Below are 576,716 nucleotides of genomic sequence, written 5' to 3' on the forward strand. Positions count from 1 at the left end.
AAGACGAAATGTCCATCCAATCGGATTGCCTCTTATGGGGCAACTGCGTCGTCCTGCCAAAAAAAGTCAGGGCAACCTTCATATGCGACCTACACAATGCACACCAGGCATAGTCATGATGAACGCTATCGCCAGGTCCCACGTCTGGTGGCCCGGCATTGACTCGGACTTGGAGTCGTGTGTGCCCCCAGGGAGGCTCCACTTAGTCTGTGATCCTGGCCCTCAAAACCATGGTCCAGGATCCACGTAGATTACGCGGGCCCCTTTCTAGGAAAAATGTTCTTCGTTGTAGTGGATGCCTACTCTAATGTGTAATTGAATGTGTAATAATGGCATCCAGCACGTCCACCACCACCATTGAAGCCTCAGGGCCACATTCGCCACCCATGGCTTGCCCGACATTCTGGTCAGCGACAATGGTCCGTGTTTCACCAGCTCAGAATTCAATGAATTCATGGCCCGCAATGGCATCAAGCATGTCAGGTCTGCCCCGTTCAAGCCCACATCCAACAGCCAAGCGGAGCAGGCAGTCCAAACCATAAAGCAGAACTTGAAACACGTCACGGAAGGCTCCTTACAAAGCCGCCTATCCCGGGCACTGATCAATTACAGGACACGACCCCACTCGCTTACCGGGGTCCTCCCTGTGGAGTTACTAATGAAACGTGCACTCAAAACCAGGCTCTCCTTAGTCCACCCTGACCTCAATGATCAGGTTGGAAACCAGGCGTTATCGGCAAAACATGTACCACGATTGCGCGGCTGTATCACGCGACATCAATGTAAACGACCCGGTGTTTGTGCTGAATCATGGTCATGGCCCCAAATGGGTCGCTGGCACTGTTTTAGCCAAGGAGCGGAATAGAGTGTTTTTTGTCAAACTGCTTAATGGACAAACGTGCAGAAAGTATTTGGACCAGATCAAATTGCGATTTACAGGTAACTAAGAACTACCGGGAGAGGACCTTACCTTCAGCGATCCACCTACACACACCCAATCAGCAATGACCTAGCTGCCAACCACAAGAATGATCCTACCATCAACAACAGTCCAGTCAGACCAACAGTACTGCAAGACAGCAGTGGCCCGACCAACTCACCCATGCCAGAAGTGACACTCAGACAATTAACCAGGGAGCGCAGAGTTCCGGATCACCTCAACCTGCAACTAACTTGCATCAAAGACTTTGGGAGGGAATATTGTCATCTATGTATACCCTGTACAAACTATGTTGGTACCACTAAAGGGTGCAACTGTGGGAGGCCCAGGCAGGAGCTGTAATAAAGGATTGGTCACCATATTGCTGCCTCACTCTGAGTTACAATAAAGAGACTAAGGTCACAGCAGTTCAAGCACAGCACTAGGCCTTGTGGAGTTATTCTACAGATAAGTAGAGCCATATTAGTTTCAGTATAAGGAGTGTCCCAGTTGTGTGAGGTGGACTAGTTGTGGCTGGGTGCTCTTTGCCTTTCCACCATTGTTCATTTTTCATAGGTTTATATGTGACCTTCAGGGCTGCTGACCGAGGGCTGTGTGGCTCTTTGTCGGCTGGCATGGACATGATGGGCTGAAATGTCCTCCTTTTGCGCTGTAAATTTCTATGTTCCTATGTTTCTATGTTTCTATGTTTCTATGTGAGCAAGGGCAGCTATCCCCCACTCCAGGCTGGGTCACTGTGTAAGTGACAGCAGCTGGAGAGACTGACACAGTCTGGGTAAAGGTGACCGGACACCTCAGTGCTCAGTCATGCTCCATCCACCAACGTAACTCAAAAGGAGACTGTGCCAAAATTGGACTTAAAAAGGGTGCAGGCTACAAGCTCTGTCCAGATCTTCGCAGGGATTATATGCAAGAATAACCAGCTTAATTTCAGTCTTGGAGATTTACATATTATGTGGATCATTACAATCTAAAATCTATTTCATTCTTACACTTGCCGAAGCAACCAGGCTGTTCCAGCGCTTGCGGCACTGGGCAGACCCCCTCATCTCGTGGGACGCCAACTATACCATGTCAGCGATCTCGCCCCCACTTTTTCTGTCGGCCCAGCGTGGAGGTTTCCCACGCCCACCCCAGGTTAATTGGGCCCACCGGGAGTGCACCTCCTGGACGAGGGCCTCGTTTGCCTCACCGGAAAAGGGCTTTACCCTCCTCCTACCCCCCTCCACATCATGCACACTATTATCAGAATAAGGCATCGTTACAGTTTTATCTCTCTCTCTCTTTCTCTCACTCCTCTGACTCTGCTTTCCTCCTCTCTCTCTCTATCCTGACTCTCTATCCTCTCTCTCTCTCTCTCTCTCTCTCTCTCTCTCTCTCTCTCTCCCTCCCCCTCCCTTTCCCTTCTGTGCATGTGTGGATGACCCCTAACCTCCCGAATCACGGCAAAATTTGCTTGCAAAAAAACCCCGCATGCGCAGAAGGCCGTTGCTAGGGACGCCTTGCCTTCCACATCGCTGGGCTATCGCTCCCCCAAAAATAGCCGAAACTAGCGATCCCAAAAATGGGAGATCTTCCAGCGATCCTGAAGGCTGAAAAATTGCTAAGGCTGGAACATCGGCCATTTTTGGGGCTCTCACGATCGGAATGGAAAGTCCAGCTCTTAGTCAATCAGAATGTGTTGAAATGATGTGAAGTAATCATGTTTTTTTTAAATTCATTCATGGGATGTAGGCATCAGCATGGGAAGCCAGCATTTATTGCCCATCTCTAATTGCCCTTGAGAAGATGGTGGTGAGCTGCCTTCTTGAACCGCAACAATCCGTGTGGTGAAGGTGCTCCCACAGTGCTGTTAGGGAGGGAGTTCCAGTATTTTGACCGAGTAACGATGAAGGAAATTCCAAGTCAAGGTGGTGTGTGACTTGGAGGGGAACGTGGAGGTGGTGGTGTTCCCATGTGCCTGCTGTCCTTGTCCTTCTAGGTGGTAGAGGTCGCAGGTATGGGATATGCAGTCGAAGAAGCCTTGGCGAATTTTGTTCTCTCCTTAAAGCTTTAAAAGTCATGTGCCTGCCTTGGAATATCCAGAGTTTGAACTACCATCAGAATGCAGGTAGTAGATCCTTGATTAGCATATTGAAGTGGGCGAGCTGCCAAATTGGCTTATGGGAGGGATTGGCCAGGGGCGGGGGCGGGGGGTGGGGGTGCGATTGCCGCAGGAGATCACACTCAGAAATTGGTCTCCTCAATATGCAATCTGCACCCCAAAACATACGCGATGGAGATGAATTTCACCCCCCACAGTGGGACAGAAAAGAACAGAATAAAAAGGTATGTAATAAGATTAAAAAAGTAAGAAATTAGTAGGAATACAGTGAGAAAACACAAAGAACAAAAGAGGTAAACTGATTCCCCTCTCACAGAAATCAACCAACCTTTGTGGCTTCAGTGGAATAATTATAAATCAGATGAAACGTGTTTGCAGTATTGACCAGTAAATGTGTAGCTCTGATAAGTGTACAAGTCATTGAAGAATGGTTCACACAGCTGCTTTAATTCATGTTGGAAGATAGAGTTTTTAACAGCTGCTGATTTGGTGATGGCTTCTGAAAAAAGAATACAAATGCTGTGTAACTCTACAAGCAGAGACATGGTAGCTGGAGGGGGTAGCTACTGCATATTGGAAGAAAAATGAACCATATACATAGTCTATGAGAATTGCAGAAATAGCTAAAGGTAAGGTTGAATGAAAGTTGGGAACGTTAGTTGACACGGTCAGCTCTTTGCACACCAAGGAACTGTAGAGCAGCAATTAATAAATCAAGCTGCACTGTATTGCAAATTAGTAGCGTACAAGTCAGAGGAGATTATTACAAAACTGTATTATGCTCTGGTCAAATCAAACCTTGAGGCAGTTTGGAGAGAGGATACTAGTGGGTATCCAGCATCAGAAGACCGTGCCATGAAAGTGCATGAGAGTTGCCTCTAAAAAAGGTGACCAAGTCGCTAGTTTATATAAACATAGATATTAAGTGGGATAGGAACCCTGTGCATTATGTCAAAATCATTAAAGATTCTTGTTTAGCTCTGGATGGAATATATAAGATTTTTGAATGAACTACGATGCACTGAATTTCCTTCCATATCTGTATTCCTATTGGCCTGGACTTTATGGTAAAAAATAACAGTGAGGCGGCCAGTGCTCACCGTTGCGAAAGAGTAAATGAGAAGTGTCATGTATTCAACCAGCATTGTAACCCATGTATAATCTGACCTAAGTTGTACACTGTGAGAACAATGACCACTAGGTGGTGAACTTGTGGGAGACACTACTTACCTGGACCTTGAGATATAAAAGAGCAAGCTCCACCCACTTCCATCACTTGAGTGCTATGAAATAAAGGACAGGTCACAGACTCACCTCTCAAGCATGGGCCTCGTGTGCATTTATACTGTATAGTAAGGACGTATCAATGGCGACAAGAAACTGGGATTTAAACCACGCGAGCATGACCACTAGCAATAACAGGGGCAGTCAGGGACGATCGACTGGCAAGGGACCTTTTGTTTCAAACAGCATCACATGCTGGAGGCGTGGAGGCACACACTCAGCCGGAGTTTGCAGAGATGAGCAAAATACCTGCAGAAATTGCAGAAATGAACGCTGGGGGAAATCGCTGGAAGCTGAAGTTCAGCGAGTTCATGTGGAGCATGTATACAATTCATACACCGATAATGATGAAAGTGCTCCCAGTATCAATGGAGCTAGACACGGGGGCCAGGCAGTCCCTGATGGGTATCAAACAGTTCGAAAAGTTGTGGGCGTCCAAGGCCAGGAGGTCAAAATTATCGCCGATTGACGCACAGCTGCGTACTTACACAAAGCAGATCATTCCGGTGCTAGGCAGCGCCACGGTAGTCGTGACCCACAAAGATTCGGAGGACAGACTGCCACTCTGGATTGTCCCAGGGGACGGTCCCGCACTACTGGGGAGGAGTTGGCTTGCTATCATGAACTGGAAATGGGGCGATGTCAATGCAATTTCCTCTGTGGAGCGAGTATCATGCTCACAGATCCTGGACAAATTTGACTCATTATTTCAACCCGGCATTGGCACTTTCATGGGGGTCAAGGTAGTGATTCACATAAACCCGAACGCCAGGCCAGTACACCACAAGGCCAGAGCGGTGCCGTACGTGAAACGGGAAAAGATAGAAGGCGAATTGGACCGCCTGCTGAGGGAAGGCATCATCTCGCCAGTCGTATTCAGTGACTGGGCGAGCCCAATTGTGCCGGTGCTCAAGGCGGATGGGTCGGTCAGGATATGTGGCAATTACAAGGCCACCATCAACCGGGTGTACTCCAAGACCAGTACCCGCTACCGAGAGCGGAGGACCTCTTTGCGACGCTATCCGGTGGCAAACTTTTTTCAAAATTGGACCTGACCTCAGCTTACATGACCCAGGAGCTGGCGAGTGAGTCGAAGAAGCTGACCACCATCACGACACATAAGGGGTTGTTTGAGTACAACAGATGTCCATTCGGGATTCGCCGCCGCGATCTTCCAACGAAATATGGAAAGCCTCCTCAAGTCGATTCCAGGGACGGTGGTTTTTCAGGACAACATCCTCATTACGGGTTACAATACTGAAGAACACCTCCACAACCTGGAGGAGGTGCAACGCAGACTGGACCGGGTAGGGCTGCGACTGAAAAAGGCGAAGTGCGTCTTCCTAGCTCCAGAGGTAGAATTCCTGGGGATGAGGGTAGCAGCAGACGGGATCAGCCCTACTGCGCCCAAGACGGAAGCGATCCAGAGAGCACCCAGACCCCGTAACACGACGGAGCTGCGTTCATTCCTGGGGCTCCTGAACTATTTTGGTAACTTTCTTCCCAAATTGAGCACGCTGCTAGAGCCGCTACACGTGCTCCTACGCAAAGGTCGCGAATGGTCTGGGGGGACAGCCAGGAAAGGGCTTTTAATAGAGCACGCAATTTGTTATGTTCCAACAATCTGTTAACGCTATATGACCCATGTAAGAAACTTGTGTTAACGTGCGATGCGTCGTCCTATGGTGTCGGGTGTGTGTTGCAGCATGTCGATGCCAAGAGTCAGTTACAGCCGGTAGCTTATGCCTCCAGAAGTCTGTCCCAGGCAGAAAGGGGCTGCGGAATGGTAGAAAAGGAGGTGCTCGCATGTGTATATGCTATAAAGAAAATGCACCAGTACCTGCTTGGCAGGAAATTTGAGCTAGAGACAGATCACAAACCCCTAATGTCCCTTTTGGCCGACAACAAGGTCATAAATGCAAACGCATCGGCCCGCATACAGAGGTGGGCACTCACGTTAGCCACCTATGACTACACAATTCGGCACAGACCGGGCACCGAAAACTGCGCCGATGCACTCAGCAGGCTCCCACTAGCCACCACTGAGGGGGCTACCGAGCACGCTGCTGAGATAGTCATGGCTGTTGAAGCTTTCGGAAGCGAAGGCTCACCTGTGACAGCCCGTCAGATTAAAGTCTGGACAAATAGAGACCCGCTATTATCTCTAGTCAAGAAATGTGTCCTGAATGGGGACTGGGCAGCCACGTACAGGGCATGCCCTGAGAAATTTAAACAATTTCACAGGCGCAAGGATGAACTCTCGATTCAGGCCGATTGCCTACTGTGGGGAAACCGCGTAGTCATGCCCCAGATGGGCAGAGAGATGTTCATCAGAGAACTCCACAATGGGCACCCGGGCATTGTCACGATAAAGGCAATTGCCAGGTCACACGTTTGGTGGCCAGGGATAGACGCAGATCTGGAACTTTGTGTTCGCAGGTGCAACATGTGTGCCCAGCTGGGCAATGCGCCCAGGGAAGCCCCCCTTAGCCCCTGGCCATGGCCCGCCAAGCCTTGGTCACGCATCCATGTGGACTATGCAGGTCCTTTCATGGGGAAAATGTTTTTGGTTGCAGTAGACGCCTACTCCAAATGGATCGAGTGTGACATTTTAAATTCAAGCACATCCTCTGCCATGGTAGAAAGTCTACAGGCAATGTTCGCCGCCCACGGTCTACCAGACATCTTGGTCAGCGACAATGGCCCGTGCTTCACAAGCACTTAATTCCAGGACTTCATGGCATGCAATGGAATTAACCATGTTAGAATGGCACCGTTCAAGCCGGCCTCAAACGGTCAGGCAGAACGAGCAGTGCAGATAATCAAACTGGGGATGCTCAGAATCCAAGGGGGTTCCCTACAATGCCGCTTATCACGCCTCCTGTTAGCCTACAGATCCCGACCACACTCGCTCACAGGGGTTCCACCCGCAGAGCTGCTAATGAAAAGGACGCTCAAAACCCGATTATCCCTTATATACACCACCATGAAAGAAATTGTCGCGAGCAGGCGCCAGTCACAATATGACTACCATGACAGGAATGTGAGGGCGCGATGTATTGATGTAAATGACCCTGTTTTTGTCCTCAACTACGCTGCAGGGCCCAAATGGCTCGCAGGCACTGTGGTTGCCGAAGAGGGAAATAGGTTTCTGGTAGTTAACCTTACCAATGGACAAATCTACCGCAAACATGTGGATCAAACAAAAAGGAGGTTCAGCAACCCCATAGAAGAAGCAGAGGAAGAACACGATGTAGAGTTCACTCCACCACAGGTGACTGAACACAGGAACCAAAGGGAGGAGAGCCCAGTCACTGTGGGCAGTCCGGACAGGCCTGAGGCACCGCAAACAGCAGACACTCAGGCCAGCGCCCAACAACCGGAGCCCCAACTCAGGCGCTCTACAAGGGAGCGTAAACCACCAGAGAGACTCAACCTGTGATCCCAATAAGACTTTGGGGGAGGTGATGTCATTTATTCAACCAGCATTGTAACGCATGTATAATCTGACCTTAGTTGTACACAGTGAGAACAATGACCACTAGGTGGTGAACTTGTGGGAGACACTCCTAACCTGGACCTTCAGATATAAAAGGGCAAGCTCCACCCACTTCCATCACTTGAGTGCTATGAAATAAAGGACAGGTCAGAGACTGACCTTCTCTCAAGCATGGGCCTCATGTGCATTTATACTGTATAGTAATGACGTATCAGGAAGCAACTTCCGGAGTCCGCACATGCGCAGTTATACGCGGAAATCAGGAAGATGCTGTGCGAGTTTCCCTGCTCCTCCAGAAGCTTCACTACCGGAATATCACCGAGAGACTCGGCATTCAAATACATGTAACAGTGTGAACTTAGGGTAGGTACATGCATGACAGATACCCACTAAACATGCCAAAAAAAGTTATGGCTTGTCCATTACAGTCTAAGTGAATTTTTAACATTGCGATAAATATTAATTAGTGCCAAACAACATCTCCTGGCACTGAAAATGTACTTTTACAAGTGTGGAGTCTCATACCTTCAGATTTTAATTATTGTTGGAGATAATAAAAAATAAAAATATTTAAATAACTTTTTAAACTTTTAATTTCTGTTTTTTTTATCTCTCAATTAATTCCATCTTTCTTTCCCTCTCTTTGTTTTTCTTTCTCTATATGATATGGCATGAAATTAAATATTCTAACAGACACTTCTGGTTTAGATTAAGAATTCTTCAATTTGATTGGTTAAGGAGATAATCCATTGCTTGCCATATTCACACAGGTCCCAGATCCCCTGTAGAGGGTGCCACGCTGTTTGAATTTCTAATCACTGCAAGTTCCAGTGTAAAATCCCATGGAAATTCTGTGGGTAAGTGTAACAAATGGCTAGTGCCATCCATTTGTCGTTGACCGCAAGATTGTGATCTTGCAAAAACCCTTCACTCCGTCCAACACCTTCAACAGTGGCACAAAAGCAAAATACTGTTGATGCTCGAAGTCTGAAATAGAAACAGAAATATACAGCAAGTCAGGCAGCATCTGCGGAGAAACAGAGTTAATGTTTCAGGTCGAATAACCTTCATCAGAACTGGAAAACGTTAAGAGATGTAACAGATTTTACGCAAGTGCAGGGGTAGGGAAAAGGGGCAGAGGAGAGGGGAGGAAAGAACAAACTGGAAGGTCTGTGACTGGGTGGAAGGCAGGAGAGATTAAATGACAAAAGGGATGATAGTGGAAGGCCAAAGGGGAATGATAATGGGACAAGTAAAGAAACAAAATATGGGTCTGGAGGAGCTGCAAATGGCAATAGCAGAATCATCAACAGTTGCCATCTGAAAAAATGGGGAGGGAGGGCAGAGGCTATGATCTGAAATTGTTTAATTCAATGTTGAATCAGTAGGTTGTAAAGTGCTGAATGGAGAGGGTGGGCTGCCTGTCGGTGCCCTGTGTGTGGCGCTGTTGGAGGAGCCGCTTTGTGTTTGTGACTGGGGGTTTGCTCTTGGCTCGGTTCGAGCCTCCTCGTTGGCGGGCGGCAGTAATGGTGGACGTGTTGCCAGGGCGGCGGGACGCATTGCGTCAGAGGGCGGGGCCGAGCCCGAGCCGAGAGAAAGTGCGAGAGCGGGCGGCGGCTGAGCGGTCTGCCATGGGCATGTGTCTGCCCTGCTTGGGAGGGGCGGCCGAGGATGTGGTGGAGACGCCGGAACCGGTAAGGAGCGGCGGCGGACACTCGGGCAATCAAAGCAGGCAATGTCTCCCGCCCCCCCCCCCCCTGGCCTCACTGACCCCACCCCACCCTCCCCTCCCCTCCCTCACTGACCCCCTCCCCGGCCTCACTGACCCCCCTCCCCGGCCTCACTGACCCCCCTCCCCGGCCTCACTGACCCCCCTCCCCGGCCTCACTGACCCCCCTCCCCGGCCTCACTGACCCCCCCTCCCCGGCCTCACTGACCCCCCCCTCCCCGGCCTCACTGACCCCCCCCTCCCCGGCCTCACTGACCCCCCCTCCCCGGCCTCACTGACCCCCCCTCCCCGGCCTCACTGACCCCCCCTCCCCGGCCTCACTGACCCCCCCCTCCCCGGCCTCACTGACCCCCCCCTCCCCGGCCTCACTGACCCCCCCCTCCCCGGCCTCACTGACCCCCCCCCTCCCCGGCCTCACTGACCCCTCCTCCCCGGCCTCACTGACCCCCTCCCCTGCCTCACTGACCCCCTCCCCTCCCCTCCCCTCCCTCACTGACCCCCTCCCCTCCCCTCCCCTCCCCTCCCCTCCCTCACTGACCCCCTCCCCTCCCCTCCCCTCCCCTCCCTCACTGACCCCCTCCCCTCCCCTCCCCTCCCCTCCCCTCCCTCACTGACCCCCTCCCCTCCCCTCCCCTCCCCTCCCCTCCCCTCCCTCACTGACCCCCTCCCCTCCCCTCCCTCACCTCCCTCACCGACCCCCTCCCCTCCCCTCCCTCACTGACCCCCTCCCCTCCCCGGCCTCACTGACCCCCCCCTCCCCGGCCTCACTGACCCCCCCCTCCCCGGCCTCACTGACCCCCCCCCCTCCCCGGCCTCACTGACCCCCCCCTCCCCGGCCTCACTGACCCCCCCCTCCCCGGCCTCACTGACCCCCCCCTCCCCGGCCTCACTGACCCCCCCCTCCCCGGCCTCACTGACCCCCCCCTCCCCGGCCTCACTGACCCCGGCCTCACTGACCCCCCCCTCCCCGGCCTCACTGACCCCCCCCTCCCCGGCCTCACTGACCCCCCCCTCCCCGGCCTCACTGACCCCCCCCTCCCCGGCCTCACTGACCCCCCCCTCCCCGGCCTCACTGACCCCCCCCTCCCCGGCCTCACTGACCCCCCCCTCCCCGGCCTCACTGACCCCCCCCTCCCCGGCCTCACTGACCCCCCCCTCCCCGGCCTCACTGACCCCCCCCTCCCCGGCCTCACTGACCCCCCCCTCCCCGGCCTCACTGACCCCCCCCTCCCCGGCCTCACTGACCCCCCCCTCCCCGGCCTCACTGACCCCCCCCTCCCCGGCCTCACTGACCCCCCCCTCCCCGGCCTCACTGACCCCCCCCTCCCCGGCCTCACTGACCCCCCCCTCCCCGGCCTCACTGACCCCCCCCTCCCCGGCCTCACTGACCCCCCCCTCCCCGGCCTCACTGACCCCCCCCTCCCCGGCCTCACTGACCCCCCCCTCCCCGGCCTCACTGACCCCCCCCTCCCCGGCCTCACTGACCCCCCCCTCCCCGGCCTCACTGACCCCCCCCTCCCCGGCCTCACTGACCCCCCCCTCCCCGGCCTCACTGACCCCCCCCTCCCCGGCCTCACTGACCCCCCCCTCCCCGGCCTCACTGACCCCCCCCCTCCCCGGCCTCACTGACCCCCCCCTCCCCGGCCTCACTGACCCCCCCCTCCCCGGCCTCACTGACCCCCCCCTCCCCGGCCTCACTGACCCCCCCCTCCCCGGCCTCACTGACCCCCCCCTCCCCGGCCTCACTGACCCCCCCCTCCCCGGCCTCACTGACCCCCCCCTCCCCGGCCTCACTGACCCCCCCCTCCCCGGCCTCACTGACCCCCCCCTCCCCGGCCTCACTGACCCCCCCCTCCCCGGCCTCACTGACCCCCCCCTCCCCGGCCTCACTGACCCCCCCCTCCCCGGCCTCACTGACCCCCCCCTCCCCTGCCTCACTGACCCCCCCCTCCCCGGCCTCACTGACCCCCCCCTGCCCGGCCTCACTGACCCCCCCCTCCCCGGCCTCACTGACCCCCCCCTCCCCGGCCTCACTGACCCCCCCCTCCCCGGCCTCACTGACCCCCCCTCCCCGGCCTCACTGACCCCCCCCTCCCCGGCCTCACTGACCCCCCCCTCCCCGGCCTCACTGACCCCCCCCTCCCCGGCCTCACTGACCCCCTCCCCTCCCCTCCCCTCCCTCACTGACCCCCTCCCCTCCCCCTCACTGACCCCCTCCCCTCCCCTCACTGACCCCCTCCCCTCCCCCTCACTGACCCCCTCCCCTCCCCTCACTGACCCCCTCCCCTCCCCTCACTGACCCCCTCACTGACCCCCTCCCTCACTGACCCCCTCCCCTCCCCTCCCTCACTGTCCCCCCCCCTTTCCTCCCCCCCCTCACTGTCCCCCCCCCTTTCCTCCCCCCCCCTTTCCTCCCCCCCCTTTCCCCCCCCCCCTTTCCCCCCCCCCCTTTCCCCCCCCCCCTTCCCCCCCCCTCCCCGGCCTCACTGACCCCCCCCTCCCCGGCCTCACTGACCCCCCCCTCCCCGGCCTCACTGACCCCCCCCTCCCCGGCCTCACTGACCCCCCCCTCCCCGGCCTCACTGACCCCCCCCTCCCCGGCCTCACTGACCCCCCCCTCCCCGGCCTCACTGACCCCCCCCTCCCCGGCCTCACTGACCCCCCCCTCCCCGGCCTCACTGACCCCCCCCCTCCCCGGCCTCACTGACCCCCCCCTCCCCGGCCTCACTGACCCCCCCCTCCCCGGCCTCACTGACCCCCCCCTCCCCGGCCTCACTGACCCCCCCCTCCCCGGCCTCACTGACCCCCCCCTCCCCGGCCTCACTGACCCCCCCCTCCCCGGCCTCACTGACCCCCTCCCCTCCCCTCCCCTCCCTCACTGACCCCCTCCCCTCCCCCTCACTGACCCCCTCCCCTCCCCTCACTGACCCCCTCCCCTCCCCCTCACTGACCCCCTCCCCTCCCCTCACTGACCCCCTCCCCTCCCCTCACTGACCCCCTCACTGACCCCCTCCCTCACTGACCCCCTCCCCTCCCCTCCCTCACTGTCCCCCCCCCTTTCCTCCCCCCCCTTTCCTCCCCCCCCTTTCCTCCCCCCCCTTTCCTCCCCCCCCCTTTCCCCCCCCCCCCTTTCCCCCCCCCCTTTCCCCCCCCCTTTCCCCCCCCCTTTCCCCCCCCCTTTCCCCCCCGGCCTCACTGACCCCCTTCTGCCCTCCCCCTGGCCTCACTGACCCCCTTCTCCCCCCCCCCCCGGCCTCACTGACCCCCTTTTCCCCCCCCCCCCCCCGGCCTCACTGACCCCCTTCTTCCCCCTCCCCCCCCCCCCCCGGCCTCACTGACCCCCTCCCCCCCCCCCCCCGGCCTCACTGACCCCCTTCCCCCCCCCCGGCCTCACTGACCCCCTTCCCCCCCCCCCCCCCCCCGGCCTCACTGACCCCCTTCCCCCCCCCCCCCCCGGCCTCACTGACCCCCTTCCCCCCCCCCCCCCGGCCTCACTGACCCCCTTCCCCCCCCCCCCCCCCCCCCGGCCTCACTGACCCCCTTCCCCCCCCCCCCCCCCCCGGCCTCACTGACCCTCTTCCCCCCCCCCCCCCTCGGCCTCACTGACCCCCTCCCCCCCCCCCCGGCCTCACTGACCCCCTCCCCCCCCCCCGGCCTCACTGACCCCCTCCCCCCCCCGGCCTCACTGACCCCCTCCCCCCCCCCCCGGCCTCACTGACCCCCTCCCCCCCCCCCCCCGGCCTCACTGACCCCCCCCCCCCCCCCCGGCCTCACTGACCCCCCCCCCCCCCGGCCTCACTGACCCCCCCCCCCCCCCCGGCCTCACTGACCCCCTCCCCCCCCGGCCTCACTGACCCCCTCCCCCCCCCGGCGTCACTGACCCCCTCCCCCCCCCGGCCTCACTGACCCCCTCCCCCCCCGGCCTCACTGACCCCCTCCCCCCCCCGACCTCACTGACCCCCTTCCCCCCCCCCCCCGGCCTCACTGACCCCCTTCCCCCCCCCCCCCCCGGCCTCACTGACCCCCTTCCCCCTTTTCCCCCTTTCCCCACCTCCCCCCCCCGCCTCACTGACCCCCCCCCCCCCCCCCTCCGGTTTGTGCATTTCATTTGGGATTTGGTGGACAATAGCATCAGATATGCGCAGCAAAAACAGTTTTCCTTTTGTATTTTTTGTGATTAAAGAATTGTATTTACAATAATCTCTCTAAGTCACGTTTCTTTGCTGCAGCGCAAACATTTGCTGTTGGCCCTGAGGTGGACTTTTAGAAGCAGGCTGTTTTCTTTCGTTTATTGCACGACTTGCACCTGTCTGAAAATCCCCTGATCCCCTGAGATGCAGATTTAGTCTAGTAGTTTGTGCTGATGTGTTCACTTTCAGACCTGAATGCTGACACCTTACATCACTGTTTTTGTAATAGCTTCAAATAATTTGGATAATTTAAAACAAAACACAAGTTTACCTCCGTGTAGGCAATGGCCAGTAATATGTTTGGTGAGTTATGCTTAGCCGAACAAATATGTTGACATTGTAGAATACAGGTTGTCGCACCTGATGGATTTTCACAATGTATTTTGATGAGCTGACTGAAGGCCTCTGGATTATATGAATTAGAAAATGGTAAACAATATGGAGGGAATAAGGCCAACAGATTGAGTATAATGGTAGGTACTATTGCTTTATGCCAGAATAAAAGTTAATGCCTTTTTCTATCGACACCAAAATAATAGATTCTATCCAAGCTTTTGGTCATCTGCTCTAATATCTCCTTATGTGGCTCAGTGTTAAATTTTGTTTAATAACACTCCTGTGAAGTGCATTGGAATGGTTTGCCACGTCCAAGGCGCTATATAAACACAGGTTGTTTTGAAAACCCAATTTGTCTCATGATCTTGTATACTGGGGTTTATTGTATTCTTGCATTACATAGTGTCTTTTACTTGCTCCTTGAACTCTACATTCTGGAGAACGTGAAAGCAGAGTTTAAAAAGAAATAAATCCCTGGAACTTGGAGCATACTAGCAGAGCTGTGCTCATTACTAGTGTAAATTACATAAAGGGTTAATACCCGTTTGCGAGGCATGCATATAATTCCACTAATCATGCTGTGTGCTTGTCATACCACTTAATCTGAGCTGCTTAGATGAATTATGATTGACATTTTGAGTGCAATGCACAACCTGTAACTCTTGCAGTTAACCAAAGTGGTAAATATTCCTGGCAGTTAGTTGAAGAATATAATCCATTTTTGGGGCAGATATAAATTGTCAAAGTGAAGCTAAAATATAATCTGATATAAGATTTAATTACATTATTTAGTTCACTCCCAGATAGTTCCTGTTTTTATGTTAACATTGGAAATTCAATTTTCTTGCCATAATAATAAACAAAAGACTTGCATTTATATAGTTCCTTTTGCGACCACCGGAAGTGCCAAAGTGCTTTATAGCCAATGAAGTACTTTTTGAAGTGTAATCACTGTTGTAATGTAGGAAATGTGGCAGACAATTTGCGTACAGCAAGCTCCCACAAACAGCAACGTTTGACCAGGTAATCAGTTTTAGTGATGTTGGTTGAGGGTTAAATATTGGCCAGAATACCTGCTCTTCTTCAAAATAGTGCCATGGGATCTTTTACATCCACCTTAGAGAGCAGATGAGGGCCTTGGTTTAACGTCTCATCTGAAAGGAGGCAACTCCGACAACAGCATAGAAACATAGAAAATAGGTGCAGGAGTAGGCCATTCTGTCCCTGGAGCCTGCACAGCCATTCAATAAGTTCATAGCTGATCATTCCCTCAGTACCCCTTTCCTGCTTTCTCTCCATACCCCTTGATCCCTTTAGCCATAAGGGTCATATCTAACTCCCTCTTGAATATATCCAATGAACTCGCATCAACAACTCTGCAGCAGGGAATTCCACAGGTTAACAACTCTCTGAGTGAAGAAGTTTCTCCTCATCTCATCTCAGTCCTAAATGGCCTACCCCTTATCCTAAGACGATGTCTCCTGGTTCTGGACTTCCCCAACATCGGGAACATTCTTCCCGCATCTAACCTGTCCAGTCCCGTCAGAATCTTATACATTTCTATGAAATCCCCCCTCATCCTTCTAAACTCCAGTGAATAAAGGCCTTGTTGATCCAGTCTCTCCTCATATGTCAGTCCAGCCATGCATGGAAACAGTCTGGTGAACCTTCGCTGCATCCCTCAATAGCAAGAACATCCTTCCTCAGATTAGGAGACCAAAACTGAACACAATATTCCAGGTGAGGCCTCACTAAGGTACAACTGCAGTAAGACCTCCCTGCTCCTATACTCAAATCCCCTAGCTATGAAGGCCAACATACCATTTGCCTTCTTCACCGCCTGCTGTACCTGCATGCCAACTTTCAATGACTGATGCACCATGACACCCAGGTCTCTTTGCACCTCCCCTTTTCCTAATCTGCCGCCATTCTGATAATCTGCCTTCGTGTATTTTCCCCCAAAATAGATAACCTCACATTTATCCACATTATATTGCATCTGCCATGCATTTGTCCACTCACCTAACCTGTCCAAGTCACCCTGCAGCCTCTTGGCGTCCTCCTCACATCTCACACTGCCACCCAGTTTAGTGTCATCTGCAAACTTGGAGACACTCAATTCCTTCATCTAAATCGCTAATGTATATTGTAAAGAGCTGGGGTCCCAGCACTGAGCCCTGCGGCACTCCACTAGTCACTGCCTGCCATTCTGAAAAGGACCCGTTTATCCCGACTCTCTGCTTCCTGTCTGCTAACGAGTTCTCTATCCACGTCAGTACATTACCCCCAATACCATGTGCTTTGATTTTGCACACCAATCTCTTGTGCGGGACCTTGTCAAAAGCCTTTTGAAAGTCCAACTACACCACATCCACTGGTTCTCTCTTGTCTATTCTGCTAGTTACATCCTCAAAAAATTCCAGAGATTCGTCAAGCATGATTTCCCTTTCATAAATCCATGCTGACTTGGGCAGATCCTGCCACTGCTTTCCAAATGCGCTGCTATTTCGTCCTTAATGATTGATTCCAACATTTTCCCCACTACTGATGTCAGGCTAACCTGTTTATAATTACCTGTTTTCTCTCCCTCCTTTTTTAAAAAGTGGCGTTACATTAGCTACCCTCCAGTCCATAGGAACTGATCCAGAGTCGATAGACTGTTGGAAAATGATCACCAATGCATCCACTATTTCTAGGGCCACTTCCTTGAGTACTCTGGGATGCAGACTATCAGGCCTCGGCGATTTATCGGCCTTCAGTCCCATCAATTTCCCTAACACAATTTCCCGCCTAATAAGGATATCCTTCAGTTCCTCCTTCTCACTAGACCCACTGTCCCCTAGTACCTTTGGAAGGTTATTTGTATCTTCCTTCGTGAAGACAGAACCAAAGTATTGGTTCAATTGGTCTGCCATTTCTTTGTTCCCCATTATAATTTCACCTGAATCCGACTGCAAGGGACTTACATTTGTCTTCACTAATCTTTTTCTCTTCACATATTTATAGAAGCTTTTGCAGTCAGTTTTTATGTTCCCTGCAAGCTTCCTCTCGTACTCTATTTTTCCCCTCTTAATTAAACCCTTAGTCCTCCTCTGTTGAATTCTAAATTTCTCCCAGTCCTCAGGTTTGTTGCTTTTTTTAGCCAATTCATGCCTCTTCCTTGGTTTTAACACTATCCTTAATTTCCCTTGTTAGCCACGGTTGAGCCACCTTCCCCGTTTTATTCTTACTCCAGAAAGGGATGTACAATTGCTGAAGTTCATCCATGTGACCTTTAAATGTTTGCCGTTGCTTATCCACTGTCAACCCTTTAAGTGTCCTTTGCCAGTCTATTCTAGCCAATTCACGCCAACCATCGAAGTTACCTTTCCTTAAGTTCAGGACCCTAGTTTCTGAATTAACTGTGTCACTCTCTATCTTAATAAAGAATTCAACCATGTTATGGTCACTCTTCCCCAAGGGGCCTCGCACAACAAGATTGCTAATTAGTCCCTTCTCGTTACACATCACCTAGTCTAGGATGGCCAACTCCCTAGATGGTTCCTCGACATAGTGGTTTAGAAAACCATCCCTAATACACTCTAGGAAATCCTCTTCCACCGTATTGCTACCAGTTTTGTTAGCCCAATCTATATGTAGATTAAAGTCGCCCATGATAACTGCTGTACCTTTATTGCACACATCCCTTATTTCTTGTTTGATGCTGTCCCCAACCTCACTACTACTGTTTGGTGGTCTGTACACAACTCCCACTAGCGTTTTCTGCCCTTTGGTATTCCGCAGCTCCACCATACCGATTCCACATCATCCAGGCTAATGTCCCTCCTTACTATTGCATTAATTTCCTCTTTAACCAGCAGCGCCACCCCGCCTCCTTTACCTCTCTGCCTATCCTTCCTAAATGTTGAATACCCCTGGATGTTGAGTTCCCAGCCTTGGTCACCCTGGAGCAATGTCTCCGTGATGCCAATTATATCACATCCGTTAACTGCTGTCTGCGCAGTTAATTCGTCCACCTTATTCCGAATACTCCTCGCATTGAGGCACAGAGCCTTCAGGCTTGTCTTTTTAATACTCTTTGCCCCTTTTAGAATTTTGCTGTAATGTGGCCCTTTTTGTTTGTTTCCTTGAGTTTCTCTGCCCTCCACTTTTACTATTCTCCTTTCTATCTTTTGCTCCTGCCTCCATTTTATTTCCCTCTGTCTCCCTGCATAGGTTCCCATCTCCCTGCCATGTTAGTTTAACTCCTCCCCAACAGCGCTAGCAAACACTTCCCCTAGGACATTGGTTCCGGTCCTGCCCAGGTGCAGATCGTCCAGTTTGTATTGGTCCCACCTCCCCCAGAACTGGCTCCAATGTCCCAGGAATTTGAATCCCTCCCTTCTGCACCACTCCTCAAGCCACGTATTCATCTGAGCTATCCTGCGATTCCTATTCTGACTGACTAGCACGTGGCACTGGTGGCAATCCTGAGATTACTACTTTTGAGGTCCTACTTTTTAATTTAGCTTCTAGCTCCCTAAAATTCGTCTCGTAGGACCTCATCCCGTTTTTGACCTATATCGTTGGTACCTATGTGCACCACGACAACTGGCTGTTCACCCTCCCTTTTCAGAATGTCCAGCACTCCCTCAGCCTAGATTTTTGTGCTCAAGTCTCTGAAGTGGGACTTGAACCCACAACCTTCTGGCTCAGAGGTGAGGGTGCTACCCACTGAGCCACAGCTGACACTGTGTCCCTGAGTGTAGGCCCATCTGCCCTGCGTGTAGGCTGGAAGACCAGAGGCAATTGTATGCAATTCCTAAGGTAATAATGACTGTGACAAATAACCAAAGCTATACAACATCACATGACCAGTCTTGTGTAATTATATTGTTTGGTGCCAGGGTAAACAGTAAAACAAATGCTTGGATGGTGCCTGATGTAATCTTAACTCCTTTACTGACTTGCCTTGCATGCTTGGGAACGTCTAGGTATTGTGTGCTGTATATAAATTTTATAAACTAACTTTTATTATTATATTTTTAAAAATCCCCAAATTAAGGCAAACATAAGCACTTGATGTATCAATTGGAGAATAAGCCACAATATGATCAGGTCAGATACTGCAGTTCATGAATGAAAGAAAAGATTAGGTCATGGTACCCTAACTGGACTGCAGGCAAAGACTTGCTTTACAGTGGAAAGTTGCCCAGTTGTCCTGTCCACAAAAAGCAGGTCAAATCCAATCCATCCCATCAGCCTAGTCTCCATCATCAGCAAAGTGATTGCACTAAGCGGCACTTACTCACCAATGTCCTGCTCACCGATGCTCAGTTTGGGTTCCGCCATGATCACTCTGATCCACACCTCATTACAGCCTTGGTCCAAACATGGACAAAAAAGCTGAATTCCAGAGGTGAGAGTAGCTGCCATTGACATCAAGGTAGCATTTGACCGAGTGTGACATCAAGGAGTCCTAATAAAATTTAAGTGGGAATCAGGGGGAAAGATAGTCATACCTAGCTCAAAGGATGGTGGTTGTGGTTGTTGCAAGCCAATCAACTCAGCCCCAGGACATCGCTGCAGGAGTTCCTCAGGGCAGTGTCCTATTTTCAGCTGCTTCATCAATGACCACCTGTCCATTATGTCAGAAGTGGTGTTCGCTGATGATTGCACAGTGTTCAGTTCTATTTGCAACTCCTCAGATAATGAAGCAGTCCATGCCTGTATGCAGCAAGACCTGGACAACATTCAGGCTTGGGCTGATGTGTAGCACAAATGTGTCTTGCCATTTAAGTACCAGGCAATGACCATCTCCAACAAGAGAAAGTATAACAACCTATCCTTGATATTCAATGACATTACCTTCATCGAATCCCCCACCATCAACATCCTGGGGGTCATCACTGACCAGAAACTTAACTGGACCAGCCAAATAAGTACTGTGGCTACAAGAGCAGGAAAGAGGCTGGGTATTCTGTGGCGAGTGTCTCGCCTCCTGACTCCCCAAAACCTTTCCACCATCTACAGGCACAAGTCAGGAATGTGATGGAATATTCTCCACTTGCCTGGATGAGTACAGCTCCAACAACACTCGCGAAGCTCGACACCATCCAGGAGAAAGCAATCCACTTGATTGGCACACAATCTATCACCTTAAACATTTACTCTCTCCATCACTGGCGTACTGTGGCTGCAGTGTGTATCATCTACAAGATGCACTGCAGCAACTTTTCAAGGCTTCTTCGACAGCACATTCTAAACCTGCGATCTATACACCTAGAAGGAAAAAGGCAGCAGGAACATAGGAACACCACCACCTGCAAGTTCCCCTCCAAGTCACACACCATCCTGACTTGGAAATATATCGCTGTTCCTTCATCGTTGCTGGGCCAAAATCCTGGAACTCCCCCTCTAACAGTACTGAGAGTACCTTCACCACACACTGCCGTGGTTCAAGAAGGGCAAGTAGGCAATAAATGCTGGTCTTGCCAGCGATGTCCACATCCCATGAATGAATAAATAAAAATCAGTGGTTAGGCTGCAGCTTAAGTATTGTGGCCCATTCTGGACACCACACTTCAGGAAGGATGTTAAGGCCTTGGAGAGGGTGCAGAGGAGATTTAGTAGAAGACTATCGGGAATGCAGGACTTCAGTCACATGGAGAGACCAGAGAAGCTGGGATTATTCTCCTTTTAGAGCAGAGAAGTTAAGAGGAGATTTGATTGAGGTGTTCAAAATAATTGTTTTTTTATACAGTAATAAGGGGGAACTGTTTATAGTGGCAGGAGGGTCGGTAACCTGAAGACACTCATTTAAGGTCATTGGCAAAAGAACCATAGGCAACATGAGGAAAAAACATTTTTGCGCAGCGTGTTGTTATGAGCTGGAATGTAGTGCCTGAAAGGCGACAGCAGATTCAATAGTAACTTTCAAAGGGGAATTGCAATGCTGAGTGAAAAGGGCAGGGGAGTGGGACTAATTGCATAGCATTTTCAAAGAGCCAGTACAGGCACGATGGGCTGAATCCTGTCATTTTATGATTCTATGAATGGTAAACTTCTGCAGTTAATATGAAAAATAAATGAACCTGTATGTTTGGTCAATTATGCCTTCCCTCATTTGTATTTCCATTTTGTGCTACATTGAGCTGTGTCTGTAATAAATGATCCTTGTACAGTAACCATTAACTTAGTGTTTAATAAGCTGCATCCTTTTCACTTTGAGGGGGCTTTGCTTCATAAAAGACCAAACATGTTCCCATTGTTAATGACTTCAACAGCATCCAACAACATGCATTTAAAAAATACTTGTGGATAAACTGCAGCATCATTCAACTCCACCCCATCTTTCCTTTCTTTTTAAAAAAAAAGTAAATGAAGTTTGCTATGTAGGGGATTGTCCGTACTGAAATCTAGATGAAGAAAGATGCTTAGACATCATTACGGCATTCAAATAGCTATTGAGATCAGTAAAGTATCCTAGTATGGGTAAGACCTGTCATAACCTATCGGGCTATAGACCTAGGCTGGAAAGTGGGGTTAGGCTGGATAGCTCTTTGTGTCTGTGCCGGCTGAAAATGAGCCAAATGGTCTCCTTCTGTGCCATAAATTTCTATGATTGGAATGGTGCAATGATGTATTGTGGATGGGCTCTAGAATTCCTATTCGATAAGCTTTTCTTTTGGGCAGTTGGGTGTTTGGTACCTATGGAAATTCATGATTGTGTTTTACATCTTCAGATAAACTACTGAGAAATCTGCATAAGTAAAGTTTCTGCTTGCCTGGAGTGCACACTTCTTCCCAGCAAGCACAAACCCATTTGCTTTAACTCAGAAAACATAGGCTCAAGTTGGCGTGAACCAAGGCTTGGGAACTCACCTGTGCAGAGGTTTTGTTGGAGTTTAACCAGCTAAAACTGCTCATCTTATTGGTCGAGGACAATAAGGAGTTCCCTGCTGGTTGTCCAGCTAGGACCATCCAGCCTTTTTGGGGCATTGGCTTGCAGGGTTATCTTGAACTGCATGGGAAGTGTACCCCACCCTCTGCGTTACAGTTCTACCTTTTGTCCCAGCCTTACGGGCTTACCAGTGAGCTGATTGTTGACATTCCCCTGGAGTACTGTAGACCTACCAAGCTTGGGTAAAGGATTACAGGATGCACTTGGTTCCATTATTGAAAGCTTTAGGAAGCGATGAAGATAATGGGTCAAGATTATTATTAATTGTGATCTAAAATCAGGAACAACATAATTAGAATTATAGCAAACAGCTCCAAAAAGTTGAATATCTTTATTATTTACATGCTGATGAATTTTGAATTCATTTTATCTACCTAGGAGACCAGAAGAAGACAACTAGCAGATGCTGCTGAGAAACGTCAGAAAGAGGTGAGAATACTAATTTGTGTACTGTTTTCCTGAAATATATTGCCAACTTGATGCAGGGCTGGGTTGACGCATATTCAGGCTGTTTAAAATGGGAGTCAATGACCAGGGCAGTGGGCAGTCTTTGCAAAGACATCTTAGGGAGGACAACAATGATGGTGCCGAACATGAAAAAATAAGTTTGGACTGATTAGTAAATTGTAGGTATGACAACTCACAAAATACAACGGGCCAAAAATTGCGGTCGGAGACTTCCCGCGGCGCAGGCCTCCGACCACCGAATACGATGCGCACCTACAATCTCTGCGCATACGGAGAATTCCGTTCTGACCCGGCAGAGTTCTGGGCAGTTCATGATGTCACGCTGCCCAGGAATGCTGCGCGCGCGAAGCCTGTGGCTTTGTTTGGAAAATAGTACCGCCCATAAGACCTGTCAAAAAAGTTAATTTGGATAGGAAATGGCCCCCAATTTTTTTTTTTACTGCACACAATCTGCAGGATTGAAAGTCGCTGGAAAGCCTTTAAGTAAGATGTTTCTTTATAGTTTTTAAAGACTATTGTAATCTTTTAGAACATTTTAAAGACTTTCAAATTGATGTGATAAATTGTAGTTTCAAAGACTTTAAAAGAGATTTAAAGGACTGGGTTTTTGCCGCGATTTGACCCTCCGCGGTGAAACCCAGTCGCAAAGCTTGGGTGGGATCCTCGGATACCTGTTTGCGGCGGCGCTTTCAAGTACTGCCGGGGACAGGTGCGCCAACGTGCAGCGACTCAGATTGCGTCGGTCTTTCGGCACTGTCCCGACCCATGCGCACGCCCAGAATAGGGACAGGTCAAACCTGTCGGTGCAGCCCTGCCAGCAGCGGTAAGTATGAAAACTTGCCAATAAGGTAAGTTAAAGTTTTTGGGCCAGACTTTCCACATTGTAAAATAACACTTTTTTGGTATTATTTCCGACTAACCGCCGTTTTTTAGGCCTTTTTTTGGCATTATTTCGGCCTAAAGTTTTGCCAAAGTTATTTTAAATTTTGGGGTAACACATATATACCTCCGTTTTTAAGGACAGGGCTAAATTTTTTTGCTTTAAAAATAACCCCCTTTCTGCGCATGCCCACTCGAATACTCAAAATATTTAGGTTTCCAGCGTAACATGTTGGCACAATTGTAACTGGGCAGAGATTTCGGCCATCGTGTTACAGAAACATATAATAAAGTTTAGATACACAAGCTACCTGGGCAACAGGAACGATTTTGGAAGGAGTGGCTGATTTCACCCATCTCCGAATTTTGAATTCAAAGTAATTGAAAACCGAAGCTGCCTATTAGAACTGGCTTGGTGTGCGCAGCAGAATCTCAGATGTCGCCCAGGTCAGGTTGGGACAGCACGCTGGTTCCTTGGGCTGCTGCACTTTATCTCCTTGCTGCTGGTGGTGGTTTTGCCTCCCAGGTTGGGTTAGGATGGCACGCTGGTTCCTTGGGCTAGAAATAGGATCCCGTCCAAATACGGACACAGGACAGAGAAATCTGAGGTTTTACTTCAACCCTGGCTATGGTTCTATAATGGAAAATGATTGGTCCCCATTCTTGTTCAACAAGGGATGAAATCATTACTATAGGTTTCCTGGGATTAATATCGTAACGTTGCCTCTGTTGACATGGCAAATGAACCAGTGGAAGACACAGAATAGAGAGTATTTATCATTCCTATATAAAATATAGGTTTTGTTCCCTCCCAAAGCTTTAACTTTTAGCTCCGTTTCCCAAGATGGCCCTGTTATCGGCGATTTCCATCTGACTCCACCAGGTAAGGCAAGCTTTTTAAAAGTGGTATTTAGCACTGTCCTTAAAAATATCCTAATTGGGGAAACTCGCAAAAAATGGCGTTATTGTTGGGTTTGACCCCGAGTGACGTCACAAAAACTGTATTCAAAAAAAAAATCATCGGCCCTTATTTTTTTTTTAAGGACGGCGTCACACCACTGGCGAAACTAGCAAAACGGCCTTAAATTTATTTAGCTCCAAAAAAAACCCTTTATTGGAGCTAAATCGATTCTTACGGTGGTGAATTTCGGGCTCTTCATGTTTACATTTTTTTTCAGCGATTCGATAGATAAGGGTCTGGTAAATGTTTTTTGGAAGTTTTTTTGTTTTGTTTTTCCCTGCTCCCAAGGCCCCTCTCGCAGCCCTCCCAGCCCTGAACTAAAGTTGCCGAAACCCGCTTGGGCAAAGCCTCCCTTACCGATGTGCCCCTGGGGCAGATGTAAAGGCTGAAAGCGGTAGCGCAGCGAAAACAATAAGTTTCACGTATCGCTACCGTTTTTGCTGAAAAAGCCGAAAATCTGGCCCATAGACTTTTTAAAAACCTTGAAATATTTTGCAATAATTATAATTAAATAGATGGAAGAATCAAACGTACTAATGAATTGAGCTCAGAATTTTACTGACGATTTAATTTATTATTTATAGCCTGTAGTCACTTAAAAAAAAATTACTTTTTTATTAACGACCAATTTAAAGGTACAACTTTGAAAAGTAAAAAATAGCTAGTTTACAACTTGATAGTGCAATAAAGATTTAACAAAGAAACCAAAAAAGTAACTTTAAATTGTTTACATGTTTTTATCAACCTCTTTTATAATTGCAAATGTTTATAAAGTAGAAAATAGCCATCTAACAATTTGTATTTAAAGATGAAAAACTTCAATAATGTAAATCAAGTCTTTGCTGCAATAAAAGTTCACTGTTTTGCTTTAAATTGCATGTGTTCTTTTCAGTGCCTTGCTGAGTGTAAGAATAAAAGTGTTGAGTAATAAAATTGATTCTGTAAATGTATAAATGTTGAAAGTGTAGACTATATGAAAAGACAGTTTTGAAAGATTCAAAATGAAAGCTCACAGACCTCCAGCATGGTGTTTGTGTATTGTCTTAATTGGAAAGCCATTAACTTAATCAAGGGATGGCTGGGCCAATCCAGCAGACACATGAGTGAGGAGAGCTAATAAGGAACTTCCCTGGAACCAAGGTCCAATCCTGAGGGTTTCGGAGGAACAGTGGACTTAAGGGATATAAAAACCCAAGCACAGACTGCTCTATCTCCTTTCCTGAGCACACGGCAGATCTCGTGCTGAAGACCAGCTGAAACAGCAAGCCGTGTGTTCAGCCAGCCAGAGGAAATTATTGTAACATTGTATCTGTTGTAACTAAGATCCGTAGGATAGCCGACGACTGCTGATAAATGTGAGTGTGTGTGTGTGTTTTTTAATAAACTGTTCTGAATTGTTTTGAAAGAATCAGTCTCTGTCAATTTAATACCAGATTTAGAAATCTTACAAATTGGTGGAGAATGGGGCATCTGGTGAGACAGCTTGTTGATGATTCTTTTGAACAATTGGAAATTTCGGGAGTTGCGATTCTAACCTCTGTTGCGAAGTATAACTTCTAAACAATTAAACAGATCAGGAGAGTTGTGTCTTAAGGAGAAGTCATCTCAATAGTTGGAACTGTTTAAGTGGGGACCCACCAGTAGTTGTATTTAAAAGACAGGATGAAGGGATCAGTCCTGAACAGAAAGCCAACAATAAAAAGAAATGTTGAGCTAGTTTATCAGGAGAAGTTGTCCAAAAAGTTCACGATACAAGACATAGAAGAGTTAAAGGCACAGGCACGGTACCTCCACAAGGGTCAACCTGTGTCCTTCAGGGAGCTGGTGGCACTTATCCAGGAGAAAGTAGATAAAAGGAGAGCCAAGGCCAAATCGGCAAACGGTCTCTTGGCTTTCAGCCAATTTTATTGTGCCTGGAGAGATAAGGAATGAATGAGGCAGGAGGCCAAAGTGATACAAGATTTGAAAGAATTCCAAGTAAAAGATTCAACTAAAAGAAAGAGAGATTGAAGGTATTAAACAACAAAAGGAAGAAGGCCTCCAACTTGTGAAGCAGTTAAAAGATGGAGAAATACAGCATTTAAGACAAGAAATTGGTTGATTAAACCACAGTATTAAGCGATTCGAACGAAGGGCCAAACAGGCAGCTTCATTGCTACAACAACAAAGCCTCTCAAATTTAAATGCCACAGAGGCTTTGTTGAAGCAAATGAAAACAAATTAGAGTTTAAAAAAATATATAAATTGCAAAACTTGAGGCTCCAGCAAGAGATAGAAGATGCTCGGGGAGCATTAAGGGAAGACATTAAGAAGCCACATAGGGAGGCCGATCACTCCCAGTGCCAACTAGAAATAGCGAGGCTATAAAGTAAGTCAGGGGAGCAGCAGGCCCTGGTATCCGCAGTAACATGGGGAGCCATAACAGACAGCAGAAGGGGACACGGGGGAGACAGATTGGGAAGAGGAAGGCAGTCAGTATAATCCCCAGGAAGGTGGTGTAGGATGGGATACCTTGGAGACACGAGAGCCAATCGTAGCCGTAGTAACCACTTCTTTACAACGTAATACGTATGGTCACATCACTGGTAACCATACCGACTCACGGCCCATATCTGGTGCTGATGCCACGGCGTGTAGCTACAAGTTGGGGCCCATTAATGATGGGGACGACCCACTGGAAGTTAATAGGAGGTGGGCAAATTTCAGGAGGGGTCACCCCGAGTTGGAAGAGAGAGACTTAATACGAGTCCTCCTCTTGGCCTGTTCCACTTCCCTAAAAGATAATCTGCCAGGCACAGTCCTCCAGCCTGGTGCAGGGGCCGATGCACTCATGACTGAGATCCTAAACCATTTAGGGATCCAAAACTTGAACTTAGTGGCTCTGCTTAATCAGACCAAGTAGCACCCAGAAGAGAGACCCCTAGAGCCTTCAGTAATCGCCTGTACGATATCTATCGACGTATGCAGAACCAGGTACCCACAAATGCCACAGTGGGAAAGAATCAGGAACAACAGCCAAAACACTATTGAATCATGTGTTTTGTAGGTGGGGAGTACCAGTACAAGTAGATAGTGATCAAGGTTCACACTTTAGCTGTGAAACTTTTACCTACCTGCAGGAAATGTTGGGGATAAAACACAAATTGCATATTGCTCACCGCCCCCAGTCATCCGAAGGGGTCAAAAGGGGGAACAGGACCCTCAAGTTAATGTTAAAAAAATTGTGCTCGGACCACCCCACTCAATGGGCTAACATACTGCCAATGTGCTTAAAGGCAATGAGGTCCACACCTCATAGAACAACAGCGGTCTCCCCATATCAGGCCATGACGGGGAGGCTCATGAGAACACCAGGCCAGCTAACACTAACAGGGATGAGTCCCCTGACAATGAAAACATGTAGTTCCAAGTGGCTGGAACAAGTGGTAGATCACACCGATCAGATTGGGGAAGTCAAAGACAAATTAAAAAGTACTTTGACAGGAAAGTACGTCCCTTTTGAATACAAGGTGGGAGACTCAGTAATGATTTCAAATTATGGGAAAAAGAAGCTGCCTTTAAGCCCAGGTGGTGGGGACTGCATAAGATTATAGACCGATTGAACCCTGCGGTTTATTTGATTCAATTACCTGGGAAAAAGGTTGTTAAGTACAAGTGGTTTCGCATGAATCAGTTTCCCACAGTCCATGTTACGGATCCTCACGATTGTCAGGACGATACTGGTCATGACCAAAGCTGACGGAGAAGCGGGAGCTGCAGCATGATTCACGAACATCATCAATCATCAATCCATTTTTCTCTAAGTTTAAAACCCATAAACAGCAGAGCTATCAGAACCCCCTCAATGTTTGATATGTGAGCCCTGAGGAGATAAACCATATGAGGAGTCAATAAGGATATTTCCCCCTCAAGGTGGGGAGTTTGTAAGAATAAAAGTGTTCAATAATAAAATTGATTCAGTGTATGTATAAATATTGAAAGTGTAGACTATACGACAAGACAGTTTTGAAAGTTTCAAAATGGAAGCTCACAGACCTCCAGCATGGTGTTTGTGTATTGTCTTAATTGGAAAGCCATTAACTTAAGCAAAGAATGGCTGGGCCAGTCTAGCAGACAGATGAGTGAGGAGAGCCAATAAGGAACTGCTCTGGAACCAAGGTCCAATCCTGAGGGTTTCGGAGGAACAATGGACTTAAGGGATATAAAAACCCAAGCACAGACTGCTCTATCTCTCTCCTCTCCTGAGCACACGGCAGATCTCCTGCTGAAGACCAGCTGAAACAGCAGGCCGTGTGTTCAGCCAGTCAGGAAAGTGACGTATACCTTTTTATAAATCATTATTGTAACATTGTATCTGTTGTAAGTAAGATCCATAGGGTAGCCGACGACTGCTGATAAATGTGCATTAATAAACTGTTCCGAATTGTTTTAAAATAATCAGTCTCACTGTCAATTTAATGCCAGATTTAGAAATCTTACTTGGGGTACAGGGAGGGAGCAGACAACAGTATCATCACCCCGCGAACGTGTTGGCTACCAGCTGTTCCCTTGCAGCTCTGCTTTCAGCACCAGTTGGCTCCTCCCCATCACGCCTCACCACAGGGACATTGGAATCCTCAATTTCCTCCATTTCAGCAGGGAGCCCATTTGCAGAGTTAAGAGTTAGTCCTTTCTGCAGGACAAAGTTGTGCAAAGCGCAACAGGCCACCACAATCCTTGCCACTTTCACAGGACTGTACTGCAATGTTCCCCCTGACTTGTCCAGGCACGAAGCGTGATTTCAAAAGCCCAATTGTTCTCTCGACCACTTGCCGTGTGACCATACGTGCTTGATTGTATCTCTCCTCTGCCTCATTATTGGTCCTGCGGTATGGTGTCATCAGCCACGGTTTTAGCAGGTAGCCCTTATCACCCAATATCCATGCGAATCCTGGAGGCAATTCGTTGACAGCATCATATAAGTTGGAGTGATGAAGGATAAAGGAGTCATGAGCACTTCCACGATGATCTGCATTCACCTTTAGGATCCTGAGTTGTGCATCACAGACGATCATTACATTAATGAATGACAACCCTTCCTGTTGATGTATGTGCCTTCAATGCAACATGGGTTCCATCGACAGCCTCAATCACTTTTGGGAAGCCAGCAATTCTTCAAAATGCAAGAGTTCTCTCCTTTTGCTGCCGAGTGGATAAGTTGAAGTCTGTGAACTCAGAGAGGCCCTACGGAATATGGCATCTGTAACGTGGCGAATGCAGGATCTCGCAGCACACTGGCTGATGTTTAAAATGTGCCTGACTGAAATTATCCTGATGCAAAGAAGTTCATTGCCGTGGTTACCTTCATGGACACTGATAAGGCAGTGCGGGTCTTCGAGTGTGTTTGAAGGTCGTCCTTTAACATGTCACACAGTCGGCCGATTGCCTCTTTGCTGAAGCGCAGCCTCCTCGCACATATCTCCTCTGACATCATTTAAAACGTACACTGTTTGTGGTGGGTAGTAGTTCCTACTGATGATGCGGCGCTCATGGTTCCTCAATCATCTTTGTTCCCTGGCGCATTGAATTCTAAGTGCCAAAATGAAACAGAGGATCGGGACAAAATCATGCACAGGCAGGTTTCTCTCTCACAAGCTTCCTCTTTAGATTGATGCTGTACATGTAGGAAGAAAGATAGAAAGGCTTATAAAAGTTATAAAGTGAGTAAGTAGAAATTCACATTGGGCGGTGGAGCGATTGCCACCTGTCATATCCACCTGATAAATATCAAGTCTAAAATTAATTTTTAAGACTTAAAACATTTTATGTGAATTTTTTTTAAACAGCATAAAACATTTAAAACATTCATATATTCTGGGATAATTATTTTAAACAGCAGTAACTGAGAAAAATAATTTTGACAGGAGTTTTCAGGTTTAAAAATAATACAATCTAATTGAATAGATTGCCTACCTTGTACACAGAAAAAGTTACTCTTCAAATTAACTCCACTGCTCAGAAAAAGATACAAAACTGTTAGCGCGAATGTTTCCCAGGAAGAATCACTCGACACTCTGGGTCGGTTCCAACATCAAAACGGCCTTTATTATGCCGGCGGGGAGAAAGCCACTGGGTTACACCAGGCACTACTCTCCGCTGAACAAAGAAATTCATCGATACTTATACGTTTTACAGCACTTGGCTACAATTACTCAACCCATCTCGGCTGGACACAATCCAATCACAGCGATTATAGATTACATGACCGGTTTCTTTTGGGCCAATGGAATTGACCCCTAAGGGGCTGCATGTTTTTGCTAAGAATTTCTCATGGTCTCATGATGTGGTCAGGTCCACCCCTTAGCTCTACTGTCCTTGGGTTCTGCCTGAGCCTAGCTTTCTTATCTTAATACAATTGCAGAGTTCCATTCTGTACCATTGGGCAGTGACATCTGGTCTGGGCTTCGGAATGTGATGATTTGGACTTAATTGTGTGTGCCTGTGTGAGAAACACAGTTGTATCAGTTACCTATGAATGTGGTCAAATCGGCCAGTTGGGTTCCCCTGATGCTTTGCAAAATCTCTGGCAGCCATTTTATATCTAGCAGCCATTTTATACACACGTACATAGATATTCCCTGCAGGTGCTTTTGCCTTTGGAAGCGCCCTACAACAATTACCAATTAATTTTTTATAAAATTAAAGTTCTTAAAGGCTTAAATTAGTTTTGCATCAACTGCTTTCTTAAATTTAAAAGCCATAAAAAGTCTTATTTCCAAGGCCCCTGACTTCCTGCTGCTGCTTCTCTCGATAGAAGCAGGCATACAGCCTGTATTCTATCAGCCGTATAACTTTCATAGGTAGGTGCTGGCCAGTAGTTAGTCAAACAGCCCAGATCTGCGCAGGCACTGTTACCTTTCCAGTGTTTCCGGTGGATCTGTCAAGAGCTTGTTTAACAGATCACAAGTGCTAGGTTTAGGCGGATCACATAACTAAACCCAGAACTTGGGCCTCTAAGGACACGTGTGCACCTCGTATGCATCCATAGAGGCTGCAATTTTTGGCTCAAATGTGTGGCAAGTTATGTGCATCTAGTATTTTCTATTGCAAGTAGGTATAAGTGGGATACAAAAGTTCTGATAGTTTCATTTATTTTATAATCGATATTTTGTGACACTGTGCTGTACTCTAACAAAGTGTTATTAACACAGTATGTCAGGGAAGAAGTGGCATAAGAAGTATAAATAGAAAATGCTGGAAATCTTAGCAGCTCAGGCGGCATCTGTGGAGAGAAAAGGAGTTAACGTTTCAGGTCAACGACCCTTCGTCAGACCTGGCAAATGTTCGAAAATAATAGATTCTTAAGGAGCACTGAAAGGGGGAAGAGAAGAAGGTCTGTGTTAGGGTGGAAGACAGGAGAGACAAAAGGGATGATGGGCCGACTTGAAATGGTAATTACAGAAGTTAGAAAAAGGTTGGTCTAGATCGGGTGTGACTGGCGGAATAATTACCAGCTGCCATTGGAGACGGTGAGAGAAAAATTACATAAGATTGGGGGGGCCAAATATGGGCAGGTTATGGTCTGAATTTGTTGAACTCGATGTTGAGCGTAGAAAGCTGTAAAGTGCCTAAACAAAGGATGAGGTGCTGTTCCTCGAACTTGCATTGCGCTTCATTGAAACAGTGTAGGAGGCCGAGGACGGAGATGTGGGAGTGGAGTGGGGAATTAAAGTGACAGGCCACCGGAAGCTCGGGGTCACGCTTACGGACTGAACAGAGGTGTTCGGCAAAGCGGTCACCCAAACTGCGTTTGGTCTCCCCAATGTAGAGGAGATAGTATACTAAATTGAAAGAAGTACAAGCAAATCGCTGTTTCACCTAGCAGGAGTATTTGGGGCCCTGGATAGTGGGGAGGGAGGAGGTAAAAGGGCAGGTGTTGCATCTCCTGCGCTTGCATGGGAAGGGGAGGGGGTTCCGGGGTGACTGTGGAATGGACTAGGGTATCGTGGAATCTCTTTGGTGGGGGGGGGGCGGGCGAAGATGTGATTGGTGGTGGGATCATGCTGGAGATGGCGGAGGATGATCTGTTGCACGTGGAGGCTGGTGGGGTGAAAGGTAAGAACAAGGGAAACCCTATCGTGCTTCTGAGAGGGAAGGGAAGGGGTGAGAGCAGAGGAGCGGGGAATAGAATGGACACGGTCGAGGATCATGTTAACCACGGCGGAGGGGAATCCTCGGTTGAGGAAAAAGCAAGATATGTCAGGCACTAGTGTGAAAGATGGCGTCATCTGAGCAGATGCGACGGAGACGGATAAACTGGGAGAATGGAATGGAGTCCTTAGTGTATGCGGGGTGGGAGGGAGTGTAGTTCAGGTAGCTGTGGGAGTCAGTGGGCTTATAGTGGATACTGATAGCCTATCCCCAGAAATGGAAACTGAAAAATCGAGGAAGGGAAGGGAGGAGTCGGAGATGGACCATGTGAAGGTGACGGAAGGGGGGAAATTGGATGCTAAGTTCTGAAGAAATATTTAAGTGATTGGAGAAAATACTGGGCGGGGCAGGGTGAAGGAAATAATCGGGGAATAAATAATGGAAAGTATAGATCAGTTCTTGAAAATAATAAAGTATAGCTCAAACGGCACTGTTTAATTTGAATAATGAATATAGGACTAGAGGGCACAAGCCCAAAATTCACAAGCTTCAAGCAGAATTGGACATTAAAGAACAGTTTATTTTCCTCTGCTCTTACCATTTACCAACTCACCACAGGATAATCGACATTTAGAATAGATTTTTCAAGTCAAAAGTTGATTACGTCATTTGATGCTTTTAATACTTTATTGATAGCTATTGGGAAGGGGAAACTGAAGATTATAGAGATATCAACAGCACTGCGTGGTTTTCTTTCTCCCAAAGAAGAAATGGGAGGGAACTAGAAGCAATGTTCCCGCTAAGGTACATGGCCGCGCAGTGATCTGAAAGGTCTCCTACAGCGCTTGCCGGCTTTTACATTGTAAATACCATGTATGTGTAGAAATTTAAAGCTACAGGTCATGCAGAAGAAAGTGCAGCTTACAGGGAACATTGACTAGAAGTAGAGAGGTCAACAGATGATGCTGGGAATAGGGGAGACAAACGGGTGATAGATAATCACACGTGTCGCCTGAGTGCAGCGGGCTTGAGCCCAAATTGCCTTTTCTGACTCTCAATTTTCATGTATTCTACTTCTCGCTGTTGTATTCACCCACGAAGCATTGTGTTCAACTTGCTATTAAGAAATGCTTTTTAAAAATTCCTAGTGGCGCATACTGGTGGTCTGTGGACACAGACCAAAGTATTCCTGGGCAGGTACTTTTCAGAATGTCAGGTTTCAATCTTTGAAGAAGAGACTGTTTTCAAATTACCAGTGTCTAGTCTACATTAAGCCTATAACAATATCTTTACAAAGTAAAATAACATAGATGTTTATCATGTATGCTTGTGCTATAAATGTACCCAGAATTCTCCATTCCTGATTCTGGCCTCTTGTGCTGCCCTCCTCCCTTTACCCTACTGTTGGCAGCCATGCCTTCAGCTGTTCAGTTCTGTTTGGATTTCCTTCCCTAAACCCAGTTACCACCCTCTTCCCCCTTTAAGACATTCCTTAAAACCAACCTTTTAAAGCTATTGTTTACCTAATATCTTTTTTGGGGTTTGGTGTCCATTTGTGTCTGATTGCCCCTCTGCGAAGAGCTTGAGGATGTTATGCACATTAAAGGCTCTATATAGCTGCACATTGTTGCAATATTTGAGTGTGGCCAATTGCTTCTGTGCAGTCGACCAAGTATGGATATAGGGGGCAATTGGAGATCTGTTCTCGATTAGAGTCGTATCTTCACTGGTGTATTTAAAATTTGAAAATTTCTCTTTCTGGAAAGAATGTGCACAGAGGCATTAAGAATCCAGAATCTGTGGAACGAAAGAAGAAGAAACAGGAGGAGATGGAAAGGCAGGAGAAGAATTCCACATCTACAGGAGGTGGCGGTCTCCGGGTGAGAGAATATTCATACTGTGTACAGTGAGATATCTCCCAGTCATAATGTGTCAATTCACCAGTTGGTCATTCAATAATTGGTGATATGGGTTTGTGCTCTTACTGTGGAGACAGGACTGGTTTAAAAAAACTCGGTATTTATCTCCGGTACCCAAAGACCCAATTAGTCGGACAAATTTTCAGTTGAAAATAACAGTGAGGCTAATGGCGCTCACTGTTGTTTATGTGTAAATGGCACGGCAACTTCAGCAGATCCATGATTAAATGTCAATATCCAAAAGTTTGTGTCTGACTTGTGCCACTCTGCCATTTACGAAAACAGCATCTCGCTGTTTGCCTCACGATTGAGGTGCATTGAATGGTGTGAAGTTGCTGTATTTGCACGTTCGAAACGAACTAAATTCATCACAGGTAAATCTTGTCATTCCAAGCACAAGTAACCTTTTAACATTGTAATAATTGTTAATTACTGTCAATCAACCTTTCTGGTACTGAAAATTAACTGTTACAAGTGTGGAGTCTCATTCCTTCAGATTTTAATTGTTGGAGATTTTAAAAATGTCAAATTTAAAATGAAAGAAAATGCTTTACCTTTCTGTCTCTTTTTTCTGTCTTAATGCAGTCTTTCTTTCCCTCTTTATTTTTCTTTCTGTACCAGATTTGACACTGAATTCACCTACTTTAATTTACACTTCCTTCTCCGTCCTTCCTCTGTATTTCTCAATCCTTCAGTCTGATTGGTTACATAGGCAATGTAGGTAACGTAGTTGGTTGCCCTGTTCACTCGGATCCCAGATGCTGTTTCCTTCGCTGTCAGCTCGCATTTCCAGCAACTTGGCACAAAAAAATTTGAAAGCCGAAACATGCAGGAACAAGTCTAATCAATGGCAGACACCATTAGATGTCCTGCTATGCAAAATCTGGGCCAGTAGCTGCATGACAATGATGCTTAATTTGAGTGAATGTGCACATATTTTACACACTCTGTTCTTTGCATGCTGGATTCCTATGTAAAAGCAATTTGAATAATCAACAGTGCAAATATTCATGCTGGTTGAAATTGAGGCAGGGCGTAGGGATGCAAAGGTGACTGAATATTTTATGTAAACCTTTACGTGCAGAAGAAAAAAAACATCTGATCCGGATCTAAAGGTCTGCGTGAAGGGGAAAGACCATGAAAATGCAAGGGGCTTTCTTTCCCAAAAAATGCCTGATAATTTGCATCCTTGCAGCAATCTCGCTGGCTTTTCTTCAATAAATTCAGCTGTGCTGAATTTAATTTATTATCTCTCAATTCTTTGCAGATCAAGAGTACTCTCCCTTTAAAGCACTAAAACATTGAGATGCACATTGTGTGGGATCACTCACTTTTTTGTGCATTTGTGTTTAAAAAGGTTAAATAGAAGTAGCAGCTGTGCTTTAGGTAGTGAAAGCAGAAATTGGCATGTGAAGAAATTGGTAACACAGCACACAGTGTCACGGAGAATGTGAGTCACTGCTCACTGGGGCAAGAAGAATGAGTGAGTAAAAGGATGCAGAGGAAGATGATAAACAGGAATATTTATTCTTTGTACTGGTTTAATTATCATTTTTGTGGCGTGATCACAAAGGACTTCTATCAGAGCATCAGAGTGTTACTGATCTTCAAAAGTGACTTGAATCTTCGTGTGAAATTTCAGTAGCAGATAATTTTAAAATACATTGTGAACCTGTTTTGCTCTAATTCCACTTCGCTCTGGACCTGACTGCAAATGTAGGCTTTGTATTCATGCAAAACAAAAGTACAGATACTTCCATTAGTGTGTAAGTGCACACTCAGTGCTGTTTAATTGTCAGTATTTCAAAATTAATCTTTTCTTTCATTTGGACTGCACATCTGGCAGTTCTAAAAATTGAATCATTTTGGGAGAGGAAAACAGCTTGCATTTATATACGAACTTAAAACATAGAAAACCGTTCCAAGGCACCTCACAAAGGTATGAGGGAAAAAAATGGATACCGAGCCAAAGAGGGAAATAGCAGGAAGGGTGGGTTTTAAAGGTGGTTTTGAAGGAGAAGAGGAAGGTGAAGGGATTTAAGGAGGGAATTCTGTAAAGCGTGCAGCCTATTTGTCTGAAGGCGCTGCCTCCAACATTGCGGGGCAAGGGTGGAGGGGGAATGCGCAAGAGGCCAGAGTCGGCAGAATAGTGTGTTCTTGAGGGCTGTAGAGCTGGAAAAGGTTAACAATGGCAACGGATTTAACCATAAGCCAATGTTATTGAGGGCAGGAGTGATGGGTGAACAGGACTTCATGCAGGCTAGGAAATGGGCAACAGAGTTTGGGATGAGCTGAAGTTTACAGAAAGTGGTGGATAGAAGAACACTTAGGAGACCATTGGGGAACAAGCAGGCTGACCAAGAACAGATCAGCCATGATCTTATTGAATGGCGGAGCAGGCTCGAGGGGTCAAAAGGCCTACTCCTGCTCCTATTACTTATGAGATAGAAACAGGTGCTCTTTGTGATCGTAAAGATATAAGGTTAGACATTTAGCTTAGGGTTGAATAGGACTTGGAGGTTACTGACAGTTTGGTTCAGCCTAAAATAGTTGCTGGAGAGAGGACTGGTATCAGTGGTGAGGCTGTGGAGTTTGTGGCAGTGGGCTGACGATGCCTTCAGACTTCCAATGCTTAGCTGGAGGAAATTGTTGCTTAGCAAAGACTGGATGTCAGGCAAGTATTCTGACAGCACGGAGGCAATGCAAGGGTCAGGAGAAGTAGAGCAGGGTATCATAGGCCTCGTGTGGAAGCTGACCCTATGTCTGGAGATAATGTTGCCAAGGGGCACCATGGAGATAGGAAAAGTGCCAAGGTTGAGAAGCCATTGTTGGAAATGGATAGGTACAAGTGTGGAACCAAACAAGTGTAGTCTCTCTGAACTGCACAGCGGAGGAGAGGTGTTGAAGGAGGATATTATGGTTGATTATTGAAGGCTGAAAAGAGGAGGACAAAGAGGAATAATACAGCATGTTCACAGTAACTGAGAATGTTGTTGGAGCAATTTTAGTGATTTGAGAGATTCAAACATGGAGTTGCAAGAGAAATGGGCACAGACCTGGGAAGCAACAACATGCTCGAGAGGAAAGGGTGATCAGATTTATTTTTAAGCACATTTCCAGGTTATGGCATTGTAGGCAAATAAAGTATAAAATACTCATCATCTGTCATTTATTGCATTAAATAATAGAGAATAAAAACTGATCAAGCTGAGTGAGGTATGGCATATTTAACCTTTGCAGAACCCTCTAATCCTTAAAGATAAACTGAAGTCACAAGACAGCCATGTGCAGTGTTGTTCATAAGCATATAAAGAGCAGAATGTGTAAAGGTCATCTACCAACCAAGTTCATTCCACCCAGAGTATGTAGATTACGATTCTATTTTGGGCTCTCTTTTCTTTTCTGCCCTTGCTCCTCAGCCTCCGCATGTTGATCCTCCAACAATGCCAAGTCCCTTTACATTGCTCACCTGGGGAAACACATCATGCGGTCCCTTTAGTATCTCTGCAACCCTCAGTTCTGCTTTTCAACACATAGGGTTGGATTTTTGGTCTTCTGTTGCCCGTGTTAGTGCCCCGGAGGGGCGGCAATGCTGGCATTAAGCAGTTCTGGGCGGGCAGCTAGCTTCCAGCGCTCCGCCGGTACATTCATTGCCGGGTTCGGTGGGGCGCGGAGCATTACCGCCCAGAAGTGGCGAGCCGGTGTGCAACGTCCCTGGTGGCAACACCAGCTCGATATTTGGATTGCCACTGACCCTTAGTGCCCCGTAGAGCACCCTGGTGGGAACGCTTGTGGGAGCTGGCATTCCAAGCTGGAGCAGCTGCATGTCGACCTGAAGTAAGTGTTTTTTTTTGCGATTTATGTTGTGGTGGCGTGGGTTATTTATTGGGAATGTTTTTGCTGTTTTATTTTCAGATTTTTTTCCCAAAAGACATAGAAACATAGAAAATAGGTGCAGGAGTAGGCCATTCGGCCCTTCTAGCCTGCACCGCCATTCAATGAGTTCATGGCTGAACATGCAACTTCAGTACTCCATTCCTGCTTTCTCGCCATACCCCTTGATCCCCCTAGTAGTAAGGTCTACATCTAACTCCTTTTTGAATATATTTAGTGAATTGGCCTCAACAGCTTCCTGTGGTAGAGAATTCCACAGGTTCACCACTCTCTGGGTGAAGAAGTTTCTCCTCATCTCGGTCCTAAATGGCTTCCCCCTTATCCTTAGACTGTGACCCCTGGTTCTGGACTTCCCCAACATCGGGAACATTCTTCCTGCATCTAACCTGTCTAAACCAGTCAGAATTTTAAACGTTTCTATGAGCTCCCCTCTCATTCTTCTGAACTCCAGTGAATAAAAGCCCAGTTGATCCAGTCTTTCTTGATATGTCAGTCCCGCCATCCCGGGAATCAGTCTGGTGAACCTTCACTGCACTCCCTCAATAGCAAGAATGTCCTTCCTCAAGTTAGGAGACCAAAACTGTACACAATGCTCCAGGTGTGGCCGCACCAAGGCCCTGTACAACTGTGGTAACACCTCCCTGCCCCTGTACTCAAATCCTCTCGCTATGAAGGCCAACATGCCATTTGCTTTCTTAACCGCCTGCTGTACCTGCATGCCAACCTTCAATGACTGATGTACCATAACACCCAGGTCTCGTTGCACCTCCCCTTTTCCTAATCTGTCACCATTCAGATAATAGTCTGTCTCTCTGTTTTTACCACCAAAGTGGATAACCTCACATTTATCCACATTATACTTTATCTGCCATGCATTTGCTCACTCACCTAACCTATCCAAGTCACTCTGCAGCCTCATAGCATCCTCCTCGCAGCTCACACTGCCACCCAACTTAGTGTCATCCGCAAATTTGGAGATACTACATTTAATCCCCTCGTCTAAATCATTAATGTACAATGTAAACAGCTGGGGCCCCAGCACTGAACCTTGCGGTACCCCACTTGTCACTGCCTGCCATTCTGAAAAGTACCCATTTACTCCTACTCTTTGCTTCCTGTCTGACAACCAGTTCTCAATCCACGTTAGCACACTACCCCCAATCCCACGTGCTTTAACTTTGCACATTAATCTCTTGTGTGGGACTTTGTCGAAGGCCTTCTGAAAGTCCAAATACACCACATCGACTGGTTCTCCCTTGTCCACTCTACTGGAAACATCCTCAAAAACTTCCAGAAGATTTGTCAAGCATGATTTCCCTTTCACAAATCCATGCTGACTTGGACCCATCGTGTCACCTCTTTCCAAATGCGCTGCGATGACATCCTTAATAATTGATTCCGTCATTTTACCCACTACCGATGTCAGGCTGACCGGTCTATAATTCCCTGTTTTCTCTCTCCCTTTTTTAAAAAGTGGGGTTACATTGGCTACCCCCCACTCCATAGGAACTGATCCAGAGTCTATGGAATGTTGGAAAATGACTGTCAATGCATCCACTATTTCCAAGGCCACCTCCTTAAGTACTCTGGGATGCAGTCCATCAGGCCCTGGGGATTTATCAGCCTTCAATCCCATCAATTTCCCCAACACAATTTCCCGACCTCGTGGGTTGCTCCGAGGCCAGCTGTTTAGCTCGGGATTTTCACTTGTTCAGCCGGCCTAGTGCCCTAAAAGAGGTGTGCAGCGCCTCCCTTAGCGATCTGCTCCAAACTCAGGAACCAGCTGATCAATTTTGCTGCGGCAGGCGCAAACCACTTGCCGGCGCAAAATTTACCGCTCCGCCCGGGTTAACATCGCAACAGAGGCGCAACCGAATTTCCACCCCATTGACCCCCTCAAGGCATCAATTGACCCCGAAGCCAACTCCTTATCTGGAAATCTGTTTCATATGTTCATTATCCTGTCGGTGGGGGTAATTGGGTAGTGCAGCACGCGTTCTTTAAGTATCTGGTCAGGAGGGACATTCCTGCTTCTCCTGACTCTTATGTTCGGGTAAGTACAACTCCAAAACTTAGCTTTTTGGTAGCAGGCGGTCTCAAGGTCCGGTTTCACTGAGTGCAGCTGGCGCTGGCACTGACTGCCTCAGGGTAAACCGATCTCAGTGTGGGCCTCACACAGGTGTTAAGCTTCTTATTTGCATATGCAAAGGGTAGAATGCCTGTTTCATGTGTGGGCACTGTATTACATTTTGTTTCGGGCGCTAACAGAAGAACATAAGAGATAGGAGCAGGAGTAGGCCATTTGGCCCATCAAGCTTGCTCCGCCGTTCAATCAGATCTTGGCTGAACTGATCTTGGGCTCAGCTCAATTTCCCTGCCCGCTCCCGATAACCCTTCACTCCCTTATCGCTCAAAAATTTGTCTATCTCCACCGTAAATATATTCAATGACCCGGCCTCCATAGCTCTCTGGGGAAGAAAATTCCACAGATTTATGACCCTCTGAGCTAAGAAATTCCTCCTCATCTCGGTTCTAAATGGGTGACCATTCATTTTGAAACTATGCCCCCTAGTTCCAGATTCCCCCAAGAGGGGAAACATCCTCTCAGAATCAACCTTGTTGCGCCCCCTCAGTATCTTGTATGTTTCAAAAAGATCACCTCTCATTCTTCTAAACTCCAATGAGTATAGGCCCAACCTGCTCAACCATTCTTCAGAAGTCAACACCTTCATCTCAGGAATCAACCTTGTGAACCTTCTCTGAACTGCCTCCAATGCAAGTATATCCCTCCTTAAATAAGGAGACCAAAACTGTACGAAGTACTCTCGGCCTAGTCTCACCAATACCCTATTCAATTGTAGCAGGACTTCTCTGCTTTTTTTACTCCATCCCCTTTGCAATAAAGGCCAACATTCCATATGCCTTCCTGATTACTTGCTGTACCTGCGTACTAACTTTTTGTGTTTCATGCACAAGTGCCCCTAGATACCTCTGTACTGCAGAATTTTGTAATTTCTCTCTATTTAAATAATACATTTGCTTTTTTATTTTTCCTGCCAAAGTGAATAACTTCACACGTTCCCATATTATACTCCATCTGTCAAATGTTTGCCCTTTCACTTAGCCTGTCTATATCCCTTTGCAGATTTTTTGTGTACTCCTCACAATTTGCTTTCCCACCCATCTTTGTATCATCAGCAAACTTGGCAATATTACACGCGGTCCCTTCATCCAAGTCATTAATATAGATTGTAAATAGTTGAGGCCCAGCACCGATCCCTGCGGCACCCACTAGTTACCATTTGCTAACTGGAAAATTACCCATTTATCCCGACTCTGTTTTCTGTTAGTTAGCCAATCCATGCTAATATATTACCCCCAATCCCGTGAGCTTTTATCTTGTGCGGTAACCTTTTATGTGGCACCATATCGAATGCATTCTGGAAATCCAAATACATAACATCCACTGGATCCCCCTTACCCACCCTGCTCATTACATCCTCAAAGTGCTGAAACAAATTTGTCAAACATGATTTCCCTTTCATAAAACCCTGCTGACTCTGACTGCATCATGCTTTTCCAAATGGCCCGCTGCTACTTCCTTAATAATGGACTCCAGCATTTTCCCAACGACAGATGTTAGGCTAATTGGTCTATTAGCTTCCTGCTTTCTGTCTGCCTCCTTTTTTAAATAGGGGCGTTACATTTGCAGTTTTCCAATCCACTGGGACCTCTCCAGAATCCAGAGAATTTTGGTAGATTACAACTAATGCATCCATTATCTCTGCAGCCACTTCTTTTAAGACCCTAGGATGCAGGCCATCAGGTCCAGGGAACTTCTCCACCTTTAGTCCCATTATTTTATTGAGTACTTTTTCTTTAGTGATAGTGATTGTTTTAAGTTCCTCCCTTCCAATAGCCCCTTGATTATCTATAATTGGGATGTTTTTAGTGTCTTCTACTGTGAAGAGCGATACAAAATATTTGTTCAAAGTCTCTGCCATTTTCCTGTTCCCCATTAATTCCCCAGTCTATCATCATCATCATAGGCGGTCCCTCGAAACGAGGATGACTTGCTTCCACGCCAAAAAAGGATGAGTTCACAGATGTTTCGAATAATGGACCTGAGCTGCATCCTCAAGGGTGGAAGATGCCTGTGCGTGGATTTTTTTACGTGTGGTGGCCGTTGCACACCAGCCACCAGTCTAATCCTCTAAGGGACCAACGTTTACTTTAGCTATTCTCTTCCTTTTTAAATACCTGTGGAAGCTCTTGCTATATGTTTTTATATTTCTTGCTAGTTTATTCTCATAATCTATCTTCCTGCTCTCTCATTTTTTTTTTAGTCATCCTTGGCTAGTTATTAAAAATTTCCCAATCCTCTGGCCTCCCACTAATCTTGGCAAATTTGTATGCCATTGCTTTCAATTTGAAACTAGCCTACTAAGCCCCATATATGGTAGGTCTCTTGTGATTTTAATCACTCGACCATTGGTGGCCGCGCCTTCAGCTTCCAAGGCCCTAAGCTCTAGAATTCCCTCCGTACACCTCTCCGCCTCTCAACTTCTTTCCTCCTTTTAAGATGCTTCTGAAAACCTACCTCTTTGACCATCTGCCCTAATTTCTCCTTGTGTAGCTCGGTGTCAAATTTTTGATTTGTAACGCTCCTGTGAAGCGCCTTGGGACATTTTACTATTTTAAAGGTGCTATCTAAATACTTGTTGTTAGGTGGTGCACGTCTGGTTGGAAATGTGCATATGCTTTCTGCTCGCCTGAAAAAACAGGCTGAGGAGCTGAATTTATAGGCTTTAGATTTTTTTCAAGCAATCAGATTTAATGTAACAAGTCCCATAAAGGATGAATGGACTATTGCCAATGAAGCATTGACTTCACTGTTCCTGTTACTGATGGATCATTCTTCTCCAAGTTCTTTCTAATGCATTTTTATTCTTTTTGAGCTGGGAGTGTTTGTGGCACATTGTCCCAGAATTTGAAAATTACAAATGAAAACATTTTAAAAAGGAAATGAAATAGATGGCTAATCGTTTCTGTTTATCCCCATTCTGTTTGAGGATGTTGAGTAGGGCGTTTGTGTTTCTCCAACTTTAACATCCGCATTAAATGGTATTTCCTTAATGTGTTTCTCTGGTATGAAATTATCCTAGTGATGAGTTTATCCATCAGTTTTGCTGAGCTTAGGAGGTTGTGTTTGTCTCGTATCCATCTGTCACTTACTGCTGTTGGGTGTGATTGAAATAACTGCAGAGACGTCCAACTGCTAACAACTCGGTTGCCTCCATCCCCCCTTCTATATGAAAGTGAAGCAAAATAAAACCAGCTTGCTAATGTAACCAGTCATGGACATGTACTTAGCCTGTTCCTGGACAGGTTCCTAGCTGGTGGCCTTGTGCATCACATAAGCTGCCTGCTCCCAATGTAAAGCTAAGCTATACTTTAATTACCTTTCCTCTTCTCCACCAGGCTAACATCCCCAGTATTGAAGCACTGACCACATTCGATCAGTTTTGCTGGGCAGGCCACATAGTACGCATGCCAGATACGAGACTCCCTAAGCAAATGCTTTATGCGGAGCTCCTTCATGGTAAACGAGCCAAAGGAGGACAGCGGAAACATTATAAGGTTATAAGGACACCCTCAAAGCCTCCCTGGTAAAGTGCGACTTCACCACTGACACCTGGGAGACCCTGGCCGCAGACCACCCGAGGTGGAGAAAGTCCATCCGGGAGGGCGTGAGCTCTTCGAGTCTCAATGCAAAGAGCATGAAGAAGCCGAGCGCAGGCAGCGGAAGGAGCGCGCGGCAAACCAGCCCCACCAACCCCTTCCCTCGACTGTCTGTCCCACCTGTAACAGGGTCTGTGGCTCTCGTATCAGACTGTTCAGCCATCAAAGAACTCACTTTGGGAGTGGAAGCAAGTCCTCCTCGATTCCGAGGGACTGCCTATGATGATGATCTCCTCCTCCACCACCATCCCCTTCTTTAGATTATATATTTTGGAACCTATGTAGTATTGACTGTGGAAATCAAGGAAATACAACTTAATTGCTTGTGTTTTATATTGGAAAAATACTTGGAGTGTTTGTATTTGAGCACCAAGAATGTGATGTTATGAGATTGCAACTGGGTTACAGACTCTGGTGTAGTATTATGCACCATAATGTTATGGACATTGCTGAAATGATTACATTGTCAAAATTCATTGTATTTTGTTTTTAAATTTCAGTGGCAAGTTGGTTAAAGAATCTGAAGAACTGATCGAAGACGGTCTTCAATATTACCAATGTAGCGTTGACCTTGCTGGCCCCTGTTACTGAGAGGTTCATGTACTCTGCGTGGCTTTCGGTGTTGTGTGGTTCGAAAGATCAGAAATGTGCCATCTTTTGCATTGAATGTTCTGTACAAAGGCTTTCTGTATTCCGACAGAATTGTACAATGTTTCTTCCAGTAATTTAAAAACCTATCTATTAATGTTGAAAACACTTGGCCAATCCAGTCATTTTTAAGAAACAGTGGAGACTTCTCATGGCTTGGATGTTGCCGTTCTATAGGGTCCTTTGGTTAGCATTTGTTTTACCAGAGATTGTATTGCTAGATATTTACTTTCAATGTATTACCATTATTTATAAACCAGTATAGCTACCTATTGTGGATTTTTGTAGATAATTCAGCTGCTGCTTTATTAGGCAAGGTTTTCTATATTTATAAACACTTGACTTTCTAACCCTTTGTGCCTTGGAAATAGTGTGGGGAGATGTGTGAAAATATGCTTCATTTTAATGCTATAGCTTGTGTTTATTAAAATATTTAGCATCCTTTGTGGAGTTTGTTTTGATTTATTGTACTAGCATTTTAAGCTGCTGAAATTGTAGACTCTACCAGGCCAGATCTCTACATTCAACTGCTCTAAATATATGTACTCAACCCATTTAGGAAAAAAAACATTTTTTAGGACTAAATAAAACTATTTGTAGTATTAATTATATGTTTTTAGCTGATTATACTTTGAAAAAGATAATTATGTATAAATATTTGATATTCCTTGCATTAGTAAAATAAATCCCAATATAAGTGCTTGTCATCAAGTGATTCAATCACAGGACTCTACTGTTGGTCATTGACCATTCTGACACTTGTTGATAAAAGAATATGCAGTGTATTTATTGTGTCCCTCTGTATTATACAGAAGATACAGCCTATAGTGTATTCCATGGTAGGTAATGTTTTTGCCAACTTGGTCCTTGTCGGAGGTGCTGCCTGCTGCAGAGGTGCATTTCTACATGTGTCAGGTGACCATTGACACCTTATCCAAGCAGCCACACTTTGTTGAAACCGAGACAGAGTGATGTCAGGTTATGTTTGTGCAGTGTTGCTCCTGATCTTGATGTCCTCACTGGTATCCACACAGCACTTTCTGTTAGGAGGTCAAAATAGCTCATTCTGGCTAGTATACTTTTCCTTGCCCAGCACTGGGCTGATTGTCCTCTCATTCTGGCTAAAAACAGCTAACTAGGGATCAGAGCTGGCTTAGTTACATGCTGCCTTTATCGACTGGTCCATTGGGGGAGCAATGTGTACATTTTGAATTCTCTCCTGGTAAGCTTAGATGTGCAGGTAGTTCTCTGAACACTTTTTGGGATTAATAAAATGTCTGTAAATAGAATTTCTTAACATTTTGTTACAGGGCTAGATTAGAAATTCCATCTTTACAATTTTGTCCTTCAATAAAGCTTTCTTTAATTTTCCTACAGATATGTGTATATATAATACACACGTGATTTTATTTACATTTTGCAGATACCAAGTGTGATGCAAGAGCTGTAAACCAAACTGACATTTCCAGTATAAAAGCAAAATAGTGCAGATGCTGGAAATGTGAAATAAAAACAGAAAATGCTGGAAATACTCAGCAGGTCAGGCGGTGTTTTGTGGGGAGAGAAACCGAGTTAACGTTAACTCACTCTCTCCACAGATGCTGCCTGACCTGAATATTTCCAGCATTTTCTGTTTTTATTCCTCACATTTCCAAAGTGATTTAGCATATGATATAACTATTCCACTGAGGGGATCACACACTTGGTCATAATAAATAATAGCAGTTTATTGTTTTATTGAAACACCCTATGCTGAGGTCCCTCATGGAAGAATGGCAGGATGCACGCTACTCTGTTTTGCATCTTTCTCCGTGACCTGGTGGATCAGTAGGATCTGTTTGCAGCTTTCTACAGTTTGTGACTCTCCGCTTAGAAGATAAGACAAATGGTGTGTTATCTTCAGTACTGAATACACCAAATAAATAATGTTGAGAAGGACAAACTAAGATGTTTATTACTTGAAAGGTGGTAAACTCTCCTCGGTTACAAAGCGTTTAACTCTTGGCTTGTTGATTGTATTGGATCGAATGGGGAGAGTGGAACAAGTTGGTGACGATGGTTGGAAAAACTGGTAGAAGTGCAAATCCTCAAAGCAGGAATAGGTCACACAAAATGTAACTACTTTAAAGAAGGGGTGCAGGAACAGAGACCCGATTGTGTACATACACAAATCTTTGAAGGTAGCAGGACAAGTTGAGAATGCTGTTAAAAAGGAATATGGTGATCCTTGGATTTATAAGTAGAGGTATAAAAGTACAAAAGCAAGAAGGTTATGCTAAACCTTTTTCTGGCCACCACACTTTATGAAGGATGTCAAGGCCTTGGGGAGGGTGCAGAGGAGCTTTACTAGAATGGTACCGGGGATGAGGGACTTTAGTTATGTGGAGAGACTAGAGAAGCTGGGATTGTTCTCCTTAGAGCAGAGAAGGGTAAGGAGATTTGGTAGAAGTGTTCAAAAATCATGAATGGCTTTGATAGAGTAAATAAGGAGAAGCTATTTCCAGTGGCAGTAGAGTCAGTTACCAGAGGGGACAGATTTAAGGTAATTGACAAAAGAACCAGAGGTGACATGAGGGAAAACTTTTATGCATCAAGTTATGATCTGGAATGCACTATCTGAAAAGGAGCTGAAAGCAGATTCAACAATAACTTTCAAAAAGTAATTGGATACTATGTGAAGGGGAAAACATTTTCAAGGCTAAGGTGAAAAAGCATGGGAGTGAGACTAATTGAATTGCTCTCAAACTGCCGGCACAAGCCCGATGTGCTGCATCATTGTCTGATTCTGTTGGGCAGGCATCAGAGCAAACCTCATCTATACTTGTCCCACTGCCCCCAAGCCTTGCTGTCCTTTGAATTTAACTCCTTGGGAGTTTAGCTCGATAGTAAATATTTTAGCACATTTTGCACCAACATCACATCATAGTCAGAAATCCTGAAAAATAACCTCTCTCGGGCAGTTTGACATGATAGCATTTTTGAAGGGCAGTTTCTGAAGAAAAGGGGCCATTGATACGAATTTATGGGTCAATAGCAGTTTATCTCTCATTCTATGGTACTTCATGCCTGTAAACTGATCTCACATCTGTTCTGACCTTCAATATCTAGTTAAATGGTGGCATGATCCAGTAATTGTAACTGTAAGACTCCTGTGTGACTCTATTCCCATTAAACTGATGACCACCCAACCTCCTTTTCTGGATCCCATGTTAGCAGTTCTTAGGTACTGTCCCTCCCTCAAATCTGTTATCGCCCCTCAAAAAACCAACCCTCGACCCCTTTATCTTTGCAAACTACCGCCCCATCTCCAACTTCCTTTTCCTCTCCAAAGTCCTTGAACGTGTTGTCGCTTCCCAAATCCATGCCCACCTTTCCCGCAATTCCATGTTTGAATCCCTCCAATTCAGTTTCCATGCTGCCACAGTACTGAAATGGCTCTCATCAAAGTCACAAATGACATCCTTTGTGACTGTGACAAAGGCAAACTATCCCTCCTTGTTCTTCTGGACATCTGCAGCCTCTGACACGGTTGACCACTCTATCCTTCTCCAATGCCTCTCCATGTTGTCCAGTTGGATGGGACTGCACTCACCTGGTTCCATTCTTATCTATCTAATAGCCAGAGAAACACTTGCAACGGCTTTTCTTCCTGCCCCCGCATCGTTACCTCTGGTGTCCCCCAAGGATCTATCCTTGTCCCCTTCCTATTTCTTTACATGTTGCCCCTTGGTAACATCATCCAAAAACACAGCATCAGTTTCCACATGTATGCTGATGACATCCAGCTCTACCTCACTACCATTTCTCTTCACCCCTCCACTGTCTCTAAATTGTCAGAATGCTTGTCCAACAACCGGTTGTGGATGAGTAGAAATTTTCTTCATTTGAATATTGGAAAGACCAAAGCCATTGTTTTTGGTTCCCGCCACAAACTCCGTTCCCTAGTCACTGACTTCATCCCTCTTCCCGACTTCTGTCTGAGGCTGAACCAAACTGGTTGCAACCTTGGTGTCATATTTGACCCTGAAATGAGCTCTCGACCACATATCCCCAGATTAACTAAGCCGCCTATTTCCACCTCCATAACATCGCCCGTCTCCACCCTTGCCTTAGCTCATCCACTCATCCATGCCTTTGATACCTCTAGACTTGACTATTCCAACACTCTCCTGGCTGGCCTCCCACATTCTACCCTACATAAACTAGAGGTGATCCAAAACTTGGCTACCCATGTCCTAACTTACCTCACCCCTCCCTATCTCTGTAATCTTCAGCCCCACAACTCCCCCCCCCCCCCCCCACTCTGAGATGACCGCGCTCCTCTAATTCTGCCCTCTTCATCCCTGATAATTGCTCAGCCATTGGTGGCCGTGCCTTCTGTTGCCTCGGCCCTAAGCTCTGGAATTGCCTGCCTAAACCTCTCCGTGTCTCTTACCTCTTTCCTCCTTCAAGACGCTCCTTAAAACCTACCTCTTTGAACAAGCTTTTGGTCACTTGCCCTAATTTCTCCTTATGCGGCTCGGTGTCTAATTTTTTATCTCATAATACTCCTGTGAAGCGTTTTGGGACGTTTCAATACATTAAAGGCGCTATATAAATTTGTACTGGCTATTACAATTTTGCATATGCAGTCACATATGTTCTCTTAGCTTTTCATGATCTAAAGGGCTGTAGTGATACCCGCCCTCCTGTATGGCTTAGAGACATGGACCATGTACAGTAGACACCTCAAGTTGCTGGAGAAATACCACCAACGATGCCTCCGCAAGATCCTACAAATCCCCTGGGAGGACAGACGTACCAACATTAGCGTCCTCGACCAGGCCAACATCCCCAGCATTGAAGCACTGACCGCACTTGATCAGCTCCGCTGGGCAGGCCACATGGTTTGCATGCCAGATACGAGACTCCTAAAGCAAGTGCTCTACTTAGAACTACTTCACGGCAAACGAGCCAAAGGTGAGCAGAGGAAACGTTGCAGGGACACCCTCAAAGCCTCCCTGAAAAAGTGCAACATCCCCACTGACACCTGGGAGTCCCTGGCCAAAGACCGCCCTAAGTGGAGGAAGTGCATCCATTCGGGCACTGAGCACCTCGAGTCTCATTGCTGAGAGCATACAGAAATCAAGCGCAGGCAGCGGAAAGAGCATGCGGCAAACCTGTCCCACCCACCCTTTCCCTCAACGACTATGTCCCACCTGTGACAGGGACTGTGGCTCTCGTATTGAACTGGTCAGCCACCTGAGGACTCATTTTAAGAGTAGAAGCAAGTCTTCCTCGATTCTGAGGGACTGCCTATGATGATGATGATGACAACTTTTCAGAAGGTGGACTGAAAAACACTTTTGAGACGAGGTCAATTTGCAAACCAATATGGAACAGAAGGCAGTCTTGTAGTGGAAGATAGCTACTTATTGCTTCTTGTTCGACAGAAAATAAAATGTAATTCTGCCATGTTAATGAGCTAAACTCTGTTTACAACTTAGCAGTCCCTGAACTAGTACTAATCTTTACTCTTACAGGCTGCATGCACTCCTGCTATTCAGTCTCAGCCTCCCTCACTAGCTGAAGAAAGCGCGGCGGCTCCGACCTGCAAGGACCATCAGTAGGTCGGGGCCTTCAAGGTACTGCGCGTGCTGGAGAGCAATGGCTGTAAAGAGGGAGACTAGATTGGACATCACCAAAATCCAGGTCGCTGATTGGAGCACAGGTAGGTACAGCAGGAGCGGCAAGATTGGGGCGCAGGAGTGGCGAGTGATCGTGAAGCGACGTGATCGTGGCCCAGGAGAGGCGAGGATCCAGGAGCAGCACGGGTCAGCCCACTACAATATGTGTGCGCACCAGGTCCGTGCAGCAGAGCAGGTCTCCACGAACATGTAGTTCAAGACCTGGAATATAAAGTCCTTCATTGAAACACCTGTGAACTTATTCCTTTTTGGCGTGGAAGCATGTCATCCTCGATACAAGGGACTGCCTATGATGATGATGATGACTAGCTGAAAGATAGCAAGATCTCTTGTCTCTCTGGCTGTTCAGGGCAATCTGCCTGGAGCTTACTTCAGAGGTACAAAGACTTCTGATTCTTCCATCAGTAGATTGGTTTGCTGAGTTATCACCATGAGTAAGAAACCATTCACAACAATGACATTGTTTATCTAAGCCCCCTGCTGGGCTCATTTAGAATTAACACACAAACTGCTATTCAAACCTGCTCAATGACTTCCATTGTCCTATGTATGAGTAATCCTTTTTTATGACTATTTCATTACCCCTGGGATAGCACATTAATTTTCTAACCACCCATTTTTCAGTACCTACAGGCATTTTACTGTCAAGCGGAAAAGTATGCTGAAACTCTGCAGATTAATCTTTTATAACCAGAACCTGACTATATCAGAAATATAATATAAATGGAACCAAAAATGCTTTCTAGACCAAGTAGATTAAAAATCCATCAGTTATACCATGAGAACTAAAATAAGGAAAGATGTTTTTTTTTTAAATTCATTCATGGGATGTGGGCAAGGCCAGCATTTTTTGTGCATCCCTAATTGTCCTTGAGAAGATGGTGGTGAGCCATTGCCTTGAACTGCTGCAGTTCGTGTGATGAAGGTATTCCCAGTGACGATGAAGGAATGGCGATACATTTCCGAATCAGGATGGTGTGTGACTTGGAGGGGAACTTAAAGGTGGTGATGTTCTCATGTGCCTGCTGCCCTTGTCTTTCTAACAGTCACAAGTTTGGGAAGTGCTGTCGAAGAAGCTTTGGGGAGTTGCTGCAGTGCATCTTGTAGATTGTACACGGCAGCCATGGTGTGCCGGTGGTGGAGGAAGTGAATGTTTAAGTTGATGAATGGGGTGCCAATCAAGCGGGTTGCTTTGTCCTGGATGGTGGTGGCCTTTAGGAATTAGGAGCAGGATTAGGCCATAGGCCCTTGGAGCCTGCTCCGCCATTCGACCTCAACTCCACTTTCCTGCCCGATACCCATATACCTTGAGTCCCCTAGATTCCAAAAGTCTATCTCAGACTTGAATATACTCAACAGTTGGGTATCCACAGTGCTTTGGGGCAGAGAAGTCCAAAGATTCACTGAGTGAAGAAATTCCTCTTCATCTCAGTTTTAAAAGATCAGTCCCTTTATCCTGAGACTATGCCCCTAGTTCTAGACTCGCAAGCCAGGGGAAACAAACTCTCAGCATCTACCCTGTCAATCCCCTCAGAATCTTGTCTGCTTCAATGAGATCACCTCTCATTCTTCTAAACTCCAGAGATTATTGGCCCAATCTACACATAGGACAACACTCTCATCCCAGGGATCAATCTAGTGAACCTTCATTGCACCGCCTCTAAGGCTTGCATGTTCTTTCTCAGATGAGACCAAAACTGTGCACAGCACTCCAGATGTGATCTCACCAAAGCCCTGTACAATTGTAGTAAGACTTCCTCACTCTTGTACTCCAAACCCCTTGCAAGAAAGGCCAACGTGCCATTTGCCTTCCTAATTGCTTGCTGTACCTGAATGCTCACTCTGTTTCTTGTACGAGGACATCTAAATCTCTCTGAACACCAATATTTAATATTGTTTTTCTATTTTTCCTACCAAAGTAAATAATCTCACATTTCTCCATAACTCCATCTGCCACCTCATTGCCCACTCAGTTAACCTGTTTATATCCCTTTGCAGCCTCTTTGTATCCTCCTCACAGCTTACTTTCCCACCTAGCTTGGATACATTGCACTCAATCCCTTCATCTAAGACATTAATATAGATTGTAAATAGATGAGGCCCAAGCACTGATCCTGCAGCACCCCACTGCCTGCCAACCAGAAAATGACCCATTTATCCCTACTCTCTTGTTTTTTGCCTATCCATGCTAATATATTAACCCCAACCCCATGAGCCCTTATCTTGCATAGCAACCTTTTATGTGGCATCTTATCGAATGCCTTTTGAAAATCCAAATATACTACATCCACTGATTCCCCTTTATCTCAAAAAATTCTAATACATTTGTTAAACACAATTTCCCTTTCATAAAACCATGTTGACTCTTCCTAATCATGATTTTCTAAATGCCCTGTTACCACTTCCTTAATAATGGATTCCAGCATTTTCCCAATGACTGATGTCAGGCTAACTGGCCTGTAGTTCCCTGCTTTCTCTCTCCCTCCTTTCTTGAATAGAGGGATTATATTTGCTACCTGCTAATCCACTGGGACCGTTCTAGAATCTAAGGAATTTTGGAAGGTCACAACCACTATGTCTGCAGCCACCTCTTTTAGAACCTTAGGGAGTAGGCCACCAGGTCCAAGGGATTTAACGGCTTTTAATCCCATTAGTTTCTTGAGTTGTTGGAGCTGCATTCATCCAGGCAAATGGAGATTATTCCGTCACACTCCTGACTTGTAGGTGGTGGAAAGGCTTTGGGGAGTCAGGAAGTGAATCACTTGCCACAGAATACCCAACCTTCGACCTGGTCTTGTAGCCACAGTATTTATGTGGCTGGTCCAGTTAAGATTCTGATCAATGGTAACCCCCAGAATGTTGATGGTGGGGGATTCGGCAATTGTAATATTGTTGAATGTCAAGGAGAGATGGCTAGACTCTCTTGTTGGAGATAGTCATTACCTGACACCTGTGTGGTGTGAATGTGGCGGTTATTGGCCAGATTGGATTTGTCCACTTTTTGCGGACTGGACATACCTGGGCACTTCTCCACTTTGTCAGGTAGATGCCAGTGTTGTAGCTGTACTGGAACAACTTGGCTCAAGATGCGGTATGTTCTGAAACACAAGTGTTCTGCACTACAGCCGGAATGTTGTCGGGGCCCATAGCCTTTGCTGTGTATCCATTTCCATTTCTTGGTATCAAATGGAGTGAATCAGATTGGCTGAAGACTAACTTCTGTGATGGTGTGGACTTGGCCCTTCTGGCTGAAGATGGTTGTAAATGCTTCAGCCTTGTCTTTTGCGCTCATGTGCTGGGCTCTGCCATCATTGAGGATGGGGCTGTTCATGCAGCCTCCTCCTCCCGTTAGTTGTTTAATTGTCCACCACCATTCATGACTGGATGTAGCAGGTCTGTAGAGCTTTGATTTGATCTGTTGATTGTGGGATTGCTTAGCTTTGTCTATAGCATGCTGCTTCCGTTGTTTAGCATGCATCTAGTCCAGTGTTGCAGCTTCTCCAGGCTGGCACCTCATTTTTAGTAATTTTTGTTACCATGAGTTGGGGATCAAAGGTGCAAAAGGTGGTCATCATAGAGGAAAACACAGGACGGAATAGTATAGATCAATGAAAGGGTGGGTGACAGGGTTGGAAGCAGGAAAGGACAATGAGACAGCTGAGTGGATAGTCTCAATCTCTTAGCTGAAAACATGAATGAGCATCTTAAAGTTGGCCTGGGCATAAAGGAAGGGAATTGCACATTTGGGTTATCTTTACCTTACAGGGTGATCCTGGAATAGGAGGACGTGGGGCATTGGAGAGAGAGAGAAGTGGTGTTACTTAAAGTTGCAGAACCAGGCTAGTTGAGTGCCAAGTATGTTTAAGTCTTCGATGGTCTAATTTGAGCATACAAGTGCGGGAATTTAACAAGGGGAATAGTGGGTTGGAAGACCATTCGAGGCTTTTTAAGGAATAGCATCAAAGACACAACTTGCATTTATATAGCATCTTTAATGGCATTTTACAGAAGTGTTATCAAGCAAAATTTTACACCATCCACAGAAAGAGCTATTAGGACAACAAAGAGGTAGGTTTTAAGGACTGTCTTAAAGGAGGAGAGAGAGGTAGAGATGTGGAGGTTTAGGGAGGGAATTACAGACCTTGGGACCTAGGCAGCCGAAGGCATGGCCACCAATGGTGGAGCGATTAAAATCAGAGATGCTCAAGAGGTCATTATTGGAGGAGGCCAGAGATCTCTGATGGTTGAGAGGTGGGGGGGAGTGAGGCCGTGGAGGGATTTGAAAACAAGGATGAGAATTTTAAAATTGAGGCAATGCTGGACTGGGAGCCAATGTAGAACAGCGGGCACAGGGACGATAGGTGAATGGGACTTGGTGAGAGTCAGGATACAGGCAGCAATGCTTTGGATGAGCTCAAGTTTATGTAGGGTGGAAGATGGTAGGCTGGCCAGGAGTGCATTGGAATAGTCAAGTCGAGGTAACAAAGGCATGGATGTGGGTTTCAGCAGCAAATGAGCGGAGTCGGGCGACGTTAAATGGAGGTGGAAAGACAGAAGTCGGGAAGATGTTGAGTAATCAACAGTGGCACCGATATTGTGGCAGGTGGAGAAATAGAGCAACCCTTTTGTTTCTTAGGCCCCTCACTCATGTATAAAAATGCCACAGACCCCCTTTCTGTATAAAAGTTAGATTACACAATTAAATAAAGAGCTGGCACAGACTCGATGGGCCGATTGACCTCCTTCTGTGCTCAATGAAAGGCAACCCATCACTTTTGTACCTTCTGAGTACAAATGGTACAATTCTTCAAACAGTTCCCCTGGAAGAAAATTCCCCTCAGTACTACTTCATGAACAGTACCATGAATCCATTTATAAAGAGCAGGTATCTGGGGCTAGAACTTCCACTTTTTTACCTGCTTAACACCCATTTTACCGCTGAAATGAGGTATAACGTCCATATATCGCCCATTTTGGCACAAAATGGAAACTGGCGGGCATTTTTCGGAAACTTATCGCCGAGCGTTACCTTCCCCATGTGCTTAACGGCGAGAAAAAATATTATCGCCCGCCCACTTTTTTGGGGCGGAATCAGCAGGATGGCCGACTTCAACGCCCATAATATCGGCCAGCGTTACTTTCCACACGGAATTGCCGCCGAGATTCAATATTAACGCCCGATGACTGTTTTTTGTCGTAAAGAGCATATTTACCCAAACTAGCGGCCATGGAGGTTGCCCACCGTCAATTTCACCACCTCACACACATTTCGCCACCAATATCGCTCGCTCAAAAAACCACCCACAAAAAGTGGAACTAAGCGGGACGAATCACAGTGTTATGGACGCCATGTTGTAGATCACATGTCACGTCCTTTTAAAGGCTGCTGTGCTTCAACCTTGGCGGAGTTCGGATGTACTCTGCAGGTCATTGGAGTTGATGTGAACATCTCAAAAAACATCTTGACCACATTGTAACCGACTGGGATTGAAGAGGTGTGTTCATCGGGACATTCCTTGTTTGTGTGCAATCAGTGGAAAACAGAGAACTACTGCAATGGGGCCTGTTCTTTCTCACCCTCTCTTGGTGACCAAATACATGCAGCAGACTCAACATCGCTAAAGGAACACTGCACTGCATTAGGTGCCCAATGAACAAAGTGAGACAGATGAGGACTATCAGACGTTACACTCCCCGCAAGTACAAGGAGAACATTCTTACGTCGACTTGCCCGACACCGCCTGCCTTCGGAGACTGCGCTTCCACAAAGAAGTTATCATTGAGGTATGCCAGCTGATAAGGGCAGATCTGCAGCCTGCCAGCACCATCAAAACTGCACTGTCCATCGAGGTCAAAGTCACCGCGGCACTGTCGTTCTATGCCTCGGGTTCTTTTCAGGCAACATTTGCAGACTTTCTCAGCATGCCACACATCGCTGCATTAGATAGGTCACTGAAGCCTGTATGCACGCAGTAGGGATTTGACCAGCTTCCCTATGACCAGGGAGGCATAGAGTGTGAGGACTCTAGGTTTCTCCAGAATTGTAAACTTCCCCAAGGTGCAGGGAGCAATAGACTGTACGCACATCGCGATGCAGGCACCTTTTCAGGTTGCTGAGGTTTTCAGGAACTGCAAGGGATTCCACTCCCTGAATGTCCAGCTGGTTGTTGACCACCAGCAAATTATACTGGCTGTGAATTCTCAATTTCCGGGCAGCATCCATGATGCACACATCCTGCATGAGAGCACTGTATCTGACTTGTTTAACAATCAGCCACAAGGTCAATGCTGGATGCTTGGGGTCAAAGGATATGGCCTCGCCACCTGGCTGATGACTCCTCTGCATGACACCCATGCCGAGAACGAGAGCCACAGAGCAACTCGCAATATTGTTGAGAAAACCATTGGATTGCTGAAGCAGTGCTTCAGATGCCTGGACCACTCAGGAGACGAGCTCCAATACCACCCTGAACAGGTAGCTCAATTTGTGGTGATCTGCTCCATGCTACACAACTTGGCTATCAGGAGGGGACAAGAATTGCCTGATGAGCCTGACAGTCCACCTCACCAGAGAGAGGAAGAGAAGGACGAGGAAGCGGATGCTGACATTGGGCCAGACAATCAGGCTGACACTGAAGCCATGCCCGCGCCCCCCGGTAGACTGCATGAAAGGGCCCATGGTGGCATGATAGCTGCAAGAACCTTACTTCAGGAGCTCATCAATGATCACTTTGCCTGAAAGAATATTGGTGGTATTTACAAGGCTTATACACTGCTGGGTGTGCAGGTCATACATCAATGGTGGGCATCACCTTGGTGACAGTTAAAGTTTAAGTTGATTGAAGTTAAGTGTGATTATACCCTTTGATGTTAAGGAATCACCAGTGTGTAATGGTGCAGCTATCTGAGCCAATGTGCTGCAAGGTTTTGTTAAATAAAAAACATTTAAACTGAACATAAGTCTGAAATCATTGGTATTTCTGTACAAACCAACCCTCCCCCCCACCCCCACCCCGTCCCCGCTTCTCCTCCCTACCTCTACCCCTTCCCCTCCTGACTCCAAGTTGCCTGGCCGGGGAGTTCCTCAGGCAATGCTTCATTGGGGGGTGGGGGGGCGATGTGACGGCCGAAGCGCTGCTTGGACGGGTACAGGAGAGGACGGTCCCAAGGTGGGACATAAACAAGATGTTGCTGCTGGCTCTCGTGTGATTGGCAATGGGGGTGCGGCACCTTGGGGTGCAGTGTGGCAATCCGGGACCACTGGGAGCCCTCTGCCACCAGTGTTCCTGCCTACCAGCTTCAGGGCCTCCTCCATACTTTCCATGTTATATGTTATTTGTTGGACAAAAACTCGGTGCCAACTATGTTCTTGGTGCTTAGTTGGCTTTTTGCTGCTGGTGAATCTTCGTCGTTCCTCCCACAACAACCAAACAAGCACACACCCTAGCCACATGCTTTCAGTCCCTCTGCGCTCCCTCTCTCGCTGTCTCCTCTTCTGCATAGAGAATGGAGCGTTGCCATGCCATTGCTAAGGACAGCCACACTTTACAGCAGAAGGTCAGAAAAATGTAATGCTACCGCCCATTTGATATCGCTCGCGGTAACGCCCATTTTCAAAAATGTAAACTAGGTGTTTTCAGAATGGGCGAGAAGCTGGCGATCTGAAAATCCTTTTTTAACGCCCACGCTGGAAATAACACCCATTTTTGGGCGCTAAGCTCAAAAGTGGAGGTTCTAGCCCATGATGTTGGTACATATGCACAGAAATCCCACCTCAGCTCACCAGATAGCTCAATAAAATAGAAATGTGTGATCCAGAAACACCACCAGAATATTGGATTATTTACATAGAAACATAGAAAAAAGGTGCAGGAGTAGGCCATTCGAGCCTGCACCACCATTCGATAAGATGATGGCTGATCATTCCCTCAGTACCCTTTTCCTGCTTTCTCTCCATACCCCTTGATCCCTTTAGCCATAAGGGCCATATCTAACTCCCTTTGGAATATATCCAATGAATTGGCATCAACAACTCTCTGCGGTGGGGAATTCCACAGATTAACAACTCTCTGAGTGAAGAAGTTTCTCCTCATTTCAATCCTAAATGGCCTACCCCTTATCCTAAGACTGTGTCCCCTGGTTCTGGACTTCCCCAACATCGGGAACAATCTACCCGCATCTAACCTGTCCCGTCCCGTCAGAATCTTGTATGTTTCTATGCGATCCCCTCTCATCCTTCTAAACTCCAATGTATAAAGGCCTAGTTGATCCAATCTCTCCTCTTATGTCAGTCCAGCCATCCCAGAAATCAGTCTGGTGAACCTTCGCTGCACTCCCTCAATAGCAAGAATGTCCTTCCTCAGATTAGGAGGCTAAAACTGAACACAATATTCCAGGTGAGGCCTCACCAAAGCCCTGTACAACTGCAGTAAGACCTCCCTACTCCTATATTCAAATCCCCTAGCTATGAAGGCCAACAGACCATTTGCCTTCTTTACCGCCTGCTGTACCTGTATGCCAACTTTCAATGACTGATGAACCATGACACCCAGGTCTCATTGCACTTCCCCTTTTCCTAATCTGCCACCATTCAGACAATATTCTGTCTTTGCGTTTTTGCCCCCAAAGTGGATAACCTCACATTTATCCACATTATATTGCATCTGCTATGCATTTGCGCACTAACCTAACCTGTCTAAGTCACCCTGCAGCCTCTCCGTGTCCTCCTCCCGGCTCACACCGCCACCCAGTTTAGTGTCATCTGCAAACTTGGAGATATTACACTCAATTCCTTCATCCAAATCATGGATGTATATTGTAAAGAGTTGGGGCCCCAGCACTGAGCCCTGCGACACTCCATTAGTCACTGCCTGCCATTCTGAAAAGGATCCGTTTATCCCGACTCTCTGCTTCCTGTCTGCCAACCAGTTCTCTATCCACATCAGTATATTACCCCCAATACCATGTGCTTTGATTTTGCACACCAATCTCTTGTGTGGGACCTTGTCAAAAGCCTTTTGAAAGTCCAAATACATCCACGGTTCTCCCTTGTCCACTCTATTAGTTACATCCTCAAAAAATTCCAGAAGATTTGTCAAGCATGATTTCCACTTCTTAAATCCATGCTGACTTGGACTGATCCTGTCACTGTTTTCCAAATGCACTTCTATTTCATCCTTAATAATTGATTCCAACATTTTCCCCACCACTGATGTCAGGCTAACTGGTCTATAATTACCTGCTTTCTCTCTCCCTCCCTTTTTAAAAAGTGGCGTTACATTAGCTACCCTCCAGACTGTAGGAACTGATCCCGAGTCGATAGACTATTGGAAAATGATCACCAATGTATCCACTATTTCTCGAGCCACTTCCTTAAGTACTCTGGGATGCAGACTATCAGGCCCTGGGGATTTATCGGCCTTCCATCCCATCAATTTCCCTAACACAATTTCCCACCTAATAAGGATATTCTTCAGTTCCTCCTTCTCACTAGACCCTCGGTCCCCTAGTACTTCCGGAAGGTTATTTGTGTGTTCCTTCATGAAGACAGAACCAAAGTATTTGTTGAATTGGTCTGCCATTTCTTTGTTCCCCATTATAAATTCACCTGAATCCGACTGCAAGGGATCTACATGTGTCTTCACTAATCTTTTTCTCTTCACCTATCTATAGAAGTTTTTGCAGTCAGTTTTTATGTTCCCGGCAAGCTTCTTCTTGTACTCTATTTTCCCCCTCTTAATTAAACCCTTTGTTCTCCTCTGCTGAATTCTAAATTTCTTCCAGTCCTCAGGTTTGCTGCTTTCTCTGGCTAGTTTAGTGATAGTTCTGGATCATTCCCCATGACAGGCACCAAAATCTCCAGCAACATCAGATCTAAGCAATTGAATATTCTTAGATAGAGTTTATTTCCAAATAATAATTTAGGTGAAGATTTGATGAATTCTGGCATGTTAAGGTCAAAGGTATATACTAAGGAGGATTAATTGATCTGCAGCAGAGTCATTAAACCATATTTATTATCTGTATGGTTTCAACTTCCTAAAATTCACAAGTTTTATTTAAAAATCAGTGTTCGAAGTAACAGGTTATGTTAACATGTTTGGCAAGATTCTTAATGGTTATGTTTATTTACTGAAAATAGGGCAAGCAAGCAACTAATGTCTTTAATAAATTTATTCATCTTTGTAAATTTAATTGCACCAGTTATTGAGATAAACGGGCATATTATCTGTATTAATAATCTGCAGCTTTAAAATGGTCAATAACTACCACGCGACTATCAAATCTTCTTTCTCAATTAGATGAATATTTAAATCTCCACGCTTTGTGGTAATCTCACAATGATAAATTGTGATTCCGCTTCTTGTGCCTGAGAACTTGCTGAAACACCAAACATTTAATGTTAATATCTGAGAACTCAACAGGATGATGCAAAAGTAGGATTGACCATTTGAGGAGGCAGTTTGCGGCTTTAAAGCAGAAAATTTATACTTTAATGTTTTCAGCCTGCTGCTTATTTAACCAAGAATCAATGTTCATAAGATCAAGAAATGTGATGCCTTTATTTCAGATTATATGAATTTTTATATCGGCTGCATCTCCAGAGAGAGATCAATCCCACTCCAATGTCTGTCAAGCTGTCCCCACCAAATCAATACCCTTGACATTGCAATCCTATTTAAAGCCAGGCAGCCGGCTACCTCATCCCACAGGCTGACTGGTAAATCATTTCATGAGCTGCTGTGTAGAATTAAAATGAAACATGTTACAAAAACACACACACAATCAATTATTACACCACGTGTCGGAGTAAAATACTCCGTCATTCCCTTTGCATCGCTCCAATACATTCAGGAATTAATCATTTTATTTACTAAGCCAGTTACAGGAGCGACATTCACTGCTCCCCGAAGTCTGCCTCACAGCGTCACGCGATGCTGAAAGGCAAATGCATGGCTGGACCAGCAACGTCATGTCCTTCACCCATCCGGGCAGCAGGCTGCCTCTGCACAAACCCACCTCTTCGTCTCTTCTATACACACACACTAAAATCTGTCTGAGACGTTTGTCTTTGATAGGATGGAGGAGTGGGGGTGTGGGTGGGGGGATGTCAATCCTTTAAACCCCACATCTGTCCGTATTATAGGAGGGACGTAGTTGCACTAGAGGGGGTGCAGAGGAGATTACTAGGATGATGCCTGGAATGGAGAATCTTAGTTATGAGGACAGATTGGATAGGCTGGGTTTGTTCTCATTAGAACAGAGGAGGTTGAGAGGAGACCTCATTGAGGTGTACAAAATATTGAGGGGCCTGGACATAGTGGATGGTAAGGGCTTATTTCCATTGGTGGAAGAGTCTATAACAAGGGGGCATAGTTTTAAGATGGTTGGTTTAGAGGGGATTTGAAGGGGGCTTCTTTACACAGAGGGTTGTGGGGATCTGGAGCTCGCTGCCTGGAAGAATGGTGGATGCAGAAACCCTCACCACTTTTAAGAGATGGTTGGATGGGCACTTAAAGTGCAGTAACCTGCAGGGTTACGGACCTAGAGCTGGTAATTGGGATTAGACTGGATGACCTTTTGTTGGACAGCGCAGATATAATGGGAAGTACTGCAGGGAATAGAATAATGCCAGCATGATCTCCTGGACTAGTTTCGATCGCCTGGATGGGTCGGAGAGGAATTTTCCCATATTTTTTCTCCCTAAATTGGCCTGGGTTTTTATCTGGTTTTTGCCTCTCCCAGGAGATCATATGGCTCCGGTTGGGGTGGAGTGTAGAATGTTTCAGTATAAGGGGTGTGGCAGTTGTGTGAGGTGGACTGGTTGGACTGGGTGCTCTTTGCCTTTCCGTCATTGTTCATAGGTTTAAATGGAACCTTAAGGGCCATGCGACTCTTTGTCGGCAGGCGTGGACACGATGGGCCCAAGTGGCCTTCTTCTACACTGTGAATTTCTATGTTTCTAGAAAGACAATCAGTGCTCAGGAACTGAGCCAGCAACAGTAATACCCCTAGTGATCATCAAATATAAAGGAATAGGAAGTCAACGTGAAATAATTTTATAAATAATCTGAAGATTTGGCGGACCGCTGGGCTCATGGAGCTCTGAACTATAGGACATTGGGTATTAATGAGGGAGTTGTGGGGTATTTTGTTTCCATACAGATTTTCTGGCGGAACTGAATATTGACAGCGAGTTGTAGGTTTTGAGGGTGACAAGGAAGTGATTACAGATGGTCTCGTCAACGATCAAAATCTTGGAAACAGCAGGACCTCGTGTGCTGTTATGTTAAGATGGTGCCTGGGGTGTTGTCGGAGGGGACGTGGAGGGGGATAAAAGTTAGAACAGGAAGGTTCAGAAATCAGTTCAATGGGGAATTTAGGTGAAGATTGAAATCACTGAGGATGATGGAGTTGCTCAGTACAGGGAACTTAGGGAGGGGAGAGAAGATTTTGGCAACAAAATTCCTGGGGGACTTGAGAGAGTAGTAGTTGAATAGGCAGGGAGAAATTGTTATTATAGTGATATTGGCATCTGTGATTATGAGAACGTAAGAAATAGGAGCAGGAGGAAGCCATTTGGCCCCTCGAGCCTGCTCCGCCATTTAATAAGATCATGGCTGATCTAATTTTGGCCTCAATTCCACTTCCCTGCCTGCCCTTGACTCCCTTATCATTCAAAAATCTATCTATATCCACCTTAAATATATTCAATGAGCCAGCCTCCACAGCTCTCTGGGGTGGAGAATTGTAAAGATTCAAGACCCCCGAGAGAAGAAATTCCTCATTTCCATTTTAAATGGGTGACCCGTCATTCTGAAACTATGCCCCCTAGTTCTAGATTCCCCCACTCGGGGAAATATCCTCTTGGCATCTACCCTGTCAAGCCCCCTCAGAATCTTACACGTTTCAATAAGATCACCACTCATTCTTCTAAACTCCAATGAGTATAGGCCCAACCTGCTCTACCTTTCTTCATAAGACAACCTCTTCATCTCAGGAATCAACCTCGTGAACCTTCTCTGAACTGCCTCCAATGCAAGCACCCCACTGGAGTGGAACTAAACTACAGAACCAGTGGGAACCTATTCAACCTTCGCCATCTCCAGGCCAGGACGACACCTGTGTCTGCACACATACAGAGGCTGGACTCCAGGACATAGTCGACCTATTTACTGAGGCGTACGAAAGCATGGGCCATACACTAAACATCCATAAGACAAAGGTCCTGCACCAGCCTGTCCTCACCACACAGCACTGCTCCCCAGTCATCAAGATCCACGGCGTGGCTCTGGACAATGTGGACTATTTCCCATACCTCGGGAGCCTCTTATCAACAATAGCAGACATTAATGACGAGATTCAACACCGCCTCCAGTGCACCCTTCAGCCACCTGAGGAAAAGAGTGTTTGAAAACCAGGCCCTCAAAACTGCCACCAAGCTCATGGTCTTTAGGACTGTAGTAATACCCACCCTCCTGTATGGCTCAGAGACATGGACCATGTACAGTAGATACCTCAAGTCGCTGGAGAAATACCACCAACGATAGCGCCGCAAAATCCTACACTGTTACAAGGACACCCTCAAAGCCTCCCTGATAAAGTGCAACATCCCCACTGACACCTGGGAGTCCCCGGCCAAAGACCGCCCAAAGTGGAGGAAGTGCATCCAGGAGGGCGCTGAGCACCTCAAGTCTCATTGCCGAGAGCGTGCAGAAATCAAGCGCAGGCAGCGGAAAGAGCGTGCGGCAAACCTATCCCACCCCCCTTTCCCTCAACGACAATCTGTCCCACCTGTGACAGGGACTGTGGTTCTCGTATTGGACTGTTCAGCAACCTGAGGACTCATTTTAAGAGAGGAAGCAAGTCTCCCTCGATTCCGAGGCACTGCCTATGTCGTGAATAGCACGTTTAGTGAGTTGGCCACACCGCAGGTAAAGGGTACACAGCCAGATAGGGGATGGGTGACCAACAGGAAGAGCAGTGGAAGGAAGGTATAGTTTGCCAACCTAAAAATGACCCATTTATCCCGACTCTGTTTTCTGTTAGTTAGCCAATCCTCTATCCATGCTAATATATTACTCCCAACCCCATGAGCTCTTATCTTGTGCAGAAACCTTTTGTGTGACACCTTATCGAATGCCTTCTGGAAATCCAAATACACCACATCTACTGGTTTCCCTTTATCCACCCTGCTCATTACATCCACAAAGAACTCCAGCAAATTTGTCAAACATGATTTCCCTATCATAAAACCATACTGGCTCTGCTTGACTGTACTATGATTTTCTAAATATCCTGCTGCTACTTCTTTAATAATGGACTCCAGCATTTTCCTAATGACAGATGTTCGGCTAACTGGTCTATAGTTTCTTGCTTTTGTCTCCCTCCTTTCTTAAATCGGGTCATTACATTTGCAATTTTCCAATCCGCTGGGACCTCTCAAGAAACCAGGGAATTTTGGTAGATTACAACCAATGCATCCACTATCTCTGCAGACTCTTCTTTTAAGACCCCAGGATGTAGATCATCAGGTCCCAGGGACTTGTCCACCTTTAATCCCATTAGTTTGCCTTGTATTTTTTCGCTAGTGATAGTGATTATTTTAAGTTCCCCCCCCCTCCCAATAGCCGCTTAATTATCAATTATTGGGATGCTTTTAGTGACATCTACCATGAAGAGTGATACAAAATATTTGTTCAAAATCTCTGCCATTTCCCTCTTTCCTATTATTAATTCCCCAGTTTCATCCTTGAAGGGACCAATGTTTACTTTAACTACTCTTCCTTTTTTATATAGCTGTAGAAGCTCTTACTGTCTGTTTTTATATTTCTTGCTAGTTTACTCAAAAACTATCTTCTCCCTCTTTGTTATTTTTTTAGTCGTCCTTTGCTGGTTTCTAAAAATTTCCCAATCCTCTGGCCTTGATTATTCTTCACAACATTATATGGCTTTGTTTTCAATTTGATACCAGTTTGATTATAAAGGGTTAAAAGCTTAAGACAGTGTCTTCTTGTAACGCTTTAGCATACTATGTACTAATTCTTTCATACACTACTGTACTCTATTTTAATCCAGATATAAAATTACTTATTTTCTATAGGTATATTATTGATCCATAAAAATGCACTGATAAATGTTTAGCACGGTAATGATCAGTACATTGAAAAGGCCAAATATTCTAAATTAATAGTGCAGAAATATAGGAAACTAAAATATTTGTTTAATTTCCCTAAATCAAGTTAACATATGTTGGTACAACATCATATCAGCACATTCAAAGGATCAAATTGTAACATTTATACTTAATGTAAAGCATTTCTTTATTTGTAACCAGCCTTGTTAATCATGTATGAGTTCAGATTGTTCTAAACAACTCAAGTAACTATGTGGTGCTGTTTTGGCATAAAATGCAGGGATATAGTTAACTTGAAGTTCTTCCCTTTTTCTTCTTTTATTCTATTAAATGCAGCACTTTGCAGAAATTTACCATAATTGATTGCAATGTGCAGTGTTATGATTATAATTGTGATTTTGCAGAGGTACGCCATCACACAAAGGTCCAGGTCGGTGATTGGAGCGTGGGCAGATACAGTAGGAGTGGCGAGATCGGGGCGAAGGAGCCGCAAGAAATTGTAGAGGGATGTGATCGGGGCCCAGGAGAGGCGTGAGTTCGAGGCCAGAAGAGGCAAGGGCCCAGGGGCAGCACGGGCCAGCCCACACTGCGATATGTGTGCGCACTAGGTCCGTGCAACAGAGCAGGTCTCCAGTCGGCTTGGATAACCCTTGCCATTGGACCAAGACCTAGCTCTGTCAAGCCTGTGTGATGGCTGGTGTGCAACGGTCACACCACGTTAAAAAAATCCACCCACAGGCATCTTCCACCCTTCAGGATATAGTTCAGGACGTGGAATATTAGGTCCTTCATTGAAACACCTGTGAACTCATCCTTTTTTGGCGTGGAAGCAAGTCATCCTCGATTTGAGGGACTACCTATGATGATGATAATCATTTTTGAAGACCGGTACCCAAGCTATAATGTGCCATCCTTGTTGATTAGTGACTGTTCATTTAATTGCATGATTAATGTATTCACGTGTTGATTTTTGTTACCACATCAGGTAAGTTAATCAAAAGGAAGTCATTTGTGTAGAGACAGTTTGACAGGTTTGCCACTAGAGGGCAGTATTAACACTGTGATGTTGTGGTTTTCTGATAAAGCTAATAATTCACTCTGCAATGCATTTTCAAACCATATATAAACTAAGTACTGAAGAACATTTTATTAGCGTTCTAAGATAAAGCATTCTAGCAACATGAGGGAAAATAATTGTGTCCGGTAATATCCCCTGTAAAGTAGTTGGTACTTTTTGACCTCTGTGTTAACATGTTACATCATTTGGATTGCAAAAAACATAATCCATGTTTTGTGTCATCATGACATGTATAAGACACTTGATTCTTCAAAAGCTGAGCATTCTTTCTCCTTCCCAACCCCTCCCCGCTATGACAAGGCTACTGTTTAACATTGAGGTTATAAAGTCTGCCCAGCATGCACATTCATTATCTTTCACAACACTAGTACATAAAAAAAACCTGTTAAAATGCAATTTGATGAGTACTTAGGCTGCATTAACTTGCCAGTCTATGACAGATCATACTTTAAAGTAATTTGCATATTTGACCTCTCTCAGCAAATGATTGGAGAATAAAAGTTGACTCCCATGATGCTCTTGTTACTTGTGGAATAGAAATAACAGAATTGGTATATGGCTAGAGCACTGTGCATTCATTTTTACTCTAACTCTCAGTATTCCAGTACTCTATTTGAATTTATAGTAAAAGAACTTTAGGATTCTTTCAAAGTATTTCAGGAAGTATTTAAATTTCATGTGACATGTTAACGGGAACTTAGAATGGTCTCTTGAAAGATATGGCAGTTTTAAAGATGTTAGGGACACAATTCTTATGTCCTGAAAAGTGTCATTCAAGACACTTCAGATCAAATCTTACAGTAGAAACACTGAGTGCATTTTATAAATTCCAATAGAATCATTGAATCCTAGAATATTAAAGCACAGAAATGGGCCATGTGGCAAATGTTTTTCTCCACATAAGCCACCAAGTCTAATTGTACTCTCCTTATTCTCCATACTAGTTTTAATATTCTTTATCAAGCGATTCTGCTTAAACACCAGTTTGTGGTAAAGAATTGGCAATCCTAACCAGCTACTGTGGTTACATCTTTGTCTAAGCTCCCCTTTAATTCTTTTTGTCATGCTCTTAACTTTGTGCCTCGTATTATATCTTGCTGGCCAATGGAAATAATCTATCACTATTTATCTATTCACAACTCTTGAATCTATTGTATACCATTTCCATTGCTTTTATAATCATCTACAATGGAATGTTCAAAACTGTTAGCAATACTCCCACTGCAGCCACAAGTCAACATGACCTCCTTGCTTGCTTCTAAATACAAAATCTATACGTTTAGTATTTCATCCCATATTATAGACTATAGTTGATTACCAACAACTGAAGTGAGAATAACTAGTCTATAATTTCCTGGTTTAACTCTGTTTCCCTTTTTTAAAGAGGGGAGTCAGATTTATTCTCCAGTCATTTGGTTTTCTAGCCAGTAATGTAGCACTTATTTCCAATGCTGGATAATCCCTTTATTATTGAAGGGAAGCTTCATTATGAAACTGTTATCAAGCAGATAGTGGGTATGAATACCAAGCCTGTGTCAACACCAGAAGTTTTCAGGCATCAACTCTGCATGTCAAAGGTGTTTCCTTGTCATCTGTCATATAGGCCTCTTTGGCATATGATTGTCAGTGTTTAGTGCATTGCTATTTCAGGTCTTACTGCTTCTGCTTTAAAATACATTTTAAACAATGCTTTTTAGATCATCTTAAAATGCTATACACACATCTAGGCAGCTTGTATAAGCAGTACTGCATGGCGTTTAGCAAAGTTTAAAATTATACACAATATTTTACCTTTGTATTTATAGAAAATAATATGACACAGCTCTGTACAATTTATTGCAAAGCAGAATACTCCTGACCCTTTCGAACAAGCGATGATGGGTGGGAGATTGCATAGATGCATTATTTACAATACAGGTATATAGCAAAGGTCCAAGATGTACTGCTTTAAAAAAAACCTGCTCAGGCATACAAGAATCTACTATAGGAGCTGAGGGATTATCAGCATTATTAAAACGAGTAAATTAGACCAACAGTTCATAGCCCTATCCAACAATGTCTAACTTTGTTATAAATTTTTAACTTACAATAAAGCCATGGCTGGGAATGCAGAGAAGATATTTACAGTTTAAATCCTTTGTAGGGCAAGTACAAAACTTGGTTGCCTTTAACAAAAATGAACACTTGTGTTTAAACACCCATCAATATATTGTGTTGAAACTGAATCCATTTCTGCTTTTTGGAATGCATTTGTAACAGGAGAGGGCAATGCCAAATATAATGTGTTAGGTTATGTAGTAGGAATGTAAAATTGGCTTGGAAACATAAGCGAGACATGATTTACAACTAACTACTCAAATAGGCCTGAGGGGCTGAAGGGCCTATCCCTGTTCTTGTGTACTTCAACCCTATGTCAATGAAGGCATATTTTACAGGTATTGTAAATTAAATTCCACAAGAAATCTATGCGTAAGGATTAATTAGTTTTCATTCCAAACCTTTCACATTCAGTTAGTCTCTAAGAGGAAAATAGAACTGCTGTGTTGCCCATCAACTGTAATGGAGATATCAAAGTAATTAAGATCTTTGAGAGCAAAGGAAACTTTGTCCATCAATGACAAACAGGTTGCTGGGAATATAGAGGACTCCAAGGCCAGCTATAACTGGGGTACAGTTCAAAGCTTCATTTATACCAGACCGACCTCAAGTAGAAAGAATGTCAGTCCTCTATCAGTTGCCCACCAATGGGTTTTATGGCTTCTTTGAGATTTAACAGCATGTGACAATTTACCGCCAGGTTTGTGCTGTGGTGATGGATCTGCTGAAAACTGATTTGGGAATGTCTTAATTAGGCAACTCTTTGAATTTAATTTTTTTATTACAGAAATGCATTAATGTGAAAAAGCATATAAAAAGGAGTCTGGAGCAATCCCACATGACACCAGCTATGTGTCAGTGGGAATGTACGTTGGGATATGTCTCAGCAGGGAAAACAACTGGCAAATACATAAAATCAAAATGAATTGATAACTAACATGCTTTTACTAATTTTACTTTAATTTTTATTCTGTGCTTTGGTCACATGAAATAATTGAAATCTGTTTATAAAAAAAATCTACCTTATCACCTTGTGCCAGTGAATAAAATGGTTATTTGTTTTCTCTGTGTGTGTGCGCGCACATGTGTGTGAATATGTGCAACCATCAAAAATCATTGAGACCTGTGGAAAAGTTCCTGCAGTGCTCTTCTACTGCCTCTAGGTATTCTTATCACAGTATTTAGGATGCTGACACATAGTGGTCAAGAACTGTTACTGCACAAAGCAAAGGAACAATTTTATTAAATTCTGTTTCGCCTGCCTTTAAATACTGATTTTATGCTACAATTTTAAAGAATATTTTGCTATAAAACATAGATGTTCTTGTATAGTACTTGGAGCTGTGTAATGTTTAGGATTAGATTGTCAAATTGTAGTGCTGGACAGTGTGTACTGTAATCAATTTTGCCAGGTTTGACAAAGGTAAGGTAAAACAAATCTGTAAATGCTAATTCTTTTATTTTAACCATAGCGTCTCACTGGTTATTATGCTCTTTAACTCACTGCAGCCTAGTACTTATTCTCAAATAATGTTTTATTCGGCTACTGTTGTGCAGTAGCTGTCAGTTCATTTGACAGGAGCTTTTCCAGTCTTGTTTCCCATCTACACAGTAGCTGGGAATTCACAGTTGTTTATAGATATGTAATTGTAGCTATTCACTGTCAAACGCAATTGTATAAATGGTCCAGAGAAAAATATCTGTATTTTGTCTCTCTCTTCCATGATGAAGTCAGATTGATGGCCACTTACTCCCATCATTAAACCCTAAGTGAAATGCTTTGTCTGCCATTATAATTATTGTGAATTCAGATCATTTTGAGTAAACAAAATCAGTGTATATCTTATATCATCTTATTGAATGTTGCCGTGTAGATATATATGTGGACTTCACAATCATATAGTAACTCCAGAATGGAGCAAACTACCATTTAAAGTGATATATTTCCACAGATGCTGCCTGCCCTGTTGAATCTTTTCCAGTATTTTCTGTTTTTGTTCCTGATTTTCAGCATCTGCAGTATTTTGCTTTTGATTTATTTTAGGATGTGGCAACAAATGTGGTTTGGGAAGGGGGGGCAACGCAAGTATCTTCTGAATAATTAAATCAAAGATTTATTAAATCTAATTACAGTGCTTTTTATTTAAACATCAATGAACCTACATTTGGTTTTATATATCTGTTGCACTGTTGGACACTGGCTTAAGAAGGGGTTACAATTATTGTATCTTGTGAAAGGAAAGCATTTTCTAATTGGATTAATTCCATTCTGCATGATGCAGCTAATGCATGCAATTTAAATTAAATGGAACCTCTGAGGGATACAGAGGGTTAGCAACTGCTGTTCAGCCAGCAGCATTGGTCATCTGCACTATATCCATGGCACCTGCTGTGTAAATTTGACTTGTTCAGGAGTCTAGGTTATTGATGAGGGAAATACAGGTAATCCTTTATTAAAGGCACATAAATAGTTATGTGCTGCTATTCCTGTACGGTAGTATAATTAGTATGTTTAAATATGTATGTGTCTCGGTAAGAGTAGGGAAAGCCTCCCTTTTCTTAAACTGAACACATGGTGAATTAAATGAAACGTGTGTGTGTATGTGTGCGTGCATTTGGGGAGGGAGATTTGATACTCTTAATCTTTTTAAATGTAGCAGCAAATCTGGGCAGTGATATAGGCACATTGGTTATTTTTTTCTGGTGTTTGGTGTACATGTAGGAAATGGAAAAAGCAGAGACGCATAAAGCAATCATTCAATGTCTGGAATTCTGAACAGAGGGGAAAGTTTGCAGCTTTTGTTCCTATCCTGCATTGACTTCATAGCCAAGTAGTGGGACATTTAAAACAATCTTTCTGTATAAATAAATCTTTGGATTAACAGCTATGTAACTAGAGTGGCACAGATTTGAGAATGTTTGTTTAAATAAATTCTGGTAAGACTATGAGCTACCAAAAACATTTAGAGCCACCCATCATCTTTTAATTGTTGTTCTGATAGGTTGCAAATAGTCCCTTCCACACTGGTGTCACTTTCAAAGCAGCATGATGTTGGGAGAAATGGGGATGATTTTGCATTGCACAGAATGTTTGTGATTTTAGTATTGAATAGATGGGAAGGAGAAGAAATTGGATCAAAGTATTAGGGTACTGTTATAACCACCAGACAGACAGACTGAGATAATCAAATGGTGCCAAGCATCACGTTCAGCTGCTCGGCTGGAAAGGTCAGTCAATTACTGAGAGTTTGGAATGCTCAAAATTGGGAGGCAGCCCAAACTCTGAAATGGTATAAACATATGGATCACAGAACAGAGGAGGTGCAGTTCAGGCTCCTTGGCAATTTGGAAATATCCAGACCACTATCCTCCTACAAGTTGCAGAGTACATAGCCCTTCCTGTTTGGTGTATTGTCACTGGTACAGGTGCACCACCAATATTGTATTTAACACTAAGCCAGTGAACAGCAATGATACAAGAGAAGCAGGATATGTGATAGCCAAGCAACAAGTAGAACATCTGTAATCAAAATAGGCACTGCTACAATGTTACCACTTCCCAATCAAGGAATTTTCCTAAGGTGAGACTTAAATCAGTGAAGTCTTGCACCAATTTGTTGCAAATATTATTATCCCAATCACTTTTGCTAAAGTCCATTTACAACACTGCCATTACATTTTGCTTTAGTTGGTAATACTCTGCATTTTTCCCCCCCTATTTTGGTTTCGCTAAGACTTGTATAAAAAGCCCAAAGAGACCTTAGGGTGATTGGGTTGGATTATTCTTGGCCTGCTTGGTTTGAAAAGTAGCTACAGTAACAGGTTTTTGGTATATTGGATCACTACTCAAAATAATCGAGTGGGCACAGTTGCATAGTAAATACTGGACAATCACTTTGTTCCCCAGTTACCACTATTGTTACTTGCACTCTCTCTTCTGCCTCTGTAATGGGCAGCTACCACAAGGTAACTATCAGGGCTCAGATCTTTGATCGTCGGGGACTTGTTCGGGACTGGAGAGGTCTTGCCATCCACTCTGGAAATCTGCAGCATCCGGCAAGGGTCGTGCTTCAGCAGGTAGCCTTCAAACGTCTCCCATCCCCCTCCTACACGCACCATCACATGCTTGTTGTGCAGCATCTGCAATGCAAAATAATTGTTTAACAATAAAATCAATGGAAGGTTGTAGCATGGGTTGTACAACAGATGAAAACTCAATAAAGATTAAAAAGCCATGACTAATTTCTATTTAGGCATGTGGAAGGCTGGGAGGCAAACATAATGAGCATAAATTAAATAAAAAATACACAGATATCCGTGCTAATTTTTCCTAAGTAATCAAAACGATGGCATTAAAATTTTTACAGGCAGCTGCTTTGCACACCCACAGCCATAAGCTGTTTTTATTGATTCATATTAGGTCATGCCAGTGTAGCTGATACAAGAGAGGCTAAAGCAGAATGAACTGCCAATACCAGCCCTTGAATATAAAAAATGTTTGATTTCTATTGGTAGTATATCCAGTTAAGTTTGTTCAAGATCACTGCAAAGCAATTTTTAACTTGTCAAATGAAAAATCATTTATATTCCACACAACTTGGCTGCCCAATATTACAGATATAACTGCAGAATTTTAATATTGATTAATCTTGTTAAATACAAATTATGCAGCCTTTCTTGCATTATGTAATTTGCTGTTTATTTTATTAAGTTGCATCACGAGAAGCATTTGGGGACCCAACTGACTGCTTGCATATGTGTCATACAAGTATTAGAAATAGCACAATAAAAATAAAAGGGAAGATTTTGAATATTAATATTTAATACTACATTGAGCTGTACCTGCTCCATAAGAAATTAACAATGAATACATGTTTAATGACTGATCCATTAAACTTACAAGACAGCGCAACACCTTAAAACTTATATTAGAATATAAATGTATATGCTAAACTTCTTAATTGAAGCACAACGGCTAAACTAAAATTTGCGAAGACCAGTAAATAGATAAACAACAAGGTTTGTATACTCAGAAATTTTGATTTCAGCAAATTGGCATGAGGGAGCAAGCCAGGCTGCTAACTTCCAGCACAAATATTCCATGTAATGATGTATCTGTAACCTGATCAAATCAATTGCACATACATTCTCGCAAAGTGTTTGCAGTATTGACTATCATTGGATCTCAATTCAACAATTTGTGGCGTGAGTGCTAATATACTGCTGGTCCATTTTATTTTAGTAATTTCATTTGAATTCCATTAATCAATTGTATTCTTCTTAATATTCCCCTTTCCATATTACTCTTTCCACATTAACCTAATCCAACGATATGAGTATGGAAACAACCAGCAGCTATGGAAATCAATAGTAGCTTCATATAAAGAAAAAGAAAGTGTCCTTCATGACCATCCGATAACTCAAAGCACTTTACAGCCAATGAAGTACTTTTTGAGTGTAATCACTGTTGTAATGTGGGAAACGTGGCAGCCAATTTGTGCACAGCAAACATCCCCCAAACAGCAATGTGATAATGACAAGATAAACTACTTTTGCTATGTTAATTGAGGGATAAATATTGGCCAGGACAATTGGGATAACTCCCCTGCTGTTCTTCAAAATAGTGCCATGGGATCTTTTACGTCCACTGGAGAGAGCAGACGGAGCCTCTGTTTAATGTCTCATCCGAAAAACTGCACCTCTGACAGTGCAGCACTCCCTCAGTACTGCACTGTCAACCTAGATTTATGTGCTCAAGTCCCTGGAGTGAGACTTGAACCCACGACCTTCTGACTCAGAGGTGAGTGTGCTACCCACTGAGCCACAGCTGACAGCTTTATAAAAAGATTTATTGACCTTTCGTCAGACCTAAAATGTTAACTCTGATTAACTGTCCACAGATGCTGCCTGACCTGCTACATATTTCCAGCATTTCTGTTTTTATTTCAGATTTCCAGCATCTGCAGTATTTTGCTTTTATATTAAAATGAAACTCTATTTTCAAAGTTCAAAAACCCCAAAGTCAATATTTGAGCATAAAAAGATCTGTGGACCAAATGTAACTAAAATATTCTCTGTAAACCTATCAAGATTTGTGCCACTTGTTTAGGAACTGGCTTTAGAAGCCATTAGAGTCAAAAAATTGATACACACAGCTATTGCAAATTATTACATGGATATTCTGGAGGAAGATTCATGGGTTAAAAGATCGCAGATCTATTTCTCAGAACAGCTGGCACTTACTACAAATTAGTACTTCTATTTGAGTTTTTCAGAGGAAAATGCAGTATCAAAATTTTCATTATGGAACAGAATACTCATCTTTATGTAATGTGTATTTTAACTGCTGTGGCTCAAAACATTTGACTCATTTTCCTGAACAGATTAATAATATTAATCAACTAATAGACTAATCACAATGAGTGAAAAGATTTTCTTTTGAACAAGGAACATCAGTTCAGTATTGAAAGAGTAATGAAAATTAATTAGCACATCACCAAGTACAATGCACTGCAGCTCAAGAGCTGTGGGCCAGCCTCCTAATGTAACAAAGCATGTTTGAATAGATCATGAGTTATGTTTGGTATTTTCAGACGTGGTTAAAGAATAAATCAAGGCCACTCATTTATGGCTTTCAAAGAATAACAGATAGAGTTGCACAATTCAATCCCTCAAATACTGAATATAATCTTGCAAAAATAGAGTATGAGAGGAAGCTTGCTGCGAACATAAAAACTGACTGGAAATGTGTAATGTCTGTAAGCTTGTAATGTTTGTAGCTCCACACTGTGGATGTGGACGTATTGTGTACTGCAAGTGCAGGGTGAATAATAAACAGAACCAGGCAGATTTCCAGAGGCTTCAGAGAGAGCTGCCTGCCATGTTAGGAGCTGTGTGGGCTATGTTCTGTGAAGATATCACATTCGGCGATTGAGATGGGATTTTTCGGATGATTTAAAGCTTAAATTTTGTTGGTGAAAGATTCAGTCAGCCGACAGGAGACTTTGGAAGTTTCTGTCTTTGGGAAAAAAGCTACAAAATCCGAGGTAAAATACAGCACACGGTGTGAACAGCTAGAGATTAAAATGGCAGGTGTAATCGGACATTTGGGGGGATATAGACATGACTGGGAACGTTTTAAAGTGTATGTGGATTGGCTAGAAATGTATTTCACTGCAAATAACATAATCGAAGTTCCAGACAATGCAGTCCAGAACCGGGCTATGTTGGAACGTAAGAAGCGATCTTCTTATCGGAGGCGGGTCCGGCATTATACGAAACCCTTGTAAATCTACTTCTGCCTGACGAGCCAAAGGACACAACGTTTAAAGAGATTTTAATGAAGGTGGAGCAGCACTATAACCCCAAACCGTTAGAAATTGCTGAAAGGTATCGTTTCGGGATTCAGAATCAAAAGGCTGATGAAATTATCAGTGATTACATCGTAGCATTAAAAAAGCTATCGATGCACTGTAATTTTGGAAACTTTCAAAACCGAGCATTATGGATCGTTTTGTTTGTGGGGTGAAAAATGATGCGATCAGAAGGAAGTTATTGATGATGGATAACTTGACTTTTGAAATTGCTTGTCAGATAGCGAGGTCGATGGGCATGGCCTAACAATATTCCCGAGAATTAAATAATAATTACGGTCGTCAGTCAACCGAGGTAAATCACCTGCAGGTTCAAGGTAAAAGATGATGGGGGCCCAAAGTCTCAGAAACTGGAAATTCTAAAAGAGCGTCGAAGTCATGCTATAGGTGCCTGGAACAACAGTTGTCCATACGTGAAGGCAGAGTGTTTCTTCTGCAGGAAGACTGGGCATCTTGCGAAGACATGCCGATTGAAGGGTAAACCAGTTTTTAAAGCTATGAGTCCAGCATTCAAAGCTATGAGTAGAAATCCCAAGAGACTACGTAGCATGGAAGAACAGCAACAGGACGAGGCGATGTTAGAGTTACACGTCATCAGGAGCACGAGGTTAACGGACAGCGATTCGGAAAGCATCAAAATTCACATAGATGTTGCGGTATTCAAGACACCAATGGAAATTGACATGGGTGCATCCGTGAGTGTAGTACCAGAGTCACTATACCGCGACAAATTGCGTGATTTGCAACTGGAGAAATCCAAGATAGAACTGCGAGGCTACTCGGGAGAGAAAATTCCTGTGGTAGGTCGTATCGCCGTACCGGTGAAATATAAAGTTCAATTTCAGAACTTGTCTCTAATAGTAGTGAAAGAAGACATGCCTGCCTTACTAGGAAGAAATTGGTTGAGCTCACTGAAGCTGGATTGGAGTAAGATTTTCTGTGTGGAAGCGAGAATTTCATCAACGGATGAGGTTATCAAGAAATATCCGAAGGTGTTTTGCGAAACGGGCAGTCCAATTCAAGGCTTCAAGACGAGTGTAAGGGTACAGAAGGACGCTAGATCGGTTTACTACAAGCCACGTTCTGTACCATATGCACTCAAGGAGAAAGTTGAGCAAGAACTCAAAAGACTGGAGACTGAGAACATTATTTGTAAGATGGATCGATGTAATTGGGCTACACCCATTGTTGTTGTACCTAAGTCCGATGGTAAGGTAAGATTGTGTGGTGATTATAAAGTAACCGTAAACCAGGTTCTAGATGGTAATGTCCCCAATACATTGCCGAATATAGAAGATTTGTTCACAACACTGACAGGTGGTCAGATCTTCTCAAAACTGGATCTTATGAATGCCTACTTACAGCTTGAACTAGATGAGGAGTCCAAGTCATGTTTGACTATAAATACTCATCTAGGCCTATATCAATTTAATAGGCTACCGTTTGGAGTGTCTTCCGCCCCTGCCATATTCCAAGGGATGATGAACCAGATTTTGCAAGGTATTGAAGGGGTAGTATGTTATTTAGATGACATACTAATTTCAGCACCAAATAGGCAAATTCATAATAACATGTTGAATGAAGTCCTCAAACAGTTAGAGAAGCACAGAGTATGAGTGTCTGCTCGGAAGTGTGAGTTATTTAAAAACTCAGTGGAGTACTTAGGGTACAGAGTAGACAAAGATGGTTTACATCCGACCAAGAAAAAATTGGATGCAATCAGAAATGCACCCACTCCCAGGCATGTCACTGAACTTCATTCATTCTTGGGTCTTTTGAACTATTATGGGAAGTTCCTACCAAGTTTGGCTACAGTATTACATCCACTGAATGAATTATTGAAAGAACAGATCCATTGGAAGTGGTCAAAAGAATGCGATACAGCATTCAAGGAGTGTAAAAGCAAATTGGTAGAAAGCACCATGTTAGTTCACTATGACATATCTAAGGAGATTAAGCTAGTATGTGATGCCTCTCCATATGGAGTTGGGGCAGTGATCTCTCATGTATCACGTAGTGGGGAGGAGAGACCAATTGCTTTTGCTTCACGCACTCTCAGTGCCAGTGAGAGCAATTATGCGCAAATTGAAAGGGAAGCTTTGGCATTAATTTTTGGGGTCAAGAAGTTTCACAAATACTTGTATGGTCGTAAGTTTGCCATTGTTATGGACCATAAGCCGCTAACAGCAATCCTCCATCCAAAGTCCCCAGTTCCAACATTAGCTGCAGCCCAAATGCAGAGATGGGCTTTGATTTTGTCAGCATATACATATATTGAATACAGACGATCAGCTGATCACAGTAATGCTGATGCAATGTCTAGATTGCCTTCCCCATCACAAGTTACACCCAATAGGGAAGAAGTGTTTTATTTTTCATACATTGATGAACTGCCAGTCACAGCTGAAAAGATTGGTAGAGCAACCAAACGTGACCCAGTGATGTCAAAGATGTATGAGTATATTGCAAATGGATGGCCAAATCAGGTAACAGACAAAGATACACATCCATTCTTCATTCGTAGGAATGAATTATCAGTTGATAAAGATTGTATCATGTGAGGTGCAAGAGTGGTTATACCAAATAAATTCAGGTCCAAATTATTAGGAGACCTCCATGACCAGTACCTGGGAATGTGCTTGACCAAGAGTTTTGCACGCAGTTATTTATGGTGGCCAGGTCTTGATAAAGATATAGAGTACATCGTGAGTCAGTGTACGACATGTCAATCGGTAAGCAAGCAACCACCACCAGTACCATTACAGCCATGGAAATGGCCTCCCAGGGTGTGCAAAGGCTACACATTGATTTTGCTGAGTTAGAAGGACAACAATTGTTCATTGTGATTGATAGCCATTTGAAGTGGGTTGAGGTGTTTCCAATGTGGAAAATAACAAGTAAAACATTGGACATTTTGCAAAAATTATTTTCTTCATTTGGCCTCCCTGAAGAGATTGTTTCGGATAATGGACCACAAATTGGCTAATTTTTTGATTACATATTGAAATACTCCTCATACAACTACTGGTAGAACACCAGCAGAGTTGTTTTTCAAATGACAGCCACAAACCAGATTATCGTTGTTAAAGCCAAATTTGGCACAGTCCATAGAAGAGACACAATTAAGACAGAAAGAGAATCATGATAAAGGTAGAGTAAAAGATAGAAGTGTGAATTTAAACCAGAAGGTGAGAGTGAAGAACCATCACCATAAATGGTTAAAGTGGTTACCAGGAAGAGTGGTGAAGATATGTGGTCCTCGCACATATTTGGTAAAGATGTTTGATAATGGACAGGTTCATACTGATCATATTTTACTTCAGACATGGAAGGAGTTGAAGATGGGAATGATTCAATTATTTCTGACTCATCAGATAGTTTTGATACACCAGTAGCAAATCCTAAATCCAATGTACTGGAAACAAATCCAGGAGAGAATCAGAATGAAAGTCTGAGTCCGAGTCAGGAAAACAAAGAGCCTGAAGTTAGAGTGAGTTCAAATGAAAATCAAGGAAATTCCATGGAGGAAAACGTTCCTCAGGATGAGCCTCGAATGAGTTTAGATTCGAGACCATGTTTGCAAGGTTCTGTTCGAGAGCAAAGGTATCCTCTTCGAAACAGAAAACAAGTGGTAAAGTTGAATTTGTAAATATGGGAAAAAAAAGTTTATATCCTGTGTTATGTATAAACATGAAAGTTGTGTATGATGTTTGTTATGATGGCTTCTTCATTAAGGAGGGAGAAGTGTAATGTCTGTAAGCTTGTAATGTTTGTAGCTCCACACTGTGTATTATGTACTGCAAGTGCAGGGTTAATAATAAACAGAACCAGGCAGATTTCAGAGGCTTCTGAGAGAGCTGCCTGCCATGTTAGGAGCTGTGTGTCCTGTGCTCTGTGAAGATATCACAAAAAGCTTCTATAGATATGTGAAGAGAAAAAGATTAGTGAAGACAAACGTAGGTCCCTTGCAGTCAGAATCAGATGAATTTATAATGGGGAATAAAGAAATGGCAGACCAACTGAACAAATACTTTGCTTCTGTCTTCACAAAGGAAGACACAAATAACCTTCTGGAAATACTAGGGGACAGAGGGTCTAGTGAGAAGGAGAAACTGAAAGATATCCTTATTAGTCAGGAAATTGTGTTAGGGAAATTGATGGGATTGAAGGTCGATAAATCCTCAGGGCCTGATAGTCTGCATCCCAGACTATTTAAGGAAGTGGCCCTAGAAATAGTGGATGCATTGGTGATCATTTTCCAGCAGTCTATCGACTCTGGATCAGTTCCTATGGACTGGAGGGTAGCTAATGTAACATCATTTTTTAAGAAGGGAGGGAGAGAGAAAACGGGGAAATATAGACCGGTTAGCCTGACATCAGTGGTGGGGAAAATGTTGGAGTCAATTATTAAAGATGAAATAGCAAGCATTTGGAAAGCAGTGACAGGATCGGTCCAAGTCAGCATGGATTTATGAAAGGGAAATCATGCTTGACAAATCTTCTAGAATTTTTTGAGGATGTAACGAGTAGAGTGGACAGGGGAGAACCAATGGATGTGGTGTATTTGGACTTTGAAAAGGCTTTTGACAAGGTCCCACACAAGAGATTGGTGTGCAAAATTAAAGCACATGGTATTAGGGGTAATGTATTGATGTGGATGGAGAATTGGTTGGTAGACAGGAAGCAGAGAGTAGGGATAAACGGGTCCTTTTCAGAATGGCAGGCAATGACTAGTGGGGTGCCGCAGGGCTCAGTGCTGGGACCCCAGCTATTTACAATATACATCAATGATTTGGATGAAGGAATTGAGTGTAATATCTCCGTTTGCAGATGACATTAAGCTGGGTGGCGATGTGAGCTGCGAGGAAGATGCTAAGAAGCTGCAGGGTGACTTGGACAAGTTAGGTGAGTGGGCAAATGAATGGCAGATGCAGTATAATGTGGATAAATGTGAGGTTATCCACTTTGGTGGCAAAAACATGAGGGCAGAATATTATCTGAATAGCGGCAGATTAGGAAAAGGGGAGGTGCAACGAGACCTTGAGGTCATGGTGCATCAGTCATTGAAAGTTGGCATGCAGGTACAGCAGGCGGTGAAGAAGACAAATGGCGTGTTGGCCTTCATAGCTAGGGGATTTGAGTATAGGAGCAGGGAGGTCTTACTGCAGTTGTACAGGACCTTGGTGAGGCCTCACGTGGAGGATTGTTTTCAGTTTTGGTCTCCTAATCTGAGGAAGGACATTCTTGCTATTGAAGGAATGCAGCGAAGGTTCACCAGACTGATTCCCGGGATGCAGAACTGATATATGAGGAGAGACTGGATCAACAGGGCCTGCATTCACTGGAGTTTAGAAGGATGAGAGGGGATCTCATAGAAACATATAAAATTCTGACGGGACTGGACAGGTTAGATGCAGGAAGAATGTTCCCGATGTTGGGCAAGTCCAGAACGAGGGGACACAGTCTAAGGATAAGGGGTAAGCCATTTAGGACTGAGATGAGGAGAAACTTCTTCACTTAGAGAGTTGTTAACCTGTGGAATTCCCTACCGCAGAGAGTTGTTGATGCCAATTCATTGGATATATTCTAGAGGGAATTAGATATGGCCCTAATGGCTAAAGGGATCAAGGTATGGAGAGAAAGCAGGAAAGGGGTACTGAGGTGATGATCAGCCATGATCTTATTGAATGGTGGTGCAGGCTCGAAGGGCCGAATGGCCTAATCCTGCACCTATTTTCTATGTTTCTATGTTTCTAAAAAATATGCCCACTCAAAAAAACACTGAAAATTATAGAACAATTTTTGAAAATGGTAGGCATCTTTAATAAGCCTCCTTCTGGTAAAGCCAGTGCATATGCCATGTAGGACGGTTGATGAACAGTGGTGTACATTTAAGGGGATATTTCACAACTCTCAAGAAAAATATATTCCAGTGAGGAGGAAAGGGTGTAAGAGAAAAGAGAGCCATCTGTGGCTAACTAAAGAAATAAAGGATGGTATCCAATTAAAAACAAGAGCATACAAAGTAGCCAAAACTAGTGGGAGGATAGAAGACTGGGAAGCTTTTAAAAGCCAGCAAAGAATGACTAAAAAAATGATTAAGGAAGGTAAGATAGACTATGAAAGTAAACTGGCATAATATATAAAAACAGATAGCAGGAGTTTCTATATAAAAAGGAAAAGAGTGGCTAATGTAAATGTTGATCCCTTAGAGGACGAGACCTGGGAATTAGTAATGGGGAACATGGAGATGGCAGAAACTCTGAACAAATATTTTGTATCCGTCTTTACGGTAGAGGACACTAAAATATCCCAACAGTGGATAGTCAAGGGGCTACAGAGGGGGAGGAACTTAACACAATCACAATCACTAAGTTGGTGGTACTCAGTAAGATAATGGGACTAAAGGCAGATAAATCCCCTGGACTTGATGGCTTGCATCCAAGGGTCTTAAGAGAAATAGCGGCAGGGATTGTGGATGCATTGGTTGCAATTTACCAAAATTCCCTGGATTCTGGGGAGGTCCCAGCAGATTGGAAAATTGCAAATGTAACGCCCCTATTTAAAAAAGGAGGCAGACAAAAAGCAGGAAACTATAGACTAGTTAGCCTAACATCTGTGGTTGGAAAAAAGTTGGAGTCCATTATTAAAGAAGCAGTAGCAGGACATTTGGAAAAGCAAAATTCGGTCAGGCAGAGTCAGCATGGATTTATGAAGGGAAAGTCATGTTTGACAAATTTGCTGGAACTCTTCGAGGCTGTCATGAACAGGATGGATAAAGGGGAACAAGTGGATGTGGTGTATTTAGACTTCCAGAAGGCATTTGACAAGGTGCCACAAAAAAGGTTACTACACAAGATAAAAGTTCACAGGGTTGGGGGTAATATATTAGCATGGATAGAGGATTGGCTAACTAACAAGAAACAGAGAATCAGGATAAATGGTTCATTCTCTGCCTGGCAATCAGTACTTAGTGGTGTGCCGCAGGGATTAGTGCTGGGACCCTAACTATTTATAATCTATATTAATGACTTGGAAGAAGGGACAGAGTATGACATAGCCAAGTTTGCTGATGATACAAAGATGGGAGGAAAAGCAATGTGTGAGGAGGACACAAAAAATCTGCAAAAGGACATAGACAGGTTAAGTTTGTGGGCATAAATTTGGCAGATAGAGTATAATGTTGCAAAGTGTAAGCTCATGCACTTCAGCAGAAAAAATCAAGAGCAAGTTATTATTTAAATGGAGAAAGATTGCAAAGTGCTGCAGTACAGCAGGACCTGGGGGTACTTGCTTGTGCATGAAACACAAAAGCATAATATGCAGGTACAGCAAGTGATCAGGAAGACCAATGAAATCTTGGCCTTTATTGCAAAGGGGATGGAGTATAAAAGCAGGGTATTGGTGAGGCCACATCTGGAATACTGTGTGCAGTTTTGGTTTCCATTATTTACGAAAGGATATACTTGCTTTGGAGGCATTTCAGAGAAGGTTCACTAGGTTGATTCCAGAGATGAGGGGGTTGACTTATAAGGAAATGTTGAGTAGGTTGGGCCTCTACTCATTGGAATTCAGAAGAATGAGAGGTGATCTTATCGAAACGTATAAGATTATGAAGGGGCTTAACAAGATGGATGCAGAGAGTATGGGCCCAAGTTTCCACATGATTCGCGCCTGATTTTTAGGAGCAACTGGTGGAGAATGGACTATTTTAGAAATCGCAATTCTCCACATTTTTTTTTTGCAGTTCTAGTCAGGTAGAACAGTTCTAGTTTAGAACAGAATTTTTTCTTCAAATGGGGGCGTGTCCGGCCACTGACGCCTGATTTGAAAGTTTCCACAGAGAAAATGTACTCCAAACTAAAGTAGAATGGAGCCAGTGAAGATTTTTGTAGGACTGAAAAAACCTGTTCTACACATTAAAAAATCAGGCGCAGGTTACAAATTAGGTGTCCAGAACGAGGTGGGAACTCATTAAATTCGACAATAAATCCTTATTTATACTTCTACAAATATTATACAAATAAATCCAACCTGAATAAACATTTATAAGCCAAGAAAAGATTAAATAAACCATCTTCCTACCTGTGTGAAAGTGCTTCAGCCAGGGAGAATTCTGCAGCCGTTCGTGCCGCTGAGCGGGAGGGGAAGAGAGAGAGAGAGAGGGAGGGGGGGAGAGAGAGAGAGAGAGGGAGGGGAGAGAGAGAGAGAGAGAGAGGGAGGGGGGGAGGGAGAGAGAGAGGGAGTGGGGGAGGGAGAGAGAGAGAGGGAGGGGGAGGGAGGGAGAGAGGGAGGGGGGAGGGAGGGAGAGAGGGAGGGGGGAGGGAGAGAGAGAGGGAGGGGGGGAGGGAGAGAGAGAGGGAGGGGGGAGGGAGAGAGAGAGAGAGGGAGGGAGGGAGAGAGAGAGGGGGGAGGGAGAGGGAGTGGGGGAAGGAGGGAGAGAGTGAGTGGGGGAGGGAGAGAGAGAGGGAGGGGGGGGAGGGAGAGAGAGAGGGAGGGGGGAGGGAGAGAGAGAGGGAGGGGGGAGGGAGAGAGAGAGGGAGGGGGGAGGGAGAGAGAGAGGGAGGGGGGAGGGAGAGAGAGAGGGATGGGGAGGGAGAGAGAGAGGGAGGGGGGAGGGAGAGAGAGAGGGAGGGGGGAGGGAGAGAGAGAGGGAGGGAGGGGGGAGGGAGAGAGAGAGGGAGGGGGGAGGGAGAGAGAAAGGGAGGGGGGAGGGAGAGAGAAAGGGAGGGGGGAGGGAGAGAGAAAGGGAGGGGGGAGGGAGTGGGGGAGGAGGGAGAGGAAGTGGGGGAGGGAGGGAGAGAGAGGGAGGGGGGAGGGGGGAGGGGAGAGAGGGGGGAGGGAGAGAGAGGGGGAGGGAGAGAGAGGGGGGGGAGGGAGAGGGGGGGAGGGAGAGAGGGGGGAGGGAGAGAGGGGGGGAGAGAGAGAGGGAGGGAGGGAGAGAGAGAGGGGGGGAGGGAGAGGGGGAGGGAGGGGAGAGAGAGGGGAGGGAGGGGGAGGGAGGGGGGAGAGAGAGGAGAGAGAGGGGAGGGAGGGGGAGAGAGAGGGTAGAGGGGGGAGGGGGGAGGGGGGAGGGGATGGAGGGGGGAGGGAGGGGGGAGAGAGAGGGGAGGGAGGGGAGAGAGAGGGGAGGGAGGGGGAGAGAGAGGGGAGAGAGAGGGGAGAGAGAGAGAGAGAGAGGGGAGGGAGGGAGAGAGGGAGAGGGAGGGAGAGGGGGGAGGGAGGGAGGGAGAGGGGGGGAAGGAGGGCGAGAGGGAGGGAGGGAGAGGGAGGGAGGGAGAGAGAGGAGGAGGGAGGGAGGGAGAGAGAGGGGAGAGAGAGAAGGGAGGGAGGGAGAGGGAAGGAGGGAGAGGGGGAGGGAGGGAGAGGGGGAGGGAGGGAGAGGGGGAGAGAGAGAGAGGGGGGGGCGTCGGGTCGGGCAACAGGAGCGCGGGTCGGGTCAGTCGGGTGGGGGCGGGTCTCAGGTCGGGGCGGGGGGGGGAACGGGGGTCGGGTTTCGGGTCGGGGCGGGGTGGGGGGGAGCGGGTGTCGGGTCGGGGCGGGGGAGCGGGTGTCGGGTCTCGCGTCAGGTCGGGGGGGAGCGGGTCTCGGGTCCGGGGGGGGGGAGCGGGTCTCAGGTCGGGTCGGGGGAACGGGTGTCTGGTCGGGGGGAGCGGGTGTCGGGTCTCGGGTCAGTGCGGGGGGCAGGGGGGGAGCGGGTGTCGGGTCTCGGGTCAGTGCGGGGGGCAGGGGGGGAGCGGGTGTCGGGTCTCGGGTCAGTGCGGGGGGCAGGGGGGGAGCGGGTGTCGGGTCTCGGGTCAGTGCGGGGGGCAGGGGGGGAGCGGGTGTCGGGTCGGGGGAGCGGGTGTCGGGTCGGGGGAGGCGCGGGTGTCTGGTCGGGGATGGTGAGCGGGTCTCGGGTCTCGGGTCGGTGCAGGGGGGGGGGGAGCGGGTGTCGGGTCGGGTCTGGTCAGCGGGGGGGAGCGAGTGTCGGATCTGGTCAGGCGGGGAGCAGGAGCTGGCCGTGGGAGGAGCCCCAGTGAGGCCATTGGGCCAGGGCTAGGGGCTGCGTGCTTCGGGCCCCTCCCACACAGTTCGGCGCCTGGAGCTACTGCACTTGCGTGCCGACTGTAGCGCGCATGTGCAGAGGTCCCGGCACTGTTTTCAGCGCAGGGACCTGGCTCCGCCCCCCCACAGCTCGTGCTGGCTGCGCCAAGGGCCAGAGGACCTGTAAATCGGTGCAGAATACCGAGGATTTTTTTAGGCGCCGTTTTAAGCGCGAAAAACGGGCGCCCAGCTCGGAGGGGCGCCCGTTTTTTTTCTTGTGGAAACTTGGGCCCTATGTTTCCACAGATGGGGAGACTAGAACTAGAGGGCACAATCTTAGAATAAGGGGTCACCCATTTAAAACTGAGATGAGGAGAAATTTCTTCTCTCAGAGGGTTGTGAATCTGTGGAATTCGCTGCCTCAGAGAGCTGTGGAAGCTGGGACATTGAATAAATTTAAGACACAAATAGACAGTTTCTTAAACGAAAAGGGGATAAGGGGTTATGGGAAGCGGGCAGTGAAGTGGAGCTGAGTCCATGATCAGATCAGCCATGATCTTATTGAATGGCGGAGCAGGCTCGAGGGGCCATATGGCCTACTCCTGCTCTTATTTCTTATGTTCTTATGTTTTTATTTCATATGGACAAAGTGCGTGCTTGGGGTGGAGCTAGAAAACGCCAAATTCGCTCTGGGACCAATTTATATAGTTTTCATACTTCAAACAAAGCTTGCGTTGCTGTAAGCACTGCCTCTTAAATACTTACGAGTGTCTTTCCCACAAAATGTTCACAATGCATCTGGTGCACAGGTTTTCATGCCCAAATTGGTAAGCAGTGCTCATCAGGAAGAAAGCTCTATGACATATAGTGGTGTCTTGCAAATTCAGGATTGTAATGTTTTCGATTAGCACTATTCATGCACTCTCCCAGTTCTGTGATTCATCATCCACCTAGCTCCATCCCTGCAAACTCTTGTCTTTGTCCAATATTACCTTCCTCTATTCCCATGATTTCACAATTTCATGCTTCCTAATACCTGACCTAATTCCCCAAATCTCCTGGCTCTGTCTTGGTACCTGTTCTCTCTCACTTTATCTCCTGTTCTACCCTTGTGATCTCTTAATTCTATCCTGGTAATCTCCCAATTCTTTCCTCAACTTCTGGTTCCGTCTCTGCTTCCCAATCTCCTGGGCCAGATGATTATCATAAATGCATGCATGTCACTGCCATTATTATATCATAACAATTATTCTGCTTCCTCTACCACTAATAAAATACAAACTTTTAATTGAAATTACATACTTGCCCCAATCAGTACCAGTATTTCCTTTTGCATTATGTATATTGCAGTTAAGTAAGTTTTCAGGCTAGGTTACATAATAGAGTATACAGCACAGAAACAGGCAATTCAGCCCAACTAGTCTGTGCTGGTGTTCATAATTCACACGAGTCTCCTGCCATTCCATCTATCTCATTACAGTCTTTCAGCATATCTTTCTAGTCACTTCTCATGTAATCGTCTAGTTTTCTTTTGAAAGCATCTAAGCTGTGGTAGTGAGTTCTATGCTTTAACCACACTGAGTAAAATAACATTTTCCTTATTTCCCTATTGTATTTATTAGTAACTATCTTATATTTATGATCCCGTATTTTGGATTCTCCCACAGGTGGAAACATTCTCTCCACATCGACCCTGTCCAACCCATTCATAATTTTAAAGACCTCGATCAGGTTGCCTCAAAGTCTTCCCTTTTCTAAAGAAAAAAGCCCCAACCTGTTCAATCTTTCCCGATAGCTGTAAGCTCTCAGTTCTGTACCCTCCTTGTAAATCTATTTTGCACTTCTTCCAGTGCTTCTATGTCCTTTTTATAGTATGGAGACCAGAACTGTGCACAATACTCTAAATGAGGTCTGACAAGGGTCCTATATAAGTTTAACATAACTTCACTAATTTTGAATTCCCCAAGAAATAAATCCCAGTGCTGTGTTAGCATTTTAATTGTTTTGCTGACTTGCGATGCTGCTTTGAATGATTTGTTCACCTGTAACCCTCCACCTTTTGCTCCATTTGCTTCTACCCCATTCAGTTTCTTGCTTTCAAAGGTGCAGGTGATGTTTCTGTTTTTCCTAACAAAGTGCATCACCTCATCATTTATCTACTTTAAAGTTAATTTCCCACTTAACTTCTCAATCTGCAAGTTTTCTAATGTATACTTGTATTATGTTGCATTCTTCATCAGCGTTAGCTATACTCCCCAGTTTGATATCTGCAAATTTTGATATTGAGTTACTTATTCCTAAATCCAAATCATGAATGTAAATTATAAATAAGAGTGTTCCCAGCATCCTGTAGGACCCCACTTCCCACCTTCTACCTTCCTCCAATCTGAGTAACTACCCTTTACCCCTACTCTCTGCTTTATGTTTTAGCCAATTTGCTATCCATTCAGCTATTTGCTCCCTGACTTCACATGAGGCTACCGTGCGGTACTTTATCGAAAGCCTTTTGAAAATCCAAGTATGTGACATCTACTACATTAGCATTGTCTACTCTTTCTGTTACCCCTTCAAAGAATTCTATCACGTTAGTTAAGCATGACTTAGCCTTTCGGAATCCATGCTGACCACTTTTTTCATTGTATTTTCTGTGTCTCAATGCTCTATCACTTCTTTTAGTATAGATTCCAGTATCTTTCCTATCACTGACATTAAGCTGACTGGTCAATAGTTCCAAGGTTTTGCTCTATCTCCCTTTTTGTATATAGGAACAACATTATCTGTCTGCCAATCCTTTGGCACTACCTCCCCTTCTATGGATCTTTTGTATATATAAACTAGTGCATCTGCAAGCTCCTCTCTAGTTTCCGTGGGTGCATACCATCTGGACCAGGGGTTTATCTTATTTTAGTTTTGTTAGTTTGTGAATTATTTTCTCCCTTTCTATCTCAGTTGTATTAATATTCTTTTCATGCTCACCCTTGAATGAAATGTATATTTCATTATCTTCTTTAGTAAAAACTAAGGCAAAGTAGTTATACTGCTGCCATTTCTATATCATTACCAATGAGTTTATCTTGCTCATCCTTTAGTGGTCCTATCCCTACTTTAATTTTCCTTTTGTTATTTATGTGTCTATAGAACATTTTATTATTTATATTATAGTCCTTGATCATTTGATTTTGTAATTTCTCTTTGCCTTCCTGGTGTATTTTTTTAAACTTCTCTCCTAAGTTCTCATTTTCTCTTTTGTCCTCCTCTCCTTTAATATCTAAGTACTTACGTATTTTTCTTTAGATTCAATTTTTCCTTTAGTTCTTTATTCCTGTAATTAGCTTGCTTGTTTTTGGCTTTTAGTGGAATACATTTCTCTTGAATGCTATTGGTTACCCTTTTTGCGGTTTCCCAGTGTTTTTCTGTCTTTGTTTTTCAAGAATTTCTCCCAATTTACTTTCTTTAGTTCCAGCCTCATGTCCTCATAATTTGCCCTTTTTCAATACCTTAGTCTTTGTCCTACTTATGTCACTCTCGATCCTAAACTTGAACTTTACGATGTTGTGATCACTACTACTAAGATTCTCTCCTACTCTTACTTCTCTCTGTTCTGGCTCATTACCCATTACAAGATCCAGCAGTAATTCTTTTCTTGTTGGACTTCTTTCATACCGAGTGAGAAAGGAGTCCTATATACACTGTAAAAACTCGATTCCCTTTACTCTTTTCGCTACTTCTTTCTGACAGTTTATTTGGGGGTTGTTGAAATCTTCCATGATTATTATTCTATGTCTGCTAGATTTACCCACACATTTCTTCCTTCAATTCTCTTCCACTAGTCTACAGTATATCCCTATTAGGGTGATGGATCCCTTCTTGTAAAGTCCTTACACAATACCACAAATTCACACGAGGCACATTCCATGGACAAGGTCACTCTGTGACCTGCACCTTTATTCACAGGACCAAGAAGTGATGACCCTGCGTGGGATCTCCCTTTATATACTTGGATGACCAGGTGAGGAGTGTCTCCCACAAGTTCACCCCCTGTGGTCAATGTGTGCATTTCTCAAGTATGTACAGTATTGTAGTGTTGTTACATGAAGGTTACATACATGACACTTCTTATCTTTTAACTCAATCCATACATATTCTGTATTTATCTTACTGCTAGTTACATCCATTTTTCTACTGATATTATCTTTAATTAGTACATTACTACTTCCCCTCCGTCCACTTCTTTCCTAAATGTGTGATATCTGGCATTAATTAGTTGCCAATCTTCTTCTCTAAAGCCATGTTTCAGTCATCCCTACTATCCGGAACCTCTCTACAAATTATTAAAGTTCACTAATTTTGTGTTGAATACTACGTACATTGCTGTACCAATGGTTTAAATTGTTTTTGTTTATTATTCCTCTCTCTTTGGGAGGTGCTAACGGGGCGGGAGGAGACTTTTCACCTGGGGGAGAGGGCGCTACTGCCTCCTGGGAAATTGCCCGGGAGTTTGCGGAGGCACTGCCATGGGCCGCACAATGTGGTTAGTGCCCTGGGCCACCACGCAACCGCCGATGACGTCATTGACATGCACGTCACCACCGCACGCCGACCCCTTAATGCCCCACAGGGGAAAATGCCACCTTCGCAGCCGACATCTGCTCTCGGGCGCTCCTTACAGTGGAGGGCGCCAGCGCCTCGGGCCGCCAACTTTTCTTGGTTGTCGACTCTCGGGTCGGCTCTACGATGGTGGCCCTAGCGTGGTCCGGGCCGCCATCGTGCAGTCCGGCACTCCGTTTTGGGTGCTGGGCTGCAGGCTTGGCCCCCGTTGCCCTGGTGGCCTAGTAGAGGCCATCGGAAGCCTGCAGAGTGTGCAGCGGTCCTCCCCTTTAAGCGAGGGGAGGGGCATTGAGGCGCTTCAATGCTATGCAGAGCATCCGCGTAGCGCTTCCTTTAGCACCCCAGTAGCGCTTCGATGACCGCCCCCAAAGGAAGGGGAGCGCGCGAGATTGCACTCTGCTTCCTTTGAGGGATGGTAAGCCGAAATCAGCGGCAGGGGCGGGACTCATGCATTGAGCGCAGAAAGTCCTGCCCCCAGGTGGTTACCGACCAAAATCAAGGCCCACGGCAATTTCGCCCCTTTCGTTTTAATAGTTATTTTACCTTTATGCTCTATGACTTCATCCGATCTCTGGCTATTCATGTTATCCTTATTCCTTCCTTTAGTTTGTCCTCTTTTCCTAATTCTTTTACTGTTAGGTTCCTGTAATTTCCCATGTTATTTGTTTAAAGTCTTATTTACAGTCCTTGCTATCCTTTCCTCCAGGACCTTGGTCCCAGCTCAGGTACAGTCCTCCCCAACAGTACAGCTCCTTCCAGTCTCAGTATCACAGTGTCCGATGTTCTCAAAGTACATTTGTGGAGGATGACATCCTCTTTCAAATATGACCAAATTAGCGTTCAAGCCAAGAATGGTATTTTAGCCCATGACAATGGCAGCAATTCAGGCTCATACTTTACAATGGATTCCTTAATTGCTAAATTTATCACATAGAATTTCTTTCATGTAAACGCAGTACTTTGGAAGTAGTCAAGCAATCAAAATATTAGCATATGCAACTTCTTCCCAAACAGGGCTTTATACTTGACCAGATCAGAAATTATGGCCGGAATTTTCAGAAGAATGGGTGGGTCGGAGGCATGGGGAGAGGGGAGTGGAGAGTGAAAGTTGCACAAATGTAAAACTCGACCCAACCCGCCCACTTCCATCAGGCTGTGGATTCTCGGTGGCCGCAATGAGGCGGCCTTAGCCTCAGGAGCAATCCTTGTGGGCTGGGAGGAGCAGGAGTGCTGCCTCCCGGCCCTCCAAGTTCCCCCACCAGCAGCCTGCCGCTCCCCGCCGTCAGGGATCCGACCACAGGGGTCGGATTGCCCCCGGGCCTGGAACACCCCTCCCCGCCGGGATCACAACTTGGCCCTGGGGTCGAGGATCAATCTCACCACCCTTGGAAATCAATCGCAACCCCCTCCCCCCGGGGATCGATCTCAACTTCCTTCCCCTCCTCCCCCGGACGTCCCCCTCCCACCCCACCCCCAGGGATCAATCTTGTTATGTAATGATGTGTGTATCGTCACAGTACCTTAAATGTAATGTAAGTACTATGCCACACCACAGAGGGCGCTGCGGTGGGAAACCCTGGTAGCACCTGTAACAAGGACTATATAAGGCTGACCACCACACCTGGGAGGCACTCTGGAGCTGAACAATAAAGGACGAAGGTCACAGCAGTTAGACTTACACCAGACTGTGTGGAGTCAGTGATTTGTGTGCTACATACACCACATTGGCAACGAGAAAGCGGACGAACTCCACGCAACCATGGCTACTCTGGGCTCGCGAAAGGATTTTACCGTGGGCAATGATTGGGAGGCCTTTACGGAAAGGCTCGAGTACTACTTCACAGCAAACGATCTGACGGAGGACACATACGCAATGAGAGAGAAGCGTAAGGCGATATTGCTCTCCAGTTGTGGAGATGAGGTTTACTGTCTCGTCAGGGATTTGCTGGCACCCGGGAGCGCCAGGGACAAGTCATACGAGAGCTGACTGAACTCATTCGTGACCAGTTGAAACCGAAGGAGAGCATCCTCATGGTCAGATACAAATTTTACTGTCACTGCAGACCTGAGGGCCAGGATGTCACCAAATATGCTGCGGACCTCAGGAGACTCGCGGCGCTGTGTGATTTTGGGGCACACCTTGACGAGGCATGCGGGACGTTTTCGTTATGGGGATTGGCCACGAGGGCCTCCTTCACAAGCTGCTGGCCATGGAACCCACAGTCACTCTGACAAAGGCCATCGCCATCAGCCGGGCACATATGACCTCAACTTGCAGCACCAAGCAAATGATCCACACAATCTCGAACCCGGCAGGCACTGTCCACAGGATAGCGCCCACCACGGACAAAACTGCAGAACGTGGCTCTGCCCAGGGCAGAGAGCACGGACCTCGGGATCCTGGAGCTCAGAGTCCGCCGATGGGGGCCAATCAAGCAGCACCATGCTGGCGTTGTGGAGGAAGCCATGGGACTCACCGGTGCAGGTTTGCGGAGTACACGTGCAATACCTGCCACGTTAAAGGCCACCTTCAGTGTATGTGTAAAAGAAATCGGACTCACCATGTGGCTAAGGAGATGGGGGATGGTCGACTGTTCAGCGAGGAGCAGGTAGAAGAAGATGAGTTGTTTGGACTGCACACGTGTACCGACGATTCGCCCCCAGTGATAAGGGAAGTAAAAATCAACGGAGTCCCTGTGAGTATGGACACGGGCTCGGGTCCGTCATTGATGAGTCGGAGAACTTTTGATAAACTGTGGATTATCCCAGCTGCACGACCCAAGCTGGTCACGGCGAAGCTGTGTACCTACACCAGGGAACTAATACCTGTTCTCGGCAGAGTGGAGGTGCAGGTATCCCACGGGGACGAGACGCACGCTTTACCTCTGTGGGTCGTTGCAGGCGATGGGCCGACACTCCTCGGCCGGAGGTGGATGGGGAAGGTCCGTGGGAGCTGGGAAAACTTCATTCCTCCACAGGCTGCTGCTCCCCGGGGTGCTGCTGTGCCCCGGGTCCCCAGAGAGCAGCGCCGACCGAGCTGGAGCTGTAGCCTCAATCCCCCCACAGGCAAGTCCCAGGCCCGGACCTCACACAGAGATCCTGCAGCTCCAGCCCCCACAGGCAAGCCCCAGGCCCGGATCTCACACAGAGACCCTGCAGCCTCAGCCCCCACAGGCAAGTCCCAGGCCCGGACCTCACACAGAGATCCTGCAGCCCCAGCCCCCACAGGCAAGCCCCAGGCCCGGATCTCACACAGAGACCCTGCAGCCTCAGCCCCCACAGGCAAGTCCCAGGCCCGGACCTCACACAGAGATCCTGCAGCTCCAGCCCCCACAGGCAAGCCCCAGGCCCGGATCTCACACAGAGACCCTGCAGCCTCAGCCCCCACAGACAAGTCCCAGGCCCGGACCTCACACAGAGATCCTGCAGCCCCAGCCCCCACAGGCAAGCCCCAGGCCCGGATCTCACACAGAGACCCTGCAGCCTCAGCCCCCACAGGCAAGTCCCAGGCCCGGACCTCACACAGAGACCCTGCAGCCTCAGCCCCCACAGGCAAGCAGCCCTGCACAGAGGGGCCTAGTGGGGGGGGGGGGGGGGGGTGAGCCGGTGGGGCGCTGCGGGAGGGGTGCTGAGGGATCCAGGGGCCGGCGGTTCAGAAGGGCCCCGCAGAGGAAGAGGCCGTTGGGTGGGCCCCACTGAGGAGCTGGTAGCGTCGGGCGGCCATGGCAGCCGCAGGGGAGGCCGCTACGGAGGCCGCGGGGGACGCGGCAAGTGTGGCCGCTGGAGAGGCCACGACGGCCGCAGGAGAGGTGGCAAGTCAGGTGGCAGCGGAGGGGAGCGGAGGCTGCGAGGGCGGAGGGCATTCGGAGCGGCGGAGAAGAAGATGGCGGTGGCATCGTGTCAGAGCTGCAGAGCATCAAAGATGGCGGCGCCCAAGGTGAAGCCTCCTGGAATCCTCCTGCATCAAAGATGGCGCCTTAAAGAGGAAATGCACCTGGGAGTCTTAAAAGGGCCTTACAAAGAGGTGGTCCCCACAAAGGACTTCTGTTTGGCAGAGCGAGTCTAAAATGAGCTATGTTAATGTGAGATAGTGAATTTATAATAAGAATGGCCTTTTTTATGCTGAATGGCCACTGTATTTGTGTAAAATAATGGATGAAGTACAATTAATGATAAAGGCTAACAAGGAAATCAAGGTTCCGCTACCAGTCAATAACCAGTTAATGTACCAGATAATATGTACCATACTAACGCACTGTCTATGCCCACCTGCCTTCCGTTGGACAAGTGTGATGTTATGTAATGATGTGTGTATCGTTGTCCTGCGTCCAGGTGGGGGGGGGGAAGGTGATGTTATGTAATGATGTGTGTATCGTCCCAGTACCTTAAATGTAATGTAAGTACTATGCCACACCACAGAGGGCGCTGCGGTGGGAAACCCTGGTAGCACCTGTAACAAGGACTATATAAGGCTGACCACCACACCTGGAGCTGAACAATAAAGGACGAAGGTCACAGCAGTTAGACTTACACCAGACCGTGTGGAGTCAGTGATATGTGTGCTACATACACCACAGATCTCAACCCCCCCCTCACCCCCGGGGATTGATCTCGACCCCCTCCTTCCCCCTGCCCCCCCCCGGGATCGATCTCACCCCCCACCCCCATCCCGGCATCGATCTCACTAAGGTAGGTGGCGACAATCACTTTCGCAGATCGGGCGCACACTCACTGATGTCACGATCCACCTGGGAATGAGGCTCCCAGCGACATGAACACATAACTTGGTAAAGAGACAACACCCTCCGTTTTGAATCTAGCTTATTTAAAATCATATGAAATGATGACAGAAAATGTTGTTTTGTTCTAATACAGGGCTTAGATTTTAAATAAATAAAATATCAGAGAAGAAAGCTTGAGGTATTTGAATAAACTGCACACTTACTCTTCAAATATGAGCATGTGTGTTTCCAGTCTAAAGGGATTTATTGTCATGGAAACAAATCATGATCTTGTATATCAGGATGAAAATTAATATTTGTCACAGCATTCAGGCAAATCCAAATTATTTTCTTTATTTCTGATCTATGTTTCACCAGAAACTCTTAAGACTGTGAAAATGGATGAAAAATAGTCATAGTTATAAACCTGGATCATGTTAACAGAACTCTAATTTTAGCTTACTACACCAGGCTCAGGAAAATTGGTCAGAATAGGTAAATTTGTAAAGTAGTGCAATGATTTATCAATGGTTTGTGAGGCATAAAGATCTTGCTGTGCTGTAATATTAGATGATACTCGTTCTGCTGTGTTGCTATGGCAATACCTTAAAGTGATGCTTATGTTTTATTCCCTACATCCCCAAGAGGCTTTAGCTCCTGAGAGATGTTGGTGAGTCATCACTTTCCTTGACAGCACATCCTCCAGCTCAATTTCCCCTCACTAAATCATTTATTGTGATGGCATTAAGCCAATGTTAAAACATGCAACTTTATAATGCCATTAATGATAACAACTCACCAAATGTTACAGTGTGACTATTTACCACGTGTTTAGTTATTACTGACAGAAAAGCTATATATTTCTAATTACAGGGAGTTCTTGTGTGATAAATGGAGTGCGCCAAAGGCATGTTAACCCACAGGTCTGACCCAAGAACATTTTGTATGCATATATTTTTCTTCATCTCGTGTTAACATGACGAGCAGCTGAAAACTCATGATGACACAGTCTTTAATCAGCAGTCTGCATAATATTTCGTATCTGCTGAACTGTTAAGGAGCACAGTTATTTGTTAACTACTTGAATTGATATAGCAATTTAACATAGGAAACACCGCAAGGCACTTTAAGTGCAGTATAAATATGTTAAACTGCACAGGGACTCCCAGAAATAGGTTTTGTTCAGTTAGTTTGCGAGCTAAAGATGATGGGGCCTTGGACCACCAGAAATGTATAGCTTTCTTTCAAATTACAACATGACCAGTATGGTATAAATAAAATAACCAACCTGGGAACAGAGAGATATATTTTTTTAAACCCTTGATACCAGGAAGCTTGTATTAGGGGAAATGCTTTATATATTCTGACATTATTCAATAATTATTTTCACTGCATTCCCTACATCCTATCAATCATTCTGTTAATTATTTCACAGGTTTACACTAATGTTCTTGGGTGTCAGAGGCCCAGGATTAATATCTGGTACATGATGCCACAGGCATTACCTTTCAATAGTAATCAAAAGTCGCAGTTAGTGAGAATATAGTGTGACCAATAGAAGGACACAGCAATTTTCAATGTTGTCCTTGTGAAACAAATTCAAATACCTGAAACTAAATTCAGCAGGATATGCCACAACTTTAAAACTAAAGCTTGCTGGTCACTATTGTTCACACGAAAGCTTGATTGGTAATCCACTGAGGCAAAAGGGCCATTAGAGGGAGCAGCGCGTGGCGGCCCAGAAATCGGCACTGTCCCAGCCTGCAAGACCATCAGCAGGCTGGGACCATTAGAGGGAGCAGCGCGTGGCGGCCCAGAAAGCGGCACGGTCCTGGCCTGCAAGACCATCAGCAGACCAGGACCATTAGAGGGAGTAGTGTGCAGCGGTGCCACTGCAGGAGGGCAACAGCTGATTGCAGTGCGGGCAGGTACAGCAGGAGCAGCGAGGTCGGGACGAAGGAGCGGCAAGAGTTCGTAGAGGGATGTGATCGGGGCCCAGGAGAGGCGTGAGTTTGAGGTCCAGCAGGGGCGAGGGCCCAGGGGCAGCACGGGCCAGCCCACACTGCGATATGTGTGTGCACTAGGTCATGCAGCAGAGCTGGTCTCCAGTCGTCGTGGTTAATCCTCGCCACTGGACCAAGACCTAGCTCTGTCAAGTCCGTGTGGTGACTGGTGTGCAACGGCCACCACACGTTAAAAAAATCCACGCACAGGCCTCTTCCACCCATCAGGATGTGGTTCGGGATCCGGAATATCATTGAAACACCTGTGAACTCATCGGTTTTTGGCATGGAAGCTAGTCATCCTCGTTTTGAGGGACTGCCTATGATGATGATGATGAGTTCTTGTGAAGCAGTTTTGTCAGTAGCAAATATGGGGCTGGATTTTAAGGAGGAAGGTGAGTTAGGGGAGGGGTGGGGGGGGTCTCCAAGGCGGCTGTGAAACCCGGGAGGCCGGGGTTCCTGCCGACTTTAACAGCAGGTCCTGATTTGCAGGCAAGGCCTCGGTTTTCCGCTCGCAGGGAGCCAGATTGAGAGGCTGGCTGGCTGTGGGCATGTAGGCCTGTGGCACTAGGCCGCACAGAGGAGGGAGGGAGGGTGTGCGTGGAGGCCGGGCCATTAAAAGGTTTGGATGGGGGGTGGGGGAGGTGGTTGGGCAGAGTATTGGGGGTTGGATCAGGCTATTAAAAGGATCGGGTGAGTGAAGGGGTTGAGAAGAGGATCACGGTGGGGTTGAAGTGAAGATTGCGGCCGGCCTCCAGATGTTTGGGGGGGGGGGGGGGTAGATGAAAGGAAGATCGTGGCCGGACACCAGATGATGGGGGAGGTGGTTGAAGGGAGATCGTGGCTGGCCACTGGAGGATTGTGGGGAGACAGGGGGGAGAAAGAGAAGCTCGTGGCTGGCCTCAGCATTATCGGTGGGGGGGCGGCGGGGCCTGGGGAAGGGTGATTGGAGGCCTTGTGGGGGGCTGGATTAGGTACAGACCCTGGAGGTAGGTATAAAGGCACATACTTCCTGGATGCTGCAGTCCCTGCCTTGCTGTAACTGTCGGGTTTTACAAATTGTGTAATACCCATCCACATGCAGTTAAAGACAAAATGGTGGTTTTAAAAAAAGAGGCTTCCAGCCTCATTATAATATTTTAATTGACGTCCCGCCTCCTGGGAGCAGGTTGGCTGCCCGACCCATCCTGCTTCCTGTTCCTCCTCCGTTAAAACCAGAAGTGAGTGGGTTCAGGCCAGGAATCCGATTTGTTACTATCCCCTTGCTCCAAACCCACCCATCTTTTTAGGTTAAAATTCCCCCATGGAGTCTATTGTATCTGTAAGCACACTAGTAATGACTCCACGAGGCAAAGTATTGTACTTGAACTGTTGTGACCGTAGTCCATTTATTATAACTCCTGAGTGAGGGTGCAGCATGTTGAGCTCCCTTTTATACCTGGCTACCTGTAGTGTACAGGTGACCCCTAGGTCTCCACCAGTTACACCCTCTGGTGGTACAAGCATAGTTATAGTGTGAAGATACATCCAGTAGTCTTATAGAAACATAGAAACATAGAAAATAGGTGCAGGTGTAGGCCATTTGGCCCTTCTAACCTGCATCGCCATTCAAAGAGTTCATGGCTGAACATACAACTTCAGTACCCCATTCCTGCTTTCTCGCCTTACCCCTTGATCCCCCTAGTAGTAAGGACTACATCTAACTCCGTTTTGAATATATTTAGTGAATTGGCCTCAACAACTTTCTGTGGTGGAGAATTCCACAGGTTCACCACTCTCTGGGTGAAGAAGTTTCTCCTCATCTCGGTCCTAAATGGCTTATCCCTTATCCTTAGACTGTGACCCCTGGTCCTGGACCTGTCTAAACCCGTCAGAATTTTAAACGTTTCTATGAGATCCCCTCTCATTCTTCTGAACTCCAGTGAATACAAGCCCAGTTGATCCAGTCTTTCTTGATATGTCAGTCCCTCCATCCCGGGAATCAGTCTGGTGAACCTTCGCTGCACTCCCTCAATAGCAAGAATGTCCTTCCTCAAGTTAGGAGACCAAAACTGTACACAATATGTGACTGTACATTGAGTGTACAGCATATATACTTACGTTATACATACACAACATCACTCTCCCCTAAGTCTTGTGCCACTGGCCTTTGCATTGTGTGCTCTGGCCCTAGACTTGAGTGCCCAAAGCCCTTGCACCTTGTCTATGCTTTGGTTTGACTTCACTCTGTAGACCCCCAAGTCCTTATTGCCACAACATTGGGAAATGGTCAGCAGTGGACGGTTTGAGGTTGCAGTGGGGTTGAGTGGCTTCTGGGTGTGGTCCATGTGTGTCCATGGCTACATACATCTATTCCCCCCCCCCTCCCCCATACATAGACCATGTGTGTGGCTCAACACTTGCATGTGCATACATGTACAGACGGAAAGAACAACAAAAAACATATGATTAATTACATTACTGTTCGGGTTTTGCAGTAGTGGAACAAGTACATTTTACAGGTAAGGTACATATGTGGTATCACAGTCTTGCCCCTGGGGTGTAGGTGCAGGTGGGTGAGGACGCTAGTTCCAGAGTAACCGGACTGTGTCCAGGTTGTCTGATGGCGGCGCTGTGCCCCCTGCCAGCTGGGTGGGCTTGGATCTGGCCGAGTCTCAGGGCCTTTGCCATAGTCTAGTGGTGGGCAGAGCCACAGCAGTGTGTGGCCGCCTGGTCATTCTTTGAGGGCTGCAGTGTCTCTCTGCTACCCTTCAGCGGTAGTGGGAGCCTGGTCACCCCAGGTCCCGTTGGGAGGGCTGGAGGGTGCCAGCCTCTTGCTCCCGGTACTGGCCCTGGTGGCCAGAGAGGTAGAGCCGATCTGGGGCAGGGTACCAGTAGTGGTGCCTTTGTCGTCCACTGATCGCTGGCCCTGCAGCTGGTATGCTCCCTCTGTGTGTGGCAACACTCCCTGGGGCATCACATTGGTGCCGGAGGCACAGGCTACAAGATCGGGTAGCCTGCTGGACCTGGGTGCTTCCGACGGGAGGTTGCCCTTGGTTTTGTCAGCGTACATGTAGAACCCGGCATCGCACATCATTTCTTCATTTACTGTCACAATACATCGGCTCTGACCGCAATCACCCAACTCGACACGGTTCGTTACATTTACATATACTTGCATTTGTCAATTACATCTTTTCCATGTGTATTACCGGCATCGCTGTACAAAGTAACATTTATATACTTGCATTTGTCAATTACATCTTTTACATGTGTATTACCGGCATCGCTGTACAAAGAGTGGAACTATCCCTTTAATTTTGATGGATTACTGGTCTCCTTTAAGAGAGCCTTGCAATCTTTACTCCAATCCAGTTCGCTGCTCGGCATCACGTGTTGCTCCATCAACGCTGCCACTCGTGGTCTGGCCGTCGCCATCTTTACTTCAGGCGCTTCACCTCATGGTGCAGATGCCATCTTCTTTCTCTCCACCTCGGGACTCGGAGTTCTGTTCTCTCTACCCTGAGAGAGACCGCTTACAGCAGACTTGCCTCTAAAAGGCGCCAGTCGGTTCACAGTACTTGCCGGGTTAGAGTCCGGAGGGTGAGTCATCTGCTTGGAATCGCAGGCCGAGGCCATGAACGACTGGCTCACGTTAATTGCCTTCTGCAGGGTGACCATGGTGTCCACAGAAAGCAGCCTGTGGAGAAGGCCCTGGTGGCCGATTCCGATAACGAAGATGTCCCGCAGTGCTTCGGTGAGGTGGTCGCCAAAATCACACGGTGCAGCCAATCGTCTGAGGTCTGTAGCATATTTTGCGTTTTCTTGGCCTTCGAGCCGCCGGTGTGTGTAGAACCGGTGTCTGGCTGTGAGGATGCTCTCTTTCGGTTTTAGCTGTTCCTGTATCATCGTTACCAGCTCCGCATATGTTTTGATTGTTGTCTTCTCTGGGGCTAGCAAGTCCCTGACGAGACCATAGACGGTGGGTCCACAACTGCTGAGCAGCATAGCTCTGCGCTTATCAGCCAGCGAGGTCTGTGTTTCTCCCGCCAGGTCGTTCGCAATAAAGAAGTGCTCGAGCCTTTCCACAAAGGCGTCCCAATCTTCCCCTTCGGCGAATTGTTGAAAGTTGCCAAGGTTACCCATTTTTCACGTGGAAATTCGTAATCTCGTCACCAGTTATTGTATCTGTAAGCACTCTAGTAATGACTCCACGAGGTAAGGTATTGTACTTGAACTGTTGTGACCTCAGTCCATTTATTACAGCTCCTGAGTGAGGGTGCAGCATGTTGAGCTGCCTTTTATACCTGGTTACCTGTAGTGTACAGGTGACCTCTAGGTCTTCACCAATTGCACCCTCTGGTGGTACAAGCGTAGTGTATAGTGTGAAGATACATCCAGTATTCTTATGTGACTGTACATTGAGTGTACAGGGTATATACTTATGTTATACATACACAACAGAGTCAGAGCTACATATAATCGCACTTCACTGTATCCCTCCTGTTTTGCTATTTTTAGTTTCCCACTCTTTCTCATGCTTAATATATGCAGATTTTTTGACTGTAGCTTACTGAACAGATATTTGAAATGACAGTGCTATTGTACGATATGAAAAGCTCTGGTTTGGAAACATGAATGTGTGCAATGGCTTCTTTAGTCCACATTAATATCATTGCACCACTTTGTGTATGGGCCAAGAGAGTTGCTTAAACTATTAAAGAAAAAAAGACTTGCATTTATATAGTGCCTTTCACGGATGTCCCAAAATGCTTTACAGCCAGTGAAGTACTTTTGAAGTGTAGTCACTGTAGTAATGTAGGAAATATAGCAGCCAATTTGCACACAGCAAGCTCCCACAAACAGCAACGTGATAATGACCAGATAATCTGTTTTAGTGATGAGGGTTCGATTGAGGGATAAATATTGGCCAGGACACTGGGAATAACTCCCCTGCTCTGCTTCAAAATAGTGCCATGGAATCTTTTACATTCACCTGAGAGAGCAGATGAGGCTTTGGTTTAACGTTTCATCTGAAAGACGCATGAGAAATTAGTTCCATTTTCGAAAAACACATTTATTAAATTGTACATATGTCAGAGTCCAATGATAACTATTACCTGCAGCCACTCTACAACTATCATGGCACGACTGCAAGTTGGCTGCTCAGGGAGTTTAGTGTATCTAAGAAACTCTCCAGAGTTAGTGCCACTCTTGCTGCCATTTGTTACTGGGGAGAGGAAAGTGCAAATCAACCATTTGACAATTCAGTCTGAAGAATAATTGATGTAGGTTCTATGGTACCTAGAATGTCAGACCCTTTCTTGAAAAATAAATAAAATGATGCATTATAAAAGAATTGAGCATAGTGATATCTATTGGCAATCATCGTGCTTGGCTAACTTCCAACTATTCTACTAGAAAAATCCATGAAGGAGAATGAAGACTACACCCACATTATTGTCAACAAAAGCTACCTTACTTTCTTCATCAGCAAAGATACAGTTCAAAAAGTTGATAGCCAGTAAGTCTGCCTTCTATCTCAACTCTGTATGATATCTAAAGACAATGGTATGACTCCTCACATAGTAACTCGAACAATTTTTGGAATGCACTGCCCGATAGAGTGGTGGAAGCAGATTCAATAGTAGCCTTCAAAAGGAAATTTGATAGATACTTGGAGAAAAAAAAAAATGCAGGGATATGGGGAAAAGGCCAGGGAGTGGAACTAACTGGATTGCTCTTCCAAAGAGCCGACGCAGAGTCGATGGCCCAAATGGCCGCCTTCTGTGCTGTACTATGATTCTAATTCAAGTAGCTGCTATTTCAGCTGTTGCAACCAGGTATTTAATATCAGTAAATATAATCTGTTCATGAAAACCCAAGAGCGATTTCTTTCATACACGTTGGATCAAAAAACAATGAAAGGTATGTACTGTGTTAGACAAAGGTGTTCAGATCCTTTGTTTTCATAGATCAAATAGGATTACAAAGGATAAACGGCACAGAAACAGGCCATTCGGTTCAACCAGTCCATGCAGGCGTTTATGCTCCACTCGAGCCTCCTCCCGTCTTTCCTCATCTAAATCTATCAGCGTAACCCTCTATCCCCTTCTCCCTCATATACTTGTCCAGCCTCCCCTTAAATGCATCTGTACTATTCGCTTCAACCACTCCCTGTGGTAGCGAGTTCCACATTCTCACCACTCTTTGAATAAGTAAGTTTCTTCTGAATTCCCTATTGGGTTTCTTGGTGACTATCTTATATTGATGGCTTCTAGTTATGTTCTTCCCCACAAGTGAAAACATTCTCTCTGTATTCACTCTATCAAAACCTTTCATTATTTTAAATACCTCTATTTGGTTACCCCTCAGCCTTCTTTTTTCAAGAGAAAAGGGACCCAGCCTGTTCATCCTTTCCCTCCACTGCAGTGCTGAGGGAGTACTGCACTGTCGGAGGTGCCTTCTTTCTGAAGAGACGTTAAACCGAGGCCCCGTCTGCTCTCTCAAGTGGATGTAAAAGATCCCATGGTGCTATTTTGAAGACGAGCAGGGGAGTTATTCCTCGGCATCCAGGCCGATATTTATCCCTCAATTAACATAACAAAAACGGATTATCTGATCATTATTACATTGCTGTTTGTAGGAACTTGCTACGTGCAAATTGGCTGCCATGTTTCCCACATTATAACAGTGACTACACTCCCAAAGTATTTCATTGGCTGTAAAGCGCTTCAGGAATTCCGGTGGTCATGACAGGCGCTATATAAATGAAAGTCTTTTTTTATATATATATATGCCCTCGCATTTCTGGTATCCTCCTTGTAAATCTTCTCTGTGCCCTCTCCAGTGCCTCCATATCATTTTTATAATATGGTGACCAGAACTGTACACAATATTCCAAATGTGGTCTAACCAAAGTTCATTACATAGCATAACTTCCATACTTTTCAATGCTATACCTCTAGAAATAAACCCGAGTGCTTAGTTTGCTTTTTTAAATGGCTTTGCTAACCTGTGGCACAACATTTAGTGATTGGTGTATTTGTACTACGAGGTCCCTTTGTTCCTCTATCCCACCTAGACTCGCACCTTCCAAGCAATAAGTGACCTCCATATTCTTCCTACCAAAATGTACTACCTCACATTTAGCTGTGCTGAACTTAATTTGCCAAGTATTTGCCTATTCTGCAAACTTATTAATGTCCTCCTGTAATTTGTTGCAGTCCTCCTCAGTATTGACTATCCTCCCCAATTTGGTGTCATCTGCAAATTAAGAAATTGTGTTTTTGATTCTAAAGTCTAAATCGTTAATGTAAATTATGAACAGCAGTGGTCCCAGGACTGATCCTTGTGGAACACCACTACCCACCTTCTGCCACAATGAATAGCTATCCTTTACTCCCACTCTCTGCTTTCTGTCTTGAAGCTTGCTCACAATCCATTCTGCTACTTGTCCCCTGACTGCGCATTCTCTGACCTTATTCATTAGTCTATTATGGGGTACCTTATTGAAGGCCTTTTGAAAATCTAGATAAATTACATCTACTGCATTACCTTTGTCTACTCTCTCTGTTACCTCTTCAAAACATTCAATGAGTTTGGTCAAAGGGCCGAATGGCCTACTCCTGCACCTATTTTCTATGTTTCTATGTCAAGCAAGACTTTCCCTTTTGAAATCCATGCTGACTATTCATTATTATACTTTTCATTTCTAGATGTTCTTCTATTCTCTCCTTTAGTAGGGATTCCATTATTTTTTCTACCACCAATGTTAAGCTGACTGGTTTATAATTCTCTGCACATGTTCTAGTCCCCTTCTTAAATATAGATATTACTTTAGCTATCCGCCAGACTTCTGGCACTATATCTTTTTCAAAGAATGATCAAATATGTGAAGTAATGCTATCTCTTCCTGAGATTCTTTTAAAATTCATGGATGCAATCCATCCGGACCAGGAGTTTTATTCTCTTTGAGTTTGATTAGTTTATTTAATATATCCCCTTTATTTATTTTAACTGCACTTATCTCATCATCCAATGTCATGTCCACCTGTTCTATCTCCTGGTAAATACCAAAGCAAAATAATGATTTAATATTTCTGCCATTTCTCTATCGTTATCTGTGGTATTATCCTGTCTATTGCTTAATGGCCCGATTCCCATCCCAACTCTCCTTTTTTTTTAATCAATGTGCCTGTAAAATATTTTACTATTTTGTTTTATGTTCCTTGATAATTTAATTTCATAGTTCCTCTTTACCTTCCTTATTGTTTTTTTTGATTTTTCATTTGTATTTTCTGCGAAGCAATTTGGAGACCAAATGAAAAAGTTTAAATTCATGTTCATATTCATTTGGATTTAATTCAAGTTGGTGTTATTAACATACCTCGTTCTGATATAGAATTTATGGTATTAGAAGTACTAAGAACAGCCCTTTCTGTACTTCTAACCCCCAAATTTCAAACAGAACAAACGGGTAAATAAGAAATATAGGTGCAAATAGGACTGAGTTGCTTAATCTTCAAGGGCTGGATAACAAAAGTTCAGAGGCCACAGTTTGGAATCCCTCATGTAAGGTACCTGCTGTAAAACTATGCCCTATGTACATATCAGGGAGCTGTGGGTGTGCTATCTGTGTTTTTCAGTCGATGTGGGTGTGCTACCCACTGAGCCACAGCTGCTAAAATCTGCTAAAATAGCTGTGAGGAATTTAAAATGAACACATTAAGCGCTTATACAATTGTATCCACACACTATAATTTCAGGGCCAATGTGTTATCTGTTCTAATATTTTTATGATTCCATGTATTCCCATGCATACTGGATCCAGATAAAGACATTATTTTCAAGCACTTTTCTAGTTGCATTGTTTTCGACTTATCTGATCCAGATTTTGTCCCATTCTAGTTAACATAATATAAGAATTAGGAGCAAGTGTAGGCTATACGGCCTCTTGAGCCTGCTCTGCCATTCAATAAGATCATGGCTGATCTATGACCTCAACACCACTTTCCTGCCCTATTCCCATGTCCCTTGAAACAACAGTTCTCCTAGCTCTCGGAACTTGTAACCTTCAATTTGTTTTATGCTTGGGAGCTGTGGTGATTTAAATTTCAGATGCCCTTTGTATTGCCTATGAAAACTCAGAGGAGGAAATATTCGGTACCTAAGCACCTCCCATTAGCGCCAGCAGATGGTGCTAATGGGGCACTAGCACATTATCGTGGAGAGCTAAATCCAATGCCGCACGCCAAATCCTGCCACCCTGCAGCACCGCCGCTAACAGTTATCGCTGGGAGCCGCATTGCCAGGTGGATCATGACGTCAGTGAGTGTGCAACACTCACTGAGCGCCCAATCTGCGAAAGTGATTGTCGCCACCTATCTTAATGCCTGGAGAAAACAGCGACAGCGAGAGCTGGCGTGAAGCAGCAGGAAGCTGGCTCTAGGGGCGTTATTTAAAGGGAACATCAGTAATGAATCGCAGCTGTAGGTTAGTGGAGCTTCAGTGCTTGCTTGTCAGTTTCACATAGTGCAACAGTCTCATTCTATAATTTCAATGTTATTTAACATCAGGAGTGTTGTAGCAACTAAAAAGTAGTTACATTTATTCTTTAAAAAATCAAAATGCTACACTTGTATACATTAATGGGTGCTGTACTGGCAGTCAACCTCACCCTCCAGGATCTATGGCGGAGGGAGCGAGAAAGGCTGGAACATGTGGCCAGAGGGAGGAGGAAGAGGACCATCAGGGCTCTCAATAGGAGGCCTTACCTTCTGAGGGTTGTGAAGCTGGTGGACATCCGCTCCCGGGGCACGGTTTAAAGGGGAGGCCTGCAGTGCCCTGGGTCACCACCTTTATTTGTCAGCCGACTTTTAGGTCGGCTTGACCTTGGCGGCTCGCGTGTCAAATGGGCTGCCATAGTGCACTCTGTCTCGGGTGCCGGGCTGCTGTCTCGGTCTCATACTGCCCTGGTGGTGCATTAGTGGCCACCAAAGGGCCATGCAGAGTGCGCAGCGGCCCTCCCCTTTAATTCAAGGGGAGGGGTGTTGTAGCACGTAAGCGCTTCTCGGAGCTTACGCATAGCGCTGGCCCTCAATGTCGCACTACCACCCCAGGAGCGACCCTCAAAGGAAGCGGCGTGCCGGAGACAGCTCTCTGCTTCCTTTAAGGGGCGGAAGGCCCAATTCCAGGTCGTGGGCGAGATTTCCGAGCAGGGCGATAAAAGTCCCGGCCCCGGAAGGTTTCCACCCCCAACCAGGTGAGGGGCAATTTTGTCACCTGAGTATATAAGTGTACAATCTCTGAACACATGGTCATAAATATAAAAATTAAGCAAACACCACTAATAAAAACAGAAAATGCTGGAAATCACAGCGGGTCAGGCAGCATCTGTGGAGAGAGAAACAGAGTTAATGTTTCAGGTCGATGACCCTTCGTCAGATCATCGACCTGAAACGTTAACTCTGTTTCTCTCTCCACAGATACTGCCTGACCCGCTGAGATTTCCAGCATTTTCTGTTTTTATTTCAGATTCCAGCATCCACAGTATTTTGCTTTTGTGAAGCAAACACCACTGTTTTGTTTATGTAAATGAGAAAAATCTGATGAGCTCAAGTGAAATGTGATGTTAATGATAAAGGAAGAACTAAGTCAGTTATTCTGCAGCTGCAAACTGCTTGATAGCAGTTTCTAAGAACTGCTGCATATTCAGAATAAAGATAAAGGCAAATGCAACAAGTGTTTAACGAGACAGGGAGAATGGGGCGGAGGTCCTTGCCTTATTGTGCCTGTGAATGGTGGGAAGGGTTTCCTTTTTGGGTGATGCTATATATGTCCACAGGGGTTGTGATATTTGTGTGTACAGGGATCTTGATTTTTGGGGGCTCATATTTTGTATCAATGGGAGTCTCCTTTTATTGTATATGGGGTATCACTTTTTTGTGAGGCCTTGCGTTTTCATGTATCAAAACTGAGCTATAGGCTGGTGCTGCGCAATCTCGGTTACTAGGAACTTGGTTTGGACTTCCAAAATCAAGTTCCTTACAACCAGAAAGAAGATTTTCACTCTTGTCCGTCAATCTAGACTGGAATAGAATTCAGACCTCATTAGGTGAAGGCAGTATGTACTTATTCCAATGTGTCCCCCAGTCTCCATTTGAACCATATTCTAAACCTTCATAATTTTCCTTCTAGGGAAGAACCAAGGAAGAATCCTGTTTATAATATAACCCCGGTTGGACAATAGTGATTTTGCTTATTTTGTTCTTAACTTTGCATTCTTATTATCTGTTGCCAATATTGCCTGTATTTTAATTTTAAAAAGAAATACTTTCATGGAAGGTTATGATTTGTGCTGAATGAGCACTTTGACTTCAAACTGAGAGTTATGTGCTGTCACATGCAGAAGGGAAAGAGATTAAGCAATAACTCCCATTGCTGAGGTACATTACAATGTAAGATTCATTAACCTGCTGTAGGAAAATCCATCACAAGAAACCTTACAGGTCACTGTTCCACCAGGAGACCAATCCCCTGGCTTCTGAAAGATGAAATAATTGTATCTGGTGGTGACACTTTTTCAAATCATGTCACTCACAGTGGAACACTGGCAATTTTCAATAACTTCAGAGAAAAGCTGAAGGACAAGTGTCACTTAAAGAAAGAAAATATTGCCTACAGCAAGCAATTATTTTTTCCAAAACCAATAATTCTTTAATGTTTTACCATATTACAGAAGGCTAATCTTTAAAAAGAAATCCCTGTTGGGTGACTGGTAGAGGTGAAATTTTTTCCAATTGTCAAACTGATGACATTCAGTAAGTATAAAGTTAGTAAAAGAAAAATCTGCTTTAAATTATATGTTTGTTCCAGTTAAAATACCTCAGAATCCACTGCTTCAGATAAAAATGCTGGATTTTTCACTTGTTGCCGCCTCTGTTTTCACACCAGAGGGGCAGCAATTGCTGACTATTTGTTATTATATTTTTGGTTTCTAGATGTTCTTCTATTTTCTCCTTTAGTAGGGATTCCATTATTTGTCTTACCACCGATGTTAAGCTGACTGGTCTATAATTCCATGGACATGTTCTATCCCCCTTCTTAAATATAGGTATTGCATTAGTATTCGGCAGTCCTCTGGCACTACACCTTTTTCTAACGAAAAGGCCTCTGCTATCTCTTCCCTAGATTCTTTTAAAATGCGTGCTTGCAATCCACGGATTTTATCCAGGGCTGGATTTTCGCTGACTTTGCGACCGGGTTTTCGCCGTGATTTGACCTTCCATGGCGAAAACCCGGTCGGCGGGATCCTCGGGCACCTCTTTGCGGCAGCGCTTCCACATAACGCCGGGGAGAGGTGTGCCAACGTGCAACAATGTAGATTGCATTTGCATCGCACTTTTGGCACTCTCCCAACCCTTGCGTTGTGCCCAGAATGCCCTGCCAGCAGTAAGTAGGAAGACCTGCAAAAAGTTAAGTTAAACGTTTTATTTTTCAATTATTTTCCAGCAATTTAGTAGGTAAGGGTTTTTTGAATGTTTTGTGAATGTTGTTTGCATTTTTTTCCTTCCCCCTCCCAAGGCCTCTCTCGCAGCGCTACCAGCCCTGGACTAAAGTTGTTGAAACTCATGGTTTGCGCCGTGAATCCTCGTGCGACACCAACTTTACCGATGTGTAAAGGCTGAAAGTTAGGGCTAAAAATGGCAGCGCAGTGAAAACAGTAGCCCCAATTGAGTTTGATTCGTTTATTTAATATATCCCCTCTTTTTATTTTAAATGTACTTATCTCATTACTAATTTCATCAACCAATGTCATGTCTACCTGTTCTATCTCCCTGGTAAATACTGAAGCAAAATAATTATGTATTATTTCTGCCATCTCTCTATCATTACCTGTCTATCCCTTACTGGCCCTATTCCCATTCTAACCTTTCTGTTTTTATTGATGTGCCTGTAAAATATTTTATTATTTTGTTTTATGTTCCTTGATAATTTAATTTCATAGTTCCTCTTTGCCTTCCTAATAGTTTTTTTGGACTTTGCTCCTAATCTTTTTGTATTCTCCCTTATCATGCACTTCCCTGCTGTTTGTATACTTAATGTATGCCTCTTTCCTTAAACATGCCTTTTGTATGAATTTTGAAATAATACCACTGATATCAAGAATTTATAGAAGAACATTGAACCAGGAGTGTGACGCAGATAGAACATATAGCCAGGGCTATGTTACCTATAGTAGAATACTTAGCACTCCTTTTGATTTCTGAGCTAGCAGGAAGCACACATATGCATATCCAACTTTTCAAGATACCCTCCCTTTGCCCAAGTTTTCAACCCGTTACAGCTACTTAGTCTTGGATACAGTATTTGCAGCCGATTTTCCCGCAGTCAGGCCCAAGAAAGGTCTATTTGCCAGAAGCAAAGGTTGGGAAAAAGGGGCAAAGGCCCATTACATTGGATCTGTAATTCTTTTATGTTGCCCTGGGATTCCAGGAGCTTTCTCTAAGAAGTGAAATAGGGCATGATGAGCTGGGATGAGTCATGAGCCCTGGGCACATGCTTGGTGCTGTTACTGGGCTGAAACCAAATCAGGACAATTAGTTATTTAAAGAGAACTTTACCACAGTAGAAAATATGGAAAGGTGTAGATTACAGCACAGAAGGAGACTATTCAGCCCATCGTTGCTGTGCCAACTCCATGGTAGAGCTATCAAAATAGCTCCATTCTCCTGCTCTTTCCCCATAGAACTACTAGAAGAAGAGTAGTTAGGGAGTAAATAGACTAAAATAGAAAAACAAAAGATGTAAAGAGAAATGTAGACATTAATAAACTCCAGAGAAAGGAATGAGAAACACCTTCACAAAGTGAAAAGACTCTTCCAGATGCATTTTGCTGCAACAAATAAGTCCTGTATGTATTTTTCAATTCTTTTGTGCTGCAGGCAATATATAAAAGCAAATAAAGACAGTAGCTGTTTTAAACAGAGAACAAAAATAATACTAAGATATTTTGCTTTTGAAGAGTATCACTGTTTATTGAACTCTACATTGGCAGTTTGCCAATTAAAAATATATTTTTTTAAACTAGTAAGTTACCAAAGGTCATTTGCGGGATCTAAGTTTTTTAAATATACAAAATGGTAAGAGAGTTGGGAAAGAGATAAGCATATGGAGGGAGTAATGGGAGAGCCTGGGTGCAGCCGTTCACCTCTGTGCCGTGCTTGTCAGTATTTGCAGCACCTCAAAGCTGCAGAACACTGACAACACAAATGTCAAAATTAATTTGCACAAGGTCCCTTTAAGGAAACCGGCTGATGGTGCATCATCAAATGACGTAATTAGACCAGCTTCCTTCAATTGGCCAGCAAACGCACTGGGCGGGTTTAACAAGCCCAATCAGGGGACGATCATTTTGGACACCGGGCTGAAGCCGGCAACGAGGCCGGGACCCACCACCAACGTCGCCCACCACGGATCCACTGAGGTTGGTAAAATCCAGCCCATTAACCTTGTTTTTCTCTCCAGAGATGCTGAGTATTTTCAGCATTTTCTGTTTTTATTTCAGATTTCCACCAGCCACAGTATTTTGCTTTTGTATATATAAAACTACCCTTTTAGCTTGCATTTATATGGTGTCTTATCACAACCTCAGGATTTGCCAAAACACTTCACAACCAACGATGACTTTTAAAGTGCACTGACTGTTGTTCTGCAGGCAAACATAGCAGTCAAATTGCACACACAAGGAATAAAATAGTGACCAATGACTTAAAGGCAGTTCAAATTGTGTTGAAAAATCGAGATTTGTTATATTTTTATTGAATCACAAATCATAGAAATTTACTGCACGGAATAAGGTCATTTCGGTCCATCGTATCCACGCCGGCCGACCAAGAGCTATCCAGCCTAATCCCACTTTCCAGCTCTTGATCCGTAGCCCTGTGGGTTACGGCACTTTAAGTGCACATCCAAGTTTTTCTTAAATGTGGTGAGGGTTTCTGCCTTTATCACCCTTTCAGGCAGTGAGTTCCAGACCCCCACTACACTGTGGGTGAAGAAATTTCCCCTCATATCTCCTCTAAACCTCCCCCCAATTACTTTAAATTTATGTCCCCTGGTTGTTGACCTCTCTGCCAAGAAAAACGGGTCCTTCCTATCCACTATATCCAGGCCCCTCATAATTTTATACACCTTAATCAGGTCTCCCCTCAGCCTCCTCTGTTCCAAAGAAAATAGACCCAGCCTATCCAATCTTTCTTCATAGACAAAATTCTCCAGTTCAGGCAACATTCTTGTAAATCTCCTCTGCACTCTTTCCAGTGCAATCACATCTTTCCTGTAATGTGGTGACCAGAACTGCACACAGTACTCCAGCTGTGGCTTAACCAGTGTTTTATACAGTTTAAGCATAACATCCTTGTTCTTGTATTCTATGCCTCCACTAATAAAGGCAAGTATTGCATATGCCTTCTTAACCACCTTATCTATCTGGCCTGCTACCTTTAGGGATCTATGGACCTGCACTCCAAGGTCCCTTTATTCCTCTACACTTTTCAGTGTCGTACCATTTAATATGTATTCACTTGCCTTGTTAGACCTCCCCAAATGCATTACCTCACACTTAGCCAGATACTCTAATTGTTTCCCAGGAACTCAAAACTATGAAATTTCTCCTTCCTTAGTTTTCCCTTCCTCCTAAAATTGACAGCTTTTCAAAAGTGGAAGTTTGGCCACTAATTTTATATTTATCTCATAAGAACATAAGAAAAAAAGAGCAGGAATAGCCCATTTGGCCCCTCGAGCCTGCTCCGCCATTTAATAAGATCATGGCTAATCTGATCTTGGGTTCAGCTCCACTTCCCTGCCTGCTTCCCATAACCCTTCACTTCCTTATCGTTCAAAAATCTATCTGTCTCCACCTTAAATATATTCAATAACCCAGCCTCCATAGCTCTCTGGGGAAGAGAATTCCACAAATTTAAGCCTTATTCTTAAACTATGCCTCCTAGTTCTAGATTCTCCCACGAGTGGAAACATCCTCTCTGCATCTACCTTGTCGAGCCCCCTCAGAATCTTATTCGTTTCAATAAGGTCCCCTCTCATTCTGCTAAACCCCAGTCCAGGGAAAATCTCCCCTGCTGATCTTTTCAATCTTATTGTTTTTCTTACTGTGAGAACAGAAAATACTGAAGCTACAAAGTAGATCAGTCAGCATCTGTAAACAGAAAAGACAAGTTAAACCTTTGGGTGTAACCCTGGAAAATGAAAGATAAGTGTGCAGTTTAGTAGGGTTGGGAAAAAAGGGGGAATAATTACAGAGAGGAAGTGAATGTTTGAATTTAAAAATAATTTTAAAGATCACCAAACAGTATTTTATTAGGCAGTCTACAATTCTTGCTACCCATTAACTTTCTCCCCATGACTCCTATCTTTTGTTTTTTCTAACGCTACTAAAATATATGCTCACCTTTCATTTCTGAAACATAAAAGAAAGAGCTTACATTTATACAAACATATGAGCAAGGACAGGTAAAGACCAGCTGGATCCATCAAGCCTGTCCCATCCTGGCATGGAGTGACTTCTACAGAACATTATTCCATTCCCTTCCCATCCTATACGGGTCATGCAATCACCTGGGAAAGGCAACAAGAGAAAAAAACGTAGGCTTCTAGGGAAAAAAACTCTGGGAAATTCCTCTGCGACCCCCATAACATTTAGCTCTATTTTTATCATTTAAGATCCTTACACCTGCATCTATTGTTATGTTATCTGCAAACTTTGAGATAGTTGCCCTGACATCTGCATGTAGATCATTGATAAAGATGGTGAAGAGCAACAGCCCCAACACTGATCTCCACAGGACTCTATTAGTGACTGGTCCCCACAAAGAACCACCACCATTAATACCTAGTCTCAGTCTATGGGAATGCACCCAGTTCCTTAGCCAGTGCAAAACTGTCTGCAAATCCCATACAACTCAATCTTACTTAGCAACCTTTTGTGGCGCTTTGTCAAAGGCTTTTTGAAAGTCAAGGTGCACAATTTTAACTGAGCTTCCAACTTTATATAAAACACTAGTTAAGCCCCAGCTGGAGTATTGTGTCCAATTCTCGGTACTACACTTTAAGAAGAATGTGAAGGCTTTGGAGAGGGTACAGAAAAGATTTACTAGAGTGGTTCCAGGGATGAAGGATTACTGTTAAGTGGATAGACTGGAGAAGTTGGGGTTGTTCTCCTTAGAGCAGAGAAAACTAAGAGGAAATGTGATAGAGGTGTGTAAAATAATGAAGGGTTTAGATAGAATAAATAAAGAGAAATTATATTCAATGGCTGCAGGGTCAAACCAAAGGTGATTGCCAAAAAAAAGAGGTGACGTGAGGGAAAACTTTTTAATGTAACGAGTTGTTAGAATTTGGAATGCACTGCCTGTTAGGGTGGCCTTCAAAGGGGAATTGGATAAATATTTGAAGAAGAAAAAATTGCAGAGATATGGGGAAAGACGTAGGGGAGTGGGACTAAGTGGATTGATCTTTGAAAGAGCCAGCACAGACTCGATGGGCCGAATGGCATTGTTCTGTGCTTTACTATTCTTTGATTCTATAATTCTAAGATTATACCAACTTTGTAATTTTCTCAACAAATTCAACCAAGTATATGAGATGGACCTTTTTTTTCCCAGAAACCATGATGAGATTAATTAATAATCTGTTTTTCTTTCCCAGGTGGTTGTGCAATATATCTCTAATGATCCTTTCGAGCAACCTGCCTATGACTGAAGTCAAACTAACTGACCTGTAGTTTCCTGGTTCTGAATTCTTGCCTTTTTTAAATATTGGTATCACATAGGCCTTTCTCCAGTCCATGGGAACCAGACCCAGTGAGCTATTAAATATATTAGTAAATGGCTTGCAGAGCATAGACCCCATTTCTTTGACTATCCTGTAATGAATTGTCACGGTTCAGCAGCCCAATCCATTTTGAGAACACTAAATCTCTTCACTTTCAATTTTTGAAAAAAAAAGCTCAAGGGATTACATATACACTGACATAAATGCATCTAATTGGACAGGCATTATGTAACTACGCTATATTATGGCCCTTTTTATGTGTGAAGCTGTTTCAAGATGTGAAATTGCCATGGCATTTCATTCTAAGTTACAATTGTAATGTACACCCTATGGGTACGCAGAGTCAGCAATAAAGGAGCAGTATTGTTGTGTGAAGGCTTGGCGTAAGCCAGCAGTAAATGTGTAATAGATTTCCTGGCAATACTTTGTGGCATGCAAACATCGGCTAGGTACCTGGTAAATGGTACTTTTGTCTAGGTATAGTCTGGCAACTTTTTCAATTTGCCTTTATAAAGACTTTTACAATTTATCATAAAATCATAGAATGGTTACAGCACGGAAGAAGGCCATTCAGCCTGTCTAGCCCACTCCAGCTCTCTGCAAGAGCAGTTCAGCTACTCCCACTCCCCCGCCCTTTCTCCATAGCCTTGCACTTTTTTTTCTTTCGGGTACTTACCAACTCCCTTTTGAAAGCCATGATTGCGTTTGTCTCCACCACCCTTTAAGGCAGTGCATTCCAGATATAAACGACTCGCTGCGTAATAAAGTTTTATCTTATGTCGCCTTTGGTTCTTTTGCCAATCACCTTCAACCTGTGTCCTCTGGTTCTCAACCCTTCTGCCAATGGGAACAGTTTCTCTCTATCTACTCTCTACAGGCCCCTCATGATTTTGAACATTCTATCAAATCTCCTCTCAATCTTCCCTGGTCTAGGGAGAACAACTCCAGCTTATCCAGTCTATCTACATAACTAAAGTCCCTTATCCCTAGAATAATACTCGTAAATCTTTTCTGTACCCTCTCCAAGGTCTTCACGTCCTCATGCATATGGCCACTTACTTTGAAGAGGCTGTATCCCATTAAAATGTAACCACAGTACTTTGCCAGAGTTCTTTAGGGTGATATGACATTTTCCGCCATCTCCTCTTCTAGTTGGGCACAATATGAGCCAAGAGCTTGCTTACATAAATTTACTCAGCCATCCAAGGGAAATCAGGTGAAAGTGATGTGCCGCCAAAGTAGCAAGTGGTAAGCTTGCCACATTCTGTCCCATTGCTTTAGTGCTAAAGCTTTAAAACTTACCTCCACGTGTGGAATTTTGATTTTACTGTTTCACCGAATAATTCTGCTAAAACAAATTAACCGCACCTTATATATATGTTTCCATCCTTACCGTGCTCAATAGCAATATGAATTTGTTGGTTATTATAAGATCCCAAGTTTTCTTATTCACTTTTAACTAAACAATATGAGCTCTAATGTAATTGTGTACTTGGAATTTGATCAGGCCTTTAAATTTGAGGAAATATGAAAATTAGGAAATAGAGCTATGCATTATGAAAAATAATGCATCAAGTGTTGCAGAGCCCATAACTTGTCTGTGTATCACAAGGTTTGTGTTTTGTAACCCACAACTATCGCAGCCTGTATATGATTTTACAAAAAATACCTGCATTTTTGTTGTTCATTTAAAGATTTTTAAGGCGCCCTCTCTTGAGCAGAGGTGAGGAATCGTTACCTCTGGTGTCCCCCAAGGATCCATCCTTGGCTCCTCCTATTTCTCATCTACATGTTGCCCTTGGCGACATTATCTGAAAACACAGCATTAGTTTCCACATGTACGCTGATGACACCCAGCTCTATGTCACTACCACTTCTCTCGATCCCTCCATGGTCGCTAAATTGTCAGACTGCTTGTCTGACATCCAGTGCTGGATGAGCAGAAATTTTCTCCAATTGAATATTGGCAAGACGAAAGCCATTGTTTTCGGTCTCCGCCACAACCTGTATTCTTTTCTTCGATGTTGAGCAACCTGTTTTGCATTTCTGTTTTTAAAACCTTAATATTTAAGTGGCTAAAAAAATTACTTATGGTGATAATTTTTAATGCAGTCATATGACAGTGCTAGGGATTCTGTTCAACTGAGGCTTTAACCTGCTTAAACAGTTACTGACTCCAGTAAAATAGCACACAAAGGAATGTCACGCAAACTATCAGCAAATTATTTCTGCCCTATATTGCTCACCGACCCTGCCAAAAGGGTTTACTATTTTTTTCTTGCACTGGAAATAAAATTCATTCAACAAACTAAAGTGAAAAAAAAGAAAGACTTGGATAAGACTTTCATCTCAAGATGTCCCAAAGACATTTCAGCCAATGAAGCACTTTTGAAGGGTAGTCACTGTTGTAATGTAGGAAACAGGGCTGCCAATTTGCACAAAGAAAGAGCCCACAAACAGCAATGGGATGATGATCATATATTTATCCCTCAACCAGCATCACTAAAAAATGTGGTCATTATCATATTGCTGTCTGTGCGACTTTGCTGTGCGCGAATTCCCTCCTCATCCTTCTTGACTTGTCTGCAGCCTTTGACACAGTTGACCACTCTATCCTTCTCCAATGCCTTTCCACCATTGTCCAACTGGGTGGGACTGCAAATGTCTGGTTCCATTCTTATAGAAACATAGAAAATAGGTGCAGGAGTAGGCCCTTCGAGCCTGCACCGCCATTCAATAAGATCATGGCTGATCATTCCTTCAGTACCCCTTTCCTGCTTTCTCTCCATACCCCTTGATCCCCTTAACTGTAAGAGCCATATCTAACTCCCTCTTGAATATATCCAGTGAACTGGTATCAACAACTCTCTGTGGCAGGGAATTCCACAGGTTAACAACTCTCTGAGTGAAGAAGTTTCTCCTCATCTCTGTCCTAAATGGTCTACCCCTTATCCTAAGACTATGTCCCCTGGTTCTGGACTTCCCCAACATCGGGAACATTCTTCCCGCATCTAACCTGTCCAGTCCCGTCAGAATCTTATATGTTTCTATGAGATCCCCTCTCATCCTTCTAAACTCCAGTGAATAAAGGCCCAGTTGATCCAGTCTCTCCTCATATGACAGCCCAGCCATCCCTGGAATCAGTCTAGTGAATCTTCGCTGCACTCCCTCAATAGCAAGAACGTCCTTTCTCAGACGAGGAGACCAAAACTGAACACAATATTCCAGGTGAGGCCTCACTAAGGCCCTGTACAACTGCAGTAAGACCTCCCTGCTTCTATATTCAAATCCCCTAGCTATGAAGGCCAACATACCATTTGCCTTCTTTACCGGCTGCTGTACCTGCGTGCCCACTTTCAGTGACTGATGAACCATGACACCCAGGTCTCGTTGCACCTCTCCTTTTCCTAGTCTGCCGCCATTCAGATAATATTCTGCCTTCGTGTTTTTGCCCCCAAAATGGATAACCTCACATTTATCCACATTATACTGCATCTGCCATGCATTTGCCCACTCACCGAACAGGTTAGTGTCATCTGCAAACTTGGAGATATTACACTCTATTCCTTCATGCAAATCGTTAATGTATATTGTAATGAGCTGGGGTCCCAGCACTGAGCTCTGTGGCACTCCACTTGTCACTGCCTGCCATTCTGAAAAGGATCCATTTATCCCGACTCTTTGCTTCCTGTCTGCCAACCAGTTCCCTATCCATGTCAGTATATTACCCCCAATACCATGTGCTTTGATTTTGCATAACAATCTCTTGTGCAGGACCTTGTCAAAAGCCTTTTGAAAGTCCAGATACACCACATCCGCTGGTTCTCCCTTGTCCACTCTGCTAGTTACATCCTCAAAAAATTCCTGAAGATTCATCAAGCATGATTTCCCTTTCATAAATCCATGCTGACTTGATCCGATCCTGTCATCGCTTTCCAAATGCACTGCTATTTCGTCCTTCATGATCGATTCCAACATTTTCCCTACTACTGATGTCAAGCTAACTGGTCTATAATTACCCGTTTTCTCTCTCCCCTCCTTTTTTAAAAAGTGGTGTTACATTAGCTACACTCCAGTCCATGCGAACTGATCCAGAGTCGATAGACTGTTGGAAAATGATCACCAATGCATCCACTATTTCTAGGGCCACTTCCTTGAGTACTCTGGGATGCAGACTATCAGGCCTCGGCGATTTATCGGCCTTCAGTCCCATCAATTTCCCTAACACAATTTCCCGCCTAATAAGGATATCCTTCAGTTCCTCCTTCTCACTCGACCCACTGTCCCCTAGTACCTTTAGAAGGTTATTTGTATCTTCCTTCGTGAAGACAGAACCGAAGTATTGGTTCAATTGGTCTGCCATTTCTTTGTTCCCCATTATAATTTCACCTGAATCCGACTGCAAGGGACCTACGTTTGTCTTCACTAACCTTTTTCTCTTCACATATTTATAGAAGCTTTTGCAGTCAGTTTTTATATTCCCTGCAAGCTTCCTCTCGTACTCTATTTTCCTTTGTTAGCCATGGTTGAGCCACCTTCCCAGTTTTATTTTTACTCCAGACAGGGATGTACATTTGCTGAAGTTCATCCATGTGATCTTTAAATGTTTGCCATTGCTGATCCACCATCAACCCTTTTAGTATCGTTTGCCAGTCTATTCTAGCCAATTCACGCCTCATACCGTCGAAGTTACCTTTCCTTAAGTTCAGGACCCTAGTTTCCGAATTAACTTTGTCACTCTCCATCTTAATAAGGAATTCTACCATATTATGGTCACTTTTCCCCAAGGGGCTTCGCACAAGATTGCTAATTAGTCCCTTCTCATTACACAATACCCAGTCTAGGATGGCCAGCTCCCTGGTTGGTTCCTCGACATATTGGTCTAGAAAACCATCCCTAATACACTCCAGGAAATCCTCCTCCACCGCATTGCTACCAGTTAGGTTAGCCCAATCGATGTGTAGATTAAAGTCGCCCATGATTACTGTTGTACCTTAATTGCACACATCCCTTATTTCTTGTTTGATGCTGTCCCCAACCTCACTACTAGTATTTGGTGGTCTATACACAACACCCACTAGCGTTTTCTGCCCTTTGGAATTCCGCAGCTCCACCCATACCGATTCCACATCATCCAGGCTAATATTCTTCCTTACAATTGCATTGATTTCATCTTTAACCAGCAACGCCACCCCGCCTCCTTTTCCTTTCTGCCTATCCTTCCTAAATGTTGAATACCCTTGGATGTTGAGTTCCCAGCCTTGGTCACCCTGGAGCCATGTGTCCGTGATGCCAATCACATCATATCCGTTAACTGCTATCTGCGCAGTTAATTCATCCACCTTATTCCGAATACTCCTCGCATTGAGGCACAGAGCCTTCAGGATTATTTTTTTTAACACACTTTGCCCCTTTAGAATTTTGCTGTAATGTGGCCCTTTTTGTTTTTCGCCTTGGGTTTCTCTGCCCTCTACTTTTACTATTCTCCTTTCTATATTTTGCTTCTGCCTCCTTTTTATTTCCCTCTGTCTCCCTGCATTGGTTCCCATCCCCCTGCCATATTAGTTTAACTCCTCCCCAGCAGCACTAGCAAACACTCCCCCGAGGATATTGGTTCCGGTCCTGCCCAGGTGCAGACCGTCCGGTTTGTACTGGTCCCACCTCCCCCAGAACCGGTTCCAATGTCCCAGGAATTTGAATCCCTCCCTTCTGCACCACTCCTCAAGCCACGTATTCATCTGAGCTATCCTGCGATTCCTACTCTGACTAGCACGTGGCACTGGTTGCAATCCTGAGATTACTACTTTTGAGGTCCTACTTTTTAATTTAGCTCCTAGCTCCCTAAATCCACCTCGTAGGACCTCATCCCGTTTTTTACCTATGTCAGTGGTACCTATATGCACGACAACTGGCTGTTCACCCTCCCTTTTCAGAATGTCCTGCACCCACTCGTAGCCAGAGAATCACCTGCAACAGCTTTTTTACCCGCCCCGCATCGTTACCTTTGGTGTCCCACAAGGATTTATCCTTGGCCTCCTCCTATTTCTCATCTACATGTTGCCCCTTGGCAACATTATCCGAAAACACAGCATCTGTTTCCACATGTACACTGATGACACCCAGCTCTACCTCACCACCACTTCTCTTGCCCCCTCCACGGTCTCTAAATTGTCAGACTGCTTGTCCGACATATTGGGAAGACTGAAGCCATTGTTTATGTCCCTGCCACAAACTCCGTTCCCTAGTAACTGACTCTATCTCACTCCCCAACTTCTGTCTGAGGCTGAACCAGACTATTTGCAACCTTGGTGTCATATTTGAAATGAGCATTCGAACACATATCCGCAGCATAACTGAGACTGCCTATTTCCACCTCTGTAACATTGTCCATCTCCGCCTTTGCCTCAACTCATCCCCTGCTGAAGCCCTCATCCATGCCTTTGTTACCTCTAGACTTGACTATTCCAACGCACTCCTGGCTGGCCTCCCACATTCTATTTTATTCGGCTGCCCGTGTTCTAACTCGCACCAAGTCCCGCTCATCCATCACACTTGTGCTCACTGACCTACATTGACTTCTGGTTAAGCAACGCCTCGATTTCAAAATTATCATCGTTATTTTCAAATCCCTCCATGGCCTCGCCCCTCCCTATCTCTGTAATCTCCTCCAGCTCCACAATGCCCCGAGATGCCTTCGCTCCTCCAATTCTGTCCTCTTCAGCATCCCTGATGATAATCGCTCAACCATTGGTGGCTGTGCCTTCTGTTGCATCGGCCCTAAGCTCTGGAACTCCCTGCCTAAACCTCTCTGCCTCTGTATCTCCCTTTCTTCCTTCAAGATGCTCCTTAAAACCTCTCTCTTTGACCAAGCTTTTGGTCACCTGTGCTAATTTCTGCTTATGCAGCTTATTGTCAATTTTTCTATCTCAAAATACTCCTGTGAAGTGCCTTGCGATGTTTCACCACATTAAAAGTGCTATTCAAATACAAGTTGTTTTGTTATTGAATGCTGGAGTTCAGTATTGTTTGGGGCTCAATCTACAATTAGTAGTCACTGCTCAGATCAGGAAAATCCTTAAGAGTGAAAGCATGTGGGGAGCATTAGGGCAGAAGCACAACCGTGAAAGATGAACAAAAAATTGAAATGAAATAAGGATAGAGTAGAAGGCCAGGTGCATGAAGAAAAAAAACAGAATGCAAATGGAATGAAATTAAAATGGTCAGACTACAGAAGCAGTTGGGGCTGGTCAATACCACAGCATTCCTCTACATTACCGAGTGAGTGTTGCATTACTGAAGGTGATGTCCTGTAGATGATAAACTGAGGACCAGTCCGCCTGACCTTGTGGTCAGGTAGCTGTTAAAGATCTCATGCTACTCCTTGTAGAAGAGCAAGGAGTTCTCCTGAAGTCATGGCCCAACATTTCTCCTTCAACCAATGCCACATAAAACAGAACAACTGGTCATGTATCTTGCTGCTGTTTGTGGAATCCTGCTGTGCAAAGAATGGTTGTGCGACCGACATAACACTGACTACACTTTAATGTAAATTGTTCTATATAAAGCACTTTAGAACATGTATGAAGATATGATAAGGGAAGTCTTTCTTCTATTGCAAAATAGTAATAGCCTCATCAATAGCACACATTCAAATATGAAATGCATAAGTGACCCACTGAAAAAGACAGTGTACAGAAGCTAATATGGTGAATAAAACATTCTGGTACCAAACATCTGTATTGTGCTTCCACAATTCAATATCCATGTACACTCACTTGCCTAATCAATAATAATTTGGAAGATCAATGGGCTTAATTTTTAGTAAACATCTTCAGCCAGTATCAGATGCTGTAATTTACACATTACCTGTTACCGCTATTTTTTTCTGCAAACAAATTTGTTGTATTTCATTATAGTAATAAATCTGTCATTGGAGGCTGCCCTCGTTTCAGTTTTCAGATGGTTAACATGGCAGCAGCTACTGCCAGTAATCTGCAAATGTATCCTTCCCTAATTTGGCTCCAGATCTGCCGCTACATTAAAAGTTAATGAAAATGTGGCATAAACCACTTTTCCACATCAGTTAAGTCCCTTTGCTAATTGGTCAGGTTTCAAAAGATAATTATAGCAGTTGCCCAGTGATTGAAATTCCCATTACCGGAATGTTCCCCCATTCCCTCCAGTGTTTGCTTCAATCTATACTGCTACATCAGGGAAAGCAGCTTTCTGCATTTCTGAAAAAAAAGCTCTTGTTCATATATGTTGCATTTTTAACCTCTTGTGATCCCTCACGCTGCAGATTTTATTAGTGCAAAAAAAGTGTAGATGCTGTAAGATTAGTGCTGCTTGCATTAATTTGTTCAGTTCTATTTTTCTAAGGACAAATCATTAGTTAAAAGGGTTCTTTGGAGTAGAATTAATACTTAAGCCCTGATTTTTAAGTCAGGGCAGGAATCGGGTGGGCAGGGACGACAGTGAGCGGCAAACCAATCTCCCTGACCTCGGTAGTGTGAGGCCCAGGAGATTTTAATGCCCGAACTTAATTTCCATAGCCCCAGTCAGTTGCCAACCCGAAATTGGGAAGCGGCTGTTGGCTAGCAGGTAGGAGTGGAATGTCAAGTAGTAGGAGGCCGCTGGCCAGGACCAAAGGAACGGGTCCCAGCACTTAGATAAGTAGTGACAAGGCGGTTTTGAGAAGGCCTGGCAAGCAGGAAGGGGACCTCGCTTGGAGCCAATGGTCCCTCTTATTTTTTTTGGGTGCGCGGCCCCTTTAAGGAGCTGTGTGGGACCGGCAGAGAGGTTATTGCTCGGGGCAGTGAAGGCCTACACTTTCCTTATGGCAACCAGAGGAGTTCTCCTTGCTGCTCCTCCTGGTACCACAAAGAAAGTTTTTAAAAAAGTTAAGTATCTCTTCCTCCTGCTAGCTCAACTTGCCCATTCAGGCCACTGGTTGAAATAGCAGTCAGGCCCCAGTGACATAATTGGAGCCCTACCTGCATATTTAAAAAAGGACCCTGGCGGTTTCCAGTGCCTGTCTTTGTCTCGATTTTAACTATACCCACCCTCCACACCCCCCGCCCCCCCTCCGTGAGTATAGTACCAGAGTCACTGTACCGCGACAAATTGCGTGATTTTCAACTGGAGAAATCCAAGATCGAGCTGCGAGGCTACTCGGGAGAGAAAATTCCTGTACTAGGCCGAATCACCGTACCAGTGAAATATAAAGATCAATTTCAAAATTTGCCTCTAATAGTAGTAAAAGGAGACAAGTCTGCCTTCCACGAAGAAATTGGTTGAGATCACTGAAGCTGGATTGGAGTAAGATTTTCTGTGTGGAAGCGAGATTTTCATCAACGGATGAGGTTATCAAGCAGTATCCGAAGGTGTTCTGCGAAACGGGCAGTCCGAGCCAAGGCTTCAAGGCGAGTGTCAGGGTACAGAAAGAAGCTAGATCGGTTTACTACAAGCCATGTTCCGTACCATATGCACTCAAAGAGAAAGTTGAGCAAGAACTAAAAAGACTAGAGACTGAGAACATTATTTGTAAGGTAGATCGATGTAATTGGGCTACACCCATTGTTGTCGTACCTAAGTCTGATGGTAAAGTAAGATTGTGTGGTGATTATAAGGTAACCGTAAACCAGGTTCTAGAGGGTAATGTCCCCAATACATTGCCGAATATAGAAGATTTGTTCACAACACTAACAGGTGGTTAGATCTTCTCAAAACTGGATCTTACGAATGCCTACTTAGTTTGAACTAGATGAGGAGTCCAAGTCATGATTGACTATAAACACTCATCTAGGCCTATATCAATTTAATAGGCTACCGTTTGGAGTGTCTTCCGCCCCTGCCATGTCCGTTTGGGATTCGATCGGCCGCGGCTATTTTTCAAAGGAACATGGAGCGTCTGCTAAAGTCGGTTCCGCACACCATGGTTTTCCAGGACGACATATTGATCACAGGTCGGGACACCATCGAACACTTGCAGAACCTGGAAGAGATTCTAAGTTGGCTAGATCGTGTGGGACTCAGGTTGAAACGCTTGAAGTGTTTTCCTGGCGCCAGAGGTCGAGTTCTTAGGGAGAAGAATCGTGGCAGACGGCATCAGACCCATCGACGCCAAGACGGAGGCCATCAAGAATGCGCAGAGACCACAGAACGTGACGGAACTGCGGTCATTCCTGGGACTTCTCAATTATTTTGGTAATTTTCTACATTGCTAGAACCTCTACATGTGTTACTACGCAAGGGAGATGACTGGGTATGGGGGAAATCACCAGAGACTGCTTTTGAGAAAGCCAGAAATCTGTTATGTTCCAACAAACTGCTTGTTCTGTATGATCTATGTAAACGTTTAGTGCTAGCTTGCGATGTGTCTTCGTACGGGGTCAGGTGTGTGTTACAACAAGCAAACAAATTGGAAACATTGCAACCAGTCGCTTATGCGTCCAGGAGTTCATCCAAGGCCGAAAGGGCCTACAGCATGATTGAAAAAGAAGCTCTGGCATGTGTTTACAGGGTGAAAAAATGCACCAGTATCTGTTTGGGCTTAAGATTGAGTCAGAAACTGAGCATAAGCCGCTCATATCGCTATTCTCAGAGAGCAAAGATATTAATACCAATGTCTCTGCTTGCATCCAAAGATGGGCGCTCACGCTGTCTGCATATAACTATGTAATTCGCCACAGGCCAGGCACAGAGACCTGCACTGATGCTCTCAGTCGGCTACCATTGCCCACTACCGGGGTGGAAATGGCACAGCCTGCAGACTTGCTCTTGGTGATGGATGCATTTGAAAACGAAAAGTCACCTGTTTCGGCCCACCAGATCAGGACCTGGACCAGCCAGGATCCTTTACTATCCCTTGTAAAAAATTGTGTCCTCCATGGGAGCTGGTCCAACATCTCAGTGGAGATGCATGAAGAGATCAAGCCGTTCCAACGGCGCAAAGACAAAATGTCCATACTGTCTTTTGTGATCTAATCGCGTGGTTTTGCCTAAGAAAGGCAGGGAAACATTCATACGCAACCTACACAGTACCCACCCAGGCATAGTAATGATGAAAGCTATAACCAGATCCAATGTGTGGTGGCCCAGCATCGACTCAGATTTGGAGTCTTGCGTGCGCCAATGCAACACTTGCTCTCAACTGAACAATGCACCCAGGGAGGCACCGCTAAGTTTGTGGTCATGGCCCTCCAAACCGTGGTCTAGGATCCACGTTGACTTCGCTGGCTCTAGGCAAAATGTTTTTGGTTGTTGTGGATGCTTATTCAAAATGGATTGAGTGTGTAATAATGTCTGTAAGCACGTCCACTGCCACTATTGAAAGCCTACGAGCCAGGTTTGCCACGCATGGCCTGCCTGGTGTCCTCGTCAGCGACAATGAGCCGTGCTTCACCAGCGCTGAATTCAAGGAATTTATGACCCGCAATGGGATCAAGCACGTCACATCTGCCCCGTTCAAGCCTGCATCTAATGGCCAGGCAGAACGGGCAGTCCAAACCATCAAACAAAGCTTGAAACGCGTGTCGGAAGGCTCCTTGCAGACTCGCAAGTCCCGAGTCCTGCTCAGCTACCGTACAAGATCCCATTCGCTCACCGGGGTTCCCCCTGCCGAACTGCTCATGAAAAGGGCACTCAAAACAAGGCTCTCTCTAGTCCACCCTGATCTCCATGATCATGTCGAGGGCAGGTGGCATCAACAAAGCAGGTACCATAATCGCGCAAATTTGACACGCGATATACTTAAGTCAATGACCCTGTATTTGCACTCAACTATGGACATGGTCCCAAATGGCTTGCTGGCACTGTCATAGCCAAAGAAGGAAGTAGGGTGTTTGAGGTCAAACTTGCAAATGGACTAACTTGCAGAAAGCATTTGGACCAAACCAAACTGCGATTCACAGATAGCCACGAGCAACCTGAAGAGGACACTACCAATTTCGACCCTCCGATATACACACAAGTGGCAACCAACATCACGGTTGACCACGAAGCTGAACCCATCATCCCCAGCAGCCCAGCGAAGGCCCAACCAACTCACCTATACCTGTATTTGTACCGAGACGATCGACTAGGGAACAGAAAGCTCCAGATCGACTCACCCTATAAATAAGTGTACTATTGGCTTGGGGTGGGGGGCGGGGGGGGTGAGTGATGTTACGTGTGCAACATCTTGTAACCAACATTCTACCGCCATCAGAGGGCGCATCTGTAGGAGTCCCAAGGGATCCCAGCATCCCTTGGGAGCATTGCATATAAGCAGGCTTCCCATGCTATGGAGTCAGAATAAAGAGACTAAGGTCACACTTACTCAAGTCTACAGTACTCAGTCATGTTGCTTTATTTGAGACATAACATTACCCACCTCACAGGGTGTATAGATAGAGGCTCAGCTTCCTTGACTTGGCTGTGAAGCAGTGCTTTAGGAGGCTCTGAGTGTCAAGGCTGGTGGTCACGGACCTCAGCACTCTCTTCGAGGAAGACCTCCTACCTGCTGGTGGCAGTGAAAGTAACCACTGTCCTCAAATGTTACGCCTTTAGATCCTTCCAGGCAGCCATAGAGGAAATACCAAGGGTGTGGCAGTCAGCAGCAGAGGACTCCACAAAAATAAAACATTGGGGTCCTAATTGCATCATAGGGCTCCTTTTCTTCATCAACAGGTTCTACTGCCACAGTGGACGCTGTGCCAAATCGTCTGTAAAAATGTCTTTGGGGTCCTATCTGTGTAGTAGCACACTAGTTTCATTGTATTCAAGAGGCTCCCACCTGAATCCGAGTTGCCCATTCTCCCTTAATTCTGGATTACCTATAGGGAGAGAGTTAAACCTTTCTGTGAGCCTGTATCTATTACATCTAACTGAATTTCCATTAAATCATCAGGTTATACAAGATCCATGTATCCCTAGAACTCCTTTCTGCAGTTACTAATGGCCATCAACAGTCGATGATTTTGGTAACCGGAGGAACGAGCGACTCAATACAATGGGAAAAGTAAATACACAAAAAGGGTGCCATGATATGGTTTGACATTTTAACATAAATATATATAAAGCTGTGACGTCTTGAGACACAGCTGGTATTCTGCTCTTACCTTTCAAATTACTGCAAATCTGTGCCACAAAAATAGATGTACAGATTAATTGTGAGGAATTTGTGCTATCCTGGGATTCAATTTATTCCAAGTCCTGACAAGTCCTGTTTTCATTACATTCAAGGAATTTGCGGTTGGGATTCTGGTCTAAAAAGCTAGTTATCCTTGGTTACTAAGTAACATTGAAATAATAATGAGTGGTACAGCGGATTCATTGTCCAGTTTCATCAAAATTTTGAGCTGCATATCAAATAAACCTTTTCAAAAATCTAATTTCTGAATAGCATTTCATACTAACTTGAGCCCAGAAAATATCCAGTGGAAAAACATGTAGAAAGAACTTAGGAGTTGAATTTCTGTGGCAGTTCTCCTGATCATCCACTGTAATTTCACGGTTTCTCCATGATTTCTGCGGATCTTCTGCCAAAGTTATAGCAGACAATTGGGAGAATTCCCATGGACGTTTAACTTAATATTAATTGAATTGTAGTACTTTTGTTTAAAATTAATATTGCAATAAAATTTGAGTTATTTTAAATAGAATAATCCCCAAACTTGTTAAATAAATACATTGGGCCTGATTTTGCTTTGATAATAACGATGAGAATAATGTCGCTCACCAATATTTATGCGCAAATCAGACAGCATATCGGAATGCACATGCGCAGTTAAATGTGAAAATCCAGAAGCTGGTATCCGAGATGTACTGCCCCTCTGTAAGCTCTGTGAAAGCGGCATCTTTCTATCTGACTTTCCATTCAAATGTATTGAACAGCATGAAGTTCTTGTACTTACGTCGTAGATACAGGCCTCAAAAAGTTAAGGATTGTCTATTTCAGTCTCAGTACCCTTTTAATGGTCTTAATTACTGCTGAACAACCTCTCTGGCACTGAAAATTTTACAAGTGTGAAGACTTATTCTTTCAGCTTTTAATTATTATTGGAGATTTAAATAATGCTTTTTAAATGTTTTCTTTGTTTCTTATCTCTCTCTCTTAATCCAATCTTTTTTTCCATCTCTTTATCTTGCTTTCTGTACTTGATTTGACATTGGTAAGTTGACATGTTATTTAAATGTGGCAAAATCTGCCTTGCCACTCATACTGATTTTACGCCAGAAATGGTGAGTAAATTTGGGACCAATGTAAATTCGGGGCCTAACTATTCTAACTAATACTTCATGGTTCAGGCTCTGCACTGCTCATTAATAATTCTTCGATCTGATTGGTTAAGGGGATATACAGTTGCTTTCCCTGTTCCCACAGGTCCCAGATGCCCTGTAGAGGTCACTGTGCTGTTGGATGTTTGGCTGACAGCAACTTGTCATGTAAAGGCCTATAGAAAGTCGATGTGCAAGTCTAATGAACAGCATACCTCCAGCCCATTATACTTCGGCCCTGAATTTACTCACCGTTTCTGGCGTAAAATCAGCATACGTGGCAAGGCAGATTCAGTCACATTTAGATACCATCATATTGAATTCTAATACAGCACTATCTCAAAATATAAATTATTCAAGTTAAAAGAGCACATAAGAGCTGTAATTTTTAAAATGATATTAATTGAACTTGTAATATGCTTGGATATGACCATGCATTTAATAACTATACAATGTACCACTTGGTATTTTTTCATTAATTCTGAACATTATCTGAAATATGGTTGGACTATCTTGATCATACTTATGAAACAAACATGTATGGGAGATGGATGGAAGCAAACATGTATGGGAGATGGACATTATCAATATTGCTATAACTCTTCTCTCCTATCCTGATTAAGCACTGGACAACTATGTACAGTTTTTCATCTGGCGTTCTGGCCAGAGGAACTGGGAACATAAAATGATATCATTCATCTTGGCCAAGAAATCCGGATTGAGGTCTACCCGCAGTCAAACAACTGAAAAAAGGAAAAAAATGCGCACTTACCTGTTCCTGCTGTGCCTGATCGAGATCCCGGTCCTGAGGCCTTCACTCCCTGCATGTCGCAGTGCGTGCACGTTGGGACGTCCATAAGCTGGAGCTGGAGTCACATGGCTCTGGGCAGCCAATCAAGGTACAGTATTTTCTCATTTATAATAATGGGAACTCCGTAAGTTTTTTAAATTCTGGTTTTAAATAAACTTGCCGTAGTGGGCAGGGTTTTTAACAATAAAATGTGTTTGTTAAATTTTATTTTGTTAAGTTTTTGTATGTTTAAAACTCTTACGCCTGTAAAAGTAGGCAATATGTCTGCTTTTATCAGGCACAAGAATTTTGAGGACATTTGCTGGGCCATATAAGCGTAAATCCCACAATCTTGCCCAAGCAAATGTCCTCGCTCCCGATCTGCGGATGATCTGTCAAGCTTCAGCTTGACGTATTGACGGTTTTCAGCGCATGCGCATTGCATGCTGAAAACCGACTTTTCCGATGCCTTCCCGGGTCCGTAGAAACTTCGTACGGACCCGGGAGGCCGGGATTTCTGTCCTCTTGTCTTGGTAGTCAAGGACACATCCATCACTGATCCACTCGGCTGCACATGTGCACACACAAGAAACAGTCTGTAGGAGCCACAAATAAAATCAAAATTCACTGACCTGTGGAGCTGTGTTTCACCTCTGTGCCTGGGTTCCTCTTTCCTTGTCACAATGAGGGAATTAGCATTTGGTACACATTATTTTGTATATGAGAAGAACAGTTAAGTATCCTAAATATTGTAAACATAACATAAATTGTACAAAATGGAAAATATGCATGTATTTATGAAGGAAATAGAAGACTACTCTTTAGTTGCTTTTGGATATGATATTGAAGCATTACTTCAATCAAAATCATTGGGCAGAATAGTGGTTGAAAGCTGGATTTCGAATCAGGTGAATTGAAAAAACATGCTTTAGTTCGGAAAGTTTTATCTGTCCCCAACTAAAATGTTAGATTAAGAACTGCACAGACGAACAGTGTTCAATATTATGAGGACTTGGACAACACTCAACTCTCCTTGATAGTGATCAGAATAATATTTATGGGCTAGGTCCTCTCCAATTGAGGAGGATACATGTGGCAAGTAATCAGCATCTAAGAGATGAGAGAAAATTACAAGACAAATAACTCTAAACAAACATTTTCTAAAATTTTATCAGAAATCACTTCTTCATTGGAATAGGGGGCCCCTAGTTTTGTGTGCAGGTTGTAAGTTAGCTTGGCTGCAATTTGCTAAATGCAGTAAACCTTACCTTGATTATTTCCAGATTGGCAATATTTTTAATTGGCATGATCTTTAATTCTGAATTCAAAGATAGATTGAAAGGATAGCTGACATTTTAAACTGTCGATCACCTGGGAAGCATTATAATTGGTACTCTGTTCAAAGCTATCAGCTGACAATTAGTCTAGACACCATTTTCCCTATTAATGAAGCCTAGGCCTAAAGTTAACTGAAAGGCAATTAGAATCATAGAATGATACAGCACAGAAGGAAACCATTCGGCCCATTGTGCCTGTAAAAGAGCTATCCAATTAGTCACATCACCTCCACCCCTGCCCTTTCCCCATTGCGCTGCAAATTTTTCAAATTGACATTAAATATGGTCATATTGTAAAATGAACTTACAAGTTCATCTTGTTCCTTCTGCTGATTTGCTTGTCAATTCCAGCTACATTTCACAAGTTTATGCCTGAGAGGAGGATTCCTGCTGTTCCTGGAGCCACAGAAATAAAAACTGAAAATGCCCTGCCCCTTCTTTTGATCACCTTCCACTGATCACTTTATGGTTCACTGGTTAGGTCACTCCAGAACTGATACAATCAGGCAGATCCTGTGCCGCACACATTCTGCCATTTGTACCAGAACTTTGCAGTTGCCATCCTTCAATTAAAAAGCCTAACTCCTGTTTCAGACAGGCATCATGGATGGTGCTCGGTGTACTTCTAGCACGGTATTCGGAGGTCTAGTGCCGATTTTGCGCCAGAAAACGGATGCCCGTGAGTTGAATTTCTCCCCCTTGGTTTTCAGCGGGAAATTCAGAGGTTACACTCATATGTACACACCTTTAACCTACAGCAGCTGATTGTGGAGATCCTGTATCGGGGGCAGTGGGGCGAGTCAAAACAAAAAATACATATTCAGAGCCAGCAAAACTTGTTCGGAGATATATTAAAAAAGAAATGGTGCATCAAGTCATTCCTTGTAGTTATTAGAAATAGATCTAAGGGATACCAGAACCATTTTAAAAATCAATAGGTTTAATATTGTATTAACTAAAATGTTAAATAACCAAAAAGTAGTTTATATATAAATTAGGAATATCAATGGTAATTTTTTTTAAACCTTAGATGCAGGCTTCATTTGCTTTTAAGCAGCACAATGGCACCATGTATGATGTTGAAAGTAAGAGCAACAGGAAGAGGAAATGTTGAAAAATTCATGGCAGCCCCATTTCACCTGGGTATCTTCACATTTTTGCTTTCCATACAGCGGTGTTGTTCTGTTGCAACGCTGACTACATCATAACATATCAACTAAGACATGGAACTGATTAAGTGCTCCTATTTCTTTATCTGCTACATTGTCTCACATGCTGTATTAAACTGACCTGCCTGAAACAATTTCCGAATGCAATTTCACAAGTCCTAAATTGTACTGAGTTTTGAATATTTATTTATGCATTGCAAGTGCAGGTTGTACCTAGTTCAAGATTAATTGTGTCGTCTTAATCAATAATTTTGTGAAAAGAATGATTGGAATTTCTAGGCTTCTTCCTACATCATCTGAGCTAGCTGGTCCCAGACTGAGCCTCAGTATTGTTGCCATAGCAATGGTTTTACACCAATTACTCTCAACACTTGCATTTACCAGGAAAAATGATTGGTGTGAAAATCAAATGTTCGGAATGTGGTGCAAGACATGCTGCCATAATGCCCAGCTCTGACCTTACTATCACAATGAGATTTACTGAATTAAATCTGGGGCTGTTGAGAAGATTTTGAGATGCAATCACGAAAAGGCAAAGGTGAAATATTTTTCAAAATATCATTATTTGTCAAAGCTTTTGGGTACCACGACTGCCAACAAAGATTAAGAAGCCATATGCATTCTCATTGTAAATAAAATGTATGGGGATGGGTCATTTAAATGTAAAAAGCTCCTTACTTCAGGATACTTTGAACAATAAAACATCAAATCACAATGTCCATTAACCAACAATTCCAATCACAATTTTTTTTCAATTTTAAGTACAGGCTGAACCTCCCTTATCCGGAACCCTTGAGACCTGGCCTGTTCTGGATTTTTTCGGACGAGATGTGCTCACTTTAAATTGGGTGGTACAGGTACTGAGCAAAGGGATATCGCGGCTGGGGGGCTTGGGGCTGGGAGTGCAGCAGTGAGATCATTGGGGGCGGTGGCAGTGGATCGCAGGGTCAGGCCAGACATTGCGGGAATCGGCAGCGAGGAAGGACTTCAATTTGCTCACGTCAGAGTTCTGCGCATGCGCCACCCGGTGGCCGGGAAAGGTTCTGGACAAGGGGTGGTTCCACGTGCTAATGAGTACAAGAATAGAAGGATAGTGAGGATGAACACGCGGCTGGAGAGTTGGTGTCGGAGGGAGGGCTTCCTGAGGCATTGGGACCGCTTCTGGGGGAGATGGAACCTGTACAAACCAGATGGCTTGCACCTCAACGGGACCAATATCCTTGCGGGAAGTTTTGCTAGTGCTGTTGGGGAGAGTTTAAACTAGCTTGGCAGGGGGATGGGAACCTGAGAATAAATTTAATAGGGAAGGAAGTAAAGCTGAAGTTAGAAAACAAGACTGTAGAAAGTGAAACTGTATGACAGAGGAAACAAGGGTTAGTAAGTACTAATCAAGGAGGTCTTCCTGTGCTAAATGGTATATACTTCAATGCAAGGAGTATAGCGAATAAGCCGGATGAGCTGAGAGTACAGGTGGACACTTGGGTGTATGACATTATAGCCATTACAGAGACATGGCTGAAGGAGGGGCAGGTTTGGCAGCTCAATATTCCTGGTTACAGGATTTTTAGACAAGACAGAGAAAGGGGGGGGTAAAAAAAAGGGAGGGGGATCACGGTATTGATTAAAGAAACTATTACAGCTGTGAGAAGAGATGATATATGTTAGAGGGATCATCAAATGAGGCCATATGGGTTGAACTAAAAAATAAAAAAGAGTTGATCACACTGCTGGGTGTGTAGTATAGACCACAAACAGCGGGAGGGTGATAGAAGAGCAAACATGTAGGCCAAATTCGGTGAAGTCCAAAAACCATAGGGCTGTAATAGTAGAGGATATCAACCATCCTAATATTGATTGGGACAGATATAGTGTGAAGGGTACAGAGGATGCGGAATTCCTAAAATGCATTCAAGAGAACTTTTTTATTCAGTATGTAACAAGCCCAACGTAGGAGGGGCTGGTTCTGGATTTAGTTTTGGGGTATGAAGCTGGGCAGGTGGAAGGGGTATCAGTGGGAGAGCACTTGGGTGCCAGTGACCATAATTCAGTCAGATTCAAGGTAGTTATGAATAAGGACAAGGATAGACCAGGAATAAAAGTCTCAAATTGGGGAAAAGCTAACTTTGCTAAGTTGAGGAGTGATTTGGCCACCGTGGACTGGAAACAGCTACTTGAAGATAAATCAGTGTCGGAACAATGGGAGGCATTCAAGAAGGAGATCCAGAGGCTCAGGCCAACATGTGCCCATAAAGAAAAAGGGTGGGACTAACAATTCTAGAGCCTCCTGGATGTCAAGGGACTTACAGGGGAGGATAAAGAAAAAAAGGGAAGCTTATGTCATATACCGATAAATACTATAGAATCTCTGGAAGAATATAGAAAGTTCAGAGGTAAAATTAAAAAGGATATTAGGAATGCAAAGAGAGAAAATGAACATTTCTTGACAAATAAAATTAAGGAAAACCCAAAGATGTTCGATAAATATATTAAGGGTAAGGGGATAACTAAAGCAAGGGTAGGGCCCATTAGAGACCATGAGGATAATCTGTGAGTGGAGGCGGAAGATGTTGGTATGGTTCTTAATGAATACTTTGCATCTGTTTTCACAAAGGAAAGGGGCAAGGCAGATACTGCTATCGAGGAGAAATGTGAAATTCTGGATTAAATAAAAAGAGAGGAGTTAGTAAAGGGTTTAGTGGCTTTGAAAGTGGATAAGTCCCCAGGCCTGGATGAAATGCATCCTAGGCTGTTGAGAGAAGCAAAAGAGGAAATAGCAGAGGCCTTGACATCATTTTCCACTTCTCTTTGGATTCAGGCATGATGCTGGAGGAGTGGGGGACTGCTAATGTGGTACGTTTAAGAAGGGGAAAAGGGATAGGCCGAGTAAACATAGAAACATAGAAAATAGCTGCAGGAGTAGGCTATTCGGCCCTTCGAGCCTGCACCACCATTCAAGATGATCATGGCTGATCATGCACTTCAGTACCCCATTCCTGCTTTCTCTCCATATCCCTTGATCCCTTTAGCCGTGAGGGCCAAATCTAACTCCCTTTTGAATATATCTAACGAACTAGTCACAACAACTTTCTGTGGTAGAGAATTGCACATGCTCACAACTCTGAGTGAAAAAGTTTCTCCTTATCTCGGTCCTAAATGGCTCACTTCTTATCCTTAGACTGTGACCCCTGGTGCTGGACCTCCCCAACATCGGGACATTCTTCCTGCAACTAACCTGTCCAATCCCGTCAGAATTTTATATGTTTCTATAAAATCCTTTCTCATTCTTCTAAATTCCATTGAATATAAGCCTAGTCGATCCAGTCTTTCTTCAATATGTCAGTTCTGTCATCCTGGGAATCAGTCTGGTGAACCTTCGCTGCACTCCCTCAATAGCAAGAACATCCCTCCTCAGATTAGGAGACCAAAACTGTACACAATATTCAAGATGTGGCCTCACCAAGGCCCTGTACAACTGTAGTAAGATCTCCCTGCTCCTATACTCAAATCCTCTCGCTATGAAGGCCAACTTGCCATTTGCCTTCTTCACCGCATGCTGTACCTGTATGCCAACTTTCAATGACTGATGTATCATGACACCCAAGTCTCGTTGCACCTCCCCTTTTCCTAATCTGTCACCATTCAGATAATAACCTGCCTTCCAGTTTTTACCACCAAGGTGGATAATCTCACATTTATCTACATTATACCGCATCTGCCATGTATTTGCCCACTCACCTAACCTGTCCAAGTCACCTTGCAGCCTCTTAGCATCCTCCTTACAGCTCACACTGCCACCCAGCTTAGTGTCATCTGCAAACTTGGAGATATCACATTCAATTCCTTTGTCTAAATCATTAATGTATATTGTAAATAGTTGGGGTCCCAGCACTGAACCTTGTGGTAGCCCATTCGTCACTGCCTGCCATTCTGAAAAGGACCCATTTATTCCTACTCGATGCTTCCAGTCTGCCAACCAGTTCTCTATCCACGTCAGTACATTACCCCCAATACCATGTGCTTTAATTTTACACACTAATCGCTTGTGTGGGACCTTGTCAAAAGCTTTTTCAGAGTAATTACAGGCCTGTCAGCCTAACCTCAGTGGTGAGAATATTATTGGAAAAAATCCTGAAGGACAGGATAAATCTACTTCGAAAGGCAAGGATTAATGAGGGACAGTTGGCACGATTTAAGGGAAGATCGTGTTTGACTAACCTAATTGAATTTTTCGTGGAGGTAACCAAGAAGGTCGATGAGGGTAGTGCGTATGATGTAGTGTATATGGACTTTAGCAAAGTTTTTGATAAGGTTCCACTTGGCAGACTGGTCACAAAGGTAAAAGCCCATGGGATCCAGGGCAAAGTAGCAAGTTGGATCCAAAATTGGCTTAGAGGTAGGAAGCAAAGTGTAATGGTTGATGGATGTTTTTGTGACTGGAAGGATGTTTCTAGTGGGGTTCCGCAGGGCTCAGTACTGGGTCCCTTGCTTTTTGTGTTATACATTAATGATCTAGATTTGACTATAGCAGATATGATTAAGAAGTTTGCAGATGACACTAAAATTGATTGTGTCGTTGATACTGAATAGGAAAGTCATGGACTGCAGGAGGATATCAACCTACTGGTCAGATGGGCAGAACAGTGATAAATGGAATTTAATTCAGAGAAGTGTGAGGTAATGCACTTGGGGAGGGCTAATAAGGAAAGGGCATACACATTAAATGGTTGGCCACTTAGAAATGCAGATTAACAAAGGGACCTTGGAGTGCTTGTCTACAGAGCCCTGAAAGTAGCAGGCCAGGTGAATAAGATGGTTAAGAAGGCATCCGGAATGCTTGCCTCTATTGGTTGAGACATAGAATACAAGAGCGGGGAGGTTATGCTTAAATTGTATAATACACTGGTTAGGCCACAGCTGGAATACTGCATGCAGTTCTGGTCGCTGTATTATAGGAAGGATGTAATTGCACTGGAGAGGCTGCAGAGGAGACTTACGAGGATGCTGCCTAGAATGGAGAATCTTAGCTATGAGGACATTGGATAGGCTGTGTTTGTTCTCCTTGAAACAGAGGAGGCTGAGAGGAGACCTATTGAGGTGTATAAAATTTTGAGGGGCCTGGATATAATGGATAGCAAAGGCCTATTTCCATTGGTGGAAGAGTCAATTATGAGGGGGCATAGGTTTAGGATGTTGGTGGAAGGTTTAAAGGGGGTTTGAGGGGAAGCTTCTTCACATAGAGGGTTATGAGGTTCTGAAACTTGCTGCCTGAAAAGGTGTTAGGGGCAGAAACCCTCACCACATTTAAAAGGTGCTTGAATGGGCACTTGAGGTGCCGTAACCTGCAGGGTTACGGACCTAGAGCTGGTAAGTGGGATTAGACTGGATAACCTCTTGTTGGCTGGCGCAGATACGATGGTAAGTACTTCAGCAAATCCAATATGGCCAGAGTGATCTCCTGGACTAGTTTTGATCACCTGGATGGGTCGGAGAGGAATTTTCCCAGAATTTTTTTCACAAACTGGGTTTTTATCTATTTTTTTTGCCTCTCTCAGGAGATCGCATGGGGCTGCGGGTTGGATGGAGCGTAAAGTGTTGCGGCGCACGGAGAGTCGCACTTGTGGGGGGTGGACTGATTGGGCCGGATGCTCTTTGCCTGTCAGCCATTGTTCATAGATTTATATGTAACCTTCAGGGTTGCTGACCGAGGGCCGTGTGGCTCTTTGTCGGCCGGCACGGACACAATGGGACGAAATGGCTTCCTTCTGCGCTGTAAATTTCGATATCTATGTTTCTATAAGGGAGTTCCAGATAAGGAAGGTTCAACCTGTATAATAATGTATCTGTTTCAGGAATCTCAGTATTAAGATCCTGCATTCTATTCCAAACGTAATGCCAATCTGCAATTCTTTCTGTTTAACTAATCAACTTTGTAATTAGAAACATTCTAATCTATTGGTAGCACTGCTGCATTAGAAAATATGCAAAAAAGGAATTGTTTCCTCTGTTAAAAAAAATGTTCAATTAAATGTGTCATACCTTCATAGAATTTTCTAAGAGATTTTGTAATGATGCCCTTGACAGATTGCGAGATGCTCTGAACTGGCTCTCTAGAGCGAAAAATGACCAAAATACCACAAGGAAAGTTTAAACAAAATAGGAGAAAACTATTCAAGTTACTGATCAAATTTATTGTTGAATATCAATTCTATATTCTAGAAAAACTGTTATCCCAGAGATTGGAAATTAATAGTGAATTTTTGGCGGATTCCAATCATATAGATATAAGATGTGCTCCCAGATTTTTTGGTTTAATGCATATTGTTCTCAAGGCAGATGTGTGAATCCTGCCAGCCTCTCAAGGCAGGATTTGACAGGGTAGAATTGGACCATCTACATTCTCAAATGTTTGCATTTAGTTCTATATTTAGCAAACAAATCAAATCATTTTTGTTATGCAATGGGCACAATTGATAATTTCTTTGGCCAGTGAGCGGTTATTTCATAGAAGTGAAAATGATTCTGCTCACAATTAATAATTAATAGCATAAGAACATAAGATCATAAGAACATAAGATCATAAGAACATAAGAAATAGGAGCAGGAGTAGGACATACGGCCCATCGAGCCTGTTCCGCCATTCAATAAGATCATGGCTGATCTGATCATGGACTCAGCTCCATTTCCCCGCCCACTCCCCATAACCCCTTATCCCCTTATCGTTTAAGAAACTGTCTATTTCTGTCTTAAATTTATTTAATGTCCCAGCTTCCACAGCTCTCTGAGGCAGCGAATTCCACACATTTACAACCCTCTGAGAGAAGAAATTTCTCCTCATCTCTGTTTTAAATGGGCGGCCCCTTATTCTAAGATCATGCCCTCTAGTTCTAGTCTCCCCCATCAGTGGAAACATCCTCTCTGCATCCACCTTGTCAAGCCCCCTTATAATCGTATACATTTCGATTCTTCTGAATTCCAATGAGTAGAGGCTCAACCTACTCAACCTTTCCTGATAAGTCAACCCCCTCATCCCCGGAATCAACCTAGTGAACCTTCTCTGAACTACCTCCAAATCCTTTCGTAAATATGGAAACCAAAACTGTACACAGTATTCCAGGTGTGGCCTCACCAAAACTTTCTATTGCTGTAGCAAGGCTTCCCTGCTTTTATATTCGCAATAAAGGCCAAGATACCATTGGCATTCCTGATCAATTGCTGAACCTGCATACTATCCTTTTGTGTTTCATGCACAAGTACTCCCAGGTCCCGCTGTACTGCAGCATTTTGCAATCTTTCTCCATTTAAATAATAACCTGTTCTTTGATTTTTTTCTGCCAAAGTGCATGACCTCACATTTCCAACATTATACTCCATCTGACAAATTTTTGCCACTCACTTAGCCTGTCTATGTCTTCCTGCAGCCTCTTTATGTCCTCCTCACACATTACTCTTCCTCCTATCTTTGTATCATCAGCAAACTTGGCTACGTTACACTCAGTCCCTTCTTCCAACATGCCAGCATTCCAGAATTCTTCAGTAGCCCATAATTTGCGGTCAGCAATGAAGCGAAGGCGCTTATCCTTGCCATTGATCTCAAAGTAAGCTGCTCACAGAGATCTCACAATATGGGATTCCTAGTGCAATGTAGCAGTGATGTCATCAAGCTATCTCAGCAGCCAATCACATTGAAGAACAGACAGCAAACCAGGAAATAAAAGGCAGCTTTTATCCTCACTTCTTAAAAGTGTTACAGAGAATGATACAAAGATTTAAACTTTCACACAGGGATAAGGTAGAAGCTGAAATATCATGAACAAACTATGTATATATATTTGTTTTTAAACTTGTAATTTTTATCATAATAGTGAAATTTAACATTCCACAAATATATTAATTTGTTTTTCAAGGCCAGAATGGTTGTTTAGCAGTCAATACGCTGTTAAAACCAAAGGCACACCTATTCCAACAAAGCTTAACATTTAATGGGATATTTAACAGCGATATTAGCATGGAAAAGCTCATGTATTCATCAGTTTCACTGATTGCCGGCTATGGGCGGGGGTGGGGGGTGGTGGCCCACAGAACAGTCTGTGTTGGAGCAGTGAATGACTGACCGCAACTTCAGGATTTATACATTTATGTGCACGTGCGCTAAATCCTGAAGTTGCGGTCAGTTTCAGAGGGTAATGATGGCGAACGCTGGTAGTTTGCCATCAGTACCCACCGCAAAATCCGGGCCTATTATGTTTAAGATTATATAAGATGCCTTCCTAGGATAAATATATTGTTTAACCAGTGAGGGTAACTAAATTTCAATTATGAGTTTTGTATCACATTTACAAAACTCATATTTAATGAGTTAAATTTATGATATATGTTCTCAACCAACAGCTTTAGTGCACCAAAGATCAACTGATTTGGCAGTTGGCCCACACTTAGTTAATAAATGGAGGGGGTGGGCCAAGAATTGCTTTGGTCATTATGTATAGTAACATCATAAACATATAGGACCGAAAATTGTGGCCTCGCTGGATGCGTACTATGTGCATTCCAAATCCCAACCACTCTTTTTTGCCTCTGGTTCTTTTGCCAATCAACTTAAATCTGCGCCCTCTGGTTATCAACCCTTTAGCCGTTGGAAAGAGTTTCTATTTATTTACTCTCTCTAAACCCTTCCTGATTTTAAACACCTCTATCAAAGATCCTCTTAGCTTTCTCTGCTCGAAGGGGAACAATCCCAGCTTCTCCATTCTATCCACGTAACAGTAATCCCTCATCCTTGGAACCATTCCAGTAAATCTAGCTGATCTTTTCTGATTGCCTGGCATCGTCCTCAAACGTCCCGGCTGGAGATCTACTGCTGGCTTTCCCACCTGGCAGTCTTCCAGCCTGTCAACCTGGCCAGTTTTCGGGCAGGAAATGGAATTAAAAAATGATAATGAGATCCTGCCATTAAATTTGGTATTTCCAGGTTTCTCCTCCTCAACTGAGCTCCCTGCTCCCTCCATGTCTCCCTGTAAATGTCAGGCACATAATGTATAAATCTCTAAGTATTGGGAACAGAAGGAAGTTAAATATACCAGTTGGTGACCTTTGTTTTGACTAGACTATAGAAATGGTCAATTATTAATAGAATTCTGGCTAAAAATCTGCTAATATAAGTAATAGGAGTATTCAACTTGCAGCTGTAAGGTCACTGGTCCCAGAGCACCGTGCCACTCAAGCTGACTTGCATCACTTGGATGAGCTTTGTCAGTTCTTGGCTGGGCTTCTGTGTTGACTCCATCCTAACAGGAGGAAAAGTTGATTTAGAAAAATGTGAACTGCTGGAATCATGCCTACTCTTTTCCATTCATGATCATCATTGATGGAGACATGGGGATGTGTAAAAGAGAATAGTTTTGCCAGACAAACAAATGAGAGAAAAAAGGTAAAAATATGAATTTGAAATTACTTTAAAGCTCAAATATTATTTTGACTTATCTTTACAGAGTTATTGCATAAGTAACAAAAAAACATACACATTTTTTTAAAATCTGTTTATCTGATTTAAGGGGCTGGATTTTTCCAGTGCTCAGAGGGCGTGTCTGGAGGCGGGTCCGCTGTCAAAATCTTTATGATTGACAGCGGGGCGGAGTCCCGTTCTCAACCCGACTCCTTGTAAGTTTCCTAAGTGCTGGCTCTGCCAGCACTTTGCAAAGCCGTCCCTAAACGACAGGTCAGGCAATTGAAATACTAAAGAAGCTGTTTAAAGGAATATAAGCAACATTTTACCAGTTGCTAACTATTTTACCAACTTTTTTACTGAGGTTCCCACCGCTTGGGGATCACGTCAGGTAAGTATATTGGGATTTCAACAACTCTTCATTGCTCTGAATAGGTGACAGCTGCAAAACTGGTATAAAAGCTACCATTGCTTAGCTGTTCACTTTCCAGTGTTAGAAGCTGGTGCCTTCAGTATTTGGAAGAGACTTTTCAACTTTATGTAGTTTGGAAGTGTTTGGAGTAAACTCTCTATTCACTGTCACCTCCTTGGAAAAACCTATCTCACCATAGACAGAGTGCTTCTGTCATCTCAACTTCATCTGCCATCAACTTCATCAGCCACATGATGCACCAGGTTGGCACCACCCCACACCAACACCATAAAGCATCGCCACAATGCCCAAGCCAGTTCTTTCACACTCACCACCATTGCCGTTATGTCTCACCATTCACTACAAACTCACTAAGCCACTTCCAAAGGAGCACACAAATCTGTCCAAGAAGGCAAAGTGTTAAAAATAATGATTTCAATGTTTGACAGCACATTAACAATCACTTGACCTGAACATTGGCTAAAAAACCCAAGTGCCTACCCTTGTGTGTTGTTAGTTGGTATGATTGCACAAGGATGAGGGTGAGTGTAAGGGGTGGTTAGTGAGATGGGGATGTGATTTGATGATTCATATGCTAATATCCTACAGTTTAATCTTAAGGCCTTTATTTTTTTTAAGTCACAATCATTTGCAAAATACAGATACAGACGACATCTTACAATATGATAGAAATATTTGACATTATGAAAGGATTTGTAAAGGTAGTCAGCAACAGAATGTTTCTGGTAGAATGAGGAACCATAGCTACAAGTATAAATGTAAGAAATTTGGAAAAAAGAGCAAGAGAAATTTCATTACACAGAGAGTTGAGAGACTGTGGAATTCACTTCCAGGTTTAATGATTAAAACCGAGACTATAGCCCCGATTTTAACTCGGGGCAGGAATCGTACGGCAGAGGCCAAGGCAGGAGGCAAACCATCTTGACCGTGACAACATGAGGCATGGGAGATTTTAACTCATGGGCTTCATTTGGATGGCGCTGGCCACTTTCCTGACTGAAACCAGCAGGAAACGGCAGCAGCAGGGCAATGTCAGGGGGCAAGAGGCCATTGCTGTGGATCGACGGAACAGACCCCGTCACTCAGGTAAGTGGATGCGAGGGGATTCGGGGGGAGGGGCTCACGATCAGGAGAGTAGAGGCCTAAACTTTCCTTGTGGGACCAATGTGTAAATAAGAACATAAGAACATAAGAAATAGGAGTAGGAGTAAACCTGCTCCGCCATTCAATAAGATCATGGCTGATCTGATCATGGACTCAGCTCCACTTCCCCGCCCACTCCCCATAACCCCTTATCCCCTTATCGTTTAAGAAACTGTCTATTTCTCTTAAATGTATTCTATGTCCCAGCTTTCACAGCTCTCTGAGGCAGCGAATTCCACAGATTTACAACTCTCTGAGAGAAGAAATTTCTCCACATCTCAGTTTTAAATGGGCAGCCGCTTATTCTAAGATCATGCCCCTTAATGCTAGTCTCCCCCATCAGTGGAAACATCCTCTCTGCATCCACCTTGTCAAGCCCCCTCATAATCTTATACGTTTCGATAAGATCACCTCTCATTCTTCTGAATTCCAATGAGTAGAGGCCCAACCTACTCAACCTTTCCTCATAAGTCAACCTTTTCATCTCTGGAATCAACCTAGTGAATCTTCTCTGAACTCCCTCCAAAGCAAGTATATCCTTTCTTAAATATGGAAATTTGAGCAGGGAGGTTATGCTTAAATTATATAATACTCTGGTTAAGCCACAGCTGGAATACTGCATGCAGTTCTGGTCGCCATATTATTGGAAGGACGTGATTGCACTGGAGAGAGTGCAGAGGAGATTTATGGGAATGCTGCCTAAAATGGAGAATCTTAGCTACGAGGACAGATTGGATAGGCTGGGGTTGTTCTCCTTGGAACAGAGGAAGCTGAGAGGAGACCTCATGGAGGTATATAAAATTTTGAGGGGCCTGGACATAGTGGATAGCAAGGGCCTATTTCCGTTGGTGGAGGGGTCAGTTATGAGAGGTCATAGGTTTAAGTTGGTTGTTGGAAGATATAGAGAGGATTTGAGGGGAAGCATCTTCATGCAGAGGATTTTGGGGGTCTGGAACTCACTGCCTGGAAAGGTGGTAGAGGCAGAAACCCTCACCGTATTTAAAAGGTGCTTGGAGGGGCACTTGGAGTGCCGTAACCTGCAGGGTTACCGGTACCTAGAGCTGGTTAGTGGGATTAGACTGGATAACCTCATGTTGGCTGGTGCAGATACAGTGGTAAGTACTTCAGGGAATCTAATATGGCCAGAGTGGTCTCCAGGACTAGTTTTGATCGCTTGGATGGGTTGGAGAGGAATTTTCCTAGATTTGCTTTCCCTAATTGGCCTGGGATTTTATCTGTTTCTTCGCCTCTCCCAGGAGATCGCATGGCTCCGGGTCGGGTGGAGTATAAAATGTTGCAATACATGGGGTATTGCAGTTGTGTGGGGCAGACTGGTTGGGTCGGATGCTCTTAACCTGTCCGCCATTGTTCATTATTCATAGGTTTATATGTAGCCTCAGGGCTGCTGACTGAGGGCCGTGTGGCTCTTTGTCAGCCGGCACGGACACGATGTACTGAAATGGCCTCCTTCTGCGCTGTAAATTTCTATGTTTCTATGGGCCCAAGTTTCCACATGATTTGCGCTTGATTTTTAGAAGCAACTGGTGGAGAATGGACTATCTTAGAAATCGCAATTCTCCACATTTTTTTTTCTGCAGTTCTAGTCAGGTAGAACAGTTCTACTTTGGAACAGAATTTTTTCTTCAAAAGGGGGCGTGTCCGGCCACTGACGCCTGATTTGAAAGTTTCCACAGTGAAAACGTACTCCAAACTAAAGTAGAATGGAGCAAGTGAAGATTTTTGTAGAACTGAAAAAACCTGTTCTACACATTAAAAAATCAGGCGCAGGTTACAAATTAGGCGTCCAGAACGAGGTGGGGGGAAGGGAACTCATTAAATTCTACAATAAATCCTTATTCATACTTCTACAAATATTATACAAATAAATCCAACCTGAATAAACATTTATAAGCAAAGAAAAGATTAAATAAACCATCTTCCTACCTGTGTGAAAGTGCTTCAGGCAGGCCTTTCGGGCCCGTCCCCAGCACCAGATTTACAGGGAGGTGGCGTTGGGTCGGGTCGGGGAGGTTCGGTTCGGTTCGGGGGGAGGGAGGGAGGGAGAGAGAGGGGGGAGGGAGGGAGAGAGAGAGAGGGGATGGAGGGATGGAGAGGGAGGGAGGGAGAGGGAGGGGAGGGAGAGAGGGGGGAAGGTCATGTCGGATCCGATCCAGTCCGGGAGTGGGAGTCGGGTCGGGTCGGGTCCAGTGTGGGGGGGGGGGCGGTCGGGTCGGGTCGGGTCCAGTGGGGGAGGGTCGGGTCGGGCCGGGTCGGGGGGCGGGAGCGCGGGTCGGGTTGGGTCCAGTCGGGGGGAGTGGGGAGCGGGAACAGGAGCGCGGGTCGGGTCCATTCGGGGGAGAGGGTGGGGAGCGGGAACAGGAGCGCGGGTCGGGTCGGGTCCAGTCGGGGGGGGGGGGGGGGCCGAGTGGGAACAGGAGCGCGGGTTGGGTCGGGTCCAGTCGGGGGGGTGGGGAGCGGGAACAGGAGCGCGGGTCGGGTCGGGTCCAGTCGGGGGGGGGGGGGCCGAGTGGGAACAGGAGCGCGGGTTGGGTCGGGTCCAGTCGGGGGGGTGGGGAGCGGGAACAGGAGCGCGGGTCGGGTCGGGTCGGGTCCAGTGGGGGAGGGTCGGGCCGGGCCGGGTCGGGGGGCGGGAGCGCGGGTCGGGTTGGGTCCAGTCGGGGGGGAGTGGGGAGCGGGAACAGGAGCGCGGGTCGGGTCGGGTCCAGTCGGGGGGGTGGGGAGCGGGAACAGGAGCGCGGGTCGGGTCGGGTCGGGTCCAGTGGGGGAGGGTCGGGCCGGGCCGGGTCGGGGGGCGGGAGCGCGGGTCGGGTTGGGTCCAGTCGGGGGGGAGTGGGGAGCGGGAACAGGAGCGCAGGTCGGGTCGGGTCCAGTTGGGGGGGGGTGTGGGGAGCGGGAACAGGAGCGCGGGTCGGGTCGGGTCCAGTCGGGGGGGGGGGGGCGGAGTGGGAACAGGAGCGCGGGTCGGGTCGGGTCCAGTCGGGGGGGGTGGGGAGCGGGAACAGGAGCGCGGGTCAGGTCGGGTCCAGTCGGGGGGGGGGGTGGGGAGCGGGAACAGGAGCGCGGGTCCAGTCGGGTCCAGTCGGGGGGGGGGGGGGGGGCGGAGTGGGAACAGGAGCGCGGGTCGGGTCGGGTCCAGTCAGGGGGGTGGGGAGCAGGAACAGGAGCGCGGGTCGGGTCGGGTCGGGTCCAGTCGGGGGGGCGGGGAGTGGGAACAGGAGCGCGGGTCGGGTCGGGTCGGGTCCAGTCGGGGAGGCGGGGAGTGGGAACAGGAGCGCGGGTCGGGTCGGGTCGGGTCCAGTCGGGGGGGTGGGGAGCGGGAACAAGAGCGCGGGTCGGGTCGGGTCCAGTCGGGGGGGGTGGGGGGAGCGGGTGTCGGGTCTGGTCCGGGGGCGGGGAGCGGGTGTCGGGTCTGGTCCGGGGGCGGGGGGCGGGTGTCGGGTCTGGTCAGGGGGGGGGGGGGGGGTGGAGCAGGAGCTGGCCGTGGGAGGAGCCTTATTCACGCAGCCCCAGTGAGGCCATCGGGCCAGGGCTAGGGCCTGCGTGCTTCGGGCCCCTCCCACACAGTTCGGCGCCTGGAGCTACTGCACTTGCGTGCCCACTGTAGTGCGCATGTGCAGAGGTCCCGGCACTGTTTTCAGTGCAGGGACCTGGCTCCGCCCCCCCACAGCTCGTGCTGGCTGCGCCAAGGGCCAGAGGACCTGCAGGGAGGTGGAGAATACGGAGGATTTGTTTAGGCGCACTTTGTGGCGCGAAAAACGGGCGTCCAGGTCGGGACTGCGCTGTTCTAGGCGCGTGTGGAAACTTGGGCCCTATGTTTCTAAGGTTGAGTGGAGACCTAATAATGACATTCAAAATTATGAAGGGGTTTTATAGAGCAAGTAGGGAGAAACTGTATCCTCTAACTTGGTATCCAGAGGTCATAGATTTAAAATAATTGGCAAAAGAAATAGAAGGGAAATGAGAATTATTTTCACATAGAGGGTTGTGAAGATCTGGAACGCACTACCTGAAAAGGTGGTGGAATCAACTTCCGTGGGAACTTTCAAAAGGCATTTAGGGCATGTACTTGAAGAGGATTAATTTTCAGGGATATGGGGAAAAAGATGGGGTTTGGGACTAAATTGGACTGCTCTTTCAAACAGTCGGCACATGCACAATTGGCCGAATGACCCCCTTCTGTGCTGTAAGATTCTATGATTCTACTTTTTCTTATATTTTTTTCTGCCAATTAACAGGTAACAAAGATGACAAATCAGATGGAAGCCACTGTGTAGGATGGGCAGATGTCAGCCTATAGCTTAAATAGGAAAGCAGATGTCATATTCTAATATAAGTAGTGAAGCATCTTGTTTTTGATACTGAATGAGTAAGGCTGTACATTTTCACAGGTTTCATTTATTGCTTAAAGTCCGTGAAGTTCTTGAAAGTCAGAAAGAACCTGTGAAACTTATTAATGGTTCCTAAAATAAATGTAGATAGAATAAATTAAAATTAATGCGTGAATTTCACAGGATCTCCCTGACTTCAAGGACCCTGTGTGACAAATGCACCCCATGAAAAATGTGTAGCTGCAATGTGTACTATCTACTGGATGCACTGCAGAAAGTTACCAAGGCCTATTCGGCAGCAGCTTCCAAACCCATGACATTCATCACCTAGAAGGACAAGAGCAGCAGGTGTATGGTACACCATCACCTCCAATTTCCCCTCCAAGTCACACACCATCCTGACTTGAACGTATATTACTGTTCTTTCATTGTTGCGAAGTCAAAATCCCGAAACTCCCTACCTAACAGCACCTCACCACTCGGACTGCAGCTGTTCAAGAAGGTGGCCCAGCACCACCTTCTCAAGGGACAGTAGGGATGGAAAATAAATTGCGGCCTTGTTAGCAATCCTGAGAATTAATATTTTTTTTAAAAGATGGGGTAGAACCCAAAACTGGAAAAGCAGATGAAGCTGCAAATTTCTATTTCATATTCAAGCCAGCAATCGGTAATGTATTGTGCATTTGGGCAGTTAACAATAAAGAGATTACTATGTATAAAAGCAATTTAACTTGGGAAGAAACAAAAATCACCCTGAAGCAATTTGAGAAATTCAGAAAAGGATAATGCACTTTTATTTTGATTTAAATATATATTATCAAAACTGGGAGCAGATTTTATTTGTGATTCAATCGAGTTTTGGCACAGGCTTCTTTAGAAGAACAATGAAACATTACTTGACTGGGGCTCTGAACTTGAGTTTGTAATAAGAAAAACAGTTTTAGCAAAGCTATATCAGAGTGAATGTTACATACATTAACTTTTAATGGCTTTACCATTCCTTTAAGCACCCCGTTGGTCTTTGCACTGCTGACTCATCATGAGTCATGTCTGTGTTATCCCAGACACAAAAAGAATCTGGAAACCAAGATTAAAAGGTATTGCTATCTTACTAAAGAAGCTGAGAATACGTCAATCGCTTTCTGTTATAAATTATGTACAGGGTGTTTCAGTTTGATATTGATATGACCAAGATTGCCGGAATTGTGCTACTCCCTGCAGGCAAAACATTTTTTTTTTATATAGCTGAATCTTGGTTGTTGCCAGATTATTAAATCATCAGGTTCCACTTACTGTCAAAATAAATGACAAATTCAGCTGCTTCTTATGGATCAGTACTTGCAAAACTAATAGAAACAATTAAGCCATGCAGAACAGAATTCAAATTTACCAGAATCATGTATGCAACCTCTTGTTAGATCTTTGCATTTCTACAAAGCTGCAAAAGGTATCAGCTGGTGGTATATAAATCAGCTTTATCTACTTAACTGCTCATTAAGGGGAATGGAAGTTATAATCAATTGTGACTGATATGTGGATCTGAAATTCAGTACCACCGGTGATTTAAAACAAAAGTACATTTAAAAATATAATAAAGTAAAATTGTGTCATGAGTGTTTAAAGCTGGCTAGTGGTTGCTAAGGTGATATTTTGAGTAAGTACTTTGGCTGGCATTTTTTTTAAACATTTATTGTAAAGATCTTTCTCGCATCATTTGCAAAAAGTGTAACTAAATGATCTAAAGAACTAATTGATCTGTAGAAATTTTTTTAAAACAGTAATTTGCCGTTGGTAATGAGCGGTCTTTGTCTCTGCTGTTTGAAGCCAGTGAAAGAGATTGTCAATCCCGAAAGGGATCCTGAAACTAAAGCTTAGCATAGTGTAATATCTTCTATGTTAAAAAAAATTGATGGCAATGAATTTTTGGATACCTTTCTCCTCATAGTGTGTAGATAAGCAGCTAATTCTCTTTCAATCTTTTCTCACTCTTGGTGAGGTCTTATTCCAGCACCATTAGCTGCTTTTGGGATCTTCTCTTATACCTCTACCCCACCTTTTCCTGATCAGCCAGCATTTTAATAATATGCTAGGCCAAAAACTCTACTCTCCTTCCTCCATCTATTGGAGGTCCCAATCCTTAGGTGAGACATTAAGCTAAGTTCATGACTGGCGGTGCAGGTGGATGTTAAAGTTTCCCATGGCACTATTCAAACAGTAGAGAGAGAGCTTCTGATGTCCCAGCAAACATTCCTCCCTCAATCACCTCACCAAAAAAAAACACACTATGGCCCCAAGTTTCCACACGCGGCAAAACAGGCACTCCTCCGAGCTGGGCGCCCGTTTGTCACGCCGAAAACGGCGCCTGAAAAAAAACGCGCTATTCTCGAGCGCTTTGCAGCTCCATGTCAGCTTGGCGCCCAGGGGGCGGAGCCTACCACTCGCGCCGATTTTGTAAGTAGGAGGGGGCGGGTACCATTTAAATGAGTTTTTTTCGTGCCGGCAACCCTGCACGTGCGCGTTGGAGCGTTCGCGCACGCGCAGTGTGAAGGAAACATTGGCACTCGGCCATTTTTGTAGTTCTTTGTAGCTGTTCAATTTTTAACATTTTTTAATAAAACCACATTGCCCTTCCATGATCAGCACTGAGGCTTCTTGCAGCAGTGAGAAGGCTGCAGGAAGCCTCAGAAGTAGAGGCAGCCGTCTCCCGACGGGCCCGACCGACGGCAGGGGGGCCTCCCACCCCCTGCCATCGGGAATGGCTGCCTCAACTTCTGAGGCTTCCTGCAGCCTCCTCCCTGCCTTCCCCCCGCTGCCGTCGGTCGGGCCCTCACTGCCTCCTCCCCCCGCTGCCGTCGGTCAGGCCCTTACTGCCTCCTCCCCCCACCCTGCCGTCGGGCACGGCTGCCTCCTCCCTGCCTCCCCCCCGCTGCGGTCGGTCGGGCCCTCACTGCCTCCTTCCCCCCCTGCCATCGGGAACGGCTGCCTCTTCCCTGCCTGCCCCCCGCTGCCGTCGGTCGGGCCCTCACTGCCTCCTCCTCCCCTGCCGTCGGGAACGGCTGCCTCAACTTGTGAGGCTTCCTGCAGCCTTCTCCCTGCCTGAAGCACTTTCACACAGGTAGGAACATGGTTTATTTAATCTTTTCTTTGCTTATAAATTTTTATTCAGGTTGGAATTATTTGTATAATATTTGTATAAGTATAACTAAGGATTTATTGTAGAATGTAATGACTTCCCTTTCCCCCCCCCCCCCCCACCTCGTTCCGGACGCCTAATTTGTAACCTGCGCCTGATTTTTTAATGTGTAGACAAGGTTTTTTCAGGCCTACAAAAATCTTCACTTGCTCCATTCTACTTTAGTTTGGAGTACGTTTTCACTGTGGAAACTTTCAAATCAGGCGTCAGTGGCCGGACACGCCCCCTTTTGAAAAAAAAATTCTGTTCAAAAGTGAAACTGTTCTAACTGACTAGAACTGCAGAAAACTTAAATGTGGAGAATTCCGATTTCTAAGATACTCCGTTCTCCACCAGTTGCTCCTAAAAATCAGGAGCAAATCATGTGGAAACTTGGGGCCAATGAATGGTCATTCTGTTTATAGAACTTTCATGTGTACAAAATAGCTGTCACATCTCCCTACATAATTATATTACTCTATTTGAAAGCCCTGATTTTAACCCCACTGATGGGCAAGAAAGGGTCGAGCGAAGGGCAATATTCCCGTTAAGCTGCACAGCCACGCAGCTGTCTCGGAGATCCTGAGTCGGCCGGACACTGGCTTTTGAATGGAAAAACCGCACATGCGCGGAAATTTGCAAGGGCCAAAATAAATTAGAGGGAACACTGAAGAAGGGCTAAAAAAAATTTTAAATCTAGATCCTACCTTCAAGGTGTCACATTCTCCTACTGTCCTGGCCAAAGACATTGGGGGAGAAATTTGATCGGATAGCGCCCCTCGCGTGAGGGCGCTGAAGGGTTTGCAGCTGCAAGTGTCGACATTCGCACCGCTCGGTAAATTCAGTGCCGGTACCAGTGGTGTTAAGGAGTATCGCCCGGGAGCGGTGTGCAATACCCCCGGTATCGACACGGAAGCAAAATTTGGTTTGCGCGCCGCCCATAGTGACCCCGCCAGAGAAAGCTGGCGTGCAAAGCTGTCCCGGGGCGCTAAGGGAAAGACTGACTGCATGAGGTAAGTATGATTGATAGTAATATGTTTTTTATTTGCGATTTAACTTTATTTGGGATGAGTAATGTATAGGGAATGATTTTGTTCCAATTTTTTCTTTGCAGCGAGGCCTCTATGAAGCCGGCTCTTTAGCACGGGATATTCAGTTGCTCACCCGGCCTAGCGCCCTGAGAGAAGTGTGTAACGCTTCTCTTAGCGCTCCACTCCACTCTTCGGGGAAAAACTGAATTTTGTTGTTCCCGTCGCTAAAGATTTGCCAGCGCTAAATTTAGTATCTGCTCGATATTAGTACCTTAGGAACCCTGCAACCAAATTTCTAGCCTATTATCTCTTAACCAACACTCTGAAAAACAGATTATCTGTTCATTTGACCATTCTTCTTTTTCTTCTTAGGCAGTCCCTCGTATCGAGGATGACTTGCTTCCACACTAAAAAGGGCTGAGTTCACAGGTGTTTCAATGAAGGACCTGACATTCCAGGTCCCGAACTACATATTGAAGGGTGGAAGATGCCTGTGCCTGGATTTTTTTTAACGTGTGGTGGCCGTTGCAAACCAGCCACCATACAGGCTTGATAGAGCTCGCCTAGTTCCAGTGGTAAGGATTAACCATGACGACTGGCGACCAGCTCTGCTGCATGGACCTAGTGCGCACAGATATCGCAGTGTGGGCTGGCCCATGCTGCCCCTGGGCCCCGAACTCACGCCTCACCTGGACATTACAATGCGCAACTTGGCTGCTGCATTTCCTTACATTACAACAGTGAATGCACTACAAAAGTACTTAAGTGGCTTTGGGATGCCTTTAGGATGTGAAAGGCACTGTATAAGCACAAGTTCTTTCTTTTCTTTATTTCTTGCATACAAAAGAATAAGGCATGATGAAACTCAGAGATAGTACTTCCTCCATACTCTTTGCCAGCAGGCATACACACAACGTGGGCTTTGAAGGGAAAAGCACAATCCCAGTGCAAAAAACAGGAAATGGCTAGCACTCTCGGCAAACAAAATGTAGCCATCTGGAAAACTGTAGGCAAAGGAATTAGAAACAAAACATGATGAAGGTGTGCTCGACCAATTTTCCATTTCTTCTGTCCCCATTCTTCACCTGCATGATTGGTTGAAGTAATATCACATTGATTTTTCAAATATTACAGTTTTACTTTTACTAACTGGTGGCTTCAAAAGCTAAAAAACATGGCTAATAAAAACAGGGACATAGCAGTAGTAACTACTGATGCTGTTTTCAATGGATTCAACTTCAAATGCTGCTTTTCAAACACAATGCAGTCATGATCTATATTTTTAAATAATCTTTTAGTTTGTAATTTTCTTCATTATTACGGTGAAGGTTGATAGTACTAGGGAACAGGACCATTTCCATTTGATTCACGATGGTCCCAAGTTTCGGGTGGAGTTGCTCCTATTTTTTTGGAGCAACTAGTTTAGTTTGGAGTATCTTGGAAATCGCAATTCTCGGCATCTAGTTTGCTCCAGTTCTAGTGAGTTAGTTTAGTTTTGTTTTTGTTCAGTTTTTTTTCAAAAGGGTTGTTACCAGCCACTTGCCTATTTTGCAAGTTTAAGCACCGAAAAGTTACTCCAAACTAACTTAGAATGGAGTGTCGACTTTTGTATACTCAGAAAAACCTTCTGTACACTTTAGAATTAGGCGCAGGTAAGCCAGAGCTAGGGGGGGGAAGGGAAATTAAGGGGAAGTTAGGGGATTTTCCAAAGCATTAAACACTTCAATTTTAAAAATAAAGAACAATCATCAATAATAAATGATAAATAAATCAATAAATCAATAAATAAAAAATAAAAAATCATTCAATAAATCAATAAATAAAAAGTTCCTACTTCATCTACCCGTTCGGGAGCACCGGGAGCCCGACCAGGGCTAGGGGCTGCGTGCTGCAGGTTGGAAACAGCACTCTGCCCACTCCAAGAGCCCATTCAGCTAGGGCTAGGGGCTGCATACTTCGGGCCCCTCCCACACAGCCAGCAGCACACGCACACAGAATCTGGGGGCCAGGAGCTACTGCGCACGCGCGCAGACTCCACCCCGCACACGCGCAGCTGCCAGCTCTCTTTTTGGCAGAGGGCTGTAGCTCCGCCCCCCCCCCCCTGCTGTTGTGCTGCGTCACGCTGACTGCTGAACAGTCCTGCTGCACTCGGAGAATCGTGAGGTAAGTTTTTGGCGCACTTTTCATTCCACAAAATAGGCGGGCCTCTCGGAAGTGCACCGTTCTAACGGATATCGGAAACTTGGGCCCATACAGTCTACATAAAGCACTCCCAGATTAAGCATTGTATGGTTAGATAGAGACTAAAGCTCATTGTAACCATAGCAACATTTTAAAATTCCTACTGCATCAATGTAGCATTTTTCCATTTTGCACACCTCCTGGTAAGGTAATGTAACTGAGTGCCAAATTAAGACTAGCTTGTACTAGGAACTGGTTTGAGTATGCCAAGGCGTATAATCCTTTGCAACCAACCAGTAAAGGAGATTAGAATCCCTCAAAGCTTGGTTCGATTTGAACCAACCCCCAGAGGTAAAAAGGCAATTCCTATCTTACTGCATCATCCAGTCCCTTGCATTGGCCTATCTTAATAAGTAATTCTTAATTAGACCAGTGAATCTATCCTTGGTCCCCTCCTTGTTCTCATCTATATGTTGCCCCTTGGCAAAATCATCCAAAAACACAGTGGCAGTTTCCACATGTACGCTGATGACACCCCGCTCTATGTCACTAACTCTTCTCTCGACCCCTCCACGGTCTCTAAATTGTCAGACTGCTTATCTGATGAGCAGAAATTTTCTCCAATTGAATATTGGGAAGACCGAAGCTATTGTTTTCGATCCCCACCACAAACTCTGCTCCCAAGCCACTGACACCATTCCTCTCCCCAACTTCTGTCTGAGGCTGAACCAGACTGGTCGCAATCTTGGTGTCATATTTGACCCTGAAATGCCCTTTTGACCACATAGCCGCAGCATAACTAAGACTGCCTATTTCCACCTCTGTAACATCTCCGCCCTTGCCACAGCTCATCCGTTGCTGAATCCCTCATACAGGCCTCTGTAACTTCTAGACATGGCTATTCCAACGCACTCCTGGTTGCCCTCCCACATTCTACCCTACGTAAATTAGAGATGATCCAAAACTCAGCTGCCCGTGTCCTAACTCACACCAAATCTTGCTCACTCATCACCCGTGTACTCGCTGACCTACTTTGGCCTCTGGTTAAGCAACGTCTCGATTTCAAAATTCTTATGTGTTATGTGTGCATCACCTTGTAACCACCATTCTATCGCCACCAGAGGGTGCATCTGTTGGAGTCCCAAGAGATCCCAGCATCCCCTGGGAGCACTGCATATAAGCAGGCCTCCCATGCTGTGCGGGTACACTGGAGTCAGAATAAAGAGACTAAGGTCACACTTACTCAAGTCTACAGTACTCAGTCACATTGCTTTATTTGAGACATAACAACTGGTGACAAGTAATAGATAACGAACCATCACACGAAAATGCAGAGAACTGTTGGTATCCTGGAGAAACTCTCAGAACGTGATGATTGGGAAGCATTCGTGGAGCGACTCGACCAATATTTCATGGCCAACGAGCTGGAAGGGAATGAGAACGCTGCCAAACAAAGGGCGATCCTCCTCACTGTCTGCGGGGCAACAACCTATGGCCTCATGGAGAATCTTCTTGCTCCGGTGAAACCAACAACCAAATCGTATGAAGAACTGTGTACGCTGGTCCGGGAGCACCTAAATCGGAAGATACCTTCTGATGGTAAGGTATCGATTTTATACATGTCAACGGTCTGAAGGCAAGGAAGTGGCGAGCTACGTCACCGAACTAAGGCGCCTTGCAGGACATTGTGAATTCGATGGATTCCTGTAGCAAATGCTAAGAGACTTTTTTGTGCTTGGCATTGGCCATGAGATTATCCTTTGCAAACTATTGACTGTTGAAACACCAAACCTGAGCAAAGCCATAACGGTAGCCCAGGCATTTATATCCACTAGCGATAACATCAAACAAATTTCGCAGCATAAAGAAACATCGGCAAGTACTGTGCACAAAGTAACGTCGTTTTCAGGCAGGAATGCATATGGCAGAATGTACACGCCTGCAGCTGCACGACCTCAGATGACTCAGAGTCCACCATCAAGTGTGAATGCAAGGCAATTAACACCTTGTTGGTGCTGCGGAGGTGATCATCGAGCTCAGCAATGCCGCTTCAAACACTATGCGTGCAAAGGTTGTGGAACAATGGGACACCTCCAGCGAATGTGCAGACGAGCTGCAAACCCTGCAAACCACCACGTTGCAGAGGAAGACCGATCCATGGCGGATCAAACCGAACTAGAGACTCGAACCGAGGAAGCAGAAATGTACGGGGTACACACCTTCACCACGAAATGTCCACCGATCGTGTTAAAAGTTGAACTGAACGGAATTCCAGTATCCATGGAATTGGACACAGGTGCGAGTCAGTCTATCATGAGCAAAAAGACCTTTGAGAGGCTGTGGTGCAACAAGGTACAAAGACCCAAGCTGAGCCCTATTCATACCAAGCTGAGAACTTACACTAAAGAGCTGATCCCCGTAATTGGCAGTGCAGCAGTAAAAGTCTCCTATGATGGAGCGGTGCACGAACAACAACTATGGACTGTACCAGGAGATGGCCCCACACTGTTTGGCAGAAGCTGACTGGGAAAAATCCACTGGAACTGGGACGACATCCAACCGCTTTCGTCTGTCAACGACGCCTCATGTGCCCAGGTTTTGAGCAAGTTCCCGTCGTTGTTTGAGCCAGGCATCCGAAATTTCCCTGGGGCAAAGGTGCAGATACACTTGGTTCCCGGTACACGACCCATCCACCTCAAGGCACGTGCGGTGCCATACATGATGCGAGAGAAAGTGGAGATCGAGTTGGACAGGCTGCAACGAGAGGCCATCATCGCGCCAGCTGAGTTCAACGAGTGGGCCAGTCCGATTGTTCCGGTTATCAAGGGCGATGGCATGCTCAGAATTTGTGGGGACTATAAAGTAACGATTAACTGTTTTTTGCTGCAGGACCAGTACCTGCTACTGAAGGCAGACGACCTATTTGCGACACTGGCAGGAGGGAAGACGTTCACCAAGTTGGACCTGACCTCGGCCTACATGATGCAGGAGCTGGCGGAATCTTCGAAAGGCTTCACTTGTATCAACACGCACAAAGGTCTGTTCATCTACAATAGATGCCCGTTTGGGATTCGATCGGCCGCGGCTATTTTTCAAAGGAACTTGGAGAGTCTGCTAAAGTCGGTTACGCACACCGTGGTTTTCCAGGACGACATATTGATCACAGGTCGGGACACAGGTCGAACAATTGCGGAACCTGGAAGAGGTTCTAAATCGGCTAGATCGTGTGGGGCTCAGGTTGAAATGCTCAAAGTGTGTTTTCCTGGCACCAGAGGTCGAGTTCTTAGGGAGAAGAATCGCGGCAGACGGCATCAGACCCACCAACGCCAAGACGGAGGCCATCAAGTACGCACCGAGACCACAGAACGTGATGGAGCTGCGGTCGTTCCTGGGACTCCTCAATTATTTTGGTAATTTCCTACCCAGGTTAAGCACCTTGCTAGAATCTCTAATTGTGTTGCTACGCAAGGGAGATGACTGGGTATGGGGGAAATCACAAGAGACTGCTTTTGAGAAAGCCAGAAATCTGTTATGTTTCAACAAACTGATTGTTCTGTATGACCCATGTAAACGTTTAGTGCTAGCTTGCGATGCGTCTTCGTACGGGGTCGGGTGTATGTTACAACAAGCAAACGAATCGGGAACATTGCAACCGGTCGCTTATGCATCCACGAGTTTGTGCAAGGCCGAAAGGGCCGACAGCATGATTGAAAAAGAAGCTCAGGATTCGTTTACGGGGTGAAAAAAATGCACCATTATCTATTTGGACTTAAGTTCGAGTTAGAAACTTACCATAAGCCGCTCATATCGCTATTCTCAGAGAGCAAAGGTATTAATACCAATGCCTCTGCTCGCATCCAAAGATGGGGGCTCATGCTGTCTGCATATAACTATGTAATTCGCCACAGGCCAGGCACAGAGAACGACGCTGATGCTCTCAGTCGGCTACCATTCCTCAGCACCGGGGAGGAAATGGCACAGCCTGCAGACTTACTCTTCGTGATGGATGCATTTGAAAACAAAAAGTCACCCGTTACGGCACGCCAGATCAGGACTTGGACCAGCCAGGATCCTTTACTGTCCCTTGTAAAAAAATATGTCCTCCATGGGAGCTGGTCTAGCGTCCCAGAGGAAATGCATGAAGAGATCAAGCCGTTCCAGCGGCGCAAAGACGAAATGTCCATACAGGCGGACTGTCTTTTGTGGGATAATCGCATGGTTTTGCCTAAGAGAGGCAGGGAAACGTTCATACTCGACCTACACAGTACTCACCCAGGCATAGTAATGATGAAAGCTATAGCCAGATCCCATATGTGGTGGCCCAGCATCGACTCAGATTTGGAGTCTTGCGTGCACCAATGCAACACTTGCTCTCAACTGAGGAATGCACCCAGAGAGGCACCACTAAGTTTGTGGTCATGGCCCTCCAAACCATGGTCTAGGATCCACGTTGACTTCGCTGGCTCTAGGCAAAATGTTTTTGGTTGCTGTTTATGCTTATTCAAAATGGATTGAGTCTGTAATAATGTCTGTAAGCACGTCCACTGCCACCATCGAAAGCCTATGAGCCATGTTTGCCACGCACGGCCTGTCTGATGTCCTTGTCAGTGACAATAGGCCATGCTTCACCAGCGCTGAATTCAAGGAATTCATGACCCGCAATGGGATCAAGCACGTCACATCTGCCCTGTTCAAGCCCGCACCTATCAGCCAGGCAGAACGGGCAGTCCAAACCATCAAGCAAAGCTTGAAACGCATGTCGGAAGGCTCCCTGCAGACCCGCCTGTCCCGCGTCCTGCTCAGCTACCGCGCAAGACCTCAATCGCTCACCGGGGTTCTTCCTACCGAACTGCTCATGAAAAGGGCACTCTGAATGGTGACAGATTAGGAAAAGGGAAGGTGCAACGAGACCTGGGTGTCATGGTACATCAGTCATTGAAGGTTGGCATGCAGGTACAGCAGGCGGTTAAGAAAGCAAATGGCATGTTGGCCTTCATAGTGAGGGGATTTGAGTACAGGGGCAGGGAGGTGTTGCTACAGTTGTACAGGGCCTTGGTGAGGCCACACCTGGAGTATTGTGTACAGTTTTGGTCTCCTAACTTGAGGAAGGACATTCTTGCTATTGAGGGAGTGCAGTGAAGATTCACCAGACTGATTCCCGGGATGGTGGGACTGACCTATCAAGAAAGACTGGATCAACTGGGCTTGTATTCACTGGAGTTCAGAAGAATGAGAGGGGACCTCATGGAAACGTTTAAAATTCTGACGGGTTTAGACAGGTTAGATGCAGGAAGAATGTTCCCAATGTTGGGGAAATCCAGAACCAGGGGTCACAGTCTGAGGATAAGGGGTAAGCCATTTGGGACCGAGATGAGGAGAAACTTCTTCACCCAGAGAGTGGTGAACCTGTGGAATTCTCTACCACAGAAAGTAGTTGAGGCCAATTCACTAAATATATTCAAAAGGGAGTTAGATGAAGTCCTTACTACTCGGGGGATCAAGGGTTATGGCGAGAAAGCAGGAAGGGGGTACTGAAGTTTCATGTTCAGCCATGAACTCATTGAATGGCGGTGCAGGCTAGAAGGGCTGAATGGCCTGCTCCTGCACCTATTTTCTATGTTTCTATGTTTCTAAAACAAGGCTCTCTCTAGTCTACCCTGATCTCCATGATCATGTCGAGGGCAGGCGGCATCAACAAAGCATGTACCATGATCGCACAAATTTGTCACATGACATTGAAGTCAATGACCCTGCATTTGTACTCAACTATGGACATGGTCACAAATGGCTTGCTGGCACTGTCATAGCCAAAGAAGTGAGCAGAGTGTTTGAGGTCAAAATTGCAAATGGACTAACTTGCAGAAAGTATTTGGACCAAATCAAACTGCGATTCAGACAGCCGCGAGCAACTTGAAGAGGACACCACCAACTTCGACCCTCCCTTGCACACACAAGTGGCAACCGACATCACGGTTGACCATGAAGCTGAACCCATCATCCCCAGCAGCCCAGCTGCGCAGCAGTCCAGCGAAAGCCCAACCAACTCACCCGCATCTGTGTTTGTACTGAGACGATCGACTAGGGAGCGGAAAGCCCCAGATCGTCTCACCCAGTGTACTATTGACTTGGGGGGGGGGGGGGAGCGTTGTTATGTATTCAACACCTTGTAACCACTATTCTACCTCCACCAGCGGGCGCATCTGTTGGAGTCCCAAGGGATCCCAGCATCCCTTGGGAGCACTGCATATAAGCAGGTCTCCCATGCTGTGCGGGCACTCTGGAGTCTGAATAAAGAGACTAAGGTCACACTTACTCAAGTCTACAGTACTCAGTCACATTGCTTTATTTGAGACATAACATTATCCATGTTTTCAAATCCCTCCATGGCCTCACACCTCCCTATCGCTGTAATCTCCTCCAGTCCCATAACCCCCCAGAGATGTCTGTGCTCCTCTAATTCTGCCCTCTTGAGCATCCCTGGTTATAATCACTCAACCATTGGTGACAGTGCCTTCTGTTGCCCAGGCTCTAAGCTCTGGAATTCCCTGCCTAAACCTCTCCGCCTCTCTTTCCTCCTTCAAAAAGCTCCTTAAAACCTATCTCTTTGACCAAGCCTGCCCTAATTTCTCCTTCTGCGGCTCGTTGTCAAACGTTTTATCTCATAATACTCCTATGAAGCACCTTGGCAGGTTTCATTATGTTAAATGCACTATATAAACACAAGTTGTTGTTGTTGTTGATTCTCGCCATCATTCATTGCAAACTGAAAATATGTTGTTTTCCCTAACACTGTCTGTTTTTACAAATACACAAGGTATTATATTAAATGGATCTTTTTATACAAAAATCTTTTACCCGAATGAATAGGATCTTTTCTCCAACACGATATCGCCCTTGGGAGAGACGCTCCACAGAAAATTTGTGTGGACATTTGCAGGGGGGATCCTCTGAAATTTGTTTCACCTACAGAAGGAGCATAAAAAATATCAAAATTCATATCTTATGGAAGCAATCGTTTCCCCCAACAATGAGTCATAAAAAATTCAAGCATTTAAAAAAAATCCTTCCTTGTCCTCTACAAATAAATGGCCATGAAATTGCAGTCAACAGCATAGCTAAGACCTACACAGCCGACCTCTAAACGAAATCCCCACTTACCTGGTGCGAAGCACCAAGCGAAAACTTGCTTTGAAACACTGTGGGTTGTGCGCAGCTAGTGGTCCATGGATCCCAGGGGTGCACTGTTGTGCGTAAGCGTACCTGGGATCATGTGGGCAGTGCTCCTTTCACTCAGGAAATATTTCAACTCAACATCAAAGAACTTGTAAATTAAACAGTGTGATACTAATTATAGTTATTTGCAAGTACAGTACAGGGCTTTACAAAGCACAGAGAATACTTTGGAGAAAGTACAGTTATTTACTGAAAGACGCTGCAAGATTGAAAAAAAAGATTCAAACGATCTCATCCCTTAAACTGAGCCTTTACAGCTGCCTGGTATGTTCTTTTACGTGTTCCTTTTTAATTATTATACAAGTTTTTAATTCCTCGCCACCCCACCCCCACCTCCCCTTATGCTGTGCAGACAAGCTCCTGCGTCTGTTTGCACCAGCCATAAAATTTCCCAGTGTAAATGATGCGCAGTTGGTGGGCAATTAGCCCAATGTTTCACCAGCAATGAGAATCTGAATGTCACAGCGAATCACCTTTCAATTTAGAACTTGACAGATCATAAGTTCGGGATTTAACGCATGCTTTCAAAGGCAAAATGTTGCAAATTCAGGGCCAAAATATCATAAAAATGCTCTTGAATTTTTACTACAAATATCAGACTAACTGGGGTCTATAACTGACTAATCAATGCTCACTCCTTATTTAGAATTTTGGAGTCACCTTTACTCTCCACCCCTTCCCCAGTATATACAGCCCATGATGGTTCTTTTAAAGTTGCTAAATATTAACCAGGTCTTGCCTATTGCTTTATTCATCTCCTTGAGAATTCTGAGGCATAATGTTTCTGGTCCAACTACCCTGCAGATATATGGAGTGAAATTTCTCTATTTATCCATAATTAACAATTTGCAAAAAAAATTGCTTTCTCAGGAATCACACATTTTAAAGCTATACATTCCTGTGATTTCACTACTAAGTTGCTAGTTACAGAGGAAAAGCAGATTCTCCCATTTTTGTTAGGAAGGAATTTCACTAGAAAAAAATCTGAGTTTATGCATACCACATGTTCCACTGACGTGAGTTTTTTTTACAGGTTCCTTGCCCAGTTTGACTGTCGTCACCCAACACTCACAAATGTGCATATCCAGTAGGAAGTCACTCAACAGTAATCAAAGGTAGGAATATTTGCCAGTTCTTTTCAAAACTTAGTCCAGGGATGCTCTGATCAGCCTTGGAGCTGCCTGAGATCACCTAACACAACGCAAACCATATGAAGCATTTAGCCACTGAGTAACTGGGGATCTTGATTTATGAGGAAATGCCTGCAAGTTATCTGTCACATTGCAGTCATTTTCAAGAAGTTGCTAACATTTCAGTCCAATTGTTTTTAAGGGAATTTTAGCATCCAATTCTATTTACTTCTTGAAGTAACCCTTCATGCAAACTATTGTGTAGTTTTTTAAAATTTTATTGCACTAAGTTAATTGATTATGAACTATGAACTAATTGTAAACATTCCAACATCAACATGAAACTCTGGATTTTGATGTTCTATTTGGCTTCAAGCTAAGTAATATGGAAGCAAATGAATTTTGAGCCTTTAAGTTGATAACAGAGGAAGCAATGCATTCCAAAAATCACATAGCTCAGTCATCATTTTCTGGCATTTGATTCTGTCACCTAATTACGCATTTAATTTTAATGCAATGTTGAGTTACATCATCTAATTTTCCAGTTCTCATGCTTCGCGAATAATCCAACCAATACAAGACAATTTTGCCAGCCACATGTTAATATCGGACGATTATGTGACAACTTAGTTCCTGGAGAATTGGTCATGGACTATGGGCCGAAAAGAACGATGTGCGTATTCACCCGAAGAGGCCTCACAAATGCTGGTTCTTGGCGCCGATGCGCATGCGCCAAGAACCAGCTTTTCCAATCTCTTTTGACAGATCGCACGCACCCCCACAGGAAGGACATCCGCGGGGCAGAGATTGGGCTATTTGCCCAACTCTTGCCCAGCGAATGTCCTTCAAACTCTTACTCCTGGTAAAAGCAGGCATATAGCATACTTTTACCAGCGTAAGAGTTTTAAAACATATAAAAATTAAATTTACCACTCATTTTTATATTAAAAACTCTGTCCATTGAGGCAAGTTTATTTTTAACTCTATTAAAACACATTCAAAAAATTTCAAAAACATATTTTTTTCTAAAACATGTAATTACATTCAATTTCAATTAATTTTAAATATGTGAGGTGTTTTTCAAAAAATTTATTGTGTTATGGTCTTGTTTTAGGAGGTATTCTCATTGATAGTAATGGAAGCTCGTAAAAAGAGTTCCCATTATTATCAATGAGAATACTACAGTGATTGGTGGTCCAGACCCACGTGATCTCAGGATATGAATACATACCTGGAAGACATGTTCCCGTACGATGCACAGTGAATGGAGGCCTCCGACCAGAATCCTACGTACCTTCGGGACCACCAGGTACTTTCATTAAAAAAGTTCGGGTTAAAAAAGGCATTCGTCCGAAGGAAGCCTCCGACCGCAATTTTCCCCCAATATGTACATGGTTTCAAAGGCATTTATTTAACCTGGAGGCTTGTGCCACATGGCTGTTTTTTGTTTGTATCAGGAATGTAAAAGCTTGCCATTAAAATGAGCACTATCTCTTGAAGTAGCTGCACATTAGACTAAAACTACAACAACGGTTAGATCACGACTTTACTTACCTCAGTGGGTCTGGCCCAGTCGATGTCGGTGGTGGGTCCCGACCCTGCTGCTGGCTCCTTCCCGCTCTGTGAAATGACTTTCCATTGATAGGGCTTGTTACGTCCACCCAGCACGTTTCCCGAGTTAATTAGAAGAAGCCGGTCTGGTGACATCATTTCATGTAGCGTCATCAGCCAGCTTCCTTAAAGGGACCATGGCCAACTTTATTTTGACATTTGTGCTGTCAGTGTTCTACAGCACTGAAGTGCTGCAAACACTGACAATCACTGCACAGAGGTGCAGGGCCACACCCAGGCTCTCCCATGCCTCCCTCCATATGCCTGGTTGTACATTGCACAGGAAGGCACAAGCAGGGATGTCATCAGGAGGACCTGGGTGCATGGTGCAAACCTTTCAATGATCTCATTTGATCAGGAAATGTTAGTACAAAGTCACACTCACCTTCATCCTGCTGTGCCTCTCATTACATCACCAACACTCTGCTTTCCCTACCCTACCCCTGCACATCCTTACTCACACCAACTTAACTTGCACCTCCACCCAGCCCCCTCTATCTATATTATCACATTCCCATCTCACAAGCCACACCTCACACTCACCCTCATCCTAGTGCAATCATATCAACTAACAACACACAAGAGTAGTCACTTGGGTGCTTTATCCAAAGTTCAAGTAAAGTTTCTGTTACTGTGCTGTCAAATATTGAAACCTTTATTTTTAACACTTTGCGTTCTTGGACAGATTTGTGTGCACCTGTGAAAGTAACTTAGTGAGTTACAGTGAATGGTGAGACATAACAGTACCCTCAATGGTGGTGCGTGTGAAACAAATAGCTTGGACATTGTAGGGATGCTTTATGATGTTGGTGTGGGGTGCCAACCTGATGCATGCGGCAGTCAGGGTGTACAGCATCATGTCAAGTGGCCTCCCGGGCAGTAATATGCTTGGGTGCTGATGCCCTTTGTCCTGTGTCATATCAGGTGATTGCGGAAAAGGTTGGTGTTGTTGGTGCTGCTGGTGTGCTTGGTGCTGCTAGTGATCATGGTCAGATACTGAGGATCAAGATGAGACAGAACCCATGTTGATGGAATAGATGGCAGGTGCAGTACAGATGACAGAAGCATTCTGTCAATGGTGAGAGAGTTCTTCCAGAGATATGATACTGGATGGAAAGTAGTAAGTGGAAAGCCTGCAGAATCTGTGCTGGAAAAGGACTGAGAAACAGCTTGTGGCAGAAGAAAGAGAAGATCTGTCACATGGGAGCTTTTATTGTACATTGAAACTGTCAAAGAATCAGCTGGAGCAATGGCCACTGAATGCCAGCCTCAGGTTGACAACCGTGGTTCCCTGAACAGGGTTGTTCCCATGGCCATGAAGTTAAAGTGAAAAGGTAAGTAAAAAAAGGCTGCTGATGATCTGTCAACAAGGCAATAATGAGTTTAATTGGGTCGCCCACCACTGCCTGTCGGATCTGCTCAGCGCTGACAGACCCGACATTAGGAAAGGTGCGTGGCAGTGACGATCCGACCCGCTGTCAAAAAAAATCCACTTTCCCACCTGACCTTCCATCGATCCTGCCCACTGACCCCTGGAAAAATGCCCCCTCACAGTGCCTGACACTAAATTTTTCGCAAAGCACTAGTTTCTTGTTGTGTATCTGTAAAGCATGCACTCCCATGTTCCGCCACCAGGGAGCTCATCCCCTGAAGTCCCAAGGGATCCAAGCATCCCTTGGGAGCACTGTATATAAGCCGGCCCCTAAGGCCTGTTCCTATCTCTGGAGTGTCTTATTAAAGACTGAGGTCACTGTTACTTTAACCTCCCTGTGTGCCGCCTCATCTGTGTTAGGAACACAATATTTCTCTCAGGAGTTTATGTGTGGAAGGGAATGGTGTGAAGAAATTGGAATTCTGTGAAGCATACATGGGCCACATGCACACAGCTTAAAGCTCATGTACATTGTAACTTAACACCCATAAAGCAGATCTGACATTGCTGCCTTTGCTGCACAAAAGAGGCTGTCACTGAGTTATGCCAGCTAGCCTGCAGACTATGGTCCGGAACTTGCGGTCAGTGTCAAACGCACAGTGCTCACCGCTCATTACCCTTAAGCTGCCCACAGATTTTTTTTTGTAGGCTTTTGAACGGCAATTTAGTGTCATTGGGCATCTGAAGCAGTGTGGTGCCCTCTACAGGGGATCTGGGACCTGTGGGAACAGTGCAAGTAACAGCGTGTCTTTGTAACCAATCAGATTTAAGAATCCTCACTGAGGCACGCAGAGTCTAAACCAGGAAGTATAAGTTGGAATATTTAATACAATGTAAAATCATGTACAGAATGCAAAATAAAACAAGGGGAAAATATGGGGTTAGGGGAGAGATAAAAGAGACAGAAAGAAAAAGTTAAAAAAACATTTGTTTATTTTAATTCTTTTTAAATATCCAACAATGATAAGGAATGAGACTTCACACTTGTAAAAATTAATTTTCAGTGCCAGAGAAGTGTTGGTAGTAATTAAGACTTTTCACACTGTTAAAAATTCACTTCCACTTGAATGGACAAGCCCTAACCTTGTCCGGCATGTTTAGTGGGTAAGTACAGCAACTTCACGCCTTTACCTGTATTTCAATGCCGAGTCTATTGGCGAGGTATCAGTGTAGCGAAGCTTCTGGAGGAGCTGGGTAAATCAGACAGCAAACTCTGTATTTCTACGTTTTACTGTGCATGTGCGGACGTCAGAAGTTGCTGTCCGATTTAAGCGCCGATAACCTCACCGTTATTTTTACCACAAAATCGAGGCCAATGTCTCAGACAGCTCTTTCTGTAGTTGGGATAGTTAACAGTGCATTAAGCTTTAATACTACTGGATCCTTCAAAGCCAATTTAAATTTCTTTCATTTTTAATTATTCTTTATCATAATAGGTTCCTAAGTTTCAAAGGAGATCTTTAATTCTGTCATATTTGAGCAAAGTGAACAATGTGAAGAATTTAGAGTAAACACAGCTCAAAAAATGCTGAAAGAGAGACAGCGGTTTGTCTTTCTTAAGCTTTAGTTTATATAACAAATGTAATCTTTAGCCATTACTTGGCTAAAAATTCACTTTGGAAAATTTCATGTAAAATAGTAAATGTAGAAATCAAAGGGAGCACATGTTGGAGGTCAGGTTCGAAGAATGAGTACTGAAATAGTGATACATGAACTTTGCCAATCAGAATTGCTAATATATTAAATCCAACCAATCATGCACATCATAGAACTATAGAGAGGCACAGGGTATTGGTAATGTATAAAATTGTTGATGAACACTGTAATATTAGGAGGTATTTTATAAGTACTGTATATAGAAACTGCTATAATTTGGCAATCTCTACAGTACAACAGTGACTACACTTTAAAAGTACGTCATTGGCTGTAAAGCGCTTTAGGATGTCCTGAGGTTGTGAAAGGCACTATATAAATGCAAGTTCTTTCTTTGTGTTAGGAGAAATCTCAAACTGTAACAACCGACACCCTATATATTATCATTTCAAGGACAATGAGCATAGGGAACATATGAAGTTATTAAATAACACAAAAGTAAAATACTGCGGATGCTGGAATCTGGAATAAAAACAGAAAATGCTGGAAATCTCAGCGGGTCAGGCAGCATCTGTGGAGAGGAAGCAGAGTTAACGTTTCAGGACTGGAGAGTGTTCAAAAAGAACAAATTCTTAACAAGCACTGAAAGGGGGAAGGGAAGAAAGAACATATTGCCCAAAAATAAAATTGAGATAACCAAGCATAATTATAAGTCATGCTGTGACATCCCATGATAAATCTTGCAACTTTTAAAACCTCCCATAAAGATGGTAATTTTGTCCAGCAACAGTATGATTTTTTTTGCAAGCATCTGAGTCAGGGTATGGTTAAGAAATTATCAACAGATTGTATGTAAAATATGATAGGAAAATGAATCTTAGATTTTGAAGGAATACATAGAACAGTTTATGTGTTTAACTCTTATTAAAGAATGTGGAGCAGGCTGAGAAAGCCCATAAAGTCAAACCTGTAGAAACAAACACATTCTGAGAGGCAGAGATAACACATTCAAAGAAGCCAGGAGGGGTGCCAAATGCTCGAGAAGATGAAGGGATCAGCTCACACAGCAGGCCGTCTGATGTTAAACCAATGTTTAACTGAACTAAATTCCCGTCTTTCATGTTAACAAATGTGTTAACAAATGATGCTGTGCTGAGACCGAACTAAAATTTCTGTCTTTCATGTTAACAAATGTTTCTGTGCTTTGTGAACTAAATGCTTCCTATGCTGTAACAAATTTGTCTCTGCCTTACATCTGTGTTATTTGTGGCAGTTAAATCACTGTCACTTCAAAAGATCCGTTATAGACCAGCCCACTAGGATTCTGTATAAAAGACCATGAGACCTTTGTATTTTTGAAGATTCTGTCTTGGGCAACTAAGAACAGACCTTGCCCTGCATGCCGGAATAAAATCGTTTCGAACCTATCTCTTTGAGTCTGTCATACATTGAGAGCATCGATCCATTATTTCAGTGGATCCGCTAGGGAGAAAGGGAGATTTCTCCTCAACAAGGACTTTTAAACAGCCACATAGGTCAGGTCCTGGTAGATCAGCAGATTTTCGAAGCATTGATCCTGCCACCCAACCTGCAGACTTTTACTTTTTTTTAAACTTGTATCACAGAAATTGCAATTTTGTCAAGGGTTTTCAGGTGGTCCAGCACTCAGGATATCAGCAGCAGCAAGAACTTGGGGCAGTAGTGGAAAGATATACTGTCAGTCACATCTGGCCTGTCAGATTAGGTTATGCACGAGAAGTTGGATGTGTCATTTTTCAAATGTTATCTTGACCTAACCTGTGATTTTCATCAAGCTTACCTGTGAAAATCACAGTCTTCCTGTTGATTTGGTAAGAGTGACTGTTCAGAGAATGACACAGGTACTTTACTGTGCTCACCACCACCAACCCCGACCCCCCGCTCCACCCACATCTCAGTTTAAAAATTTCACAAATCTGCCTGCACCTTTCGTACCCAAATAGTTTGAGAGTTTTACTTTCTCAACTTATAATTTTTCCATTCCTTTTAAGTGAAACATATGGTTTTACTAATACATTTTTCTGTTGGAGCTCAGAAACCTCAGCTATTAGGTTCCGATAAGGAACAGACTTTTAGCCACCATTGCAGCCTGGAAACTCTATACAAAATATTACTAACATTCTGATGTACAATCTTATTAAAAAGACAATGGAACATTTTTATAATTAACTCTTATTGTAGCCATAAAAAAATATCCCTTACTTGTGAGATGGCTGATTGAATATAGCGATGAGGCATTACAAACTGACAGTTTAATGTAGCAAACTGATTTACAGAACTTACTATATCAAAAGGCTCAATATTCCAAAGAAGGTACCATATTCTCTTCCCTCAGGCTCCAACCAACCTTGAAACTGACAATAGCTGTGATATATTCCCACTTGTCAGGTGACCTGTCACCTGATGCATTTATTCAGGTAAACAGCAATGGCTGCATTACCATAGTAGTCCACTAGGTGGAGCAATAGTCTTTTAGGTGGAACTATATTATACTTCTTAATGAAGAAGTAATTATAACAACAATCATCATACATAACTTGCATGGTTATACATTACAAAATATATGGAGTTATTCTGCCATAGTTACAAATCAAACTTAACCACTGGTTTTCAGTTTCGAAGAGGATACCTTCATTCTCAAACAGAACTTCCCAAACATGGTGTCAAACTTAGACACATCCTAGGCTGAGCCTGAGAAAAGTTTTCCTCCAAGGGATGCCCTTGATTTACATTTGAACTCTCTACAACTTCAGATTGTTTGGCTGCCTGACTCAGACTCGGACCTAAATTCTGACTTTCTCTTGGACTTATTTCGAGTACATTTGATGTAGGTTATACTACTGGTACTGTGCTTGTAATAAGCCTATTTGATGAGTCAGAAATAATTGAATCATTCAAATTTTCAACTCTTTCCACATCTGTAGGTGATCAATGTGAACAAACCTAACCTGTCCATGATCAAACATCTTGACCAAATATGTGCGAGGACCACATATCTTCACACTCTTCCTGGTAACCACTTTAACCATTTATGGTGATAGTTCTTTTCTCTCTTACTCTACCTCTATCATGATTCTCTTTAGATACGTCATAATGAACTAATATGGTGCTCTCTACCAATTAGCTTTTACACTCCTTGAATGTTGTGTCACATTCTTCTGTCCATTTCCACGGGACCTGTTTTTTCAACAGCTCATTCAGTGGATGTAACACTGTAGTCAAATTTGGTAGGAACTTCCCATAATAGTTCAAAAGACCCAAAAATGATCAAAGTTCAATGACATTCTTGGGAGTGGTGCATTTCTAATTGCATCCAGCTTTCCCTTGGTTGGATGTAAACCATCTTTGTCCACTCTGTGATCTAAGTACTCCACTAAGTTTTGAAATAACTCACATTTGCGAGCAGTCATTCGTACGCTGTGCTTCTCTAGCCGTTTGAGCACTTCGTTCAATATGTTATTATAGATGTGCCTGTTTGTTGCTGAAATTAATATATCATCTAAATAACATACCATCCCTTCAATGCCTTGCAAAATCTGGTTCATCACCCCTTGAAATATGGCGGGAGCGGAGATACTCCAAATAGTAGCCTATTAAATTGATATAGGCCTAGATGAGTATTTATAGTCAAGCATGACTTGGACTCCTCATCTAGTTCAAGTTGTAAGTAGGAATTTTGTAAGATCCAACTTTGAGAAGATCTGATCACCTGTCAGTGTTGTAAACAAATCTTCTACATTTGGCAATGTATTGGGGAGATTACCCTCTAGAACCTGGTTTATGGTTACGTTATAATCACCACACAACCTTACCCTACCATCGGACTTGGGTACAACAACAATGGGTGTAGCCCAATTACATAAATCTATCTTCGAGATAATGTTCTCAGTCTCTAGTAAGAACATAAGAAATAGGAGCAGGAGTAGGCCATTTGGCACCTCGAGTCTGCTCCACCATTCAATAAGTTCATGGCTAATACGATCATGAACTCAGCTCCACTTCCCTGCCCGCTCTCCATAACCCTTTACTCCCTTATCGTTCAAAAATCTGTCTATCTCTGCCTTAAATATATTCAATAACCCAGCCTCCACAGCTCTCTGGAGCAGAGAATTACATAGATTTACAACCCTTTGACAGAAGAAATTTCTCCTCACCTCAATTTTAAATGGGCGCTCTTTATTCTAAGACTATGTCCCCTAGTTTTAGTTTCCCCTATGAGTGGAAATATCCTCTCTGCATCCACCTTGTCAAGCCCCCTCATTATTTTATAAGTTTCGGTAAGATCACCTCTCATTCTTCTGAACTCCAATGTATATAGGCCCAATCTACTCAACCTATCCTTATAAGTCAACCCCCTCATCTCCGGAATCAACCTAGTGAACCTTCTCTGAACAGCCTCCAATGCAAGTATATCCTTCCTTAAATATGGAGACCAAAATGGACGCAGTACTCTAGGTGTGGCATCACCAATACCCTGTACAGTTGTAACAGGACTTCTCTGCTTTTATACTCTATCCCCCTTGCAATAAAGGCCAACATTCCATTTGTCTTCCTGATTACTTGCTGTACCTGCATACTAACTTTTTGTGTTTCATGCACAAGGACCTCCCGGGTTTCTCTGTACTGCAGCACTTTGCAATTTTTCTCCATTTAAAATTAGAATTTGCTTTTCTATTATTTCTGCTAAAATGGATAACCTCACATTTTCCCACATTATACTCCATCTGCCAAATGTTTGCCCACTCACTTTGCCTGTCCATATCTCTTTGCAGATTTTTGTGTCCTCATCACAATTTGCTTTCCACCCATCTTTGTATCATCAGCAAACTTGGCTACATAGTCTTTTGAGTTCTTGCTCAACTCTCTCCTTGAATGTCTATGGTACGGGACGTGGCTTGCAGTAAACTGGTCTAGCGTCCTTCTGCACCCTGATGCTTGCCTTGAAGCCTTGGATCAGACTGCCTATTTTGCAGAACACATTCGGATACTTCTTGATGACATCATCCTTCGATGCAAATCTCGTTTCAACACAAAAAATCTCACTGCAATCCAGCTTCAGCGATCCGAACCAATTTCTTCCTCGTAAGGCAAGCTTGTCTCCTGCCACTATTAAGAGAGGCAAGCTCTGGAATTGATCCTTGTATTTCACCAGTAGGGTGATACAACCTTCCACAGGAATGTTCCCACCAGAGTTGCCTCGCAGCTCTATCTTGGATTTCTCCAATGTCGAGATATAGTGATTCTGGTATTACGCTCACAAATGCCCCAGTGTTGATTTCCACGGGTATCTTGGTTCCTGCAACATCTACTTGGACGATGATACTTTTCGAATCGCTGTTAGATACCCTCGTGCTCCTGATGATGTGTATCTCTTCATCCTGTTGCTTTTCTTCCATGCTATTTATTCTCTGGGAATTTCTACATATAGCCTTTAAATTTGGTTTACTGTTCAGTCAGCATGCCTCTATAAGATGCCCAGTTTTCATGCAGAAGAAACACTCTGCCTTCAAAAATGGACAGTTTTGAGCAATGTGTTGTCCCAGACACCGATAGCATGACTTCAATGTATTGGTACTTTGGATAGTTGCTGAGGCCTTGGGATCCAACTGCCTTTTACTTTTAACCTGTAGGCAATTCGTCTGACGATTGAAATGGTACAAAATTCTCGGGAATATTAGTCGGCCATATCCATTGACATAGCTGTCTGACAAGCTAAATCAAAAGTCAAGTTAGGAGTTGTCAACAACTTTATTCTGATCGCTTCATTTTTCATCCCACAAACAAAACAGTCACGCAATGCTCGGTCCTGAAAGTTTCCGAAATGACAGTGAATAGATAGCTTTTTTAATGCTACAATGTACTCACTGATAATTTCATCGGTTAATTGATTTTGTATTCCGAAACGATAACTTACAGCAATTCCCAGGGGCTCAGGATTGTAGTGCTGTTCTAACTTGCTTAGAATCTCTGTAAGCGATGTGTCCTTGGTTTGACAGGAAGAAGCACATTTTTCAGGGTTTCATACAAGAAAAGAAAATAGCCCGTTTCCTTTCCAACACCACCGTTTACGGTTTTCATCATCGGGGACTTCGATTATACTATTCGTGGTGAAAAAACATTTCTAGCCGCTCCACATATGCTCCGAAAGTCTCAAAGTTGCGATGGAATTCACCCAAGCACTGTGTTATTCCCATAGGTAAGGCCATCTAGACACTGGCAATTCAGCCAAGTGTGCTTGTAATTTACCTTGGATTTTTAGCAAACAAAGGACCTCTCTAGTCTTTCTGTTGTTTGGCTAGAATCATCTACCAACAAAAATTTCAGCTAGGGTATCCAGAAATCCTATTCTTCATCGCCAATGTCATCTATTTTTTATGACATCACAAACACACAGTCTGTAAGATAGCTTCATTAACACAGGAACTTGTCAGGTGACCTGATGCATTTATTCAGGTAAACAACAATGGCTGTATTGCCACAGTAGTCCACTAGGTGGAGCATTAGTCCTTTAGGTGGAACTATATTATACTTCTCCCTCCTTAATGAAGAAGTAATTATAACAATAATCATCATACATAAGTTGCATGGTTATACATAACAAAATATATGGAGTTATTTTGCCATAGTTACAAATCAAACTTAACCGTTGGTTTTCTGTTTTGAAGAGGATACCTTCATTCTCAAACAGAACTTCCCAAACATGGTGTCAAACTTAGACACATCCTAGGCTGAGCCTGAGGAAAGTTTTGCTCCAAGGGATGCCCTTGATTTACATTTGAACTCTCTACAACTTCAGGTTGTTTGTCTGCCTGACTCAGACTCGGACCTAAATTCTGACTTTCTCTTGGAATTTTTTCCAGTACGTTTGATGTAGATTATGCTACTGGTACTGTGCTTGTAATAAGACTATCTGATGAGTCAGAAATAATTGAATCATTCAAATTTTCAACTCCTTCCACATCTGTAGGTGATCAATGTGAACAACCTAACCTGTCGAGGACCACATATCTTCATACACTTCCTGGTAACTACTTTACTCTCTCTTAATCTACCTCTATCACGATTCTCTTTAGATACATCATAATGAACTAATATGGTGCCCTCTACCAATTGGCTTTTACACTCCTTGAATGCTGTGTCACATTCTTCTGTCCACTTCCACTGGACCTGTTTTTTCAACAGCTCATTCAGTGGATGTTAACACTGTAGCTAAATTTGGTAGGAACTTCCCATAATAGTTCAAAAGACCCAAAAATGATCGAAGTTCAGTGACATTCTTGGGCGTGGTGCCTTTCTAATTGCATCCAGCTTTCCCTTGGTTGGATGTAAACCATCTTTGTCTACTCTGTGGTCTAAGTACTCCACTAGGTTTTGAAATAACTCACACTTGCGAGCAGTCACTCGTACTCTGCTTCTCTAGCCGTTTGAGCACTTCATTCAATATGTTATTATGGATTTGCCTGTTTGTTGCTGAAATTCATATGTCATCTAAATAACATACCACCCCTTCAATGCCTTGCAAAATCTGATTCATCACCCCTTGAAATATGGCGGGGGCGGAAGACACTCCAAATGGTAGCCTACTAAATTGACATAGATTTACAAACCTTTGGGAGAAGAAATTTCTCCTCATCTCAGTCTCATTCTAAGACCATGGGCTAGATTTTACACTTTTGTGCAGATCGCCCCAAAATGGGCGGTATTTCCAGTGTGGGCGGTAAAAATGGGTTTTCAGATCCCCATTCTCAAACCCCTAGTTTCCATTTTTGAAATTGGGCGTTACCGCGAGCGATCTGAAATGGGCGGTAGAGTTAAATATCTCTGACCTTTTGCCATAAAGTGTTGGCGTCCTTAGCAATGGCATTGCAACACTCAATTCTCACAATTGAGGAGTTCAAGGGTCATCATGATATGCGCAGAAGAGGAGACAGAGAGAGAGGGAGGAGATGAAAGGGAGTTAAGGCATGTGTGGGTGTGGTGTGGCTGCTTTGGGAGGAAGGAGGGAGAGTTTAGAGCTTTAGAGCAAATTTGGAAAAAAAAATGAGTTGTTACCAGCCAGATATTTGCCCGAATTTGGCCTATAATGGAGGGAGAGGAGGAGGCGACACAGCCTGCTGTGGAGACTGACGGTGGCGAGAGCAGTGAGCTGGGAGATGAGCACATTGGAGGGCGCAAAAGAGTGAGGAGGTTCTCGGACAAGGCAAATTCCTCCCTCCTGCAGGAGGTCGAGTCACGTTGGGGTGATTTGACACAAAGAGGGCGTGGGAAGCCCACCCCAAAGGCCTATCAGAAGATATGGGCTGAGATAGCAGAGGTGGTGTCGTCAGTGACCAACGAGGAGCATGAGAGCAACCAATGTCGCAAACGATGGAACAAACTTGTCAGATCTGCAAGAGTAAGTATTACATTTATTTTCATGTACTTATATATTTATATAATTTGATTTGTAAGAGTCATAAGTGACTATCATCAGATGTGAGGTCTTTCACTTTACAGGGAATGTTGTACTCAAAGCCTGCGGTTACAGTGTATGTCTTTAGGTAAAGAATGATAATTATCATAATAATCATGATTACATCTATCGGTTATGTGTTGTATCAGTCTCTGCGGCAGTACCTAGCAATGATATCATGCAATGATCTCATGCTATGTCGTCCTGTCACCTTTTACGGAAGAAGCTATCAACGATGAGGTCCGTGCAGAGGCAAACAGGTGGGGGGGGCCACCAGCGACATCACTGAGATGGAGGAGTGGGTGCTCGCACTTGTGGGGTAGCATCCCCGGATGGCCACGCAAGGAGCTGCAGACCCTGAAGTCTTGCCACGTGAGTAAAGTTTATACCATTGTGTGATGTAAAGTCAACATATGCGACACCCACTCATATCTGAACAATAATATATGATAGATGATTTCTATCTTGCACACAGACTGCAAGATGGCTTCTGATGCTTTTATTCAGGTAAACATCAATGACTGCATTAGCACAGTAGTCCACTAGGTGGAGCAGTAATCCACTAGGTGGAACTATATTACAGTAACATTTTCAAACTTACTGTAATCCTAAAACTGAGTTGCCAATTTGCTTTCCTTTTCTCTCCAGAAGGCATAGGAGCCGAAATTTACTTTCGCTCGAAACAGGTGACACTTTCCACTCCTAAAGTGTTTTTTCTGCTGCGTGGGATGAGGTCGCCTATTTCGGTAAATTCAGCTCTTTGGCGTTTTTTTCTCAGCAACCCGTATGTCGGTCATAATGGGGGTGGTAAGTACTGTAGAAGGGTGGAAGTGGAGGCGGGACAGAGTCTCCGCCGCTGTCAGTCAGCAGCGCAGCGGAGATGATGTCACGACGCTTGTGCATCACCACGCTCTACCCTTCACTTAAAGGGGATTGCCTTCGGCATTTAGAAACTTCAGTCCACTGGGCCACCAGGAAGGGTTTTGGCCAGCCAGCGGCCTGGCACCCAAAAAGGGGTGCCAGGCTGCCCGTTGGCGGCCCCGCCGAACCCAGGGGCATAATTGTCGGCCCGACCTGGCAGTCGGTCGACACAAAAGAAACATGGTAGCCGTGGCAGTGCGCCCTCCCCTTGAAGGGCTGCTGATTTTTGGACCTAAATTTCACGGGAGGTGTGATGGAGGTGCTGGAGTCGGCGGTGCTGACTTTCAGCACCCGTAGATTCTTTGCTGGAGCACAGTACATGGGCATCGGTTGCCCTAACATACTTCACCCAACTGCCCATTATTTGTGGTTAAACCTTGACAATAAGCATCAACAAGCTACTCAACAGTATCACAGCTGAGTCTATTGTATCCTCATCTGACATTCACACTTCAAGCAGGGACCACTGGATAGCACTCAGGAGAAGGAATCTAAACTAATTTTGCTCTTTGTAAAACAGTGGCACTGTGAACAATTATAACATCCCTACTGACACCGTTGCCGATATGAGCTAACAGCACAGAGTGGAGATCAAAACAAGGCTATTCACTGGACAGGCCTGAGTTAGCAGGAGACCTCGCGGATGATGAATTTTAACAAGCTTTTTAAATATCCTAACCAAACTTCTTTCAGATTATAATGCTGTAGTGAAAATCTACTCCAAGTTTGCCAGCAGTAATCTAACAAGAATGAGACGGTGCTGTTAATCTTTCATGGCAATATTTAAATTTAATCGATTATTGCTAAATTTGTTAACACAATAATGCTTCACACCACTAATGCTTGTGAGTCACAAGAAAAACATTATACATGTTTTTGCCGATGTGCATGCATCCCATGATTTGAAGTAAAATTTACATTGCAGCATCGATGACGTCATTGAGCCGTGACTTTTACATATCTCACCAGATTTTTTGATCCTCAGCCAAGCATGCTACAGTCCCAGAATCCCCAGCCAAGCATGCTACAGTCCCAGAATCCCCAGCCAAGCATGCTACAGTACCAGAATCCCCAGCCAAGCATGCTACAGTCCCAGAATCCCCAGTGCCCTCTCCTCATAAGGAATGAAATGAAATGAGTTTCCTTCAGTCTATATAAAGAAAGAAAAGAAAGACTTGGGGACTGATTTTCAGCAAGGCCTTCGCCCACCCAAGTGCCGCCCAAAGTGGCACTAATGGCCGCCAAGGTACCAGTCAGTACTTTTGACGGGATATTCGAAGGTCAGCGGGCAGCAAATGGAAGTCGTACGTCACCAATTCAGGCGGCAGCGGGCGAGAGGTTGCATTCTCAGCGGCAGAGGTGCTTGCCGCCAAGTGCCGCTGAGGATGGAGTCGGGCCCGTGGAGGGTCAAAGACATGAAAAAAAAAAACAACAGCAAAAAAATGTAAAAAGTATCCGAAGACCTTCAGGGGACCCCATGCAGGCAAGTCGCTGTTGAAAAAAAGTATTAAAATGTTCACTTACCTTTTTTTCAGGTTCTTCGTGCTCACCGTCGGGGACAGACCAGCCTCCAGTCAGCGGTCCACCCCCGTTCTGCTGCCGAGTCCCGCCGACTCCCGCCCACAGGAATCTGGGAGCTCGGTGGGCGGGAGCTCGGTCGCGCCACTCGGCCGTCCGCTGATGTCAGCGAGCGGTTCCCGGCGGCTCTCCCTCCCACCCGCTCCAGGCCACGCCGAAAAGTGGCACTGGGCAGATCTTCAGGGGAAATATCGGCGGCAGTGGGCAGCAGCGGGTGATGAGGTGCTGAAAATCGTCCCCTTGAATTCATACAGCACCTTTCACAACTTCAGGATGTCCCAAGCAATTAAAGCCAATGAAGTACTTTTGAAGTGTAGTTACTGCTGTAGTGTAGAATTTGTGCTCAGCAAGCTCCCACAATCAGCAAAGCGATAATAAATAGACAATTTGTTTCAGTGATGTTGGTTGAGGGATAAATATTGGCCAGGAGACTAGGGATAACTCCCCAGCTCTTCTTTGCAAGAGTGCCATGGAATCTTTTACATCTACCTGAAAGGGCAGACAGGACCTCGCTTTAATGTATCATCCGAAAGACAGCACTCCCTTAGTACAGGCACTGAAAGTGTCGAGTCTCTGTAGTCGGATTTGAATGCTACCACTGAAACAGGGCTGACAGCCAACTATTACCTATTATGTGCAGCCTGTTTGAATGAGGAATGTGAGCGACACTGTATGGTCACCCAAGTGACCAGACCAACAGCTACTTTGTCAGTCTGTCAGTACATAGGTACCTTTTATTGACAATATGCTTGTTGTTTGTTGCATGCCACACTCATTGGCATGGCAGCAATAGTGTGCCCTATTAATCATGAGCATGCCTGTGTGCTTTCAAATTACACGAATGCTGCACACATTTCCTATGTGATGCTCCACCAAACTTACAGTGGCGAGCTGTTTATATGTATTGTAATGCAAGATTTCAAAATTAAGCGAAGTGTGAGCGTACTTACCATGGCAGAATTTCAGAGAGCAGCAAATTTATTCCTCACCTGCTCCCAGGAGAGGTGCACAGATAAGACAGCATTGACTCTTTGAGTCACTTCCATTCATTTTGTTGTGATGCTGAACTTCACAGCTCTAAATGAACCATTTTTCTCTACAGGACCTCCAAAGCTGTGCACTGAAATTGAGCCATTCTGTTTCATTGACTTCTTCCAACCATTTCCTTCCCTCAGTAGCAGGACAGTTTTAAGACTGACCAGCATCCCTTTAAGAGCTGCTAGTTCTGGAAAATTCACTTTGAGCCCGGTATATTCCCAGCACATCATACACTCTACTGCAATGTCATGTAAATGAGTTGATCTTGCTGTATAGTGAGAGGTTAGCTTACAGCACTGCAGGTGTGCACAGAGCCTGAACAGCAGCTATGCCACTACCATTATGAACTATATGGAAGTCAAGGTTTATGGGGAACAGGCAGGAAAGTGTTGAGGTAGAAGATCAGCCATGATCTTATTGAATGGCGGAGCAGGCTCGAGGGGCTGTATGGCCTACCCCTGCTCCTGTTTCCTAAGTTCCTATTATGTCAGGACCACGTTATTGGTCCCTATAAGAATGGCCAAAGTTGAAAAATGAAAAGCCCATGGATGAAATGGTGGGTTCTCTTCTAGTTATGTATGAGGCACAGTGTTGAAACTATGCAAGAGGCTTTACCCCTGCATGTAATCTTGGAGCGCTTGGCGCTGTCTGTTAAACAAATGTTGCATTCCCACTGCACTGGCATCCTTTACTTTGATAAACAGAAAATTTAAAGCAATAATTACGTATCTAGCCATGATATATTTATTTTATTGCAGAAATCTACATCTAAATCTACGCCTTTTTGCACCCGGGTCAGAAGTATTGCCTCTCTTGCTAAACTGGGCCATAGTGGCATGAAAACGAAGCGGAGCGCTGTCTGTGGCGTTCCGCCTCGTTTCCGAGGCGTTCTTGGGGCACGTCTCTCAGTGCCGCGCTGAAGACGTCAGCACTACGCAGCCACTCTGCATAGTGTTGACATGCAGGCCATAACGCCCCTCCCTTTCGTTTAAAGGGGAGGGCAGCTGCGAACTCTGCAGTGGCTTTGGTGGTCACCACAGGAACCAATGACCGCCATTGGGAACACCCCAATGGCCCCAGTACAGCAGCTTTGTGCCCCACAACTTCCCCCGCAGGGCAGAAAGGGGTCGGCGCACACGGTGATGACGTCATCGCCGTGTGCGCCCCGATCCATGGTGTTAATCGGGAGATGCAGCGCAAAGCCATTATCGCTCCCACAATGATGGGAGCAATTTTGGGGGAGGCGCTTCCGCCACCCGCCCCCGGGCGAAAAGGAGTTTTCCTCCCGGAGGTGCTAACAGGCCTTTTAGAAAAAGGCAATTTTGCCCCCTCAGTTTTTTAGATAAAAATTCCCCCAGTGAGTCGGAAAAACTGCTGCAGATGGAGTTCAATGTGAGAAAGTGAGATTATCTGCTCTGGATCCAGGAAAAATAAATCAAAATGTTTTCTTTATGCTGAGAGACTAGTAGAGGAGCAAAGGAATTCGGTGTCCATATACACAAAACACTAAAAGGTAATGCGCAGGTACAAAAAGCAATCAAAACGGCTAATGGAATGTCGGCCTTTATTTCAATGGGTTTAGGATTCAAAAGTGAAGAGGTTCTGCTTCAGTTGCACAGACTAAATCTGGAGCACTGCGTTCAGTTTTGGACAACAAACCTCGGGAAAGATTATTGGTCTTGGAAGAGTTTACAGCGCAGATTCGCCAGAATGATACCAGCCCTTAAAGGGTTAAATTATGAAGACAGGTTGTATAAACTTGGCTTGTATTTTCATTGAGTTAAGAAAGTTGAGGGTGATCTAATCTAGATGTTTAAAATGTTAAAGAGCTTTGATAGGGTTTGAAACTATTTCCTCTGGCGGGGAATCCAGACTTTAGAGCATAATCTTAAAATTAAAGCTCAGCCATTTACCAGCAAAATCAGGAAACAATTTTTTTTGCACAAATGTTAGTGAAAATGTGGAACTAGATCCTCCCAATGGTTGTGGATGCTGGGTCAGTTGAAATTTTCAAGAGTGAGCTCGACAGATTTTTGTTATGTAAGGATGTCAAAGGATATGGATCAAAGGCAGGTAAATGACATTAAGGTACAGATCAGTCATGAACTAACTAAATGACAGAACAGGCTTGAGGGGCTGAATGGCCTATTCCTGTTTCTATATTCCATTATGGGATTTGAACTCATGTCCTTTGAATCACTAGCCCAGTAATTACCTGAGCGCCATCCAAGCTGAAGTGTGCAATTTCCAACTCAAACCAGTCTGAATCAGGTACACACGTGTCAGCTGAGTTTCTAGCAGCTCCCATTTTGTTAGTGGTAATAGCTTCCAGGCTTTAGTGATCTATTTCATTTCAGGCACATGTGCAGGGAACTTAATCTTGCATTTAGAGTAGTTTTTTTTCTGAGCACATCAGCAAGAATTCAATTATAAGTAACAACTTCCAGTACTTAATGCTGATTTATCTGAACCAGACTTTGGTGTAAGTACTTACAGGTAAAACCTATTAAAATTCTGAATCCACATGCCAACCTTCAAAAGATTTCAAAAATTTATTTCTGGCTTCACTGAGGTTGGAATTGGTGCAATTCAAGGATTCAGGATTGAAATCTGGAGACAGCACCAGCACAATTCTGTCCAGACAACTTAACACAATTGGAACTGAGAACGAAGACCTAAAGACAGTTTACACAGTAGATATAATATAAACTCCAAACATCTGGATTCATGCTAATCTTTATAATTGAAAGTTATTTTTATATAGAATTTGGAAGGTGGTGATTAATTCTTAACAGAAAAATGGAAAATACAACCCGATCTAGAAATTTGATTGCGCAGCGCCTATTTTTCACGTGAAAACTGTCACTGAAGGGTCCAACCCAGCGTGCAGTATACACGTATTCAATCCATGCAGGAAGTGCATTGTACACAATATTGGTTAAGGTGTCCTGTAGTCGACCAGGCACCCACCTGAAACTGACGTTCGGCCCAACGCCTGTGCAGATCGGGGTGCTAACTCCTGTCTCAGGCCCTTTTCTGAAAATGGTTCACGACTAACCACAGCATGTGCAGTGCTTACTGCGGTCAGTTACCTCAGGCACAAACAGCTAGACCAGTGGTCTATAAAAGGAATCGCTGGAGGCTACCACCAAAAATGTACGTAAAAAAATCATGAATGTGGAGTCAGGAGGAGCTGAAATTCTCGTCATGGCTCCACATTACAACTGCGGTCCACTGACTGTGACCACTCACAGCCCTCCCTAATTGTCTTCCATCCAACCTGGACTTGCCTGCTAACCTTGGCTGGCATCCCAGCAGCAAATCTCACTCGCCCACTATGACTGGCGAGCTGCCTCCAGGGCTACAAATAAAGTTTGCGTACAATATAGTGTGGCCGACCAACCACTTTCTTGTGGTCCTGCCACCGGCCTCTTTAGCTGCGTGCAGCGTGCACCGTGCACCGCACTCAGATCACGTCCAAACTGGGGCAGCACGATCCGGATGCAGCATGTACAACAATATCTTTAAAGAGAAATGAAAACAGAAAATGCTGAAAAACATTCAGCAGCTCAGGCTGCATCTCTGGAGATAGAACCATTTCAAGCCGATGACCTTTCATAAGAACTCCATCCAGCCTGACCTGCTGAGTGTTTTCCAGCAATTTCTGTTTTATTTTTAAACATAGAATTTACAGCACAGAAACAGACCATTTGGCCCAACTGGTCTATACCAGGGTTTATGTTCCCCGAGAGCCTCTTCCCACTCTACTGCATGTAAGCCTATCATATCCTTCAAATTCTTCCTCCCTCATGTATTTATCTAGCTTTCCCTTAAATGCATCTAATGCATTTATTTCAGATTTCCCAGCGTCCACCATATTTTGCTTTTGTAAAGAGAAGATGGCTTAATGTTTCAGAGGTAGACCCTTCAACAGAACTTCTTTATTTTCAGCATTTGTGTTTTTAATTTCAGATTTCTAGCACTTGCAGTATTTTCTTTTTATCTCTGGCCACAGATGGTCTCAGTTTTATCAATCAAAATGCAGTCTTCAAGAAAAGTAAAAATGTGCTTTTATAAAGACCTGGAAAGTCCACTTCTGGTTAGTTGGCATTAGGCTGAGCATGGAATCAGCATAGTTTCTGGTCCTGAATAGCACATCAGTATTCAAACCCAACTCTAGAGCTTGCTACTGTGCTGGGACTCACTGCCTTTGAATGACAGGATCAACATCCAGACCAGAGGGGATGCCAATCATTGTTGAGATTAATGGCAGCTTGTGAGGGAAGATCCATCTGCCTCCTTGTTACTTTGGGTGATATTTTTGCTTTGTTTTACTTACTGCATCATCCAGCAATTTTCCTGCAGTCTTCTTTCCAGGAGATTTAGTCGGAGATGGAGACGGGGGAGGTGCGGAATGAGACTCTTCCTGTTCGATTTCTTTTTCTAATTTGACCAGTCCTGATGGTTCTACTCCAAACCTGGATTGCAAAGGAAAGCAGTTCATATGTCATGTATTGTTAAATGAACAGACATAAACAAACTCAAGCTTCCATTTGCAAGAAAGCTAGCTCAATCTCGATTTGATTGTATGGGTTGGTAGAAGATGTCTGTGCTAGAGTGTATAATTTTAATTTAATTGTTTCCATTCACATATAATGCTTGCCAAAATTAGCATTACTTTTTGAAACCTCAGTGATACTGACATGATAGACACTACACAGGGATGGAAGTAATTATACAAAAATGTACATGCTGGGGGAAAAAAAAATAATGGTTCACATATTTTAAACCTCATTGTCAGATTAGTGATGATTGCAAAAAAGTGTATTCAATTGAAAGGTTAAAATAGCTCGTAAGCCCGGGATGCATCCAACACTGTACCATATATAACAATGTAGCAGTGACTACATCAAACTGCAGCACTGAAAAATCACAAATCACACTGTGCCTAGGGGCTGGTAATGAGTTGTTAGATAGCGATAGCATTACCTTGCACAACAACTGCTGCTGCTTGACTCTATCAAGCTCTGAGGCGAGATTTCTACTCAACGTCCATTATGCACCTTGGAAACCCAGTTGTGCTTTAGTCTTATTAAGGCCAGTAAAAAGAGAAACTAACAAAACAAAGCTCCATTTGCCCACGTGAAATATTTTCTGTGTCACCAACAGTGGCCCTCGGGTAGATCCTGGGAGAGGGAGAGGGTGTAAGTGATCGGGATGGAGTGGGACGACCCAGATATGGAGAGAACTGATCGGGAGGGAGGGGAGCTATCGGGAGAGGAATGGGAAGAAATCACGAAGGAATGGGGTAACTAGGAGAGAGCTGAGCAGGACCAGCAATGGTCTTCAGCACTACAGTGGGGCCGGTGAGGAACATTCCTGCTCCTTCTGGCTCCACATTCAGGTAAGTCCTTTTTTTTTAAACTTACCTTTTCCGTGGCGGCCTGGCGCAGTCCCTTTAAGGACTGCTGGTTACGTAGCATGTAGACCATGTTTTCCTGTTTGGCGCCTGAAAACCAGGCACTGCGCCATCGAATTCCTCAGCCAATCTGTTTTTGTTGAGTTTTGAGAATGATGGGAAAAACACCTGTCATCCCCTTTGGTATGCCACTATAACAGTTTAAATATTAAATCTAAATTTTGCTAGATCATTAGAAATTTTTAAATGGAATAAATCTAGCAATTTTTAACACTCATGAATGCACTGCCATACGTTTTTGAATGTGTGTAACAGACCTGAAAATAATGACTCGTGTGTACATTATTAGCACAGCAATTTATTGCATCCCTGTTCAACACTTTCCCAAGTCTGAACAATTGATTATTCAATCCATTACTAAAATGAACTTTAGCATGTGCCGGATGACTCACTCCATTACTGACTGCAAACAAAAATCGGCTTTGACATGTGGCACTGACTGAACCATTTCAATTTGTTTGCTATTTTCACTGCAGCTGACGTATAGAATGGATATCTTCTTTTTATCCATTTGTCAGACTCAGGCTGGCACAACAGATTAGTACGTGCCCCATGACATTTAGGTCTGCAATTCCTTCATGGTGAGTTTCCAATCTCAGCCATGCCTCCAGGTAGAATGGAGCCTGGCATTCCAGAAAAAAGGGCAAAGAAGAAAAATCAGTGGATAAGACACGTGTTCTTACATGTTATCTACCATGTTGAGCTCCCACCTTCTTTATCTCTCATTCTCTTCTGCGTCATGGAGAACAAATGGATGTTGCCTGTTGATTAATGCCACACTATAATAATGTTACATACCACTTATCATTGAATGTGTGAATAATATTGTATAGTATCCTACAATAGTATATTTTATAGAGATGAGAACATTGTGGGTCGGTCTCAGTGAATGACTGTTATCTTTTATACTGTTTGTGTGGTGCAACCACAGCATACAGTATATGAAATGGAGAAATGTGTTTACAATATATCACATGTTTTATGTGTCCTAGATATTTTATTACTGTGCTCTGGATAGGATTGATTTTCCACTCTCCACCCAGCCCTGCCTTGGTGGGTACAAATCAGGTAGGGCACACCCAAAATGTTTTCTGCCCAACCTAACCTCAATTCCCCCCACATTTAAAGATTCAGATCATTACTCCAGGCCCAATGGACAAAGGCTGTAGGTCTGCTCTTGTCAAGGCTTTGCACCAGGAAATGGAATGGAAATCCAGCTGCCAGCAGGCCACAAGCCCTGAAGATTTACACGGGATTTGCAAAAAAAAAGGCATTTACCATTTCAAATCCTCCATTACTTTGCTGCCTGCCTTCCTTAGATCATCTGATCTGAGCAGGGCTGGATGCAAGGCCCAATGACAACTTCTTCTCACTGCTCTTCCTAATGGGCACTTGCCAGGTGATCACACAGGAAAATAAGGTAGGAACCCCTGTTACATTCCTCCTGACTCATTTGGAAGCTTACAGTTCCTGTAGCAACACAAGGAGGGCAATCACCTGGCATCATGGAGCTCTGCCCATTTTGTCTTTGCTTTGCTTCAAGAAACTCTGCATTTCCAGGGTGCAAAACAGAGGAGGATCAGGCCTACAGAGTCTATTCATAGTGTTTTAGAGCCTGTTTATGTAACGGAAAGAAATTAATGAAGATGACTTACCTACTATAGAACATAGAAACACAGAAGTCTACAGCGCAGAAGGAGGCCATTTCGGCCCATTGTGTCTGTGCCGGCCGACAAAGAGCCAAACGGCCCTCGGTCAGCAGCCCTGAAGGTTACATATAAACCAATGAACAATGAACAATGGCGGAAAGGTAAAGAGCATCCGGCCCAACCAGTCCACCCCACACAACTACGATATCCCATGCATCGCAACATAGAAATATAGAAAATAGGTGCAGGAGTAGGCCATTCAGCCCTTCGAACCTGCACCACCATTCAATAAGATCATCGCTGATCATTCACCTCAGTACACCTTCTTGCTTTCTCTCCATACCCCTTGATCCCTTTAGCCATAAGGGCCACATCTAACTCCCTCTTGAATATATCCAATGAACTGGCATCAACAACTCTCTGTGGTAGGGAATTCCACAGGTTAACAACTCTCTGAGTGAAGAAGTTTCTCCTCATCTCGGTCCTAAATGGCTTACCCCTTATCCTTAGACTATGTCCCCTGGTTCTGGACTTCCCCAACATCGGGAACATTCTTCCTACATCTAACCTGTCCAGTCCCGCCAGAATTTTATATGTTTCTATGAGATCTCCTCTCATCCTTCTAAACTCCAGTGAATACAGGCCCAGTTGATCCAGTCTCTCCTCATATGTCAGTCCTGCCATCCCGGGATTCAGTCAGGTGAACCTTCGCTACACTCCCTCAATAGCAAGAACGTCATTCCGCAGATTAGGAGACCAAAACTGAACACAATATTCCAGGTGAAGCCTCACCAAGGCCCTGTATAACTGCAGCAAGACCTCCCTGTTCCTATACTCAAATCCCCTAGCTATGAAGGACAACATTTGTCTTCTTCACCGCCTGCTGTACGTGCATGTCAACTTTCAATGATTGATGGACCATGATACCCAGGTCTTGTTGCACCTCCCCTTTTCCTAATCTGCTGCCATTCAGATAATATTCTGCCTTTGTGTTTTTGCCACCAAAGTGGATAACCTCACATTTATCCACATTATACTGCATCTGCTATGCATTTGCCCACTCACCTAACCTGTCCAAGTCATCCTGCAGCATCTTAGCATCCTTCTCACAGCTCACATCACCATCCAGCTTAATGTCATCTGCAAACTTGGAGATATTACACTCAATTCCTTCATCTAAATCATTAATGTATATCGTAAATAGCTGGGGTCCCAGCACTGACCCCTGTGGCATCCCACTAGTCACTGCCTGTCATTCTGAAAAGGACCTGTTTATCCCGACTCTCTGCTTCCTGTCTGCCAACCAGTTGTCTATCCATGTCAGTACATTACCCCCAATACCATGTGCTTTGATTTTGCACACAAATCTCTTGTGGGAGACCTTGTCAAAAGCCTTTTGAAGGTCCAAATACACTACATCCACTGGTTCTCCCTTGTCCACTCTACTAGTTACATCCTCAAAAAATTCTAGAAGATTTGTCAAGCATGATTTCCCTTTCGTAAATCCATGCTGACTTGGACCGATCCTGTCACTGCTTTCCAAATTTCATCTTTAATAACTGATTCCAACATTTTCCCCACTACTGATGTCAGGCTAACCGGTCTATAATTACCTGTTTTCTCTCTCCCTCCTTTCTTAAAAAGTGGGGTTACATTAGCTACCCTCCAGTCCATAGGAACTGATCCAGAGTCGATAGACTATTGGAAAATGGTCACTAATGCATCCACTATTTCTAGGGCCACTTCCTTAAGTACTCTGGGATGCAGACTATCAGGCCCTGGGGATTTATCGGCCTTCAGTCCCATCAATTTCCCTAACACAATTTGCCGCCTAATAAGGATTTCCTTCAGTTCCTCCTTCTCACGAAACCCTCGGTTTCCTAGTATTTTACATTCCACCACAACCGGAGCAATGCGATCTCCTGGAAGAGACAAAAAAACAGATAGAAACCCAGGCCAAGTGGGGAAAAAGATCTGGGAAAATTTATCTCTGACCCATCCAGGCGATCGAAACTAATCCATGAGATCATTCTGGCCGTATTTGATTCCCTGCAGTACTTACCATCATATCTGCGCCAGCCAACAAGAAGTTATCCAGTCTAAGACGAGGGGATTAAATGTAGTATCTCCAAATTTGCGGATGACACTAAGTTGGGTGGCAGTGTGAGCTGCGAGGAGGATGCTATGAGGCTGCAGAGCAACTTGGATAGGTTAGGTGAGTGGGCAAATGCATGGCAGATGAAGTATAATGTGGATAAATGTGAGGTTATCCACTTTGATGATAAAAACAGAGAGACAGACTATTATCTGAATGGTGACAGATTAGGAAAAGGGGAGGTGCAACGAGACCTGGGTGTCATGGTACATCAGTCATTGAAGGTTGGCATGCAGGTACAGCAGGCGGTTAAGAAAGCAAATGGCATGTTGGCCTTCATAGCGAGGGGATTTGAGTACAGGGGCAGGGAGGTGTTGCTACAGTTGTACAGGGCCTTGGTGAGGCCACATCTGGAGTATTGTGTACAGTTTTGGTCTCCTAACTTGAGGAAGGACATTCTTGCTATTGAGGGAGTGCAGCGAAGGTTCACCAGACTGATTCCCGGGATGGCGGGACTGACCTATCAAGAAAGACTGGATCAACTGGGCTTGTATTCACTGGAGTTCAGAAGAATGAGAGGGGACCTCATAGAAACGTTTAAAATTCTGATAGGTTTAGACAGATTAGATGCAGGAAGAATGTTCCCAATGTTGGGGAAGTCCAGAACCAGGGGACACAGTCTAAGGATAAGGGGTAAGCCATTTAGGACCGAGATGAGGAGAAACTTCTTCACCCAGAGAGTGGTGAAACTGTGGAATTCTCTACCACAGAAAGTAGTTGAGGCCAATTCACTAAATATATTCAAAAAGGAGTTAGATGAAGTCCTTACTACTAGGGGGATCAAGGGGTATGGCGAGAAAGCAGGAATGGGGTACTGAAGTTGCATGTTCAGCCATTAACTCATTGAATGGCGGTGCAGGCTAGAAGGGCCGAATGGCCTACTCCTATGTTTCTATGTTAATCACACATCCCAGATTTAGGTCCGTAACCCTGCAGGTTACGGCACTTCAAGAGCCCTTCCAAGCATCTTTAAATCTGGTGAGGGTTTCTGCCTCTACCACCCTTCCAGGTAGTGAGTTCCAGACCCCCACAACCCTCTGCGTGAAGAAGATTCCCCTCAAATCACCTCTAAACCTTCCACCAACCACTTTAAAACTATGCCCCCTCGTAATTGACTGCTCCACTAAAGGAAATAGGCCCTTGCTATCCACTATATTCAGGCCCCTCAAAATTTTATACACCTCAATGAGGTCTCCTCTCAGCCACCTCTGTTCCAATGAGAACAAACCCAGCCTATCCAATCTGTCCTCATAACTAAGATTCTCCCTTCCAGGCAGCACCCTCGTAAATCTCCTCTGCACCCTCTTCAGTGCAATCATGTCCTTCCTATAATACGCCGACCAGAACTGCACGCAATATTCCAGCTGTGGCCTAACCAGAGTATTATACAATTTAAGCATAATGTCCCTGCTCTTGTATTCTATGTCTCGGCCAATAAAGGCAAGCATTCCGTATGCATTCTTAACCACCTTATCCACCTGGCCTGGTACTTTCAGGGATCTGTGGACAAGCATTCCAAAAAACATTTGTTCATCTACACTTCTAAGTGGCCTACCATTAAATGTGTATACCCTTTCCTTATTAGTCCTCCCCAAGTGCATTACCTCATACATCTCCAAATTAAATTCCATGTGCCACTGTTCTGCCCACAGTCTCTTAAGTATACCATTATCGAACCCCTTCTGGAAGTCCATGTAATCTACATCCATAGACATTCCCCTGTCTACTACTTTAGTTACTTCCTCAAAAAAGTAAATTAGGTTCATGAGACATGATCTACACTTTACAAATCATTTTACTGTTAATGAGCAGTAATATCTGAATGTGACAGCTAATTTAATTAAGATCTAAATAAAAGTAATGTGTTGATTTGACTGAACATACTGTTGGGGGAAATGACTTACCAGGGAAAGGCATCAGCAGCCAGGTTCATGGCAACATGGGTGGCTCTGCCGCACAGAAGGGCGGGAAAAAGAGTGGGAGAGCTATAGTGATAGGGGACTCTATTGTAGGGGGACTAGATAGGAGTTTCTGCGGCCGCAACCGAGACTCGAAGGATGGTATGTTGCCTCCCTGGTGCAAGAGTCAAGGATGTCTCAGAGCGGCTGCAGTGCATTCTGGAGAGGGAGGGTGAACAGCCAGTTGTCGTGGTATATGTAGGTACCAACGACATAGGTAAGAAGCTGGAAGAGGTCCTACAAGCTGAATTTAGGGAGCCATGAGTTAAATTAAAAAGTAGGACCTCAAAGGTAGTAATCTCTGGATTGCTACCAGTGACACATGCTAATCAGGGTAGAGGGAGCAGGATAGTTAGAATAAATACGTGGCTTGAGCAGTGGTGCAAGACGGGGGGATTCAAATTCCTGGGACATTGGAACCAGTTCTGGGGGAAGTGGGACCTGTACAAAAGGGACGGTTTGCACTTGAGCAGGACTGGAACTGATGTCCTGGGGGTAACATTTGCTAATGCAGTTCGGGAGTGTTTAAAATAATATGGCAGGGGGATGGGAACCCATGCAGCGAGACAGGGTGAAGTAATATGGAGTCAGAAACAGATGGTAGAAAGGTAAAAAGCAATAGTGGAAGGCCGAGTAAACAAACGCAAGAAACAAAAAGGGCCACACTACATCATAATTCTAAAAGGACAAAGGGTGTTAAAAAAACAAGCCTGAAGGCTTTGTGTCTTAAAGCAAGGAGTATCCGGACGAAGATGGATGAATTAACTGTGCAAATAGAAGTTAACAGATATGATGTGATTGGGATTACAGAGACGTGGCTCCAGGATGATCAGGGCTGGGAATTCAACAACCAAGGGTATTCAACATTCAGGAAGGATAGAATAAAAGGAAAAGGAGGTGGGGTAGCATTGCTGGTTAAAGAGGAGATTAATGCAATAGTTAGCAAGAACATTAGCTTGGATGATGTGGAATCTATATGGGTAGAGCTGCAGAACACCAAAGGGCAAAAAACGTTAGTGGGAGTTGTTTACAGACCTCCAAACAATAGTAGTGATGTTGGGAAGGGCATCAAACAGGACATTAGGGGTGCATGCAATAAAGGTGCAGCAGTTATCATGGGTGACTTTAATATGCATATAGATTGGGCTAACCAAACTGGAAGCAATATGGTGGAGGAGGATTTTCTGGAGTGCATAAAGGATGGTTTTCTAGACCAATATGTCGAGGAACCAACTAGGGGGAGGCCATCTTAGACTGGGTGTTGTGTAATGAGAGAGGATTAATTAGCAATCTCGTTGTGCGAGGCCCCTTGGGGAAGAGTGATCATAATATGGTGGAATTCTACATTAGGATGGCGAATGAAACAGTTAATTCAGAGACCATGGTCCAGAACTTAAAGAAGGGTAACTTTGAAGGTATGAGGCGTGAATTGGCTAGGATAGATTGGCAAATGATACTTAAGGGATTGACAGTGGATGGGCAATGGCAGACATTTAGAGACCGCATGGATGAACTACAACAATTGTACATCCCTGTCTAGCGTAAAAATAAAAAAGAGAAGGTGGCTCAACCGTGGCTATCAAGGGAAATCAGGGATAGTATTAAAGCCAAGGAAGTGGCATACAAATTGGCCAGAAATAGCAGCGAACCCGGGGACTGGGAGAAATTTAGAACTCAGCAGAGGAGGACAAAGGGTTTGATTAGGGCAGGGAAAATAGAGTACGAGAGGAAGCTTGCAGGGAACATTAAAATGGACTGCAAAAGCTTCTATAGATACGTAAAGAGAAAAAGGTTAGTAAAGACAAACGTAGGTCCCCTGCAGTTAGAATCAGGGGAAGTCATAACGGGGAACAAAGAAATGGCAGACCAATTGAACAAGTACTTTGGTTCGGTATTCACTAAGAAGGACACAAACAACCTTCCGGATATAAAAGGGATCAGAGGGTCTAGTAAGAAGGAGGAACTGAGGGAAATCCTTATTAGTCGGGAAATTGTGTTGGGGAAATTGATGGGATTGAAGGCCGATAAATCCCCAGGGCCTGAAGGTCTGTATCCCAGAGTACTTAAGGAGGTGGCCTTGGAAATAGCAGATGCATTGACAGTCATTTTCCAACATTCCATAGACTTTGGTTCAGTTCCTATGGAGTGGAGGGTAGCCAATGTAACCCCACTTTTTGAAAAAGGAGGGAGAGAGAAAACGGAATTATAGACCGATCAGCCTGACATCGGTAGTGGGTAAAATGATGGAATCAATTATTAAGGATGTCATAGCAGCGCATTTGGAAAGAGGTGACAAGATAGGTCCAAGTCAGCATGGATTTGTGAAAGGAAAATCATGCTGGACAAATCTTCTGGAATTTTTTGAGGATGTTTCCAGTAGAGTGGACAAGGGAGAACCAGTTGATGTGGTGTATTTGGACTTTCAGAAGGCTTTCGACAAGGTCTCACACAAGAGATTAATGTGCAAAGTTAAAGCACATGGGATTGGGGGTATTGTGCTGACGTGGATTGAGAACTAGTTGGCAGACAGGAAGCAAAGAGTAGGAGTAAATGGGTACTTTTCAGAATGGCAGGCAGTGACTAGTGGGGTACCGCAAGGTTCTGTGCTGGGGCCTCAGCTGTTTACATTGTACATTAATGATTTGGACGAGGGGATTAAATGTAGTATCTCCAAATTTGCGGATGACACTAAGTTGGGTGGCAGTGTGAGCTGCGAGGAGGATGCTATGGAGGCTGCAGAGTAACTTGGATAGGTTAGGTGAGTGGGCAAATGCATGGCAAATGAAGTATAATGTGGATAAATGTGAGGTTATCCACTTTGGTGGTCAAAACAGAGAGACAGACTATTATCTGAATGGTGACAGATTAGGAAAAGGGGAGGTGCAACGAGACCTGGATGTCATGGTACATCAGTCATTGAAGGTTGGCATGCAGGTACAGCAGGCGGTTAAGAAAGCAAATGGCATGTTGGCCTTCATAGCGAGGGGATTTGAGTACAGGGGCAGGGAGGTGTTACCACAGTTGTACAGGGCCTTGGTGAGGCCACATCTGGAGTATTGTGTACAGTTTTGGTCTCCTAACTTGAGGAAGGACATTCTTGCTATTGAGGGAGTGCAGCGAAGGTTCACCAGACTGATTCCCGGGATGGCAGGACTGACATATCAAGAAAGACTGGATCAACTGGGCTTGTATTCACTGGAGTTCAGAAGAATGAGAGGGGATCTCATAGAAACGTTTAAAATTCTGACGCGTTTATACAGGTTAGATGCAGGAAGAATGTTCCCAAAGTTGGGGAAGTCCAGAACAAGGGGTCACAGTCTAAGGATAAGGGGTAAGCCATTTAGGACCGAGATGAGGAGAAACTTCTTCACCCAGAGAGTAGTGAACCTGTGGAATTCTCTACCACAGAAAGTTGTTGAGGCCAATTCACTAAATATATTCAAAAAGGAGTTAGATGTAGTCCTTACTACTAGGGAGATCAAGGGGTATGGCGCGAAAGCAGGAATGGGGTACTGAAGTTGTATGTTCAGCCATGAACTCATTGAATGGGGTGCAGACTTGAAGGGCTGAATGGCCTACTCCTGCACCTATTTTCTGTGTCCATGTCTGTAAGAACATAAGAACAGGATAAGGCCATACGGCCCCTCGAGCCTGTCCCCCATTCAATAAGATCACGGCTGATCTGATCATGGACTCAGTTCCACTTCCCTGCCAGCTCCCCACAACCCCTTATCCCCTTATCGTTTAAGAAACTTGTCTATTTCTGTCTTAAATTTATTCAATGTCCCAGCTTCCACAGCTCTCTGAGACAGCTAATTCCACAGATTGACAACCCTCTGAGAAGAAATTTCTCCTCATCTCTGTTTTAAATGGGTGGCCCCTTATTCTAAGATCATGCCCTCTAGTTCCAGTCTCCCCCATCAGTGCAAACGTCCTCTCTGCATCCACCTTGTCAGGCCCCCTCATAATCTTATACGTTTCGATAAGATCACCTCTCATTCTTCTGAATTCCAATTAGTAGAGGCCCAACCTGCTCAACCTTTCCTCATAAGTCAACCCCTTCATCCCCGGAATCAACCTTGTGAACTTTTTCTAAACTGCCTCCAAAACAAGTATATCCTTTCATAAATATGGAAAGCAAAACTGCACGCAGTGCAGGTAGAGAGCAAATGGGTGACCACCAGACGTAGTACGTGTGCTCGGAAGGTAGCGCAGAAGTACCCCCGTGAGTCTATCTCGCTTTCAAACCGATATTCACTTCTGAGTATTGGTAAGGATGATGGTGCCTCTGAGGAGTGCAGCCAGAGCCAATTCCAAGGCACCACGGGTGGCTCAACTGCACAGGGCGGAGGGACGAAGAACAAAAGAGCCCTCGTGATAGGGGATTCTATAGTTAGGGGAACAGACAGGCATTTCTGCAGCTGTAGTTGTGACTCCCGAATGGTTTTGTGCCTCCCTGGTGCCAGGGTCAAGGATGTCACAGGGCAGGGCATCCTGCGGGGGGAGGGTAAACAGCTTGAGGTCGTAGTCCATATCGAAACCAATGACATAGGTAAAATGAGGGATGAGGTCCTACAGGAAGAATTCAGGGAGCTAGGAAGAAAATTAAAGGGTAGGACCTCAAAGGTAGTAATCTCCGGGTTACTACCAGTGCCACGTGCTAATGAGTATAAGAATAGGATAGAGAGGATGAACACGTAGCTGGAAAGTTGGTGTAGGAGGGAGGGCTTTAAATTCTTGAGGCATTGGGACCGCTTCTTGGGGGGGATTGGGACCTGTACAAACCGGACGGGTTGCACCTCAACAGCACCTCACGGGGAGCTTTGCTCGTGCTGTTGGGGAGAGTTTAAACTAGCTTGGCAGGGGGATGGGAACCTGAGAATGAATTCAAAAGGGAAGGAAGTAAAGCAGAAATTGGATAGCAAGAATCTAGAAAGCGAATTTGTAAGACAGAGAAAACAGGGCTTAGTATGTAGTAAGCAAGGAGGTCTTCCTGTGCTGAATAAACTTTAATGCCAGGAGTATAGCGAATAAGGCGGATGAGCTAAGAGCACAGGTAGACACTTAGGAGTATGACATTATAGCCATTACAGAAACATGGCTGAAAGAGGGGCAGGTTTGGCAGATCAATATTCCTGGCTACAGGATTTTTAGACAAGATAGAGAGGGAGGTAAAAAGGGTGGCCGGGGAGGGCGGGGGGAGGGGGGTGGGGTTGCGGTACTGATTAAAGAAACTATTACAGCGGTGAGGAAGGATGATATGTTAGAGGGATCATCAAATGAGGCCATATGGGTCAAATTGAAAAATAAAAAAGGGGTGATCACACTGCTGGGTGTGTATTATAGACCCCCAAGCAGTGGGAGAGAGATAGGGGAGCAAATATGTAGGCAAATTGATGTTGTCTAAAAACCATAGGGTAGTAATAGTAGGGGATTTTAACTATCCAAATATTGATTGGGACAAATTTAGTGTGAAGGTTCTCGAGGGTGCGGAATTCTTGAAATGCATTCAAGAGAACTTTTTTAGTCAGTATGTAGCAAGCCTACATGAGAGGGGGCTGTCTTGGATTTAGTTTTGGGGAATCATTCATTCATTCATATGCAGTCCTTCGAACTACTACTTGGGGGATCAAGGGGTATGGCGAGAAAGCAGGAATGGGGTACTGAAGTTGCATGTTCAGCCATGAACTCATTGAATGGCGGTGCAGGCTCGAAGGGCCGAATGGCCTACTCCTGCACTTATTTTCAATGTTTCTATGTTTCTATGCACTTCCTTCACTTGGGCCAGGGACTCCCAGGTGTCAGTGGGGATGTCGCACTTTATCAGGGAGGCTTAGAAGATGTCCTTGTAGCGTATCCGCTGCCCACCTTTGGCTCGTTTGCCGTGAGGAAGCTCCGAGTAGAGCACTTGCTTTGGGAGTCTCGTGTCTGGTATGCGTACAATGTGCCCTGCCCAGCGGAGCTGATCGAGTGTGGTCAGTGCTTCAATGCTGGGGATGTTAGCCTGAATGAGGACGCTGATGTTGGTGCGCCTGTCCTAAGCTGGGCAGGTTGAAGGGGTATTAATGGGAGAGCATGTGGGTGCCAGTGACCATAATTCAGTCAGATTCAATTTGGTTATGGATAAGGACAAGAATAGGCCTGGAATAAAAGTTCCAAATTGGGGAAAAGCTAATTTTGCTAAGTTAAGGAGTGATTTGGCCATAGTGGACTGGAAACAGCTACTCGTGGGTAAATCAGTGTCGGAACAATGGGAGGCATTCAAGGAGGAGATCCGGAAGTCTCAGGCCAAACATGTGGCCTTAAAGAAAAAGGCTGGGAAAAATAATGTTAGAGCCCCTTGGATGTCTCGGGACTTACAGGGGAGGATTAAGAACAAAAGGGACGCTTATGTCATGTACCAACGGCTAAATACTTTAGAATCTTTAGAGGAATATAGAAAGTTAAGAGGCAAAATTAAAAAGGATATTCAGAATGCTAAGAGAGAGCACGAGAAATTCTTGGCCAGTAAAATTAAGGAAAACCCTAAGGTGTTCTATAAATATATTAAGAGCAAGAGAGTAACTAAAGAAAGGATAGGGCCCACTAGAGACCATGAGGGTAATCTTTGTGTGGAGGTGAAAGATGTTGGTAGGGTTCTTAACGAATACTTTGCATCTGTTTTCACAAAGGAAAGGGGTAATGCAGATACTGCTATCGAGGAGGAGTGGTATTCTGGATGAAATAAATATAGTGAGAGAGGAAGTATTAAGGGGTTTAGTAGCATTGAAAGTAGCTAAGTCCCCAGGCCCGGATGAAATGCACCCCAGGCTGTTGAGCGAAGTAAAAGAGGAAATAGCAGAGGCCTTGACCATCATTTTCCAGTCCTCTTTGGATCTGGGCATGGCTCCGGAGGATTGGAGGACTGCTAATGTAGTACCCTTGTTTAAGAAGGGTAAAAGGGATAGGCCGAGTAAGTACAGGCCTGTAAGCCGAACTTCAGTGGTGGGAAAATTAGTGGAAAAAATCCTAAAGGACAGGATAAATCTGCATTTGGAAAGGCAAAGATTAATCAGGGACAATGAGCACAGATTTGTTAAAGGAAGATCATGTTTGACTAACCTGAAATTTTTGAGGCGGTAACCAAGAGGGTCGATGAGGGTAGTGCGTACGATGTAGTATATATGGACTTTAGCAAGGCTTTTGATAAGGTTCCACATTAATCCTTGCCATTGGATCTGTCAAGCCTGTGTGGTGGCTGATGTGCAATGGTCACCACACGTTAAAAAAAATCACGCACAGGCATCTTCCACTACCTCAAATGGAGTTCAGGCCTGGAACAACGGGTCCTTCATTGAAACATCTGTGAACTCTCGTGGAAGCAAGTCATCCTCGTTCGAGGGACCGCCTATGATGATGATGACATGGTAGACTGGTCATGAAGGTTAAAGCCCATGGGATACAGGGCAAAGTGGCAAGTTGGATCTAAAATTAGCTTGGAGGTAGGAAGCAAAGGGTCATGATTGATGGATGTTTTTGTGACTGGAAGGATGTTTCCTGTGGGGTTCTGCAGGGCTCAGTACTGGGTCCCTTGCTTTTTGAGGTATATATCAACGATTTAGATTTGAATATAGGGAGTATGATTAAGAAGTTTGCAGACGACACTAAAATTGGCTGTGTGGTTGATAATGAAGAGGAAAGTCATGGACTGCAGAAGGATATCAATCTACTGGTCAGATGGGCAGAGCAGTGGCAAATAGAATTTAATTCAGAAAAGTGTGAGGGCTAATAAGGAAAGGGTATACACATTAAGCGGTAGGCCACTTAATAGTGTAGATGAACAAAGGGACCTTGGAGTGCTTGTCCACACATTCCTGAAAGTAGCAGGCCAGGTGGATAAGGTGGTTAAGAAGGCATACGGAATGCTTGCCTTTATTGGCTGAGGCATAGAATATAAGAGCAGGGAGGTTATGCTTAAATTGTATAATACTTTGGTTAGGCCACAACTGGAGTACTGCGTGCAGTTCTGGTCACCGTATTATAGGAAGGACGTGATTGCATTCGAGAAGGTGCAGAGGGGATTTACTAGGATGCTGCCTGGAATGGAGAATCTTAGTTATGAGGACAGATTGGATAGGCTGGGTTTGTTCTCATTGGAACAGAGGAGGTTGAGATGATACCTCATCGAAGTGTACAAAATATTGAGGGGCCTAGACATAGTGGATAGTAAGGATCTATTTCCCTTGGTGGAGGGGTCTATTATGAGGGGGCATAGTTTTAAGGTGGTTGGTGGAAGGTTTAGAGGGGATTTGAGGAGGGCTTCTTTACGCAGAAGGTTGTGGGGATCTGGAACTCACTGCCTGGAAGAGTGGTGGATGCAGAAACCCTCACCACTTTTAAGAGATGGTTGGATGGGCACTTAAAGTGCAGTAACCTGCAGGGTTACGGACCTAGAGCTGGTAATTGGGATTAGACTGGAGGACCTTGTGTTGGACGGCGCAGATATAATGGTAAGTGCTGCAGCAAACAGAATATGCCCAGGGTGATCTCCTAGACTAGTTTCGATCGCCTGGATAGGTCGGAGAGGAATTTTCCCCGATTTTTTCTCCCTAAATTGGCTTGGGTTTTTATCTGGTTTTTGCCTCTCCCAGCAGATCACATGGCTCCGTTTGGAGTGGAGTGTAGATGTTTTTAGTATAAGGGATGTTGCAGTTGTGTGAGGTGGATTGGTTGGGCTGGGTGCTCGTTGCCTTTCCGTCATTGTTCATAGGTTTACATGTAACCTTTAGGGCTGCTGACCAAGGGCAGTGTGGCTCTTTGTCGGCCGGCGCGAACATGGGCCAAAATGGCCTCCTTCTGCATTGTAAATTTCTATGTTTCTATGTTTCTATGTTTCTATTCCAGGTGTGACCTCACCAATACCTTGTGCAGTTGTAGCAAGACTTCCTTGCTTTTATACGCCATCCCCTGTGCAATAAAGGCCATGATTCCATTGGCCTTCCTGATCACTTGCTGTACCTCTATACTATCCTTTTGTGTTTCATGCACAAGTACCCCCAAGTCCTGCTGTAATGCAGTGTACCGAGGTTGCATGAAAACTGCAACCTTTGTGTCACAGCAAATCAATTTCTACTCGGCAGTGCAGGTAATGTAAAAAATCACATTGGTTCAAAAAGTACTCAGCAGAGTCCTAAATCTTTCTGGTGTTTTATAAACTTGATTAGATTGTTTTTAAAATTTCTTGAGAACCTCCCATTCACAATATGAAAATATTCAAAATTCAATGTAAACATGTACAGAGCCTCAATGATAGCAACCATGGGCTAGAACCTCCACTTTTGAGCTTAGCACCCAAAAATGGGCTTTATTTCCAGCATGGGCATTGAAAAAGGGTTTTCAGATCGCCGGCTTCTCGTCCATTCTTAAAACACCTAGTTTACATTTTTCAAAATGGGCGTTATCGCAAGCGATATCAAATGGGTGGTAGCATTAAATTTTTCTGACCTTCTGCTGTAAAGTCCTGAGCAATGGCATGGCAACGCTCTATTCCCGCGATTCTGGAGGTCAAGGATCACCATGACATGTGCAGAAGAGGAGACAGAGAGGGAGCTCAGAGGGACTGAAAGCGTGTGTGGCTGTGGTGTGTGCTTGTTTGGCTGTTGTGGGGGGAACGACAGAGATTCACCAGCAGCAAAATGCCCACTAAGCACCAAGAACATAGTTGGCATCGAGTTTTTGTCCAACAAATAACATATAAAATGGAAGGGATGGAGGAGGCCCTGGAGCTGGTAGCCAGGAACACTGGTGGCAGAGGGCTCCCAGTGGTCCCGGAGCGCCGCACTGCACCCCAAGGTGACGCACCCCATTCCCAGCATACATGAGAGCCAGCAACAAAATCGTGCCTATGGCTCGGAGCATGCGCCCACCTTGGGACCGTCCTCTCCCGTATCTGTCCAAGCAGCGCTTCGCCCGTCGTCTCCCCGCAATGAAGCATCGCCTGGTGGCCAGGTGGCTTGGAGTCAGTTGGGAAAGGGGAAGGGGTAGAGACGGGGAGGAGAAGCGGGGGCGGGGGGTAAAGGTTGGCTTGTACAGAAATACTGATGATTTCAGACTAATGTTCGGTTTAAATGTTTTTTATTTAACAAAACCTTGCAGCACATTGGCTCAGATAGCTGCACCATTACACACTGGTGATTACGTAGCATCAAAGGGTACAATCACACTTAACTTCAATCAACTTCAACTTTAACTGTCACCAAGGTGATGCCCACCTTTGATGTATGACCTGCACACCCAGCAGTGTGTCAGCCTTGTAAATAACACCAACGTTCTTTCAGACAAAGTGGTCATTGATGAGCTCCTGACGTAAGGCTCTTGCAGCTATCATGCCACTATGCGCCCTTTCATGCGGTCTGCAGGGGAATGAGGGCATGGCTTCAATGTCAGCCTGATTGTCTGGCCCGATGTCAGCATTCGCTTCCTCGTCCTCCTCTTCCTCTCTCTGGTGAGGTGGACTGTCAGGCTCATTATGCAATTCTTGTCCCCTCCTGATAGCCAAGTTGTGTAGCATGGCACAGACCACCACGAATTGAGCTACCCACTCAGGGCGGTATTGGAACTCGCCTCCTGAGTGGTCCAGCGCTGCTTCATCACTCCATTGGTTTTCTCAACGATATTGCGAGTTGCTCTGTGGCTCTCGTTGTATTGCCTCTCGGCCTCAGTGTGGTTGTCACATAGGGGGGTCATTAGCCAAGTGGCGAGGCCATATCCTTTGTCCCCAAGCATCCAGCATTGACCTTGTGGCTCATTGTTAAAGAAATCAGATACAGTGCTCTCATGCAGGATGTGCGCATCATTGATGCTGCCCAGAAATTGAGCATTCACAGCCAGTATAATTTGCTGGTGGTCAACAACCAGCTGGACATTCATGGAGTGGAATCCCTTGCGGTTCTTGAAAACCTCAGCATCCTGAACAGGTGCCCGCATTATGATGTGCATACAGTATACTGCTCCCTGCACCTTGGGGAAGTTTGCAATTCTGGAGAAACCTAGAGTCCTCTCACTCTGTGCCTCCCTGGTTATAGGGAAGCTGATCAAGTCCCTCCTGTGTACATACAGGGCTTCAGTGATCTGTCTAATGCAGCGATGTGTGGCATGCTGAGAAAGTCTGCAAATGTGGCCAGCTGTGGCCTGAAATGAACCAGAGGCATAGAACGACAGTGCCGCGGTGACTTTGACCTCGATGGACAGTGCAGTTCTGATGGTGCTGGCAGGCTGCAGATCTGCCCTTATCAGCTGGCATATCTCAGTGATAATCTCTTTGCGGAAGCACAGTCTCCGAAGTCAGGTGGTGTCGGGCAAGTCGAGGTAAGAATGCTTCTCCTTGTACTTGTGGGGGGGTGTAATGTCTCGTCCTCCTCATCTGTCTGTCACTTCGTTCATTGAGCACATAATGCAGTGCAGCGTTCCTTCGGCGACGTCGAGTTTTCTACATGTATTTGGTCACCAAGAGAGGGTGAGAAAGGATAGGCCCCATTGCAGTAATTCTCCGTTTTCCACCGATTGCACACAAACAAGGAATGTCCCGACGAACACACCTCTTCAATTCCAATCGGTCACAGTGTGGTCAAGATGTTTTTAGAAATGTTCACATCAACTCCAATGACCTGTAGAGTCCATCCGAACTCCGCCGAGGTTGAAGCACAGCAGCCTTTTAAAGGATGCAATATGTGATCTACAACATGGCGTCCATAACGCTGTGATTCATCCGGGTTAGTTCCACTTTTTGTGGGCGGTTTTTTGAGCGAGAGATATTGTGGGTGAAATGTGTGCGAGGTGGTGAAATTGACGATGGGCGATCTCCATGGCCGCTAGTTTGGGTAAATATGCTCCTTACGACAAAAAATAGTCGCTGGGCGTTAATATTGAATCTCGGCGTTAATTCAGTGCGGAAAGTAACGTTGGGCGATATTATGGGCGTTGAATTCACCCATCCTGCTGATTCCGCCTAAAAAAAGTGGGTAATATTTTTTTTGGCCTTAAGCACATGGGCAAAGTAACGCTTGGCGATAAGTTTCCGAAAAATTCCCGCCAGTTTCCATTTTGTGCCAAAATGGGCGATATATGGGTGTTATACGTCATTTCAGCGGTAAAATGGGCGTTAAGTGGGCGTTAAGCAGGCAAAAAAAGTGGAGGTTCTCGCCCCATGAACCTAACAACAAACTTGTTTGGCCATAAGAGTAAAATTCTAGCCATCATAAAAAAGGCAGTGCAGCCGTGAATCAATTCTGTAGTACCAGTCTCAGATCAGTAGCACAATCTAACTGTAACCCGGGTCATTGTTTGTTAAGTCAGGCTCAGTAGTAGATTGAATGGAATTGTCAGATTTACTCTGCTCCCTTTTGGCAGAACAGCTCAACGCTGTGATTCTCTGTTATTTTCGTGCACATGCAATGCTACAAATGTATATTGCATGTGTTGACATGCCCATGAGCCAATGTATGTTCAGACACATACAAAAGAAAAGAAAATGATAAAGTATTCAGCAGAGAGGAAAAAATAAATGTGATGTGCAAATGCAATGGTTATGGTTGCATTAGGTGACTCTACATTGCACTGCTTTTGACTTGATTACAGCACAAAATCTATCCAAGAATTGGGTTTATTTTAAGCCAGGAACTATCTGAAGCACAGGATTCATGACTTTAAATTGCCAGTGAGAGGTTGAATACAAGCAGATGTTTGGTGTTCTTTGACTTCCGATTGTGAATATAAACTGGGTATTAGATGTTCAATCAACTTATCTGTGATAGGAAAGCTGCACACACAGGAAAAGACATGGGAAAAAAAACAATTCTTGATAGTATTTCACATCTGAGCTCAAATGGAAAGTAGTGTTTTGTAAATTAGACTAAGCTGGAGATGTGTTCACATTCACAGAATATGAAAGGCAGGTTTCAGAGATTCTTGTCATAGCTATTGATTCACATCATAGGTATGTACAGCAGCAGCTCTGAAATAAAAAAAATAAGTTTGGCTCATTGTAAATGGTAGCTAAGGTACCAAGTAAATAGGGATAAAACAAAAACTGGTTCAAATTATATTGATCCAAATGAATTTCAATTCTGCATAAGTGAAATTCTAGTTACAAATTAATTGCTTTCTTTGGATAAAAACTCATGTGGCCTGTTTAATGAAAAGTCAGCCAAGATCACTATGACTGCTTACACTGAATATATCCTTTTCCTGTATGTCTGGAGGGGTTGACATGTTATAAATCTTCTTATTCTCACTGGACCTCTTCCTATACCTGGCTTCACACTCACTCTCTACACAAACAGTCTGCTTCTGCGCAAGAATCTGCTTAATCTCTCTCTCTCTTTTTGATTTAATTAATCTGACAATTTTTCATAGCTCCTTGTAAAGAAAATCTAACCAAATAATTGGTAATAATGAAAGATTTGGGTATCTTTCAATTCTTTCCTTATAGTACTGGCCAAGGGAAGACGTAAAGAGGATGTTGGGGGCTACTAATGAATTGATTAAATGTACCATTATTAACCAAAAAGAACCGATTGTAAGCACTTTGTTTTGGACATGCTGAAATTCAGAAGTCCTAACAATGTGATAATGGAAATAAACGCAAAATTATCTATGTTCCTATACTGTTAAAGAAGATGAAATTTACACACTACCTTAGAAGGAATTGTAGGACCGGTTCCCCAGTGTCATGTTTGGGGAATGTCACCTGCAAGGAGCATGGTGGAGCCAAACAGAGTGATTGCTCACCTTCTTCTGCAGCCACCTAAAGGCTTCTATGTTGTTCACCTCAGAACTCCACTACTGAAAGCTAGGTTGCCTTTGTTCATTTATAACTACTGCATTTATTTACTTTTTTCTACTGCTTGCTGTTGCTTTCTGCAATTCAGTACTCCTTTGGTGCACACCTCCAACAGCAGTATTCTTGCTGTTGTCAGTTGCTAACTGCAGCTACAAGCACAGCGCATTCTATTAGGTTTTGCTGGATTTGGATTAGGACGTGGAGTTCCTGTGGAAGGAGAAAAGGTAGATGTGCGCGTACCTCAGATGTCTGGCACCAACCCATAGTGGCACAGGACTTGCATTATTCAATTCAGGCCCAACTACTTGAGCACGCCTGAAGTCAACTGCTTGCATTGTCTATGCTGCAGTGAGCTGTGCCATTTATTGGATCTTAACCTGCAGACTACAGCCAGCACAGGGATAACTGTGCCCATTATGGTGACAGTCACCACCACAATGAACTTTTATGCTCCTTTCAAGCCACCAGTAGCGACAATTGTCAGATCTGCCAGTCATCCAAACACAATTTACCAGGGAGAACAAAATGTCACTTTCCCCATGGAGAGAGCAATTTGAGAGGGCACAGCGGGCTGGGTTTCAGAAAGTGTAGAGGCTCAATGATAGCAACCATGAACAACTTCATGACATACATGAATTAGAATGGATTCCATTGCATTAACATACAAGTGGTTTCAGGCCACCACAATAGAATAATGCAGAATACACTAGTAATGGCTATGAAACTCCATCTAGTGACTGTCCACAATGCCACATGGACAGTTAAGATAAATGTCTGCTGGATGACCAGGACTACCCCTTGAGCATCATCTACTTCTGAATATTAGACTCCTTCAAATATGGTAGCACACTATTGCTCTTGAACAGGGACCTAGTGATTTGCCTGAAGCAAATGCCCTGTTTTTGCTATATCATGAGATGACCCTTCCTTCTGCTATATCATGAGATGGCCAGTAACTTAGCATAAGTACTAGCTGGCTGATTCTGCGGTAGCGGGGCACACAACTTGGGAGCGGGGCGCACGGCTCAGCAGCGCTACGCAGTGGGCCGCGTACGAGGGGCTCTTCCCTGAATTAAAGGGAAGGGCTCAAGCTGCACACTCTGCAAATTGGAAAATTGGGAACCCACCTACCTGGACCACCGAGGTGTGGGGGTGCTACGTGATCGTGGCACCAACCACACGTGCAAAAAAGAAAAACAGATTTATTTTCAGGAGCAGCCGGCAACCTCCCCTTTAAATTTTGTCTCAGTAGCAGCCGGCCGCCCGGTACATGTCCCCTGAAGCTGTCACTGTCATCTCTTGGCACAGCTTCAGGGACCGATACCCAAGTTAGGATCTGGGACGCTGCGCATGATAATGACATCATGATCTCCGGGCGCAGGAGATCGGGACGCAACGCCGTGGCACCGCCACTAAACTCCCACCTAATTTAGCAGGAGTCATTAGCGCCGCCATGCCCGGTCGCAAAGTCATTTGCTCCCTTCATTAGCGCCAACGTGGGCACTAACGGGAGGCGCAAATTACTCCAATTTCTTACCCAAGGTCTCAAAAGTGTTGGCACAAGAAATGCCTCAGTGGTGCATGTACTGCCAGTATGAAGAAGCTGTAAGTGAGGCCATACTACATTGCTGCTCGACCCTGAGCCTGCTACTCGGGCCTTTGGGTTATCTTTCAAAAATCAATGATTATACTAAAGGAGCCTCCAGGGCTTTTGCCTAGAATGTCAGAGAGAAACAGTGGGAGAGAGTGAGGGGAGAGAGAGTGTCAGAGAGAGAGAGAATCAGAGAGAGAGGGAGGGGAGAGCGAGTCAGAGAGAGACAGTAGGGGGGGAGAGAGAGAGAGGGGAGAGAGAGAGAGAGTGGGGGGGGAAGAGAGAGAGTCAGAGAGAGAGTCGGGGAGAGAGAGAGCGAGTGAGGGAATGAGTGGGGGGGGAGGGGAGTGGAAGAGTCAGAGAGAGAGAGAGTGCGGGGAGAGAGAGCCAGACTGGGGGGCAGAGAGAGAGTCAGAGAGAGAGTCAGGGAGAAAATGAGGGAGATGGAAAAGGGGGGAGAGAGAGAGAGAGGTCAGGAACTCAGGGAGAGGAGGTCAGGAACACGGTGCGTGGGCGGGGGAGGGGGGGGGAGGGCGGTAAAGAGCACGGAGAGCAGTGGGGATGGGGGAAGAACGCGATCCAAGTGTAAAGGGACAGGGTTGAGAACGAGAACGTGATCCAGTTGGTAAGACAGATCATGTTCTTCCAACCCCACCCCCTTTACACCCACACCACGTTCTCCCTCTCCTCCTACACCTGGTTAATTTATCGGAAAGCTCGGTGCGTGTGTGGCAGGTGACATCATTGGAGTGGACGAAATACAGTAGTCACGACAGTGTCACTATTCACTTCATACCCAATAAATCTGTCAACAATCCGTGACCCACACACAATGCCCCATCAATGGCGGGGGGTTGAGGAGGTCATGAATCCACGGGGGAGGAACGTGGGCAGAGGGAGGTTGAGAATCTGGGAGGGGGGGGGCGCGGGGAAGAGTGAGGTGGGGGATGGTCAGGCACTTGGACTGGGGGGTAGGAGATCAGGAACTTGGGCTGGGGGAAGAAGTCAGGAACTTCTTTGGAAGTTGGAGAAGGTCTTAACCATCAGAGTGAGTCCTGTCTGTTCCAAGTGAGTTCAGTTCTGTTCTGTCTGGAGTCGGCAGTCAGAATGGCTCAAATTACACTTTGCAGAGAGAAACTGCTGGGTGTGTTTTATTCGCCAAGGGGACCAATCAGCAATCAGGACGTCATCAAGGGGGCCCAATCAGAGCTTTAGGTGCTGAAAATTAACCCCTCCTTTACTGCCCATCCCTAATTGCCCTTGAAAAGGTGGTGGTGAGCCGCTTTCTTCAACCGCTGCAGTCCATATCTTGAAGGTTAGGGAGGGAGTTCCATGATTTTCACCCAGCGACGATGAAGGAACAGCAATATATTTCCAAGTCAGGATGATGTGTGACTCGGAGGGGAACTTGCAGGTGTTGGTGTTCTCATGAGCCTGCTGCCCTTGTCCTTCTAGGTGGTAGAGGTCACGGATTTGGGTGGTGCTGTTGAAGGAGCTATGGCGAGTTGCTGCAGTGCATCTTGTAGATGATACACGGTGCACCAGTGATGGAGGGAGTGAATGTTTAAGGTGGTGGATGGGGTGCCAATCAAATGGGCTGCCTTGACCTGGATGGTGTCAAGCTTCTTGAATGTTGTTGGAGCTGCATTCATCCAGGCAAGTGGAGAGTATTCCATCACACTCCTGACCTGTGCCTTCCCAGCATTAGCCCAGAGAATAGCATCTGGGTGCATCAAACTTGTGATAGGAATAGAACAGCAAAGGATGATACATAATGCACAGGATGAAAGACTAATGGATTATGAGGATGATAACATATCTGAATGGAAAATAAAAAGTTTCCAGTCTTAGCTGAGGAGCTGTGGGACACTTTGCTATCACTGATCCTGATTTCAAACAAAGTATGCTATTGAACTATCAAACCTATGTGCAGGCACAGGTACATAAATGAATCAAAAAGACCTTTAGTTCAAGACGGGTGGAGTTCAAAAACTAGGAAATTATGCTGCAGTTGTACAGAGCCTTGTTCAGACTCCATCTGGAGTGCTGTATTGTTTTGAGCACCGATCCTCAGGAGAGATATACTTTTGCCTTGGAAGGGGTACAGAGCAGATTCACAAGGATGATACCAGAGCTTAAAGGGTTAAATTATGAGGACAGATTGTGCAAACCTGTCTTGTATTTGCCTGAGTTTAGATGGTTGAGGGGTGATTTAATCAAAGTATTTTAAAAAACTGTTTTCTCAGGATGGGGAATCCAGAACAAGAGGGCACAATCTTAAAATTAGAGTTAGGCCATTGTAGAGTGAAATCAGGAAGCACTTTTTCCACACAGAGTAGTGGAAATCTGGAACTAGCTTCCCCAAAAGGCTGTGGATGCTGGGCCTATTTACATTTTCAAGACTGAGACTGATCGATTTTTGTTAGGTAAGAGAATCAAGGGATATCGATCAAAGAAGGGTAAATGGAGATCAGCCATGATCTAATTTAATGACAGAACAGGCTCGAGTGGCCTGAATGGCCTACTGCTGTTCATATGTTCATACTTTAGTGCTGGTTTTCTGGTGGGAGGAATATCTGAGTTAAGGTTTCCAATGAGCAGGCAAAAAAAAACTTCCATACTATTTGGACTGGATTCAAACCCATACCTAGTATTCTATCTCTCAACAATACTTTTTTTCCAATTTCCAATTGCACAGTATTGTAATTGAATTAACTTTGGGGGCAAAATTAATTACCGTCCCGAAACTTTGCGCCAGGTGCAGAGGTCCTGGTGGCTTACCGCCCCCAGAAGTGGAGCGAAGCACTCCACTTCCATCCTAGGGCATTAACGGAGCGGATACCTCAGCAGTGCTACGCACTTAGCCGCATAGCGTTGCCGCATCCAAGGGGCTCTTTCTTCAATTAAAGGGAAGGGCCCATGCTGCCTATTCTGTAAAAGAAAAAGGCATCTACCTGGACCACTGGGGTGCAGGGGTGCTGCGCGGTCAGCCCGGCACTCAAGCAGAGTGCCAGGCTTAGCAATCGCGGCCACAACCCGGAAAATAAACGCATGAGGAGCGGCAATGAAAAGGTACTTTTTTTTTCTGCACTCAGCCACCTCCTCTTTAATATGCGTCCCGGTAGTTCTCTGAAGTAGTCGCTGTTATTGACCCACACTGCTTCAGTGGGCGAAAGCCAATATCGGGGCCGGGGTGCTGATGGGGCGATGCACACGGCGATGACGTCACGATCTCCGGGTGCAAGAGATCGGGGCGCAACACGTAGCGCCGCTGCTAAACTCCTGCCAAATATGGTGGGAGTCAATGCCAGCATCGCGCCTGGGCGGTAAGGCATTTGCGCTCCATTAGCATCCCCGGGGCACTGGTGGGAGGCACAAATGCACCAAAGTTTTTGCACCAAAGTTCTAGCCCTGTATTAGATTTACGATTAAACATTACTTCTACATGAATTCAATAAAGAACTGCATTAATATGTTCCCTCATTGATACTGAATATGCATCATAAACATCTTATTTCATGCAGCATTCCAAAGTTGTCAAAACACATTTGGAGAAAAAAAAATGACTTTTACCACTTACTTCTAAATCTTGTCAGTATCAGCTTGGCTCAGTCACTGAAAGTGGGCTTACAGGTACAGCAGACGGTGAAGAAGGCAAATGGTATGTTGGCCTTCATAGCTAGGGGATTTAAGTACAGGAGCAGGGAGGTCTTACTGCAGTTGTACAGGGCCTTGGTGAGGCCTCACCTGGAATATTGTGTTCAGTTTTGGTCTCCTAATCTGAGGAAGGACGTTCTTGCTATTGAGGCAGTGCAGCGAAGGTTCACCAGACTGATTCCTGGGATGGCAGGACTGTCATATGAGGAGAGACTGGATCAACTGGGCCTTTATACATTGGAGTTTATAAGGATGAGAGGGGATCTCATAGAAACATACAAGATTCTGACAGGACGGGACAGATTAGATGCGGGTAGATTGTTCCCGATATTGGGGAAGTCCAGAACCAGGGACACAGTCTTAGGATAAGGGGTAGGCCATTTAGGACTGAGATGAGGAGAAACTTCTTCACTCAGAGAGTTGTTAACCTATGGAATTCCCTGCCGCAGAGAGTTGTTGATGCCAGTTCATTGGATATATTCAAGAGGGAGTTATATATGGCCCTTACAGCTAAGGGGATCAAGGGGTATGGAGAGAAAGCAGGAAAGGTGTACTGAGGTGAATGATCAGCCATGATCTTATCGAATCGTGGTGCAGGTTCGAAGGGCCGAATGGCCTACTCCTGCACCTATTTTCTATGTTTTTATGTTTCATAGCACTCTCGCCTCTCGGTCAAAAGATTGTGGGTTCAAGTCACACTCCAGAGACTTGAGCTCAAAAATCTAAGCTGACACTCCAGTACAGTGCTGAGGACGTGCAGCACTGTTGGAGGTGCTGTCTTTCGGATGAGATGTTAAATCGAGACTCTTTCAGCTCTATAAGGTGGACATAAAAGATCCCATGGCACTATTTTGAAGAGCAGGGGAGTTATCCCTGGTGTCTTGGGGCCAATATTTATCCCTCAATCAACATAACAAAAACAGATCATCTGGTTATTATCACATTGCTGGTTGTGGGAGCTTGCTGTGCGCAAGTTGGCTGCTGTGTTTCCTACATTACAACAGCTGACTACACTTCAAAAGTACTTCATTGGCTGTAAAATGCTTTGGGATATCCGATGGTCACGAAAGGCACTATATAAATGTAATTCTTTCTTTACTTAGATATTTTGGCAAATTATACATGATTTGTATTTATCCCACTTATAAGATCAATATCTTGGGATAATTTCTTTGCTGTTGTACATTAATTTGTACTTGTCGCCTTTTAATGAAATTTCAAACAGATGATAATTGTGTAGTTATTTGGGGTGTGTTACAGTGCCAAGTCTCACTTTAAATACTGGAAGTTGTTTGCAGAGTTAACTGATGTCCTTAAAAATATATTACAAAGTACTTTCCAATTCAATAAGTGGACATTTAATCTTAGAAAGACAAGATGCATATTTAAGTTATTTTTGATAAGTCATCAGTTTAATGAAACAGATCAAATTAACATCTTAAAAGAGCATCTATTGCCTACACTTTTAACTGAGGAAAATGACAAAATAGACTGTTCAAAATAGAAATCCAATGAGAAACCATGGGGGTAGCCCCAAAAATGGGCAAGGGATCGCGATGTGCGATTACCCTACGCCCGTTCAGTGTAATGCAGGCAACACACCAACTTTGTACTGCCTGCTCATTGTAATGATTTCTATGTGCAGCCAGCACTAACAGCATTTTCCATTGGCTGAACCCATTAGCAGGGGACCCAATATCGTTACTTCCTAGCACTACTTAAAGCTAACCTGCACTTCTTAACGGGAACGGGAATTGTGGCTGCTGAAGGTACTGAGAACATCAAGAATAGTGCAGTGCATCAATCAACAATGGCTGACCATGGGTGAGAGTGTGCACCAAGGTTTTCGGACACTACACTGGGGGACTTAATGGAGGAGGTGGACACGAGAAGAGATGTCCTGTATCCACAGAGGGGCAGGAGGCCCCCAGACACACAAAGAGAAGGCCTTGGGAACAGATAGCCACGAAGGTTAATGCCAGAAGTTTAGTCCCTCCTGCAGTTCCGCAAGAAGTTTAATAACTTCATACGAGTGGTCAAGGTCAGTGAATACATCTTCAAATGCCGTATCCTACCAACTGCACCACTAGCCTTAGCCACTGCTCAATTCACCACACCCCCATCATTCACCTACCAACAATCTCTATTAATCAGGACTCATACCTAACATTCATATGCTTAATCTCACCCTCACATTCAGCTCTGTTGCAAGCCTCACACCCATATTCTCTCACCTTGCACACACTACGAGCTATTCAACTATGATAACCACATCAGCCAAATACTGGCACACTTTCCAATCCCTTGCAGGAGAAGGTAGCAATTAACCTGAGGCAGCAGGAACTAACCGGAGGGGAGAGGCATGCCTGCATGTTCTAACCCTGTGGAGAAGACGGTGGTCACCATCATTTGGAGCACCCATTGCTGAGGCCATGGCTACCAGTGGGGCTGAATCTACTGAAGATGGTGGTATCCTCATACCAAATTCTCCCTCATCCCACAGTCTCTTCTGCCTTACAAGCTGCAGTTGGTGTAAGCATACACTTCTTACTTTCTCTTCTCCCCTCACCACAACCTTACCCTTGTTCCTTTTTTCTTTCAGATACCAAAGAACTGCAAACTACCCAGGCAGTGGAGGAAGACCAAGAAGACAGTGATGATGATGACACACAGCCACCAACTCAGATACTGGCACTGCACATATTTTAAGGGATAGCATGAGGCACCAGGCACAAGTACATTGCAGTCAGGGCAGAGGGCAAGGCTAGCACAGGTGCCAGCTCCATGGAAGGCGAGGTCGCACACAGGTTCTGTTGCAGAGGACTCGGATGAGGACTTCAATGGGCCAGGCCACACTTGTGGAACTAACCATGATGCAGCATTTGATGATCACTGTCTCAACTTCCATTGTAGCACAAGCAGCAGCCATCCAACATCTGAGTGCTTCAGTGGAAGCTCAGACTGTTGCCAACATGGTTGTGGATACCAGTGTTCAAAGGAGCTCCTCCAACAGATTACTAGCATTGCTGAGGGGAATGGCAATGGCCCAATGATGCACAAACCTGCTGTGTATGACAGCATTCATGATCCCATCCCTGCCTCTCCGCCGGTGTCTTTCCTGCTGCCTATCAGTCAGCCAGCCCAGACTACTGCCACCCACGATGCCAAAGGCACACAGAAGACAGGCACTAAGAGAATGTATAAGGATGATTAGTTTAGGTTTGTGCGCAATATGGCATGGTTTAATTTATAAATTTGGTTTGGTATATACATTTTGTGTTTGCTTTTATTTTTGCATTGTGATGGTCAATGACAGAGAGAATGTAAGGAGTGTGGGATTGTTGGTGATGGGGAATTAGGGTTGAGGTTACTGGTATCGCACTTGAATTTGTTCTTCACATACAGCCCGGGCAGAAAGAGGCTGTCTAGGTTGCAGCCTCCCTTCCTCTTCCTCCTCTGCTGCCTCCTTCTCTTCCTCAACCTCCTCTTACTTGCACTCTTGCTCCTCAGCATTTCACCTGATAGGTGGTGGCAAGAAATGTTTTCACATGATGGTAAGGTTGTGCAGCATGTAGCGTTCCACCAATGAATCTTGTGACCCACTCAGCCAAGTACTGCAGGGCTCCTCCAGAGTGGTCCAGGCAGCAGAATCGGTTGCTTCAGCATGCCAGTGGTCTGCTCTAGCAGATTTCCTGAGGCAGCATGGCTCTCATTGTATACATGCAGCCCACGTGTGTGTCAATTGCAAACCAGAGTCATGAGTCAGGTTGTCAGTGGATAGCACTTGTCGCTCAGCAGTAATCCTTTAGTTTGCCATGCTGACTGAAACACAGCTGGCACAGCGGACTGCCGCAGAATGAATACATCATGATTGCTGCCAGGCTACCAAGCATTGACCAAGTATGATGTGCTGCCTATGGTCATACACTGGCTGCATGTTGATGGAGTGGAATCCTTTTTGGTTCAGGTACATGGCAGAGTTGACATGAGGCACACGAAAAGCAATGTGCGTGCAGTCAATGACACCCTGCACCATGTGGAAGCCTGCCATCCCTGCAAACCTTTGTGATTGCTCCGCCTGCTTCTCTGTAGCAAGAGGAAATGAAATGAAGTGCTTTCTCTTTGAATCGAGAGCCTCAGTGACTTCCCTTATGCAACAGTGTAAACTGTAAGATGTTACTAATATCTCCAGCACGAGCCAGGAAGGAGCCAGACTCATGTACATCTTCATAGCCACTGGCAATGCAGTCCTTGCCATGCTGAGGTTGTAGTTATGGCTGCAGCAGGATTTCAGTGACGTCCACCTTAGTGAAGCGCAGATGTCTCAAAAATTGACTATCGCTTAGGAGAATTGGTCCCTGAACACCCTGGCCGGATATGGCCTCCTGCTGAGTGTCCTTTTCCCCCTCCTCCTCCTCCCTCTTCTAGCAACTTGTCCTGCTCTGCATGGTCTTTGCTCATTCTCCCAGTCATGCTCGATTCGAAGAGGAAAGCCTATTACTGCATCCATGTCTGGGAGCAACTGCTTTGTGCAGAAGCCTTGAAGTCAGCAAAAAGTACTTCAGCACCTGCCACACCACTCCCTGTAGGCTTTTGAAACTTGAAACAACTATGGAAAGCACTACAAACGGGTAGAATTGTAGCAACAGCCAGAAGAAATAAACCAGTAACTAACCTATAAGTAGTTGATAATCCATTTAAATAGCACCGATGGGGGGGTCGTTCCTACTGCTTAACGTCGTGTTCAGTGGTGCAGGGTTAAGAGAGAGTGTCGGCTAGAGCATGAAGCTCCAAAATGGTAGCGCTGGCATTAAATAAGCGTGCGACGCCATGATCTGCCTATTTGGCATACTTCTGTCGGATGTTAAGTGCGCGCACGCTAACCCCTTTACCAATATGGCATCTGGCACACTTCATGTCAATAGTGTGCGTGCACCGCAGATGCCATTTTTCAACCCTAAGGGGACAAGTAGCGCCCAAAATATCAGCGCCACCAATCCCAATTTCGCCCTCAAGATCTTAAAAGATACTTTCAATACTTTTAGTAAAAACACAGGGGCCGAAATTCAGGGTCTCAGAGAGACCCGTTACTGCCCATTTGCGGCGACCTGCGGCGGAATCCCGTGGCCGCTGCTTTGTCATCAACTGGCCAACCCGACCCAAATTCAGGTTGGGAATTTTCGGCCTAGACCGATTCCGCCGTGATGCAAATGACCGCCGCAAGCAAGTCATCAGAATGCGCACCGCCGCTCTCCTTCACCTTCAAAAAGAATCCACCGGAAATTCAGCAAAATAGATCGATCCCATGCCGCGCAGTGTCCCCGACAGCTTTCTGTGTCAGTGTACCGTATCCGCAGTGAGTGCAGCCCGGCAGCGGGGCGGTCCTTCAAGGGGAGGGCACACTGCCGCAGCCGCCATGTATTAATTTTTGCCGGCTGACTTCCCGATCGGCGGCAAGATAGTGCCCACGGGTTTGGTTGGACCGCCAACGGGCAGCCTGGCACCCTCTCTTGGGTACCAGGCCCCTGGCCCAGCCAAAACCCTCCCTGGTGGCCCAGTGGCCGAAGATAAAAACTGACAGATTCTCTCCCCTTTAATGGAGGGGAGTGGTGACGCACACGCGTTGTGACGTCACCACCACTCCTACGCTGATTGACAGCGGCGGAATCCCGGTCCCAAACTAAATTCAGCCCCTTCCTGTCGATCTCACAATGGCCAACTTCCGGTGGGACTTCAAAGTCCTGAAAATCAATCATCCAGCCGCCTCATGAATCCCTGCGGTAAAAACAGGTCGGAAACTCATAGGTGCGCCAGCTTTCTGGTGTATCTGAATTTCAGCCCCACAATATTCTTCATTTAATAGAGACTTATTTATGGAGTAAATTATTTAACTGTTATCTGATATCTGTATGTAGTAAAACAAGCTGTTGATTTTTTTTTGCTTTGATCTTTTTCATTATTCGGAGTTTCCCCTGCACTGACAGATGCCATAGAAAGTAATGTGCTGCAATAACAACAACAACAACAACAACAACTTGTATTTATATAGTGCTTCACAGGAGTATTACAAGGCAAAACATTTGACACCGAACCGCTTAAGGAGAAATTGGGGCAAGTGATCAAAAGCTTGGTCAAAGAGGTAGGTTTTCAGCAGCTTCTTAAAGGAGGAAAGAGAGGTAGAGAAGTGGAGAGGTTTAGGCAGGGAATTCTAGAGCTTAGGGCCAAGGCAACAGAAGGCACGGCCACCAATGGTTGAGAGTTGCTCAAGAGGGCAGAATTAGAGGAACGCAGTAATCTCGGGGAGGGGGCTTGTGGGGCTGAAGGGAAGGGCAAGGCCATGGAGGGATTTGCTAACAATGAAGAGAATTTTGAAATCGAGGTGTAGCTTAAACGGGAGCAATTTAAGTCAGCAAGCACGGGGGTAATAGATGAGCAGGACTTGGTGCATGTTGGGACACAGGCAGCCAAGTTTCGATCACCTCAAGTTTACGTAGGGTAGAAAGGAATGGACGAGGGTTTCAGTAGCGGTTGAGCTGAGGCACGAGTGGAGACAGGTGATTTTACAGAGGTGGAAATAGGCGGTCTTAGTTACGCTGTGGATATGTGGTCAAAAGCTCATTTCAGGATCAAATATGACACCAAAGTTGCGGACAGTGTGGTTCAGCCTCAGACAGATGTTGGGGAGAGAGGTGGAGTCAGTGGCTAGGGAACAGAGTTTGTGGTGGGGACTGAAAACAATGGCTTCGGTCTTCCCAATATTTAATTTAGAAAATTTCTGCTCATCCAGAACTGGATGTCGCACAAGCAGTCTGACAATTTAGAGACCGTGGAGGGGTCGAGAGAAGTGCTAGTGAGGTCATCACCGTATATGTGGAAACTGACACTGTTTTTGGATGATGTCGCCAGGGGTCAACATGTAAATGAGAAATAGGAGGAGACCATGGATAGATCCTTGGGGGACACCAGAGGTAACAATTCAGGAGTGGGAAGTGAAGCCATTGCAAGTGATTCTCTGGCTACGATTAGATAGATAAGAATGGAACCAGGCGAGTGCAGTCCCACCCAGCTGGACGATGGTGGAGAGGTGTTGGAGAAGGATGGAGTGTCAACCATGTCAAAGGCTGCAGCAAATTAAGAAGGACGAGGAGCAATAGTTTGCATTTGTCAGTCACAAAGGATATAATTCATGACTTTGTTGAGAGCCGTTTCAGTACTGTGTCAAACGCGAAAATCTGATTGGAAGGATTCAAACATGGAGTTGTGGGAAAGATGGGCACGGATTTGGGAGGCATCAACACATTCAGGGACTTTTGAGAGGAAAGAGAGATTGGAGATGGGGTGGTAGTTTGCAAGGATGGAGGGGTCAAGGGTTGTTTTTTTGATAAGTGGGTTGATGAGGGCAGATTGGAGGGAGAGGGGGACAGTACCTGAGGAGAACTGTTAACAATGTCAGCTAACATGGGAGCCAGAAAAGGAAGTTAGGTGGTCAGCAGTTGGTGGGAATAAGGTTGAGGGAGCAGGAAGTGGGTCTCATGGACAAGATGAGCTTGGAGAGGTCATGAGGGGAGATCAGAGAGAAACTGAAGAAAGATTTAAGGTCAGGGCTAGAGCAGGAGAGATCCTTAGTGGAAATTTGGCCGGGTGGGCTAGGGGAAGGAAGGGAAGTGGCAGAGCCAGCTGAACGGATGGCCTCAAACTTAGAGACAAAGAAGTCCATGAGCTCCGACTTATTGTCGGAGGTGAGGGTGAAGGCAGGGGATTGCGATTTAAGAAGACGGTTAGCAGTGGCGAATAGAAGGCGGGGTTTATCTTTGCATTCCAGTGTGATTCTGGAATAGCGAGAGATTTTGGCAGACGAGAGCAGGACCCGATAATGGTTTATGTGGTCCAGCCCGATCTGGCATTGAATGGCTAAACCAGTTGTCCGCCATATTTGTTCAAGTCCGCTCCCTTAGGGGAGCGAGGATCAGGGCTGTACCAGGGGGAACGGCCAGAGTAAGCGAGAGTAACTGTTTTAAAAGGGACTAGGGCATCAAAGGTGGTGGTGAGGGTGTGGTTGAGCAGATCGCTAGCCGCAGAAATATCATGTGAATGGAGGACCAAAGGCTGGACAGTTGGGAGTTCATAACTGCAGTTGTAAGAGAGCTGGGAGAGAGCTTTTTCCAGGGACGGACATAGGAGGAGGTCGGGTTGTGGCGGCAGGGGGTGGTGGGGGGGGGGGAGGGGAAAGTAAAGGGGGATGGGGGTGGAGAGCAATGAGTGATCAGAGATGCCTTATCTGCAATTGACACGTTGGGAGTAGCAAGGCCATGAAAGATGGCAAGATCGAGGGGTGGCCGTGAATATGGTTTGGGGAGTTTACATGGAGGGAGAGAGTAAGGGAGGATAGGAGGCTAGTGAATTCAGAGGAGAGAGAGCCTGATGAATTGAGATGGAGGTTAAATTCACGAGGATGAGAACTCACTCGGTACAGAAGCTGAGGGAGGAAAGCAGTGAAGATATATTGGTAATTAAATTTTTATGGTACTTGGGTGTGCGGTAGAGAACAAGAATTTTAATTGAGAGGTGAGAGGGGTGAAATAAGGTGAGGTGCTCAAAGGAGGAGAAAGTGCCAGAGGAGTAGGGGGACAGACCAAGATGCGATCTGCTGATGAGAGCCACATGGCCACCACGGTGGTCTGAGTGGGGCAAGTGGTGGAAGGTATAGCCAGGCAGGGTGGCTTCATTTAGGATAAGGTGTCATCGCCCATCAACCAAGTTTCCGTCAGGGCCACAATGCCGATGCAATCATCCACGATAAGCTCAGGGATGGCAAGGGCCTTGTTCGCAAGTGAATGGACATTCTGGAGGGAGATGCAGAGACGGTCAGTGATGGCTGCCCCACCGCCAAAGTCCACTGGGTCAGCGCTGGTGGGGTGAGTTGGATGGGGAGGAGATTGGCAAGATTAGCCCCCAGTGGGCATGCTGGGCAGGAAGGTCGGCGAAAGAGTAGGATGGGACAGTTGGAGTTGCTGCTTGTGTGGAGGCAATGACGAGTGCCTCGATGAGCCCTTCATAGGATGCCAAGAGAGGCAGAGAGGGAAGCTGTAGGCTTATCTAAGAGGGAGTCAAGCCTGGAGAGTAAGAAGGTCAAAGAGTAATGAACAATTGGAGTAGGGATTTGGGAGGGCAGTGTATCCGAGAGAGGAGAAATGAAAGGAGGCAAAAGTTATCCTAGTCCTGAGTGAATTTCTTCACTAATGCCATTGTGGAAGCACAGTCACCACAAGGACTGCAGCAGTTTATGAAGGCGGCCCACCACCATCTTTTCAGGATAACCAGGGATGCACAATAAATGCAGCCTTATCTGTATCACTTATATCCATCCATGGCCCAAAAAAACCACACCTCCATGTTAGCCATTGTTATATGCCTATTTTTGTACAGTTATAGTATTGGTTTTGAAATTGTGGTGAAAAACTTCAGAAAATCTTTCACATGGAGGAACAATGATGAATTCACAAAGAGAGCAACTAAATTCAAAGGTTAGTTGAAGATGAGATTCAAACTTGGGCCCTCTGACAAACTCCAATGCTCTAACATTATGAAAAATTAACACATTTTAGATATCTGAGGCAATGTATGGCCTTTCAAGCATGAAGAATCTTCCAATTACTAAATTATACTGATGATTAATTTTACTTGGAGGTCAAAATGCTTCCATTTTCTACACAGCATCTACTGACTGGATGAATAAAAGACATTCAAAGTGCTATTAAAGACACTCTTCACAGTTTATTAATGAGTGCATCCAAAATTTCAACAATTCAGTGTACATTTTTAAATTGAATCCAAAGCATTGTGAGCTTCTGGCTAAAAAGTATTTTTAACCTGTTTCAAGAAAAAAAACCTTTCCATTGCTATTGTGGTCAGCAAATTCCGTGAATCTTTGTGGTGCTCACAGTAATTGAGCCACATCATTGCATTCTGGAGAACTATTTAAACAACTGCTCACAAGATGTTGCTGAATACAATCTTGAATATCTCTTCGAACTGTTTAGATGACCACATGTGCTGGCAGCAGGCATTGGATCGAGTAGTTAATGGAGTGAAAATGATCCATGTTTAAATCTATAGAAAAAGAAGGGAAATATAATTTTACCTGGAAGCTATTCTGCCCAGTTCCAGCAAGCACAAGCACACTTCTCTGGGCTGTTTATGAAGGACTGTAAACATAAGGCATGAAGAACAATCAGTGATTTAATAGCAATTATTAATCACTACTTCTATATGCAAAACTACTTAATTGCAAGCATTTATACTTCAGTTAATTATAGTATATTGCATTTTATGACTTTTGTTAATCAAAATTATAAATGTTTTACATTCATGATTACGTCCTACATTTGTTTTAACTTCTTGACTGCAGGTTTTCTTATGAACATGTTTATTTATCTAAATCATTGTGCTGTCTTTGGACCAGTTTGCATAGTTGTAGTTTTCACTTTTATAAAAACTATAAACATATTATGAATTTGATCTGTTTTCTCATGTAGGTCTACTGCATGTGAAGGAGTTAATACTACACACTAAAACAGAACAATATTTTATAAAACAACATAGTGCAGTGATCTGCTCATACTTCAAGATCACAGAACCGAGTTCCAATGAGATCTAACAGTCATGTTGTTTCTCTGGCCCAGAATTTTCTTAAATGGCAAATTATGCCAAAATTTACACTGGTTTGTATGACAATCTTGCCGCCTGGTAGTTATGAAGAAATTTTGTGAGAATCTCATTGATATACCTCGGAATATAAAAACCAGTACAAACAAGCAGAAATTAATAAAAACGACGGGGGCCTGTGGTGTGGAAAGCGCGAACATGCACATATTCCTCTTTCAAATTCCTTAAGTCTGAAAATTAAAGTTTGACGCCATAAAACCATTTATGCATATTAGGCACAGCATGGTGAAAAAAATGCAAATAGGGAAGCTTTTTAATTTTTACTATTACTCATTCTGATGCTATTAAAAAGCAGTCAATGATACAGTGTGGGTCTTAGTGAGGAGAAATTAAAAATGTCACTTAATTAATCATCATAAATCACCAGAAATATGACTTTGAGTCCCGTTTTGTCTAAACATTGAGTGTAAAATGCAATCCGATCAGAACTGGTGTAAATGTGGGTGGAGCTATTGGCAAAGGGTTTCAGCAAAGATTTCACTGAATCGCACAAAAGATCTTTTAAACTTGGGTTTAAACTGGTGTAAGTCACTTACGCACAAATTTTGCACTGAAAATTGCTAGTACGTCATATTTATGCCATTGTTTCGGCACAGATTTCGGGGAAATTCCAAGCCTATGTGCCTAAGACTGTGTCAATTCTCATTACTTTGGGTATCCTTAAATCCATCTTATCCTCTTTGGGATAGTCAGCTCTCCAACTAGCAAGTACATTACAGAATATATATTACTAAAGATGTGGAGAAACCAGCAGTTTTGCCAGGTTAATAGAATTGTGAATATAAAGGATAAGTAAGAAGGTTAGAGTCGTCCAAATGCAGGCAAATGGAAAACTGAACAGAAATTGCTTCCTTTTAAAAATGTATTTACTGATTAAACTCATTAAACAATTCTCTACTTGGTATTGCTATTAAAAACTATTTAAACTCTGACAAGATACGGGTTCTTTAGCAAATGTTATAACTTTTATAGTTTTTCTTGTCCTTCCCCCTTTCAATGGACTATTTTATAATAATGTCATAAGTTGAACCTTAACTCTATCCTACATCTTTCATTTGACACATGACATCATTCAGAGGAACACTTTATATGAAAGGAAATGATGAAGAGAATTTGGCCAATAAAATATAAGCCAATGATTCTGGAGCTGTGTCATCACCAGCACTTTTCACCACTGCTCAGTGATGGTGGCATCTGTGAGAAGTGCTTTTGGAACTGATGAGTCCAATCAGCAGCAGGACAGAAGTCCAACTCTGTGTTTTGATGTCAACTATTGCAGCTGAGGGACAAAGAGGTAGAACAATTTTTACTGTTTGGAGAAACTTTCACTAAACAAAAGGGCTCCCACAATACAAAATATCTATTGCATTAACATCAACGTATTTAAATTTGCTAGTTACCAGAAGGGGACAAAAGCTGTCACTGTCTGAATCGAAAATAAGCAGAAGTGTTTTAATTTGAACTACAAAACTAGATTTTATTCTGTGGCTGCTAACATCACAAAAATACATTGAGCGTTCTAATATTTAAGTCATCAGTTATGCTGGGACAGTAAACACCTCTTGGGTAAGATTTGTCAGGACTAATATGCTTGCATAGAATCATAGAATGGTTACAGCACAGAAGGAGGCCATTCAGCCTGTCGAACCCGTGATGGCTCTCTGCAAGAGCACTTCAGCTGGTCCCACTCCCCTGCCCTTTCCCCGTAGCCCTGCAATTTTTTTTCCTTCAGGTACTTATCCAATTCCTTTTGAAAGCCACAATTTTGAGTCTGCCTCCACCACCCTTTCATGCAGTGCATTCCAGATCCTAACTTGCTGCATAAAAGTTTTTTCTCATGTCATCTTTGGTTCTTTTGCCAATCACCTTAAGTCTGAGTCCTTTGGGAACAGTTTCTCTCTATCTACTTTGCCTAAACCCTTCGTGATTTTGAACACCTTTGTCAAATCTCCTCTCAACCTTCTCTCCTCTAAGGAGAACAATCCCAGCTTCTCAAATCTGTCCACTTAACTGAAATCCCTCATCCTTGGAACCATTCTCGTAAATCTTTTCTGCACTCTCTCCACATCCTTCCTAAAGTGTGGCGCCCAGAATTGGGCACAATACTCAGTTGAGGCCGAACCAGTGTTTTATAAAGGTTCATCATAACTTCCTTGCTTTTGTACTCTGTGCTTTTATTTATGAAGCCCAATATCCAGTATGCTTTTCTAACCACTTTCTCAACCTGCCCTGCCACCTCCAATGATTTGTGATTATATCTCTGGTCTTGCATCCCCTTTAGGATTGTACTCCTATGTTTATATTGACTCTTCTCATTCTTCCTACCAAAATGTATCACTTTGCACTTTTCTGCTTTAAATTTCATTTGCCACATTTCCGCCCATTTCAGCAGCCTGTCTATGTCTTCTTGAAGTCTATTACCGTCCTCTTCACTGTTCTCTACACTTCCAAGTTTTGTGTCATCTGCAAAATTTGAAATTGTGCCCTATACTCCCAAGTCTAAGTCATTAATATATATCAAGAAAAACAGTGGTCCTCGTACTGACCCCTGGAGAACATCATTCTATACCTTCCTCCAATCCGAAAAATAACCGTTCACCACTACTGATCCTGTTTCCTGTTTCTCAGCCAATTTCATATCCATGCTGCCATTGTACCATTTATTCTAGGGGCTTCAACTTTGCTGGCAAGCCTAATATGTGGCACTTTATCAAACGCCTTTTGGAAGTCCATATATACCATGTCAACCGCATTGCCCTCATCAACCCTCTGTTACCTCATCAAAAAACTCGATCAAATTAGTTAAACACGATTTACCTTTAACAAATCTGTGCTGGCTTTCCTTAATTAATCTACGCTTGTGACTGTTAACTTTGTCCCTGATTATGTTTCTAAAAACTTCCCCACTATTGAGGTTAAACTGTAGTTGCTGGATTTATCCTTGCACCCTTTTTTGAACAAGGGTGTAATATTTGCAATTCTACAGTCCTCTGGCACCAGCCCTGTATCTAAGGAGGATTGGAAGATTATGGCCAGTACCTCTGCAATTTTCTCCTTAATCTCCCTCAGCATCCGAGGATGCATCCCATCCGGTCCAGGTGACTTATCAACTTTATGTACAGACAACCTTTCTAGTACCTCCTCTTTATCAATTTTTATCTCATCTAGTATCTTCACATACCTCCTCTTTCACTCTGACTTTGGCAGCATCTTCTTCCTTGGTGAAGATGCAAAGTACTCATTTAGTACCTCAGCCATGCCCTCTGCCTCCATGCGAGGTCTTTTTGGTGCCTAATCGGCCCTACCCCTCCTCTTACTACCCATTTATTATTTATATGCCTATAGAACACTTTTGAATTCCCTTTTATGTTAGCTGCCAATCTATTCTCATACTCTACCTTTGCACCTATTATTTTCTTTTTCACTTCTCCTCTGAACTTTTTATATTCAGCCTGATTCTCACTTGTATTCTCAACCTGACTTCTGTCATATGCCAACTTTTCCTGCTTCATTTTACTCTCTATCTCTTTCATCATCCAAGGAGCTCTGGCTTTAGTTACCTTACCTTTCCCCCTCGTGGGAATGTACCTTGACTGTACCTGAGCCATCTCCTCTTTAAAGGCAGCCCATTGTTCCAGTACAGTTATGCCTGCCGATCTTTGGCCCCGATATTGGTGGCCTTACTGCCCATTGCTGCCTGCTGCCGCCGATTGCCGCCGAATATTGCTGCTGTTTTTCCCTCTCTCCCAGTTTCCACTTGGGCTGGAGCGGACAGGAGGGAAGCACCGCCAGGAACCGCCCGCTGATGTCCTCTGGCGGCCAAGTCGCGTAAGTGGCCTCCCGCCCGCCGAGATGCCAGATTGGTATGGGCGGGAGTCGGCGCCAGCAGGGGAAAAGATCGCTGCATGGAGGCTGTTTTTACCCCGATGGTAGGTATGAAGACATGAAAGAAAAGGTTAGTGAACATCTTTAAAAAACATTTATTACAGCGACTGATCTGGATGGGGTCCCCTGAAGGTGTTCTGGTGGGTTTTTTTCTAATGTTTTTTACTTTTCAATTTCCCCCTCCCTAGGCCCGACTCCATACTTGGCGGCACTTGGGCGGCAAGCTCATTTGCTTGAGAGCTTCTGCCCGCTGCCGCCTAGCTTGACGGCGTAAACCGTTATTTTGCCACCAGGCGGGACTGCCACCTCTTTTAGAGGAATCTTTCTGGCAAAGTGCCGCCCAGTCTCTCGGCAGCCATCGGTGGTCCTTTGGGTGGCCGCTCCTGAAAACCGGGGCCTTTGATTCCAATTTACCGAGGCCAGATCCATTCTCAACCCACTGAAATGTGCCTTCCTCCAATTAAGTATTTTTACTCTAGATTGCTCCCTGTCCTTTTCCATAGCTAATCTAAACCTTACTATACTGTGATCACTGTTCCCTAAATGTTCCCCTACTGACACTTGCTCTACTTGCCACACCTCATTCCCCAGAACCCGATCCAGCAATGCCTCCTGCCTCGTTGGGCCGGAAATGTACTGATCAAGAAAGTTCTCCTGAACACACTTCAGAAATTCTTCCCCTTCTCTGCCCTTTACACTATTACTAACAAAGTCTATATTAGGATAGTTGAAATCCCTCACTATTACTACTCTAGTTTTTTCACCTCACTGTAATTTCCCTGCAAATTTGCGCCACTTGCATTAGTTAAAGCTGCTGTTAATTCAGTGCAATCCCTGCACCCAAAAACAGGCCCGCAGATCGCGAGAAATTAGTTCTCAGCCTTATCTAAATAATCGTGGCAATCTGCTGGTGCCTGTCGCACCTCTGCAGGCAGATTGCCGGACTGAATAAGCAAATATTGGACTGCCAGCCTCGGCTAAGTCCCAGGAGGGAAGGACAGCAGAAAGGAAGGCTGACCACTGGAACACTGTGCAACCAGGAAGAGGGCTCCTACTCATCCTGGCTCTACATCAATGTTTTTCTAAATTAGATTTTTCACTGAGAGCTGCTGGCTAGACTGCATCCACATCTAGAAAAGCCAAGCAGAGCAGTCGCAATGCTTGCTCTGCTCAGGCCTACCTAATTTCCCTGAGGGGGTCATAAAATAGGCATTCAGCCCCTTTTTAATATTAGTAAAGAGCCTAACACTTGTTTTAGATGTCCACCTGACAAATGGCTAGATCCAATTTCAGGTCGGATGTTTTTCAGGCCTCCTTGGCATGCAGGACATTAGTTCCCGAAATTGGGCCTCAGTGCACCTATTATACATCTGTAAAACGGGCATAACAGAATCCAATTTCTAGCCCATGATGTTTCAGAATTGATTTAGTAGTTTCCTGCCTTATGTAACCAGCTGAGTTCATTCCAGAAGGCAAATGACACAACTCTGAGAAGCGTGTTAATAGCTCTGCTCAAAAAACATAAATAACAAGATCACAATATGTTGGCTTAGTTTCAGAATTTATATGAATGAATACATGCAATATGATTGTGTATATTCTAATTCCACTTTATAATGTTTAGTATTAAAATTGTACAGAAATTCCCTGCTTGATCTAAATGAAGGCATTGGTGGAACTCTGGCCTTTAATGTCCCCAGGCTAGGAAGGGGGAAAATATCAGGCAGTGTTCCTGCTCTTGATTGATATGCAGAGGCCTCGGATGTTATACAGAACAATCCTGTATATTTTGAAACCTAAAAGTGTCTTTCAGTGCTCAAGGGTTTAATACAGATTTTATTACTTCTAATTGGTTTCAAATTGCTTCCAAGTTAGCAATCAGCTGGGAGTTTAATCTTTTTAATCAATTGTCAAAGTGCCACTCTAACCAAATACCTGATGTTAAATCACTGAGGGGGGGGGGGGGGGTTAAAATCAAGAGGTAGCATAAATTCATCTTTACTAACTTTTAGCCAATTAAATAGCATCTTTTAAGTCAAAGTAAAAATCCTGTAAAACTTTTGTTTGTGGAATTCTAGAGGCTCACCCAACACACATATTTTTTCACATGCATTGATGAAAAACAGAATGATATGAATGTTGCATTATATAACTGGGAAAATGATAGTGGTTGATGAATGAAATCAGTCCAGAAGGTCAGTCAAACAACACAAATTACAACACTGAAAATACAATATTATGATATAATACACAGCATTCCAACACCAACTGAGGTGGAACCTTTACAAGAATCCCTGCTTCAGCTCTTCTTTGTCACGCAATGAAGATTCCTCCCATTGGTGGTATGTCCTAAAAAAGCAATATTTCAGCCAATAGTGTCAAAGTGCAGATAGTCATCTGAGGCCATTTCTCTTGAGATCACTGACAGCTTTATTTTGCATTAGAGTACGTCAGAAAAAAGCCAGTGATAAGTATGTCAAGCTGTCAGTGGAAATAATAGTGCAAAACAGTTCCATTAACACATAGAAAGAGCATATCAGTTACATGCAAGATAAGCACTGCAGTCACTTTTTTGTCAAGTGACCTTTAGTCTTTTTGAGAAGACGTCTCTCAGCTGCACAAAGGCTCATTTATTCTCCAGACAGCACAGATAATGCATTCATCAAACTAAATAGGGCTTTTCAAATACAATTCAGTGTGCCAATGAAGGCCACAGAAGATACTCATGTAATTGTGTATTTCATCACAATACAATCTTCGAGGTATCCTATATGCAGCTAATCCCAATGTGGTATATTATGATGTAAACATAATTGACTACGTACCCAAACCTTCAGACTCAAAAAGGCAAGTATCATCCACCCCCACTTCTCTGCACCAGGCTAGGAAGTTGGCAGTATTGTCACGGGCAAAGAAAGAACCCGAAGGGGCATTTGCTTTGCAAGGAATCTTCTTTAGAAGTAGACTCTGTGAATACAAAACATATTATGAACTTAGTAAATATCTTAGGCTGTTTACATTTCGGGCCAATTGTATATTTATCCATCTAAAATATATTAAATGTCTTACATCTGCATGCACTTCCTGTCTGCGCCACTTGATTTCTGTTGTCATATTCTTGTCACACTTTTTGTTTCAATTTCTTCCATCATAAATTCCAATGTCTGAATTTATTATGGGTTTTGTCTAAATAAACACATGACTCTGATTGCCTAATGGCTTGCCCTGGGTTCCCACATTCCTCACAAAATGTTTTGTGGAAAAAAAAAATCATTTACCATTTTATTCCATGTAAATCAAATTTATAATGTCCAAAATAAGGGTATAAACAAAATAAAAAAATAAAAATTACATATTTCACAATAACATGATTTAATGTATACCTTGAATTGTATTTTATGTAATTTAATCCCTTCATTAAAGCTTTCACTTGAAGGCCTCAGCCTCTCTGAAAAGCCTGGGCTTGAAGTTGATATTTTAGCTCACACCTGTGACTCTGTGAGGTGAATTCTGATTGTGCAAGCTGTTAGAAATGTTAACTTGTATTTACTCTGTACAGCCACCAGAGGGCTCATCCCCTGGCGTCCCAAGGGATCCCATAATTCCTTGGGAGCACAGGTATTTAAGGAGCCTTCACAGGTTGGAGAGGCACTCTGGAGACCTGCAATAAAAGACTAAGGTCACACTTTACTTTGAGCTCACAGTGTTCAGTCTGTGGGGCAATCGAGTAGTGGTCCCCAAGAAGGGCAGAGACACCTTCATCAATGACCTCCACAGTACCCATCCAGGCATCGTAATGATGAAAGCGATAGCCAGATCCCACGTGTGGTAGCCCAGTAGCGATGTGGACTTAGAGTCCTGCATTCACAGATGTAATACATGCTCGCAATGTACCCAGGGAGGTGCCGCTAAGTTTATGGTCTTGGCCTTCCAAACCGTGGTCTAGGGTACACGTCGACTATGCAGGCCCGTTCTTGGGTAAAATTTTCCTTGTGGTTGTAGACGCGTACTCCAAGTGGATTGAATGTGAGATAATGTCGGCTAGCACGTCCGCTGCCACTACTGAAAGCCTGCGGGCCATGTTTGCCACACACGGCCTACCCGATGTCCTGGTGAGCGACAACGGGCCATGTTTTACCAGTGCTGAGTTCAAAGCATTCATGACCCATAACGGGATCAAACATGTCACATCTGCCCCGTTTAAACCAGTGTCCAATGGTCAGGCAGAGAGAGCAGTGCAAATCATCAAGCAAGGCTTGAAGAGGGTAACTGAAGACTCACTGCAGACTCGCCTATCCCGAGTCCTGCTTAGCTACCGCCCAAAACCCCGCTCACTCACAGGGATCCCACCTGCTGAACTGCTCATGAAAAGAGCACTTAAGACAAGGCTCTCGTTAGTTCATCCTGATCTACATGAACAGGTAGAGAGCAGGCGGCTTCAACAAAGTGCATACCATGATAGTGCAAATGTGTCACGCGAGATTGAAATCAATGATCCTGCATTTGTATTACATTATGGACAAGGTCCCAAGTGGCTTTCCGGCACTGTCGTGGCCAAAGAGGCGGGCAGGGCGTTTCGGGTCAAACTTTCAAATGGACTCATTCACCGGAATCACTTGACCAAATCAAACTCAGATTCACGGACTATCCTGAGCAACCCACCTTGGCCCCTACTTTTTTTGATCCCCCAATATACACACCAATGGCAACTGGCACCACGGTTGACCACAAAGCCGAATCCATCATCCACAGCTGCCCAGCATGGCCTAACACACCAGACAGCCCACCAAGGCCAGCTGCACAGCAGCCCAGTGTGGGACCAACAAATGATTCAACAACACCAGCTTTCACACCGAGACGATCAACCAGGGCAAGAATGGTCCCAGATCGACTCACATTGTAAATAGTTACACTATTGACTTTGCAGGGGTGGGGGGGAGTGTTGTTTTATATGTAAACTTGTATTTAATCTGTACAGCCACCAGAGGGCTCATCCCCTGGAGTCCCAAAGGATCCCATAATCCCTTGGGAGCACAGGTATTAAAGGAGACTTCACAGGTTGGAGAGGCACTCTGGAGACCTGCAATAAAGACTACGGTCACACTTTACTTTGAGCTCACAGTGTTCAGTCTGACTCTTTCTGCATACACTACACAAGCTACCTAATTTTCCAGGATGCATCAGTACCATTCAGTCAGCTGTACTCAAGCAATAATGTTTCTTCTGTGTCTTCAATTTAGTGCTCAGTATTTTGTCTTCAGAACAGATGTTAATAGTTTTTTGAGGTAAAATTTATACTGAGTGTTTTTAGAGGCTGTGCTTGCTGAGGAAGTGAGAAAAATTACAGCATACGCATTACATATCTGTTGTCGTTTTTTTGTGTAGTATGAAGTTCAAAAATGTATTAAGATAGAGAGAGAAAAATTGGCGTGAAGAAAAAAGAGTGGGGAGAGAGAGACAGACATGAAAAGACCAGCTGATTCATCAAGCTTATCCCAAGCGGTAATGAAGCAACTAAGCATCATGACTTCAGTGTACCCTCCCACTTATAGACATATAAACACCTGGAAGAGATTAAAAAGATACACCAGATTAAAAAAACCTTAGGCCAATTCAAGGAAAAAACCCTGAAGGCAATTGAAATGAGCTCTAGGAGATTGTGACCATGAGGTATTTAACAAACATCCCACCAACTTTATTAGTCACAGCAAGGTACCTGCCCAGCTCCTTTTTGAACTGTTGCAGTAAATCCACACTCACCACAGGAGGTGGTAACTTGTTCCAATTGTCAACAACCCTCCACGTATAGAACAAACCTCCTGATCTTTAACCTAATCTAATGCTTGCATAGCTTATACACATGACCCTTTATTTTCCTCAACCTATCTAGTTCAAATAGTCTGTCCACAAGGACACAGTCTAGACCGTTCATCATTTTAAACACTTCCATGAAATCTCTCTGAAGCCTAAGCTTCAAATGAGGGTGAGGAAAAGAGGATCTTTATTCATGCTAATGTTCAATTTTCAAAAAAAGGCCCTTGAATTATGAAGCCAAGTGATTATCTCCACCTGCTTTTGTTGAACGGTAGACAATGTTAATGCTAATATTTCACATCTGTGAGTCAGTGATTCAAATTTTTGAACCTAAGAAATAGAGGAAGAGAGAGATGGAGAGTAAGACAAAAAGAAGTTAACATTTGAACAAAAAAGGCTTTTTGTGGAAGACAGATATGAGATAGGGATGGAGATGGGAGGAAGATATGTGGATGAGGAGGGAAAAAGTGATGGGGAGGGAAACCAGGAGGATTGAAAGAAAAGAGGGCAGTTCAGAGGGAGAAGTATGAGTTGGGAGAGAGACAAAGGGTTGAGAGACAGTGGGGAGGTGAGATACATTGAGAGGTTAGTGATAGCTAGAGGGATTGAGAGTGAGTAATTAAGAGGGAGTGTTGAAGAAGGTTTGAGACAGAAGGGGGTGAGAGAAGGGTGGTGAGTTCAATGAGACAGAATGGGTGAGAGAGACAGAGGGAAAAGGGGGGGGGGTTGTTACCACAACATAGGCAATTTCTATTACAAATGTAGACAGAGGAATTTATAATAGGAATATTTTTAAACATCTAAATTTATGGCTTTAAAATAGGGATTAAATTATCTCCAAGTACCCTAGTCCAATTATCACCGGCCTGCAACCCCACTTTACCTGAAGAGTACATTTGGTCTTGACTCTCCTTTTGCACACAAGAGATTGATTGTAGTATGGTAAAAATCTTACAGCTGTGTGCATTACCTGTTAACTTTTTTCATTATACATTGCTTTGTTCACATTTATAATGGGAACTTGTCACACTGTAATTACATTCTCCCTCCAGCAAAGATGTAGTAGCTCCACTGGGAGGAGAGTGTAATTACAGCATGATAAGTTTCCATAAGCAGTTTCTATGATAAATGGGGAAAAAGAAATATATAATGTAAATATAAAAATAAGAATGCATGACCTTAAAATTGAGATGTCTGTCCAATTATCCCCTACTTCTAACCTGCTTTGTCTGAAGATTGCATTGGATTGTGACTCCCATATGCTTCCGTGGACATACAAGTAAATCATTTGCTACCAGGTTATGACTGAATAAATCCTTAAATAAGTTGTATAACAATAATGATACTTCAAAATCGCTCTCTTAATATCTTGTAAAGTACACAAATGTTACAAATCTGCCTATAATGGAGGACATTGACAGTAGTCTCATGGTGTGTGTCAAAGGTCGTGATGATAATTTAATATTGCTGACATTAGTCAATGTTTTTTTCAAGAAATTATGACATTTTGCGCTATATATAAGGTCATATATAGTGCAGAATGTGGACAAGTTTGTTTCACATAAAGAATCCTGCTGAGAAAAATATATTAACCAAAATAAACACCACACCATGTTATCAAATTTGGAGGACTGTAAATTAAGAAATTGTCTACAATTTAGTAACTTCTATTAGAATATACTAAAACCAAACTAAGAACTTTCTCCTGTAATCTAGAGGCTTTTGAAAATGTAAGCATTGTTTCACCTAACCACTTCTTGCCTTGTCTTCTCTGCTGCTCTTTCTGACCTTGGTTCTCTCTATTGATCATGAAAGTTACAGCAGCTAATCAGTACATCAAATGGCAGGTGCATGGTTTAAAATATTAATATTGTACATTACTAATTAAAAACTATAGAACAGAGCCATAATTTTGTTCAGAATAGTCAATCAATATAGGTAGGGGGAGAAGATGTATACAAGTTTGTTTTAACCGAATTATTTTAACAACAGTGCTACATAATGCAGGATAATAAAAGAGCTACATTAATCCAGGTCAGAGCTTGTAAGTCTAAAATTGTTTATTTGACAACCTTTGAGATATTAGGATATTTATACACCAAATATCACTGGAACTGAGATGGAGTAGAAAATTCCTTTGATTTTCCATTAGAACTGTGGAATCAGAAAAAGCCAAAAGAATGATCAAATTAAGTTCTGTAGCCATGGCATCTTTGTAGGCGTGTTATTTTCAAATATAATCTCTGATCTTTATTAGCACTAAACAGATTCTATTGCTTTGGTAACATCTTGGTTTACTGACAAATTCATGCTGTTGTTATTTTATGATTTTTGTATTGAATTTATGTGCTATTTGTGGCAAAATTCCTGGTAGAGAGTGGCTGAATCACATTCCAACTCAACTAGGTAGACGGTCACTGGAGTAAACCGTGCTGGCTCCAGATTAGCAACTGGAACCGGCACAGCATATGAAACTGCTGTATCTACCAACATTGTAAAATGATGTGGCTCAATCACAGTCAGTGGATTATACATGTAAGTGAATTAAATATGTGGTTGGGTGACATGGAGCCACATACACTGGCACTCTGGATGTCTGTGAAATTTTAAGCATCACAATGGGGGTGAAGTACTGCGGGGTTTAAGCCACCTTTTCGGATTTTGATGGGTCTTCAGAGGTTATGGTGGACGTGTGGGAGAACCTCTGCTGAAATTTACCTCCCACATGTCTAGATAACTGTTGATTATTGTGAATCTGACTGATAGCATTATTTAATATAACAAGTATACAATGTTAACTATACACACATACACAGCAAGATGATCAAATCCCTTTAAAAACACACATATGCTGAAAGAAGATGTAATCTTGTTGGAATGCAGTCCTGCAAGTTATATAACAGAATCTAAACCTAACACCCAGCATAATCTCACACAATTTCATTGTAAGTACTATTGTTGGTTTTTCAAAATATTTGGAACAAATGATCTCCTGTTTCCCATAACAACTAAAGGATTCTTGTGGTTAGTGGTGAGTTTACAAATGGATTCTAGCCTGCTCTGAATATCTAACTATAATACTGCCATGTTGGTGTCCAGTATTAACAGTCCAACCTTGACTAATGACAGATGGGAATGCTAAGCAATGAAGCACAATTTATTTCTGCGCCCATGTAACTGTAGCAAGTCCTCTCAGGTTAAATACAGCATGAAATTAGAGGCTAAGTTCAGTGTACCCAGTAGGGAAATCACACTCAAAAAGAGCATGAGTCAGAGATAAGACTACAATACTGAGCACTGGATTTATTGTTCTAATCAAGAAACAGTTAAATAAAGTATTGAGGTTCAATGTACATCCTAAATTATATCATGAAAAGATTATCTAAGGACTTAGATGATTTGTTAGCAAGGTGTGGTAATCTAATGTAAAAATAGTCAGAGGGCAGCCCTTTTCAAAGACATGCAAATGAAAAGAGATTGGTAGTTGTATAGTGTCTTAAAGGTTTGAAAGCAAAGGATTATACAATTACACTAATAGTGATGTAATAGTGACATCATCCTGTCATTAATCTCATTGAAGCATACCAAACTCTTACAGGGCTTGACAGGGTAGATGCAGGAAGGATGCTTCCCCTGGCTGGGGAGTCCAAAACCAGGGGTCGCAGTCTCAGAATAAGAGGTCGCCCATTTAGAACTGAGATGAGAAGAAATTTCTTCATACAGAGGATGGTGAATCTTTGGAATTCTCTAACCCAGAGGGCTGTGGAGGCTCAGTTGTTGAGTATATTCAAGACAGAAATCAATAGATTTTTGAATATTAAGGGAATCAAGGGATATGGGGATAGTGCAGGAAAGTGGAGTTGAGGTAGAAGATCAGCCATGATCTTATTGAATGATGGAGCAGGCTCGAGGGATTGAATGGCCTACTCCTGTTCCTATTTCTTATGTTTTAATTAAGTCTACCACACCCAATAACAATCAATACCAATATGAAAACAAACAGTTTGCAAAAGTTTATGCTATAAAGTTTGTTGTACTACATCTTTGCAACAGCAATGAACATTACAGTTGGATTTTTAGGGAATCTAGTTGTACCAAACCTCCCCAGTACAATGACAATACACACACAGTAAAGAATCAATGAACGAATGGATGAATGGAGGGTTATCAGAGTCTGGTTTCTGTTTTTATTTACATAATAATGAGTATGGTCAGTGACATAAGAACAGAAGTGTTATACATACAGACTATAGATATACTCTCTGTGTAGTCACTGTATAGTTGCATAAGATGGAGACTTGTTACCTGATGTACTGTCAATAAGGTTTACACTGTGTATATACTATGCTGGCACCACTAGAGACTGGTGCAACTGGTGGAGACCTCACTCTGGAGTTACGAATAAAGGACCAAGGTCACTACAGTTTGAGTACAACACATTGCCTCATGGAGTCATTCAAAAGTGCATTACAGACATAACAACTGGTGACGAGAATACGGATTACACGCAATTATGGTTACCTTTGGCACACTAAAAGACTTTGCAAAGGGTGATGATTGGGATGCCTTCACAGAAAGGCTCGAGCAATATTTCGTGGCAAACGACCTGGCAGGGGAGACGGACATTGGCGGAGAAGCGCAAGGCTATACTGCTGACCAGTTGTGGGCCCGAGGTCTACCGCCTCATCAGGGACTTGCTGGCATCCACGAAGGCCAAGGATAAGATATACGATGAGCTGACTGAACTCATTCACGACCAACTGAAACCAGAACAGAACACCCTCATGGCGAGGCACAGATTCTACACTCACTGCAGACCTGAGGGCCAGGAGATTGCAAAATATGCTGCCGACCTCAGGAGACTTGCGGCACCGTGTGATTTCGGCACGCAGCTCAATGAAGCATTGTGAGACATCTTCATTATGGGAATTGGCCTCCTTCACAAGTATTATCTGCTGACACCACAGTCAACCTAGAAGGCTATCAGCATCAGTCAGGCACCAAGCAAATTATTCATCCTGTGGACTCAAACCCGGCAAGTACTGTACACAGAATGGTGCCTTTCACAGGCAAGACTGTAGAACTCAAAGTCTGCCAAGGAGTGCTAATCGAGTAGCACCATGCTGGCGTTGCGGAGGAAACTATAGGGCTCACCAGTGTTGGTTTGCTGAGTACGTATGCAAAGCCTGTAACATGAAGGGTCACCTCCAGCGTATGTGTAAAAGAAATACGACTCACCGTCTAGCAGAGGAGTCGGTAGATGACTTTGAATCCAGCGGGGAGTATAATGATTTGGCCAGAGAGGCAGCTCAGCCCCAAGAAGAAGTGTATGGAGTGTATACCTGCACCACCGATTGTCCTCCAGTGCAGATGGAAGTCGAGATAAATGGCGTTCCAGTCTTCATCGAAGTGGACACGGGAGCGAGCCAGTCAGTGATGAGCCAGGATGCCTTTGAGAAGCTATGGAATGAAAAATGACCCGAGCTGGTTCCAGTACAGGAAAAGTTGCGCATTTACACCAAGGAGCCGATCCCAGTCCTTGGTAGTGGGGATGTAAGTGTAATCCATAATGGCGTGGTGCACAAGTTACCTCTGTGGATTGTTGCAGGTGATGGTCCAATGCTACTCGGAAGAAGGTGGATGGGGAAGATCTAGTGGAAATGGGAAGACCTCTTCACTCCAGCAATCAATGTCCCCCATGCTCAGAGGCAGAGCAAAACCTCACCTTCGCTTGGGCCAGGTACCAGAGGAAAGACCAGCACAGCACCTGAGGCACAGACCGGAACGACTTAAAAGTACCTTCCAAGCTCCAATGGCAGGACTCCTAGGGAGGAAGATCGAATTCACAGGCACTCTTCCAGCTTTTGTGGCAGAATCGCGGGAGAGACGGATCAAGGCAGTCGACCTCGAGGACAGAGGCAAAATGGCATCCCTGCTGCAACGAGGTGCAGCATGGCTGAAAAGAAAGATGGCCGCAGCCATATCACAAGGTGCAACGCTGAGGGACCAACGCGTGGTGTCTAACAAAGGATTTGATTGGGGTAAAGCCAACAGGGTTCTCTTAAAGGAGACCTGCAACCAACTGAACTTAAAGAGACATTGTATGGATGGCAATCAATGTAACGAACAGATTAAGATTGTGAACAAAATGTTGTTGCAAGATGTCGATACCATTCCTATTGTAAAGAACAAAATGTTGTTGCGAGATGTCGGGAATAGAGTGTCCCCAAAAGTAGCAAGCGAGCGAATTCGGGAGGGTAAGGGCGCTGATCCTGATGCCCTGCCCCAGGTGTCCCCACAGGTTATAGGCCAGCGACCTCAGGAGGGTGAAGGCACTGATCCTGATCCCCTGCCCTAGGTCTATCCCCGATGGCACTATTCACCACGGACCTGGAAATGAAAACGGCGCCAATACGCGCAGTCGGCCACTGTTGCTCACTACCCGAGTGGAGACAGCACAGCCCCCAGACCCAGTTGCTACCTTGGCCAACACCCTGGAGCAAAAGGTCAGAACCAACGAGTTCCCCAAATGGGACCTGGAACAGCCAGGTTCCCAGCATTGTTAGAGAGCAGGCAGAAGATTCTGCAGCCCTCAAAGGAGGACAGGGAGGCCACACATATCCCTGAGTCCTGGCTAGGTGAGCGAACCAAGCCCACCCCGCTAGCAGGGGGTGCAGCGCCGCTATCAGATGACTAGGACCCTGTCCAGTTGCTCTGGAACCTGCGTCCTCACATACCTGTACTGCTACCTCAGTACTTACCATGACTGAACCATGAATGCAATCTACTCAATCCTGGCACACGACCGCAAAACGTAACGAATGTAAATCACTGAACCAAGGTATCATGATACAAACTGTAACTTCCTTTCTTTGTAATTGCACTGTGTCTGATCCTATATGTTAATGTAACGGGCCTGCTGCATGATCTTGCTGGGGGGGGAAATGGATGTATGTAGCCATGGACACACACATGGATCACACACAGAACCCACTGGAACCTCCACTGCATCATCGAATCATCCAAACTGGTAACCACTATCCAACGTTGTGGCAAAAGGACTTCGGGGTTAACAGGGAACGAGCCAAGCCAAAGCACAGTCAAGATGCAAGGGCTATTGGCAGTTAAGTCTGGGGAGAATTAAGCCAGAGCACATAGTGCAAAGGTAATCAGCACAAAGGACTTGGGGGAGAGTGATGTTATATATGCAGACTATAGATATACTCTCTATGTAGTCACTGTATAGTTGCATAAGATGAAGACTTGTTACCTGATGTACTGTCAATAAGGTTTACACTGTGTATATACTATGTTGGCACCATTAAAGATTGGTGCAACTGGTGGAGACCGGGGTTTCCTGCCCCTGTGGCAGAGGCTGTCCACCAGAGGGAACTGCGGTGGGAGACCTGAGGGTCACCTGCATAGGTGTGCAGGGCCCAGTATAAAAGGGTGCCCACCATGCTTGTGCCTCACTCTGGAGTTACGAATAAAGGTCCAAGGTCACTAGAGTTTGAATACAATACATTGCCTCGTGAAGTCATTCATAAGTGCATTACAGACATAACAATAAGAATTAGGAGCAGGAGTAGGCCATTCGATCCCTCGAGCCTACCCCGCCATTCAATGAGATCATGGCTCATCTTCTACCTCAACTCCACTTTCCTGCACTATCCCCATATCCCTTGATTCCCTTAATATCCAAAAATCTATCAATCTCTGTCTTTAATATACTCAAGGACTGAGCCTCCACAGCCCTCTCGAGTAGAAAATTCTAAAGATTCACCACCCTCTGAGTGGAGAAGTTTCTCCTCATCTCAGTCCTAAATGGCCAACTCCTTATTCTGAGCCTGTGACCCCTGGTTCTAGACACCTCAACCAAAGGAAACATCCTCCCTGCATCCGTCCTGTCAAGACATATGGGGATATGGGGTCAATATTAACCCCCGCCACAACCTCCCCCCCGCCCCACCTCCCCCCCTCCCCACATCAACGACGAGCGGGAGAGGTATGAGAAGGGGGTTAAAATCGTGAAAGGCAAAACCAATATGCTGCATACGCGCCTGTCGCCATTTTTATGGCGGCGAGTTGCGTGCAGTGTTTGTATCCCACACTTGAAGGGCGAGACAATCATAATATTTCAATCAGGTTCCCACAGTGCAAATAGGCTCCTCAAGCAAATCTTCTGCCAATCACGGCCTCTTTTCGCTACCCGTTCTCTCAGGTTTCCCAACTGCTTTCCAACCTCCTTGCTCCCTACCCGCCTCCAAATAAAAATCCCAGCTTATGATTCTGTACACAGTTGCTTGTCCTGTTCACTCAAGTCCCAGATGCCCTGTAGAGGGCACCACACTGATTCCATCTGACTTCCAGAAACTTGCAGGAAAAATATTGTGCCTGAACTTGCATCGGAGGCTTCTCGCGGGCGGATGACTCCGAACGGCAAAACGTCTATGCACCTACCTGATCATCCTGCATCCACGGAGACCCATGCTCCTGGGCCTCTCCGCATAGGCCTGCGTAGAGGCCCACGTACCCCCAGGGGCACAGGCGATTCGAAAGTACCCCTGGGATCACGTGGGCCGGCCCAACCAATCAAAATGGGGATTCCCATTCTGCTTATGAGGATACCATTTGGTATGGAATTCCCATAAGCTTAATAGGAATCACCCAAAAAACACATTACACAACCTTGAAATTAAAAAAAATTAAATGTTTAAAATTAATTACAATACAATTTATTCAAAATTTAAAACAAAAATGTAACTTTTTGAAAAATAATTTGAACAATTTTTCAGGTCCAAAAGTAACAAACTTATTTTTCAAGTTTTTGAATGCTAAAATTATTTTTAAAATTTTATTTTAATATCTATTTTCACCCATACGCTGGTAAAAGAAAGCCTTATGCCTGTTTTTACCAGCATAAAAGTTCCATGGACACTCGCTGGGCAAGAGTTGGGCAAATAGCCCATATCTCTGCCGTCAGATGTCCATTTCCCGGGATGTGGAGGATCTGTCAAGTTTCGGATTTTTGTCCATGCGTAAACTCGGAACTTGCGAGGCATTTAGGGCCGCGTACGCAATCATAGGCCACGAAAAATCCAGGCCATTGTCGATATTAAATGGGTAAGGGCAAGTCTAACTAACAGCGGATGCTGCCTGTTGGCCTGCACAGCAATTTTTGTGCCTATAATGAAAACATTCCATTGCTACTGACATATTGAAGAGGCTGATTGGTTCTGAGTTACAGATTGCGACTTATTTAAGTATCCTCTACTGAATTTGAATCACCAACCAATACGCTGTATTTTCAAACCCTGACTGAACTAATCTTACCATACTGCATATTTTAACTTTTATTCTTCTTGTACAGGACTTAATAAGATTCTGTTGAAATTTTTATACTAGAGTTATTGAAAGATTTTGCAACATTTCCAAAAATAATAAAATATGAGAACTTTTACTGTTCTACAGAGTGTACTATAAGCACAGATGTGTGGACATTGTCTACTTTGTTCTCACTGTGTGTATTGGTTACCATTTTGTCAGGTACATTTTTAAAAATAAATATTTTCAGCCCTATACGTTGTTGTGCTGGATGGTGTGCTGTGACTTGTTAATAGATAAGTAATTTTCGGTTGCCATCCCTGTGTTGTAGCAAATAAGATTTTGATAATAGATCATACTTGGAATCAATGGAATGAAATGGGACAGGTCCTGCAGATTAGCATCCAGACATTGAAGTTGAATATTACTTTCTTTGATTCTATTATTCTTGCCTTACCAAAATATCAGGAAGGCTATGAGTTAAGAACGAGATTAATGTTTTTTTTTCACCAGGAAAACCCCACTGATAGGGGAAATTATTGTCTGCTCCAACCTTATTGCTCCATATGAGCTGAAATATGAACAGCCTCGTTTTCCCCTGTGTGCCAATCTAGCTTGCTCCTAGCTTAATGACAGCATTCATATCCACTCTCACCAATGTCACGTGTGGGAAGCAAATGCCACAACACAGGAGGATGAGCAGGTCAGTCAAAAATCGGCTGGGCCAGTGGTATAATTGCATCAAATTATTTTTTCCTTTAGTTTAAGTTTTAACAAATGAAACTCTATTTGCGATTTCAAAATTCCCATCCTTATTTTCAAATCCCTCCATTGCCTCACCCCTCCCTATCTCTGTAATCTCCTCCAGCCCCAGAACCCCCCGAGATGTTTGCGTTCCTCTAATTCTGCCCTCTTGACATCCCTGATTATAATCTCTGAACCATTGGAGGCCGTGCCTTTTGTTGCCTAGGCCCCAAGCTCTGGAATTCCCTGCCTACTCCTCTCCGCCTCTCTACCCCTCTTTCCTCCTTCAAGACGCTCCTTAAAACGTACATCTTTGACCAAGCTTTTGGTCACCTGTGCTAATTTCTACTTATGCGGCTTGGTGTCATAATTTTTTATCTCATAATACTCCTGTGAAGTGCCTTGGGATGTTTCACTACGGTAAAGGCACTATATAAATACAAGTTGTTGTAAATATATATATTTGTTTTGAATGATTATTAAAACGAGTTGTGAGTGCGCTAGCAGACTTAGCCTGTTTATTTATATGTAAATTTAAGTTTGTTTTTAAGCCTCAACAAAAATGTGGAGGCGTTGATACTAACCATTGTGGTGTCCGAGCAGCAATTCCTCCCAGTGGCAAACATGAATGGGCAAACTGATCTGTCCAATTATTTTCACTACTAGGTATTACCCTTCCAATGTGCAGTAATCATCACGCCAGGAAAACTGACATACAAATTACATTAGTATCCAACTTTGTACAAATATGTACCTCTGTTGGGAAAAAGCAAATTGACATGATTATGTTTTCAATTGTCTAGAGATCAGAGTTGAATTTCACTACCCCAGTTAAGAAAATGACATCTCCAGATGGTAAATGCAAACTGAGAAAGTAATGTCTTCAGCACATGGAGGCTGTTGCCTGCCTTAGAAGAGTAGAGTTAAAAGCAAGGTGAATGGGCTGGCTAAACTCTGGCTGCAAAGATTGTTGATGGATTATCAACACATATAACAATAAAGTAGCATTGAGGTGTCATCTGTCAATCCTTTAACACTGCCACAGAGTGCCAGAGCATAGATTTAAATGTGCCATTCCTCACGCAGCAGATTTCCAATAGCTGCCATGTCGCTGGAGAGAGACACAAAGCAGAGACAGGAGTTTCTCAAAAGGGAGAAAGGAAAGTCAGAGGAAGAGTCAACTGCTCTAGCACATTTTGCAGGAGCCAACTCAAGTGACTTATTTGCTGAGGTCTTTAAACAGATCATCTACCTGCCTCTGTTTAAAGTGGTGTATATTATAGAAAAACCAAAAGAGGGAAAATAAATCAAATATATTTAAAAAGTGAGGGGAAGAGAAAATTAATTCATATCTGTTGTTATTGAAAAAAAATTAACAATTTTTCATAGCATTTTCTTTCTTAATACTATAATGCATGTCCAGAGGCAACTGGACATTTGCCAGAATTTTAAAATGGCAAATGTCAGGATCAATAATGCTCTCCACCACCACCACTACAAGAAATACTGTGGAAGAGATCATTTGAGTTGTGATGCGAGAAGGAGTCATTTGGATTAGTGGGACATTTTTCTCTGTATCTTTATATCAGAAATCATTTCAATAACATCTTGCCAGGTAGAAAGTAACAAAGATAAGTGACGTTTTTCTGCACTCTATCCCGGTTAAAGGATGTGTTTTCAAATGATTGGTACTCCTAAGAATTCTGCTGTTTTAATGATACCAAGAGTAGTATCTAAGTCTCTTAGACGTTAATTATTCCAACACAACACTGCGAATGCAGGAATCTGAAATAAAAACAGAAAATGCTAGAAATCTCAGCCGGTCAGGTAGTCTCTGTGGAGAGAAAAACAGAGTTAACGTTTCAGGTCGATGACCCTTCATCAGAACCTGACCCGCTGAGATTTCCAGTTAATTATTCGATTGTTTTATGCTGAGCATTACTGTATCAACTTCCTGTTAAGCTGCGCGGCTTCGCAGCGATCTGGAGGTCTTGCACAGGCTGCTCATTGGCTTTTATATGGGAAAAATCGCGCATATGTGAACATTTTAATGGGAAGCGCAGCCAGTTAAAGGACTGATGAACCAAAAAAAAATAAGAGGGAACATTGTACTGAACATGTTCATTCAGATGGTTAGAATGTTTGTGGAAATACAATATTGAATTATGAAAATATATACAGGAAACTAGTTTGGACTGTCAAAGCATTCTGTGAAACGCTTAAACTGGCTTTGATGACTCTTCATATTTTACCTGGCTTCTCTGGCTCAGATATACATAAGGTTCATCTGATTTGAAATGAGAATGGTTTTAAAGAGTCATTTTGACTTTAATTGTCAGGTTGATGTATTGCAATACAGGTCCATGACATCATTTGCATAGGATAGTGTTAAATCCAAGATAGAGGCATATACATTTGGTCAGAAAAAGCAGCAAACCTGATAACTAGGAGAATTTTAGAATTCAGCAGAGGAGGACAAAGGGTTTAATTAGGAGGGGGAAATAGAATGTGAGAGGAAGCTTGCAGGGAACAGAAAAGCTGACTGCAAAAGCTTCTATAGATATGTGAAGAGAAAAAGATTAGTGAAGACAAATGTAGGTCCCTTGCAGTCAGAATCAGGTGAATTTATAATGGGGAACAAAGAAATGGCAGACCAATTGAACAAATATTTTGGTTCTGTCTTCACGAAGGAAGATACAAATAACCTTCCGGAAATACTAGGGGATCGAGGGTCAAGCGAGAAAGAGGAACTGAAGGAAATCCTTATTAGTCAGGAAATTGTGTTAGGGAAACTGATGGGACTGAAGGCCGATAAATCCCCAGGGCCTGATAGTCTGCATCCCAGAGTACTTAAGGAAGTGATCCTAGAAATAGTAGATGCATTGGTGGTCATTTTCCAACATTCTATAGACTCTGGATCAGTTCCTATGGATTGGAGGGTAGCTAATGTAACCCCACTTTTTAAAAAAGGAGGGAGAGAAAACAGGGAATTATACACCGGTCAGCCTGACATTGGTAGTAGGGAAAATGTTGGAATCAATTATTAAAGATGTAATGGCAGTGCATTTGGAAAGCAGTGACAGGGTCGGTCCAAGTCAGCATGGATTTATGAAAGGGAAATCATACTTGACAAATCTTCTACCATTTTTTGAGGATGTAATAATTAGTAGAGTGGACAAGGGAGAACCAGTGGATGTGGTGTATTTGGACTTTCAAAAGGCTTTTAACAAGGTCCCACACAAGAGATTAGTGTGCAAAATTAAAGCACATGGTATTGGGGGTAATGTACTGACGTGGATAGATAACTGGTTGGCAGACAGGAAGCAAAGATTAGGATAAACGGGTCCTTTTCAGAATGGCAGGCAGTGACGAGTGGGGTACCTCAAGATTCAGTGCTGGGACCCCAGCTATTTACAATATACATTAATGATTTAGACGAAGGAATTGAATGTACTATCTCCAAGTTTGTAGATAACACTAAGCTGGGTGGCATTGTGAGCTGTGAGGAGGATGCTAAGAGGTTGCAGGGTGACTGGGACAGGTTAGGTGAGTGGGCAAATGCATGGCAGATGCAGTATAATGTAGATAAATGTAAGGTTATCCACTTTGGTGGCAAAAACAGGAAGGCAGAATATTATCTGAATGGTGACAGATTAGGAAAAGGGGAGGTGCAACGAGATCTGGATGTCATGGTACATCAGTCATTGAAAGTTGGCATGCAGGTACAGCAGGGGTAAAAAGAAGGCAAATGGCATGTTGGCCTTCATAGCGACAAGATTTGAGTATCGGAGCAGGGAGGTCTTACTGCAGTTGTACAGGGCCTTGGTGAGGCCACACCTTGAATATTGTGTACAGTTTTGGTGTCCTAATCTGAGGAATGACATTCTTGCTATTGAGGGAGTGTAGCGAAGGTTCACCAGACTGATTCTGGGGATGGCAGGACTGACATATGAAGAAAGACTGGATCGACTAGGCTTATATTCACTGGAATTTAGAAGAATGAGAGGGGATCTCATAGAAACATATAAAATTCTGACGGGATTGGACAGGTTAGATGCAGGAAGAATGTTCCCGATGTTGGGGAAGTCCAGAACCAGGGGTCACAGTCTCAGGATACGGGGTAAGCCATTTAGGACCGAGATGAGGAGAAACTTCTTCACTCAGAGAATTGTGAACCTCTGGAATTCTCTACCACAGAAAGTTGTTGAGGCCAGTTCGTTAGATATATTCAAAAGGGAGTTAGATGTGGCCCTTAGGGCTAAAGGGATCAAGGGGTATGGAGAGAAAGCAGGAATGGGGTACCGAGGTGAATGATCAGCCGCGATTTTATTGAATGGTGGTGCAGGCTCGAAGGGCCGAATGGCCTACTCCTGCACCTACTTTCTATGTTTCTATATAACCAATAATCTTGTGTCCTTAAGCCCTTAAAAAATGGAAAATCAGAAAGGAACTCTGTATCCCCATAAATGACAGGTCTATTTGGCATTGCAAGTGTCCCTAATTTAGAGCATTCAGAATAAACAACACCCAACTTTTATGAGGTTTTCTATGCATTAAGTTTGGAATTCCTGGCAGATTATATGCTTGCAGGTCCACTTTTGAATTTGCAAATCCATGGGCCACACACCTTCCTGCTTTTATCGCAAATTCAATGTTACCTGGCTCCTCTCGGCATCGAGAAAGGCATTGTCATCCAATCAGACTATAAGGATCAATGTTGTGAGGAGCTCTTAAAAGAATCTACTCTGTACAAAGTCTCGCCCATGAATGTTAGAGGTGTAAAGAGGAAATTGATAAAAATCGTCCATTCTTCTGCCTATAATTCTGTATGTTGTGGAATGTAGAGTACAAGACACACCAGATAATGGGCTCAATTTTCCCCAGTTATCTGTGCCCTTTTTTTTGCTGCGCGCCGCTTTTTTTGGAGTAAGTAAAAATATCCAAGTGTCCCCAAAGTTTCTGCACCAGTGTAACTCAGTTAGTTACGATTTTTTTAGGTTAGGATTTTTTTGCATCATACGGGGCATATCCTGATGTCTGCGCCAGTTTTTAACATTTAAGCAAGTTTGGCCAACTTACATTTTTCCTGGATGGCATATGTGACCACTCCCAAAAAACCTCCTGGGCACTTAAGAAAAACCAGCACACATTAAAAAATTGGTGCAAAAAGATGCCATTGTTTTTATGCAAATATTTGGAGGGAGTCAAGAAGACAAAGAATATGTATCATGAAGCTTAATTTTTTCAAACTCAAAAGGGAGAAAATGGAAGTCTAATGCAATTCTTTAATTTTAGATTTCTTTCAAAGTGCCACGCCACCATCGAACATCTCCTCACCGGGCTCGAGGATCAGAGCGTCGGCCGGCAGAATCGCTCCCTCGTCCGGACACAGGGGCTCGGGGCTCGGCTTCAAAAGGGTGTGGGGAGGGGTGGAAGCCAAACTGAAGGGATGAGAAGCCTTACACTATACAGCAGCTTCAAAGGAAACTCTGGGGAGGGGGGAGTGTGGGGTGGACACTGAACTGAAGGGATGAGAACCCTTACACTATACAGCAGCTTCAAAAGAAGCCCGGGGGGGGTTAAGGGGAGGGTGGTGGATGCCGAGCCCCTGTGTACGGGCAAGGGAGCGATTCTGCCGACCGACCCTCGAGCCCGGTGAGGAGACTTTCAGTCTGTGGTGCGGTGGTACTTTGAAAAAAATCTAAAATTAAAGAATTGCATTAGACTTGGTTGCCCCAAATGTCCTCATTAAATGCCTAGCTTCCCGTTCTAAGCAAGCCTATTGTGCATGCGCAGACCAGAGTGTGGTCCATACTAGGGCGTCAACCTTGGGGAGAGAGGAGAGAAGCTTTAACTCCTTGACCTGCCGTTTTGAGCTTCTTGCAAAGCTATAATTTAATTATAGGGGCAATATTGACAGTGCCATACCTCGTGCAAGCCTTCTGCATGATGGTGCTGTTGAGGACATGATTGATTCAACGTCATCGCACGAGGAACCTCAGAGCACATAGGATGATGGGCAGGAGGCCTTACCCACATCATGTATATCGAGACAGGCACTCATACCTGCACCTCAGTGATGCAGACTGTGTGAGAAGGCTGCGTTTCTGCAAAGAAGTTGTAACCGAGTTCTGTGAGTTAGTAAAAACAGACCTGCAACCTAGAAGCATCAGGAGGACTGCTTTGTCACTTGAAGTGAAGTTTACAGCTGCACTTTCATTTTATGCATCTGGATCATTCCAGGCCACAACTGGGGATGTATGCACCAGTTCTCAACATACAACACATATTTGCATTTGGCAGGTGACTGCTGCACTATATGCCCGGAGGAATGACTTCATAAAGTTACCCATGACCGCCCAGGCAATGCATGACAGGGCTGTGGGCTTCTCCAGGATTACTGGTTTCCCAAAGGTACAGGGCTGCATTGATTGTACCTGCATCGCCTTGTGAGCACCTTTGGAGGATTCCGAGATGTACAGGAACAGAAAAGGCTTCCACTCCGTGAATGTGCAGCTTGTGTGTGACGACATGCAGTGCATCATGTCAGTTGATGCAAGATACCCTGGGAGCACCCATGATGTGTTCATCCTATGCGAGAGCACTATATCTGCCATGTTTCAGCAGCAGCCAGAAGAGCAGAGCTGGCTGTTAGGGGACAAAGGGTACGGCCTCGCCAGCTGGCTCATGACGCCCCTTCGTATAACGCAGACAAAAGCTGACCGGGAATACAACATGTCGCACATTGCAACACGCAGTGTAATAGAGAAGACCATTGGCATCCTGAAACAGCGTTTCTGATGCCTGGACCATTCCGGATGCTACTTGCAATACTTCCCTGAGATTGTCGGTCAGTGTGCTGCATGCTACGTGCCATCATGAGGCAGCAGCAGCTGATAATAGAAGACCCACCTGAGATGAGAGTGGCTGATGATGAGGAGGAAGATGCAGATGATGAGGAGGAGGAGGACGAGGAAGCCAATCAACTACCTGAACCCGGAGCATGACAGTGGAGGAGACATGCCATCGTGCTTCTTTAACGATTGCTCGAGTCTTGCACCAGCAGCTCATCCGTGAACACTTTGCTGCCTGAAGGCTCAGCAGCAACTATTCCAAATGGAGCATGTTTACTGTTTGGACCTGTTTCTTAATGTTGTGTTGTGTTAATGGAACAAATAATGGAAATGATTCTTCTTTACTTAAAAAGTTGTGTTAATAGTAGAACAAATAATGGAAATGATTTAGTTATAATTTAAAATATATTTTATTCAAAAGTTTAACAATTGTTTGAACTTAACTTTAATAAAAATATTCTTGTATCAAACTTTAAAGTTTTCAGTTAAGATCACTTACAAACTTTAAGATCACTTACAAGCTCTAAGATCACTTAAAAACTTTTAAACTTGTAAATTTACATAACTTACAAAAAACTTTTAATTTGAGAACAGTTACAACAGTAACAACAATAATAATAACAACAACAACAGCAGCAAAGAAAGGCTGCACCCATCTCTCCTCCAACTTATTCCAAGACCGCCCCCTGCGCTTGGTCTATTAACTCCACCTCTGCCAACAGGCAGTGGCGCTGCGTTTCTCGGGTTGGTATCAAGTTTATTCTTTCGAACATCTCGGGTAATGCGCATTCTTGATGGGGGGTATGGGCAGGCGGGAATGTGGAAGGCCCGGCTTGGGACTCTTCAGAGGCTGGTCTGGGGATTGGAGTGTGAGTGGCAGTTGACAGGGTCTGGGCATGTTCCCTTATTGCAGCAGCTAACTCCGACATTCTCTCCCACATGCGCTTTGATAGTGTCTCAACTACCTGCAACATTCTCTCCCTCATATTCACCGACAGTATGTCAGCTACCTGTGACATTCCCTCCCTCATGTGCAGCAACATTGTATCAGCTGCCTGCGACATTCCCTTCCTCATGTGCCCAGACTGTGTTCCCATTTCTCATGAGAGTATTGTTACTTCTCCCGACAGTTCCGATACCGCATCACCCACTCCAATGATGATGTCCAGGAGTGATCGCGTAAGGTCAATGCTCTCCGCACTCATTGCCATCATCTGAACCGCATCTGTTAGATCCTGCACCTCAAGAGAACGCTTTCAGGCTCTCCTTCCCCTTGCTGCTTCTCACTGGGACCCGCAGCCTCGGATGATGGGGCCCTGGGTGTGCCTCGCTGCATCCCACTGGGACCCATAGCCTTGGACGGTGGGGCCCTGGGTGTGCCTTGCTGCACCCCACTGGGATCCGCAGCCTCAGACTGTGAGAAACCATGGAATGTTCCAAAACTCGTACCATTCAGGAAAGGCCTGGCACCTCAATGGGCAGCACCTCCTGCAGAGTGAGTGCAAGAGTGGGGGCTTCATTCATCCTCTCCTCCTGCTTCCCCGCTCCCCACCCCCCTCACCCCCATGCTCTTGATCTAGAAGGTCGGATTGGAAGATGTTCTCCTCTTCAGGCTCATCAGGGTTGGCCTCAAGTTCTGAAAAATATAACAGAACAGACAAATGGTTAGCAGCGAGAAGGGGGCAGGGTGGCATGAGTAGGCTCACACAGCACAGACAGTAGGCTCATTTAAAAGACCATGATGAAGGATAGCACATTGCATCAATCGAACCATAGCTGACGGAGACCTCCCCATGAACCGAAACATGGCTAGCCCGTGCAGTACTTAACGTTTAGCAAAGCCAGTCTGTGGAATTCGCAGAACTTACCCTCTCCCTTTTGTGCAGTGGTGGTTGCTTTTCTCCAGGCAGGACCCATCAAAGCAGTCCAAGGGTGTCAGTGGATGCAGATTTGCCGAGCCTCCTCCTGTTTAAGTTCTTTCCCTTTTGTTGTGTGCCACCTTCCTCTGCAAAGATGAAAATCTTACTTTTTATAGAGGGTGTCTTTCTGCTGGGTGGGACTTATAAAGATGGTCACATTTACAATTGCACTTTCAGTGAATAAATGAAAAAATTACTTACACTAACTACTTGACCAACGTCCTGCCAATTCTTTTGCACTGGCCTCCAGACCTCGGGGTGGTCACCATTGCACAGTAATCTTCTGCAAGTTGGTTCCAGCGTTTCTTCATTTCTTTTTGTGAAACTTTTATGTGACCTCTGCTGGTGTCCAGTTCATGCCATCTCGCCTCAGTTACAGTAACTAATGCCTCCACTTCATCCTGTGAGAAATTCTTGGTCCTTGAGCCATGTTGCACATTGTATTGCAGCTCCAATTTTTCCACTGAGAATTAAAGTTCTCACACACAACTGGCTCTGTAAAAATGGCCGAATGCAGACCGGGAGGTCCCATGCGGACCCATACCAGTCACATAAAAAACATCCTTTTTTTTTTGCGCATGCGCAGAAGGGGGGGCATCGTTTTCTCGGTGCAGACATTAGGCTCCGCCGCTCCCCGCGCCCCCCCCCGCCGCCAAAGCTAAAGGAAGGTTGCGCGGTTGAAAAAGTAGAGTGGGGAAACTTGCAAGTTAATCTTTTGTAGTCGGGGCCAAAAAAACGGACGTAACTCTTGCAATATGCCAAAAAACGGCATTGGGGAAAATTGAGACCAAAATGTTATGTCTGTTGTAAAAGGTAGAGTACAAAACACAACAGGTTACATTTTGCCATTGTCACGACTACGCTGCAATCACTGCACAAATCCCTTATCAAACGCAGTGGCTCAGTTGGTAGCACGTTCGCCTCTAGATCAGACGGTTGTGGGCTCAAGTCCCACTCCAGAGACTTGAGTACAAAAATATAGACTGACACTCCAGGGAGTGCTGCACTGTTGGAGGTGCCATCTTTCGAATGAGACATTAAACAGATGGATATAGCTGCCAGACTGGGTCTGCGGCAGGTGGTGAGAGAACCAATGCAAGGGAAAAACCTACTTGACCTCATGCTCACCAATCTATCTGTCGCAGATGCATCTGTCCATAACAGAATTGGTAGCAGTGAGAACCTTGTGGAGACAAAATCCTGTCCTCACACTGAGGACACACTCCATCATGTTGTGTGGCACTACCATCGTGCTAAATGGGATAGATTCAGAACAGATCTAGCAGCTCAAAACTAGGTATTCATGAGGCGCTGTGGGCCAGCAGCAGCAGAATTGTATTCCACCACAAACTGTAACCTTATGGACCGGCATATACCTAACTCTACCATTACCATCAAGCCAGGGAACCAAACCTGCTTCAAAGAGGAATGCAGAAGAGCATACCAGGAGCAGCACCTGGTGTACCTAAAAATGAGGTGCCAACCTTGGGAAGCTGCAACACAGGACCACATGCATGCTAAACAGCAGAATCAGCATGCTATTGGCAGAGCTAAGCGATCCCAGAACCAATGGATCAGATCAATGCTCTGCAGTCCTGCATGAAATTGTGAATGGTGGTTGACAGTTAAACAACTAACGGGAGGAGGAGGCTCCATGAATATATCAATCCTCAATGATCACGGAGCCCAGCGTACGAGTGCACAAGACAAGGCTAAAGCATTACAATCATCTTCAGCCAGAAGTGCCTTGTGAATGATCCATTTCGGCCTTCTCAGGGCCTCCTGAGGTCCCCACCATAACAGAAGCCAGTCATCAGACAATTCGATTCACCCTACGTGATATCAACAAATGGTTGAGTGCACTGGATGCAGCAAAGACTATGGGCCCTGACAATAGCCCGGCTGTCGTGCTGAAGATTTGTGCTCCAGAACTAGCCGCCCCTCTAGCCAAACTGTTCCAGTACAGCTACAACACTGGCTGGAGTCATACCTAGCACAAAGGAAGATGGTTGTAGTTGTTGGAGGTCAATTATCACAGTCCCAGGATATCACTGCAGGAGTTCCTCAGGGCTGTGTCCTAGGCCCAACCATAACAACATAAGAAATAGGAGCAGGAGGAGGCCATTTGGCCCCTCGAGCCTGCTCCGCCATTCAATAAGATCATGGCTGATCTGATCTTGACCTCAACTCCACTTTCCTGTCTGCTCCCGATAACCCTTGACTCCCTTATCGTTCAAAACTCTGTATATCTCCACCTTAAATATATTCAATGATCCAGCCTCCACAGCTCTCTGGGGTAGAGAATTCCAAAGATTCACGACCCTCTAAGAGCAGAAATTCCTCCTCATTTCCATTTTAAATGGGTGACCCCTTATTCTGAAACTATGCCCACTAGTTCTAGATTCCCCCACAATGGGAAATATCCTCTCTGCATCTACCCTATCAAGCCCCCGTCATAATCTTATATGCTTCAATAAGATCACCACTCATTCTTCTAAACTCCAATGAGTATAGGCCCAACCTGCTCAACCTTTCTTCATAAGACAACCCCTTCATCTCAGGAATCAACCTTGTGAACCTTCTCTGAACTGCCTACAATGCAAGTATATCCCTCCTTAAGGAGACCAAAACTGCACGCAGTCCTCCATCTTCTGCTGCTTCATCAACGGCCTTCCTTCCATCATACGGTCAGAAGTGGGGATGTTCGCTAATGATTGCACAGTGTTCAGTTGCATTCTCAACTCCTCAGATAATGAAGCAGTTCACGCCGAATGCAGCAGGACCTTGATGACATTCAGGTTTGGCCTGATAAGTGGCAAGTAACATTCGCACCACACCAGTGCCAGGAGCTGCATTCATCCAGACAGGAAGCAAAGAGTAGGAGTAAATGGGGACTTTTCAGAATGGCAGGCAGTGACTAGTGGGGTACCGCAAGGTTCTGTGCTGGGGCCCCAGCTGTTTACACTGTACATTAATGATTTAGACGAGGGGATTAAATGTAGTATCTCCAAATTTGCGGATGACACTAAGTTGGGTGGCAGTGTGAGCTGCGAGGAGGATGCTATGAGGCTGCAGAGCGACTTGGATAGGTTAGGTGAGTGGGCAAATGCATGGCAGATGAAGTATAATGTGGATAAATGTGAGGTTATCCACTTTGGTAGTAAAAACAGAGAGACAGACTATTATCTGAATGGTGACAGATTAGGAAAAGGGGAGGTGCAAAGAGACCTGGGTGTCATGGTACATCAGTCATTGAAGGTTGGCATGCAGGTACAGCAGGCGGTTAAGAAAGCAAATGGCATGTTGGCCTTCATAGCGAGGGGATTTGAGTACAGGGGCAGGGAGGTGTTGCTACAATTGTACAGGGCCTTGGTGAGGCCACACCTGGAGTATTGTGTACAGTTTTGGTCTCCTAACCTGAGAAAGGACATTCTTGCTATTGAGGGAGTGCAGCGAAGGTTCACCAGACTGATTCCCGGGATGGCGGGACTGACCTATCAAGAAAGACTGGATCAACTGGGCTTGTATTCACTGGAGTTCAGAAGAATGAGAGGGGACCTCATAGAAACGTTTAAAATTCTGACGGGGTTAGACAGGTTAGATGCAGGAAGAATGTTACCAATGTTGGGGAAGTCCAGAACCAGGGGACACAGTCTAAGGATAAGGGGGAAGCCATTTAGGACCGAGATGAGGAGGAATTTCTTCACCCAGAGAGTGGTGAACCTGTGGAATTCTCTACCACAGAAAGTTGTTGAGGCCAATTCACTAAATATATTCAAAAAGGAGTTAGATGAAGTCCTTACTACTAGGGGAATCAAGGGGTATGGTGAGAAAGCAGGAATGGGGTACTGAAGTTGCATGTTCAGCCATGAACTCATTGAATGGCGTTGCAGGCTAGAAGGGCCGAATGGCCTACTCCAGCACCTATTTTCTATGTTTCTAAGTGGTGAGTATTCCATCACACTCTTGACTTGGGCCTTATAGATGGTGGAAAGGCTTTGGGGAGTCAGGAGGTGAGAGACTCACCACAGAATACCCAGCCTCTGACCTGCTCCTATTGCCACAGTATTCATGTGGCTGGTCCAGTTAAGTTTCTGGTCAATGGTGACCCCCAGAATGTTGATGCTGGTGGATTCAGCGATGGTAATCCCGTTAAATGTCAAGGGGAGGGAGCGAGAGTATCTCTTGTTGAAGATGGTCATTGCCTGGCACTTGTGTGCACAAATGTATTTGCCACTTATCAGCCCAAGACTGAATGTTATCCAGGTCTTGCTGCATGCGGGCATGGACTACTGCATTATCTGAGGATTTGCGAATGGAACTGAACATTGTGAAATCATCAGCGAACTTCTGTCCTTATGATGGAGGGAATGTCATTGATGAAGCAGGTGAAAATGGTTGGGCCGAGGATACCGCCCTGAGGAACCCCTGCAGTGATGTCCTGGGGCTGAGATGATTGGCTCCACAACCATTTTCCTTTGTGCTAGGTATGAATCCAGCCAGTGGAGAGGTTTCCCCCTGATTCCCATTGACTTCAATTTTACTAGGGCTCCTTGATGTCACACTTGTTCAAATGCTGCCTTGATGTCAAGGGGAGTCACTCTCACCTCACCTCTAGAATTCAGCGCTTTTGTTCATGTCTGGAGCAAGGCTGTAATGAGGTCTGGAGCCAAGTGGTCCTGACGGAACCCAAACAGAACACTGGTGAGCAGGTTATTGGTGAGTAAGTACTGCTTAAAAGCACTGTCAATGACATCTTCCATCACCTTGCTGATGATTGACAGTAGGCTGATGGGATGGTAATTGGCCAGATTGGATTTGTTCTGCTTTTTATGGACAGGACATACTTGAGCTATTTTCCACTTCGTTGAGTAGATGCCAGCATTGTAGCTGTACTGGAACAGCTTCGCTAGAGGTGCAGGTAGTTCTGGAGCACTACAGCTTGGATTTATCGGGGCTCATAACCTTTGCTGTGGAGTGAATTGAATTAGCTGAAGATGAGCTTCTATGATGGTGGGGACCTCGGAGGAAGCCTAGATGGATCATCCACTCAGCATTTCTGGCTGAAGATGGTTGCAAACACTTCAGCTTTGTTTTTTGCACTCACACGCTAGGTTCTGCCATCATTGAGGATGGGGATGTTCATGAAGCCTTCTTCTCCCGTTAGTTGTTTAATTGTCCATCACCATTCATGACTGGATGTGGCAGGACTACAGAGCTTTGATCTGATCCATTGGTTGCGGGATCGCTTAATTCTGTCTATACGATGCTGTTTCTGCTGTTTAGCATGCATGTCGCCCTGAGTTGTTGCTTCCCCAGGTTGGCACCTTATTCTTAGGTACACCTGGTGCTGTTCCTTGCATGCTCTTTCTACAATCCTCATTGAACCAGGGTTGGCCCCCCTGGCTTGATGGTAATGGTGAGTGAGAGATATGCTGGGCCATGAGGTTACAAATTGTGGTGGTATACAATTCTGCTGGATCTGTTCTAAATCTATCCCATTTAGCATGTAGGTAGTGCCACAAAGCACGATGAGGTTGTCCTCAATGTGAAGATGGGACTTCGCCAAAAAGGATCTGCAAATGCTTACAAATGTCAATATTAGTTTTAGTTGTGAACTTATGTCTTCAAATGATATATAACAGAAACCTTGTAGAAGTCTAGGTAAAAAAAATAAGTTATCTGGAGACATATTCCCAGCATAACAACATTAATTATCTAAAAATCATCAAAACATCATTTCCTTGCATGTTTGAAGGTTAAAAATGTTTTTAAAAGTGTCACCTTCATTTGTAGTACAGTATTAATCCTAGACTGTGGTTATCAATCTTACCTTGGCAGATTTGTTTTCACTGTTGTTCTCTTTGAATTTCTCTTGTAATGTTTGTGCCAGCTGACAGAGAAGTGCTCCATTATCTAGCTTTTCCATAAAGCTTTCCGCAGTGATCTCCTTCCCTGGATGTTAGAAAAGTCAAGATAAAACATGATGGCTGATGTATTCTGTTACATGCCAGTAATGATGCAAAGCATCACAGAAGTGAGAATCAAGAAAGTATTTTAAAGTTGAAATCTACCTACTTTTTCAGTCTGTTGTGACACAGGTTCTATTATTTACATCACCACAATAGTACTTGTGTGTTTACTTACTTTTAGTTCTGCACAACTGTTTTGTTGAGTTTTCTACCTTTTGCAATATGTTATGATATACATCAATATATGGTAATAACATAGGCTTAACACTACCAAAATTCCTATAAGAAATGTACACTTCTGAAATAAGCAATTGAAGATCAATAGCCACTTATGCAAATTTTAAAGGAGAAGCTGAAATTCACATTACCCAATACAACCCCATATTACAACATCCGCCCTGTATTGATAACCGATTCTTTTTAAATCCAGTGTAGTTTATGATTGATATTTATAGGTTATTTCAAATTCTTGTGTGTATTTTTGCTTAATATTAATCCATTTGTTTTTATTCTCATCAGCTTTATCATCATAGATGATCTTCTTTCATGCTACTTTGCAAAATATTTTGTTTCCGAGTTAATAATTGCTTTACCATTCCTGATCTCGATGCAGAGGAGCATCTGACATTCTAGGCCTTGCTGGTTGCAATTATCCGCCCACCTCCCCCCCACATTGAGGATCTTCTCTCTGAATTCACATTCCAAATTGCTCTTGTGATGATGTGGCTATCATCTCCAACCCATCTTAACCAGGCTCTTTCTTAAGATGTCAGCCATGGCTCAGTGGTAACACCTTTGCCTCTGAGCAAGAAGATCATGGGTTCAGGTTCCAGAGCCTTGAGCACATAATCTAGGTTGGCACTTCAGTGCAGTATTGAGCGAGTGCTGTAATGTCAGAGGTATCTTCTTCTGGATGACATGTTAAACCGAGGCCTCGTTTGCCCACCTACGTGGACATAAAAGATCCCATGGCACTATTCAAAGGGGAGTTCTCCTGGTGTTCTGGCTAACAATTATCCCTCAGCCAAAACCTAAAACAGATAATCTGGTCATTTATTTAATTGCTGTTTGTAGGACCTTGCTGTGTGGAAATTGGCTGCCATACTTCCTACATTACAACAGTGACTACATTTCAAAACATACTTCACTGGCTTTGGGACATCCTGAGGTCATTAACATCACAATACAAATGCAATTTAGTTCTTGCTCTCGGCTTTAAATGCCCCCTACCTACTTTGCTTCAAAATCATCTTCATCTATTGTCCATCTAAGCCCCCATGTATTTTCATCACTGAAATATCCTCCCTTCTGTCTATGCTCAGTTTCTCCACCACATGATTCCTTATCTTCAATGATTTCAATCTTCATCTTAAATTCTCATTCCCTACTTGCAGTAACTTCCTTGCCTGCCTCAATGCTCTCAATCGCACATGCATCAACATCCATGACGACACCTTTAACTTCACATAGGGTCTTGAGATCGCCACGATTTAACAGCACTCGCTCAGACCACGTTTTCATCTATCAATTTCTAGATATCCACTTTTACTTTCCACCCTTGGGAAAAACTATCTCCTACCTCTACCTCTACCTCTAATGTTCTCTGGCCTGTAAACTAAAATAGCTAGCTTATGTTTAAAACTCCCTCCAGTTATTGCAGGTCTTGTCAATGCTCTGAGCTGGCTGAAGGGAATGGTGGCGGCTACGCTGACTTCTCTCACGACCCTTCAAGAAGCTAAAATGGAGCAGGGCCCCAGCGTCTCTCATCCCTCAGATTTCCCATCACTTCTCCAGCAGGTGCTGCTCAGTGCTGAGCTTACGGCTCACATCCCACCGTAGGCAACTAGGCCCATACAGTAGAGCCTGGTCTCCAGTCGTCTCGGACCGTCTCGCCACTGGACCAAGACCTTGATCTGCTAAACCCGTGTGGTAGCCGGTGTGCAACGGCCACCTCACGTTAAAAGAATTCACGCACAGGCATCTTCCACCCTTCAAAATGAATTTCGGGACTTGGAACAACCTAACAGCGACAGACCGGAATGTCGCACTGTTGTCGTTGCCCGGGAACTCAGACATTTCAACGTTGACATCATTGCCCTAAGTGAGACCCGGCGGGCAAGGGAAGGCCAGCTCAAAGAACAAGGTGGTGGTTACATCTTCTTTCGGAAAGGCAAACCAGAAGAAGAACGCTGCCTCCATGGAGGCTTCGCCATCAAGAATGAGCTGGTAGGTCATCTCAGAGACTCCCGCTGTGGGATAAGCGAACATCTCATGACTCTCTAGCTCACCCTAGCCACAGTCATCAGCGCTTACACCCCAACACTCGACGCAACGGATGAGACCAAAGAGGAATTCTACTCGAGCCTCGAACATTCCCTGAAACAACTTCCTATGGACGACAAGCTGATCCTCCTTGGCGATTTCAATGCCAGAGTCAGTAAGGACACAGACCTCTGGGGAGGTGTGATCGGCAGAGAGGGGGTAGGGAAAACCAACACCAGCGATACCCTGCTCCTGACAAAATGCCTAGAACATGACCTTGTCATCACCAACACCTTTTTCCATCAGAGGGACATGTAAAAGGCATCATGGCAACACCGCTCCAAGCGCTGGCATCTGCTTGACTACGTCATCGTCCGAGCGAGGGACCGCAAGGATGTATACATCACCTGCGTCATGACAGGAGCTGACAACTGCAGGATGGACCACCGTCTAATCCGCTCCATCATTAACATCAATATAGCCCCAAAAAAGCGACGGCAACAGAAACAGTGCCGTAGGAAAATCAACTCTGGGGCACTCAAAGACCCAGTTAAGAAAGCCCTATACAGCCAGCACCTCACTGCCAACCTGCCGACCCTTGATGCCCCCGGGACGCAGAGTGCCCACAATGCCTGGTCTGCCCTCAAGGGCTCTATAACCAACGCCTGTGAAGAGACACTCGGTCACTCAAGCAGGAAACACCAAGACTGGTTTGACGAGAACGACCAGGAGATCCAGGAGCTAATAAGCCGCAAGCACAAGGCATTTCTGAACTTAAAGCAGCAACCCAATTCGGGAGCAGCAAAGCAGCTCGACAGGCGGCTGAAGGCCGAGGTCCAATAAAAAACCCGTGACCTAAAGAATAGATGGTGGGTGGAGAAAGCACAAGAGATCTATCCAGCAGCTGACCGACAACCACGACGTGCGAGGATTCTTCAGCACAGTCAAGACCATCTATGGCCCAAGCACCCAAGGCCCCATCCCACTTCTTGCCAAGAACGGAGAGGCACTCATTAAGGACATCGAGGCAGTCAGTGCCCACTGGATGGAGCACTTTGAAGATTTCCTTAACCGAAACTCTGCCTTCGATGCAAGTGTTCTTGACTCCAGCCTGCAGTATGCTATCCACCACCATCTCAGCAAAACCCCAGTCCTGCACAAGGTAGAAAAGGCCATCTGTCGGCTCAAGAACAACAAGGCATTAGGAGCAGATGGAATCCCTGCCGAGGCACTAAGGTATGGCAGAGAGGTACTATTAATACGAATACATGACCTCATCTCTCTTATCTGGAAGGAGGAGAGCATGCCAGGAGATCTTAAAGATACCGTAATCATGACTATCTTCAAAAAAGGGGACAAGTCCAACTGCGGTAACTACAGAGAAATCTCCCTGCTGTGGGAAAGTCATCGCAAGAATCCTCCTCAATCATCTTCTCCCCATGGCTGAAGAGCTCCTACCAGAGTCGCAATGCAGATTCCGTCCACTAAGGGGTACAATGGACATGACCTTCACCGCGCGACAACTACAAGAGAAATGCAGGGAACAGCATCAATCCTTGTATATGGCCTTCTTTGACCTCACAATGACCTTTGACACTGTCAACCGTGAGGGACTATGGAGCGTCCTCCTCCATTTCAGCTGCTCCCAAACCATACTCCGCCTGCTCCATGATGACATGCAAGCCGTGATCCTGACCAATGGATCCACATTCGGACCAGGGTCGTGCAGGGCTGCGTCATCACACCAACGCTCTTCTCGATCTTCCTTGCTCCAATGCTACAGCTCACTCTCAACAAGCTCCCCGCTGGAGTGGAACTAAACTATAGAACCTGTTCAACTTTCGCCGCCTCCAGGCTAGATGCAAGGTCGTCCCATCCTCTGTCATTGAACTACAGTATGTGGATGACCTTGCTTCTGCGCATACTCTGAGGCCGAATTCCAAGCCATCGTCAACACCTTCACCGAGGCAGACGAAAGCATGGGCCTTACACTAAACATCCGTAAGACAAAGGTTCTCCACCAACCTGACACCGCCACATAGCACTGCCCCCCCAGTCATCAAAATCCACGGCGCGGCCTTGGACAACGTGGACCATTTTCCATACCAAGGGGACCTACTATCAGCAAGGGCAGACATCGATGACGAGGTCCAACACTGCCTCCAGTGTGCCAGCGCAGCCTTCGGTCACATGAGGAAGAGAGTGTTTGAAGACCAGGACCTCAAATCTGGCACCAAGCTTATGGTCTACAGGTCAGTAGTGATCCCTCCCTCTTAAATGGCTCAGATTTGTGGACGATATACAACAGACATCTCAAAGCGCCGGAGAAGTAACCACCAGCACTGCTTCCACAAGATCCTGCAAATCCACTGGGAGGATAGACGTACCAATGTCAGTGTTCTCGCTCAGGTCAACATCCCCAGCATCGAAGCACTGACCACGCTCGACGAGCTCCGTTGGGCGGGCCACATCGTCCACATGCCCGACACGAGACTCCCTAAGCATACTCGGAACTCCTACACAGCATGCGAGCCCCAGGTAGACAGAGGAAATATTTCAAGGACGCCCTCAAAGCCTCCTTGATAAAGTGCAACATCCCAACCGGCACTTGGGAATCCCTAGTCCAAGACCGTCTAAAGTGGAGGAAGAGCATCAGGGAGGACGCTGAGCACCTCGCGTCTCGTCGCTGAGCACATGCAGAAATCAAGCGCAGACAGCAGAAGGAGCGTGTGGCAAACCAGGCTCCCCACCCATCCTTTCGTTCAACCACTGTCTGCCCCACCTGTGACAGAGACTGTAAATCCCACATTGGACTGGACAGCCAGCTGAGAACTCACTTTTAGAATGGAAGCAAATCTTCCTCGATTTCGAGGGACTGCTTATGATGAAACTAAAATACTAATCATACGTTTGTTTATTGCATTTATCTCCTCCATAATATACTTGTCTCTACATTCAATACCTTCTTCCTCACTACATGTCAGAAGGTCTCTTACCCCACTGCTCCCCTTGGTACATCAGCTACATCCATGGACTAAAATCCACTGGTCATAGGAGTGAATGGACCTGGCATGCGACTGACTTAGTAGTTCACCATCAGATTTGGCTGGTGAACCTCAATATGTACTTGCTTAAATCTCTCTGACTACTCCAAAATAAAGCCACAGATTGGGAATATAATTGGCAAATGAATTTCAACATAGATAAGTGTGTGCCGCCCCCACAACGTTACCAAATCTATCCTTGGCCCCCTCCTATTTCTCATCTACATATTGCCCCCTGGCGACATCATCATTCCACATGTACGCTGACACCCAGCTCTACCCCACGACCACTTCTCTTGACCCCTCTAACTTGTCAGAGTCCTTGTGTGACATCCAGTTCTGGATGAGCAGAAATTTTCTCCAATTGAATATAGCAGGGAAGACTGAAGCCATTGTTTTCAGTATCCATCACAAACTCCGTTCCCTAGCCACTGACTCCATCACTCTCCCCAACTTCTGTCTGAGGCTGAACCAGACCGTTCACAACCTTGGTGTCATATTTGACCCTGAAATGAGCTTTCTACCAAACATCTGCAGTATAACAAAAAACGCCTATTTTCACCTCCATAACATCACCCGTCCCTGCCTTAGCTCATCCGCTGCTGAAACCTTCATCCATGCCTTTGTTACCTCTAGACGAATATTCCAATGCATTCAACCCGACATAAACTAGAAGTGATCCAAAAACTCGGCTGCCTGTGTCCTAACTCGCACCACGTCCCGCTCACCCATCATCCCTGTGCACGCTAATCTATATTGGCTCCCGGTTAAGCAACGCCTCGATTTCAAAATTCTAATCCTTGTTTTCAAATCCCTCCATGGCCTTGCCCCTCCCTATCTCTGTAATCTCTTCCAACCCCACAAACTCCTGAGATATCTGCACTCCTTTAATTCTTCCCTCTTGAGCATCCTTGATTATAATTGCTCAACCATTGGTGGCCATGCCTTCTGTTGCCTAGGCCCTAAGCTCTGGAACTCCCTGCCTAAACTTCTCTGCCTCTCTATCTCCCTTTCCTTCTTCAAGATGTTCCTTAAGACCTACCACTTCGACCAAGCTTTTGCCCTAATTTATGTGACTCAGTGTCACTATGTTAAAAGTGCTATATAAATACAAGTTGCTGTTGTTGTACGGGTGCAGCATCGAGAATCCGGAGTTCCGAATCCGGAATGTTCCGGAATTCAGACTCTGGGATGATCGGTGGCAGGGTTGTCTGAAATCTGTAAAAATGTTCCAGAATCCGGACCGGCCGACCCTTCCGACCTCGGGCTTCGCCTCACCGCCGCTTGCCTCGCCCCACTCGCCTCACCACCGCTGCCCTAACTTCGGGGCCTCCTCGCCAGTCAGCCCAACGACCTCTTTGGCGGGGCTCCGCCCGATGACCTCCTCGACGGGGCCAGACGGCCTGAACAGCTCCTCGGCGGGGAACACCCCCCTCCCCTCCCCTTTCTGACGTTCCGAAATCTGGAAATACCCGAACCTGGGCTCGGGTGTTTCCGGATTCGTGACGTCAGAAAGCAAATCGAAAGTCTGGAAAAGCCTGGAATCCGGAATGGACTCAGTTCCGAGGGTTCCGGATATTAGACGCTACACTTGTATTACATTTTAGTAAGAAAAATCAAGAGTGCACATATTACTTGAAAAATAAGAATCGAAATGGGGTAGAGGAGCAAAGGGATCTGGAAGTACAAATACACAAATCACTAAAAGTAGCAATGCAAGTTAATAAGGCTTTAAAAAAGCAAACCAAGCACTGTGGTTTATTTCTAGAATGACAGAATTGAAAAGTAGAGAAGTTATGCTAAATGTGTATTGAACCTTCGTTAGACCACACTTGGAGTAATGTTTACAATACTGGTTGCCATGTTATAAAAAGGATATAGAGGCATTGGAGAAGGTGTAAAAACAATTTACAAGGATGATACCAGAACTGCGAGGTTATACTTATCAGGAAAGGGGTCTCTTTCCTCTTAAAAAAGACATGGCTGAGTGGTGACCTAATATAGGTCTTTAAAATTATGGAAGGTTTTGATTTAAAAAAAACCCTAAAAAAAACCCCTAAAAATGGGTGGGATGGGGTCGCGCGAGATGTAAAAAAATTTTAAATCACAAAACAGACTCCAACCCATTCACTTCCAGGTTTAACGGAGGCAGGATACCCACTCTTCAGAAGAAAACCTTTGTCCCCACTCACACCCTTCACTTCACTAACACTATTCTACTCCTTGTTCCCATCCTATTTGCTCCTCCATTGCTGGTTGTTCCTTCAATTACTACGCCTCTAGAATTCTCTACCAAAATCTCTCTGCCTTACCTCCTCCCTACAAGCTTTCAGAAACCTTCTAAACACTTTTATTTCCTCTGATCTTTTGGCTCTCCACCGTAACTCTATTTCTACAACTTATTTTCCTTTTTGTTCGATGTTCATTTCATGCTCAGATCTATAAAGCACTCTGCTCTGTCTTTCCAATGTCAGTAGCCCTATATAATTGCAAGTTATTATTCTATTTTTTAAATTGCTCGGGGGAACAGGGCAAAAATACAGCCTGACAGCTGAATGCTGTGCTTTCAGACTGAAATGAGGACATGAAATTTTATAATATTATCACAAGACACTGACACATGGAGCAGGCATTCAGCAAACAGTTTCTACATAATTAAAATATTGTGGTTGGGTTTTTTTTCCTGTCAAAAGGGATACAGAATGTTATGTCTTGAGTAAAGAATCTGACCAGACACTGTGAGCTCAAAGTAAGATGTGACCGTAGTCCTTTAGTACAGGTCTCCAGAGTGCCTCTCCAGCCTGTGAGGCCTCCTTATATACAGGTGCTCCCAAGGGATTGTGGGATCCCTTGGGACTCCAGGGGATGAGCCCTCTGGTGGTTAAACAAGGTATTTACAGGTTTACATATATAAAAACTCTCCCCCTAAAAGTCAATAGTATAACTATTTACAATGTGAGTCAATCTGGGGCCTTCCTTTCCCTGGTTGATCGTCTTGGTGCAAATGCTGGTTTTGGTGAGTCATTTGTTGGGCCCTCGCTGGGCTGCTGCGCAGCTGGCCTTGCTGGGCTGCTGGGCGTGGTGAGTCCTGCTGGGCTGCTGCGAGTGATGGGTTCTGCTTCGTGGTCAACCGCTGGGTCGGTTGCCACTCGTGTGTGTGTTGGACGGTGAAAAAGGTAGAGTCTATTGTGGATTGCTCTGGATAGTCCATGAATCTGAGTTTGGCTTGGTCCAAGTGTTTCCTGTAGGTGAGTCCATGTGAAAGTTTGACCAGAAACACCCTACTCCCCTCTTTGGCCACGACAGTGCCGGGAAGCCACTTGGGAACTTGTCCATAGTTCAACACAAATACAGGTTCATTAATCTCGATTTCGCGTGACACATTTGCGCGATCATGATATGTATTCTGTTGAAGCCGCCTGCTCTCTACCTGTTCGTATAAATCAGGGTGGACTATATAGAGCCTGTCTTAAGTGTCCTTTTCATGAGCAGTTCAGCGGGGGGAACCCCAATGAGCGAGTGAGGTCTTGTGCAGTAGCTAAGCAGGACTCGGGATAGGCGAGACTGCAGTGAGCCTTCAGTTACGCTCTTCAAGCTCTGCTTGATTGTTTGAACTGCTCTTTCTGCCTGACCATTGGACGCTGATTTAAACGGGGCAGATGTGACATGTTTGATCTCATTGCGGGATCAAATGATATTTGAACTCAGCACTGGTGAAGCACGGCCCATTGTCACTCACAAGGACGTCAGGCAGGCCGTGCGTGGCAAACATGGCCCGCAGGCTTTCAAAGGTGGCAGCGGACATACTTGCCGACATTATCTCACATTCAACCCATTTGGAGTACGCATCTACAACCACTAGGAACATTTTTCCCAAGAACAGGCCTACATAGTCGACATGGACCCTAACCACAGTTTGGAGGGCCAAGACCATAAACTTAGTGGCGCCTCCCTGGGTGCATTGCTTAACTGTGAACATGTGTTACATTTGTGCACGCGGGACTCTAAGTCTGCATCGATACCGGGCCACCACACGTGGGATCTGGCTATCACTTTCATCATTAAAATGCCTGGGTAGGTACTGTGGAGATCACTATGAAAGTGTCCCTGCCCTTTTTTGGCACCATACCCGATTATCCCATAGGAGGTAGTCTGCCTGTATGGACATTTCATCTCTGCACCGCTGGTACGGCTTTATTTCTTCCTGCATCTCTAACGGGTCATTAGACCAACTCCCGTGCAGCACACAGTTTTTTACTAAGGACAGTAAGGGATCCTGGCTCGTCCAGGTTCTAATCTGTTGGGCAGTAACAGGTGATTGCTCACTCTCGAATGCTTCCATTACCATAACTACATCTGTGGGCTGTGCCATCTCTACCCCTGTGGTGGGCAATGGCAGCTTACTGAGAGCATCGGCACAACTTTCTGTGCCTGGCCTGTGGTGGATGGCGTAGTTGTATGCGGACAACGTGAGCGCCCATCTCTGGATGCGGGCCGATGCATTCGTATTTATCCCCTTACTTTCAGGAAAGAGGGATATAAGTGGTTTATAGTCGGTTTCCAATTCAAATTTGAGCCCAAACAGATATTGATGCATTTTCTTTACGCCATAAACACATGCTAACGCATCTTTTTCAATTATGCTGTAGGCTCTCTCAGCCTTAGACAGACTTCTGGATGCATAAGCAATCGGTTGCAATTTCCCAGATTCATTAGCTTTTTGCAATACACACCCGACACCATATGACGACGCATCACATGCTAGTACTAAATGCTTACATGGATCATACAACACAAGCAATTTGTTAGAGCATAACAGTTTCCTAGCTTTCTCAAAGGCATAAAGGCATTTTCTTGGCTTTTACCCCATACCCATTCATCTCCTTTACGCAGTAAAGAGTGCAGGGGTTCCAACAGTGTGTTAAGTCCCGGTAAGAAGTTACCAAAGTAGTTCAGGAGTCCTAAAAAGGACCGCAGCTCCGTTATGTTCTGTTGTCTCGGTGCGTTCTTGATTGCCTCCGTCTTCGAATCGGTGGGCCTGATGCCGTCCGCCGCAATTCTTCTCTCCAGGAACTCCACTTCACTTCGAGCATTTTAACCTGAGCCCCATATGATTAAGCCAACTAAGAACCTCCTCCAGGTTCTGCAGGTGCTCGATGGTGTCCCGACCTGTAACCAAGATGTTGTCCTGGAAGACCATGGTGCGCGGGACCGACTTCAGCAAGCTTTCCATGTTCCTCTGGAATATCGTCGCGGCTGATCGAATCCAAACGGGCATCTGTTGTAAATGAAGAGACCTTTGTGCGTGTTGATGCAGGTGAGGCCCTTCGATGATTCCTCCAGCTCCTGCGTCATGTAGGCCGAGGTCAAGTCCAGCTTCGTGAACGTTTTTCCTCCCACCAGCATCGCAAATAGGTCATCTGCCTTTGGTAGCAGGGAGAAACGATTGATAGCTACTTTTGATCCTGCAGGGAGAAACGATTGATAGCTACTTTTGATCCTGCAGGGAGAAACGATTGATAGTTACTTTGTAATCACCACAGATTCTGACGGTGCCATCTTCCTTAAGGACTGGAACAATCGGACTGGCCCACTCGTTGAATTCAATCGGCGAAATGATGCCCCCTCTTTGTAGCCGGTCTAGCTCGATCTCTACCCTTTCTCTCATCATGTACGGTACTGCTCTCACCTTGTGATGGATGGGACGCCCCCCCGGAATCAAGTGGATCTGCACTTTTGCTCCTTGGAACTTCCCGATGCCCGGTTCGAACAGCGAGGGGAACTTGTTTAGGATCTGGGCACATGACATGTCGACAGACGAGAGCACTTGGAGGTCGTCCCAGTTCCAGCGTATCTTTCCAAGCCAGCTCCTGCCGAACAGCGTAGGGCCATCACCTGGTACCACCCAGAGCGATAAATTGTGCACCGCTCCATTGTAGAAGACCTTTACTTTAGCACTGCTGATTAGGGGAATCAGTTTCTTTGTGTACGTTCTCAGTTTGGTACGAATGGGAGTCAGGACTGGCCTTGAGGCCTTGCTGCGCCACAATTTATCTAAACTTTTTTTGCTCATTATGGACTGGCTCGCGCCCATGTCCAGCTCCATTGACACCAAGAGTCCATTTAATTCAATCTTCAGCATTATCGGGGGACACTTTGTGGCAAATGTGTGCACCCCATATACCTCTGCCTCCTCAGCCTGAGGCTCTGGTTCGTCGTGATCTGTCGTGGATCTGTCCTCCTCTGCAACATGGTGGTTTTCAGGATTAGCAAAGTTTGCAGCTCGCCTGCACATACGTTGGAGGTGTCCCATTGTTCCACAGCCCTTGCAAACATATCCTTTGAAGCAGCATGAATGGAAACGATGATCACACCCGCAGCGCCAACAAGGTGTTAATGGCCTTGCATTCACCACCCTTGATGGTGGATTCTGAGTCATCTGCGGACATGCAGCTGCAGGCATGTGAGGCCTGCCCTGTACGTTATGATTCGAAAACAACATTACTTTGCTCACAGTACTTGCAGCAGCACTGGTGTGCTGAGAGATTTGTTTGGTATTATCACTGGTGGCGATGAACACCTGGGCTATCGCTATGGCTTTACTCAAGGTTGGGGTCTCTACAGTCGAAAGTTTGCGAAGTATTACTTCATGGCCAATGCCAAGTACAAAGAAGTCCCTGAGCATGTGCTCCAAGTGTCCTTCAAATTCACAATGTCCTGCAAGGCGCCTTAGCTTGGCGACGTAGCTTGCCACTTCCTGGCCTTCAGACCTCTTGTACTTGTAGAACCCATACCTCGCCATTAGAACGCTTTCCTTCGGGTTTAGATGCTCCCGGACCAGTGTGCACAAATCATCATACGACTTCTCTGTGGGTTTCGCTGGAGCGAGCAGATTTTTCATGAGGCTATACGTTGGTGCCCCGCAAACGGTGAGGAGGATCGCCCTTCGTTTGGCAGCATTCGCTTCTCCTTCCAGCTCGTTGGCCACGAAGTATCGATCGCGTCGCTCCACGAAGATTTCCCAATCATCTCCCTCCGAAAATGTCTCCAGGATGCCCACGGTTCTCTGCATTGTTGCAGTGGGGGTCGTCATCTGTATCTCATTACCAGTTGTTATGTCTTTAATAAAGAATCTGACCAGGTACTGTGAGCTCAAAGTAAGGTGTGACCATAGTCCTTTATTACAGGTCTCCAGAGTGCCTCTCCAGCCTGTGAGGCCTCCTTAAGTACAGGTGCTCCAAGGGATTGTGGGATCCCTTGAGACTCCAGGGAATGAGCCCTCTGGTGGTTAAACAAGGTATTTACAGGTTTACATATATAACACAGAATACTTGGTTTGAAATACTATGCAGCTTTTCAGTAATGTTAGCATATTAGCAGGCCACTCAGTTGTATTGAACCGCTATCAAGATTAATAAGAAAAATACGGCAAAGACCTAGATCAAATAAGGGCATAACAAAGGCACACCTAGCCCAATCAACCCTGCAAAGTCCTTCTCACTAACATCTGGGGACCGGTACCAAAGTTCAGAGTGCTGCCCCACCAACTAGTCAAGGAACAGCTTGAATCATGTTCAGAGAATTATATCTGTTAACCAACTTCACCATCCCTAGGTATGTCCTGTCCCACCGGCAGGACAGGCTCACCAGAGATGGGGCCACAATGGTATACAATCAGGGGAGACTGGCCTTGGGAGTTCTCAACATTGACTCCGGACCCCATGAAGTCTCATGGCTTCAAGTCAAACATGGCCAATTAAGTCTCCAGCTGATTACCACCATCGCGCTTCCTCAGCTGATGACTCAGTATTCCCCCCATGATGAACACCACTTGGAGGAAGTACTGAGGTTAACGAGGGCACAGAATGTACTCTGGGAGGGGAACTTCAATGTCCATCACCAAGAATTAGTCTGTAGTATCAGCACTAACTAAGACCTGAAGGATGTAGCTGCCAGTCTGGACTTAGGGCAGGTAGTGAGATAGACACACAAGGGAGTAACCTATTTAACCTCGTCCTCACCAATATCCCTGTTGTAGATGCGCCTGCCCATGACAACATTGATAGGAGTCCATGTGAAGAGTAAGTCCTCCCTTCACATTGAAGAAAATCTCAATCCTGTCGTGGGATAGATTAAGAATAGATCTCGCAGCTAAAAACTGGGCATCCATGAGGTGTTGTGGGCCATCTGAAGCAGCAGAATTATATTCCACCATAATCTGTAACCTCATGACCCGGAAAATACCTCACTGCTCCATCACTATCAAACCAGTTGACTAATCTGGTACAATCATGAATGTAGAACAACATGCCAGGAGCAGCACCAGGCGTACTTGAAAATGAAGTGCCAACCCAGTAAAGCTACCATGCAGGATTACATGCATGCTAAATAGCAGAAGCAGCATATTGTAGACATAGCTAAGAAATCGCACAACCAATGGATCAGGACAAAGCTCTGCAGCCCTGCCACAACCAGTCATGAATGGTGGTGGACATTTGAGCAACCAATGGGAGAAGAGGGTTTCATGAATAATGGTGGAGCCCAGCACCTGAGTGCAAAAAACAAGGCTCAAGCGTTTGCAGCCGGAAGTGACAAGGAGATGATCTTTCTTGGCCTTCCTCCTGAAGTTTTCACCATCACAGATGCTAGTCTTCAGCAAATTGATTCTCTCCACCTGACATCAAGAAATGGCTGAATGCACTGGACACAGGACGGGCTACATGCCGCGACGTTCTGGTTGTAGTGTTGAAGACCTGTACTCCAGAACTAAACTCATCTCTAGCAAAGCTGTTCCAAGACAGCTGCAAACACTGGCATCTTTTTTTTATTCGCTGATGGGATGTGGGCGTCGCTGGCAGGCCAGCATTTATTGCCCATCCCTAATTGCCTTTGTGATGGTGGTGAGCTACCTTCTTGAACCGCTGCAGTCTGTGTGAAGGTACTTCCACAGTGCTGTTAGGGAGGGAGTTCCAGGATTTTGATCCAGCAATCTACCCAGCAATTTCCCAGATTATGTCCAGTCTACAAAAAGCAGGACAAATCCAACCTGGTTAATTAACATTCTATCAGGCTACTTCCAATTATCAGCAATGCTATCAAATGGCACTTAGTAATAACCCAATAACCCAATAACCTGCTTAGCAATGCTCAGTTTGGGTTCCTCCAGGACAACCTAGTTCCAGACCGTATTACAGACTTGGTCCAAACATGGATTCAAGACCTGAAATCCAGGTGAGGAGTGGCTGCTCTTGACACCAAGGCAGCATTCGACCGAGTGTAGCACCAAGGAGCCCCAGTAAAACTAAAGTTAATGGGGATTAAGGGACAACTTTCCAGTGGCTGCAGTAAAGGAAGATGGTTGTGGTTATTGGAGGCCAATCATCTCACTCCGAGGACATGCTGCGGGAGTTCCTCAGGGCAGCATTTTAAGGCCAACTATCTTCAACTGCTTCATCAATGACCTGCCCTTCATCATAAGATCAGAGGTGGTTTTGTAATTGCCATGTTCAGCTCTATTCTCAATTACTCAGATAATGAAACAGTTAATGCCTGCCTCCAGCAGGACCTGGACAGCACCCAGGCTTGGGCTGATAAATGACAAGTAACACTCGGGCCACACAAATACCAAGCAATGACCATTTCCAACAAGAGAAAGCCTAACCACTTCCCTTTGAAATTCAATGGCTTTAAAATCGCTGAGTCTCCCACCATCAACATCTTGCAGATCACCATTGACTGGAAACTCAACTGAACCAGCGTATAACTGCCGTGGTTACATGGGCAGGACAGAGGCTTGGTACTCTGCGGCAAGGCGCTCACATTCTGACTCCCCAAAGCCTCTCCACTATCTAACGGTATAACAGGAGTCTGATGGAATGGTCTCCATTTGCCTGGATGGGTGTAGCTACAACACTCAAGAAGCAGGACACCATCCAGGATAAAGTAACCCATTTCATCAGCACCTCATCCACTAGCCTAAACATCCACTCCCTCCACCACCTACATGCGGTGGCTACAGTGTGTATCCTCTGCAGACTGCACTGCAGTACCTCTCAAACCTGTGACTTTCACCACCTAGAAGGACAAAGGCAGAAGGTGCATGGAAACATAATCACCTTCAAGTACCTCTCTAAGTTATATATCATCCTGATTTAGAAATATATCACTGTTTCTTCATCATTACTGGGTCAAAATCCTGGAAGTCCCTCACTAACACATTTGGGGAGCACCGTCACCGTGCAGACTACAATGTTTCAGAAGATCCACCACCACCTTCTCAAGGGCAACAAGGAATGGAAAATAAATGCTGGCCGTGCTAGTGATGTTCACATCACAGGAATGATTTTTTTTTTAAAGAGTCAAAGAAAGCCATACCTGGCAAGCCTCTCTCATAACAAAATGCAACCCAATTCAGGACATTATAAAAATGAAAGCAGCTCCCTACATTAAATGGGTTTGCAATCTTTTTCCATAAATCTCACTCTGTTCATGGTATAAACTTGCTTATTTTTGCCGAATAATTTAAATAAAATGTGATTAATTCGCAATTGACAATTATTGGGCTAGATTTTCTACTCATTGCCTATGAATGAGCAGAAATATTCTTTATACAATGCAAATAAATCTAACAATAGCATTTATCCTCTCATTCAATTGCTCGTACCTAATTCCCCACAAACATAGTTTGTTTTTTGCTATAATTTAAAGTCAACACAGCACGTGTCCTACTTTTGAGTAGTTCAAAATGTTGTAAAAGTCTATATCACACATACATAAAAATGCAGGAGCTTCAGAGGCATGGCAGGGCAGCTCACTCCCATGGAATGCACATCCTGTGCCATGTGGGAAGTCATGGATGACCACGTGTGCGGGAAGTGTCGCCAGCTAGAGGAGTTTCGGAGCTTGAGCATTGGCTGGAGTCACTGCAGTGCATCCACGAGGCTCAGAACTTCATGGATAGCACGTTTCTAGAGGTGGTCACCCCGCAGCATAAGAGTGTGCAGGCAGAGAGGGAATGGGTGACCGCCAGACAGACAAGGAGGATCAGGCAGATGGGGTACGAGTCCCCCGAGTGTATCTCGCTCACTAATCGGTTTTCAGTTCTGGATACTGGTGAGGGCGATGGTTCCTCTGGACAGCCAAAGCCAAGTCCACATCATCATAGGTGGCTCAGCTGCACAGAGGGGAGGGGGATGGAGGAGGATGAGTGGAAGAGCAATAGTGGTAGGGGATTCAATAGTTAGGGGAACAGACAGGCGTTTCTGCGGCCGCAGATGAGACTCCAGAATGGTATGTTGCCTCCCTGGTGCCAGGATTAAGGATGTCACTGAACAGCTGCAAGACATTCTGAGGGGGGAAGGTGATTAGCAAGAGGTTGTTGCCCATATTGGGACCCACAAAATAGGTAGAAAAAGAGATGAGGTCCTGCAGGAAGATTGTAGGGAGCTAGGAAAGAGAATAAAAAGCAGGACCTCAAAGAAAGTAATCTCCAGATTACGCCCAGTGCCACGTGCTAGTGGGTACAGAAATAGGAGGATAGAGCAGATGAATGTGTGGCTGGATAGATGCTGCAGGAGGGAGGGTTTTAGATTCTTGAGGCATTGGGACCGCTTCTAGGGGAGGTGGAACCTGTACAAATCAAACGGGTTGCACCTCCACAGAGCCGGGACCAATATCCTCATGGGGAAGTGGGGGAGGTTTCTAGTGCTGTTGGGAGGGTTTAAACCAGCTTGGCAGGGAGATGGGAACCTGAGAATAGATTCAGAAGGGAGAAAAGCAAAGCTGGAATTGGAAGGCAGAAATTTACTAAGTGAGTTTGGAAGGCAGAGAAAACAATGGAGTTTGGCAATGCTTACTGGTATATACTTCAATGCAAGGAGTTTAGGGAATAAGGCAGATGAACTGAGGGCACAGATAGACACGTGAAGGTATGATATTATAGCTATTACTGAGACATGACTGAAAGGGCAAGAATGGCGGCTCAACATTCCTAGTTACAGGGTTTTCAGGTGGAATAAAGAGGATAAAAATGGAGGGGTTGCAGTATTGATTAAAGAAACAATTACAGCTGTGAGGAAGGATGAAATGTTAGAAGGATCATCAAATGAGGCCACATGGGTTAAACTGAAGAACAAAAAAGGGGCGATCACACTGCTGGCAGTGTACTATAGACCCCCAAACAGTCAGAGGGAGATAGAAGAGCAAATATTTGGGCAAATTTCTGAGAAGTGCAAAATCTATAGGGCAGTAATAGTCGGGGATATCAACTACCCTAATATTAACTGGGATAGAATTATTGTGAAAGGTATAGAGGGTGCAGAATTATTAAAATGCATTCAGGAGAACTTTTCTTTAGCTGTTATGTATCAAGCCCAACAAGGGAGTGGGTGGTTCTGGACTTAGTTTTAGGGAATTAAGCTGGGCAGGTGGGAGGCGTATCAGTGAGAGAGCATTTTGGTGGTAATGATCATAATTCAGTTAGATTTAGGGTAGTTATGGAAAAGGACAAAGATAGACCAGGAATAAAAGTTCTCAATTGTGGAAAAGCTAATTTTATTAAACTGAGAAGTGACTTAGCCAAAGTGGAATGGAAACAGTTACTTGAAGGTAAATCAATGTAAGGGCAGTGGGAGGCATTCAACGAGGAGATCGTGAGGGTTCGGAGCAAGTATGTTCCCTTAAAGAAAAGGGTGGGACTAACAAATCTAGAGCCCCCTGAATGTCAAGGGGCATACAGGGTCGGATAAAGAAAAAAAGGGAGGCTTACGACAGATACTGAGGGCTCAATACTGTAGAAACCCTAGAGGAGTATAGAAAGTGCAGGGATGAAATTAAAAAGAAAATTAGGAAAGCAAAGAGAGAGCATGAAGAAATATTGGCAAGTAAAATCAAGTTAAACTCAAAGATGTTTTCTAAATATATTAAGAGCAAGAGGATAACTAAAGAAAGAGTAGGGCCTATTCGAGACCATGGGCTAGATTTTCCAAAAAATCCGCCAGTGCCGGATTGCCATCCAAAATACCGCGAAGATTTAAAAATTACCGCTGGCAAAAAATTCCATAAAAAAAGGAAATAATTCTGCCCGGTGGAAAAAAATGGACCTCACATCTCGATGGAAAATTGAATCTTGGGTCGATTGTGCAGTTCTTAAACAAAATGAGTGGTAATTACTAAAATTTACACTGAGGCTGCGGGTTCGGCCTAGGAGGAGGAAAACACAAAAAAAAATTTTTTCCAAAAAACGTAAAATAAAAAAACAGAAAATATTCTCAGGACCGTTTTCACCTTAATCACTGTAAGAGAATTTTAAAATAATTATTAAAAACCCATGAACGTATCTATTTTTGCAGGGCTACTTACCTACCGCCCAGCTCCCACTGCTTCTCGTGGGGAGGTTTTTTTCTAGTTACCTACGGGTCACCGCCGAGTCAAAAAATCGGGCGATGGCAGTCTATGGACGGTGTACGCCGGTGGTCCACTCACCAGCAGTATTTTGAAACCTCCAGCGGAACTCTTTGTGGAAATTTTTGCCGACCGGTTTTCGCCCAAAATGACCACTACCACCGAGAAACCAGGCGGAGATGCAGTGCAAATTCTAGCCCCATAAAGGTAATCTGTGTGTGTGGAGGTGGAAGATGTAGGTATGGTTCTTAATGAGTGCTTTGCGTCTGGTTTCACAAAAGAGAGGGGCGATGCAGACATTGCAATCAGGGAGGAGGAGTAAATATTAGATGAAATAAACATACCGAGAGAGGAAGTAGTAAGGGGTTTAGCATTTTTGAAATAGATCGAGTATTAACAGGCCAGTCTGCCTAACCTCAGAGGTGGGAAAATTATTGGAAAAAATTCTGAGGGACAGCATAAATCTTCATTTAGAAAGACACGGATTAATCAAGGGCAGTCAGCATGGATTTGTTAAGCGAAGGTCGTGTCTGACTAACTTGATTGAATTGTTTGAGGAGGTAACAAGGAGGGTCGATGACGGTTGTGCATTTGATGTAGTGTACATGGATTTTAGCAAGGCTTTTGATAAGGTTCCACATTGCAGACTGGTCACAAAAGTAAAAGACTATCGGATCCAAGGCAAAGTGGCAAGTTGGATCCAAAATTGTCTCAGAGGCAGGAAGCAAATGGTCGATGGGTGTTTTTGTGACTGGAAAGCTGTTTCCAGTGGGGTTCCGCAGGGCTCAGTACAAGGTCCCTTGCTTTTTGTGATATATATAAATGATTTAGACTTGAACATAGGGGGTGTGATTAAGAAGTTTGCAAATGATACAAAAATTGGCCATGCGGTTGATAATGAAGAAAGCCATGTACTGCAGGAAGATATCAATGGGCTGGTCAGGTGGGTAGATCAGTGGCAAATGGAATTCAATGCGGAGAAGTGTGAGGTAATGCATTTGGAGAGGGCTAATAAAGCAAGGGAATACACAATAAATGGTAGGACACTGAGAAATGTAGAGAAACAGAAGGGCCTTGAAGTGATTTTCCACAAATCCATTAAGGTAGCAGGCCAGGTAGATAAGGTGGTTAAGAAGGCATACGGGATACTTGCCTTTATTAGCTGATGCACAAAATATAAGAGCAGGGAGGTTATGCTTGAACTATATAAAACCCTAGTGAGGCCACAGCTAGAGTGCTGTGTACAGTTCTGGTCACCACATTACAGGAAAGATATGATTGCATTAGAGAGGGTACAGAGGAGATTTACGAGAATATTGCCTGGACTGGAGAATTTTAGCTATGAGGAAAGATTGGATAGGCTGAGGTTGTTTTTTTTTGGAGTAGAAGAGGCTGAGGGGAGATCTGAGTCAGGTGTATAAAATTATGAGGGGCCTAGACAGTGTGGATAGGAAGAATCTATTTCCCTTAGCAGAGGGGTCAACAACCAGGGGGCATAGATTTAAAGGAATTGGTAGGAGGTTTAGAGGGGACTTGAGGGGAAATTATTTCACCCACAGCTTGGTGGGGGTCTGGAACTCACTGCCTGAAAGGGTGGTAGAGGCAGAAACCGACACCACATTTAAAAAGTACTTGGATGTGCACTTGAAGTGCCGTAATCTACAAGACTACGAACCAAGAGCTGGAAAGTGGAATTACGCTGGATAGCTCTTTGTCGGCCGGCACAGACACGATAGGCCAAAATTTCTACTCTATAAATTTCTATGATTCTATGATTAAGATAAGTATAAAATTAATATCACAATGTTCAAACTGATCACAGGCAACTTGTTTTTGTAAAACTGGTACCTATAAATTACATTGAGTCAGAAAGTGACTTCACTTGCCTTTTGCAAAGCTTTATTGTCCCCGTGTTAATACAGAAAATGTGAGCACCCCAGCGGAGTGTTTCATTTTCCATCCAGAAGAAATTACCTTATATATTTATAATACCTCTTAAACTGCTTAGAAATATAAAATCACAGGAGTATCTGCAACTGTTTTTTTTTACTTTAACAGGATGAAGTTTCTTTAGGAAAAAAAGAATGGAAAACCAGATAATGTGGCTTTATGTTTTTGAACTTTGCTGAAAATCAAAATTTAATTGATTTCCTTTAGCCTTGAAAAACCTACCTTGAGACTACACAGCAAGAATAAAAATTCTCATCCTGAATAAGTGCATTCCTCATTGAACATTTTTGGATTCTCTTTCAGGATGAATGCCAATACAAACACTGCCGAGAAATGGAGGCAATAAATTTTAACATTTGGGCCTATTAAAGTGTCACTCATATTAAATGGAGATTATCTACTACCATGCAACTCCCTTTGTTTTTTCTATACTTTATAATTAATTTCAAGATACCTTTTATATCTTTAAATTTATTACTTGTAGTTACTTTATAACGCACTAAAGTTCTATTTATTTATCTGTGTTTAACTAACCAGTCTTGAGCTGGCTTGCTGCCTATCCCATCTGTAGCCAATGAAAAATTTATAAAGTGTCAACTTTCAGTTGCCTGCATTTCGTTCCTGCAAAAGGTAGTATCATTCTTTACATAAATGCATGCTACCATCAAATAGGACCAAACAACAGCCAGTTCAAAAGAAAAACAGCTGGATATCGATTCAAGTACTATTAAATAGAATTTACTTCATAGCATTGCTTTGACAATGATATTACTTAAAAGAGTGTATGCTCAGCTTTAGTATAAAGAGCAAAATAATTGGGACAATAAAAGATTTTTTTATCTTAGTACAGCTGTTGCCCAGTTAAGGGCCCCCTCCTCCTCTGAACTGAAAACCTCTCAATCTCAGCTGTATTCCGTTTGCTCAGACATTCAATGAATTGTGATCCATTTCCAGTTTCAGAGATGGCTGGTTAAAGACAAGGCTTAAATGTTTTCATTCTATGGAGCTTGTGGAGTGTGTAGATCTTGGATTCAAAGACATTTCCTCTTTACACATAAAAGCTTTGGTTACAAAAATGTGTCCAAATACAAATATATGTATTTACAATATACAATAAATTCTGACAGTTTTTTGGATTTAAATATTGAAAGGTGTTAAAATGAGAGGCATGTCAAAGAATTTTATGTGTTTTCTGTGACAATAAGCACTGTAATGTATACCAAATGGCACACTGTGAGAGGCTATTATATCTGCATTGTAAGTTGCATTGAAAACTTGAGGAGTAGATAATAGTATTAGTATTAGGCAGTCCCTCGTATCAAGGATGATTTGCTTCCACACCAAAAAGGGATGAATTCACAGGTGTTTCAATGAGGGGCCTGATATTCCAGGTCCCGAATACAATGGATTAACACTCCTGCGTTTCACTTCAGGAACTTTCCCAGAGTGATGGGGGAAAAGCCTCCTCTCCCTGCTGATTAGGAGGGTCCTTTGTGAAATTAGTCTAAATAATGTAAACGCACTTCTGAGTTTTCGTAAACCTTGATCTCAAACTGCCTCTAATTTGGCACTTAATTGGCAATCTCAGCTAGAGAGACCACAGGATGCCTAGTGTGGGAAATGCAGTGAGTACCCATCAAATTGTTAAGCAGAGTTGAAGCTATATGTCACCTGAAAATGCTCAATGTTGGCAATGAGTGCCAGAAATGGGAAAAAGTACAAATTCCTAATGCAAATATCCTTTACCTCGATGAGTATAAAATTCAGCAAAATCATGGGGGGAAAATTGCGGTCAGAGGCTTCCTTTGGATGAATGCCTCCGACGTGAAAATGTTTTACGAAAATAGCTGGTGGTCCTGGAGGAACATAGGATTCCGGCCAGACGCCTTCATTCGCTGTGCAGTGCACGGGAACATGACTTCCAGATATGTATTCATATCCTGGAATTATGTGGGCCTGGACCACCAATCATTATGTAGTATTCTCATTGATAATAATGGGAGCTCTGTTTTAATGTGTTCTAATAGGGTTAAAAATAATGGACAAGGTTTTTAATATATAAATGAGCGATTAAATTACATTTTTCTATGTTTTAAAACTCTGGCGCTGGCAAACGTAGGCTATATGCCTGCTTTTACCAGACGTAAGAGTTTGAAGGCAAATAGCCCAATTTCTGCCCCGTGGATGTCCTTACTGCGGGGATGCGTAGGATCTGTCAAAATTAATTCTGACAGATCGGAAAAGCCGGTTCTCGCCGCATGCACATCATGTGCTGAGAGCCGGCATTTGCAAGGCCTCTTTGGGTGCATGCACACATCGTAACACCCGGCGAGGCCTCAGTTTTCAGTCCAAATTATTTACAAAAATATGGACTCCAAATTCAGGATCTCCATGTTTAAACGGAAAGTTAAGATTTAGTAAGTTCTTTCATGCTGACTTGTTATCGTGACACCTTGGTTCAGTGACTTACATTCGTTACATTTTACGGTCGTGCGCCAGGGTTGGGAAGATTGCATTCATGGTTCAGTCATGGTCAGTACTGAGGTAGCAGTATAGGTATACGAGGACGCTGGTTCCAAAGCAACCGGACGGGGTCCTCGTCGTCTGATGGCGCGCTGCCCCCTCTGCTAGCGGGGTGGGCTTGGTTCGCTCACCTTGCCAGGACTCAGGGCCTTTGCCATGCCTAGTGGTGGGCAGAGCCACAGATGTGTGTGGTCTCCCTGTCCTCCATTGAGGGCTGCAGAATCTCCTGCCTGCTCTCTAACAGTGTCAGGAACCTGGCTGTTCCAGGTCCTATTTGGGGAACTTGTTGGTTCTGATCTTTCGCTCCTGGACATGGCCGCGGTAGCGACTGGGTCTGGGGTCTGCGCCGTCTTCACCCGGGTAGTGGGCAACGGCGGCCGACTGCGCATATTGGCATCGTTTTTATTTCCAGGTCCGTGGCGAATAGTGCCATTGGGTGCCTGCAGCGTGGGATAGAACAGGGGCAGGGTATCAGGATCAGTGCCTTCACCCTCCTGAGGTCACTGGCCTATAACTTGTGGGGACACCTGGGGCAGGGCATCAGGATCAGCGCCTTTACCCTCCCGAATTTGCTCGCTTGCTACTTTTGGGGACGCTCTATTCCCGATATCTCGCAACAACATTTTGTTCTTTACATTAGGAATGGTACCGACATCTCACAACAAAATTTTGTTCACAATCTTAATCGGTTCGTTACATTGACTGCCATGCATACATTGTCTCTTTAAGTTCAGTTGGTTGCAGGTCTCCTTTAAGAGAACCCTGCTGGCTTTACCCCAATCAAATCCTTTGTTAGACACCACGTGTTGGGCCCTCAGCGTTGCACCTCGTGATATTGCCGCGGCTATCTTTTTTTTCAGCCATGCTGCGCCTCATTGCAGCAGGGACGCCATGTTGCCTCTGTCTTCGAGGCCGACTGCCTTAATCCTTCTCTCGCGTGATTCTGCACAAAGGCTGGAAGAGTGCCTGTGAATTCAATCTTCCTCCCCAAGAGTCCTGCCACTGGAGCCAGGAAGGTACTTTTAGGTCGTTCCGGTCGGATCATTGCCACGCAGTCATGATGGACGGTCTGTGTCTCAGGTGCTCCGCTGGTCTGTTCTCTGGTGCCTGGCCCAAGCGAAGGTGAGGTTTTGTTCTGCCTCTAAGCAAAGGGGACATCGATTGCTGGAGCGAAGAGGTCTTCCCATTTCCACTGGATCTTCCCCATCCACCTTCTTCCACGTAGCATTGGACCATCACCTATAACAATCCACAGAGGTAACTTGTGCACCGCGCCATTATGGATTACACTTACATCCGCACTACCAAGGACTGGGATCAGCTCCTAGGTGTAGGTGCGCAACTTTTCCTGTACTGGAACCAGCTCAGGTCGTTTTTCATTCCATAGCCTCTCAAAGGCATCCTGGCTCATCACTGACTGGCTCGCTCCCGTGTCCACTTCCATAAAGACTGGAACGCCGTTTATCTCGACTTCCATCTTCACTGGAGGACAATCGGTGGTGCAGGTATACACTCCATACACTTCTTCTTGGGGCTAAGCTGCCTCTCTGGCCAAATCATCATACTCCCCGCTGGATTCAAAGTCGTCTACCGACTCCTCTGCTAGACGGTGAGTGGTATTTCTTTTACACATACGCTGGTAGTGGCCCTTCGTGTTACAGGCTTTGCATATGTACTCAGCAAACCGACACTGGTGAGCCCTATTGTTTCCTCCGCAACGCCAGCATGGTGCTACTCAATTAGCACCCCTCGGCGGACTCTGAGTTCTGGAACCCTGAGGTCTGTGCTCTCTGTCCTGGGCAGAGTCATATTCTACAGTCTTGTCTGTGAAAGGCACCATCTATGTACAGTACTTGGCGTGTTTGAGTCCACAGGATAAATAATTTGCTTGGTGCTGCAGATCGAGGTCATGAACGCCTGACTGATGCTGGTGGCCTTCTGCAGGTTGACTGTGGTGTCGGCAGATAAAAGCTTGTGTAGGAGGCCCTTGTGGCCAATTCCTATAACGAAGATGTCTCACAATGCTTCGTTTAGGTGCGTGCCAAAATCACACGGTGCCGCATGTCTCCTGAGGTTGGCAGCATATTTTGCAATCTCCTGGCCCTCAGGTCTGCGGTGAGTGTAGAATCTGTGCCTGGCCGTAAGGGAGCTCTGTTTTGGTTTTAGTTGGCCGTGAATTAGTTCAGTCAGCTCATCGTATGTCTTATCCTTGGCCTTCATGGGTGCCAGCAAGTCCCGATGAGGCGGTAGACCTCGGGCCCACAACTGGTCAGCAGTATAGCCTTGTGCTTCTCTGCCGATGCGTCCGTCTGCTCTGCCTGGTCACTTGTCATGAAACATAGCTCAAGCCTTTCCGTGAAGGCATCCCAATCATCACCCTCTGCGAGGTCCTTTACTGTGCCAAAGGTAGCCATAATCGCGTGAAAGTCCATATTCTCGTCACCAGTTGTTATGTCTGCGATGTACCTATGACTGACTCCACGAGGCAATGTGTTGCACTCAAACTGTAGTTACCTTGGTCCTTTATTCGTAACTCCAGAGGGAGGCAGCCGCATGGTGGCTACCCTATTATACAGCCTCTGCCACCAGGGCAGGAAACCCCGATTTCCACCAGTTGCACCCTCTAGTGGTGCCAGCATAGTATATACACAGTGTAAACCTTATTGACAGTACAGCAGGTAAACAAGTCTCCATCTTATGCAACTATACAGTGACTACACAGAGAGTATATCTATAGTCTGCATATATAACAGAGAGTATATTAGTGAACATGAGAGGACAATATAAAAGCAGCTTGTGATTGACAACACAAGAAATCCAAAATAAATCTTTTAGCTGCTCACATGGATAAAAAAAGTGTAAGAGCGTAACTCTTTATTCCTTCATCCAAGTTATTATAAAGAGACACAGAAGAGTACTTCTAGTATAATAATATTAGAAAATATCCTAATGACATTAAACGACGTGGCCAGGCAACTAAGATCTCAACAAATTAAGTTACTGTATGTTGCCAGTTAATGTGATGCTATTATCAGCAAGGCTAATCAATTACTGGGATTTATCTCAAAAACATTTAGTTATAAGTTGGAACAATTTATTTTTGCCCAGTAGAAAGTCTAGGCCTGTTGATTCAAATTCACTTAAATCAAAATACTGGATAATTTGAAGTTGATTTTTGAGCTAAATTGTTTTGAATTAATAGATGTTGACTGTAGTTCATTGATAAGAGCACATTTAGAACATTCTGTGCTATCACACCAACCTCAGACAATGATGCAATGGGAGGTTTTAAAGAAAAGTGATTCAACCTGACATTACATATTACTATGGTATCCTGCAACCAACATTCATTGGTTTCTGTAGCATTCTACATGACCCAGCCAGAAGTTACAGAGACCTTGAAGAAGTGAGCATTTCACAACACAAAGTCTCACTTGCCCCACCTGCCACAAACAGCAGGACAGATACATTCACCCCATGGTATATATCTAGGGTCCATATCATACTTAAAGGAGCAGCAGGTGAATCACTGAACATAAGCAGGCTCCATTCCCTAGAAACTGACTCCATCCCTCTCCCCAACTCATGTTTGAGGCTGAACCAGACTGTTGCCAACCTTGTTGTCATATTTGACCCTGACATGAGCTTTCGGCCACATATCCGCAGCATAACTAAGACTGGCTATTTCCATCTCATTAACATCACCTGTCTCCGCCCTTGCCTTGCCTCCACTGCTGAAGCCCTCATCCATGCCTTTGTTACCTCTAGACTTGACTATTCCAACACACTCCTGGCTGGCCTGCCACATTCTATCCTACGTAAACTAGAGGTGATCCAAAACTCGGCTGCCCGTGTCCTAACGCGCACCAAGTCCCACTCATCCATCACCCCTGTGCTCGCTGAGCTACATTGGCTTCCGGTTAAGCAACGCCTTGATTTCAAAATCATTATCCTTATTTTCAAATCCCTCCATGGCCTCGTCCATCCCTATCTCTGTAACCTCCTCCAGCCCCACAACTCCCCAAGATGTCTCCACTTCTCTAATTCTGTCCTCCTGAGCATCCCTGACTGAAATCGCTCAACCATCACCGTGCCTTCTGTTGCCTAGGCCCTAAGCTCTGGAACTCACTGTGTAAACCTCTCCGCCTCTCTACCAATCTTTCCTCTTAAACCAAGCTTTTGGTGACCTGCGCTAATTTCTACTTATGTGGCTCAGTGTCAAATTTTTAGCGCATAATACTTCTGTGAAGCACCTTGGGACGTTTCACTACGTTAAAGGCGCTATATGAATATAAGTTGTGTCTGTTATGTATCTGGAATTGTATATACTCTGTACAGCCACCAGAGGGCTCATTCCCAGGAGTCCCAAGGGATTTAAGAGTGCTTCACAGGTTGGAGGGGAACTCTGGAGACCTGCAATAAAAGACTAAGGTCACACATTACTTTGAGCTCACAGTGTTCAGTCTGACACTTTCTCCATACACTACAACTGGCAACGAGATACAGATAGCAAACCCAAAGATGTAGAGCACAGTGGGCATCCTGGAGAAATTTTCGGAAGGAGATGATTGGGAAACTTTTGTGGAGCGACTCGACCAATACTTCGTGGCCAACGAGCTAGATGGGGAAGAGAGCACTGCCAAATGTAGAGCGATCCTCCTCACTGTCTGTGGGGCACCAACTATGGCCTCATGAAGAATCTGCTCACACCAGCGAAACCCACGGAGAAATCTTACGACGATTTGTGCACGCTGGTCTGAGAGCATTTGAACCCGAAGGAAAGCGTTCTGATGGCGAGGTACCGGTTCTACACCTACAAAAGATCTGAAGGCCAGGAAGTGCTGAGTTATGTCACCGAGCTAAGACACCTTGCGAATTTGAAGGACATTTGGAGCACGTGCTCAGAGACTTTTTCTTACCTGGCATTGGCCACAAAACCATACTTCGCAAACTTTTGATTGTAGAGACCCCAACCTTGATTAAGGCCATAGCGATAGCCCAGGCGCTTATTGCCACCAGTGACAATCCGAAGCAAATCTCTCAGCACACAAGTGCTGCTACAAGTACTGTGAACAACGTGATGTTGTTTTCGAATCATAACGGACAGGGCAGGTCATGCATACCTGCAGATGTCTCAGAGTCCACCATCAAGGCCATTAACACCTTGTTGGCGCTGCTGGGGTGATCATCATTTCCATTCAAAAGATACATTTGCAAGGGCTGTGGAACAATGGGACACTTCCAACGAGTGTGCAGGCGAGCTGCTAGGCCTGCTAAACCTGCAAACCACCACGTTGCAGAGGAGGACAGATTCACGGAGGATCACGACGAAACAGAACCTCTGATAAAGGAGGCAGAGGTATATGGGGTGCACACATTCACCACGAATTGTCCCCTGATAATGCTGAAGGTTGAACTAAATGGACTCCCGATGTCAATGGAGCTGGACACGGGCGCGAGCCAGTCCATCATGGGCAAAGGTTGTGATGCAACAAGGCCTCAAGGCCAGTCTTAACACCAATTCGCATGAAAGTAAGAACTTACATGAAAGAACTGATTCCTGTAATTGGCAGTGCTACTGTAAAGGTCTCATACGATGGAGCGGTGCACAAGCTACCACTCTGGGTGATACCGGGCGATGGTCCCACGCTGCTCGGCAGGAACTGGCTGGGAAAGAAACGCTGGTTCTGGGATGACATCCGAGCGCTATCGCCCGCTGACGATACTTCGTGTGCACAGGTCTTAAACAAATTTCCTTCGCTGTTCAAACCAGGCATCAGGAAATTCCAAGGAGCAAAAGTGCAGGTCCACCTAATTCCAGGGGCGCAACCCATCCATCACAAGGCGAGAGCAGTACTGTACATGATGAGTGAAAGGGTAGAAATCGAGTTTCACCGGCTACAAAGAGAGGGCATCATCTCACCAATCAAGTTCAGCGAGTGGGCCAGTCCTATTGTCCCAGTCCTCGAGACAGCACCATCAGATTCTGTGGCGATTACAAAGTAACTATCAATCATTTCTCCCTGCAGGACGAATACCCACTTCCAAAAGCCGACGACCTTTTTGCAACGCTGGCGGGAGGAAAGACGTTCATGAAGCTGGATATGACCTCGGCCTACATGACGCAGGACCTGGAGGAATTCTCGAAGGCCCTCACCTGCATCAACACACACAAAGGTCTTTTTGTTTATAACAGATGCCCGTTTGGAATCCGATCAGTGGCGGCGATATTCCAGAGAAACATGGAAAGTTTACACCGTGGTCTTCCAGGATAACATCTTGGTCACAGTTCGGAACACAGTCAAGCATCTGCAGAACCTGGAGGAGGTTCTTAGTCGACTCAACCGTGTGGGGCTCAGGTTAAAATGCTCAAAGTGCGTTTTCCTGGCGCTTGAAGTGGAGTTCTTGGGAAGGAGGATTGCGGTGGACGGCATCAGACCCACCAACGCGAAGACGGAGGCAATCGAGAATGCACCGAGGCTACAGAATGTGACGGAGCTGCGGTCATTCCTGGGACTTTTGAACTACTTTGGTAACTTCTTACCGGGTCTCAGCACCCTACTAGAACCACTACACGTCTTACTATGAAAAGGGGGCGAATGGGTTTGGGGCAAAAGCCAAGAAAATGCCTTCGTAAAAGCGAGAAAATTGTTATGCTCAAACAAATTGCTTGTGTTGTATGATCCATGTAAGCGTTTGGTACTAGCATGTGATGCGCCATCATATGGCATCGGTTGTGTATTGCAACAAGCCAATGATTTCGGGAAACTGCAACTGGTTGCTTATGCATCCAGGTGTTTGTCTAAGGCTGAGAGAGCCTACAGCATGATTGAAAAAGAAACGTTAGCGTGTGTCTATAGGTAAAAAAAATGCATCAATACCTGTTTGGGCTAAAATCTGAATTGGAAACTGACCATAAGCCACTTATATCCCTGTTTTCCGAGAACAAAGGGATAAACACCAACGCATCAGCCCGCATCCAGAGATGGGCGCTCACATTGTCCGCCTGCAACTATGTCATCCGCCACAGGCCAGGCACAGAAAACTGCGCAGACGCTCTCATTAAGCTGCTATTGCCCACCACCGGGGTGGAAATGGCACAGCCCGCAGATCTAGCCATGGTTATGGAAGCATTTGAGAGCGAGCAATCACCCGTCACTGCCCGGCAGATCAAAACCTGGACAAGCCAAGGCCCCTTATCTCTAGTCAAAAGCTGTGAGCTTCACGGGAGCTGGTCCAGTGTCCCAGTGGAAATGCAGGAAGAGATAAAGCCGTTCCAGCGGCACAAAGGTGAAATGTCTATAAGGCAGACTGCCTTCTGTGGGGCAATCGAGTAGTGGTCCCCAAGAAAGGCAGAGACAGCTTCATCAATGACCTCCACAGTACCCACCCGGGCATCGTAATGATGAAAGCGATATATCAGATCCCATGTGTGGTGGCCCGGCATCGATGCGGACTTAGAGTCCTGCGTTCACAGATGTAATACATGCTTGCAGTTAAGCAATGTAGCCAGGGAGGCGCCGCTAAGTTTATGGTCTTGGCCCTCCAAACCGTGGTCTAGGGTACACGTCGACTATGCAGGCCCGTTCTTGGGTAAAATGTTCCTTGTGGTTGTAGACGCGTACTCCAAGTGGATTGAATGTGAGATAATGTCGGCTAGCACGTCCGCTGCCACCGCTGAAAGCCTGTGGGCCATGTTTGCCACACATGGCTTACCTGATGTCCTGGTGAGCGACAACGGGCCATGTTTTACCAGTGCTGAGTTCAAAGAATTTATGACCCGTAACAGGATCAAACATGTCATATCTGCCCCGTTTAAACCAGCGTCCAATGGTCAGGCAGAGAGAGCAGTGCAAACCATCAAGCAAGGCTTGGAGCTCACTGCAGACTCGCCTATCCCGAGTCCTGCTTAGCTACCGCACGAGACCACACTCACTCACAGGGATCCCACCTGCTGAACTGCTCATGAAAAGAGCACTTAAGACAAGGCTCTCATAAGTTCACCTTGATCTACATGAACAGGTAGAGAGCAGGCGGCTTCAACAAAGTGCATACGATGATAGCGCAAATATGTCACGCGAGATTGAAGTCAAAGATCCTGTATTTGTATTAAATTATGGACAAGGTCCGAAGTGGTTTCTGGGCACAGTCGTGGCCAAAGAGGGGAGCAGGGTGTTTCGGGTCAAACTTTCAAATGGACTCATTCACTGGAAACACTTGGACCAAATCAAACTCAGATTCACGGACTATCCTGAGCAACCCACCTTGGACCCTACCTTTTTTGATCCCCCAACACACACACCAGTGGCAACCGACACCACAGTTGACCACAAAGCAGAACCCATCATCCACAGCAGCACTGCAGGGCCCAACACACCAGGCAGCCCAGCAAGGCCAGCTGCACAGCAGCCCAGCGAGGGCCCAACAAATGACTCAACAACACCAGCCTTCACACTGAGACGATCAACCAGGGCAAGAAGTGCCCCAGATCGACTCACATTGTAAATAGTTACACTATTGGCTTTAGGGGGAATGTTGTTATGCATCTGGACTTGTATATACTCTGTACAGCCACCAGAGGGCTCATTCCCCAGAGTCCCAAGTGATCTCAGAATCCCTTGGGAGCACAGGTATTTAAGAGTGCTTAACAGGTTGGAGAGGCACTCTCAAGACCTGCAATAAAAGACTAAGATCACACATTACTTTGAGCTCACTGTGTTCAGTCTGACTCTTTCTCCATACACTACAGTGTCATTGTTGAAGAAGTACGTGATAGTAGTAGTGGAGAACCTGCTGGCCAGAGGGCCAGGTCACCAATAAAAAAACAGAATATTTTGAAAATGATGAGAAACTTTTAAATGTTGGTGTTCAGAAAGATTTGGTTGTCCTTGTGCAAGAGACACAGAAAACTAGCATGCAGGTACTGCAAGCAATAAGGAAGGCAAATGGCATGCTGTCCTTTATTGCAAGGGGGTTGGAGTATAAGAGTAAGGAAGTCTTGCTACATTTGTATGGTGAGACCACACCTGGAGTACTGCACACAGTTTTGGTCTCCTTATCTAAGGAAGTATATACTTGCCTTGGAGGCAGTGCAACAGAGGTTCACTAGGTTGGTTCCTGGGATGAGAGAGCTGTCTTATGATGAGAGATTGTGTAGAATGGGCCTATACTCTCTGGAGTTTAGAAGAATGAGAGGTGATCTCATTGAAACATACAAGATTCTGAAGAGAGATTGTTTCCCCTGGCTGGAGAGTCCAGAACTAGGGGGCATGGTCTCAAGATAAGGGGTCGGCCATTTAAGACAGAAATGAGGAGGAATTTCTTCACTCAGAAGGTTGTGAATCTTTTGAATTCTCTGCCCCAAAGGACTGTGCATGCTGTGTCTCTGAATATATTCAAAGCTGAGCTAGATAGATTTTTGGGATCTAGGGGAATCAAGGGATATGGAGATTGGACAGGAATGTGGAGTTGAGGTCGATGATCAGCCATGATCTTATTGAATGGCGGAGCAGGCTCGAGGGGCCATATGGCCTACTCCAGCTCCTATTTCTTATGTTCTTATGTCACATCTTTCCTCAGCTGTAGCGCCTATGGGCTAAAAATTGCTCTCTGTCCCAAATGGGGCGGATAATTCGAATTAAATTACTATTCTCTGCCTGAATCCATGGGACGGAGAATAGAGGGAAATTGGCCTCTTTATTTTTTTAAATCGTTGCGGTGGTGCTTTGGGTGGTTGAGGGGTGGAAGTGTGTCGGGAGTGGGGCAGAAGGCGGGTGGTGTCATCAGCGCCTCAACGTTCCTCTCCTTCAGTTAAAGGGGAGGGCCGCTGCGAACTCTGCAGACAATTTAGTGGTGCCCACTAGGCCACCAGTGAGGGCTTCGGCTGGGCCAGCAATCCGGCACCCAATAGGGGGTACCGGGCTGCCTGTTGGCCGCCTGGCGGATCCCATGGCCGCCATTGTCGCGCCGACTTCTGAGTCGGCCGACAATTAAAATTAAATAGTGGCTGTAGCGGTGCGCCCTCCCCTTTAAGGGTGGACATGTCGCCCAGCCATTGGCAGCTTCATAGAAACATAAAAACATAGAAAATAGGTGCAGGAGTAGACCATTCGGCCCTTCGAGCCTGCACCGCCATTCAACAAGATTATGGCTGATGACCCACCCCAGCACCTCCCCCCCACACCCCCTCCACACCCACCGACCCCCCCAGCCGCAAGGACCACATCCAACTCCCTGTCGGGAAAAGCTGTCAGGGGCACCGAACTGCGGCGGCTCCACTCCCGTGGGGCAATTTCCCTCGCTGGGCGGAAGGGGGTCGCCACCGGATGGTAAGGGGTCGACGTGTGCCCGACAGGGTGGGCAAGCGGGCGGGGCGGAAATCCGTCCCCGGAGCCCCTGGCCCGGCACCAATTTCGGATGGGTCAGCCCATCCACCTGCTCCCTGTTGGAAAGGTCTTATCGCCCCATTACCACCTCATAGGGGCAGTAATGGACCTTAAAGAGGCGGGGTGGGGGGGGGGGGCAATTTTGGCATCTATAGACTTTGATATCACAGGACCGACGTCTACTGAAGTCAAAGGGTTGCGAATCTTTGGAATTCTCTACCGCAGAGAGCTGTGGGTGCTCAGTCATTGAGTATATTTAAGACAGAGATCGATACATTTTTGGATATTAAGGGAATCAAGGGATGTGGGAATGAGAAGGTGGAGTTGAAGTAGAAGATCAGCCATGATCTGATTGAATAGTGGAGCATACTGAAAGAGCCGAACGGCCTACTCCTTCTTCTATTTCTTATGTCCTTATGGAGTCATTTCAGTCAGTTCACAGCATATGGCAACATGTGGCCATGAGTGTGCAGGAGTCACTAGCTGCATCTGTACAATCATGCAGAAAGGCTTCTCAGCACTGCAGTGTACTATGGAATGCATACCAATTACATAGGCATCTGCATTGGAGTCCCCGGTAGCAGAGGTTCTGTCCAATTGAAGTATATCTCATCATTGTTCAGACTGCTACTATAGAAGCCTTGTACCTCAACATGCAACAGGGTCTCTTGTCCTTCAACATATTGGTAGACCAGATGGAGAACATCATGATGCAGGGATTAACTAATCTCTTTTCTACCCAGTTGTCTGCTCCCACACAATACTGAGAAAATGCCCAGAAATAGGTGCACAGCTGGGGAAGGCATGGTTGAAGTTGTCATCTCATAACATGATGCCCCATCTACACTCCCACTTAAATGTGCGCGGAAGTAGACAGGACCAATCAGATACTGTAGCAACAGATGTGACAGAACCAGGGCCATCTCATGAAGAAGCACAAAGCTGTGCAGGGCCATCTGAATCCCATACCAGCAACCAGCCACCACTCTTATATGATCTATATAGAATTTTAAAGCTCACAAGGAGGCCATATGTGCTAGCTCTCTGAACTCCCTCAACTTAGGAATTTGAACCCCGAAGTATTTTTCTATGAATATAAGAAAATATGACCCATCAAGTCTGCTCCTCTAATTAATCAAAAGGGAAGAATTGCTGATTACTATGTGAAACAAAATGGTAAACATTTTCTTTTTGAATGCATTTACAATGTCACTCTGTATAAAGCAATTCTTCCTCCTCCATGTGTTATTTCTAATGTCATCAACGTAGTTAATCTGATACAAAGGATATAAATAACCACAGAGTAAAACCTCTGGGAATAGAAAATGTTGTGAAATTTCTCTGACCCCTAAATATAATCAAATCAAATAGCAACTTAATGTTAAAGCTTATCTTATTCAACTCTGGCCAGTTACACTTCATAGATGAAGTTCACATCGTGACAACAGACATGAAAAGATAGGCCCATAAATTCCTTGGATCATCATCCTGGCCAGGATCACACCTGATGGTGCCCTCCAGCATTAATCCAGCTGGAGTTTGCTAGGCCACCGGGGTGGGGGCACCTCAGTTACATGGGACAGGCAGGTGCAAATGCCACTTGTAGCGCATCTTTGGCACCCATCTTCCCATGTCGGTTGGAGACTTGCACCATCGGGGGATTGCCCAGACACCCCCCGCCTCTCCCCACCCCACCTCAGGTATTATCTCTTCAGCCCCTGAGGAAGGGGGCCGATCTACAATTTTTTTTACATTTTGCTGCTCTTCACGGTCCAGTCCCTGTAGAGGCCGGTACACCTCCACTCACTCAGCGTACCAGATTCCATTGATATACTGAGCCCCATTGGAGCCTGAGGAATAGGAATTCCTACCATAGGAGTCAATGACCCTGACTTTCCCCCTGGCTGTCATTTGCCTTTTAAGAGACAGGTAGAGTTTCTGCACCTTACAAGGCAACCAGAAAATTCCCTCCAAAAAAACACAGAGACCTGGCACAACTGGATCTCCACCATTTTCTGAGAAGTTTTGTCAGTCCTCCACTAGATTTACAGTAGGAGACTGGGGAAACACACAGGCCCAAAATATTTCCTACAATAAAATGAAAAGAAAATGTGTGAATTATGGAAACCTGAAATACAGCTGAAAATGCTGGAAATACAAAGTAACATTCCTGAAGAGAAAAGAAAGATTATAACATTTTGAGAATGTATCCTTCATTAGAACTGTTCTGATGAAGAGTGCACACCCCAAAAAACATAAGAACATAAGAATTAGGAGCACGAGTAGGCCATTTGGCCTCTCGAGCCTGCTCCGCCATTCAATGAGATTATGGCTGATCTTCTACCTCAACTCCACTTTCCTGCATTATCCTCATATCCCTTGATTCTCTTAATATCCTGTCTTTTCTCTTTATAGATACTGGCTGTTCTGCTGTGTATCTCTTATTTCATGTTCTATACTTACACTGGAATCAATTTCTCAGAACGTCAATGGATGATTTAAAAATTTATGCAGGATTTAGTCAAATCACCTTTGCAGAAAAGGGGTAAAGTATTATGGCCTAATTTTCTGAAGAATGGGATTGAACTGGCTAATGGCAGGGGCTCGCCTGCAGTGGCAGTTCAAGAGGACCAGCCACAACAAATTTTCCAATAGAAGATCCTCTTCCTTACTTGAATAGAGTACTCACATGTGCTAAACTTGCCCAGAGAGCTTGGCCTGTAGCATTCATTTCAAGCACTCTAAGGCGTTACCATAAGCATTGCGCTGGAAATTACACTTGGCTTCATGGAGCTGAAGGATGAAGAGGAGTTGCAGACAAATGATCAGAGGGAGAGTTGCCTGCATCTGAAGTGCACTACATGGGCCTTTCGTTACAAAAGAATGAGGGTCCTTAGCCCAGCTATTGATTAATCCATCACTTTTTGCATGTTCTTTCTGCCAGATGTCTGGCATTTAGTACAAGATACAGTTTTTGTCACTAGATAACACCCCCATCAGAATCAATAGCCCTTTTACTGAATTATTTATAGGAGTAGATTTTCCTCTATGATTGTCCACTGAGCACCCTGTGAGGTAGAAGCTGTCCAGGATTTTCCTGCCTCAGGCCAGTTGCATGGCCCAGGCATACACCAGACACAGGACTGATCGCTATCTTGTCTGTGTGTTTACAAATCAGGTAGGAAACATAAGCGCACTGCAGACCTGAGAGTTTGCAGCTGCACTCCAGATTGTCAACAGCAAAGCCTTATTGCTGCTGCTGGAGATCAGTAACCAGAAGGCTCAAATGCTTCAGATGTTTTGGTGGGAGCGCAAGGCCAGGAAATATCTTAGTATTTGACTGTATAATCTTCACCCTACTCCAGGATCCTACGGTCTGCTGAAGCAGCCTATTGTACCAGCTTTCTTCAGGCTGCCCCTACCCTGGGGTGCCCAATGAGTGGATCCACAGCAAAATGAAAGGGGGAGAGCCAGAAGCACCCTTCTCACATTATATTACCAATGTTCCGCCTGAGCCTACTACAGGTACAGGTCAATTTAAGAATAACGGAGAAGCCCAGGAAATCCTGGGCAGCCTGGAGGGCAGAGACCCAATGTAACAAGTCTTCAGTCCTTTTCCATCTTCACTCGCCTTGGGGAATGCCAATTTCCCAGGCGCAGTGAAGTGAAAAATCTACCATATAGTCTTTCCTACTCTAGACTAACAAGTCCCTGCATGGTTACACTTATACCCTTAAAACAACTTACCTGATAAACTTTAAGTAAATTAATACAAGTCAAGTTATCTCAGGGTAACAATGACTGGCACATGTTTACTTCTTCCCAAGATGAAACAACATTGCCTTAAGCTTCTGCAACTTGCAATACCAACTACATGATAAATATTAATAAAATTAGTAGAGCTCCCAAGGCATTCATCACAAGTAGTCAGAGAGTTGGAGGGCACAACTGATCTCAATGTTTCAAAACTAAAAGACTTGACAACTTTACTGATAATATGCAAGATGTATAGATGTGCAGAAATCAAGCTCCACAAATGAATAAATGAGATGAATGATCTGGTTTAACAATCTTTTTAACTACAAGGTTCTGTTCTTATCTTCAAAGGCCCAGACTTGCCACCAAAATAACTTTACAAAAAAAAATTGAAAATCCTAATTCATTATTTTATATGTGTACATTTAGATTAAGCGCATAACTATGCATTGGAAAACTGGAAGGGTGTAAAGGTTCAACCAACACCAAGATTCCTGTAAAAAGAGTATCCATTTATGGGACATGCTAGATGGACCATCGGGTCTTTTCCTATCCAATATTTTTGTCTGTTTATATTCTGCCTCACGAAAGCAAATACTGTTCCCGGTGGGCTCTGCTGAATGGCTGAATTACTTCCAAAGTCCCTGAACAAGCTTAAAATAGTTCTCATTTTTAACCATTTGAATCAAATACCAAGCATTAAAATTGTAATCTTACCTAGTAAATTTGTCAACCATAGAGCCAAGTCCTCTTTCATTGGTAATAAACTAGCTTCATGCCTGCTTGCCAACCACTGACTATATTGGTGCACATCAGAGAGGCTTGGCCCAGGCTCCTTGGGACTAAATGTGCTGAACATCTTTCCTTATCCACTTGTAATATCTAACAGAAAAAAGAAAAACAGTCTGTGATGATATGGAAGGGAACAGGTGAAGATACACCATGGCACAAACTCTATTTTCGTTCATAAGTATATTAGTGCTTATTCCTCAGTCGTTGAACTGAATGAGAAAACAATGAAAACAAATTAAGACACTAAACTGTTTTATCTGTACACATTGATTCAAACTCAAAATAACATAAATTACTATTGGTTGCATTCATGAGAAAGAATCATACATCTTACCTCAACATTTAATTGAGAATCAAAAAAGGCCTTACATCAAATTTTAAAAAAAATCAAACATCTACCTTCATTAAGTAGAAAGTATTTAAAGTTTTACCTTGTTCCCAAACTACAGCAATATTTGGCTACAAATGGCACTGCACAATGTTGCTTGCTAAAGAAACTTCTAATTATACGCTCTTTTTTCCTGTTTCAGAACAATCCTTTTTGTACCCGAATGTGAGCTAACATCTCAAGTTCCATGCAGCACTGTCAACAACTGTGACCTGATGATGGGTTTAGTACAGTTTACAGTACGCCTAATGGCATGCAGCAGTCTGTTCCCCTTTCAGCACGATAATCCACTCCCCTCTGAATGAACAGTGGGTTTTTAGAAAAGCCTGTACAGTAGAGCATTCATTCCATCGTTTTAGTAAAAGAGCAGTGTTACAATGTTTTGTCTCATCCGTAATTTAAACTATCAAACTGATATTTGTAAAAGGGTTCCACATGAAAAGAGCAAGCAATTAAAGAGGCAACTACAATTTCAGCAGCACTTTTTTCAGTAATTAGTCTATCGTAGAAATAAAAAATCGTCTACGTAAATATAGTGCGCCTAAGACAAGCTTCTCCAGTTCTAAGTTAGGTGGTGATTGATAACACAATGCACTATTGGCACGGAAATTACTGCTTTATTATATTAGACATTTGATATTGAAATGATAATCTGCAAACTATGGATGACTCGATAAGTAAAATGAATCTAAAACTTTCTTTCTTTTCCTATTGAGGCTATTGATTTCTAGTTTTCTTCATAATTACATCAAAGCCGTTGGATGAACTTAAATTGACGTTGCATGCAAAAAAAACCCTAAAACTAGGACTGTTCAGTATTTAAAAATTAATACATTCAAATCAATAGCCCTAAAAAAATTAAGCAGACATATAACGGTAGAAAAACTGTCATACATCGGATACCTCGTACTTTTTCATTTGCTTGTGATCCATGCAAGGCGCTAAAATTATGCACTCTTAATTGTTTCGAATCGTATGTTCAGATTGCGATCAGTCTGAAAATGTGCCAGAACGCCGGTTTTTAAGCGCTCAAGACCATGCTTTATTACTGTTAGTGTCGTGGAAGCTCATAGTTGCAGAGTAATCACTGCATTGCTCCTCACCCACTTCGAGCGGTTCCGTTCTGTAGATTTCACTCAGTTTCTCCTGCAATGCAACACTGCGGATCGGCCTCGCGAGTACGCACATGCAAATCAAACAGCACTTCCCACAAAGGTCTCCTTGCATGACCGATTCTTCAGCTCGTTAAGTGTGCATCTTAGTTTGAAGATTTCCAGTAGTGCCGACTAGAGAGTAACACCACATTTCCAAGACATTCACGTCGTCCTGTCAAACGAGAACGGAAGTGGCTACAAATACCTTTCCACTACCATACACACACTGTCAATGATTTACCCTTGAAACGCGTATACATTTCAGCATCTGGCAAAACCAGATTTTTTGAAAAATAATTTCGTAAATTGGGGCTTATTGTTGACGGTAGGCAAATTTAGAATTATTTTATCACCCGCGTTGCGTGACATTTGGGTTATATATAAGCTGACAATTAATTTGGCCGTGCACAAAAAAAATTTCGATTAATTCACCAGCTATCGCTGTAGGAAGATTTGATTTCAATGTTGTGCTGACTCATTTTATCTTTTTTCACTTAGTCTTAATCATTTTGATATTTTGTTTTTTTCAGAAGTATTTATCTGAAAGTCAACTGGCACAGAGCTAACAGTATTTGGTTCTCCTGTAACAATGCATCAAGTAACTAGCAATGTGCCAGTCACTCGTGCTTGTGCTACATTGCTGGGACATGCCCTGCCTGCCATGTTCAATGTTTCAGATGGGTCTTAAAGAGCTTCTGACATTATTTGGAGGGCAGGCAGTCGTGGCTAACATTCCTCCCTCACCAATAATACTAAAATAAATACATTAGCTCGTCGTCCAAAACGTGGCTGCTTGTGGGATCTTGTTGTGCACAAAATGGCTGCGTCTTGACTTAAGAATATCACAACATTTCAAAGTAGTTGAGATGTGACACAGTGCCAGTATGTTTCCTTAATCCTGTTCCTTTTTTGAGTTTTCCCTGAATCTGAAACTTTGCTCATACTTTTTAGATTTAAGAAATGACTCTCTCACTAATCCAACCAACACTCCCTCACACTTTTCCCATGTAGTGCAACATCACACTATATGAACATAGGAACAGGAGTAGGTCATTCAGCCCCTCGAGCCTGTTCCACCATTCAATGAGATCATTACTGATCTGCTATCTAATTCCATATACCCGCCTTTGGCCCATATCCCTTAATACCTTTGGTTAACAAAAAGCTATCAATCTCCGAATTAAAATTAACTATTGAGCTAGCATCAATTGCCGTTTGCAGAAGAGAGTTCCAAACTTCTACCACCTCATTTCTCCTGAAAGGTCTGGCTTTAATGTTTGGACTATGCCCCTTAGTCCTAGAATCCCCAACCAGCAGAAATAGTTTCTCTCTATCTACCCTATCTGTTCCCCTTAATATCCTGAAAACTTTGATCAGCTCACCCCTTAACCTTTTAAATTCTAGGGAATACAACCCTAATTTGTGTAATCTCTCCTTGTAACTTAACCCTTGAAGTCCGGGTATCATTCTGGCAAATCTACGCTGCACTCCCTCCAAGGCCAATATATACTTCCTAAGGTGTGGTGCCCAGAACTGCTCACAGTACTCCATAAGTGTGGTCTAACCAGGGCTTTGTACAGCTGCAGCATAATTTCTACCCCCTTGTACTCGTGTCCTCTAGATATAAAGGTCAGTAGTCCATTAGCCTTTTTGATTATTTTCTGTATCTGTTCTTGAAATTTTAATGATCTATGTACCTGAACCCCCAAGTCTCTTGGGACTGTTTTTAGCTTTTCACCATTCTATCCTTTTGAGGTCCAAAGTGGATGACCTCACATTTACTTACATTGAAATCTATTTGCCAGTTTTGCCATTCACTTTATCAATATCCCTTTGTAATTTTATGCTTTCATTTACACTGCCTACATAAGAACATAAGAACATAAGTAATAGGAGCAGGAGTAGGATACCTGGCCCCTCAAGCCTACTCCGCCATTTAATAAGATCATGGCTGATCTGATCATGCTGCCTATCTTTGTGTCATTGGCAAATTTGGATATATGACTTTCTATGCCATCATTTAAGTCGTTAATAAAGTGAATCATTGAGGCCTCAGATCCCTAGACACCACTAGACACATCCTGCCAATTTGAGTAGCTATCTATTATCCCTACTCTCTGTCTCCTACCGCTCAGCAAATTTCCTAACCAGGTCAATAATGTTCCCTCAATTCCTTGGGCTTTTACCTTAGATAAGTCTCTTATGTGGAACTTTATCAAATGCCTTCTGGAAGTCCATATAAATAATATCCATAGACATTCCCCTGTCCACTAATTTAATCACCTCTTAAAAAAAATTAAATCAGGTTTGTCAGGCATGACCTATCTTTCACCATGCTAGCTGTCTCTGATCAACTGAAAATTTTTGAGGTGTTCAGTCACCCTATCATTAAGTATAGACTCTAGCAATTTCCTGACAGCAGATGTTAGGCTAACTGATTTATATTTCCCTACTTTCCCTTGCTCGCTATTCTTAAAAAATGTAGTGGCATGCGCAATTTTCCAATCTAAAGGAACGCTCCTAAATCTAGAGAACTTTGGAAGATTATAGTTAAGGCATCTGCAATGTGCTCACATACTTCCTTTAAAATCCTGGGATGGAACCCATCTGGCCCTGGGGATTTGTCAGTCTTTAATGCCGTTATTTTCTTCATTACTGTTATTTTACTTAAGTTACTTTTATTGAGTCCTTGTCCCCGATTCAATATTAGTTTCTTTGGGATTTCCAGCATGCTGTCCTCTTTTTCTACTGTAAATACTGACACAAAGTAATTATTCAATTGGTCCGCCATTTCCCCATTGACGTTGACAATATCACCACTTTCAGTTTTTAAGAAGTCAGCATTGCTCCTGACCACCCTCTTTTTCCTAATGTAACTGTAAACATTCTTTGTATTGATTTTGATATCCCTTGCAAGTTTCTTTTCATACTCCCTTTTTGACACATTTAATTATTTGAATAGCACCAGTGAGCAGTCTGGATTTTCCTACAAGGGACAGTCATACTGACTCACCGTACAATTTCCCTCTTTCAGTGCAGGCGTTACTATCAATACAGAGAAGTCCATTTAAAGAACCAGGGTAGGTGGCCATGATTTTCAGAGTACCTATGAATCCTCAAATGGTAATGGGCCCTGTTGTTGGCAGGGCAAAACTTCAGCTTTGCTTTAGAGCTGGCATGACTCAAAATGATTAAGTGAAACAGGCAATAGACAGAAGCAACATGGATCACAGATCTTGAGTGAATTGTCAGACCATCCACTATTCACTGGGAACACCATTAATATTCTTCACTGCATGAGTACATGGTTAAAAATTATGAAGGGTTTTGATAGAGCAAGTTTCCTCTGGCAAGTGGGTTGGTAACAGAGATCATAGATTTAAAATAACTGGCAAAAGAACTAGAGAGGAAATGAATGGTATTTTTTTCACATAGAGGGTTGTTAAGATCTTGAACGTACGACCTGAAAGGGTGGTGGATTCATATTCCAAAAGACAATTGGACATGTACTTGAAGAGGAGTAATTTGCAGGAAAAAGCTGGGAGTGTGAGACTAAATTCAACAGCTCTTTCAAAGAACCGGTACAGGCACAATGGGCCGAATGGCCTCCTTCTGTGCTGCAAGATTCTATGATTCCATAGTTAAATAGCTGCAGGATAGCTAAAAAATAGTAATACCTGGGGTTCTGCTGGTGACGATAAGGGATGAAGTGGAATTGAGCAGATAGTTGAAGCAGTGATGAAAAAAATGATAAAGTGGGGAAGGGGTGTTCAAAATGTTTTTTAAACTGGCTTGGTGGTTTGTATAGTAAGTTTAGTATATTGCCATTTCACCTCTGGGTCCTAGGTTGGAATCCAGCACAAGTTGCTGAGGGTCCCAAGTTAAATTAATTTGGACAGTTTCAACCTGGGAACAGGCCCATGAAATAAAACTGATCACATTGTGTTATAATTTAATATTATTTTAGCAAATTCACTCACAAGACAACACATGTGTGAGTAGTGGCAAAAAATACACTGCTGCACAGTTAAGGGAACTTTATTCTGCGTCTAACCTGTGCCTGAGCTATAACTGATCTGAAACGCTCCGCTTTGGCAGTGGATGAAAAAAAAGTGTTCCATTACACCAACATTGACACGTCTCACCAAGATTAGCTCAGCACTCAAAATAAAAAGCAACTGGGATTTTATTGTGGATGGAAACAAGATACTGGAATTATTGTGTTTGGGACCATGAGATTAGGTTGAAAAATACTAACTTTTACAAAACATGTCTTAAACTAGGTTGCAAAATTGCTTTGGATTGGAGGAAAAAAGTTAATACAGAGCAGCAAGCCATAATAAAGGGAAGAGTGTGACAAAAGGTAATTCGGATGAATTAGAGAAGAAGGCTTTACAATTGAAGAAACCAGAAGTAAATTTGGAGACAAAACCATAAAACTGTACTGAAAATAAATCTGGGCAACTGGACAGAGAAGGATAGCTAAATTAAAAACTTTAAAAGTTACACACTTAACCAGAATTATCAATAAAAGGTTAATACAGTATCAAATTAAACTATTTGGACACAAAATTAATGATTATAACAAACAAAATGCTGATCTTCTAAGTTATATGTAGAATAAAAAGCGTACATATTTATGTTGTCTTGGTTTAAACCTCAGGATATATTTTATAAAACAAAGGTTGGAGTGTTCAGAAGGGTTAGAATTAATTAAGGATAAGGATAACATTACAAGTAAAGGTTAGCATTACTATTTTGCCAGTTACAAATGGTGAATGTAGCCCAGAAAGGAGGCTGTTGGAAGTTGATTCGGTTGGAAACTTGTGGCAGGAGGGGATGAAACTAATATTTTTAAAAATTGCTATAGACCACTGAGACCAAATAGCAATATTGTTATATGGCCACTTGAGTAAATTAAGGTTTTTCTTATGATGTAATGGGATCCAAAACCACTGAAAGTTGAGTCAAATCCATAAACTAGTTAAAGACGTGTATCTTAGCTCTGCATATTAAAGAAAAGACAAGAAAGAAAGAGACTTTACTATAGGGATAATTTTCTGACATTGCAAGTCCAATGGAGAGTCTCAGAAATCCAGATGTGCACACATATGATTTTCTCAACCATTTTTTTCCAGGATTTAACTTGGTATAAACGTCTTTAATTGTTATGGTACATAAGAGGTTAAAAACAGTTTTGCTTGCAAAGGAATGTTCCACTCAATTTTGACACGACAATTTCCAACAATTAGATGGTTTGTCTGAAGGGGAAACAATGGGAGGGGGCTAAGCCATTCAATTCAAGTACAGCCATTCCATTTGAGTTGTTCGAATATGTACTTGGCAGTTTCTTTTGAACAATTAATTAAATTCTCAATCCTCGATATTGTATCTAAGATATTTAATAGCCTGTCTTTTTCAAATCAGTGAGCCTGTCTGAAGTCTTTACAGAGAGTTAGTTGGTACAAAAGGGAGAAAAAAATAACTGGAGTCGTAAGAACATAGGAACAGGAGTAGGCCATTCAGCCCCTCCAGCCAGCTCCTTTATTCAATTAGATCGTGGCTGATCTGCCTCTCAACTCCATTTACTTGTCTTTGCTCCATATCATTGGCTATCCTTCCCTAACAAAAATCTATCCATCCTAGTCTTGAAAGCTCCAAATCTCCTAACATCCACAGCCTTTTGGGGGAGACAGTTCGAGAATTCCATGACCAATTGTGTGGAAAAGTGTTTCCTGATTTCACTGCTAAATAGCCAAGCTTTAATTTTAAGTTAATGTCCCTTTGTTCTTGATGCCCCCACCAGAGGAAATAGTTTATCTGTATCTACCCTATTGAATTCCGATATCATTTCAAACACATTGATTAGATCACCTCTCCACCTTCTAAACCCAAGGGAATATAAGCTAAGTTTTTTGCAACCCGTCCTCATAATTTAACCCATTAATAAGAACATAAGAAGTAGGAGCAGGAGTAGGCCATACGGCCCCTCGAGCCTGCTCCGCCATTGAATACGATCATTGCTGATCCGATCATGGACTCAGATCCACTTCCCTGCCCGCTCCCCATAACCCTTTATCCCCTTTTCGTTTAAGAAACTGCCTATTTTTGTCTTAAATTTATTCAATGTCCCAGCTTCCACAGCTCTTTGAGGCAGCGAATTCCACAAATTTACAACCCTCTGAGAGAAGAAATTTCTCCTCATCTCAGTTTTAAATGGGCGGCCCCTTAGTCTACGATTATGCCCTCTAGTTCCAGTTTCCCTCATCAGTGGAAACATCCTCTCTGCATCCACTTTGTCAAGCCTCCTCATAATCTTATACGTTTCGATAAGATCACCTCTCATTCTTCTGAATTCCAATGAGTAGAGGCCCAACCTACTCAACCTTTTCTCATGTCAACCCCCTCATCTCCAGAATCAACCTAGGTGAACCTTCGCTGAACTGCCTCCAAAGCAAGTATATCCTTTCGTAAATAATGAAACCAAAACTGCATGCAGTATTCCAGTATTCACCAATACCCTATATAGCTGTAGCAAGATTTCCCTGCTTTTATACTCCATTCCCTTTGCAATAAAGGCCAAGATTCCATTGGCTTTCATGATCACTTGCTGTACCTGCATACTATCCTTTTGTGTTTCATTCACAAGTACCCCCAGGTCCTGCTGTACTGCAGCACTTTGCAATCTTTCTCCATTTAAATAATAACTTGCTCTTTGATTTTTTTTCTGCCAAAGTGCATGACCTCACACTTTCCAACATTATACTGCATCTGCCACATTTTAGCCCACTCACTTAGCCTGTCTATGTCCTTTTGCAGATTTTCTATGTACTCCTCACACATTGCTTTTCCTCCTACTTTGTATCATCAACAAACTTGGCTACGTTACATTCAGTCCCATCTTCCAAAGCCCTGGTATCAATCTGGTAATTCTGCTCTGTATCCCTTCCATGGCTAAATTATCCTTCCTGAGGTTCATCGCCCAAAATTAAATTCAGTACCCCAGATGTGGTATGATCAAAGCTGTGTGTAACTGAAACATGACTACCTCACTTTTGAATTATAACCCTTGAGATAAAGGCCAACATTCTATTAGCCTTTATAATTACTTTTCGTACCTGTGCATTAGCTTTTCGTGATTTATGTACATAAATACTCAAATTTCTTTGCTCTTCCATAGCTCCTCGACCCACACCATTAAGAAAATATTCTGATTTGCCTTTCTCAAATCCAAAGTGCATGACGTCATACCTGCCCACATTGAACACTATCTGCCATAGTTTTACGCACACTGTCTATGTCCCTTTGAAACGTCCTGCTCCCATCTGCACTACTTACTATACCTCCTAATTTAGTGTCATCTACAATTTGGATATACAACTCTTTTCTTTCTTCCAAGTCATTAATAAATATGGTGAGAAGTTGAGGTCCCAGAACAGATCCTTGGAGAACACCACTTGTCGCATCCTGCCAATCAGAGTACATTGCTGCTCTTTTGGCTGAAGATCATTATCAGAGAGTGAACTAATTCTGGGAAAAGAAAATTGTATCGAATAAATATTTGAAGAGATGCAACCAATTGAATAGTTTGTTACATTCTGAAAACCTTTAGAGAATGCAAAAGTCACTTCAATCTGTAAGCAAGTTTTATCTTGGCTGAAGAGATTAGGGATTAAAAAGTGGCAGGTAAAAACAAAGAGAAAAGGAGCCATTAATACAGGCATGAGTCTGTATTAATGTGATGGAGCTGTCCAACACACGATCCCTAGATTGATGGCAGCTGAGATAGATATGGTTCTGCGTGAGTGCTTACAAGGAGGGTGGTCATCTGTGCAATTCCCTTCAACCACTCCCTGTGGTAGCGAGTTCCATATTCTCACCACTCTTTGGGTAAAAAGTTCCTGCTGAATTCCCTATCTTATATTGATGGATTCTAGTTATGCTCTTCCCTAGAAATGGAAACATTCTCTCTGTATCCACTCTATCAAAACAGTTCAGAATTTTAAAGACCTCGATTAGGTTATCCCACAGACTTCTTTTTTCAAGAGACCCAGCCTGTTCATCCTTTCCTGATATGTATACCTTCACATTTCTGGTATCATCCTTGTAAATCTTCTCTGCACCCTCTCCAATGCCTCAATATTCTTTTTATAATATGGCGACCAGAACTGTACACAGGTCTCCAAATGTGGTCTAACCAAGGTTCGATACAGGTTTAGCATAACTTCCCTACTTTTCAATTCTATGAGCCCAAGTTTCCACATGATTTGCGCCTGATTTTTAGGAGCAACTGGTGGAGAACGGACTATCTTAGAAATCGCAATTCTCCACATTTTTTTTTCTGCAGTTCTAGTCAGGTAGAACAGTTCTACTTTGGAACAGAATTTTTTCTTCAAAAGGGGGCGTGTCCGGCCACTGACGCCTGATTTCAAAGTTTCCACAGTGAAAACGTACTCCAAACTAAAGTAGAATGGAGCAAGTGAAGATTTTTGTAGAACTGAAAATACCTGTTCTACACATTAAAAAATCAGGCGCAGGTTACAAATTAGGCGTCCAGAACGAGGTGGGGGAGGGGGGGGGGGCGGGGAGAAGGGAAATCATTAAATTCTACAATAAATCCTTAATTATACTTCTACAAATATTATACAAATAAATCCAACCTGAATAAACATTTATAAGCAAAGAAAAGATTAAATAAACCATCTTCCTACCTGTGTGAAAGTGCTTCAGGCACAGAGAATTATGCAGTCAGCCTGAGGCGCCCGTTCTTCCCGCGGGGGGGGGGAGGCGCCCGTTCTGCCCGTGGGGGGGGGGGGAGGGGAGAGGAGGCGCCAGTTCTTTCCCACGGGGGGGGGGAGGCGCCCGTTCTGCCCGTGGGGGGGGGGGGGAGGGGAGAGGAGGCGCCAGTTCTTTCCCACGGGGGGGGGGAGGCGCCCGTTCTGCCCGCGGCGGGGGGGGGGAGGGGAGAGGAGGCGCCCGTTCTTTCCCGCGGGGGGGGGAGGTGCCCGTTCTTCCCGCGGGGGGGGGAGGGGAGAGGAGGCGCCCGTTCTTTCCCGCGGGGGGGGGAGGTGCCCGTTCTTCCCGCGGGGGGGGGAGGGGAGAGGAGGCGCCCGTTCTTTCCCGCGGGGGGGGTGGAGGGGAGAGGAGGCGCCCGTTCTTTCCCGCGGGGGGGGGAGGGGCCCGTTCTTCCCGCAGGGGGGTAGGAGGCGCCCGTTCTTCCCGCGGGGGGGGGGGCGGGGGAAGGAGACAGTGAGAAGGCTGCAAGTGCTGATGTGCTGATGGCAATGTGCTTTTATTAAAAAAATGTTCAAAAATTAAACAGCTACAAAGAACTACAAAAATGGCCGAGTGCCAATGTTTTTTTCACACTGAGCATGCGCGAATGCTCTAACGCGCACGCGCAGCGTTGCCGGCAGGAAAAAACCTAATTTAAATAGTACCTGCCCCCTCCCACTTACAAAATCGGCGCGAGTGTAGGCTCCGCCCCCCTGGGCGCCGCGCCAGGCAGACAAGGAGCTGCAGAACGCTCCAGAATCGCGATTTTATTTTTTAGGCGCTGTTTTAGGCGCGAAAAATGGGCGCCCAGCTCGGAGGGGCACCCGTTTTTTATCGTGTGGAAACTTGGGCCCCTATATCTCTAGAAATAAACCCTAGTTTGCTTTTTTATGGCTTTGCTAACCTGTGTCGCAACTTTTAGCGATTTGTGTATTTGTACTCCCAGATCCTTTTGTTCCTCTACCCCACATAAACTTGCACCCTCCAAGTAATACGTTACCTCTCTATTCTTCCTACCAAAATATAACACCTCACAATTATCCGTGTTGAACTTCGTTTGCCAATTATATGTCCATTCTGCTAGTTTATTAATGTCCTCCTGTAATTTGGGCAGTCCTCCTCAGTATTGACTATCCACCCCAATTTGGTGTCATCCGCAAATTTAGAAATTATGTTTTTGATTCCAAAGTCTAAATCGTTAATATAAATTGTGAACAACAGTGGCCCCAGCACTGATCCTTGTGGTACACCACTACCCACCTTCTACCACTGTGAATAGCTACCTTTTACCCCTACTCTCTGCTTTCTGTCTTGAAGCCAGCTAGCTATCCATTCTGCTACTTGTCCCTTGACTCCCCATTCTCTGATCTTGTTCATCTGTCTATTATGGGGTACCTTATCGAAGACCTTTTGAAAATCTAGATAATTTACATCTACTACATTACCATTGTCTACTCTCTGTTACCTCTTCAAAAAATTCAAGGAGGTTGGTCAAACAAGACTTTCCCTTTTGACATCCATGCAGATATTCATTATATTGACCAAAATGTTGACTCTGTTTCTCTCCACAGATGCTGCTTGACCCGCTGAGATTTCCAACATTTTCTGTTTTTGTATCAGATTCCCGCATCCGCAGTATTTTGCTTTTGTATTCATCATCATAGGCAATCCCTCGGAATCGAGGAAGACTTGCTTCCACTCCTGACCTGAGTTCTTTGGTGGCTGAACAGTCCAATACGAGAGCCACAAACTCTGTCACAGGTGGGACAGATAGTCGTTGAGGGAAGGGGTGGGTGGGACTGGTTTGCCGCATGCTCTTTCCGCTGCCTGCGCTTGATTTCTACATGCTCTCAGCGTTGAGACTTGAGGTGCTCAGCGCCCTCTCCGATGCACTTCCTCCACTTAGAGCAGTCTTGAGCCAGGGACTCCCAGGTGTCAGTGGGGATGTTGCACTTTATCGGGGAGGCTTTGAGGGTGTCCTTATAGCATTTCTGTTGCCCACCTTTGGCTCATTTCCCATGAAGGAGCTCTGAGTAGAGAACTTGCTTTGGGAGTCTCGTGTCTGGCATGCGAACTATGTGGCCTGCCCAGTGGAGCTGATCGAGTGTGGTCAGTGCTTCAATGCTGGGGATGTTAGCCTGGATGAGGATGCTGATGTTGGTGTGCCTGTCCTTTCAGGGGATTTGCAGGATCTTGCGGAGACATCATTGGTAATATTTCTCCAGCAGCTTGAGGTGTCTGTTGTACATGGTCCATGTCTCTGAGCCATACAGGAGGGCAGGTATTACTACAGCCCTGTAGACCATGAGCTTGGTGGCAGTTTTGAGGGTCTAGTCTTCAAACATTCTTTTGCTCAGTGTTTAATTCACTGCCACTTCTCTTCTAGGAATGCCCACATTAAAGAAGTTCTGCTCTTCCCTCAGAAAGGATTTTCATTTATCTATTTTAACTTGTTCATCTTCATTGCTTTCTGTTTCACCCTATCACAGACCTTCCCTTTTGTTCTTTTCTCCCCTCTCCCATTCTGTGCCCCTGCACTTCCTTAAGATTTTGTTACATTTTGAACTTTTTGAGTTCTGACAAAGGGTCACGGACCCAAAATGTTGACTCTGTTTCTCTCCACCCATGCTGCCTGACCTGCTGAGATTTCCAACATTTTCTGTTTTTACTTCAGATTCCAGCAGCCACATAATTTTGCCTTTGCATTATTATATTTTTGGTACTAGATTTTCTATTTGATCCCTTAGTAGGGATTCCATTATTTTTCCTGTCGATGTAAGCTGATTATTCTATAATTCCATGGATATGTTCTATCCCCCTTCTTAAATATAAGTATTACGTTAGCTATCCACCAGTCCTCTGGCACTACACCATTTTCTTATAAATTATTCAATATGTGTAGTAAGGCCTCTGCTATCTCTTCCCTGGATTCTGTTAAAATGCGTGGATCCAGGGGTTTTATCCTCTTTGAGTTTGATTAGTTGATTTAATATAGCTCCTCTTTTTTATTTTAAATGTATTTATTTTATTACTAATCTCATCATCCAATGTCATGTCCAACTCTTCTATCTCTCTGGTAAATACTGAAGCAAAATAATTATTTAATATTTCTGCCATCTCTCTATTGTTACCTGTGGTATTATCCTGCCTATCCCTTAATGGCCCTATTCCTATCCCACCTTCCTTTTTTATTGATGTGCCTGTAAAATATTTTACTATTTTGTTTTACGTTCCTTGATAATTTAATTTCATAGTTCCTCTTTGCCTTCCTAATTCTTTTTTGACTTCTCTCCTAATCTATTCGTATTCTCCCTTATCATGCATCATTATCATCATCATCATCATAGGCAGTCCCTCGAAATGAGGATGACTTGCTTCCATGCCAAAAAATGATGAGTTCACAGGTGTTTCAATAAAGGACCTAATATTCTAGATCCCAAACTACATCTTGAAAGGTGGAAGATGCCTGTGCTTGGATTTTTTTAACGTGTGGTGACCGTTGCACACCAGCCACCACACGGGCTTGACAGAGCTAGGTCTTGGTCCAGTGGCAAGGATTAACCAAGATGACTGGTGACCTGCTCTGCTGCATGGGCCTAGTGCACACATATTGCAGTGTGGGCTGGCCCGTGCTGCCCCTGGGTCCCTGGTCCCGACCTCACGCCTCTCCTGGGCCCCGATCACATCCCTCCACAGTCTCTCGCTGCTCCTTTGCCCCGTCCTCGCCGCTCCTGCTGTATCTGCCCACGCTCCAATCACTGACCTGGACCTTGATGATGTCACTCTTTGCTGTCGTCGCCCTCCTGCACCAGCTCGTGCTGCTCCCTGAACTAGTATGCCTCCATGCTGCCTCCGGGGCGCCACACCTCCGCTCCTTTTATGACCTTGACCTGCCGCTGGTGTACTCCCGCAGATCGGGGCCTCTATGCTGCTCCCGGGCTGCCGCACCTCTTCTCCTCTTATGGCCCTGACTTGCTGCTGGTGTTCTCTCTCAGGTTGGGGCCTCCATGCTCCATGCACTCCACTGCTGTCAATGTACTTAATGTATGCCTCTTTCCTTACCCTCAATTGTTTCCTTATGGCTGTATTCATCCATGGAGTTTCATTAGTGTTTAGTTTGTTCTTTCCTTTTAGTGGAAAATATTGTTCCTGCACTCTGTTGAACACCATTTTAAATGTTTCCCATTGCTATTGTACATTATTTTTTGCCAATATTGTTGTCAATTTTATTTTCCCAACTTCTATTCTCAGCCCCTCCAAATCAACCTTTCTCCAATCTATTACACTGGTTTTTGTCATATTTATGCCATTGTCAATTATCATCTTAAAGTGCATTATATTGTCTAGATGTTCCTCTAATTTTACATCTCTTATCCACTCTGGTTCATTCCCCATTATTAGATCCAATAGTGAATACTCCATGTTGGGCTTTTACATATTGGGTTAGAAAGGAGTCCTGTACACATTGTATGAACTCCATTCCCTTGTCCCCTTTACATAAGAATATAAGAACATAAGAAATAGGAATAGGAGTAGGCCATATGGCCCCTCGAGCCTGCTCTGCCATTCAATAAGATCATGGCTGATCCGATCATGGACTCAGCTCAACTTCCCTGCCCGGTCCCCATAACCCCTTATCGTTTAAGAAACAGTCTATTTCTGTCTTAAATTTATTCAATGTCCCAGCTTCCACAGCTCTCTGAGGAAACGAATTTCACAGATTTACAACCCTCTGAGAGAAGAAATTTCTTCTCATCTGTTTCAAATGGGCGGCCCCTTAGTCTACGATTATGCCCTCTAGTTCCAGTTTCCCTCATCAGTGGAAACATCCTCTCTGCATCCACTTTGTCAAGCCTCCTCATAATCTTATACGTTTCGATAAGATCACCTCTCATTCTTCTGAATTCCAATGAGTAGAGGCCCAACCTACTCAACCTTTTCTCATGTCAACCCCCTCATCCCCGGAATCAACCTTGTGAACCTTCTCTGAACTGCCTCCAAAGCAAGTATATCCTTTCATAAATATAGAAAGCAAAACTGCACGCAGTATTCCAGGTGTGGCCTCACCAATACCTTATATAGCTGTAGCAAGACTTCCCTGCTTTTGTACTCCATCCTCTTTGCAATAAAGCCCAAGATACCATTGGCCTTCCTGATCACTTGCTGTACCTGTATACTATCCTTTCGCGTTTCATGCACAAGTACCCTCAGGCCCCGCTGTACTGTGGCACTTTGCAATCTTTCTCCATTTAAATAATAACTTGCTCTTTGATTTTTTTCTACCAAAGTGCATGACCTCACACTTTCCAACATTATACTCCATCTGCCAAATTTTTGCCCACTCACTTAGCCTGTCTATATCCTTTTGCAGATTTTTTGGTGCCCTCCTCACACATTGCTTTTCCTCACATCTTTGTATCATCAGCAAACTTGGCTACATTACACTCAGTCGTTAATATAGATTGTAAATAGTTGAGGTTCCAGCACTGATCCCTGCGGCACCCCACTAGTTACTGGTTGCCAACCAGAGAATGAACCATTTATCCCGACTCTCTGTCCAATTAATGTCAGGGTAGTTGAAATCCTCCATGATTATTATTCAATGGGCTAGACTTTCCACTTCACATCGCTGGGCTAGTGTCACCCAAAAAGGCCTACTATTGCCCATTTTGACTGAAAAGTGGAAAGTTGGGCCGGAACATTGCCAAAAAATTGTCCCAACTTGCAGCTCACATCGCCGAGGTGATCACCCGCACATCGCCCAGCGCAACTTTCAGCACATCGTTGGCACATCGCCGGGCTGATCGCTCGCCAAGAACATCACTGGAGAATAGTTGCTTTTCCCTGGCCTTCCTCACACGGATGCCATTTTGAACGTTGGAAGAAAGAAGGCGGCTGCTTAAACAAGGGGCTTATAACTTGTGAGTCATTTAAGGGCCTTTTATTGATAGATCCACTCACATTTATACTTATATTTATATGTATATTTATTTATATTTTATATTTTTTTAGTACAAAGGGCATTTATAACAACAGTGATAGTGATAGTGATAATAGTGATAGTAATAATAGTGATAGTGATGGGGCCTGTAGCTTCTCTACCATTACTTGTAACTGCTCACATGCTGTAGCATCAGAAGTTGAGTTAAGTGAAGGGGCTGATTGAAGAGGTGGCAGACTAATGCGGAGGCGGAGGAGAACGTAGAAGGCAAAGCAATCTTACCTCAACTTGTCTGATAATGCGTGCCTTAGGAGGCTGTGCTTCCGGAAGGAGGTCATCGATCAGATATGCCAGCTGATCAAGGGGGATCTGCAGCCTACCAGCACCATCAGGACCGCACTGCCTGTTGATGTAAATGTTACTGCAGCACTATCCTTCTACGCATCTGGCTCCTTTCCGGTTTCAGCTGGTGACATCTGTGGTGTCTCTCAGCATGCCACAAACTGCTCCATTCGACAGGTGACTGAAGCCCTTTATGCTCGCAGGATGGACTTTATAAACTTCCCTATGACCAGGGTGGCACAGACTGGGAGGGCTTTAGGTTTCTCAAGAATAGCAAACTTCCCCAAGGTGCAGGGAGTAATAGACTGCATGCATATCGCCCTGAAAGCCCTTTTACAGAACGCGGAGGTGTTTTGTAACTGAAAGGGATTCCACTCCCTGAATGTGCAGCTCGTTGTCGACCACATATAAACACGGCAGTAAATGCTACATTTCCAGGCAGCATCCATGATGCGCACATCCTGCGTGATAGTGCTATCTCTGACCTGTTTGACAGTCAGTCAGATGATCATGGTTGGGCACTGGGGGATAAAGGATATGGCCTTGCCAGCTGGCTCATGACCCCCTTGCGTAATCCCCAGATGGAAGCCGAGAAGCGTTACAATGAAAGTCACATAGCTACACGCAATATCGTCGAAAAGACAATCGGAGTGCTGAAGCAGTACTTCAGATGACTGGACCACTCTGGAGGCAGACTACAGTACCACCCTGACCAGCTTGCTGAGTTTATTGTGGTGTGCTGCATGTTGCATAACCTAGCTTTAAGGAGAGGACAACAAATGCCAGATGGGGCTGCTGGTCCACCTCAGGAAGGAGTGGAGGCGCAAGAGGCAGACGATGAGGAGCACGAGGAGGAGGAGGCTAGTGAGGACCTTGGGGAGGACAATCAGCCTAGCGATGAATCCATGGTCCCCCCCAGAAGACTGTAGAAAACCCCGTGGGAGTTACGCGGCTGCAAAGTTGTTGCGCCAGCACCTCATAAATGAATGCTTTGCATGAACTTACATTGGAGACAGTCACAGTTACAGTTACAGTTAGACAACAGTTGCATTTGCGTTGAGTTACGTTTTATCCTTGTCTGCTCTGGCCTGGCCTGGCCATTGTTGTACAACGTTGCATTAATGTTTTAACTTAACTTATGTTATTATAAGACAATGCACAATAATTGTACAATTCAATAAAAAAATGTATTAATGTAACATTTTTCATTTTTAACAACGGCCCCACCCCCACCTCCCCCCACCTCTCCGACTTGCTGACCCGACCTCCATGGAGTCGGCGTTCGCACTACAAAACTTTGGCGTTGCCGGCTGCATGCCGCTTGGTTCCGGTACCGCTTCAGTCGCAATAGCGTTTGCCAAAGTGGCCGCAGGTTCATCCTCCTTTGTGGCTTCCATAAATTCTTCTTCCTCCGCCTCTGGTTCGGTGGTCGTATCCTCCTCCTGTTCCTCACCACCCGTGGTGAATGACACCTGCAGGTGTGGCCTCCACTTGCACCTCTAGTTGACCTTTAAAGCACAATTGAGCTTATTAGAACAGAAGGGTGAACATTACCAAGAGACATTACATATTAATGCATCATATGGATTTCACTGCCTCAGAAAGCTGTCGCAGCTACATTAGTCGCAGATGGACAGAATAAGGGGAGCGCACAGAGAAGGGGACAGATGACCAGGTGACCTTCCTCTTATTGCTTATGTTCTTATGTTGTCAACCTGAGATTAGCACAAAAGCTGCATGCATGACATGACATGACATCATTCGTATATCGTATTATAATTAAATGACGTTACAGTACTTTAAAACTGTTTGACACATTACTCACGTGACACATAGGAGGGTTCCGCAACACCATGGGTGGTGACCGAGCGACTGTGAAGTGCCGCTGCATGTTCCTCAAGGTCGGTCAGCGGCTGTACCTGAGAAGGGCCCCCTCCGGTGCACTTCTGCTCAGAACGATTGCTAGATATCTTCTTCTGCAAATGTGAAAAGAGCATGGCATAAGCTGATTGACTATGTAGTATCATGGAAACACAACAGTTTCAAACATTACATGCAAATAGGTGCACAATTGATGCACGGTTATAACAAAGATCAGTGTGTTTAGGAGCTACAACTTGACACATACATCTCTCTATACTACATTCGCTTTGAACTCGGCAATGGCAAGAGCTAATGTACAAAAGTGTCCCAGGACAGACAGTGAGCAAGGGCAGTTCTCCCATAGTCCATGCTGGGTCCCTGTGTAAGTGACAGCAGCCAGAGAGACTTAAAAAGGGCACAGTTTAATAGCCCTGTCCAGACCTTAGCAGGGAATATTTTTATATGCATGTATGTAAGCATTTACAACATTTAATTCAATCCAGGAGATTTACTATTATAATTATAATTACAATCTTCATCAATACAATATAAAATCTGTACTTACTCTTGCTGATGCCACAAGGCTGTTCAAGTGCTTCCAGCTCTGGTCGGGCCCCGTCTCCTCATGGAACGCCAAGGAGACGACGTCTGCGATCTCTCCCCAAATTTTCCTGTACGCCCGGGGTGGCGGTTTCGCACAGCCAACCCGGGTTAATTCGGCCCACTGGAAGTGCACCTCCTGGACGAGGGCCTCGTTGGCCTAGTCAGAAAGGGGCTTTGCCTGATGATGACATTTTATAATTTTTTATAATCTCTTCTCTTTTTATATCTCTTTACTTTATCTCTTGCCTCTTGTTTGGTCTTTTATCTCTTTTTCTCTCTTTTCTTTATCTCTTTTAAATTGAATCTCGAACTCTATTGTCTTTTTTCGAACTCTGCTTTCCTCCTCTCCTTTCTCTCTCCTCTCTCTCCCCGTCTCCACAACGGCCTTCGGCGCATGTGTGGATGACTCATAAACTACCAAAATGCAGGAAAAGCTGTCCACTAATAAAAAATGCATGCGCAGAAGGCCGTTGCTAGAGAAGCTTTGCCTTACATAGAAACATAGAAACTAGGGGGGAGGCCATCTTAGACTGGGTGTGGTGCAATGAGAGAGTATTAATTAGCAATCTCGTTGTGCAAGACCCCTTGGGGAAGATTGACCATAATATAGTGGAATTCTACATTAGGATGGAGAATGAAACAGTTAATTCAGAGACCATGGTCCAGAACTTAAAGAAGGGTAACTTTGAAGGTATGAGGCGTGAATTGGCTAGGATAGATTGGTGAATGATACTTAAGGGGTTGACAATGGATGGGCAATGGCAGACATTTAGAGACCGCATGGATGAACTACAACAATTGTACATCCCTGTCTGGCATAAAAATAAAAAAGGGAAGGTGGCTCAACCATGGCAATCAAGGGAAATCAGGGATAGTATTAAAGCCAACGAAGTGGCATACAAATTGGCCAGAAATAGCAGCGAACCTGGGGACTGGGAGAAATTTAGAACTCAGCAGAGGAGGACAAAGGGTTTTATTAGGGCAGGGAAAATAGAGTACAAGAGGAAGCTTGCAGGGAACATTAAAATGGACTGCAAAATCTTCTATAGATATGTAAAGAGAAAAAGGTTAGTGAAGACAAACGTAGGTCCCCTGCAGTCAAAATCAGGGGAAGTCATAACGGGGAACAAAGAAATGGCAGACCAATTGAACAAGTACTTTGGTTCGGTATTCATTAAGGAGGACACAAACAACCTTCCGGATATAAAAGGGGTCAGAGGGTCTAGTAAGAAGCAGGAACTGAGGGAAATCCTTATTAGTCGGGAAATTGTGTTGGGGAAATTGATGGGATTGAAGGCCGATAAATCCCCAGGGCCTGATGGACTACATCCCAGAGTACTTAAGGAGGTGGCCTTGCAAATAGCGGATGCATTGACAGTCATTTTCCAACATTCCATAGACTCTGGATCAGTTCCTATCGAGTGGAGGGTAGCTAATGTAACCCCACTTTTTAAAAAAGGAGGGAGAGGGAAAACAGGGAATTATAGACCGGTCAGCTTGACATCAGTAGTGGGGAAATTGATGGAATCAATTATTAAGGATGTCATAGCAGCACATTTGGAAAGAGGTGAAATGATAGATCCAAGTCAGCATGGATTTGTGAAAGGGAAATCATAAGAACATAAGACTTAGGAAAAGGAGTAGGCCATCTGGCCCCTCGAGCCTGCTCCGCCATTCAAAAAGATCATGGCTGATCTGGCTGTGGACTCAGCTCCACTTACCCGCCCGCTCCCCACAACCCTTAATTCCCTTATTGGTTAAAAATCTATCTACCTGTGATTTGAATACATTCAATGAGCTAGCCTCAACTGCTTCCTTGGGCAGAGAATTCCACAGATTCACAACCCTCTGGGAGAAGAAATTCCTTCTCAACTCGGTTTTAAATTGGCTCCCCCGTATTTTGAGGCTGTGCCCCCTAGTTCTTGTCTCCCCGACCAGTGGAAACAACCTCTCTGCCTCTATCTTGTCTATCCTTTTCATTATTTTAAATGTTTCTATAAAATCAACCCTCATCCTTCTGAACTCCAACGAGTAAAGACCCAGTCTACTCAATCTATCATCATAAGGCAACCCCCTCATCTCCGGAATCATCCTAGTGAATCGTCTCTGTACCCCCTCCAAGGCTAGTATATCCTTCCTTAAGTAAAGTGACCAAAACTGCACGCAGTACTCCAAGTGCGGCCTCACCAATACCCTGTACAGTTGCAGCAGGACCTCCCTGCTTTTGTACTCCATCCCTCTCGCAATGAAGGACAACATTACATTTGCCTTCCTGATTACCTGCTGCACCTGCAAACTAACTTTTTGGGATTCATGCACAAGGACCCCCAGGTCCCTCTGCACCGCAGCATGTTGTAATTTCTCCCCATTCAAATAATATTCCCTTTTAATGTTTTTTTTTCCAAGGTGGATGACCTCACATTTTCCGACATTGTATTCCATCTGCCAAACCTTAACCCATTTGCTTAACCTATCTAAATCTCTTTGCAGCCTCTCTGTGTCATCTACACAACCTGCTTTCCCACTAATCTTTGTGTCATCTGCAAATTTTGTTACACTACACTCTGTCCCCTCTTCCAGGTCATCTATGTATATTGTAAACAGTTGTGGTCCCAGCACCGATCCCTGTGGCACACCACTAACCACCGATTTCCAACCCGAAAAGGACCCATTTATCCCGACTCTCTGCTTTCTGTTAGCCAGCCAATTCTCGATCCATGCTAATACATTTCCTCTGACTCCGCATACCTTTATCTTCTGCAGTAACCTTTTGTGTGGCACCTTATCGAATGCCTTTTGGAAATCTAAATACACCACATCCATCGGTACACCTCTATCCACAGTGCTCGTTATATCCTCAAAGAATTCCAGTAAATTAGTTAAACATGATTTCCCCTTCATGAATCCATGTTGCATCTGTTTTATTGCACTATTCCTATCTAGATGTCCCGCTATTTCTTCCTTAATGATAGTTTCAAGCATTTTCCCCACTACAGATGTTAAACTAACCAGCCTATCGTCACCTGCCTTTTGTCTGCCCCCTTTTTTAAACAGAGGTGTTACATTAGCTTCTTTCCAATCCGCTGATAACTCCTCAGAGTCCAGAGAATTTTGGTAGATTATAACGAATGCATCTGCTATAACTTCCGCCATCTCTTTTAATACCCTGGGATGCATTTCATCAGGACCAGGGGACTTGTCTACCTTGAGTCCCATTAGCCTGTCCAGCACTACTCCCCTAGTGATAGTGATTATCTCAAGATCCTCCCTTCCCACATTCCCGTGACCAGCAATTTTTGGCATGGTTTTTGTGTCTTCCACTGTGAAGACCGAAGCAAAATAATTGTTAAGGTCTCAGCCATTTCCACATTTCCCATTCTTAAATCCCCCTTCTCATCTTCTAAGGGACCAACATTTACTTTAGTCACTCTCTTCCATTTTATATATCGATAAAAGCTTTTATTATCTGTTTTTATGTTTTGCGCAAGTTTACTTTCGTAATCTATCTTTCCTTTCTTTATTGCTTTCTTAGTCATTCTTTGCTGTTGTTTAAAATTTTCCCAATCTTCTAGTTTCCCACTCACCTTGGCCACCTTATATGCATTGGTTTTTAATTTGATACTCTCCTTTATTTCCTTGGTTATCCACGGCTGGTTATCCCTTCTCTTACCGCCCTTCTTATTCACTGGAATATATTTTTGTTGAGCACTATGAAAGAGCTCCTTAAAAGTCCTCCACTGTTCCTCAATTGTGCCACCATTTAGTCTGTGTTTCCAGTCTACTTTAGCTAACTCTGCCCTCATCCCACTGTCGTCCCCTTTGTTTCAGCATAGTACACTCGTTTGAGACACTACTTCCTCACCCTCAATCTGTATTACAAATTCAACCATACTGTGATCACTCATCCGAGAGGACCTTTTACTAGGAGATCGTTTATTATTCCTGTCTCATTACACAGGACCAGATCTATGATAGCTTGCTACCTTGTAGGTTCTGTAACATACTGTTCTAAGAAACAATCCTATATGCATTCTATGAATTCCTCCTCAAGGCTACCCCATGCGATTTGATTTGACCAATCGATATGTAGGTTAAAATCCCCCATGATTACTGCCGTTCCTTTTTCATATGCCTCTATTATTCCCTTGATTATTGTCCACACCACCGTGAAGTTATTATTTGGGGGCCTATAAACTACGCCCACCAGTGACTTTTTCCCCTTACTATCTCTAATCTCCACCAACAATGATTCAACATTTTGCTCATTAGAGCCAATATCATCTCTCACAACTGCCCTGATATCATCCTTTGTTAACAGAGCTACCCCACCTCCTTTCCTTTCTTGTCTATCCTTCTGAATTGTCAGATACCCCTGTATGTTTAATTCCCAGTCTTGGCCACCCTGCAACCACGTTTCTGTAATGGCCACCAAATCATACCCATTTGAATGATTTGTGCTGTCAACTCATTTACTTTATTTCGAATGCTGCGTGCGTTTATGTAAAGTGTTTTAATACTAGTTTTTAAACCATGATTTTTAGTTTTGACCCCTCCTGCAGCCCCTTTATATTCATACATATTGTCCCTTCCTATCACCTTGTGGTTTACACTTAGCACAGTGTTACTCTGCTCTGTTGCCTCCTGCCTTTTGCATTCTTTCTTGGTGTCCTGTTCATCTGCGCTCTCACCCACTCTAACTAGCTCAGAGCCCTCTCCTGGGTTCCGAATACTCCTCGCATTGAGGCACCGAGCTTTCAGGCTTGCCTTTTTATTACACTTTGACCCTTTAGAATTTTGCTGTACAGTGGCCCTTTTTGTTTTTTGCCTTGGGTTTCTCTGCCCTCCACTTTTACTCATCTCCTTTCTGTCTTTTGCTCCTGTCTCCATTTTGTTTCTCTCTGTCTCCCTGCATTGGTTCCCATCCCCCTGCCATATTAGTTTAACTGCTCCCCAACAGCACTAGCAAACACTCCCCCTAGGACATTGGTTCCGGTCCTGCCCAGGTGTAGACCATCCGGTTTGTATTGGTCCCACCTCCCCCAGAACCGGTTCCAATGCCCCAGGAATTTGAATCCCTCCCTGCTGCACCACTGCTCAAGCCACGTATTCATCTGCGCTATCCTGCAATTCCGACCCTGAGCAGCATGTGGCACTGATAGCAATCCCGAGATTACTACTTTTGAGGTCCTACTTTTTAATTTAGCTCCTTAAATTTGTCTCGCAGGACCTCATCCCTTTTTTTACATATGTCGTTGGTAGCAATGTGCACCACGACAACTGGCTGTTCTCCCTCCCTTTTCAGAATGTCCTGCACCCGCTCCGAGACAGCCTTGATCCTTGCACCAGGGAGGCAACATACCATCCTGGAGTCTCGGTTGCGGCTGCAGAAATGCCTATCTATTCCCCTTACAATTGAATCCCCAATCACTATCGCTCTCCCACTCTTTTTCCTGCCCTCCTGTGCAACAGTGCCAGCCACGGTGCCATGAACTTGGCTGCTGCTGCCCTCGGTCATTGAAGGTTGGCATGCAGGTACAGCAGGCAGTTAAGAAAGCAAATGGCACGTTGGCTTTCATAGCGAGGGGATTTGAGTACAGGAGCTGTTACTACAGTTGTACAGGGCCTTGGTAAGGCCACATCTGGAGTATTGTGTACAGTTTTGGTCTCCTAACTTGAGGAAGGACGTTTTTGCTATTGAGGGAGTGCAACGAAGGTTCACCAGACTGATTCCCGGGATGGCAGTCCTGACATATCAAGAAAGACTTGATCAACTGGGCTTGTATTCACTGGAGTTCAGAAGAATGAGAGGGGATCTCATAGAAACATTTAAAATTCTGCCGGGTTTAAACAGGTTAGATGCAGGAAGAATGTTCCCAATGTTGGGGAAGTCCAGAACCAGGGGTCACAGTCTAAGGATAAGGAGTAAGCCATTTAGGACCGAGATGAGGAGAACCTTCTTCACCCAGAGAGTGGTGAACCTGTGGAATTCTCTACCACAGGAAGTTGTTGAGGCCAATTCACTAAATATATTCAAAAAGGAGTTAGATGTAGTCCTTACTACTAGGGGGATCAAGGGGTATGGTGAGAAAGCAGGAATGGGGTACTGAAGTTGCATGTTCAGCCATGAACTCATTGAATGGCGGTGCAGGCTCGAAGGGCCGAACGGCCTACTCCTGCACCTATTTTCTATGTTTCTATGTTTCTAAGATCGCCCATTTTTTGGGCGATAGCCAGCAAAGTGGAAAGTATAGATCTATGTTTATTACTCATTTCCCTAATTTGTCTGCATATTTCTTCCTCCACCTCCCTTCCACTATTCGGTGGTCTGTTGTCTACACCTATTAGTGTGATTGATCCTTTATTATCTTTTATCTCTATCCATATGGATTCTATTTTTGAGTTGCTAATAGCTGCATCACTTTTTTCTACTGTCCCTTTTGTTATCCCTAATAAGTACAGCTATTCCACCACCAATTTTTCCCTCTCTATCTTTTCTAAATATGTTATATCCTGCAATGTTTAATTCCCAGTCCTGATTTTTCTGTAGCCATGTCTCAGTAATCCCTACTATGTCTGGTTCCTCGTAATGCATGATTGCCTCCAGCTCCCCTGTTTTATTACGGACACTGTGTACATTGCAATACAGATCAACTAATTTTAAATAGGATTTTCTCTCACTTTATGCTTAACCATCTTTTTAGACTCCTGTTCTATAACTTTATTTATTCCCTTGCCATCAACATCCTCCCTTACTTTATTCTGTCCTATGCTCTATTTTCCTGTTTTGTTTATATTTAGGCTGGTTACATTTCTTATAGATCCCTCCCCCCATCTTACTCGTTTAAAGCCTTTGCCACCTCCCTATTTACCCTTTCCGCTAGGACGTGGGTCCCTCCAGTTCAGGTGGAGCCCATCCCATTGGTCCTTCCTGGGACAGGTCGGATAGCTCCTTCCTGTCTCAGAACTGGTATCAGTGTCCCATGGGACTTACAGGGGAAGATTAAGAAAAAAAGGGAAGCTTATGTCATTTACCGTAGATACTGTAGAATCTTTGGAGGAATATAGAAAATTCAGATGTTAAATTAAAAAGAATATTAGCAAAGCTAAGAGAGAGCATGAAAAATTCTTGGCAAGTAAAATTAAGGAAAACCCAAAGATGTTCTATAAATATATTAAGAGTAAGAGGATAACTAAAGAAAGGTAGTGCCTATTAGAGACCATGAGGGTAATCTCTGTGTGGAGGCAGAAGATGTTGGTATGGTTGTTGATGAATACTTTGCATCTATTTTCACAAAGGAAAGGGACAATGTAGATACTGCTATCGAAGAGTGTGAAATTCTGGATGAAATAAACATAGTGAGAGTGGAAGAATTAAGGGGTTTAGCAGCTTTGAAAGTGGATGTCCCCAGGCCCGGATGAAATGCATCCTAGGTTGTTCAGCGAAGCAAAAGAGGAAATAGCAGAGGCCTTGAAATCATTTTCCAATCCTCTTTGGATTTAGGCATGTTGCTGATGAACTGGAGGACTGGCTAATATGGTACCCTTGTTTAAGAAGGAAAAAAGTGATAGGCTGAGTAATTACAAGCCTGTCAGCTTAACCTCAGTGGTGGGAAAATTATTAGGAAAAAAATCCTGAAGGACAGGATAAATCTACATTTAGAAAGGCAAGGAATAATCAGAGACAGTCAGCACGGATTTGTCAAGGGAAGATCGTGTTTGACTAATCCGATTTAATTTTTTGAGGAGGTAACCAGGAGGGTCGATGAAGGTAGTGCATATGATGTGGTGTATATGGACTTTAGCAAAGCTTTTGATAAGGTCCCACATGGCAGACTGGTCATGAAGGTAAAAGCCCATGGGGTCCAGGGCAAAGTGGCAAATTGGATCCAAAATTGGCTTAGAGGTCGGAAGCAAAGGGTAATGGTTGATGGATGTTTTTGTGACTGGATGGATGTTTCCAGTGGGGTTCTGGGTCCCTTGCTTTTTGTGGTATACATCAATGATCTAGATTTGAATCTGTCCCACCCTCCCTTACCCTCACGACTGTCTGTCCCACCTGTGGCAGGGACTGTATTGGACTGTTCAGCCACCCAAGGACTCATTCTAAGATTGGAAGCAAGTCTTCCTCGATTCCGAGGGACTGCCTATGATGGTGATGACGCAATTTGAATATAGGAGTTATGAGTAAGAAGTTTGCAGATTACACTAAAATTGGCTGTGTGGTTGATAGTGAAGAGGAAAGTCATGGACTGCAGGAGGATATCAATCTACTGGTCAAGTGGACAGAACAGCGGCAAATGGAATTTAATTCGGAGAAGTGTGAGGTAATGCACTTGGGGAGGACTAATAAGGAAAGGGTATACACATTAAATGGTAGGCCACTTAGAAGTGTAGATGAACAAAAGGACCTTGGAATGCTTGTTCACAGATCCCTGAAAGTAGCAGGCCAGGTGGATAAGGTGGTTAACAAGGCATACGGAAAGCTTACCTTTATTGGTCGAGACATAGAATACAAGAGCGGGGAGGTTATGCTTAAATTGTACAATACTCTGGTTAGGTCACAGCTGGAATACTGCTGCAGTTCTGGTCACATTATAGGAAGGATGTAACTGCACTGGAAAGGGTGCAGAGGAGATTTATGAGGATGCTGTCTGCAATGGAGAATCTTAGCTATGAGGACAGATTAGATAGGCTGGGTTTGTTCTCCTTAGAACAGAGGAGGCTTAGAGGAGACCTCATTGAGGTGTATAACATTTTGAGTGACCTGGATATAGTGGATAGCAAGGGCCTATTTCCCTTGTTGGAGGGGTCAATTACAAGGGGGCATAGTTGTAAAGTGGTTGGTGGAAAGTTTAGAGGTGATTTGAGGGGAAGCCTCTTCACATAAAATGTTGTGGCAGTTTGGAATTCACTGCCTGGAAGGGTGGTGGAGGCAGAAACCCACACCACATTTAAAAGGTGCTTGGATGGGCACTTGAAGTGCCGTAACCTGCAGGGTTATGGACCTAGAGCTGGTAAGTGGGATTAGACTGGATAACCTCTTGTTGTCTGGCACAGATACGATGGTAAGTATTTCAGGGAATCGAATACGGCCAGAGTGATCTCCTGGACTAGTTTCGATCACCTGGATGGGTCAGAGAGGAATTTACCCAGATTTTTTTCCCCAATTGGCCTGGGTTTTAATCTGTTTTTTCGCCTCTCCCAGGAGATCGCATGGCTCTGGTGGGGTGGTGTGTAAAATGTTGCGATGCATGGGGTATCGCAGTTATGTGGGGCAGACTGGTTGGGCCGGATACTGTTTACCTTTCCACCATTGTTCATTGTTCATAAGTTTATATGTAACCTTCAGGGCTGCTGACCGAGGGCCGTGTGGCTCTTTGTCGGTCGGCCGGCACGGACACGATGGCCTCCTTCTGCGCTGTAGATTTCTATGTTCTTTCTCTCAATAATCCTGAGTCTATGGCCCTTGTTACCAATTCACCAACTAGTAGAAACAATTTTTCACTTTTTACCTTTTCAAATAAAATCAGAGAAATCTGATAATTGAAGAGTTACTTAAGATATCACAGATATAGCCATAAAACCATTAATTAATAAATAAGCAGTAATCGTTTCCAAATACCATTTTCACAAAACCTTTTTCTTGACTATGTGGCTTCTGATCAGTTATGGGTTGCACACTTACATAAAATGAAACTCATTGATAATAATTATGTTATAACTTACATCCTCTCCTAACATTCTATGCTGAAAGCAACAAAACAGTTTCCATGGTCTATGATCTGAGACATAAACCTTGTAGGTAGAATGAATAGGTTAGTCTTTTTCTGGACTAACAATTACCCTTTTCTCGAGCTATACATTGGAAGGATATACCCCTCTCCCTGATATGTGGGAAAACAGGACAGTAACAAACTATATAGTTCAGGCTAATGTTACATACAAGTTTATTACAAGAAAGTAATAGACACAAAAGAAAATATCAACACTGTATTTAACTTTCTCTGATCATTTAAAACATTTTAAAAACCAAAACAATGTCTTGCAAATACACAGAATTCTTGTTCAAATTCCTTTAAATTAAGTCTATTGTTGACATTTTTACACAAGTACATTCTTCTGGTCTCATAGAATGCTGGCTTGCCAAAGGTTGGCTGGAAATGAAGTTGAACCAAGTGAGCTACAATCATGTTAAAAACGGCAGTTATCTAGTCCAAGAAGCTTTTCACAGCTCAGATCAGAAATCTTTTCCTCACTAGCAAAGTTTCCATGAAGAAGCTTTGGATCTTCCGTGAACAGACAGGCAAACAAGTTTTTAATCAATTATCGTTTCTGAGCGGAGAGAGCATGAAATGACAATTTTTTTCATCCGGATAGAATTTTGAACCTTTTGAAACATTTAATGTATTCCAATAAACTTGGTCCTAAGCAACCATTAGTAGTCTCTCTCTCGCTGTTGCACTTTGACATAATTAACATTTCGCAAGCCTGAGGCATTTGGCCAACCACTCTGAATTTGATGAGGGACCGTTTATAGATAAAGACGTAAACAAAGACAGTTAACCTCTTTCATTCTTCAATGTCAAACATAGACAGCATACATGTGTTCACTCAACTCTGGCTCACATGTCCAAGATGAAGAGAGAAACAATCAGTGCAAGATTAAAATCCTCTTTACAAAGTAGACACTCGAGGGCCGATTACTTGAATCCATGCTGCCGGCAGGCGAGGCTCCCCTTTGTCAGTATAGACTCGTAAAATTACTCCTAGTTTCATTAGGACTACAAGATGAGAAAGCAGAATGTTTTCTCATTGCTCTTTAAATCAATGTTGAGAATACATCTATTTAAATTTAAGATGACCATTTACTAATGACTAATATTATACTCAGCACCTGTCTTGATGATGTGCATCAGGTGCAGATGATCTGTATTATCCAGCATCGAGGTTTAATGTGCATAGCTGTGCATAGCATGGTATAATGTGGTGGGGAATGGCTTATTTTATTGACAGTTTGGGCACCAATCCTGTGGTAAGTTCATTAAGATTATGTTCATTAGGTCTTTGCCCTATGATACAGTATCAGCACCTGAACAACATTTCAATCACTCAACACCATATGGAACAGCACTCGATGGTAAGCTCCAAAGTCAGCCATGGGGTCTTTTTTTTCCAGAGGTCTGCTTGGTAGATGTAGGAATTAGCTGTATTTATTTTTTGGCCAGTGATTTATTTTTACTTGCACTGCTGAAGCTATGCACATCTTGTTAATGCTACACCCTGTTCCCATCTGCATGTATTTTGCAAGAGAACTAGAATTGTACAGAGCCTACATAGCACTAATGGATATTCCACAGTGCATCCCTATGTATCAGGAAGAAAAGGAGGAGCATTAATAGAGGCATGCAAGATAGGTGCACTTGTACCTTCGGCACTCAACAAGGAACTAACCATAAACCACCACATTTGGATACAGGCCTGGCATTCATGCATACAGTTAAGGAGATCTGCATACTGAGACAAAACTTTAGCAGATGCTATGACTGAATTGTGCTATGTACAGACTACTTGTGAGGACAAGAACAGCTCTGAAGCTATTTCTGAGGGCAGGGACAGTTTTGCCAGTGGATGTCATATTGACTGTCAGATTACCTGAAGGTGTTGGGAATATGGTTCGGAGCGGACAGGGCGTGCGTCAAAAATTAGGAGCGTATCGCTAAAGCCAAACATAAACTGGGATGGTGGAGGTGTTGTTGTACGTGGCGCAGGTCTGGCCCATACTCCGCTTCTGTGCCGTAGCAGTCACCCAAGCCATCTTCCATTTCGTCTGGAGATCAAAAATGGACCGTGTCCACAGAGACACAATGTACAAATCTCTGGACAAGGGAGGAAAGGACGTTCTGAACGTGGCCCTCATCCTGATGGCCACTTTTGTGTGTGGCTGCATCAAGCTGTGCATAGACCCTTCGTAAGCAAACACCAAGTGTCATTACATGCTGAGATTCTATCTGTCCCCGGTGTTGCGAAGGATGGATCTGGCCAGGCTGCCCAGGAATGCTCCAACCAGTTGGACTATGTCTGACCACCTGTCCTTCATGGAAAAGTTTTTCAAGAAAAACACCTTTGACCACAAGGACATAAAGCAGTGATTGACACAAAAGGTCCTGGACATCCTACGGAAGATGATGGATCCTGTCGGGTGGTTCCCTGATCAGACTGTCGAACTCATTTGGCAGAATGTCTCATTGCCAGAGCTTTCACACAAGTACCAAGATGTAGCTTGGTTGGCGGTGAGAAGGGCACTACCCGTTAGATCCTTCATGCAAGCTGGGGTTTCAGAGACACGGCACTCTGCCCCCGAGTCGGCTGTAGTGCGGATGAAATTGTTATCCATCTCCTTCGGGATTGCCCCTTTGCAAGGTAGGTTTGGAAGGAGGTGCAGTGGTTGCTGTCGAGGTTCATCCCAAGCAGCTCCATAACACAGGACTCTCTGCTCTGCGGACTGTTCCCAGGGATGCACACCGAGACAGACATCATCTGCTGCTGGAGAGCCATCAACTCGATGAAAGATGCATTTTGGTCTTCCTGAAACTTGCTGGTCTTCCAGAGCAAGGAGATGTCCATGGCCGAGTGTTGCAGACTGGCGCAATCCAAGATCCAGGAGAACGTGCTGAGGGACGCACTAATGGTTGGTGCAGTCGCAGCAAAGGCACGATGGGGAAGAGCCACAGTTTAAGACCTTTCCGCCACGGTAAACCCAGGGGATGGAATCAGACCCCTCTCGGGCTGTACTTGTTAATCTGCTTGTATACATAGAGCACCATGTACTGAAAAACGCCTGTGTTGTGCCTGTATAATGAAAGTCTCTGCACTGTTTAGTAACTTGTAAAGAAATGTAAATATATTCTCAACCGTTCCGTGTACTGCTTTCATCTGCATAGTGCTACATGTGACATGATTCGTGATCGGTATTGAAATTTATTCTGGAATGTAATGTAAACCTGTTCTTATCTGCTCCATGTAATACCCTTATTTGCACAGTACTACATGTAACGTGATTTGCGGATTGTACTAAACTGTACCTTGAAATGAAATGTACGTTAGTGCATTGTATGGAACTGCTGTCAGCATCCAAATGAATTGTATGGAATTGCTGACCGCAATGTACTGAACTATTTTCCAATGTATTGTGAACATTTTATATGAATAAAGTATGTTTTTGAAACAAAAAAATATTGACTACTGCTTTTAAACTTTACATGCATTGTTTGCTTGGACTAAGAATGTCATTACTTTTTTCCACAGATGGCTGCTTGGCAACCGAGACGATCCACTGTAATACTGGCTCATGACCCCCTTCACATACTAAGAGACTAGACCTGAACAGAGATACAATGAGACACAAACAGTTACTAGGGTCTTGGTGCAGACCATCCACATGCTGAAATAAAGGCTCCACACCTCAACTAGCAGGGTATCTTACTCTAAAGCTCAGTCAATATATCCCAGATTATTGTAGTCTGCTGCTACTTTGCCCTGGAAAAGGCCATTATAGGGGATCGTGGATAAGAGCAGTTGATTCAACTTGAGGCAGAAGAGGGCCCCCAACCAGGAGCCAGAATAAAGATCTGAAAACAAACTGTGCAGGTTGCTTGACATACTCTCAAATGTAAGAACTGCTAATGCTAAGCTACCAAATTGCATTTCTATGCAGGCCTTGTTAAGTCTGATTCCCTGGACTCAGCAGCCTTCAAACTAGTTCTCTGGCCAGCACATTGTGTCTCCTCCAGTTTATATCTGTATAAATGTACATCCTGTAATAAGCTCAACTAGTAGTTATAGTCGGAACTTTATGGTGTTTTCAGAACAGTCAAGAGTGTACAGTAGGCAGCTCATACTATTTTCCATCTATACTCTATTAGGTACAAAGATGAATTATTAACCCTGAGCCACATTAATTGTAGTTACTTCACACATAAGATTGTGTTTCAGTTCACAGAAGATGTGGGTCTGCCTCACAAATCTCATCTCTAGAGTCTCTTAATAAATACCGCCTATCACCTGGTCAGGATATCATTTGTATCAACCATTATTTTTTCCTATGATATTTCTGTTTGGGGACAACATGGGATCCATGGACTGCCTATAAATAATTGGACGATGTAATAATTCAGAGTATTTAATATCTTTCAAATATCCTCTCTTTTGAGTATATTTGCATCCTTTGGTTCTCACCTTTTCCTTCACTGCCCTCTTAATGTAGTAGTGGAATAATTTATTGCTGTTATGCTTTACCTCTGCAACTATGCTTTTTCTTACATCTTTTCTTTGCTTCTCTGATCACCCTTTTAACATTTTCTGCATGTCTCGCTATTCATCCCAGCGAATCCCTTCTCCTTTGTCAGGATTTGCAGAATGAGCCATAATTGTTGAAGTATATACTAAATAATCATAAATCTCTGACTTGCTCACAGGCATCCTTGTGCAGTTTCTTCCAAGTCTTTTGTGCTTTCAGCAACCAACTGGACCAATACAGGTGTTTGCAGTTGCACCCAGTTGTGTTGCCTAAAACCAAAATAAAAAAGATGCAATTTTTGCTCTTTCCATCTTTTTATAGAGAGAATAATTTGTTTAGCCTCTCCACATGAGACACTTCCTCCAAATTAAGGGATAATGTTTGCTGATGATCTTGTACCTTTAGGATTATTCTTGAGATTTGGAAATATGAACAAGGCACGATGAAGGTGGATTTAAGAAGTGATCAACTATCACTGCCAAATCCTTTAATTGTTAGTCCCTTCAGAGTTATGCCTCTGATTGTGCAGCCATAATTAATGTTTTAGTGCCATTATGAATTAAATTACAGATTATAATGTTGTTGTATGACGGGAATAGTTTGAGCTAGAAGGACAATTGTTCATTGAGATTGATAGCCATTCGAAGTGGGTAGAGGTGTTTCTGATGTGGAAAATAACAAGAAAAACATTAGACAAATTGCGAAGATTATTTTCTTCATATGGTCTCCCAGAAGAGGTTGTGTCTGATAATCGGCCACAATTTTGTTCAGAAGAATGTGCACAGTTCATGAGTAGAAATGGCAAGAAACATACCAAAGTTCCACTGTACCACTCTGCTTCAAATGATGCAGCAGAATGCAGAGTACAGATTGTAAAACGTGCCCTCATCCAAATCCAAAGAAACAACAGTTGACGTTGAACCACAAATCGGCAAATTTTCCAATTACTTATCGTAATACTCCTCATACAACTACTGGTAGAACGCCAGCAGAATTGTTTCTCAAACGCCAGTCATGACCCAGCTTCTCGTTGTTAAAACCAAACTTGGCACATTCTGTCTTAATTGTTTCTCTTCTTCTGAAAGAGAATCATGATAGAGGTAGAGTAAGAGAGAGGTGTGAAATTAAATTAGAAGGCGAGAATGAAGAACCATCACCATAAATGGTTAAAGTGGTTACCACGAAGAATAATGAAGATATGTGGTCCTTGTACATATTTGGTCAAGATGTTTGATCATGGACAAGTTAGGTTTGTTCACATTGATTATATTTTACCTACAGTTGTGGAAGAAGTTGAAAGTTGGAATGATTCGATTATTTCTGACTCATCAGATAGTCTTATTACAAGTACAGTACCAGTAGCATATCCTACATCAGATTTACTAGAAACAAGTCCAAGAGAAAGTCAGAATTTAAGTCTGAGTCTGAGTCAGGCAGACAAACAGTCTGAAGTTGTAGAGAGTTCAAATGTAAATCAAGGGCTGCTCTTGGAGGAAAACTTTCCTCAGGCTCAGCCAAGAATGAGTCAAAGTTCAATACCATGTTTGGAAAGTTCTGTTCGAGAGCAAAGATGTCCTCTTTGAAACAGAAAACCAGTGATTAAGTTTTATTTGTAAATATGACAAAATAAGTCCATGGGCTAGAACCTCCATTTTTAAGCTTATCACCCAAAAATGGGTGTTATGCCCGCCGTGGTCGGCAAAAAGGGTTTTCAGATCGCCGGCTTCTCGCCCTCCCAAAAACACCTAGTTTACATTTTTGAAAATGGGCGTTACCGTGAGCGATATCAAATGGGTTGTAGCGTAAAATTTTTTTGACCTTCTGCCGTAAAGTGTGGTCGTCCTTAGCAATGGCATGGCAACGCTCGATTCCCGCGATTCAGGAGGTCGAGGGTCAACATGACATGTGCAGAAGAGAAGACAGAGAGGGTGCTCAGAGGGATTGAAGGCGTGGCTGGGCGTGGTGCGGCTGCTTTGGGAGGAAGGAGGGAGACTTTAGAGCTTCACAGCAAGTAAGCAAACAAAAAGTAGCTGTTAACAGCCACATATTTGACCAAATTTGCCCTATAATGGAGGGAGAGGAGGAGGCATCACAGTACGCTGCGGAGACGGACGCTGGAGAGAGCAGTGAGGTGGGAGAGGAGCACATTGAAGGCCGCAAAAGTGCCAGGAGGTTCTCGGATGAGGTAAATGCCTCCCTCTTGCAGGAGGTCGAGTCACGCTGAGGTGATTTGATACAGGGAGGACGTGGGAAGCCCACCCCAAAGGCATACCAGAGAATATGGACTGAGATAGCAGTGGTGGTCTCGTCAGCGACCAACGAGGTGAGTGAGGGCAACCAATGCCGCAAACGATGGAATGACCTTGTGGGATCCACAAGACTAAATATTACACTGATTTACATGTACTTATGTATTTATATAATTTGATTTGTAACAGTCATGAGTGACTATCAGCAGATGTGAGGTCTTGCACTTTGACCGGGAATGTTTTACTCAAAACCTGCAGTCACGGTGTACGTCTTTAGTTAAAGAATGATAATATTATTAATAATCATGATTACATCTGTCGGTTATGTGTTGTATCAGTGTCTGTGACAGTACCTAGCAATGATATCACACAATGATCTCATGCCATGTCGTCCTGTCACCTTTTATAGAAGAAGCTATCGATGGTGAGGTCCTTGCAGAGGTGAACGGGTGGAGGGCCACCAGTCCCCAGCGACATCACTGACATGGAGGAGTGAGTGCTAGCACTCGTGAGGAAGCATCCCCGGATAGCCACGGATGCAACTGCAGACCCTGAAGTGATGCCATGTGATTAAAGCTTACACCATTGCGTGATGTAAAGTCAAGAGATGCCACACCAACTCATATCCAACCAATCATATATGATAGATGATTTCTAAACATGTCATAGAAATAATGCTGACCTAATGAAAATCATTGCAATCCACAATGTGTAGATGGTCATGAAATGTGATGTCTGCGATGATTTGAGAGCGGTGGTGCTTTTGTCGTGCATATGCTGTGTGTAGTACTGGACTCACCTTGTCACCCTAGCACCTCCCTCTCCTCTAACAACCTCATTTGTGTTTTGCAGCTCAGCCAGCAGCGCGGCCCCAGGAAAGGCCACATAGGCCAGAAGGTGGGGGCATGGGGCAGGAGTCGACGGACGATCCTACTACATCTGGTGCTGAGGAGCTCTGATTGTTGCCCGTCAATCCACTGGGTTCGTTCTCAATGGATGAGAGCTCGGACTTCAAAGAACCTGCATTGCCACGCCCCAGAACCCATTCCACCCAAAGCCATCTATTGGTCTTCCGGTCATTTTTACCTCTGGAGGTGCTAGCCCCAAGCACCTCTCCACAGGGCACCCCATTTGTCTCCAGGATGGTGCCGACCCCACAGAGGCCTCGTGGATGCAGCAGGTCTGTTCCACGAGTGCGACATGACAGCAGAGCGATGGTTCAGTTGTCCAGGAGAACTGTAGACATTGGTGACCAGCTCATCGAAGCTTTGAGGGGCATATCCTGACACCTGGTCACCATGTCCGAGTACATTCCGCGCATGGCGGAGTCCCTGGATGTGATAGCCAGGAATACTGCTGCCACAGCTCTCCTAGTGGTCCCACAGCGCGGCACTCCACCCCTAAGTTCAGCACCACCACTGCAAACGACAGATGTGAGCAAGGACCAAGATCCTGCTTCTGCATCAGAGAATGTGGCCCCCTCGGTTCCCTCTGCTCCCGTACCCATCCAACCAACGCATCTGTCTTCATCCCCCCAATGAGGCACTGCCTGAGGAGCTCCTCGACCAGATGTCATGGAGCGAGGAGGGGAAGGGATAGAGGTGCGGAGAAGAGGGGGGGGAGAAGGAAAGTGAGGTGCACGTGCACAGGTGATGGCTGTGTTATATCTCCATCTGGGTGTATGCGATTTGTTGCAATGTATGGGGGCTGGGGACCACACTCTTGCTTTGCCTTTGTATTCTGTGTTGCTGGACATGTTGACCATGTGATTTATGCCAATGGTGGAAAAAGTGGGATGTGGGCAGGGATAGGGTGTTATTGGCTGTGTTACTTATGATTTCAGACCAATGTTGGTAATTAAACTTTTGTTATTGAACATAACCTTGTTGCGCATTGTCTCAGATAGCTGGACCGTTACACACTGGTGATTCCTTACCATGAAAGGGTTAAATACAACTTAACATCAATCAATGTAAACTTTAACTGGCACCAAGCTGATGGGCACCATTGATGTCTGAGCTGCACACACACAGCAGTGTGTCAGCAATGTCACTCACAACAGCGCTCTTTTCAGGCAAATCTTTCCGGTATCAGCTCCTCACATAAGAGTGGGACTTAACTAATGCCAGCCACACGGCTGGTGTCCATCCCGGTTAGTTCCACTTTTTGTGGGTGGTTTTTTGAGCGGTCGATATTCTGGGCGATATATGTGTGGGAGGTGGTGAAATTGGCGGTGGGCGATCACCATGGCCGCTAGTTTGAGTAAATATACTCTTTACGACAAAAAACAGCCACCGGGCATTATTATTGAATTGAATCTTGGCATTAAGTCCGTGAGGAAAGTAACACTGAGCGATAATATGGGCGTTGAAATCGCCGATTCTGCTGATTCCGCCCAAAAAGTGGGCGGGCGGTAATATTTTTTCTCGGCCTTAAGCCCATTAGAAAAATAATGGTCAGCGATAAGTCTCCTAAAAAAGCCCGTCAGTTTCCATTTTGTACCAAAATGGACGATATCTGGACATTATGATTACTTCTTCATTAAGGAGGGAGAAGTATAATAGTTCCACCTAATGGACTACTGCACCATCAAGTGGACTTCTGTGGTAATGCAGCCACTGCTGTTTACAACAATAATGAAAAGGAATGGAGCCATATTGTAAGGGTGTATTTGTGATGTCGTAGAGAAGATACCACAATGGGATGTCTCCAACAATACAAAAGCAAAATACTGCAGATGCTGAAAAGCAGTAACAAAAACAAAAATTGCTGGAAATACTCTGCAAGTCAGGCAGCATCTGTGGAAAGAGAAACAGAGTTAACGTTTCAGGTCAATGACCTTTCGTCAGAGTGGGATGTCTAGTTTGGCTATCCATTTGATGACCTCCTCAGATGTCGAGTGAAGAAAATAGGTGCCTCCCATAACAGATCTTAGTGGGCAGGTTGATGTGATGAGTGCCATGGCCACAGCTGCACTTCGGGTCGTCCCTCATCTTCCACTTGTGGAGCAGATGGCCGCATCGTCTCTGTCCTGTGCAGATTCGGTTGAGCGCTGTCCACTGTCTTCAAAGTCAGAGACTTCTGCTGTTGGGTCAGTGATGAGGTGTTGGTTCTTTATATTGCATGCATCCAACAATTCCGTCCATCTGGATTGTGGGTTGAACCCACTACACGAATATTGGCTGCTGTTTCCCAGAATGGCTGGTGCAATTTTAAGCGCTTTCGTGATGGGTTTTTCCAAGTCTTCATGAATGGAATGGTCGATGTTGCTCATGATTATTTCCATCGCATGGAGCACAGTGGTGTTGCAATGAATGGTAGGCAGGGCAATGTGAGACAGTACCAGGTGACACTCAGTTGGAGTGGATATCAGCTTCTCTGACACTATCCTCATGGTGGCGTTTAGCTGCACATCCACAATCTTTGTGTGGTGGCTGCAGGACCATGAGGCAGAGCAGTATTCTAGAGCCACAGTTGCAGTGCAAAGTGTTCTGGCTGTATGCTCCCCAGGATGTTCCAGTGAGTTTCTCGACTAGGTTCACCCTGGTTTTTACTTTTTGGTCAGTGTTGGTGAGATAGGGCTGATAGATGAGAGTTCTGTCCAGGGTGACGTCCTGGTATTTTGGGTGGGGTTCATGGGTAAGTCACTTTCTGCAGAAGGAAACACTGAGTTCTTTCCCAGTGATGTTGTTGTTCTGGCCAAAGATCGTCCTAAGTGGAGAAAGAGCATCCAGGAGGGCGCTGAACACCTCGAGTCTCATTGCCGAGAGCATGCAGAAAACAAGCGCAGGCAGCGGAAAGAGCGTGTGGCAAACCAGACTCCTCACCCACCCTTTCCTCCAACGACCGTCTGTCCCAACTGCGACAGAGACTGTAATTCCCGTATTGAACTGTTCAGTCACCTGAGAACTCACTTTTGGAGTGGAAGCAAGTCTTGCTTCCTCGATTACAAGGGACTGCCTATGATGATGATGTTGTGCAAATGGAACGCTGACACAACTGTCTTCTCTGAATTGGGGTGGAGGCACTAGGTCCAGAAGTAGTGTTCCAGTAGGTCCAGATCACTTGTTAGTGTCCTACTTGTTTCATCTAGCGTTGATGCCCACGTCAGCAGTGCTGTGTCATCGGCATATGCAAACTTGCGGGATTTGGTGCAGGGCATGTCCACTGTATAGATGTTGAAAAAGGCCAGCCTGTGGCAGACCATTGTTGAGCATTTGTGTTTGGCAGGTCTTGTCAACAAGAGAGACATGGAACTTATGGTTGCTCGCTAGGGTGTTGATGAGGCTGATTCTTGCGGCATGGGATGATTATTGAAAGCTTCAGTAGCAGACCTTCACTCCAGACAGTGTTGGATGCTGATGACGTCGATGAAGGCAGCTTCAGTCTTCAGCTGCTTCTGGAGCCCTGCCTCAATGCTGAGATTAGAATGAACCCAGCACTTAAAGGTCTTTGCTGTACTATTGTTTATGACCTTTTTAATTGCTCTTTTGTGACCAGAGACATAAATTTTAAAAATCCATTCCATAGCAAATTGGATGACTTCCAGAGACTTTACAAAGAGGGTCTACTGTAATTATGTCAAAAAGCAATTCATGCAACTTGTTTAGAAATGCAAATTTAGAATAAGTTATTATGACATCAGTTTAACAGGAAACGACCAATTATTACAAAATATTCCATACCAACTGTTAATAAAGGATGAGATCAGTGTAGTAAGGAGAAATGATATTGGCTCAGAAGATCAAGATGTAGAATCAGTTTGGGTGGAGGTAAGAAATAATAAGGAGAAAAAGTCATAGATGGGAGTAGTCTATAGGCCCCCTAACAGTAGGACAGAGTATAAATCAAGAAATAATGGAGGCTTGTAAGAAAGGTACGGCAATATTCATGGACGATTTTAATCTTCATATTAGACAAATCAAACTGGACAAGGTAGTCTTGGGAGCGAGTTCATAGAGTATATTCGGGAGGGTTTCTTAGAATAATACGTTCTGGAACTAACCAGGGAGCAGGCTATCTTAGATCTGGTACAGTATAATGAGACCAGATTAATTAATGATCTCATAGTAAAGGATTCTCTAGGAAAGAGTGATCAAAGCATGGTACACTTTCAAATTCAGTTTGAGGGTGAGAAAGTTGGGTCTCAAACCAGTGTCCTGAACCTAAATAAAAGCAATTACAAAGATATGAAGGCAGAGTTGGCTAAAGTGGACTGTGAAAATAGATTGAAGGGTAAGATGGTAGATAAGCAGTGGCAGACATTTAAGGAGCTATTTCATAATGCTGAGCAAAAATATATTCCAGTGAGAAAGACTCTAAGAGAAGGATGAACCATCCGAGGCTAACTAAGGAAGTAAAGGATGGTATCAAATTGAAAATAAAGACATACAATGTTGCAAAGATTAGTGGTAAGCCAGAGGAATGGGAAATGTTTAGAAACCAGCAAAGGACAACCAAAAAAAAAGAGAAGATAGAGTGTAAACTAAGAAGAAATATAAAAACAGACAGTAAGAGCTTCTACAGGTATAGAAAAAGGAAGAGAGTAGCTAAAGTAAACGTTGGTCCCATAGAGGATGAGCCTGGGGAATTAATAATGGGAAACAGGGAAATGGCCGAGATTTTAAACACATATTTTATATTGGTCTTCACAGCAGAAGACACTAAAAACATCCCAATAATAGATAATCAAGGGGCTATAGGGAAGGGGGAACTTAAAACAATCACTCGCACTGGAGAAAAAGTACTCGGTAAAATAATGGGACTAAAGGTGGACAAGTCCCCTGGACCTGATGGCCTGCATCCTAGGGTCTTAAAAGAAGTGGCTGCAGAGATAGTGGATGCATTGGTTGCAATCTACCAACGTTCCCTGGATTCTGGTGAGGTCCCAGCAGATTGGAAAACCGCAAATGCAATACCTCTATTTAGGAAAGGAGGGAGACAGAAGCAGGAATCTATAGACCAGTTAGCCTAACATCAGTCATTGGGAAAATGCTGGCATCCTTTATTAAGGAAGTAGTAGCAGCATGTTTAGAAAATCATAATACAGTCAAGCAGAGTCTGCATGGTTTTATGAAAGGGAAATCGTGTTTGAAAAATATGCTGGAGTTCTTTGAGGATATAATAAGCAGGGTGGATAAAGGGGAACTAGTAGATGTAGTGTATTTGGATTTCCGGAAGGCATGCGATAAGGTGCAGCATAAATGGTTACTCCGCAAATTAAAAGCTCACGTGGTTGGGGGTAATATATTAGCATATAGATAGAGGATTGGCTAACTAACGAAAAGCAGAGTCGGGTTAAATGGGTCATTTTCAAATTAGCAAACTGTTATTAGTGGGGTGCCACAGGGATCAGTGCTGGGGCCTCAACTATTTACAATCTATATTAATGACTTGGATGATGGGACCGTGTGTAATGTAGCCAAATTTGCTGATGAAACAAAGATAGGAGGGAAAGCAAATTTTGAAGAGAACACAAAGAATCTGCAAAGGAACATTGATAGGCTAAGTGAGTGGCCAAAATTTGGTAGATGGAGTATAATGTGAGAAAATGAGAGGTTATCCACTTTGATAGGAAAAAGAAAAAAGCAAATTATTATTTAAATGGAGCGATTACAAAATGCTGCAATATAGAGGGATATGGGGATCCTTGTACATGAAACACAAAAAAATACCATGCAGGTACAGCAAGTAATTAGGAAGGCAAATGGAATGTTGGCCTTTATTGCAAGGGGAATGGAATATAAAAGTAGGGAAGTCCTACTACAGATGAACAGGGCATTGGTGAGACCACACCTGGAGTACTGCGTACAGTTTTGGTCTCCTTATTTGAGGAGGGATATACTTGCATTGGAGGTAGTTCAGAGAAAGTTCACGAGGTTGATTCCTGAGATGAAGGGGTTGTCATATGAAGAAAGGTTGAGCAGGTTGGGCTTATACTCATTGGAGTTAAGAAGAATGAGTGGTGATCTTATTGAAGCATATAAGATTATGACGGGGGCTTGACAGGGTAGATGCAGAGAGGATGTTTCCCCTCGTGGGGGAATCTAGAACTAGGGGGCATAGTTTCAGAATAAGGGATCGCCCATTTAAAATGGAGATGTGGAGGAATTTATTTTCTCAGAGGGTCATGAATCTATGGCATTCTCTACCCCAGAGAGCTGTGGAGGCTGGGTCATTGAATATATTTAAGGTGGCAATAATCTTATATGTTTCAATAAGATCACCTCTCAGTCTTAAAGAGGATGTTTCCTCTTGTGGTGAATCTAGAACTAGGGGGCATAGTCTCAATGAAGAGGAATTTCTTCTCTCAGAGGGTCGTGATTCTTTGGAATTCTCTATCCCAGAGAGCTGTGGAGGCTGGGTCATTGACTATATTTAAGGTGGAGATAGACGGATTTTTGAGAGATAAGGGAGTCAAGGATTATGGGGAGAGGGCAGGGAAGTTGAGTTGAGGCCAAGATCAAATCAGCCATGATCTTATTGAATGCTTGAGGAGCCAGATGGCCTACTTCTGCTCCTATTTCTTATGTTCAACATTAAATAGAAGATAAATTCTGGAAACAGGATTATAACTTTTGTTTTTGGGGTTTAGGGGATGAATCTGGAGGGGTTTTTTTTCATGCTGTTTACACCAAATTAACATTGACTTTTGTGAAGGCATTGACTCCAGCAAGAAGAATGATTGCATAGGCACTAGATGCCCACCAGTACCTCTTCTAAATGGTCATTCTTCATGTATGAGGCAATATAGTCAGTGTCAGCAGTATGTTCCAACAGAGGCATCAATGATGACCCACATACTGTCCCGTTCAGCCCACACAATTAAACATTACCACTGATTACCACTCTGGATCAGCAATCAGAAATCTGACTGACTTTCCTTTCCCCTAGTTTAGGGTACAGAAAGTGAAAACTTGAAATTCGTCTACTGCTGCTCCAGCTGAGGTCAACTAATTCAACGCAGTAAAGGGATTGTTGGAACCTTCTTGGTCCACGTGGCTCTGAAATTTACTGCCTTAAGCAGATACACCTTCCACTATCGTTTTAACGTATCTGTTGTTTATCAAATTCTTCAACCTTTCAATGTTTAAGAGCTAAGAGAATAATTTGTGGGCAACAAAAAGAAAAACCTTTAAATATTCCCTAGCTTCCTCTTTCCCCCTTTCTCAATCTCTCTCTTCCTCATTTCCTTTCTCCCATACAGCTACCAGCTGCAGCTAAGTTTCTTAGGGCCCAAAAATTGATGAAGGCCAAGGCCTGCCCAAGTGCTGCCCAAAGGACCGCTGATGGCCACCGGGAGACCGGGCGGTACTTTGTCAGAAAGATTCCTCTAAAAGAGCTGGTGGCCAAACAACGGCTTACGCCATCAATCTGGGCGGCAACAGGTGGCAGCTTTCAATCTCGACGGCAAATGCTCTTGCCGTTCAAGTGCCACTGAGCATTGAGGCAGGGCCAGGGAGGGTGGAAGAGCTGACAATAAAAATCATTACAAAAAAAAAATCACTGGAACACCTTCAGTGGACCCCTTCCAGGTGAGTCGTTGTAAAAAAATGTTTTTAAATATGTTCACTCACCTTTTTTCTCGTTTTTCATACTTACTGTCGGGGTTAGACCAGCCTCCACGCAGCAGTCCTTCCCCTTGCTGGCGCCAGCTCCTGCCCGCACCGATCTACAGCTCGGCGGGTGGGAAGCCACTTGCGCTACTTGGTCGACAGAGGACGTCAGTGGGCGGTTCCCGGCAGTACTCCCATCCCACCCGCTTCAGCTCAAGTGGAACGTGCAAAGAGGGGAGACCGGCAGCAAAACTCAGCGGCAGTCGCGGTAAGGCCACCAATATCGGGCCCTTAATCTCAATCATTGCCTCTACTCCACATAAAGCCATCTAGCTTAATTTCCACTACAGAGGTCGGTAGCACAGAGGATTTGTGCTTGCATCAAGCAGCAATTCTGTTGCACCCTACGCTCCTTCAGTGGGATGCATAATAATCATTGTTTTTCGTTCATGGGATGTGGGCGTCATTGACAAGGCCAGCAATTATTGCCCATCCATAAATGCCCTTGAGCAGGTCGTGGTGAGCTGCCTTCTTGAACCCAATGCAGTCCGTGTGGTGAAGTTACTCCCATAGTGCTGTTAGGGAGGGAGATCCAGGATTTTGACCAAGCGATGATGAAGGAACACCAATATATTTCCAAGTCCAGGTGGTGTGTAACCTGGAGGGGAACTTTGAGATGATATTGTTCCCATGCGCCTGCTACTCATGTCCTTCTAATGGTAGAAGTCACGAGTTTTGGAGGTGCTGTCAAAGAAGTCTCGGCGAGTTGCTGCAGTGCATCTTGTAGAAGGTGCACACTGCAGCCATGCTGCTCTGGTGGTGGAGGGAGTGAATGTTTAATGTGGTGGATGGGGTGCCAATCAAATGGGCTGCTTTGTCCTGGATGGTGTCAAGCTTCTTGAGTTGTTGGAGCTGCATTCATTCAGGCAAGTGGAGAGCATTCCATCACACTTCTGAGTTGTGCCTTGTAGATGGTAGAAAGGTTTTGGGAGTCAGGAGGTGAGACACTCACCACAGAATACCCAGCTTCTGACATGCTCTTGTTGCACAGTATTTATGTGGCTGGTCCAGTTAAGTTTCTGGTCAAAGGTTACCCCCAGGATGTTGATGGTGGGGAATTTAGCGATGATAATGCCATTAAATGACAAGGGGAGGTGGTTAGACTCTTGCTTGTTGGTGATAGTCATTGCCTGGCACTTTTGTAGTGCCAATGTTACTTGCCACTTGTCAGCCCAAGCCTGAATGTCGTCCAATTCTTGCTGCATTTGGGCATGGACTGCTTCCTTATCTGAGTTTTGAATGGAACTGAACACTGTGCAATCAGCAGCAAACATAGCTACTTCTGACCTTATGATGGAGGGAAGGTAATTGATGAAGCAGCTGAAGATGTTTGGGACAAGGACACTGCCCCGAGGAACTCCTGCGCGATGTCCTGCGGCTGAGGTGATTGACTTCCAACAACCACCTTCTTTTGTGTTAGGTATAACTCAACTTCGTGGAGAGTTTTCCTCCTTATTCCCACTCACTTCAATTTTACTAGGACTCCTTGATGCCACATTCGGTCAAATGCTGCCTTGATGTCAAATACAGTCACTCTCACCTCACCTCTGGAATTCAGCTCTTTTGTCCATGTTTGGACCAAGGCTGTAATGAGGTCTGAAGGCGAGTGGTCTTGGCAGAACCCAAACTGAGCATCGGTGAGCAGGTTATTGGTGAGTAACTGCTGCTTGATGGCACTGTCAATGACACTTGGCTGCTGATTGAGAGTAAATTCATGAGGCGCTAATTATCCAGATTGGATTTGTCCTGCTTTTTTGTGGACAAGACATACCTGGGCAATTTTCCAGTTTGTTGGATAGATATCAGTGTTGTAGCTGTACTGGATCAGCTTGGCTAGAGGCGCGGCTAATTCTGGAGCACAAATCTTCAGCACTACAGCCGGGATGTTGTCGGCACCCACAGCCTGTGCTGTATACAGTGCGCTCAGCTGCTTCATGATATCATATGGAGTGAATCGAATTGGCTGAAGACCAGCTTCTGTGATGGTGGGGACCTTAGGAGAAGGCCAATATGGATCATCCACTCAGCATTTCTGGCTGAAGATGGTTAGCAAACGTTTCAGCCTTGTCTTTTGCACTCGCGTGTTGGGCTCCACCATCATTGAGGATGGGAATGTTTTTGGAGCCTGCTCTTCCCATTAGTTTAATTGTCCATCAACATTCACGACTGGATGTGGCAGGACTACTGAGCTTTGATCTGATGCGTTGATTGTGGGATCGTTTAGCTCTGTTTATAGCATACTGCTACTGCTGTTTAGCATGCATGGGGTCCTGTGTTGCAGCTTCCCCAGGTTGGCACCACATAGAAACATAGAAAATAGGTGCAGGAGTAAGCCATTCAGCCCTTCAAGCCTGCACCAACATTCAATAAGATCGTTCACCTCAGTACCGCTTTCCTGCTTTCTCTCCATACCCCTTGATCCCTTTAGCCGTAAGGGCCATATCTAACTCCCTCTTGAATATATCCAATGAACTGGCATCAACAACTACCTGCAGTAGAGAATTCCACAGGTTAGCAACTCTCTGAGTGAAGAAGTTTCTCCTCACCTCAGTCCTTAATGGCTTATCCCTTATCCTTAGACTGCGTCACCTGATCCTGGACTTGCCCAACATCGGGAACATTCTTCCTGCATCTAACCTGTCCAGTCCCGTCAGAATTTTATGTTTCTATGAGATCCCCTCTCATCCTTCTAAACTCCAGTGAATACAGGCCCAGTCGATTCAGTCTCTCCTCATATGTCAGTCCTGTCATCCCGGGAATCAGTCTGGTGAACCTTCGCTGCACTCCCTCAATAGCAAGAACGTCCTTCCTCAGATTAGGAGACCAAAACTGAACACAATATTCCAGGTGAGGCCTCACCAAGGCCTTGTACAACTGCAGTAAGACCTCCCTGCTCCTATACTCAAATCCCCTAGCTATGACAGCCAACATACCATTTGCCTTCTTCACCGCCTGCTGTACCTGCATGCCAACTTTCAATGACTGATGTAGCCTGACACCCAGGTCTCGATGCACCTTCCCTTTTCCTAATCTGCCGCCATTCAGATAATATTTTGCCTTCGTGTTTTTGGCACCAAAGTGGATAACCTCACATTTATCCACAGTGTACTGCATCTGCCATGCATTTTCCCACTCACCTAACCTATCCAAGTCACCCTACAGCCTCTTAGCATCCTCCTCAAAACTCACACCACCACCCAGCTTAGTGTCATATGCAAACTTACACTCAATTCCCTCATCCAAATCATTGATGTATATTGTAAATAGCTGGGGTCCCAGCACTGAGCCCTGAGGGTCTCCACTAGTCACTGCCTGCCATTCTGAAATGGACCCGTTTATCCCCACTCTCTGCTTCCTGTCTGCCAACCAGTTCTCTATGCACGTCAATACATTACCCCCAATACCATGTGCTTTGATTTTGCACACTAATCTCTTGTGTGGGACCTTGTCAAACGCCTTTTGAAAGTCCAAATACACATCCACTGGTTCTCCCTTGTCCACTCTACCAGTTACATCTTCAAAAAATTCTAGAAGATTTTTCATAAATCCATGCTGACTTGGACCGATCCTGTCACTGCTTTCCAAATGCGCCGCTATTTCATCTTTAATAACTGATTCCAACATTTTCCCCACTACTGATGTCAGGCTAACCGGTCTATAATTACCCATTTTCTCTCTCCCTCCTTTTTTAAAAAGTGGTGTTACATTAGCTACCGTCCAGTCCATAGGAACTGATCCAGAGTCGATAGACTGTTGGAAAATGATCACCAATGCATCCACGATTTCTAGGGCCACTTCCTTAAGTACTCTGGGATGCATACTATCAGGCCCCGGGGATTTATTGGCCTTCAATCCCATCAATTTCCCTAACACAAGTTCCTGCCTAATAAGGATATCCTTCAGTTCCTCCTTCTCACTAGACCTACTGTCCCCTAGTACTTCCGGAAGATTATTTGTGTCTTCCTTCGTGAAGACAGAACCAACGTATTTGTTCAATTGGTCTGCCATTTCTTTGTTCCCCATTTTAAATTCACCTGAATCCGACTGCAAGGGACCTATGTTTTTCTTCACTAATCTTTCTCTTCACATATTTATAGAAGCATTGGCAGTCAGTTTTTATGTTCCCTGCAAGCTTACTCTCAAACTATATTTTCCCCCTCTTAATTAAACCCTTAGTCTTCCTCTGTTGAATTCTAAATTTCTCCCAGTCCTCAGGTTTGTTGCTTTTTCTCGCCAAATTATATGCCTCTTCCTTGGCTTTAACACTATCATTAATTTCCCTTGTTAGCCATGGTTGAGCCACCTTCCCCGTTTTACTTTTACTCCAGACAGGGATGTACAATTGCTAAAGTTCATCCATGTGATCTTTAAATGTTTGCCATTGCTTATCCACCGTCAACCCTTTAAGTATCCTTTGCCAGTCTATTCTAGCCAATTCACGCCTCATACCGTCGAAGTTACTTTTCCTTAAGTTCAGGATCCTACTTTCCGAATTAACTGTGTCACTCTCCATCTTAATAAAGAATTCTACCACATTATGGTCATTCTTCCCCAAGGGGCCTCGCACACCAAGATTGCCAATTAGTCCATTCTCATTACACATCACCCAGTCTAGGATGACCAGCTCTCTAGTTAGTTCCTCGACATATTGGTCGAGAAAACCATCCCTAATACACTCCAGGAAATCCTTCTCCACTGCATTGCTACCAGTTTGGTTAGCCAAATCAATATGAAGATTAATGTCGCCCATGATAACTGCTGTACCTTTATTGCACACATCCCTTATTTCTTGTTTGATGCTATCCCTAACCTCACTACTACTGTTTCGTGGTCTGTACACAACTCCCACTAGTGTTTTCTGCCCTTTGGAATTCCGCAGCTCCACCCAGTACCGATTCCACATCATCCAGACTAATGTCACTCCTTACTATTGCATTAATTTCCACTTTAACCAGCATCTCCACCCCGCCTCCTTTTCCTTTCTGTATATCCTTCCTAAATGCTGAATGCCCTTGGATGTTGAGTTCCCAGCCTTGGTCACCCTGGAGCCATGTGTCCGTGATGCCAATTACATCATACCCGTTAACTGCTATCTGCGCAGTTAATTCGTCCATCTTATTCCAAATACTCCTCGCATTGAGGCACAGAGCCTTCAGGCTTGTCTTTTTAACACACTTTGCCCCTTTAGAATTTTGCTGTAATGTGACCCTTTTTGTTTTTTGCCTTGGGTTTCTCTGCCCTCCACTTTTACTATTCTTCTTTCTATCTTTTGTTTCTGACTCCATTTTATTTCTCTCTGTCTCCCTGCATAGGTTCCCATCCCCCTGCCATATTAGTTTAACTCCTCCTCAACAGCACTAGCAAACACTTCCCCTAGGTCATTGGTTCCGGTGCTGCCCAGGTGCAGACCGTCCAGTTTGTACTGGCCCCACCTCCCCCAGAACCGGTTCCAATGTCCCAGGAATTTGAATCCCTCCCTTCTACACCACTGCTCAAGCCACGTATTCATCTGAGCTATCCTGCGATTCCTACTCTGACTAGCACGTGGCACTGGTAACAATCCTGAGATTACTACTTTTGAGGTCCTACTTTTTAAATTTAACTCCTAGCTCCCTAAATTCGTCTCGTAGGACCTCATCCCGTTTTTTACCTATATCGTTGGTACCTATATGCACCATGACAACTGGCTGTTCACCCTCCCTTTTCAGAATGTCCTGCACCCGCTCCGGGACATCCTTGACCCTTGCACCAGGGAGGCAACATACCATCCTGGCGTCTCGGTTGCGGCCGCAGGAATGCCTATCTATTCCCCTTACAATTGAATCCCCTATCACTATCGCTCTCCCACACTTTTTACTGCCCTCCTGTGCAGCAGAGCCAGCCAAGGTACCCAAAACGATTGTTTTGCAGGGAGATGACCGCAGGGGACCCCTGCACTACCTTCCTTCCACTGCTCTTCCTACTGGTCACCCATTCCCTATCTGTCTGTGTAACCTTTATCTGCGGTATGACCAACTCACTAAACATGCTATTCACGGCATCCTCAGTATCGCTGATGCTCCAGAGTGAATCCACCCGCAGCTCCAGTGCCGCAATGTGGTCTGACAGGTGCTACAGCAGGATACACTTCCCGCACATGTAGTCGTCAGGAACACTGGAAGCGTCCCTGAGTTCCCACATGGCACAGGAGGAGCATGATACGTGTCTGAGCTCTCCTGCCATGCCTTAACCCTTAGATTAACTTAATTTGGCAACAATGATGAAGGTTACCTACTGGTAAAAGGAAAAGAAAAAGAAAAACTGCTCACCAATCACCAGCCAATCACTTACCCTCTTGGCTGTGACATCACCCTTCAATTTCTTTCTACTTCTTTTTGCCCTCTCTCCCTGTTGCAGCTGCACTAGCTGGCCTCCTTGAACTCCCGCTGGCTCCCCAATGACGTTGGGCCTTTGATAGGCCTCCTCAACGTTGCCGCTCCACCTCCTCGAACTCCCACTGGCTCCCCGACAACGTTGGGCCTTTTATAGGCCTCCTCGACGCTGCCGTTCTGCCTCCTCAAACTTCTGCTGGGTCCCCAATGGTGTTGGGCCTTTTATAGGCCTCCTCAACGCTGTCGCTCCGCCTTCACGCACTCCCGCTGGCTCCCCGACGACGTTGGGCCTTTTATAGGCCTTGAAGCTGCCGCTCCGCCTCCACGAAATCCTGCCTGGTGCTGTTCCTGGCATGCTCACTGCACTCCTCTTTGAATCAGGGTTGGTATTCTTGCTTGATGGTGACGGTAGAATGAGTGATATGCCAAGCCATTAGGTTACAGATTGTGGTGAAATACAATTCTGCTGCTGGTGATGGCCCACGGATGCCCAGTTTTGAGCTGCTAGATCTGTTCTGAATCCATCCCATTTAGCACAGTAGTGCCACACAACACAATGGAGTCTGTCCTCAGTGTGAAGACAGGACTTCGTCTCCACAAGGACTGTCTTTCCTGCACTGGATCCAGGTCCACCAGTGTAGGATCTGAGTGTGCATGGCAGCCTCTACCCCACCTCCTTTGCTGGATATTGAAGAACATGTGAGATGAAATTAAACAAATAGTTTAAAGTTTTACCTATTCTCATTTCTTTCACCCCTTTCAGAAAACAAATCAAAATTTTGACCCAGGCTCTCTGTTCAGACATCTGAAGAAATCATGAGAGTTTTCCGCCTGAGAATTGAAAACATGGGCCGGCATTTTCAATTCAGAGTCGAGCCATGTAGCGGGTCGGGAACAGCATGTGGTGATCCTCAGTGCAACTTTAACATAATGGCCCCAATTAAGCCAGCCATGCGCATTTCCCAGCCCTAACCAACTAGGGGGGGAGGCCATCTTAGACTGGGTGTTGTGTAAAGAGAGAGGATTAATTAGCAATCTCGTTGTACGAGGCCCCTTGGGGAAGATTGACCATAATATGGTGGAATTCTACATTAGGATGGAGAATGAAATAGTTAACTCAGAGACCATGGTCCAGAACTTAAAGAAGGGTAACTTTGAAGGTATGAGGCGTGAATTGGCTAGGATAGATTGGCGAATGATACTTAAGGGGTTGACTGTGGATGGGCAATGCCAGATATTTAGAGACTGCATGGATGAACTACAACAATTGTACATCCCTGTCTGGCGTAAAAATAAAAAAGGGAAGGTGGCTCAACCGTGGCTATCAAGGGAAATCAGGAATAGTATTAAAGCCAAGGAAGTGGCATACAAATTGGCCAGAAATAGCAGTGAACCGGGGGACTGGGAGAAATTTAGAACTCAGCAGAAGAGGACAAAGGGTTTGATTAGGGCAGGGAAAATAGAGTACGAGAGGAAGCTTGCAGAGAACATTAAGACGGACTGCAAAAGCTTCTACAGATATGTAAAGAGAAAAAGATTAGTAAAGACAAACGTAGGTCCCCTGCAGTTAGAATCAGGGGAAGTCATAACAGGGAACAAAGAAATGGCAGACCAATTGAACAAGTACTTTGGTTCGGTATTCCCTAAGGAGGACACAAACAACCTTCCGGATATAAAAGGGGTCAGAGGGTCTAGTAAGAAGGAGGAACTGAGGGAAATCCTTATTAGTAGGGAAATTGTGTTGGGGAAATTGATGGGATTGAAGGCCGATAAATCCCCAGGGCCTGATGATCTGCATCCCAGAGTACTTAAGGAGGTGGCCTTGGAAATAGCGGATGCATTGACAGTCATTTTCCAACATTCCATAGACTCTGGATCAGTTCCTATGCAGTGGAGGGTAGCCAATGTAACCCCACTTTTTAAAAAAGGAGGGAGAGAGAAAACAGGGAATTATAGATCGGTCAGCCTGACATCAGTAGTGGGTAAAATGATGGAATCAATTATTAAGGATGTCATAGCAGCGCATTTGGAAAGAGGTGACATTATAGGTCCAAGTCAGCATGGATTTGTGAAAGGGAAATCATGCTTGACAAATCTTCTGGAATTTTTTGAGAATGTTTCCAGTAGAGTGGACAAGGGAGAACCAGTTGATGTGGTGTATTTGGACTTTCAGAAGGCTTTCGACAAGGTCCCACACAAGAGATTAATGTGCAAAGTTAAAGCACATGGGATTGGGGGTAGTGTGCTGACGTGGATTGAGAACTGGTTGGCAGACAGGAAGCAAAGAGTAGGAGTAAATGGGTACTTTTCAGAAAGGCAGGCAATGACTAGTGGGGTACTTCAAGGTTATGTGCTGAGGCCCCAACTGTTTACATTGTACATTAATGATTTAGACGAGGGGATTAAATGTAGTATCTCCAAATTTGCGGACGACACTAAGTTGGGTGGCAGTGTGAACTGCGAGGCGGATGCTATGAGGCTGCAGAGTGACTTGGATAGGTTAGGTGAGTGGGCAAATGCATGGCAGATGAAGTATAATGTGGATAAATGTGAGGTTATCTACTTTGGTGGTAAAAACAGAGAGACAGACTATTATTTGAATGGTGACAGATTAGGAAAAGGGGAGGTGCAACGAGACCTGGGTGTCATGGTACATCAGTTATTGAAGGTTGGCATGCAGGTACAGCAGGCGGTTAAGAAAGCAAATGGCATGTTGGTCTTCACAGCGAGGGGATGAGAGTACAGGGGCAGGGAGGTGTTACAACAGTTGTATAGGGCCTTGGTGAGGCCACACCTGGAGTATTGTGTACAGTTCTGGTCTCCTAACTTGAGGAAGGACATTCTTGCTATTGAGTGAGCGCAGTGAAGGTTCACCAAGCTGATTCCCGGGATGGCGGAACTGACATATCAAGAAAGACTGGATCAACTGGGCTTGTATTCACTTGAGTTCAGAAGAATGAGAGGGATTTCATAGAAACGTTTAAAATTCTGATGGGTTTAGACAGGTTAGATGCAGGAAGAATGTTCCCAATGTTGGGCAAGTCCAGAACCAGGGGTCACAGTCTAAGGATAAGGGGTAAGCCATTTAGGACCGCGATGAGGAGAAACCTCTTCACCCAAAGAGTGGTGAACATGTGGAATTCTCTCCCACAGAAAGTTGTTGAGGCCAATTCACTAAATATATTCAAAAAGGAGTTAGATGTAGTCCTTACTACTCGGGGGATCAAGGGGCATGGCGAGAATGCAGGAATGGGGTACTGAAGTTGCATGTTCAGCCATGAACTCATTGAATGGCGGTGCAGGCTCGAAGGGCCGAATGGCCTATTTTCTATTAAAGGCTGCAGGACTCATATCATTGGCATTTAATAGCATGAGCACGAGAAGCACACAGCTCGCGAACCTCACCTATGAAGGGGAGGTGGAAACTCAGTGGCCATTGTGCGAGTGCATTAATTGGCAGCTGGGAAAACCACAGAAATACACACACCTTACACTTCATTAGTTGCCTAAGGGACTGACTCCATTTTGTGCAGATTTCAGTTTCTGGAATTAGCGGGTCATTTCTGCAAGATTGGAAGCCACTCCCAGCACATTGCTAGTCAGTGTTAGAGCACTGAGGGATTGGCCCTCTGATCGCTACTTGGCCTATCATCTACAACATCAGCAAAGGTGCCGCTTATACTGTCTCACCGTGGTCATCAGAATCGGACCAAGAGCACCACACCACCAGCAGCAGCAACCACAAAACCTGCCTTCTCCACAACGACCTGATTCTTCACAGGAGGGGATCAGCGCAGGGCTGTACCATGCCAGAGGGTGACCCTCAACACAGGGTTTACATGGAGAGGATGCGCTTTCTCAACATGACTAAGCAGCAGTGCCAATTAGGCTAGGTCATCGTGCCAGTTCATCGCAGACATTTACAGGTTACTGGAACCAGACCTGCAGCCCAGAGGAGCTGTGGGCACGCCTTACCAGTGGCTGTCAAGGTCACCAGCGCCCTCAACTTCTTCACTCAGGCTCCTTCCAGGGATCTGCAGCAAACATTTGCAGCATCTCGCAGTTTGCCGATGCATGACTCAGGTCACCGATGCCATGCTTAACAAGGCAACATTAACAACAACTTGTTCAATCATTAAGGATGAAATAGCAGCACATTTGGAAAGCAGTGATAAGATTGGTCCAAGTCAGCATGGATTTATGAAGGGGAAATCATGCTCGACAAATCTTCTGGAATTTTTTGAGGATGTAACTAGTAGAGTGGACAAGGGAGAACCAGTGGATGTGGTGTATTTGGACTTTCAAAAGGCTTTTGACAAGGTCCCACACAAGAGATTGGTGTGCAAAATCAAAGCACATGGTATTGGGGGTAATGTACTGAAGTGGATAGAGAATTGGTTGGCAGACAGGAAGCAGAGAGTCGGGATTAACGGTCCTTTTCAGAATGGCAGGCAGTGACTAGTGGAGTGCCGCAGGGCTCAGTGCTGGGACCCCAGTTCTTTACAATATATATTAATGATTTGGATGATGGAATTGAGTGTAATATCTCCAAGTTTGCAGATGGCACTAAACTGGGTGGCAGTGTGAGCTGTGAGGAGGACGCTAAGAGGCTGCAGGATGATTTGCACAGGTTAGGCAAGTGGGCAAATACATGGCAGATGCAGTATAATGTGGATAAATGTGAGGTTATCCACTTTGGGGGCAAAAACATGAAGGCAGATTATCTGAATGGCGGCAGATTAGGAAAAGGGGAGGTGCAGCGAGACCTGGGTGTCATGATTCATCAGTCATTGAAGGTTGGATGCAAGTACAGCAGGCGGTGAAGAAGGCAAATGTATGTTGGCCTTCATAGCAAGGGGATTTGAGTATAGGAGCAGGGAAGTCTTACTGCAGTTGTACAGGGCCTTGGTGAGGCCCCACCTGGAATATTGTGTTCAGTTTTGGTCTCCTAATCTGAGGAAGGACGTTCTTGCTACTGAGGGAGTGCAGCAGACGTTCACCAGACTGATTCCTGGGATGGCAGGACTGACATATGAGGAGAAACTGGATCAACTGGGCCTGTATTCACTGGAGTTTAGAAGGATGAGAGGGGATCTCATAGAGACCATACAAAATTCTGACAGAACTGGACAGGTTAGATGCAGGAAGAATGTTCCCAATGTTGGGGAAGTCCAGAACCAGGGCACATAGTCTTAGGATAATGGGTAAGCCATTTCGGACTGAGATGAGGAGGAACTTCTTCACTCAGAGTTGTTAACCTATGGAATTCCCTACCGCAGAGAGTTGTTGATGTCAGTTCATTGGATATATTCAAGAGGGAGTTAGATATGGCCCTTGCGGCTAAAGAGATCAAGGGGTATGGAGGGAAAGCAGGAACGGGGTACTGAAGGAATGATCAGCCATAATCTTATTGAATGGTGGTGCAGGCTCGAAGGGCCGGATGGCCTACTCCGCACCTATTTTCTATGTTTCTATGTATTTATATAGTGCCTTTCACGTAGTAAAACATCCCATGGCGCATCACAGTAATATTATAAGACAAAAAATTTGACACCGAGCCACATAAGGAGAAAGCTTGGTCAAAGCAGTAGGTTTTAAGGAGCATCTTAAAGGAGGAAAGAGGTAGAGAGACAGAAAGGTTTAGGTAGGGAATTCAAGAGCTTAGGGCCTAGGCAACAGAAGGCAGCCAATTATGTGAACTTTGCCACTGATGAAGACAGTGTTACTGACCAGCCGCTCAGCTTTGCAGCTCTGGCTGGCTTCCCACAGATGCAGGGCATCATCAACTGCACACGTGGTCATCTGGGCACCCTCACATCACTCGGTGGTGTATGTGAACCATAAGAACCTCCACTCCAGCAATGTGCAGCATCAACTGCACACATGTGGTCATCTGGGCACCCTCACATCACTCGGTAGTGTATGTGAACCATAAGAACCTCCACTCCATCAATGTGCAGCACATCTGCAACCATAGAAAGATGATCCTGCCTGTCTGTGCCAGAAACCATGGCAGCTGTCATGACTCTTTTGTACTGCGCCAATCCACCCTCCCTCAGCTCTTCGCTCCTCCAAACAGGCCTACCGGCTGGCTGCTTGGAGACAAGGCTATCTACTAAAGATGTGGCTCATGACACCCTTGAGGAGGACAAGTAATGAGGCCAAGAAGCATTACAATGAAAGCCACATGTCCACCAGATATGTCATAGAGCAAACAATAGGCATGGTAAGATGCACTTCCAATGCTTTGACTGATCTGGAGCTCTTCAGTATGCACCATCCAAGGTCTCCAGAATCAGCATAATTTTCTACACGATGCGCAACATGGCGCAGCAGCGAGGATTGGAGCTGCATGAGGAGTAAGGCGCACATCGCAGCAGCTGGAAGATGAGGAGCTGGAACCTGAGGTGGAGATGGCACCAGCAGCGCGCACACTGCTGCCAGGGAGGCCAGAGATAGCCTCATCATGGCCAAATTTACTTAGCTTGCTCCAATCCACTCATATGGCTGCCACATGCTGTGCTAAGTCCACTCCAACTCCCCACCCCACCAACAATACCATAAAGCATTCCTACAATGATTAATCCATGCCTTTCACACAAAGCCTCATTGCTTGAAAACAAATAAGGTCTCACCATTCACTTCGTCACAAAGCCACTTCCAAGGTAGCAGGCAAAAATGGGCAAGACCAGAAAGTAGTGAAAATAAAGACATTTATATGTCATAATAACGGAACCTTAACAATAACATTGCTTTATACACCCATGTGCATACCCTGGTGCATCTAGGATTGTGTATTTTTCATTTCCAAGTGCTTATATGAGGTGCAACCCCGTGACTTCAGCAGAGATAAAGGCAAGCTGCTCACTTCCCTGCTACGACACTTTTGGCGGACGTCCTCTGGGTTTTGGAGCCTGTGAGGGCCCCATCAAAGACTGCTCCTCTTGCGACTGTACAAGAGCAGATTCAGCCATTGTGATCCAATGAAGCATGTGGGGCTCTGACTGAGAGGGAGAAGTGTGGGCACTTTGAGAGGAACCCCACTTACATGTCCTCTCTCACCATCTCATGGGCCACCTGCACTTTCCGGCTAGCAAGGAGCTGGAGAACACCTTGCTGCAAGTAGTGAGGCCAGGAGGGCCTAAGTCTATGTTTAGATCCCTCCTAAAGAGGTAGATGAGTCTTTGCCATTTGTTCTCCATAGCTAGCATGTGCTCATGTGAGTGGCACATTAGCTGCTCCATGCAAGTGGCCATTCTTTCCATAGAACAGCACATTATCACCATTGCCTACGACATGGCGGTGCTCATGTTGGAGATGGACTCTTCTATTCTCTGCACATTTGTAGAAATCGCAGCTGCAAAATCTGCCAGAGCCTCCTGCATTTTTTGCTGCCCCTCCAGAATCACCGTCTTTCTCGATGCCTCCGAAGGCTCAACGTCTGCATGCAGTAGGGCAGAGCTTGGAGCGTCCTGCGCCCTCCGGCAAGAAGTCTCCACTGCTGTTCCCGTCAACACCATCTGCTCTTGCTCACTTGTGAAGTATGAGGCACCAGATGACACTACTCTATCTCACATAGGACCCACCAAAGTGTACGTATCTGCACTCGTGCTGGGTGGACTTGGATCTGCTAACGAGGCACCATCTGAGACTCCTCTGATGGAGGCTCCTCTGAGGAGGTATCTTCCACCTCCGGCTGGACAGTGTGGGTGTGGGGGTGAGGGGAGGGGGTTCTTTATAGACATGTGGGAGAGTAAAGAGATGATTTAGAAATGTTATATTAGGTAACGATACCATTATGTAGATGATGAACATTCACTGGCTTCTGACATAAGTCACCATATGAGTGACTGCTGTATGAGATGTAATTCTATCACCAGGTTGCTGAGAAGCTCCCATCTTTCCATTTCCCAACAGCTCTGCAACTCGCGACACCTCCAGGGCCACTTCCTCTGCTACAGTCAAATTAATGAAGACTGGAGGGCCACCTCCAGTTCTCTGTCCCTCCCTGATGTTGTGGGCTCTTTTTTTCCTAAAAGGAGGGAAAGAGAAGCTTGAGAATGATGGAATGTATGGGTTACATCTGTAGAGAGTGACTATGAGGGAGTGGAGTGGCAATGCCAAATGGCCTTCTTCTGTGGTTTTATTTGCTATGACTGCATTAGGATGAAAGCGAGTGTGAAGGGTGGTTAGTCAGATGGGGATCTGAATATGTACATAGAGGAATAGGTGGTATGAGGAATGATGTGAAGGAGTAGGCTTGCAGTGATGGGGATGTGGTGACATGGACATCAGTATGAAGGTGAGGGTGGCTTGGCACTCACCTTTCCTGATCTCATTAGATCATTGAGTCTTTCCTGCACTGGATCCAGGTCCTCCTCATAACCTCCCTGTTGCTGACCTCCTCCGCTATTTCGAGTCAGGCCCTTTTGGTCTCTTGGGGCGGTCTCTAGCGCCCATCTGCAGGGAAGAGAAGCTCCTTGCGTGTTTCTACTGCCTCCACCAGAATATGCAGCGAGGCATCTGTAAACCGGGTTGCAGCCCTCTGTCTATTTAGGTTTGCAAAATAAATCCAACCTTGATGCTTACACACTCCTTTACCAACCTCCAAATGACATGTATGCAAGGCTGCTTTAAATATGGGCTCTGGAAACGTGTCAGCAATGATAGCATCTGACCCACACTCTTTAATAGGACCGGGAAACACGCATGGCTGGTTTAATTGGGGCCATTATATTAAAGTCAGACCGGGGAGCGGGCTGATCAACACTTCGCGTTCCTGACCCACTACACACCTGACCCAACACTGAAGTGAAAATTCCAGCCTCAGTGCCTTTGTGCTTGGGTGTATGTGCATGTGAGAGAGAGAGAGAGAGGGAGGGATAGGTTAGAAATGTACAGCGAGATACTGCAGTCTGAGCCAATTAGGTCCAGCGAGTGTTTTTTTTAATCAAATTATACAATGGCACTGTACCACAAGTAAAATGAAAATAATAATTTAAGCATGAACAAAAAATATTTTATTATCCAGATTTTAGAAACTTGTTACATGGTGTATTCATTTTATTTTGAAACCATTCTCATGGATGTGAATTGAAATAATGCAGATAAATTACTTAGAATTTTACTGTATTCAATTTTAAGAATCCTTTATGGTGACTCATGGGGAAAACTTTGTCCATAAAATTCTCTTGATTCTCAACTTGTACTAATCCAAACCCTATCATGAATAAAGGTTGCTGCAAATATGCATACTTAGGTCACTAATAGATTAATAAAGAAAGTAACTATATGGCCCAGTTTTACACTGCGACAAAGTAATATGAACCTCACAGCAATGTAAAACTGACAATATAACTATGGAATCAAGACCCAATGTAACACTGACACCCAGCAGTGTAAGACTCCCATAGGGAGGCCTTCTCACATCATTGGACTTGACCGTGCATGGGATATGATACTGCTGCAGTGTCAGACTAGATTTTAAGGTTCTCCTAAACAGTACGTAGGGACTCCAAGCACTCCAGCCCTATAATTGTATTTTAACATTCTTCCGCTATGAACACAAGAACAATAAGAACATAAGAAATAGGAACAGGAGTAGGTCATACAGCCCCAGCAAGAGGTCAGAATTGGAAGAGCGCAGACATCTCAGAGGGTTGTAGGGCTGGAAGAGGTTACAGCATTACAGAAGGGTAAAGGCCTTGGAGGGATTGGAAAACAAGGTTGAGAATTTTAAAATCAAGGCGTTGCTGGACCGGGAGCCAATGTAGGTCAGCGAGTAATTTTAAACAGATACCTATTTTATTAAACATGCATGCTCGCTATAAACCTCAATTGTCAATATTTTATTTTATTCTAATAAATGCAGGAGCTTTATACTTTGTAAAATAATCTTCTCAATAACTTTCAAAAAGGACCTGGATAAATATCCGGTTGGGAAAGAAACTGGGAGGTCACAGAGATATGGAGAACTTGATCCCCTCTATTTAACCTGTAGAAGGAAGAATCAATGTTAGTTTACACTGTGCATAACTGGTTAAAGGATTGATCTCCATGCTTTCTTACCTTATTACAACAACTTGCATTTATATAGTGTCTTTAACATAGTAAACATCTCAAGAAGCTTCACAGGAGCATTATGACAAAATTTGACACCAAGCCATATAAGGAGATATTAGGGCAGAAAAGCTTGGTCAAAGAGGTAGGTTTTAAGGAGCGTCTTAAAGGAGGAAAGAGAGGTCGAGAGCGGCGAGGTTTAGGGAGGGAATTCCAGAGTTTATGGCCTTGGCCGCTGAAGGCACTGCCGCCAATGGTGAAGCAATTAAAATCAGGGATGCTTATTACATGGACCCATATTTTCTGACCTATCAAATTCTAGTTATTGCCAATGACTGTTTTTTTTTAATTAACCTCATTCTGCATATTTGCTGTTTTAAAAAACAATTGGCTGCATAACTTTACACAAAATTAACTGAAATAGCTATTACTTAACAAATCTGTATTATAATTATGAACAATCTGTATTATAATCATGATCAATTTGTAGTTATAATCATAGGAACAGAAGTAGGCCATTTATCCCCTCGAGCCTGCTCCACTATTCATTGAGATCATGGCTGGTCTACGAACTAACTCCATATACCCACCTTTGGCCCATATCCCTTAATACCTTTGGTTAACAGAGAGCTAGCAACTCCGATTTAAAATTAACAATTGATCTAGCATCAATTGCTGTTTGCAGAAGAGTGTTACAAACTTCTACCACCCTTTGTGTGTTGAAATGTTTCCTAATTTCACTCCTTAACAGTCTGACTCTAATTTTTAGACTAGGCCCCATGGTCCTAGACTCCCCAACCAGTGGAAATAGTTTTGTTCTATCTACCCTATCTATTCCCCTTAATAGCTGAACATTTCAATCAAATCACCCCTTAATCTTCTAAATTCCAGGGAATACAACCCTAATTTGTGTAATCGCTCCTTGTAATTTAACCCTTGAAATCTGGGTATCATTCTGATAAACCTAGGCTACACTCCCCCATCTCACCGCCCACCTGCCAATATATCCTTCCAAAGGTGTGGAGCCCAGAACTGTTCACAATACTCCAAGTGTAGTCTAATCTGGGTTTAGAACAATTTATATTTATAGTTATGAACAGTTTGCATTTATAATCATGCACAATTTGTATTTATAATTATGAGTAGAAACACAGCCAATCATGTCAGAGTACACTCGCCTCTGAGTCAGAAGGTTGCTGGTTCAAGTCCCACTGCAGGGTCTTGGGCACTTGGCTGACACTCCAGTGCAGTGCTGCACTGTTGGGGGTGCCGTCTTTCGGATGAGACATTAAACCGAGGCCCCGTCTGCTTTCTCAGGTGAATGTAAAAGATCCCATGACACTATTTCAAAGAAGAACAGGGAAGTTACCTCAATTCTCTGAGCCAATATTATCAACATAACAAAAACAGATTATCTGATCATTATCACATTGCTGTTTGTGGGAGCTTGCTTGTATGCAAATTGGCGGTCCATGTTTCTCACATTACAACAGTGGCTACTCTTCAAAAGTACTTCACTGGCTGTAAAGCGTTTTGGGACGTCTTGAAAGGCGCTATATAAATGCAAGTCTAAATATCGAACAACTCAGACCTCCTCGATGTCCCTCCTCACTGAGTTTGCGCAAAACGCACATGACCCCGCCCCCCGCGGGCTGACCCGGGAAGTGAAACGCCTGTTGGCCAACCAGGTGGCAGCGCGCCAGTTTTGAACCGAACTGGGACGGAGCAACGGCCGCGGTATGGAGGCCATCCTCGACAACCTGGCGCGCTTCGCCGAGGTGCTGGCGGTGGCCCGCAGCCCGTGGGCCCGGGATTGGGACGAGGCGGCGGCGAGCCGGGCTTTCGAGTGGGCCCGTTACTTCCAGCACCTGCACTCGCGGCTGGCGGCCAACGCGGGCTCGCAGGCCGCCTTCCGGCAGCAGCGGCTGCGGCGCTTCAGCTCCTCCGGCCTCGGCCACCCGCTGCCGCACTACCGCTGCCCGCGCTTCGAGGAGCTGGGCCGCGCCGAGGAGGAGCTGAGCCGGGCGCTGCTGCGCAACCCATCCGCTTCGGCCGCTGCCTTTCACCAGGCCGCGGCGTGGTACCGGGTCAACGGCGGCGGCTGCCGTCTCCCGGCGTCGCTCGGACGCGCGGCCAGGGCGAAAGCCGCGGCGCGGGTGCTGCTCGAGGCCTGGAGCCGGGGCCCCGGTCAGCCAGCGCTCGAACACCCTTCCGCAACAGAAACCCAAGCCGAGATCCTGCGCCAGCGCTTGGAGGAGCGAACGAGAGGCCCCGAGCGGTTACCGGAGCAGGCGGCCTGCGAGGAAGTTTTGCGAAGAGCGCTCTCGGGCGGAGGCGGTTCTTTCCTGCCGCTCGCCGCCCTCCTGACGAGCGGCGGAGGAGGAGGAGGAGAAGAGGGCGAGGCGCAGCAACCGCCGCCGCCGGCCCTGCGGTGGTTGCTAGGAGACGGCCGCGCGCTCGCCGCCTTCTGCCGCGCACTGCCCAGCGCCACCCTGAGCCGCGTGGCAGCGCGCCAGCCCGCCTTCTGCCGCCGGTACTTGCGCTTCCTGCAGGACTGGGCCCGCGCCATGCGCTACGATGCCGGTACCGGGGAGTGGCTGCACCACGAGTCGCCCGAGCAGGACTGGCAGGGACTCTTGCAACATTTCGGCGCGCTCTTGCAGGGACCGCCTCAGGCGAAGGAGCCAACGGAGAGGGCACTGAGCTCTCTGAAAACTCTGGACGGAGATTTTGACGTGCGGGGCATCAGCATTTGGACAGATCTGTTACTGGCGTTAAAAACATGAGCGGTTTCTAACATTTGTTTCCATTCGCACGCTTGCGTTTACACGTTAAAATATACCTGAATATTAAGTTGGTAAATGTTGCAATATATTTGTATTTATAGTAGTTTTGTTGCTCAACCTTTGAAATGGATGCCATCAGCCCAATGAAAGAGTTAAATTAAAACATTGATGGGAAGTTAGGTTCCATCATGACTTAGGGGATTCCTCGCCTGATTTACAGGTGTGGAAAGGAAACTGGCACACGGGTGCACCCCTTCCCTCGAATATGAATGTGCACAGTGAAAATATTGGCCAAGCTATTTGGCTTCATAAAACAAGAGTTAAGAGGAGTAAGGCATATGGCCCCTTGAGTCTGCTCTGGCATTCATTAAGATCCTGGCTGATCTTCCACCTGAACTCTTACTTTCCTGCCCAATCTCAATATCTTTTGATTCCAGACAAATTCATGGAAAGGAAGAACATTTGATGCTGCCTTAGTTAAAGTGTAATTTGGTTATGGTTTGTTCCTGTTAAACATAAATACTGATTCTGAAGTAAAATAATTCTTCCAATTCTGAAATGATTCTATTAGAAGTGCAGATTGTACAGTACATCCTACAACAAGCTTTGAGTATCTGCTTATTGCAGGGTCTAGTACAAATGTCTTTCAACAAGTGATTATCAACCTTATTTTCTTCTACATCTATTGCCTATAATTCGATTCAACTGATGTACTTTCTTACATTTGTGGCTCTCGTGCGCTTGCATCTTTTTAAAAGCCAAGGCCCTAAGTTAAGCTCCACATGATGTACGTGCACTGAAATCTTTCAACAGCGCCTGCAAGCTCTTGAGTTTTCAGTGTTTGGCATATGTAATTGTTATGATGTTGGCTAGAAAATAAATAGAACCAATTCTATACATTACAAATACAGAAACGTGTTGAAATATTGGAAAAGCCCAGGCAATTGCTAATAAATATTTTGTCTCTTTTGGAATTTTCCTGATAAATGTGTACAGAATTTATGCAATATCCATGCTTGCAGAGAAGATGTCCTGGCCCTGGCCAACATTTATCCTTCAACCAACAACACACAAAAAATGTTAACTAGTCATTTATTATATTGGGTTACATAGGATATATGGTACAGAAACATGGCCCAACCAGACCATGCCAGTGTTTATGCTCCACTCGTGTCTTTCCTCTAAATCAGCATAACCCTCTATTCCCAACTCCCTCCTATGCTTGTCTAGCCTCCCCTTAAATGCATCTACGCTATTCGCTTCAACCATTCCCTGTGGTAGCGAGTTCCACATTCACACCACTCTGGGTAAAAAAAGTTTCTTCTGAATTCCTATTGGATTTCTTGGTAACTAGAGGCCTTCAATATAAGATAGTCAAGCTCTTCTCCACAAGTGGAAACATTCTCTCTATTCACTCTATTAAATGTTTTAAAGACCTCTATTAGGTCACCCCCAGCATTTTTTCGAGAGACCCAGCCTGTTCATCCTTTCCTGATGATGTATACCCCTCGTATTTCTGATATCATCCATGTAAATCTTCTCTGCACCTGCTTCAGTACCTTGGGATCTTTTTTATAATATGGCGACCAGAACTGTACGCAGTACTCCAGTGTGGTCTAACCAAGGTTCGATACAAGTGCAGCAGAACTTCCCTACTTTTCAATTCTCTACCTCCTAGAAATGAACCCTAGTGCTTGGTTTACTTTTTTATGGCCTTGCTAATCGTTCCAATTTTAGTATATGTGCTGCCGAAGCGTTGTGGACTTGCTAACCTGCCGCAACGTTTAGTGGTTTGTGTATTTGTACTCTGAGATCCCTTTGTTCCTCTATCCCACCTAGACTCGCAACCTCCAAGTAATATGACCTCCCTATTCTTCCTAACACCTCGCATTTATCTGTGCTGAACTTAATTTGCCAATTATATATGCCTATTGTGCAAGTTTATTAATGTCCTGTAATTTTCTGCAGTCCTCCTCAGTATTGACTAACCCCCCCCCCAAATTTAGTGATCCACTAATTTAGAAATTGTGTTTTTGATTCCAGAATCTAAATCGTAAATATAAATTGTGAACTGGTCCCAGCACTGATCCTTGTGGAACACACCTACCCACCTTTTACCTAGCCTCTGCTTTCTGTCTTGATACTAGTTGCTGATCCATTTATCTCATTTGATGTTTACTGGGCTTTTTATTGAAAAAAAAATAAGCATACCACATTTGCTTGCATAACAAGTGACTATATTTCAAAAATAATTCATTGGGTCTGAAGTGCTTTGTGATGTCCTGAAGATATAAAATACCATTTACAAATTCAGGTTATAACATCACACTTAGTTGACCAGCTCAAAATAAAACAGCAACAAACCAGAACTAGCGGTATGGAATGTACAAATCAAGTGAGGAAAGTGGCTAGTAAACTATCATTGCCACCATTTCTTTTCTGCTAGCTCATAGGAACAAGTTTACCGAAAAATAAACCTACTCTTGAGCATATATTCCTTACCATGCAGACTTGCAGATTATGTGCCCTGTTCATTATTTATTTGGTACAGCCTTTATATAAAATACAAATACTTAATAGAATGCATTACTTGCACTATCTCAAGCTATAATTAAAAATCTGGAAATTGTATTAAATACTTAACATAACTACATTTTAATTGATCAGACCCAAACCAAAATGCAGAACTCAATTACCACTGAATCTCATATTGCTACAATATGCCTAGATGCTCTTTTAATTATGCGAGCAGTGTAATATGGCTAATTTCTTTCGATGGAAAAATCAATGATTAAAAACTTAATTAAAGCACTGCAGCAAAATGCTATTGCTTTAAAATTGGGCTTTTGCTGAATACTTAATAAATAGTGCTATTTTAAATACTAATTGAAAACTAGTAGTTAAAATAGCACTATTTATTGAGTATTCAGCAAAAGCCCAATTTTAAAGCAATAGCACTTTGCCACAGTGCTTTAGTTAAGTTTTTAATCATTGATTTTTCAGGAAAAGCAAATTATGGAGGGGGAATTTAGGCATTTGTTTTTAAACAGTAATTTCAAATTTATAGCATTGATGAGGAAAAATCATCAGCTTGATAGACTAGAAAGAATTAAAAAACTTGACATTTATATAGCACTTTTCACAACCTCCAGGATGTCCAAAAGTATTTAGCTGTTGAGCGCTTTGGAAGTGTAATCACAGTTGTAATGCAACATTAACTCTCTACACAGATGCTGCCTGACGTGAGTATTTCCAGCATCTTCTGTTTTTATTCTAGAAGATAATGCTGATAGGGTTAGATGAAGTAGAGTGGAAGGAGGCTTGTGTGGAGCAAACACCGGCATAGATCAGTTGGACCAGTTTCTGTGCTGTAAATTCTATGCAAGAAAGGCTGTAACTAATCTTAACGATTTAAAAAATCTACTTGGAACAATTTCTTGTGGCGTTCGTATTGTTTCTGTAGCACTTTTTAAAGATGCAGAAAAAAAATCACATACATTTCTGGTTTGAATATATTTGATACCCCACAGAGTAGGCAATCAGAAATAAATTCAAACCAAGAGGTCAAAATAAATTACAGTTCCAATTTTGGAATCCAATAGTGTCCAAGCTAAAATTTGCATTTTAAAGTTCATGTTACTTCTTTTCAATATTGCAAGTTAGATTTGACTGAGGGAAGCCATATGGCACTGTACTTAAACAAAATGCTGGAAACACTCAGCAGGTCAGGCAGTATCCGTAGAGAAAAACAGTTACCGTTCCATAAGAACATAAGAAATAGGAGCAGGAGTAGGCCGCATGGTCCGTCGAGCCTGCTACGCCATTTAATAGGATCAGGGACTCTGGTCCACTTCTCTGTCCGTTTTCCATAATCCCTTATCGGTTAAGAAGCTGTGTATCTCTGTCTTAAATTTATTCAATTTCGCGGTTTCCACAGCTCTCTGAGGCAGCGAATTCCACAGATTTACAACCCTCCGAGAAGAAATTCCTCCTCATCTTAGTTTTAAATGGGTGGCCCCTTATTCTAAGATTATGCCTCCTAGTTCTAGTCTCCCCTATCAGTGGAAACATCCTTTCTGCATCCATCTTGTCAAGCCCCCTCATAATCTTATATGTTTCGATTAAGATCTCCTCTCATTCTTCTGAATTCCAATGAGTAGAGGCCCAACCTCCTCAATCTTTCCTCATAAGTCATCCCCCTCATCTCCGGAATCAACCTAGTAAACCTCTGAACTGCCTCCAAAGCAAGTATATCCTTTCGTAAATATGGAAACCAAAACTACGCAGTATTCCAGGTGTGGCCTCACCAATACCTTGTATAACTATAGCAAGACTTCCCTGCTTTGATATTCCATCCCCTTTACAATAAAGGCCAAGATTCCATTGGCCTTCCTGATCACTTGCTGTACCTGCATACTAACCTTTTGTGTTTCATGCACAAGTACCCCCAGGTCCTGCTGTACTGCGGCACTTTGCAGTCTTTCTCCATTTAAATAATAACTTGCTCTTTGATTTTTTTTCTGCCAAAGTGCATGACCTTCCACTTTCCAACATTATACTCCATCTGCCAAATTTTTGCCCACTCACTCAGCCTATCTATGTCCTTTTCCAGATTTTTGTGTCCTCACACATTGCTTTTCCTCCCATCTTTGTATCATCAGCAAACTTGGCTATGTTACACTCGGTCCCTTCTTCCAAGTTGTTAGTATAGATTGTAAATAGTTGGGGTCCCAGCATTGATACCTGCGGGACCCCACTAGTTATTGGTTGCCAACCCGAGAATGAACCATTTATCCCAACTCTCTGTTCTCTGTTAGTTAGCCAATCCTCTATCCATGCTAATATATTGCCCCCAACCCTGTGACCTTTTATCTTGTGCAGTAACCTTTTACGTGGCACCTTGTCAAATGCCTTCTGGAAGTCCAAATACACCACATCCACTGGTTCCCCTTTACCCTTTTCGTTACATCCTCAAAGAATTCCAGCAAATTTATCAAACATGACTTCCTCTTCATAAAACCATGTTGACTGACTGCCTGCCTGACCGACCGACCGAGGTAGGTTTTAAGGAACGTCTTAAAGGAGGAAAGAGGTAGATCAGCGGCGAAGTTTAGGGAGTTCCAAAGTTTAGGGCCCAAACGGCTGAAGGCATGGCCACCGATGGTTGAGCAATTATAATGAGGGATGTTGAGGAGCGCCGACATCTTGTGGGGTTGTGAGGCTGAAAATAATTACAAAGATAGGGAGGGGCAAGACCATGGAATGATTTATAAACAGGATGAGAAGTTTGAAATTGAGGCATTGTTTAACGGGGAGCCAATGTAGGTCAGAAAGCACGGGATGATCGTGACTTGGTGCGAGTTAGTACATGAGCTGCTGAGTTTTGGATAACCAAGTTTTTGTAGTGCAGTATGTGGGAGGCCAGCCAGGAGTGAGTTGTAGTCAAGTCGAGAGGTAAAAAAGGTATGAATGCGAGGTTCAGCAGCTGAAAAGCTGAGCCAGGGGTGGAGGCAGGCAATGTTATGAAGGTGGATAAAGGCAGTTTTAGTTATGCCACGGATATGATAACTTCCGCGGTGGGGCGGACAATAATCAAGGGAATAATGGAGGCATGTGAAAGAGGAACGGCAGTAATCATGGGGGATTTTAACCTACATATCGATTGGTCAAATCAAATTGCACGGGGTAGCCTTGAGAAGGAATTCATAGAATGCATACGGGGTTGTTTTTTAGAACAGTATGTTACAGAACCTACAAGGGAGCAAGCTATCTTAGATCTGGTCCTGTGTAATGAGACAGGAATAATAAACGATTTCCTAGTAAAAGATCGTCTCAGAATGAGTGATCACAGTATGGTTGAATTTGTAATACAAATTGAGGGTGAGGAAGTAGTGTCTCAAACAAGCGTACTATGCTTAAACAAGGGACTACAGTGGGATGAGGGCAGAGTTGGCTAAAGTAGACTGGGAACACAGACTAAACGGTGGCACAATTGAGGAACAGTGGAGAACTTTTAAGGAGTTCTTTCATAGTGCTCAACAAAAATATATTCCAGTGAAAATGAAGGGCGGTAAGAGAAGGGATAACCAGCCATGGATAACCAAGGAAATAAAGGAGAGTATCAAATTAAAAATCAATGCGTATAAGGTGGCCAAGGTTAGTGGGAAACTAGAAGATTGGGAAAATTTTAAACAACAGCAAAGAATGACTAAGAAAGCAATAAAGAAAGGAAAGATAGATTACGAAAGTAAACTTGCGCAAAACATAAAAACATAGTAAAAGCTTTTACCGACATATAAAACGGAAAAGAGTGACTAAAGTAAATGTTGGTCCCTTAGAAGATGAGAAGGGGGATTTAATAATGGGAAATGTGGAAATGGCTGAGACCTTCAAAAATTATTTTGCTTCAGTCTTCACAGTGGAAGACACAAAAACCATGCCAAAAATTGCTGGTCACGGGAATGTGGGAAGGGAGGGCCTTGAGATAATCACTATCAATAGGGGGGGTAGTGCTGGACAGGTTAATGGGACTCAAGGTAGACAAGTCCCCTGGTCCTGATGAAATGCATCCCAGGGTATTAAAAGAGATGGCGGAAGTTATAGCAGATGCATTCGTTATAATCTACCAAAATTCTTTGGACTCTGGGGAGGTACTAGCGGATTGGAAAGCAGCTAATGTAGCGCCTCTGTTTTTAAAAAAAAAAAAAGTGGGCAGACTAAAGGTAGGTAACTATAGGCCGGTTAGTTTAACGTCTGTAGTGCGGAAAATGCTTGAAGCTATCATTAAGGAAGAAATAGCGGGACATCTAGATAGGAATAGTGCAATCAAGCAGACACAACATGGATTCATAAAGGGGAAATCATGTTTAACTAATTTACTGGAATTCTTTGAGGATATGACGAGCATGGTGGATAGAGGTGTACCGATGGATGTGGTGTATTTAGATTTCCAAAAGGCATTCGATAAGGTGCCACACAAAAGGTTACTGCAGAAGATAAAGGTACACGAAGTCAGAGGAAATGTATGAGGGCACGTTTTACAATTTGTACAGTGCGCTCTGCTGCACCATTCGAAGCAGGATGGTATGGTGGATCCTTGGCATGTTTCACACCATTTTTGCTCGTGAATTGTGCAAATTCTTCTGAAAGAAATTGTGGTCTATTATCTGAAACAATTTCTTCAGGGAGGCCAAATGAAGAAAATAATTTTCGTAAAATGTCCAATGTTTTACTTGTTATTTTCCACATTGGAAACACCTCAACCCACTTCGAATGGCTGTCAATCACAATGAACAATTGTTGTCCTAACTCAGCGAAATCAATATGTCGCCTTTGCCACACCCTAAGAGGCCATTTTCATGGCTGTAATGGTACTGGTGGTGGTTGCTTGCTTACCGATTGACATGTCGTACACTGACTCACAATGTACTCTATATCTTTATCAAGACCTGGCCACCATAAATAACTGCATGCACATTCTTGGTCAAGCACGTTCCCAGGTGCTGGTCATGGAGGTCTCCTAATAATTTGGACCTGAATTTATTTGGTATAACCACTCTTGCACCCTACATGATACAATCTTTATCGACTGATAATTCATTCCTACGAATGAAGAATGGATGTGTATCTTTGTCTGTTACCTGGTTTGGCCATCCATTTGCAATATACTCATACACCTTTGACATCACTGGGTCACGTTTGGTTGCTCTACCAATCTCTTCAGCTGTGACTGGCAGTTCATCAATGTATAAAAAATAAAACACTTCTTCCCTATCGGGTGTAACTTGTGATGGGGAAGGCAATCTAGACATTGCACCAGCGTTACTGTGATCAGCTGATCATCTGTATTCAATATCATATGTATATGATGGCAAAATCAAAGCCCATCTCTGCATTCGGGTGCAGCTAATGTTGGAATTGGGGACTTTGGATGGAGGATTGCTGTTAGGGGCTTATGATCCGTAACAATGGCAAACTTATGACCATACAAGTATTTGTGAAACTTCTTGACCCCAAAAATTAATGCCAAAGCTTCCCTTTCAATTTGCGCATAATTACTCTCACTAGCACTGAGAGTGCGTGAAGCAAAAGCAATTGGTCTCTCCTCCCCACTACTTAATACATGAGAGATTACTGCCCCAACTCCATACGGAGAGGCATCACATGCGAGCTTAATCTCCTTAGATATGTCATAGTGAACTAACATGGTGCTCTCTACCAATTTGCTTTTACACTCCTTGAATGCTGTACCGCATTCTTTTGATCACTTCCAATGAACCTGTTTTTTCAAAAGTTCATTCAGTGGATGTAATACTGTAGCCAAATTTGGTAGGAACTTCCCATAATAGTTCAAAAGACCCAAGAATGAACGAAGTTCAGTGACATTCCTGGGAGTGGGTGCATTTCTAATTGCATCCAATTTTTCCATTGTTGGATGCAAACCATCTTTGTCTACTCTGTACCCTAAGTACTCCACTGAGTTTTTAAATAACTCACACTTACGAGCAGACACTCGTACTCGGTGCTTCTCTAGCCGTTTGGGGACTTCATTCAATATGTTATTGAGGGAGTGCAGCGAAGGTTCACCAGACTGATTCCTGGGATGGCGGGACTGACGTATCAAGAAAGACTGGATCAACTGGGCTTGTATTCACTGGAGTTCAGAAGAATGAGAGGGCATCTCATAGAAATGTTTAAAATTCTGATGGGTTTAGACAGGTTGGATGCAGGAAGAATGTTCCCAATGTTGGGGAAGTCCAGAACCAGGGGGCACAGTCTAAGGATAAGTGGTAAGCCATTTAGGACCGTGATGAGGAGAAACTTCTTCACCCAGAGAGTGGTGAACCGGTGGAATACTCTACCACAGAAAGTTGTTCAGGCCAATTCACTAAATATATTCAAAAAGGAGTTAGATGTAGATCTTACTACTAGGGGGATCAAGGGGTATGGCGAGAAAGCAGGAATGGGGTACTGAAGTTGCATGTTCAGCCACGAACTCATTGAATAGCCTACTCCTGCACCTATTTTTTATGTTTCTATGTTTCTATTAGCATGGATCGAGAATTGGCTGGCTAACAGAAAGCAGAGAGTTGGGATAAATGGGTCCTTTTCGGGTTGGAAATCGGTGGTTAGTGGTGTGCCACAGGGATCGGTGCTGGGATCACAACTGTTTGCAACATACATAGATGACCTGGAAGAGAGGACCGAGTGTAGTGTAACAAAATTTGCAGGTGACATAAAGATTAGTGGGAAAGCGGGTTGTGTAGAGGACACAGAGAGGCTGCAAAGAGATTTAGATAGGTTAAGGGAATGGGCTAAGGTTTGGCAGATGGAATACAATGTCAGAAAATGTGAGATCATCCACCTTGGGGGGTGGGGGGGGAGAAACAGTAAAAGGGAATATTATTTGAATGGGGAGAAATTACAACATGCTGCGGTGCAGAGGGACCTGGGGGTCCTTGTGCATGAAACTCGTTTGAGTTTACCTGCGAAAACATAAAACATTAAACGGTGCCACCCGACCTGGGTGACACTCCAGACATTTACAAGGCCCTTTTTTTTTCCCCCCTTTTTTTTTGTGTTTTTCTTTTTTTTTTTTTTTTTTTTGGGCACTAAAATCACAATTTTCTCCAGTGCCCCCTATAAAAGGGAAGGGGGACACTAAAAGCACCGGCAATTAAAACAAATTAAACTTAAAAACGTAAAATCAAATTAAAATTTGGTTGCCGGGCGTGATGATGCACTCCAGTCCCTCCGGTGCCCACAGGCCGCGAGCGTACCGGTGGACACCGCGTGCTCCATCTCCAAGGACACCTCCTTGTGCATGAAACTCTTTTTGGAGTTCACCTGCAAAACATAAAACATTAAACGGTGCCACCCGACCTGGGTGACACTCCAGACATTTACAAGGCCCTTTTTTTTCCCCCCCTTTTTTTTGTTTTTTTTTGTGTGTTTCTTTTTTTGGTTTTTTTTTGGGCACTAAAATCACAATTTTCCCCAGTGCCCCCTATAAAAGGGAAGGGGGACACTAAAAGCACCGGCAATTAAAACAAATTAAACTTAAAAACGTAAAATCAAATTAAAATTTGGTTGCCGGGCGTGATGATGCACTCCAGTCCCTCCGGTGCCCACCTCTCGCGGAAGGCCGCGAGCGTACCGGTGGACACCGCGTGCTCCATCTCCAAGGACACCTCCTTGTGCATGAAACTCTTTTGAGTTTACCTGCAAAACATAAAAAACATTAAACGCTGCCACCCGACCTGGGTGACACTCCAGACATTTTCAAGGCCCCTTTTTTTTTTTTGTTTTTTGGTTTTTTTTTGGGGCGCTAAAATCAAATTTTTCCAGTGCCCCCTATAAAAGGGAAGGGGGACACTAAAAGCACCGGCAATTAAAACAAATTAAACTTAAAAAACGTAAAATCAAATTAAAATTTGGTTGCCGGGCGTGATGATGCACTCCAGTCCCTCCGGTGCCCACCTCTCGCGGAAGGCCGCGAGCGTACCGGTGGACACCGCGTGCTCCATCTCCAAGGACACCTCCTTGTGCATGAAACTCTTTTGAGTTCACCTGTGAAAACATAAAAACAATAAACGGTGCCACCCGACCTGGGTGACACTCCAGACATTTTCAAGGCCCTTTTTTTCCCCCCTTTTTTTTTGGTTTTTTTTTGTGTTTTTCTTTTTTTTTGGTTTTTTTTTTGGGCACTAAAATAACAATTTTCCCCAGTGCCCCCTATAAAAGGGAAGGGGGACACTAAAAGCACCGGCAATTAAAACAAATTAAACTTTAAAACGTAAAATCAAATTAAAATTTGGTTGCCGGGCGTGATGATGCACTCCAGTCCCTCCGGTGCCCACCTCTCGCGGAAGGCCGCGAGCGTACCGGTGGACACCGCGTGCTCCATCTCCAAGGACACCTCCTTGTGCATGAATCCCAAAAAGTTAGTTTGCAGGTGGAGCAGGTAATCAGAGAGGTGAATGGAATGTTGGCCTTCATTGTGAGAGGGATGGAGTACAAAAGCACGGAGGTCCTGCTGCAACTGTACAGGGTATTGGTGAGGCCGCACCTGGAGTACTGTGTGCAGTTTTGGTCACCTTACTTAAGGAAGGATATACTAGCTTTGGAGGGGGTACAGAGACGATTCACTAGGCTGATACCGGAGATGAGGGGATTACCTTATGATGATAGATTGAGTAGACTGGGTCTTTACTCGTTGGAGTGCAGAAGGATGAGGGGTGATCTTATAGAAACATTTAAAATAATGAAAGGGATACACAAGATAGAGGCAGAGAGGTTGTTTCCACTGGTCGGGGAGACTAGAACTAGGGGGTACAGCCTCAAAATACAGGGGAGCCAATTTAAAACCGATTTGAGAAGGAATTTCTTCTCCCAGAGGGTTGTGAATCTGTGGAATTCTCTGCCCAAGGAAGCAGTTGAGGCTAGCTCATTGAATGTATTCAAATCACAGATAGATTTTTAACCAATAAGGGAATTAAGGGTTATGGGGAGCAGGCGGGTAAGTGGAGCTGAGTCCACGGCCAGATCAGCCATGATCTTGTTGAATGGTGGAGCAGGCTCGAGGGGCTAGATGGCCTACTCCTGTTCCTAATTCTTATGTTCTTATGAGGCTTGTTACTAATTTCAGAGTCAAATATGACACCTAGGTTGCGAACACTCTTGTTCACCCTCAGAGTGATGCTAGGGAGAGGGATGGAGTCAGTGGTTAGGAAACAGTTTGTGGCAGGGACCAAAGATAATTGCTTTGGTCGTCCCAATATTTAATTGGAGAAAATTTCTGCTCATCCAGTACTGGTATCGGACAAGCAATCTGGCAATTTAGGGGTCGAGCAGGGGTCGAGGGAAGTGGTGGAGAGATAAAGCTGGGTGTCGTCAGCGTATATGTGGAAACTGACTGTTTTTGGATGCTGCATTATACTAGAAAGGTCGGAGATACAATACCTGGTCTATGTTAAGTTCCCCGATCGTGAGTCAGGATAGCAGTAATTGCGCTAAGAGGCCAGCAGCGAGATCGGGACCCGAGGCCAGCAACAAGTTCGAGACACGAGGTCAGTATACATGTGGTAACCAACAACCAAAGAATGAGTGGCTGGAGAGAGAGCGGAAAAGCACAGCAGAGCCTGCATATGGAGAGCAGTGTGCTGGAGCTGGAGCCAGAGGTACAATGTCAGTATTCTATGAACAAATTTGCAAGCTGAAAAACAGTGAGAGAGGATCTGAGAGGGGTTTAGTTGGAATATGTGTGTGTGTTAGGCCCATGCAGCAGGGCCTGTCTCCAATCGTCTTGGATCCCCTTGTCATTGGACCAGGACCTTGCTCTGTCAAGTCCGTAGGGTAGCTGGTGTGTAACGGCCACCCAATGTTAAAATAATTCATACACGGCATCTTCCACTCTTTAAAATGAAGTTCAGGACCTGTCCCGCATTGGTCTCATCAGTCACCTTAGAACTCATTTTAGTGTAGAAGCAAGTCATCCTCGGCTCCGGAGGACTGCATAAGAAGAAGGTATTAAGACCACTGCTCTTTTTGATGTATATTAATGACATGGATGTGGGTATACAAAGCATCATTTCAAACTTTGCAGGTGACATGAAACTCTGAAATGTAGTAAACAATAAAGAGGCTATTAACAGACTTTACTGAAATGGCAGGCATATGGCAGATAAAATTTAGTGCACAGAAGTGTGAAGTGCTACATTTTGATGGGAAGAATGAGAAGAGGCAGTATAAATGAAATGGTACAATTTTAAAGGGGGTATAGAAAGAGAGAGACCTGGGGTGTCTGTACACAAATCTTTGCAAGTGACAGGACAAGTTGAGAAGGCTTTTTTTAAAGCATATTGGATCCTTGGTTTTATCATTAGAGGTGTCATGTATCCTACATGGTTACTGCTTGTACCACAAGGTGTGCCACTAGAGGGCACTGCAGTGGGAGACTTGTAGGTTACCTGTACAGCTGTGCCAGGCCCAGTATAAAAGGCAGGCCACCATGTGTGATCCTCACTCTGGAATTACATTTCAAGCACAACACACTGTCTCCTGGAGTCATTATTGGAGCATCTGATATCAATTGGCGACGAGATTAGGGACCTTCATGCGAAAATGGCTAACCTTGGTACGTTGCAGCAGTTCGAGGATGGTGATGATTGGGAAGCCTTTGTGGAGAGGCTCGACCATTTCTTCACAGCAAACGACCTGGCAGGCGACGATCTGGCCACATTGGCTGATAAGCGCAGAGCTATACTGCTAACCAGTTGTGGGCCCACTGTCTATGGCCTCGTCAGGGACTTGCTGGCACCAGCGAAGACAACGACCAAGACATATGAGGAGCTTGTAACACTGATCCAAGAACAACTCAAGCCTAAAGAGAGCATCCTCACAGCCAGACACCAGTTTTATACACACCGATGGCCCGAAGGCTAGGCGATCACGACATATGCTGCAGACCTCAGGAGGCTGGCGGCACCGTGTGATTTCGGCGACCACCTCACCGAAGCGCTGCAGAATATCTTTGTCACCAGAATCGGCAATGAGGGCCTTCTTCATAAACTACTATCTGCGGATATCAGTCACACTGCAGAAGGCCATCACCATGAGCCAGGCATTCGTGACCTCGACCTGCGGCTCTAGGCGGATGATGCATCTTCAGGACTCAAACCCGGCAAGTACTGTGCACAGAGTGGCGCCATTTAGATGCTGGACTGTAGAACGTGAATAATCTTAGGGGAGAGAGAACAGGCCCCCGAGTCCGCCGAGGAGGGGCTAATCGAGTAGCAGCATGCTGACATTGCGGAGGCAATCACACGGCTCACCAGTGCTGTTTTAAAGACTGCAGCACCAAGGGCCACCACCAGTGAATGTGTAAAAGGTATATGACTCACTGTGTAGATGAAAAGTCTGCAGATGGTCATGAATCCAGGGCGGATTATGAAGCAATAGTCAGAGAGGCAGCTCAGCCCCACGATGAGGTATATAGCATGTTTACCTGCACCACCGAATGTTTTCCGTTGAGGATGGATGTCGAGATAAATGGCATTCCAGCCTTCATGGAAGTGGACACGGGGGCGAACTGATCACTAATGAATCAAGAAGCCTTTGCGAGTCTATGGGACAATCAGGCTGAACGACCCAAGTTGGTCCCGGTTCAGGCAAAGCTGCGCACCTACACCAATGAACTTATCCCAGTGGTTGGTAGTGCGGATGTAAAGGTACTCTATGATGGCACAGTGTACAAGTTACCCCTATGGATTGTTGCAGGTGATGGACCAAAGCTACTCGGAAGAAGGTGGATGGAGAAGAGCCGTTGGAGCTGGGAAGATCCCTCCAGCGATCGACGCCCCCACGCTCAGAGGCAAAGCAAGCCCTCACCTGAGGTTGGATTCGACACCACAGAGCTGGCCAGCATAGCACCCGAGGCACAGACCACTCGGCATAACTGTGTGGAAATGATCCAGCTGAGACGTCCCGAACACACCTTCCAGGCTCTAGTGACAGGACTCCAGAGGAAGAGAATCAGACCCAGAGGCAACTTCCCAGCTTCGGTGGAGGAACCCGGGGAGAAGAGGATCACAGCAGTCGACATCGTGGATAAAAAAAAAGATGGCACCCAAACCACGAGGTGAAGCACTGAAGAAAACGATGGAGGCGGCCAGACCACGAGGTGCAGTGCTGGTGGAGCAACACGTGGCACCAACCGAAGAATAATATTTGGGTAAAGATAGCAAGGCTCTCTTAAAGGAGGCCTGCAACTCACCACACTTTTAAAGGGACAGTTCCACACTCTCAATCAATGTAACAGCAACTGTGAGTTAGATGTAAAATGTGTAATTGATGATCAGAGTTGTGTACATGCAATAAGCAAGGAAAAGTTGTGCGATTACGATCAGAAATACAGGTTATGTACAATAAGTAATGAAACGTTGTGCGATGTAGAATTTCAACTGCATACAGTCAATGCAGTGGGCAAACACCCATCGAGAGCACACAGGTCCAGTGAGCTACTCAATGCTGTAGCCTGTATCCCTGGGACCAGAATGATGCACCACGAAGTGTGGCCACAAGCAGCTAACATATAAAAGCTGCAGAGCAAGCAATCTCAGGAGGGCAACAGCAATGGTATCGATACCGTGCCCCCGATCGGCTCCACCTTTCAGGCACCCGATGGCACCAACCGCCACGAGCCTGAAAGAGCAAACTGCGCTAAGGCACAGCCCCCAGACCCTATCGCCTCCAAGGCTACACCCGGGAACAAAGGGTCACCCGCAACGGGTCTCCCAAATGGGACTGGGACCAGCCAGAATCCCAAACCAAATAACGCCCAGTCAAGCGAGTTAGCAGTTTCCTGCTAGACGACTGCCCCTCAGTGAGCAGCAATGACCCGGGGCCCAAGGAGAGGACCGGGAGGTCACAGGCATCTGTGAACCTGCCCGACGTTAGAAACAACGACAAAAGCCCTGAGAGCAGGCAACTTGAGCCAACTGGGTTCCAGCTGCCAGCACTGGGCACCGCGCCACCACCAGACTACCTAGACACCATCCAGCAGTTCTGGCACTAGTTTGTCTTCACGCACCGGTGCTGACCCCAGCACTGACTCCATGTATACTCCAAGCATGTACCTCACCATTCAAATGTACTTGCCTCACCACGGTACCTCGAATTCAATACTGTAAATGCAAATTTTTTTTGGACTTGAATGTATATGAATTTAATGAGCCAACGGCACAATCTGTATGTGGGGGGGGGAGAGAATGGATTGGTTATGGACACACAAACAGAAACCACCAGCAACTCTACTGCCAACAAAACACCACCTACTCACCCAAGATAGAAACGACCCTCCAAGAGTCAACCAGATAGAGCTAAGCCCAGAGCACAGTCAATGCAAAGGCGATTTGCGCTAAAAACTTGGGGGAGAGTGATGTCATGTATCCTACATGGTTAGTGCTTGTACTATTACAAGGTGTGCCACCAGAGGGCACCACAGTAGAAGACTTGTAGGTTACCTGTACAGCTGTGCCAGGCCTAGTATAAAAGGCAGGCCACCATGTATGATCCTCACTCTGGAGTTACATTAAATGGACTAAGGTCACTACAGTTCAAGCACAACACACTGTCTCCTGGAGTCATTATTAGAGCATCTGAAGACATAACAAGAGGCATGGGGTACAAAAGCAAGGAACATATGCCAAACCTTTATGAAACACTGATTAACCTTTAACTGGAGTATTGTGTTCAATTTTGAGCACTACACTTTAGAAAGGGGGTCAAGGAGCAGAAGAGATTTACTGGAATGTTATCGTGGATGAGGTTCTTCGGTTATGTGGAGAGACTGGAGAAGCTAGGGTTGTTCTCCTTATAACAGAGAAGGTTAAGAGGAGATTTGATTGAGGTATACAAAATGAAAGATTTTGATAGATTAAATAAGGAGAAACTATTTCCAGTGGGAGAACAGTTGATAACCAGAGGACACAGATTTAAGGTGATTGACAAAAGAACCATAGTTGACATAGTTTACGCAGCAAATTGTAGTGATCTGGAATGCATTGCCTGAAAGGGTGGTGGAAGCAGATTGAACAGTAACTTTCAAAAGGGAATTAAATAAATGCTTGAAGGGAAAACATTCATAGGGCTATGGAGAAAGAGCAGGGGAGTGAGACTAATTGGATAGCTCTTTCAAAGAGCCGACAAATACTTCATGCATTAACTGCTGTCCACAACAACTATAACTAATACTGTAATACAAAAATAAATGATACTGAAAATATAATTGGATGAAAAAGCAACTCAAAATTGTATCTTGTACTTCAGAGTTTTAAATCCCTAGGCATATACAATTGATAGAGAATTCAAACAAGCAGTCTGTGAGAATACATAGACTCCCAAGTTAGAGTTTCTACATGCAACTCAGCACATTGCATTAAGTCATCAATCAACTTGACATTTCAGGACCTTTGGCAGCTAGCCAATTAAAGTTTAACAGTATATTAATTGAGCCAATAAGGTCAAAGAAGGCGCGTTCTTTTCTGTAAACTGAGCCAGGTATAAGTACAGCCATGTTTTGCCATGTGTTCTCAGAAGGACAAAGGCCTGGCTTAAAGCCAAGAGCTTGTTGCAGCTTCCAGAATAAAAGTTATGTTAAAACTACAACCGGAGTTCGCATTTCATTGAAAATTAAGGGATCTAACAATTTTGGCATCACGAACAGGATCGCTGAGGGAAGAAACTGAATTTTGGACATCGGACCTACATACTGAGGTAAGGACTCCTCTTTATAAAAGTCCTCGGTCAATAATCTAAATTCGCCTCTCCTTCTACGCGATTCCGAAAGCCTCCGGTTTGCGAACCCTCCGGTTGGTAGTCGGCTCGAGCTCCCAAAGATGTCTAACTTCGGTGGTGTGTTAGTTAATTAATCACCGACCCATTGATCAGCTGGAAAGCCTACGACTTGAGACCCCAGTAAAGAAATAAGTATTATGGCAGCAGGAGATAAGAGCAAAGAATTGCCTACGACTGTTAAAAGTGGGCAGGCACCACCTGAGGTTTCGATAGATGAAATCCTCGAACAGTTGAAAGAATACATAGAGCAACAATTCAACTTATCTAAAACCTGTATTAAGATCGAACAAAAATACGGTACCTCCAAAGGACAATGGTCCTTGGACAAGATTAAAAGGGTCTGGGGAAAAACAACCCATATGAAAAATAAAGAGTGAATCAGATGGTCCCTAGCCGTTATGGGACAGATCCGACAGTGGAATGAAATTATAACGCATTCCCAATATGATAGGGACCTGACCAGTACAAAGGACCAATTGCAAGCTGTTTGTGAACAACTGCGACAGAAAAAGCTTGAACTTGAAAAGTCGGAAGCGGAAGTTAAAGATCTTAAAGGTGAAATTAAAGAATGAAAAATATCATTAGGTCAAGAGACAGTAATAAGAAAAGGAAAATGTATCGGTCAATTCCCGGGGTACCCATGTTTGGATAAATTAAAAGCGCAAACCCGAAGACACAACCAAGGAATAGATACGGATTCTGAATCCTCCGACGATACAGGGTCAGAGGATGAAGAATTAGGGGTGCGCTTTGCCCCTTTTTAAAAAAAAAAGACGAGTTGTAGTCAAATCAGAAGAGACTGCGGATGAGGACGGAGCCAAAAAAACGAAGAACATGGTGTATGCAGAATACTTAGTTCATGATCCGGCAGACCCAGAGAAAATTGATAAATGGTCCAAGGAATTGCCCAATCCAAAGAAAGGGGGAGTGAAAACATGGGACCAATTGGACCGCTTAAGAAATATATATCAACTTCATTCCTGGGACGGAGTGCAAATTTTGACCATAATGTTGCCAAAAACACAGGGAAGAAAATTGCACGACAAGGTAGAAGAAGCTTTGGGGCAGGATGAGCAAGAATTAAACGCAGGATGGGTTGCGATTAAACACTGGCTGCAAGCCTTCAGTCCAGCTAAGACAGACTGGGGAAAAATTGCAGCCTGCCAACAGAAAGGAACAGAGGAGGTCCTGGAGTATGACGAGCGGTTTAGATGCACGTGGCTAGAACATTCGGATATGAATAATACGGAGGTGGAAATGGATGAACAAGTGTTTGGACCCCTGAAAGCAGCTTTCGTGGCAGGTCTAAAGCCAGAACTGTCCAAAATGCTTAAGGTACTGTTACCGGACTGGGAAGGTAGAGGAACTACCTTTGCAGCATTGGTGGATCGATGTAACGAATTAGATCGGGATATGGAAGCTAAAGTCCGAGCCCTGCAGGCTGTGGGATGGAAATCCCAGGATTTCGATAAACAGTTATTCGGAAAATTACCCGGAAAATGTCATTATTGTGGAAAAAAAGGTCACTGGGCCAAGACGTGCAGGGCAAAACAGCAAGGTCATGGCCGGGGAAGAGGACGCAGCCAGGGATACAATTCAGCCAACAAACCAGGCTTATCACAAGATAATGACCTCATAGAAGCATTTAAGCGACTGATAATACAACAACAGAAGGAGTTACTTGGGATAGCAAAAAACGATTAGAGCCCCACCCTGGCCCCCCTCCTCGCACTAATACAACAGAGGGGAGATGGGCTATATATAACTGTGAGGGTGGGCGATAAGGATGTGGACTGTCTTTTAGACACGGAGCGGAATTAACATGCTTATCCCTACAATATGGAGACTTTTTGCCGTTGGATGGTAGGGCACGTACAGCCTATGGAGTTGCGGGCCATAAAATGGAAATTAAAAGGACAACACCGGTACTTATAGGGCTGGGTCCACATGAACTAACCACGCCGGTCTGGATAGGCTCAGTAGATCAATCCCTTTTGGGAATGGACGTTCTAATCCAAGTAGATTCGTCATTGCATTTTGGGAATGGTCGGGTGACATGGTCAATTAGAACTTTGAAGAAAGAAGAATTGAAGGAACACCCGATATGGGCTAAAGATAAGAACGATTGTGGCCTACTTCAGATGGCGCCTGCATCATTTACCGGGACCAAGCCTCCATGCATTAAACAGTATCCCATCAGTCCAACTGCCATCGCGGGAATCTTACCGGTTATTCAGCAATTGGAGAAACAAGGGGTGCTTATTAAAACACATAGCTTCTCCAATAGCCCTGTGTGGCCGGTACAGAAATCTAATGAGACTTGGCATTTGACTGTCGATTATAGGAAAGCTAACCAGTGTATTGATCAAAAAGCTCCTTTGGTCGCAGATCCCTCCACCATTTTTAATGCCCTCAAACCGGAACATAAATATTTCTCGGTTATAGATATAGCCAACGGAATTTGGTCGGTGCTCTGGCACCGGAGGTTGGACAGTGGTTTGCTTTCACTGTCCAAGGACAACAGTATACTTGGACCCAGTTACCGCAGGGTTTCCACAACAGCCCTACGGTATTGCACATGGCTTTACAAAGCCATTTGCGAGAATTACCTCCCCTGTCATCCACAGTCATCCAATATGTAGACGATATCCTGCTAGCTTCAAACATGGAAGAACAGCATGAACAAGATTTACGAGCTTTGCTGGACCATCTTTGGCTGAAAGAATATAAAGCCAGCATCGACAAAGCACAAATATCCCAAGAAGAGGTTGTATACCTGGGACAAAAGATTTCACAAGGAAAGAGAGAACTTACCCAGGATAGAACTGCAGCCATTCAGGCTGCTAAAAAACCCACCACTATTCAGGAACTAAGGTCTTTTTTGGGATTGTGTAACTTTAACAGAAATTGGATTGACTCCTTCACACAGCTTGCTCAGCCACTGAATGATATTTTAAAGGGGAAACGTGTCTCTAAAGAAGCCATCACCCTCACTAAGGAACAGCAAGAGGCCTTCCTGAGTTTGAAAAAGGCTTTGTGTTCGGCACCGGCTCTGGGAATCCCCGACAGTGGTAAGCCATTTACCCTGGTTGTTCATGAGAAAGAAGGATACATGACAGCTATACTGACACAAGAACATGGGGATCGGCAAAGACCTATTGGCTATTATTCGGCAAAACTGGATGTGGTAGCACTCGGATGGGGAAGTTGCCTAAGGGCCATGGAAGCTACATGTCGAGTGGTAATGTCCACTGCGGGTCTAGTCCTCGACCAAAAGCTGATTGTCAAGTGTCCCCACACCGTACACGCTTTGCTGTCTATGAATAGAATGTCTCAGGTGACGGCAGCTAGATGGACCCGCTGGACAGCAGTTTTGGAAGCTCCTAATCTCCATATCGTCTGGGCCAGCCCGGTTAATCCCGCAACTATGCTCCCGATGTCAGAATCGAGGAAGCAAGAGTGGGGAGAATGTGAAGAGCATGACTGCATGGAGATTTTAAAAGAAACAGAAGAAGCAGCCTTAGCAGCAGAGGAGCCTCTACACAACCCAGACCTCATCCTGTTTACAGATAAGAACATAATAAGAACATAAGAATTAGGAACAGGAGTAGGCCATCTAGCCCCTCGAGCCTACTCCGCTATTCAACAAGATCATGGCTGATCTGGCCGTGGACTCAGCTCCACTTACCCGCCTGCTCCCCGTAACCCTTAATTCCCTTATTGGTTAAAAATCTATCTATCTGTGATTTGAATACATTCAATGAGCTAGCCTCAACTGCTTCCCTGGGCAGAGAATTCCACAGATTCACAACCCTCTGGGAGAAGAAATTCTTTCTCAACTCGGTTTTAAATTGGCTCCCCGGTATTTTGAGGCTGTGCCCCCTAGTTCTAGTCTCCCCGACCAGTGGAAACAACCTCTCTGCCTCTATCTTGTCTATCCCTTTCATTATTTTAAATGTTTCGATAAGATCACCCCTCATCCTTCTGAACTCCAACGAGCAAAGAGCAAGTCTACTCAATCTATCATCATAAGGTAACCCCCTCATCTCCGGAATCAGCCTAGTGAATTGTCTCTGTACCCCCTCCAAAGCTAGTATATCCTTCCTTAAGTAAGGTGACCAAAACTGCACGCAGTGCTCCAGGTGCGGCCTCACCAATACCCTACACAGTTGCAGCAGGACCTCCATGCTTTTGTACTCCATCCCTCTCGTAATGAAGGTCAACATTACATTCGCCTTCCTGATTACCTGCTGCACCTGCAAACTAACTTTTTGGGATTCATGCACAAGGACCCCCAGGTCCTTCTGCACCGCAGCATGTTGTAATTTCTCCCCATTCAAATAATATTCCCTTTTACTATATTTTTTTCCAAGGTGAATGACCTCACACTTTCCGACATTGTATTCCATCTTCCAAACCTTAGCCCATTCGCTTAACCTATCCAAATCTCTTTGCAGCCTCTCTGTGTCCTCTACACAACCTGCTTTCCCACTAATCTTTGTGTCATCTGCAAATTTTGTTACACTACACTCTGTCCCCTCTTCCAGGTCATCTATGTATATTGTAAACAGTTGTGGTCCCAGCACCGATCCCTGTGGCACACCACTAACCACCGATTTCCAACCTGAAAAGGACCCATTTATCCCGACTCTCTGCTTTCTGTTAGCCAGCCAATTCTCGATCCATGCTAATACATTTCCTCTGACTCCGCGTATCTTTATCTTCTGCAGTAACCTTTTGTGTGGCACCTTATCGAATGCCTTTTGGAAATCTAAATACACCACATCCATTGGTACATCTCTATCCACCATGCTCGTTATATCCTCAAAGAATTCCAGTAAATTAGTTAAACGTGATTTCCCCTTCATGAATCCATGTTGCGTCTGCTTGATTGCACTATTCCTATCTAGCTGTCCCGCTATTTCTTCCATAATGATAGCTTCAAGCATTTTCCCCACTACAGATGTTAAACTAACCGGCCTATAGTTACCTGCCTTTTGTCTGCCCACTTTTTTTAAAACAGAGGCGTTACATTAGCTGCTTTCCAATCCGCTGGTACCTCCCCTGAGTCCAGAGAATTTTGGTAGATTATAACGAATGCATCTGCTATAACTTCCGCCATCTTTTTTAATACCCTCGGATACATTTCATCAGGACCAGGGGACTTGTCTACCTTGAGTCCCATTAGCCTGTCCAGCACTAACCCCCGAGTGATAGTGATTGTCTCAAAATCCTCCCTTCCCACATTCCTGTGACCAGCAATTTTTGGCATGGTTTTTGTGTCTTCCACTGTGAAGATCGAAGCAAAATAATTGTTTAAGGTCTCAGCCATTTCCACATTTCCCATTATTAAATCCCCCTTCTCATCTTCTAAGGGACCAACATTTACTTTAGTCACTCTTTTCCATTTTATATATCTGTAAATGTTCTTACTATCTCTTTTTATGTTTTGCGCAAGTTTACTTTCGTAATCTATCTATCCTTTCTTTATTGCTTTCTTAGTCATTCTTTGCTGTCGTTTAAAATGTTTCCAATCTTCTAGTTTCCCACTAACCTTGGCCACCGTATACGCATTGGTTTTTAATTTGATACTCTCCTTTATTTCCTTGGTTATCCATGGCTGGTTATCCCTTCTCTTACCGCCCTTCATTTTCACTGGAATATATTTTTGTTGAGCACTATGAAAGAGCTCCTTAAAAGTCCTCCACTGTTCCTCAATTGTGCCACCATTTAGTCTGTGTTTCCAGTCTACTTTAGCCAACTCTGCCCTCATCCCACTGTAGTCCCCTTTGTTTACGCATAGTACGCTCATTTGAGACACTACTTCCTCACCCTCAATCTGTATTACAAATTCAACCATACTGTGATCACTCATTCCGAGAGGATCTTTTACTAGGAGATCGTTTATTATTCCTGTCTCATTACACAGGACCAGATCTAAGATCGCTTGCTCCCTTGTAGGTTCTGTAACATACTGTTCTAAGAAACAATCCCATATGCATTCTATAAATTCCTCCTCAAGGCTACCCTGTGTGATTTGATTTGACCAATCGATATGTACGTTAAAATCCCCCATGATTACTGCCGTTCCTTTTTCACATACCTCCATTATTCCCTTGATTATTGCCCGCCCCACCGTGAAGTTATTATTTGGGGGCCTATAAACTACACCCACCAGTGACTTTTTCCCCTTACTATCTCTAATCTCCACCCACAATGATTCAACATTTTGTTCATTAGAGCCAATATCGTCTCTCACAACTGCCCTGATATCTTCCTTTATTAACAGAGCTACCTCACCTCCTTTCCCTTCTTGTCTATCTTTCCGAATTGTCAGATAGCCCTGTATGTTTAATTTCCAGTCTTGGCCACCCTGCAACCACGTTTCTGTAATGGCCACCAAATCATACCCATTTGTAATGATTTGTGCCGTCAACTCATTTACTTTATTTCGAATGCTGCGTGCGTTTAGGTAGAGTGTTTTAATACTAGTTTTTAAACCATGATTTTTAGTTTTGACCCCTCCTGCAGCCCCTTTATATTCATACATATTGTCCCTTCCTATCACCTTGTGGTTTAAACTTACCCCAGTGCTACTCTGCTCTGTTGCCTCCTGCCTTTTGCATTCTTTCTTGGGATCCTGTTCATCTGAGCTCTCACCCATTCTAACTAGCTCAGAGCCCTCTCCTGTGTTCCGAATACTCCTTGCATTGAGGCACCGAGCTTTCAGGCTTGCCTTTTTATTACACTTTGACTCTTTCGAATTTTGCTGTACAGTGGCCCTTTTTGTTTTTTGCCTTGGGTTTCTCTGCCCTCCACTTTTACTCATCTCCTTTCTGTCTTTTGCTTTTGTCTCCTTTTTGTTTCCCTCTGTCTCCCTGCATTGGTTCCCATCCCCCTGCCATATTAGTTTAACTCATCCCCAACAGCACTAGCAAACACTCCCCCTAGGACATTGGTTCCGGTCCTGCCCAGGTGTAGACCGTCCGGTTTGTATTGGTCCCACCTTCCCCAGAACCGGTTCCAATGCCCCAGGAATTTGAATCCCTCCCTGCTGCACCATTGCTCAAGCCACGTATTCATCTGAGCTATCCTACTTTGCGATTCCTACTTTGACTGGCACGTGGCACTGGTAGCAATCCAGAGATTTCTACTTTTGAGGTCCTACATTTTAATTTAGCTCCTAGCTCCTTAAATTCATCTCGTAGGACCTCATCCCTTTTTTTTTTACCTATATCGTTGGTACCAATGGTTCCTCCTTTGTTGACAATGGTACCAGAAAAGCAAAATGTGCAGTTACAACCTTATATGAGGCAGTGGCAAAAGGATGTTTACCTTCAGGAACATCAGCACAACAGGCTGAGTTATGGGCCCTGTCAGAAGCATGTCAAATAGCAGAAGGACAGACAGCTAATGTCTACACAGATTCGCGTTATGCTATTGGAGTCGCTCACGACTTTGGTCTGTTATGGCGGAAACGAGGATTCCTCACTGCTGCTGGTACACCTATCCGAAATGGAAAAGAAGTCCGAGACTTACTAGAGGCCATACAATTACCTCAGGAAGTGTCCATCCTGAAATGTAACGCCCATACCAAGGAAAATACCACGGAAGCACAGGGAAATGCCCTAGCTGACCAGGCAGCTAAAGATGCCGCCTCACAGGCGCTCCCCCAGAAGAACCAACACAGATGTGCAGATTGAAAGCACTCAGGACTCTGACACAAGACTTCAAACAATGCAAGGCGAGTGCTCCTGAGAGGAAAAATGGGCATGGATTGAGGCAGGAATTAAGCTTTGTGAAGATGGTGTCTGGAGACAAAGAGTTACTGACAAGCCAGTCGCGCCACAAGCGCATATGCCTTTTTTAGCCCAACAGATCCACTCGTGGGGACACTTGGCCTCACAACAGATGACGGCACGGTTCCAGAAAAGCTGGTGGGGTCTGGGATTTAAAAAACATGCCCAGCTGGTAGCAGACCGCTGTGTGGTCTGTCAGAAAAATAATTCTGGACCCATCACGGTAATGCCCCAACTGAGGCCCCCTGCCCCTGTCGGACCATTCCAGCATCTGCAGGTTGATTATATATCTCTTCCTTCATGCCAAAGAAACAGCTAACATTCATTGCCTATAATAGCACCTATTGGGTGTGTGGCCACAAGGCCTACCCTTGGCTGCCCCAGAATTGGACGGGATCCTGCTATTTAGCCTACATTGTGCCATATATGTATCATATAAAGTCACTGTCGGAACATTTATACCATCCTAAGAGAGCTATCACAGAAACAGAGAGGTTCTTTGCCATTCTGATCACCAGGTATGGGACCGCCAGACTAGACTGGCAAAGGAATCCATTAATGTGGAATCCATTGTGGAACGGGTAGCCAATGATACCTCAGAGGCACTAGTTAAAATCAATGCAGACATGGTAGCAATCCGCACAATAGCCCTACAGAATAGACTGGCCCTTGACTACACCCTGGCTGAAAAGGGAGGTACATGCGCCCTACTCGGAACTGAGTGTTGCACATATATCCCAGATAGCTCCGAAGAAATTACCCACTTAGCGGAACATATCCGAAAAGAGGTAGAAAAACTTAAGCAACCCCCATCATTCACTTTGTGGAGCAGAGCCACTGAATGGCTAGGTTCAATAGGAACTTCATTGGTGGAAGGTTTAATTCTATTCGTTGTAATTATTTTACTTTTATATTGTTTGTTTATGTTGATTAAATGTTGTTGCGACCAGGCGGCTGTAGCTGCTGTCCCGCAGGTGAGACACCTTGCAGGTCCCAGCAGACCGTTTGTACATGGCACAGGGGTATGTTATGCTTAAGGGAAGGTTGTTTACTGGTTGAATTAAGATATTGATTTGGATTAAATTGGAATAAAGTTAATTAACTTACTAAAATCAGACTTCCATTGTGGCCACGATGGAATTCGGGTTGGTGTAAATTTGTGTGGAAGCTACTAGTCCGGACATGTGGCGAAACACATCAACACATTTTCGAAGGAAACTCTATTAACATGTATGAAATTATTTTGTAGAATATTTAAGCAGTGATACCTGATGTTTTATGATTCAGTTTGTGAAAGAATCAAAGGGGGGATTGATAGAGAATTCAAGCAAGCAGTCTGTGAGAATACACAGACCACCCGCCCCCCCCCCGCCCCAGTTAGAGCTTCTATGTGCAACTCAGCACATTGCATTAAGTCATCAATCAACTTGACATTTCAGAACCTTTGGCAGCGAGCCAATTAAAGTTTAACAGTATATTAATTGAGCCAATAAGGTCAAAGAAGGCACGTTTATTTCTGTAAACTGAGCCAGGTATAAGTACAGCCATGTTTTGCCATGTGTTCTCAGAAGGACAAAGGCCTGGCTTAAAGCCAAGAGCTTGTTTCAGCTTCCAGAATAAAAGTTATGTTAAAACTACAACCGGAGTTCGCATTTCAATGAAAATTAAGAGATCTAACACAGTGGATTGGATAGCCTCTTGTGTTGTATCATTCTATGATTGGTAGTATGCAAGATGTAATACGAATGAAGCCAGAGTCATCATTCACTCAGAAACAGTATGAATGGTTAGATATTGTTCAATGTGATTTGAGAAACATTCATGCTGGATACCAAGCAAGATATTTTGGGGGAGTGTATTAGTATAGGCCTAGGGATTTAAAATTCTGATGTACAAGACACAATTTTGAGTTGCATTTTCATCCAATTATATTTTTCAGTTGTCATTTATTTTTATAGTACAGCATGTGAAGTCTGTTGCGGTGGATTGGGCGGAGGAAATCAAGTTTGATCCAACGGCCATCAAGTTGGAACAGCAATGCACTGTGGAGTGTATAGGGCATGGCAGAGCACGAAAGACGTCATGGCCATCCACTGCAGCCAGCGAAGTCTTCAGTGGTACCAAATTTTGGGCCACTGAAACCCGGCTTCTGTGGAGGAGAGAGTGAGACCGCCCCTGTACACAGGCCTTCCCACTTTAAAAACATCTATGTACAGGTTTGTGCTAACCATCATCCAACATTCCAAGTCCTGTGGCGATGGGGGAGGGACGAAGCGACAGGTGGAGGTGATCACTGGCAGTCGTAGCCTCAAACCTGCATGTAGGCGGCTTGTGAGCAAGTGGTCGTTTGACTCTGTATCCAGGGCAGCAGAGAAACCCGGCAGCATCCCAGGCAACTGCACAGCCCTCTTTAGGACAGCACTGTTCACCCTTTATAAGGGAGGGGCCTAGAAAAGGTGGCCCAAACATTGCCTGTCCTTCCATTAACTGGCCAGTATACTGCGGCTGGCAGTTCAACCCATTCTGTGATCGAAAATATAGCAACAGTCGAAAACTTCATAACACAAGAAAAATTCTTCTCGGACAATGGAACGTTCGCACACTCTTAGACAGAGCTGACACTACAAGACCGGAAAGAAGGACTGCCCTTATTGCAAGAGAGCTGCAGCGTTATAACATCAATATAGCAGCTCTGAGTGAGACAAGATTTGCAGAGGAGGGCTGCGTGAGTGAACTAGGTAGCAGCTACACCTTCTATTGGAAAGGCAAGGCAGAGAATGAGAATAGGATCCACGGAGTTGGCATAGCAGTGAAGACTTCTCTTATGCAACAATTTCCGAATCTGCCTGAAGGGATTAACGAAAGACTTGCGAAACTGCGCTTCCCCCTGAATGCCAAGCACCACATCACCATTATAAGTGCTTATGCACCCACCCTTCCAAGCCCCGATGAGATGAAAGAGAGATTCTATGAAGATCTAGACAGACTGGTCAGGTCCACACCTGCTGGGGATAAGTTGATCATCCTGGGTGATTTCAATGCACGAGTTGGAAAAGACAGTAAGCACTGGAAGGGAGTCATTGGACAGCACGGCACAGGAAAATTAAACAATAATGGCCTCCTCTTCTTGAGTGTGTGCACGGAGAACGACTCTATTCAGGCAGGCCGACAAGTACAAAACAACTTGGATGCACCCCAGGGCTAAGAAATGGCACATGATAGACCATGTCATTGTAAGAAGGCGAGACATCAAGGATGTAAAAATCACAAGAGCCATGCGGGGAGCAGAATGCTGGATAGATCACCGTCTAGTCAGATCCACTCTCCAGCTATACGTTGCTCCATTTCAGTGCAAGCGTCCAAAACTGAGCAGAAGTGCCTTTAACACAGCTGGACTGAAACATCAGTGCTAATGTGAGCAGTTCCAGGATGACCTCGATAATAGGCTGATGTCTCACGGAACGCTCATCAGCAACACCACACAGAAGCGGACAAAGCTCAAGCAGATGGTGACAGACTCAGCAAAGACAACTCTTGGACTTAAAAAGAAGGTACACCAAGACTGGTTCAATGAAAACAACGTTGAGATCTGTAAGACGCTGGATGAAAAGAAAAAAGCATACCTAGAATGGCAAAATGACCCCTCCTCAATTTCCAAGAGGGACCGCTACAGACACATGCAGAGCAAAGCACAAAAAGACCTTCGCCAGATGCAAGATAAATGGTGGCAGACGAAAGCAGAGGAAGTGGAACATTATGCTGAAACTCACAATACCAAGATGTTCTTCAGCGCCATTAAGTCAGTCTATGGACCATCAAAACCCAGCACTACTCCACTCCATTCAGCAGATGGAAGCACTTTGATCAAAGACAGGACTGGCATAAATGAGAGGTGGAGAGAACACTTCAGTAATCTTCTTAATCGATCTTCAACAGTGAACGAAGGAGCACTTGACTCCATACCCCAGCAACCTATCAAAGAAGATTTTGATCTTCCTCCCAGCATGGACGAAGTAAAGAAAGCCATCAACCAGGTGAGTACTGGAAAGGCTCCAGGAAAGAATGGAATCCCTGCCGAAATCTACAAGGCAGTAGGCCCAGCAACTCTCGAGGCCTTTCATGACATAATAACTAGCATCTGGGAAGATGAAGACATGCCACAGGACTTCCGTGATGCAATAATAGTTTCCCTCTACAAGAACAAGGGCAACAAAGCAGACTGTGGCAACTACAGGGGAATATCACTTCTGTCCATTGCTGGGAAGATCATCGCCCGCATAGTATTGAACCGACTCATAGCTAGTGTCTCAGAAGTAGATCTTCCAGAAACACAATGTGACTTTCGACTTGGTCGGAGCACAGCGGACATGATCTTTGCACTCAGACAAGTGCAGGAGAAGCGCATTGAGCAGAACATGGACCTGTACGCTGTATTTATTGACCTCACCAAGGCCTTTGATACTGTCAACAGAGCAGCGCTGTGGTCAATCTTGACGAAACTTGGGTGCCCAAGGAGGTTTGTCCACATCATTGAGCTGTTTCATGACAACATGACAGGTGAAGTGCTCTCAGACGGCACAACCACAGCCCCATTTGCCATCTCAAATGGAGTGAAACAAGGTTGTGTACTCGCTTCAGTTCTGTTCAATCTATTCTTTACCTGCGTCTTGAACTATGCCATAAAAGACTTAGAGTTTGGGGTCTGCCTGAAATATCGATTAGATGGTTCACTGTTCGACCTCCGCCGCCTTGCTGCAAAGACCAAAGTACGGAAAACTCCTCCTAGAGGCTCTCTTTGCTGACAACTGTGTCCTTATGGCACACAAGGAGAGTGACCTACAATTCATACTCAGCAAATTTGCTTAGGAAACAGAATTGTTTGGCCTAACCATCAGCCTTAGTAAAGCCGAGGTTCTCTATCAGCCTGCCCCTGGCACCACAGCACCTGCTCCCACAGTCTTCATTGGCAGTATACAACTAAAGTCAGTGGACAGCTTCAAGTACCTTGGCAGCACCATATCAAGTGATGGGTCTTTGGACAAGGAGATTGATGCAAGGATCTGTAAAGCCAGCCAGGCACTTGGTCGCTTGCGCACTAAGGTGTTGAGTCACCACCACATCCGACTGTCAACTAAACTGTTGGTGTATAGAGCAGTCGTTCTCTCATCTCTCCTTTATGGATGTGAGACCTGGACACCCTACAAGCATCACATCAAAGAGTTGGAAGCTTTCCATATACACAGTCTCAGATCTATACTCCACATATGCTGGCAAGACTGGGTGTCAAACTTTGAGGTTCTGGAGAGAGCACAATCAACTAGCATCGAGGTGATGATCATGCGAGCCCAGTTCCGGTGGGCTGGACATGTCATCCGCATGGATGAGTCAAGGATCCCTCGTCAGCTTCTTCACGGCGAGCTCTGTGAAGGTCAAAGACACCAGGGGAGCCCTCGCAAGCGCTACAAAGATTGCATTAAGGCTAACCTCCAGTACTGCGGCATCCGATCAAAGGACCTCGAGAATACAGCAGCTAATAAAATCCAGTGGCAAACCCTCACGAGGACTGCCTGCCAGACCTTCGAAGAAAGCCGATGTCAACGCTTGTGGGACACTGGAAATAGATGACATCAGGTGGCAGTACTGTCAGCATCAGGCACGTCGAACTTCCCTTGTCTGACGTGCAAGAGACTATGTGCATCCAGAATTGGCCTATACAGCCACTTGAAGACACATGCCATTGATGATTAGCACATCAACGTCTTTGTTGGATACGACAGACTACCAAGACAGTATTAGTTATATTTGTTGTGGACAGCAGTTAATGCAGTTTATACTGAGAACATTGAAAATCCATTTATAAAGTGATATATCAAACTGGTATTAATTCATTCCATTGCCAAAGATATTGCTCCCATTTCTGACAGGAAAGTTGAAACTTGACACTGCATTTTACAGCTGCTGCACATGCATGGAACATTTGAGGTGAGCAGTTGATTTGATTTGACCACAAAATGGTTGCAGGGTTACCACAAAGGTAGAGCCTTTTAGTTCGATCGTTGGTCCATTCTAAAGCTGATGGAATGACTTGCTAATATTGATTTAAACTGATGTTTTTTTTGGCTCTGCAATCCAAACTCAGGCTGCTGAATTGGTTGCAGATGGTTTTGAACACAATGTTCTCTTCAGTATGAAACTTAAGTGAATCAGTGAACTTTATGCAGTCCCTTGTGACATTTATCCCTTTTTTAATAAATTAGTATTTCAGAGTTCAGATTATAACTACTCACTGGTACCATTGCACCATGAAATTATTCGCTTCTGTCACAGTACTGATATGGCATTATAGAAAATTAGTCGAACATAAATCGGTGGTTACACTGTTAACTTTGGAACGACAGCTGGTACCGCCTTGGCTTTATCCATTCCATTATTGGTGTACTGTTCTATTAAACTCAGTAAACCGTTTGCATATTTTCTTTCTCTGCGTACCTAAGCAAATGGCCATATCTTTCTTTATCAAGGAGTGGCCCATAAAAGGGCGCAACTGTCGGGGAGTGGCCACAGGAGCAGCCAGCAGGAGTTCGAGGAGCGGCCCATAAAAGGACGCAACCATCGGGGAGTGGCCACAGGAGCAGCCAGTGGGAGTTCGAGGAGCGGCCCATAAACGGCATGACCATTGGGGAGCGACCACAGGAGCAGCCAGCGGCAGTCGGGAGGAGGCCAGCTGGTGCAGGTGCAGAAGGTAAACAAAGAAGTAAAAAGAAATCAAAGTGTGACGTCACAGCTAAGCGGGTAAGTGATTGGCTGGTGAATTGGTGAGTATTTGATCTTTTTCTTCTTTTATTATCAGTAGGAAACCTTTGGCATTGTTGACAAATTAAGTTACTCCAAGGTTTAAGTCATGCAGGAGGGCCCAGACCCATGTCATGCTCCTCCTGTACTATGTGGGAAGTCAGGGACGCTACCAGTGTCCCTGACTACTATGTGTGCAGGAAGTGTAGCCAGCTGCAGCTCCTGACAGACCGCATTGTGGCACTGGAGCTGCGCATAGACTCACTCTGGAGCATCCGCAATGCTGAGGATGTCATGAATAGCACGTTTAGTGAGTTGGTCACACCGCAGGTAAAGGTTACTCAAGCAGATAGGGAATGGGTGACCATCAGGCAGAGTAGTGGAAGGAAGGTAGTGCAGGGGTCCCCTGCAGACATCGCCCTCCAAAACAGATACACCATTTTGGGTACTGTTGGGGGAGATGACTCATCAGGGGAAAGCAGCAGTAGCCAAGTTCATGGCACCATGGGTGGCTCTGCTACACAGGAGGGCAGGAAAAAGAGTGGGAGAGCTATAGTGATAGGGGATTCTATTGTAAGGGGAACAGATAGGCGTTTCTGTGGCCGCGAAAGAGACTTCAGGATGGTATGTTGCCTCCCTGGTGCAAGGGTCAAGGATGTCTTGGAGCAGCTACAGCGCATTCTGGAGAGGGAGGGGGAACAGCCAGCCGTCGTGGTGCATATAGGTACCAACGCTATAGGTAAAAAATGGCATGAGGTCCCACAAGCTGAATTTAGGGAGCTAGGAGTTAAATTTAAAAGTAGGACCTCAAAGGTAGTAATCTCAGGATTGCTACCAGTGCCACGTGCTAGTCAGAGTAGGAATCGCAGGATAGTTCAGATGAATATGTGGCTTGAGGAATGGTGCAAGGAGGAGGGATTCAAATTCCTGGGACATTGCAACCGGTTCTGGGGGAGGTGGGACCAGTACAAACCGGACGGTCTGCACCTGGACAGGACTGGAACCTATGTCCTAGGGGGAGTGTTTGCTAGTGCTGTTGGGGAGGGGTTAAACTAATATGGCAAGGGGATGGGAACCTATGCAAGGAGGCAGAGGGAAGTAAAAAGGGGGCAGAAACAAAAGGTAGGAAGGAGAAAAGCAAGAGTGGAGGGCAGAGAAACCCAAGGCAAAACTGTAAAAGGGCCACATTACAACATAATTCTAAAAGGACAAAGAGTGTTAAAAAAAAACAAGCCTGAAGGCTCTGTGTCTCTATGTGAGGAGCATTCGTAATAAGGTGGAGGAATTAACTGCGCAGTTAGCTGTTAACGGATATGATGTAATTGGGATTACGGAGACATGGTTCCAGGGTAACCAAGGCTAGGAACTCAACATCCAGGAATATTCAATATTCAGGAAGAATAGACAGGAAGGAAAAGGAGGTGGGGTAGCGTTAATTGTTAATGAGGAGGATAACGCAATAGTAAGGAAGGACATTAGTTGGATGATGTGGAATCTATATGGGTGGAGCTGCAAAACACCAAAGGGCAGAAAACGTTAGTGGGGGTTGTGTACAGACCACCAAACAGTAGTAGGGAGGTTAAGGATGGCATCAAACAGGAAATTAGGGATGCATGCAATAAGGGTACAGCAGTTATCATGGGTGACTTTAACCTACATATTGATTGGGCTAACCAAACTGGTAGCAATACTGTGGAGGAGGATTTCCTGGAGTGTATAAGGGATGGTTTTCTAGACCAATATGTCGAGGAACCAACGAGAGAGCAGGCCATCTTAGACTGGGTCTTGTGTAATGAGAGAGGATTAATTAGCAATCTGGTTGTGCGTGGCCCCTTGGAAAAGAGTGACCATAATATGGTAGAAATCTTCATTAAGATGGAGAACGACACAGTTAATTCAGAGACTAGGGTCTTGAACTTAAAGAAAGGAAACTTCGATTGGATGAGACGGGATTTGGCTACGATAGACTGGCAAATTATACTTAAAGGGTTGACGGTGGATAGGCAATGGCAGACATTTAAAGATCACATGGATGAATTACAACTATTGTACATCCCTGTCTGGCGTAAAAATAAAACAGGAAAGGTGGCTCAACCGTGGCTAACAACGGAGATTAGGGATAGTGTTAAATCCAAGAAAGAGGCATATAAATTGGCCAGAAAAAGCAGCAAACCTGAGGACTGGGAGAAATTTAGAATTCAGCAGAGAAGGACTAAGGATTTAATTAGGAGGGGGAAAATAGACGATGAGAGTAAGCTTGCAGGGAACATAAAAACTGACTGCAAAAGCTCCTATAGATATGTGAAGAGAAAAAGATTAGTGAAGACTAATGTAGGTCCCTTGCAGTCAGAATCAGGTGAATTCATAATGGGGAACAAGGAAATGGCAGACCAATTGAACAAATATTTTGGTTCTGTCTTCACTAAGGAAGACACGAATAACCTCCCGAAAATACGAGGGGACCGAGAGTCTAGCGGAAAGGAGGAACTGAGGGAAATCCTTATTAATCAGGAAATAGTGTTAGGGAAACTGATGGGACTGAAGGCCAATAAATCCCCAGGGCCTGATAGTCTGCATCCCAGAATACTTAAGGAAGTGGCCCTAGAAATAGTAGATGCATTGGTGGTCATTTTCCAAAATTCCATGGACTCTGGATCAGTTCCTATGGATTGGAGGGTAGCTAATGTAACCCCACTTTTTAAAAAAGGAAGGAGAGAGAAAACAGGGAATTAGCCTGACATCGGTGGTGGGGAAAATGCTGGAATCAATTATTAAAGATGTAATAGCAGCGCATTTGGAAAACAGTGACAGGATCGGTCCAAGTCAACATGGATTTTTGAAAGGGAAATCATGCTTGAGAAATCTTCCAGAGTTTTTTGAGGATGTAACTAGTAGAGTGGATAAGGGAGAACCAGTGGATGTGGTGTATTTAGACTTTCAAAAGACTTTTGACAAGGTCCCACACAAGATATTAGTGTGTAAAATTAAGGCACATGGTATTGGGGGTAATGTATTGACATGGATAGAGAACTGGTTGGCAGACAGGAAGCAAAGAGTGGGAATAAACGGGTCCTTTTCAGAATGGCAGGCAGTGACTAGTGGAGTGTCGCAGGGCTCAGTGCTGGGACCCCAGCTATTTACAATATGCATTAATGATTTAGACGAAGGAATTGAATGTAATATCTCCAAGTTTGCAGATGACACTAAGCTGGGTGGCAGTGTGAGCTGTGAGGAGGATGCTAAGAGGCTGCAGGGTGACTTGGACAGGTTAGGTGAATGGTCAAATGCATGGCAGATGCAGTCTAATGTGGATAAATGTGAGGTTATCCACTTTGGGGGCAAAAACAGGAAGGCAGATTATTATTTGAATGGTGACAGATTAGTAAAAGTGGAAGTGCAATGCGACCTGGTGGTCATGGTACATCAGTCACTGAAGGTAGGCATGCAGGTACAGCAGGCAATAAAGAAAGCAAATGGCATGCAACCTTCATAGCGAGAAGATTTGAGTATAGGAGCAGGGAGGTCTTACTGCAGTTGTACAGGGCCTTGGTGAGACCACACCTTGAGTATTGTGTGCAGTTTTGGTCTCCTAATCTGAGGAAGGACGTGCTTGCTATTGAGGGAATGCAGCGAAGGTTCACTGGACTAATTCCCGGGATAGCAGGACTGACATGTGAAGAAAGACTGGTTCGGCTAGGCTTATATTCACTGGAATTTAGAAGAATGAGAGGGGATCTCTTAGAAACATATAAAATTACGATGGGACTGGACAAGTTAGATGCAGGAAGAATGTTCCCGATGTTGGGGAAGTTCAGAACCAAGGGTCACAGTCTAAGGATAAGGGGTAAGCCATATTGGACCGATGTGAGGAGAAACTTTTTCACCTAGAGAGTGGTGATCCTGTGGAATTCGCTACCACAGAAAGTTGTTGAGGCCAGTTCATTAGATATATTCCAAAGGGAGTTAGATGTAGCCCTTACAGCTAAAGGGACAAGGGGTATGGAGAGAAAGCAGGAATGGGGTACTGAAGTTACATGATCAGCCATGATCATGTCGAATGGCCGAATGGCCTATTCCTGCACCTATTTTCTATGTTTCTATGTTTCTAAATGAATCTAAGTGACTGCTTCATTCCAGATGCTAAGAAAGACAGGATATAAAAACAAATGTTAAGCAAATTTAACCTTAACAGAATGTAAATGGTATATTCTGTGTGTGTACGGCTAAAGAAAATTTATTTTACTAAACTGGCATTAATTTATGATGACTTAGTAAAATATTTTGTGTCCTATTTCTGGACAGGAAATGAAGGGTTGGATTTTAGGCTTTTTTTTTGTTTTTGGAGCGATAATGGTGGTGGGGCGGGAAAGTTAGTGGCCGGGAATAGTTTGTGCTTTATTAGTTAAGTTTGGGCATCTGGGCCCTGCGTCGGGGACGCAGGACTTATACACCTCTCTTGGCACAAGGATGGGAAATTCCCAAGCTAATGAGCCGGCCCGGGAGTGCTCCGAGAGTCGTCTGGGGGAGGGGAAAACATAAAAAAAAACCACAAAAATATTTCCCAAGCCACAACACAATTCACAAAATAAAATGGAAAAGAAAAAACAATCACACTTACCTTAGGAGTCGATTACTCACCTCTTCGTCGACGGGATCGTAGGTCTGCCCTGATTTCCCAGGCGGTCATTGCGAGGTGCACTTCCAGGCGGATGGTTCGGGCAGGAGCTCAAACTCGTGCTGGTGTCGCAACCAGGAACATTGCACACCAGGCGGCGCTGCTCCGCGCCGCCACAAAACTGGACCCGTGAATCGCTGCGGGGCGCTGGAAGCCGACCGCCCACCCAGAAGCCCTTATCACCGCCATTGCCGCCACTCCGCGGCAAAATTCAGCTTTAAGTCTTTACAAAAATGCTCATCAAAAACTTTCCCTTTGTTGCCTCTGTTGAGTTTTTGGATTATTTTTTGCTCTTAATCGGGATAGCACAGCTTCTGTATTTTAGGCTACACTTGGACGAGTCTTTGCTCCCAAGAGCTTAGGATGGCCCAGAAATCCCGGTTTTTCCTTCCCACGGGCGTTCGACTGGATTCTAGAAAAAAGAAGCGCACTTACCTTATCCTGCTGTGCCGACGCAAGTTCCCGGTCCTGAGGCCTCCTCTGACTGCACGTCGCAGCGCATGCACGTCGCTGGGCTCTGGGCAGCCAATCACGGTAAATACTCATTCATAATAATGGGAACTCTGTAAGTTGGAGTTCCCATTATTATGAATGAGAAAGCCCCCCCAAAACACACAGAACATTAATAAAAAATAGAAAAAAAATACCCTACATATTTAACATTAATTTAAATTAAAGTTATTTATGTATTATTAAAAAGAAAATTCCAATAAAAAAATGTTTTTTTAAATTATGTTTTTAAATAAATTTAACATAGTGGGCAAGGTTTTAAAAAATAAAAATGTGTTTTTTAAATTTTATTTTTTATGTTTTAAGTGTGTTTTAAAACTCTTATGCCGCCTACTTTTATCAGGCGCAAGTGTTTTGAGGACCTTTGCTGGGCATGATATGGTTAAATACCGCAAGCTTGCCCTTGCAAATGTCCTTGCTCCCAATATGCGTTGGATCTGACAGATCGGAAAAGCCAGTTTTCAGCGCATGTGCATTGTGCGCTGAAAACTGGCTTTTGCGATGCCTTCCCGGGTCTGTACACACTCTGTACGGATGTGGGGAGGCCGGGATTTCCAGGCCAATATCTTTGCAGACTCTGATATCTAGGTAAATTTTGATAATGTGCTTAGGATAATGAACAACTAGATCTATCTGTATCCCCACAGGAATCTACCCATCTCTTTGAAAGTAGCAGGGAAAGACAAATCAAAATATTTTCTTCGAGATGAGGCAGAGCAAAGATATTTAGATGTCCATGTGTACAAATCACTAGAAGCTAGTACACAGGTAGAAAACATAATCAAGAAAGCTAATGGAACGTTGGCCTTTATCTCAGGGGGTTGGAATTCAAAAATGATGAAGTGATGCTTCAGTTGTACAAAGCCTTAGTCAGTCCCCATCTCGAGTACTTTGTTCAGTTTTGGGCACCGACTCTCAGGAGATCTTTATTGGCCTTGGAAGTGGTAGAGCACAGGTTCACCAAAGTGATACCAGGGATTAAAGGGTTTAATTATAAGGCCAGGTTGCATAAACTTGGCTTGTATTCTCTTGAGTTTAGAAGTTTGAGGGGTGATCTAACTCAGGTGTTTAGCACACTAAAGGGATTCGATAGGGTAGATACACAGAAACTGTTTCAAATGGTTGGGGAATTAGGTCAAAAATGAACTTTAAGAAGGAAGTAAACAATAAAGGCTAGTAATGCAAAAGAAAATGAGCTGGAATTCTGGAACAGTAGAGCAACAAAAGCTAACAGAGAATGTGAAAAAATAGCATTAACAAAGGCATATAAGACAAAAGAGGATAGATGGTTAAGGGTATGAAGAAGGAAATCTTCCAGCAGAGAGTAAACTTATGGTAGATATTCTTAACAAGATTTGCACTCGCCAGTGGCCTGGAGAGGTAGTAATGAGAATTTAAAAGGTAAGCATATTTGCATATCCATTGGCGTACATCTCGTGTAAAATGGGTGTAATTCGCTTGAGTGCATAGAAACTGGAGCGTGGCCTTTAAAAAGACAGTTCATTCTGCACACTTCAGCATCAGACTGGGGAATGCAAGGTAAGGAAGGCTCATCTGACTCCTGGATAACCTCATTGCATATCAGTTTTTCCATCATACTTTTAAGAATTATGTCGACAGCAGCAATACTTGCGTCAAGGAGTCAGACGAGGCAGCAAGGGATGGCACTGAAGAGGAGGAGAATAACAACATTACTGACTAAGCCCTCCGAGTCCACTCTGCTGGTGGTCTGACCCCATCAGAAATAGTGACAAGCATGTTCAAGTATGTGTAGGCAGAATGTCAAAAATAAATCGCTGTAAAATGTGTTTTCCAACTGCAGAAATCATCTGTCAAAGCCCCTTGTGTCTGCCTGAATCAGCTGATCCTACAAGTAAGATTCTGTAACATATAAGGGACACAGCACGCAGTCACAAGTGGATTATCCATGTCTTCCATTACTATTTCATATTTCTCTTAATTATATCATTTTGTGTATTATAAAATATATTGGGAAGCAATTATTTAAATTATGTTGACTGATGTTTAATGAACAGTATTACAAAGGTGGATATTCCTCAATAGGTTTGCAAGCTGCCTCTTGCCTCACTTTAGAAGTGAACAATTGGCATCTTTCAAATCCCCTAAGCAGGGTCGAAGCATTAATTCATGAGACGCTCTCATCCAAAAATAAAATGTATTGGAGTACTGACTCAGAGCTAGAAAGAGATTTTAGCTGTGTGATTTTCAACAATGCTGCAATTAGTTAATCTATTAAAATAAATTAGTGCCCTTAAACTTATCTAATGCAAGTTATCTATTCACCATGGAATAATAAACTGCAGCTACTTTGATCACACAAGTCCAGTAAGAAACGATATTCAATGCACAATATTTTTCACCTTGACTATGAGGCAACAGTCAGATTTTTCTAGGCACCGGAACATTAAGCCAATGGTTAGATCAGTTCTTTGTGTTATTGTTGGCAAAGAATCTGAATAACTGGATTACACAAGGTTTTCATTAAAAGTATAGTTAAAAAAATGACAGTACCTTATTGTGCTGTGAAAACTCTACTGCAAGTTACTATTTTTTGCTAATACTTCACTTTAAAGTCCAACAGAACATGAAGTGTTTATCGCAATATCGATATGTACCCTGCAAAAATATAATAAAAAAGTTTAGTTTAGCCCATCACTGTGTTTCTTGATTTTATGGAGGGAGATCATCTTTATCCCACTCGAGGTAAATGGGAAGCTATTTGCGCTGCAATCGTGAAGTGAGTGCTTACTCCCTTTTTCATGGAAAAAGGCCTCTAATTTTACTAAACTAGAGGCTGATTTTAGCTGCAATAGTTTTATTTGTACAAGAAGAACCTAAGATTTGTTACATTGAAACACAGAAACATAGAAACATAGAAAATAGGTGCAAGAGTAGGCCATTCGGCCCTTCTAGCCTGCACCGCCATTCAATGAGTTCATGGCTGAACATGCAACCTCAGCACCCCATTCCTGCTTTCTCGCCATACCCCTTGATCCCCCTAGTAGTAAGGACTACATCTAACTCCTTTTTTGAATATATTTAGTGAATTGGCCTCAACAACTTTCTGTGGTTGAGAATTCCACAGGTTCACCACTCTCTGGGTGAAGAAGTTTCTCCTCATCTCGGTCCTAAATGGCTTACCCCTTATCCTTAGACTGTGACCCCTGGTTCTGGACTTCCCCAACATTGGGAACATTCTTCCTGCATCTAACCTGTCCAAACCCGTCAGAATTTTAAACGTTTCTATGAGATCCCCCATCATTCTTCTGAACTCCAGTGAATACAAGCCCAGTTGATCCAGTATTTCTTGATATGTCAGTACCGCTATCCCGGGAATCAGTCTGGTGAACCTTCGCTGCACTCCCTCAATAGCAAGAATGTCCTTCCTCAAGTTAGGAGACCAAAACTGGACACAATACTCCAGATGTGGCATCACCAAGGCCCTGTACAACTGTAGTAACACCTCCCTGCCCCTGTACTCAAATCCCCTCGCTATGAAGGCCAACATGCCATTTGCTTTCTTAACCGCCTGCTGTACCTGCATGCCAACCTTCAATGACTGATGTACCATGACACCCAGGTCCTGTTGCACCTCCCCTTTTCCTAATCTGTCACCATTCAGATAATAGTCTGTCTCTCTGTTTTTACCACCAAAGTGGATAATCTCACATTTATCCACATTATACTTCATCTGCCATGCATTTGCCCACTCACCTAACCTATCCAAGTCACTCTGCAGCCTCATAGCATCCTCCTCGCAGCTCACACTGCCACCCAACTTAGTGTCATCTGCAAATTTGGAGATACTACATTTAATCCCCTCGTCTAAATCATTAATGTACAATGTAAACAGCTGGGGCCCGAGCACAGAACCTTGCGATACCCCACTAGTCACTGCCTGCCATTCTGAAAAGTACCCATTTACTCCGGCTCTTTGCTTTCTGTCTGACAACCAGTTCTCAATCCACGTCAGCACACTACCCCCAATCCCATATGCTTTAACTTTGCACATTAATGTCTTCTGTGGGACCTTGTCGAAAGCCTTCTGAAAGTCCAAATACACCATATCAACTGGTTCTCCCTTGTCCACTCTACTGGAAACATCCTCAAAAAATTCCAGATTTGTCAAGCATGATTTTCCTTTCACAAATCCATGCTGACTTGGACCTATCATGTCACCTCTTTCCAAATGCACTGCTATGACATCCTTAATAATTGATTCCATCATCTTACCCACTACCGATGTCAGGCTGACCGGTCTATAATTCCCTGTTTTCTCTCTTCCTCCTTTTTTAAAAAGTGGGGTTACATTGGCAACCCTCCACTCCATAGGAATTGATCCAGAGTCTATGGAATGTTGGAAAATGACTGTCAATGCATCCGCTATTTCCAAGGCCACGTCCTTAATTACTCTGGGATGCAGCCCATCAGGCCCTGGGGATTTATCGGCCTTCAATCCCATCAATTTCCCCAACACAATTTCCTTACTAATAAGGATTTCCCTCAGTTCCTCCTTCTTACAAGACCCTCTGACCCCTTTTATATCCGGAAGGTTATTTGTGTCCTCCTTAGTGAATACCGAACCAAAGTACTTGTTCAATTGGTCTGCCATTTCTTTGTTCCCTGATTCTGACTGCAGGGGACCTACATTTGTCTTTACTAACCTTTTCTCTTTACATACCTTTAGAAGTTTTGCAGTCCATTTTAATGTTCCCTGCAAGCTTCCTCTCGTTCTTTATTTTCCCTGCCCTAATCAAACCCTTTGTTCTCCTCTGCCGAGTTCTAAATTTCTTCCAGTCCCCGGGTTTGCTGCTATTTCTGGCCAATTTGTATGCCACTTCCTTGGCTTTAATACTATTCCTGATTTCCCTTGATAGCCACGGTTGAGCCACCTTCCCTTCTTTATTTTTACGCCAGAGAGGGATGTACAATTGTTGTCGTTCATCCATGCGGTCTCTAAATGTCTGCCATTGCCCATCAACTGTCAACCCCTTAAGTATCATTCGCCAATCTATCCTAGCCAATTCACACCTCATACCTTCAAAGTTACCCTTCTTTAAGTTCGGACCATGGTCTCTGAATTGACTGTTTCCTTCTCCATCCTAATGTAGAATTCTGCCATATTATGATCACTCTTCCCCAAGGGGCCTCGTACAACGAGATTGCTAATTAATCCTCTCTCATTACACAACACCCAGTCTAAGATGGCCTCCCCCCTAGTTGGTTCCTCGACATATTGGTCTATAAAACCATCCCTTATGCACTGCAGGAAATCCTCCTCCACCGTATTGTTTCCAGTTTGGTTAGCCCAATCTATATGCATATTAAAGTCATCCATGATATCTGCTGCACCTTTATTGCATGCACCCCTAATTTCCTGTTTGATGCCCTCTCCAACATCACTACTACTGTTTGGAGGTCTGTACACAACTCCCACTAGCGTTTTCTGCCCTTTGGTATTCCGTAGCTCCACCCATACCAATTCCACATCATCCAAGCTAATGTCTTGCCTTGCAAATGCATTAATTTCCTCTTTCACCAGCAACGCCACCCCGCCTCCTTTTACTTTCTGTCTATCTTTCCTGAATGTTGAATACCCTTGGGTGTTGAGTTCCCAGCCTTGGTCACCTTGCAGCCATGTCTCCGTGATGCCAACCACATTGTATCCGTTAACTGCTATCTGCACAGTTAATTCGTCCACCTTATTCCGAATACTCCTCGCATTGAGGCACAGAGCCTTCAGGCTTGCCTTTTTAATACACTTTGCCCCTTTAGAATTTTGCTGTAAAGTGGCTCTTTTTGTTTTTTGCCTTGGGTTTCTCTGTCCTCCACTTTTCCTCATCTCCTTACTGTCTTTTGCTTCTGTCTCCATTTTCTTTCCCTCTGTCTCCCTGCATTGGTTCCCATCCCCCTGCCATATTAGTTTAACTCCTTTCCAACAGCACTAGCAAACACTCCCACTAGGACATTGGTTCCGGTCCTGCCCAGGTGCAGACCGTCCAGTTTGTACTGGTCCCACCTCCCCCAGAACTGGTTCCAATGCCCCAGGAATTTGAATCCCACCCTGCTGCACCGCTGCTCAAGCCACGTATTCATCTGAGCTATCCTGCGATTCCTACTCTGACTAGCATGTGGTACTGGTAGCAATCCCAAGATTACTACTTTTGAGGTCCTACTTTTTAATTTAGCTCCTAGCTCCTTAAATTCGTCTCGTAGCACCTCATCCCGTTTTTTACCTATATCGTTGGTACCAATGTGCACCACGACAACTGGCTGTTCACCCTCCCTTTTCAGGATGTCTTACACCCACTCCGAGACATCCTTGACCCTTGCACCAGGAAGGCAACATACCATCCTGGAGTCTCGGTTGCGGCCGCAGAAACGCCTATCTATTCCCCTTACAATTGAATCCCCTATCACTATCGCTCTCCCACTCTTTTTCCTGCCCTCCTGTGCAGCAGAGCCAGCCATGGTGCCTTGAACTTGGCTGCTGCTGCCCTCCCCTGATGAGTCATCCCCCCCAACAGTACTCAAAGCGGTGTATCTGTTTTGCAGGGGGATGACCGCAGGGGACCTCAGCATTACCTTCCTTGCACTGCTCTTCCTGTTGGTCTTCCATTCCCTATCTGGCTGTGTGTGGCATCAAGGAGCCCTAGTAAAATTGAAGTCAATGGGAATCATGGGGAAAACCCTCCACTGGCTGTAGTCATACGTAGCACAAAGGAAGATGTTTGTAGTTGTTGGAGGTCAATTATCACAGCTTCAGGACATCACTGCAAGAGTTCCTCAAGGAACCATCTTAGGCCCAACCATCTTCAGCTGCTTCATCAATGACCTTCCCTCCACCATAAGGTCAGAAGTGGGGATGTTTGCTGATGATTGCACAGTGTTCAGTTCCATTCGCAACTCCTTAGATAATGAAGCAGTCCATGCCCAAATGCAGCAAGACCTGGATGACATTCAGGCTTGGGCTGATAAGTAGCAATTAACATTGGCGCCACACAATTGCCAGGCAATGACTATCACCAACAAGCAAGGGTCTAATCACCACCCCTTGACATTCAATAGCTTTACCATCGCTAGATCTCCCACCATCAACATCCTGGGGGTCACCATTGGCCAGAAATTTAACTGGACCAGCTACATAAATATTGTGGCAACAAGAGCAGGTCAGAAGCTGGGTATTCTGTGGCAAGTGTCTCACCTCCTGACTCCTCAAAGTCTTTCCACCATCTACAAGGCACAAGTCAGGAGTATGATGGAATACTCTCCACTTGCCTGGATGTATGCAGCTACAACAACACAAGAAGCTCGACACCTTCCAGGACAAAGCAGCCCATTTGATTGACATCCCATCCACCACCTTAAACATTCACTCCTTCCACCACCGGCGCACCATGGCTGCAGTGTGTACCATCTACAAGATGCACTGTAACAACTCGCCAAGGCTTCTTCGGCAGCACCTCCCAAACCCGCAACCTCTACCATCTAGAAGGACAAGGGCAGCAGGTGCATGGGAGCACCATCACCTGCAGGTTAGTCCCTAAGTTACACGCCATCCTGACTTGGAAATATATCGGCGTTCCTTCATCATCACTGGGTCAAAATCCTGGAACTCCCTCCTTAACAGCACTGTGGGAGTACCTTCACCAGAAAGATTGCAGCGGTTCAAGAAGGCAGCTCACCACCTCCATCTCAAGGGCAATTAGGGATGTGTAATAAATGCTGGCCTTCCAGTAGATGCCCACATCCCAGGAACTTGTAAATTAAAAAAAAATACTCTCTACTGCGCAATGTTGTGCAGGATGTAGCACTATTATTCTGGATACTCTCGCTGGTGGGTACTGAAGGGTGTCTCCAGATCTAGCTAGGCACCTGAAGCACATCTTCAACATACAGATGGCTTGCTCTATGACACACATGGTGGTGATGTGGCTCTCGTTGTAATGCTCCTGCGTCTCATTGGTGGGGTTCCTCACAGTCATGATCCAAGTTTTCAGGGCGTATCCTTTGTGTCCTGCGCCAAGTCTGCTTCCTGAAATGTTGGATTGCTGCAGTGTGAAAACATCTTGACAGCTCCCAGCGAATCCGGTGCACGCCTGCGTGAACCTCTTCTGTGATTGCACACCAGCTGTGGATTGATTGAATACTATTCCCCGTGGTCGATAAGAATTCTTGGTTTCTGTGTCTGCAATCAATGGTACCTTGTGCCTGCAGGAATCCAGCCAGAGAGGTGAATGCGAGTGCCCGCTGATTCTGGCTATTGTCATCACAGGTAAACTTTACATAACTCCCAGCTCTGCAAACAATCCATTGGTCATCTGCCTTATGCAGACCCTCGATATGTCTCCAGTGGTGCCTTGGACGGAACTAGAGGCAAAGGAATTGAGGGTGGTAGTGACTTTCACAAACTGTTAGCCTGGAATCTGTGCTCAAGTCCTGCGGGGCTCAAACCCACAATCCTTTCACTCACTGAATTATTTTCTTTGCAGTTATGTCAAATAGAATAAAATAACAAAAATGTATTAAAACATTTTGTAAAGTGAAGTGATTTTGTTTAGCAGTTAGTTAATTGTATACTAGAAACAGGTGAAATAGAAATAGAAAACCTGTGGTCTGTGTCAAGCTACACAAGTAGTGTCCATAATATTGACATTTTATCACAGGTTCAAAAATAATTTTGTATTTTTTATCGTTTTTATTTTCCAGTGCTAAGCATTACTAATTTAATAAAATTTGGGAAGGGTCAAGATTGTCTATGCCTAGATCCCTCACTGGGGTAATTCAGTGCACAAATCCAATAGGGAAAATAGGATAAACTTCTTTACTGAGAGAGTGGTTAAAATGTAGAACTCGCTACTGCAAGGATTGGTTGAGACAACTAGCACAGATACCTTTAAGGGGAGGCTAGATAAACACATGAGTGACAAAGAAATAGAAGGATATTGTTATATATGTGGACTTGTATTTACTCTGTACAGCCAACAGAGGGCTCTTCCCCTGGAGTCCCAAGGATCCCATAATCCCTTGGGAGCACAGGTATTTAAGGAGGCTTCACAGGTTGGAGAGGCACTCTGGAGACCTGCAATAAAAGACTAAGGTCAAACTTTACTTTGAGCTCACAGTGTTCAGTCTGATTCTTTCTCCATACACAACAACTGGCGATGAGATACAGATAGCGAACCCAAAGATGCAGAGAACAGTGGGCATCCTGGAGAAATTTTCAGAGGGAGATGATTAGGAGACTTTTGTGGAGCGACTCTGTTGTGTATCTGTAAAGCACGCACTCCCATGTTCCGTCATCAGGGAGTGCATCCCCTGAAGTCCCAAGGGATCCCAGCATCCCTTGGGAGCACTGTATATAAGCCGGTCTCTAAGGCCTGTTCCTCACTCTGTAGTGTCTTAATAAAGACTGAGGTCACTGTTACTTTAACCTCCCTGTGTGCAGTCTCATCTGTGTTAGGAACACAATAACTGGCGACGAGTATACGAATCCAACGCAAAGATGCAGCAAACTGTGGGCATCCTGGAGAAGTTCTCACAGGGTGAGGACTGGGAAGCCTATGTCGAATGGCTAGACCAGTACTTTGTAGCCAACGAGCTGGACGGAGAAGGAAGCACTGCAAAAAGGAGAGCGGTCCTCCTCACGGTCTGCGGGGCACCGACCTACAGCCTCATGAAGAATCTTCTGGCTCCGGTGAAACCCACAGATAAGTCATATGAGGAGCTGTGTACACTGGTTCGGGAGCATCTTAACCCGAGAGAGAGCGTGCTGATGGCGAGGTATCGGTTCTACACATGCCAGCGATCTGAAGGTCAGGAAGTGGCGAGCTATGTTGCCGAGCTAAGGCAACTTGCAGGACAATGTGAGTTTGATGGCTACCTGGAGCAAATGCTCAGAGACGTTTTTGTACTGGGCATTAGCCACGAGACCATCCTACGAAAACTTTTGACTATAGAGATACCGACCCTCAGTAAGGCCATTGCGAGAGCACAGGCATTTATTTCCACCAGTGATAACACCAAACAAATCTCTCAGCACACAAGTGCTAGCAATGTTCATAAATTAACTGGAACTGTGTTTGCAAGCAGAAATATACAGGGCAGAAACCACAAGTCTGCAACTGCCAGCCGGCCTCAGGTGACCCAGATGACTCAGAGTCCGCAACAAAGAATGAATGCAAGGCAATTCACACCTTGTTGGCGTTGTGGAGGCTTCCATTCAGCGTATTCATGCCACTTCAAAGAGTATGTTTGCAAGAGCTGGGAATAATGGGGCACCTCCAACGAGCTTGCAGATGAGCTGCAAGCTCTGCAAAGCCTGCTAACCACCACGTGGCAGAGGAAGATCGGTCCATGGTGGATCAAAGCAATTTCGAGCCTCAGAGAGAGGAGGCAGATGCTGAAGTACGTGGGGTGCACACATTTTCGATGAAATGTCAACCTATAATGCTAAATGTAAAATTGAATGGCTTACCCGTAGCCATGGAACTGGACACTGGCGCTCGCCAATCCATCATGAGTAAAAAGATGTTCGAGAGACTGTGGTGCAACAAGGCACTCAGACCAGCCCTGAGCCCCATCCACACGAAACTGAGAACGTACACCAAAGAGCTTATCACTGTCCTGGGCAGCGCCATGGTCAAAGTCACCTACAAGGGCACGGTGCATGAATTGCCACTCTGGATTGTCCCGAGCGATGGCCCCACACTGCTTGGGAAGAGCTGGCTGGGCAAAATCCGCTGGAACTGGGATGACATTCGAGCGCTATCACATGTCGATGAGGCGTCATGTACCCAGGTTCTTAACAAATTTCCTTTCCTTTTTGAGCCAGGCATTGGAAACTTTTCCAGGGTGAAGGTGCGGATCCACTTGGTCCCAGAGGCACGACCCATTCACCACAAGGTGTGAGCGGTACCTCACATGATGAGGGAGAGAGTGGAAATCGAGCTGGACAGGCTGCAACGCGAGGGCATCATCTCCCCAGTGGAATTCAACGAGTGGGCCAGCCTGATTGTTCCAGTACTCAAAAGTGATGGCATGGTCAAGATTTGCGCCGATTATAAAGTAACTATTAATCGTTTCTCGCTACAGGATCAATACCCGCTACCTAAGGCAGACGACCTATTTGCGACGCTGGCAGGAGGCAAGACGTTCACCAAGCTTGACCTGACTTTGGCCTACATGACGCAGGAGCTGGAGGAGTCTTCGAAGGCCTCACTTGCATCAACACACACAAGGGACTGTTCATCTACAACAGATGCCCGTTTGGAATTCGGTCGGCTGCAGCGATCTTCCAAGAGAAACATGGAGAGCCTACTCAAGTTGGTACCACGCACGGTGGTTTTTCAGGACAACGTATTGGTCACGGGTCGGGACACTATCGAGCATCTACAAAACCTGAAGGAGGTCCTCCAGCGACTGGATCGCGTAAGGCTGTGGCTGAAGAGGTTGAAATGCGTCTTCATGGCAGCAGAAGTGGAGTTTTTGGGGAGAAAGATCGCGGCCAATGGCATTCTGCCCACAGACACCAAGACAGAGGCTATCAGGAATGCGCCCAGGCCACACAACGTCATGGAGCTGCGGTCGTTCCTGGGACTCCTCAACTATTTTGGTAACTTCCTACCGGAGTTAAGCACCCTCTTTTTGCCCCTGCATGTGTTATTGCGTAAAGGCGAGAACTGGGTATGGGGAAAAAAACCAAGTAATTGCTTTTGAGAAAGCCAGAAAGATTTTATGCTCCAACAAGCTGCTTGTATTGTATAACCCGTGTAAAAGACTTGTGCTAGCATGTGATGCGTCGTCGTACGGAGTCGGGTGTGTATTACAACAAGCTAACGTTGCGGGGAAGTTGCAACCTGTCGCCTATGCCTCCAGGAGCTTGTCAAAGGCCGAGAGGGCCTGAGAAAGAGGCATTAGCGTGTGTGTTCGGGGTAAGAAAATGCATCAGTACCTGTTTGGCCTCAAATTTGAGCTGGAAACCAATCTCAAGCCCCTCATATTCCTGTTCGCTGAAAACAAGGGGTAAATACTAATGCCTCAGCTCGCATACAAAGGTGGGTACTCGCGCTATCAGCATATAACTATACCATCTGCCACAGGCCAGGCACCGAGAACTGTGCGGATGCTCTCAGTCGGCTACCATTGCCCACCACGGGGGTTGGAAATGGCGCAGCCTGCAAACTTGTTGATGGTGGTGCAGCCCGCAGACTTGTTGATGGTCATGGAAGCGTTTGAAAATAATAACTCACCTGTCACAGCCTGCCAGATTAGGACTTGGACCAGCCAAGATCCTCTGCTGTCCCTTGTAAAAAACTGTATACTGCATGGGAGCTGGGCCAGCATCCCCATTGAAAAGCAAGAGCTAATCAAGCTGTTCCAGCGGTGAAAGGACGAGCTTTCCATTCAGGCAGACTGCCTGTTGTGGGGTAACCGCGTAGTGCTATCAAAAAAGGGCAGGGAGACGTTCATCTCGGATCTCCACAGCACACACCCGGGTATAGTAATGATGAAAGCGAATTTAAAGAATTCATGACCCGCAATGGGATCAAACATGTCACCTCGGCCCCGTTTAAACCAGCCTCCAATGGGCAGGCAGAGCGGGCAGTACAAACAATCAAACAGAGCCTCAAACGAGTCACAGAAGGCTCACTCCAAACCCGCCGTCCCGAGTACTGCTCAGCTACCGCACGAGATCCCACTCGCTCACAGGGGTGCCCCGGCTGAGTTACTCATGAAAAGGACACTTAAAACCAGACTCTTGCTTGTTCACCCCAACCTGCATGATCAGGTAGAGAGCAGGCGGCAGCAACAAAAAACGATGGTCGTGCCACTGTGTCACGGGAAATTGATCTGAATGACCCTGTGTATGTGCTAAACTATGGACATGGTCCCAAGTGGATCGTGGGCACGGTGATAGCTAAAGAAGGGAGTAGGTTGTTTGTAGTCAAACTAGACAATGGACAAATTTGCAGAAAGTACCTGGATCAAACGAGGCTGCAGTTCACAGACTGCCCTGAACAACCCACAGCAGACACCACCTTTTTCGAGGCCACAACACACACCCAAAGGATCAACAACACTACCCCAGACCAGGAAATCAAACCCATCACGCCCAACAGCCCAGCAAGGCCAGGCTCACCCAGCAGCCCTGCAGGGCCAACAACACGCCAGCCCAGCGAGGGCACAGCCAACACACCAGAACACACATTTGTACCGAGGCGGTCCACCAGGGAAGGAAAGGCTCCTGACCGCCTCACCTTTTAAATAGTTTTCACTTTGACTTTGCGGGGGCAGTGATGTTGTGTATCTATAAAGCATGCACTCCCATGTTCTGCCACCAGGGAGCGCATCCCCTGAAGTCCCAAGGGATCCCAGCATCCCTTGGGAGCACTGTATATAAGCTGGCCCCTAAGGCCTCGTCCTCACTCTGGAGTGTCTTAATAAAGACTGAGGTCACTGTTACTTTAACCTGCCTGTGTGCAGTCTCATCTGTGTTCGGAACACAATAGACTCGACAAATGCTTCGTGGCCAATGAGCTAGATGGGAAGAGAGTGTTGCCAAACGAAGGGCAATCCTCCTCACCGTCTGTGGGGCACCAACGTATGGCCTCATGAAGAATCTGCTCACTCCAGCGAAACCCACGGAGAAATTGTACAACGAATTGTGCACACTGGTCTGAGAGCAGTTGAACCTGAATGAAAGCGTTCTGATGGCGAGGTATCGGTTCTCGACCTACAAAAGGTCTGAAGGCCAGGAAGTGGCGAGTTATGTCGCTGAGCTAAGACGTCTTGCAGGTCATTGCGAATTTGAAGGACATTTGGAGCACATGCTCAGAGACTTTCTCATACTTGGCATTGGCCACGAAACCATACTTCGCAAACTTTTGACTGTTGAGACCCCAACCTTGAGTAAGGCCATAATGATAGCCCATGCGTTCATTGCCACCAGTGACAATACGAAGCAAATCTCTCAGCACACAAGTGCTGCTACAAGTACTGTGAACAAAGTGATGTTGTTTTCGAATCGTAACGTACAGGGCAGGTCACACATACCTGCAGCTGCACATCCGCAGATGTCTCAGAGTCCACCATCAAGGGTGATGAATGCAAGGCCATTAACACCTTGTTGGCGATGCAGGGGTGATCATCGTTTCCATTCATGCCGATTCAAAGGATACGTTTGCAAGGGCTATGGAACAATGGGACTCCTCTAACGAGTGTACAGACGAGCTGCAAAGCCTGTTAAACCTGCAAACCACCATGTTGCAGAGGAGAACAGATCCATGGAGGATCACGACGAACCACAGCCTCGGATCGAGGAGGCAGAGGTACATGGGGTGCACACGTTCACCAAGAATTGTCCCCCGATAATGGTGAATATTAAACTAAATGGACTCCCAGTGTCAATGGAGCTGGATACAGGTGCGAGCCAGTCCAGCATAGGCAAAACGACTTTCGAAACGTTGTGGTGCAACAAGGCCACAAGGTCAGTCTTAACTCCAGTTCGCACGAAACTAAGAACTTACAGAAAAGAACTGATTCCTGTAATCAGCAGTGCTACCGTAAAGGTCTCCTACGATGGAGCGGTGCACAAGCTACCACTCTGGGTGGTACCGGGTGATGGTCCCACGCTGCTCGGCAGGAGCTGGCTGGGAAAGATACGCTAGAACTGGGACGACGTCCGAGCGCTATCGCCCGTTGACGACACTTCGTGTGCCCAGGTCTTAAACAAATTTCCTTCGCTGTTCAAACCAGGCATTGGGAAATTCCAAAGAGCAAAAGTGCAAATCCACCTAATTCCGGGGGCGCGACCCATCCATCACAAGGCGAGAGCAGTACCGTACATAAAGCCATTCCAGCGGCGCAAAGATGAAATGTCTATACAGGCAGACTGCCTTCTGTGGGTAGTGGTTGAGTAGTGGTCCCCAAGAAGGGCAGAGGCACCTTCATCAATGACCTCCACAGTACCCACCCAGTCATCGTAATGATGAAAGCGATAGCCAAATCCCACGTGTAGTGGCCCGGTATCGATGCGGACTTAGAGTCCTGCATTCACAGATGTAATACATGCTCACAATTAAGCAATGTACCCAGGGAGGCGCCGCTAAGTTTATGGTCTTGGCCCTCCAAACCGTGGTCTAGGGTACACGTCGACTATGCAGGCCCGTTCTTGGGTGAAATGTTCCTTGTGGTTGTAGACGTGTACTCCAAGTGGATTGAATGTGAGATAATGTCGGCTAGCACGTCCACTGTCACTACTGAAAGCCTGCGGGTCATCTTTGCCACTCACAGCTTACCCGATGTCCTGGTTAGTGACAACGAGCTATGTTTTACCACTGCTGAGTTCAAAGACCACATTCTGGCTCGCCTACCCTTCCTCCCTGCTGCCAGACCGGGCTGGAACTCGGTGCCACAGGTGGTGGTGGTTCGCTATCCCTGTCTGCCTCACAGCTCATTCGCCCCTCCTGCTACTGCACCAGTGTAGTCACTGTGCCACATATGTGGCTGAACAATTTCTTCCTTCTCTTCCAGGCTTACTTGGGGCGTACCCAGGCTCATTAGGCATATCATTCCTTTTGCGTTCGACAGAGCAAGGTTTAAACTTTTAATTTGTTGCTGGCAGGGACGGTGGTCTCCCGATTCAAACCCATTAGTGCTAGCTACTTTATACGCTGCCTGCACATCTTTTAATTTTTCCTGGAGCTCTTTTACTTGTAGGGTGAGGCGGGTGCTTTCCTCCCGCAGTGACTTTTCATTATTTTTGGCCTCGGTAACCTAAAATTGAAAATAGTCCTGACTGTTTTTAAACCTTTCCATTATCTAGATCCTTTCCTGTTTTAGCTTATGGAGTTCTCCCCATAATGTTTCTTCTGCCATAGCCCTTTCTTGATAGTTCTCTGCGCATTCCCATAACTCTGCCTGTAGTGTCTCATTGGTTTTGTCGAGGAGTTTGGACCTGTAGCTATAGACAGACCAACCAAATTGCCTTCTCTACTGCTTCTTTGTGATCCTTGCTGGACGCTCAGTGCGCAATAGACCAAGCACCCATTCTTTAGTGACATTGACATTCTTATACACATAGGAGGAAATCCTCTCTTCCATCTTGGTTCTTTGCCCCAAACCAGCACTCTCTGCATCACACCCCTTGTACCAGAGTCCTTCTGCGGTCGCCATTTTGTCAGTGGTGGTCCCGGGGGTCAGGATCACTTCTGACCTACTTCAGTGGTTCGAATCGCTCCCAGTCCCTTGGGTTCTAGACTCTGGGTTTATTTGGGGGGGGGGGGGGGTGATAAAGTGCAAAGGACAACTGGTTTGATGCAAAAGAACTTTGACTTTATTGCAGACAAGAAAATACAATGTCAAACTTATAATCACTCTAATAAAGAACAATACATGACACATTCAAAGGGGGTTACAGTAAAAATTACATCTCCCATCTCCCAATACCTAATTCTAGCTAGGTTAGACTCCAGGGCGGACAGGGATTATGCTTGCCAATCCTTTCTGGTCAGTTAGCGGTAGTTCGCGATTTCAGGGTTCGTTGAACTCTGCAGGTTCTGCTTGCCATACCCCGAACGTTGGAGAAGACTTCGAACTGCGCAATCTTCAGTTGGGTTGGGTCCAATGATGCGGTAAGGCACGTTTTGGATCTATGGGGTAAGTACCCGATTTTCTTCATTAGAAATAGGTTCAAAGTCTCTTTAGGCAATGTTTTCACCTGTTGGTAGTCAGGCCTTAGATTGTAGAGTGGAAACTTTCGACTCTTTGGTTTCTTTCTGTTGAAGTTTTGTTTCGAGTTTGGTCGATCGCGGTGGTTTTTCGTTGGTACCACGTTGGCTGTGGTCAGTTGCTGCCGCGATGGTGATGTTCTTCCTTCCTTCAGGACTTCAGGACTTCGAGGCTGGAGAAGTTAGTTTTCAACTGTCATGTTGGTCTCTCTCCCTTCTTGATGGCATACTCGCAGTATAGCACCTGGTGTAGCATGGCATATCGTCTGTTAAAACAGGGGGCCAGTTATACAGTTTGAGTTGTTCTAATCTTCGCGCCAAATCAGTCCAGAATTCTTTGTTTAAATTTGGCGGGCTTGACTTTTCTTTGTAATATTTTGGCGGGCTCGTTAAAAGTTAATATGTCTAGGGTGGGTTGCATTTCTAAATCAGTTTTCTGATGGAAATATTAGCTTGGTAATCGCAATGTCCTTTTGTGCTTAGTTTTTCGCATACAGGCTGCAGTGGGCCCTTTGTTCTTATTCATGTTGAAGACGACTTTTCTCAGTTTGGTTTGATGGCTGGCCATCTCTGAGTTATTGTTGTAATGTAAATGTCCCTTGAGGAGAAGGGTTTTCGAATGTCCATTCCTCCAGACAATTTAACTTAGTCCCAACACCCAGACAGTTCCAATAATCAAGTGGGCTTCTTTACTTCCTTAGGCCCGCCCCCAGGCTTGAATTTGTGTTGTAAACGTCCAAAATTTGATTAAAGTTCATAGTTTCTTCCATAAGCACTTTAGGATTTCAAACTTTCCGCTCGAAAGTCCCAAATTAAATTTCCTTTTGAATGAGCCCAAACACTGGGGGTGGGGGGGGAGGGGGTTCTCATGAATGTTGCACTCTTCAGACTGCTTGTCCGACATCCAGTACTGGATGAGCAGAAATTTTCTCCAATTAAATATTGAGAAGACCGAAGCCATTTTCTTTGGTCCCTGCCACAAACTGTGTTCCAGAGCCACTGACTCCATCCCTCTCCCTAGCATCTGTCTGAGGCTGAACCAGACTATTCGCAACCTAGTTGTCATATTTGACCCTGAACTGACTTCCCAGCCACATCCCCACAGCATAACTAAAACCGCTTATTTCCACCTCCGTAACGTTGCCCATCTCCGCCACTGCCTCAGCTCATCTGCTGCTGAAACCCCCATCCATGCCTTTGTTATCTCTAGACTTGACTACTCCAATGCACTCCTGGCTGGCCTCCCACATTCTACTCTATGTAAACTTGAGGCCTTCCAAAACTCAGTAGCCCATGTCCTAACTTGCACCAAGTCCTGCTCACCCATCACACCTGTGCTCACTGACCTACATTGGCTCCCAGTTAAGCAACGCCTTGATTTCAAAATTCTCATCCTTGTTTAAAAATCCCTCCATGGCCTCGCCCCTCCGTATCTCTGTAATCTCCTTCAGCCTCACAACCCCCCGCGATGTCTGCTCTTCTCAAATGCTGCCCTCTTGAGCAACCCTGATTATAACTGCTCAATCACTGGTAGCCGTGCATTCAGCTGCCTGGGCCCTAAGCTCTGGAACTCCCTCCATAAACCTCTCCACCTCTCTACCTCTCTTTGCTCCTTTAAGACAATCCTTAAAACCTACCTTTTTGATCAAGCTTTTGGTCATCGTCCATAATTTCTTCTTACGGGGTCCCCTACAGCTTGGTGGGTTTCACAGGCACTGAACAGACTGGCTCATTCTCCGTCCCGCTCTCCATTAATTTAGGTACACTCCACACTAAGTGGACTTGTGTCCTGATGAAGTGGGAACAGGAAGGGAGAGGGATACTGGGGGCTGACTTCATCCTAGGCCATGGGATCTTAGTGGATTTAAGAAACCACTGTCTTTGGGGGTCAGTCTATACGGGATAGGAGAGTGAGGTGATGGTTATCCTGGGAAAACAGGGTAAAGGGACTGTGGTGTATGTAGCACACAAATCACTGACTCCACACGGTCTGGTGTAAGTCTAACTGCTGTGACCTTCGTCCTTTATTGTTCAGCTCCAGAGTGCCTCCCAGGTGTGGTGGTCACCCTTATATAGTCCTTCTTACAGGTACTACCAGGGTTTCCCACTGCAGCGTCCTCTGTGGTGTGGCATAGTACTTACATTACATTTAAGGTACTGGGACGATACACACATCATTACATAACATCACCTTCCCCCCCCCCACCAGGACGCAGGACAACGATACACACATCATTACATAACATCACACTTGTCCAACGGAAGGCAGGTGGGCATAGACAGTGCGTTAGTATGGTACATATTATCTGGTACATTAACTGGTTATTGACTGGTAGCGGAACCTTGATTTCCTTGTTAACCGTTATCATTAATTGTACTTCATCCATTATTTTACACAAAAACAGTGGCCATTCAGCATAAAAAAGTAATTCTTATTATAAAATCACTATCTCACATTAACATAGCTCATTTTAGACTCGCTCTGCCAAACAGAATTCCTTTGTGGGGACCACCTCTTTGTAAGGCCCTTTTAAGACTCCCGGGTGCATTTCCTCTTTAAGGCACCATCTTTGATACAGGAGGATTCCACGAGGCTTCTCCTTGGGCGCCGCCATCTTTGATGCTCTGCAGCTCCGACACGAAGCCGCCGTCATCTTCTTCTCCGCCGCTCCGAATGCCCTCCGCCGTCACAGCCTCCGCTTCCCTCCGCTGCCACCTGACTTGCCGCCTCTCCTGCGGCCGTCGTGGCCTCTCCAGCGGCTGCGCTTGCCGTGTCCCCTGCGGCCTCCGTAGCGGCCTCCCCCGCGGCTGCCATGGCCGCCGACCGACGCTACCAGCTCCTCAGCGGAGCCCGCCCAACGGCTTCTTCCTCTGCAGGGCCCTTCCGCCGGCCCCTGGATCCCTCAGCACCCCTCCCGCAGCGCCCCGCCGGCTCAACCCCCACCCCCCCTTGGGCCCCCTGTGCAGGGCTGCTTGCCTGTGGGGGCTGGGGCTGCAGGGTCTCTGTGTGAGATCCGGGGCTGGGGCTTGCCTGTGGGGATTAAGGCTGCAGGGTCTCTGTGTGAGGTCCGGGCCTGGGACTTGCCTGTGGGGGGATTGAGGCTGCAGCTCCAGCTCGGTCGGCGCTGCTCTCTGGGGACCCGGGGCACGGCAGCACCCCGGGGAGCAGCAGCCTGTGAAGGAATGAAGTCTTCCCAGCTCCCACGGACCGTCCCCATCCACCTCCGGCCGAGGAGTGTCGGCCCATCGCCTGCAACGACCCACAAAGGTAAAGCGTGCGTCTCGTCCCTGTGGGATACCTGCACCATCGCTCTGCCGAGAACAGGTATCAGTTCCCTGGTGTAGGTACGCAGCTTCGCCGTGACCGGGACCAGCTTGGGTCGTGCAGCTGGGTTAATCCACAGTTTATCAAAAGTTCTCCAACTCATCAACGACGGACCCGAGCCCGTGTCCACTTCCATACTCACAGGGACTCCGTTGATTTTTACTTCCCTTATCACTGGGGGCGAATCGTCGGTGCACATATACAGTCCAAGCACCTCATCTTCTTCTACCTGCTCCTCGCTGAACAGTGGATCATCCCAGATCTCCTCAGCCACACGGTGAGTCCGATTTCTTTTACACATACGCTGAAGGTGGCCTTTAACGTGGCAGGTATTGCACGTGTACTCCACAAACCTGCACCGGTGAGCCCCATGGCTTCCTCCACAGCGCCAGCATGGTGCTGCTTGATTGGCCCCCCTCGGCGGACTCTGAGCTCCAGGATCCCGAGGTCCATGCTCTCTGCCCCGGGCAGAGCCACGTTCTGCAGTTTTGTCCGTGGTGGGCGCTATCCTGTGGACAGTGCCTGCCGGGTTCGAGACTGTGTGGATCATTTGCTTGGTGCTGCAAGTCGAGGTCATATGTGCCCGGCTGATGGTGATGGCCTTTGTCAGAGTGACTGTGGGTTCCGTGGCCAGCAGCTTGTGAAGGAGGCCCTCGTGGCCAATCCCCATAACGAAAACGTCCCGCAAAGCCTCGTCAAGGTGTGCCCCAAAATCACACGGCGCCGCGAGTCTCCTGAGGTCTGCAGTATATTTGGTGACATCCTGGCCCTCAGGTCTGCAGTGATGGTAAAATTTGTATCTGGCCGTGAGGATGCTCTCCTTCGGTTTCAACTGGTCACGATTGAGTTCAGTCAGCACCTGGTATGACTTGTCCCTGGCGCTCCCAGGTGCCAGCAAATTCCTGACGAGACAGTAAACCTCATCTCCACAACTGGAGAGCAATATCGCCTTACGCTTCTCTCTCATTGCGTATGTGTTCTCCATCAGGTCATTTGCTGTGAGGTAGTACTCGAGCCTTTCCGTAAAGGCCTCCCAATCATTGCCCACGGTAAAATCCGTTAGCGAGCCCAGAGTAGCCATGGTTGCGTGGAGTTCGTCCGCTTCCTCGTTGCCAATGTGGTGTATGTAGCACACAAATCACTGACTCCACACGGTCTGGTGTAAGTCTAACTGCTGTGACCTTAGTCCTTTATTGTTCAGCTCCAGAGTGCCTCCCAGGTGTGGTGGTCACCCTTATATAGTCCTTCTTACAGGTACTACCAGGGTTTCCCACCGCAGCACCCTCTGTGGCGTGGCATAGTACTTATATTACATTTAAGGTACTGGGACGATACACACATCATTACAGGGACAGTGTGCACCATGAAGCCAAAGGAGGGGTACGACCTTGAATCACTGGTCAGTAACACCCCGATAGAATATCAAGAATATGTGAGGAAGAACCTTGCAGCTTTTGCCACTCACAAACACGACTGTGGGAGAATAAATGGGGTCGAGGTTAGCATAGATGGGGACCCCATGACCCAACCACAGAAACAGTACAACTTCCCCAGGGCGGCGGAGGCAGACATGGAAACAGCCTTGAGTTCTCTGGTTAAACAGGGAGTATTGAGTCCAATAGCTACCCATGTGAACGCTCCACTGTGGCCGGTTAAGAAACCAGACCACTCCTGGAGAGCCACGGTGGACTATCGGGTACTCAACCGTAACATCCCCGCCTGTGCACCTACCATTGCTGCTGTCGCCGACCTCATTGGAAGTATCCCAGCCTCCGTGACCACCTTCAAGGTGCTGGATATTTCCAACGGGGGTCTGGTCCATACCTTTAAGAAGGGAAGATCAGTACAAGTTTGCTTTTACCTTTAAAGGACAGCAATACACTTGGAACTGTCTCCCTCATGGCTTCCACAACAGCCCCAGTATTTTCCATCGGTATATGGCCAACTGTTTAAAGAGCTTCAGCAGACCCCAGCAGCTTGTACAGTATGTGGATGACCTACTCCTGTTCACCGATGAGGGGAAAGAACATGACTCACTGCTGGCTGAACTGCTGGAGCTGCTGAAAGAAGAGAGATTTAAAGTAAACCCCAAGAAGGCACAGATCGGCCTGAAGGAAGTTAAAATTCCTGGGACTGGCTGTGCACTCTGGGGAAAGAGCCATTGACAAAGCTAGAAAGAAAGCAGTGCAGAAGTTACCCACCCCCAACACAGTAACAGGAGTAAAATCCTTTCTAGGGCTAACCAGGTACTGCAGAGATTTAACATAGAAACATAGAAACATAGAAAATAGGTGCAGGAGTAGGCCATTCGGCCCTTCTAGCCTGCACCGCCATTCAATGAGTTCATGGCTGAACATTCAACTTCAGTACCCCATTCCTGCTTTCTTGCCATACCCCTTGATCCCCCTAGCATTGAGGATTATGCAGCCATCGCAGCCCCTCTGCTCCGACTCCTACACAAGGGAGTGGAGTGGGAATGGGACAAAGGTTGTGAGGCAGCATTTATCCAACTCAAGAAAGACCTTCAGACCGCGCCAGCTCTAGGGGCCATCGATGGGGGTAAAGAGTTTTTCCTGGAGGTAGCAGCCAGTGGGGACAGCCTGAGTGCAGTACTGTTCCAAGAGCGGCACGGCTGGCTGAGACCAGTGGTCTACTCCTCCAGGATACTCACGGACATGGAGAAGGGATACTCCAACTGTGAGTGACACCTCCTAGCCACTCACTGGGCTGTGAAAAGATCACTGAGTCCCCTATCACACTCCTTACCCACTATACGCCCACCTAAATGCTCCTGGACGGGAGAATCAAGGACGGGACAGTGAGCAGTGCCCACATTGCTTGCTGGACCCTGCTCCTCTCTCAAATGGACCTAAGGGTAAAGGGTCTCTGCGAGCCAAGACTCATAGCCAACATGATTTATCCAGGGGCAGCCTACCTGTGTTCCGTAGAAGGAGTATGGGAAATTAACATAGGCTTGATGATAGATTGAGTAGACTGGGTCTTTACTCGTTGGAGTTCAGAAGGATGAGGGGAGATCTTATAGAAACATTTAAAATAATGAAAGGGATAGACAAGATAGAGGCAGAGAGGTTGTTTCCACTGGTCGGGGAGACTAGAACTAGGGGGCACAGCCTCAAAATACGGGGGAGCCAATTTAAAACTGAGTTGAAAAGGAATTTCTTCTCCCAGAGGGTTGTGAATCTGTGGAATTCTCTGCCCAGGGAAGCAGTTGAGGCTAGCCCATTGAATGTATTCAAATCACAGATAGATAGATTTTTAACCAATAAGGGAATTAACGGTTATGGGGAGCGGGCGGGTAAGTGGAGCTGAGTCCACGGCCAGATCAGCCATGATCTTGTTGAGTGATGGAGCAGGCTCGAGGAGCTAGATGGCCTACTCCTGTTCCTAATTCTTATGTTCTTATGTTCTTTCGGCTGGGTTACACCCCACAGGCCGAGAGATCTATGTGGATGGTTCAAGCACAGTATCTGCGGGTGAACGACTCACAGGCTGCAGAGTTTATGACCCCGAGGCAGGTATTGTCCTGGCAAATAAACTCCCCAGTACTATGAGCGCCCAGCATGCTGAACTGTCTGCGGCGGTGTATGTAGTCACACACCCCACACCCCGAAGAATTCCCTACCCCATACACGATTTGCTCAGACAATATGTTCACATGCAATTCGTGTACGGAGTACCTGGCTATTTGGTCCCGCCGCGGATACACATTCGCAGACGGGAGACCCCTGGCAATTAAGCCCCGACTGGAAAAGATCATGAAAACCGTAGGGGAGGAAGGGCATATCTATATACATAAGGTGAAGGCACATTCCACCACCGAACCTCGTAGCGAGGGAAACCAGCAGGCTGACATGTTGGCCAAGCAGGGGGCCCGCATGGGCAAGCTCGGGGATCCGTACAACCCAGGACCCATCACAGCAGACAGGGGCAGGATGGGCATGGCAGGGAATGCAGGGGTAGCTTTGTCCCCGGACCTAAAAACGGTTCAGACCCAAGAACCCGTCCTCAAAATTGTCCTGAACACGCTAGCTAAAGGGGAAAGGTTAGACAGCCCATACGGTACCACAGCAATCACCATTAAGAAGGCATGCTGTTCAGGGGGGAGCAATGGGTAGTACCGCAACAACACCGGAGAGAATTCCTCCAGCTGGCCCACGAGGGTCCAGGAGCAGGACACGCCAGACCTGAGACCACTTGGCAATGAGTGGAACAGGCAGGGTGGTGGCCAGGACTCAGGGAAGACGTCCGCGAGTTCTGTGCTAGCTGTCTGGTGTACGCGGCCAACAACACCAACCCCCAGAAAAGAAAGCTGTCTATGGGACATATCAGGAGGGTAGAGGGATCCAAATCAATTACATCGGGCCCCCACCCACTGCAAATGGAGACTACAAGTATCGCCTAGTCTTGGTGGATGTATTCATCAAATGGGTGGAAGCCTTCCCATGCCGAACAGCCACTGGCTTGGGAGCAGCCAGGATCCTGGTCAGAGAAGTGTTCTCCCGATGGGGACTATCACAATAGTGGAGTCCGACCAAGGGAGTCACTTCACCGGGCAGGTGATGCAGGAGACCCTAAAGGTACTCGGCATCAAAGGAAAATGGCATGTCGCCCACAACCCACAGTCATCCAGGCCTGTGGAGCATTTAAACCGCACCATCAAAGAAAGGCTGCGCAAAGAGACAGGGAACTCATCCAAGGGGTGGGTAGAGGTCCTACCACTGGTCCTCATGGGGATCCGGGCCAGTCAGTCAAAGAGCACGGGGTACTCCCCATATGAGCTCATGACCGGCAGAGCCATGCGAACCCCCACCCATGTGTTAGCCCCGGTACTCACGGAAGGTCAGCTTAGGGAAGCGAACCAGGACAGCTTTGTCAGGAATCTGTTTGAACACCTTAAACAGGCTGCTAACAACATGGGAAAACAGCATCGGAGCAACTGACTGCAGCTAGAGCCCTGCAAACACCACGAATGGGAAATAAGGGATGAGGTTATGTTGAGGCACTGTACATGGGACCGTACCACATTGTCGACAAGGCAAGCCCCATGGTCTATGCCATAAAATTGCCCCGCCGAACAAAGTGGTTCCACATAAATCAGTGTTAACTTTTCAACCCAGGGGCAGCAGCTAAACGCAAGGGACAGTCAAAAACCGTGCTAAAGACAGGGTCCCCCCAGCCAGAAGCCCCCGACTGTGGAATTCCCACAGGGGACGTGGCAGACCCACAGACTGTGCTGGAGGAGCTGTCCCCCCAATCATTTGGGACTCGGACGCACCCCCAGTAGCCAGAGCCTTAAGAAGGACTCCCTGCACACCACGGCCAAAGACACCGTGGTCACCAGCGCTCCAATTTGAATGGTTCAGCCCCGGGAGAGGGACCAGCCGCAAAAGGGTACCTAAGGTCAGAGACCAGCCCGCGAGCACGGACACCCAGCCAGTAACCTCGGGCAATGAGGAACCCCCAGAGGAGATAGCGGTGGACCAGCCACCAAGTGGGAGTCCCCAGCCCATAGCCCTCAACCAGGCAGAACCCCTAGGGGAAGAAATGAACCAGGCAGCCACCCCCAAAGGAGCGTTGTGCTGTAGCACCAGAGGGGACGTTCCCCTGATAGTGTGGGACTCAGACCCACGTCCGGTCAGGACACTCCGGGTCCGGCAGTACAGGCCGACTTACTACCGGCCCTGCTGGACACCCAGCGGGAGAAGAAGAAATAAGGCAGGAATTAACCTGGCCACCCAGAGACGGGTGGCAGATGTTCATATATAGCAATATGAATTCAAGTATGTTTGGTGAGTAATTTAGAGTGGTGTTAGTTTCATCTGTGTAATGATAAATATGTATCTGTATTTGTTACTGGGGTAAGGAAAATAATTTACCTATGCAGCTATTAAAAGAGGCACAGGCCGGGTACCACCCAGGAGTAAGAAGAATCTACCGGTATAACTATTAAGGGAAGCACCAGTGAGATAACAAGTAAAACGGCTGTGAGATAAAAGTTAGAAGCAGACATCAGTCCTAAAGGAACTGAATAAGACGGCCAGTCGATTAAAGACTATTCTATGTCTGAAAGGAAAAGAGCCCTATCTGAAACTCAGTCATCTTTGGCAAGCCAGAGAGCTTTCTCAGGGCTAGACAATCTGTTTTATGTGCCCCTACAGGAAAGAGAACAACATGAGAAGGGTCCTGTTCCTGCTCGCCCTGATAGGGATGAGCAGCGGTGACCGAGGAGACGTGGAAGAATCCCTCATTTACGGGGGTTCAGGAGGGAAAGCACCGATCGTAACTGCCGGGTGTGGCACCCCAGGCGTGGAAGAACTCGCCGTTTACGCCCATGAGGGAAGATGGCCAGGGTGGCTGGGATCTAATTCTACCCGCTACTCCAGCCAGGAAGGTTTTACCTACGGGGAGGCCTCAGTTCCATGCCCCCGGATACGGATCATCGCTGCCTGAGTCAGTGTTACAGAGAGAAAACGTGTATGTTTGACTTGCAAAGGAAAGATTCCCCTGGGAAGATGGTGGTGGCTCAGAAAACACAGCAAGGACCAGGAATCGGACTGGGAAAGACTCAGTAATGATACGTACCGCACCACCACAGGGACACGGGGAGGAGTAAAAGTGTGTTGGGACAAATGGTGGGAATCCGAACAAGGAATTTACGTTTGCATATATATGGGGATCAGAGAATATTTGTCCCACAGGCATATCGATCGCCTTCGCCAGGCAATGGCAAGATGAAAGGGAAGGGATGGGGTGGGATTCTAGTCTACACGGGTGTGCGATCCCACACTCCCCACTCCCAATTATCGCTACCGAACTAATAGCACACATTAAGAAACCCCTGTCCGACCCCACCAGTACGCACAGTAATAGAAAGGTGTCCTACCACTACCAAGGGACCTGGGAACGGATTTGAATTGGTGCCGACTGAAAAGATGTTATACCAGGAGATACATTATGCAATAGTTTCAGTAATTTTAAACCTTACCGAGGTACACCTACCTGCATGGTGCCCGAAGGAAACAGAGCTGCTATACCAGGCCCTACTTAGAGACATGTTCAAGAAATTTAATGTGTTAGAATTTGGAAATGTAAACAAAGCAGACCTATACACCCTAAACACTAGGGACATCATGGGCTCGGGAAGACCTAGAAGGGGAATCATAAACGACGTTTTTACTGCCTACAATACAGGATCCTCTGTAATAAATAGCCTAGATGACATAGCACTTCAAAGTCGGAGAGGCGTGCTTGTGCAGCTGCAGCAGGGGCAGAAGGCAAAAAAGAAGTCGAAAGAAATTGAAAGGTGACGTCACAGCCAAGGGGGTAAGTGATTGGCTGGTGATTGGTAAGTAGTTTTTCGATTTCTTTCTTTATCAGTAAGAAACCTTTTAACATTGTTGTTGCCCAATTAAGATAATCCAAGGGTTAAGTCATGGCAGGAGAGCTCGGGACGTGTTAAGCTCCTCCTGTACTATGTAGGAACTCAGGGACGCTTCCGGTGTCCCTGACGACTACGTGTGCGGGAAGTGCATCCGCCTGCAGATCCTGACGGACCGCATTGCGGCACTGGAGCTGTGGGTGGATTCACTCTGGAGCATGCATGATGCTGAGAATGACGTGAATAGCACGTTTAGTGAGTTGGTCTCACCGCTGGTAAACGGTACACAGCCAGATAGTAAATGGGTGACCAACAGGAAGAGCAGTGCACGGAAGGTAGTGCAGGGGTCCCCTGTGGTCATCCCCGTGCAAAACAGATACACCACTTTGGGTACTGTTGGGTGGGGATGAATCTTCAGGGGAAGACAGCAGCAGCCAAGTTCATTGCACCATGGGTGGCTCTGCTGCACAGGAGGGCAGGAAAAAGAGTGGGAGAGCGATAGTGATGGGGATTCAATTGTAAGGGGAATAGATAGGCGTTTCTGTGGCCGCAACTGAGACTCCAGATGGTATGTTGCCTCCATGGTGCAAGGGTCAAAGATGTCTTGGAGCGGGTGCAGTACATTCTGAAAAGGGAGGGTGAACAGACAGTTGTCGTGGTGCATATAGGTACCAGCGATATAGGTAAGAAACGGGATGAGGACCTACAAGAAGTATTTAGGGAGCTTGGAGCCAAATTAAAAAGTAGGACCTCAAAAATAGTAATCTCAGGATTGCTACCAGTGCCACGTGCTAGTCAGAGTAGGAATCGCAGAATAGCTCAGATGACTGCGTGGCTTGAGGAGTGGTGCAGAAGGGAGGGATTCAAATTCCTGGGACATTGGAACCGGTTCTGGGCTAGGTGGGACCAGTACAAACTGGATGGTCTGCACCTGGGCAGCACCGGAACCAATGTCCCAGGGGGAGTGTTTGCTAGTGCTGTTGGGGAGGAGTTAAATTAATATGGCAGGGGGATGGGAACCTGTGCAGGGAGGCAGAGTGAAATAAAAGGGAGACAGAGGAAAAAGATAGAAAGGAGAATAGTAAATGTGGAGGGCAGAGAAACCCAAGGCAAAAAATAAAAAAAGCTACATTACAGCAAAATTCTAAAGGGGCAAAGTGTGTTAAAAAGACAAGCCTGAAGGCTCTGTGCCTCAATGCGCGGAGTATTTGGAATAAGGTCGACGAATTAACTGCACAGATAGCAGTTAATGGATATGATATAATTGGCATCACAGAGACATGGCTCCAGGATGACCAAGGCTGGGAACTCAACATCCAGGGGTATTCAACATTTAGGAAGGATAGAGAGAAAGGAAAAGGAGACAGGGTGGCGCCACTTGTTAGAGAGAAAATTAATGCAATAGTAAGGAAGGACATTGACTTGGATGATGTGGAATCGGTATGGGTAGAGCTACGGAATACCAAAGGGCAGAAAACACTAGTGGGAGTTGTGTACAGACCACCAAACAGTAGTAGTGAGGTTGGGGACAGCATCAAACAAGAAATAAGGGATATGTGCAATAAAGGTACAGCAGTTATCATGGGCAACTTTAATTTACAAATAGATTGGGCTAACCAAACTGGTAGCAATGCGGTGGAGAAGGATTTCCTGAAGTGTATTAGGGATGGTTTTCTTGACCAATATGTCGAGGAACCAACTAGAGAGCTGGCCATCCTAGAGTGGGTGATGTGTAATGAGAAGGGACAAATTAGCAATCTTGTTGTGCGAGGCCCCTTGTGGAAGAGTGACCATAATATGGTAGAATTCTTTATTAAGATGGAGAGTGACACAGTTAATTCAGAAACTAGGGTCCTGAACTTAAGGAAAGCTAACTTCGACGGCATGAGGCGTGAATTGGCTAGAATAGATTGGCAAATGATACTTAAAGGGTTGATGGTGGATAGGCAATGGCAAATATTTATAGATGAACTTCAACAATTGTACATCCCTGTCTGGAGTAAAAATAAAATGGGGATAGTGGATCAACCGTGGAGAACAAGGGAAATTAAGGATAGTGTTAGATCCAAGGAAGAGGCATATAAATTGGCCAAAAAAGGCAGCAAACCTGAGGACTGGGAGAAATTTAGAATTCAGCAGAGGAGGACAAAGGGTTTTATTAGGAGGGGGAAAATAGAGTACGAGAGGAAACTTGCCGAGAACATAAAAACTAACTGCAAAAGCTTCTATAGATATGTGAAGAGAAAAAGATTAGTGAAGACAAACGTAGGTCCCTTGCAGTCGGACTCAGGTGAATTTATAATGGGGAACAAAGAAATGGCAGACCAATTGAATAAATACGTCGGTTCTGTCTTCACAAAGGAAGACACAAATAATCTTTTGTATGTACTAGGGGACCGAGGGTCTAGAGAGAATGGGGAACTGAAGGATATCCTTATTAGGCGGGAAACTGTGTTGGGGAAATTGATGGGATTGACGGCCGATAAATCCCCGGGGTCTGATTGTCTGCATCCCAGAGTACTTAAAAAAGTGGCCCTAGAAATAGTGGATGCATTGGTGATCATTTTCCAAAAGTCTATCAACTCAGGATCAGTTCCTATGGACTGGAGGGTAGCTAATGTAATACCACCTTTTAAAAAAGGAGGGAGAGAGAAAACGGGTAATTATAGACCAGCTAGCCTGACATCAGTAGTGGGGAAAATGTTGGAATCAATTATTAAGGATGAAATAGCAGCGCATTTGGAAAGCAGTGACAGGATCAGTCCAAGTCAGCATGGATTTATGAAGGGGAAATCATGTTTGACAAATCTTCGAGAATTTTTTGAGGATGTAACTAGTAGAGTGAACAAGGGAGAACCAGTGGATGTGGCGTATTTGGACTTTCAAAAGGCCTTTGACAAGATCCGACACAAGAGATTGGTGTGCAAAATCAAAGCACATTGTATTGGGGGTAATGTACTGGCGTGGATAGAGAATTGGTTGGCAGACAGGAAGCAGAGAGTCGGGATAAACGGGTCCTTTTTGGATTGGGAGGCAGTGACTAGTGGAGTGCCGCAGGGCTCAGTGCTGGGACTCCAGCTCTTTGCAATGTACATTAATGATTTGGATGAAGGAATTGAATATAATATCTCCAAGTTTGCAGATGACACTAAACTGGATGGCGGTGTGAGCTGTGAGGAGGATGCTAAGAGGCTGCAGGGTGATTTGGACAGGTTAGGTGAGTGGGCAAATGCATGACAGATGTAGTATAATGTGGATAAATGTGAGGTTATCCACTTTGGAGGCAATAACACGAAGGCAGTATATTATCTGAATGGCGGCAGATTATGAAAAGGGGAGGTGCAACGAGACCTGGGTGTCATGGTTCATCAGTCATTGAAAGTTGACATGCAGCTACAGCAGGCAGTGAAGAAGGCAAATGGCATGTTGGCCTTCATAGCTAGAGGATTTAAGTATAGGAGCAGGGAGATCTTTACTGCAATTGTACAGGGCCTTGGTGAGGCCTCACCTGGAATATTGTGTTCAGTTTTGATCTCCTAATCTGAGGACGGACGTTCTTACTATTGAGGGAGTGCAGCGAAGGTTCACAAGACTGATTCCAGGGATAGCTGGTCTGACGTATGAGGAGAGACTGGATCAACTGGGCCTTTATACACTGGAGTTGAGAAGGATGAGAGGGGATCTCATAGAAACCGTATAAGATTCTGACGGGACGGGACAGGTTAGATGCGGGAAGAATGTTCCCGATGTTGGGGAAGTCCAGAACCAGGGGACACAATCTTAGGATAAGGGGTAGGCCATTTAGGACTGAGATGAGGAGAAACTTCTTCACTCAGAGAGTTGTTAACCTGTGGAATTCCCTGCCGCAGAGAGTTGTTGATGGCAGTTCATTGGATATATTCAAGAGGGAGTTAGATATGGCCCTTACGGCTAAAGGGATCGAGGGGTATGGAGAGAAAGCAAGAAAGGAGTACTGAGGTGAATGATCAGCCATGATCTTATTGAATGATGGTGCAGGCTCAAAGGGCTGAATGGCCTACTACTGCACCTATTTTCTATGTTTCTATGTTTAAACAGTTTAAAGAACCAATTGAGGAAAATCCTGAAACAAGAGAATGCATTAGTAGGTTCAGAACTACACGAGGACCAGGCTATGACGGTCCATTTAAAAGAAATTGTGGCTGAGCTGGAAAAACATGCACAGACAGTGAATGCACTCATACGGGAGGATAGAAATGCTTCGAACCAGGCTGCACAGAACGAGGTGTGCGTACTGTATGGTGCATGGTTGTTGGGCGAGGGCAGCAACAACCTGGAGGATTTAAAACAAGATTTAGTCCCCTCTTGGATCAGGAACCATCACTTCGCAGCCCTCCACCTGTACAGCAATTCACTAAGTCCGTGCCAGCTCTGCCTAGCCTTTGAAGCCCACCCTGTCCCAGTAGACTGTGGGAAATCTAACCACACCAGTATGGGAATCGTACTAAGGATGCCGGTCATGGGTGGGACAGCCCGACCCGCACCGGTATACAGGGTGGAGGACATTAGAGTTATTCAGGGAGGTGTACACATTAATTTCGCAGCAGTCCCACCCTATGTCATAAAGTGGGAGCACGCTGTAACGGATACTGACCTCTCCAGGTGCCGGAGCCGGGGTGCACACGTAATACTATGTCCCCAGTACTTGAGTGCCCATTCAAAGTCACAGTGTGGGTTTAAAGCTGCTGGCGCACAGCCTATTAACTGCACCATGGAAGTAATGACACAAGACCATGTCCCTCCACAGGTAGCATATATAGGGGGTGGGACATATTGTGTCACCACCAGTGCGCCCCACTACCAACACGGACACTTCTGGTGTCCGGTGAGTGACAGCAGTTTTTGCTTCAAACCTGAGGCATCAGTTCAAGTGGCCCAGGAACAGATTGTCGCCATTCCTGAACCCTCCACTGTCCACCTCACTGTGAAGGAAAACATTACAAACCTACAGGATTATGTTGTACATTTTGGCTATGCAATTCCCGCTCTACCTAAACATCTTGCTGCTCTGCTAAAAGCTGTAATTATCTCACCAAAACACTTCTACACTCGAGAACTGAAAACAATTGAGATAGAGAAAGAGATTCTCGAGATCACAATTCCGCCTTGGTGTGACCTTTTCAGAAATATAGAAGTCCCAGTCTGGATCTGAATCGCTTCCCACACTTTAGTTATCAGTCAACTCGCGATTATTCTTTACTTATGGTGTCTCACTTGCATAGTGAAATGCAGAGGCCGTCAGGTCAGACACCAAAGGGTGCTGTACGCTCCTTAGCTGAACCTGGGAATCGCGCAGGGAGGGGTGACATCATACTATCATGTTTAATTTGTGTTTGATTGTACCTGCTGTAAACCACAAAATATCGAGTGTTGTGAGAGTATTACTTAAAATGTGTTTGACTATGTACCTTTATTCTTACTGAACTTAAAGTTGTGCTTGACTGCATACCGTTATTTTACTGTTAAAACCGAGTAAAGGAGGGGCATCGTACCCCCTCTATGCTGTAACTGAATTGTAGTGATTGTATTTGCCTGTAAATTGCATTGCATTTCAACGGGGGATGCACGTTAATGTAAGCTAGTATAAATTCAGAGAAGGTTGACTCTCGGGATCAAGAATTTTGCTTATCTTGATTGACACTCAAGAGTGTAGAGTGTCAACTGGGGGGACTGAAGGGTGCAAAATTCATGAGAACCCCCCCACCCCCCACCCCCAGTGTTTGGGCTCATTCAAAAGGAAATTTAATTTGGGACTTTCGAGCGGAAAGTTTGAAATCCTAAAGTGCTTATGGAAGAAACTATGAACTTTAATCAAATTTTGGACTTTTACAACACAAATTCAAGCCTGGGAGCGGGCCAAAGGAACTGAAGAAGCCCACTTGATTATTGGAACTGTCTGGGTGTTGGGACTAAGTTAAATTGTCTGGAGGAATGGACATTCGAAAACCCTTCTCCACAAGAGACATTTACATTACAACAATAACTCAGAGATGGCCAGCCATCAAACCAAACTGAGAAAAGCCATCTTCAACATGAATAAGAACAAAGGGCCCACTGCAGCCTGTATGCGAAAAACTAAACACAAAAGGACATTGTGATTACCAAGCTAATATTTCCATCACGAAACTGATTTAGAAATGCAACCCACCCTAGACATATTAACTTTTAACGAGCCCGCCAAAATATTACAAAGAAAAGTCAAGCCCGCCAAATTTAAACAAAGAATTTTGGACTGATTTGACGCGAAGATTAAAACAACTCAAACTGTATAACTGGCCGCCTGTTTTAACAGAGGGTATGCCATACTACACCAGGTGCTATACTATGAGTATGCCATCAAGAAGGGAGAGAGACCAACACGACAGTTGAAAACTAACTTCTCCAGCCTCGAAATCCTGAAGTCCTGAAGGAAGAAAGAACATCACCATCGCAGCAGCAACTGACCACAGCCAACGTGGTACCAACGAAAAACCACCGCGATCGACCAAACTCGAAACAAAACTTTAACAGAAAGAAACCGAAGAATCGAAAGTTTCCACTCTACAATCTAAGGCCTGACTACCAACAGGTGAAAACATTGCCTAAAGAGACTATTTCTAATGAAGAAAACCGGGTACTTACCCCATAGATCCAAAACGTGCCTTACCGCCTCAGCGGACTCAACCCAACTGAAAATTGTGCAGTAAGAAGTCTTCTCCGATGTTCAGGGTACGGCAAACAGAACCTACAGAATTCAACGAACCCTGAAATCGTGAACTACCGCTAACTGACCAGAAAGGATTGGTAAGCATAGTCCCTGCCCGCCCTGGAGTCTAACCTAGCTAGAATTAGGTATTGGGAGGTGGGAGGTGTAATTTTTACTGTAACCCCCTTTGAATGAGTAATGTATTGTTCTTTATTAGAGTGATTATATGTTTGATATTGTATTTTTTTGCCTGCAATAAAGTCAAAGTTCTTTTGCATCAAACCAGTTGTTCTTTGCACTTTATCACACCCCCCAAATAAACCCAGAGTCTAGAACCCAGTGGAGTTGGAGCGATTCGAACCGCTCAAGTAGGTCAGAAGTGAACCTGACCCTCCGGGACCACCCCCTTACAAGTCTGACAATTTAAAGACCATGGACGGTTCGAGAGATGTGGTGGTGAGGTCGAGCTGGGTGTCGTCAGCGTACATGTGGAAACTGACGCTTTATTTTCTGGGCAGCATATAGATGAGGAATAGGAGGAACCAAGGATAGATCCTTGGGGGACACCAGAGGTAACAATGCAAGAATGGGAAGAGAAGCCATTGCTGGTGATTTTCTGGCTATGATTAGATAGATAAGAATGGAACCAGGTGAGAATGGAACTACGTCAATAAGCTAAAGTAATATGATAAACAAATAAATATTGAGCACTCTGGGCACTTATTACTAAAACATCCAATTGAGACTCTTTTGAAAGGGTCATTAAGTTGACACCGAGGTTTATCCGGTGCCTCCAGCAAAGAACACATTCTGCAAGTGCCGTTCCCGAGAGGAGGGCACCACTAATACAATTTTCCGCAACAAATCACAATTACTTGTGTTAAATTAGAATCTGATTATGACCATCTGCTGTACCAACTATATCCTGCAGTACCCACCGGTCATGGAAGGCTATAAGCATACCACATGATCCATCTCCAAAGTCACGTCTTGTTCACAAGGCCTTAAGAGGACAGAAAGCAGACGGTGCAACCATCCTGGGCACGTGCATAGTATTGAATTGGGAAATGTCTGTTTTATGGGGGATTTTAATTCCGCAGGCATTCAGTGGTCCAATGGTGAACCATGTAGTATTGAAAGCAGGTCACCTTTATCTGGTCTGGCCTTTATGTGGCTCCAGTCCCCATGTCATTCGAGTTGACTCTTAACTGCCCTCTGAAGTGGCGAAGTAAGCCACTCAGTTGCATCAAAACATTGTGGTCAGCTAGCATGGCAATAAATGACACCCACATCCTGAGAATTTAAAAAAAAACTTGTTTTGAAGTTATTAATCACCAGAAAGGAAACCATAACGTCCACTCCCATGATCTCCCTGTTGGATTCAGCCCCAACCTCACTCCTTCTTTGCTTCCTAAAATACAGACCTTTCCCATTTCCTAGATCTTGCCCTTCCAGGAGAACAATAATAATAATTACTGCAATTATAGTGCAGGCAGTCTGCAGCAACTGGACGGGAATACAACTAACCATCTTAAAAAGTAACTAAAATAAAGAGAAAGAAAGCCAAAGATTTCCTGCTGATTTCTTCTGACGTTGATAACCTGGCCTCTTCAAGAGGAAGAGCTATGGATTTACAAGCATCAACCAATCTCGAACATCAGGAGGGCAATGTGCCATTCCTTTGCGCTTGGTCTCAAGAGGAGGGGCCGGGCTTTTACTTCAGTTTTGTTTTTAGCCCCTATCTCTGTATAGTGCCTCTCCACAGGTGATAGACCTTAGCCTTAAAGAGCCAGGGCTTCATATAGCTTCACATGAGCAGCACACAGCTTTCCTCATGTTTCTGTTTTTTGCAAATTAGAAAGGGAAGTTCTTTGGATTCATGCTATCATTCCGTTCATTGTACTGTTACTGTTGAGCTCTTGTGATCACCAACTAGGAAGTATCCCAATTTAGATCTTCACACAGCCATAGCACATTCCTTAATTTACAGTATTTTCAAAAGAAGCCTTTTTAATCTTGTAGAAAATTTGGAGCAAACACAAATTTACTACATTTACTACAACACTTGGAAAAATACTGCAGTGCTTTTTGTCAATCTATGTTTCACTTGAGTCAACAAAACTATGCTAAACACTTTGGGAGATAAATTAGTTTCGTCCTATTTTTGGGTGCGGGCTGGTCGGTGCGTTCGGTGCATTCAGAGCTGTGCAAGCTCCGCCTAGTTTTTCACCAATTTCAGAGCGGGGTTCTTAAACAGGCATTAGGCCCCTAATTAGCATATACAGGGGACCTGTTTGAGGCAGCTGTTTGAGATGCCTGAATATTGCCCGAGCTAATATGGCATTGAATGTATTTCAGGCGACCTTGGGGCATGGGACACAGCCCCATGAAATTGTCGAAACAAGATCATGTTTTGTCTCCTTTTACTGAGGACTGAGAAGTGTGCAATAATTAATATTTACAGGACAGGACAACATTTTGCTTCCTACAGTTACAGCTGTACATAGAAATGCAATTTTTGAAAAAGTTATTTAGTTTAAGCTGTGTAGCTGTAAATCCAGAACTTACGTAGTTCCCTTTAATCAGTTTCACTGAAAATGGCATTTTTTTATTCTTTGATGACTTAATTGTTGAGTGTATCTGCTAAAGTTTTTTATAAATTAAATTGAATATGTTTTGCATTAATACTCCTCTTGGCCACACAAAAAAAACTAAAAAAAAAATCTATTTGTCCCTTTTTTGGAGTGGCTCACAGCAGTCCCTTTACGTCCGTGGAGCATGTACAGCAGGACTGACATATGAGGAGAGACTGGATCGACTGGGCCTGTACTCACTGGAGTTTAGAAGGATGAGAGGGGATCTCATAGAAACATATAAAATTCTGACGGGACTGGACAGGTTAGATGCAGGAAGAATGTTCCCGATGCTGGGGAAGTCAAGAACCAGGGGTCACAGTCTAAGGATAAGGGGTGAGCCATTTAGGACTGAGATGAGGAGAAACTTCTTCACTCAGAGAGTTGTTAACCTACTAAAAAGGTAAAACCTACATCAAGTTCATTATTCCCATCATATTACAAAGTCTTATCATCCAAATAGTAAATATTAACAAGAACTCCCACAGATATCCAATTTGTGAACTGCTGAAGACCATTGTGCAGACAACAGTGCTCCAAGGGTTTACTGTAATGGTTTTAAATATTGTTTTCTTCTCGCATTGTGCTCCATCACTTCGAATCCAATATAATTGTAATATAAGTGGTATAAGTGGTAATCCCCAGCCATCTGCTTGTAATACCTCTTTTCAGAGACTATTCATCCGTATCTTTTACACCTAAAGGATAAAATCATTAAAAAAATCTTTAATGTAAATTAAATAAATAACTTGAGTATTCCTAAAATATTCTTGACCCAGCATTGTAATTTGTTGCTATACAAGAAACTAACATGCGGATGGGGGCAAGGTAATGCTTACCACATCAAACCCAGTGTCAGCTGAAAGCACTCTAAATTCAATATAGTATGCAGATTAAAGTGCTCCCTAATCTGTTCCAGCATTGCAGCTAATTCCAACGTCAGAGAATCAACTCATGACAGCAGATAGTTTACCAACACCAACTGTCCTTGTGACATCTGAGTGAGAGTATCAATTTTAATGTAGTCAGTGCCAAATCATGGGCATTTTTTGTGCAATGGACCAATGCGAATGGGAACTGGTTGAAATATCCCAAAATATATTTGAATTAGAGCAATTAAAACCAATAAAGAGAAAAATGTTCATCCCATTAATTTGGGCCAGATTCCAAAAAAAAAGGAAACTGCGCCATTCAGTTCAATGAATCATTCCTTTTTCAGGTATTATTCCATGTTATTGGAGCATGCCAGGATTAGTCTGAGTATAACAATTTTTAAATTGATGGCTTCAATTAGTTTAAAAATCAGACAGTGGTGGTGAAATGGGTGACAGTGAATTGACAGCCTGTTTTCACACCACTATTGAAGTTAATGGCCCTGAATTTGAGGTCAAAGGCGTGGCTCCGGACTACGCCTCCAACCCACGAAACATCTATGAACTTACTTCCTGGCTTCAAAGCTAGGGGACTTCAGGTCCTGGGCCTCCAGGCGCACTCCTGCGTAAAGGCCCATGGATCCCAGGGAAGCAGACGGTTCAGAGGTGTACCTGGGATCACGTGGGCCAGGCCCACCAATGAGAAAGGAGGATTCCAGTGTGGTCATTTCCGAACGTAATCCCCTAATGACATGCAATCCCCAACTAATTAAACAATTTATACAACTCTAATAAATATAAATGTTATGATTTTCAAATTTAGTTAAAAGTACCTTCATCACACCAAATACAATAAACATTAAATTTTTTGTAAAATAATTTTAAACATTTTAAACTGGGCCAATGTTTGCATAACCTAATTTTAAGGGCCCGAAATTCATCAGGATGTTAGGTCCACCCATTTCTCTGTGGTATGTCAATGATGAATCTTCCGTCGAGCGGTATGTCGACGGTATGTACCTGTTTTTTGATGAAACTTGTATTTTTCAGTTGTAAGCAGGTGGTAGTGGACTGTATGTCGATGAATTTCAGGCCCCAAGTGTTTGTACATCATTTTTTATTTTTAAATTTTAATGTAAGCTTTATATTAACCCTTACACTGGTGAAAGCAAGCCCTCGGGTTTCGTGGGCATTTGCTGGGCAGTAGTTGGGTAGCCCAACTCTGTGCTAGCAAAAGTGATTTCTCAGTCAGTTGGGATGATCTGCCAAGGCATACCTTGACAGATCGCAAGTTCTGGGTTTTCACACATGCGCAGCGCATACGGAAACCCGGAACTTGTGGGGCCAAACAGAAGGATTAGGAAGGCGACGGTGTACTGAGCGTATGCCGTCGAAGACACCGTAATTTCTGGCCGAACGAAAAAGAAAAATGCGTGTGTGTAAAAGGAGCTTTCAATTCATTATGCCCATTTTACGCAACTGCCAAAGACCAATTTTACCCCCAGTGATTGTGTCTTTAATTAAACTAGTTTGTTTCTTTGATGGCAAAGAAATAATGTGTTCTATTGTATAGCTTTTGTGTGTGATGCAGTCATATAAATTAGTTCTAACTGCTGGGATGTGCAACACTTGGGATATTGGTTTACCCATTGTTACGTGCATATATGTATAAGGGTGGAGGAATTAGCAGATACACAAAAGGTTAGATTATGGAGTTTTAAATATGGTTGAAGATCTTCTGAATTCTTGTATCTGATCAGTCAAGAGGCTCTCTTTCATTCCCCAATTGAATGATAAGATTCAATTCAATATCATATGGGATAATATGTTATGCTGATGCAGCAAGTTCTATGAATTCCATCCGAACGTATTTCTACAAAAATGAATTAACCTTTGTAAAAACTTTCCCATCGTTGATATATTTATTTATTGTAGTTTTCTTATTTGCCAATTTTGTGCTTTATATTATTATTTAATTGTAAATATATTAGTGGCTTTAGTCTGCAAATTTGTGGTCTGTGTATTTATATCTGCCATTTTGAAGAGCATTTGGTGACACAGCACAAAACTACAACCATCCAGTGAGTAGATTACTGCTAACTCTTCAGGTGTGCAACTCTGCATGTCATAGGGAACAAAGTCCACTAATCGGAATTATAAGAGAGAGGGAGATAGATAGATAGATAGATAGATAGATAGATAGATAGATAGATAGATAGATAGATAGATAGATAGATAGATAGATAGATAGTACCAAATGATAACACTGGGCACGATGCAAAATGCTAAACTTCATCTCAATTATTTATTTGGCCATGCAAATGTAAACACGTGGATCTCAGTAACAATAAATAGTATTTCTGGTTCTCTCAAGTCAGAAATATTAATAGGACATAGCTGAAGCAAGATGGAATTGGGGTTTTTGGCATGGAGATTCCGCTAGGGACGCAATCATCAAAATGCACTGGACACTGCGGCCAGTTTGCCGAGATGAAGTTGCACTCATGTTTCTGTACAAATGCAATAACATATGCCCAAATGTAAAATCTCCCATGAATCAGTGCAATCAAACAGCGTAATCGATTCGTGACCGGAACAGGGAATTTTGCAGCATCACAAAGAGGAGTGGGATTGTCAGGCAATGAGCCGTTCTTCAACTGACTGATTTAATGCTCATGGTCTTACTTTTTAATTGGCTTCAATTGACTGCTTGGATATAGCCTTGGTACACAAGACCTGTAAGCAGCAGTCAATTGAAGCCACAAAGGTGTGTCCTGCTCTGCTGGAATTGACTGAGTTTAGACTCATTTAAACTGAATTTAAAGTAATTGCAGCAGCAGGAGAAATACAACAGGGCCAGGCTTGCCTACTGGTCATTGCATGTACAGGTGGAGTCTGTTATGTTCAGAATAACTCCACAAGACTGTAGTGTAAGCTCAAATTGTTGTGACCTTGGTCTTTATTCAGACTCCAGAATGAGGTAGATTACCTTTTATACCTGCTTGCCCAGGTTGCACAGGTGGCCTTTAGGTCTCCCACAGGTGTGCCCCCTGGTGGCAAGTCTCACATATTGGTGAGGTTTACATGTATACATAACATCACTCCCCCGCAAAGTCTTATGTCCAAGTTATTTACAAGTTGAGGCGATCTGGCGCTCTGCGTTCCCGGGTTGATTGCCTGAGTTGAAGTCCTGGCATGGGTGAGTTGGTTGGATCATTGCTGCACGGCCGCGCGGCTGTTCTGATCGGGCATGGTGGGCTCATCCTCGTGGTTGACAGCGAGGTCGATTGTGTTAGTGGGTCGCTGGGGGCCAGGTCCTTTCACAGTAGTTCCTGGTTATCTGTAGTTCACAGTTTGGTCTGGTCCAAATGCTCATCACAAACACTCCATTCCCCTCTTTGGCTAATACAGTGCTAGTAGCCCATCTGGGGCCATGAACATGGTCTACATCATTTATTCTGATGTCGCATGGAGGAGCCGTGCGATCATGGTACATTCTCTGCAGATAGCATACGGAAGGCTCGGTTCTGAGTGATTCTGTCCAGTGACTGCGTAGCACCCATGATAGCCGGGTCTGTAGGGAGTCTACCGTGACACATGTGGTGCTTGGCTTTATGATTTGGGTTGCCCGCCCCAGACTACTGTCGCTGACCCTAAGGTCTGGCAAGCCAAGGATGGCCGATATGGCCTTGAGACTTTCAGTAGTCTCAGGCCGCGTGGTCCCCATGGATCCTGGGCCATGGTATGGAGGCTCCAGCCCACCGACTGTGTAGAAACATAGAAAATAGATGCAGGAGTAGGCCATTCGGCCCTTCGAGCCTGCACCACCATTCAATAAGATCTGGCTGATCATTCCCTCAGTACCCCTTTCCTGCTTTCTCTCCATACCCCTTGATCCCCTTAGCCGTAAGGGCCATATCTAACTCCCTCTTGAATATATCCAATGAACTGGTATCAACAACTCTCTGCGGCAGGGAATTCCACAGGTTAACAACTCTCTGAGTGAAGAAGTTTCTCCTCATCTCAGTCCGAATGGCCTACCCCTTATCCTAAGACTGTGTCCCCTGGTTCTGGACTTCCTCAACATCGGGAACAATCTGCCCACATATAACCTGTCCTCCCTGCCTTTCTTTGCAATATTACAGGATTGCCCCATAGGGGGCAATCAGATGGGATGAGCATTTCATCTTTGCGATGGATAAGCTGCAACATCCCGTCTAGCGGTTCACTGTTAGCAGGTGGTAACGTGGAATCCTGGCTGGTCCAGGTCCTAAACTGGGGCGCCGTTACAGTTGACCCTTCACTTTCTAGCACTTCCACAACAACAAGCAGGTCTGCGGGCTGCGTTGTTTCCACCCCGGTGGTGGGCAACGGTAGCCAACTGAGGGCATCAGCGCCGTTCTCAGTGCCTGGCCCATGGCGGATCATGTTACAGTGCACAGACAGTGTTAGACATATTCGAAACAAAGCATTGATAATAGTGCCTCTGCTCTTCAAAAACTATGAGATTGGTAGCTTGTCTGACTCAAGCAAATATTGGGACACTCTTTGCTCGTCTCTTTCGTCCCGTGAACACAGGCTACTGCCTTGGTTAACTTATTGGATACATGTACAACCAGTTGGGGTTCGCCCGCTACTTTGGCTTGCTGTACAATACACCCGACCCCGTGTGATAACACATCACTTGCTACAAGTACTTTGTCAGATACATATACGACCGGTTGGTGTTCGCCCGCTACTTTGGCTTGTTGTAAGGTACCACCAACCCCATATGATAATACATCTTTGGCCGTGAAAGAACACTCACATGGGTTACACAGTGCAACAACTTATTGGAATGTAGCGGCCGCCCCTTTACCTTTGTCCCAAGCCCAGTCATCTTCCTTGCTGGGCGACACATGCCTCTGTTTCATTGCGGTGACATCCCGTGGTCGGAACGCTCTCTCGTCCCGTGGTCTGGACGCACTTTTGCCCCGTGGTCTGGACGCACTGTCGTCCCGTGGTCTGGACACACTCTCGTCTGTGTCCGTGATGCCGACTGCCGCAATCTTCCTCCACTGGGATTTTGCCTCTGGAGTCGGGAAGATGCATTTGGATTGTTTCAGCTGGAGTCCCACTCTGCTTGGTTGACCTGGAGCCTCTTCCATCGTCGCGAAGAGGTCGTCGGCTTTGGGTGGTGGGTACCGTGCCTGTACCGCTGCTCGGTTGATCTTTACCTCCCCTTGGTCGTGATGAGCAGCCTGTGCCTCGGGGATCTGCAAGTGGATCTGCACTTCAATGCCTGGTTCAGTTGAAGGTGGGAGCTTGCTCAGCCTTTGAGCAAGGGAGATGTCGTTCGCCGGAGAAGGTACACAGAGGTCTTCCCAGTTCCATCGAATCTTCCCCATCCACCTTCTACCAAGCAGCGTTGGCCCATCACCTGAAACAATTCACAGTGGTAAATCGTGCACTGCTCCCTCATGGGATACTCTTACGTCCGCACTACCAATAACTGGTATCAGTTCCTTGGTGTATGTGTGCAGCTTTGCCTGAATCGGAATCAATTTGGGTCGTTGTGCTCTGTCGCCCCACAGTCTCTCGAATGCCTTCTGGCTCATTATTGATTGGCTCGCCCCCATGTCCCATTCCATGGAGACTGGAGTGCCATTGAGTTTAACTTTTAACATTATCAGAGGGCTTTTGGTGGTGAAGGTGTGTATCCCATATACTTCCTCTTTATCCTCAAGTTGAGTTGCCTCTCCTGTTCGTTTTGCATGATCCTCGCTGGATCGGTCCTCTCCTGACTCTGCTATGTGGTGAGTCACAGGTTGTTTGCACTTTCGCTGGAGGTGCCCCATTGTTCCACAGCCCTTGCACACATAGTGCTTGAATCAACATCGATGAGCTCTATGACTGCCCCCACAGCACCAAAATGGTGTTAATGGATACACATTCATGCCCCATGGTGGGCCCTGAGTCACCCTAGGTCTGGTCTCTGCGATCCTGTAGACCCTGCCATGTACAGTTCTGCCTGCTGAAAGCATTATTTTATGCACAGTACTTGCTGATGAGCTTCAATTCTGTGAAGATATCTGTTTCGTGTTGTTGCCCGTGGATATGAAAGCCTGGGCTATTGTGATGGCCTTGCTCAGACAGCAGTTTGCGAAGAATGACCTCATGGCCAATTCCAAGCACAAAAATGTTCCGCAACATTTCCCCCAAAGATCCGGCAAATTTGCACTGTCTTAGGTCGGCGACAAAGCTCGCCATGTTCTGGCCCTCGGAGCGATGGTACATGTAAAAGCGATACCTGGCAATTAAGATGCTCTCCTTTGGCTTGAGGTGTTCCCGAACCAGTGTGCACAGCTCTGTGTAAGTCTTGTCCGTTGGCTTGTCCAGTGCCAACAGATTTTTGAGGAGGCCATATATCGAAGACCCACATACAGTGAGGAGACTCGCCCTGCGCTTGACCGCCGTCTCAGCCTTGTCCAGTTCATTGGCCACGAAGTACCAGTCGAGACACTCAACGAAGGCTTCTCAATCATCACCCTCAACAAATCTCTCAAGAATACCAACGGCAGCCATTACTGCATGAAAGTTCGTGATCCGTTACTCGTCGCCAATTGTTATGTTCAGAATAACTCCACAAGACTGTATTGTAAGCTCAAACTGTTGTGACCTTGGTCTCTTTAATGTGACTCCAGAGTGAGGAAGCAGAATAGTAGATTACCTTTTATACCTGCTTGCCCAGAGTGCACAGGTGACCCTTAGGTCTCCCACAGGTGTGCCCCCTGGTGGCAAGTCTTACATATTGATGAGGTTTACATACATACATAACAGAGTCCGTGTTCCATATTTATGTTGAATGTGCGAGATTGCAGCCCCTCTTCCAATATTTGAAGGGGCTGCTCTTCAAATTCTGGTTGCACTTCAGTCCCACACTCCTGATCTTTGGGCACCCTGTGCAGAGGGGAGCGGGCAAGTCGGAAGGCCTCCTCATAGGACTGCTCCTGGGCATGGCCCAGGTGGCCATCAACTGGTCCAGGCAGCGGGCGGACGAGGGGGTTGTTCAGCCCGACTGCCTGCCTCTCTTCCGCAGTTACTTTCGAGCCAGGGTGTCCCTGGAGATGGAGCACGCGGTGTCCACCGGTACGCTTGTGGCCTTCCGCGAGAGGTGGGCACAGGAGGGACTGGAGTGCATCATCACCCCCGGCAAACAAATTCTAATTTAAGCATTTTACAAAAAGTTTTATTTGTTAATTTGGCGGTTCTAGTGCCCCTTTAATAAGGGGGCACTTGATTCATAGGTTCAACAAAATAGTTGTACAGGTGATTGCCCTGCATCTCTTCCGTTGTTACATTTGCGCCAGGGTTTTCCTGGAGATGGAGCACACGGTGTCCACCGGTACACTCATGGCCTTCCGCAAGAGGTGGGCACCGGAGGGACTGGAGTGCATCATCACCCGCAGCAACCAAATCTTAATTTGACTGCAGTTCAAAAAGTTTAATTTGTTTAATTTGTCGGTTTAAGTGCCCCTTTAATCAGGGGGCACTTGTATTAACGTTACTTTTAAAATAGTTGTAAAGCTGATTAATGCTGGATTCATGTGTGTTTGCACCCGAGATTCTGAGCGCAATGTGATGCAAACCCCTGAACGGGCACAATCGGCGGAAGCTCACCATTCCGACCTAGGAGCTGTGTCCAGTTTTATGGGCAGGGACTGCTTCGTACAAATTGACTTTTGAACCAGTGTAAAAGATCGCGGATACTTGAGTGTAATGTACTTATGGGCGCAACTCACGTATGTTTAATATTCCGCGATCTTTAGTGCTATTTCATTCTATTCCATCCAAATTACGCTGATATCCAGGCGGAAATCATACAGAAACCCCAGCCCTTAGAGTATATTTACATTACAATGCTAATGTTGATGTGAAGCGGTTTCGCTTTGCCCCAAGTTTTGTATTACAAATCCTGAATTAGGGTTCAGCCTGAAGGAGGGAATCTCACTCTGCTTTGCTTAGAGTCAGGTCAGGTCCTACATTATAAAACTTTCTACCAATGCTACCGTTGTTCTGTGAATGTTTTATAAATCATGAAAAGATGTCAGTCACTATGCCAAGACTTGAGGAGAAAAAGATGCCTTTGATGAAATGATAAGTTTAAGGTGACATGATCTAATCATTTGTGAACATTCATTTCCAAGTACATGTATCCAAAAAGGTTTAAAAATTAACGATGATTGTAATCCAAAATTCCAGGTTCCATTTTTACTTTAATTTTCAAAAAGGCTCACATGTGGGCTGCTTTCTATTTGAATTCAGTGTTTATTTTATTTTCAGGAGTTAATTTGGGCTATACTAGTACTAAGAATTAACACTGCATGGTTTAAGTGTTAGTGGCAGATAATTTGTGATAATGTGAAGACCTCTGCAGGAACTAGCTTTAGTGGCTTATTAACTGTACATCAAATGATAGGGCTAGATTTTGCTGGCGTGGGGCATCTCAAAGTGTGCCTCGTTAATTCGTGCACATTTAGGTTTTAACATTCTTGGCCCACAAAGTTGGTGGAAATGCGAGCTGATAACGGTGCAGTGAGGGAAACAGGGCATCTAGGACCTGGGTGAATGACGGGACCATTGTTCAGTTTAAAGGATTGAGAAATAAACAGAAAGCTTTGAGAAATAACCAGAGGAAGGACTGAGAAGGAGAATGAATTAGTGTGGGTGAGTTCAATATCAAATCAGGTGCAGAAACAGAAATAGAAAGAGATTGGATTAAGAGAGAGAAAAAAATAGAGACAGAAAGGAAAAGTAAGAAAAAAAAGTATTCATTTAAAATTTGACACATTTAGAATCTCCTAAACTAATTCACAACCTGAAGGGATGAGACTCCACACTTACAATTGTTTACTTTCTGGTCAAGAGAGGTTGATTGGCAGTCATTTACAATTATCACGTCGTTAAAGGGTACTTACGTTATTCATTACTAGACTTACCTTGCTGCTGAGAGTTTAATGTGCAATTAACGTGCAAATGCAGCAACATCATGAAAATCACGGGGAGTTTAAACAGCCGATGCCGTTTTCGGAAAGGTAATGGCAGAGTGGCGCAAATCAGCCAACAACTTGTGCCGATTTGCGATTCACGGTGTATCTCTTCCTCGCTACAAGATGTTGGCCGATTTGTACATTGATAACAGTGTGCATCGTTCAGACACCATTATTTTAGCAGCAAAATCTGGCCCATAATTTATACTGTCAGACCTTTTCCTCCTATTAAAAAGCAAAATATTTTTAGCTCTTAGATTTCTCACACCATTAATCATTCTCAAAATCCAAAAGGGGCAAAATCTGTAGGTTGTGATTCTGTTTTTAAGCATCTTTAAATGCTGCTCTGCAACAAACTGCAGGTACAGAATAGTGGCTTTCCAATTTATCCATGTTCCATATAAAGTACCTGTGCTCTATGTTTCCACTAAGTGGACTGTCTGAGACGAGGAAGCCACCATGTGGAGACTGAATAGGTTTGCATTTCAGAACATTGTATCGGTCAAGTCATATAAAAATATGTGGAAAAATAAAACTGTTTAGAAACATATAAAGTATGACTATTATCAAAATACTCATGCCAGAGTAGGAATTTCAATAATAACATAAAAACATATGCAAAAGAAAGGCTATTGAGCTCATTGAGCTCACTGCCTCCATTTGCACAGAAAATCTAACCACTTCCTTCAATTTACGAAAGGAAAGATAGACTTGCATTTATATAGCACTTTTCACCTGCTCAGGATGTACAAAAGCACTTCACAGTCAATGAATTACTTTTGAAGGTCCCCCAATCAAGAAATGAGGTATATGACTAGTTAATTTGTTTTAGTGCTGTTAGTTGAGGGATAAATGCTGGGCAGCCCACGAGGAGAACCCTCCGCTCTTCTTCAAATCATAAGGACATAGAACATAAGAATTAGGAGCAGGAGTAGGCCATATAGCCCCTCGAGCCTGCTCCACCAATTAATAAGATCATGGCTGATCTTCGACCTCAGCTCCCCTTTCCCGCTCGATCCCCATATCCCTTGATTCCCTTAGAATCCAAAAATCTATCGACCTCTGTATTGAATATACTCAATGACTAAGCATCCAAAGTCCTTTGGGGTAGAGAATTCCAAAGATTCATAACATTCTGAGTGAAGAAATTTCTCCTCATCTCAGTCCTAAATGGCCCACCCCTTATCCTGAGCCTATATCCCCTAGTTCTAGAGGGCCCAAGTTTCGGCTCGAGTTGCTCCTATTTTTTTGGAGCAACTAGTTTAGTATGGAGTATCTTAGAAATCGCAATTATCGGCACTTAGTTTTCTCCAGTTCTAGTTAGTTAGAATAGTTTTATATTAATACAGTTTTTTTTTCAAAGCCACTTACGCCTGTTTTGCAAGTTTAGGCAGCGAAAATTTACTCCAAACTAACTTAGAATGGAGTAAGTGTCGATTTTTGTACGCTCAGAAAAACCTTGCCTACACATTATCAATTAGGCACAAGTAGCGAGAGATGGGGGGAGAAGAGAAGTTAGAGGGAATTTAGGGGATTTTACAAAGCATTAAACGCTTCACTTTTACCAAAAAAGAGCCATCATCAATAATAAATGATAAATAAATCAATAAATCAACCAATAAATCAATCAAAAAAAATTTTAAAATAAAAAAAATAATTAAAAAATCAATCAATAAATAAAAAATTAAAAGTTTCTACTCACCTACTGCAGCACCAGGAGCCCTCCAACAGCGTGCTGAAGAGCTGCTTGGGCGGAGCCCGCCCCAGACGAGATGCTGGTCGGGTGAGCCCCGCCGAAGACTAGGTGCTCAGGTGGGCCCCGCTACCGACGAGGAGTTCGGGCGGGGCCCGCCCGTGAGGAGATGCCGGTTTAAGGGCAGTAAGGCCACTCGGCCCGGGATAAGGGCAATGTCTCTTTGGCCAGGGATTGGGTCATCGCCCGGAGACAGGACGCGCTGGGAGGGCCAGGAGCTACTGCGCACGCGCGCAGCCTCCACTGTGCATGCGCGCAGCTGCTGGCACTCTTTTTGGCGCAGGGCTATAGTTCCGTCCCCAGCAGCTCCTGCTGCACCGCGCCGAGCTGGAAACTGCCCGACATATATCCGAGAATCATGAGGTACGCACTCGGCGCAATTTCTGTTTCACAAATTAGGTGAACCTCTCCGATGTGCGTCATTCCAGCGGGGGTCCGAAACTTGAGCCCAGATTCTCTAGCCAGGGGAACAACTTCTCAGCATTTACCCTGTCAATCCCCCTCAGATTCTTATATGTTTCAATGAGATCACCTCTCATTCTTCTAAACTCCAGAGAGTGTAGACCCAATCTACTCAATCTCTCCTCATAGGAGGCCCTCTCATTCCAGGAATCAATCTAGTGAACCTTTGTTGCACTGCCTCTAAGACAAGTATATCCTTCCTTAGAGAAGGAAACAAAACTGTGCACAGTATTCCAGATGTGGCCTCACCCTTGCCACTGGATAAAGGCCTAGCTCTGTCAAACCCATGTGGTGGCTGATGTGCAACAGTCACCACATGTTAAAAAAATCGCCGCACAGGCATCTTCCACCCCTCAATTGGAGTTCAGGACTGGAACATCGGATCCTTCATTGAAACATCTGTGAACTCATGTGGAAGCAAGTCATCCTCGTTCGAGGGACCGCCTATGAAGATGATGATGATACAATTGTAGACTTCCTTACTCTTGTACTCCAACCCCTTTACAATAAAGGCCAACATGCAATTTGCCTTTCTAATCACTTGCTGTACCTGCATGCTAACTCTCTGGCTGGAATTTTCCTTGCCTGGACGGGTCTGGTGCGGGCGGTGTACATGGCATGTCCCGACCCCGCTGCTGACTCCATCTCGCTGTACAGAATGAACTTACCTTAATGGGGCCTATTAAGCCAGCCCAGCACGTTACCTGGCCCAATGAGATGGAACAGGTCTGGTGTCATCACTCATGACGTGTTTTAAGCTGGGATCCTTAGATTAAGGATCTAACATAGTGGATGTTGAATCTTTACTGTACAATCATATAATAAAAATGATATATGAGTGACAAAGAAATATTTTAATAAAATTATCATTAAATAATATGACTCCATCTACAACTACGATCAAGATCATAATTTAAAAAGTACATTAGTTGTGAAGTTATTGATGCTTTAGTCACAAATCTATAGACTTTTGTATCAGTAACTGGTACAAATAAAAGATGTGTGTGCATAGGTAATACACAAAATTAAGCAGATTTTAAATGTAATTGTAAAGTGGTCGATTTATAATTTTATGCAAGTTCAGCAGAACAGCTGCAGAATCCTGACAAACAGTGTAAGTGGTGTTTACAATGTGTTTTGGGGATTTCAGCAGTTCTTCTGTTGAAGTTAACAATAGACAAGTGAGAGAACCTCTGCAGAAATTCACCCCCAAAGTCTCAGACTGAAAAATTCAATTAGTCATATTCAGGCAAATTGAACCAGTGGAATGAGTGAAGAGCATGAAATTGTAATGGTTGATGACTTGATTTAATGTGTAACTGGACAATCACAGTGTACTGAGAGAAAAACCTGACCAGAAACAACACAAAAATGTATTTAAATGCTTTATGTCATTTTTATAGTGCAGAACAATTCACTGCAATTGCTGGAGAGAAAAACAGAGTTAACGTTTCAGGTCGATGACCCTTCGTCAGGGTAATCGACCTGAAACGTTAACTCTGATTTTCTCTCCACAGAGATTTCCAACATTTTCTGTTTTTATTTCAGATTCCAGCATCCGCATTATTTTGCTTTTGTGTTGCACAGCGATTACTGTTCAGTTGTAAGGCAACAGCCTAGAATGGCTAGTGAAAAATTACCATTTACCAGTAACTTTTCAAGTAGAAACGGGGAGGGTTCAGGTCAGATGCTCATTTTACACCGTCAGATTTCACTCTCCAGTGACTTCGAAGTCGGACGGGGTGTAAAATGAGTGTCTAACCAGAACCGGTCCCATACCTGCCGATGGGTTAGGTTAAAATCGGGGCTTCAGTTAGGGTTTAGTAAAATGTAGGTACTTTCTATTTTTTTTAAGTAATTGGAAGACATTTAATTTATTGTTCATAATTAACATCAAAACATAGTTTAGTTTTAGACTGAAATGTATCAGATGGCAAATGAAATATATTAATGCAATATTTTATAATAAATAAAATACTGTTTAAAATTAATGTAGAAAGGTTGTTTCACATGATGTCCTTTGCCTTCCAGACCTGCATCATTGAGTTAGTAATGTCCTTCATTAGTAACTTATATTTAAATGGCATTAGAGAACTGCTAAACTGACTGCTGTACCGCTCAGCAACATTGGAAAACTATTTAAAATAAATACACACGTGTGCACAAACACATAAGAATCCAATTATAGTGATTGATTTGGCCACTAGCCCAAATGATCACTATAACTGACCTGATTTCTGCAGCCAATTCCCATTTGCTGTGTTGCTCAGTGAAAGCAGACATTTTAAACAGCTGAGTAGTCCGACGCTTTCTTTCCCCTGTCAGCTGCTTGGCTGTTTAAATGATCAGTTTGCACAGAGCAGTGTTCCACTCAGAGAGATAGACTTTTACTTTTGGTGGGAGCGCTAAACTGGCAGTAGCAGATCGGCCATCAGTAACACAACCCGACCTGCACTTTTGCTTTACAATTTTCAATTCCCTCAATTTTTCTGCAAAAAGCACTTTGATTAAAATTGAAAGCACTGCTGTGTGTTTCAAGGACGCAACTGATCAGGATATTAAGACAATGGGGAAATTTTAACCTAAGCTGCCCACTGGGAAACTGATGGAAGCGGGTGCAACACCCCGCCTCATTTTACTTTCCACTGACGGTGACGGAAAATTATATCGGGTGAGGTGTAAAACCCGCATTCCACCCGATCCCGTGGGTTTTCCCATCCACTGAGTCAGGTTAATGTTACCCCCAATGTTAGTTCAGACGTGTACTCATGGCACCTTGAGTCTTGTCGCCAAGAGCATGCAGAAAACAAGCGCAGGCAGCGGAATGAGCATGCGGCAAACCAGACTCCCCACCCACCCTTTCCTCCAACAACTGTCTGTCCCACCTGTGACAGAGACTGTAATTCCCACTTTAAGTGGGAAGTGGCAGTTAAGGGAAGAGAGCAAGCTTGTGATATTCTGTTCATTAAAATGAATCAATGAAAAATCATGACTGCGTACCTGAAATTTCCTGAGATGTGCTCCCTGCGAGTGCCAATCCTCACTGGGAGTGCCGGATTACAGGATCATCCCTATCACCTCAATGCCTCCATTTTTTTAAATTATAGTAATGACTTTGGGTGAAAATCGCCAAAAAGCATATTTCCCATTTAAATTAATGAGCAAAATGGCAAAAACTTCCCTATCCACAGAGATTTATGTATTGTATATAATGACATATAATGTGGCCAAGACTAGTGGGAGGCCAGAGGATTGGGAAACTTTTAAAAGCCAGCAAATAATGACTAAATAAATTATAAAGAGAGGGAAGATGGATTATGAAAGTAAACCAGCACGGAATCTAAAAACAGATAGTAAGAGTTTCTACAGGTAAATACAAAGGAAAAGAGTGGCTAAAGTAAATGTTGCTCCCCTAGAGGATGAGACTGGGGAATTAATAATGGAGAACAGGGAGATGGCAGTGACATTGAAAAAATATTTTGTAGCGGTCTTCACAGTAGAAGACAATAAAAACATCCCAATAGTGGATAATCAAGGGGCTATAGGGAGGGAGGAATACAATCACTATCACTAAAGAAGTAGTACTCGGTAAAAAAATAGGACTAAAGGCGGACAATTCCCCTCGACCTGATAGCTTACATCCTAGGGTCTTAAAAGAGGTCACTGCAGAGATAGTGGATGCATTGGTTGTAATTTACCAAAATTCCCTGGATTCTGGGGCGGTCCCCACGGATTGAAAACCCGTAACGCCCCTACTTAAAAAAGGAGGGAGACAAAAAGCAGGAAACTACAGATCAGTTAGCCTAACATCTGTCGTTGGAAAAATGCTGGAGTCCATTGTTAAGGAAGTAGTAGCGGGACATTTGTAAAAGCATAATTCAATCAAACAGAGTCAGCATGGTTTTATGAAAGGGAAATCATGTTTGACAAATTTGCTGGAGTCCTTTGAGGATGTAAAAGCAGAGTGAATAAGGGGGAACCAGTGGATGTGGTGTATTTGGATTTCCTGAAGGCGTTCGATAAGGTGCCACATAAAAGGTTACTGCACAAGATAAAAGTTCAGGGGTTGGGATAATATATTAGTATGGATAAAGGATTGGCTAACTAACAGAAAACAGAGAGTCGGGATAAATGGGGTCATTTTCCGATTGGCAAACATTAACTAGTGGGGTGCCGCAGGAATCAGTGCTGGGGCCTCAACTATTTACAATCTATATTAATGACTTGGATGAAGTGACCGATTATGATGTAGCCAAGTTTGCTGATGATACAAAGATGGGTGGGAGAGCAAATTGTGAGGAGGACACAAAAAATCTGCAAAGCGATATAGACAGGCTAAGTGAGCGGACAAAAATTTGGCAGATGAAGTATAATGTGGGAAAATATGAGGTTATCCACTTTGGCAGAAACAATAGAAAAGCAAATGATAATTTAAAAGGAGAAAATTGCAAAATGCTACAATACAGAGGGACCTGGGGGTCCTTGTGCATGAAACATAAAAAGTGACTATGCAGGTACAGCAAGTAATCAGGAAGGCAAATGGAATGTTGGCCTTTATTGCAAGGTGGATAGAGTATAAAAGCAGTGAAGTCCTGCTACAACTGTACAGGTTATTGGTGAGGCCACACCTGGAGTACTGCATACAATTTTGGTCTCCGTATTTAAGGAAGGATATACTTGCATTGGAGGCTGTTCAGAGAAGGTTCACTAGGTTGATTCTGAGGGTTGACTTATGAAGATAGGTTGAGTAAGTTGGGCCTATACTCATTGGAGTACAGAAGAATGAGAGGTGATCTTATCGAAACATATAAGATAACGAGGGGGCTGGACAAGGTGGATGCAGAGAAGATATTTCCACTCATAGGGGAAACTAAAACAAGGGAACATAGTCTCAGAATAAGGGGCCACCCATTTAAAACTGAGATGAGGAGGAATTTTTTTCTCTCAGAGGGTTGGAAATCTATGGAATTCTCTGCCTCAGAGAGCTGTGGAGGCTGGGTTATTGAATATATTTACAGACAGAATTTTGAGCAATAAGGGAATAAAGGGTTATGAGAAGTTACCAGGGAAGTGGAGCTGAGTCCATGATCAGATCAGCCATGATCTTATTAAATGGCGGAGCAGGCTCGAGGGGCCTGGTTGCCGACTCCTGCTCCTATTTCTTATGTTCTTATGTTCTTATGTATAGCATATGTTTGTGGGGATGGAAAGGACAAAAAAAAAGAATCATTAGGGTTTGTGGCTCCTATTGTTTTCTACTTGATTCCGCAATGTTTTATGAATCTGAAATAGCATTCCAAATTACATGTGCAACTCAAATAATGTCAGGAGTCGAATGACTGCTTGTGATAGACGGTGTTTCTTCCCTGCTTACCAAATGATTCCTTGACATGTCATTGTTTGCTCACTTTTCTCATATGGCAATATACAGAAAAAAATAATCAAGGGTTATGAGTAAAACAGTGAGAGTTGTGTAGCATTAAAATCTTGACATGATATAACAAAATTGGGCCATGTTGAGTGAATAATGTGTTTAAATGATGTTCCTACTTAAGTATGCTGGTAAAGTTAATAAATAAGAAAAAAAACCACACTTTAAATTATGTATAACTCTTTCTTAATTATGTTAAAGGCACTATATCAATGTAAGTTGTTGTAAGGGGATAAAATACGGTCACTAAAGTGGAAATAGACCCACTGATAGATGGTCACCAAAGTGGATACTGAAGGTAGTGAAATGATCTGACACATTGTCCAGATTGTAGGACTTATCAGTATCAGGAGGTTCTGAGGAATCGGGAGTTCCTCTACCTTACGTTAGGGATTGTAATATATCGTAAACTGTATGTAAAACTCGCTAATGTATGTAAAGCACATTTGTAACACTCGCCTACAATGGGTTTTAAGAAGGGGAAGCAGCAAAGGTTGCTAAGCAGCAAAGCTTGATGGTTAATGAACCATCCATTTTGTTAACCTTAATACAGACTGATGGAAATTTATATTCAGTACAGAACAACATCCACCAAGGACAGTGGGGAGTCAACAGTCTGGAAACATAGATTGTAGCAGCATGTGAATCTCATGAGAACGAGAACAGAAAGCAGGTGTTTGGGAACAAGATAGCAAACTCTGGGAAACAAGGTTAATTCACACATCATGAGGAACTGAGGCAAAATTGACACCACTGAACAACACATTCCGGAAGGGTGACATGTGACGGGAGATGGACAGGTGAGGGGAACTACTAAGAGCCAGTCTGATACGGGGTCAACAAATCAATGTAACTTCGCAGATAGCAGTAGGCCAATCGGTGGTTTTGTAGGAAGGTCACACATCTCAGACAATGTATAACTGTAGATGTAAAACTTCTATTCTTAGAAGGTTCATCCATGAACTCTTCCCCTGCATGCTTGAATAAAGACCGGTTGAACCGAGGTTTCGTCTGAGTGATTCTGTGGTCGCTATATGGGTGGGTGTCAATTCCTTATATCAGGGAATCCACCTTGAAGAAGAGAAGTCTTTTTGCCCCAACATTTGTTAAATAGCAGTATCAATAACAATGTATCGACATTGATATCTTACTCTAATAATAGTAATGCTAACAACTTTTAGCAACAGATCTTCAGTACTCCAGATGCGGCCTCACCAATGCCCTGTACAGTTGTAGCAGGACTTCACTACTTTTATACTCCATCCCCCTTGCAATAAAGGCCAATATTCCATTTGCCTTCTTAATTACTTTCTGTACCTGTGTGCTAATGTTTTGTGTTTCATCTACAAGGACCCCCAAATCCTTCTGTATGCAGCATTCTGTAGTCTCTCTCCGTTTAAATAATAATTAGCTTTTTTATTTTTCCTGCCAATGTGGATAATCTCACATTTTCCCACATTATACTCCATCTGTCAAATTTTGGCCCACTCACTGATCCTATCTATATCCCCTTTGCAGATTCATTGTGCTTCCTCACAACTTGCTTTCCCACCTATTGTTGTATCATCAGCAAATTTGGTTACATTACACTTGGTCCCTTCATCCAAGTCATTAATATAAATTGTAATAGTTGAGGCCCGAGTACTGATCCCTGTGGTACTCCACTAGTTACAGTTTGCCAACCTCACCTATTTATCTTGACTCTCTGTTTTCTGTTCGTTGGCCAATCCTCTATCCATGATAATATATTACCCCAACTCTGTGAGCTCTTGTGCAATAACCTTTTAAGTGGCACCTTATCAAATGCCTTCTGGAAATCCAAATACACCACATCCACTGGTTTCTCTTTATCCACCCTACTCATTACATCCTCAAAAAAACTCCAGCAAATTTGTCAAACGTGATTTCCTTTTCATCATCATCATCATCATAGGCAGTCCCTCAGAATCGAAGAAGACTTGTTTCCACTCTTAAAAATGAGTCCTTACGTGGCTGAACAGTTCAATACGAGAACCACAGTCCCTGTCACAGGTGGGACAAATAGTCGTTGAGGGAAAGGGTAGATGGGACAGGTTTGCTGCACGCTCTTTCCACTGCCTGCGCTTGATTTCTTCATGCTCTCGGCGATGATACTCAAGGTGCTTGGCGCCCTCCTGGATGCACTTCCTCCACTTAGGGCAGTCTTTGGCCAGGGACTCCCAGGTGTCAGTGGGGATGTTGCACTTTTTCAGGGAGGCTTTCAGGGTGTCCTTGTAACGTTTCCTCTGCCCACCTTTGGTTCTTTTGCTGTGAAGGAGTTCCGAGTAGAGCACTTGCTTTGGGAGTCTCATATCTGGCATGTGAACGATGTGGCCTGCCCAGTGGAGCTGATCAAGTGTGGTCAGTGCTTCAATGCTGGGGATGTTGGCCTGGTCGAGGGCGCTAATGTTGTTGCATCTGTCCTCCCAGGGAATTTGTAGGATCTTGCGGAGGCATCGTTGGTGGTATTTCTCCAGCGACTTGAGGTGTCTACTGTACATGGTCCATGTCTCTGAGCCATACAGGAGGACAGGTATTACTACAGCCCTATAGACCATGAGCTTGGTGGCAGTTTTGAAGGCCTGATCTTCAAACACTCTTTTCCTCAGGCAGCCGAAGGCTGCACTGGTATACTGGAAGCGGTGTGAATCTTGTCGTCAATGCCTGCTCTTGTTGATAATAGGCTCCCAAGGTATGGGAAATGGTTCATAAAACCATGCTGACTGTGCTTGACTGTATTATGATTTTCTAAATGTCCTACTACTACTTCCTTAATAATAGACTCCAGCATTTTCCTAATGACAAATGTTAGGCAAACTGGCCTATAGTATCCTGTTTTCTGTTTCCCTCCTTTCTTAAATAGGGGCATTATATTTGTGGTTTTCCTATCTGCTGGAATCTCTCCAGAATCCAGGGAATTTTGGTAGATTACAATCAGTGCATCCACTATTTCTGCAGCCACTTCTTTTAAGACCCTAGGATGCAGGCCATCAGGTCCAGAGGACTTGTCCATCTTTAGTCCCATTAGTTTGCCTTGTACTTTTTCTCTAGTGATCATGCTTGTTTTAAGTTCCCCCCTCCCGATAGCCAATTGATTATCAATTTTTGGGATGCATTTAGTGTGTACTACCGATAAAAAATATTTGTTCAAAGTCTCTGCCATTTCACTATTTCCCATTATTAATTCCCAAGTCTCATCCTCTAAGGGACATAAGAACATAAGAACATAAGAAATAGAAACAGGAGTAGGCCATACAGCCACTCGAGCCTGCTCCGCCATTCAATAAGATCATGGCTGATCTGATCATGGATTCAGCTCCACTTCCCCGCCCGCTCCCCATAACCCCTTATCCCCTTGTTGCTCAAGAAAATGTCTATTTCTGTCTTAAATTTAATCAATGTCCCAGCTTCCACAGCTCTCTGAGGCAGCAAATTCCACAGATTCACAACTCTCTGAGCGAAGAAATTTCTCCTCATCTCTGTTTAAAATGGGCAGCCCCTTATTCTAAGATCATGCCCTCTAGTTCTAGTCTCCCCATCAGTGGAAACATCCTCTCCGCATCCACCTTGTCAAGCCCCCTCATAATCTTATACGTTTCGATAAGATCACCTCTCATTCTTCTGAACTCCAATGAGTAGAGGCCCAACCTACTCAACCTTTCCTCATGTCAACCCCCTCATCCCCAGAATCAACCTAGTGAACCTTCTCTGAACTGCCTCCAAAGCAAGTATATCCTTTCGTAAATATAGAAACCAAAACTGCACGCAGTATTCCAGGTGTGGCCTCACCAATACCTTATATAGCTGTAGCAAGACTTCCCTGCTTTTATGCTCCATTCCCTTTGCAATAAAGGCCAAGATACCATTGGCCTTCCTGATCACTTGCTGTACCTGCATACTATCCTTTTGTGTTTCATGCACAAGTACCCCCAGGACCAACTAAGGAAGTCAGCAAAGGGGTTGTTGGAGAGGTTCAGCCTGGAGGTGATGGTTCAGACTGAGGGAAGGACAGAGGTCGGCAAAGTTGTGATCAAAGAAAGATTCTCCCATGTTTTATTATGAATTGCTTTATGCTTAAAGCTACCTCGTTTTGTGTTGATTATGTTCTGTAAATGCCCAGTTGACGATCCAAATTATTTTTTTGTTCTTTATTATACAACTATCACAACTCCAGGTTATATTCTCCAAGTCTCTTGCATTCTAATAAAGAACAGGTTTCTAATTGAAATGCAACTTTTACCTGAATTAACCCACTCCCCAGCACCTTGTAGAAAATGCTCTCAGTACTACACTACTTTTCAATTGTTTATGTGTCTTATATCTGTTATTTGGCTAGGGCGGAGATTCTGTCATACAAGAGGTAAGTACCAAATAAGTACCATGATCAATGTGCTCTCCGGAACTAGTTTTGAATTCCTAAAGAAATTGGAGATAACATTTCCAAATTTCTTTCCCTAATTGCTCTTGGGGTTTTGATCTGCTTTTTCGCCTCTCCTAGGAGACAACATGGCACCTAGGATGTAAGGAGTCTCTTGATGTGGTACATAAGGTATCACGACTTTATTGGACAGGCTAGAGGGACCAGCGGTATTTTCCTATCCAATGTTTTTGTATGCTTGTATTTTGCTCAAAACGTTGTGCAATGTTATTGACCAAACAAAGCCTGATGATAGACATGAGAACTGAACTAAAATGCTATTGAGCACACATTTTATTCAAACCTAAACCTAGATGAAGAGCATAACCACTGGTTTAAAACAGTTCTTAGCATTCTGTCAAAATATATGCCTGGGTTGAGCAATGATACTATGTAAAATTGTGATTTTGGTTTGGATTTCATTTTTATAGTTTAAGAACAAGCCACCTGAATTCAAAAGCCTCATAAGCTCTCAGGCTCTGCTGCCACATCAGAGGATCTTGAAAGGTAAGTTCCTGACAGTGAGTAATACCACTGAAAACATAATTCCATGGAGTGGCACTGAGTCATGTTGACCACCAATAAACTTCTAGCAGTGTCAAAATTTTGAAGTTTTGTCCTTTGCTTTTATGTTAGGTTAGAATGAAACCTACAAGGATGTTCAGAAGTCCTGAAACCTGATGAATTGGCTTGCAAGGCTCTGTATTGGACGACAGTGCCTTTTTATAAGACAGTTCGATCTCCCTTTGTATAAAGTCACTCATAACAAGTTTCACTGAATGTACAATCAGGATATTTGAAGCTTGCAGATGGCTGAATGATTATGGAGCGAATTTTCAGCAGGACGTTCAGGCACTAACGATCCTCCGAGATAACCAAGATCTGAGCTAAACGACAGCTTAGCCTGTGCTTAGCACAAGACACCAACTTGGGAAAGGAGTTGAAGCCTGTGCTGGAAACAGCCGCCTGGGGGCTTGTTAAGAGGCCAATTATTAGCCACTTAATATGCCTGCTTGCGTTCATTAATGAGGCTGCACAGCATTTTGGTGGCTAGTGCTTATCTTAACGTCCTCATCTATCAGTGATATCGGCTGTTTGGGAGTAAACATGACGTGATGTCAATTTCAAGTGCTAGTCAAAGGGATGATCACATTTTCATATTCAGTTGCTGCTGGAGCTGTGAAGGGGACCTCTGAAACACTTTCTGGGACACATTGTCAAGACTTCACCAACATTCAAGCAACATTTATTCTGGAAATTCTCTGTGAACTTCACCTAAAAAGAGTAAGTGTTGTGCTATTCCACCTTATAGGAGTTACCAGGAGAAAGGGAGTGCTTGGTTATGGGCATCTTGCTAGGGGTCGTCCTTGATCTGGACGAGGAATGGGAGGACAGCAGCACCATCTGCTTCAGGAGAGAGGGACAGGAGGATGAGGCAGCGTCCTCATTCCCTCCCCCCCCCCGCCCCCCACATGCAGGTAAAGGACATCCCTCCTCCTCTGGACCTCCTCCATCTGGACCTCCAGTGCTGCATCTTGTGCACCCTCTCCTTTCATCCCTGAGCCATCCTGCAACATGCCACTGTGTGCCAGCCAGAGCACTACACACCTTGGCCGGAATCTTGCCGGCGCTCACAGGATGGGTTTGGAGATGGGTCCACTCTCAGCATCTAATTGACAGCGGGGCAGTATCCCGCTCGGAACCCGCCTCCTTGTTAATTTCCCAAGTGCCGGCTCTGCCAATGGTTTGCAGACACGGCACTAAGCGACGGGTCAGGAAATTTGAAATATTTAAGAAGCTGTTTAAAGGTATTTAAGCAGCATTTTACCAGGTCATAATGATTTTTCCAACTTTTTCACGAGGTTCAGTCCTTCAGGGATCACGTCAGGTAAGTGTGTTGGATTCTCAATGACTCTCCATTTGCTGTGCATTGTTGACAGCTGCAAAAGTGATATAAAAACTACAATTTCACAGCTGTTCAATTTCCAATCTTAGAAGCTGGAGCCTTCAGGATTTGGAATGCGCTTTTCAGTTTTATGGAGGTTAGAAGTGTTTAGAGTGAACTCTCTATCCAGTCTCACCTCCTTGGACCAACCCCTCTCACCATTAACAGATCGCTTCTGTTATCTCAACTTCAGCTGCCATCTATTCCATCAGCATCAGTGCCCTTGAAAAATTTTACCTTGGTCCTCAGAATCCCATCACAATCAGCCCCGACACCAACTTCACCAGGCACACCAGTATCACCAGGCACACCAACAGTACAAACAACAGCACCTGACCACATTGCTACCTGGGAGGCCAGGGATGGCCTCACCATGGCCAGATTGAATTCACTTGACACTGTGCATCCTGGCTGCCACGTGATGCACCAGGTTAGCACCACCTCACACTCACACCATAAAACATCCCCACAATGCCCAAGCCATTCCTTTCACACTCATCACCATTGAGGGGTACCGTTATGTCTCACCATTCACTACAACTCACGAAGCCACTTCCAAAGGTGTGCACATATCTGTACAAGAAGGCAAAGTTTTGAAAATAAAGTTTTCAATGTTTGACAACACATTAACAGAAACTTTACATGAGCATTGGTGATAGCACCCAAATGCCTATCCTTGTGTGCTATTAGTTGGTATGATTGGACAAGGATGAAGGTGAGTCTGAGCGGTGAGATGGGGAAATGATAATGTAGATAGAGAGGGATGGGGTGGAGGTGCAAGGTCTCTTCCGCCCATTGGAAGGGAAGAGCACCTCCCTACATGCTGTGACTCCCTCCATAAGCATGTGGAGGGTGTCGTGGGAGAGCCTGGATATAGCCCTGCATCTTTGTGCAGTGCTTGTCAGTGTTTGCAGCACTTCAGAGAACACTGAGAGCACAACTGTTAAAATTAATTTGCGCATGGTCCCTTTAAGGAAACCGGCTGATGGTGCATCATCAGATGATGTCGTTAGACCCGCTTCCTTTTACTTGGCTGGGAACATTGCAGAGTGATCAAGGGAAAATAATGTCGGAGACTGGGATCAACACAGTTACGGGGTCAGGACGCGCCAAGGATGTCACCCGTCCCGGACCCGCCGAGGTTGATAAAATCCAATCCCTTCAGTAAAAGTGGATGTGAGGAGCCCACATATACTGCTCCATGAAATTCGCGTCTAAACAGTACTTGAGTGCTAATCCTGCAGGTGTCTGTTTAGCTCCTGCAGGTAAATTTAAATAATGCTAATTAACAATTAGGATCACAATTGTGTGCTAATTCTAGACTTTCAAACAGGCTAGTCTTATTGACACTGCACCCATTTTAGTGGCTGCTTTCACCCTTATGCCAAAATAACCCCCGTTATGTTTTGACAAGACTGGCAAAATGATTGAGGGGGGTAATATCACATAAGCATCAAAGTATAAAATGTTTTGTATATAAAGTGTAAGTTAAAGATAATGGCCTGGATTTTGTGGTAATTAAGCACCTGAACTGAATGCGCACTTATTGTTGGGAAGGCCCAAACGGAAAGTTGCTGTCAGACGCTGCAGAGTTGAGCGCCGAATGTGCGGAAGCGTACCTGGCGTCATGTGGGCCGGTGCTCCAATCAGCTTTTACACCTTCCAGTGACTCAAATGGAGTGGATTTGGAGAAAGGCCAGGGAGAAAGTCAATTGTCTACCCTCTTGGCTGTAGATGGTTCATGGCCAGCTGGTTCCAGTTTGGAAAAAGGGAGAAAATAAGATTGGTGCGGTGCCCTCTAAAATCAAAACAATATTATATAAACCAATAATATTCATTGCTGAGTTGATTTTTTTTCTAAATCCATGTTAACATCTGCAGTCAGCTAATAACCATTAAAGGAAATGATTTTCCCCAAAATGAAGATTTTTCAATGACGGGTATCCCCTTACGCTGTGCAAACAGACTGCTGCATCTCTTTGCTAGGCAATTGGTGGGTGTTTAACTCAACTCTGCGCCAGCAATTAGGATTTCCATCTCGGTGCAGATCATCTTTCAAGTCAGAGCTTGACAGATCACAAGTTTGGAATTTAGCGCACGTGCAAGTGCATGCGATAATCCCGAATTTGCTGTCCATTTCAAAGGCAGTATGATGGTGTACACTGAGAGTATCCAGGCCAATAATCTTGTAATAGAAACATAGAAAATAGGTGCAAGAGTAGGCCATTCGGCCCTTCGAGCCTGCACCGCCATTCAATAAGTTCATGGCTGAACATGCAACTTCAGTATCCCATTCCTGCTTTCTCGCCATACCCCTTGATCCCCCTAGTAGTAAGGACTACATCTAACTCCTTTTTGAATATATTTAGTGAATTGGCCTCAACAGGTTCACCACTCTCTGGGTGAAGAAGTTTCTCCTCATCTCGGTCCTAAATAGCTTACCCCTTATCCTTAGACTGTGACCCCTGGTTCTGGACTTCCCCAACATTGGGAACATTCTTCCTGCATCTAACCTGTCTAAACCTGTCAGAATTTTAAACGTTTCTATGAGATCCCCTCTCATTCTTCTGAACTCCAGTGAATACAAGCCCAGTTGATCCAGTCTTTCTTGATATGTCAGTCCCGCCATCCCGGAGTCAGTCTGGTGAACCTTCGCTGCACTCCCTCAATAGCAAGAATGTTCTTCCTCAAGTTAGGAGACCAAAACTGTACACAATACTCCAGGTGTGGCTTCAACAAGGCCCTGTACAACTGTAGTAACACCTCCCTGCCCCTGTACTCAAATCCCCTCTCTATGAAGGCCAACATGCCATTTGCTTTCTTAACCGCCTGCTGTACCTGCATGCCAACCTTCAATAACTGATGGACCATGACACCCAGGTCTCGTTGCACCTCCCCTTTTCCTAATCTGCCACCATTCAGATAATAATCCGTCTCTCTGTTTTTACCACCAAAGTGGATAACCTCACATTTATCCACATTGTACTTCATCTGCCATGCATTTGCCCACTCACCTAACCTATCCAATTCACTCTGCAGCCTCATAGCATCCTCCTCGCAGCTCACACTGCCACCCAACTTAGTGTCATCTGCAAATTTGGAGATACTACATTTAATCCCCTCGTCTAAATCATTAATGTACAATGTAAACAGCTGAGGCATACCAGCACAGAATCTTGCAGTACCCACTAGTCACTGCCTGCCATTCTGAAAAGTGCCCATTTACTCCTACTCTTTGCTTCCTGTCTGCCAACCAGTTCTCAATCCACATTAGCACACTACCCCCCAATACGATGTGCTTTAACTTTGCACATTAATCTCTTGTGTGGGACCTTTCGAAAGTCTTCTGAAAGTCCAAATACACCACATCAACTGGTTCTCCCTTGTCCACTCTACTGGAAACATCCTCAAAAAATTCCAGAAGATTTGTCAAGCATGATTTCCCTTTCACAAATCCATGCAGACTTGGACCTATCATGTCACCTCTTTCCAAATGCGCTGCTATGACATCCTTAATAATTGATTCCATCATTTTACCCACTACCGATGTCAGGCTGACCGGTCTATAATTCCCTGTTTTCTCTCTCCCTCCTTTCTTAAAAAGTGGGGTTACATTGGCTACCCTCCACTCCATAGGAACTGATCCAGAGTCTATGGAATGTTGGAAAATGACTGTCAATGCATCCGCTATTTCCAAGGCCACCTCCTTAAGTACTCTAGGATGCAGACCATCAGGCCCTGGGGATTTATCGGCCTTCAATCCCATCAATTTCCCCAACACAATTTCCTGACTAATAAGGATTTCCCTCAGTTCCTCCTTCTTACTAGACCCTCTGACCCCTTTTATATCTGGAAGGTTGTTTGTGTCCTCCTCAGTGAATACCGAACCAAAGTACTTGTTCAATTGGTCTGCCATTTCTTTGTCCCCCGTTATGACTTCCCCTGATTCTGACTGCAGGGGACCTACGTTTGGCTTTACTAACCTTTTTCTCTTTACATATCTATAGAAGCTTTTGCAGTCCATTTTAATGTTCCCTGCAAGCTTCCTCTCGTACTCTATTTTCCCTGTCCGCATCAAACCCTTTGTCCTCCTCTGCTGAGTTCTATATTTGTCCCAGTCCCCGGGTTCGCTGCTATTTCTGGCCAATTTGTATGCCACTTCCTTGGCTTTAATACTATCTCTGATTTCCCTTGATAGCCACGGTTGAGCCACCTTCCCTTTTTTATTTTTACACCAGACAGGGATGTACAATTGTTGTAGTTCATCCATGCGGTCTCTAAAAGTCTGCCATTGCCCATCCACTGTCAACCCCTTGAGTATCATTTGCCAATCTATCCTCGCAAATTCACGCCTCATACCTTCAAAGTTACCCTTCTTTAAGTTCGGGACCATGGTCTCTGAATTAACCGTTTCATTCTCCATCCGAATGTAGAATTCCACCATATTATGGTCACTCTTCCCCAAGGGGCCTCGCACAATGAGATTGCTAATTAATCCTCTCTCATTACACAACACCCAGTCTAAGATGACCTCCCTCCTAGTTGATTCCTCGACATATTGGTCTAGAAAACCATCCCTTATGCACTGCAGGAAATCCTCCTCCACCGTATTGCTTCCAGTTTGTTTAGCCCAATCTATATGCATATTAAAGTCACCCATGATAACTGCTGCACCTTTATTGCATGCACCCGTAATTTCCTGTTTGATGCCCTCTCCAACATCACTACTACTGTTTGGAGGTCTGTACACAACTCCCACTAGCGTTTTCTGCCCTTTGGTATTCCGTAGCTCCACCAATACAGATTCCACATCATCCAAGCTAATGTCTTTCTTTACAATTGCATTAATTTCCTCTTTCACCAGCAATGCCACTCTGCCTCCTTTTTCTTTCTGTCTATCCTTCCTAAATGTTGAATACCCTTGGATGTTGAGTTCCCAGCCTTGGTCACCTTGCAGCCATGTCTCCTTGATGCCAACCACATCATATCCGTTAACTGCTATCTGCGCAGTTAATTCGTCCACCTTATTCCGAATACTCCTCGCATTGAGGCACAGAGCCTTCAGGCTTGCCTTTTTAACACACTTTGACCCTTTAGAATTTTGCTGCATAGTGGCCCTTTTTGTTTTTTGCCTTGGGTTTTTCTGACCTCCACTTTTACTCATCTCCTTTCTGTCTTTTGCTTCTGTCTCCATTTTGTTTCCCTCTGTCTCCCTGCATTGGTTCCCACCCCCCTGCCATATTAGTTTAACTCCTCCCCAACAGCACTAGCAAACAGTCCTCCTAGGACATTGGTTCTGGTCCTGCCTAGGTGCAGACCGTCCGATTTGTACTGGTCCCACCTCCTCCAGAACCAGTTCCAATGCCCCAGGAATTTGAATCTCTCCCTGCTGCACCACTGCTCAAGCCACGTATTCATCTGAGCTATCCTGCAATTCCTACTCTGACTTGCACATGGCACTGGTAGCAATCCTGAGATTACTACTTTTGAGGTCCTACTTTTTAACTTAGCTCCTAGCTCCTTAAATTCGTCTCGTAGGACCTCATCCCGTTTTTTACCTATATCGTTGGTACCAATGTGCACCACGACAACTGGCTGTTCACCCTCCCTTTTCAGAATGTCCTGCACCCGCTCCGAGACATCCTTGACCCTTGCACCATGGAGGCAACATACCATCCTGGAGTCTCGGTTGCGGCCGCAGAAATGCCTATCTATTCCCCTTACAATTGAATCCCCTATCACTATCGTTCTCCCACTCTTTTTCCTGCCCTCCTGTGCAACAGAGCCAGCCACGGTGCCATGCTCTCCTGATGAGTCATCCCCCTCAACAGTACTCAAAGCGGTGTATCTGTTTTGCAGGGGGATGACCGCAGGGGATCCCTGCACTACCTTCCTTGCACTGCTCTTCCTGCTGGTCTTCCATTCCCTATCTGGCTGTGGACCCTTTACCTGCGGTAAGACTAACTCACTAAACGTGCTATTCACATCATTCTCAACATCGTGGATGCTCCAGAGTGAATCCACCTTCAGCCCCAATTCCGCCACGCAGTCCGTCAGGAGCTGGAGGCGGATACACTTCCCACACACGTAGTCGTCTGGGACACCGGAGGCGCCCTGATTTCCCACATGGTACAGGAGGAGCATAACACGTGTCCGAGCTCTCCTGCCATGACTTAACCCTTAGATTAACTTAAATTGGCAATAACAATGCTAAAAGTTACTCACTGATATAGAAGAGAAAAAAGAAAAACTACTCACCAATCACCAGCCAATCACTTACCCCCTTGGCTGTGACGTCACCTTTCTATTTCTTTCTACTTCTTTTTTGCTTTCTCCCTGAAGCTGCACAAGCCACGCCGCTCCACGCACCTCCCGACTGCTGAACTCGCGGCCTTTATAGGCCTCTCGCTGACCCCGGACTCATGCCTCAGCGACGCACCTCCCGACTGCTGAACTCGCGGCCTTTATAGGCCTCTCGCTGACCCCGGACTCACGCCTCAGTGACGCACCTCCCGACTGCTGAACTCGCGGCCTTTATCGGCCTCTCGCTGACCCCGGACTCACGCCTCAGCGACGCTATTTTTGTTCATTAGATTATCAAACCATGGTGTTAGTTCACCTACTATGGCAACATCAATAAACTATGTCAAAGTCATAATTAAAATGAGATGTATATACGTTAACTCGGCATTAATCAGCTTTATGTTATGTTGTGCCATTCTCCATCATGTAGTTGCGTGCATCCAGAATCCATTGTTAATTATCTTATTAGGAATGTATGTAAATGAGTTATATAGGAACCATTGATTGCTGTCAGAAATTAACAGCATGTGATCAATCATAGAATAGGCAGTGTAGTACCAAGGTCATCTATCAGCAGCTTAACGTCACGAGAGATAGAGCTTGTTGTTCTCCTTGTTCCAACCCATTGCGACAAAATTTCAAGTGTTAATTGGTGAAAATGAACACATTCTGTGATTTGTCTGTCAGGCAGTTCAGATATTTACACTTGGCTGAATTCTATATTAACTGATGCACTGACATTCTTGTTAAACACATGACTGGTTTCAGTGAAAATATCCACCATTCAATCTCGGACATGACTCTGAGCATTGTCACTGTCAGTTTTGAAAGAATATTTTTAAACATATGGTCCCACATTTAGCAATCGGAGGCTTCCCACGGGCGGATGCCTCCGACCTGCAAAAAAATCTATGAACTCACCTGCTGGTCCGGGTGGTTCGGCGACTTGCGGTCCTGCGCCTCTATGCGTAAGCCTGCGTAGAGGCCCACGTATCCCAGGAACATAAGCGCTTCGCAAGCACCCCTGGGATCACGTGGGCCATCAACACCAATGAAAGTAAGGGTATTTTCATTCATACTTACGGTGATAAAAAAATGATAAAGACAGAGAAGATAGCATATGAGAGTAATCTAGCAAGAAATCTAAAACAGACAGTAAGAGCTTCTACAGGTATATAAAAAGGAAGCGAGTAGCTTAAGTAAATGTTGGTCGCTTAGAGGATGGGACTGGAGAATTAATAATGGGAAACAAGGAAATGGCAGACTTTAAACAAATATTTTATATCGGTCTTCACGATAGAAGACACTAAAAACATCTCAATAATTGATAATCAAGAAGCTATTGCGGGGGGGGGGGTGCGGATAGGGGGGGGAGAGGATCTTAAAACAATCACTATCACTAGAGATTAAGTCGAAGGCAAACTAATGGGACTAAAGGTGGACAAATTCCCTGGACCTGATGGCTTGCAATCTAAGGTCTTAAAAGAAGTGGTTGCAGAAATAGTGGAGGCATTGGTTGTAATCTACCAAAATTCCGTGAATTCTGGAGAGGTTCCAGCGGACTGGAAAAATGCAAATGTAACGCCCCAATTTAAGAAAGTAGGGAAACTGAAAGCAGGAAACTATACACCAGTTAGCCTAACATCTGTTATTGGGAAAATACTGTAGTCTATTATTAAGGAAGTAGTAGTAGGACATTCAGAAAATCATAATGCAATCAAGCAGAGTTAGCATGGATTTATGAAAGGGAAGTCATATTAGGCAAATTTGCTGGAGTTCTTTGAGGATGTAATGAGCAGAGTGGATAAAGGGGAACCAGTAGATGTCGTATATTTGGATTTCCAGAAAGCATTCGATAAGGTGCCACATAAAAGGTTACTGCAGAAGATAAGAGCTCACGATGTTGGGGGAAATATATTAGCGTGGATAGAGGATTGGCTATCAACAGAAAACAGAGAGTCGGGATAAATGAGTCATTTTCAGGTTGGCAAACTGTGACAAGTAGGGTGCCACAGGGATCAGTGCTAGGACCTCAACTATTACAATTTATATTAATGACTTGGATTAAGGGACCGAGTGTAACATGGCCAAATTTGCTGATGATACAAAGATAGGCAGGAAAGCAAGTTGTGAGGAGGACGCAAAGAATCTACAAAGGGATTAGGGCTAGACTTTCAACTTTTTTTGCATCGATACCACCCACTTAACGTCTATTTTAATGCTGAGATAAGGTATAACACCCAGATATCGCCCATTTAGGCACAAAATGGAAACTAACGCCCATGTATCGCTCACTTATTGCCCAGCGTTACTTTCGGCATGGAATTAACACCGAGAAATAATAATATCGCCCACCCACTTTTTTTTGTCGCAAAGATCAGAATGGGCGAAACTAACGCCCATAATATCAGCGAGCGTTACTTTCGGCACCTCGTCCACATATCGGCGAAAATATCACTCGCCGAAAAACCCGCGAAGAAAAAGTTGCTCTCACCTGAACTAAACCCAGCGGTATGGACGCCATTTTGTAAATCGGAGGTCGGTTAATATAAAAGGCTGCTTCAACTTCTGGGGAGTTTTGATGTACTTTGGAGGTCTTTTAAGGGGATTTGAACATCTGAACAAACATCTTATCATACTGTGGACGATTTGGAGTTATTTTAGGTGTCTTAGTAGGTAAATTTATTGTTTGTGAACTTTAGGTATAATACTGAGATTTATTGTAATGGGGCCTGTAATTTCTCCGCCTGTCTTGATGACCACGCACATGCTGCAGACTAGAGATGGCAGAAGGTATATTCAACAGCATTATGTGCCAGACTGCTGAGGAGGACGCAAACTTACACCCCATGCACTTACAGGGAGAAGCGGTCTTACCTGAACTTGTCTGATAACACGTGCCTCAGGAGACTGCGCTTTCACAAAGAGCTTATCAGTGAGATATATCAGCTCATCAGGGAAGATGTGCAGCCTGCCAGCACCATCAGGACCGCACTGTCCGTCGAGGTCAAGATCACTGTGGCATGTGCCTTCTATGCATCGGGTTCCTTTTAAGCCTCAGCTAGTAACATTGGCGCTATATCTCAGCATGCCACACATTGCTGCATTCGACAGGTCACTGAAGCCCTTTACGCATGCAGGAAGGACTTTATCAGTTTCCCTATGACCAGGGAGGCACAGACTGAGAAGGCTCTAAGAGTCTCCAGAATTGCAAACTTCCCCAAGGTGCAGGGAGCAATAGACTGCACGCACATCGCCATGCGGGCACCTTTTCAGGATGCAAAGGTTTTTTGAAACTGAAAGGGATTCCACTCCCTGAATATGCAACTCGTTGTCAACCACCAGCAAATTATAATGGCAGTAAATGCAAAATTTCCGGGCAGTCTCCATGATGCTCACATCCTGCGTGAGAGCGCTGTATCTGACATGTTTACCAGTCAGCCACAAGGGCAAGGCTGGATGCTTGGTGACAAAGGATATGTCCTCACCACCTGGCTGATGATCTCCCTGCATAACATCCAGATAGAAGACGAGAAGCATAAAACAAGAGCCACAGAGCCACATGCAATATCGCACGAATACCATTGGAGTGCTTAAGCAGCGCTTTAGATTCCTGGACCACTCAGGAAGTGTTACAATATCACCCTGAGCAGGTAGCTCAATTCGTGGTGGTGTGCTGCATGCTGCACAACTTGGCTATCAGGAGGGGGCAAGAATTGCCAGAAGTGACTGCTGGTCCACCTCAGGGGAGAGAGGAAGAGGAGGACGAGGAGGTGACACTGGCCAGACAATCAGGCTGACAATGAAACCATGCCCCTGCCACCCTCTAGACCGCAGGAAAGGGTCCATGGTGGCTACATAGCTGTAAGACTCCTACATCAGCAGCTCATAAATGAGCGCTTTGGTTGAAATAACGTTGGTCGTATTTACAAAGCTGCAAGAGTGCTGTGTCTGCAGCTCATACATGAATGCTTTACCTTGGTGACAGTTAAAGTTTAAGTTGATTCAAGTTAAGTTTAATTATCCTCTTTCATGTTAAGGAATCACCAGTGTGTAACGGTGCAGCTATCTGAGACAATGTGTAACAAGGTTATGTTAAATAAAAAACAATTAAGGAGAACATTTGTATGAAATCATAAATATAACTGTAAAAAAACACCCCAACCCACCTCTACCCCACCCCACAACAAATTTGTAACATTTATATCATTCATTCAATGTTTAACCTTTCTAACAACACTTCATAAACATAGAACACAAATACAAGAAAAACCCAAGATGCTCCCCTCCCCACTAACCTCCCAACAAAATAGCAGCAACAACATTAAAATATTATGACCAAGACAACACCTGCGGCCATGTACCTCACTTTCCTTTCCCCCCCCACCGCCCCCCCCCCCCGCTTCTCCTCCCCAACTCTACCCCTTCTCCTTCCCCTCCTGAATCCAAGCTGCTTCATTGGGGGGATGACGACAGAACCGCTGCTTGGAAGGACTCAGGAGAGGACAGTTTCAAGGTGGGAACGTGCTCCAAGCCAGAAGCAAGATCTTCCTCCTGGCTCTCATGTGTCGTTAATGGGGATGCGGCACCTTGGGGTCCAGTGCCACACTCTGGGACCACTGGGAGGCCTCTGCCACCAGTGTTCCTGCCTATCACCTCCAGGGTCTCCGTCATTCGCGGCACGTACTCGCTCATGGTGGCGGACATGCTGCCATTCTGTTGGGATATGACCCCATTGTCTGGAGGATCTGCTGACATATGTCAACACTCCTCCTTGACAAGTGTACCATGTTGCCACTCAGATCTGCTGCTTGTGGAGCAGACCTGCTGCGTTGAACCAACCTCCACATGGTCGGTGCCGTCCTGGAGACACCTCAGGTGCCCTGTGGCAAGATGCTTGAACCCGGTACTTCCACGGTGGAGGAGGGAATGGCTGCAGGAGCACTAGATATCATGGGTGTCGACTGCATTGTGGAGATTGGCAATGCAGGATCCTCGAAGTCCGCACTCTCATCCATGGAGAAGGCACCCATCAGCTCTACGGGCGAGAATCGGGGCTCTTCAGCACCAGATGCACGATCATCCGGCGAGTCCGGCCCCATACCCCCAGCTTATGTGCTTGGGAGTCTTGCATGGGGCCATGCTGCTGGCTGAGCTGTAAAACACAAATGAGGTTATGAGAGGAGAAGGGGGTGCTAGGATCACAAGGTGATTCCAGCGCTACACACAGCACATGCACGACAAAAGCACCACCGTTATCAAAATCATCACAGACATTACATTTCATGACCATGACCAAATTCTGCATTGCAATGATTCTCATGAGACCATCATTATTTAGAGAACACTTTTATCAATCATCTATCATATATTATTGGTCGGATATGAGTGGGTGTGGCATCTATTGACTTTAAATCACGCAATGGTGTATAATTTATTCACGTGGCATCACATCAGGTTCTGCAGCTGCATGCGTGGCCGACCGGGAGGTGGCTCCCCTCTAGTGCCAGCATGCACTCCTCGATGTCGGTGAGCTCGATGATGACTGGTGACTCGCCACTCGTTCGCCTCTGCTCAGCCCTATTCCTCGAAAGCTTCCTCTGTAAAAGGTAACACCAGCACGACATGGCATGAGATCATTGTGTGATATCATCGCTGGTACTGTCACAGAGACTGTCTATTTCTGTCTTAAATTTAATCAATGTCCCAGCTTCCACAGCTCTCTGAGGCAGCAAATTCCACAGATTTACAACCCACTGAGAGAAGAAATTTCTCCTCATCTCTGTTTTACATGGGCGGCCCCTTATTCTAAGATCATGCCCTCTAGTTCTAGCCTCCTCCATCAGTGGAAACATCCTCTTTGCATCCACCTTGTAAAGCCCCCTCATAATCTTATACGTTTCGATAAGATCACCTCTCAATCTTCTGAATTCCAATGAATACAGGCCCAACCTCCTCAACCTTTCCTCATAAGTCAACACCCTCATCCCCGGAATCAACCTCGTGAACCTTCTCTGAACTGCCTCCAAAGCAAGTATATCCTTTCGTAAATATAGAAACCAAAACTGCACTCAGTATTCCAGGTGTGGCCTCACCAATACCTTATATAGCTGTAGCAAGACTTCCCTGCTTTTATACTCCATCCCCTTTGTAATAAAGGCCAAGATACCATTGGCCTTCCTGATCACTTGCTGTACCTGCATACTATCCTTTTGCATTTCATGCACAAGTACCCCAGGTTCCGCAGTACTGCGGCACTTTGCAATCTTTCTCCATTTAAATAATAACTTGCTCTTTGATTTATTTCTGCCAAAGTGCATGACCTCACACTTTCCAACATTATATTCCATCTGCCAAATTTTAGCCCACTCACTTAGCCTGCCTATGTCCTTTTGCAGATTTTTTATGTCCTCCTCACACATTGCTTTTCCTCCCATCTTTGTATCATCAGAAAACTTGGCTATGTTACACTCAGTCCCTTCTTCCAAATCGTTAATATAGATTGTAAATAGTTGGGGTCCCAGCATCGATCCCTGCGGCACCCCACTAGTTACTGGTTGCCAACCAGAGAATGAACCATTTATCCCGACTCTCTGTTCTCTGTTAGTTAGCCAATCCTCTCTCCATGCTAATATATTACCACCAATCCCGTGAACTTTTATCTTGTGCAGTAAGCTTTTGTGTGGCACCTTGTCAAATGCCTTCTGGAAGTCCAAATACACCACATCCACTTGTTCCCCTTTATCCACCCTCTTCGTTACATCCTCGAAGAACTCCAGCAAATTTGTCAAACATGACTTCCCCTTCATAAATCCATGCTGAATCTGCCTGATCAAATTTTGCTTTTCCAAACATCGATACTGCTTCTTTAATAATGGACTCCAACTTTTTCCCAGTGACAGATGTTAGGCTAACTAGTCTATAGTTTCCTGCTTTTTGTCTGCCTCCTTTTTTAAATAGGGGGGTTACACTTGCAGTTTTCCAATCTGCTGGGACCTCCCCAGAATCCAGGGAATTTTGGTAAATTATAACTAATGCATTAACAATCCCTGCCGCTACTTCTCTTAAGACCCTAGGATGCAAGCCATCAGGTCCAGGGGATTTATCTGCCTTTAGTCCCATTATCTTACTGAGTACCACCTCCTTAGTGATTGTGATTGTGTTAAGTTCCTCCCCCCTATAGCCCCTTGGCTATCCACTGTTGGATATTGTTAGGGCCCTCTACCATAAAGACTGATACAAAATATTTATTCAGAGTTTCTGCCATCTCCATGTTCCCCATTACTAATTCCCCAGTCTCGTCCTCTAAGGAACCAACATTTACTTTAGCCACTCTTTTCCTTTTTATATACCTATAGAAACTCTTCCTATCTGTTTTTATATTTTGTGCTAGTTTACTTTCATAGTCTAGCTTCCCTTTCTTAATCATTTTTTTAGTCGTTCTTTGCTGGCTTTTAAAAGCTTCCCAGCCTTCTGTCCTCCCACTAGTTTTGGCCATATTGTATGCCCTTGTTTTTAATTGGATACCATCCTTAATTTCCTTAGTTAGCCATGGATGGCTATCTTTTCTCATTCACCCTTTCCTCTTCACTGGAATATATTTTTCTTGAGAGTTGTGAAATATCTCCTTCAATGTACACCGCTGTTCATCAACTGTCCTACACTTTAATCTATTTTCCCAGTCCACTTTACCCAACTCTGCCCTCATACCTTCATAGTCTCCTTTATTTAAGCTTAGTACGCTAGTTAGAGATCCAACTTTCTGGATTTGCAATTCAATCATGTTATGATCACTCTTTCCGAGGGGATCCTTTACTAGGAGATTGTTTATTAATCCTGTCTCATTATGCAGGACCAGATCTAAGATAGCCTGCCCCCTGGTTGTTTCCATTACATACTGCTCAAGGAACCCGTCCCTTATGCACTCTATGAACTCCTCCTCAAGGCTATCCTGACCAATTTGATTTGTCCAATCAATATGGAGGTTAAAATCACCCATGATTATTGATGTTCCATTTTTACAAGCCCCCACTATTTCCTGGTTTATGCTCCGAGTTGCTACTGTTAGGGGGCCTATAGACTACACCCACCAGTGACTTTTTCCCCTTATTATTCCTTATCTCCACCCAAACTGTTTCAACACCTTTATCATTTGAGCCAATATTGTTTCTTACTATTGCAGTGATTCCATCCTTTATCAATAGAGCTATCCCACCTCCTTTTACTTTCTGCCTGTCCTTCCGGATTGTCAAATATCCCTGAATATTTAATTCCCAGTCCTGGTCACCTTGCAACCATGTCTCTGTAATGGCTATCAGATCATACCCATTTGTCTCAATTTGTGCCGTCAACTCATCTATCTATTTGTTACAAATGCTACATGCATTTAGACAAAGTGCCTTTAAGTTTGTTTTTTTACCCTTTTTTCCTGCTTGTTACCTCTCTCCTTCAAACTCACTTTCTTTATTTTTGCTTTCTAATTCCAGCTTTACTCCTCCCTACTGAATCTAGTTTCAGGTTCCCATCCCCCTACCAAGCTAATTTAAACCCTCCCCAACAGCACCAGCAAACCCCCCCCGTGAGGATATTGATCCCTGCTCCGTTGAGGTGCAACCGGTCCGGCTTGTACAGGTCCCACCTCCCCCAGAAGCGATCCCAATGCCTCAGGAAACTAAAGCCCTCCTGCCTGCACCACCTCTCCAGCCATGTATTCATCTGCTCTATCCTCCTTTTTCTGTACTCACTAGCCCGTGGCACTGGGAGTAATCCGGAGAGTAATACCTTTGAGGTCCTGCTTTTTAAACTCTCTCCTAGCTCTCTAAACTCTGCCTGCAGGACCTCATCTCTCTTCTTACCTATGTCATTGGTGCCGATGTGAATCACGACCTCTGGCTGTTCATCCTCTCCCCCCAGAATGCCCTGCAGCCGCTCAGTGACATCCTTGACTCTTGCACCAGGGAGGCAATATACCATCCTGGAGTCATGTCTGCGGTCTCAGAAATGCCTGTCTGCTCCCCTGACTATGGAATCCCCTATTGCTATAGCTCTTCCATTCTTTTTCCTCCCCCCTTGTGCAGCTGAGCCACCCTTGGTGCCATGGACTTGGCTCTGGCTGCACTCCCCAGAGCCACCATCGCCCCCACCGGCACTCAGAACAGAATACCGGGTGGAGAGTGAGATGGACTCCCACTTTGACATATCCTACAAGGTCGTTCCAGCACTTGCAGCACTGGTTGCCCTCACGCACCTCATTGGTCGCCGATGAAACTATGTCGGCCCATATCCTCTAGTAGATCTTTGGGGTGGGCTTCCCACGGCCACCCTGGGTCAATTGACCCCAGCGTGACTCTACTTCCTGCAGGAGGGAGGCATTTGCTTCGTCGGAAAATCTCCTCGCTAGTTTGCGTCCTCCCAATTGTTCCTCTCCCTCCTCAGTGCTTTTGCCAGCGTCCTCAGTCTCCAGAGTGTGCTGTGTCGCCTCCTCCATCCCTTCCATTTTAAATATTATTTTTTTCAACAGAAACTCGGTGGCAACAATGTTCTTTGTGCTCAGCAGCGTTTTTACTGCTGGTAAATCTCCCTCCTGTCTCCCAAAACAGCCAAACAAGCACACAACACACCCACACACGCCTTCAGTTCCTCTCTGTTCCCTCTCTCTCTCTCTCCTGTTCTGCGCATGTACTGATGACCACAACCTCCTGAAACACGGGAAATGACTGTTGCCATTCTGTTGCTATGGACACCGACACTTTACGGCAGAAGGTTAAAAAATTTTAACTCGAACGCCCATTTCAGATCGCTTACGGTAAGACCCATTTTATAAAATGGAAAGTTGGGGCTTTGAAAACGGGCGATAATCCAGCAATCTCAAAACCCATATTTACCACCAATGCTGGAAATAACACCCATTTTTGGGTGATCTGTACAAAAGTGGAACGTCTAGCCCATAGATAGGCTCCGTGAAAGGGCAAAAAATTGGCAGATGGACTATAATGTGGGAAAATGTGAGGTTATCCACTTTGGTAGGAAAAATAAAAAAGCAAATTATTATTTAAATGGGGAGTGATTATAAAATGCTGCAGTACAGAGGGATCTGGGAGTTCTTGTACATGAAATGCAAAAGGTTAGCATGACGGTACAGTGGTAATCAGGAAGGCAAATGGAATGTTGGCCTTTATTGCAAGAGGGATGGATTATAAAAGTAGGGAAGCCCTGCTCCAACTGTACAGGGTGTTGGTAAGGCCACACCTGGAGTACTGCGTACAGTTTTGGTCTCCTTATTTAAGGAAGGATATACTTACATTGCAGATAGTTCACAGAAGGTTCACGAGGTTGATTCCTGAGATGAAGGGGTTGTCACATGAAGAAAGGTTGAGCAGGTTGGGCTTATATTCATTGGAGTTCAGAAGAATGAGATGTGATCTTATTGAAACATATAAGATTCTGAGGGGGCTTGTCAGGGTAGATGCAGAGAGGATGTTTCCCCTCATGGGTGAATCTAGAACTAGGGCCCATTTAAAACTGAGATGAGGAAGAATTTCTTCTCTCAGAGAGTCGTGAATCTTTGGAATTCTCTACCCCAGAGAACTGTGGAGGCTGGGTCTTTGAATATATTTAAAGTGGAGATAGACAGATTTTTGAATGATAAGGGAGTCAAGGGTTATGGAGAGCTGCTGGGGAAGTGGAGTTGAGGCCAGGATCAGATTAGCCATGATCTTATTGAATGATGGAGCAGGTTCTAGGGGCCAAATGGCCTACTCCTGCTCATATTTCTTCTGTTCTTATGTTATGTTCCGTTTCTACGGCGCTGCCATAAGTATGAATGGGAATAGCCCATAAAACACGCAAACACATTACATCTTTAAAAAAAAATTACATATTTAAAATTAATTAACATGCAATTTAATTAAATACTTTATGCAAAAATTATTTTTTTTGAATTAAAAAAAATGTTTGAACAGGGCTAAAAATAAATTTACCTTAATGGACAGGGCTTTTAATATATAAATGAGTGGTAAAAATTTTATTTTTCTATTTTTTAAAACTCTTAATTTTAAGGGCATTCGCTGGGCAGAAGTTGGACAAATAACCCAACTCTTCACCCGTGGAGGCCTTTTTCTCGAGGATGCGTGCGATCTGTCAAGGGGTTTCTTGACTGATCGCAAGTTCCGGGTTTCGGCGCATGCGTGTGGGCCGCAAAGTCAGCCCCCCATGATTTGATATCATTGAAATTGTTCTTCTCTGACAGAATGGGAAAGATGGACGTGAGCAGCAAGGTAGACCTTTTCCACTCTCTTTCACCTCCTAGTGATCGGTGAAAGAGGAACAGGTTGTTTGTCCTTTTACTTAGTAAAAGTACATGACAGAGAGGGACCCAATAAGAGAAGTTATTTTCTTCAGTGCTGATAAAATATAACAAAGAAGGTCAGCATAATCTATTTCTAGTTTAGGAAGGCGAATGATGTAAATAATGTTTTGTGTTTTACTGATGTTTCTCTCATTCTATGAGTCAAGGACACTGTTAGTCACATACAGCCTTTCGTGGTCTGACAGAAAAGGGCCTGGGTAGTATCGTGGACTGCATTGTATTAAACTACTACATTTTTCCATGGCAACTGATATCCCTGATATTTCCTCTGAGATATTGTATTTAAAATGGCAGCAATCTGTGTGAGTTGTGAATGCTGAAATCCACTTTCCTGCTGATATATTCAGCTCAGAAATCAGCAGAAAGTGTGCAAAGTGCAACATGTTATTGAACTGTTTACACTATATTAACTTTAAAGAAGACACGGCCATGCACAAATATAAAGAAAGGCAAGAGGACATTGTTTGATATGACAAATTTATTATTTTGTATGCTTCAAATTAAAAAAACAAATAAGAAAATTAAAAACTGCATTGATAAATTTCCACTGCAATAAGCAATGTGTTTGTTGTAGCACCAGTTTGTAGCTGTGCCAATGTATTAATTCTGCAAGGGACGGGAATGCTGTGCCTGGTTTGTCCAGGAGACTTAAAACTGCTCAATATGTTGACACTGGCCTTTTAACTGGCTCCTGCAGTGGTTTTGCCCAAACAAACTTCCCTTTCTCTCCCTCCTCAGAGGAAAATTATTATTATTAGATGGCATCTGTATGGGCAACACATAGCGTTCACACTGATTGGAGAAACAATATTAAAAACAAGCCATATAAAATGATGCCCCAAAGCAAAACACATTTTTTTGTTCGTGTTAAAGCAGAGTAACACAGCTGCACAAATGCCTTAAATCTGGCCCAGTATGTGCTAATTGAACCCTGAAATTAATTATTCATGATCAACGAGATCAATTAAAGAATCTGCAGGATACATTTTTCTAGTCAACAGACAGATGGTGGCATCAGGTATCACCATAGCAACAACAGCCATGAGCAACTAATACTTTAAAAAGAGGCAGTGACACATTTGTACACCAAGCAGTGTATGTGCAAATTGGTCTCATGTGGATGGGAGCCATTTTATCACAATGATTAATGTTTCGAGCAAGGCACTAAGATCCATGATTAGACCTGGAAGAAAATCTCCAACAAGAAGTACGTTGTGCCCTCATTGTAACATAGTTCTCGGGAAAGCAAGCATTTTATAATCAGAAGTGCACGACAATACATGTCCAATAATCAGGAATAAAACAGAACCTAAAAAAATCAGGATCAAAAGTCTCATAATGGGAATAACTGAGAGTCTTATAATGTGTATTCCCAATGCCTCACAGCACATTGACTGTTGAAAATACATCTTACAGTGACCCAAAGCATGCTGCTTGTGACTAGAATATAGGAAGCCATTGGCTTTTGTTCAATTTATTCTCCTCTGCATTAGTGTTTATGTTTTACAAAAGGTCAGAAAGTATTTGTACATTTAGATAGTGCTAAAAGAACTAAACTGGATTTTGTATGGAGTAGCTGGAAGATGCTGCCTCATTCAACATTCTAACCTAATGTGTGTTCATCAGCATCAGCACGAGCTGCAGTTTAGGTACTGTCCTTCAACTGGGTAATGATTCTCCTTTCCCCCCTCCTCCCGGGAAACAATTCCTACGAGACAATTTTAGGATAAACATTAGAAACCATGAACCCCAGCTGCTGTACAGTAGTAAACACTGAGGAGTAAACAAGGAATAAAAATTACTCTGAGGTGTATATCAAAAGAAGCCCGATATCACAGCACGTTAGAGATAGTACTGTTCTATAAACACTAACAGTCAAAAAATGGTTACATCTTGTCTCCAGCATATGGCCACAACAGCAGACTATACCGGCAGCAGCAGTCATCACAAACAAAAGTAGCAAAGCTCGGCGGTTCAAATGGCAAAATAGAAGGTGGAATATCGCATATTTGTTTGCTGTTTTGGATTGTGGCTTCTTACAAAGCCTCCATCTCATACTCTCTGGCATCACTTGTATTCTTTGAGTCTGTTACAACCTTGTAATGCACTCCCAGGTGCATATTACTGTGTATATTCAATAGGTCATTGTTTCGAATTGAAAAATGTATCCTACAAGAATGACTGCATAATATAAGATGGAGGAATCAAATGTAACTATTTTTGTATTTTGTTTCAATTTTGTATTCTTTCAGCAGCAACAATTTTTAATCTTTGCCGTCAGTAATCTGTTGAGACAAAGAAGCGATTGAAGCAGTGGCAATAAATGAGGAAGTAACTGAATTCTTAAAGGTTTTTGTCCTCACACAGAATCCATTTTAGTGTAGACGGTTACCTAACAGCAAGATGGTGTTTCTCTCTGCATTCGAAAATCCCCTATAAAGAACCAGTATGGTGTGCTGCATAATTCATGGTTAAAAAAAAAACGATTGGCCACAACCGCACATTCTGCTATGTGGCTGCTATTTAGCCTTTTGAGAGCACACTCAGTAATGGGAGCAGCAGCTCCTCGATCTTTAATCAAGTACTGCTCCTTCAATATAAAATACAGCAATCTGTCATTAATTACTCTTCAGGCAGTTGCTGGAAATGGACTTTCAGTGCAATGAAATGTTTACTTTTGATGTGCTGCAGGAGCTGGGGAATTAGCAGCACAATATTGTGCTCCACCAAACTGAAAGGCTTGCCTGCCCTGAAGGAATATCAGAATAATAAAGTAGCTAACCGACATGTCAGAAAAAGAAAACTGCTGTATCCAGCACTTACTGCCAAAGCTCCATCTCCATCTCTGTCATTTAGCTGTTGGTAAAATGCCTTTGTTTTCTTGTCAGACTTGCATCTTGGTGAAGTCAATCATTTAAAGAGCACATATGAATTCTATCATTTATAATTAAGAAAGAAAGACTTGCTATTTATATTGCGCCTTTCATGACCCAAAGGAGTTTACAGCAAATGAAAGACTGTTTTTATTCGATCATGGGATGTGGATGTCACATGTAGGCCAAACCAGGTAAGGACAGCAGATATCCTTCCACTGATGAACCAGATGGGTTTTTGACAACAATTTGGTAGTTTCACGGTCACCATTAATAATGGGGCCTAGATATTCGGCCGGAGGTTTGCGGCAGTGGTACGGCGTTGCACCCCAATCTCCTTCACCCAGAAACCATGAGGTCATCGCCGTGCGCATCGCCCCAGTACCGTCCCAGACCCAAACTTGGGTTCCACCCCCTGCAGCACCGCCGAATGAAAACAGCGGCAGCTGCAGGAGGCGTTCATCGGGAGGCCGGGGGCAAAACTTAAAGGTGAGGTGGGCGAGGTAGGTAAAAAAAATATTTAAATCCTCTCTCAGGTTTCGTTGCTGGTACGTGTCCACGATCAATCAGCCCGGCACTCTGATGATTGGGCCGGATCACGGGGTCCAGGTAAGTTTTTCTCTTTCGCAGAGCCTGCAGTGATGGCCCTTCCCTTTAAGGGAGGGAAGGAACCTTTCAACACGGCAGTGCTGCACAAGTTACCGACCTGCCTGCGGCACTCCAGGAAGGAAGTGGAGCGCCGGGTGCAAATTTTTCCTATTTTAAAAGTTAGTGGGCGCTCCTGAATTTCTCCCCCTAGCTTTTTAATCTAAATGAATTAAAATTTCCCAGCTACCATGGTGGGATTTAAACTCATCCTCAGATCATTAGTCCAGGCTTTTGGATTACTAGTCCAGCAACATAACCACTATGTTACTGTTCCCTGTGGTCACTGTTGTAATGTTGGAGACACAGCAGCCAATTTGTACACAGCATGGTCCCACAAACAGCAATGTGATAATAACCAGATCATGGGGCTAGAAATTGGTCAATAGCACCATTTTATTTGGCGCAAATCACGTTTAACATCTTTTTTTTAAGTGTTGAAATAGCATCAAAAAATAAACGCACAAAATTGGACAAATGCTTTTTGATGATTACTACAGCAGTAAAATTGCGCCATTTTCAAAAACATTTGTGTGCCGAAACTCAATTTTTCAGCGGTTAAAATAAATGCCGGTTCTGTGCATGCGGAAAAAAAAATTCCCGTTTTTTTCTTCCGATCCTTCTGGCACTTTCCAGGTCACGTGTAGGATGCGCCCGTGCAGTAAACCCAGGGCTGAATCAGCCATTTTTGAGAGGGGATTTAAACATCAGCAGAGTTCAGCACAGTTCATCAAAAATTACAAATGATTCAGCAAGGCAGAGGGCCAGGAAATTCACTCAAGATGAAAATGAGGCCCTCATCGCTGCTGTAGAAAGCAGATGTGGGGGAGATCTCGAAGAAGGATCATGGAAAACTACAACCATCTGCTATAAAACGTGTGTGGAAAAGTGTGACTGAGCAGGTTTCCTCAATGGACTCTATCCAGAGGGACCATGTCCAGTGCAGGAAGAGATGGAATGATTATTGCAGGGTCGTCAGAGTAAGTAATATTGTTATTTATGCACTCCAATCACTTAACTTGTAAATGTGACACATGTTGATATCGCTAGGCTTAGTGTTGCACCTCATTTTGCCATGAATGATCATCACACATTATAAAGACTGCATTTTGACATCCAAAAAGATGTTTCTGCACTTCAATGTTTTCCTGATTAACCATGTGCCATTAAACAGAGGATTGTCTTAAATGTACACAGTATGATATAAGTGCTTTGATGACTATCTGTGTGTGCCACAAGAGCAGAAGGCCCTCTGTTAAAAAATTGTATTGTCATCTTTTCAAGGAAAGTTGTCTCACAACCACCTGAGATCAGCGGAAAACAGGCAGCGATCCGGCAAAACTGGTCCCACTCACCCACCTTGAAATTCATGTGGCAGGTCTGCTGGGTGCCTCGCAGAGATCGACTATCCGTGGGGGTGCTGACTCCACGTTGGAGAGTGAGGGAAAGTCCTGCAAAATCCATGGTCTGGATTGGCTCAATGTTATGTACTGTCTGTGGGTTAGGCTTCGGTTTATGCAATGTACTGTACAGTGAGCAGGCTAGGGGTCAATTAACGCAATGTACTGTCAGTCGTCGACATGTAATGCAGTAGTGGTGGTCCTTCAAATGAGCCTGTGCTATGTGAGCCCACTGATGTCACCCTGCCCCCTCGCCTGCTGCTAACCAGTCATCTGTTGTTTTCCATTTTGCAGATGTGGTTTCCGCGTCATCAGGTGCAGCAGAGGGAGCCCCCGGCTCAACAGATGCCATGGTCGAGGACACCAACCTCAGCCCTCCTGTGGAACTTCCACAGGAGGAGGTGCCGGATGTGGCATGGGGGTGGGGTGCGGATGTGGGGGAGTCCACGCAGGCACAAAGGGTGCTTTAGCTGCAGCCAGCAGTCTGTCGGAGGAGGAAACCATTACTCACGTCGGAGAAACGTGAGTCTGGGGTCGGCGAGAGGCCTAGAAAAGGTCGCGAGAGGTGTCGGGAGGTGCGTCGGAGAGACGTGAGTCCAGGGTCAGCGAGAGGCCTACAACAGGCTAGCCGGTGCAGCTACAGGGGGAAGGCAAAAAGGAAGTAGAGAGAAATAGAAAGGTGATGTCACAGCCAAGCGGGTAAGTGATTAGCTGGTGATTGGTAAGTAGTTTTTATTTTTTCTCTTCTATATCAGTGAGTAACTTTTAGCACTGTTGTTGCCAATTTAAGTGTATCTAAGGGTTAAGTCAAGGCAGGAGAGCTCGGACACGTGTAATGCCGCCTGTACTATGTGGGAAATCAGAGACGCCTCCGGAGTTCCTGACGACTATATGTGCGGGAAGTGTATCTGCCTCCAGCTCCGGACGGACTGCGTTGTGGAATTGGAGCTGAAGGTGGATTCACTCTGGAGCATCCACGATGCTGAGAATGACGTGAATAGCACGTTTAGTGAGTTGGTCTTACCGCAGGTAAAGGGTCCACAGCCAGATAGGGAATGGAAGACCAACAGGAAGAGCAGTGCAAGGAAGGTAGTGCAGGGATCCCCTGCGGTCATCCCCCTGCAAAACAGATACACCGCTTTGAGTACTGTTGAGGGGGATGACTCATCAGGGGGGAGCAGCAGCAGCCAAGTTCATGGCACTGTGGCTGGCTCTGCTGCACAGGAGGGCAGGAAAAAGAGTGGGAGAGCGATAGTGATAGGGGATTCAATTGTAAGGGGAATAGACAGGCGTTTCTGCGGCCGCAACCTAGACTCCAGGATGGTATGTTGCAAGGGTCAAGGATGTCTCGGAGCGGGTGCAGGACATTTTGAAAAGGGAGGGTGAACAGCCAGTTGTCGTGGTGCACATTGGCACCAACGATATAGGTAAAAAACGAGATGAGGTCCTACGAGACGAATTTAAGGAGCTAGAAGCTAAATTAAAAAGTAGGACCTCAAAAGTAGTAATCTCGGGATTGCTACCAGTGCCACGTGCTAGTCAGAGTAGGAATCACAGGATAGCTCGGATGAATACGTGGCTTGAGCAGTGGTGCAGCAGGGAGGGATTCAAATTCCTGGGGCATTGGAACCGGTTCTGGGGGAGGTGGGACCAGTACAAACCAGACGGTCTGCACCGAGGCAGGACTGGAACCAATGTCCTCGGAGGAGTGTTTGCTAGTGCTGTTGGGGAGGAGTTAAACTAATATGGCAGGGGGATGGGAACCAATGCAGGGAGACAGAGGGAAACAAAATGGAGACAGAAGCAAAAGACAGAAAGGAAATGAGTAAAAGTGGAGGACAGGAAACCCAAAGCAAAAAACAAAAAGGGCCACTTTGCAGCAACATTCTAAAGGGTCTAAGTGTGTTAAAAAGGCAAGACTGAAGGCTCTGTGCCTGAATGCGAGGAGTATTCGGAATAAGGTGGATGAATTAACTGCGCAGATAGCAGTTAACGGATACGATGTGGTTGGCATCACGGAGACATGGCTCCAGGGTGACCAAGGCTGGGAACTCAACATCCAAGGGTATTCAATATTTAGGAAGGATAGACAGAAAGGAAAAGGAGGCGGAATGGCGTTGCTGGTGAAAGAGGAAATTAATGCAATTGTAAGGAAAGACATTAGCTTAGATGATGTGGTATCTGTATTGGTGGAGCTACGGAATTCCAAGGGTCAGAAAACACTAGTGGGAGTTGTGTACAGACCTCCAAACAGTAGTAGTAATGTTGGGGAGGGCATCAAACAGGAAATTACGGGTGCATGCAATAAAGGTGCAGCAGTTATCATGGGTGACTTTAATATGCATATAAATTGGGCTAAACAAACTGGAAGCAATACGGTGGAGGAGGATTTCCTGGAGTGCATAAGGGATGGTTTTCTACACCAATATGTCGAGGAACCAAATAGGGGGGAGGCCATCTTAGACTGGGTGTTGTGTAATGAGAGCGGATTAATTTACAATCTCGTTGTGCGAGGCCCCTTGGGCAAGAGTGACCATAATATGGTAGAATTCTACATTAGGATGGAGAATGAAACAGTTAATTCAGAGACCATGGTCCCGAACTTAAAGAAGGGTAACTTTGAAGATATGAGGCGTGAATTGGCTAGGATAGATTGCCGATTGATTCTTAAGGGGTTGACAGTGGATGGGCAATGACAGACATTTAGAGACCGCATGGATGAACTACAACAATTTACATCCCTGTCTGGCGTAAAAATAAAAAAGGGAAGGTGGCTCAACCGTGGCTATCAAGAGAAATCAGGGAAAGTATTAAAGCCAAGGAAGTGGCATACAAATTGGCTAGAAATAGCAGCGAACCTGGGGACTGGGAGAAATTTAGAACTCAGCAAAGGAGGACAAAGGGTTTGATTAGGGCAGGGAAAATAGAGTACGAGAGGAAGCTTGCAGGGAACATTAAAATGGACTGCAAAAGCTTCTATAGATATGTAAAGAGAAAAAGGTTAGTAAAGACAAATGTAGGTCCCCTGCAGTCAGAATCAGGGGAAGTCATAACTGGGAACAAAGAAATGGCAGACCAATTGAACAAGTTCTTTGGTTCGGTATTCACTAAGGAGGACACAAACAATCTTCCGGATATAAAAGGGGTCAGAGGGTCTTGTAAGAAGGAGGAACTGAGGGAAATCCTTATTAGTCGGGAAATTGTGTTGGGGAAATTGATGGGATTGAAGGCCGATAAATCCTCAGGGCCTGATGGTCTGCATCCCAGAGTACTTAAGAAGGTGGTCTTGGAAATAGCGAATGCATTGACAATCATTTTCCAACATTCCATAGACTCTGGATCAGTTCCTATGGAGTGGAGGGTAGCCAATGTAACCCCACTTTTTAAAAAAGGAGGGAGAGAGAAAACAGGGAATTATAGACCAGTCAGCCTGACATCGGTAGTGGGTAAAATGATGGAATCAATTATTAAGGATATCATCGCAGCACATTTGGAAAGAGGTGACATGATAGGTCCAAGTCAGCATGGATTTGTGAAAGGGAAATCATGTTTGACAAATCTTGTGGAATTTTTTGAGGATGTTTCCAATAGAGTGGACAAGAGAGAACCAGTTGATGTGGTGTATTTGGACTTTCAGAAGACTTTTGACAAGGTCCCACACAAGAGATTAATGTGCAAAGTTAAAGCACATGGGATTGGGGGTAGTGTGCTGACGTGGATTGAGAACTGGTGGGCAGACAGAAAGCAAAGAGTAGGAGCAAATGGGTACTTTTCAGAATGGCAGGCAGTGACTAGTGGGGTACCGCAAGATTCTGTGCTGGGGCCCCAGCTGTTTACATTGTACATTAATGATTTCGATGAGGGGATTAAATGTAGTATCTCCAAATTTGCGGATGACACTAAGTTGGGTGGCAGTGTGAGCTGCGAGGAGGATGCTATGAGGCTGCAGAGTGATTTGGATAGGTTAGGTGAGTGGGCAAATGCATGGCAGATGAAGTACAATGTGGATAAATGTGAGGTTATCCACTTTGGTGGTAAAAACAGAGAGACAGACTATTATCTGAATGGTGACAGATTAGGAAAAGGCGAGGTGCAAAGAGACCTGGGTGTCATGGTACATCAGTCATTGAAGGTTGGCATGCAGGTACAGCAGGCGGTTAAGAAAGCAAATGGCATGTTGGCCTTCATAGCGAGGGGATTTTAGTACAGGGTCAGGGAGGTGTTACTACAGTTGTACAAGGCCTGGTGAGGCCACACCTGGAGTATTGTGTAAAGTTTTGGTCTCCTAACTTGAGGAAGGACATTCTTGCTATTGAGGGAGTGCAGCGAAGGTTCACCAGACTGATTCCTGGGATGGCGGGACTGACATATCAAGAAAGACTCGATCAACTGGGCTTGTATTCACTGGAGTTCAGAAGAATGAGAGGGGACCTCATAGAAACGTTTAAAATTCTTACGGGTTTAGACAGGTTAGATGCAGGAAGAATGTTCCCAATGTTGGGGAAGTCCAGAACCAGGGGTCACAGTCTAAGGATAAGGGGTAAGCCATTTAGGACCGAGATGAGGAGAAACTTCTTCACCCAGAGAGTTGTGAACCTGTGGAATTCTCTACCGCAGAAAGTTGTTGAGGCCAATTCACTAAAGATATTCAAAAAGGAGTTACTACTAGGGGGATCAAGGGGTATGGCGAGAAAGCAGGAATGGGGTACTGAAGTTGCATGTTCAGCCATGAACTCATTGAATGGCGGTGCAGGCTAGAAGGGCCGAATGGCCTACTCCTGCACCTATTTTCTATGTTTCTATGTTTCTATTCCATGGTTATCCAGCATCCGAGGCCCCGGGTCCCAGTGGATTGCAGGAAAGCACACCCAGGGCAGAAGCCCGTCTGCCGTCTGTGCGGAGGCTGAGTCAGCAAAGCTGCTCTGCCAAAAGGCAGACAGACAAGTAAATAGATTTGGTGGGACTGTCTGGGGAGAGGATCCAGTTCAGCCGACGGCTCCTCGAGGTCATGAGTGGGATCTCGGGAAACACTATCTGCAGACATAAGGGAGGGCATGTTGCAGCTAGTAGCTGCAACACAGGAGAACACAGAGGCTCTCAATGCCCAGCAGCAATCGACAGTGTCGACTCAGGGCACTCCAGTCCACAGAGTCATGACACCCAGACTGACCAAACCAGTCAGTGATGACCCTGAGCAACAGGCTCAACAGTCGGAAGCCGGGCCTTTCACAGCCCTAGCTTCTCCAGGGCTTTGAATGGCTTCTCCTACGTCTGTCCCCCAACAATAGCAACACCCTGTCCACACTGCTAATAAACATCTTTGGACCACCGGGGGTAAGGGTACGGGCAAGGGCAAGGCCTCGGCCAAGGACAGGGGCAACAATGGATGGGGGCGGGGATGGTTTAAATTAGGGGGGGTAAAGGTGGCTGCAGCTGAAGGATGTTTGGTGTAGGGGGTTTGTTGTTTGTTGTTGTTTTGCTGTTATTTAAGTAAAGTTTACATTTCAAAAGTTTTAACATTCAAAAATGTTATTGAAGCTAGTAAATTATTGTTTACAAAGTTTCATTAGTGTACAACTGTACAAATGTTTAATAAATTTAAATTTATTTTTTCACCTAAACCAAACTTGTGCAGTGTCTCATTTGCAGAATAACAGGGGGAAATCGTCAACATGGTGGGATACAGTGGGCAGTCAATGATGAAACATGCCATTCAGCCTCATGCAAAGCGATGAATTATCAGCTGCTGGCATAAGGCTTTTGCAGTGGGGAAAGCTGCACGAGGCTTCCTCCCCTGTCATCGTTGGGATGGTGGTGGCATGGGTTCCTTGTCCTCATCCTCGTCCTCCTCCTAACCCCCCCCCTCCCTCCCCCCCTCTCTCATGAGCTTGTTCTGCAATCCCCAGTGGCAAATCCTGTCCCCTCATGATTGCTATGTTGTGTAGCATGCAGCACACCACAATGAACTCATACTACACTGCTGAGTGTAGTATTGAAGGCAGCCTCCAGAATGGTCCAAGCATTGGAAGCGATGCTTCACCATTCCAATTGTCTTTTCAATGATGTTGCGTGTGGCTATATGGCTGTTATTATAGCGATGCTCAGCTTCTGTCTGAGGGTTGCGGAGTGGTGTCATGAGCCAGGTGGCGAGCCCGTAACCTTTGTCCCCCAGCATCCAGCTCTGGCCTTCTGGCTGACACTCAAACAGCTGTGAGACACTGCTCTTAGTCGAGATGAAAGCATCATGGATGCTCCCTGGAAATTGTGCATTTACTGCCATGATGCGCTGAGTATGGTCACAGATGATCTGTACACTCAGCGAGTGGAATCCTTTTCAGTTTCGGTAAACCTCCTGAAAAGGTGCTCGCAGGGCGATGTGCCTACCATCAATGGCAGCCTCTACCTTGGGGAAGCCAGCAATTCGTGCAAAGCCTACAGCCTCCTTGGTCATTAGTAAGTTTATAAAGTCCTTCCTGTGTGCATACTGTGCAGTAGTCACCTGGCGAATGCAGCAATGTGTCGTGAACTGCGGGATGGAGCTTATGTCGCCTGCTGATGCTTGAAAGGAGCTGGAGGCATAGACGACAATTGCCGCAGTCACCTTCACCTCGATAGGCAGTGCAGTCCTCCCCACGCTTGTAGGCTGTATGTCTGTCTTTATGTGCTGGCATATCTCTGTGAGCACCTCTTTTCGAAAGCGCAGCCTTCGAATGCACTGTGCCTCAGACAGGTGCCGGTATGAGCGCTGTTCCCTGAAAACTCGTGGGGGGTGGGGGAGGGTAAGGCCTCCTCTTTAAGTCTGCGAGCTCTTTAATTACATTGATAATGCTGTTGAATAAGCCTTCTTCCAGGTCTCTGCTCCATAGAAAAAGCAGCCAGCAGTAATGGCAGAGATAGCATAGACCTCATTCTTTTTAATGTCCTTAAATGTCCTTAAATGTTCTTAAAAACGAAGTATAAACTCACAAAACGCTCAAAGTGTAAAAGGCAGCCTTCCCTCCAAATGCTTTCATTCACAAACTGTAGCTCTGTTTTTCAAGATGGCACCATTAGCACCGGTTTCGTCGTGAATCCGACCTGGTAAGACCTGCATTTTTTGGACTTTTTTTTCACAGTATTTAAAAATGACGGTATTGGCCAATTTTTTTTAAATGGCAGTATCGGAGCATTTGATGCCGAGTAATGTCATAAAAACGGTCCCAAAAAAAGTCGGATAGTATTTTTTTACCACCGGCGGTAAACCACTGCTCAATATTGCAAAATGATGGAAAAATAATTTTGCGTCAAAAAACATACTTTTACCTCAAAAAAATGGCAGTAAAATGGACGCAATCCTCACCAATTTCTAGCCCCATCTGTTTTCGTGGTATTGATTGAGGGATAAGTAATGTCCAGGATACCGCAGAGAACTCCCCTGCCCTTCTTTGAAATAGTGCCATGCGATTTTTTTAGATCCACCTGAGAGGGCAGACGGGGCCTCAGTTTAATAATTCCACTAGAACCATCATACAGGAGGAATTTTGAATAACATATTTATGTAATTACAGAGACATTGGTAAATGAATGTTTTCAAAATAAAACCTAAATGCCTGAATAATGCCTATTTGTTTTAATCAATTTATATTGTTTTAAATAATTCAAGGTTAGATTTACATGTGCCTTATTTTAATTCCATTAAAGCACATAGAATTAAAAGATTATTCTACATTTATTGACCTTCTACATAAATAAGATTTTCTTCGGGGATTAGGCAGTGTAGTAGATTCCACACTGACCTTTCATTTCAGGGAATTGGGATTGAATCTAGCCCAGGATCATCATTTCTCTGCTAGACTTAAAGGCCATATATGAAATGAGTGTGGGTATTCAATATTCAGGAAGAATAGACAGAAAGGAAAAGGAGGTGGTGTAGCATTGCTGGTTAAAGAGGAGATTAACACAATAGTAAGGAAGGACATTAGGTTGGATGATGTGGAATCTGTATGGGTAGAGCTGTGGTACACCAAAGGGCAGAAAACGCTAGTAGGAGTTGTCTACGGATCACCAAACATTCATAGTGAGGTTGGGGATGGCATCAAACAGGAAATTAGGGATGCGTGCAATAAAGGTACAGCAGTTATCGTGGTGACTTTAATCTACATATAGATTGGGCTAACTAAACTGGTAGCAATACAGTGGAGGAGAATTTCCTGGAGTGTATAAAGGATGTTTTTCTAGACTAATATGAGAGCTGGCCATCCTAGACTGGGTGTTGTGTAATGAGAGAGGATTAATTAGCAATCTTGTTGTGCGAGGCCCCTTGGGGAAGAGTGACCATAATATGGTAGAATTCTTCATTAAGATGGAGAGTTACACAGTTAATTCAGAGACTAGGGTCCTGAACTTAAAGAAAGGTAACGTCGATGGTATGAGACATGAATTGACTAGGAGAGACTGGTGAATGATACTTAAAGAGTTGACAGTGGATAGGCAATGGCAGACATTTAAAGATCACATGGATGAACTTCAACAATTATACATCTCTGTCTGTTGTAAAAATAAAACGGGGAAGGTGGTTCAACCGTGGTTAACAAGGGAAATTAGGGATGGCGTTAAATCCAAAGAAGGGGCATATAAATTGGCCAGAAAAAGCAGCAAACATGAGGACTGGGAGAAATTTAGAATTCAGCAGAGGAGGACAAAGGGTTTAATTAGGAGGGGGAAAATAGAGTTTGAGAGTAAGCTTGCAGGGAACATAAAAACTGAATGCAAAAGCTTCTATAGATACGTGAAGAAAAAACGATTAGTGACGACAAATGTAGGTCCCTTGCAGTCAGAATCAGGTGAATTTATAATGGGGAACAAAGAAATGGCAAGTCAATTGAAAAAATACTTTGGTTCTGTCTTCACTAAAGAAGACACAAATAACCTTCCGGAAATACTAGGGGACCGAGGGTCTAGCGTGAAGGAGGAACTGAAGGAAATCCTTGTTAGTCAGGAAATTGTGTTAGGGAAATTGATGGGATTGAAGGCTATTAATCCCCATGGCCTGATAGTCTGCATTCCAGAGTAGTTAAGGAAGTGGCCCAAGAAATAGTAGATGCATTGGTGTTCATTTTCCAACATTCTATAGACTCTGGATTAGTTCCTATGGATTGTAGGGTAGCTAATGTAACCCCACTTTTTAAAAAAGGAGGGAGAGAAAACGGGGATTTATAGATCGGTTAGCCTGATATCGGTAGTGGGGAAAATGTTGGAATCAATTATTAAAGATGTAATAGCAGTGCATTTGGAAAGCAGTGACAGGATCGGTCCAAGTCAGCTGGATTTATGAAAGGGAAATCATGCTTGACAAATCTTCTAAAATGTTTTGAGGATGTAACTAGTAGAGTGGACAAGGGAAAACCAGTGGATGTGGTGTATTTGGACTTTCAAAAGGCTTTTGACAAGGTCCCACACAAGAGATTAGTGTGCAAAATTAAAGCACGTGGTATTGGGGGTAATGTATTGATGTGGATAGAGAACTGGTTGGCAGACAGGAAGCAAAGATTAGGAATAAACGGATCCTTTTCAGAATGGCAGGCAGTGACTAGTCGGGTACCGCAAGGTTCAGTGCTGGGACCCCAGCTATTTACAATATACATTAATGATTTAGACGAAGGAATTCAGTGTAATATCTCAAAGTTTGCAGATGACACTAAGCGGGTGGCAGTGTGAGCTGTGAGGAGGATGCTAAGAAATTGCAGGGTGACTTGGACAGGTTAGGTGAGTGGGCAAATGCATGGCAGATGCAGTATAATGTGGATAAATGTGAGGTTATCCACTTTGGTGGCAAAAACACGAAGGCAGAATATTATCTGAATGGTGACAGATTAGGAAAAGGGTAGGTACAATGAGACCTTGGTGTCATGGTACATCAGTCATTGAAAGTTAGCAGGCAGGTACATGCAGGCAGTGAAGAAGGCAAATGGTATGTTGGCCTTCATAGCGAGAGGAATTGAGTATAGGAGCAGGGAGGTCTTATTGCAGTTGTACAGGGCCTTGGTGAGACCACACCTTGAATATTGTGTTCAGTTTTCGTCTCCTAATCTGAGGAAGGACATTCTTGCTATTGAGGGAGTGCAGCGAAGGTTCACCAGACTGATTCCCGGGATGGCAGGACTAACATATGAAGAAAGACTGGTTCGACCAAGCTTATATTCACTCGAATTTAGAAGAATGAGAGGGGATCTCATAGAAACATATAAAATTCTGATGGGATTGGACAGATTAGATGCTGGGGAAGTCCAGAACCAGTATCACAATCTAAGGATAAGGGGTTTGCCATTTAGGACCGAGATGAGGAGAAACTTCTTCACTCAGAGAATTGTGAACCTGTGGAATTCTCTACCACAGAAAGTTGTTGAGGCCAGTTCGTTAGATATATTCAAAAGGGAGTTAGATGTGGCTCTTACAGCTAAAGGGATCAAGGAGTATGGAGAGAAAGCAGGAATGGGGTACTGAAGTTGCATGATCAGCCATGATCATATTGAATGGTGTTGCAGGCTCGAAGGGCCGAATGGCCTACTCCTGCACCTATTTTCTATGTTTCTATGTTTCTACGTCTCAACTTAATGGTCATTATTCCACAATTCCACAAAGTGCTCACAATGCAGTACAAGGTGGTACTAGACTGAGTCAGACAGGCACTGTGGGAATACCTTCACTACACGGACTACAGCAGTTCAAATAGGCGGCTCACCACCACCTTCTCAAGGGCAATTAGGAATGGGGAATAAATGATGGTCTTGCCATCATAGTTATATTTGAAACTTATCAACTGAAATCTTAACAGTACTTCATATAGCGAATCCTGCAAACCATCCCCCCCCACCCCACCTCCCCGCAACTGCATGAAGTATCGTAGGCTGAACATGCGGATGTCCACTTGGCTGTCATCAATTATTCCCTGCACTTTGTGAATTGCAACAATGTGGTGAATTGGGGCAGCATGTCAGATATCAGGCTACTGGCACTATTCAATGTGAAGGCAGGCTAAAATGCTGCCCCTGCCAAACAATACATCAGTCACTTGTTTGATACATCTGTAGGCAACATGTTGGATGATGTTGCAGATAATCCCAACCTAAGCCTGGAAGGAGGCAGAGGCACGACGATTGAGGCAGGAGATGACCTTGACTGCTACTGGCAATGCCATCCCTATGGTGGAGGTTGACTACAGGTGTCTTTACAGAAGATGGCTCAGCTCTGCATTGTCACCGTACTAATATGGATCCTGTAGAACCAGCTCATTGCCAGCTAGGTAGCATGGCATGCAGACGCAGTCTGTGGCATAATAGTGAGTTCAGACAGCTTGAAAGCAATGTTCATAGGTGCAGAAAAATGGCCATTTAAGAAAATGGCAATGGGGAGAAATTGATCCCCGTCACATTTGTCTTTTGGGCGACAAATTAGCATTAGAGGACCAATTTATGGATGTAATCTCATGTGCACAATCTTCCAGGTGGTGAGGCAGCTTGTACACTTCCAATAGTCCTGGGTGCATGCCTGAAACAAGCGTTTAAAAAGAAAAGAAAGACTTGCATTTATATAGCGCCTTTCACGACCACCGGACGTCTCAATGCGCTTTATAGCTAATTAGTACCATTTTGAAGTGTGGTCAATTGTTGTAATGTGGGAAATATGGAAGCCAATTTGTGCACAGCAAGCTCCCACAAACAGCAATGTGATAATGACCAGATAATCTGTTTTTGTTATGTTGATTGACAGATAAATAAATATTGGCCAGGACACCGGGGATAACTCCCCTGCTCTTCTTTGAAATAGTGCCATGGGGTCGTTTACGTCCACCTGAGCAGACGGGGCCTCGATTTAACATCTCATCCAAAAGACGGCATCTCCGACAGCGCAGCACTCCCTCAGCACTGCACTGGATTGTCAGCCTAGATTGTCACTGGAGTGGGATTCGAACCCACAGCCCCTTGAATATGCTAATCAGGGTCCTAATGCCTGTTTTAGGACCCCACTCCAAAATTCAGCATCAACTTATCAATACTTTCCTTTAATAGTCCCATTAAACGACCAAGTTGAGCTTGAATTTGAAAAGCAGCCAACTCATTTCAATTACACTACACCTGATAAATCTCTGTTTATGGCAAACGGGAGATGTCAGAGTGCATTGCTTACATTGAAAGTTGAGGAGCAGATATTTTTATTTTACAAAATAAAATCTTTCCTTATTTTGTAGTCACGAGGGTAGTATTTAAAAAATATATCTGTTACTTTATTGAAGAAAATGAGATTAAATACAGAGGATGTTGCCACTTTGACACCCAAAACGTCTGTACCATACTTCACAGTATTCATCTCTGATTTGTTGAAATGATCCTGGGTGATTGGCTGTAACTTTGCATTTGACACTGGACTGGAGAATCATTTATTTAAAGGGGAAAAGCTTTTCACAGTAAGCAGGCATTCCGTTTTACTCTGGACTTCAGGATGCCAATTTACATACAGATTCCATAATAATATCATGCTCCCTTGTGCTTGAATGGGTCAGCCTGCTATTTTGAGCATAATGACCAAACTGAGGGCTCATTCTTCTTGTGCTAATTTAGAGAAAGGAAATATTTGTTTGCAGAACAACAAACATTTATAACTGTGCCAACTCTTTGCTAGAGCAATCCAACATTAACATTAACCCCACTGTTCTGCACTTGCCATACAACCCTAGTCTCCTTGTCTGCTCCGAATTTTTATCTACTCATCCTTTAAGAAGATGTAATGGTCGCTACCTCAACTACACTGATTTTTGAATTATTGACAATATCTTGAATAATCTATTGACCATAACCTCACCACTCCCAGAATATTTGCATTTGTTCTCTGTAACCATCATCATCAGAAGGCAGTCCCTCGGAATCGAGGAAGACTTGCTTCCATTCTTAGCATGAATTCTTAGGTGGCTGTACAGTCCAATATGAGAACCACAGTCTCTGTCACAGGTGGGACAGACAGTGTTTGAAGGAAAGGGTGTGCGGGGAGCCTGGTTTGCCGCACGCTCCTTTGGTTGCCTGCACTTGATTTCTGCATGCTCTCGGCGACGATACTCGAGGAGCTCAGCTCCCTCCCGGATGCATTTCCTCCACTTCGGGCCGTCTTTGGCCAGGGACTCCCAGGTGTCAGTGGGGATGTCGCACTTTATCAGGGAGGCTTTGAGGGTGTCCTTGTAATGTTTCCTCTGCCCATTTTTGGCTCGTTTGCCGTGGACGAGTTCCGAGTAGAGTGCTTGCTTAGGGAGTCTCGTGTCTGGCATGCAAACTATGTGGCCTGTGCAGCGGAGCTGATCAAGTGTGGTCAGCGCTTCAATGCTGGGGATGTTGACCTGGACGAGGACACTGATGTTGGTACGTCTGTCCTCCAAGGGAATTTGTAGGATCTTGCGGAGACATCGTTGGTGGTATTTCTCCAGCAACTTGAAGTGTCTACTGTACATGGTCCATGTCTCTGAGCCATACAGGAGGGCAGGTATTACTACAGCGTTCCTGTATAACCAAAACACAACTCAATACGAGGGCTAGATTTTCCTCCACTATTTCATCCAAAATTGGATGGAGTAGCAATTGAAATGGGTGGGAAACGGTGTAATGATGCCTACAGCTGTCGCCCCACAAAGTCCTGGCTTTTTTCACACCGATTTCCCACTTCTTGCCTCTGCTGAGACCACCACTGAACACTCCTTTCCTACCCACCAAATAAAAATGTCAACGAGGAAGGGGAGAACAGCTGGCTGTCCCATTTTCCTCCTTCCCGCCCTTCTTACCACCGCTCCTTGGGACCAGTTGGTGGAAGGTGGCGATAGGCTCAGGGTAGTAGCAATTCGGCTCCACTAATGTAGATAGTGTACCTAGCGGAGGGCTTCACTCTATCTCCAATTCCTCCGCCCTTGCAATTACCTTTACAGTACTTTGTTTGTCTCTTTTAAGTCCCTCATCACCTCTTTGGGTGCTGCTGCAGCTTCGTTGAGTTACCCTCTTTCGCAATGCAGGTGACCTCTTGGCAGAGGGAATCCCGCTGGGAGTCTGCTGCTTAGCCAATAATCCCTAACCCTGGAAAATGGGCCGTGGTAATGGCAGGATCAGAGGCGTGAGTAGAAATCTCACCCCATCATGACTCTGCATCAAACAGGAAAATCTAACCCATTAAACGCACAGTTTTTGGAGTTTGAAGAAGAACATTACTGTTGGAGAGAGCAAACTAAAGTACTAGTGAGTTGTAAGTGTTAGCTGTGGCTCAGTGGGTAGCAACCTCCCCTCAGAATCAGAAGGTTGTGGGTCCAAAGAACTTGAGCACATAAATCTAGGCTGGTGTGGTAAATCCATAGAAGTACACACTGCACACAAGATTTAAAATGGCAGATCTTCCAGAACAGTTTGTGGAAGCTTGTGAAACTTCCTGCTTCTTGTCAGGTGACCTATCTTTTATTAAACCCTCCAGTTACAGTAACACAATATGTCCACAGATTGGAGCGACAGACATTACACTTCTCCCTCCTTAATGAAGAATTTATTATAACAACAATCATCATACATAACTTGCATGTTTATACATAACAAGGGATATGGATATATTTTGCCACATTTACAAATTAAGCTTAACCACTTGTTTTCTGTTTTGAAGAGAATCCCTTCACTCTCGAACAGAACCTTCCAAACATGGTGTCGAAAATAAACTCATTCGAGGCTGATCCTGAGGAAAGTTTTTCTCCAAGAGATGCCCTTGATTTCCATTTGAACTCACTCTAACTGCAGACTCTTTGTTTTCCTGACTCGGACTCAGACTTAAATTCTGATTTTCTCTTGGATTTCCAGTACATTAGATGTATGATATGCTACTGGTATATTAAAACTATCTGATGAGTCAGAAATAATTGAATAATTCCCACCTTCAACTCCTTCCATATCTGTCGGTAAAATATGATCAATATGAACAAACCTAACCTGTCCATTATCAAACATCTTTATCAAATATGTGCGAGGACCACATATCTTCACCACTCTTCCTGGTAACCACTTTAACCATTTATGGTGATGGTTCTTCACTCTCACCTTCTGGTTTAATTTCACACTTCTCTTTTTTACTCTACCTCTATCATGATTCTCTTTCTGTCTTAATTGTGTCTCTTCTACGGTCTGTGCCAAATTTGGTTTTAACAACGAGCATCTGGTCCGTGGCTGTTGTTTTAGAAACAACTCTGCTGGTGTTCTACTAGTAGTTGTATGAGGAGTATTATGATACGTAATCAGAAAATTAGCCAATTTGTGATCCAGTGAAAACTGTCGTTTCTTTGGATTTGGATCCAACATCTGTTTTATGAGGGCACATTTTACAATTTGTACAGTGCGCTCTGCAGCACCATTCAAAGCAGGGTGGTATGGTGGAACCTTGGTATGTTTCACACCATTTTTGCTCATGTACTGTGCTAATTCTTCTGAACAAAATTGTGGTCCATTATCAGAAACAATTTCTTCTGGGAGGCCAAATGGAGAAAATTAACTTCGCAAAATGTCTAATGTTTTACTTATTTTCCACATTGGAAACACCTCGTCCCACTTCAAATGTTTATCAATCACAATGAACAATTGTTGGCCTTCTAGCTCAGCAAAATTGATATGTAGCCTTTGCCACACCCTGGGAGGCCATTTCCATGGCTGTAATGGTACTGATGGTGGTTGCTTGCTTACCGATTGACATGTCGTACACTGACTCACGATGTACTCTATATATTTACCAAACCTGGACACCATAAGTAACTATGTGCAAAACTCTTGGTCAAGCACATTCCCAGGTGCTGGTCATGGAGGGCTCCTAATAATTTGGACCTGAATTTATTTGGTATAACCACTCTTGCACCCCACATGATACAATCTTTATCGACTGATAATTCATTCCTACAAATGAAGAATGGTTGAATATCTTTGTCTGTTACCGGGTTTGACCATCCATTTGCAATATACTCATACACCTTTGTCATGTTTGGTTGCTCTACCAATCTCTTCAGCTGTGATTGGCAGTTCATCAATGTATGAAAAATAAAAAACTTCTTCCCTATCGGGTGTAACTTGTGATGGGGAAGGCAATCTAGACATAGCATCAGCATTACTGTGATCAGCTGATCATCTGTATTCAATATCATATGTATATGCTGACAAAAATCAAAGCCCATCTCTGCATTCAGGCTGCAGCTAATGTTGGAACTGGGGACTTTAGATAGAGGATTGTTGTCAGGGGCTTATGGTCCATAATAATGGTAAACTTACGATCACATAAGTATTTGTGGAACTTCTTGACCCCAAAAATTAATGCCAAAGCTTCCCTTTTGATTTGCGCATAATTACTCTCACTAGCACTGAGAGTCGTGAAGCAAAAGCAATTGGTCTCTCCTCCCCACTACATGACACATGAGAGATCACTGCCTCAACTCCATACGGAGGTATCACATGCTAGCTTAATCTCCTTAGATATGTCATAGTGAACTAACATGGTGCTCTCGACCAATTTGCTTTTGCTCTCCTTGAATGCTGTATCACATTCTTTTGACCACTTCCAATGGACCTGTTTTGTCAATAGTTTATTCAGTGGATGTAATACTGTAGCCAAATTTGGTAGGAACTTCCCATAATAGTTCAAAAGACCAAGGAATGAACGAAGTTCAGTGACATTCCTGGGAGTGGGTGCATTTCTGATTGCATCCAGCTTTCCCATGGTTGGATGTAAACCATCTTTATCTACTCTGTACCCTAAGTATTGCACTGAGTTTTGAAATAACTTACACTTACGAGCAGACACTTGTACTCTGTGCATCCCTAGCCGTTTTAGGACTTCTTCCAATATGTTATTATGAATTTGCCTATTTGGTGCTGAAATTAGTATGTCATCTAAATAACATAATGCCCCTTCAATACTTTGTAAAATTTGGTCATCGCCCCTTGGAATATGGCATGGGCGGTAGACACACCAAACGGTAGCCGATTAAATTGATATAGGCCTAGATGAGTATTTATAGTCAAGCATGACTTGGACTCTCATCTAGTTCAAGCTGCAAGTAGGCATTTGTAAGATTCAACTTTGAGAAAATCTGACCACCTATAGGTGTTGTGAACAAAACTTCTATATTTGGCAATGTATTGGGGACATTACCCTCTAGAATCTGGTTTACGGTTGCTTTATAATCACCATATAATCTTACCTTACCATCGGACTTAGGTACAACAACAATGGGTGCAGCCCAATTACATCAATCTATTTTAGAAATAATGTTCTCAGTCTCTAGTCTTTTGAGTTCTTGCTCAACTTTCTCCTTGGGTGTATATGGTACGGAACTGGCTTGCAGTAAACCGATCTAGCGTCCTTCTGTATCCTGACACTCGCCTTTAAGCCTTGGATCGGACTGCCCGTTTCGCAGAACACCTTCGGATCACTCTTGATAACATCATCTGTTGATGCAAATCTCATTTCAACACGGAAAATCTCACTCCAATCCAACTTCAGTGATCTCAACCAATTTCTTCCTAGTAAGGCAGGCTTGTCTCCTTTCACTACTATTAGAGGCAAGTTCTGAAATTGATCCTTGTATTTCACCAGTACGGTGATACGATCTACCACAGGAATGTTCTCTCCCGAGTAGCCTCGCAGCTCCATCTTGGATTTCTCCAATGGGAAATCACGCAATTTGTCGAGGTATAGCGACTCCGGTACTACACTCACTGATTCACCCGTGTCGATTTCCATTGGTATCTTGAATCCCGCAACATCTATGTGGATTTTGATACTTTCCGAATCGCTGTCCGTTCACCTTCTGCTCCTGATGATGTTTAACTAACATTTCCTCATCCTGTTGTTGTTCTTCCATGCTATGTAGTCTCTGGGAATTTCTACTCACAGCTTTAAAAGCTGGACTCATAGCTTTGAAAGCTGGTTTACCCTTCAGTCGGCATGTCTTTGCAAGATGCCCAGTTTTTCTGCAGAAGAAACATTCTGCCTTCACATATGGGCAACTTTGAGCAATGTGTTGTCCCAGGCACATTGACTTCAATGCTTTGTTACAATTTCCAGTTTCTGAGTCTTTTCACCTCGGTTTTCTGACAACTGTAATTATTATGAAATTCTCGGATATATTGGTCGACCATGCCCATTGACCTAGCTGTCTGACAAGCTATATCAAAAGTCAAGTCAGATGTTGTCAATTACTTTCTTCTGATCTCATAATTTTTCATTCCACAAACAAATGCTCAGTTTTGAAAAGTTCCGAAATTACAATGAATCGATAGCTTTTTTAATGCTACAATGTACTCACTTATATTTTCATCAGCTTTTTGATTTCATATACCGAAACAATAGATTTCAGCAATTTCTAAAGGTACGGGGTTGTAATGTTGTTCCAGCTTAGTTAAAATCTCCTTAAGCGTTGTGTCCTTTGGCTCAGCAGGCACAAGCAGATTTATCAACGTTTCATACAACTCAGGGCCAGTTTCAGATAAGAAAATCGCTCTTTTTCATTCCAACACTGTTCAGTTCTGGTCAGCATTGTCTGGAACTTTGATTATGTTATTTGCAGTGAAATACATTTCTAGCCGATCCATATACACTTTTAACCTTTCCCGGCCATGTTTAAATTCACCTAAATGCCCCATCACTTCTATGGGTGCAGCCATTTTGACTCTAGCAGTTCACACAGTGTGCTTGTAATTTACCTCGAATTTGTAGCTGTCTCCAAAAACAGAGAAGCTTCCAAAGTCTCTCTGGCTGAATCTTTCACCAACAAAAATTTCAGCTTTATATCATCTGAAATATCCCATTCTTGTCGCCATTGTGATAAATCCACAGAAGCACGCACTGTACACAAGACTTTAAAATGACAGATCTTCCAGAACAGTCTGTGGAAGCTTGTGGAACTTCCTGCTTCTTGTCAGGTGACCTATCTTTTATTAAATCCTCTAGTTGCACTAACACTATACGTCCACAGGGTGGAGCTACAGAAATTACAGCTGACACCCCAGTGTAGTGCTGAGGGAGTGCTGCGCTGTCAGAGGTGCCACCTTTGGAAGAGATGTTAAACCGCAGCCCTGTCTGCTCTCTCAGGTGGATGTAAAAGATCCCATAGCACTAGTTCGAAGAAAGAAGGAGCATTATCCCTGGTGTCCTGACCAGCATAAAAAAAAACGATTATCTGATCATTATCACATTGCTGTTTGTGGGAGCTTGCTGTGCACAGATTGGCTGCTGTGTTTCCCATATTACAACAGTGGCTGCACTGCAAAAGTACTTCATTGGCTGTAAAGTGCTTTGAGATGTCTGATGGTTGTGAAAGACGCTATATAAATGCAAATCTTTCTTTCTTAATTATTCTATAGCAACTTCCTGCCAAAAAGGGAAATTCTTGTTTTTAATCGTCTCTGCAACCCTATGGAGAAGTGACATTTCAGGTCCAGTGTTATTCAGCTGATATCAGCATGAGCTCACATTGTATTGGCATCCCTATCAGTCTTTGATGCCAGTCTGGAGCTGACAATGATTTTGAAATTCAGTACTAGCTGGGCACTGCTGTGTCAGCTTATTGATACCACAGTGAATGTAAACCAAGCCCTTAATTGAGAAGACACCCATCCATTGGTACAGGTATCATACAGTATTTTGGCGCATTGTCTCGTGGCTAAAGAAAACTAAAAAAAAAATCAGTAGCATTGACGGTATGGGAGTGTTTAAAATTCAGGCACAATAAATCGTTGACGTCTTGGATTCTGGTGCAGATGGTCCATTTATCTTCTGCAAATTACCCTGAATCCACCAATCTATAATATGCATTTTCATAAATTTATTATCTATACGATGTTTGTAGCAATCTAAGGTCCTTTGGAAAACAGGTGACTATTTTGAGGTTTTATGAACACCAAACATGGTACAAAAAAAGGCACTTTACTTTTTATAATGATGTTAATTCAACTGATAGATATTTTGTTGTAAATGTTTTTTTCACAATTCATTAGCATTCGGTAACAGACTGAGCTCTATTACAATGAAATATCTAACAGCTGGATTCAATCTAAACAATAACAAACGAGGTTATGCGTAGTCAGCCGGGCGGTAATGGCATATCTTTTAGAGGAATCTTCCTGGCAAAGTACCGCCCGGCGGGCCTTAGCTTTCACCAAGTTCGGGCCCTTAGTGTCAAGTTAGGGCGATACTTTCATACATCAGTATAATAATTAAAGTGCTTCTTTTTTCATAACATGTTTGGTGTTTATAAAACTTCAAAATAGTGAGCTCAATTTTCCCCAATGCCGTTTTTTGGCGTATTTCAAGAGCTATGGCCAATTCTTTTGGCCCCGACTACTCCCAAAAAATAAGGTGAAAGTTTCCCCGTTCTAATTTTTAAAATTGGCGCCGCGCAGCCTGCCCTTTAGCTTCAGGGGGCGGAGCCTAATGTCTGCGCCGAAAAAAGGATGGCCCCCATCTGTGCAGGCACAGAAAAAAAAACTTTTTTTACGTGACTGCTGTGGACGCGCATGCCCAGTACACGTCCCAGTCTGCATTCTGCCACTTTTAAAGAGCCAGTTGTGTGTGAGAACTGTGTGAGAACTTTAGTTCTCAGTGGGAAAAATCAGAGCTGCAATTTGCAACGTGGCTCAAGGACCAAGAATTTCTCACAAGAGAAAGTGATTACTGTAATTGAGGTCAGACGGCAGGAGCTGGACACCAGCAGCGGTCACATAAAAGTTTCACCAAAAGAAATGAAGAAACGCTGGAACCAACTTGCAGAAGATTACTGTGCAATGGTTACCACCCCGAGGTCTGGAGGCCAGTGCAAAAAGAAGTGGCAGGACCTTGGTCAAGTAGTTAGTGTCAGTAATATTTTCATTTATTCACTGGAATTGCAATTGTAAATGTGACCAGCTGTACATGTCCCACCCAGCAGAAAGACACCCTCTCTAAAAAGTTATATTTTCATCTTTGCAGAGGAAGGTGGCACACAACAAAAGGGAAAGAACTCGAACAGGAGGAGGCCCGGCAAATCTGCACCCACTGACACCCTTGGAAGAGAGGGTTGCTGCTTTGATGGGTCCTGCCTGGAGAAAAGCAACCACCACTGCACAAGCTGGGCCCACACTCGAGGGAGAGGGTAAGTCTTGAAAATTCCACATTCTGGCTTTTCTAAATGTTAAGTACTGCGCGGGCTAGCCATGCTTTGGATCCTGGGGCTGTCTCTGTCAGCTACACTCCGGTTGATGCAATGTGCTATCATTCATTGTGGTCCTTCAAATGAGCCTGCTGCCTGCACTGTGTGAGCCTACTCTTGCCACCCTGCCCCTCCTCTGCTGCTAACCACTTGTCTGTTCTGTTATATTTTGCAGAACATGAGGCCAACCCTGACGAGGCTGAAGCTAGTGCACAAAAAGATTCAGATGCGGACGAGCCTGAAGAGGAGAACATCTTCTAATCCAACCTTCCAGACCAAGAGCATGGGGCTGAGGTTGAGGGGGAGGGGTAGGGGAAGGAAGAGGATGAACCCCACACTGTTGTACTCACTCTGGAGGAGATGCTGATGCTGCCCATTGAGGTGCCAGATCCTTTCCTGAGTGGTACAAGTGTTGGGACATTCCATGGTTTCACATAGTCCGAGGTTGCGGGTTCCAGTGGGGTGCAGTGAGGCACACCCAGGGCCCCACCATCTGAGGCTGCTGGTCCCAGTGGGATGCTGCAAGCCACACCCAGGGCCCCACCGTCCATGGGTGCCGTAACCATGGGATGCAGCGAGCCACACCCACGGTGACGATGGGAAGGAGAGCTCGACAGCACTCTCCTGAGGTGCAGGATGTAACAGGTGTGGTTCAGATGATGGCAATGAGTAGTGACAGCGTTGACCTTAGGCGATCACTCCTGGACACCATCGGTGGGGTGGGTAATGAGGTATCGGGACTGTCGGGGGAAGTAACAACACTCTCACGAGAAATGGAAGCACTGTCCGGGAACATTAGGGATGGAATGTCGCAGGTAGCTGATACAATTTTGGTGAACATGAGGGAAGGAATGTTGCAGGTAGTTGAGATGCTGTTGGGGCATATGAGGGAGGGAATTTCGGAGTTAGCTGCTGCAATAAAGGAACACGCCCAGACCCCGCGGCCATTAGTGGAATCAACTGCCACTCCCACTCCAATCCCTAGACAAGCCTTGAAGAGGCCCACACCCCCCCTACACCCCTCCCACCATCAAGAAGTGCACATTACCCGAGATGCACAAAAGAATAAGCTGGGTACCAACCCGAGAAACACTGCGCCACTGCCTGCAGGCAGGGGTGGAGTCACCAAGATCAAGCGCAGGAGGCTCGAGGGACTCGACTTCCACTGACCCCGCCCCCCCCCCCAGGCTTCTTTTGAAGCTGCTGTATAGCCTAAGGGTTGTCATCCCTTCAATTCGGCTTCCACACCACCCCACTCCCCGGGCTTCTTTTGAAGCCGAGCCCCGTGCCCCTGTGTCCAGGCGAGGGAGCGATTCTGCTGTCCGACGCTCCGACCCTTGAGCCCGGTGAGGAGATGTTTGGTGGTGGCGTAGTACTTTAAAAAAAATCTAAAATTACAGAATTGCATTAGACTTCCATTTTCTCCCTTTTGACTTTGAAAAAATTAAGCTTCATGATGAATATTCTTTGCCTTCTTGACTCCCTCCAAAACTTCGCCTAAAAACAATGGTGTCTTTCTGTACCGATTTTTTTTATGTGCGCTGCTTTTTCTTAAGTTCCCAGAAGGTTTTCTGGACGTGGTCACATACACCATCCTTGGAAAAATGTAAGTTGGCCAAACTTGCTTAAATCTGAAAAACTGGCGCTGACATCAGGTTACGTCCCCTGTGACGCAAAAAAATCCAAACCTAAAAAAATCGTAACTAACTGAGTTACGCTGGCGCAGAAACTTTGGGGAAACTTGGATATTTGAATTTACTCCAAAAGAAACAATGCATGCCAAAAAAACGATGCAGATAACTGGGGAAAATTGAGTCCTGTACAGTGAAACTATGGGCTAGAACCTCCACTTTTTTTGTATGCTTAATGCCCATTTAACGCCCAATTTACTGATGAAATTACGTACAACACCCATATATCGCACATTTTGGCACAAAATGTAAACTGGCGGGCATTTTTAGGAAACTTATCGCCGAGCGTTACTTTCCCCATGTGCTTAACTGCCCGCTCACTTTTTTGGGGCGGAATCAGCAGAATGGACGAAATCAATACCCATTATATCGGCCAACGTTAATTTCCACACTGATTTAATGTCGAGATTCAATATTAATGCCGCCCACTTTTTTTTGTCGTAAAAAGCATATTTACCGAAACTAGCGGCCATGAGATCGCCTAGCGTCAATTTCACCACCTCGCACACATATCGCCCACAATATCGCTCGCCACAAAAAATGCCCACGAAAAGTGGAACTGTTCTGAACGAACGTAAGTGGTGTGGCTGGCATTTGTAAAATCCCACTCTTGTGTGAGGAGCTGATATCTGAATTATTTGCCTGAAAGAGTGTTGATGTGGGTGACAACACTGATACACTGCTGTAGGTGTGCAGCTCAGACATCAATGGTGCCCATCACCTTGGTGCCAGTTAAAGTTTACGTTGATTGATGTTAATTGTATTTAACCCTATCATGTTGAGGAATCACCAGTGTGTAATGGTGTAGCTAGCTGAGACAATGCGCAACAAGGTTATGTTCAATAACAAAAATTTTATACCAACATTGATCTGAAATCATAAGTATCACAGCCAATAACACCCAATCCTCACCCACACCCCACTTTTTCCACCATTGACATCAATCATATGTTCAACATGTCCAGCAACACAGAATACAAAGGCAAAGCAGGAGTGTGATCCCCAGCCCCCATACATTGCAACAAATTGCATACACCCAGATGGAGATATAACACAGCCATCACCTGCAGACATGCACCCCACTTTCCTTCCCCCCTCTCCTTCTTCTCCCCATCTCTACCCCTTCCCCTCTTCGCTCCATGACACCTGGCCAAGGAGCTCCTCAGGCGGTGCCTCATTGGGGGGGATGAAGGCAGATGCGGTCGTTGCACGGGTACGGGAGCGGGGTCTGCCGAGGGGGCAACATTCTCTGATGCAAAAGCAGGATCTTGGTCCTTGCTCTCATCTGTCGCTCGCAGTGGTGGTGCAGAACCTAGGGGTGAAGTGCCGTGCTCGGGGACCACTGGGACGCCTGTGGCAGCAGTGTTTCTGGCTATCGCATCCAGGGCCTCCGCCATGCATGGAATGTACTCGGTCATGGTGGCCAGCTGTCGGGATATGCCACCCAATGCTTCGATGAGCTGGTCACCAATGTCTACAGTCCCTCTGGACAACTGTACCATCTCTCCGCTGTCATGTGGTGCTAGTGGAACAGACCTGCTGCGTCCACAAGGCCTGCGCGGAGTGGGCACCGTCCTGGGGACAAATGGAGTGCCCTGTGGCGAGGTGCTTGGGGCCAGTACCTCCAGAGTGGAGGCGGGAATGACCGGAGTACCACTAGATGGCCTTGGGGCGGAATGGCTTCTGGAGTGTGGCGATACAGGTTCTTCGAAGGCCGCGCTCTCATCCATGGAGAACAGACCCAACGGATTGACGGGCGAGAATCGGAGCGCCTCAGCACCAGATGTAGGATCATCCGCCGACTCCTGCCCCGCCCCCTCAGCTTCTGGCCTCTGTGGTCTTTCCTTGGGATGCGCTGCTGGCTGAGCTGCAAAACACAAATGAGATTATTAGCGGAGAAGGGGGTGCTGGTGTGACAAGGTGAGTCCAGCGCTACACACAGCATATGCACGAAAAAGCACCACCGCTCTCAAAATCATCACAGACATGACATTTCATGACCATCAACACATTTGCATTCTAATGATTTTCATTAGGCCATCATTATTTCTATGACAATTTTAGAAATTATCTATCATATACGATTGTTTGGACTTTGACTTTACATCACGCAATGGTGTAAGCTTTACTTACGTGGCATCACTTCAGGGGTCTGCAGATGCATCCATGGCTGTCCGAGTGTGCTTCCCCAAGAATGCGAGCACACGCTCCTCCATCTCAGTGATGTTGCTGGGGACTGGTGGCCCCCTACCCATTCACCTCTGCACGGACCTCATTGTCGATAACTTCTTCTGTAAAAGGTAACAGCACGACATGGCATGAGATCATTGCGTGATATCATTGCTAGGTACTGTCACAGACATTGACGCAACACATAACCGACAGATCTAATCATGATTATAATGATAATTATCATTCTTTACCTAAAGACGTACACTGTGACCGCAGGCTTTGAGTAAAACATTCCCGGTAAAAGTAAAAGACCTCACATCTGCTGAAAGTCATTCATGACTGTTACAAATCAAATTATATAAATACATAAGTACATGTAAATCAATGTAATACTTAATCTTGCGGATCCCACAAGGTAGTTCCATCGTTTGTGGCATTGGTTGCCCTCACGCACCTCGTTGGTCGCCGACGAGACCACCTCTGCTATCTCGGTCCATATCTTCTGGTAGGCCTTTGGGGTGGGCTTTCCACGCCCTCCCTGTGTCAAATCACCCCAGCGTAACTCGACCTCCTGCAGAAGGGAGGCATTTGCCTCGTCCGAGAACCTCCTGGCTCTTTTGCGCCCTCCAATGTGCTCCTCTCCCACCTCACTGCTCTCTCCAGCGTCAGTCTCCACAGCGTGCTGTGATGCCTCCTTATCTCTCTCCATTCTAGGCCAAATTCAGGCAAATATATGGCTGATAACAGCTACTTTTTGTTTGCCTACTTGCTGTGAAGCTCTAAAATCTCCCTCCTTCCTCCCAAAGAAGTCACACCACACCCAGACACACCTTCAGTCCCTTTGAGCTCCCTCTCTCTCAGTTTCCACTTCTGCGCATTTCATGGTGAGCTTGACCTCCAGAATCGCGGGAATCGAGCATTGCCATGCCGTTGCTAAGGACAGCCACAATTTACGGCAAAAGGTCAAAAAAATTTAACGCTACCGCCCATTTTATATCGCTCGCGGTAACGCCCATTTTCAAAAGTGGAGACTAGGTGGTTTGAGAATGGGCGAGAAGCCGGCGATCTGAAAACCCTTTTTTAACGCCCACACCGGAAATATCGCCCATTTTTGGACAATAGCCATAAAAGTGGAAGCTCTAGCCCTATACCTTAGCTAGAATCGCACTTTGGGGAGAGGAAGGGGGAAAAAATTGAAAACAAAATGAAAATACCATGCAAATGCATACAGAACATGCACGTTTTGATTTTACAGAGTCAGTCCTCAGAACCTATTGTTGTATTGCACTACCAGATAAAATAACTTCACTGCACTGTGGCAAAACTTAATCATACTACAGGTTCGACCTCCAAAATCTGGAGTTCTGGAATCCAGAATGTTCCGGAATCTAGATAGCAGGTCAATCCATGGCGGGGTCGTCCGGAAACCGGAAAGTATTCCGATATCCAGACTCTCCCCGCCTCGGCAAACCGACTTCACCCGTCCCGACTTCACCACAACTTCACCCGTCCCGACTTCACCACAACTTCACCCCGACTTCACCACAACTTCACCCGTCCCGACTTCACCACAACTTCACCCGTCCCGACTTCACCACAACTTCACCCGTCCCGACTTCACCACAACTTCACCCCGACTTCACCACAACTTCACCCGTCCCGACTTCACCACAACTTCACCCCGACTTCACCACAACTTCACCCGCCCCGACTTCACCACAACTTCACCCGTCCCGACTTCACCACAACTTCACCCGTCCCGACTTCACCACAACTTCACCCGTCCCGACTTCACCACAACTTCACCCCGACTTCACCACAACTTCACCCGTCCCGACTTCACCACAACTTCACCCCGACTTCACCACAACTTCACCCGCCCCGACTTCACCACAACTTCACCCGTCCCGACTTCACCACAACTTCACCCGTCCCGACTTCACCACAACTTCACCCCGACTTCACCACAACTTCACCCGTCCCGACTTCACCACAACTTCGCCCGTCCCGACTTCACCACAACTTCACCCGTCCCGACTTCACCACAACTTCACCCCGACTTCACCACAACTTCACCCGCCCCGACTTCACCACAACTTCACCCGTCCCGACTTCACCACAACTTCACCCGTCCCGACTTCACCACAACTTCACCCCGACTTCACCACAACTTCACCCGTCCCGACTTCACCACAACTTCACCCGTCCCGACTTCACCACAACTTCACCCCGACTTCACCACAACTTCACCCGTCCCGACTTCACCACAACTTCACCCGTCCCGACTTCACCACAACTTCACCCGTCCCGACTTCACCACAACTTCACCCGTCCCGACTTCGCCACAACTTCACCCGTCCCGACTTCGCCACAACTTCACCCGTCCCGACTTCACCACAACTTCACCCGTCCCGACTTCACCACAACTTCACCCGTCCCGACTTCGCCACAACTTCACCCGTCCCGACTTCGCCACAACTTCGCCCGTCCCGACTTCACCACAACTTCACCCCGACTTCACCACAACTTCGCCCGTCCCGACTTCGCCACAACCTCGCCCGTCCCGACTTCGCCACAACTTCACCCGTCCCGACTTCACCACAACTTCACCCGTCCCGACTTCACCACAACTTCACCCGTCCCGACTTCGCCACAACTTCGCCCGTCCCGACTTCACCACAACTTCACCCCGACTTCACCACAACTTCGCCCGTCCCGACTTCGCCACAACCTCGCCCGTCCCGACTTCGCCACAACTTCACCCGTCCCGACTTCACCACAACTTCACCCGTCCCGACTTCACCACAACTTCACCCGCCCCGACTTCACCACAACCTCACCCGTCCCGACTTCGCCACAACTTCACCCGTCCCGACTTCACCACAACTTCACCCGTCCCGACTTCACCACAACTTCACCCGTCCCGACTTCACCACAACCTCACCCGTCCCGACTTCGCCACAACTTCACCCGTCCCGACTTCACCACAACTTCACCCGTCCCGACTTCACCACAACTTCACCACAACTTCGCCCGTCCCGACTTCGCCACAACTTCACCCCGACTTCACCACAACTTCACCCCGACTTCACCACAACTTCACCCGTCCCGACTTCACCACAACTTCACCCGTCCCGACTTCACCACAACTTCACCCCGACTTCACCACAACTTCACCCCGACTTCACCACAACTTCACCCCGACTTCACCACGAATTCGCCCGTCCTGACTTCGTGCGGTCCGACCTCGCCCGGACCCAACTTCGCCCCGGCCCGACTTTGCCCTGGCACCCCCCCTCCCTCCCCTTTACCTCGGCTGCCCGACCCCACCTACCTCGGGCCAGACATGGAACTCCTCCACAGCGGCAGCCCCCCGCACCCCGCCCCCGGATCAGTTCCTCTTCGACGGGGCCCGTGCAAACAACTACACGGCGGCGAGGCCCCGTGCGAACAATTCCACAGCGGAAGAGCCCCGTGCGAACAATTCCATGGCGGCGAGGCCCTGCGCGAACAATTCCACAGCGGAAGAGCCCCGCGCGAACAATTCCACAGCGGAAGAGCCCCGTGCGAACAATTCCATGGCGGCGAGGCCCTGCGCGAACAATTCCACAGCGGAAGAGCCCCGCGCGAACAATTCCACAGCGGAAGGGCCCCGTGCGAACAATTCCATGGCGGCGAGGCCCCGCCTGAACACTCGACTAGCTCATCAATGAGCAACCCCCTCCTCCTCTCCCCCCGCCCCTTTCTGACGCTCCGAAATCCAGAAATATCCGAACCTGGGCTCGAGTGTTTCCAGATTCGTGACGTCAGAGAGACGCTCCAAAATCTGACTAAACACAAAATCCAGAGTGGCCTCAGTCCCGAGGGTTCCAGGTTCGGGACGCTGCACCTATAGTGTCAATAGAAGAATTCAGCCTGAAATTTCTGTATTCTGGCAAGTTTTGTTTCAGATTTTTAACACGTTTTGTACATAACTATATAGCAGATATACTTTATCATGCTTTGTCTGACAATTCCATCATAAATCAAGAGGGAAGTCTCTTGTGTGCCATTGAATTGATTGGTCTCAGTGATGAGCTGACAAGAGATTAGTTCAGCTGAATTTGTAATTGTTTAGTGTGCTCAGATGAATGGAGCTAAATGGAGAGTCGACTGCAAAGGTGGCTATGTTGCATACATCCCATATGTTTTGGTCGTGATATTAGATATTATGGGGCCGAAACTGCCCGCGTCCCAATTGAGGGTGGAAACGTTCTGTGACCAGGACTTCAAGCGTCCGCCGCAGAAGTCCGGTCCCCACCGTGGAGTTGCCCTTACTGACCCTGAAAGGAAGCGGAGTGCAATCTCACGCGCTCCACTTCCTTTTGGGCCTGAATCCGGGGCGCTACTGGGGCACTGAAGGAAGCACTATGCGGATGCTCCGCGTAGTGCTGACACGCTTCAATGACACCCCCACTTTGCTGCACATTCTGCACAGCCTCTGATGGCCACCACTGGGCTACCTGGGCACTGTGCGACCGGGCCTGCATGATGGCGGCCCGGGCCACGCTAGGGCCGCCCTCGTCGAGCCAATCCAAGAGTCGGTTGACAAAAGAAGATGGCGGCCCGGGGCACTGGTACCCTCCCCTTTAAGGAGTACCCCGAGAGTGGATGTCCGCCAGCTTCGCGACCCGCAATGTAGGCGTTGACATCCACTCAAGCCAGCCTCGTGGCCTGTGGGGCAATTAGCCCCGGGGTGCGGTAAGTAGTCAGCGCGGGCGCTGAGGGGTCAAGGTGCATGGCGATGACATCATCGGCGGTTGTGTGGCAGCCCAGGGCGCTAACCACGGAGCGCGGCGCTGCCTTGGCAGCACTTCCACAGACTCCCGGGCAATTTCCCGGGAGGCGGAACACCCCCCCCTCCCCTGGGCAACAAGTGTTCAGCGTGAAACGGGTGGTATTGGATCGGCTGCCCGTTATACGCAGCACCTGATGAGCTAAATGTCAAGCGCTGTGTATAGCGGGCGGCTGATCCGATACCGTCCACTTTGCGCCACCGCCTGAGACAAATTTCTAGCCCTATATCTCTACTTGGCACTAATATAAATGCTGTACATTCGCTGTTCGTAGAAATGCAGCAGTTTGCTTTAATAACCAGTGATTTATGGAACCAATGATGAAGCAGCTCAGTATAGAAACCTATCTCAGTAATTGGCTGCATTAACAGGGAAAAGAGAAAAACAAGGCCAGAGTGTTTTTATTTTGATTGCTGAGAATGATAGCTTGCTATCTTGTTCTTTTTTGTAAAATAATTAGCTGTCATCTTTCTTTTTCTGTTAAAGTGTTTATATACATTTCTTGCTCACCCACTCAGTGGGGTAGATTGTAAATTTCATCGTCAGCCGGTAAACTCGGCATTGCAGATTGGGTGCCTGTTATACAACCCTCCCCCATATTCCTTTCCATTGACTTCACACATCCACTTTCTATAAATTCTTTGTTTAATTTACATGTCAGCTTGTCTTCGCTTGTGGCACACTTACACTGAGTCAAATGTACCACATTCAAGCCTTACACCAGGATTTGAGCACAAAATCTATGCTGAGAGGGTGCTTGGAAGGTTACACTGATAGGGTGAGGTGAAGAGGGGTGGGAGGAGGCTCGTGTGGAGCATAAACACCAGCATGGATCAGTTGAGCTGAATAACTTATTCTGTGCTGTATGCTCTATGTAAATCTATATTGTCAGAGGTGCACATGCAGGCTGTTTTACCCCTTTGTCAAAGCACTAGAAATCCTGGGGCAACATAAAAGGGGTGTAGGCTTGATGTAGTGGATCTTTGTCCCATTTTCCTCGACACAGTGTCCAGGAAATGAGTGTTCCCCAGGCTCTAAGGAGAGCAATATCAGGGGCAACAAATCAATATAAGCCTGTCATGATCAGAGCTAATGAAATATTGGGATGCACCTGGATGGCATTTGATAATAAGTCAAATGTGTTACCTTATTTCTGTGTAACTCATTGGTAAAGTCACAATGTGTGGAATTCTGAGCACCCTATCTGCAAAAGGGCACTGATGCATGGTAGGAAGTTAAGAACTAGGAGTTATAAGCTGCATACTCATTGGATAGAAACATAGAAACATAGAAAATAGGTGCAGGAGTAGGCCATTTGGCCCTTCGAGCCTGCACCACCATTCAATAAGATCATGGCTGAACATTCACCTCAGTACCCATTTCCTGCTTTCTCTCCATACCCTTTGATCTGTTTAGTCGTAAGGGCCATATCTAACTCCCTTTTGAATATACCTAATGAACTGGCATCAACAACTCTCATCGGTAGGGAATTCCATAGTGAGTGAAGAAGTTTCTCCTCATCTCAGTCCTAAATGGCTTACCTCTTATCCTTAAACTGTGTCCCCTGGTTCTGGACTTCCCCAAAATCAGGAACATCAGGAACCTGTTCAGTCCTGTCAGAATTTTATATGTTTCTATGAGATCCCCGCTCATCCTTCTATACTCCAGTGAATACAGGCCCAGTCGATCCAGTCTCTCTTCATATGTCAGTCCTGCCATCCCGGGAATAAGTCTGGTGAGCCTTCGTTGCACTCCCTCAATAGCAAGAATGTCCTTCTTCAGATTAGGAGACCAAAACTGGACACAATATTCCAGGTGAGGCCTCACCAAGGGAAGGAATTTAGTGTTATATCTCCAAGTTTGCAGATGACACTAAGCCGGGTGGCAGTGTGAGTTGTGAGGAGGACGCCAAGAGGCTGCAGGGTGACTTGGACAGATTAGGTGAGTGGGCAAATGCATGGTAGATGCAGTATAATGCTGTATAACTGCAGTAAGGCCTCCGTGCTCCTATACACAAATCCCCTAGCGATGAAGGCCAACATACCATTTGCCTTCTTCACCGCCTGCTGTACCTGCATGCCAACTTTCAATGACTGATGTACCATGACACCCAGGTCTTGTTGCACCTCCCCTTTTCCTAATCTGCCACCATTCAGATAATATTCTGCCTTCGTGTTTTTGCCCCCAAAGTGGATAACCTCACATTTACCCACATTATACTGCATCTACCAGCCATTTGCCCTCTCACCTAATCTGTTCAAGTCACCCTGCAGCCTCTTGGCATCCTCCTCACAGCTCACACCGCCACCCAGCTTAGTGTCATCTGCAAACTTGGAGATATTACACTAAATTCCTTTGTCTAAATCATTAACGTATATTGTAAATAGCTGGGGTCCCAGCACTGAGCCCTGCGGCACCCCACTAGTCACGGCCTGCCATTCTGAAAAGGACCCGTTTATCCCGACTCTCTGCTTCCTGACTGCCAACCAGTTCGCTATCCACGTCAGTACATTACCCCAATACCATGTGCTTTAATTTTGCACATCAATCTCTTGTGTGGGACCTTGTCAAAAGCCTTTTGAAAGTCCAAATACACCACACACACTAGTTCTCCCTTGTCCACTCCACTAGTTACATCCTCAAAAAATTCCAGAAAATTTGTCAAGCATGATTTCCCTTTCATAAATCCATGCTGACTTGGACCGATCCTGTCACTGCTTTCCAAATGTGCTACTATTTCATCTTTAATAATTGATTCTAACATTTTCCCCACTACTGATGTCAGGCTAACAGGTCTATAATTACTCATTTTCTCTCTCCCTCCTTTTTTAAAAAGTGGTGTTGCATTAGCTACCCTCCAGTCCATATGAACTGATCCAGAGTCGATAGACTGTTGGAAAATGATCACCAATGCATCCACTATTTCTAGGGCCACTTCCTTAAGTACTCTAGGATGCAGCTTATCAGGCTCCGGGGATTTATCGGCCTTCAATCCCATCAATTTCCCGAACACAATTTCCTGCCTAATAAAGATTTCCTTCGGTTCCTCCTTCTCACTAGACCCTCGGTCCCCTAGTATTTCTGGAAGTTTATTTTTGTCCTTCGTGAAGACAGAACCAAAGTATTTGTTCAACTGGTCTGCCATTTCTTTGTTCCCCATTATAAATTCAACTGAATCTGACTGCAAGGGACCTACGTTTGTCTTCACTAATCTTTTTCTCTTCACATATCTATAGAAGCTTTTGCACTCAGTTTTTATGTTCCCTGCAAGCTTCCTCTCATACTCTATTGTCCCCCTCCTAATTAAACCCTTTGTCCTCCTCTGCTGAATTCTAAATTTCTCCCAGTCCTCAGGTTTGCTGCTTTTTCTGGCCAATTTATATGCCTCTTCTTTGGATTTAACACTATCCTTAATTTTCCTTGTTAGCCACGGTTGAGCCACCTTCCCTATTTTATTTTTACTCCAGATAGGGATGTACAATTGTTGAAGTTCATCCATGTGATCTTTACATATTTGCTATTGCCTATCCACCATCAAACTTTAAGTATCATTTGCCACTCTATTCTAGCCAATTCACGTCTCATACCATCGAGGTTACCTTTCTTTAAGTTCAGGACCCTAGTCTCTGAATTTGTCTCCATCTTAATAAAGAATTCTACCATATTATGGTCACTCTTTCCCAAGGGGCCTCGCACAACAAGATTGCTAATTAGTCCCCTCTCATTACACATCACCCAGTCTAGGATGGCCTGCCCTTGAGTTGGTTCCTCGACATATTGGTCGAGTAAACCATCCCTAATACACTCCAGGAAATCCTCCTCCGCTGTATTGCTACCAGTTTGTTTAGCCCAATCTATATGTAGATTAAAATCACCCATGGTAACTGCTGTACCTTTATTGCATGCATTCCTAATTTCTTGTTTGATGCTGTCCCCAACCTCACTACTACTGTTTGGTGGACTGCACACAACTTCCACTAGCATTTTCTGCCCTTTGGTATTCCGTAGCTCCACCCATACAGATTCCACATCATCCAAGCTAATGTCCTTCCTTACTATTGCATTAATTTCCTCTTTAACCAGCAACGCTACCCCACCTCCTTTTCCTTACTGTCTATCCTTCCTGAATGTTGAATACCCCTGGATGTTGAGTTCCCAGCCTTGGTCACCCTGGAGCCATGTCTCCATTATGCTAATTATATCATATTCATTAATTGCTGCCTGTGCAGTTAATCCGTGCATCTTATTATGAATACTCCTCGCATTGAGGCACAGAGCCTTCAGGCTTGTCTTTTTAACACAGTTTGCCCCTTTAGAATCTTGCTGTAATGTGGCCCTTTTTGATTTTTGCCTTGGGTTTCTCTGCCCTCCACTTTTATTTTTCTTCTTTCTATCTTTTGCTTCTGCCCCATACTACTTCCCTCTGTCTCCCTACATAGGTTCCCATCCCCCTGCCATATTAGTTTAACCCCTCCCCAACTAGCAAACGGTCCCCCTAGGACATTGGTTCCAGTCCTGCCCAGGTGCAGACCGTCTGATCTGTACTGGTCCCACCTCCCCCAGAACCAGTTCCAATGTCCCAGGAATTTGAATCCCTCCCTTCTGCACCACTCCTCAAGCCATATATTCAGCTGAGCTATCCTGCAATTCCTACTCTGACTAGCACGTGGCACTGGTAGCAATCCTGTGATTACTACCTTTGAGATCCTATAAAGGAAAACATACAGTGAAGGCATGATCTGGACACAACCAATTTGCATAACATAATTTGTGATTAGAGTACTAGCAGTTCTCGGAAAAAAATTAGCAAATTTCAAGTGAATTTAAACATTGGAAGAGTTTTGAAGCTCCTTTAAGTCACTGGAAATAATTAAAAGTTGCAATGATTCATTTCCTTAAAAAGGAGCTGGATGAATATCCGATTGTGCAGTTATAAACACAGGCCCCAAAATTATGTTTTAGAATATTAGGCTATGAACGGTAAAGCATTTGTCTGAAATTGCTCTCTGCTCTTTTACCAGCGGTGTTTAACCCGTTTATTTCAAAATTAATTTTAAATGGGTTGATGTATCGTCTAAAATTGCGAAGAAAGGAATTTCACACAACATGTTAAGCGTTTGTACACTAATGTCGCACAGTGTAATTTCAGGACTATAGCTAGTCAAATAGTTAAAGTTTCAAGGTTTTCTGGGACCGTGTCATCTGTGGAATGCAATCAAAGATTGCTAGCTTATTACTTTAAAGGGTAGAGAGGGCATTATTCTTCAAAGGACTCTCTGATTTTATAAAGTAATGGTATTACCAGAATTTTGTTTGATGATTTTATTTAAAAAAATAATCCCTTGACATATGGAAACCAAAGTTATTAGATTGAAAACCACCATTGCAAAACACCAGTTAGATCCAAAGGAATCCCTCAGCCTGTGTTTCTCTTGTATACTTACACCTCTTTTTAGCAACTGAATACGAATAGGCTTCTACAGAGGAGCACTGTCAATGAAACTATTTGGAGAATACAGTGTAATTGATTCAATTTAAAAAAAACTACAGCCCAGAAATTCGGGTGCGCTCGTTTTTTGGGTGTTCAGTGAAAGCAGGATGCATTCTCTGCACCTAAATGGTGAGGCCCGAGGCTCCCCAAATATTGGGCCCCCGGCCTCATTATAATGGGATGGACAAGGCACTAGAGCATCGACCTGCCCCTCAGTAAGTGGGCCCAAGATCGGGGAAAGAGTTTGGATTGGGATGGGAGGGCTTTGTTGGGTCTGGGATTAGGTTTACCCTTCTCTTTCACAAAGTGGCTTCCAGCCTGTCAGTGCTGAACTGAGCAATGAACAATTAAAATTAATGAAAATACATTCCCAATTCAATAAAACCTTTATCTTCAAAGCTTGACTGAAGTGCAAATCAAATGCTGATGAGAAGTAAAAAAAATAATGAGGATTGTTAAAAGTTTTCACTTCACATCGATTGCCAGGAAACTACTGCCCAATTGATTTTGCTTAGGGAAAAACAAATCAATGGCTCTGACCAGATCATTTGTGACTATTGATTACTCTCAATGAAGCCTGATATTTGTGAGTGTGTGGAAACACCAAGATTCCATTAATTTGCTACAATCTGGTTAAAACTAATACCGGAGGGACCTCAATAAATTGTCTGTAATTTCTCACATTTTCCTAATTGCAAAATAAATTACAGCTAGTGTGATTTGTCATCACTACATCTTTCTTAGCCTCCATGGAATGAAAACTGGTGCACAGCTGACAATCCCGCAGAAGCAATGTAAGTGCAGTATATTTTTCAAACTAAAAAGCGTTGAAGGAAGCAGGAAGATGCGATTTATTTTTGTTTTAATGAAAAAGGTAAGGCTATTAGAACATAAGTGTTGCATGGGAAAGGCTTTTTTAAAATTCGTTCCTGGGATGTGGGTGTCGCTGACAAGGCCAGCATTTGTTAGCCTTCCCTAATTGCCATTGAGAAGGTGGTGGTGAGCTGCCTTCTTGAACCGCTGCAGTCCACTGTTTGAAGCGACAAGCCTACACTTTCAATTAAATGTTGTACAACTTGACTATCATGTATTCTCACTAATTAATTTAATCTCATCGCCTGGACCACAGAGCATCAGTTCTCATAATATAGCCCAGGGATTTAAAACAAAGATGAGGAAGAATTTCTTCTCTCAGAGGGTTGTAAATCTATGGAATTCTCTGCCCCAGAGAGCTGTGGAGTCTGGGTCATTGAATACATTTAAGGCAGAGATAGACAGATTTTTGAGCGATAAGCGGTAAAGGGTTATGGGGAGTGGGCAGGGAAGTGGAACTGAGTCCATGATCAGATCAGCCATGATCTTATTGAATGGCGGAGCAGGCTCAAGGGGCCAAATGGCCAAATCCTGCTCCTATTTCTTATGTTCCTATTTCTTATGTTGGAAGCTACATGTGGCCTGCCTATCTATCACCTGTGTTGACAGACCTACTGCTTCATGTGCTTTTGAGCCTTTACTCAAAGGGGGCAAAATTGGCTATTGCCCCGGTTGAGGACGGTAATCTTTCCGCGGCCAGGCATTCTGCGTCCAGTGCAGAAGTCCCGCCCCAGAAACGAAATTCGGCCATCTCCCACACAAAGTGGAGCGCAATGATGCGTGCTCCATTTCCTCTCGGGGTGGGATTGGGGGCAGTACCCGGGCGCATTGCGGAGCGCTATGCGGCCTCTCCGTATAGCGCTGATGCATTTCAATGCCCCTCCCCTTCTGTTAAAGGGGAGGGACACTGCGGAAAGGGGCCGCCACAGGGTGAAAAAGGGTCGCCATGCACGCCGATGATTGGCCCTACCAGCTCACAGCGCTACTGCATTCACACTTCCGCTAACTCCTGTGCAATTTTGCATGAGCCAATAGCGTCTTCCCCCCCCAGGTGAAAACAGTTTCACCTCCAGTTAGCACTCCCCAGAGGGACTAAAGGGACGCACACAACAGGGAATTTCAGCCCCCAAATTTCCTTACCTGTGGGATATTCTCAGAGTTGTGAATCGTGAACATACCCTCTTCTCTAGTATCCAGTGATGGAAAGCAAGGAAAGGGTTGTCTCAGCATCCATAGAAAGAAAGAAATACTTGCATTTACATAGCACCTTTCACGACCTCAGGATGTCCCAAAGTGCTTTACAGCCAATGAAGTACTTTTGAAGTGTAATCACTGTTGTAATGTAGAAAACACAGCAGCCAATTTGCGCACAGCAAACCCCCGCAAACAACAATGTGATAATGACCAGATAATTTGTTTTAGTGATGTTGATTGATGGATAAATATTGGCCAGGATACCGGGGTTAATTCCCCTGCTCTTGTTCAAAATAGTTCCATGGGTTCTTTTATGTTCACCTGAGAGAGCAAAGGGTTCTTGGTTTTAAGGTCCCATCTGTTATATATGTAAACCTGTAAATACCTTGTTTAACCACCATAGGGCTCATCGCCAGGAGTCCCAAGGGATCCCACAATCCCTTGGGAGAACTTGTACTTAAGGAGGCCTCACAGGCTAGAGAGGCACTCTGGAGACCTGAAATAAAAGACTACGGTCACACTTTACTTTGAGCTCATAGTATCTGGTCAGACTCTTTATTCATACACTACAACTGGCAATGAGATACAGAGACAAACCCCACCGCAATGATGCAGAGAACAGTGGGTATCCTGGAGAAATTTTCGGAGGGAGATGATTGGGAAACCTTCGTGGTGCGACTCGACTAATACTTCGTGGCCAACGAGCTGGAAGGAGAAGCGAACGCTGTCAAACGAAGGGCAATTCTCCTTACCGTTTGCAGGGCACCAACGTATGGCCTCATGAAAAATCTGCTTGCTCCAGCGAAACCCACAGAGAAATCGTATGATGATTTGTGCACACTGGTCCAAGAGCATCTTAACCCGAAGAAAAGCATTCTGATGGCGAGGTACCGGTTCTACACGTGGAAGAGTCTGGAGGACAGGAAGTGGTGAGCTATGTCGCAGAGCTAAGACGCCTTGCAGGACATTGCAAATTTGAAGGACATTTGGAGCACATGCTCAGGGACTTCTTTGTACTTGGCATTGACCATGAAGTAATACTTCGCAAACTTTTGACTGTAGAGACCCCAAACTTTGAGTAAAGCCATAGCGATAGCCCAGGTGTTCATCGCCACCAGTGACAATACCAAGCAAATCTCTCAGCGGCTACAAGTACTGTGAATAAAGTAATGTTGTTTTAGAATCGTAACGTACAGGGCAGGCCTCACATGCCTGCAGCTGCATGTCTGCAGATGTCTCAGAGTCCACCATCAAGGATGATGAATGCTAGGCCATTAACATCTTGCTGGCACTGCAGGGGTGATCATCGTTTCCATTCATGCCACGTCAAAGGATACGTTTACAAGGGCTGTGGAACAATGGGACACCTCCAACGTATGTGCAGGCGAGCTGCAAATCCTGATAATCCTGCAAACCACCATGTTGCAGAGGAGGACAGATCCACAGTGGATCACGATGAACCAGAGCCTCAGATCAAGGAGGCAGAGCTATATGGGGTGCACACATTTACCACAAATTGTCCCCCGATAAAGCTGAAGGTTGAGTTAAATGGACTCTCGGTGTCAATGGAGCTGGACACGGGCGCGAGCCAATCCATAATGAGCAAAAAGACTTTTGATAAATTGTGGTGCAGTCCTCAAGGCCAGTCCTGACTCCCATTCGCACTAAACTGAGAACTTACACAAAGGAACTGATTCCCGTAATCGGCAGTGCTACTGTAAATGTCTCCTATGATGGAGCAGCGCACAAGTTAGCACTCTGGGTGGTACCGGGCGATAGCTCCACACTGCTCAGCAGGAGCTGGCTGGGGAAGATACGCTGGAACTGGGATGATGTTCAAGTGCTCTCGCCCGTCGACGACACTTCGTGTGCCCAGGTCCTAAACAAGTTCCCCTCGCTATTCGAACCAGGCATCGGGAAGTTCCAAGGAGCAAAAGTGCAGATCCACCTAATTCCAGGGGCGCGACCCATCCATCACAAGGCGAGAGCAGTACCGTAAATGATGAGAGAGAGGGTGGAAATCGAGCTGGTCCGGCTGCAACGAGAGGGCATCATTTCGCCGATCGAATTCAACAAGTGGGCCAGTCCGATTGTTCCAGTCCTCAAGGGAGATGGCACCGTCAGAATCTGTGGTGATTACAAAGTAACTATCAATCGTTTCTCCCTGCAGGATCAATACCCACTACTAAAGGAAGACGACCTTTTTGCGATGCTGGCGGAAGGAAAGACGTTCATGAAGCTGGACTTGACCTCAGCCTACATGATGCAGGAGCTGGAGGAATCATCGAAGGGCCTCACCTGCATCAACACGCACAAAGGTCTCTTCATTTACAGCAGATGCCCGTTTGGGATTTGATCAGCTGCGGCGATATTCCAGAGAAACATGGAAAGCTTACTGAGGTCGGTCCCGTGCACTGTGGTCTTCCAGGACGACGTCTTGGTTACAGGTCGGGGCACCGTCGAGCTTCTGCAGAACCTGGAGGAGGTTCTTATTCAGCTTAATCACGTGGCGCTCAGGTTAAAACGCTCAAAGTGCGTTTTCCTGGCGCCTGAAGTGGAGTTCCTGGGAAGGAGGATTGCGGCAGATGGCATCAGGCCCACCGATTCGAAGACGGAGGCAATCGAGAACGCACCGAGGCCACAGAACGTGATGGAGCTGCGGTCGTTTCTAGGACTCCTGAACTACTTTGGTAACTTCTTACCGGGTCTCAGCACACTGTTAGAACCACTGCATGCTTTACTGTGTAAAGGAGACAAATAGGTCTGGGGTAAAAGCCAAGAAAATGCCTTTGTAAAAGCTAGAAAACTGTTATGCTCAAACACATTGCTTGTGTTGTATGATCCATGTAATCCTGTGATACTAGCATGTGATGCGTCGTCATACGGTGTCAGTTGTGTATGAATCTGATGAATCTAATGAATCTGGGAAATTGCAACCGGTTGCTTATGCATCCAGAAGTCTGTCTAAGGCCGAGAGCACCTACAGCATGATTAAAAAAGATGCGTTAGCGTGTGTTTATGGGGTAAAGAAAATGCATCAATATCTGTTTGGGCTCAAATTTGAATTGGAAACTGGCCATAAGCCACTGATATCCCTTTTTTCTGAAAGTAAGGGCATAAATACAAATGCATCGGCCCGCATCCAGAGATGGGCAATCACATTGTCCGTATACAACTATGCCATCCGCCACAGACCAGGCACAGAAAACTGTGCCGATGCTCTCAGTAGGCTGCCATTGCCCACCACAGGGGTGGAAATGGCTCAGCCTGCAGATTTAGTTATGGTAATGGAAGCATTCGAGAGTGAGCAATCACCTGTTACCGCCCGACAGATTAGAACCTGGATGAGCCAGGACCCCTTACTGTCCTTAACAAAAAATTGTGTGCTCCACGGGAGTTGGTCTAGTGACCGTTAGAGATGCAGGAAGAAATAAAGCCGTACCAGCGGCGCAAAGATGAAATGTCTATACAGGCAGACTGCCTTCTGTGAGGTAATCAGGTAGTGATACCAAAAAAGGGCAGGGACACTTTCATTAGTGATCTCAACAATACCCACCCAGGTATTGTAATGATAAAAGCGATAGCCAGATCCCACGTGTGGTGACCCGGTATCGATGCAGACTTAGAACCTTGCGTGCACAAATGTAACACATGTTCACATTTAAGCAATGCACCCAGGGAGGCGCCACTAAGTTTATGGTCTTGGCCCTCCAAACTGTGGTCTCGGCTACATGTCGACTATGCAGGCCCGTTCTTGGGAAAAATGTTCCTAGTGGTTGTAGATGCGTACTCCAAATGAATTGAATGTGAGATAATGTCGGCTAGCATGTCCGCTGCCACCACTGAAAGCCTGCAGGCCATGTTTGCCATGCACGGCCTGCCTGATGTCCTTGTGAGTGACAATGGGCCGTGTTTCACCAGTGCCGAGTTCAAAGTATTCATGGTTCGCAATGGGATCAAACATGTCACATCTGCCCTGTTCAAACCAGCATCCAATGGTCAGCCAGAGAGAGCAGTGCAAACAATCAAGCAGAGCTTGAAGAGGGTAACTGAAGGCTTACTGCAGACTCGCCTATCCCGAGTCCTGCTTAGTTACCGCACGAGACCCCACTCGCTCACTGGGATTCCACCCGCTAAACTGCTCATGAAACGGGCACTTAAGACAAGGCTCTTGTTAGTCTGCCCTGATCCACACGAACAGGTAGAGAGAAGGCGGCTTCAACAAAATACATATCATAATAGCGCAAATGTGTCACGCGAAATTGAGATTAATGATCCTGTATTTGTGTTGAACTATGGACAAGGTCCCAAGTGGCTTCCTGGTACTGTCATGGCCAACGAGGGGAGTAGGATGTTTCGGGTCAAACTTTCAAATGGACTCATCTACAGGAAACACTGAGCAACCCACATTAGACCCTATCTTTTTTGACCCCCCCAACATACACACCTGTGACAACCAACACAGCGGTTGACCACGAAGCAGAAACCATCACCTGCAGCAGCCTAGCAGGACTAGCCACACCAGGCAGCCCAGCAAGGCCAGCTGAACAGCATCCCAGCGAGGGCCCAACAAACGACTCACCAAAACCAGCATTTGTACCGAGACGATCAACCAGGGAAACAAAGGCCCCAGTTCGACTCACCTTGTAAATAGTTACACTATTGACTTTGGGGGGGGGGGCGGGGGGAAGTGTTGTTATATATGTAAACTTGTAAATACCTTGTTTAACCATCAGAGGGCTCATCCCCTGGAGTCCCAAGGGATCCCACAATCCCTTGGGAGCACCTGTACTTAAGGAGGTCTCACAGGCTGGAGAGGCACTCTGGAGACCTGAAATAAAAGACTAAGGTCACACTTTACTTTGAGCTCACAGTATCTGGTCAGACTCTTTATTCATACACTACACCATCCAAAAGATGGCACCTCCTACAATGCAGCACTCCCTCAGTACTGCACTGGAGTGACAGCCTCGATTTTTATTCTGAAATCTCTGGAGTGGGCCATGAACCCACAACCTTCTGACTCAGAGGCAAGCAAATAAATAAGCTCTATTGTGTATTCTCAATAATTTATTTAGATTTGATTAATTGATGAGAATACTAACAGTTTAAATTGCATGTAGTCTGTTGGAAAGAGTAAGAATTGATGGATTCAAAGATCTTTTTCCCATTCTGTACTTTTAAGGGAACACCATATTCCCTTCCTCTATAGGAAATATCTAGCATCTACTCAGTAACTGCATGCAGTAGGATGTTTGAAATCATAAACCCAGCATATGTTGAATTGACAGACTCACGTCCCACCGGTTGCCTGTGGTATAGCATGTCACAAGGTTCCTAAAGCAAGCCGCTGTTTGGCATTGCAGGCCTTAACAAAACGTTAGCAAACAACAATGCCATAAGGAGATCACAGACACTTGGGGCGGAATTTTCCTGGGTGGTAGCGGGCGCGATCGGTGGTTATTTTTGACAGGGGGTGTCGGGCATCCGCTGTCATCTCGCTCCCACACACCTTTTCCCCAGGTGCGCCTGCCTCCGTGGAGCCGACCCAACCGGCAGCGGCATGCGACCCAGTTGAGATGATTGTCAGGTAGTTTACAGACACATAAGCATATGGAATGAGTCATCAGGGAAACTGGGTGCAGCCCACTGCCTCTGAGAAGTCATTGTCAGTGTTTGCAGCACTCCAATGCTGTAGAGCACTGACAGCACTATGTTACATTGACATTTAAATCCAATATGGCCATGACCTCTTTAAAGATCCTGGCTGAAAACGCGTCATGAGTAATGACACTGGAACCGCTCCATCTCATTGGGCCGGGTAAAGCGCTGAGCGGGCTTAATAGACCCCATTAAGGTAAGTTCATTTTTAACAGCGGGATGGAGCCAACAGCGGGGTCGCGACCCCCACAGACATTAGCCACACTGGACCCGCCCAGGTCGGCAAAATTCGGGTCTCGAAGTAGAAATGTCAATTACATTGTTAAGGGCTTGTTCATATTCCACTGAAAACAAAGTACTGTCTTTCACTTCATTGTACACATTGTGAAAATGCAAAGCTCAACGTCCGCAAACATACAGGAATTATATTCCAATCTCTTGAACCACTACTATGTTAGCATTTATGCAATTGAAATTGAAGAAATTGTTTGGGAAGATCAGAATTTACTTTTGAAAGACAGTATCTTGTTATGTATCTTGTTATGTAGGCCAGTTTGCACACAGCAAGGTTCTATAAACAACAAATAATAAGTTAGTCTGTTTTTGGTGATGTTGGTTGAGGAAAGAAATTCAGCCAGAAAATTTGTGTACTCTCTGCTCTTCTTCAATGGACATTAACATCTATCTGAACAAGCTCCAGTTTAGTGACTCCTAGCTCACTAATGTGACGGCTTAAATTATGTACTCAAATTTCATATCGGAGCTTGAACCATAATCTTGCAGCTCAAAGGCAAGAATGCTACCACAAAGCCAAGCTCACCCATACAAATAAGAATGCGACTCTGGAAAGGAGTGCAGATTTATGTGAATTTGCTTTAGTGTGATCAATTAGATACACTTGGTGAGTGAGGTTGAGGGGCAGTAATAGGCAATAACCGTTGCCTTTTTTTGCCCATATTCCAGTTATGGCAGTATCTGTCTCATATCTTTAAATGTTTGCTCAACAGAGCCAGGCTTTGTGCCAATATTTTTTCTTGGCCACCACTGACAACATGGAGAGGATGTGAAGTCTGTGCCAATGGAAAGTGAGGTCCAGTGCTCAACATTTAGAATTCTTTATTACCAACTCCTTTCAATGCTTTTTAGACTCAGTCTGAGGTCTTGTCCCACTGAGTTTCCTTGCAAGTTCAGGCATTCTCCCTTTCTCAAATTGCCTAGATGACAAGATTCACATCTTTGTTGAGTTATCGCAGGTTGTAAAGAGATAACGTTTCCATCAGCTAAATGTGCCTTCAGCTGATGCCAGGGTAATACATCCTTTGCTCTCCAGGATGTTGATGGCTGATAACTGTCTGAAATATATACTTATGGCGCCGTCGAGTTTAAAGTGTTCGGGCCTTCAGCTACATTGTATGCTACAAACTGCAAGGCTGGGACACTGTGAGTTCCCTTAAGTTTCACTCTTAAAATTAAAATTATTAAAATTAAATAATTAGTGTGTAAGATCTTTTAATTTACACTGAGGTACAGAGCATAGCTTTCAGTGGAATATGAACAATCATTTAACAATGCATTTAAAATAATCAATTAAATCCATAATGGCCCACAGCTGCATTGATTTTCTTTTAAAATATGATTGAATTATTTTGACCAAAAGACCCTTCTCATTATTATAAAGAACTGTGAAGCAACATATGATTAGCTACCTCAATTCATCTTTATCTTACTTCCACCTGCTTTATGCCTTATATATGTCCACTTGGCTCAGTTGGTAGGCTGCTTGCCTCTGTGACAGATGGTTCTGGGTTCAAGCCAATCCTACAAATGGGGACATATAATTTAGGCTGATGCTTCATAATAATAACATAAGAAATAGGTGTAGGAGTAGGCCATTTGGCCCCTCAAGCATGCTCCACCATTCAATAAAATCATGGCTGACCTGATCTTGGCTTCAACTTCACTTCCCTGCCCATTCGCAATAACCCTTGACTCCCTTATCTTTAAAAATATCCACCTTAATTACATACAATGACCCAGCCTCCACAGCTCTCCGGGGTAGAGCATTCCAAAGATTCACAACTATCTGAGAGAAGAAATTCCTCCTCATTTCTGTTTCAAATGGACAACCCCTTATTCTGAAACTATGCACTCTACTTCAAGATTCCCCCACAAGGGGAAACATCCTCTCTGCATCTACCCTGTCAAGTCCCCTCAGAATCTTACATGTTTCAATAAGATCACCTCTTATTCTTCTAAACTCCAAAGAGTATAGGCTCAACCTTTCTTCAGAGGACAACCCCTTCATCTCAGGAATCAACCTCGTGAACCTCCTCTGAACTGCCTCCAGTGCAAGCATATCCCTCCTTAAATAAGGAGACCAAAACTGTACGCAGTACTCCAGATATGGTTTTACCAACACCCTGGACAATTGTAGTAGGATTTCCCTACTTTTATACTCTATCCCCCTTGCAATAAAGGCCAACATTCCATTTGCCTTCCTAATTACTTGCTGTACCTGCATGCTAACTTATGTGTTCCATGTACAAGGACCCCAAAATCCATTTGTATCACCGCATTTTGTAATCTCTCACCATTTAAATAATAATTTGCTTTTTTATTTTTCCTACCAAAGTGGATAACCTCACATTTTCCCCCATTATACTCTGCCAAATGTTTGCCCATTCATTCAGCCTGTCTATATCCCTTTGTAGATTCTTTGCGTCCTCCTCACAACTTGTTTTCTCACCTAGCTTTGTATCATCAGCAAATTTGGCTACATTGCACTCAATCCCTTCATCCAAGTTATTAAATAAATGGTAAATAGTTGAGGCCCTAGCACTAACACCTGTGACACCCCACTAGTTACAGTATCCACCAGTTGCACCCTCTAGTGGTGCCAGCATGTATATACACAGTGTAAACCTTATTGAGAGTACATCAGGTAAACAAGTCTCCATCTTATGCAACTATACAGTGACTACTCAGAGTATATCCATAGTCTGCATATATAACACTTTCTGTCTCCCTCCTTTCTTAAATAGGGGCGTTTAATTTGCGGTTTTCCAGTCCGCTGGGCCTCTCCAGAATCCAGGGAATTTTGGTAAATTACATCCACTATGTCTGCAGCCACCTCTTTTAAGGTCCTAGGTGCAGGCCATCAGGTCCAGGGGACATGTCCACCTTTTGTCCCATTAGTTTGCCTAATACTTTTTCTCTAGTGATAGTGACTGTTTTAAGTTCCTGCGCCCCCCCCGCCACCCCACCAATAGCTCCTTGATTATCAATTATTGGGATGCTACCGTGAAGACCGATGCAAAATATTTGTTCAAAGTCTCTGTCATTTCCCTATTTCTCATTATTAATTCCCCAGTCTCATCCTCTAAGGGACCAACGTTTACTTTAGCTACTCGCTTCCTTTTTATATACCTGTAGAAGCTCTCACTGTCTGTTTTTATATTTCTTGCTACTTAACTCTCATAAATTACCTTCTCTCTATCATTTTTTTAGTAGTAGTAGTCCTTTGCTGGTTTCTAAAAACTTCCCAATCCTCTGGCCTTCCACTGTTCCTCGCAACATTGTATGCCTTTGTTTTCAATTTGATACCATCCTTTATTTCCTTAGTTAGCCACGGATGATTCATCCTTCTCTTAGAGTTTTTCTTTCTCACTTGAATATATCTTTACTGAGAGTCATGAAATATCTCCTTAAATGTTTGCCATTGCTTTTCTACAGTCTTACACTTTAATATATTTTCCCAGTCCACTTTAACCAGCTCTGCCATAATACCGTTGCAATAACCTTTATTTAAGTTCAGGACACTAGTTTCAGAACTAGCTTTCTCATCCTCAAACTGAATTTGAAATTCTACCATGCTATGATCACTCTTCCCAAGAGGATCCTTCACTATGAGATCATTAATTAATCCAGACTCGTTACACATGACCAGATCTAAAATAGGCTGCTCCCTGGTTGGTTCCACAAGGTATTGTTTCAAGAAACCATCCCGAATAGAAACATAGAATCATAGAAAATAGGTGCAGGAGTAGGCCATTCAGCCCTTCAAGTCTGCAGCACCATTCAATATGATCATGGCTGATCATGCAACTTTAGTACACCATTTCTGTGACCCCTTGTCCTGGACTTCCCCAACATCGGGAACATTCTTCCTGAATCTAACCTGTCCAATCCCATCAGAATTTTATATGTTTCTATGAGATCCCCTCTCATTCTTCTAAATTCCAGTGAATATAAGTCTAGTCAATCCAGTCTTTCTTCATATGTCAGTCCTGCCATCCCGGGAATTAGTCTGGTAAACCGTTGCAGCACTTCCTCAATAGCAAGAATGTCCTTCCTCAGAATAGGAGGCGAAAACTGTACACAATATTCAAGGTGTGGCCTCACCAAGGCCCTGTACAACTGTAGTAAGACCTCCCTGCTCCGATACTCAAATCCTCTCGCTATGAAGGCCAACATGCCATTTGCCTTCTTCACTGCCTGCTGTACCTGCATGCCAACTTTCAATGACTGATGTACCATGACACCCAGGTCTCGTTGCACCTCCTCTTTTCCTGATCTGTCACCATTCGGTTAATATTCTGCCTCCCTGTTTTTGCCACCAAAGTGGATAACCTCACATTTATCTACATTATACTGCATCTGCCATGTATTTGCCCACTCACCTAACCTGTCCAAATCACCCTGCAACTTCTTAACATCCTCCTCACAGCTCACACTGCCACCCAGCTTAGTGTCATCTGCAAACTTGGAGATATTACCTTCAATTCCTTCATCCAAATCATTAATGTATATGGTAAATAGCTGGGGGCCTAGCACTGAACCTTGCGGTACCCCACTAGTCATTGCCTGCCATTCTGAAAAGGACCCGTTTATTCCTAATCTTTGCTTCCTGTCTGCCAACCAGTTCTCTATCCACATCAATACATTACCCCCAATACCATGTGCTTTAATTTTGTACACTAATCTCTTGTGTGGATCCTTGTCAAAAGCCTTTTGAAAGTCCAAATACACCACATCCACTAGTTCTCCCTTGTCCACTCTACTAGTTACATCCTCAAGCATGATTTCCCTTTCATAAACCCATGCTGACTTGGACCAATCCTGTCACTGCTTTCCAAATGCACTGCTATTACATTTTAATAATTGATTTCAAAATTTTCCCCACTACCGATGTCAGGCTAACCAGTCCAAAATTCCCTGTTTTCTCTCTCCCTCCTTTTTTTAAAAGTGGGGTTACATTAGCTACCCTCCAATCCATAGTCTATACAGTGTTGGAAAATGACCACAAATGCGTCCACTACTTCTAGGAACACTTCCTTAAGTACTCTGGGATGCAGACTATCAGGACCCGGGGATTTATCGGCCTTCAATCCCATCAATTTCTAAACACAATTTCCTCTCTAATAAGGATTTCATTCAGTTCCTCTTTCTCGCTAGACCCTCGGTCCCCCTATATTTCCAGAAGGTTATTTGTGTCTTCCTTAATGAAGACAGAACCAAAGTATTTGTTCAATTGGTCTGCCATTTCTTTGTTCCCCATTATAAATTCACCTGATTCCGACTGCAAGGGACCTACATTAGTCTTCACTAATCTTTTTCTCTCCACATATCTATAGAAACTTTTGCAGTCAGTTTTTATGTTCCCTGCAAGCTTACTCACATACTCTATTTTCCCCCTCCTAATTAAATCCTTCCTTCTCTGTTGAATCCTAAATCTCTCCCAGTCCTCGGGTTTGCTGCTTTTTCTGGCCAATTTATATGCCTCTTCCTTGGATTTAACACTATCCCTAATTTCCCTTTTTAGCCACGGTTGAGCCACATTCCCCATTTTATTTTTACTCCAGACAGGGATGTACAATTGTTGAAGTTCATCCATGTGATCTTTAAATGTCTGCCATTGCCTATCCACTGTCAACCCTTTAAGTATCATTCGTCAGTCTATCCTAGCCAATTCACATCTCATACTATCGAAGTTACCTTTCTTTAAGTTCAGGACCCTAGTCTCTGAATTAACTGTGTCACTCTCCATCTTAATGAAGAATTCCACCATATTATGGTCCCTCTTCCCCAAGGGGCCTCGCACAACAAGATTGGCAAGTAATTCTCTCTCATTACACAAGACCCAGTCTCGGATGGCTTGCACTCTAGTTGGTTCCTCGACATACTGGTCTAGAAAACCATCCCTTATACCCACCAGGAAATCTTCCTCCACCGTATTAGCCCAATCTATATGTAGATTAAAGTCACCCATGATAACTGCTGTACCTTTATTGCACGCATCCCTAATTTTCTGTTTGATGCCATCCCCAACCTCACTACCACTGTTTGGTGGTCTGTACAGTACTCCCACTAGCATTTTCTGCCCTTTGGAGTTCTGCAGCTCTACCCATACAGATTCCACATCATCCAAGCTAATGTCCTTCCTTACTATTGCATTAATTTCCTCTTTAACCAGCAACGCTACTCCGCCTCCTTTTTCTTTCTGTCTATCCTTCCTACATATTGAATACCCCTGGATGTTGAGTTCCCAGCGTTGGTCACCCTGGAGCCATGTCTCCGTAACCCCAATTACATCATATCTGTTAACAGCTATCTGCGCAGTTAATTCATCCACCTTATTATGAATGCTCCTCTCATTGAGACACAGAGCCTTCAGGCTTGTTTTTTTTAACACTCTTTGTCCTTCTATAATTATGTTGTAATGTGGCCCTTTTTGATTTTTGCATTTGATTTCTCTGCCCTCCATCTTTCCTTATTTCCTTTCTACCTTTTGCTTCTGCCCCCATTTTATTTCCATCTGTCTCCATGCATAGATTCCCATCCCCCTGCCATATTAGTTTAAACCCTCCCCAACAGCACTAGCAAACACGACCCCTAGGACAATGGTTCCAGTCCTGCCCAGATACAGACCGTCCTTTTTGTACTGGTCCCACCTCCCCCTGAACCGGTTCTAATGTCCCAGGTATTTGAATCCCTCCCTCTTGCACCATTCCTCAAGCCACATATTCATCTTACCTATCCTGCTATTTCTACTCTGACTAGCATGTAGCACTGGTAGCAATCCTGAGATTATTACCTTTGAGGTCCTACTTTTTAATTTAACTCCTAGCTCCCTAACTTCAGCTTGCAGTACCTCATCCCATTTTTTACCTATATCATTGGTACCTATATGCACCATGACAACTGGCTGTTCACCCTCCACCTCCAAAATGCCCTGCAGCCGCTCCGATACATCCTTGACCCTTGCACCAGGGAAGCAACATACCATTCTGGAGCCTTGATTGCGGCCGCAGAAACGCCTATCTATTCCCCTTACAATAGAATCCCCTATCACTATAGCTCTCCCACTCTTTTTCCGGCCCTCCTGTGCAGCGGAGCCAGCTATGGTGCCATGAACTTGACTGCTGCTGCTTTCCACTGATGAGTCATCTTCCCCAACAGTATCCAAAACGGTATATCTGTTTTGGAGGGAGATGACCGCAAGGGACCCCTGCACTACCTTCCTTCCACTGCTCTGCCTGATGGTCACCCATTCCCTATCTGCCTGAGTTACCTTTACCTGCAGTGTGCCCAACTCACTAAACGTGCTAGTCACGATATCCTCAGCATCACGGATGCTCCAGAGTGAGTCCATGCACAGCTCCAGTGCCGCAATGCAGTCTGTCAGGAGCTGCAGCTGTATACACTTCCTGCACACATAGTAGTCAGGGACACTGGGAGTGTCCCTGATTTCCCACATAGCACAGGAGGAGCATGACACAGGAAGAGAATACACTCAATGAACTCTTCCTCCAGGCTACCTTTGCCAATTTGATTTGTCCAATCAATATGAAGATTAAAATCGACCATAATTATTGCCATACCTTTCTTACAAGCCTCTATTATTTCTTGATTTATACTCTGTCCTACATTGTGGCTGATATTTGGGAACTGTAGACCACTTCAACCAGTGACTTCCTACCCTTATTATTTCTTATCTCCACCCAAACTGTTTCTACATCTTGGTCTTCTGAGCCAATAACATTTCTCACTACTGCACTGATCTCATCCCTTTCCAACAGAGCTACCCCCCCTCTTTTTCATTTCTGACTATGCATATGACATGGCAAATACCTATGAATATTCAGTTCGCATCCTTGGTCACCTTACAACCACATCTCGGTAATCAGATCCCAGAGTACTTAAGGAAGTGGCTCTAGAAATAGTGGATGCATTGGTGATCATTTTCCAATAGTTTATTGACTCTGGATCTGTTCCTATGGACTGGAGGGTAGCTAATGTAATCCCACTTTTTAAAAAAGGAGAGAGAGAGAAATCAGGGAATTATTGACCGGTTAGCCTGACATCAGTAGTGGGGAAAATGTTGGAATCAATTATTAAAGATGAAATAGCAGCACATTTGGAAAGCAGTGACAGGTTCGGTCCAAGTCAGCATGGATTTATGAAAGGGAAATCATGCTTGAAAAATCTTCCAGAATTTTTTGAGGATGTAACTAATAGATTGGACAAGGGAGAACCAGTGGATGTAGTGTATTTGGACTTTCAAAAGGCTTTTGACAAGGTCCCACACAAGAGATTGGTGTGCAAAATTAAAGCACATGTATTGGGGGTAATGTACTGACGTGGATAGAGAACTCATTGGCAGACAGGAAGCAGAGAGTCGGGATAAATGGATCCTTTTCAGAATGGCAGGCAGTGACTAGTGGGGTGCCGCAGGGCTCAGTGCTGGGACCCCAGCTATTTACAATGTACGTTAATGATGTAGATGAAGGAATTGAGTGTAATATCTCCAAGTTTGCAGATGACACTAAGCTGGGTGGCGGTGTGAGCTGTGAGGAGGACGCTAAACGGCTGCAGGGTGATTTGGACAGGTTAGGTGAGTGGGCAAATGCATGGCAGATGCAGTATAATGTGGATAAATGTGAGGTTATCCACTTTGGAGGCAAAAACACGAAGGCAGAATATTATCTGAATCGCGGCAGATTAGGAAAAGGGGAGGTACAACGAGACCTGGGTGTCATGGTACATCAGTCATTGAAAGTTGGCATGCAGGTACAGCAGGCGGTGAAGAAGGCAAATGGTATGTTGGCCTTCATAGCTAGGGGATTTGAATATAGGAGCAGGGAGGTCTTACTGCAGTTGTACAGGGCCTTGGTGAGGCCTCACCTGGAATATTGTGTTAGTTTTGGTCTCCTAATCTGAGGAAGGACGTTCTTGCCATTGAGGGAGTGCAGTGAAGGTTCACCAGACTGATTCCCACGATGGCAGGACTGACATATGAGGAGAGACTGGATCGGCTGGACCTGTATTCACTAGAGTTTAGAAGGATGAGAGGGGATCTCATCGCAACATATAAAATTCTGACGGGACTGGACAGGTTTGATGCTGGAAGAATGTTCCCGATGTTGGGGAAGTCCAGAACCAGGGGACACAGTCTAAGGCTAAAAGGTAAGCCATTTAGTACTGAGATGAGGAGAAACTTCTTCATTCAGAGAGTTGTTATCCTGTGGAATTCCCTACTGCAGAGAGTTGTTGATGCCAGAATATTGGATGTATTCAAGAGAGAGTTAGATATGGCCCTTACGGCTAAAGGGATCAAGGGGTATGGAGAGAAAGCAGAAAAGGGGTACTGAGGTGAATGATCAGCCATGATCTTATTGAATGGTGGTGCAGGCTCAAAGGGCCGAATGGCCTACTCCTGCACTCATTTTCTCTGTTTCTATACCCATTTATTTCTACTTGTGCCGTCAACTCATCCATCTTGTTACGAATGCTGCGTGCGTTCAGATCTAGAGCTTTTAATTTTGTCTTATTTTTATATGCTCTGTCCCTTCCTGTCACTTTCTGGTTATCATTACCCCTATTGCTACCCTGCACTTTTGCCTTCTCCTTTCTCTTTTTACATTTCCACTCATCGGATCTCTCTCCCCCACTATTTAGTTTCAGTCAGTCAATCATAGGCAGTCCTTTGGAATCGAGGAAGACTTGTTTCCACTCTTAAAATGAGTCCTTAGGTGGCTGACCAGTCCAATACGAGAACCACAGTCCCTGTCACAGGTGGGACAGATAGTCGTTGAGGGAAAGGGTGGATTTGACAGGTTTGCCGCATGCTCTTTCGGCTGCCTGTGCTAGATTTCTGTATGCTCTCGGCGATGAGATTCGAGGTGCCCTCCCAAAATTTAGTTTAAAGCCCTATCTACAGCCCTAGGGCATACTGAGGGAAGTGCTATCTTGTGGATGAAATATTAAACAGATGTCCTGTTTGCTTACTCAGAGAGATGTAAAATATCCCCGGCACTATTTGAATAACAGGAAAGTGTGGTTTTGGGACTACCCGCACACCAGATATCTTACAATGGAGAGGAAAATCTACGTCTGACTCAAAGTGTGAATTACCACATTACCTCACTGAGATAACTTTGCCGGAGATTTAATAAATTATCAATCTGACTGAAAAAATTCCAACTTCAGAATGTTAGCACTTTCATTCAGTAAACAATTGAAGTAATCTGCAGACTGAGACTAAAATGAAAATATATTTTTGAAGATTTTGCCCTGCAGAGATCTCACTGTGATCTCACATTATTTCAAAGCTTTTGAGAGTGGCACAGTGTGATGCTTAGGAGTTATGATAGCCTTTCATTCCAGTGAAACAATGTTAGTAATGACAAACCAATAATACAATATTCACTTTTGTTCCATGGGGAAATTTCTTTCATTTTGCAGAAAAACCATTTGAAATATGCCCCCATGAATTGTTTAAACATAGTCTGCTGCAATGAATTGTCATTTAAATTGCATTAATTTTCATTAAATTTCATAAATTTCATAAGTGATCACATTACCTTGAAGTGAAATGATAGCTCATACCCTTGGAGTAATATGTCATTCTAGAAAAGAATTGATGGTAGCAGATTGCAGTACATTCTATTGCATTTGCCACATCCAGTCCTCGACTCATTCTACCACTATCGTCCTCTCCAGCGCTGCTACTCGCCTACAATGTTCTGTTCCTCTGATTCCAGCCTTCTGAGGATGCCACTGTAGATGGCAGAATCTCCAGTTGCCTTGAACCTAATCTTTGGAAATCTCTCCCCAAACCACTCTGCCCTTCACCTTCCTCTCCAAATTTAGAAACCTCCTCAGAACCGATCTCTTTAGCCAAGCTTTTAGTCACCCCTTCTTAATTTCTCCTTTCCTGATTTGGTGTCACTTTTCCTATGCCAATTTGTGAAGGACCTTGAGGCATTTCACTACATTAAAGGTACTATGTACATTTCCCTCCATGCCATTTAAGGACACCACTGCCATCTCAGATGCTGGCACCTCTGTATTAACAGTCCCTTTAACTTCCCATAGGCTACCTCGGTTACCTTCTTCAAAATTAGCAATAGTCTTACCATTTTCAAGTCCACTGCCACTCAAAGCACCATTCCCTTTCACCTAAAGCTATTAGTATTAGGAGACAAGTAAAACTTACCTTCGTCTGTCAGTACACAAACATCTTTAGCTCAACCATCAGTGGCCATGCCTTCAGCTACTTCCCGAAACCTTTCCGCCTCTCTACCTCTCTTTCCTCCTTTAAGACGCCCTTTAAAACCTATCTCTTTGACCAAGCTTTTGGTCATCTGCCATAATTTCTTCTTATGTGGCTCGGTGTCAAATTTATTTTTTTGTCTTATAACATTCCTGTGAAGGGCCTTGGGACGTTTTACTATGTTAAAGGCACTATATAAACACAAGTTGTTGTTGGTGTTGTTGAAACATTTGTCAAGAGACTTTTCTTCCTCATTTGATCTCCAATCATCTTCCCGTGTATGTATGACAAAATGGCACTGCGATACATTATTGAAAATTAATAACCACAGCTGCAGAGGGAGGTTCAAGATGGTAATTCAATGGAAAGTTACTCAATGGCACTATTGGCACTCTAGTTTTATTTTCAGTTCCTGTGGGGAATTGCCTGGCCTTCAATTGTCCATCATAGTATGATTGAAAGCAGGAACTGACTGTGTGCAAGATCACAGGTCCATGTTCAATGATTGATGCCTCAATATGTTGCAATGTTATTGGCTCTGTTAAAAAAGCATAACATTGAGGATAAGCCAGCTGGGACCATGTGGTTCTGTTTAGTGAAAGAAAGGGAGGATGTGCGTGGCCATGGTTAGCAAGAAGGAAGCATGTACTACATCTAGGAAAGGAAGGAAGAAAGAAGGAAGTGTGTGGCCACATTAGGGGAAGGGGAGGGGAAGCAGGTGTCCATGCTCTTAAAAATAAGCTTTCGAAAAAGTTTCTGATAGAGTCCCTTGAGCACCTCATTGCTTGAATTGTATCCCTTGGCCAAACGTTTGTGATCACTGTGGCCTAAATAATGAACATCAACAGGATATCTGACTGCAGCCGGTCATCATGACGTGCCCGATCTGTCCTCACCTGACATTCATTCACACACATTTCTGAGCAGGAACCACTTGATAGCAGTGAGGGGTGAGAATGCCGGTTGATTCCCCCCTTTTCCATAACCTAGGGACAATTTTTGGGCCCCACTGCTGCACAGGCTGAAATCAAATAACTCAACGCATATTGAGATACTGAACCTGGGACCTTTCTGATCTGTATGTCCAGTACCACATCAGGCAGTGCACCTAACTGCTCAACCACTTTAAGATGTTAACTTCATGATACCGAAACAGAAATGTCGAATATATAACGGTGTCATACAAAGTGAAAGTTGGTGGATACAAAGTAACACAAGCTGTACATCCAGTCCACTACTTGACTCTTGCAGGATTACTGCAATCCTTATTTGGCTAAATGAGATTCATGCATGCATTTTAATGTTCTTTGACCACATCCCCTGAAATTACTATGGTCCAGGGTTAAATGACAAGCTACCAAATTATGACTTTTTGGCATGAACAATCTGAATTGCTTGGTTTCCTCAGAAGGGGCAGTGGGTATTCAAATATTAATACCATCATGTGATAGAGAGACAGAATGAGGCAGCTACGACAGCTGAGCCTGTGCTCAGCTCTGGGGTGTATCGCCCTGCTTCGCAAACCTCAGCATGTTACAGCTTCAAAAGCAGATTTAATTTATTAGCCAAATTTGCCGCAAATAGATGATCTCTGTCTCGGTAATAAACCTGACACGAAACATGCACCTCATGAATATCAGATAGTTGGTATCTGCACGAAAGAGGCAATCTTCTCAGTATCAGTCCTTAGTTAAGCGAGGACAGCACTTATCGCCACAGTACTTTACCTATTCTACTCACAGAATTTCAAATACATCAAGCAAAGGCTATTACAGGCAGACTCTTTACCATATAAACATGGCTGCTGTGGCATTATTTACTTTCATGGCTGCGTGCCTGCATCATCTTCCATGTAATTTTATTTAATTTAGCTCAAAGGCAGTACTGCACGATGTTGATGTCTTGAGGGGGAGGAAGCAGTCCCAAAGAAGCAGAAGTGGGTGGGGGGAAGGGGGTGGGGGGAGTCCCACAGTAAGGATTTTTGCATTTAGAACAGGTTCAGTTTAAAAAGGTTTTTGCACTTGTCAAAGTATGTTATTAAAATGTGTTCGCCTCACTGCCTTTGACCTCAGCAGAAATGAATCCATCACACTGTAGGGAACATCTCTTATTTAATCATTTAATTTTAGCATATTGCATGTGTATGGCAGTTAGAAATAAAAATACAATAACTCATCTAAATATTCCCAGATGACACTGGAATCTGTGGTAATCAGTTCCTAATATACAAAATTATAAAGGCAAATTTTGAAAAAAATTGAATTTTACCCTTTCACTATTCAGTGATAGAATCTCTACTCCAGCTGTACCAACACATCATAATATGTAAAGATCATTGTTTTGAAACTAGTGAATCGTTCACCTTTCATACAATTGCAATTGAAGTATTCAGCTTTGGAAACCCAGGCTTATGACACAGGCAGCTCTAACACTTTGGACTAGATTTTCCCGCGAGCCCCTCAACGCCCGATTGCCCGCCCAGAAAAACCGCTAACGTTTTGCAAGTAACGTTGGTGAAAATTTCCATTATTAAGTTAAAAATAATCGCCTGCAGAGAAAATGGATCTTGCACCATTATTCTCGGTGGTTTCTCGATGGTTAAAGGGGAAACTAAGTAAAATGGGCGGTTCTTAAAACTTAAGAAAAAATTTAATCTGAGGCTGCGGTTGGGCCTGGGGTGTTGGGGGGGGGGGGGGCCGCGGACTTAAAAAAAAAATTTCACAAAAAAAAATCGTTAGAAAACATTCCCAAGACACTTTTAAAGCTAATCGCCATTTTACAATTAAAAAAAAATAAAGAACCTTTAACTTACCTTTCTTTGCCGAGTACTCACCTACCACCCTGCTTAAGATGGGCTTCCGTTGAGACAAAACTTACGCCCTGGCGATTTTCTCGGCGGTGCACATCAGTGGTTTGGTCCCGGTGGGCATTTTGAGATTAAAAAGCTAAGGGGGAAACTTTCGCCAGGCGGTTTCTCTAGCAAGAACAATTGTACCACCGAGAAAATCGCCGAAAACCCACCAAAAATGAAGGTGAAAGTTTAGCCCTTTAGCACTGACATCTAGGAGAATGGAGTTACCAGCCCAGGTTTGACTGACATTTGCACTTAGCTTTGCCGAGTGGCGCAAATTTTTGATGCCTCCTTATGGAAAAATTGCCGATTGGGAGTCTTGTACTTCTCACATAGATATTCTAGCGGGTCGACTGTGGACTGAATCATAGAAATTTACAGCACAGGAGGAGGCCATTCAGCCCATTATGTACATGCCGGTGTGGTATTGACTATTTCCATGGTGACCTCTGGGGATAGCTGGTACGTTGGTAGATTTTGGGATAGATGAGGCAGCAAATAGGGAGAAACAGAGTGGTAAAGACAAGTACCATAAAGAAAACTCTTTCTACCTAGACGTGGCTTGGGTAAGGGAGCTTGAAGACAACCTGGCCTCTCCAGTAGCGAGCAGGTGCCAGATGTTTTGACTGCATGAGACAAACAAGTGTTATAGATGACACTGCAGTGGTGCTTGTACCCACTTGCCCTATGAACATAAGAACATAAGAAATAGAAGCAGGAGTAGGCCATCTACCCCCTCGAGCCTGACCCGCCATTCAATAATATTATGTCTGATCTGATCTTGACCTCAACTCCACTTCCCTGCCCACTCCCCATTGGCTAGACTTTCCATTGGTATCGCTATCGCCCATATATGGGTGATATTTCCAGCATTAGTGGTTGTCTCACTTTTCAGAACCGGTGGAATATTGCCCATGTTAAAAGCCGCTAGTTTCACCTTTAAAATTTGAGCGATAGCGGTAGCGATGTGTAATGGACAATAGCGATGTATTCAGTCACGTAAGGCCAGCGTCCATAGCAACGGCCGTTCTGCACATGCGCATTTTTTTTCAGGCAATTAACTTTTCCTGCGATTCGGGAGGTCAGGGGTCATCTGCGCATGTTCAGAAGACAAAGGGAGGGAGAGAGAGCATTTTGTCTTTGGAGCCTGAGCTGGAAGGTTGTGTCACTCGAAACAAATAAATTGCATAATTATTTCAAAAAAATGGAGATGGAGTACGAAGAATCCAGAGTGAGTGATGCTGGTGAAGTGGCAGATGTTGGTAAGGAGAGTGATTTGGCAGAGGTTGGAGGGAGAAGGAGGGTGAAACCCTTCTCTGATGAGGCGAAAGCAGCTCTGGTCCATGAAGTGGAGACTCGGTAGGGCCAATTAATCCAGAGTGGGCATGGGAAACCCCCTGCCCCCCCACCCACCCCCCGCGTATATCAGAGAATATAGGTGGAGATCAGCAAAGTGATTTCCCCAGTGGCCCATGATGTGAGACAGCCAAGCCAGTGCCGCAAGCACTGGAATGACATGGTTGGGTCTGCAAGAGTAAGTATAAATTATTAAATTTATAATTGTAATGATGCATTGACTCATTCATTAAAATGTGAATCTGCCGGATTATAATTAAACTGGGTAATCTTGTTGTCACGCATTACTTCCTAACCACGATCTTCTTAAATTTCTTCTCTGAATGTAGATATTAGAACCATGCATCAATTGCATATAAACCATACTAGCCTATAATGTTAATGATGAATAGCATGGGCGATGATTAATTGTGGATTATAATATCTGTGTGTTTCCGTAATTGTATCTAGGCAATTAGCTTATGCCATGCTCTTGTCACCTTTGCAGAAGAAGATATCTGCGAATCAGTCTGAGTGCAGGTGGACAGGAGGCGGGCCTGCTGATTTCTATCTACTCACCGACCTGGAGGAGCGGGCCTCAGCCCTTGTCGGGGCGCATAATCGTTCGGCCACCCGTGGTGGTGCAGATCCCGTTGTTGCGCCACGTGAGTAATGTATAAACCAGTGGTAATTTAAAGTAATTTAATGCCATTTGAGTATAATATATGAATGATATAATGTTATGTAATTAATGCTGGGATCATGAAATCTTATTCTAATGCCATGCAGCTTCTTTACTCTCATGTTAATTATATGTAATGTCTGTCGGTGATATTTATTGCAGTAGTGTTGCTCCTCATACATAGTTTGTTTAAAAAAAATTACTTCAAATATAAAATCATTAAAGATTTTTATTTAACTTTACAATTGTTGTGCAGTGTCTTCTAATAACAGAAGTTTAAACATCAATACAAGGGTTGCAATCAATGGCCAGGCCAGGCCAGGCAAGGATGAAATGTGACATAATGCAACTGTAAATGTAACTGTCACCAACATAACTTCAAGCAAAGCATTCATTTATGAGCTGCTGACGCAACAGTTTTGCAGCTATCTTTTCGATAATATTGTGTGTGGCTATATGGCTTTCGTTGTAGCGCTTCTCAGCTTCTGTCTGAGTCTTTCATAGGGGCGTCATGAGCCAGCTGGCAAGGCCATATCCTTTATCCCCCAGCTTCCAGCAGTGACCTTGTGGCTGACTCTTAAACAAGTCTGAGACAGTGCTCTCATGCAAGATGTGCACATCTTGAATGCTACCTGGAAAATTTGAATTTACTGCCATGATTATTTGCTTGTGATCGACAACGAACTGCACATTCAGGGAGTGGAATCCCTTTCAGTTACGGTAAACCTCTGCATCCTGTAAAGTTGCTCGCAGGGCGATGTGCGTTCATTCTATTGCACCCTGCACCTTGGGGAAGTTTGCTATTCTGGAGAACCCCAAAGCCCTCTCAGTCTGTACCTCCTTGGTCATTGGGAAGCTTATAAAGTCCATCCTGTGTGCGTAAAGCGTTTCAGTCACCTGTCGAATGCAGCAATGTGTGGCGTGCTGAGAGATGCAGCAAATGTTGCCAGCTAAGGCCTGAAAGGAGCCTGATGCATTGAAGGAAAGTGCCACAGTCACCTTAACCTCAACGGGCAGTGCGGTCCTGATGGTGCTGGTAAGCTGCAGGTCTGCCTTAATGAGCTGGCATATCTCACTGATGACTTCTTTTCGGAAGCGCAGCCTTCTAAAGTACGTCCTATCGGACAGGTTCAGGTAAGACTGCTTATCCCTGTAAATGCGTTGGGTGTAATGTCTCCTCCTCCTCAGCAGTCTGCCACCTCATTAATTGGGCACATAATGCTCTTCAATATACCTTCTCCCATCTCTATTCTGCAGCATGTGAGTCATCAGCAATACTGATTAAGAAATTACAGGCCCCATTACTATAAATGGCATAATCTGTCTTCAAAACTCTTGAAGTGTCCACAACAAACATAATATAAACTCAAAATTGATTAGATAATTGATAAGGTTTTAAAATGCCCTTAAAAAACACTCACAAATTACTTTAATGCTCCCATCAACTTGAAGCAGCCTTTTATTAAACTTCCTCCGATTTACAAAATGGCGTCCATTGGGTTACGTTCAGGTGAGTGCAGCTTTTTTTGGCGTTTTTTTGTGCGGGCGATCATTTGAGCGGTATATGGGTGAAATGCCGAAAGGAGCGCTCGGTGATATTTTGGGTGATACTTTCCATTATAAACACTCTTCTGAGCAGTATACGAGTGATGACGTCAGATTTTTAGAAAAGAAATGGGCGGGCGGTTTAGCTATTCCCGGCGGTAATTGTATGCCGAATGTTCCGCCAGCGATAAATGGGCGATAATCGGGTGGTACTTTCCACTTATGATGAATTATGGGCGGTAAAGGGAATCTCGGCGGTTATATGGGCACTAAATGGGCGGTAAATGGCGGATATATGCCAAAAGTCTAGCCTCTACAGCTCTCTGGGAGAGAAGAAATTCTTCATCATTTCCATTTTAAATGGGCGACACCTTATTCTGAGACTATACTCCGTATTTCTAGATTCCCCCACGAGGGGAAACATCCTCTCTGCATCTACGTTGTCAAGTCCCCTCAGTACCATATACGTTACAATAAGATCACCTCTCAGTATTCTAAACTCCAATGAGTATAGGACCAACCTGCTCAACCTTTCTTCATATGACAACTCTTTCATCTCAGGACTCAACCTTGTGAACCTTCTCTGAACAGCCTTCAATGCAAGTATATTCCTCCTTAAATAAGGAGTCCAAAACTGTACGCAGTATAGTACTCCAGGTGTGGCCTCACCAATGCCCTGTACAGTTGTAGCAGGACTTCTCTGCTTTTATACTCCATCCCCCTTGCAATAAATGCCAACATTCCATTTGCTTTCCTAATTACTTGCTACACCTGCATGCTAACTTTCTGTGTTTCATGTACAAGTGGACGCTCGCGGCCTTCCGCGAGAGGTGGGCACCGGAGGGACTGGAGTGCATCATCACGCCCGGCAACCAAATTTTAATTTGATTTTACGTTTTAAAGTGAATTTGTTTTAATTGCCGGTGCTTTTAGTGTCCCCTTCCCTTTTATAGGGGGCACTGGGGAAAAATTGTGATTTTAGTGCCCAAAAAAAAACAAAAAAAAAAGAAAAACACAAAAAAAAACAAAAAAAAAAGGGGGAAAAAAAGGGCCTTGTAAATGTCTGGAGTGTCACCCAGGTCGGGTGGCACAGTTTAATGTTTATGTTTTGCAGGTAGACTCTAAAAGAGTTTCATGTACAAGTGGATAACATCCATCTGGTCCGGGACCTCATCCATTGTTCCCAGGAGGCTGGTCTGTCGGTCGCCTTCCTATCCCTCGACCAAGAGAAGGCGTTCGACAGGGTGGATCACGACTATCTGCTCGGAACTCTGCGCGCTTTCGGGTTCGGGACGCATTTCGTCGCCCGGATCCGACTTTTGTACGCCGCCGCGGAGTGTCTGATTAAGGTTAACGGGTCCTTGACGGCGCCCCTTCGCTTTAGGAGAGGGGTGCGCCAGGGATGCCCCATGTCCGGCCAGTTATACGCCGTTTGCGTGGAGCCTTTCCTGCGCCTCTTGCGGACGAGGTTGACGGGACTGGCTCTGCAAGGGCCGGGCGTGGAGGTCGTCCTCTCGGCTTACGCCGATGACGTGCTCCTCGCGATAGAGGATCCCGCTGACCTGCGGAGGATGCGTGAGTGCCAGGAGATTTACTCGGCCGCGTCCTCCGCCAGGATCAACTGGGAGAAATGTTCCGGACTCCTGGTGGGTCAGTGGCGGGTGGACTCCCTGCCGGAGGAGCTCAGGCCTTTTGCCTGGAGCACGACCCATCTCCTCTATCTGGGAGTCTACCTTAGCCCCGACGAGGGAGCCTGGCCGGCGAACTGGCAGGAGCTGGAGGCCAAGGTCGCCGCTCGCCTAGGGCGCTGGACAGGACTGCTCCGAGTGCTGTCCTACAGGGGTCGAGCGCTAGTCATAAACCAGCTGGTGGCCGCAATGCTGTGGTACCGGCTGGTCACTTTGACCCCTCCCCCTGCGTTTGTCGCCAAGATACAGAAGAAGCTGGTGGACTTCTTCTGGAACAACAGGAAGCACTGGGTCTCTGCCGCGGTCTTGAGTCTCCCGCTTGAGGAGGACGGTCAGTCGTTGGTGTGCGTCAGCGCCCAGCTCACGACTTTCCGTCTTCAGACCCTGCAGAGATACCTTTACGTCGAGCCCCCTCCTAGGTGGTGCGCTCTGGCGAGGTATTTCTTCCGCCAGCAGCTCGACCTCAATTATGACACGCAGCTCCTGTTTGTGAACTTGGGGGGTGCCAGGACCGCCCTCCGGGAGCTGCCTGTCTTTTACAGGGAACTCATCAGGGTCTGGAACAAAGTCTCCACCAAGCGCAGCTCTCCGCCGGCTGGAGTGGCGGCCGTCCTGCAGGAACCGCTGCTCGGGAATCCGTACCTCCACGGCCGAGGCTTTATGTGGCGGTCGGAAGAGAGGGCTGTGGCTGATGAGGTGACCAGGGTCAGGGACCTGCTCGATGGCGGAGGAGCGGGCTGGATGGCGCCAGACACGCTGGCGCGGCGCCTAAATTCTGCCAACGTCCGCCACGCGGCCGATGCCATCGAGTCACTAAAAACAGCTCTGGGCCCTGACTCCGTTAGGTGCATCGAGGAGGCTCAAGCACGTGGGGAGATCCCGTCCGAACTGACCCCCGTCCGGACGGAATTCCTCATCGGTGCCAAACCCCGGAACCTCCCTCGGGGGCCGGCGCCTCACAACTTGAGCCGCCTCGGGGAAATCCCCTCCGTGCCTTTCAGTTCCGCGCGGAGGGGTTTCCTGTACGGGCTGCTCCTGCACACCCTCAACTTTGCCATCCTCGCCGGCCGTCCGGACACGCCATGGCGTACCATCTTGCCGTCCGGAGGAGGCGGGGGTCCCCGATGGAGGGCACTCTACGCAGGGGTCCTCCCACTATTCATCGGGGACTTGGCCTGGAGGGTGGTGCACGGAGCAGTGCCGTGCAACAAATTTTTAAGCCGGTTCACAGACTCCCAGGCCGCCTGCAATTTCTGCGGTCTGGAGGAGTCCGTGTTCCATGTTTTTATTGAGTGCACAAGGTTGCAGCCCCTGTTCCATTATTTGAAGGGGCTGCTCCTGAAATTCTGGCTGCACTTCAGTCCCACTCTCCTGATCTTTGGGCACCCTGTGCGGAGGGGAGCGGGTAGGTCCGAGGGTCTCCTCGTAGGACTGCTCCTGGGCACGGCCAAGGGTGCCATCAGCCGGTCCAGGCAGCGGGCGGTCGAGGGGGTCGTTCAACCTGACTGCCTGCCTCTCTTCCGCTCTTACATCCGGTCCAGGGTGTCCTTGGAGATGGAGCACGCGGTGTCCACCGGTACGCTCGCGGCCTTCCGCGAGAGGTGGGCACCGGAGGGACTGGAGTGCATCATCACGCCCGGCAACCAAATTTTAATTTGATTTTACGTTTTAAAGTTTAATTTGTTTTCATTGCCGGTGCTTTTAGTGTCCCCCTTCCCTTTTATAGGGGGCACTGGAAAAATTTGATTTTAGCGCCCCAAAAAAAAACCAAAAACCAAAAAAAAAAGGGGCCTTGAAAATGTCTGCTGTGTCACCCAGGTCGGGTGGCATGGTTTTAATGTTTTATGTTTCTGCAGGTTAACTCAAAAGAGTTTCATGTACAAGTGGATAACATCCATCTGGTCCGGGACCTCATCCATTGTTCCCAGGAGGCTGGTCTGTCGGTCGCCTTCCTATCCCTCGACCAAGAGAAGGCGTTCGACAGGGTGGATCACGACTATCTGCTCGGAACTCTGCGCGCTTTCGGGTTCGGGACGCATTTCGTCGCCCGGATCCGACTTTTGTACGCCGCCGCGGAGTGTCTGATTAAGGTTAACGGGTCCTTGACGGCGCCCCTTCGCTTTAGGAGAGGGGTGCGCCAGGGATGCCCCATGTCCGGCCAGTTATACGCCGTTTGCGTGGAGCCTTTCCTGCGCCTCTTGCGGACGAGGTTGACGGGACTGGCTCTGCAAGGGCCGGGCGTGGAGGTCGTCCTCTCGGCTTACGCCGATGACGTGCTCCTCGCGATAGAGGATCCCGCTGACCTGCGGAGGATGCGTGAGTGCCAGGAGATTTACTCGGCCGCGTCCTCCGCCAGGATCAACTGGGAGAAATGTTCCGGACTCCTGGTGGGTCAGTGGCGGGTGGACTCCCTGCCGGAGGAGCTCAGGCCTTTTGCCTGGAGCACGACCCATCTCCTCTATCTGGGAGTCTACCTTAGCCCCGACGAGGGAGCCTGGCCGGCGAACTGGCAGGAGCTGGAGGCCAAGGTCGCCGCTCGCCTAGGGCGCTGGACAGGACTGCTCCGAGTGCTGTCCTACAGGGGTCGAGCGCTAGTCATAAACCAGCTGGTGGCCGCAATGCTGTGGTACCGGCTGGTCACTTTGACCCCTCCCCCTGCGTTTGTCGCCAAGATACAGAAGAAGCTGGTGGACTTCTTCTGGAACAACAGGAAGCACTGGGTCTCTGCCGCGGTCTTGAGTCTCCCGCTTGAGGAGGGCGGTCAGTCGTTGGTGTGCGTCAGCGCCCAGCTCGCGACTTTCCGTCTTCAGACCCTGCAGAGATACCTTTACGTCGAGCCCCCTCCTAGGTGGTGCGCTCTGGCGAGGTATTTCTTCCGCCAGCAGCTCGACCTCAATTATGACACGCAGCTCCTGTTTGTGAACTTGGGGGGTGCCAGGACCGCCCTCCGGGAGCTGCCTGTCTTTTACAGGGAACTCATCAGGGTCTGGAACAAAGTCTCCACCAAGCGCAGCTCTCCGCCGGCTGGAGTGGCGGCCGTCCTGCAGGAACCGCTGCTCGGGAATCCGTACCTCCACGGCCGAGGCTTTATGTGGCGGTCGGAAGAGAGGGCTGTGGCTGGTGAGGTGACCAGGGTCAGGGACCTGCTCGATGGCGGAGGAGCGGGCTGGATGGCGCCAGACACGCTGGCGCAGCGCCTAAATTCTGCCAACGTCCGCCACGCGGCCGATGCCATCGAGTCGCTAAAAACAGCTCTGGGCCCTGACTCCGTTAGGTGCATCGAGGAGGCTCAAGCACGTGGGGAGATCCCGTCCGAACTGACCCCCGTCCGGACGGAATTCCTCATCGGCGCCAAACCCTGGAACCTCCCTCGGGGGCCGGCGCCTCACAACTTGAGCCGCCTCGGGGAAATCCCCTCCGTGCCTTTCAGTTCCGCGCGGAGGGGTTTCCTGTACGGGCTGCTCCTGCACACCCTCAACTTTGCCATCCTCGCCGGCCGTCCGGACACGCCATGGCGTACCATCTTGCCGTCCGGAGGAGGCGGGGGTCCCCGATGGAGGGCACTCTACGCACTATTCATCGGGGACTTGGCCTGGAGGGTGGTGCACGGAGCAGTGCCGTGCAACAAATTTTTAAGCCGATTTTAGTGCCCCAAAAAAAAAAAAAAAAGAAAAAGAAAAACACAAAAAAAAAAACGGGGGGAAAAAAAAGGGCCTTGTAAATGTCTGGAGTGTCACCCAGGTCGGGTGGCACCATTTAATGTTTTATGTTTTGCAGGTGAACTCCAAAAAGAGTTTCATGTACAAGTGGGTCCAGGCAGCGGGCGGTCGAGGGGGTCGTTCAACCTGACTGCCTGCCTCTCTTCCGCTCTTACATCCGGTCCAGGGTGTCCTTGGAGATGGAGCCGCGGTGTCCACCGGTACGCTCGCGGCCTTCCGCGAGAGGTGGGCAACGGAGGGACTGGAGTGCATCATCACGCCCGGCAACCAAATTTTAATTTGATTTTACGTTTTAAAGTTTAATTTGTTTTCATTGCCGGTGCTTTTAGTGTCCCCCTTCCCTTTTATAGGGGGCACTGGGGAAAATTGTGATTTTAGTGCCCAAAAAAAAACAAAAAAAGAAAAACACAAAAAAAAAAAAAAAGGGGGGAAAAAAAAGGGCCTTGTATATGTCTGGAGTGTCACCCAGGTCGGGTGGCACCATTTAATGTTTTATGTTTTTGCAGGTGAACTCCAAAAAGAGTTTCATGTACAAGTGCTATACCAATTAGATGCCCTCCCATTGACCCCACACACTTCAGCAGGGTCAGTGCTGGAGGGCATCAGCAGGTATAGTCGCAGCCTAACTGCCGGTATTAAGTCCCGAGGAATTTCAAAGCGTATCTTTTATTTACAACAATATCAAAGTGTCCTCCCACATTTACAGATTTATACATCCGAACCCATTAAGTCTCTCTGTGCCTCTACTCTTTTTAACGTTGTACATTTTCTCTTCTAATTCCTCCTCCCAAAATGTATCACATTTTGTTTTCTATCATTAAAATGTCATCTGATATCCATCTGCACTTTCAAAACAGTTCACACAGGACAGACAGCAGCTGGGGAAAAGAAACAACAATGCAGATATCCATCCACCAGAGAGCAGCAGCAAGTCAAGACTTCACAACTGATTTCGTGAAATCCTCTTTCATATTTGTTTGGTTTATTTTACTTGAATGAAGGGGACAGTAGGGTGAATGCACGAGAGTGCTTTGTTGTAAAGGATTCTGATATCAGTTTGTTGTGTTAAATATTTCGTTAAGGATTTTTGCAATTTTTGCAACTCTAAATGGCATCAAACAGGTGTGTGGCTTATAAATGTGAGAGTTAGGCGAGAGGGATAAATTAGATGAGAACTCTACTGTGTAACTGGTTCATATTTATCCACATTCTTTTTCACTATTGCATACAATGATTCCACCCTCCCCCAGTTCTTGATATTTAGCAAATTGAAAACGATACATGGACCAGTGGTTTGTTCCTCTGCTCTGCATTCTATATAATTCTTTGTAATATGAAGGCGTGTTTTTGATATTAGTTTCTTGAAATGAACACCAGCTCTTGAACCTTTTGCCGAAGTCCCCGATGAATTATTCAGTTTAATAGCTCTCTGTGAATCTTAATATTACAGATTCTCTGGAACAAATTATTCCTTATGAAATATTTTGATCATAAAAGACAAGGATATGATTCTCGATGGCAGTTTAAAAACCATGCAAGATTTCCTTGGCAGGAGAAGGTAGACTGACATTTATGAATACCTACTCATTGAAGCATGTATTCAGTGGAGAGATTTTCGATGTAGCTATACAATTTTAGCTGTCCTTCTTAAATGGGACAAATCATGGGTTTTAATGTTTAAATGTACATTTCAGAATCTATTGTTTTGCCCCAAAACATGCCAAATTGCACTAGTTTAGGTATGTGCAGATATGTTCCTAAAATATAAATTTACTTACAACCATCCTGGCACTTTCAGATTTTTCTTCAAAATCTCGCAGTGTATCGCCGTGAATCCCTGATCTCCTTTTAACATCAGGATTCCTTTTGACACGACATGTTTTATAAAAATGCCACTGTAACTGGAAATCAACAATTGTTTAAAGTCAATCAGGAAACGTTACTAGTTGCTGTAAGGTATTAGCTTGTCTTGCTTGAAATGCTTTTTTTTTCCTATTAGCAAATAAAATCAATGCATCATCTCTTGCTCTGCAAAAGTAAATTCTGAGAAAAGGTCACGTCGAGAGCCTCCCAGAGCTCACCACATGACACAAGCAGTTCCCCAGGCCCAGGTTCACATGGCAACAAATGAACTCACCAACATCACGCAAACCGGTTGCAGCATCGATTTCTTTTCTGGGTTTCACCCAGCAGACAATCATTATGCAGCTACATTAATCGAAGATCCAACGCTTCAGTCGTTGAGTCTGGTCCTCATGGTCCAGGCTCCGTTTGACTATTTTTACAATCTGCATGGAACAATGAGCAACTGGACCACTTCCCCCAATGGTGGGCGATCAAAATGAGCATGAGCTGGTATCTATTTTCATGTGCAACTGTTCCAGGTTTGCTACAAGAACCTAACTTTTCACATTCACTGATATAGTTATACTAATAGCATGATTCTGCTTATAATCATGGAATCATAGAATAGCACAGCACAGAAAGAGGCCATTCGGCCCATCGAGTCTGCGCTGGCTCTTTTGAAGAGAAATCCCAGGCTCTTTACTCACATCCCTGCATTTTTCTCTCCAAGTATTAATCCAATTTCCTTTTGAAGACTACTGTTGAATTTGTTTCCACCACCCTATCAGGTAATGCATTCCAGATCGTAACCACTGCTGATTGTACTTCATGCCACAGACTTAGGGGTCGAAATTCGGTTACGCCCCGTTTGGGGGCGGTGACCAAGGTGAGGCAGGATTTTCTGCGCCCAGCATGGAAGTCGCGCCCCGGCTGCGAAATTCCAGTTACCGCCTCTCACAGAAAGTGGAGCGCAATGTCATGCATGCCACTTCCTTTCGAGCAGGATTGGGGGCGCTACGCGGCCTATCCACGTAGCGCTGTTGCATTTAAATGCCCTTCCTCTTCCATTAAAGTGGAGGGATGCTGTGAGCTCTATAGGCCCTTTGAAGGCCTCCACTGGGCCACCAGGGCTATGGGGTGCCGTGGCCGTAGCCCAGCACCGAGATGGAGTGTCGGGCTGCATGGTTGAGGCCCCGGGAAAGGAGTGGCAAATGGCCCAACCTGTAAGGCTGGGAAAATAAAAGATGGAGGTGTGAGATGCAGCCTACCTTCCCTTTAAGGTTCGTCCCATGATGGTTGACCGACTCGGTACACGACCCGCGAGGCTGCCGCGGGCGTTGCCAGTGGCGGCCTCATGGGATGATGGGATACTGGGCAATTTCTGCCAAAAAGGAGTCGGTGCACACGATGCCATCATCGAAGGTGCAGTGGCCCGGGGCTACCGTTTTTGTGCCTCTGCAAACTCCCGCACAGTTTTCCGGGAGCCGGTAGGCCCGGGGCTACCGTTTTTGTGCCTCTGCAAACTCCCGCACAGTTTTCCGGGAGCCGGTAACACCGCTGCCCCTGCCCCCACCCGCAGCGTCCCGAGTGAAAACAGTTTTGCGCCCCATTAGCGCTAATGGGAGGCACAGAACAGGGGAATTTCAGCCCCTTATAGTTATTTCCTGAATGATCATTTTCCCACATAATAATTGTTTTGTGTTTCAGGGGAAAAAAATCGTGATCACTGGGTTAGATATGGGATAGGACAGGATAGATTTTTTTAATAAATGGTATAATGTACAAACTGAATAAATAATGATTTACTGATAATTCTTTGGCCGCAAAATTCAGCCCGTTGTTTGGGCGCTACAAGTGCCATTTATGTTCCAAAATGGCATCCGTGGCACGCGCACACATTTCTGATGCGGTCCGAGTCAGACGGCATCTTGGGGAGGGCGATAGCACAGGCGCAGGGAGAGTGTACCGGAATTATGCAGAGTAGCAGATCGAGACATTAATCCACGTGCAACACTGACTTGATGCCAGCACTGTCATTTTAGAGCCCAACGCGGCAGCTAACGCCCTCTCTCAGCAACAAAAATGACCCAGCACCCCCACCAGCACTATTTAAAGGGATTATCAACAATTTGCAGGTTAGTTGCTGATTGATTTCTACAAGTTGTTGCTGAGTCTGCGGTAGTGTTTGGTGGGTTGTACAATTATTTCAAATCTACAGTGAGTGGTGTGGGGGTGAGAGCGATCCCAGGGGTGGGGGAGTGGGTGGGGGAAGTCATACGTCCGACCCCAGGGCTGAGTCATGATCCCCAAGGATCCTAGTAATCTGTTGGAGGTCAGCCCCTTTGAACACTGGTAAGCGCAACCACGATGGCAGCAGTCTGAACTGGCGTTGAAGCAAGCTGAGCTTGCATGTCAGGAGTCTGAGCTTACACTGCAGCACCAGACATTGGGTACCTGCTGCTTGTGCTGCAATGGAAGCTGTGTATTGGCCATCAGACGTTGCATTATAGTTGGGTCCGCAAGTGTGCTAATTGAGTTGTCCATCACTTCCAAGCTGGAGTATTGTGTGCAATTCTGGGCACCACACTTTAGAAAGGATGTCAAGGCCTTAGAGAGGGTGCAGAAGAGATTAACCAGAAAGGTTCCAGGGATGAGGGACTTCAGTTAAGTGAAGAGAAGGGAGAAGCTGGGGTTGTTCTCCTTAGAGCAGAGACGGTTAAGAGGAGATTTGCCAGAGGTTCAAAATCATGAACAATTTTGATGGAGTAAATAGGAGAAACTGTGTCCAGTGGCAGAAAGGTCGGTAACCAGAGGAAACAAATTTAAGGTGATTGGCAAAAGAACAAGAGGCGACATGAGGAGATATTTGTTCACGCAGCAAGTTGTTGTGATGTGGAGTGCACTCCCTGAAAGGGTTCTGGAAACAGATTCAATGTAACATTTACAAGAGAATAGGATAAATACTTGAAGGCAAAAAATTACAAGGATAAGGGAAGTGGGATGAATTAGCTAGCTCTACCACAGACATGGTGGGCCAAATGGCCTCTTTCTGTGCTGCATCATTCTATGATTTTATGTGAATATCCACTTCTGAGGAGGGTTCATGGCACTTTCATTCTCAGACAATTAAGGGGGTGAAATTGGGTGCCTTTGCACCTCCTATTAGCGCCCTCGGGGGGGGGGGCGTTAACCGGGCGCTAACGGGGTGCAAATGGCTTTGCGATCGGGTGCAGCACTGACATTGACTCCCGTCATATCCGGCACTGCAGCGTTGCTTCCCGCTCTTCATCACCCGGAAATCGTGATGTCATCTACGTGCGCATCACCCCGGTAGCGCCCCGGACCCGAAATTGATTTCCGCCCCCTACAGCATCACCGGGCGAAAACACCGGCAGCTGCAGAAGGCATGCGTCGGGCGGGCGGCCGCTTTGGGGGAGATGATTAAAGGTGAGGTGGCCGAGGTAAGTAAAAAAAAACTTACCTTTCTTGTTCCACTTTTTTTTGCAGGATCCTGCCCGCAATCAATCAGCCCGGCACTCATGCGGGATCGTGGCTGCCTTAGTGATCCAGGGGTAGGTACTTTTTATATTGCAGAGCCTACAGTGATGACCCTTCCCTTTAAGGGAGGGAAGGAGCTTTTGGACGTGGCAGTATTGCTCGGCCCAGTGTGCAGCACTGCTGGTGTCACCGCCCCGCCAGCTGACGATTATGCTCCAAAATGGAAGTGGCGTGCTTGATTTAGTGTTCCACTTCCTTCTTGGAGTGCAAATGGCAATTTTTTTTAAAAGTTTGATATCATTAGCGCCTGGGGCCAACTTTTCAAACTTAAAACAATTAGCATCCCAACGGGACGATAGTGAATTTCTCCGCATTAATGTTGGAACATTGGCTCCCAGGAGATCTTAGTCACTCACTCCAACGATACCTGATAATAATTCTGCACAATCACTATTTCCAAGAACAGTGCGGAAACAAGGAAGCATATTGATGAACCAGGAAACCTATAGAACAGTCATTTGGAGCGCTCAGGCAATGTTGCAGCCATGTGAACTGCTCAGAGGGGAAGAGAAGACATACAGTGTGGCCCAGAGAGTGTTCGTAGAATGATAGTCACCATGGAATTTGCTGACAAGCAATAAAAGTTATGAAAGATCAGGAGGATGATGGAGTATGAGAGCTAGTAGAGCAGTCTGTGCAGAGAGGAAGACTGATGCATTAGGCTCTTATTTGCTGATTTCTATCGAAGTCAATGGGAATATGATGGACAGCAGGCTGCCGCTCACTTTCATCCGTTTTACACTGTCACACAAAAGCAGAATGTACCCACTGTCCTTTCTCTTCTATCACCTCAGTTCAGGTGTACATGCATGCTGAAATATTTCAAAGCATTTTCAGAAAAATGTAATTCTTTATTTGGTGGGCAGTGATTATTGTGATGTTACTAGATTCAGATCCAGTCACAATTGATGGGATGGAATATTTCCATCTCATAGTTCCAAGGATCCTGGATAAAATTAGTTTGAGGTGCCTCAATTCAATTGATGATCTTATAATTCAGCTCCTCCTGCCACCCCCCCTGCCTCCCGCCCCCCCCACAACCCGCCCTACCCCATCAAAAAAGAACATTGGTAAATAAGTCTTTTTCAGGAAAACATCAACATACATTTAGCGATTGGCATCGAGTAAATCTAAGAGTTTATCAAACTAAATGTAATCAAATAGTATGGCCAGGTCTCCAACTATACAGGCACTAATAATAACAGCAGACTATGTACTGCATTTCAGGATTTCAGTCATTTCTATTAGTTCACAGCATTTGAATGAAGCCTTGAATACCAGCAATGAAGCTGTTGCCCAATGGTGATATGATACGCATCTATATTCGCAACGTGCTTCTCCTCCCCGGCACACCTTGGGTATTAAATGTGATTTTGAAATTCTACTGGGGTCGGCATGGCTTTTTATCATGGGACTGTTGACACCTTTCAGATGTGTGAGCCACATTCTTTTGATTTTTGTTCTGAAGTTTAAGCATCCAAGGACAGCAAAGAGGTCAGCACAAGTATTGTCGATTTAATGGGCACACATCCAGGAAAAGTGAAATTGTTTTCTTGCTGTTGATTCCTTTTCAACAGCCGATAGTGAGAGTGAATGCATCAAACTTGTAGCGGTTTACATTGCGTCACCTCAAACCCCAATTTCAGTTTGAAACCTCATCCGGCTCACAATAAATCGCAGCTGCCCAGAGTCGTTCTTGTAACCAGATTACTGTGAAAATGAAGCGACAAATAACTAAAATCTAATTTAAACGTGATGAAGTGCATTTTATTGCCAAGTAATTATTTTACCCTGGCCCCTTTTCACTGGGGACACAAAGTTATTTTGTAGTGTGCTGGGTTAATGCAGTGAGCTGCGGTTACCATTCAGAGGGAGTGCACAGCACGTATGGGATGATTGGGTCCTTCGATGTCATTTCGGCCCTTGTCCAGACTACTGCCTCAGTGGAGTGAATGAACAGGCTGCTGGGAGACGTCATTGTCAGAATGCAAACTGGCCATTTATATTCCCAGCTGGAAAGTGGATGGTTACCATCATTACACCTTTTTTGTTGTAGACAAAAAAAAACAGGAGTGCAACATTTTAATAGAGACAAAGAGAAAACTGACGGTGAATCCCACTGGGATTCCATGCATCATTTATTGCTCTCTGTGTGATGGAGAGGGTAGAAAATAAGAAGTGAAGCCACACAAATTGCAATCACAACACCGGCTCCTCTGTGTAATCGGGATTTACAGGCTGCACTTACTCTACAATTTGGCATTAGGTATAAAACAGTTTAAGAATGCAGTCAATTCTCCGAGGGGACCACTGTTGCATATGTGACTGGCCGACATAGAATTGAAAAGCCAAAATACCTTTACTCATCCCTGTCAATTTAACACCTCTGTAAATTCTTTCTGGGTGAGTGCATTTGCCCAGAATATTCATTTGATTATGTTTCCAGCTGTAATATTTTATTTATTTATTTATTCGTTCACGGAATGTGAGCGTCGCTGGCAAGCATTTATTGCCCATCCCTAATTGCCCTCGAGAAGGAGGTGGTGAGCCACCATTTCAGTGGGCAGTTAAGAGTCAACCACATTGCTGTGGGAGTTACATGTAGGCCAGACCAGGTAAAGACAGCAGATTTCCTTCCCTAAAAGACATTAGTGAACCAGATGGCTCCTTACGACAATTCGGTAGTTTCATTGTCACCATTACTGATACTAGCTTTTTATTCCAGCTTTATTTATTAACTGAATTTAAATTCCCCAGCTGCTGTGGTGGAATTTGAACTCATGTGTCCGGATCATCAGTCCAGACCTCTGGATTACTAGTCCAGTGACATAACCACTATACTCGCAAACAGTCACATTCCGAGCTATTGTCCAATATTGCTGCAGATGAATTTCCAGCAAAATAAAGCAAAACATAAAAAATAATTTAAATAGGAATAAATTAAATTACACAGTAAAGGTAGCTACTAACAAAGTTGAAGAATACTGCAGCCCATCTGTTGAATTCCTTCTGCTGAATAGGATGAGCTCCAGGGTAATTTAATTTGATTTAATGTGAGATTAAGAGTTATATAATTATAGAATCTTACAGCACAGAAGGAGGTCATTGGGCCTATTGTTCCGGCTCTTTGAAAGTGATGTCCACTTAGTCCCACTCCCCTGCTCTTTCCCCATACCCTGCAAATGTTTCCTTTACAAATATTTATCCAATTCCCTTTTGAAAGTTACTATTTCATTTGCTTCAACCATCCTTTCAGGTAGTGCATAACAACTCTCTGCATAAACAAATTTATCTTAATTTATCCTCTGGTTCTTTTGCCAATTATCTTAAATCTGTGTCCTCTGGTTACCAACCTACCCACCAGTTGAAAGAGTTTCTCTTTATTTACTCCATCAAAACCTTTCATAAGAACAGAAGAACATAAGAAATAGGAACAGGAGTAGGCCATACGGCCCCTCGAGCCTGCTCCGCCATTCAGTAAGATAATGGCTGATCTGTTCATGGACTCAGTCCATGATCAGATCCCCATACCCCTTATCGCTCAAGAAACTGTATTTCTGACTTAACTTTATTCAATGTCCCAACTTTCACAGCTCTCCGAGGCAGCAAATTCCACAGATTTACAACCCTCTGAGAGAAGAAATTCCTCCTCATCTCTGTAAATGGGCGGCCCCTTATTCTAAGATCGTGCCCTCTAGTTCTAGTCTCCCCCGTCAGTGGAAACATCCTCTCCACATCCACCTTGTCAAGCCCCCTCATAATCTTATACGTTTCGATAAGATCACCTCGCATTCTTCTGAACTCCAATGAGTAGAGGCCCAACCTACTCAACTTTTCCTCAGAAGTCAACCCCCTCATCCCCGGAATCAACCTAGTGAATCTTCTCTGAACTGCCTCCAAAGCAAGTATATCCTTTTGTAAACATGGAAAACAAAACTGCACACAATGTTCCAGGTGTGGTCACACCACTAACTTGTATAACTGTAGCAAGACATCCCTGCTTTTATACTCCATCCCCTTTGCAATAAAGGCCAAGATACCACTGGCCCTGTGTTTCATGCACAAGTACCCCCAGGTCCCGCTGTACTGTGGCACTTTGCAATCTTTCTCCATTTAAATAATAACTTGCTCTTTGATTTTTTTTCTGCCAAAGTGCATGACCTCACACTTTCCAACATTATACTCCATCTGCCAAATTTTGCCCACTCACTTAGCCTGTCTATGTCTCTTTGCAGATTTTTTGTGTCCTCCTCACACATTGCTTTTCCTCCCAACTTTGTATTGTCTGCAAACTTGGCTACGTTACACTCAGTACCTTCTTCCAAGTCGTTAATATAGATTGTAAATAGTTGGGGTTCCAGCACTGATTCCTACGGCACCCCACTAGTTACTGGTTGCCAACCAGAGAATGAACCATTTATCCCGACTATCTGTTTTCTATTAGTTAGCCAATCCTCTATCCATGCTAATATATTACCCCCAACCCCGTGAACTTTTATCTTGTGCAGTAACCTTGTCAAATGCCTTCTGGAAGTCCAAATACACTACATCTACTTGTTCCCCTTTATCCACCCTGCCCGTTACATCCTCAAAGAACTCCAGCAAATTTGTCAAACAGGACTTCCCCTTTATAAATCCATGCTGACTCTGCCTGACTGAATTTTGCTTTTCCAAATGTCCTGCTACTGCTTTTTTAATAATGGACTCCAACATTTTCCCAACTACAGATGTTAGGCTAACTGGTCTATAGTTTCATGCTTTTTGTCTGCCTCCTTTTTTAAATAGGGGCGTTACATTTGCCATTTTCCAATCTTCTGGGATCTCCCCAGAATCCAGGGAATTTTGGTAAATTACAACCAATGCATCTACAATCCGTGCTGCAACTTCTCTTAAGAGCCTAGGATGCAAGCCATCAGGTCCAGGGGATTTATCTGCTTTTAGTCCCATTATCTTACTGAGTACCACCTCCTTAATGATTGTGATTGTGTTAAGTTCCTCCCCCCCCCCCCCCCATAGCCCCTTGACTATCCACTGTTGGAATATTGTTAGTGCCCTCTACCGTAAAGACTGATATGTTTGAACACTTCGGTTAAATATCCCCTTAAACATTTCTGCTTTGAGAACAATTCCAGATTCTCTAGTCTCCCCCCATAACTGAAGTCCCGCACCCCTGGTATAATTATGGTAAAGCTGCTCTGTACCCTCTCCAAGGCCTTGACATCCTTCCAAAAGTGTGGTGCTCAGAATTGGGCACAATACTCTAGCTGAGGCCGAACCAGTGATTTATAAAGGTTTAGCGTAACTTTCTCGCTTTTGTACTGTACGGGCTGGATTTTCTGTCCTTTGCGCTCTGGGTTTCGCCCCAGAGCGACATGAAAGGCTGCAGCGCCCCACCGCCACCCTCCGGTCGGGTTTGGTAACAGCGCAGAGCAGTACCGCCGGTAAGAGCTGCGCCGGGTTTGCAACGCCCCTGGTTGTGACACCGGCCCGAGTTTGAGCTCGTGCCTGACACATCTGCCCAGAAGTGCTCCCGCAATGACCGCCTGGGATATCAGAGCGGTCCAGCGATCCCGGCGGGCGGAGAGGAAGGTAAAGTAGTAAAAAAGTAAGTGCGAGTGGTTTTTGTTTTAATTTTTTGTGCGATTTGTGTTGTGGTGGTGTGGGCAATGTTTGAGGAATGTTTTTGTGTGTTTATGGTCAGGTTTTTTTCCCTCGCCAGGCGTCTCTTGGAGTGCACACAGCCCGGCTGTTTAACTCGGGAGTTTCCCATCCTTGCGCCAAGAGAGGTGTACGATGCCTCCCTTAGTGCTGCACCCCTGACGCAAGACCCAGATGCCAAAACTTAAATACTAAAGCACAAACTATTCCCAGCTGCTAATCTTCCGCCCCACCGCCATTATCGCCCCGTAAACAGAAAAGCCAAAAATCCAGCCCATAGGGCTAGACTTTCCATTTTTGTACCGATCGCTCAAAAATGGGCGTTATTTCCAGCATTGGCGGTAAATATGGGTTTTGAGATCGCCAGATTATTGCCCATTTTCAGAACCCCAACTTTCCATTTTATAAAATGGGCGTTACTGCAAGCAACCTGAAATAGGCGTTAGCGTTAAATTTTTTGACCTCCTGTCGTAAACTGTCGCCGTCTATAGCAACGCCATGGCAACGGTCATTTCTCGCGTTTCAGGAGGTCAGGGGTCATCAATACATGCGTAGAAGAGGAGAGAGAGCGCGAGGGAGAAAATATTAACTGAAAGCGTGTGTGGGTGTGTTGTGTGGTTGTTTGGCTGTTGTGGGAGGTAGGAGGTTTACCAGCAGTAAAAACATAGAAACATCGAAAATAGGTGCAGGAATAGGCTGTTCGGCCCGTCGAGCCTGCACCACCATTCAATAAGATCATGGCTGATCATTCTCTCAGTACCTCTTTCCTGCTTTCTCTCCATACCTCTTGATCCCTTTAGCCAGGAGGGAAGCAATTGCCTCGTCGGAGAATCTCTAAGCTCGTTTTCATCCTCCCAATGGTTCCTCTCCAACCTCACGGCTTTCGCCAACATCCTCAGTCTCCACAACATGCTGTGGAGCACAAAGACTTATGAGCACAAATAACGTTGTTCCCACGGAGTTTTCGGGGAAAAAAATATAGTTAAAATTGAAGAGACGGAGGAGGCGACACAGCACGCTGTGGAGACTGAGGATGTTGACGAAAGTAGTGAGGTTGGATTGGAACTATTGGGAGGATGAAAACGAGCTTGGAGATTCTCCGATGAGGCAAATGCTTCCCTCCTGCAGAAGGTAGAGTCACGCTGGGGTCAATTGACCCAGAGTGTGCGTGGGAAGCCCACCCCAAAGGTCTACCAGAAGATATGGGTCGACATAGCCGAGGTGGTCTCATCGGTGACCAACGAGGTGCGCGAGGACAACCAGTGCCACAAGTGCTGGAACAGCCTTGTCGGATCTGCCAGAGTAAGTATTACATTTACTTATATTTACTTATATATTTATATAATTTGAATTGTAAGTGTAATGATTGATTAAAATCAGATGCGATGTCTTGCACTTATACCGGGAATATTTTACTCAAAGCCTGCGTTGACGGTGTACGTCTTTAGGTAAATAATAATTTTCGTAATAATCATGATTAAATCTGTCGGTTATGTGTTGTATCAGTCTCTATGACAGTACCTAGCAATGATCTCACGCAATGATCTCATGCCATGTCGTGCTGGTGTTACCTTTTACAGAAGAAGCTTTCGAAGAATAGGGCCAAGCAGAGGCGAACGGGTGGCAGGTCACCAGTCACCATCGAGCTCACCAACATCGAGGAGCGGGTGCTGGCACTAGAGGGGAGCTACTTCCCCGGTCGGCCACGTGTGCAGCAGCAGAACCTAATGTGATGCCACGTGAATAAAGTATACACCATTGCGTGATGTAAAGTCAATAGATGCCACACCCACTCATATCCGAATAATAATATATGATAGATGATTGATAAAAGTGTTCTCTAAATAATGATGGTCTCATGAGAATCAGTGTAATGCAGAATTTAGTCATGGTCATGAAATGTGATGTCTGTGATGATTTTGATAGTGGTGATGCTTTAGTCGTGCATATGCTGTGTGTAGCTTTGCAATCACATTGTGACTCTAGCACCCACTTCTCCTCTAATAACCTCATTTATGTTTTGTAGCTCAGCCAGCAGCGCAGCCCCATGCAACACCACCGAGCCCAGATGTTGGGGATGCGGGGCCGGAGGCGCCAGACGATCGTCCACCTGGTGCTGAGGAGCCCCGATTATCGCCCGTGGAGCTGCTGGGTGCCTTCTCCACAGATGACAGTGCGGACTTCGAGGAGCGTGCATCGCCAAGCTCCAAAGTGCATTCGATACCGATTACATCTAGTGCTCCTGCGGCCATGCCCTCCTTCACCGTGGAGGTACCGGGCCCAAGCACCTTGCCGCAGGGCACCCGAAGTGTCTCCATGACGGCGTCGACCACGCAGAGGTTGGTTCGATGCAGCAGGTCTGCTCCACGAGCGGCAGAGCTGAGCAGGGACATGGTACGCGTGTCCAGGAGGACATAGGTCAGCAGATCCTACAGACAATGAGGGGCATATTCCAACAGCTGGCCAGCATGTCCGCCACCATGACCGAGTACGTGCCGCGGATGGTGGAGGCCCTGGAGGTGATAACCCGGAACACTTTGGGCAGAGGCCTCCCAGTGGTCCCGGAGCGCAATACTGAACCCCAAGGTGCTGCATCCACATTGCCAACGATACATTAGAGCCAGGAGGAAGATCTTGTTTCTGGCTCGGAGGATGTTCTCACATCAGGACCGTCCTCTCCCGTATTCGGCCAACCAGTGCTTCTTCTGTCATCCCCCAATGAAGCAGCGCCTGAGGAGCTCCTCGGCCAGGCGGCTTGGAGTCAGGAGGGGAAGGGGAAGGGATAGAGGTGGGGAGGAGAAGCGGGGAGAGGGGAAGGAAAGTGAGGTGCATGGCCGCAGGAGTTGTATTGGTCACAGTTTTTTTATGTTGTGGTTGCTATTTTGTTGGGAGGTTTTGGAGAAGGGGAGAGGGGGTAACTTGTTTTTTTGCATTTGTGTTCTTTGATTATGAAGTTTTGTTTGAAATATGAACACTTTTATGAATAACAAAAATGTCATCAATTTGTTGTGGGGGGGTGGCGTTGGGGTGGGGTGTTTTTTCCAGTTATAATTATAATTTTATACAAACGTTCTCATTAAATGCTTTTTATTTCACATAACCTTGTTGTGCATTGTCTCAGATAAGACCGCTTCTCTCTGTAAGTGCGTGGGGTGTACGTTCTCGTCCACCTCCTCAGCAATCTGCCACCTCTTTGATTGGGCACATAACGATCTTGAATATACCTTTTGCCATCTCTAGTCTGCAGCATGTGCGTAGTCATCAAGACAGGCTGAGAAATTACAGGCCCCATTACAATCACAATCAGTATTATATCTATTGTACACAAACAATAAATGTACCTACTAAAACACCTAAAATAAATTCAAATTGTCCACAGTATGATAAGATGTTTGTTCAGATGTTCAAATCACTTTAAAAGAACTGCACAGTATATCAAAACTCCCCAGAAGTTGAAGCAGCCTTTTATATGAACCGACCTCCAATTTACAACATGGCATCCATACCCCTGGGTTTAGTTCAGGTGAGAGCAACTTTTTCAGCGGGTTTTTTGGCGAACGATATTTTCGATGATATGTGGCCGAGGTTCCGAAAGTAACGCTCGCTGATATTATGGCCGTTAGTTTCGCCTATTCTGATCTTTACGGCAAAAAAAAGTTGCCGGGCGGTATTATTAATTCTCGGCGTTAACTACATGCCGAAAGTAACGCTGGGCGATAAGTGAGCACTACATGGGCGTTAGTTTCCATTTTGTTGCTAAATGGGCAATATCTGGTCATTGTACCTCATCTCAGCGTTAAAATGGACTTTAAGTGGGCGGTATTGATGCAAAAAAAGTGGAAAGTCTAGGCCTATGTCTTTCTGAAGTCTTCTACTTTCATCCTCGTTGCTAATTACATTTCCAAGTTTTGTGTCTGCAAACTTTGAATTTATGCCCCCTATACCCAAGTCCAGGTCATTAATATATGATATATCAAAAATGGCAGTGGTCCTAATGCTGACCCCTGGGGGGCAGAACTGCATACTACCCTCCAGTCTGCAAAATAACTGTTCACCACTACAAGAGTTTGTAGGCATGCGTGCTCAATATACTCCAGGGCATGGCAAGCAATCCTCTTTCTGTAGTCATTTTAAAAATGTAGCCACAGCATCCTCCTCAGACCATACAAACGGTATTCAGTTCGGCCAATTTAGAGGTCCGAAATGTCTAAAGTTGATTTGATTTAGAGTTACAATGTGAAGTTAACACCACCATGTAAAAACTGAAATTAAGTAACGTTGTAGAACTCTTTCATATTGTTGTACTTTTCCTGGGGAACAAGATGACACGGCTGACTTGGAGAAGCAATGAAGTTGAAATTTGCATGCGGGACTAAAACGGGTGCAAAGCATACCAATTTAACAGTGTGACAGCCAGCCGCCATCAATGCAGGCGTTGGTCCCACTGCTAAATTAGTGGGGTTTTACTTTTCGGTATCTATGGTCCCCCGCCCCCCCATTGACTGCTCCAATTTTCCACTCCCAGGACATATCTAAGGGCTGCCTCTGGTGAATTATGTTTTAGTGTAGAGCTTGTTTTTTTTGCGTATGGGAGTTGAGGATTTTTTTTATCGATGGGGACCTCACGTTATTTGTGCATCAGTTCTGGAATTTTTACCTATGGGAGTCTCACAATTCTTGTGTATAAGTGCTTGCATTTTTGAGTAGGTTGGTCTTGAATGTGCTTTTGTAGCGGAACTACCCATTTATGTATATGGGAGTTTAGATACTTTTGTGTATAGGGGGTTGAACTTTTGTGAATGCGGGAGGGACTTGTTTCTTTTGTGTACATTAAAACAATGTACTTTCAACACTGGGAACTAGGCTTGAAGTCCACCACGTTGAAAGGGTAAAAGTCTCCCTGTTTCTCTTGAATGCAATACTCCTACTTGAAAAGTATTTGGCACAGGTTAAACTCAATTCATAGAGATAAAAACAGACAATGCTGAAAATCTCAGTGAGTCAGGCAGCATCTGTGGAGAGAAAAACAGAGTTAACATTTCAGGTCAATAACCCTTCATCAGAACTGGCGAATGTTCGAAAAGAACAGATTCTTAAGGAACAATGAAAGGGGGAGGGCAGGAATGAACAAAAGTGCAGGTCCATAATAGGGTGGAAGGCAGGAGAGATTAGAGAGACAAAAGGGATAATGGGCCAAATTGAAATGGTAATGACAGAAGTTGGAAAAAGGTTAGTCTAGATAGGGTGTGAATGTCGGAATAATGACCAGCTGCCATTGGAGACAAAGAAAAAAAAACATAAGATCGGGGGGGCAGGGAGTCAAAAATCGGCAGAAGTTATGTTCTGAAATTGTTGAACTCGATGTTGTCCAGAAGGCTGTAAAGTGCCTAAACTAAAGATGAGGTGCTGTTCCTCAAGCTTGCATTGAGCTTCATGGAACAGTGTAGGAGGCCGAGGACGGGAGATGTCGGAGTGGGAGTGGAGCGGGGAATTAAAGTGACAGGCGGCTGGAAGCTCAGGGTCACGCTTACAGACTGAACGGAGGTGCTCCACAAAGCAGTCACACAATCTGTGTTTGGTCTCCCCAATGTAGAGGAGACCACATCGTGAGCAGTGAATACAGTGCACTAAATTAAAAGAAATACAAGTAAATCGCTGTTTCATCTGGAAGGAGTATTTGGAGCCCCGGATGGTGGGAATGGAGGAGGTAAAAGGGCATGTGTTGCATCTCCTACGCTTGCACGGGAAGGTGCCGTGGGAAGGGGAGGGGGTGCTGGGGGTGACTGTGGAATGGACCAGGGTGTCACGGATGGAGTGGTCCCTTTGGAATGCTGAGAGAGGAGATGTAGATGTGATTGGTGTTGGGATCACGCTGGCGGAAATGACAGAGGATGATCCGTTGAACGTGGAGGCTGGTGGGGTGAAAGATGAGGACAAGGGGATCCCTGTCATGGTTCTGAGAGGGAGGGGAAGGGGTGAGAGCAGAGGTGCGGGAAATAGAACGGACATGGTCGAGGGTCATGTTAACTATGGCGGAGGGGAATTCTCGGTTGAGGAAAATGGAAGATATGTCAGAGACACTAGTGTGAAAGGTGGCGTCGTCAGAGCAGATGCGATGGAGACGGCGAAACTGAGAGTTCCACTCCACGACATTAAATTACTCATGATTTGACAGTAAATTGGTAATTGGATTCAAAGAAGTCATAGGTATGGCTAATATTGGAAATTCATTCTGGTACCCTATATAAAAGTTGGAAAGCCAGATGGTGAAGGATAGAATACTAGAGACTTACAAGCGCTTATTTACAGAGACACACATTGCATATCATGCACCCTGCTATCCTATGTAGGAACACAAGAGATCTCCAATTAATACCCACCACCTGAATACAATTAACAGTATCAAATTTTGATAATAATTGACAATATTGACCCAGATTTTTACAAAATTTGGATTTAGAATGGTTGTGCTCCACATTTTTTGACACTGCACAAAACTCTAAAAATATCTCATTCTCGAACTGCATGCTGGTGCATCAGACCAGTCACATTGCTGCGTAAATTCAGTGATACATTTGGTACCAACAGTAGCCAGCTACATAATTCTGATTTTCTACCAAAAGGCAAAAAACACAATTTGAAAGTGACTAGTAAAACCAAAAAGAGCACATGACATAATTCTCTCACCCACAAAAGAAAAGCTGGAGTTTTAAAGCGAAAGAGTTAAATAATTTCTATTTTACAACTGCTAGCATTGGCATTGGGAGATTGTAGTCTGCAGTTTTGCAGTCATGGTTCACCGTATCTTTCTTGACTTATATTTTCCTTGATGGTAGCACTGTCTCTGGAGGCACTGATGAAACCCAACTCCTTCGGTGCTGCCTTGTCTCCTGAACTGCCATTCAAGTTGACACTGTTATCAACAGCAGAGCTATGAAGTAGATAGTGCATAAAAAAGTATTTAAATTGTCCTCTATCTTCCACGTTATAGAGCCCTAGTCAAATAAAAGTACAGAATAGGGAGGGAGCGTCTGTAGACTATTTTTCTCTTTTTAACATAATAGTGTATTATTTTTCAGGAAAACACCCCCTTTATTTCACCTGATGCAGAACCACAGAAGCAGAGCTATGTTTTATCACAAGAGGTTTATAATATAAAATCCAAGAGGTAATGATGAGCCTATTTGAAACCTTAGTAAGACCTCAGTTAGAGTGCTGTGTGCTACATAGGAAGGAATTTGAGGCTTTACAGAGAGGGTACAACACAGATTCACTAGGATGTTGCTTGGTATGAGGAAATACTTGAAAAGAAAGACTTGAAAAATTAGGACTGCTTCTGTCAAAACATCACTGAGGCGATCTGCTCGAAGTGTTTAAAATTATGAAAGGATTGGACAAGGTAGATAGAAGCAGACTGTTCCCAGTAGTTGAGAGGACTAGAATGAGGGGCCATAGATATGAATTTAAATGTAAGAGATTTAGAACAGAGGGCAGTTGAAACTTCTTCACACAGAGAGTCGTGAGCAATGTACCCTTTAATTTTCTTTGGGTGCGCGGCCCCTTTAAGGGACTGCACGACCCATTCAAAATACTGCGTATGTGCGGTTTTTCCTATTTAAAAGCCAGTGAGGCGGCTGTGTGTGAGCTGCAGAACACAGTGAACATTGGTTGTGAGGCCATGGAATTTACTTCCAGGGACAGTGGTTGCTGCAGAAACTATGGGGGAGAAATTCAGGAGCGCCCTGTTTGGGGGGTTAACTTTTAAAGGTAGAAAAAAATAGCGGCAGAGGCTAATCTTTTTCTACTTTTACAAAATTCGAGGGTAGTGCTCGAGGAATCAGGCGCTCCACCTCCTTCCTGGAGCGCAATCGGCAGCAAGCAGGACGGTGAATGTAGTAGTGCTGCTCACTGGGCCGTGCAGCACTGCCGCGTTGAAAGGCTCCTTCCCTCCCTTAAAGGGAAGGGCCATCGCTGCAGGCTCTGCAAAGAAAGAACTTACCTCTCCCCAATGGCAGCCATGATCCAGCTCGATCAGCCTGATGCACTCAAGCAGAGTGCTGGGCTGATCGATCATGGGCATAGACACCTGAAAGAGAGAAGGTAAATTTTTTGTTTTACTTACCTCAGCCACCTCGCCTTTGAGCATCACCCTTGAAGCTCCCGATCGCCTGATGGATGCTTCCTGCAGCTGCCGGTGTTTTCACCCAGCGATGCTGCAATGGGGGAAACCCAAGTTTAGGTCTGGGACACTATCGGATAATGTGCACGGTGATGACCTCACGATCTCTGGGCGAAGGAGATCGTGGCACAATGCCACACCGCCACCGCAATCCTCCCGCCGAATATGGCGTGAGTCGATGTTATTGCTGCGCCCGATTGGAACCTGGTTAATGCCCCGGTAGCGCCCCCCCGGAGGCGATAACAGGAGGCGCTAAGGAGGCCAATTTCTAGGCCTTTTTCAACATTCACAATTAGTTTGGATAGATGGATGAAGGTAAAGGAGATGAAGGGATATGAAGAGAATAGGGCGGGTAACGTGATTAGTAATATTTGCACACATGGAGGGTAAACACCAATAGGGTTGCATCGAATGGCCTGTTTCGGTGTTATAAGTTCGATTTATTTCTGATTATAATGGTGATATCTGGTAGCAGTAACACAATGCATGAACTAGAATGCTGACCTTAAACAAGAACACGAAACAAAATGAACATGTTGAAAGATTCTTTGGGCCCAAGTTTCCACATGATTTGCGCCTGATTTTTAGGAGCAACTGGTGGAGAACGGACTATCTTAGAAATCGCAATTCTCCACATTTTTTTTTCTGCAGTTCTAGTCAGTTAGAACAGTTCTACTTTGGAACAGAATTTTTTCTTCAAAAGGGGGCGTGTCCGGCCACTGACGCCTGATTTCAAAGTTTTCACACTGAAAACGTACTCCAAACTAACTTAGAATGGAGCAAGTGAAGATTTTTGTAGAACTGAAAATACCTGTTCTACACATTAAAAAATCAGGCGCAGGTTACAAATTAGGCGTCCAGAACGAGGTGGGGGGGGGGGGGGGGGGGGAAGGGAAGTCATTAAATTCTACAATAAATCCTTATTTATACTTATACAAATATTATACAAATAAATCCAACCTGAATAAACATTTATAAGCAAAGAAAAGATTAAATAAACCATCTTCCTACCTGTGTGAAAGTGCTTCAGCCAGCCTCACAAGTTCGTTCGTTCGTTCCCAACGGCAGTGGGGGAGGAGGAAGCCGTTCCCGACGGCGGGAGGGAGGGAGTGCGGGCCCGACCGTCCGAACGCAGCGGGGGGGGGGGGGGGGGGGGGGGGGAGGAAGACGTTCCAGACGGCGGGTGGGAAGGAGACAGTGAGAAGGCTGCAGGTAGCCTCAGTGCTGATGTGCTGATGGCAATGTGGTTTTATTAAAAAATGTTCAAAAATTAAACAGCTACAAAGAACTACAAAAATGGCCGAGTGCCAATGTTTCCTTCACACTGCGCGTGTGCGAACGCTCCAACGCGCACGCGCAGGGTTGCCGGCAGGAAAAAACTAATTTAAATAGTACCCGCCCCCTCCTACTTACAAAATCGGCGCGAGTGTAGGCTCCGCCCCCCTGGGCGCCGCGCCAAACAGACAAGGAGCTGCAGGGCTCTCCAGAATCGCGAGTTTTTTTTCCGGCGCCATTTTAGGCGCGAAAAACGGGCGCCCAGCTCGGAGGGGCGCCCGTTTTTTATCGTGTGGAAACTTGGGCCCATAATGTTGTAGCTCTTTCGATATAATGTGATTCTTTGGATCAGATCAAGTTGGTTGTTACACCATAACCCAACTAGTTCATGTGGACCTCCACTTTGATATCCACTGAAACATGGGTTTCTGAGAAGAGCTTTATTCAAGAAGCTGGGAATGTCTCAATTTTTTAAATTCTGACTGAGATGCATACACTCATTACTGTGTTAGAAATTCAAGATTTTGTGGGACATGAGACTGTAGTATAGGAAACTATCATATTTCAGGTAAATCTGCATTAAACAAAAAAGACTATTGGGAGTATGCAAAACGTTTCACAATAATCTAGGGTTCCAATTGACTACATGAATTGTTCTAGCTTTATCTCAAGTTGCGATGTTCCCAATAATGCTCCTTCGTAACACAAAAATCTATTTCCTATAGTAACATTCATAAGTAATGTAAGGTCTCACTGAATTGGATAACTTCAGCAGGGGTTTACTCCCAGTACGGAGCTTAACTGGACAGCTAGGTGGCAGATAGGTCCCTTAAAACTATCGAGTTAATTCTGTGACTCATGCTCAGATCCAGTGAGGCTCTAGGACAGGAGTGGAGCCTCACTGAAATTTACCCTCGTATGATTATCTACCATCAACAACAACTGTATTTATATAGTGCCTTTAACATAGTGAAACGTCCCAAGACGCTTCACAGGAGTATTATGAGACAATAAATTTGACACCGAGCCATATAAGGAGAAATTAGGGCAGGTGACTAAAGAGATAGGTTTTAAGGAGTGTTTTAAGAGAGGTGGAGAGGTCGAGAGGTTTAGGCAGGGAATTCCAGAGTTTAGGGCTTAGGTCACTAATAGTTGAGCGATTATTATCAGGGATGCTCAAGAGGGCAGAATTAGAAGAATGGCCACATGGAGAAAGTACCAGTCGACTGCTGTCAGAATTCAAAGAATTCTACCCCAATAAGTGTCAGAGCCTTCAGCAGAAACGCAGAGGATTTATTTTAAATAACTGTGTTTTGAAAACAAGTTTAAGAATGTTAAAATCCTACCAAGAAGTATTCATCTATGCAAGCAAAGGTTTTCTGTGGCAAAAGTAAGCAATATTTCCAGACCTAAGTTAATAAGGTACATTTCACAGGCCAGCAATATGCCGCCTTTAATTTAGTGTGGTTTTATTATAGAGAATCGGTTATAAAGTACATTTATATGGTGTGTGAGGTTCCATAAAATTTGAGTAGTTTAAATTATTTACTACAGTTATTAAAACACAGTTATTTAAAATAAATCCTCTGCTTTTCTGCTGAAGGCTCTGACACTTAATGGGGTAGAATTCTTTGAATTCTGGCAGCAGTCGACTGGTACTTTCTCCATGTGGCCATTCTTCAGATGGCCTCAGTAGATGCATTGTACATTTGTGAGCCTGGACAGCAAGTGTTGACGTGTGCAGGGCAGCACAACCCAAGTGCAATCACTTCTCACATACAGATTTTCCAGTAGGGTCACTGGAGAGAAACCAGGAGTGGGAACTCTGGCTGATTTCTGCCTTCCTGGCCCAGGAACACGGAGGACAATTTTAGCACTTGAACTACTGCTCTGGCTAAGATCAGCTAATTCAGCAGAGAATGTGATTTGAACCTGGTATTTTTCTGGTCTTTATGGTTTAGATGGTTGCTTTACTATTGTAAGAAATCATGAATCTGAAGAAATTGCGAACTATAAACAAAATCATGATTTTCTAAAAGAAGTAGATGAGACAGACTGATGACATGGGAGAAATTTCAGCCACATCAGATAAGAACTATACAGAGAGTTAAGGTCGTTATGAAGTCAGGACTCGAAAAATAGGCCTTCAAATAACATGACTAAAACTGATAAAGAATGCAGCAAGGAGCCGTACAATAAACAATGATCTATAGAAGGACAACAAGGCATTAAGAACAGAAATAAGGAAGAAGATGACCTCAGGAGAATGGGAGGGGACTGTCAGAGGTACTCGCCTCCCTGTAATTGAACAATGGAATGGGTAAAAATGATTGACGCAAGGTATCCACCAGTCCACCGAAATAAGATATATAAATGGGCAATCGAGAGAGAAAACAGGCAATTAGGGGAAGGGCTTCCCCGGGGTGGATGCATGCTGGTTTTGGCCAAACACCTCCAACAGCTCGGAGAACGACTGAACAGAAGAGATGACTACTGTAGGATGAAGGGATCCAATCCAAGACCACTATTCTGCCTCAACGTCTGTCCATTCCATTCTGGGGCTGTAGATCGTTTTAATTTTTCACGGGTTGTATGTCTACTATATCTATCTTAACCACGTGTTGTATCTGATGCTTATAACTGCCGCTCCTTAATAAAACACCGTACAACTTCTAAGATCCTTTGGGTAATCTGTGTTTGACCTGTGATCCAAATCTTACACTATATCAAGTTGCTTTATCCTTGAGACAATTGGGAGCACTGTTATACAAATATATATATGTATTATATATATATAATATATATTACAAATCCTGGAAGATTAATCACACTTTACCCATCAGCAATTGCTTTATACAAAATGTATTCTGTTCTTCTAACTCATTACTGAAATTTTGCTTTGTCAGTGGATTACAGTAAAAAAATATTTCACTCAGAAAGATCAATTATTCATATATTACATGCATGCTATCCACTCTGCCTCATGGGTTGTATGAAGATGAGCAAAAGCTGGCAAATTGGCATTGATCACTGGCGTGTCAGTACCAACATATCTCCAAGATTTCCTTTTGCAACAGGAATATTTTTTTGATGCCACTGGAGACCATGGTATATTTCCGTAACAACAGCAACTTGTATTTATATAGCGCCTTTAAAGGTGCAAGGCACTTCACAGGAGCGTTATCAAACATAATTTGACACAGAGCCAGAGAAGGAGAAATTAGGGCAGATGACCAAAAGCTTGGTCAAAGAGGTAGGTTTTAAGGAGCGTTTTAAAGGAGGAAAGAGAGGTAGAGAGGCGGAGAAGTTTAGGGAAGGAGTTCCAGAGCTTAGGGCCTAGGCAACAGAAGCCGCGGCCACTAATGGTTGAGCGATTAAAATCAGGAAAATGGTGGGATGTTATCTGTTTAAAGCTGCATACCATGATGAATAACATTACAATGACATTTCAAATACCTTTTGCCTATTTGAAAGGCTTCATTCTCTAATGGTGTATGTATTTAAATGAGCGTATGCTGTACACGGATGTCCTCATTAACGAGTCTTCAAAGCCCAGCTACACCATTAATTTGTCAGTGTTTACATAGTGAAATGGCAGATTGGTTGCCAACATCAATGCTGCCTGCGTTCATTTAATTGGGTGGTTGCAGGTGTCTGGATCACAGCCCTTAGCATCATGGGAACAAAATTAATAAACAACCTTATACAGACATCTGAACAGCAAAAGCTGTGAGGCGGCAGACTCGGGGATCAATTTAAGTGCCAGACTTTTGCAGACTATCTTTCAGGGCATCTGTTCATGATTCAACATAAATTTAAGGAATTAAAGTTCCAGTCGACAAATAAACACACTTGTGCTTGGTTCAACACTGAATCAAAGTAAGGGGGAGGGGGGTGATGAAACTTAGCTGAGCATCAAATAGGATTTACATTTCCAATTTGTAAGTATTACATGAAATTTCATGTTTAATTTGTTTTAATTCCATTAACAAGGCACTGGTCTGCTAGTAAGATATTAGCTTGCTGCTTTTGCATCTTTGATAGAGTGACATCATAGTCTTTGTCAAATAGAATATATATAGGTGATTGGTTGATTAGACTTTATTCCAATGAATAATAAATCCCAATTAGGCTTACACTGAACACATACATTTCAAAGCAGTGGTTTATTTGAAGAACCCTGTATTTATTTTTTTCATTGAAACTACTTTCAATGAGTCATCTGTCAGAATTAGGTAAATATTCCAAGATTTATTGATAGGTACATGTCTTTTGACAAATGGAAATAATGCAGCTAGAATTAAACTAGTTGACGAAAAAACAAGAATCATCAAGCTTCTGTAAACGCATTCAGTAAATGCTGACAATAATTAATTTAAAACAAGCTCACCTCAAACTGTTATAATAATTCTAATTTACACCCAATACATGGTTTACAGAAATAGTCCATGTCCACTTACAGTTAGTTCTTTACTAATACAGATATCCTATTTTTGTACAGGTTTATAACAATCAATATTCTTCTTCTTAGGCAGTCCTCCAGAGTTGAGGATGACTTGCTTCCACACTAATATGAGTTCAAAGGTGACTGATGAGACCAATGCGGAATCTACAGTCAATGTTGCAGGTGGGGCAGATGGTAGTTGGAGGGATGGGTTGGTGGGGTGCTTGATTTGTCATATGCTCCTTCCACTGTTTGCGCTGTAAGTGGTTTCCCTTTGGTGTTTTCAACGCACCCCAACGTTACAATAATTCTAGATCTGGGAGTGATTACTGTACTGAACAGATAAATGAGTCACAGACAAATACCTCGGTCTCAACCGTCAATGCTTTATTAAAGCTACCTCAACACAGCAAAACTACAAGTAAACACAGTGACGATGTAGTACAATCCAATATCCTGGCATGTCTAAGCCGCCCCTATCATGAAGTACCCAATGTCTAAACCCTCTACTCAGATTCACAGTGTACCCCCGAATCTGTACCGACTGGCTGGGCGCAACCCTATGGTCCTTGCAGCAAAACCTCCCCACTAAAACCCTTCTAAGGCTTGGTTGGGAAAACTCATGACATCTCCTCCAACAGTGGCTGTGACCTTAAAGATGTGAGGGCAGGGATGATGCTCACTGATTCGTTGGCTTACTCTCTGCTTCTCCTGGTGAAAACGTGTCTCTTCTGGTTCCGTACTGTCTATGGTTTCTTCTCTCCGTCCCAGATGGAGTGCTCAGTCCTTGTAGAGGTGAAATAAGCGAGAGCAAAAGAAAAAGAGAGATGGCCACACGGCCACCTTTTATATCTAAAGTCTGTTCTGGCCAATAAAGGTTTTCCTTGTTTTGAGGCTTCTGTCTGAGTGACCCATGTGTATTCCAGTGATGGCTGGGGATGGGTTTTCACTTCCAACCGGCCTGGGCTTAATGGCTTTCTTTTGTTCTGGTTTCCCGCCTCTCGGGGTTATCTCATCCAGGGAATGGCTCTCTGACGAAGTCACATTGCTTAATAATGGACCTTCCATCTTTGCCCATTACCTGTGATGAGTTGCCTTACCCTGGCCATTGTAACTTCCCAGTCCACTCCTGCCCATCAGTTGTGGATTTTTCGTGTACAACATGGAAAATTACCTGGGCTCCTCCCACAACAGGGGCTGCCAGCTCTTTTCTGCAGTGAGAAATATTAAAACGCAATGTCCAGATAATGTCCAATAATCCTTGAGGAGCTGATGCTTACAGCGCTTGGTTCCCACGTGCTCGTGGCGAAGAGGCTAGAAGTGTTCAACGCCTTCTCATAGGCTTCTCTTCCACTTTTAGCGGTCTTGGGCCAGGGATTCCCAAGAGTCGGTGAGGATGTTACATTTTTTCAAGGAGGCTTTGAGAGTATCCTTGAAGTGTTTTCTCTGCCCTCCTGGAGCTCGCGTGCCGTGACATAACTAGGATTAGAATGCTTGTTTCGGAAGTCTAGTATCGGGCATGCAGACAATATGGCCCGTCCATCGGAGCTGATCGAACGTGATCAATGCTTCGATGCTGGGGATATTGGCCTAAGCGAAAACACTGACATTGGTACACCTATCCTGCCAATGAATTTGCAGGATTTTGCAGAGGCAGCGTTGGTGGTACTTCTCCAGTGCTTTGAGGTGCCTACTGTACATAGTCCATGTCTCTGAAGTATAGGAGGGCGGGTATCACTACTGCTCTGTAAACCATGAGCTTGGTGCCAGCACCAATCAATATTATATGTATCTGGAAAGTCCAACGGGTTCAAGTAGCTGAATGGCCTTTTCTAGTTCCTATGAAACTGATGCCACAATATAGGAAATAGTGGTCAGACAATATGGAAATTAATGAGCCTTAAGCTGTGAGTAGTGAAATTTTATTGCTAAAATGTATTTAAAGAAGATTTGTCCTGCAACTTTAGGAGAAAAAACACTATAAACTGAATAATGGGACATTGATGTCCTGCAGAAAATGAACTATTTAATCCTCTTGCATGTGCAGTGCCTATCGATGAATTTGGCTGACATTGTGTGATCTTCTATTTCCTGCAGTCAACCACATCCCATCAATTATTCGTCATCCAACGTGCAACTCCAATCTACTCTACATTGAACTCACGAGTGTATCTTGAAATATGTTCTAATAGACCTTGTTCATGGCACGTGTGTTTATCAAATACATACAGTCTGAAATCCGGAATTTTTGGGACCGACTCCGTGCCAGTTTTTGGGTTTTGCCAGATTTCAGGCAAGAAAATCAATAGTCTGAAATCCAGAATCCTCGGGACCTAATCCATGCCAGATTTCAGGTTTTGCTGGATTTCAGACCTCGCTGCGGACCGAATCCATGCCGGATTTCGTGTTTTGCCGGATTTTGGACCTCGCCATCTGCCGATCTTCCGCTCCTCATCACTCGGTTTTTGGACAATTACGGTTTTCGGAAGTCCAGATTTGGGATGTTGCACCTGTAATAACATTTAAAGCTATAAACCAAGCCACATTGTAAGCAGGGAAAATTTCACTTATGTCAACCAGCAACATTCTACGAGCACAAATTTTAAGATACACTTCATTTAACTGTGGCTATTTACATGCAGGGATTACAGTCACTTACATATTCAGCTATGTCAGCAAAGAACAGATATTAAAGAGACTGCAGGATAATTTACACTACAAATAAGTCTTGTAGGATGAGTATGATTAGTCAACTTTTTTGTCATCACTTCCTTTTTACCTTAAGATTTGCATAAACTATTGAGGATTGCATCAAATTTGCAAGCTTTTTGTTGTTTTAAAACAGTTATCAAGCAACACTTACTCACCAATAACCTGTTCTCTGATACTCAGTTTGGGTTCTACCAGGACCACTCGGCTCCAGACCTCATTAAAGCCTTGGTTCAAACATGGACAAAAGAGCTGAATTCCAGAGGTGAGGTGAGAGTGACTATGCCTGGCATCAAGGCAACATTTAACCGAGTGTGGCATCAAGGAGCCCTAGAAAAATTGAAGTCAATGGGAATCAGGGGAAAACTCTCTATTGGCTGGAGTCATATCTAGCACAAAGGAAGATGGCTATGGTTGTTGAAGGCCAATCATCTCAGCCCCAGGACATTGCTGCAGGAGTTCCTCAGGGCAGTGTCCTAGGCCCAACCATTTTCAGCTGTTTCATCAATGACATTCTCTCCATCATAAGGTTAGAAGTGGGGATGTTTGTTGATGATTGCACAGTGCTCAGTTCCATTCACAACTCCTCAGATAATGAAGCAATCCAAGCCCACATGCAGCAGGGCCTGGATGACATTCAGGCTCGGGCTGATAAGTGGCAGGAACATTCACGCCACACAGCTGCCAGGCAATAACTATTGCCAAGAAGAGAGTTTAACCACTGCTCCTTCACATTCAACGGAATTACTATCGTCGAATTCCCCACCTTCAACATCTTGGGGATCACTATTGACCAAAAAATTAACTGGATCATCCACATACATACTGTGGCTACAAGAATAGGTCAGAGGCTGGATATTCTGTGGTGAGTGTCTCACTTCCTGAATCCGCAAACTCTTTCCATCCTCTACAAGGCACAAGTCGATACCATGGAGGACAACGCAGCGTGCTTGATTGGCATCCCACCCACCACATTAAACATTCACTCCCTCCACCATTGGCGCACCGTGGTTGCAGTATGTACCAACTACAAAATGCTCTGCTGCAATTTGCCAAGGTTTCTTCGACAGCACTTCCCAAACCCACAACCTCTTCCACCTGGAAGGACAAGGGCAGTAAGTGCATGGGAACACCATCACCTGCAAGCTTCCCTCCTAGTTTCACATCATTCTGACTTGGAAGTATATCGCTATTCCTTCACTGTCGCTGGTTCAAAATCCTGAAACTCCCTCCCTAACTGCACTGTGGGAGTACCTTCACCACATGGACTGCAGCAGTTCAAGAAGTGGCTCCCCCCCCCACCTTCTCAAGGGCAATTAGGATGGGCAATAAATGCTCATATCCCAGGAACGAACAATAAAACAAATAAGGATAAAAGAGATAACTTGCATTTATACAGCACCTAATCACACCTCTAAGAAACATTCAAAAGCAATTTACATACAATTAAATAGCTTTGCAAAGCAATTGCTGTTATGTGCACATACACAGCAGACATTTTGCACACAGTAAAGTCCTGCAAACAGGAATCACCAGTTAACCTGTTTTGGCAGTGCTGGTTTAGGGAGAAATGTTGGCCAAAACACAGTGATTACTTACTACTCTTCCTTAGTAAGTGGGTTCCTTGATATCCGCTTGAATACCTGGATTCAATAAACAGGGCCACAGTTTATCATCTCACCTGAAGGATGGCATCTCCAATAATATCCTGTATTTTTACAGATTTACAACAGTTATTTATATTCAATGTTTTATGGAAATATTTTGCAGAACAGACTCGAGGGGCTGAATGGCCAACTCCTGTTCTTATGAAACTATGATGCCACAAAGGGGAGACTGTGGTCAGACTTAATGGAATTAATGAGTCTGAAGCTGTAATGATAATCATTCTACGTCATTATATTTAGTGTAAATTATCCTGCAATCACTCTATGTTCTTTGCTGAGGTAGCTGAATATGTAGGTGACTTTGATTTCTGCATGCAAATAGACTTATTTAACTAAGAGCAATTGATAATAAGAGCGCTCCCTCAATGCTGCACTGAACTGTTAGTCTAGATTATGTGCTCAACAGAGGAGATTCATGGGTGATTTGATGGAGGTGTTTCAATTATGAAGTAATAGGAGAAAATAATTAGAAACAGACTTTCCAATAATCGAGGGGTGCAGAACAAAGAGGCCCAATCTATAAAACCAGTCCAAGATTTGAATACTGCTATCAGATGTGGTGAGACTCCCCTAGAACCTCTCAACCATGATAGTAGAAAAAGATTGTCATTTGACAAGTTCTAGTGCCCCATCTCTTTCCACCACAGCTTTTCTTGTTATTTATTGATAATGCTTCTGTGAAAATCCCTCCCTTGTTCCTTCCAAGCTTCAAAAATGTAATCCGACACAAATTTCCTTCTCGCCTATATCGCCGGAAAATTTAAATTAAGATTCGTCAGTCAACTGCTTCACTGCATTCCTTGCCATGCCATTAGAAAACTGTAGAACTCTTTGCCTCATGTCAGCTCTCCCTTCTTCTTACAATCTTCACACTTTAAAAGCCCAGCTCTGTGTTGAGAAATTACTACTTCCTAATTAACCTGGTGTTCGCTTTAACTTTTCAATCTTGGTGGTGTACAGAACTATGGGGCCAGCTTTCACCCCGGTTTTTCAAAAATAATAATAAAGATTGGTGAAGTATCTTGAATCTTAACAACGTTGAGATTTTAATTAAAATATATATGGGCACTCTCATTCATTGTCACATTGATTGGTAACTGCGTTGATGCAGTCCAAGTGAAATCTAAGATCATTAATGAGTTCACAACAAAGAAACATTCTAGAATTAATTAGTAACAAGTATTCATTCAATAACTGTTTCAGAAGCCTGAACAAAAGAAGGTGCTGAATGAAAATATCAAACTGGTGTAGTAAGGGATGTCCTTCTGAGGTTAAGTATAATATGGCAGTGTACTATCAGGGAGCACTACAGCTCATTTAAATCTTGGTTTTACCCAATCACATGTAATTAACTAGAAGGTGGGTACATTTCTGTTCTTGAAAGCTATCTATTGTTGCTCACCTTGATCGGTGCACATTCATGATTAAGAAAATACGGGGGAAAAATTTGATATCGACCCATTTGGGGCGTTAACTTTGGGGCGTTAATACTTCTCAGCTTTCTTTAAATTGGGTGCTGGCGCTCCAGGAAGGAAGTGGAGCGCTAAATCAAGTGCAACTGCTTCCCTTGGAGTGCTAAACCACACAGGAAAGGTGGTAGTGGTGCTGCACTGCACAATGTCCCGTGCAGCGCTGCTGGGATCCGAGGCGCCTTCCCTCCTTTAAAGGGAAGGGCCATTGCTGCAGGCCCTGCATTGCAATGAGTTACCTCGTCGCTGACAGCAGCCAAAGGAAATTCTGACAAATCGGGATTATGCATTAGGAGAATGTTTTACTTTCCCCCCACCAATATTCCCTTTAAACAGTGTTGGTGAAGTGCCCGATATCCCGAACAAAGCCTCTTGCAGCTATCGATGTTTTCACCCGGCGATGCTGCAAGGGGCGGGACCGAAGTTCGGGTCTGGCGCGCTACCGGGCCGATATGCAGGACGATGGCGTCACAATCTCCGGGCGCAGGAGATCATGGCGCGAGGAGTTATCGCCACCGCAAACCTTACGGGGAATTTAGCGGGAGTTGTTTCCTTTGCCGTGCCCGGTTGGTAAGTCGTTAGCGTCCTGTTATTCCCCCCCAGGAGGCGATAACAGGAGGCGCAAAGGAGACCAATTTCTCAAGTCTTTAAAAGAAAAAGTAAAAGTATCTTCCAGGATGATTAAAAGGCTAAAAGGTGGTCCTGGAAGATATTTTTCTGTTCTTGTTTCTGAATTTTCGACCACTGGATTCCAGTGAAGCAATCCATTGGTAGAGCTTCTGGGTTGATTGGTTTTTATTTCAAAAAATCATTTCCTAGATTTTCTTTCTTGTTGATCCCTGAAGTCAATGAAATGCTGCTGCCTAGGTCACAATTCCATAGCAACGCAGACTTTGTAAAGAAGGGCACAGCTGGCACTCCTGTGATGTAGATGACTGAGGTCATTAAAACTAAAGAAAGAACATGAGTGAATGGAAAGCTACCCGGTCTCTCTCTCTTTGCCATATGACAAATTCGAAATATTGGTAAATTAAAACGCAATTAGCTGCATCCTTCAATTAACCTAATTCGTCATCATAAAAAACGCAGTTGCCATTCACTTTGCCTTCGCTGCATAACTTTTCCTCAGCCAAAAAAAACAAAACAAAAGTCTGTCAGTTCAATCAGAAAACACATGGGGCTGAATGTTATGATTTATGCCCCCGATGTCGAGCTTCAAACGATGGAAGTGTGTGCCAGAAATCTGGGCGCAGACATCACTGTGCTCAATTTGTGGCCCAAAATCATTTTCCATCCATTAAAATCGGGCTGCACTGACTTTGCAGCTATATGCCTCGTATGCACTCTCACTGTACGTGAACCTCTGTGCTGGGAACATAAATTTAAAAATGTATCCATGAGTTCTTATGGGTAGAAATTGCGCTGCGATATACCAGTAACAAGCTTGTTAATGAATGTGCATATAATTCCTCTGCCTGCTATTTTGACAAAAGCATTGGAGGCAATTTTGAACTTTTGCACGAGTAAGCCGTACATCAGTGGTACCTCCCTCCAGTGGGAGGCCCGAATAATTTTCAGAATCGGCCCTCATCAGAATTCAGCTACTGAGATTCTCAGCACTCAATGATGTCAGCGGGCAGCTCTCCAAAGCGGAAGGCAGGAAATCTGACAGCTCTATGGGTGAAACGAGCCGGAAGTCAGCAGGAAAAGGAGAGAGGTACGCACTGTGAACTATAGAACAGATGGGAATCTATTCAACCTCCGCCGCCTCCAGGCTCGATCCAAGATCGTCCCATCCTCTGTCATTGATTTACAGCTCACAGACACTTTTGTCTGCACACACTCGGAGGCCGAACTCCAAGCCAACATCAACACCTTCACCGAGGCCTACGACAGCAAGGGCCTTACTCTAACCATCTGTAAGACAAAGGTCCTCTACCAACGCGATCCCGCCACACCGCACTGCCCCCCGGTCATCAAAATCCATGGCGCGGCCTTGGACAATGTGGACATGTTCCATACCTCGGGAGCCTACTATCAGGAAGAGCAAACATTGATGACGAGGTGCAACACTGCCTTCAGTGCGCCAGTGCAATCTTCGGTCGCTTGAGGAAGAGAGTGTTTGAAGACCAGGACCTCAAACCCAGCACCAAGCTCATGGTCTACAGGGCAGTAGTAATACACACCCTCCTATATGGCTCAGAGATGTGGACTATATACGGCAGACACCTCAAAGCGCTGGTGAAGTACCACCAGCGCTGCCTCCGCA

The 576,716-nt window shown here is 44.9% G+C and overlaps 3 protein-coding genes across 10 annotated transcripts; 2 read left to right on the plus strand and 1 right to left on the minus strand.

Moving 5' to 3' along the window:
- Positions 1-9,375: 9,375 nt before the first annotated feature.
- svip (small VCP interacting protein) lies at positions 9,376-45,107 on the plus strand. The gene is made up of 4 exons (XM_070898643.1): positions 9,376-9,521; positions 22,403-22,453; positions 34,229-34,342; positions 44,518-45,107. Exons 1-4 carry the CDS (start codon positions 9,459-9,461, stop codon positions 44,530-44,532), a joined length of 243 nt encoding a protein of 80 aa, XP_070754744.1. The 5' UTR covers positions 9,376-9,458; the 3' UTR covers positions 44,533-45,107.
- A 21,513-nt stretch (positions 45,108-66,620) lies between these two features.
- On the minus strand, positions 66,621-356,556 carry LOC139280158 (growth arrest-specific protein 2-like). Of its 8 annotated transcripts, none has more exons than XM_070899698.1 (13): positions 356,157-356,556; positions 355,052-355,214; positions 353,735-353,808; positions 312,246-312,461; positions 311,643-311,793; positions 311,083-311,325; positions 293,143-293,307; positions 254,966-255,087; positions 227,303-227,444; positions 220,009-220,072; positions 183,899-184,037; positions 161,388-161,495; positions 66,621-72,803 (listed from the first exon to the last, which is right to left on the minus strand). In XM_070899698.1, the coding sequence occupies exons 7-13, from the start codon at positions 293,282-293,284 to the stop codon at positions 72,555-72,557; spliced, it is 966 nt and encodes a 321-aa protein (XP_070755799.1). In that variant the 5' UTR covers positions 293,285-293,307; positions 311,083-311,325; positions 311,643-311,793; positions 312,246-312,461; positions 353,735-353,808; positions 355,052-355,214; positions 356,157-356,556; the 3' UTR covers positions 66,621-72,554. The 8 variants fall into 8 exon arrangements, with proteins under 8 accessions (XP_070755799.1, XP_070755803.1, XP_070755800.1 ...); XM_070899705.1 differs by lacking the exon at positions 66,621-72,803 and adding an exon at positions 153,986-154,014; XM_070899702.1 differs by lacking the exon at positions 355,052-355,214.
- On the plus strand, positions 355,564-357,633 carry fancf (FA complementation group F). Its single transcript, XM_070899697.1, has one exon. It carries the CDS (start codon positions 355,613-355,615, stop codon positions 356,657-356,659), a length of 1,047 nt encoding a protein of 348 aa, XP_070755798.1. The 5' UTR covers positions 355,564-355,612; the 3' UTR covers positions 356,660-357,633.
- Positions 357,634-576,716: the final 219,083 nt, after the last annotated feature.

This window comes from Pristiophorus japonicus, chromosome 14 (genome assembly GCF_044704955.1).
Source record: "Pristiophorus japonicus isolate sPriJap1 chromosome 14, sPriJap1.hap1, whole genome shotgun sequence".
Taxonomy (NCBI): Eukaryota; Metazoa; Chordata; class Chondrichthyes; family Pristiophoridae; genus Pristiophorus; species Pristiophorus japonicus.

Bases quoted from the DNA above. Each gene is read 5' to 3' on its own strand.
- svip (XM_070898643.1), top strand. From the start codon at position 9,459: ATGGGCATGTGTCTGCCCTGCTTGGGAGGGGCGGCCGAGGATGTGGTG. The intron at 9,522-22,402 runs GTAAGGAGCGGC...TTATCTACCTAG, and splicing joins TGGTGGAGACGCCGGAACCG to GAGACCAGAAGAAGACAACT. The intron at 22,454-34,228 runs GTGAGAATACTA...CTTTCTGGAAAG, and splicing joins CTGAGAAACGTCAGAAAGAG to AATGTGCACAGAGGCATTAA.
- LOC139280158 (XM_070899704.1), bottom strand. From the start codon at position 293,284: ATGTTCAGCACATTTAGTCCCAAGGAGCCTGGGCCAAGCCTCTCTGAT. The intron at 220,073-227,302 runs GTACGTAGTCAA...TTATGTTTACAG, and splicing joins TTTTGAGTCTGAAGGTTTGG to TCCTTCATAAACAGCCCAGA. The intron at 72,804-161,387 runs GTAAAAGATTTT...TTTGCATTGCAG, and splicing joins AAAAGATCCTATTCATTCGG to ATGCTGCACAACAAGCATGT.
- fancf (XM_070899697.1), top strand. From the start codon at position 355,613: ATGGAGGCCATCCTCGACAACCTGGCGCGCTTCGCCGAGGTGCTGGCG.